This window comes from Schistocerca serialis, chromosome 1, assembly GCF_023864345.2.
Source record: "Schistocerca serialis cubense isolate TAMUIC-IGC-003099 chromosome 1, iqSchSeri2.2, whole genome shotgun sequence".
Classification (NCBI taxonomy): domain Eukaryota; kingdom Metazoa; phylum Arthropoda; class Insecta; order Orthoptera; family Acrididae; genus Schistocerca; species Schistocerca serialis.
In genome coordinates this window covers 175115338-175692053 of record NC_064638.1, presented here as the reverse complement: position 1 = coordinate 175692053, position 576716 = coordinate 175115338, and the positions used below count along the sequence as shown (strand labels likewise).

Sequence of the window (576716 nt, the reverse complement as noted above, 5' to 3'; positions counted from 1 at the left end):
AGCGTACAGGCCTCTTCTGTTGATTGGCAGAGACCGCCGACGGTTGAAAAGGATCGTAACTTGTAATAGGCAGACATCACACAAGAATTCCATCACACAAGAGTACCAAACTGCATCAGGATCCACTGCATGCACTGTGACAGTTAGGCGGGAGGTGAGAAAACTTGAATTTCATGATCGAGCGGCTGCTCATCACGCCGGTAAATGCGAAACGACTCCTCGCTGGGTGTAAGGAGCGTAAAAATTGGACGATTGAACAGTGGAAAAGCGTTGTGTGAAGAGTCATGATACACAATGTCGCGATCCGATGGTATGGTGTGGGTATGGCGAATGCCCGGTGAACTTCATCCGCCAGCGTGTGTAGTGCCAACAGTAAAATTCGGAGGCAGTGGTATTATGGTGTGGTCGTGCTTTTGATGAAGGGGGCTTGCACCCATTGTTGTTTTGCGTGGCACTATCATATCACAGGCCTAGACTGATGTTTCAAGCACCTCCTTGCTTCCCACTGTTGAAGAGAAAATCGGGGATGGCGATTGCATTTTTCAACGCGATCGAGCACCTGTTCATAATGTACGGCCTTTTTCGGAGTGGTTATACGACAATAACATCCCTGTAATGGACTGCACCTGAATCCTATAGAACAACTTTGGGATGTTTTAGAACGCCGACTTCGCGCCAGGCCTCACCGACCAACATCGATATCTCTCCTCAGTGCAGCACTCCGTGAAGAATGGGCTGCCATTCCTCAAGAAACGTTCCAGCACCTGATTTAACGTATGCCTGCGAGAGAGGAAGCTGTCATCAAGGCTAAGGGTTGGCCAACACTATATTGAATTCCAGAATTACCGATGGAGGCCGCTACGAGCTTGTAAGTCATTTTTAGCCAGGTGTTCAAAATGGTTCAAATGGCTCTGAGCACTATGGGAGTTAACTGCTGAGGTCATCAGTCCCCTAGAACTTAGAACTACTTAAACGTAACTAACCTAAGGACATCACACACATCCATGCCCGAGGCAGTATTCGAACCTGCTACCGTAGCGGTCGCACGGTTGCAGACTGTAACGCCTAGAACCGCTCAGCTACTCCGTCCGGCTCAGCCAGGTGTCCGGATACTTTTGATCACATATAAATGTGAAGCTGATGTTATCTAGCTATATATCCTTGGTTACATTGTTCACTAATGGGGATGAATTAATAGTTTAAAATTGTTCTACCCATTCAAATACAGCTGTCTTACATCAGAGCTGAAATGCGCTAATCATGGAGCACTAGCAAACGCGTTCAGTCTTTGAGTCTGCGTCGTGATTATAACTAACAAGGAGTATGAACCTGCGCCATTGCGGCGCTCTGCGTGAAAGATGAACGGGTTGTTAATTGGTTATACTAATTAAATTAAAATTTCGTAATAAAATGATTTGCGCAAAAATCAAAGAGCGTGGTGCAAGTTCTATTTAACCTGTCATCCTTCACAAAGCCTCAAAACTCGCGTGGACAAAAATCTTTAAACATTGAAACTGAGGTTCATGAAATTGCAAGAAAAACACTGAAACTTAATGCATATACTTTTAAAGCCAGTAGTAACAAAATTGCTAACATGTTTTTAGCCACAATAAGAATTCAAAACTCGTCCACAGTCTGACGTAATTCTGTAAATTACAAATTTAACAAGATGTACGCTAACAGTAGTACATTTTGGCGACTGCATTCAGGACCTCCACAAAAGCTCAGATCGTGTTGGTCTCAATTAATTGCAGTCCTCTCCCTCTTAAGGCAAAGCTCTCATTCAAAAAGGTTGAAATTTCGATTTTTTATTGCTCTTTTTGAAAGGTACGAGGCGTGTTTTTTAAGTAAGTACCGTTTTGAAATTAAAAAAAGACGTGCTAAGATATCTCAGTAATTTTATTTTTACATGAAAGCCTGTACTTTAATCTACTTTTCTACAAAATTTCAGTCAATATTGAGGCACTTGTCATAACGTTGTACCACTTTTTGAACACCCTCGTCATAGAAGTCTGCCGCCTGACTTGTTAACCACTGCATCACCACTGTTTTGACTTCGTTATCATCTTGAGGACGCTGACCGCCCAGGTGTTTCTTCAAGTGCAGGAACAGATGATAGTCACTGGGCGCAAGTTCGAGGCTGTACGAAGGATGATCTAGAGTTTCCCATCGAAAAGATGTGATGAGATCTTTGGTCTGATTCGTCACATGCGGACGGGCATTGTCTTGCAGCAAAACGATTCCCTTGCTCAACTTCCATGGACTGTTGCTTTGATTCTGGTATGACGTAGGCCACCCATGTTTCATCGCCCGTAACAATTTGGCTTAAGAAATCATCACCGTCGTTGTGGTACCGCTTAAGGAAAGTCAGTGCACTGTCTAAACGTTTGGTTTTGTGCGTATCCGTCAACATTTTCAGTACCCAACGTACGCACAATTTTCGGTAATTCAAGTGCTCGGTCACAATTCCATACAAAACACTACGAGAAACATTAGGAAAGTCATCCCGTAAGGAGGAAATCGTAAAGCGTCTGTTTTCTCTCACCTTATTGTCCACTTCCTGCACCAAACTTTCATTAACGACCGAAGGACGCCCACTCCGTTGTTCATCATGCACATTTGTGCGGCCATCTTTAAATGCTCTCACCCACTTTCTTACCATCCATCACTCATAATGTTTTCTCCGTGAACTGCACAGATCTCACGATGAATATCGATCGCTTTTAGGCCTTTAGCACTAAGAAATCTTATAACAGCCCGTACTTCACAGACGGCGGGACTCACGATTATCGGAGGCATCTTAAACACTCAGTACACAACGTAAACAAGGAAGAATCAGACTGTAAAGGAGTCAGTGCGTAGATTAAGATACAGGCTTTCATGTAAAAACAAAATTATTGAGATATCTTAGCAAGTCTTTTTTTTTACTGCAAAACGGTACTTACTTAAAAAGACACGCCTCATATATGTGTCTAGAATATACGAAAAGGTTTTTCATCCGTGCGTTACAAAAGCTGCTACAGCCCATTGTTCGAGGCAGTGTCGCGGCCGCCGTGGGACTGACGCTCTCAGCTGGAGGGGCCCGGCTCAGGTAGGAAACTCGTCGTGCGGTGACGCATGTCCACAGTATGATTTACATTGCAGTGTGCGTTATAACGGCCGAAAGAGCTGACGAACAACGTGTGCAGGCTGCCGAACGCGTGATATCCAGCACAGGCAGATCAGCTTTCATCACCAAGAAGAACGAGGGAATTGCTCTCGAAAAACAATTCGAAGTAGAGGAATGGTTGATATACGGTCCTGGGATTTCAGACTAAACGTAAGTAAGGAAAACATTTCTTTGTCATATTTTGGTCAAAACTGGTCAAAACATAATTTTTGATCCTCCGTATTGGATTTTTAATTTTGAATTTTGGAACTGGAACTCCTAATTTGTGCTCAGCGACATCAAAAATATAGAGTAACATGTACTTTTTACGTAAATTGAACTAATAATACACATAAAAGTTTTCCCTAAACTTTAAACAAGTTTTTCTCAAGAAACGTATTTGTCAAAAGTGCGCGTAGCATAAAATAAAAACGGTTCAACCAATTAACTTCTACCTTTGACCCTCGAAAAGTAAACACTTTTCTTGAGAGTTTATACCTGTAGTATATGAAATTAGTTAATATTAACTATTTTTTGTAAAGAGAGAAACAAACCTTCAAAAATCGAACTCATGTTCCAGTTATTAAATTTAAGGATATTTCATTCTGGTTAGGTATAGGCTCACAAATTTAACGTGGTATCGACTGATGTTATCCACTTCTGTTAACTCGTGAGGGGCTACCCTTAAATCTCGCAGGCCCTTGGTTAATTCATAATCATGGGTTCTATTTTTTTTATTGAAAATCTAAAATAAAGTTCGAAGTATGATTTTAAAAAATCCCCAAACAGATCCTTTGCATGTCTTTTCATTGTCTCAAAAAAATTTGTTTTGTTCATTTTCATGAGAACCTGGCCTTAATGTAGAAATTACAAGCAACATCTCTTCTGCGTTTTCCAGAGAGCGCAGTGCTTTATTCCAGTACTATGTGGTACGTTATCGCTGGTTGCCCGGTATCATGCAGCGTATCATTAGATGATGTTAAATTTTCTCATAATTGCAGCAAAATTCATAGGTTCTTAAATACATAATAACACATGAAATAAAATATAGTGGGTCGCCACCTTGTCGCATCGTCCACTATACAGATTTGTGGGGCTTCAGTTGCGACAGTCCAGCTGTAACAGTGGAGTTGTGGTGGAACGTATGGGAACGCGAGGGCAGGTAAGTTCATCTTGTTGTGCACCAGTCACACTGTAGTCCGTTCACACGTCTGCCTGCTAACGAAAACAAATGATCGACTCCCTGAAAAATTCTGCGTCATGTTCTGCCATTGGCCAGAGAGTGTCAGCAGCTGGACAACATAATTACCGCCCCATGCGTAAGCTGCAACACCAGAGCAAAAACGGCTGCTTTCGGAGTGGTCCTACGACTGGGAAGCATGGATTACTGAGGAATGGTCTAGACACCTGTTGAAAGGTACCATACATCCAGTGTAGGCGAGGTTTGTGCTGTCACTTATGGCGGCGTGGGGTGGGGAGCCATCGCGTATGACTTGAGGTCGCTGCTGGTAGTCACTGAGGGATCTCTTGGGGGTACAGCAGTACGTCAGGACGTCCTGCGTTCTCATGTGGTACCTGTTATACGACAGCATCGCGGTGCCATTTTTCAACAGGACAACGCACGTACGCATATGCTACGTGTTTCTATGAAGCTCTGCGTGATGCTGAGGTGTAACTGTGGCCAGCAAGATCCCCAAATGCGTCCCTAGTAGGAAATGTGTGGAACCTTCTCATTCTTCAACTATGTCCCAGCGCCAGTATCCAGAATATAAAAGACCAGTTGCAACAGTTGTGAGTCATCTTTCCTCAGAAGAGGATGTACCCATATTAATACCGCTCTTTCCAACCGAATCAGTGCGTGTGTCCATGCCAGAGGGGGTGCAAAGGCATACTGTAAGTAGTCTCATATTACCAAGTCCTCTGTAAATTTGATTCAATTTTCTTGTATGTGCACTAACATCACATCCAATCTCAACCCTTTAAGTTACATACATTTCCTTCTCCTTATGCGAATGCTTCACCTTTTTTCAGTCAGTGTATATTTTCCATTACATAGGACTGGTTCAAATGGCTCTGAGCACTATGGGACTTAACGTCTGAGGTCATCAGTCCCCTAGAACTTAGAACTACTTAAACCTAACTAACCTAAGGATATCACACACATCCATGCCCGAGGCAGGATTCGAACCTGCGGTCCCGCGGTGCCAGACTGAAGCGAATAGAACCGCTCGGCCACTCCGGCCGGCACAGAGGACTGATTGCCTCCTATTATCTGTTGCTTTCTTTTATTTGCGTTTCCCTCATATTTCTTTCCTCGCAGATTCTGCGGAGAAACTTTTAGTTTATTACCTTTGCAGTTCACTTATTCTTGAGCATCCTTCTGTTAGGCCCCACATCTCAAACGCTTCGATCCAGTCAAATTTCTTTCTCAGCACAAGGCCTATGTTTAATGTGGGGTCCTGCCCACTCGTCTCTTATAGGGAGCCTGAAGAATGCTGCTTTCTTGGATAGCTATACAACAGTTCAAGCAAATCACATTAATGGTTTTTGTTACAATAAAGTAATAGCTAAATAAAATACAAGCTGCCAAATTTCAGATACTCATGTATTTAGAGATGATGTAGGCTCTGACGGCTTCCTAGTTCTTTCAGAGAGTGAAATATGGATAAGATGGAGGAAACAAATAAATTCAAAGAAAAATCGAAGACAAAACTTTAAATTTAAAGTTCGTCTTCTATGGGAAGAAAGCACAAGGAATTTATATCAACAAAGAATCAGACGCGACCTGCAAACCGCTGAAATCAGACACAATATTGAAGAAGAAGAACAGAAAAAATTAAAATCAACAATGTTGAAAACACGTAATGTGGTACTAGGGAAAAGTAAAGTATTAAACAGAAAAAGGGGTTGCAATTATGGTACATGTAAATAGTCAACAATAGTAAAAAAACATGCTTATAATGCCTGGAAAATACATAAACAGAAAAGAAATGAAACAAAAAATTTAATGAAGAGATACCATAGTGAATCTTAGGAAAGATTCGTTGCTAACATTGAACGTGACATTCACAGAAGAGAGAATATTAGCGTTTAAATTTATGAAACGAATCAGTAAAATTGAGAAAGATACAGCAAACATTAATATAATAACTGAAAATCAATGAATGCAATATTACTTAATTTGTGGTATGATGAAGATAGTGAAGAAAGGTACTATACACAGACTGATAACTGTAAATCAAATGGACATAAGAGAATTAAAAGCAGCCCAAAATGTAACAAAAAATTGAAAATTAGTGACATAAACGGGGATTGTGGATAAGTGGTGGCGCTAGGTGGGAATGTGGGTTGGCCGAGGAGCGTGCTGAGATAATCCGCGCATTTGAGATTAACGTTGTGTCCGGGTGGTGCAGTGATTAACACAACTGCCCAGTAAGCAGGAGATCCCAGGTTCAAATCCCGATCCGGCACACATTTTCACTCGTCGCTGCTGGTTTCACACAGAGTCCCGATGTTGTTGATATCTTCAGTTCTTTCCTTCCCCGCTTCAGTTTCCATAATATGTATCACAGTTGTGTGTTCCATGATGGTATGTGTTCTTTCGGAACATCCTCTTACACAACCCAATTCAGGTGTTAATTTTGTCGCTAATCATGTTTCCGTGGCTACTCAACACTTTTTCTTTCCTCTTGTTCACTCTCAGTCCATTTTCCATCCTAAGTAGACTTTCACAGAGGATGGCAAGGTCATCAAATTCTTTCACCCTGAATTTTGATCCAAACTTCTGAACTTCATTTCCTTCGTTCTTCCTTCGACATACTGGTTGAACTGCAGAACAGAAAAACGCCATTTTTAAACTGAGAACCCTCTTGGTCTACCCTTTATTTGTGCTTAAAGCTAAATTTCATAGGAAGTCCAGAACGATGAGGTGTCATAATCAATCTTATCCGTTGAGGAAAGCTTTAAAAAAATGTGAAGATGTCACAACAGCTTCTGGAACGTAATTGCAGTGATAGAGAGGGATGTTTGAAGAAAGAGCTTATGAAGTATAAAATGGAGATGAAATATATCGAAAGGGATTTTGAGACAGTATGCAGTAGCAAAATGATAATACTTAGCGGCGAAAAAAAGACAACATGAAACACAGAGTACTTTTGGCTATGAGTGTGTTTGTTATTCCGACAGAAATCTGTTGTTTCAGGAGATAAATAGGTGGGTTGAGCAAGAAAAATTTTCTACAAGTGATGTTTCAGTCACTTTATCATTTTCTTTGACATTTAGAGTTCTTTCATATTTCCATGTTTTTCCATTAGTCTTGGTATGCAGTCAGTTTCACTGGATGCCGCGTTTGTTGCGTCATAACGCGTGTATCTGTATCTCTTGCCTAGTAATTATTGCTCCTGACAAGCGCCAGTCGTTAATTACGGCGATTTACATAAAGTTGCTCACCTCTTTGGCGAGAGCAACGATACGAATCGCGTCACTGCGTAGTTTTTCTAATTAACTTGTGCGCGTTTGCTCTCAGATTAATTTGTTGTGGCACGTTTTGTGTCAAAGACTGACAAAATGCGCCCCACGTTAGTTAACTGATATTTAAATAGCCTCTGCCGTGCAAACAATGACAGTGTGCCTTTGTGAATTGTAATCTGACACTGCGCAAATGCAAAATAGTAGTATAACTGCAGATTTTTAATTACGAACAAAAATAAATAGAGAATAATTCTACATTTGTGCGTATACATTTGAAAAAGCTTTTTGTCAAAACAGATAAGCGAAACAAAAGTCAAGTGATGATATCGCATCAGTTTCCATCTAAACGTAGTTCGTGTCGCAGAGAGAGGACAGAGCTATGGTTGCCGAAGAGGCTATGCGAACGTTCCGGCTGCTTTGATCCAAAAAAAATGTGTAAAAGAAAGCTTTCCTCAGCCATACAAGACTGAAGAAAAATAAGGACACATTAATAGAGTTTATAGAACTAGGAAAAGCGTTAGACAATGTAAAATGGTGCAAGATGTTCTAAATTCTGAGAAAAGTAGGGAAAAACTGATAATATGAGTATACATCTTCACGAACCATGGGGGCCTCAATAAAAGACCAAGAACGAAGTGCTCAGATTAACAAGGAGTGTAAGACAATGATTTAGTCTTTCGCCCCTTCTGTTGAACCTATAAATCGAACATCCAGTGGCTGAAATAAAAGAAATGTTCAAGAGTGCTATTACATTCCAGGGTCAAAGGATATCAATGATAAGATTCTTTGACATTTGTGTTAATGAAAGTGACGAAAAATTACAGGACCTTTTAAATGGAATGAATAGTCGAATAAGCACAGAATATGGACTGAGAGTAAGCCGAAGAAAGACGAAAGTAATGAGGAGTAGCAAAATTGAGATTAACTAAAGCATTGCAGGGTGACAATTACTGAACATATGAAATAAAATCGTCATAACTTCTGAACGGTATGCGTTAGGACGTTCGAAGTGCACGGTTGGCCGCGGGTCATGAAGGGAATTAGTATACGCATGTAAGGATTGGTTTTGTGACGAAACCCACTTCCATTTCGTAGGGTTCGTCAATAAACAATACTGGCGCATTTGGGGGACTGAGAATCCGAATTTCGCGATCGAGAAGTCTCTTCACGCTGAACGCGTGACTGTGTGATGTGCAATGTCCAGTCACGGAATAATCGCTGCGATATTCCTTGATGGCACAGTGACTACCGAACGGAAGGTGAAGGTTTTGGAAGATGATTTCATCTCCATTAACTAAAGTGACCCTGATTTCGAAAAGGTGTGGTTCGTGCAAAAACGGGCTCGACCCTATCGGAGTGTATTTGATGTCCTGGAGGAGCACTTTGGGGATCGCATTCTGGCTCTAGCGTACCCAGAGGTCCATGGCATGGGCCTCGATTGGCCACCATGTGAATCACCTGATATGAACACAGGCGACTCCTTTTTGTGAAGCTATATTAAAGACAAGGTGTACAGCAATGACCCGAAAAATCATTGCTCAGCTGAAAACAGGCGTTCAGGAGGTCATCGATAGCATCGAAGTTCCGACACTTCAACGGGTCACGCAGAATTTCGCTATTCGTCTGCGCCACGTTATCGGAAATAATGGGAGGCATATTGAACATTTAATACCCTACAACTGAAACACGTATGTAACGTAGCAGCGATGGTGAGGCACGTTAAAATCTTTGACCAGAGAGCCTATTATCGTGGTTAGTCTGCGCTTGACCGCGCGAGTGTTGCGAGCAGTTCGCTAATCGTCGTGGAGTACGCGAGTTGCAGTAGGCCAGTGCAGTCTGTCGGTAGCAGTAGCTCAGTGCAGTTGTGTGAAGTAGTCTGTCGGCAGTAGTGGTTTAGTCCTGTCACGGTCGCGAGCGGGACGCAGTCGGCGAGCGTCGACATGGCATTCTGGTCAAGATGCTGAATGAGGGATATTGTTAATTAAGGTAATCTTCAGATAATGTAAAGTTTACTTATTGTAATTAATTTCCAACAAGTGCCCCAATAATAATTTTGATTTCAAAGCAATTTAAAAAAAAAATTATTTAATTGAACTAACGATTTCGTTCCACTTCCCTTAAAGAAAAGTTTCAGTTAAATTTCAAAAAAAAAAATATTATTTGCAATGCAGTTACTCCAAGCCGTGGGCAACAATAAGAGCAGAAATTTGACAAGCAGTTTCAATGAGGTAAGAAATTAATTCTGATTTTTGCACAGGGCCAAAGACCGATATTTCGGTTTAATTGAATTTACATTGTCACTGAAGTCTCATTAGCACTGAATTGTTTTTCATTATTTTGTGGGAGCTTACACCAGAGTCAGATTGCGAATTTCACATTTTTTGTTGTCATTAAATTTAATTGCTAGGGAGGTTACGTTTGGCTCCCATTCATTTATTATTTCTGTCTTTAAAATTTCAGTGGAGAGGTTACACTTAGCGCAATGTCCATTAGCATTCTTAAATAATATTGTCATTTTTTTTAAATTTTTGTGGGGAGGTTACACAACCCAATATCTGTAGTGACGCTTACGTGTTGAATAAAGTGTATGGAGGCCTTAGTTGTAACTACCTTACCTTTTTTTCATATAGTTCAATAGCTGTCACCCTGTAAGATGAGAACTGTTGACCATGAAGTAAACGATGTGAAAGAATTCTGTGGAAGCAAAGTAAACCCCGATGGTGGAAGCAAGGAGAATGTAAAAAGCAGACGAGCACATGCCAAGAGAGCATTGCTGGCCGAAATAAATCTACGAGGCGTATTTTTTCAATAAGGTCCGTTTTGTTGTGGACACTAGTAGTTCGCGCGCATACCGAATCAGCACGTGCGTCGTATACCGGCATGCCTCGGGAACAACTGTGCTCAGTTTCAGCTCTGTTAGCTAACCTGTACGGTTCTGTTCCGTGCTTTCAAAATGTTTAAGACTATCATCTCGCCCGCCGCGTGTGAGATTCGCTCAGTAATATGGTTTTTGTCAACAAGGAAAGCAAAGTGCGCAAGTGGGGTTCGAGAGTTCAAAGATGGCCGTGACAACGTCCATGATGAGGACCGCTCCGGCCGCCCTTCTTACAGACAATTTGGTAGCTTCAGTTGAAGGGAGGATTCGTGAGAACAGGCGCTTCACAATAACAGATCTCTCAAACGAATTTCCTGACGTGTCGAGATCAGTGCTTTTTGTTTCTGAACACCTAAAGTTTAGGAAACTATGCTCCCATTAGGTCCCGAAACTCCTAACAGAGGACCACAAAAACCAAAGATCTGAGTGTGCGCTGAAGTTCTTGAATCATTATCACGAAGAAGGTGACGGCTTCCTGAGTCAGATCGTAACTGGAGACGAAACATGGGTTTCGGATATCACGCCCAAATCGAAGCAACAGAGCATGGAATGGAGAAACACACACTCGCCTGTAGAGGGGAAGGCCAAACAGACTCTGTCCCAGCGCAAAATCATGTTTTGGGATAGGCATGGTGTTTTGTTGGTCGACTTCATGCAACGAGGAACCACTATCAATGCAGAAGCATACTGCCAAACCCTGAGAAAGCTACGCGGAGCGATTCAAAACAAAAGACGCGGCATGCTGTCAAAGGGAATTGCCCTTCTCATAACAATGCAAGACCTCACACTGCCAATCAGACCCGCGATTTATTGGACAGTTTTGGCTAGTAAGTTTTAGACCACCCACCCTACAGTCCTGAGCTTGGGTCTAGCGATTACCATCTGTTCCTCCACCTCAAACAACATCTCAAAAAAATGTTCAAATGTGTGTGAATTCTTATGGGACTTAACTGCTAAGGTCCCTAAGCTTACACACTACTTAACCTAAATTATCCTAAGGACAAACACGCATACCCATGCCCGAGGGAGGACTCGAACCTCCGCCGGGACCAGTCGCACAGTCCATGACTGCAAACCAACATCTCAGTGGCAACCGTTACAATGATGGCAATAACGTGAAAACGGCAGTGAACTCTTGGTTATCGGAGCAGGCGGCAAGTTTTTATGAAGAGGGTATTTTAAAATTGGTTGAGAGGTAAGATACGTGTTTCAACAAACTTGGCAACTATGTCGAAAAATAGAGTGAAGTATGTACTTTCTGAAAATAAATTTTCTTTCTTGAAATAACCTTTCGTTGTGTACTTATGTTCAAACAGACCTCACTTAAAAACACGCCTCGTATAAGGATCAAACATCGGCCTTAATTTGAGGAAGAAATTTATGATAATGTAAGTTTGGAGCACAGCATTTTATGGCAGTGAAACATGGATTGTGGGAAAACCGGAACAGCACAGACTAGAAGCATTTGAGGTATGGTGCTACAGAAGAATGTTGAAAATTAGGTGGACTGATAAGTTAAGGAACGAGGAGGTTCTCCACTGAATCGTTGTGGGAAGGAGTATAGAGAAAACGTTGGCAAGAAAGAGGGGCAGGATGATAGGATACCTGTTAATACAACGGCTGCGGGGATAGAGCAAGGCCGGCCACGGAATACCAAACTTCACGTGTGCATCGTTTGCGGTCCGCGTGTGAGCCAAGGCCTTGCTTGTCACTCGGCTTTGTTCAGTCCTTTCGTGCATGCGTGTGTGAATTCCTAAGGGACCAAACTGTTGAGGTCATCGGTCCCGAGACTTACACACTACTTAAACTAACTTATGCTAAGAACAACACACCCACCCATGCCCGAGGGAGGACTCGAACCTACGGCGGGAGGGGACGCGCAATCCGTGACATGGCACCTCATACCGCGCGGCGACTCTGCACGGCGGTCCTTCTCGGAAGTACCCGGAACAGCTCGACGTTCCAGTAAGTATTGTGATGTGGCATTTTGTGGTCGCCACAAGTCTCTGAGTTCACCGGAGTTGTGGTTTCAGCGCTGTTTAACCCTCGCTATTTCTTCGTGGTATGTAGGACAGTCACAGATCCAGTGCCTATTCGCACAAAAAGAGGCAGACTAGCGACCTATCGTCAAAATCCTTTAAAATGAAAGGGAATGACAAAACAGAGGGATGAGAATTCTCAGTTTGCATAAGCGACTGGTACTGCTTATTTGCAACGAAACGGCGTTATAGTACAATGCAGAAAGAATGTAAACATTTAAATCACAATGAAAGAGCTATAAATTGTGACACTCTACAGACGCGATTGAGTGTTCTGTACATGAAGAATCACTCAGTGCTAAATTTGAAGGCATGGAGCACTTGAAGGAACTGTTGGTACGAATAGGAAAACTTCTGAAATCGCACTTATTATTCCATTTTCGGTTGCAACAGTTATTAATGGAAATGAACGAAGAATATGGAGATTTCATATATTACTGAAAAGTATGCTATTTAAATTAAGAGGCATGCCCGGAACGATTTTTCCATTTAGTCTCACTACTGTTGAAATTATGAAGGAAAAAGGACTGCAGGAACGAAAATTAGAACATCTAGAATTGATTGCAGATTTCGCATTTAAAGTGGACTTGACCGCACACTGTCCACAGTAAGAAGCTGCAAAGTAACTTTTTTCTGATTTGATGGGGGTGGATTTAAAAAGAAAACTGCGTTGTTAAAGGGGCACATTATGACAAAGAGATTCCAGTTCCCTAAGCACACTGGCGTTAAAGAAAGTGCAAGGTTTGAAGAATTGATTGTGGTCTTGTAAGAATTACCAGAGTCTTATGAAGGTTTTGAGGACACTATCAGTCTTAAATTTTTCAGCTGCTTTCGAGACGTTTGTCGTTTCAGTTGAAAGCGCCCCTGTGCATGTGCGGATGTAACTGATTGACCTGCGTGGTAATTCTAATTTTAATTACAAATCTTTTTACCTTAAAACTTCCAAGGACATGTATATTCGTTTTCTCAGGTAGACGATGATGTTGCAAAAGTGTTATAACGTTCCCATCGACATATTTGTGTCACTTTTTTCGATTATGACACTAAATAAGTCACGATTATGTGGCAACTTGAGTGCGAAACCCATCGAATTTTTCTGCGTCTGTCCGTATGCCGACAGTGTGTACCAGATAAAAATTACATTGTCTCCAGCGTGCAAAAAATGATTAATTAATACTGGAAACTTGTTTTGTTTGTATTCCATGTTGCTGAGAAATGTGAAATATAAAACCAAGTAGTATGTAGAACGACTGTGCTGTCATTTCCTTTCTTCCCCCTCGAGTGGCGTTGGAGGAGATGTGATGCGCGGACATTGGCACTTGGGACCGGGAGTGGCCCCTGAGCCGAAATCTTGGCCATCACTGTACAACAGGGAGCTGCAGCGGATAAAGACTGTAGAGGAAGACTGAAATTGGAATACATATAGCAAATAATTGAAGACGTGGGGTGCAACAGCTACTTTGAGACGAAGAGAGGTGAAGAGGTTGGAGAGGGGAGACCGTGGGGGGGGGGGGGGGGGGGGGGTAGAGTGGGGGGAAGGGGCGACGACGGGGGAGCAATCAAAATAAAACAGTTGGAAAACTCATTTTTTTTTAAAAAAATCCTAAATTTAATGTATGTCTTTAACAGTGTAGTGGCCGGCCGCGGTGGCTGAGCGGTTCTAGGCGCTTCAATTCGGAACCGAGCGACTGCTACGGTCGCAGGTTCGAATCCTGCCTCGGACATGGATGTGTGTGATATCCTTGGGTTAGTTAGGTTTAAGTAGTTCTAAGTTCTGGGGGACTGATGACCTCAGATGTTAAGTCCCATAGTGCTCAGAGCCATCTGAACCATTTTGAGCACTGTAGTGGTTTGCTGGGCACAGTCCAGTTGGAGAAGTTATCCTGTTGCCCTTCTCTGGTCTGAAGAGAGTCTTATTCAGCCATTTATAAGGAGGCCTAATGTACACATATGACTTACTGTGTGAATAAAATGTCCTGTTGCACTAACACACGCTTTCCTCTCATACGGTTGGAATGCAAGTCTCAAGTCTCACATGTCAGAATAATCGAAAACGAACAATATTAATACCGAATTCATAGTTTCCAGTGCTGCCGAACTGATTGGTGATAGTGACAATTAACCCATGTAGATAGGGCAGATAGTAGGAAGGAGTAAGATGTAAAGCATGTCTGGAATGATTGGAACAAATCTGAAGCAATGTGGTAACTAATTTATTTCTTGAGAATTTTAAAGGAGAATATCCCAGTTCTGCAGTTTTAAAAACGGCAGTGCTCTGGAGATATGTCGATAAACGCTTATAGTTTGGCTCCACTTCGAGCATAAATCGGTGGTGTTCCATGAGCATTTTAACTCCATTCACGAAAATACCCGATTTACCATGGCAGAGTAGGTGAATGAGTGTTTACCGTTGCTGGTTTGCGCAAAGTAAGATGGCCTGTCCGTGCTATCTGCAATGAATCTCTTCCCCTCACTAATGCAAAAATAAAAAAAAATAAATATCCTCGGTTACTACCACAGGTCCCATGCAAGCGAAGGAGAATGTCTCCCATAACATAATACTGCTCCCACCAGCCTGCGTCCGTGGATCGCTACACGTTTCGAGCCGCCGTTCATCTCGACGACGGCGTTTGTGGCGTTGTGGAGAAAATCATCGACCTAGTGTAGCAAAAATGTGATTCACGCGAAGAGCAAAACACGTTTTCATTGATCGACGGTCGAATCTCGATGGTCCCATGGCCAGTAAAATCGTAATGGCCACTGAAATCGTAAGCTCCACGTACAACAATGTACAGTGAACAATGCGCTCTGAAGCACTTGAGCCTGCACCAGCACTGTGCTCTTTCGGTAGAGATGGCAAAGATCACCATCTATCGTATTTTGTAGAGCAGACAAGCCTCCGAACCTCACGTCCTGTAAAGAATCGTGGACGTCCAACCATTTAGGGCCGACTGACGGTTTCACTGACCTACCTCTTTTTGTAGATGCTCACGACAGTAGCACGTGAGCATTTTTCAAGATACTCATTCACAGGCTCTGCTTAATGATAAGCTATCTTTTATCAAAGTCGTTTATCTCAGTGCATTCCCCCATTTGGAGCCCGTATCTTCTCTAAGATGATTCCCTGTCCGTATCTGATACGCTTACGCACTTTTGTTACCGCGTCACGGGTCGCAGCGCCATCAGGTAAAATCCATCGTCGCAGTCGCAGGGGGCAGTGGCCATAATGTTTTGGCTTATCAGCGCAGTTTTATTTTTATGTGAAGAGCAAGTAATTCATTGAAGGACTGTCACGCTTCAGAACGTTTGACACATTTCATTTGTTTGTAATTCGAATTCCTCTCGAGTATGTAATGTTCTATAGTGGTGAAGTCAATATATTGAATCTATGTAATGTAAGGAATGCACCATGGCACGATTGTATGGAATAAATGAAAATTCTTTATATTCGAGAGATCTAATGATACCACTTGCTCCAAAACGGAAGACGTCTCATTGCCTTTGACAGCAGTTATTTTTTTCGAAAACTGAAGTGTAGTTGACTAAATCTTTTCACTGTATTCGTATTTTGTTGTTCCCTGATTGGAATGCCGAAGTTCGTGGAAGTCGGTGGTTAGCACGGCGTGGTCTTTTTCAGCCTGCTAGCTAGTGTCGACTGTTGTAGCGCCCAGAAGCAGGCAGCCCGCCAGACGCCAAAACGTTGCTCTTGCCTATATCGCCACTGCAGGCGCCGTGTTTGTACGCAAGACTCTTTCAGCCACAACATATGGGATACCAGTTCGATTTTACACAGAGTACGCGAATGAACTTGCCCCCCTTCTTGCAGTAGTGTACCGTACGCCTCTAGAAGAGCGTAGCGTTCCAAAGAATTGGAAAAGGGCACAGGTCATCCCTGTTTTCAGGAAAGGACGTCGAACAGATGTGCAGAACTATAGACCTATATCTCTAACGTCTATCAGTTGTAGAATTTTGGAACACGTATTATGTTCGAGTATAATGACTTTTCTGGAGACTAGAAATCTACTCTGTAGGAATCAGCATGGGTTTCGAAAAAGACGATCGTGTGAAACCCAGCTCGCGCTATTCGTCCACGAGACTCAGAGGTCCATAGACACGGGTTCCCAGGTAGATGCCGTGTTTCTTCCGCAAGGCGTTCGATACAGTTCCCCACAGTCGTTTAATGAACAAAGTAAGAGCATATGGACTATCAGACCGATTGTGTGATTGGATTGAAGAGTTCCTAGATAACAGAACGCAGCATGTCATTCTTAATGGAAAGAAGTCTTCCGAAGTAAGAGTGATTTCAGGTGTGCCGCAGGGAAGTGTCGTAGGACCGTTGCTATTCACAATATACATAAATGACCTTGTGGATGACATCGGAAGTTCACTGGGGCTTTTTGGGGATGATGCTGTGGTATATCGAGAGGTTGTAACAATGGAAAATTGTACTGAAATGCAGGAGGATCTGCAGCGAATTGAGGCATGGTGTAGGGAATGGCAATTGACAAGAGTAATGCGCTGCGAATACATAGAAAGAAAGATACTTTATCATTTAGCTACTATATAGCAGGTCAGCAACTGGAAGCAGTTAATTCCATAAATTATCTGGGAGTAGGAATTAGGAATGATTTAAAATGGAATCATCATATAAAGTTGATCGTCGGTAAAGCTGATGCCAGACTGAGATTCATTGGAAGAATCCTAAGGAAATGCAATCTGAAAACAAAGGAAGTACGTTACAGTACGCGTGTTCACCCACTGCTTGAATACTGCTCAGCAGGGTGGGATCCTTACCAGATAGGGTTGATAGAAGAGATAGAGAAGATCCAACGGAGAGCAGAGCATTCTGATGCTCACAAAACCACTCCTGGACGATGTGAGCTGTACGAACAATGATCCAGCCGTCTTGAAACACAGCGTTAGCAGTGAGAAGCAGATATTGTAGCATGGGATCAAGCAAATGGGTCACAAAATCCTTGGCAGCAATGCAGTCTTCCAAAGTGACTTGCGTCGCCTTGTAGTACCACGATAAGGTTGTCCAAATCATCACGGAACCACCCTCATTTTTCACTCTCGGGGTTTAAACTCAGTTAGAACTCGAAGACAATGTGAAACAAGCATCATCCGGCCGAACGACTTCGTTCTATTGCTCCACAGCCTAGGTTTTATTGCTTCGGCACCAAGTTGTCCTATTAATGGTATTTTCAACACTGATGAGTTATTTGAAACTGCAGCTCGTACTGGAATTACCTGCTTATGGCGCTCTCTTCATGTCGTTTCGGTGCTGAAAGGATTCGCACAAGTTACGTTCAGTTCCGCAGTGACTTTTTGTTTCTGTCGTCCTCTAATTTTTCGTCACAGTCCTCGGCAGTGACCGTCTATCACGCTCACTCAACACGCACCTTCGTCCGCGTTGTGACTTAGAGAATAATGATTTTCCGCTTCCCCTGTATGCGGTACAAATCATCGATACGGTACCTCTTGAAACACCAAACACTACAGCTGCCTTGGTTACGGAACTACTCATCATACGAGCATCAACAATTTTGCTACGTTCGATACCGCTTAGCTTCGACATAAAGCACTCACAACTACACAGAACACTGTTCTGAACAAGACTGACACGGGCTATGTATTCAGAACATCGCAGAGTTGGCGTTCGTGGTAAAATACAACAGCGTAATCTTAAGACTTGGCCACCATCTGCATTTATGTCCAAACATGCGTTTCTCGCAGTGTTTCCATATTTTTGTTCATCCCTGGTACCTTCAAAAGTTTCCAGAGACTCAGGAAGCGTGTAGTTCATAGCAGCTTCCCGAGACCGAATTGCAGAAAGACAGTACTTCATTACAGGTATTTTCTTAAATTTTATATTTTAATTTTATAGATAAACTCATCATCTGCAAAAGTCTGTGGTTACCAGTTGTATTTTGTGCAAGGACAGAAATAAGTAACATGTAAAGCAAGGGAGTCAAAACATCTCCCTAAGGCACACCTGAAGTTACTCCTACATCTCTCGACGACGCTTTATCCAAAATAACATGCTGCGTCCTGCCTAGTTCCTACCATGGAATCCTCAATCCAGTCATACCTGCCCCAGCGATAGTCAACCACGTCCCTACTGCCCACTTCTGGGCATTCCAGCTTTGATTATGGGTGATAGACGGTAGAGGTTTAAAAATATTTTCATTAGGTTTTCATAAAATTTTGACATAAATTACTTGCCAAGTAATAATAATTATTATTAAGTAGAATAACTTCTTATAATACTGATTTATAAATTTTTTGAAGTAACGTTACTTCACCGCTTTATAAATCACCATTACTGGGAACCTCTGGGAGGATAAAAAATATTACTACTAACAGATATCCAAATGCGGGCGGTAGGTAAAACGAAGGTTGACTACCTCTACCCTGTACGGTCGTAATAGCGTAAGTGTGATACTAAGTCAAAGGCATTTAGGAAGTAATGAAATATTCTATCAGGTTGTTTTGATCCTTGGCTTTTAGGGTATCATGTAAAAAAAGTGAGAGTTAAGTTTCACATAATCGATGTTTTTAGAATCCACGGTGTCCAGCATGGAAAGTGGTATTCTGTTCTCGATACCTCACTACGTCTAAACTCAGAATATGTTATTAGATTCTACAACAAATGGATGCCAAGGGTACTGGACAGTAGTTTTCTGGAACAGTTCTGCTACTCCACTCGTATACGGATGTGACGTGTGCTTTCTTCCAACTACAGCTTGAACAGTGGCTTGTTGACAACTTGGGTCAGGGCTTCGTGGGGTCTGCGCCACACTCGAGCCCTATCATCAACCGTTACCAACTGAAATTAAGGCTCAACTGACTAAGCCTCTACTTCCCACTCGTCTAGGATCCAGCCGATATGGTCACGAGCCCAGGAGAGGCCCTGGAAACGATGACATGCTCTTATCAAAGGCACTCGCGTCGGTAGTCTGCTGCCACAGCCCATAAAACGCCAGATTTCAACGCACTGTCCCAATGGATACGTTCGTCGTACGTCACCACATTTATTTCTAAGGTTATTTCACGCAGTCTTGCTTGTCTTTATCGCTGACAATTCTACGCAGACGCCACAGCTCTCGGTCGTTTAGCCGGCCACAGCGTTCTCCGTGGTGAGAGCTAATGACTGAAGTTTGGTATTCTCGACGGTCTTGACATTGTTTATCGCGGAACATTGAATTCCCTAGCCATTTCCGAACTGGAATATCCATCTACATCTACATCTACTTTTATACTCCGCAAGCCACCCAACGGTGCGTGGCGGAGGGCACTTTACGTGCCACTGTCATTACCTCCCTTTCCTGTTCCAGTCGCGTATGGTTCGCGGGAAGAACGACTGTCTGAAAGCCTCCGTGCGCGCTCTAATCTCTCTAATTTTACATTCGTGATCTCCTCGGGAGGTATAAGTAGGGGGAAGCAATATATTCGATACCTCATCCAGAAACGCACCATCTCGAAACCTGGCGAGCAATCTACACCGCGATGCAGAGCGCCTCTCTTGCAGAGTCTGCCACTTGAGTTTATTAAACATCTCCGTAACGCTATCACGGTTACCAAATAACCCTGTGACGAAACGCGCCGCTCTTCTTTGGATCTTCTCTATCTCCTCCGTCAAACCGATCTGGTACGGATCCCACACTGATGAGCAATACTCAAGTATAGGTCGAACGAGTGTTTTGTAAGCCACCTCCTTTGTTGATGGACTACATTTTCTAAGCACTCTCCCAATGAATCTCAACCTGGTACCCGCCTTACCAACAATTAATTTTATACGATCATTCCACTTCAAATCGTTCCGCACGCATACTCCCAGATATTTTACAGAAGTAACTGATACCAGTGTTTGTTCCGCTATCATATAATCATACAATAAAGGATCCTTCTTTCTATGTATTCGCAATACATTACATTTGTCTATGTCAAGGGACAGTTGCCACTCCCTGCACCAAGTGCCTATCCGCTGTAGATCTTCCTGCATTTCGCTACAGTTTTCTAATGCTGCAACTTCTCTGTATACTACAGCATCATCCGCGAAAAGCCGCATGGAACTTCCGACACTATCTACTAGGTCATTTATATATATTGTGAAAAGCAATGGTCCCATAACACTCCCCTGTGGCACGCCAGAGGTTACTTTAACGTCTGTAGACGTCTCTCCATTGATAACAACATGCTGTGTTCTGTTTGCTAAAAACTCTTCAATCCAGCCACACAGCTGGTCTGATATTCCGTAGGCTCTTACTTTGTTTATCAGGCGACAGTGCGGAACTGTATCGAACGCCTTCCGGAAGTCAAGAAAAATAGCATCTACCTGGGAGCCTGTATCTAATTTTTCTGGGTCTCATGAACAAATAAAGCGAGTTGCGTCTCACACGATCGCTGTTTCCGGAATCCATGTTGATTCCTACATAGTAGATTCTGGGTTTCCAAAAACGACATGATACTCGAGCAAAAAACATGTTCTAAAATTCTACAACAGATCGACGTCAGAGATATAGGTCTATAGTTTTGCGCATCTGCTCGACGACCCTTCTTGAAGACTGGGACTACCTGTGCCCTTTTCCAATCATTTGGAACCCTCCGTTCCTCTAGAGACTTGCGGTACACGGCTGTTAGAAGGGGGGCAAGTTCTTTCGCGTACTCTGTGTAGAATCGAATTGGTATCCCGTCAGGTCCAGTGGACTTTCCTCTATTGAGTGATTCCAGTTGCTTTTCTATTCCTTGGACACTTATTTCGATGTCAGCCATTTTTTCGTTTGTGCGAGGATTTAGAGAAGGAACTGCAGTGCGGTCTTCCTCTGTGAAACAGCTTTGGAAAAAGGTGTTTTGTATTTCAGCTTTACGCTTGTCATCCTCTGTTTCAATGCCATCATCATCCCGGAGTGTCTGGATATGCTGTTTCGAGCCACTTACTGATTTAACGTAAGACCAGAACTTCCTAGGATTTTCTGTCAAGTCGGTACATAGAAATTTACTTTCGAATTCACTTAACGCTTCACGCATAGCCCTCCTTACGCTAACTTGGACATCGTTTAGCTTCTGTTTGTCTGAGAGGTTTTGGCTGCGTTTAAACTTGGAGTGAAACTCTCTTTGCTTTCGCAGTAGTTTCCTAACTTTGTTGTTGTACCACGGTGGGTTTTTCCCGTCCCTCACAGTTTTACTCGGCACGTACCTGTCTAAAACGCATTTTACGATTGCCTTGAACTTTTTCCATAAACACTCAACATTGTCAGTGTCGGAACAGAAATTTTCGTTTTGATCTGTTAGGTAGTCTGAAATCTGCCTTCTATTACTCTTGCTAAACAGATAAACCTTCCTCCCTTTTTTTATATTCCTACTAACTTCCATATTCAGGGATGCTGCAACGGCCTTATGATCACTGATTCCCTGTTCTGTACATAAAGAGTCGAAAAGTTCGGTTCTGTTTGTTATCAGTAGGTCCAAGATGTTATCTCCACGAGTCGGTTCTCTGTTTAATTGCTCGAGGTAATTTTCGGATAGTGCACTCAGTATAATGTCACTCGATGCTCTGTCCCTACCACCCGTCCTAAACATCTGAGTGTCCCAGTCTATATCTGGTAAATTGAAATCTCCACCTAAGACTATAACATGCTGAGAAAATTTATGTGAAATGTATTCCAAATTTTCTCTCAGTTGTTCTGCCACTAATGCTGCTGAGTCGGGAGGTCGGTAAAAGGAGCCAATTATTAACCTAGCTCGGTTGTTGAGTGTAACCTCCACCCATAATAATTCACAGGAACTATCCACTTCTACTTCACTACAGGATAAACTACTACTAACAGCGACGAACACTCCACCACCGGTTGCATGCAATCTATCCTTTCTAAACACCGTCTGTACCTTTGTAAAAATTTCGGCAGAATTTATCTCTGGCTTAAGCCAGCTTTCTGTACCTATAACGATTTCAGCTTCGGTGCTTTCTATCAGCGCTTGAAGTTCTGGTACTTTACCAACGCAGCTTCGACAGTTGACAATTACAATACCGATTGCTGCTTGGTCCCCGCATGTCCTGACTTTGCCCCGCACCCGTTGAGGCTGTTGCTCTTTCTGTACTTGTCCAAGGCCATTTAACCTAAAAAACCGCCCAGCCCACGCCACACAACCCCTGCTACCCGTGTAGCCGCTTGTTGCATGTAGTGGACTCCTGACCTATCCAGCGGAACCCGAAACCCCACCACCCTATGGCGCAAGTCAAGGAATCTGCAGCCCACACGGTCGCAGAACCGTCTCAGCCTCTGATTCAGACCCTCCACTCGGCTCTGTACCAAAGGTCCGCAGTCAGTCCTGTCGACGATGCTGCAGATGGTGAGCTCTGCTTTCATCCCGCTAGCGAGACTGGCAGTCTTCACCAAATCAGATAGCCGCCGGAAGCCAGAGAGGATTTCCTCCGATCCATAGCGACACACATCATTGGTGCCGACGTGAGCGACCACCTGCAGATGGGTGCACCCCGTACCCTTCATGGCATCCGGAAGGACCCTTTCCACATCTGAAATAACTCCCCCCGGTATGCACACGGAGTGCACATTGGTTTTCTTCCCCTCTCTTGCTGCCATTTCCCTAAGGGGCCCCATTACGCGCCTGACGTTGGAGCTCCCATCTACCAGTAAGCCCACCCTCTGCGACCGCCCGGATCTTGCAGACTGAGGGGCAACCTCTGGAACAGGACAAGCAGCCATGTCAGGCCGAAGATCAGTATCAGCCTGAGACAGAGCCTGAAACCGGTTCGTCAGACAAACTGGAGAGGCCTTCCGTTCAGCCCTCCGGAATGTCTTTCGCCCGCTGCCACACCTTAGGCCCTGTAGCTTTAGCTATTTCAGTTGTCTCTTGACACAGCCGAGACTAATATCTATATTATTCATTTTTTTAGTTCTGCGATAGTTAAATCGGGGAAATATTCCTGGATTTCACTTTCTAAAGGCTCATATGAAAACAAATACCACCATCACTGCTTTTGCGTTGCGTCCCTCAATTTCAGTTCTTGTCCCCTCTATGAGTATCTAGTCACCAACTTTAGTTCCACCAACAAGATTTACAAATGACCAGAATTTCTTCCGATTTTGTGAGAGATCATTCGATAATATTTTGCTACGATAGCCGTCGAAGGCTTCAGACATTGTCCTCTTCACAGCTGAAAGCGTTTCATTCAGCATTACTCTATCTGTAGCCTCATGCTTTGTTTTACACCTACTACGTCGTAATCTCTGTTTCTTTAGAAGTTTCTTTACAGTGACCGTATACCATGGCTGGTCCTTCGCTTTATGAACGTTTCTACTATGTAAATACCTATCATGTTCAATTACTCTTTTAAATTTGGGCCACTGTTTTCTACATGCTCTTCTCCGGAGCTAAATATTTCAAATTCCTCATTGAGAGATGACACTACTGCCTCTTTACCTAGTTTGCTGAGCTTATAAATCCTTCTTCTTATTTTAATTGGCCCTTGTACTTTGGTAATCATTGTTGCTACATCTGTCTCATCGACAGTGAAATAAGTTTGAATCCTGAAAGAGGTCAGCTCTATCTGTTGCTTCTGAACCACCTGTTCTAGGTAGTTTTCAGGAAAGGAATTTAGTAATGTTTTGCATGACGTCTTCTCATGCCTACCACACAAACAAACTGTTTTTTGTCCTTGGAAGAAGGAAAATGATCATTCGAAAAATGTAGTTTAAGTGGCATGTAACATCCTGTGAGATGGAATGATCACAGCAGTTCCTGTACAATATTGCGATGGTTCTCTGTCCTATGGTTGCCAAAAACGTTCTCGTAGACACTTGTAAAAGCCTTCCATACTATTCTTCCGCTGCTTTTAGACTATCTTTTCTGTGAGCTAAGCACAAGCGCCACTCATTTACACTGATAACATGACCGAGAATCTGCATAATGCATTCGTTATCATAAAAAGGGTCCATGTTAACTTCCCTGGAGAAATATTCAGGATAAAACCTTGGCTGTATCGATAAAATCACATTCGCATCGCGCAAACGCACATTCCACACTCTTAATCCAAAAGTTAAAAGCTCAGTTTGTTGGTTCGAGGAATTTAAGTCACGTGCAAGTTTGTTAAAAGAATCTATTGGAGATCAAAAGCGTTGCTCATTTGATTTACAGTGGCCTCCATATGGGATGTTGGCAGCCATATATCCTTCGATTGTTCTGTGTGTGTGTTCATTGCTATACTCTTCATTCGCTGTTACAATCTAAGCAGGAACTGAAATCAGCAGTCCTTCACTATGACCTACTGACCTTATAGCTGACGGTAAAACTGGATATTGCACTTTTTATTGTTTTCGAGGTGATTCTATTTTTATCAGACAGATCTGATGTGTGGTCCACTGGTTCCCGCGGAAGTATAGGAATGGACATGTGATATGTGCTGCTGCTTTTAACCAGCTTCTCAATACATGACGGACATGCTCATTTGGGGTTTGGGAGGGAGTGGCGGGGGGGGGGGGGGGGGCAGCGTTCTTGACACGGACGCAAACCTTAAACTGAAAATAAAGTTCGTAGCACTTCTTTGCAAGAGGATGAAGTTGCCATTCTTGCGATTTCAGGGTAAACTTTCAACAGCTGTAACTGACAAATGTGTGTGAATTCATAAGGGACTAAACCGCTGAGGTCAACGGTCCCTAGACTTACACACTACTAAAACTAACTTAAGCGCGAAGAACAACACACACACCCATGCCCGAGGGAGGACTCGAACCTCTGGCGGGAGGGGCCGCACAATCCGTGACATGGCTCACAAACCGCGTGGTAAGTGCAACAGACACAACGTGATTCTGCGTGTCCACGCATCAGTCATAGGTAGTATTACGAAGCACCATTCACAGTCTTCGTAACAAAGTTGTCGGTGTCCAGTGTTATATCTCCAAACGATTCGTGCCCCCCAATGTGTCACAGCAGTCCTCGAAATTTAGCGCGGACTTCAATGCGAGATGGTTATAACAGTTTCCACAACGAAACTTTCATCTCTAAACCTGGCAGACAATTCAAAGAGATTCTGGTCGTATGTGAAGTATGCTAGCGGCAAGATACAATCAATGTCTTGCCTGCGGGATAGCAATGGAAATACTATTGAAGACAGTGCTGCCAAAGCAGAGTTACTAAACACAGCGTTCTGAAATTCCTTCACCACAAAAGACGAAGTAAACATTCCAGAACTCGGATCAAGAACAGCTGCCAACATGATTGACGTAGGAGTAGGTATCCTTCGATTAGTGAAGCAACTTAGATCACATAACAAAAGCAAGTCTTGTATACCAGTTAGGTTGCTTTCAGAGTATGCTGATACAATAGCTTCACACTTAACACTCATATACAACCGTTCGCTCGATTCATATCCAACGACTGGAAAGTTGCACAGGTCACACCAACATTCAAGAAAGATAGTAGCAGTAATGCACTAAATTACAGGCCCATAATATCGATATGCAGCAATATTCTGAAGCATATATTGTGTTAGGACATTATGAATTATCTCGAAGAAAACTGTCTATTGACACTCAGTCAACACGGATTTAGAAAATATCGTTGTTGTGAAACACAACTAGCTTTTTACTCACTCGAAGTGTTAAGTGCTATTGACAAGGGATTTAAAATTGATTCCGTATTTCTCGATTTCCGGAAGGCTTTTGACACTGTACCACACAAGCGGCTTGTAGTGAAATTGCGTGCTTACGGAATATCGTCTCAATTACGTACTGGATTCGTGATTTCCTGTCAGAGAGGTCACAGTTCGTAGTATCTGACGGTAAGTCATCGAGTAAAACAGAAGTGATTCCTGGTGTTCCCCAAGATGGTGTTACAGGTCCTCTGTTGTTCCTTATGTGTATAAACGATTTAGAAGACAATCTGAGCAACCGTTTTAGGTTGTGTGCAGATGACGCTGTAGTTTATCTACTAGTAAAAGGCAATAAATTCAACTAAATACCTACGAATTACAGTTACGAACAACTTAAATTGGAAGGAAAACATAGATAATGTTGTGAGGAAGGTGAATGAAAGACTACGTTTTTTTGACAGGACACTTAGAAAATGTAACAGATCTACTAAAGAGACTGCCTACACTACACTTGTCCGTCCTCTTTTAGAATACTGCTGCGCGTTGTGGGATCCTTAACGGATAGGACTGACGGAGTACATTGAGAAAATTCAAAGAACACGTTTTGTACTATCGCGAAATAGGGGAGAGAGTGTCACTGAAATGATACAGGAATTGGGTTTGACATCATTAAAACAAAAACGTTTCTTTGTGGTGGAGTCTTCTCACGAAATTTGAATCGCCAGCTTTCTCATCCGAATGCAAAAGTATTTTGTTGACGCAGACGATCACCATAGTAAAATAAGGGAAATCACAGCTGGCACGGAAAGATATAGATGTTCCTTTCTTCCACTCGCTGAATTATTTAAAGGTGGTTCGATGAACCCTCTGCCATGCACTTAAATGTGATTTGCAGAGTATCCACGTGTATGTAAAGGCAGATGTAGATAAAACGCGTTTCAAAATGATGCAACAAGAACTGATATGTACTGAGAGAGTACGAGAAGGATCCAGCTCAGGATAATGGGCTTGGTCAGGAAAATTGACTTAGCGACGCTTGAGAGCTTCCAGAATAGATCTGCATGGGAACCATGTGTGTATTTACGGATTTAAATATCTTTAACAATTGCAAAGCACGTACAGACGTAGTGGCACAGGAATGGAGAGATAAATATTAGATTAATCGGAACAGTTTCAAACCGGAATGTGAAAATTACCGTCGCATTGTCATCGCTTCTCGACTGTTTCGTAACGTGGAAACGCTGGAATCATTGGCGAACGCACTGGATCAACCTTCTATGTACATTATTCACCATTAAAATTGGTCCGCCCCGGTAGCTGAGTGGTCAGCGTGACAGACTGTCAATCCTAAGGGCCCGGATTCGATTCCCGGCTGGGTCGGAGATTTTCTCCGCTCAGGGACTGGGTGTTGTGTTGTCCTAATCATCATCATTTCATCCCCATCGACGCGCAGGTCGCCGAAGTGGCGTCAAATCGAAAGACCTGCACCAGGCGAACGGTCTACCCGACGGGAGGCCCTAGCCACACGACATTTCCATTTATACCATTAAAATTACAAAACCAATGGGATTAGCATATAAGCAAATTTTAGTTCTTGTGCATCTACAGTATAGTAGTAATAAACACGATCAGATTTGTAAGTGAATTGGGGATAAGCTGTTTGCGAAATTAAGTACAGAGGTCTGCCGCCGCCGTCGGCAACAACGGCTCTAATTCTCAGGTAATCGAGGCGAATAGAGCCTGAATGATACAAGCGACCACGTCATTATACGCAGCTTCAACTCTACGACAAAGATCACGAATAGTAGTGCCTGGTGAATGGTGACTTGCCAGTTTCTCAGTGACCCATGACAAGGCTTTATCAGCGGGTGAGTGTTGGCCAAGGCGTCAGTAGAGCACAGCGAACGTACGGTCTTGCGTTATCTTGTTGAAAGATAACTGAGAGAGACCACACAACCACGTATTTCAAATGGAACGATGAGGTCTATGAACAGACGGATGGTGTCGCTATGGGGAGCCCATATGTCCAGTTGTCGCGAACATCTTTATGGAAAAATTCGAGGATCAGGCACTGGAAACTGCGACCAAGAAACCGATTATTTGGTTCCGGTACGTGGATGATGCTTTGTTTTTTGCAGGGAGCAATTGGGTCGTTTTCACAAACATCTCAATGGCATCAATACGAAGATTCAGTTTACCATGGAGGGGGCAGGCAGTCGGGAAATTAAATTTTCTTGATATTGCTAGTTTTCCAGGAAGATAGTAGCTTGGGCCACACGGTTTACCGAAGCCCACGCACACAGACCGTTACCTGTACCATGATTCCAACCAGCACTCAGAGCAAAATCGAGGCATCATAAATTCGTTGGCGGACAGAGCAAGGAAAATCTGCGAACCAGAGCTGCTTGACGCAGAATTAAAAGACCTCACCAATTCATAGCTCAATAATGTTATTCGTTCACTGAGGTCAAAAGAGCATTAAGACCACCGCGTAGTAATCATAGCGATGCACAAGCGCCTGTGGAATCGAAACTTTTCCTGTCTTTCATTAAGGACGATACTGACAGCATAGGAAAAATCTTGGAAAAGCAGAACATCGCTATAATCTAGGAATCAACCCGGAAAATACAAGATCATCTAAAATCGGCCAAGGATGCTGGCCAACCGCTGGAAAAAGCAGGACGTTCTAGGATTCCAAATAGTTGTCGGAAGATGTACATGGTTACTACAAAAAGAATGGACAAAAAACAACTAGAAGAGCACAAGGCAATTGCAGAAGAGTGGAGACTGACAATCAGGTGTTGCGGAACATTCTTTGGAGCCAGGAGATCACCGCGTTCATTTTCATAGGAGTCAAGCAAGTACTTGCAGCCACAAGCGGATACCATGAAAGATTATACAGGAAGGCCATAGAAATTGTAAAAGTCCCCAAGCATTTCGGTAGGAAGGCAGAGGACGTGAAATTGAATGACATTTGGATTCCAGTGCTGAAGAAGATGTGTACCAGTCTTCCACCATGGGGTGATAGCAACAGTGGACGATAGCATTCGACAACGGCGAAATGCGCTCGCGTAGTCAAAACGTGTGACATCACGCCACTACGGAATTTTGCTGTAGTCAGTACCGAGCCAGGGTGTGAATCGGACATTCAAAGAAGCTACGATCCCCCATAAAATTGTCTCCTCCGCGAATGGGGACGAAACATTGGGTTTCAAGGTGAAATCCATTCGACCATGGCATTATATCCCGGAACATTTTATTAATTGTGATATTTCCGCTCATCCTAAAATACAGAGACCTCGACGACAGAGAACAGCTGTAGGCGTTAAGAGGACAGGAATTTACCTCCTGCTGTCCAAATTACCGCGCTGCGAGCTAGAGGTAATCTTGTTGTTCCGGGAGGGAGCACATAGCTTGTTAAATTAAATTAGCATCGAACAATGTAGATGGGACAGGCGACAAGATGGTGTGTGAAATAATACAGAAAAAGCGTAAGCTAGTTACTGGAAGCCCGTGGACTGAGAGTTGGAATATTCCTCGACATGATATTGAACGGGCAGAGACAAAACTCCGCCACGTTGATAGTATGGAGCTGGCATTTCAAATGGCCAAGCGTAGTTGGCCCACCTCAAGGTAAGGGAGACGACAGCCATTCTTTCTTTTTTTTAATGGCCGCTGTGGGTGGAAGCTTCTACTTTATTTTTATTTATTTATTTGTCCTGATCTGATTAGAGCTTTGATAGCCCTCTCTTACAACGGACGGGGGTTTCACACATACAATTTTTTTTTTCATCGTAGTTCCCTAAGAAATTACAGTTTTAATATGACAAGCAGTATTAAAATGGTTTAAGTGTCAACAGTGACAATGTGATTAAATAGTACCGGCTATGAGTAATAAAGTTAATAATGGTAGTACTTGTAGTACTGCTGCTGTTTCCACAAATACTGATAATAATAATAATAACTTCAATAATAGTAACAATAGTAACAAAAATGATAGTGGTAGATACAAAAAGAATTATAGGTGTACAAAACAGATGGGGAAAGGAAAAGTAAGGAGACTGCACCAGATAAGAATACTGGCAAATCAGGTAACTGTCGTTGGAAAGAACGATGTACAGCTGTAACGTACGCTTATGCGTACAGGGACAATGCTAAACGTCATCGTTGCTTTAAAATATATGTCATTAACTGTCTTCTGAAGCAGGAGATGTTATTAAGTTCTCTAATATGTTATTCCACAGTCGGTTTCCTGCTGCTGAGAAGGACTTCAAGAAAGTGGCTGGAAAAATGGAATGGGACAGAAAAGATTTTCTTCTGGTAGGAACGGGTGTTTCTGCTACGTCCTTCAGACAAAAGCGTTAAAGAAGGCAAAGGTCCCGAGTTCGAGTCTCGGTCCGGCACACAGTTTTAATCTGCCAGGAAGTTTCATATCAGCGCACACTCCGCTGCAGAGTGAAAATCTCATTCTGGAAACATCCCCAAGGCTGTGGCTAAGCCATGTCTGCGCAATATCCTTTCTTTCAGGAGTGCTAGTTAGGAGACGAGATACTGGCAGAAGTAAAGCTGTGAGTACGGGGCGTGAGTCGTGCTTGGGTAGCTCAGTTGTTAGAGCACTTGTCCGCGTAAGCCAAAGGTCCCGAGTTCGAGTCTCGGTCCGGCACACAATTTTAATCTGCCAGGAAGTTTCAAAAGCGTTAAAGTCTAGGAGAGACGTGATGGACGGAGTATGTTGATAAGACAAGAGAGAAGACAGAAGGTTTGGAAATCTCTGTGCTTTTCTGCACGCAACAAGAACAGTTGTGCATATGGTGGAGAAATATGATCAAAGATTTTAACATGACAGATATAACGAACACAGGCATTATTAACCAGTGCCAGGCGCTGCGAGCTTTCCTGAGAAAGACCTCACTGCAATCGACAATCTGAAGTTCAAATGGTTCAAATGGTTCTGAGCACTATGGGACTTAACTTCTGAGGTCATCAGTCCCCTAGAACTTAAAACTACTTAAACCTAACTAACCTAAGGTCATAACACACATCCATGCCCGAGGCAGGATACGAACCTGCGACAGTAGCGGTCGCGCCGTTCCAGACTGTAGCACCTAGAACCGCTCGGCCATTCCGGCCGGCGAAGTATAAGTGTTTGTCCACCGAGCCAAGAGGGAACAGCTTTCTATATTTCTGTAGGGAATAGAGAGATGCTGGTGCCGTTTTGCAGTTTGCAGTTACGTGTTCAATCGAATTTGGGCTTTCACCTATTATTACTGCTAGACACTTTGCTGATGGAGTGAAGTCGGTATTTGTCCCATTTAGGATTAAAGATGGTACAGATTCCCGATATTTCAGGTTAATGAGCTTAGAATGACCACTAGTACCTCCTGGTTTTTGGATGGGTTCAGCTTTCACCCTAAATTCTATGCTCATTTTGATAGTGCATACTAATCGGTATTGAGATTCTCGACAGCTGTCTTCAGGTTTATTGGTTCTGCTCCTAGATACAGCTGGAGGTCATAAGCATCTGTCTGGTGTTTGCAGTAGGATAAAACTGATAACACGTCATTGACATACAATGAAAAGACTGTAGGACCTAATAACCCGAAACTGAGGGGCACCTGGTCCTCCATTGTGACTTTAGTATGCCGGACATGACGCATTTGCTCGCTAGACGTCGGGTACGACCGAAACCACTGCACAGCACTTGGCAAGAAATTTACGCTGCTAAATTTGACAAGTAAAATATCGAAATCCACAGTGTCAAGCCTTTGCCGGAAAAGCACTTGATAGTTGCCTCTTGTGCATCCATGGCAATCTTCACGTCATCTGTTACCCTTATTAAGGCGACAATGTCCTTTTTAGGCAGTGGCTTAACTAATCCCTGTTCCGGGCCTCAGGAAAAAGATTTGTAGTTAAGGAGTAGTTGATTTGTTTTAGTAAGCTGTATTCAGTCAATAATAAGCTTCATCTTCTGTACTGTGATACCATCGTGATCAGTAGATGCGAATCTGATTCGCACGATGGCTTCTTTAACGGTATTACAAGTTACACGCTTTAGCAACTTATCGTTTGCCTCTTACAGGCAGTCTTCTACCCACCACCGCATAACGTTGTACCTCAGCGGTGAGGATATAGCACGTAAAGGGATACACACTGAGCAGCAGCCAAAATGTGGATATCAGCGGAAAAGAAGGTTAACCACTGAGGGAAGCGTAAGCGGCAAGCATATCGCAGTTTTACGAATACCGCATCTCAAAATTCAGTCTGACAGCCAAGTCGATGATAAACGCAGCCGCACTGCCGGTGTTGCAGGCGACTAGGAGAGGGAGAAATGTCGCAGGTGAAGGTCGTGCCTCCACCCACCCCCTTTCCCCGCCGCACTGTGGTGCCGGAACTCTCTGCGTCCCGCTGCAGCGCACTGCGTTGCGGGGGCGGACCACCCGGTCCGGGACAAAGGGAGCGCCGCCGCCGGCACACCCACGCCTACGCACGCTCGCGTCCCGTCGTCCGGGCAACGCGGCTGGCTGGAGCCGGCGGGCATGCGCGGCCCGGCGCCCTCAATGGCCACGCCGACGCTATCAATGGTTGCGTGCGTGGGCGGCTGCCGGGCTGCGGGCGGCGCTCACCTCCGACCTTCAGAGGACGCCGCCCCCAGACGCCGCCGCCTCTGCCCTACTCTGCTGCCTTTGCGCTGTCGCCACGCTCTGTGGTTCTCGCCGGTGAAATCCATACAAGCGCTTTATAATTAGTCTCTCAGAGATAAGAAACGGTTCCGTTGCTAGCAACACACAACCTGCCCACCAGATCCGCCAACAAGCCAAACTTCTTCTTCTTCACTTCGCAGAGAAGTTTTGCAACCTGCTAGGTCTTCACTTAACCAATATGTTCCTCAGTTGTCCTACATCTCCCCTTCTCATTGCTTTATAAATGGCTAGCTGTGCACACGGCGTTGCCTTGGTATGTATTTATTCCATTCTATTAATCCATCTCCTCCTTCCCCTCTCTCTGCCTCATCCTCCACCACCACTCTATGTCCATCTTCTCTCTCTCTCTCTCTCTCTCTCTCTCTCTCTGTCGATCTACTCCTTCCCTCTCTGTCCATCATCTTCCCTCCCACTGTCCATCTCCCTCTAATTCCATCTCCTCATCCTTCTCTCTTCTTCAATCTCCGACTCTCCATACCTTCCCCCTCTCTTTATCCATTTCATCCTTACCTCTCTCCCTCTTCATCTCCTCCCCTTTTCTTTCTGTGTCCACTTCCTCCTCTCCCTTCTCTCTGACCATCTCCTCCTCTTTCCTTTCTCTGTCCATCTCCTCTTCTCCCCTCTTTCTGCCCATTGCCCCTCCTCTACATCTGTCCATCTCCTCTTATTTGTGCCTCTCCGCTTCTTCAACTTCTCGTCCTCCCTTCTCTCTCCATGTTTTAATACTCAACCCAGTAGGAGACTGTCGTTCTTACCCATATGGTATCCCTTTCCAGCTTGTAACTAATATGTGCGCCAAATTTGCTTGAAATCATTCCAGAGATATTTAACATATTTCACGCGTATTTGTATACATATTTCACTTGCATGTCCAGCGAATTTCGCTGAGCAGTTTTTTTTTTTTTTTCTTTTTACTCAGCTCAGTGTTTATGACGTCGTATCTCCTGTGTTGTACAATGATATAATAATAGTGAATGGGTACGTTGAGCGCACTTGGCATGTTTTTAATGCATAACCTTTTTTACGAATTAATTATAATATATTACGCGAATTGATTAAATTATTATATTATATTATATTATAAATATTTTCGTAGAAAATCATTATAAATATAATATTATAAAATATAATATAATTAATTTAATTAATTCGTACAGTGTAATATAATTAATCTAATTTACCTGTAAAAATGATTGTGCATTAAAAACATGCCTAGTGTAACTTACTACTTATAATTTTGCAGGTACATAAAGTTGTATACGTGCCTACCGTCTGTGAAATGTGAATAGATTTTGCAGTAAAGAAGTAATAAACTAAAACGTTACACATGATGCTGCAGTTTCCCAAGCATCTCAGTATTTATGATTCATATCTGCTGAACTATGTGTCGTACGATGATATACTTTTCTAGGTAGATTCAGCGGCATATGTGGACATTGTCTGCGGTACGTGTCGCGAATAGAGTTGGTATCAAAAAAGGAATAAATTAAAACGTCATCGATGATGCTGCAGTTTTTTCTCACAACTCAGTGTTTGCCATCGTATCTCCTGATTCAAATGGTTCAAATGACTCTGAGCACTATGGGACTTAACATCCGAGGTCATCAGTCCCCTAGAACTTAGAACTACTTAAATGTAACTAACCTAAGGACATCACACACATCCATGCCCGAGGCAGGATTCGAACCTGCGACCGTAGCCGTCGCGCGGTTCCAGACTGAAGCGCCTAGAACCGCTCGGCCTCACCGGCCGGCATATCTCCTGAACTATGTTTTGTACAGTGATATATTTTTTGAAGTACATTCAGCGTCAAATTTGGATATTGTCTGCGGAAGGTGTTGCGGATACGATTAGTAACAATGAAGTAATACATTTAAGCGTCTTGCATGATTCAGTAGTTTTTCATACATTCAGTGTTTATGACGTCATACCTCCTGAACTAAATATCGTTCAATCAAATTTTTCTGATACATTCAGTGGTATTTGAGAATACTGTCTGCAGAATATGTCTCCAATACCGTTAGGAGTACAGAAGTAACACATTAAGAAAGTAATAACTTAAAACGTGATGCTTCATGTGGCAGTTCTATTCCATGAACAGAGAAAGTGTAATAAACGATAAACTTTTCGTAAAGGATTGAAATTATGTTTAAAGTTTGCTGCAAGTCTCTAAGTGCTCCCATTCTCAAATATTCGACTTAACTATGGGTATTTTCGCGTTGTGGGCTACACTGCTTTATCCCTCCCACTCCAATCCCTTTGACAGGTATGCGGTTCTTAACCCCACAATGATTCTTTACAGGTGGTAAATGATATGTGTACCAAGTTTGATTAAAATCGGTTCCGTGGTTTAGGAGGAGATACGGAAGACACATAGATACACATATATAAATACTTACATATGAACGTCCTATTTATAATTTTTTTGGTTTACCTGTGTAACTAACGTGTCTACTCTCGTCCTATTGATACATTGTTTCCATTTTATGCATCCTTGCTCTCTTAGTTTCGATTATACAATGTCATCATCATCATAATTTACTGCACATAAACAGGCCATTTAAGCCCATGTGAGAAGACAAAAATATACAAATACATAAACATAAAATGTAACGAAATGATCAACACATCCAGTCCACAAATCATGACTAAATAGAAAAATTGATTACATACATTTGCCCATTTACTTCCGTCCCAGGCAACCTCAGTGCTGGCTCTTCGCGGATGACCTCTCGGACTTCTCCCTGTTGGCTGATGTTAGGTGCTCGAAAAACATGTCCTGGCCACTGTTGTCTTCTTGCAATCACTCTCCCAATATCAGCTCTTTTAAACCACCGATACAGATATTTGTTATGCCGGCTTTCCCATCTTCTAGATTCTGTATTGAATACCGGACCATAAGTTTTCTTTAAAATCTTCTTCTCAAATGCACGGATGGGCTCTTCCTTTGTCTGTGTACTTGCCCATGTCTCACAACCATACAGTACAACCGCTCACACTAGGTACGTGTACAGCTGTATCCTGTTTTCCTGGGATACAATGTGTGACGGGTGTAGGTTGTTTAAACTGTAGTACACTGGGTTCGCAGTGCGTTGGAAAGAGACAAGGTTCAAATGGTTCAAATGGCTCTGAGCACTATGGGACTTAACATCTGTGGTCAGCAGTCCCCTAGAACTTAGAACTACTTAAACCTAACTAACCTAAGGACATCACACACATCCATGCCCGAGGCAGGATTCGAACCTGCGACCGTAGCAGTCGCGCGGTTCCGGACTGAGCGTCTAGAACCGCGAGACCACCGCGGCCGGCTGACAAGGATTTCTGGTGAGATGATTATAGAGTAATAACAACAGCAGCAGGACATGGTATTACGGGAGTAGGATTCGTTATGAATAGGAAGGTAGGACAGAAAATGAGTTACTGCGAACACTACAGTGGTAGGACTGTTCTCATCAGAATCGACAGCAAACGAATAACGACAACAGTACTTCAGACATACATGGCATCGGAATTTCTAAAATCATTGGGGAATGTGACAACAAAACGACTATTCATGTTGGTTTTTAGAGTGTGTGTGACTGGCGACATACCACCAGACTTTCGGAAAAATATCTTCCACGCAGTTCCGAAGACTGCCAAGAGCCGACAAGTGCGAGAATTCTCGCACAGTCAGCTTAACATTTCATGCTTCCGAGTTGCTGACAAGAATTATACACAAAACAATGGAAAATTAAATTGAGGAACTGTTAGATGACGATCAGTCTGATTTTGGGAAAGGTAAAGGCAAAAGTAGGCAGTTCTGAGATTGCGGCTGATAATGGAAGCAAGACTGATTAAAATTAAGTGTTTCATAGAATTTGTCGACCTGGAGGAAAAATCTGGCAGTTTAAAATGGTGCAAAATATTCGAAATTCTTAGAAAAATAGGGGTAAGCAATAGGGAAACACGGGTAACACAATATTTATTAGAACCAAGAGCGAACAATAAGAATGGAAGATCAAAAACGAAGTGCTAGGATTAACAAGGGTGTAAGACAGAAATGTAGTCCATTGCCCCTACGTCCAACCTGTAGTTGGAAGAAGCAATCCCAGAAACAAAAGAATGGTACAAAAGTGGGATTAAAATTCAAAGTGGAAGGATATGAATGATGATTTGCTGATGACATTATTATCCACAGTGAAAGTGAACAAGAATTACATGATCTGCTGAATGGAATGAACAACCCAATGCGCACAGAATATGGACTAAGAATAAATCGAAGAAGTCGCAGAAATGAGAATAGCGAGAAACTAAACATTAGAATAGATGATCACGAAGCAAATGAAGTTACGGAATTCTTCTACCTAGGCAGCAAAATAACCCACGATGGACGGAGCAAGGAGGACGTAAATACCGGACTAGCACCGGCAAAAAGGCGTTCCTGACGAAGAGAAGTCTGTTAGTATCAGATGTAATTTTCAAATTGACGAACAAATTTCTGAGTATGTATGTTTTGTGCACAGCATTGTATGGTAGTGAGAGATGGACTGTAGGAAAACCGGAACAACAGAGAATCGAATCATTTGAAATGTGGTACTACAGAAGAATGTTGAAAATTAGGTGGACTGATAAGTTAAGGAATGAGGAGGTTCTCTGCAGAATCGACGAGGAAAGGAATATAGGGAAAACACTGACAAGAAAAAGGGAAAGGATGATAGAACAACTGTTAAGACATGAGGGGATAATTTCCTTGATACTAGAGGTAACTGTAGAGGAAGACAGAGATTGGAAACCAGCAAGTAATTGAGGACGTAGTTTGCAGTTGCTGTTCTGAGATGAAAAGGTTGGCACAGGAGGGGAATTCGTGGAGGGCTTCATCCAACCAGAGAGAAGACGGGAAAAAGGGAAGAAAATACCACCCAGTTTACTATTCTTTGTCGAAATTTCTCCTCTATCTCACTTTTATTTGGCAATATCTACCCCAGGTACTTGAACGTTCCGACTCTTTCAAAATTGTGTATGTTGACGGCGTCCATATCATTTTGTCGACGAGATACTACAATATACTATGCTTTCTCATCGTTGACCAGTAAACCTAGCTTGTTTGTTTCTAGCATAAATCCAGATGTATCTACTGTTACCTCATTCAGAGATTCGGCCACAATCACGACATTATCTATAAATGCAAGGATCGTCTCATTTCCATCTCCATCATCATTGAACCGTTAGTGTTCGGAAAAGTGGAATGGTAGAGATGGTATCACCTTTTCCAGCGCAATGTTGAAAAGAACTAGCGACAGAGGCTCTCTCTGTCTCAAACCATTAGTAACTATGAAATGTGCCGATAATTGATTTGCCAAATGTACTTGGCAACTTGATCCATGGTGACAAGCTCCAATCAGGCCAACGTCATTCATTGGTATTCTGAACTCATACATTATCTTCCAGAGGGCTGGTCGGCTAAATTTGTCTTATCTTCCAGAGGGCTGGTCGACTAAATCTGTCTTATGCCTGCCGAAAGTCAGTACATATGAGGTGTAGGTCTTTTTTGAAATCATTAAAATTCTTCATCATTTGTCTCAACACGAAGATAAGGTCGCTGGTTGAGGGTAAATCCACAGCGGTATGTGCCCACAATTCCTCCGAGCAATAGTTTTACGCCTTATAAGAATGGTGCAAACTTTGTATCCTTTCTCCAGCAGCGAGATCCGTCGATAATTATAGACTTTGAGGACATGACCCATTTAAAAATCTATCGTACAATATACAGTGTGAAAAACACTTAAACCGATAAACGCTGGGAAGTTGCACGAGACATCAAAACAAATATCTTTCTCTGTCATATTTTCCTATGAGGAGTTTTTAATTTGGTAGTTACAAGTTTCTCTGGATGAAAATTAATCAAACCAACAAACTCTTGAAGGTTTCATGGAAAAACAAAGACATTTTTTCTAATGTGTTTTCCTGTGAGGCAACATCTTACAAGGACGTCAAATCTTCTCACAGTAGACAAAATGTAACATAAACTTTATTTCTTTCTTTATTGCCACGAGGACATGACCCATTTAAAAATCTATCGTACAATATACAGTGTGAAAAACACTTAAACCGATAAACGCTGGGAAGTTGCACGAGACATCTCTGTCATATTTTCCTATGAGGAGTTTTTAATTTGGTAGTTACAAGTTTCTTTGGCTGAAAATTAATCAAACCAACAAACTCTTGAAGGTTTCATGGAAAAACAAAGACATTTTTTCTAATGTGTTTTCCTGTGAGGCAACATCTTACAAGGACGTCAAATCTTCTCACAGTAGACAAAATGTAACATAAACATTATTTCTTTCTTTATTGCCACGAGGAATAACATCAACGCGTAAAAGGTACTTCAGTTTCAGTAGAGATTCAAAAATGCCTCCATTGACTTGTATATGTAGGCTACACCAGCAGCCATGTTCTGTCTAACACGTTCGGTCATAGACTGTGGGAGTGTCCTTAATTTCTCCTGCTGCTGCTACTATCTGGACAGCCAGATCCTCGTCTAATTCAACAAGGTTTTTATAAACAAGGTCACGCGTCTATCCCCACACAAAGAAGTCGAGAGGGTCAACCAGGGTATCGAGTAGATCGTGGTACAGGACTACCAGTACCATTCCACTTTTCTGGAAACTGTCCGATGAGAATCAACACACAGGGCGACTGAAACATGCCGGGGCCCCGTCATACTGGTACCACATATACTGTCTTGTAGCAGCAACAAAGCAGTAATAAAGCCTACCATTTAATGGTCTAGGTAGGAGATGTGGCCCACTTAAAACAATCACCATCAACACCTGCCCATGCATTCACGTAAAACCGCACTTGTTGAGCATAAGTGACTATGGCACCTGGGCTGAACACTTTCCGAACACACGAACTGTGGGTGTTGAAACCACCATCACACCCGAACGTTGCTTCATCTGTAAACAGCAGAGATGGTTTGACACTGTTCCAGGTACCACTGCGGACACAGTGCTCTGAAGGACGTTTTTACATTCGTCTAATTCGTCTCCACGTTACGCGCAGTTGCTCGAGCGCTGATGGAAGGCTCTTGCTCCACATGCTGTAGGACGGCTTCCTCGTACTGCAGAGTTCGTACTGTGCGACTTCGTTCCCGTCCAGGTTATCAGCTACATGACCCTGCCTCACGCAGATGTTGATACACAGCAGTAAACGTAGACTGATGTGGGGCACAGTGGTTGCGATATTGTTGTTGATAAACCCGCTATCCTGCTCGTCCGTTTTGGTTCGCTATGCAGTAAACACCAACCATATGAATATACTCATTCCAGTTGTATCGCTCGATTACTCAGCAAGCGCTACACTGGGTCAAGACGTACAACTAAATGCGAATGTGAAACAGCTATTACAACTGAAGAGTTGTTATTACGCCTTCTACTGGGTTAAAAAATACTCACATGACAGAAAAATATTTGTTTTGGTGTCCCATGCCACCTCCCAGAGTTTATCACTTTAAATAATTTTCACTCAGTGTATTAGGTTCTTCTCTTATATTATTGTTTTTCACTTAGGGACAGCAGTGCGGATAACGGGTGCATCACAGTGTTCGCGTGAAATGGCGCAGCGTCTGGAAACACGTTCCAGAGTTCAAGTAAGCGGAACAGAGAGATACGTTCTTCTTGGCAAAACGTCTAAACTGCACATTGATTCACCGTCAAATTCCGTTGTTATATGGACCTAATGCAACTCGCGTCCAGCCGTAATGAAATAGTGCCAACAATGTGACCAACGCCACACAAAACGGGTAATGTGGATCGGGAAGTCTAGATCTCCACTTTTTCGGGAAGCTCAAAGAAATTCTGAGGGGGGAAGAGGTTCCCAAACGACGTGAACGGCCCCACAGTGGTCCTCGTATGGCTCTGTGAATAAGGGGTGAATTTCTGTCTCCTAGGAATTGAGCAATTGCTACAGTACTTCAACCGTTTTGACAGAGACTTCGTGACTATGTCGAAAAACAGTGTTATGTATCTGTCTCACTTCGAAGTGTAGTTCGACATTCAATGTCAGTTACATTCTTTCTTTCTATCTTTCTTTCTTTTGCTGGTGCCTTGTCCCGCAGTTTCGCAGGGTCGGCACGCTTAGGAACGGATTTGGCAAGGTTAGTTATAACGGGTGGCCGGATGCCCTTGCTGCCGCCACTCCGTACCCACCAGGACAGAATTAGTGTACCCAGCTGTCTGCGTCTAGTTTAATCCATGGAACAGTGCGAACGGGTTCAGATGTCTGCGAGTCGTGTAACTGAGGCAGAACGTGGGGACCAGCCCAGTATTCACCTAGTGGGATGTGGAAAACCGCCTAAAAACTACATCCAGGATGGCCGACACACCGGCCGACATTGGTAATCCGCCAGGCGGATTTGATCCTGGGCCGGCGCGCCTACCCGAGTCCAGGAAGCAGCCCATTAGCGCTCTCGGCTAACCTGGCGGGTTATTCAATATAAGTTACATGGCTCGCCATAATAATGAGAAACACTCACTTGTGTGCAAAACATAAGGACGAAAGTAACTTCGCATGTGTTACTGCCAAGAAACACAGCTCGATGAAACTTCGATACACAGAGAGAACTACTACAGTATAGTAGAGACGGCAGCTCAAAGGAATGCGCAGTGAGACAAACAGAAATGACGCATTCAAAGATAATAATTACTTGAAAGTCACCGTGATTTATGGTGGTCCCCTGGACATTACAAAAGGAGGGGCACTTCTTCATAGTGTGTGCGATCACCGCAGACGGTAGTGCAGTCTCTGCTACGTGAACACAAGGATGGTAAGGAGTTCTTGTAATAGGGCGTTCCAGTGCTCCACGGGCTAGGGTGACAACTGCTGTATGATCGTCGGAGCATGTGGACTTGCTGCAGTACGTTTCCCGAAAGCTTCCCAGATGTGATCAGTTGATTTAAGGGGAGGTTTACTATCTTTGGCCCGAAAAAAGCTTGTTATTTGAGAATTTTTTCCTCGGGATATGTTACATATATCCATGTCAAATTTGGTCAAAATTTTTATTGATATTTCCTCTACAAACTGGAATTTGTTCGACCGGAAATGTCGAAGAGCAAAGGTGGAAGAGCCGTCGGAACGAAACAAAATTTCGATGTAGACCTCCACGCGCGGTATGCCACAGGTCAGCCGGCTCGTCTGAAATCAAAATTGAGTCGACGTTAGCGAAGTATACAAGATTCTTTAGGAGTTGTACCACGCTTAAGTTATTTGGACCATAGGAAACAAAATGGTGGCCATTTGAAGAAAAGGGTTCTTTCATCGATTTTTTCGACTTTGTCGGCCAAGTGAAAACATTTAATGTTGATGAATCGGAATAAAAGTGGTACAGCTCCTAGACAATTTAGTTAGTTTCGTCGGAAACAAAGAATCATGCCAATCGATTCAGTAGATTTCAAGTTACCACACCGCGCGATAAAAAATAAAAGAAAGTCATTTCGAGAAAAACGCGTTTGAAGTTTAGACTACGTATAAATGCAATACTCGTGCAATCTGCTATTCCGGGTCCATAAACCAGTCCTTCCTCTTCCTCACAGAGGGCGTTCTGCTCGATTGGCCCATACTGCGCTGCTCCAGAGCCGCTCGTAAGGCCGGGTGACAGAAGCGGTTTTCGGTCGCTTGAATGAGGTGCTCGTCCGAATGGTTGGCGAACTGCGTTGAGAAAAGTCCCAGGGTGACGTCCATCGTTGTCATGGTCTTCAGAATTGCTGAATACCCTTCGTTGTAGCTGCTCACTGCCAGGAAAGTCGCAGTCTCCACAGTCTACGCACCAGAATGCAAATGCTTGGAGGCTAACTTCGGAGTACACGCGTTCAATCTTTCATTTGAATTTTGTGTGTTTCCTCCCAAGCACCGGTACAATAAATCGTCCTACGAAAGGACGATGAATCACTTTTTGAACTTCTCTGGAGAGGAGCTGGTCGTGTTGGTATTCGTCCAGAAGTCCGGTAGGCTCTGCAATGCGCCACTTGCACCAGCTAGTTTCCCTAGCCGGACAATTTTGGTGTTGTGGGTGGTCATCCATCGAACACTTGTGGAAATACGTTGCCCAAATTGCCTTCTTCATCTCTTCCAACGAATTGGAATGCCGTCGGTTTGCCACTCCTTAGTACTTCGTAAGCTCCTTCACCACATTTTCAGTTTTAGTCATGGGCAGGCACATAGAATAATTTTTCGCGGCTACAGAGTCGAAATTCCCGAAAAAACTGGTGCGTGAAAAGAGTAATTTCAGGCAGGTGCATTTTTTTTTGTTCAACCGCGAATAACAAACATTTCCGTTCGGTTTTCGGGAAAACAGTTTCAGGGGTAGATTCTAAGCACATTTATGGATCCAAAAATGCAATTTTTAAAAAATCGTTTTTTTGAACCAGGAGATAGTAAACCTCCCCTTAAGTCAAGGAAACGGGCAGGCCAGTTCATTCGTCGAATATCCTCTCCTCCATCTGCGCAGTTCGATGTGGTCGCGCATTGTTATTCATAAAAATGAACGTATAGCCGAATGAACGCTTGGAAAGACGCACATGGCGAAGGAATACAATGTCACAGTAACGTTGACTGGTGAATGTACCGCGATCGAAAGTTTGGAGGTCAGAGACGCCCAAACAACATTACGCCTCCACACAGCATAACACCTGGACCACCGAAACGGTCAAGTTCGACAGTGTTCCTTTCTGCATTACGTGATACGTCCAGCATTCTTTCAGTTACCTTCTGCAATATACTGTAGTATTTCTTTCTAGAGAGATTTGGAGGACTTAAGATCAAATAAGGCAGAAGGGATAGATAAAGTTCCACCAGAATTTCTAAAATCGTAGGGGAAAGCGGCAAAAAAACGACTATTCACATTGGTGTGTCGAATGTATGAGTCTGCCGACACACCATCTGACTTTTGGGAAAATATCTTCCACACAGTTCTAAGACCGCAAGAGCTGACAAGTGCGAGAATTATCGCACAATCAGCTTAACCGTTCATGCACGCAAGTTGCTGACAAGAATAATGTACAGAAGAATGGAAAAGAAAATTGAAGATGTGTTAGATGACGATCAGTTTGACTTTGGGAAAGGTAAAGACACCAGAGAGGCAATTCTGACGTTGCGGTTGATAATGGATGCAAGACTAAAGAAAAATCAAGACACGTTTATAGGATTTGGCGATCTGGCAAAAGCGCTCGACAAAGTCAAATGGTGCAATATGTTCGAAATTCTGGGAAAAATAGTGGTAAGCCACGGTTAACATACAACATGTACGAGAGCCGAGAGGGAATAATAAGAGTGGACGACCAAGAACGAATTCTCCGTTTGGAGAGAGCATAAGAAAGATTCAAATGGCTCTGAGAACTATGGGACTTAATATCTGATGTCATCAGTCCCCTAGAACTTAGAACTACTTAAACCTAACTAACCTAAGGACATCACACACATCCATGCCAGAGCCAGGATTCGAACCTGCGACCGTAGCGGTCGCGCGGTTCCAGACTGAAGCGCCTAGAACCGCTCGGCCACTCCGGCCGGCAGTATAAGACAGGGACGTAGTGTTTGGGCCCTACTGTTCAATCTGTACATCGAAGAAGCATTGATGGAAATTAAAGAAAGGTTCAGGAATGGAATTAAAATTTAGGGTGAAAGGATATCAGTGGTACAATTCACTTATGACATTTCTAACCTGCGTGAAAGTGAAGAAGAATTATATGATCTGCTGAACAGAATGAACAGTCTAATTAGTGCAGTATATGGATTAGAGAAAATCGAAGAAAGACGAAAGTAATGAGAAGTAGAAGAAATGAGATCAGCGAGGGACTGAACATCAAGACTGAGGGTCACGAAATACACTCATGCTTATAAATTAAGGGTAATTGCAGAATGTGGTGCCACACAACGTGGCGCTACACAAAAGTGGCGCTAACAGCACAGGCACATAGGGAACACACACGCCACAGATCTGTAAGTCCACGATACTAGTGATAAGTAGAGAAAACCGTCCCGAAACACATGTGCTACAAAACACCACTTTTTCCTGCGCATGTACCCCGACATCAATATGGGATATGATCACCATGTACACGTACACAGGCCGCCCAACGGGTTGGCATACTCTGGATCAGGTGGTCGAGCAGCTACTGAGGTATAGCCTCCCATTCTTGCACCAGTGCCTGTCTGAGCTGCTGAAGTGCCGTAGGGGTTTGAAGACGTGCAGCGATATGCCGAAAAGAGCATCCCAGACATGCTCGTTGGGGTTTAGGTCTGTAGAACAGGCAGGCCACTCCATTCGCCTGATATCTTCTGTTTCAAGGTACTCCTCCACGATGGCAGCTCGGTGCGGCCGTGCGTTATCATCCAGCAGGAAGAAGGTAGGACCCACTGCACCCCCAAAAAGGCGAACATATTGGTGCAAAATGACGTCCCGATACACTTGACCTGTTACAGTTCCTCTGTCAAAGACATGCAGGGGTGTACGTGCAACAATCATAATCTCACCCCACGCTATCAATCCACGAACTCCATAACAGCTCCCTTTCAAGGACATTAAGGGGTTGGTATCTGGTTCCTGGTTCACGCCAGATGAAAACCCGGCAAGTCTCACCGTTCAGGCTATACCTGGACTCGTCTGTGAACATGTAACGTCCCCTTAGAAAAATTATGTATTAGTATGCTCTAATAACCAGTTGCGAGGAAAACAATGAGAGAATTGATGAAGCCATGGTTGTGGATGAATGCCGTTGCCGGAATTCTTAAATGTTTTGGATTTATGTGTAGTGATAAACAGCTTTTAGTCAAAATCATCATGACGGCGAGTCGCATATCGGTCATTGTTACGTCGTGTCGGCGGTTCTATCTCAAAATTCGGTGCACCTTACCAATTTCTTTCATAATTTCCGAAATGCGCTGTGTTATTATTTTGTGGCTTTTCCGTATTTCTAAGTCCCTCTTCCGGTATTGGAGCGCGAGTGTCCTCTGAAATATGTAATTCTTGTATTACTTGTGCCAACTGATCTTGTACTTCCCGGATTTCTCTTTTGTGTTGCGTATTAATTTGATTCTGATTTTGTTTGAATTTATTAATTGGATCGTACTCTTCTGTGCCAGTAATGACTACCAGTCTTGTGTCATTCAGACTATACCTTCGTAGATAAATTATTTAGCTGATCCGAAAGCGCGACTACTTTCTCTGATAATGAACATTTCCTCCGTGTGTCTTTCTGAACCAAGTTTCGGAGTATCTACTGTGTCCTTTAAGTTTTCCTGAGATTTTGCAAGTTGCGTAACCGAATCGGTAGATGCAACTGAGTCAATTTTAGCCCGCAAGGTGTCGTGATTTTCATGAACAATAGTTTGTTGTTCTTTTATGGCTGCTTCGTGATTCTGTAATGCATTTTCATGCCGCGATAAAATAGATTGAAAATGCTCACAAATTTGTGTTTTTACGTCATTACAGACTTTTGACATTTCGATTCGATTTTATGTAACTCAGTAGTTACATCTTCACGTGTTTGTTGAAGAGTTTCTTTAATTTGTTTCTGATTTTCTTCCATTTGTTGCTGTGACTGTTTTTTATTTTGTTCCATTGCGTCTAACTTTTGAAGCTGTTGCTGTGTTTGTCTCTGATTTTGTTTCATTTGTTGCATTAATTGCAATAATACTGTATTAGTGTCTGGAACATGTTCTTTTGTACCTATCGGAAGTGCATTTGCACCGGCAGCATTCGTATTTTGAAAAGCAGAAAATGTGTCTTGAGTTAACTGAGAAAGGTGAGGACGTAAAATCTGAATCTACGGTATTTCCAAGATAGTGTCCTATCATTTCGGGTTCCTGGGGCGAGCTGTTGCCGACCGATCGATCGACAATACTACCCTGTTCCCTAGCTGTTTCACTGTCTACACGATTATTTAGAGCCTGGTCCATTGTCCTATGCACAATTACCAAATAACTATGTTGAACATCAGTTAATTTATTACACGGTGGCGCTAACACACTATTCTCGTCTTCATTGTGATTTCTCAGTTTACTTTGGAGCTTAGTATTACCTTTTTCACACGCCATAATTGTCACAATATTTCACACGATAACACAGAAAAGCACAATTTGAAGAGCAAAATAAGAAAACACATCAAATCTACATGCATGTCACAACTGTTTTACAGTACAACAACGAAAAACTACAACTACAAAGGAGATTCTCTCTACATTTACGCGCTAGCAATAAACAATCACTAATTACACAAACTACAAGAAAAAATCAGAAGATTCCTGTGAGGTACCCACGGCTAAGGATCGACATATGAAACGTTCCCTTAGAAAAATTATGAATTACTGTGCTGGTAAACTTCTACGTTATTTGATACAAAGACAGCTGAGTAAAACTGAACGTACTCAGACAGTTCTCTCTTTACTTATTCTGATCATCACTAAACTGACACACAATATTTCATCGCAACGCAGTCTGACTTTCAATCATATCTACAAAAGAATGGCCCTGACTAACATTAACCCATACCTTTCATAAATCACTTACCTCACAAAAATCTTCGTTACTCGAACTACTGCAATACAGCTCGCGACAATAGTGCCAGCTAAATAAAAGATTCTAACTACTGAAGGCACTAACTTACTGATAGGCATAGTTAGCAAATGAAAGATTTTGATAGAGAACAAATAATGCATTTACTTTAATAGCGTTCAAATGTTCATGACAACCATTTCCTTTTTCTGACGGACACACGTCCAGATCGTCAGCTCTCAAAACTCCGCCATCTCTCTCCCCACATTCACCACTGCTGGCGGCTCACCTGCTACTGCACAACGCTGCGCGCTGTTCACATCCAACTGCCCAAAACTACAATAGCGAATATTCCAACAATGCCAACCAGCCACAGACTGCACACAGCACAGTTATTGATTTTCATATAGAGCGCTACGTGGTGTTACCAACATAAAAACCTAAATGGCCCACTTACATATTCGACTGACTCTGCTGTGGATTTGCTATGTTGTGGCCCATTACCTGTCTGCATGTCAAGAGTTAGCACTGTCTTCCCGTTGGAAGGACAACACTACTTCTTCAAGACTGCATGGAAATCCACTACTTCCGTGTGCATTTTCTTTTACTGATCAGACTTTGTGCAATGTAATTACTACTGTGATGAATGATGAGGACTGTCTTTATGGACAGTGGACAATTTTTGCTTTTGACCAACAGTGTATCAATAAGTGTGTGCATTTGATATCTTTGTTATTATAATTATGAAAAACTTTTCATATCAGTATTGGGCACTGCCCAAAACAATTTGTAAATTTTTTGTGGGGAGCATGGGGGCTATGTAAATTAGCGTAAGACCCCTTCCCATAAAATTTCTTCATGGTCCCAAAAGAAACTACCTAGCATATTCAGTGGATAAAGCACTTCGTTTTTCTTATTCTTTATTTTACCATTATTGAGTATACTTCCTTCCATACTTATTTTATCATTAAGAGATGAAGTCAAATACAACAAAACTGATTATGAAATAAAAGGATGCTCTATTCTAGACATAAAATTATTTTCCTTCTTTATGGTTATAAAAGCAAATAGCTTTGGCACATAATTATCAATTGATTTTTTATTAGATTTTCCATCATAAATTGAGTAATCTGTATCATCAGCTCTAATAATACTGAATCTCATGTATAATTGAGCATGATTGGGATGAAGCCATCCATCTCCTATATTTATGTTAGTTTGTTAGGGATATTTAGGTTACTTTTTGATTTCTCATTCACATGGAATGAATAGAACTGATAGCTCTCTATTTTGTTAATTACTAATTAAACCACTCCGTCATCAGGCCACAAGTGGTCCATCGGGACCATCCGACCGCCGTGTCATCCTCAGATGAGGATGCGGATAGGTGGGGCGTGTGGTCAGCACACCGCTCTCCCGGTCGTTACGATGGTTTTTTTTGACCGGAGCCGCTACTATTCCGTCGAGTAGCTTCTCAATTGGCATCACGAGGCTGAGTGCACCCAGAAAAATGGCAACAGCACAGGGCGGCCCGGATGGTCACCCATCCAAGTGCCGGCCACGTCCGACAGCGCTTAACTTCAGTGATCAGACGGGAACCGTTGTATCCACTGCGGCAAGGCCGTTGCCCAAATTACTAATTAAAGACAAAAATTTATTAAGGAATTTCCAAAACAACCGTCACACAAGCTCCACTGGAGTTAATCAAATTAATTTCTAATTCCCATATAGTATTAAATATTGGAATATCTAATGGATAATGTGGTTCGTGAATTACCGTTTCACTAAATTCGGTATTGAGCTTGAATTAAGCAATAGTATTAATGATCAGTACATTTCACAAACATTCGATCAGCTAGATTAAAATTTATGTCGATTAATTCAAATGGAATAAATTTAGGAACATTATCAGGAACAGCTTTTTCATTAGCTTCAATAGTTTAACCTCCAGAGCCAAACATACTTCCAATATCATCTTTTATATCCATATGTAATTTAAAATCACTCTCAATAACAATTCCATTTAAAATTTCATCTGCTCTAGTATGTATATTAGGCTTCTTTGAATGAATAAATGGGAATACGTGGGGGAAAGGCGACCTTCTTTTCGGGGGATACTACTGAGAAAATTTAAAGCAGACTTCAAGATGATCGTACTGCAGCCAACATTCATTTGGCGTAAGGGCCAGGAAGATACGAGAAAATAAGGCTCATATGGAGGCCAATAAACAGTCGTTTTCCCTCGTTCTATGTGCGAGTGGAAAGGAAAGGACTAGTAGTGGTACAGGCTACACTCCTCCAAGCACCGTACTTTGGATTACCGAGTATGTGTGCAGATGTAGAATGTTATATCTTTCACACATGTCTTGTGTGGTATGAGATTTATGTTTCTAGATTTTTGCCTTGGTACATGAGAGTTGTATCTTTATGGCTGAAGATGACTGAAGATTGTAGCATACTTCACTGGGTTTCAGCAGGAAGATGTCAGCACAGGATGTCTTGTTTGCCAACCTACAGGATTAAAAGAGAAACTGATAGAATTAGGGAGTAATGTGGAATGTAGTTCTTCTTGGAAATCCAAAATTTTATGATATAAACCTTGTACTTAGAAAAGACTCCGTGCAACGTATTCTTCCTACTATATTGTATGCACTGAGAAAATAAAAGTTTGTTATTTGCTATCCCTCTTGGTGTTGCAGTTTTTCGGCCAACAGTGTAGTTCTCTCTCTTTTTTTCCCTCCTTGATGTGGTGCGCCGTTGTCAGACAGTACCAGTCAAGGAAGGGACTATATCGGGGATCTGAAAAGATATTCCCCCGACGTCATTCCCACCCGTTGCACGTGCCGCTAACTGGAGGGAAACTTGGCTGCCGAGCGCCGCCGACACGGGCGACCCCGGCGTAATTCCCGTCCGTAATCTTTGCATGCGGCCGCGCCTTCCGTAACGTCTGCACCACTGGCGGCGAGCGGATCCTGCCCGGCGCACGCGCCGCGGGAGAATTTGGGATGTTGCGTCGCAGGGCAGACCGCCGAAAGTCGGCATAAAGAATTCACGGCAGCCGCCGCGATTTTTATTGCAGGAGCCATAGCCAGGGTTCGTTCACCCCGCGCCCCCTGCAACAGCTCCGCCATACGAGCGGCTGTTCACTCCTCTCCGTAACTCTCCACACCACCCCGACCCGCTGCCTGCAGAAACTTCGAAAACTTTCTCGCGGTTACGTGCAAGATACCTCATTCCGGCTGATGTACTGCACCTCAGATGCTGCCGACAGGAGGGGTAAGCCGCGGGGGAAGAGAACTGAAGACCCCGTCGAACAAACACCTGCATGTCGCTGCCAAGGAACTAGGAGACGCGTTTCACAGCGCTGATTTAGTTTAGTTCCGCCCGACATTTGCTGTAAGGCGCTGCAGTCATGGACTGGGCGGCTGGTCCCAGCGGAGGTTCGAGTCCTCCCTCGGGCATGGATGTGTATGTTTGTTCTTAGAATAATTTAGGTTAAGTAGTGTGTAAGCTTAGGGACTGATGACCGTCGCAGCTAAGTCCCATAACATTTAACACACATTTTTGACATTTCGCTCATAATTTCAGCCTGTACAACTCCATGCGGTTCGCTGCATGTGCCACATACAGGATGTCCAATAAACGACTCTCTGATTTTAAAGTTAACATGGAAAAAAAGGCCGATATAAAACAGTTATCTTTACTGTGAAGGATGTAATGATTTTATACAGAAATTGCGAAGCAGTTACAAAATCTGCTAATAGATGGCGCTAAAGTAGCGCTACATAGTGCTTATAAAACATACTCCGAAGCCCAGAGCAATCGGTTCCACCGTTGAAACGTGAAAGTATCTTTACGTACCGAAGGAAAAGGCTGAAATGATGTAATCCATTCAACAATGTGTGTTTCCGATACTGGAATATCACAGCCAAGAACACAGTATTGCAGCAACAATGCACAGCGTTCAAACACGGATTGAAGTTCCGAAATGACCCGACGCGGAAAACCATTATCAAACTCTTAGCCGAATTCAAACAGACATACAGCGTAGCTTATGATCTAGTCGGGAATGTTAGCCACAGGAAAACTGCCGTTACCCCTGAGTATGTCGCCAAAGTTTTTGCACTTATTCAGCAGCCTCTGAGGAAATCCGTAGAAAATAGTAGGTGAGACTGGTATGAAACGTTCCAACATACATATGTACCAAGGTCGTTTCTACTACACTGTCGAAGTTTCACCAGAACGCCCTGACACATCCTCCCGCCCGCCTGCAAGATGCCAAGGCTTCTTCGAGTACACTGCACGAGTTTCTTTGGGAAGTTCTCATACATGCCTCATGCAGTCCTGATGCCTCCCCAAACGATTTCCATATTTTTGGAGCCCAGAAGAAAGGCATTAGTGGCCGTAGAATGGCTTCGGACGAGGAGGTGTAGGCTGTTTACAATCATATTCCCACAGGCAAATGCAAACATTTTGTCATGAAGGCACTGGCGGTATTCTCTCACAGTTGAATGAATCTATTAGCAGTTATAACGATTACGTTTGAAATAATAAACAGTGCGCTTACTTTCTACCTGTCTTAATTTCATTGGACCGACCATTAGACAATACTGAGACAGAATAAGTGCTCATGTTTCCATTCAAAACCCAAAGTCAACAAGTCATTTCCGTGTCCGCTGCGCGCTTGCGAACTAGAGTCTGACAACGACTGATAATGAAGGACATAATGTTGGCTGTATCTAGTTTGCACATCGAGCACACATCCACCCGAATGGAAATGTTGATAAAGAAAACTGGCGGTTTTAAGGTTCTTAAATTCCCCATTTATGTGGAGCGAAAACATTGCACTCTCCCAGACTTACAGTCTGAGCTGCGGTATCTAGCAGAGGCATTATTGGCCCTTTCTTCATATAAGAATCGATAACTACTGAAGGTCATTTTGCAATTTTGGAACAAATTGTCTCCACACAAGAAGCGTTGGGGGATCGACAAGGCACCTAGTGGTTCATACAACATGTGGTGAGACCACGCACCACTAACAGGTATTTGAGTTTCTTGATAAATACTTCGGGAATAGAGCCACTGCTTTAAATTATCTCATTTACTGGCGTAGTCGCAGATTGACCTCCACATCCACCCGACTTGACTAATCGTGACTACTTTTCGTGGGGCATATTGAAAGGCACTGTCCATCAAAACCATCCCACCACACTGGTCGACCCCGAATCGTCGATTTGTGAGCCAACTGAATACATTTTCGTTGAGACACTTCAGGTTACAACAGTTTTATTTTTCATTTGTGCTATACTTATACTGCGAGCGGTGAACATGTTGAAAAGATTGTGGTTTGTTTCTAAAGAATGCTCATAAAGGACGATTTTGTTTATTTATGCTGATTCGTGCTGTACAGCGTGCAGCACCAGTTATTGGCTGCTTATTTCGTAACTTCTGAATAAAATTCTTACAGCTTTCGCAGTAAACAAATCGTTTGCTGAATTCTGCTTTCTCTACGTGTGATTTAATTTTAAAATCAAGGTGTCCTTTGTTGGACTTCCTGTATATTACATGTTGTGAAATCCATACATGCGTAAGCAAAGACCTGTTTGTTCTATATTCCATCACGGTCGGTAACATGTAAACCAATGCAATTATGTTGAATCAGTTTTTGAAGTTTAACAGACCTAAAGACAACAAACAGAAGTGCATGTGGCCGAACAAACAATACGGTGAATCAGGCAATTACGACCAGCAGATTCACAAGAGTCATCAGTGAGGCATTGTAGCTAATCCAGCTGGCTTATAATGGAGGAAGAAGTTACTGCAACTGTGTTTTTTTTGTTGTAAAGGAACCCACGGAATCGCAGTTTTTCTCTGAGGAGAAAAGAATTGGATATTATGTCTAAACTCTTTGTTCGTTCTATTTAGTGCTATAGTGGTGGCAGATTTATTATTTACGAGCAACTTAAGAGCGGTTGTTGGAGTTACTAGGGATGCATGCCTTCCCTGAATTTTCTTTGTCAGCTGTGAGACGTATGTGTACCTCAGGTGCTCCAATTTTGTGACAATTTATTGAATGATGTACATGTGTAAGCTGGTTGTCCGTTACTTTTCTGAACTATATACTCTTGCGTAAATGTGAGAGTATACTGCTCTTTGTTTCGACTCCGTGGATTCCCGGACAGTGGCATTTTCGACCTTTGTAAGTCCCGCGGGTTTCTTAACACTTCCGACAAACTTGCTTTGCGCTGTGTGGTATTTCCGACCACAGCCGCCAGCTCCCCCTCCCTCTCCCACCACCCACGTTGCGGCTTTCTTTGATGCAACAACAAGGAGGTGTACCGACACTGCTTGTCGTTTCAGTCGCACCGATTGAAGTTGTGCTCTTAGGTTCCCGCCTAGACAACACTCAGAATTCGCTACGTATTCGGAAATGAACTACCAAATATTTGCGACGTTTTCTAATTGGGTAAAATGTGAAGGGATGTTATTAGTACAAAATGGTCCGAAAAATTACGCCTAACATCAACCACTTTTGCATTTTCGTGTCTGCGACCACCGAAAAATCTACGGCTAACATATTTGTCATCGGAACACTACGTTGATGTCACGGGTCGCTAAGTCCACCGCCGGAAAGTCCACGACACCTTGTTGTATCTGGTCTCAACAATGGGCTCGGTTTAGCGTGCTGCGACTGTTATGCGGTAGTATGCGTGAGGGGAGGTCGTCGTAATGGGAGTGTGTCTAGCATGCCGCAGTAGTCTGCCGCGTTTATTGCGTAGTATGCTTTATATTTAACGTGCATGGTGACCTGTACATTAGCAGCAAGTGGCCTAAAAAAATTTAATAACTGTCACGTCAAATATTTTTCGAAAACCGATAATATAAACGTAGTCTTCATTCCACACTGGTTGACTTGTGAAAAGCCCGCGCCGGATACCGTGTCGATGCGTAGTGACCAATTTTGGTCCAAAGCAATGGGTGAGTGCATTAGTTTCTTCCAAAGGAGAGGCCGACAGTGTTTGAAACCTTTCGGCCGGTCGGTGATGACAGAATCGAGGCAGTCTTTCTCAAGCGATTTTACAGAAACTATTTGATACAAAAAAATTCCATTTGCTTATAGCTTTATATGTCAGGTTCATGAAGACATTCCCATCATTTCGTTAATGGTAATAGTTATTGTAATATTTGCGTGGAAGTAAGAGACAGAGCGAAATTCGAAAAGTTTGCAATGAAAAATAGAGATCGCTATGATTTTGCGTTTGGTGTATACTACATAATATGTTGCAGCACATGAAATTTAGTTAACATATTGAATTTTTCTGTAGACTTAGGTGAGGTCTCTATCTGTTACTAATATCGAGAAAATCGATATGATGTAGCACACTCATTTTTGATCGGACCACGCCTTCGATAAAACCAGAATGACATATTCACAACGTTCCTCATATTTGATAAACGGTTTGAGATATAGAAATTAAATTTTGACAAATGATAGCACGCAAATTGGAGATTTTTTGCCATATGGTTATTATGTAAAACTTCACATCTACCATGTTATTCCTCTAACCACAGACTTTTTCGATGACGGGATGAAATTAAGTCTTCGATAGCTGGTGAAGCGAGAAATGTTTTAGGTTTTGGACCAACGTATGTGAAGATAGTACATGTTTATTTTGTACCGAAAATGTGCTTCTTCTTAAGTTACTGACCTCACTTTTCCTTGGTTCCTCACTTAATAAACTTAATAAACCACTTTTTCAGAATTCTTTTGCAACATGTTAGTGAGGTAAGACTGTGTAAGGTCTCTTGTGTTTGGCAAAAGAAGTAAATTTTAACTTGAAACTTATTGGTAGATTAAAACTGTGTGCCGGACCGAGACTCGAACTCGGGATTTTGCCTTTCGCGGCCAAGTGCTATACCATTTTTTTAACCTCGTTTTTGACCCACATTGTTCGTTGATTTGTTCGTTGCGGACGTCCGATGGCAGCCGTTTAGTTTGTTCCTTGATGCGTTCACTCAGTTTTTATATTACAGAGAAAAGCTAACCCTCTGACCGAACACGCTGAGCTACCGTGCCGCCGACCTACCTTCCAAACCTAAATTTTAATATGGCAATAAGAGAAATGTGTAGGTTTTACTCAAAATTCACCATTCATAATGCTTCTCTAAAAGTTACAAGCGGTTAACATGACAGGCGAATGTAAATCGCTGCATTTTTAACAAAATAGTTTTTAGATACTAACCAAAGCCAAGGCAAAAGTGCTTCTTGAATGGCCACCATGTAAGGGTGGATGTGCAGGACCCCCATTTAATATCTACAGAAAATGTGAGACGAGGCTGCAGTTTAGAACGGCACATCCCCTCGAGCGCCCGTCATTTCTCCCACGGCGCCTGCCCATAAACCCCACCACTACGGCATTTGCAATTTGTGCCCTGCCGTACGAGCCATAGAGTAAATATGGTACGAGCAAATACTGGCCACACCGTTCTGCAGGCAATACACATCATAAACTGCGGCTGCCAAAGATCTTTCTAGACTTTCGCTATACGATATCCTATCAAAAAAGTTTGCGAGCTCGGTTCCTATGCAGCCTGCATGTCGTCAGCATCAAGAATTTCATATCCAGGGAGAGGATAATAGGTGGGGAAGGGGAGGGGGAGTGGAGCTTACACAGTGGGGACTGTTGCACAGTCGCTTGTTTGCAGCCATGCAGTTATTGCTGCACTGACTGTAGCTGGCAAAATAGAAATAAAAATAAACATTCATGCATACCTAAAAATTCCAATAGCCTTATATAAACTGGTCATAAATAACAAATCTGGCGTCACTACTGGACTAGTTATCATGAACAGAAAGTTCATATATAGTACACAATGGTCACACTATGACAAAATAATGCAAATACGGGATTCCGTTACAACTAGACACACAGTTTCCAGCAACTTCTTGCTCAATTCTAATCTCGATAGGTTATTTACCATGTCAGTATCTTGCACTTACTTTTTGCAGAATACACAGCATGTTTTAGTAAAGAAACAGAGCAGGCACCATGCTTTTGAGCTACAGGTCATCGATAAACTTATTACGAGTTCTGCACCACATGATAATCGTATCTAGTCCCGCCGATCAGCAGAAAGACAAGCGTATCTCCCTGTCGATACATTCACGCTTTTACCCATTACTATATAGTTGTCGGTTTCGCATTCTTGGGTATATTTCATACAATGATGTTATTCGGCTGCTGTTAAGGACTTGCTGCACCATCGTGTACGACCTACACCAAGAGAAATTCCGCTACTGATGTCCAAGAAATCACAGAGCATACGTGCAAAATGTTTACCCATCGGGCAGTAACGCAACGCTCGAATATGTAATGGCGCTGACGTGTGTAGCATGCAAACATCTGCTGCGTCGATAACGTTGCTGGAAAGCTGCTTTTCCTGTTGTGGAAAGCACGCGCAAAAGCCTCGGGTTAACAGCGCCATTCAGAAACTGCACAGCTTTGCACGGCAAACCTGCGGACGGTAGATCCCCGTTTGCACTGTGGAGAACAGTGGGACATGGAGCGATGAATGCTATACAGGGTGTTACAAAAAAGTACGGCCAACCTTTCAGGAAACATTCCTCACACACAAATAAAGAAAAGATGTTATGTGGACATGTGTCCGGAAACGTTTAATTTCCATGTTAGAGCTCATTTTAGTTTCGTCAGTATGTACTGTACTTCCTCTATTCACCGCCAGTTGGCCCAATTGAAGGAAGGTAATGTTGACCTCGGTGCTTGTGTTGACATGCGACTCATTGCTCTACAGTACTAGCATCAAGCACATCAGTACGTAGCAGCAACAGGTTAGTGTTCATCAAGAACGTGGTTTTGCAGTCAGTGCAATGTTTACAAATGCGGAGTTGGCAGATGCCCATTTGATGTATGGATTAGCACGGGGCAAGAGCCGTGGCGCGGTACGTTTGTATCGAGACAGATTTCCAGAACGAAGGTGTCCCGACAGGAAGACGTTCGAAGCAATTGATCGGCGTCTTAGGGAGCACGGAACATTCCAGCCTATGACTCGCGACTGGGGAAGACCTACAACGACGAGGACACCTGCAACGGACGAGGCAATTCTTCGTGCAGTTGACGATAACCCTAATGTCAGCGTCAGAGAAGTTGCTGCTGTACAAGGTAACGTTGACCACGTCACTGTATGGAGAGTGCTACGGGAGAACCAGTTGTTTCCGTACCATGTACAGCGTGTGCAGGCACTATCAGCAGCTGATTGGCCTCCACGGGTACACTTCTGCGAATGGTTCATCCAACAATGCGTCAATCCTCATTTCAGTGCCAATGTTCTCTTTACGGATGACGCTTCATTCCAACGTGATCAAATTGTAAATTTTCACAATCAACATGTGTGGGCTGACGAGAATCCTAACGCAATTGTGCAATCACGTCTTCAACACAGATTTTCTGTGAACATTTGGGCAGGCATTGTTGGTGATGTCTTGATTGGGTCCCATGTTCTTCCACCTACGCTCAATGGAGCACGTTATCATGATTTCATACGGGATACTCTACCTGTGCTGCTAGAACATGTGCCTTTACAAGTACGACACAACATGTGGTTCATGCACGATGGAACTCCTGCACATTTCAGTCCAAGTGTTCGTACGCTTCTCAACAACAGATTCGGTGACCGATGGATTGGTAGAGGCGAACCAATTCCATGGCCTCCATGCTCTCCTGACCTCAACCCTCTTGACTTTCATTTATGAGGGCATTTGAATGCTCTTGTCTACGCAACCCCAGTACCAAATGTAGAGACGCTTTGTGCTCGTATTGTGGACGGCTGTGATACAATACGCCATTCTCCAGGGCTGCATCAGCGCATCAGGGATTCCATGCGACGGAGGGTGGATGCATGTATCCTCGCTAACGGAGGACATTTTGAACATTTCCTGTAACAAAGTGTTTGAAGTCACGCTGGTACGTTCTGTTGCTGTGTGTTTCCATTCCATGATTAATGTGATTTGAAGAGAAGTAATAAATGAGCTCTAACATGGAAAGTAAGCGTTTCCGGACACATGTCCACATAACATATTTTCTTTCTTTGTGTGTGAGGAATGTTTCCTGAAAGTTTGGCCGTACCTTTTTGTAACACCCTGTATATCAGTACGGCTCCTATACAAAGCGAATAGATAATAAGTATGTGCCTTATATCATTTACAGTTCTTCCCTGATAACGTATTGCTCCCGACTATTGTCAGCCGACAGTACAACGCCTCTAGAATGGCGTGTGACACCAAAATTCAACTCTACTCTGCAAGCGGCCAACTGCTGACATGAAGCACCTGTAATAGCCTTTATCTACATCTATATCTATTCTATAATTCTGCAGATTGATCTGTTTTATGGAAGATTCATGGTTCCTCGACGTTTCCATTTTCGAATAGCACGTAAGAAGAATGAACACCTAAATTTTTCCTTGCGAGATGTGGTTTCTCTTGTTTTATTACGATGGTTATTTTTCCCTGTATAAATAGGAATCAACAAAATATTTTCGCATTCGGAGAAGGAAATTGATGATTGCGGTTATCAAATCCATGACACACTCTTCTCTACTTCGCGGTAACATAACACAAGCTGACGTGTTTCGAATTTTTCCGATGCCCTCTGTCGATCCTATCTGATAATGACCCCATAGCCGGCCGATGTGGCCGTGCGGTTCTAGGCGCTTCAGTCTGGAACCGCGTAGCCGCTACGGTCGCGGGTTCGAATCCTGCCTCGGGCATGGATGTGTGTGATGTCCTTAGGTTAGTTAGGTTTAAGTAGTTCTAAGTCTAGGGGACTGATGACCATAGATGGTAAGTTCCATAGTGCTCAGAGCCATTTGAAAAAAATGACCCCATACCGTGTAGAAATTTCCATATAAGGAAAGAACAGCGTAGCGTAAGCATTCACTAGATTTATTGCATCTTCTAAGTGTTCTGCCAGTAAAACACACTCTCTGGTTCGCCTTCCACACATCTCTTACGTAGTAAATCCGATGTACTTTGTTCATAATTGTAATCCCTAGGGAGTTAGTTGAGTCGACAATCTATAAATTCGTGTCACCTATCGTGTAACCATAATTTAAAAGATTCTTTAGTCCAGTGCTGGACGTCACACTTTTTATTGTTTAAGGTCAATTGTCACTTTTTGTACCAAATAGATATATTGTCCATAAAATTTTGTGTGTCGTTTTGACCTTCTGAAAACTTTACTCCACGATAAACGACAGCATCATCCGTAAATAATCTGTGAAGACTCCTCAGATTGCTCTTAAATCGTCTGTATTCACGAAGATTAAGAACACCGGAGGGGCCCATAGCACCTTCTTAGAGAACCCCACAAATTAGTTCTGTTTAACTAGATGACTTACTGTCAGTTACTAAGACTGTGACACATCTGATAATAAATCACGAATCCAGTCACACAGCTGAGAGGATATTCTAGAGGCGTACAATTCGATTAGAAGCCGCTTGTATGGCATGGTATCAAATGCTTTCTGGAAATCAAGAAAAAGGGAACGAACTCTAGATCCCATGTCGATAGCACTCATTACTTCGCATGAATACAGAGCCAACATTTTTCACAAGATCGATATTTTCTGAATCCGTGATAGGTTAAGAGTCATCATCTCCTTTGGTGAACGAATTCGGGGAATAAATGTGACAATGGAAGCGAAGAAAGTACAAATAAAATGAATGCCGATATACTAAACTCTGTCTGCCGAAACACCGATGTGAAAAACTAGGCAATACCTTGAAAAAGACAAACCTACATTTCTAACATATGTTAATCTACAAGAAACTTTTGATAAGTTTGACTGTTGTAAATTCTGAAGGAATGAATACCAAGAGCGATAGGTTATCTTCGACTTTCAAGAAAACTAGCCAGTACCTATAGAAAATCGAACTTCAGCTAAAGCAAGCATTAAAGGAATGTGAGGAGAAGTTGCAAAAGCAAATAAAGTTGCGGGAGACGAAATTAAAATTTTAAGATTTTATCAGAGAAGACAAAGGAATTGGAATAAAAGCTAAAATATATTATAAAAATAAATAAAAGTAAAGCAAGACTGATAAAATGTGGCCGAATTAAATCAAGTAACGCTGAAACAATTAAATTAAGAAACGAGTACACGAGTTTAGCTTTTTTGGGAGTAAAATAACTGATGGTGGCAGAAGTGAAGAGGATGTAAAATGCAGACTCGCAGTAGCAAAGCTTTCTTGGAAACGAGTAATATGTTATCGTTTAATATAAATTTAAGAGCTAAGAAGTGTTTTCTGTGAAAATTTACTGAAACGGAAGAGACATAAAAAGAGCAGAAGTACTCCAAATGGGTTGCTTCAGATGAATGCTGGAGATAACAAGTATAGATCGAACAACTAGTGATGTGACGAATGGAGGGATACTAACATTTCCCGTTTTCACCCTTGTTCCTATGAATCTAAGGTTTATCTACACATAATTTTTATTACAAAGCATAGTTGTTTTATTATTACAGATGTAGGTTAAGTTCGGTAGCGCCAAGTGATAACTTGTGATAACCCGTGTACTGAAGTCAGTTGAATAGCTAACCTCGAGATTGAGAACTAGCACGAAGAAAAGTAATGCCTCCGAAATTGTTGTGTCAAAACTCGTAAGGCTTTTTCAATAGAACAAACGTTATTAACACTTTAAATAGAACAAACGTTATTAACATTCTACATCTTGTTTCTTCGTGTCTACATATTAGGTTGGTGCATAAGTTCGTAGTGTTTTCCGTAAGTTTAATACACACAATAGATCCACATAACAGAGACGTCTGTCATCAATAATACAGTATATACTCCTTTACTACGAGGTGCATCCAAGTTCTAAGGCCTCCGATTTTTTTTCTAATTAACTACTCACCCGAAATCAATGAAACTGGCGTTACTTCTCGACGTAATCGCCCTGCAGACGTACACATTTTTCACAACGCTGACGCCATGATTCCATGGCAGCGGCGAAGGCTTCTTTAGGAGTCTGTTTTGACCACTGGAAAATCGCTGACGCAATAGCAGCACGGCTGGTGAATGTGCGGCCACGGAGAGTGTCTTTCATTGTTGGAAAAAGCCAAAAGTCACTAGGAGCCAGGTCAGGTGAGTAGGGAGCATGAGGAATCACTTCAAAGTTGTTATCAAGAAGAAACTGTTGCGTAACGTTAGCTCGATTTGCGGGTGCGTTGTCTTGGTGAAACAGCACACGCGCAGCCCTTCCCGGACGTTTTTCTTGCAGTGCAGGAAGGAATTTGTTCTTCAAAACATTTTCGTAGGATGCACCTATTACCGTAGTGCCCTTTGGAACGCAATGGGTAAGGATTACGCCCTCGCTGTCCCAGAACATGCACACCATCATTTTTTCAGCACTGGCGGTTACCTGAAATTTTTTTGCTGGCGGTGAATCTGTGTGCTTCCATTGAGCTGACTGGTGCTTTGTTTCTGGATTGAAAAATGGCATCCACGTCTCATCCATTGTCACAACCGACGAAAAGAAAGTCCCATTCGTGCTGTCGTTGCGCGTCAACATTGCTTGGCTACATGCCACACGAGCAGCCATGTGATCGTCCGTTAGCATTCGTGGCACCCACCTGGATGACACTTTTCGCATTTTCAGGTCGTCATGCAGGATTGTGTGCACAGAACCCACAGAAATGCCAACTCTGGAGGCGATCTGTTCAACAGTCATTCGGCGATCCCCCAAAACAATTCTCTCGACTTTCTGGATCATGTCGTCAGACCGGCTTGTGCGAGCCCGTGGTTGTTTCGGTTTGTTGTCACACGATGTTCTGCCTTCATTAAACTGTTGCACCCACGAATGCACTTTCGACACATCCATAACTCCATCACCACATGTCTCCTTCAACTGTCGATGAATTTCAATTGGTTTCACACCACGCAAATTCAGAAAACGAATGATTGCACGCTGTTCAAGTAAGGAAAACGTTGCCATTTTAAGTATTTACAACAATTCTCATTCTCGCCGCTGGCGGTAAAATTCCATCTGCCGTACGGTGCTGCCATCTCTGGGACGTATTGACAATGAACACGGCCTCATTTTAAAACAATGCGCATGTTTCTATCTCTTTCCAGCCCAGAGAAAAAAATCGGAGGCCTTAGAACATGAATGCACCTCGTATTTACAAGTCTGCCAACGCTGGGTAGCTTTTAGATTCCGTGGCTGTAGACATCATGCGGTTCTGAGGCCAAGAACTGATCGAGCCATGTTCGGAGTGCATTTCCATGCGGAAGGTTGTTTGCTAGAGAGCGGAAAAGCTGTAAATCTGAGGGCATAAGATCATGTGAGTAACGTGGGTGCAGAATGACTTCCCAATCCAACTCATGTATGGTGTTTTTTGCCAGTCTAGCAGAATGCGAGCCGGCGTTATCGTGAAGTAGCGTCACTTCTCGCAGTCTACCTGGTCGCTGATCCTGGACTGCCACTGCAAGGAGTCTCAATTGTTGACGATAAATGTCAGCAGTGACGGTTACACCTCGGAGAAGCAGTTCGTAGTGCACCACACCGTCGCCGTTCCACCAGATGCGTTAACATTATCTTCTGTGAATGAGTGCAGATCTTTGTTTCTGCTTTGTTAGGGGTCAACCGTACCTTTCTTTTCCTTATATTAGCATAAAGACACCATCTCTCGTCACCAGTAACGATACAGGATAGGAACGCTCGGTGTTTTTCCCGAGCCAACTGATGATGAACAAGCAGAGATACACATGCAGCACCGAGCGAGGTGGCGCAGTGGGTAGCACACTGGACTCGCATTCGGGAGGGCGACGGTTCAATCCCGTGTCCGGCCATCGTGATTTGGGTTTTCCTTGATTTCCCTAAATCGCTCCAGGTAAATGCTGGGATGGTTCCTTTGAAAGGGCACGGCCGATTTCCTTCCCCGTCCTTCCCTAATCCGATGAGATACCTGACCTCGCTGTTTGATCTCTTCCCCCAAACAATCCGATCCAACACATGTGGCCAACCGCTGCTTTTTATGATTTTGGCTTAGAGCAGGGGTCTCCAAACTTTTTAGTCCGCGGGCCACATTGCCTCCTCTACGAAGTCATAAGGGCCAAGATCTACCTAGTGGGATTAAAGCACCCTAGCACCCCACGATCATCGTAATGTAAGGCTAAAGAAAAGTTACAGCTACATAAAAGCTACTAATTATCACTAAGATGTTAAATTTCTTTACGTGAGTACCCTGTGACTTTTCAAGATATAAATTAATTACAGTTATTTTTATATATCAGTTACAACTAAAATATCCAATATCATTATGTGCACCAGGTATTGTATTTTATTTAAATTGCCTTTAAATAAAAATATTTTATACGATTTACTTGCTATCTGTATTTTACGACGTAATCAAAAGAAAGTGAAACCTTGCTTAAGAAGCATCTTCCATAATGATTGATTACTAAGGCTAGTCGCCGAAGTGGCGTCCATTTGAAAGACTTGCACCAGAGTCGTGAGTAGAACAAAATGCAAAGAATTTTTTTACTCAAAATGTTTTCGCCAAACTTGTCTGTTAACCGATTTTTTTTTTCACTATCGCATGGAGAATGGTCTGGCTGTTTATTGTGGATAGCCACAAGTTTAACCATGATCTTCCGCTTTGTAAAGACAGAGCTCCGACAATCTCGCGGTGTATTGGTCGCGATAGGCCTCGAAACCCAATTGTTGGCAGTATAGGCAACACCTCAAATAATGGGCGGGCCGGATACCTGGGGTGTCCGGCCAGCTAGCGCGGGCCGGTTTGCCGGACCTCGCGGGCCGGTTTCGGCCCGCGGGCCATAGTTTGGAGAGCCCTGGCTTAGAGCATGCGGTACCGATACACCCAATTTTTAAACCTTCCCCTCTTCATGCAAGTGTCACACAATGGAGGAATGATCACAGTTAATCACGTTTGCCAATTCTCGAGTACACTGAAGTGTATTATTGTGTATTAATGCGTCTAAGCAGTCTTTATCAAATCCCGAACGTCTTTCTGAACGTGGAGTGTCACGAATGTCAAAACGATCCTCCTTAAAATGAGAAAACCATTTTGTTGCCGTGGTCTGCCGAATGCCACTATCCTCATACGCGGCGCAAATGTTTCTGGCTGCCTCCGCTGCTGCCACACCTCTGTTGACCTCAAACAGAAGAATATGGAGGAAATGTTCCGATTTCTCCACTTGTTGTTGTTGTGGTCTTCAGTCCAGAGACGGGTTTGATGCAGCTCTCCATGCTACTCTATCCTGTGCAAGCTTCTTCATCTCCCAGTACCTACTGCAACCTACATCCCTCAGAATCTGTTTACTGTATTCGTCCCTTGGTCTCACTCTACGATTTTTACCCTCCACGCTGCCCTCCAATGCCAAATTGGTGATCCCTTGATGCCTTAGAACATGTCCTACCAAGCGATCCCTTCTTCTAGTCAAGTTGTGCCACAAATTTCACTTCTCCCCAATTCTATTCAATACCTCATCATTAGTTATGTGATCTATCCATCAAATCTTCAGCACTCTTCTGTAGCACCACATTTCGAAGGCTTCTGTTCTATTCTTGTCTAAACTACTTATCGTCCATGTTTCACTTCCATACATGGCTACACTCCAAACAAATACTTTCAGAAACGACTTCCTGACGCTTAATCTATACTCGATGTTAATAAACTTCTCTTCGTCAGAAACTTTTTCCTTGCTATTGCCAGTCTACATATTATATCCACTCTACTTCGACCATCATCAGTTATTTTGCTCCAGAAAAAAGCAAAACTCATTTACTACTTTAAGTGTCTCGTTTCCTAATCTAATTGCCTCAGCATCACCCGATTTAATTCGAATACATTCCATTATCCTCGTTTTGCTTTCGTTGATGTTCATCTTATATCCTACTTTCAAGACACTGTCCATTCCGTTCAACTGCTCTTCCACATCCTTTGCTGTCTCTGACAGAATTACAATGTCTTCGGTGAACCTCAAAGTTATTATTTCTTCTGCATGGATTTCGATTCTTATTCCGAATTTTATTTTGTTTGCTTTACTGCTTGCTCAATATACAGACTGAATAACATCAGGGATACGCCACAACCCTGTCTCACTCCCTTCCCAACCACTGCTCCCCTTTCATGCCCCTCGACTCATCTGGTTTCTGTACAAATTGTAAATAGCCTTTCGTTCCCTATATTTTACCCCAGCCACCTTCAGAATTTGAAAGATAGTATTCCAGTCAACATTGTCAAAAGCTTTCTCTAAATCTACAAATGCTAGAAACGTAGGTTTGCCTTTCCTTAATCTATTTTCTAAGATAAGTCGTAGGGTCAGTGTTGTCTCATGTGTTCCAACATTTCTACGGAATCCCAACTGATCTTCCCCGAGGTCGTCTTCTACCAGTTTTTCCATTCGTCTGTAAAGAATTCGTGTTAGTATTTTGCAGCCGTGGCTTATTAAACGATAGTTCGGTAATTTTCACATCTGTCAACAACTGCTTTCTTTGGGATTGGAATTATTATATTCTTCTTGAAGTCTGAGGGTATTTCGCCTGTCTCATACATGTTGCTCACCAGATGGTAGAGTTTTGTCAGGGATGGCTCTCCCAACGCTATCAGTAGTTCTAATGGAATGTTGTCCACTCCCGGGGCCTATTCTCCACTCAGCATTCCATTTTCTCGCGTCGACAGTTCCACTCACTATCTTCTAGTGACAAAATAAAAACATGTAAATTCAAATAGCAGCAGTGAAATGTAAATAAAAAAGTTGGTAACCGATAAGAAACCCGTAGCAACTGGGATACCAAGATGTAAAACAAAAACGCTGCGAACCTAGGCACCAACCTAATACTATTTCTCAACATAGTTCCCCTGGCGCCTAACACATTTCTCGCAACGAGAAACCGGTTTTTTGAGACCGACCTGGAGAACGTTTGACTTTGTTGACGTAGCCATACCCTCACCTCTGCTTGTAACTCATGATCAGTGTCAAAGTGACGTCTTCGAAGGCGTTCTTTAAGCTTTGGAATCGGATGGGGCCAGGTCGGCACTTTATGTAGGATGACAGTGAACCCAAGGCGTCGGATTGTTGCATGAGTCGCAGCGCTTGTGTTTGGTCTGGCATTCTCACGATGAAATAGACGGTGGTCCATGTGTGGACGAACACTTCGTATTCGAAAGTCGATTACAGCACGCTCTCTCTCACGCAGCGATGTCGCTACGTTACACACCGCCATGTCATAGGCTACGATTGGAGGCCTCTTGCGACAGAGGGCTGCAAATACGTAGTCACGAAGAATAAAGATGTAGTATCATATTAACGTTTATATTATTTCATTAGGTTTAAGTGCTTTCACGTAAAAAATTTCGAACACATTAACATTGTTGCGCATACGTCAATGGCAAAATGACAGCAAAAGCTGTACAGATCAAGTTTCGGTTTGGCGTAAGGCACGTCAACAACACAGTGGGAACGAAACGCCGGACAATTAGCCAACGAGGCTTATCGCGACCAACAGTTTGGTCAGTTTGCCATACCGGTGTACGCTGTCGCCTGATAGCTGAGATACAGAGTCACGCGTCGATGGGAAGTAGAGTGCCAGAAAGTTTCAGACAGTAAACTGGGTCTCGTAGAGGCAACAACTCGGCCATGGCATACCGGTACTTCCTTCCAGCCACGCAGATGGGTTGAGGACCTTCACACCCTTCTTTACATACGGCACATTGACTCTTGCTGCGGCTAGATGACCCTCCTGTATGTGATGCTTGTGGCTTGCTGAATGCGGTGCGCCACATTTTAGTAGACCCTATTCTGTATTCAGACAAGAGGGTAGCAGCTCACTAGTCGTCAGATGTGCCCTCTACTTCAAATGACAATGCCACGAATGTGTTACGTCTTTTAAGATTTTGTGCGATGTCTGGCTTGTTCACTAAGATTTTTGGGCAGTGTTTTTAATGCGTTATCAGCGTGGCTGACTCATCTGTGTATTTGTTGGCTGGCTCTGAGCACTATGGGACTTAACAGCTGTGGTCATCAGTCCCCTAGAACTTAGAACTACTTAAACCTAACTAACCTAAGGACATCACACACATCCATGCCCGAGGCAGGATTCGAACCTGCGACCGTAGCAGTCGCGCGGTTCCAGACTGCGCGCCTAGAACCGCGAGACCACCGCGGCCGGCTGTGTTTTTGTAAGTAATCAGTCAGACACATATGCCTATAAATTTGTTTCAGTTTTTCTCTAGACTTATTTGTGTTTTACTTGAAAATTTTAGAACATCTGCCCATTTTTAAAGGTCTCACATGATGATTGCTAGTGATTATGAGGGATGAGATTGGGAGTGTTTGAGGGCAGTTTTATGTCAGATTGCTTATCTTTCTTTTTAACATTAGTTGTAACCTCCCCACCGTAATTTCGTAAGACAGAAATATAATAAATGAGAGCCAAGCGTAACCTCCCTAGCAATTAAATTTAATGACAATAAAAATGAGAATCGCAATCTGACTCAAGGTGTAAGCTCTCACGAAAATAATGAAAAACAATTCAATGCTAATGAGACTTCAGTACCAATGTAAACTCAATTAAACCGAAATATCGGCCTTTGGCCCTGTGCAAAAAATCAGAATTAATTTCTTACCTCATTGAAACTGCATGTCAAAGTTCTGCTCTTATTGTTGGCCACGGCTTGGAGGAAATGCATTGCAAGTATTATTATTTTTTTTTATTTTTGAAATTTAACTGAAACTTTTCTTTAAAGGAAACGGAAGGAAATCGTTGGTTCAATTAAATGGTTCTTTTGTTAAAAATTGCTTTGAAATCAAAATTATTATTGGGGCACTTGTTGAAAATTAATTACAATAAATAAACTTTACATTATCTGATGTGCGCAATGCAGCTTGGTTACCTTAATTAACAATATACCTCATTCAGCATCTTGACCAGAGACCCATGTCGACGCCCGCGGACTGCGTCCCGCTCGCGACTCTATCGCGACTGTACTAGACCACTACTGCTAACAGACTGCCATTAGCAACTGAACTCGACTACTGCTACCGACAGAGTACTCACAGACTGCACTGGCCTACTGCTACCGACAGACTACTGCTCGCAACTCTCGCGCGGTCAAGCGCAGACTAGGAACGACAGATAGCTCTCTGGTCAGAGACTCTGCAATGCCTCGCAATTGCCGCCACACAACATACGTGTTTCATAACCCTCCACTGGGGGGGCAAAAATTTGGCAGCGATGGTGAGTCATTTGGACTTGCCATCGCAAGAAATTTTTTTTTAACTAATTAACTTTACAGTTACAGCATATATACAGATATAGTACATGAATTAAATGTGGTGCACATGCACCGAGTACAAAACATATTAGACAATGACAAAATGTGAGTCCAAAACATATTAGCAAATCAGAAAAATGTATATACAAATTATTTGATAGATAACAAAAGTGCACACGCACTGAATAACTCTTTAGCATTTTCAGAACAAATAAACAGAATGGCAAAAAATCATGTTGACAAGTGACATGAGTGCACATGCACTGCAGTTCAGAACATATCAGCAAATGAGGAAATGTATATACAATAAGTAACAAATGACATAAGTGCATACGCACGGAAGTATTGAGCATATCAGGAAATCACAAAATGTGTACAGAATGAGTACAAGTCATATTGAAAAATGAGAAAAGTGCACAGGCACTGAAGTTCAGTAGAAAGCATATTAACACATGACATAAGTGCACATGTACTGTAGTTTAGAACATATCATCAAATAAAAAAAAAAGTATAGGTCATGAATATAAATGATGTTAGCAAAAAATGATCTTCACTATGTGACAAGAATTAGGATAGGAAAGGGAAGGATTGCATCATGGTTGTAGCACTTTAGATTGCACATAGCTGCTCTGAAAGTCCATATCTTTCCACAGAAGTACAACACCAAGTGACACAAATTGAAGTTCTTTTCCCATCAGAATTTATCAGCGTAGCCAAGACACTGAACAGTCGTAGTAATATTCCATGTTTTCATTTTGGCAGTACATTAGGTACACCAAACAGTGGGACCATAATAACGTCTCCATCGCTCACGGTGGTGGACAGCATGTCGTGTCAACACCACGCTCTTACAAGGCACACCAACGTAGAATTAGTGCAAAAACCAAATATAGTGCTCCATGATCAGGAGGATGTACAGGACAAATGGATATTGCAGTAATTCAGGGTAGTGAGGTCAGAAGGTGAAGGACATTACGTCACATACTAGTCTTCATTAGGAATTACATTAGTAGTTTGCGGCATTCATAGCCTAGTTATTGAACATTTCTGTACCATGTATTTAGTATTACAGAATAATGTTCATAAAATTAAATTATTGGCATCATGGGTAATCGTATTACAATAAACAGCGGCAGTCTTTGGCCAGTTACAAAGCATATTTAGTATGACAGAATAATGTTCATCAGAAGTCTCCATTGAAAAAAAAAAAGAGTCAATTATTGGCCTAGCATTAACATAATACATTGAGTTATACAAATTATTGGCACTCACTGGCCAGGTACCAAAACATGAAAAGGCATCATTGAAAACAGGAGCTAATTAATGGCATAATTAATAACATAATTCATTTAGTGACATTAATTATTGGCACTCAGTGACCAGTTATAGAACATGAAAAATCATCATTGAAAACAGGAGCTAATTAATGGCATAATTAATAACATAATTCATTTAGTGACATTAATTATTGGCACTCAGTGGCCAGCAAGTATTGAATAGTATAAAACATTGTTCATCATTCAGTATTAATCAGATCATTAAGAAGTCATTATTAAAAATCAGTTAATTACAGTCATAGCATTAATAATCATGGGCATTATAAGTAGTCTCATTACAATAAACAGTGGCAGTTATTAGCCAGTTACAAATCATTATTTTATAGACTTTTTTTGTATCATTAAGAAGTCATTACTGAAGTGACATACTATTCAGAGCTGATCAGTATTATTCAGAATTCTCTTAAACTAGTAACATTATTTGGGACTGGTAATACATTTTGTTTTTGTGCTAGCAATGCATTGCTTTGGGTAATTATAAGGGAAAGCAAGAAGAAAAAAGAAAAAAAAATTGCTTCTAGGTTGTTCCTGTAAATGAAAAATGTGTAACGTCATTCGTCATGAGTCAGCTGTAGCAAGGTTGTGACACAAGTGGGTAAAAAAAATGCAAGTACTAGAACAGGTATAATAAGTAACAAGTTTAGTAAGTATCATGAAAAGCTTCTCCTGAAAAAAATACAAAATGGATTATTGAGCTGAAAGAAGAAACGCAGACTATGCTGAAAAGTAGTGAACATCGAATTAACAGGTAGTGAAATGTGTATAAAAAATGTGTTCCATAGCTGTCCTTTCCAAAACCTTCAGTCATCATACCATACGATATAAAACATACTGTCAAAACAAACTGCAACAAATACTTAAATAACTACGTAGCATAAATACATAAACTTCAACATCATCCTCATCTGTAAAGAAAAACTTCATTATCCATATTATCATAACTTTATTATTATCATCACCTGTAAAGAAAAACTTCATTATTCATAGTATCATACTCTTCATCATTATTCATCAGCATTCATTATCATCTGCAAAAAAAATCACTTCCTTACTCATTATACAACTATTCGTTATCTCTAGCATATTTCATCACTAAAACTAAGATGTGTAGTTCTGACAGCCTGCATCAATCGCCTTGTATTCTGAAAGAAAAAATTAGTTAAGACTGCTATTCTACGATGTATAGTATATTCTTGTTAATACTTGTTAATTCTGATCCATTTACTCTTCCTCATAAAGTTATTGCATCTTCTTTCGATCATTCCGTAGGTGAAGTTCCCATTTCTGTGTAATTTATTTCCTTTACACGTTATTTTTTTCTGAAAATGATGAACAGAGATTAATATCGTGGATTTACATCATATACTCACTAAATAATGACTGGTTTAAGGTAACATAATTAAGCATACAGCATAACATGACAGAAAACGTAATATGTCAAAGACATTTACAGTGTTCAGATGCAAAAATGTACACAGAATATCACAATGCAGCAGCAAAAAAATATGTAAAACAGTCACGATCTTGAGATGTCATAGAGCAACAAAATGTCAAAGTCAACTGGTGCGTGTTATATCTTAGCTATTTCACAATGCATACAAACAAAACATGAAAAAATCGTATATCCATAAGAAAGAAAAAAAAAAATGTGACGTTCGTTGTGTTCAGTTTGTATGTAGTGTAGTTAATAGAGGCGAGATTTAAGGCCTTTAATGGAGAAAAATGTAACAAAATTAACATGTCATTAGATAGCATTGCATAATTATTCATAAAATACGTAAGTGTCTCTGGAAGAAAAAAAAAATGTGCACAGTCTGATATATGACGACAAGAAAAGCGACCTGCTAACCTTACCTTGCCGGGCACTTGCCAAGAAAAATACGATAATCATCAGTAGTTAACTATGTAATTATAATTGCATAAGTGGTCATAAAGATTAGTAAATGACATCATAGCATGTTACATCATAAAGTGGTTTCATTCAATAAACGGTTTAATGTTTGAGATATGGTGATTGCCTTTCGATTTTCTGGTTCTCAAAGTTTCCACGTGTACAACATTGGGGTGAGGAATGCTGTGAATCCGATATGGACCTGCGTATAGAAGTTCAAATTTACTGCACTTACCTTTTATTCTGCTGGATAAATAGTGTGTACGTACTAATATCTTCTGTCCAACGTGAAAGTCACGGCGTGTACAAACCTGTTTTTGCTGTCTTCTCCGGCGCTCTGCGGCACGTTTGATGTTGTTCGACGCAATGTTAATTATTTCATGGTGACGTAGGCGACGACTTGTAGGGAAGTTTACTAATTCTGTGATTTTGTTAGGTGGTTCAACATTTTTCAGTATAACAGACGGAGATAGCATAGTGGATTCATTTGGAATGGAATTAATTACATCTTGGAATGAGAATACGTGTGTGTCCCAATCAATATGTCTTTTGTGGCAATATATTCTACACAGTTTACCAATTTCTTTCATTAATCGTTCACAAGGGTTCGAAGAAGCATGGGACTTGGATATATAGATTGGAGAAATGTTTCTAACTCGTAACATGCGTGTCCATATAGCAGAACGAAATTGTGATCCATTATCAGGAATTACTCTCATCACATGCCCTACATGAAATAGAAAATGTTTTACAAATGCTTTCGAAACAGTTTTAGCTGTAGCTTTGCGTAACGGAGTGAAAGTAACAAATTTTGAAGTGAGCTCAACAGCGACAAAAACCTCTGTTAGTTCTCGGAATCGGACCACAAATGTCTACAGCTGCCATGTGTCTTAATTTAACAGGTACAATGGGATATAAAGGAGGAATATGTGAAGTGGTGTCTGACTTAGCTTTCTGGCAAATTTTACAAGACGCTAAAACTCGTCGTATACGTTTCTCCATGTTGGTAAAATAACAGTTCTGTCTCAGTATAAGAAAACATTTTCTTGCTCCGTAATGTGCGTAACTTAAATGAGTGTACCAGATTAATTTGTTAACCAGTTCATCAGGAATGCATAATAACCAATTGTTGCTGTCAGGATGAGAGCGGCGAAACGGAATGTCATTGCGTACAGTGTAATGGTTTCTAATCGTAACATTATTCCTATCTTGCCAAAGGTGTTTAATTTCTTTCCACACGTTGTCTTTATTTTGCTCTTGTGCTATTTCCTGTAATGACGACGAAATAAAATTTTCAAATGCAACTTGTTGAATGTACATTACGCTGAAATTTGCTTTACAGAAGTTGGTTGCGACGTCTTGCTGATTGTTGCAGAGATAACGAGATAGTGCGTCTGCTATAACATTTTGAGTGCTGGGAATGTGAACTATTGTAAAATTAAATTCCTGTAAATAAAGTTTCCATCTACTTAACCTGTCGTGCGTAAATTTAGCTGAAAGTAAGAATTGTATCGCTCTGTGGTCTGTGTAAACGGTGGTATGTCTGCCATAAAGAAAATGCCTAAATCTCGTAAAAGCCCATACAACGCACAATGTTTCAAGTTCTGTAACAGAATAATGTCGCTCAGCAGGTGACAGAATGCGGCTTGCAAATGTGATGTTTTTAATTACTGTTGAACCATCTTCTTCAATTTCCTGGAAAATATGTACGCCTAAAGCGATGTTAGAACTGTCGGTGGCAATGGAAAAATTTCTGGTAAGATCTGGGTGCGATAAAAGTGGAGCATTCAACAGAGCATGTTTCAGGTTCATGAATTCAGAGTGTGCTTGCTTATCCCAAGACCAAATACTGTTTTTACCTGTTAATTGGCATAATCTAGGCGTGTCTAAAGCGGAGTGATGAATAAATTTACGAAAAAAGTTAATTAAGCCCAAAAAACTGCGTAGTTGCTTTTTCGTTGTAGGAACAGTAATGTCACGTAAAGCTTGAAGTTTTTCTGGGTCAGGCGCAATGCCTTTTGCTGAAATTTTATAGAAGTTTTGCCAAAGTGCGATTTACTGAGGTTAACTGTGAGTCCTTGTGCATGAAAAGTTTGCAACAGTCGTTCTAGAATCAGATTGTGTTCAGTCCAGTTAGCTTCTGCAATAAGAATGTCATCTACGTACGTCGTAATTCTGTCTTTAAGTTCTGTCGGAAGTATTGTGTTCAAACCGCGAATAAAAGCTGCAGAAGAAATAGTTAAGCCGAATGGTAATTTGCAAAACTGATAACAGTCATCAAAACAGAGAAAAGCTGTGTACTTTCTGCAATTCGGATGAAGTTGAATTTGCCAAAATCCCGATTTCAAATCTAATGTCGAATAAATAGCAGTACCGTGAAATTTCTGTAGAAGTTCCTCTAGTGTCTGTGGTCGATCTGTTTCATTAATAATAATGTCATTAATGTGACGTGAATCAAGTACAAGGCGAAGTGAGCCATCTTTTTTCTTAACAATATGCAGCGGGTTTATGTAAGGACTAACTGCCGGTTCAATAATTCCTTGGTCAAGCATATCCTGCAATTGTTTTTTAACTTGTTCTCTATGAATATATGGAACAGGATAATGCTTAGCTTTAAATGTATCGTGCTGTTTGACTTGAAATTCATACATAAATCCGGACATAGTACCAGGAACATTGTCGAAAACTGGAGCTTGCTGTAAAAGAATTTTGTGTAATTGCGTTCGTTCGTCGTCTGTATTTGCACTGCTTTGCTTAACTTTATCTGAAATCATCTGCATAACGTCGTAGTCAGCTTCGTCTGGAGTATTATAGTTATGCACATACGTATCTGTAAACGATGTGGAATTGCAGTATATGTTACGTGTTGCGGAAATGACCTCTGTGCGATTAATTCTTTGTTCTTCCGCAGATAAGGAATGCTGAAATTCTAAAGCCAATTGCACATTTTCGTCCTTCAACATTAAATAAGAATTTTGAAAATCAACCACTGTGTCGTGTTGTACGAGAAAATTAGTACCTAAAATAACATCTGTTGTCAATAAAGGAACAATCCAAAAAGTTGAGTGTAAAGTGTGACCTCCAATACAAAATGATAAATGCGTCTGTAATTTAACGTCTACTCCTTTACTCGATACTGCTCCTTTCACTTTTGTTTTGCCTAAAGGTAATGTCGGATAGGTATTTTCTTTGTTACACTCGTTAAAAGTTTCTTCATTTATTACTGACATAGGTGATCCGGAATCAATTACTGCTGAAAATTTCGACGAACCTACTTTAATTTCGGTGACAGGATGTGAAATAGTTTTCTGAACAAATGGTCTTTCCTGCAAAAGAGTGTCTCGGATGTCGTCAAAGGTAATAACATTTTCGTGAACAACATTTTGCGTGTCTAAAGTAGTGCTTGTATTATTGGAAGATGCGATCTGTACAGTATCTAGTCAGATTCTATCTGACGTGTTAATATTATCAGGAGGATGTTGTGGCATTTCTACTATTTGAACTGTTCTAGCACTTCTTCCAGACGTGTTACGCTCTGGATGATACCTACTGTCGGGTTCATTCATGAGAGTATGTTCTTGCGGATGATTTTGCTGTTGGTGAGATCGACTGTTATTATATGTACGCTGATAAATGTGCTCATCATTTTTACGTTTGTCGTGATAGTCATTCCTATACGGTGCATTGCGATAGGAATTGAAATACTGCGTTTTCTGTACGTAGTTGTTCCTTTGCTGCCGTGCGTTACTATTTGTTGGATCTGGGACTATACGTGCATGCGGCGAAACATTAAAGTTAGGTTGACCTTGTGCATTACATTGTTGGTTATGTATTCCAACCGGCTGACTTTCATGCTGTTGTGGTGGAAAACGTCTATTGTTACCAAAATGTGATTCCTGTTGCTCAAAATTTTGACGATATTGATAATTAGAATTTTGTCTGTTATTAAAGTTTTGGTGGTTGTCATTCCTAAAGCGTCTGTTACCTTTTCTATTAAAAGTACGTGTCTGATCATAATTGCTGTACGTCTGTTGGCCTTGGTTGTTATATGAAAAATTTTTGTTTACGAAAGAATAATCTGATTGCTGTACTTCTAAAAGCTGTAAAAGATCTCTGAATGCTGAAATGTTTTCCTTTTGCTGACCCGTTAAAAGTGACACTCGTAATGACCGTGGTAATTTGGAAATGCATAATTGTATGAGTGCGGATTCACTATATGGTTCACTTAAGTACTGGTTTTGTTGGACCATATGCTCAAAAAATTGCGTTACACTGTGAAAATTTGAGTTCTCATAATTTGGCAAACTAATTAGTTGGTCTTTAATTCCGCGCTGTGTCGTCTTCGACCAATACGCTGACAGAAAAGCATTCTGGAACTCTTCTACTGAGTAAGATTATCTCGCGATCGGTCTCATACGAGTTGCCGGTTCGCCTTCCAAAAAACTGCAAATAAATTCAAGTTTATGCGTAACGGGCCAAGTCGGTGGAAGAGCAAAGCTAAATTGTTGAATCCAATCCAGTGGGTGAATCTGCGTTCTATCGTTTTTAAATACTTTAAACTTTCTCACTGACAGAAAATGTTTGTAACCGAAATTATCATCTCTGTGTGATGGAACAGGTTCAGGATCGTAAGAGAATCTATTGAACTGTGGTTGTTCGGCATCTAGGTCCCGTACTCTCTGTAGATTACTCAAATTATACGCGTTGCGCGAGTCTGACAAATGTTCGCAAAGTGGCGTCTGCTGTGATGTATTATTAACTGAAATACTTTTCATTTCTGTTACTTCTTGTTGCAAACTTGACAACTTCCTATGCAACGTATTATTAGACGAATCGATCTCATTAATTGTCTGCTGTAAATTTTGAAATTCAGGTGTTTGGTTAAATGAAACCGGTGAAGTATCGTCTGACTTATTGTCATTAGTATTTTCGATAACATCAATACGACTGGCCAATTCATCATATTTTTCAGTCAGTATTTTTACCTGCTCATCAGACTTAGTGTCAGACGCATTAATCTGTTCTTGCAATTTACGTGTAGTTTCATTCAGTTTTTTAATGTCAACTTTGACGACATCTGAATCATGTGTTAGTTCTAATTGTTCGAGTCTGTCGGTCACTGTTTGAAAATCTGTTGTGTATGTGTCTGTTTTCGATTTAAGGTCAGAAATCTCATCACGTAATTCTGTGTTCGACTGTTTGATGGAATTAATTTCGTCGGACACTGTAGCAATATTGTTGTCTACATATGTCTTCGCTTTCGCGAACAATTTACGTTTGTCTTCCTGTCTCTGAGCAGTGATTGTTTCCATGACTTGACGTTTTACTTTATTTTGATCCTGAATAAATTTGCGGAAACGCGTATCACTGTTTTGTATGTGGTGATTAAAGCGCTCATCAATTTGAGTGTTCTGTTGGTCGAATTTCGCGTCAATCTTTTCATCCATTATGCGCGAAAGTTCTGCTGTCATTGCTTTAAACTCGTCGGGTAATTGTGTAGCTTTTTCCGAACATTGTTTAGCGACTGTACTAATTTCCGCTCTAAGTGTTTCTGTTGCGGCTGTTTGCATTTCCCTTAATTCTTGAGCAACAGATCGAATTTCTTCGCTATTTTTCTTTGAACAAGCCTCAATTTCTTCTCGTAACTGTTCCTTAGTGTCATGACATTGCGCTGCAACGGCTCTAATTTGTTCACTAAGCTGTCTGGAATTGTCGTCTAATTTTACATTTAAGTATTGTTTGAGTTTTTCGTTATCTTGTTTGTTATCTACACTCTGTTGTTTGACCTGTTCATTAAGTTGTTTGAGATCTTCACTCTGTTGTTTGGAATCTTCCCTATTTTCATTAAGTTGTTTACTCATTTGTAGCAACAATGCCATAATTGGATCCGACACAAGATTAGCATTTCTATTCTCTGTGCTGTTTAATGGTGGATCTGGAATTGTCTCGCTTTCTGTAACCATTTGGTTATTCTGAGATTTACACAAAGGTTTGCCAGTCGGATTTACACTGTCGGTCACTATTTCGGAATTAAATGGATCCGTCGTACTTTCAATACATTGTCCATTTTCATTAGAAAAATTTGTCTGTACATTATTTGAATTTTCCGAACCGGGTGTGTTAAGCTGGGCAGCGCTCATTACAATAGAGCGTTCCGCGTCATCAATTGTCGTCAAATTAACAGAAGACACAAATGAGTTCGTTAGTTCATTATTAAGGTAAAAGTCATCATTATTGGTTGGAATGCACTGATTGTCAGTGAACGCAGGATTGTCATCATTACACTGCGTGTCACAAGTCCTATCGGTAAAGTTGTTTGAGTCGGTAATTTCATTCATAATACATCGCGATACACTGTTCCCAGTCTTTCGCGGCATTTTTGCAATAGTCACAATTATTCACAAAACAAATAAGCACAATGCAAAAGCAACACACAAATACAACAGAGCATCGAATTGCCGTTGACCTGTAGAAAGAAAGTCACAATATTAGTAGAAGCGTTGCGCCAAATCCTAATTATATCTAAGCAAATAAGAGCAGATATCTGACTGTTTTTCAAAAGATTCTCAACGAAATACGATCCTGGACTCACGGTCGCCAAGTGTAACTTCCCCACAGAAAATTTTGAAAGACAAAATAATAATAAATGGGAGCCAAGCGTAACCTCCCTAGCAATTAAATTTAATGACAATAAAAATGAGAATCGCAATCTGACTCAAGGTGTAAGCTCTCACAAAAATAATGAAAAACAATTCAATGCTAATGAGACTTCAGTGACAATGTAAACTCAATTAAACCGAAATATCGGTCTTTGGCCGTGTGCAAAAAATCATAATTAATTTCTTACCTCATTCGAAACTGCATGTCAAAGTTCTGCTCTTATTGTTGGCCACGGCTTGGAGGAAATGCATTGCAAGTATTATTTTTTTTTTATTTTTGAAATTTAACTGAAACTTTTCTTTAAAGGAAATGGAAGGAAATCGTTGGTTCAATTAAATGGTTCTTTTGTTAAAAATTGCTTTGAAATCAAAATTATTATTGGGGCACTTGTTGAAAATTAATTACAATAAATAAACTTTACATTATCTGATGTGCGCAATGCAGCTTGGTTACCTTAATTAACAATATACCTCATTCAGCATCTTGGCCAGGGACCCATGTCGACGCCCGCGGACTGCGTCCCGCTCGCGACTCTATCGCGACTGTACTAGACCACTACTGCTAACAGACTGCCATTAGCAACTGAACTCGACTACTGCTACCGACAGAGTACTCACAGACTGCACTGGCCTACTGCTACCGACAGACTACTGCTCGCAACTCTCGCGCGGTCAAGCGCAGACTAGGAACGACAAATAGCTCTCTGGTCAGAGACTCTGCAATGCCTCGCCATCGCCGCCACACAACATACGTGTTTCATAGTGTATGCTAATTTTCGTATGGGTGCTGATAACTCCATCGTTGTGCCCCACTAACCCACAAACCACACACCACAATACAAGGCTGATTACTTGCCCAAGTATCTAACGACCCTGATACCGACTGAAAACAATAATAACAAGGGAATATAAATGGTACGTTGATCTACTATGGAACAGGGAAACAAATAGGAAGGACTGGACCCCTTTTGTTATCACTCGTTTTATTTAACTATCATATAAACAAATTTCTTTGAAACAACAGTATCTTAATCTACTACCAATGTCTTTTATGAAACAAGGTCTATATCATATATAAGAAAATTTTAAAGCCATTAACAATTATGCGCCTGACGGCTTAAAATTAATTCACAATTGTGTGTTGCTCTTCAGACAAAGTTTAATAAATATACTAAATGCCCGAGTAAACATAATTAGCACCAGAATTAATTAGCGGGGAGTGACGCCAGGTCGCTCGAAGGCGGAGCAAAAACTTAACTTGGAGAAGCCACGGCAAAAGGCGGAAGCCGGCAGTTCGTACAGGATCCACTTCTCGAGCTTCAACTCGGAGTCACCTCCCGCTACCGAGGTTTCACATCCCCGGTACTCGTAGGTGGTAAGGTAGCGTTTACTCTAAAACACCAGCCAGCCAGCTGTAACATTTAAAAAGCGCACAGAACAGGCGCGCAGGGACAATGTAAATAACCACCAAAAGATATTAAATAACAGGTTAAATTATTCACTAATAAAACGGCACACTGCGTTCTTTAAGATCAAGTACCATATGTTTCGATTTAAATTTATAAACATTTCTCCTCCGGATTGACGACCATGCAGACACAGCTAATCAACTTACAAATATAATAACACTGTACAACAGGTCTTATCACTTAGCTGACAGATCTTATACACCCAAGGTTTCAGCAATACACCCAATAGTGGATCCACAGAATGCAGTCACACCACAGGAAGTTTATTATGGCATAAGCCAAATAAAAATGTTCGATATATTTAAAGCACTACAGCAATGCTGACAAATCTGCACTCACATATCACGGACAAATTCACTTAACTTTTCGCTGGACGTCCGGTATAGCTTGCGTCGGGTACAGCAGGCAATAAGGCAGCTGACGACCTTAGACAGCCATGTCCGGAACCAGCAGCACGCAACCCAAGGCAGTAACAAGCCTCCTAACAGGCGACAGGAAAGGCTCCGCAACAAGCTGCTCCATACACGTGGTCGGTTCCCGCTCCACTACCAGCGCACTCCGGCCCCAGGTAAGATCGAACGCCCACAGTCACGTTCTTCGCGAGAGCCTCCAGTTAACTCCTCAGGCAAAGATAAGGCAGGGAAGACCCAGTACGCGCCACAAGCAAGGGTAAGAGCGCGAAGGTGAGATACTTGCAAATACGCTGGCGCGCTAGTAAAACGTCACGGCTCAATAAAGTCACGTGACACCGTATCTTGGAGATTTGGAAGGGTAGGGTCAGCCAGCTATTTGTACAAGTTTTTCGTTCCTCGCATACGATTGGACTTTTCCTTCGTGCAATGCGACAGTTGAAACTTCCTGGCAGATTAAAACTATGTGCCGGACCGAGACTCGAACTCGGGACCTTTGCCTATGCAGGGAGCTTCTGTGAAGTTTGGAAGGTAGGAGACGGGGTACTGGCGGAATTAAAGCTGTGAGGGCGGGTCGTGAATCGCGCTTGGGTAGCTCAGTTGGTAGAGCACTTTCCCGCCAAAGGCAAAGGTCCCGAGTTCAGGTCTCTGTCCGGCACACAGTTTTAATCTGTCAGGAAGTTTCATATCAGCGCACACTCCGCTGCAGAGTGAAAATCTCAATGTGAGAGTTGGCCAGCGGCCTTGCCGCAGTAATAAGACAGGTTCCCCTCAGATCACTGAAGTTAAGGGCTGTCGGGCTTGGATAAAACTTGGATGGGAGCCAATTGGCATGCTATTTAACTGAGAAGTAGCGACACCGGTCACGAATACTGACAACGGCCGGGAGAGCGGTGTGCTGATCACATGTCCCTCCGTATCCGCAACCGGTGACGCGTAAGTGAGAGGATGACAAGGCGGACGGTCGGCACCCCGTGGCCTTATTCTTTTTAATATTTCTATGTCACAGTTGCGTCTTCTACATCTACATGGTTACTCTGCGATTCACACTTAAGTGCCTGGCAGAGGGTTCATCGAACCATTTTCATACTACTTCTCTACCATTCCACTCTCGAATGGCGCGTGGGAAAAAGGAACTCCTAAATCTTTCCGTTCGAGCTCTGATTTCTTTTATTTTATTATGATGATCATTTCTCCCTAAGTAGGTGGGTGTCAACAAAATTTTTTCGCATTCGGAAGAGAAAATTTCGTAAATAGATCTCGCCGCAAAGAAAACCGCCTTTGTTTCAGTGACTGCCACACCAACTCGCGTATTGCGCGATAACACGAAACGAGCTGCCCTTCTTTGCACTTTTTCGATGTCCTCCATCAATCCTACCCGGTAAGGATACCATACCGCGCAGCAATATTCCAGCAAAGGATGGACAAGTGTAATGTAGGCTGTCTCTTTAGTGGGTTTGTCGCATCTTCAAAGTGTTGTGAGAACAAAGCGCAGTCTTTGTTTCGCCTTCCCCACAATATTATCTATGTGGTCTTTCCAATTTAAGTTGCTAGTAATTGTAATTCTTAGATATTTAGTCGAATTGACAGCCCTTAGATTTGTGCGATTTATCGTATACCCAAAATTTATCGGATTTCTTTTAGCACCCATGTGGATGATCTCGCACTTTTCTTTGTTTAGTCCCAATTTGCCCGTTTCGCACCATACAGAAAATCTCTAGATAATTTTGTAATTGGAATTGATCGTATGATGATTTTACTAGACAGTAAATTACAGCGTCATCTGCAAACAATCTAAGAGGGCTGCTCAGATTATCACCTAGATCATTTATGTAAATCAGGGACAGCAGAGGGCCTATGACAGTACCTAGCGGAACACCAGATATCACTTCTGTTCTACTCGATAATTGACCATCTATCACTACGAACTGTGACCTCTCTGAAAGGAAATCACGAACCCAGTCACACAACTGAGACGATACTCCATATGCACGCAATTTGATAAATAGTCGATAGTGAGGAACGGTATCAAAAGCCTTCTGGAAATCTAGCAATATGGAATCGATCTGAGATTCCTTGTCGACAGCACTCATTACTTCATGGGAATAAAGAGCTAGCTGTGTTGCACAGGAACGATATTTTCTGAATCCATGTTGGTTATGTATCAATAAGTAATTTTATTGAAGGTGATTCATAATGTTCGAGTACAGTATATGCTCCAAAATACTGCTGCAAATTGAGGTCAGAAATATGGGTCTGTAATTCAATGGGTTACTCCTATTTCCTTTCTTGAATATTGGTGTGACCTGTGCTACTTTCCAGTCTTTAGGAACAGACCTTTTGTCAAGTGAGTGGTTGTATATGATTGCGCTATTGTGTCTGCATACTCTGATAGGAATCTGATTGGTATACGATATAATTTACATGTAGATGACCGCGCTGCCTGTGTGTGGAGATTTTGTACCACGTTTGTGTTGTTAATGACAGTGAGAGAGATAGAAAATGGAGAGCGTGAAACCCGGTTCAGAGGCTATTCCTCTCGAACAGCTCCTTGAACGGCCACAGAGCTGTATCTCCCTATCCGACGCATTAAAAACTTCCATATAATCTTTCGTCGGTGACTGGTTCTCAAACTCAAGACAGCAGACAGAAAGCCAAAACATTAACGGTCGTATTTAAAAATGTTGCCAGGTCTGGAAGGAATCCCAGTTTGGTTTTATGCCCCATTATTATCCCGAATCTCTCGCCCAGCGGACAGTCCCAACGACTGGAACAGGCGACACTTGTATATAAAAAGGATAAAAGAATAGACCTGCAAAATTACAAGCCAATATCTTTAACTTCTGTTTGCAGCAAAATTCGTGAGTATGTTCTTGGACCGATTATAATAAATTTCCTCGAGAGGGAAAAGCTTTTGTCCAAAAATCAACCCGGATTTTCGATGTGATGCTCGTGCGAAACTTAGTTTGCCTTTTCTCACAAGATATACTGCGGAGCATGAATAAAGAGCAACAGGCACATTCAGTATTCCTAGAGTACCGGAAAGCGTTTTTAACAGCGGTCCACCTACGCAGCCGAGTGGTCGCCGCTAGGTATAGCCACACTCTGTAATAACAATAATAATGAGTTGCGCTGTTATCGTTGGAATTTGAGAGATATCACGTGACAACCGCACAGAGCTGCAGAAGGACAACTATGAAAAAAACAGATACGAAAAATCTGGTCAGCGCGGCGGACTCTCATGTGGAGGACCCAGGTTCATTTCTAGATGCTGCCAGGGAGTTTTTGTTGGTGGGATGGCTGGAACGGGTTTTACTCAGCCTCGACATTCCAACTGAGGCGTTACTTGGATAAGAAGTAGGGGCCTAACAACTGAAGGTCGACAACGACCGGGAGAGTGGTCTGCTAACTCCATACTGCACCAGCATTATGTCACGAGGCAGAGGATGGCATGGCGGCCGATCGACATCACGTGTTTTTCAGAGCCCTGTCGCGGAGTTTAGTTTTAGTTTGAAACAAGGCTCCACGACAGAAGGCTAATGGTGGTCCGAGCATACGGAATAGGTTCTCAAATATATATTAGTGGATCATAGGCTTTTTACGCAACAGAACCTACAACGTCGTATTTGTAATATTATTGGGCTTTCCGTCGTATGAAAGCTGTAGGTACCCTTGGAAAGGCATTCACCTAGCTGTGTATTAAATGATCAACTTATGAGATGAGACCTATTCTTTGAAAGACATTTGTTTTACATAATTTACCTAACTGTAAAGATACGCATGTAGCGCGAACGCTACTACATCGATTGCGCAGTCAAAGAAACATTTTAACAGAAGCTGAACTGAGCGTTCCGCTTCGATCTAAATAAAAAATGTAACGGTAAAAATCCTTATACATCTTCACGTTTTATCGTACTTCTGCTTGCGATGCGAAAGCCTAAAGAAAGTCGTCTTTAAGCCATAAAAGTGAGCGGTCCGGCCAGCGTGCAGACAACTGTCATTGATTAATAAAATTCAAGTAATTTATGTTCGATACTGTAAATCAGCAAGTTATTGTTATGAAGGTGTTGAACGGTGCAAGAATTGTCTCGAAGGAGGGAGAAAAGTAATGACTGTATTTTGTGACAAAAATGTGAACCAAGAAGTTAGCACAAGACAAGCTGATCGCACCATACAATCAGAAACTTACTATTTTAAGTTATACTGTTTATAAATAAGGCCTAATTGCTTGTGAGAATTATTTGAATATATATACTGTTTACCAGATTTCTTATTCTATTCTTTTCCTTTATTATTTTTTACTTCCATGTCATATTATTTTTATAAATGTCAAACAGCCTTTACTAAAGCAGAGAATACTGAGGCATCCTGGCCGTAGACAGAAGGCCGCTCCTTGTCTTCTATACAACTCATAGCTGCCCCATTTATTCATGATTTCATTTGCAAATGCAATTTTTTTTGTTCATTGTTAAAGGTCCCTTAGGTAATTATAAAATTCATACTGATTATGTAAAGGAATCCGGGTTGTTCTTTTCCAAATAATAGAAGCCTTCGCGTAGTCAGAAAACTAGCCTCCTTCTGACAACGATCTGGAGCCGACCAGAAGACGGACGTCTTTGACCGCTTTCGTGTTTCCTGTGGCAAAGCCGTGCCAAACTGGGAACACGAGATTCTAGTATGAAACACAATAGATATATAATTATCAGATTAAAATTGAAAAAATTGAAATATATTTAACTTTTTTTTCTTTTATCATACTAGTTCTTGGACGGCGAGTGTCCAGCAAAGACAAAGGTAACGTTAGGAGTGCCTCAGGGAAATGTGATAGTACCGCTCTTGTTCTCTATAGAGGCTGGACATTAATACAACCGACCAGATAGGACTGACGGAGTACATCGAAAATGTTCAAAGAAGGGCAGCACGGTCTGTATTATCGCGAAATATTGGAGAGAGTGTCACCGAAATGATATAAGATTTGGGCTGGACTTCATTAAAAGAAAGGAGTTTTTCGTTGCGACGGAATCTTCTCACGACATTCCAATCACCAACTTTCTCCTCCGAATACGAAAATATTTTGTTGACACCGACCTATATACGGAGAAACGATGACCATGATAAAATAAGGGAAATCAGAGCTCGTACGGAAAGACATAGGTGTCCGCTCTTTCCGCGCGCTGTATGAGATTGGAATAATAGAGACTTGTGAAGGTGGTTCGATGAATCCTCTGCCAGGCACTGAAATGTGATTTGCTGAGTATCCATGTAGATGTAGATGTAGATGTAGATGTAGAACTGCACGGAGGGTTTCCTGACTTGAAATGGAAGAAAAAAGTACGTAAAACATGTGTCCGGAAATGCATCGTTGACACAGTAGATGGCGCTGACGAATAAAAGTTCTCTGACCACGTGCCGTGTAGGTCATACATGACGATTATGATGATGTCAGTTCTCGTAAAGGTTTCTTCGTCGGAAAACAGAACTGACGACAGAAATCCCATAATTGTGATGGTCTGGTGCAAAAACCATGAACAAAATCCTCCCCGTAGAGGGAAATCCGCTACTGATAATCCTTGCACTCGTTGCAGATGAGAGGGAATAGTAGCAGTTGGCACACACGATGATCTTACTTTGGCTTACATCACATTGGCGGCCACATGCTTGTACTAGGGTTCGTCCCATTATCCTTTAGAACCCGGTCCTCCAAATCTGGTGTACGCACAGTCCGTCGTCTCTCTGCGCTTTCGTCTGTCTGAAAGGACCCATGATCACATAAACCCCCAAAAAAGGGCTTGAAATGATGTGCGATGCGATTGGTGTCTGTGAGGGTACTTGTTTTGGTGTAGCCGTGCTGCCTCTCGACCGTTTGCATCTGCTCGCAGTACACAAACACCATCTCGGCTTGTTCCCGACATGAATACCTGACCGTTCTGTGTCAGTCACACAGCCTGCAACACACAGGGAACACGCGGCAAGTACCATCCACCATGGTAACGATACATTTCCTGGATACATGTTCATAGGGCCTTTTTTCCTCGATTTCCAGTAAGAAATCCGTCCCTGCGGTTTGACGCTTTTATTAATGTACTCCCTGTATACACGTGATGAGTCACGTAAGACGTAACACCTTTTTTTCACGTGAACGGTGAAAGGTGGCTACACTGAGCCACTGCGCCAGAGATTGCGCCAAAGAGTATTATTAAGCCGCCTCCACAGTGCTTGGGGAGAGCTCGTAGTAGTCAGTGCCTGTCGAGGACTCGGGGTAGTCTGTGCTGAGATGTCGTAGTGAGGAGTGTTTGTTGAGATGTGCTAGTAGGCAGTGCTTGCTGAGATGTGATATTGGAGAGTTCTGGTTGAGATGTAGTAGTAGCGAGTCGGTGTGGAGAGATTGTAATGTCTAGAGTGCTTTTCATCAATATAAATTAAGGATACGGTTCTATAAAATATTTAAGAACTTCGGGTAAATTCTGTGCGTGTCCGACGTTAAGACGACTTGCTATCGAGAAAATTTCAGAAAAAATGTCATTTCGAAGAAGAAAGTAATAAACTAAAAAGGTAATTATTAATTGAGTTTATTTTTCAGGTAACATATTTCCACTTAGGTACGTACTTTAGACGTAATTTGCTGCTCGCAATCACGTGATTCATACTTTGTGCCAAATTTCATGTTCTATGAATTTACTTGTGAAGCGACGTGCTTGCGTACGTTAACTGATTTTGACAATGATTATTAATAAACTGGGTTGTAACTTGTGTATATTATGCATCGCTTGGCTGCACTGCTTTTTCACTGATCTCATTTTTTTTTTGATTATGTGCCTGCTGTGCTTATTTATTTAAATTATAATTGTCACCTGATTAATTGTGCTGATGTGGTTAGGTATGTAAGTTATACTTTGTGATTTATCTGCTTGCGCCTTCATGTTTACTTATTAAGATTACATATGAACATTTATTTGCTTATGCTGATATGATGCTAATGACCTGTTTATTACGTAAGATATATGTTTACTGCTATGCGTATGGATTGCATATTTATACATTTCTGTTTGTCGTTACAACTACTCTTTAATTTGGTATATAGAAATGCTGATGTACTGTGTACAAACAGAGAGTTTTGGTCACACTATTGTATTAATTATAGATTGTTCGCTTGGCAGAGCCTCGTTGTAGGATTTGTGCTGCATCCATTTGTTGACATTCTGTTCTCTACTGGTATATTTACTCGCTATTGCATGTTTTGCTTACGCTCAGTGCCTGATATTTTTAAGATAAGAAAATGAACTGCTATAATTCGACGAACGACATTAGTACAAGAAACTTCATAGAAGTCACATGAGCTGGAGGTTTTATGAAAGCTGTATAAATTTATGCTAATAGGAAGGAAGCTAACGACATGACATACCAAAACTAGGTTCAGACCATTGACAATTATTACACTGCATTTTTCGTGAGCAATTGAAATAGGAAGTGACACTTGACACAAGAAATACTCCACATGTTTGCTTCTGTTTGCCATAATTCTTGAAGTGGTGTACACACTGTGAAATATTATGATCATTCACACTACGTAATCGTACTTAATTACTGAGAGTTATTCGAACTAAGTCTGTTAGAGGTCATGTATGCATTTCTTTGTTTATAATTCATAATGAGTAGAAGATTTGGGTCAGATGGATTACACAGAGGTTGTGTGTTGACAGTGTGTCTTCGGATTGTATGGGATGATGCGGTTTGCATTAGGATTTTATCTGTACTTGTTCGAGGAGACTGACTAGAGGAAAGAGTTGTTATGGAAGTGAAATGATATTGGCAATAAGGTTTATATGTATCGACGTATTGAAGAGGTATTATTGAGGTATTGAGATTATATGAAGTTGATGATTATTGGAGTTTTTGTGCACAAGAGGTAAGGTAAATGCTATTAATGATAAGGTTTATATGTATCGACGTAAGAGGTATTATTGAAGTATTGAGATTATGTGATGCTGATGATTATTGGAGTTTGGTGTATAAGAGGTAAAGTAAGTGAGGAGCATATTTTTTTTTGTTGGTCTATATGGAACAAGGAGGATGAAGATAGCAGACTAGAACACTAAAGTGGAAGGAAGATTGTCTACACACACTTTGTTAAATCACTAAGCAGTATATACTTTTTTTTTTTTTTGGAGAGAGGAAGTAATTGCATATCTTGGCTCACTGACACTTTGTAAGTAGGCTGTTTATGTTTTCTCTATGTAAGTAGGCTGTTTAGGTTTTTTTATTGGTATCGCCACCTCTGTATGAAAATCACTGGCTGTGCTGTGTGCAGTCTGTGGCTGCTTTGCATTGTTGTAATACTCGCCATTGTAGTGTTGGGCAGCGGCAGCTGGATGTGAACAGCGCGTAGCGTTGCGCAGTTGGAGGTGAGCCGCCAGCAGTGGTGGATGTGGGGAGAGAGATGGCGGAGTTTTGAAATTTGTCATTAACTGCTATATTTATATATGATGATATCAAGGTAAATACATTGTTTGTTCTCTATTAATATCTTTCATTTGCTAACTATCCCTATCAGTAGTTAGTGCCTTCCATAGTTTGAATCTTTTATTTAGCTGGCAGTAGTGGCGCTCGCTGTATTGCAGTAGCTTGAGCAGCGAAGATTTTTGTGAGGTAAGTGATTTGTGAAAGGTATAGTTTAATGTTAGTCAGGGCCATTCTTTTGTAGGGAATTTTGAAAGTCAGATTGCGTTGCGCTAACAAAATATTGTGTGTCAGGTTAAGCACAGTCAAGTATAATTGTTCAAAGGGGAAGTTTCATATGTCGTCTTTGCAACGTCCTGCTAAAATAATATGCCGTAAATGTTCAGGTAATTTGATTAAGCAAATGCGGATGAGTTCTGAGGGGCTGTATGGGTTTGACAGGTACTGATTCTTGTGCAACATGTCTTCAAAATATTTCACAAGACTGGAGAATTCAGATTGTTCGAAATGTTTCATCATTATGATACCATGTTTTACTCGGTCTTGTGTGGCTTGAGACCAATATGCTGAGAGGAAGGCATGGTAAAATTCTCCTTCACTGTGGCAATCGTGAATGACCGATCGCATTCTTACAGCTGGTTCATTCTCTAAGTAGCCACACATAAATTCTAATCTGTGTTCCAACGACCAGTTGGGAGGAAAACAATGAGAGAATTGATGGAGCCATGCTTGTGGATGAATGTCGTTGCCAGAATTCTTAAATGTTTTGAATTTACGTGTAGTAATGAACAGCTTATAGTCAAAATCGACATGTCGGCGAGTCGCATATCGGTCATTGTTAGGTCGTGTCGGCCGTTCCATCTCAAAATTCGGTGCACATTGCCAATTTCTTTCATAACTTCCGAAATGCCCTGTGTTATTATTTTGCGGCTTTTCCGTGTTTCTAAGTCCCTCTTCCCGTGTTGGAGCGCGAGTGTCCTCTGAAATACGTAATTCTTGTATTACCTGTGTCAGCTGATCTTGTACTTCCCGGATTTCTCTTTTGTACTGTGTATTGATTTGATTTTGATTCTGTTTGAATTTTCTAATTTGTTCATACTCTTCTGTGTCAGTGAAGGCTACAGGTCTTGTGTCATTCAGATCATCATCTACCTTTGTAGATAAGTTAGTGACCTGATCCGAAAGTTCGGCTACTTTCTCCGATAGTGAACACATTTCCTCAGTGTGTTTTTCTGAACCAAGTTTCAGAGTGTCCATTTGTGTTGAAATCGAATCTACTGTGTCCTTTAAGTTTTCCTGAGTTTTTGCAAGTTGCGTAACCGAATCGGTAGATGCAACTGAGTCAATTTCAGCCCACAAGGTCTCATGATTTTCATGAACAATGGTTTGCAGTTCTTTTATGGCTGCTTCGTGATTCTGTAATGCATTTTCATGCCGCGAAAAAATAGGTTGAAAATGCTCACAAATTTGTGTTTTTACGTCATTACAGACTTTTTGACATTTCAATTCAATGTTATGTAACTCAGTAGTTAAATCTTCACGTGTTTGTTCAAGTGTTTGTTCCAATGAGTCTAACTTTTTAAGATTTTGTTCCACTGTGTCTAACTTTTGAAGCTTTTGCTGTGTTTGTCTCTGATTTTGTTCCATTGTGTCTAACTTTTGAAGCTTTTGCTGTGTTTGTCTCTGATTTTGTTCCATTGTGTCTAACTATTGTTGTGTTTGTCTCTGATGTTGTCCCATTGTGTCTAACTTTTCGAGCTTTTGTCCCATTTGTTGCATTAATTGTAATAACAATGCACTGGTGTCTGAAACATGTTCCTCAGTGCTTTTCGGCAGTGAAGTTGCACCGGCAACATTCACATTTTGACAAGCGGAAAATGTGTCTTGACTCATTTGAGAAAACGGTGAGAACCCAAAACCTGAGTCTGCAGTATTTGCAATATTGTGTTCTGTCATTCCCGATTCCTGAGGCGAGCTGTTGCCGACCAATCGATCGATAACGCTTCCCTGTTCACTACCTGTTTCACTGTCTACACCATTGTTTGCCGCCCGCTCCATTTTCCTATGCGCAATTACCAAATTACTACTTTGAACATTAGTTAATTCATTACTCTGCGGCGCTAACACACTGCTTTCGTCTTCACTGTCATTTATCAGTTTACTTTGGAGCCTAGTATTACGCTTTTCACACGCCATTATTGTCACAATATTTCACGATAACACAGAAAAGCACAATTTGAAGAGCAAAAATAAGAGAACACATTAACATAACACTGAAAATAATATGTAGTTAATTGCAAGCGTAGCTGCGAAATACTTGGTGCAAATCTACATGCATGCCACAACTGTTTTACTGTACAACAATGAAAGGCTACAACTACAAAGGATATTCTCTCTACAATTATGCGCTAGCAATAAACAAAAGCTACACTAAATACACAAACTACAAGAAAAAATCAGAAGATTCCAGTGAGGTATCCTAGGCTAAGGGTCGACATATGAAACGTCCCCTTTGAACAATTATACATGACTGTGCTTAACCTGACACACAATATTTTGTTAGCGCAACGCAATCTGACTTTCAAAATTCCCTACAAAAGAATGGCCCTGACTAACATTAAACTATACCTTTCACAAATCACTTACCTCACAAAAATCTTCGCTGCTCAAGCTACTGCAATACAGCGAGCGCCACTACTGCCAGCTAAATAAAAGATTCAAACTATGGAAGGCACTAACTACTGATAGGGATAGTTAGCAAATGAAAGATATTAATAGAGAACAAACAATGTATTTACCTTGATATCATCATATATAAATATAGCAGTTAATGACAAATTTCAAAACTCCGCCATCTCTCTCCCCACATCCACCACTGCTGGCGGCTCACCTCCAACTGCGCAACGCTACGCGCTGTTCACATCCAGCTGCCGCTGCCCAACACTACAATGGCGAGTATTACAACAATGCAAAGCAGCCACAGACTGCACACAGCACAGCCAGTGATTTTCATACAGAGGTGGCGATACCAATAAAAAAACCTAAACAGCCTACTTACATAGAGAAAACATAAACAGCCTACTTACAACTTGTTCAGCAACCGTACATTTTGATCTGGCTTGGCAAACATTGGTCTTGACATGATGACTATGACGTTGACTTAACTATTATTGACTGTTATACATTGCTGCCACTACTACTTGATACACATGATGAACATCAAATTTTGACAGAATTGCATTTACACAGTTAACACTATTCAATTACACAGTAGTACTTAATGTGGATGAAAGATGAGTGAGTGTGTTTTGTGTGTTTTCCTTTCCTAATCCTACCCAACCTATCTCCTAAATATTATTTTGTTTGTTTGTAGTGGTTTGCACTGACACCCATAAATATTATAGGTTTACTGATATTTGAGTATTTGTAATAGTTAATATGACAATTATCTGATATCATTTGTGTGTTTATTAGAATTTGTATGTTTAGTGTAAGAGCATTGTAAAAGCAGTTGTATGTGTATTCAAACTATTGTTCATGCTTGAACTGTCTGATTAGTGATGGTGAATATTATGAACTGTTACCTGCACTTTTCAACATAATGGGTGCCACTTAGGAATGGTTAATTTCTGCTGATGAACTGTGTGATTAGGATAGTGAATATTATGGACTGTTACTTGTACTTTTTCTACATGATTGGTGCCACTAGGACATGTTTAATTTCTGCTTATAAACTCTGATGAACAGTGTGATCAGTGATAGTGAATAATATGGACTGTTACTTGTACTTTTCTACATGATTGGTGCCACTAGGACATGTTTAATTTCTGCTTATAAACTCTGATGAACAGTGTGATCAGTGATAGTGAATAATATGGACTGTTACTTGTACTTTTTCTACATGATTGGTGCCATTAGGACATGTTTAATTTCTGCTAATAAACTCTGATGAACAGTGTGATCAGTGATAGTGAATATTATGGACTGCTCTCTGGACCTGCTCATCATTGCTAGGTGCAACGGATGGACTGCTTCTGCTGAAATGATGTCACTTGTTGGTGTCTGCACCTGCTCAACATTACTGGGTGCACAGATGGAGCTACTTCTATGGAAATGATGTCACTTGTCGGTGTCTGCACCTACTCAACATTGCTGGGTGCCACTGTTAGAACTGTTTCTACTGAAATGATGTTACTTCTTGCTATCTGCACCTACTCAACATTGCTGGGTGCCACAGATGGAACTGCTTCTACTGAAATAATGCCACTTGTTGGTGTCTGCACCTGTTCAACATTGCTGGGTGCAACTGATGGAGCTACTTCTATGGAAATGATGTCACTTGTTGGTGTCTGCACCTGTTGACCATTGCTGGGTGCCAGTGTTGGAACTGTTTCTACTGAAATGATGTTACTTCTTGCTGTCTGCACCTACTCAACATTGCTGGGTGCCACTGTTGGAACTGTTTCTACTGAAATGATGTTACTTCTTGCTGTCTGCACCTGCTCAACATTACTGGGTGCCACTAATGGAACTGCTTCTACTGAAATGAAGTCACTTGTTGGTGTCTGCACCTGCTCAACATTACTGGGTGCCACTGATGGACTGTTTTTTACTGAAATAATGTGATTTGTTGCTGTCTGCACCTGTTCAACATTGCTGGGTGCCACTAATGGAACTGTTTCTGCTGAGTGATGTCACTTGTTGGTGTCTGCACCTGTTCAACATTACTGGGTGCCACTAATGGAACTGCTTATACTGAAATAATGTCACTTGTTGGTGTGTGTACCTGCTCAACATTACTGGGTGCCACTGATGGACTGTTTTTTTTACTGAAATAATGTGACTTGTTGCTGTGTGTACCTGCTCAACACTACTGGGTGCCACTGATGGACTGTTTTTTACTGAAATAATGTGACTTGTTGCTGTGTGTACCTGCTCAACACTACTGGGTGCCACAGATGGAACTGCTTTTTCTAAAATGTTGTCACTTGTTGGTGTTCGCACCTGTTGACCATTGCTGGGCTGGAATTATCAACTATTTGTTTTTTTTTTTAATAATTAGAAGTATTTTATGTGAACATTTGTATAAACTGATTTTTTGTGTATTGTGTAAACTATTATGTAAAGCCACATGTATGAAAGAATTTGTATTGCCTACTGTATTTCATATATTAGGTTATTGAAAGGTCAGTGCAAAGCCAAAATTTTAACTAATTATGTGATATTTAGGTATTAATATTATATTTTATTTTTGTCTGTATTTTTGTGGACGAATTTGGTGGTATTTTCACCACCAATGCTGACAAAAGTGCCATCAAATTCTGGCCTGTGGAGGAGGGGCATATGAAAGGTGGCTACACTGAGCCACTGCGCCAGAGATTGCGCCAAAGAGTATTATTAAGCCGCCTCCACAGTGCTTGGGGAGAGTTCGTAGTAGTCAGTGCCTGTCGAGGACTCGGGGTAGTCTGTGCTGAGATGTCGTAGTGAGGAGTGTTTGTTGAGATGTGCTAGTAGGCAGTGCTTGCTGAGATGTGATATTGGAGAGTTCTGGTTGTGATGTAGTAGTAGCGAGTCGGTGTGGAGAGATTGTAATGTCTAGAGTGCTTTTCATCAATATAAATTAAGGTAACAAACTACTTTTCTTTTTTTTTCTCATTATTTCAATGTCCTGAATAATGCGTCATTACAGGTTCAGTCAACAAAGCATCTGGCTTGTGTTCTTGTATTAGAGTGTAATTCTGGTTTTCTTGCGCAATTATAGTGTTTCTAATTTTTTTATCACGTCAGTATAAATGATATTTAAAATTTCTTGCCTTATTGAAGAAGAACCGTGCCAGATGTGTACGTTGAGTCATACTTCCACACACAGAACAGTTATACTTGTGCTTTGGTTTTGTAGGTTTTATAGTTGCTGGGGAGTTAATTAATTAATTGTGTTAACGAAAATTTTCATTTCATTCTTTGTTGTTGTTCTATGCAGTCAGATTGCGTAATAATACTAGTCACGGCCAACCATTTACGAGACACAGCGTAATCGGACCTATATCTACCAAAAATATTTGCATTATAAATAATTAAGCCCCCATGCAACGGTTCCAGATATCGAAACGAGGTTTTCGGCAAATGATAGTGCGCTAAGGGGAATGTAGGTTGGTATCGATAAAGTGTCTCAACCCTTGTATCGATCGGTGTAGTGAAACAAGTATGATTTTTTAAGTAGGACGATATAATTTTTAGCGGCATCCGAAACCTCATGAAAAGACGAGTAAAGTGGTATAATGCTTGTTATTGTTGAGATAGAAATTATTTGCAGAATAATCCAAGAAATGCTAAAATTGGAAAGCAATAGGGCCAGAGTTGGCTATTGCGAGGCTCTGCCATACGCAGTAAGACAGGCCTACAGTATGAAGAGAAAATCTCATTTCCTATACGACATAGGTACATGATCAGCTATGAGTTTTGTATGTGGAACTACAACGAACCTGTATGCTAGCTACTGACGGCATCAGATGGTGCTTACGAAAATTATTTGAAATGTTTGTACGGTTCAGCTTTTTGTGTAAACTACAATTTCGTCAGGCACATTTCCTTTTAAAGCTTGCCCTTTGCTGTTTCCTTGTCAAAGCCAAAACAGAAACGTCGGTGATTCATACTTCATAATGATAAACAGCCCTATTCAATCGAAAAAGAAAACTACGATATTAACTTTCTATATTTGGAAAAAAAGGCAACCTTACCTATCTTTGCTGGTGTCGCCTGGACACTTTTCTTAACGAAACGCAGTTTTACACTTTACATAAGTATGTGTCGAATTGTTTACCATTGACTGCAAGGCACATTTGCAATCGACGTTGGAGGGCTAGAGGAACCGATGGAAGTACATTCGATAATTTGTCACTGTGTTCTCTCGGAATTGGACTGCGCATTTCGTTTGGCGTAGTTTGGCATCTTTTAGTGCTCCCCACAGAAAGAAATCAAGAGGAGTCAGATCAAGAGACTTTCCCTGGAAATTTTTATTCAGTATTTGCTTTGCAACACGAAGAGATTGAGTTGGAACCACATGCACTCTCCGTTATCCAGCGGTATATCCTTTGGAAGAACAGACTGAATGTTCGTAAGTAAGCGTGCACACACGTGTTTCCATTTCACGTCATTGGGATGAAATAAGGTCCCTCAATGGAATTTCCTATGGTGCCGCACCATAGGTTTACACTTCACACTCGTTTTTGTTGTACCTGACGAAGCCAACGTTGGTTTTCAGCTGCCAGAAATGCATGTTGTGTAAATTTACATTACCGCTGTTCGTAAATGTTGCTCCGTCGGTAAAGAGCACACGTTGTAAAAAGGGGCAAACCAAAAAAATCCTATACGAGTCAAAATCACACCCTTCGAGTGCCAGGTGTAAAGGTGAAATTTATGTCGATGCAAGATGTGAATGACATTCATCTGGCTGATCCAATATTCCTCAGCAATACGTCTCGTGCCACGATCGCCGTATAAAAGCAGCATGTCTGACTTCTCATTTGTGTACGTGTCTGCATGCAAGGAATGTTGAAGCAGAAATATATATACAGGGTGTCACTAGCACGAAGAAGCCTGGCATATGCGTGTTTAAACGCAATAGCGCTTACTGTAGCTTGTGCGTAGCAGTGAGTAACCAAATACAGGGCGTTTCAAAAAGAAAGAGCAGATTTCAAACATTTATTTCTCAAAAACTACAAATGATAGAAACACAATTCAAACGTTTCTTGTCAGAGAAAGGTTCAAAGTTTTTCAATGGTCCGCGCAGAAGTTCCATGCAAATCCGCAGTGGCGCTGGCGTTTGTTTGTAGGAAAATGGCGACGACACCACAGGAACGATCATTTTGTGTGCTGCAATTTGCAAAGTTAGAGTCCATTGTTGGTGTGCAACGTGCATTCCGCCGTCAATTCAACAAACAGCCGCCTCGTCATAAGCAAATTTATGAGTGGCATCACAGATTCGTAGAAGATGGTTGCATCTGCAAGCGAAAAAGCACGGGTCGTCCACGCACATCGGATGAAAATGTCGAGCGTGTCCGTGCAGCTTACGAAAGGAGCCCTAGAAAATCCACGGCACGGGCAAGTCACGAACTAAACATGTCTAAAACAACGGTATGGCGCGTTCTGAGTAACCGTCTGCACATGAAGCCGTACAAACTGCAGTTATTGCAAGCATTGCGTCCTGACGACCACAACAAAAGGTTCGAATTTTCAACTGCAATTCTACAGGACATGGAAGAGGACAATTTTGCCGAACGATTAATTTTTTCAGATGAATCAACGTTTCACATTTCTGGTAAAGTTAATCGGCATAACGTACGAATTTGGGCGAGTGAAACTCCGAGGGACGTTATTCAACATGAAAGAGACTCACCAAAGGTTAACGTCTTTTGTGCAATTTCGGTAAACAAAGTTTATGGACCTTTCTTTTTCATGGAGAAAACTATCACAGGAACCATTTACCTGGACATGTTAGAAAACTGGCTATTTCCTCAACTTCAGGAAGATTCAAATCACTTCATCTTCATGCAAGATGGCGCCCCACCACACTTCTCTGAACCTGTACGACGGTACCTAAATAACACCATTCCAGGACGGTGGATTGGAAGAGCAGGAGCACAAGATCAATGTCATCGTCTGTGGCCTCCCAGGTCACCAGACCTTACTCCCTGCGATTTTTATTTGTGGGGGTACATAAAGGACTGTGTTTATGTCCCACCTATGCCCGCTACTCTTCAAGAGGTACGACATCGAATTGTTGCGGCCGTGAATTCGGTAACTAAAGACCAGTTGCGTCGTGTGTGGCAAGAAATGAGATACCGGTTTGATATTTGTCGTGTAACAAATGGTGCTCATATTGAGGTACAGTTTTGATATTTGTTGTGTAACATTTGGTACTCATATTGAGTGAAGGACCGTTGGAATTGTGTTTCTATCATTTGTAGTTTTTGAGAAATAAATGTTTGAAATCTGCTCTTTCTTTTTGAAACGCCCTGTATATATACAGGGTGTCACTAATACGAGGAAGCCTGGCATATGCGTGTTTAAACGCAATAGCGCTTATTGTAGCTTGTGCGTAGCAGTAGGTAACCATGGTCAGTGTGTTTATCACCCTTGTACTGTCTTCTTGTTTATTTCAGGCTGGTTTAAAACATCCTGCGAGATTAAAACTGTGTGTCGGACGGAGGCACGAATATGAACCTTTGCCTTACACCAGCAAGTAGTCTACTGACTGAGCTATCCAAATACGACTCTGAACACACTCTCACAGACTTACTTCCGCCAGCACCTCACCTCCTATCTTCCAACCTTCTAAGGTAGTATTATTTTGTGGTGTCGGCTTCTGCTGCGGCATTTTTCGATGTTACGTCCAGGTCTATTATGAATTAATCTGGGTCTTTCTTATCATGCTGTTACACCTTACGTAACTTTTTATGCTGTATCCTACCTTATTGTATGCACAGGGTGACAATTATTGAAGTAAATGAAAAAAACGTAAATTAGTTACAAACTACGGCGTGTACACACTCTGTTCAATATATAAACGTCGCTACAGATATTCGGATTTAGGTTATGACATGTTCGATATGCCTGCCCTCATTGGCGATGATGTGGCGCAGACAAATAGCGAAATTCTGTATGACCTGCTGAAAAATGGTTCAAATGGCTCTGAGCACTATGGGACTCAACTGCTGAGGTCATTAGTCCCCTAGAACTTAGAACTAGTTAAACCTAACTAACCTAAGGACATCACAAACATCCATGCCCGAGGCAGGATTCGAACCTGCGACCGTAGCGGTCTTGCGGTTCCAGACTGCAGCGCCTTTAACCGCACGGCCACTTCGGCCGGCTGACCTGCTGAACTGTCGGAACATTGATGCTGTCGATGACCTCCTGAATAGCTGTTTTCAGCTCAACAATGGTTTTGGGGCTATTGCTGTATGCCTTGTATTTAATATAGCCCCACGAAAATGTGACGGCCAATCGAGGGCCCTGCCAATGGATTCTGGGTACCCCAGAGCCAGAATGCCGTCCCCAAAGTGGTCCTCGAGCACATCAAACACTCTCCTGCTTCGATGGGGTCGAGCTGCGTCTTGCATGAACCACATCTTGTCGAAATCAGGGTCACTCTGGAAAATGGGAATGAAATCATCTTCCAAAACCTTCACATACAGTTCGGTAGGCACCGTACCATCAAGCAATATCGCACCGATTACGCTGTGACTGGACATTGCGCGCCACAGAGTCACCCGTTGAGGGTGAAGAGACTTCCCGATCGCGAAATGCGGATTCTCAGTCCCCAAAATACGCCAGTTTTGCTTATTGACGAACCCATCCAAATGAAAGTGGGCTTGGTCACTAAACAAAACGATGCATGCTCATACTAATTCCGATCATGCCCCGCGGCCAACCGTGCAGTTTGAAAGTCCTAACGCAAACCGGTCAGAAGTTATGGGGATTTTATTTCATGTGGTTCAATAAAAGTCACCCTACATATTGTACTAGGTATAATTTGACCGCTGGATAATTTACTTATGTTCCACTTTATGCATGCGCTAGGATTTGTTGAATTGGTTCATAAATGTAATTGAGACTTGTTAAAGATTTTCGCCTTTACGGCCTTCAAATCACACTCCCACCGTTTTCTGTTCATCATCATGGATGCTCATCCAAGGATCTCACTAATTTTGAGGGAATGCCGTCTGCTCCAGTGGCCTGGTTTCCACTTAAGCTTTTCTGCGATCTGTCAAGTCTTTCTCGCATTTTCATACCTCCCGTCTCATCTTGACCTTCTTCCTCTGCTCTTTTCATAACTTTGTCCTCGAGTTTGTTTCCGTTAAAAAAGACCCTCGATGTATTCCTTCAACGTTTCAGCTTTCCCTTCTTTGCATAGTACTGGCTTGCCATCTGAGTTCTTCACATTCACGCAGCAGCTTATTTTCTCCAAAGGACTTTTTCACTTTCATATGGGCAACATCTACCTTTCCCCTAGCCATGCATGTTCCTACAGCCTTTTATTCGTCCTCTAGCCATACCTGCTTAGCTATTTTGTACTTCTTGTCGTATTTTACGCGCCTGAATTCCCTTTTGCCTGTTTCATTTGCTGTATTTTTATATTTTCTAGTTTTCTCAATTAAATTCAGCATCTCCTGTGTTATCCCAGGATTTCCACTGGGCTAACCTTTTTACCTATTTGGTGCTCCGTTACCTTCACTATATCATCTTTCAGAGCTACCCATTCGTCTTCTGTTGTATTTCTTTCAGTCAATCGTTGTCCAATGCTTTTCCGAATCTCTCAACAGCCCTTCCTTCAGTTTATCCCAATCGAAACTTCTCAGTTTCCTACAGGGTGTTTCAAAAATGACCGGCATATTTGAAACGGCAATAAAAACTAAACGAGCAGCGATAGAAATACACCGTTTGTTGCAATATGCTTGGGACAACAGTACATTTTCAGGCAGACAAACTTACGAAATTACAGTAGTTACAATTTTCAACAACAGATGGCGCTGCGGTCTGGGAAACTCTATAGTACGATATTTTCCACATATCCACCATGCGTAGCAATAATATGGCGTAGTCTCTGAATGAAATTACCCGAAACCTTTGACAACGTGTCTGGCGGAATGGCTTCACATGCAGATGAGATGTACTGCTTCAGCTGTTCAATTGTTTCTGGATTCTGGCGGTACACCTGGTCTTTCAAGTGTCCCCACAGAAAGAAGTCACAGGGGTTCATGTCTGGCGAATAGGGAGGCCAATCCACGCCGCCTCCTGTGTGTTTCGGATAGCCCAAAGCAATCACACGATCATCGAAATATTCATTCAGGAAATTAAAGATGTAGGCCGTGCGATGTGGCCGGCCACCATCTTGCATAAACCACGAGGTGTTCGCAGTGTCGTCTAAGGCACTTTGTACCGCCACAAATTCACGAAGGATGTCCAGATAGCGTGATGCAGTAATCGTTTCGGATCTGAAAAATGGGCCAATGATTCCTTTGGAAGAAATGGCGGCCCAGACCAGTACTTTTTGAGGATGCAGGGACAATGTGACTGCAACATGGGGCTTTTCGGTTCCCCATATGCGCCAGTTCTGTTTATTGACGAAGCCGTCCAGGTAAAAATAAGCTTCGTCAGTAAACCAAATGCTGCCCACATGCATATCGCCGTCATCAATCCTGTGCACTATATCGTTAGCGAATGTCTCTCGTGCAGCAATGGTAGCGGCGCTGAGGGGTTGCCGCATTTGAATTTTGTATGGATAGAGGTGTAAACTCTGGCGCTTGAGACGATACGTGGACGTTGGCGTCATTTTGACCGCAGCTGCAACACGGCGAACGGAAACCCGAGGCCGCTGTTGGATCGCCTGCTGTACTAGCTGCGCGTTGCCCTCTGTGGTTGCCGTACGCGGTCGCCCTACCTTTCCAGCACGTTCATCCGTCACGTTCCCAGTCCGTTGAAATTTTTCAAACAGATCCTTTATTGTATCGCTTTTCGGTCCTTTGGTTACATTAAACCTCCGTTGAAAACTTCGTCTTGTTGCAACAACACTGTGTTCTAGGCGGTGGAATTCCAACACCAGAAAAATCCTCTGTTCTAAGGAATAAAACATGTTGTCTACAGCACACTTGCACGTTGTGAACAGCACACGCTTACAGCAGAAAGACGACGTACAGAATGGCGCACCCACAGACTGCGTTGTCTTCTATATCTTTCACATCACTTGCAGCGCCATCTGTTGTTGAAAATTGTAACTACCGTAATTTCGAAAGTTTGTCCGCCTGAAAATGTACTGTTGTCCCAAGCATATTGCAACAAACGGTGTATTTCTATCGCTGCTCGTTTAGTTTTTATTGCCGTTTCAAATATACCGGTCATTTTTGAAACACCCTGTATCTGTTTGCAGTTTCTTCAGTTTTAATCAGCAGTTCACAACTAATAATTAACAGTCAGAGCCCACATCCGCCCACAAAAATAACTTTTAATTAATAATATCTGTTGTGTCATCACACATTCTTTCAGTCGTATCATCCGTGGAGCTCTTTGACATATAAGGTTGTGCGCCTACTAACTCTGCAGTGATGGATGTTGATTTCATGTCCAACTTCGCTCCGATGAAGCGACTGCTACGCTGTTCATAGTAGCTTACCCAATTTCTATTTTCTTACTCATCATTAGGCCCGCTCCTGCAATATCCCTACTTGTTTTTATAAACCCGTCCTCACCTGATGAGAAGTCATGTTCTTCTTCCCATCGTCCGAGCGGCGTGACGCAGTGGTTAGCAAACTCGACTCGCATTCCGGAGGACGACCATTCAAATCCGCCTCCGACCCTCTACATATAGTTTTCCGTGATTTCCCTAAATCTCTCCAGGTAAGTGCTGGGTTGGTTGTTTTCAAAGGACCCGGCAGATTTCCTACCATATCACTGCAGCACTCAGAGCTTTTGGTCCGTCCCTAATGACATAGATGTCGACGGGACGTTAACCCTAACTGTCTTCCTTCGTTTTGCTGCCACCGAACTTTGTTGATTCCCACCACTTCATTGCTTTGGTTATAAAGCCCTTCATTGGGTCTGTGGCATTGCTTGGCTCAATAATTTATTCTTGTCTTGGTCACAATTTTTTTTTATTATTATTTATATATCGTATTCGATATATGCCGTTCACCTGAGCAATTCTCGCCTGGGAACTCCCGGCCAGTGACGACATAAGATCATTTCCATTTCCGCTTGAGCAATGTGGTGGCCGAATATTTCCATTGCTGTTTACTATAAAATCAGATATTTTATATTCCCCTGCAGTAGCCAGATTTCTCCATACTCTGTGTTTAAGACAGTCAGTAAACCTTGATCGCACATCTACAATAGCTTCTTTTCCAATTGGAGTTTATGCCAATTGTCCTCATCGAATACTTCAGTTTACGTTGCTTGATTTCGATGACCTCAATTTCCCGTTTTCTTTTTCGTGCTCATAACATATTAACTGTACTTGTGGGGGTAATTTCCTTAATGGCGAATGGTTTCAATCTGCTTGACACCTTGGTTCTCTTTCTTGAGACTAGTAGAATAGCATTGTTTCGACGATCCAGGTCTAATTCAGCAATATTTATATATGACGGTATTGTGGAGACCAACGTCCTATATTTAGAAAAGTATGTTTCTCCAACTTTAATATAAGACTTATATCGTCTTCGTTGGAGTCATTGTTAAGAATTTCCAGGTGGTTTAGAGGCAGATATTTAAAACTGTATGCAGACAGCACATAGCTTATTAGCTTTTGTCGGTCTTGAGTGACTGGAAGACTTACTTGTACTACACTCAATTTTTTGGTATTCTTATTATCCCAGGAGGATAATTGCAGAACGTTGTCAAACATCACACAGCGGCTGTTCTATAACTTTTTTGTTAATTGACACCACATGGAAATGATTGGCATCATGTACAGTGGAGCACATCGTAAATACTGTTTATTGGTGTTTAATACACTTAAACAGTCTTGCACATTGTCAAACACACTATCCATTCTATAGCTGTATATTGTAGGCTCCATCCTGGTGATACCATGTTCTTTAGACAAAGAAGATCGCATGTTTAGATACTTTATAAAATCTATAAGATATCTGCCAACAATTTGTTCACTCCTGGACTTATTTTTTGCCAAATAAATTCGTTATACGGGGTTTTCATAAAGTGTCTCTGCAGTGCCGTATGATTGTTAGCCGCGCGTGCCGTATGTATTTTCGCCTGCCTGGATTACTTCCCTTCAAGTGGACTCTCCCAACATTCCACAGTTTCGTTTATCTCAGCCAGCGTCAGTAGTATTGTTGGTGTTTGTAGTTATGTGTTGACGTGAACGTTTAATTTTAGTTCCTTTGTTCCTTTTTTTCGTTTTTGTCACTGTTAAAATGCTAACCATTGATGAACGGGTGTTTTTAGTCGAACAAGTGTTCAAAGCTGGCTGTAAATACACAGTTTCAGTTCGTCAAACATTTAATTCAGTTTTCCCGGAGACAACACGCCCACATCGCGTTACTGTGCGAGATTTCACTAACAAATTTCGAAGTACGGGTTCAGTGACAGATGCACTGAGAAGTGGTCGCCCTAGCGTTTTGTCTCAGGATAAACTACTCGATTTTTCCGGTAAGATGTCCATGAGTCCGAACAAGTCAGTAAGAAAACAGTTTTCCCATACAAAGTGACAGTCGTGCAAGAACTGAAAAATACTGATCATGGCAAGAGACAGCATTATTGTCAATGGTTCAAAAATTTTGTTCAACAAAATGGAAAGGATATTCCTAATGAAACGTTTTTCACTGATGAGGCGTGGTTTCATTCATTCCAGTACATGAACTCGCAAAATTCTCTCATGTGGAGTACCGCAAATCCATTGTGTATTCACGGGGAACCACTTCATTCTGTGAAAATAGGAGTTTGGATTGCAATTTCTAGACGTCGGGTTGTGGGTCCCATATTTTTCAACGAAACAATAAAAGCATAACGATACTGCAGTGACATTCTGTACCCATTCATAGGAGAACTTGTGTTAAGTGAAATACTGAACGGTTATTTTCAACAAGACGGCGCAACCGCGCATACAGCTCGCGTTTCAATGTCACTGCTTGCTGATGTTTTTGGTGATCGCATAATTTCACAGGGACTTTAGCCTCCACGATCACCTGACCTAATACCACCTTACGTTTTCTTCTGGGGTGCAGCGAAAGCAACTGTCTATAAAAACCGTCCAAAATCCATCGATGAATTGAAAACTGCAATATCCACTTTCACTGCTTCTGTTACAGAAGAAATGTTACGTCTTGTGTTTGGAAACATGATTAGACGAATTGAATTGTGTATTCAACAACAGGGGGGACACTTTCAACATTTAATGTGAAAATTTGTGAGTAAAAATGAATATTCAATAAATTAATAACTTGTATTGCACTGAGTTTTATTTCGGTATATTCACTGCGGCGTACGTCACGCGCAGCTATCATACGACACTGCGGAGAAACTTTTTGAACACCCCGTATATCTTTACTCTGCAATTGGAGCTCGTCTACGTTAAACAATGAATCCCATCTGTCTCACTCTTGTCTACAATGACAATGCTGTTTCCCTACCAGTCTCCTTCCATGCAGAAGCCGTGATTTGAAGTTAGGCAGATGCAACATCTCCATTTTGTCAAAAATTGCGGCAAAATCTTGCCTCATGTCCAAATCCAAAAGGTAATAGTCGTCTACAAGAAGCTGCAGCAATATTTCAGGCAGCTTTTCCATTAGAATATCCATTTTAACGACAGCTAATTTCATTTTATTTGGAACACACACAGGATTTTTGTATTTCTTCGAAATGGTTTCCGGTCTTCCCTTACCTTTTCCACAATATTTCTCTGGAAGATTTTCTGCGAAACAACATGTCATTCTGAGTCGAGAGAGTTCTTTAGACGTAAGAGAAACTTCGGGCGTGCCCCAATGGAGTGTTATGGGACCATTACTCTTCACAATACATATAAATGACCTAGTATATAACGTCGGAATTTCCATGAGGCTTTTAGCGGATGATGCTGTTGTATACAGAGAAATCGCGACGCTAGAAAACTGCACCTAAATGCAGAAACGTTTTAAGAGTATCGACTCTAGGTGCAGCGAGTGGCAATAGACTCTCAAAGTGTGGTCTCCAGCACACAACCTCAAGTTCCCTCCCCTGAATGGAGTTTGGCAAGTGCAAGTAGGTTTTCAAAAGCACCTACCATCATAGATCAATGTTTGCAGATATCGTGCTATACCCATATGATGGGCAACCGAGACTTGCGCTCATGCTAAACTACAGGCCATGTTCGTTCAAAGTGCATACAATGTCGAGTGGCGCAGCTGCCGGCCAGCGAAGCTGTGGCAACCCCTACCATGCCAGCGCTGCCTTTAATCTCTGCAACAGCAGCCACCGGACAAAGCCCTATGTCTCTTGTCCCCGAAGTTAAGCAGAATGAGACTGCTCGTAACAGTTAATTAATAATGGACATTAGCAACTCGATAGTGACAGCACAACCCAGGTGCCGATAAGGAACCCGAGGCTCCACTTGCCGAAAGATAGAACCGTGCGCAAGAAACAAATGTAACAACAGAAAAAGCTGAAAGCGGAGCCAGAGACACTCTTTCAAGAAAGCATAAAAAGAGAAGACTGACTCACAAGGACACTGAATAATTAGCACTGACTTTACGAGAAAAAGGAAAGTAAACCAGCAACAAACAACAGGAGGAACCATCCAGATGAACACTCCAGAGAAGGTAAATTTTCTTTGATTATCGCGAAAAGAAGGACTGAAAAACATTTTTTCTCTTACAAGACGAAATCATTACTTTTTTAAATATATTTTTGTGCATTAATAGAAAAAATATAAACATAAAAATACAAAACAATAAATAACGAAGTAGGGGAAAATAAATAAAAGTAACAAATGTCGCACAATGTAATCAAAAAGGCACGAGTTTGAGCACACTTCCTCCTTTATTTTCTTCAACCGCATTTTGCTTGTCTGCTTAGGGTATTAGTCTGATGAAATCTCAGACACAATTCTCTTCACTTTCTAACAGTAAAAGCAGAAACCTCCAGAAATAATTCCGTAAAGCAATTCGTGCATCCCTCAACGTCAGAACAATTTACGGTTGACAGTTTCCTTGCCCTCCAGCGATCACCAGCTACCGGCTACTGGCCACACGTCACCGACCACGTGACGTCACGCGCCGTCCAACGAGGCGAACAAGGCACGGTGCACCTTCAGTAGTTTTCCGCCGTCGCATTGGTAAGCATAACGTTGTTCAGCATTATAGCTTGATTTTCCGAGAGAAAAAACATCGATAAACACAGTGAACACCGTGCAGTAACACAACACTCATAGGTTGCTAGAAGAGCATTTATCAATTGCCATTTCCTTATTTGAAGTTCTAGTTTTTGTCGTGCAGTTTTGTATCGGATTTCGCTTACCTGAAACCTGTGAACCCTGTTTAAGCGTTATAACATAGTCGCAAGAGGAAATAGGCCTAACATTTGCGACACACTGTTCGCTTTGAGTTCAATAGAGAGGGGAAGGTAGAGGATCAATCCTGAAAAATTTGTACCGAGTGTGTGGTGAGTACTTTTGGAAAAACCACATTATAAAAGGATTTTCTTGTTTCAAGAAAGATCGTCCTGATGTGGCTGCTTTTCCACATACGGGAGGGCTCGATAATTGGCATATGTGAGGACCTGCAACCATTTGACCTTCGTTTGACATTTGCATTCATAGGCAAGATTCACAACTTGAGCGTAGGGGTACTGAATGTTCTAATTCAAAGCAACAAAAACCAAAGTGTTGAGTATTACGGCATTATCTCTTGAACGTCATAAGTTCGTTCGTTTGGAATTCCTGCGCACTATTGTTACTGATGATGAATTATCATGCCTTTATGTTAACTTCTTAAGAAGAAATTAATGGCCCAGCCGTAGCAAAAGCGATGCACTAGAGCAAATGGCAATTGAACATAATATTCAGTATCTGATGGTTCAATAAGGATTTGTGAACTAAGAACACCTCCCCAGGGCTGTGTCCATTACAGTTAATTCTTGTTGCCAACAACTGAGACACTTCCCGGTTTCAGTGTAATAAAAATGACCGATGAAACTACATCAAGTGTTGCAACTATAAAATAAGGCAGTCTGCTGAGTTCATAAAGAAAACTAACCAGGAGTTTGTTTGGAAAGTCATCCATCAGGCACTTATTCTTCTGATTATATGCCCTGAAATGTTATCTTTCCTGCTCCTCATCTAACAACCGTTAAGAGAAATCCTTTCTGGACTCAAATACACTTCAGACCTGGCATGATGACATCTTTAACTCAGAACCAGTATGTTTCTACTGGTATGGGATCGGTAAACTACCTGACCGTTGTCGGACTGTTTTAGATAATGTGAAAGTAAATATTGTTGATGATTAATTTCTCTCTTGTGTTATGCATTGTGTTCAATAAACTACTGCAAAAAGCTATTAAAATACGGACTGTACTAACACAAGTGAATTGAAACTTACCACAATAAGCTTCTGACGAAAGTCTATTGTAATTAAACATAAAGTATCTGTAACTTGATCATATCAGCATGAATTAGTAAGGTAGTAATCATTTTTGGGCTTTGAAATGGTCTGTCTTTACTTGCTATCCTGTGTCATACGCAAGTAGCATAGAAATGTGGCATTTCGTAAATAAAATTGTGTATTCACAAAAACCAAAAATTACGTCAGCAGAAGCAGAAAGAGGTATTATCAAGTGTGCAGTATCGTAAGTGTATCGCCCTTACACTAGAGATACAGAGATGACTTTTGATGGAGAAATATTAAGCTTACATTATTGATATTCAATCTGGCTGCTCATACCTCTGTGTAGAACAGGCAAACCTCTGTCCTCTAGCAAGACTGGAACCGTGAACCAAAGCAGCCTTAACTTTACAGATCTTCACCTCAGAGCTAGCGAAGAGCTGTGGCATTCATCTCTTCCTTATTGCCCCTTATACCGATAAATCGCAACGTACAAAACGAGGTTCGTTGCAGTTTTCATGTGGAACGACCTTCCTGAACTCAAAATCGTGAACTGATAACCTTACGCCGCACCTTATGTTCAAATCATTCAGAACATTCAATGGAAATGACGATAAAATAACAAATGATTTTTCAGGATAATTCTGTGCTATCCAAGAAGTAACTCAACGATCATATAGTTACCAAACATACTCTCGTGTTGCCGCTAAGTTCAGGTGTACTACCAGCAGGAGGAAGTGTATCCAAGCCAATGTGTTCATTGAGCGAGCTCAGAAGCGAGCACAGCTTCGATCTTAAAGACGCGGCCGCCGAGGACCGGAATAGTGGAAGTGTATGGTTCAAATGGCTCTGAGCACTATGGGACTTAACACTTGAGGTCATCAGTCCCCTAGACTTAGAACTACTTAAAGCAAACTAACCTAAGGACATCACACACATCCATGCCCGAGGCAGGATTCGAACCTGCGACCATAGGAGCAGCGCGGTTCCGGACTGAAGCGCCTAGAAACGCTCGGCAGTAGCAGCCGGCCAGGAAGTGTATGACACAGAATTTTATTCCCACTTCTGTAATTAGCTTTAGAATATAGTGCGTAGTCACTAATAATACTCAGTTGCACTGAATGCAAATAAAAAGGCATAAATCATAACTGTCACAATTATTTTTGTTTTTAGAGTTCCGCACCTCAGCTGGTAAAAAAAGAATACTTCTAGGGTCACTTATTTGTCCGTCTGTCTGTCCGACTGTTAAAAACCCTTTTTCTCAGGAACGGCTAGACGTGTCATGTTGAAGTTTGTGTAATATACGAGGGCAGTTCAATAAGTAATGCAACACATTTTTTTTCTCGGCCAATTTTGGTTGAAAAAACCGGAAATTTCTTGTGGAATATTTTCAAACATTCTCGCTTCGTCTCGTATAGTTTCATTGACTTCTGACAGGTGGCAGCGCTGTACGAAGCTGTTAAAATGGCGTCCGTAACGGATGTGCGTTGCAAACAACGGGCAGTGATCGAGTTTCTTTTGGCGGAAAACCAGGGCATCTCAGATATTCATAGGCGCTTGCAGAATGTCTACGGTAATCTGGCAGTGGACAAAAGCACGGTGAGTCGTTGGGCAAAGCGTGTGTCATCATCGCCGCAAGGTCAAGCAAGACTGTCTGATCTCCCGTGTGCGGGCCGGCCGTGCACAGCTGTGACTCCTGCAATGGCGGAGCGTGCGAACACACTCGTTCGAGATATCGACGGATCACCATCAAACAACTCAGTGCTCAACTTGACATCTCTGTTGGTAGTGCTGTCACAATTGTTCACCAGTTGGGATATTCAAAGGTTTGTTCCCGCTGGGTCCCTCGTTGTCTAACCGAACACCATAAAGAGCAAAGGAGAACCATCTATGCGGAATTGCTTGCTCGTCATGTGGCTGAGGATGACAATTTCTTGTCAAAGATTGTTACAGGCGATGAAACATGGGTTCATCACTTCGAACCTGAAACAAAACGGCAATCAATGGAGTGGCGCCACACCCACTCCCCTACCAAGAAAAAGTTTAAAGCCATACCCTCAGCCGGTAAAGTCATGGTTACAGTCTTCTGGGACGCTGAAGGGGTTATTCTGTTCGATGTCCTTCCCCATGGTCAAATGATCAACTCTGAAGTGTATTGTGCTACTCTTCAGAAATTGAAGAAACGACTTCAGCGTGTTCGTAGGCACAAAAATCTGAACGAACTTCTCCTTCTTCATGACAACGCAAGACCTCACACAAGTCTTCGCACCCGAGAGGAGCTCACAAAACTTCAGTGGACTGTTCTTCCTCATGCACCCTACAGCCCCGATCTCGCACCGTCGGATTTCCATATGTTTGGCCCAATGAAGGACGCAATCCGTGGGAGGCACTACGCGGATGATGAAGAAGTTATTGATGCAGTATGACGTTGGCTCCGACATCGACCAGTGGAACGGTACCGTGCAGGCATACAGGCCCTCATTTCAAGGTGGCGTAAGGCCGTAGCATTGAATGGAGATTACGTTGAAAAATAGTGTTGTGTAGCTAAAAGATTGGGGAATAACCTGGTGTATTTCAATGCTGAATAAAACAACCCCTGTTTCAGAAAAAAAATGTGTTGCATTACTTATTGAACTGCCCTCGTATTAAGGTCCACGATACGGACTTTCGGAGCTGAAGGCCAGTCGTGTACCCTTGATGACTGCACGACACAAAGCTTTACGCCTCGCCTGGGCTCGTCAACAACGACATTGGACTTTTGATGACTGGAAATGAGTCTCGTTTCAAATTGTATCGAGCTGATGGGCGTGTCCGGATATGGAGACAGCCTCATGAATTCATGGACCCTGCATGTCAGTAGGGGACTGTTCAAGCTGGTGGCGGCTCTGTAATGGGTTGGGGCATGTGCAGTTGGAGTGATATGGGACCCCTGATACGTCTAGATACGATTCTCACAAGTGACACGTGCGTAACCATTCTGTCTGTTCATTTGCATCTATTCACGTCTATTGTGCATTCCGACCGACTTGATCAATTCCAGCAGGACAATCCGACTCCGCAAACGTCCAGAATTGCAACAGAATGGCTTGTGGAACACTCTTCTGAGTTTACACACTTCCGCTGGCCACCAAACTCCCCAGACATGAACATTATTGAGCATATCTGGTATGCCTTGCAACGTGCTGTTCAGATGAGCCCTCCACCCCCTTGTACTCTTACGGATTTATGGACAGCCCTGCAGGACTCATGGAGTCAGTTCTCTCCAGCATTACTTCAGACATTAGTTGAGTCCATTCCACGTCGTGTTGTGGCACTTCTGCGTGCCAACGGGGGCCCTACACGATATTAGGTAGGTGTAACAGTTTCTTTGGCTCATCAGTATATTTGTTATGCAGTTACCTGCAGAAGTAATGCAAATACGAGAAAAATGAACTCTGTTGTCATTTTTCTAACATAAGCAGCCCACAAATTGAGGACTATATTCGTTATGTTATTTAAAGTACTACAAGAGATGTCGTTTTAAAATTGATTTTGAAGTTTATTTTGCAAAACAGCGCTGCTTTATTTAACTGCAATATGAGAAATGTATAATGAGTGGTACCAGTGAAATTTCAACCTGATCGCCAAAAAATTCACAGGGGGCTGAAAATTTATTTCCTAATATATCTTGGCTAAATCCAATCTGCTAAACAAAACTTTTTCATCACTTTTTAATTTAGGTTGTTGGAAAAATCAGTACTTATCAAAATCCATTCCAGGAATTGCTGGTTATCATGGAATGTACTCACAAAAAAATTTTAAATTAACAGAGGAGTAGCATTTTTTCCTTTCGGGCATTGATCTTTCTTGAAATAAATTGAAGTGTAGTTACATTTTTAATACTATATACATACGAAAAGAGTAAATCAGTTATAAAACTTCCGTATTTACAGTATGTGACAAGAATTTAGCGTAAAATAGAATCACTACGACATTATTCAATGGTTGATAGAGTATGAAAGACAAATAGATAAAAGACGAGTTGATACGTTTGAAAATTGTATTCTTTATTTTCAATTTACACATTACGTCACACAGTCCCGTCTCCGCTGCGTCCGCACGGTCGGACCGCCGGCCGTGGATATAGCTGGCCACGTTTATCTGTGCTAGTAGAATAGATGCGGAAAAACACTTCTGAAAACAATTTATTGGACTCACTAAAACAAAACAATAATACAATCTCCAAAAGAACAACAGACTCGACCCCAACTGCAGATCGACACAAATATAAAATATCAAATAATAATAGAAAAGACCTGACTCTTCACGGGAAGCGATCACAAACAATTCTACAATGTCAAGATGTCCGTTGAATATACCATCTGCAAGAGATTGGCCAGCTAGAAGAGGCGTCTGGCCGTGGCTGACGGGGTGGCAGCTCTGTATACTTCCAAGCAATATGTCTAACTGCCTTTTGACAGCAGTGCGCCGCCCTATAAGGCCAGTTTGGAGGATTTATCTGCCAGAACAACTTGCTATCACATGCCTGGCGTATCAAAATAGTTCCTGGGCTAGCTGCGACCTCTGGTGAAGCTGTTCTGCAGGCTCCGCGAACGGGTAGCGCTCCCTGGCATCCATTGATGGAGATCTGGTGTTGTGTTGTGGCCACCGGTAAATATTTGTGTTGACAACACAGACGACTTAGGTTTTCCTGGTGAATATACGCCTAGTGATGCAGGCATCCCGTGTTGGTTCGACGTGAAGTGGGATGCCAATGCAGTAGGCGCTACGACGTATGAAGTGGGCGGTCACAGCACACGTAAAATAAACGTCGGTCTTTTCTGGCCTCAAGGCGTCATGCTGTTATCAATCGCCATGCTTCCGTGTCACGTTCGAGTTGGTAAACTTGCAGAGATGTTGACTGTGAGAGTGTATGTGTGTATTGTGGTATGAATAATGTTATGTAAAGTAACTGAACTGTGTTAGAATGTCTATCACCTGCTCGATCTAAGAACCTCACACCCTGCTGTCAACCATTCTGGACCAGAAAGCTTTCTAAATATTTGCTTTCCAGTTCGCAACTGAGTCCGCCGCGTACATAGTCTGGAAATTGAAAAAAAATGAATAGTACGCCTACAGTAATTTATTCACGTTGTTTTGGATGTACATATACATACACATATACATCTATACATTCAGTTTATGCACATATACAGACATACTCATATAAAATTAATGCTTCTATTAAATTTCTCCACTTTACATATCTGTCTAGTGATGGAAAACTAGCTATACTTCAACTTCTTTGAATAAATCAAAATGGCCACAATAAAAAAATGCTACTTTTCCTTCAGTTTTAAATGTCTTTTCAAATGGTTCAAATGGCTCTGAGCACTATGGGACTCAACTGCTGAGGTCATTAGTCCCCTAGAACTTAGAACTAGTTAAACCTAACTAACCTAAGGACATCACAAACATCCATGCCCGAGGCAGGATTCGAACCTGCGACCGTAACGGTCTTGCGGTTCCAGACTGCAGCGCCTTTAACCGCACGGCCACTTCGGCCGGCCTAAATGTCTTTTGTCTCAAGTTTTTTATGAATATGTTCCATGATAACCAACAAGTTCACGTATGTTTCTGAAAAAAATAATGATTTTGAAAAAAAAATGAAATGAAGTAATGAAAAAAATTTTTCTGTAGCAAATGAAATAAATTTTCAGTCTCCTTTCGTTTTTTTCGACCTGGTTGTAATTTCACAATATTGGTTCAAATGGCTCTGAGCACTTTGGGACTCAACATCTGAGGTCATCAGTTCCCTAGAGCTTAGAACTACTTAAACTTAACTAACCTAAGGCCATCACACACATCCATGCCCGAGGCAGGATTCGAACCTGCGACCGTAGCGGTCGTGCGGTTCCAGACTGAAGCGCCTAGAACCGCTCGGCCACACCGGCTGGCTTCACAATATTATTTAGAAATCAAAGTACATAAAGACTCATTACCCATGTACTAAAACAGGCGAGATAATGTGTGAAGCAAGCTCTGTTTAGCAGTAGTATTTATAAAAATTTCTTATTTCGTGAATAACTGCAGCTGCGATCTGATAGTATGCACTTGACTAAACTGCAATATAAATCAGGTTTGCAGCTGCACCACAGGACTAATTTATTTTTATTTACAAGATTTACTAAATTGTACATATGTAACGAAAGATTTTCTGCAGTTTCTCAGAAATTAACACACAACATACAATTTTATGAAGAGGAAATGCGTAGCTACTGAGGTTTTCCTTTCACACCTTCAACAGTGAAGATCTTTGCACAAGTTTGCGTGCGGCACACACTGTCACCTGCCACAACATTTTGCGAAATTCTCTCGTCTTACAGATACTTATTGTTTCATTAAAACGGACATTCATCCTAAAGCTATCGACGTAAGTTGGAATTGAATTGTATTAGTACAGTGCATATTTTATAGCGTTTTACCTGTAGTTTATTGAACATAACGATAAACATGAGAGGGAAATTAGTCATCAACAATATACAGGGTGATTCCGTGATGACGTTACGAACTTCCAGGGATGATGGAGACGCATAAATGTATGAACTTGATATTTTTAGAATGATTTCTTGATGCCTTCAACTCAAATTCGCTTTATTTCATGTAAGATTGTACAATTTCGGCCTTAGGCCATTTTCAAGTGAGTAAAACGGAAGCATTATACATCGGATGAATCAGTATCACTTATGATACTTGAAAATGGCGTACAGCCGAAAGTGTACATAAGGTGCACAGAATGTCAGCTGAAGGCATCCCTCAAAAATGGCTCAAATGGCTCGAAGCACTATGGGACTTAACATCTGAGGTCATCAGTCCCCTAGACTTAGAAATATTTAAATCTAACTAACCTAAGGACATCACACACAACCATTCCCGAGGCAGGATTCGAACCTGCTACCGTAGCAGCAGCGGAAGGCGTCCCTAAATCATTTAAAAAATTCATCGCAGCTGCAGATCCTATCGTAATGAAATTATAGTATTAATTTGAGGTAAGGGACGCTCGTCTGGAAACGACCTAGTCATCTGACAGTGGACATCTTGTACTGCAAGCTCTTTGCTTTCCATATATTGAAGGGAGGTAGTATGGACCAAAACAAGAAAAAAAATGCCAATGAACACGGTCCCTAAAGTGCGTACCTTTAATAGTTATGAACACTTGTTCATCTTTGCTGCTGTAAAACACATCTCTTCCACTGAACAAGTGCTCATAGCTCTTAAGATATGCACTTTAGAGTCCTTTTTTTCTTGTTTTTTTCCATACTGCCACCTCCCACAATATGGAAAGTGCGTTATCGGCCATTATCTGGTCGGCCAGACTTTCAAATATGCGAGCCGCCAGTTAGGCAGCCGTGTTTCTCACAGCCACCATCGCGGCACAAAGGCGCTGCCACGAACGATTACGCAGCTGCCAATGTGATGCGGGCATCCCCTCTCCGTAGCTCCAGCAGCGGGTATACTGAAGTTCGAACGTTCATGTACTGACCCCCACTCTGTGTGTTTGCCAGTTGAGTAGCACATACGGACTTTCATAGTCACTAGGGCTCTTGATCTGTTGAGTAGTTATTGCAGTGAAGACTGAGTTGAAAATCTTTTACAACTGTATATAGTTCTACATTCAAATCTACTGACGCTGCAACTACGGCAATAAAGTTATGTATTATTTTTGCTATTTGATAGTACATGAAGAATAAATCAATATCTGAATTTTCTGTTCATGAACAGCATCTGTTTCTTGCTGCTGTATCCATTAAAGACCCATACAGCGTGCAAAGGGACACACGTCTGAAAGCAAAGAGCTTGCAGTAGAACAGCTCCACAACGATTTTCGCTTATAACTTTCGATTCGGTCCCTCACTAAATGTTGATACATTTAGGCTTCTCCATCAGTCCTGATAGTTTATAATGTAATCACGGAACGACCCTGTATTATCTGACATTACCTAAAACAGTCTTACGGTACTTTCTCAAGCTGCTACACGGTCGCGAATGGAACAGTGATCCGAAAATGTAGAATACATTTCTTTTATTTCGCGTCTATGGTCACAAAGTTGTAGGTCCTCAGACTACCGGTTTGGATCAGCAATGACCTTCTTCAGGTCTGTTTCATAAAAAACATGTCCTGTTGACAAGATGACCTACAGCGTACCATATGTGTACGATGCAGGCTCTGATTCTGTGTTTAGCATTTAACTATGCCATTGTCGTTCCAGTATATTAGAACATGTTTTTTATAAAACAGATTTGAAGATGGTCATTGCAGACCGAAACCGGCAGTCCGAGGACCTACAAGTCTGTGACATAGATGTGAAATAAAAGAAATTTAGTCTCACAATACTCAGAAAGTTTATCGATTCGACACTTATAGAAATCTATTGGTCCTGAATTTAAGTTGTCATCAAAACAGGTTTGAAGTGCATTTTGGTCCTTAAAGAAATTTTCTTGATGGATGCTTGATGAGGAGAGGGAACGGTAACATTTGAGGGCTTAAGGTCAGAAGAATAAGTGCCCGAGGGATCACTCCTCAGACAATGTCCTGGATAGTTCTGTTTGTGAAATCAGCAGAGTGCAGTATAGCGTACTAGCAACAGTAGATGCAATTTTTCAGTCGTTTTTCTTGCGGTGCGACCGAAAGATGTCTCAGTTGTTGCCAAAAAAGAAGCAGTTCGAGATGCAAAACATCCTTTTTGAGCTATCAGATGCTAAATATTATGTTCACACTGTCCTTCGCTCGAGCACATGTGTTTTTCTAGGGCTCAAACATTAATATCTTCTTAAGAATTTAACATAAAGGCATCATAAATCGTCACCAGCAACATCACTGGATAGGAATGCTCAACAAACAAACTGATGACGTTCAAGTAAAATACCGTCATATTCACCCCCTTTATATTGTTGCTTTGAACTAGAACATGCAATACTTGTACACACGATACAAATTTCTCCTTTCCTTCTCTATTAAACTCGAAGGATACAATATGTCGCAAATATTAGACCTTTCTCCACTTGAAACTCTACGTATTAATGTTTAAACAACGTTCATAGGTTTGAAAAATACAATAAATAACAGCAAGTCATACACTAGAACTTCAAATAAGAAAATCACCTGCTCGATCTAAGAACCTCACACCCTGCTGTCAACCATTCTGGACCAGAAAGCTTTCTAAATATTTGCTTTCCAGTTCGCAACTGAGTCCGCCGCGTACATAGTCTGGAAATTGAAAAAAAAATGAATAGTACGCCTACAGTAATTTATTCACGTTGTTTTGGATGTACATATACATACACATATACATCTATACATTCAGTTTATGCACATATACAGACATACTCATATAAAATTAATGCTTCTATTAAATTTCTCCACTTTACATATCTGTCTAGTGATGGAAAACTAGCTATACTTCAGCTTCTTTGAATAAATCAAAATGGCCACAATAAAAAAATGCTACTTTTCCTTCAGTTTTAAATGTCTTTTCAAATGGTTCAAATGGCTCTGAGCACTATGGGACTCAACTGCTGAGGTCATTAGTCCCCTAGAACTTAGAACTAGTTAAACCTAACTAACTAAGGACATCACAAACATCCATGCCCGAGGCAGGATTCGAACCTGCGACCGTAGCGGTCTTGCGGTTCCAGACTGCAGCGCCTTTAACCGCACGGCCACTTCGGCCGGCCTAAATGTCTTTTGTCTCAAGTTTTTTATGAATATGTTCCATGATAACCAACAAATTCACGTATGTTTCTGAAAAAAATAATGATTTTGAAAAAAAAAATGAAATGAAGTAATGAAAAAAATTTTTCTGTAGCAAATGAAATAAATTTTCAGTCTCCTGTCGTTTTTTTCGACCTGGTTGTAATTTCACAATATTGGTTCAAATGGCTCTGAGCACTATGGGACTCAACATCTGAGGTCATCAGTTCCCTAGAACTTAGAACTACTTAAACCTATCTAACCTAAGGCCATCACACACATCCATGCCCGAGGCAGGATTCGAAACTGCGACCGTAGCGGTCGCGCGGTTCCAGACTGAAGCGCCTAGAACCGCTCGGCCACACCGGCTGGCTTCACAATATTATTTAGAAATCAAAGTACATAAAGACTCATTACCCATGTACTAAAACAGGCGAGATAATGTGTGAAGCAAGCTCTGTTTAGCAGTAGTATTTATAAAAATTTCTTATTTCGTGAATAACTGCAGCTGCGATCTGATAGTATGCACTTGACTAAACTGCAATATAAATCAGGTTTGCAGCTGCACCACAGGACTAATTTATTTTTATTTACAAGATTTACTAAATTGTACATATGTAACGAAAGATTTTCTGCAGTTTCTCAGAAATTAACACACAACATACAATTTTATGAAGAGGAAATGCGTAGCTACTGAGGTTTTCCTTTCACACCTTCAACAGTGAAGATCTTTGCACAAGTTTGCGTGCGGCACACACTGTCACCTGCCACAACATTTTGCGAAATTCTCTCGTCTTACAGATACTTATTGTTTCATTAAAACGGACATTCATCCTAAAGCTATCGACGTAAGTTGGAATTGATTTGTATTAGTACAGTGCATATTTTATAGCGTTTTACCTGTAGTTTATTTAACATAACGATAAACATGAGAGGGAAATTAGTCATCAACAATATACAGGGTGATTCCGTGATGACGTTACGAACTTCCAGGGATGATGGAGACGCATAAATGTATGAACTTGATATTTTTAGAATGATTTCTTGATGCCTTCAACTCAAATTCGCTTTATTTCATGTAAGATTGTACAATTTCGGCCTTAGGCCATTTTCAAGTGAGTAAAACGGAAGCATTATACATCGGATGAATCAGTATCACTTATGATACTTGAAAATGGCGTACAGCCGAAAGTGTACATAAGGTGCACAGAATGTCAGCTGAAGGCATCCCTCAAAAATGGCTCAAATGGCTCCAAGCACTATGGGACTTAACATCTGAGGTCATCAGTCCCCTAGACTTAGAAATATTTAAATCTAACTAACCTAAGGACATCACACACAACCATTCCCGAGGCAGGATTCGAACCTGCTACCGTAGCAGCAGCGGAAGGCGTCCCTAAATCATTTAAAAAATTCATCGCAGCTGCAGATCCTATCGTAATGAAATTATAGTATTAATTTGAGGTAAGGGACGCTCGTCTGGAAACGACCTAGTCATCTGACAGTGGACATCTTGTACTGCAAGCTCTTTGCTTTCCATGTATTGAAGGGAGGTAGTATGGACCAAAACAAGAAAAAAAATGCCAATAAACACGGTCCCTAAAGTGCGTACCTTTAATAGTTATGAACACTTGTTCATCTTTGCTGCTGTAAAACACATCTCTTCCACTGAACAAGTGCTCATAGCTCTTAAGATATGCACTTTAGAGTCCTTTTTTTCTTGTTTTTTTCCATACTGCCACCTCCCACAATATGGAAAGTGCGTTATCGGCCATTATCTGGTCGGCCAGACTTTCAAATATGCGAACCGCCAGTTAGGCCGCCGTGTTTCTCACAGCCACCATCGCGGCACAAAGGCGCTGCCACGAACGATTACGCAGCTGCCAATGTGATGCGGGCATCCCCTCTCCGTAGCTCCAGCAGCGGGTATACTGAAGTTCGAACGTTCATGTACTGACCCCCACTTTGTGTGTTTGCCAGTTGAGTAGCACATACGGACTTTCATAGTCACTAGGGCTCTTGATCTGTTGAGTAGTTATTGCAGTGAAGACTGAGTTGAAAATCTTTTACAACTGTATATAGTTCTACATTCAAATCTACTGACGCTGCAACTACGGCAATAAAGTTATGTATTATTTTTGCTATTTGATAGTACATGAAGAATAAATCAATATCTGAATTTTCTGTTCATGAACAGCATCTGTTTCTTGCTGCTGTATCCATTAAAGACCCATACAGCGTGCAAAGGGACACACGTCTGAAAGCAAAGAGCTTGCAGTAGAACAGCTCCACAACGATTTTCGCTTATAACTTTCGATTCGGTCCCTCACTAAATGTTGATACATTTAGGCTTCTCCATCAGTCCTGATAGTTTATAATGTAATCACGGAACGACCCTGTATTATCTGACATTACCTAAAACAGTCTTACGGTACTTTCTCAAGCTGCTACACGGTCGCGAATGGAACAGTGATCCGAAAATGTAGAATACATTTCTTTTATTTCGCGTCTATGGTCACAAAGTTGTAGGTCCTCAGACTACCGGTTTGGATCAGCAATGACCTTCTTCAGGTCTGTTTCATAAAAAACATGTCCTGTTGACAAGATGACCTACAGCGTACCATATGTGTACGATGCAGGCTCTGATTCTGTGTTTAGCATTTAACTATGCCATTGTCGTTCCAGTATATTAGAACATGTTTTTTATAAAACAGATTTGAAGATGGTCATTGCAGACCGAAACCGGCAGTCCGAGGACCTACAAGTCTGTGACATAGATGTGAAATAAAAGAAATTTAGTCTCACAATACTCAGAAAGTTTATCGATTCGACACTTATAGGAATCTATTGGTCCTGAATTTAAGTTGTCATCAAAACAGGTTTGAAGTGCATTTTGGTCCTTAAAGAAATTCTCTTGATGGATGCTTGATGAGGAGCGGGAACGGTAACATTTGAGGGCTTAAGGTCAGAAGAATAAGTGCCCGAGGGATTACTCCTCAGACAATGTCCTGGATAGTTCTGTTTGTGAAATTAGCAGAGTGCAGTATAGTGTACTAGCAACAGTAGATGCAATTTTTCAGTCGTTTTTCTTGCGGTGCGACCGAAAGATATCTCAGTTGTTGGCAAAAAAGAAGCAGTTCGAGATGCAAAACATCCTTTTTGAGCTATCAGATGCTAAATATTATGTTCACACTGTCCTTCGCTCGAGCACATGTGTTTTTCTAGGGCTCAAACATTAACATCTTCTTAAGAATTTAACATAAAGGCATCATAAATCGTCACCAGCAACATCACTGGATAGGAATGCTCAACAAACAAACTGATGACGTTCAAGTAAAATACCGTCATATTCACCCCCTTTATATTGTTGCTTTGAACTAGAACATGCAATACTTGTACACACGATACAAATTTCTCCTTTCCTTCTCTATTAAACTCGAAGGATACAATATGTCGCAAATATTAGACCTTTCTCCACTTGAAACTCTACGTATTAATGTTTAAACAACGTTCATAGGTTTGAAAAATACAGTAAATAACAGCAAGTCATACACTAGAACTTCAAATAAGAAAATCACAAATGATAAATACACTTACAGCAACGCATGCGTGTTCTATTACAGCGCCGTGTTCACTAGGTTGCGGCGCGGGGTAGCCGTGCGGGCTAGGGCGTCTTGTCACGGTTTGCGCGGCTCCCTCCTGTCAGAGGTTCGAGTCCTCCCTCGGGAATTGGGGTGTGTGTTGTCCTTAGCATAAGTTAGTTTAATTTGGATTAAGTAGTGCGTAAGCCCCGGGATCGGTGACATCAGCAGTTTGGTCCCATAGTGTTGTATCCGCGGACCCAACCGAATAGCGCGCGCGCCCTGCCGTCGCATCGCTTGCCACAGTTTCCCGTCGCGACCGCCGGCGGCGCATGGCGTTGCCGCCAACGAAGACGTCGCGCCATTGCTGAGCTGGGGCCTACAGCGCCCTCTGGCTCCCCGAGTCAGGGAGTCTTGCAGACAGCTCGTTGGAGTCGTCAGTGCCGTCGTTCGTTGTCTGGTTAGCTAGCTCGCTGTGTGATTCAGTATTATACAGGGTGATTCAAAAACAATACCACAACTTTAAAAATGTGTATTTAATGAAAGAAACATAATATAACCTTCTGTTATACATCATTACAAAGAGTATTTAAAAAGGTTTTTTTTCACTCAAAAACAAGTTCATAGATGTTCAATATGGCCCCCTCCAGACACACGAGCAATATCAGCCCGATACTCCAACTCGTTCCACACTCTCTGTAGCATATCAGGCGTAACAGTTTGGATAGCTGCTGTTATTTCTCGTTTCAAATCATCAATGGTGGCTGGGAGAGGTGGCCGAAACACCATATCCTTAACATACCCCCATAAGAAAAAATTGCGGGGGGTAAGATCAGGGCTTCTTGGAGGCCAGTGATGAAGTGCTCTGTCACGGGCTGCCTGGCGACCGATCCGTCGCCTCGGGTAGTTACGGACAGATAAGTGCCAATGTGGTGGCGCTCCATCCTGCTTAAATATGAATTGTTGTGCTTCTTGTTCGAGCTGAGGGAACAGCCAATTCTCTAACATCTCCAGATACTGTAGTCCAGTTACACTTAGTACTGTAGTCCAGTACACTTCAAATTTTGGGCATATGTGTAAATTGTACTCTAAAAATGTAGCAGCGAGAACCCGGTTCTCTGTAGACACCTTATAGTTTAGAATTTCTTTTTTCCTTTGTTTTCTTTTATGTATATTTCTTTTTATATTTTATTTGTTACTTTTTATATTTAAATAATTATATTATTTTTATCAATTAGCTTGCAGATAAACGTCACACATTGTAATAATTAGTGTACGGACACACAGAGCAACAGCCAGGGCAGAAACATTAGAAAAGGTCCGCCTCCACGTGGCAGGGACGGTAACGGAATGGGGACTTGTCAAGCTGACATAACTTGCAAGGAGCCATTTCGGCTAAGAGACCAAATACTGCCTGGCTTGTTACTTGTTTTAAGTAGCACACTGCCCACCTTAGTAACCCAGGTGGTGGGCTACTCTGTAGTGTTTAAATGAAAAAAAAAGTCCAGTTACAGTAACACCTTCGAAGAAAAAGGGACCAAAAACTTTATTGGCTGAAATGGCACAGAAAACGTTCACCTTAGGCGAGTCACGTTCATACTGAGTTGTTTCCCGCGGATTCTCAGTGCCCCATATACAGACATTGTGACGGTTGACTTTCCCGTTAGTGTGGAAAGTTGCTTCATCACTAAACACAATCTTTGAAACGAAAGATTCATCTGTTTCCATTTGAGCAAGGATAAAATCACAGAAATCGATTCTTTTAATCTTATCAGCTGCAGACAGTGCTTGAACCAATTTCAGACGATAAGGTTTCATAAGTAACCTTTTCGTAGGACTCTCCATACAGTTGATTGTGGAATTTGCAGCTCTCTGCTAGCTCTGCGAGTCGATTTTCCTGGGCTGCGAACAAATGCTTGCTGGATGCGTGCTACATTTTCATCACTCGTTCTCGGCCGTCCAGAACTTTTCCCTTTGCACAAACACCCATTATCTGTAAACTGTTTATACCAACGTTCAATACACCACCTATCAGGAGGTTTAACACCATACTTCGTTCGAAATGCACGCTGAACAACTGTCGTCGATTCACTTCTGCCGTACTCAATAACACAAAAAGCTTTCTGTTGAGCGGTCGCCATCTTAGCATCAACTGACGCTGACGCCTAGTCAACAGCGCCTCAAGCGAACAAATGTACAACTAAACGAAACTTTATAGCTCCCTTAATTCGCCGACAGATAGTGCTTAGCTCTGCCTTTTGTCGTTGCAGAGTTTTAAATTCCTAAAGTTGTGGTATTCTTTTTGAATCACCCTGTATAACGACTTAGGCCACGAATCAGGAATATTCTTTGGACACTAATTGGAACTGTATCTACGGCACACTCTTCGCTGTCAATAAAGATAAGTAACTGTTTTATACTAGCTGGCGCTTATTTGTCACTAATCGTTTTCCTGCCACCAGATTTTAGTCACAACCTGATCACGTCCTACTCCATATCCAAATTATGGTTGCCACGCCCGAGCAGCCATAAAACATAGTCCTTACCACAATTTTTTTTTCACTAGGTTTATCGACGGCTATAATAATAAACACGCCGGTGGCGTGTGGCCAGTAGCTAGTAGCTGGTGGTCACTGCTGGGCGAGGAAATTGTTCTGTTCTTGACGCAGCCATGAGCTGTTTTGAAGAATTGTTTCATGCTATTGGTGTGTTATAAAATGAAGTATATAATATTTGAAGTTCCATCAGACTGACACCATTAGCAGACAGCTGAAATGTGATTTAAAATGTAGAGAAAGAAGTGAGCTCAAACTGGCATTTTTGTATCTACAATGCGCGACGTTTATCACGAGGCCACGAGCAAAAACAGCACTGTAACAGCTCGATCAGGAGATAACACTTCGTCCCAAACCTCCGCTTCTTTCAGTGTTGCCACATCATACACATGACAGGACACAAGGATTCTGAGGGCGGCCAGTTTTATTGGCGTCCTTCGTGAAAGACTCGGGCTAATTCTCTGCGGCTGCCGGCTAGCGGCCAGGTTTTATGTATAAGACTGTACCTATCTGCACGTGCACTACAAACCCTTGTGAAATACACAGCACAGGACACCTGAATAGTGCCACGTGTTAAGCCATTTTCCCATTCAAATAGTGATTGGAGTGCGGGAGGAATAGCTGCTAATTTGGCTCCGTGCATGCGGTAACTGCTGTCTTCACTGTCTTTACTGGATTTTCACATATGGGGCTGAAGGATATGTTCAGATCCTTCATTTAATACTGGTTCCTTTAAGCAATCTTTTGCGAAATGATTGGGGTTTACTTTCCAACGTTCCCTAATGCAGGTTTTTCAGCATTTCCGAGACGCACTCACATGAATCAAAAATCGTATGAAAATTGTTTTCTGAACATGTTCAGTATCACCTGTTAGTCCTACAGAGTATGGGTCGCTTACACTTGAGTGGAAATGGAAATGAGCGTTTGGCGTCATTGGCCGGGAGGCCCCTTGCGGGGCAGGTCCGGCCGCCTTGGTGCAGGTCTTATTACATTCGACGCCACACTGGGTGACCTGCGTGCCGGATGGGGATGAAATGATGATGAAGATAACACAACACCCAGTCCCTGAGCGGAGAAAATTTCCGACAGCGGAGAATCAAACCCGGGCCCGTAGGACGGCAATCCATCACGCTGACCACTCACCTATCAAGGCGGACCACACGTGAGTAATGTTGTAAGATGCGACGCATAAGTGATGTCAAAGCAGTCTCCTTTGAAGACATAGCCCACCAACGTATCTACGTCTCCTACCTGCCTTACCTAGGACTGAGCCTATGTGATCATTTCATTTCATATCCCTACAAATTGCTAATCCAGATATTTTTATGAGTTGACTGATTCAGACTGTGAGTGATCGATGTTATGAATCATCATTGTTGTAGAAATGGACTGTGTTTCATGAAGCGCTCAGTTCTACATTTCTGAACATTTAAAAAAAGTTGCTAATCTTTAGACAACTTTGAATTTTTATCAAAATCTGACTGGATATTTATGTATTATGACTCTTCAGTGTAGATACCTACACCATATGCAAAATCTCTGAGGTTACTGTTAATATTATTAACTAGGCCATTAATATGCGACATGAAAGAGTGTCCCAACACGCTACCCTGGGGAACGCCTGTATTTACTTCTAAATTTGTCGATGACTCTCTATCCAAGATAAATGCTGCGTCCTCCCTACAAAGGAAACCTCATTCCAGTCACAAATTATGTTCTGATACACGATATAATCATCCATTTCATAACAAACGTAAGTGTAGTTACCGAGTCAAATGCTTTTAGGAAGTCAGGAAATAATGCGTGCATCTGACTGCTTTGATCCTTCACTTACATGATGCCATCTGAGAACAACGTAAGTTGAGATTCGCATGATCGATGTTTTCAGAATCCATGCTGGTTCACACTCCCACGCAGTTGTAGATACCTCATTATGTTTGAACTCAGAATACGTTCTAGGATTCTAAAACTGGTGGACGTCAATCAGATAGGATGGTAGGTTTGGGTATCACCTCTGCCACTCTTCTTGTAGGCAGATGTAACGTGTGCTTTCTTCCAATCATTGGGGACAATCTTTTACACGAGATTGCAGTATACTATTGTTAGAACGGAAGCTAACGCAATTACGAATTCCATTTACAGTCTGAGCGGTACCCCACCTGACCTGGAGCCTTGTTTAGTTTTAGCGATTTCAAGGGGTGCTGAACGCCAGTGCCACCAATACCTATTAGACCCTTCTCTGTACTTATGCAGGAAGTAAACTGGGGGAATTAGTTCTGTATCTTTCTTAGCATATGAGTATTTCAGTGGGGAGATCAGCATTAATATCTTTGCTTTGCTACCCTCAGTATCAGTTCCTCTATGATCACGAGTGTGTGGACACTATTGTGCCTATGACAGTCTTTACATATGACCAAATTTGCTTTGGGATTTGTGCAAGCGGCCTCCATAAAATCCTCGCTGAAGGCTTCACGCATTTATTCTTGACAGTCAAACGCATTTTATTCAGCATCTCTTTAATTAGTGCCCTATGCTTTGTTTTACATATGTTATGGAGTAGTCTCTGCTTTTTTTGTAGTTTCTTTGAAGAAACTCTGTTCCAAGAATGGTGGTCCCTCCCATCATGAACAGTTCTATTGGGTATAATCTATCCATTGCATCCTCAGCTATTCTTCTAAACTTGAGCCATAGTTCGTCTACATACTCGAGCCCAGATTTAAATGTTCCGAACTCCACTTGATATGTGATACGGTTGCTCTTTATCTAGCTTACTGGAACTTCAAATCTTCCTATTTGTTTTAACTGCCCTTTGCATTTTAGTAATCGTTGTTGCTAGAACTGGCTCGTGATCATTGATACCAATTTCAGCACTGATATTTTCAAAGCCGTAAGGTCTGTAACAAGTTTCAGCTAGTAATAGCGAATACCCTGTTAAAGAATCACAAGAGGAGGAGGTATACTTGGAAAAGGCCGGGAGATACGGGAAGATTTCAATTAGATTACATCATGGTCAGACAGAGATTCCGAAATCAGATACTGGATTGTAAGGCGTACCCAGGAGCAGATATAGACTCAGATCACAATATAGTAGTGATGAAGAGTAGGCTGAAGTTCACGACATTAGTCAGGAAGAATCAATACGCAAAGAAGTGGGATACGGAAGTACTAAGGAATGACGAGATACGTTTGAAGTTCTCTAACGCTATAGATACAGCAATAAGGAATAGCGCAGTAGGCAGTACAGTTGAAGAGGACTGGACATCTCTAAAAAGGGCCATCACAGAAGTTGGGAAGGAAAACATAGGTACAAAGAAGGTAGCTGCGAAGAAACCATGGGTAACAGAAGAAATACTTCAGTTGATTGATGAAAGGAGGAAGTACAAACATGTTCCGGGAAAATCAGGAATAGAAATACAAGTCGCTGAGGAATCAAATAAATAGGAAGTGCAGGGAAGCTAAGACGAAAAGGTTGCAGGAAAAATGTGAAGACATCGAAAAAGATATGATTGTCGGAAGGACAGACTCAGCATACAGGAAAGTCAAAACAACCTTTGGTGACATTAAAAGCAACGGTGGTAACATTAAGAGTGCAACGGGAATTCCACTGCTAAATGCAGAGGAGAGAGCAGATAGGTGGAAAGAATACATTGAAAGCCTCTATGAGGGTGAAGATTTGTCCGATGTGATGGAAGTAACAGGAGTCGATTTAGAAGAGATAGGGGATCCAGTATTAGAATCGGAATTTAAAACAGCTTTGGAGGACTTACGGTCAAATAAGGCAGAAGGGATAGATAACATTCCATCAGAATTTCTAAAATCGTTGGGGGAAGTGGCAACAAAACAACTATTCACGTTGGTGTGTAGAATATATGAGTCTGGCGACATACCATCTGACTTTCGGAAAAGCGTCATCCACACAATTCCGAAGACAGCAAGAGCTGACGAGTACGAGAATTATCGCACAATCAGCTTAACAGCTCATGCATCGAAGCTGCTTACAAGAATAATATACAGAAGAATGGAAAAGAAAATTGAGAATGCGCTAGGTGACGATCAATTTGGCTTTAGGAAAAGTAAAGGGACGCGAGAGGCAATTCTGACGTTACGGCTAATAATCGAAGCAAGGCTAAAGAAAAATCAAGACACTTTCATAGGATTTGTCGACCTGGAAATAGCGTTCGACAATATAAAATGGTGCAAGCTGTTCGAGATTCTGCAAAAAGTAGGGGTAAGCTATAGGGAGAGACGGGTCATATACAATATGTACAACAACCAAGAGGGAATAACAAGAGTGGACGATCAAGAACGAAGTGCTCGTATTAAGAAGGGTGTAAGACAAGGCTGTTGCCTTTCGTCCCTACTCTTCAATCTGTACATCGAGGAAGCAATGATGGAAATAAAAGAAAGGTTCGGAAGTGGAATTAAAATACAAGGTGAAAGGATATCAATGATACGATTCGCTGATGACATTGCTATCCTGAGTGAAAGTGAAGAAGAATTAAATGATCTGCTGAACGGAATGGTCTAATGAGTACACAGTATAGTTTGAGAGTAAATCGGAGAAAGACGAAGGTAATGAGAAGTAGTAGAAATGAGAACAGCGAGAAACTTAACATCAGGATTGATGGTCACGAAGTCCATGAAGTTAAGGAATTCTGCTACCTAGGCAGTAAAATAACCAATGACGGACGGAGCAAGGAGGATATCAAAAGCAGACTCGCTATGGCAAGAAAGGCATTTCTGGCCAAGAGAAGTCTACTAATATCAAATACCGGCCTTAATTTCAGGAAGAAATTTCTGAGGATATACGTCTGGAGTACAGCACTGTATGGTAGTGAAACATGGACTGTGGGAAAACCGTAACAGAAGAGAATCGAAGCATTTGAGATGTGGTGATATAGACGAATGTTGAAAATTAGGTGGACTGATAAGGTAAGGAATGAGGAGGTTCTACGCAGAATCGGAGAGGAAAGGAATATGTGGAAAACACTGATAAGCAGAAGGGACAGGATGATAGGACATCTGCTAAGACATGAGGGAATGACTTCCATGGTACTAGAGGGAGCTGTAGAGGGCAAAAACTGTAGAGGAAGACAGAGATTGGAATACGTCAAGCAAATAATTGAGGACGTAGGTTGCAAGTGCTACTCTGAGATGAAGAGGTTAGCACAGGAAAGGAATTCGTGGCGGGCCGCATCAAACCAGTCAGTAGACTGATGACTAAAAAAAAAAAAGTCTATTTGTTTCTGTTAGGTGTAATATATTTTGATGACGATTGGGCTTAGAAATATTGTAGATGCTTTACAGAGAAGACATTTAGTATTGTTTCTGAGCGTGTCTAGTCACAAACACCACTTACAAAACTGTAGTTACGCTGTTGATTCTTGGATATGTAATGGCCGGTCTTTGTGGCCGAGGGGTTCTAGGCGCTTCAGTCGGGAACCGGGCTGCTGCTACAATCGCAGGTTCGAATCCTGCCTCGGCTATGGATGTGTGTGATGTCCTTACGTTAAGTAGTTCTAAGTCTAGGGGACTGATGACCTCAAATGTTAAGTGCCACAGTGATTAGAGCTATTTGAACCACTTGATACGTAATGTCTCATCCACCTAACAGAGAAGTTGATGTACTCTAGAATAGTATCTCACCTGAGCAACAATAATATTTTCAGCAAATCACAGTTTGCATTCACTCTACTGAGAACGCCATTTACAAGTTCACTAATCAAATCGTACATGCATTAAATAATAAAATAACGCCGGCTAGTATTTTCTGCTACCTATCTAAGACGTCTGACTGTGTGAATCAAGGTAGTCTCCTGGATAAACTGAAGTTTTATAGGATTGATTTTATAGCCAACCAATGAGTAATGTGATATTTAACCATAATAATGCAGAAAGTTGTACTTATTAATTCAACCACAGCAGTCCAATGACATTATTTTGACTGGGGAGAAATTATCAAATGGGTTCCCCAGGGTTCAATAGTAGGTCCACTACTATTCCTCATATATACAGGAAGGATTAGTATTTTTGGCATATGACACTGATATTGTGATCAGTCCAAGCATTGAAACAGAAATAGAGGAAATGGTAAACAATGATATTGAAAAAATTGAATGGTTTTTTGTGAATGGTTTCACATTCAATTTTATAAAGTTCTGCACATCTAGAAGTACTACACCCATCTTAACTGTAACACATGGTGAGGAAATAATAAATGCGGTGGTAACGTTAAAATTCTTAGGTGTTCATTCCAATGAGAATTTAAATTGGAAAAACTACATTTTTGGAACGCCTAAGGCAACTTATTTCAGCCACTTTTGCTCTTAGACTCATTGGAAACCTTGAGGAGAGACAAATTAGTTGATGTAATTTTCATATTTTCATTCATTAATGTAGGATGTGGGGCAACTCAACTTTAAGAACCAAAGTCCTCATTGTTCAAAAATGTACTGTAAGAATAATATGTGGCGCTCACCCACAGTCATCTCGTATATATCTGTGTAAGGAGTTGGGCATTCTAACTACTGCTTCACAGTATACTTATTCCCTTATGAAGATTGATGTAAACAATCCACCGTAGTTCAAAAGGAATAGTTCCAGTGACAGTACCAGAGGGTAAAATGACATTCATTACTTTGCATTAAGTTTGTCTTTAGCACAAAGAGGGATGCACATTGCTGCAACTAAAATTTTTATAAATTACCCTATGACATAAAATATCTGACAGACAGCAAAGTAAAAGTTGAAAACAAACTGAAAATTTTCTCCCTGAATAACTTCTTCTGTTCTGTAGGAGCCTTAACATTATTGTAATGTGTAAAAGGTGGTGGGTAGAAGTTGCTGACTCACATATGTATATTGAAAAATATAAATACGTAGCATGCAGCCATATTAACAAATTAATTTGCGATGTGAATGCAAAATGACTCGTTCCAAAAATTACGATCTACCGTTCAGAGAATCCATGGAACATGAAACTACCTAATTTTTAGGTGCTAACGGACTGCAACAGGACACGGTCGTGAAACTCTTCCAGTCAAGGTCCACTGGTCTTTGCAGTTAGACTGCATCGTTTTTGTTACGGTCTCGCAGTTATCAGTTGCAAGAACGAGATTTAGAAGCTTTCAAATATTTATGTGTCTGGGTGTAGCAGCGTCCCCATTGGCGAACTACATTCCTGGAAATGGAAAAAAGAACACATTGACACCGGTGTGTCAGACCCACCATACTTGCTCCGGACACTGCGAGAGGGCTGTACAAGCAATGATCACAAGCACGGCACAGCGGACACACCAGGAACCGCGGTGTTGGCCGCCGAATGGCGCTAGCTGCGCAGCATTTGTGCACCGCCGCCGTCAGTGTCAGCCAGTTTGCCGTGGCATACGGAGCTCCATCGCAGTCTTTAACACTGGTAGCATGCCGCGACAGCGTGGACGTGAACCGTATGTGCAGTTGACGGACTTTGAGCGAGGGCGTATAGCGGGCATGCGGGAGGCCGGGTGGACGTACCGCCGAATTGCTCAACACGTGGGGCGTGAGGTCTCCACAGTACATCGATGTTGTCGCCAGTGGTCGGCGGAAGGTGCACGTGCCCGTCGACCTGGGACCAGACCGCAGCGACGCATGGATGCACGCCAAGACCGTAGGATCCTACGCAGTGCCGTAGGGGACCGCACCGCCACTTCCCAGCAAATTAGGGACACTGTTGCTCCTGGGGTATCGGCGAGGACCATTCGCAACCGTCTCCATGAAGCTGGGCTACGGTCCCGCACACCGTTAGGCCGTCTTCCGCTCACGCCCCAACATCGTGCAGCCCGCCTCCAGTGGTGTCGCGACAGGCATGAATGGAGGGACGAATGGAGACGTGTCGTCTTCAGCGATGAGAGTCGCTTCTGCCTTGGTGCCAATGATGGTCGTATGCGTGTTTGGCGCCGTGCAGGTGAGCGCCACAATCAGGACTGCATACGACCGAGGCACACAGGGCCAACACCCGGCATCATGGTGTGGGGAGCGATCTCCTACACTGGCCGTACACCACTGGTGATTGTCGAGGGGACACTGAATAGTGCACGGTATATCCAAACCGTCATCGAACCCATCGTTCTACCATTCCTAGACCGGCAAGGGAACTTGCTGTTCCAACAGGACAATGCACATCCGCATGTATCCCGTGCCACCCAACGTGCTCTAGAAGGTGTAGGTCAACTACCCTGGCCAGCAAGATCTCCGGATCTGTCCCCCATTGAGCATGTTTGGGACTGGATGAAGCGTCGTCTCACGCGGTCTGCACGTCCAGCACGAACGCTGGTCCAACTGAGGCGCCGGGTGGAAATGGCATGGCAAGCCGTTCCACAGGACTACATCCAGCATCTCTACGATCGTCTCCATGGGAGAATAGCAGCCTGCATTGCTGCGAAAGGTGGATATACACTGTACTAGTGCCGACATTGTGCATGCTCTGTTGCCTGTGTCTATGTATCAGTGTGATCATGTGATGTATCTGACCCCAGGAATGTGTCAATAAAGTTTCCCCTTCCTGGGACAATGAATTCACGGCGTTCTTATTTCAATTTCCGGGAGTGTATAAAGAATCTGCGCGGAAAATGTGCACTGCAGTTCCAACAGGCATATCCATTTCGCCTAATCATTTCAGTTTATCGAGTCGGCGACTGCCACACATTAGTCAGTCAGGACATCGTGAAGGGAAAATTACCAATAGCAAAGTAACAGCCACAGGAGAAAATGAATTTTCCGGAATAAAAAAAATGCAGTTGCTATTAAAGTGACAAAATTATTTCTTTCCAAAAACCCTCTCATTTTTAACAATCTTTTCCATTTCATAAGACTAAACCATTAGTTATTCGCCTCATTTTTGTCACTTCTGCCTACATCTCCTCTGCTGATTCTTGTTATTTCATAGATCGTTACTATCTCAGCCGGTTCCACCGCACTTCAGATGTTGATTATTCTTCTAGGAACGAAATCTTCCATCTTGTGCTTTTCTATTTATTTTGACTTCCTATTTTCTGCAAACGCATCTTTTTCTTGTGCGACTGGAAATGCTTCATCCTATCACATATATACTGGTGTCTTTTCCCAGTCCCTGGTTTGTTCTTTCATGTGTATTGTCACTCTTCTAACAGAAATTCGTGTCACTCTTTTTAAGGTCAAAGTTGTCTTTTTAGATGTAGTTTGTAAACTTCACGAACTTCCAGCATGATGTAGTAGCTTGTGTCAGCAACTTATGTTCATCGGTAGAACGAACAACCAGTCCAACTTACAAATTTTCCTTTTTATTCATTCTGTATGACTAGTTTCGACCAGAAACTCATTTTTGAATCATGATAGCAAAGTCGAAAATGGCATCTCTGTATGCACTGTATATGTTTATTGCACTTTTTTGACATATTCGGAAATGCCATTTTCGACTTTGTTATGATGATTTGAAAATGGGTCTGGGCCCGCCATTAGTCATCGAATGAATAAAAAACAAAAATTTGCAACTTGGACTGATTTTTCGTTCTACAGTTTCTAAACGTTTGTTATCTTTTGCTTCACTGTGCCTAGTATGTCGTCTTAGGATTGTATCTTCCAATAATATTATTTATTCTTATCACATTTATCTAAATTTGTTGCATTCGCTTGTAGAAACGTACGGAATCGATTTCTCTTTGCTTGAACTGGAGCATACAGAGGAATGACCGGAATACTCGTTTGTCTTATTTTGTACAAGGGCAGCCAAATGAAAAAGAGACTGATGGAAAAAAAATAAGTAAACTGTTTATTATTCCAAAAGCAATCACCGTAACTTTTAATACCTTTATACCATTCTCAGACAAGGCAGTCAGTGCCTTCATGGAAAAATGTTGTAGCCAGTGGAATCCTGATTACACCTAGGCGAACACCTCTTCGTCCAGGCAAATCGAGAGCCGTCAATGTCTTTCTTCAGGACTCCAAAAATATGGAGATCGCATTGGTAGCGAGCGCGACTGCGTGGAGGATGTATAAGGGTTTCCCAGCGAAACTTCTGCAGCGTAATCGGAACAATCTGGCAAGGTGTCGTCGAGCATCCTGCAACGGAATGATGCCGTCCGTCAGCCCGTGTTCCTAGAACACGAGGTCACAATTATGGACACAGCAGTACGTCGACACTTTGCAAACGCCAAGGAATATTATTCCATAACTTGGAGAGGTTGAAAAATATGAGCCAACCAGTTGCAAATAAATATTTATTGGAACCCTTGACCTAGGTTTCGACAATTTCATAGCTGTCTTCTTGGGAAGTTATAACGGGCCGTAAACATCTTTGGTTTCAAACAGGACAAAGTAACAACTGTATCCAAGCCAGATTCTGAGTAAAAAAGCAAGAAAAAATTTTTCAACTTTGGGCAGTAAGGAACAGAAGCGTAATGAAAGGAAACTGTCAAGTCCATTTCTGTACTAATTTTAGGTAATGTGCCTTCCATCATTATTCGTCTATTGAGTAAAAGAAACTGCTGTAAGGTTACTATCTCTACCAACAACAGTTTCAAGAAAAATTTAATACACGCGCTAAAAACTGAAGAAGGTCCTTTTACGAGCTCAGGCATCTACAAAATGTTATGCAATAGTAGTCCTAGTTATTATATAGAACGGACTGGGAGGGCTATTAAAGTTAGGTACAGAGAGCACCTTCTGGGAAAGAAAGAATGCGATACATATAACTCCTTTTTCGCGGAGCATTTGCTAATTTCCGGCCATTTCCCAAGAAAACTGGAAGAAACACTAATGCCACGCAAAGAGGGAAAAGGCTGGAAATTAGATTTGTTAAAAGAACTTTAAGTACTCAAGCATTTAGCTAAAAGAGTTCGTAACATCTCGAATGACCAGCTGCAGCAGGTACGTAAGAACTTCCTCGACGTCTTCAGTCCGCTGCTCACTACAACGTAGTGTGTGTTTACCTGTCTCCGTTGGCTTCGGCGAACGCGTCATTTTCTTCAAAATACTTTCTCCTTACAGTAATGTAATAAAGTTTTCATATGTATGACAATTTTTACATGCTCGTAGCGTTATTTTTAGCCTATTCGAAACATTCTTGCAGTATTTTGAGCCTAATCTGAATTTGGAACTTTGCTGTTCCGCTTCATCTGCCGTTTGTAAACTTCTCTAATCCCAATCAAAAGTTGCTCCATTTTAGTAATTAGCATTTGACATAAATTCTAGTTTGTCGTACCCCCTTCTTTACAGTAAGTATTACTTTTAATAGCATTATTTACTAGGTGCATGGCGAAGTGTCGTTGCAGTGATGCGTTATAAGCTACTGTTTGTGAAGCTTTCCGGGGAATCACTGTAATCATAAGTCATGGCTTATGATTATATGTGATCATACAATGTAAACTTTCACGGCCGGTATTGTCTTCACTTAAAACTTCCGGGCTGGTAGGCCGTGGTCGAAGTATAAAACTCTCTCCTGACGTTTCGTCTCCGACTGCGGGAGACATCCTCGGAGGTAAAGCGGCGAACTGCGAAGAAAACTCGAGGAAGCGCTGATTTATAAGCAGTACAGAGGGCGCCACAGTCGATCACGTGGCGTCGGCTATGAGATTGTCTCTGGTAATGTCAACATTCTCAATTGAAAGTAATCGATCGTCGCGCTTGCGGTGCAATGCTGACATCCAAATTTTATCCAGTTTAACACCTTCGTCTTTCCTGTTAAAATTATTACGATGTTTGTCAATCTCGATAGCCTCTCTATACAAGCGTGCATAATAATGCGAGGTTTTTGATATGACGCTTGTCTCGCTGAATTTTATTTCATGATCACCTTCCTGGTAAACGTGTTCCGCTACGGCCGATTTATCCGTGTGACCCAGGCGGCAATTCCTCTTATGTTCCACAAGACAGGTGTTCACACTTCTCTTTGTGGTACCGATGTAAACCTGTCCACAACTACAAGGAATTTTATATACCCCCGGTGTAGCCAAAGGGTGTCGTGCATCTTTTGCCGACCTTAAAAATTCTTTTATTTTCCTAGTAGGTCTGAAAGTAGTTTCCACCCCATACTTGCCTAAAACTTTCCCAATGCGATCTGTGCAAATGGTTCAAATGGCTCTGAGCACTATGGGACTTAACATCTATTGTCATCAGTCCCCTAGAACTTAGAACTAATTAAACCTAACTAACCTAAGGACAGCACACAACACCCAGTCATCACGAGGAATGCGATCTGTAACCTTACTAATGAACGGAAGAAAAACTTTGCCCTTGGGCGACTGTTGTTCGTCGTTGCTCCTGATTCTCTGCCTAGAGCGAAGTGCTCGATCTATATCCTTGCTAGAATAGCCATTCTTCACGAAAGTTGACCGTAGATGTTCAATCTCATCCTTTAAATAAACAGGTTCACAAAGCTTGTACGCCCCGTCTACCAAAGTTTTCATTACACCTCTTTTTTGTCTAGGGTGGTGGTTTGAATCTTTATGTAGATAGCGATCAGTATGTGTGGGATTTCTATACACCTTATGGCCCAACGTTCCGTCCCGTCGTTTAATCACAGACACATCCAGGAAATTCAATTGTCCATTCCTTTCCGTCTCCATAGTGAATTGGATTTTCGGATTAATGCTGTTTCAATGTGTCAGGAAGGCATCCAACTCCTCTGCTCCGTGTGTCCATATTACGAACGTGTCATCGACATAGCGATACCATCTGACTGGTCTCTTACTGGCAGTCTGCAACGCCCGCTGTTCAAAAGTCTCCATAAATAAGTTAGCCACAGCTGGACTGAGAGGACTGCCCATAGCCACCCCGTCAATCTGTTCATAAAAGTCATTATTGTATTGAAAGTAGGCTGTGGTGAGGCAGTGTCGGAATAATGACACAATGTCGGTAGGAAAAATATCCGCTATGCATAAGATAGCTTCGTTTACCGGAATCATGGTAAATAACGACACAACGTCAAAACTGACGAGGATATCATCCGGGCCCACGCTCGTTTCCTTTAACTTGGCAATGAAATGAGCTGAATTTTTAATATGACTGTCCGTCCTACCAACATAAGGCTGCAGCATTGAGGCAAGGTGTCTAGCTAACTCGTGTGTTGGTCCACCTATAGCGCTGACAATTGGCCTCAACGGAATCCCAGGTTTATGAACTTTGGGTAAGCCATAAAGTCTAGGTGGGTACGCTTCTGTTTTACAAAGCAGCTTCTTATCGTCGGAGCCAAATGAAGACGCTTTCACCAGTCGATTTGTCGTTCTTAAAATCTTCATAGTCGGATCTTTCTGGAGTTTTTTGTAATTGAAGGGAACCAAAATATCATTGATTTTTCCATGATAGTCGTTACTGTTCAGTATGACGGTGGCATTACCCTTATCTGCATTAAGAACAATAATGTTTTCATCTTTGAGCCTGCGACAAATTACTTTTAGGTGGCTTACATGTACGTAAAATCCTAGCCGTTTCCATCCCAATTACTCAACGGACTGCTGTGGAAGCTGACGGATACCGGCCTCAATATTTGCTACAATATCCTCTGTGGGTACGTTTTGGGGCGTCACAGCAAAATTGCTTCCTTTCGCTAGTACAGAAATTTCAACTTTTGACAAATCTTTATCAGACAGGTTAATAACAGTTCGAGAATTGTCCTCAACTGAACCTCCCGAAATGTTGTTCTGTAAGTTATTGAACTTCTTCTTCCGCCTATTTGCTGATATTTCTGCACTTACGTCCATAGTTTTGAATGTTAGACCGTCAATCTTATTCCAATCACCACACTGCATAGTATTACTAAGAAGCAAGTGGAGATGAAAAAGCTTACTGCTGGTTAACGCCAGTGCTCGCCGCGTCTGATGAATCCTCTCACATAGCATTGCAGACTCCATACGGTTGTAAATACGATGCGCCTGAGCCGAGCGAAACATCCTCTTCACCTTCAGAAATTTCGGAACCGTGGAAGTGTCCCTGCAGCGTAACAGGAAGGTGAGGGTACACAGTTGTTGTGCTTTCTTCTTGCGCATTCCTTCAAATCGTCGAACCGATGCTGACATATCCTCCCTGTAAAGGCGTTTGATCATACAATGTAAACTTTCACGGCCGGTATTCTCTTCACTTAAAACTTCCGGGCTGATAGGCCGTGGTCGAAGTTTTCTTCGCAGTTCGCCGCTTTACCTCCGAGGATGTCTCCCGCAGTCGGAGACGAAACGTCAGGAGAGAGTTTTATACTTCGACCACGGCCTATCAGCCCGGAAGTTTTAAGTGAAGTATGATTATATGTGTTCATAAGATGGATGTCTCAAATGGCAAGAGCCGTTTGGCTGATCTGCTTCAACTGACATTTGTTAACTTCTCTAATGCCGGGCAGAAGTTGCTCCATTTTTGCAATTAGCTTTCAACAAATTTGAGTTTATAGTATCCCCTCCCTCCTTCCTTATAGTATTTATTACTTATAATAGCACTTACTATATACACGATAAAATATGATTTCAATGTTGCTCTGTTATAACCTACTTTTTGTAAACTCTTCTAATGCTAAACAAAAGTTTCCCATCTAGCAATTAGTTTATAAGGAATTTTATTTCATGATACCCCTTTCCCGCTTCTCTTTACAGAAATTATTGCTTTCAATAGCTCTATTTACTACATACACTGTGAAATGTCATTGCAATGTTGCTCCGTCATTAACTACGCTTTGTAAACTTCTTTAATGTTAAACGGAAGTTTCTCCATTTTAGCAACTACGTTTCATAAGTTTAACGTGTTCACCCCCACTCCCCCTCATTACAGTATTTACTACTTTTAATAGAAATTTTACTATATGGTTGGCGATATGTCGTTGCTGTCTTACACTGTTTTACATTTCATTTTTACACACACTTTTATATTTAAGCCGCGATCACTCCCAACTATACGTTTTCGTGAACTTGGCTGTATATCTGTGTTTGGTTTCCCACCCTTGTTGCGGTTACGCCGTGGTTCTTCTTCCTTCTACGTGTGGCAGCAGCTATGTGTATCGATATTTGCAGTGTACCATCTTTGGTTTTGTGCATATAGTTTCCGGCTAGGGGGTCTGAGGGCAGTTGGTCGTTTGCTGCGGACCATGGAAGTTATCTCCGCGCGGTGCAGTCGGTTGGGTCCGCTGGCGGTCCCTGCGCAGTGTCGGAGCGTGTCTGGAGCTGTCCGATCGCTACGAGTTTCGTGGTTCACCGACCCAGCAAGTCAAAGTTGGTAGTGGTTTCAAGTACCCAAGCCACGTCCATTCATGTTGTCTGGTTAGTTTCGGTGGTTCGTTGTTGGGGAGGTTTTCCTGTGAGAAACACCGAGTGTTTGTATTGCTGAAATTTAGCCGCCATGCCGTGCAATTAGCTATATTGGTTGACTACAATTCAAGTGCACCAGCGGAATTTTCTTCCTTGTGGCCGTTAGTGTTCCGCTTACCTGACCTGGCCACTAACGTAATTTCAGGTAGTGTCCTTTCCCTACCTGTTGTCGCTGTCCAACACGGTGTGTAGTTTTGACAGCTTAATACATATACCGGTACATATTTGATTGTGGATAATCATGCGCGCAACATTTTGTGTTTGAATTCTCATGTACCGATTGGTGGCAAGCAAGTTGTTTGTTGGCCGGTCCGTGGCTGTCCCTTGGTTGGGTTCCGACGGATCAAGTGAAGTTGGGCTCACCACCTGTCTCGCCTAAGTGAACAAGGGCAGACCGACTCCCTGGAGGCTTCTGAGTGCTGTTGTCTTTACTGTCTTCTCACAGGTGTTTAATTGTCTGTTCATAATCTATCATAGTCAGTGATAAAAAAAGTTCTTCGTTTTATTGTTTTTGTGTAAGTGAGCTTGAATTCCGGCAAGTGGATATTTCCTAAAAGGTTATTGCCGTTGTGTTGCCTTTTCTTTAGTCTTGTTTCAGCTGCTTAAGAGTTAAGGCTTATGGTTATATTTTTTTAAAATTTTGGAAAATTAATTGTGGGCCTTCAGCCTTGGAACCTTATTCTTAAAATTGCCTTTCAAGCTTAAACACTGCGGCTTGGAACCTTATTCTTAAAATTACCCTTCAAGCTTAAACATTGCTGCCTCCTGCTTTTGAAAGGTTATGGTAATTTATTTTAAAATCTTGAAAATTTTACTGTGGGCCGTCAGCCGTTTGTATTGCATCTTGTTTATGTTTGTCTGTCCATCATTGCTTTGAGGCTTTCAGACTAGCTGTGATATATATTTTAATTATTTTGTCTGCAATTGTAACTGCGTGTTTTCAGTCATTTGAAAATTTACCTTGTTGATTTTTAAGATTTCTTGTTTGGAAGCCTTCAGCCGCGAAGGATTTGGAGTTTGAAACTTGTTGTTGTAAAAGTTCGGCTATGTGCCGCTTTGGTGGTAAATGTGTTATTAAATTACAATAAATTACAATTTTAAGGTGAAACTGACCCCAACCTTATTTAGCCTTTCCCACAATCCTAATCACCTGTTCTGCCCAGTGGGTTTAGTGGGCGTCTCAATATTTGTTTGATTTTATATCATTTCGGATTAACATGGCATTATACAAGACACGATTTTTCTTTCTTTATTGTAATTACATAATCTACTTAGTGCAGTCGAGGTGCATTTATTATTCACACACATTTATCGCCCTCTACTGCTTGCTTTCCTTAGCGCCAGAGCCTGTTTTCTGTTATTTGTCATATGGATACTGCTGCAGTCTAGATGCTATCACTGCGTTCTGTTGTATACAAGTGAATTATTATGTCGACAAGAGCGTCAACTATTATGTCGACACTTGGCGTTTGTACGCACACGCGTGATACTATAGTGCGTTGCAGTCCTAAATCATGGCTTGTGATTATTTCTGTTCTTATACGACAAGATCCGTCTGTTTTATTCATTGTACTTAATCAGCATGTGTTGGAACAAGTGAGTACCCTTATCATAGAATCATTTGGCTTCAGCTGTAACCTTGATCTGTTTAAAACATTTTTGTAACCACTAATCTCATTTTTAGGGTCTATTACACCCTCTGAAGAAGACAATTTTAAAATTAGCGAAACCTACCTCAAACGGTGTCTGTTAAGATGTCAGACAAACGTGTGGTTTCCGAAGGGGGGCAGCAGCCTTTTCAGTAGTTCCAGGGACAACATTCTGGATGATTAATTGATCTGGCCTTGTAACATCACTCTAAACGGTCTTACTGTGCTGTTACTGTGAACAGTTGAAAGCAGAGGGAAATTACAGTCGTAATTTCTTCCGATGTTCTGCTGTACGGTTAAATTAGCACCCTCTTGGATAAATTATGCCGCAGGTAGGATAGTCCCCCATCCGTGTCTCCGGCCGGGGACTACTCAGAAGTATGACGTCATTCTGGCGTTCTACGGATAGGAGCGTGGAATTTGGATCCCTTAATCGGGCAGGTAAATCTGAAAATTTAAGGAGGGAAACGGATATGTTACAGTTATATATAGTGGGAATTAATGAAGTTCGGTGGCAGGAAGAACAGGACTACTCGGCAGGTGAACACAGGGTTATAAATACAAATTCAAATAGGGGTTATGCAGGAGCAGGTTTAATAATGAATAAGAAAATAGGAATGCTTGTAAGGTGCTACGAACAGCTTAGTGAACACATTGTTGTAGCCAAGATAGACATGAAGACCACACCCACCACAGCAGTACAAGTTTATATGCCAACTAGCTCCGCAGATCATGAAGAAACTGAAGAAATGTATCACGAGATAAAACAAATTATTCGGATAGTTAAGGGGGACGAAAATCTAACAGCGATGGCGGACTGGAATTCGATAATAGGAAAAGAAAGAGAAGGAAAAATAGTAGGTGAATAGGGACTTGGTGAAAGGAATGAGCCGGCCAGAGTGGCCGAGCGGTTAAAGGCGCTACAGTCTGGAACCGCACGACCGCTACGGTCGCAGGTTCGAATCCTGCCTCGGGCATGGATGTGTGTGATGTCCTTAGGTTAGTTAGGTTTAAGTAGTTCTAAGTTCTAGGGGACTTATGACCACAGCAGTTGAGTCCCATAGTGCTCAGAGCCATTTGAACCATTTTTTTGAAAGGAATGAAATAGAAAGCTTCCTGGTAGAGTTTTGCACAGAGCAGAATTTAATCGTCGCTAAAATTTGGTTTAAGACTCATGGAAGAAGACTGTGCACATGTAATGGTAAGACAGAGGTTTCTGAACCATATTTTAAATTGTAAGACATTTCCAGGTTCAGATGTAGACTGACCACAATTTATTGGTTGTGAACTTAGATTAAAACTGAAGAAATTCCAAAAATGCAGGAAATTAGGGAGACTGGACCTGGATAAGATAAAAGAACCAGAGGTTGCTGAGAGTTTCAGAGGGATCATTTGGCAACGGTTGAATAGAACAGGGAAAGAACACAGTAGAAGACGAAAGGGTAGCTATAAGAGTTGAAATAATGAAGGAAGCAGAGGTTGCTGAGAGTTTCAGAGGGATCATTTGGCAACGGTTGAATAGAACAGGGGAAAGAGCACAGTAGAAGACGAAAGGGTAGCTATAAGAGTTGAAATAATGAAGGAAGCAGAGGCTCAAACAGATGAAAAGACAAGGTCTAGCAGAAATCTTCTGATAACACAGAAGATATTCAGGTTACTTGATGAAAGGATAAAATGTAAAAATGTAGTAAGTAAAGCAGGCGAAAGGCAATACAAACGTCTAAAAAATGAGAGTAACAGGAAGTGCAAAATGGCTAGAGGACAAATCTAATAATTTAGGAACATATATCACAAGGGGAAAATGGAGTCCTCTTACAGGGAAATTAAGGAGACCTTTGGAGAAAGGAGAAGCAGTTGTATGAATATCAAGAGCTTAGATGGAAAACCAGTCCTAAGCAGAAAATGGAAAGCTGAAAGGTGGAAGAAGAATATAGAGGGTCTACACAAGGGGGATGTACTTGAGGGAAATGTTATAGAAATGGAAGAGGACGTAGAGGAAGATGAGACGGGAGATACCACACTGCGAGAATAAATTGACAGAGCACTGAAAGACCTAAGTCGAAACAAGGCCCCGGGAGTAGACGACATTCGTCAGAAGTACTGATAGCCATGGGAGAGACAGCCATGACAGAACTCCTCCATCTGGTGTGTAAGATGCATGAGACAGGCGAAATACTCTCAGACTTCAAGAAGAATATAATAACTCCAATTACAAAGGAAGCAGGTGCTCATAGGCATGAATATTTGTTGTGTTGGCAGAAGAGTCAACACTGTGTTACTAGTGGAGGCCGAAATGCACGCGTTTTAGCTCACGCAGGCTGGCGTGAGGAGGGAAGAACTATACTGACGTGAGGCCTGGAACATGACAAGGAATTAGAATTCAGAAAGCGGGCGTAATTAGTTTGATACTTACCTTTAATCCATTAATGACGAACGTCGCTCTTGACAGTACATGAGTCACAATATTATCTGTTCAGAAGACCTTGCTAGATCGTAGCAAATGACGTAGCTGAAGGCTATGCTAAACTGTCGTCTCTGCAAATGAGAGCGTATGTACACAGTGAACCATCGCTAGCAAAGTTGGCTGTACAACTGGGGCGAGTGCTAGGGAGTCTCTCTCGACTTGACCTGCCATGTGGCGGCGCTCGGTCTGCAATCACTGATAGTGGCGACACGCGGGTCCGACGTATACTAATGGACCGCGGCCGATTTAAAGGCTACCACCTAGCAAGTGTGGTGTCTGACGGTGACACCACAATATTACCGAACTATTTGTTTAATAACTCATGGTTGCAAAATACTAACACGAATTCTTTACAGGAGAATGGAAAACTGGTAAATTCAGCGTCGGAAAAGATCAGTTTGGATTCTGGAGAAATGTAGGAACACCTGAGGCAATACTGACAACATGACTTCTTTCAGAGGGTAGGTTAAGGAAACGCAAACCTACGTTTATAGCATTTGTAGACTTACAGAAAACTTTTGGTCCTGTTGACTGGAGTGCTCTCTTTGAAATTCTCAAGATAGCAGGGGTAAAATAGGAGATCAGAAAGAATACTCTAATTACAGGAGTGTATTCATTTTAAATTCTGCCTATAAATTCTATGCGTTTGTCGATGAAAGGAAACTTCAGCCAGTAACAGAAACAGTTTTACAAGAGGTTTTAAAATAACTGGTAGAAAAGAGAAGAGAGCCCAACGAGCCACTATTTATGCACTGCCTAGACCATGAGAAGACCTAAGATAATAGAGAAAGAATGGAATTATGGGAAATACTCACTGACTGCAATGTACCTCTAAATCTGGTAAATTCCGATAAATCGCAATATCATAACAGTAAAACTAACAAAAACGAGCAGTTTTTGATATAGATTGACTCTTTCATAGAAGACTCTTTCATAGAAGCAGCCAGCCACCTTTTTCAATGCTATTTATTTATTTAAACAGTGCCGCTACCGGTTTCGAACCGACAGATTCATCTTCAAACGGCTAGTTCACGTTTTACATTAGCTTTCGCCTTTTGTTTGCCCAACTGGCGAAATTTACGTGGGATGGTGGTGAACTAAAATCAACACAAGATGTGAGATAATGTCTTAACTGTAATTGTGCCTCACAACGATTTTAAGTGATGTAAACAAATTTAATAGGGAAGATGTTTCGGTTACTTACGATGAAGAATCCGCTCCATTATGTTCCAGAACAGACTGCTTATGATCTTGTAGCAGCTAAAACTGTATAATACAATTTATATATATATATATATAATGTAAAGCACCACTCACACACTAAGAAGTTTATTCACATGGAGGTACGTATACAAAGGTGGCGACATTACAACCATAACAATGCCAAGTACTCCCACTCTCAGAGATATTTCGTTATGTACATGCATGTGACAGTAGAAATTTACAAATTGCTAGTGTTACATTACTTACTATTTACACTGAAAGAGAACTGATTAAAATTAAGCTAAACAAATAAAGCAGTCAGTTTTAAAGCACTGCTGCAGTGTTGTTAACTAAATATTATGGTATATGGCACTGTTTATATAAATAAATAGCACTGCAAAAAGGGGCTGGTTGCTGTAATCTTCAATGTAAGAATCAGCCTATATTCTGTACACAGACACAGGCTCAAAATGTCAGTTTTTGACAAAATAGCATGAAGAGTTTTTTTACTCTGATCCAGATACTAAAACAAGGGTATGGTCTCTCACCAATCCTTTTGATATATAAGGTGTATCAACAAAGTTCTAGAAGAATGAAATTCTAAAAACCCCAAGAATATACAACTGGCACTAGCCGAAATCTGGATTTGCCAAATAAAAACTGCAAAAAAGGATGATTGACTGCTGCGCTCTATAATTTATAAAACGACGCTAGATATGGTTGTATAAGGAGATATCCTGGCAGAACTAGGAGGAGAGAGATAACATTAAGACTACACAACATGGTGGCTAAACCTGCTCTTATTTATGGTAGTGAAAACTGGTTTCTAAGAAAAGGAGAGGAACGAAGAATTGAAGCAACTGATGTGTGGTTTCTTAGGTCACTTATTGGACTAACATTAAGGCATAGAGCAGGAACCAGGCATGAAAATAACAATAACAAAAGAGATAAATAACTACCATACAAATTATATGACCACATGGAGAGGATGCCACCTGAGCGACTGATATGACAAGCATTACATTTCAACCAAACAGAAAGATGGGATATAGGACGACCAGTGAAGAGCTGGAGGCAGAATTCTGTCAAATTCTTTTCGTTTAGGAACGGGCCATGGAGCTGCCATGTGTCTGAATCAATTTATGTCACCACCACTTACTTACAGTAGTGAGATATGGGCTTTTAATGAGAAAACAGTTCAGAAACTGGGGGTTGTTCAGAAATGTAGAAGTATGTGTTGCGAGTTGCTAGCATAGACAGGAAATCAAACAAATGTATCGGCAAACAGACGGTAGATAACGACCAAACTTAGTAACGAAAATGAAATGAATATGGGCAGACATATAGCCAGGCGAAGGGATGATACGTCGCCCAATAAAATTCAGTGCTGCATTCAAAGTGATGAGAACAGACCAAAACTACCACCTAATGAAAGGCGGGTAGATGGCATTCCAGGAGAAACACGCATGCGTAGAACTAAAGATCTTAATGCAGGAACATCTAGAGGGGACGTTTACCCAGCAGTAGACATCAAATAGCTACTGATGACGATTAATGTGTATTTCGTGATCGCAAAAAATTGGAAGCAGCAAACATAGCCCATCATTTTATAGTAACAGCAAGATACACTATCTGATCAAAGTAACAGGACACCTATTAGTGGATATTAACATGAGGTGTGAGCACCCTTCTGATACGCCCGCTAAACCCGCTGGGCGGAACAGGTGATTAGGATTGTGGAAACGGCCAAATATGGTTGGGGTCAGTTTCACCTTAAAATTGTAATTTATTGTAATTTAATAACACATTTACAACCAAAGTGACACATAGCCGAACCTTTACGAGTTTCAAACTCCAAATCTTTCACGGCTGAAGGCCTCCAAACAAGAAATCTTAAAAATCAACAAGGTAAATTTCAGGTGACTGGAAATACGCAGTTACGATTACAAATAAAATAATTAAAAAATATATGTATGACAACTGGGCTGAAAGCCTCAAGGCAAGAGTGGATAGACGAACATAAACAAAATGCAATACAAACGGCTGAACACTCACAGTAAAATTTTCAAAATTTTAAAATAAATTACCATAACCTTTCAAAGGCAGAAGGCCCCAGTGCTTTTGCTTAAAGGGTAATTTCAAGAATAAGGTTTTAAGCGGCTGAAGGCCCACAATTGATTTTTCCAAAATTCAGAATACCATAAACCACAGTAAAACGAAGAATTTTTTAAATCATTGGCTATGATAGATTATAAACAGACAATTAAACACCCAAGAGAAAGACAGTAAAGACAACGGCACTCAGAAGTCTGCCCTCGTTCACTTAGGTGAGACAGGTAGTGAGCCCAACTACACTTGATCTGTCGATAACCCAACCAAGGGACAGCCACAGAGCGACCGACAAAATTACTTGCTTGCCACCAATCGGTACATGAGAACTCACCGAAATGTTACGGACGTAGTTATCCACAATCAAATATGTATATGTATTAAGCTATCAAAACTACGCAACGTGTTGGACAGCGACAACAGGTGAGGAGAGGACACTGCCTGAAATTACGTTAGCGGCCAGGGCAGGTAACCGGCACACTAATGGCCACAAGGCAGAGTCAACCAATGTAGTTAATTCCACTTCATGGCAGCTAAATTTCAGCAATACAAGCACTTGGTGTTGCTCACAGGAAAACCTCCCCAACAGCGAACCACCGAAATGAACTACACAACAAGAAAGGACGTGGCTTGGGTACTTAAGACACCACTCAACCTTGACGTCCTGAGTCGGTAAGCCACGAAGCTCGTAGTGATTGGACAGCTCCACACACGCTCCGACACTGTGCAGGGACCGCCAGCGGACCCAGCCAACTGCACCGCACGGAGATATCCTCCCTGGTCCGCACCAACCGACCGACTCCTCTCAGAATGCCGACAACATCTAAAGTAGTCGTCAGTGGAAATTACGCCAACTACGCACACAACGTGACAAACACTTGCACGAACATCTGAACGATACCAAACAGTAACTAAGCACGCACGAAGACAAATCTGGAGTCGATGCACACACACAGAGCCGACTCATGAACGATCGGCGAGCCAAAACGCGTCGTCCGGTAGGACGATCGGCCGACGATCCACCAAGACCGTGGCCCGGCTGAAGTGATGCGTGGTGGCAATGGTCGGGCGAGCCATGTCGACGCAGACCTCACAGCTCCAACCCGACTGCACTAGTGCCGCATTGCAAGTCCCTGACTGGCAGCTCCGGACTGCGCTCCAGACGCGTTCCGACTGACTGGCAGACCCGAACTCGCGACCCGAACTCGTTTACGACAGACAACGACTTGGAAGCAATAAGCAGTTAAGCAACGATACTATGAGAAGAGATACATCGATACGCGCTGCTAGCGCCGCTCATGGTCAGGCAAAGTAGCAACTCAGTGACAGTAGTAATTTAAATTAACATAGTGAGGTGGAAGTACGTTAAAAACGGGGTGTAAAATACACGATGACAGTAACACCACGATGGTATAGCGGTTCTAGGCGCGCAGTCCGGAACCGCGTGGCTGCTGCGGTCGCAGGTTCGAATCCTGCCTCGGGCATGGATGTGTGTGATGTCCTTAGGTTAGTTAGGTTTAAGTAGTTCTAAGTTCTAGGGGACTGATGACCACAGATGTTAAGTCCCATAGTGCTCAGAGCCATTTGAACCATTTTTGAGTAACACCACGAGCCACGCGCGGCTCACCTTCGTCTTTACGACAACTTGAGCTCTGCTGGGGACACTTTCAGTAGGCTGTCTGACTGTCTGTCGAGAAATGGTAGCCCATTGTTCCTCAAAAGCCGAAACGAGAGGACATAATGATCTTGGACGCTGGGGTCTGGAGCAAAGTCGACATTATAATTCATCCCAAAGGTGATCCATTGGATTCAGGTTGGGACTTTGGACAAGCTAGTCCCTTCAAGAATGTTATTGTCCACAAACCATTGCCTCAGAGATGCTGCTTTGTGGCAGGGCGCATTTTCATGCTGATACAATTATCCTCTCTTAACCGTTCCTCTACTATACGCAGTTGGAGGGAAATTTAAAAAATGGCGGGAAATTCAAATTTATTGGCGGGAATACCAAATTTTGTGTGTTTACCTACAGGTTTGGAGAACAACTGACCTAGTTCACAACATCACCACCAGCGGACAGCTGTTAATAATTCCAGACTCGCAAAAGTCTGTCCTCTCCTTCCCAGAAGGAATAGGTACTTACATATTGCTGGCTAAATATCAGTATGTTGAACAAATGAATGCCCTCAGCCTTGCTGCAAACCAAAACATTCTAAGACGTGTTTTCGAAATATTCCGGAAAGGCTGACACACTGAGAAATAAAAAAATTCCTGTCTACTGACCACCACATCCCAAACGTGTACTAGTCTGTAGACCACATTGGCGACAAGAATGGAGTTAATAACAGCAGCTGCAGCAGCGGCGCGACGCTCCTCACCCGACAGTAGCGAGTCGGCTACCTCGTCTTGGCGCTTGCATTTATCTCATTACAGGATCAGACGGCATGCAGCGCCGACATCAAAATTAACTTCGCCACTGTCATGTGCACGATGATCTTTCAGTGTCTCATCCCCCATAACGATTCCCTATGACAGCGCGGCCACAGCAACAGCCAGAGGGTGTCATTACGACACCGCGGGATCACCCCATGGAGACAGAGCCTTCCCCTCCTCCGACTCGGCTCGTCCTATCCATTGAGCTGGACCCGACCACGCCGCAGCAGTCGACGCCTTCGACATCTGGTTATTGGCCTACGGAGGTGGAAGCGTACCCTTCTTGTCGTTTTCCAGAGCACGTTTCCGCCAGAGCGTAGGCCGGATAGCAGGGTACGACCGGAAGCTTGACGTCCCCTGCAGCCACAGGTTCCGGTCCAGCGCAGCGTTCACCCTCCGGTCTCCCCTGCCGTTGTCGCACTCCCTACACGACGACGGTCCGTCGTTTAGGGGTGGTGAGGTATATCCCAGAGTAACATCAAGCGCCAGCACGTCGGCCTGAAAGATAGAGCAGAGAAGGCTGTGAGATGACGTCAGCCAATAGAACGATGACTAGGACGACACCACGACAGGAGCGGCCTCTACACGAAGAGAATATAAGCGCCGCTCCAGGTAGCCTCGGCCACACTAGAAGTCGCACTAAGAGACGGGCTGTGGTATAAGCTCTAAAGCAGTGACTTATGAGCCTGTGTGATCTGCTTGCACGGAAATTGTATACACCGAAGGATTTTTATTATTTTCATATCGCCAATTGCTTGCGACACCTGTTTGTGAAAAGGCAAGGTTAAGTATTGTCAATTCAGTTTACTGTAATAAACTGCATTAATAAGATTCACTTGTCTAGTTATCCGAGAAAACAGCTTCCTAGGCACCCTGTATTAGAAGATTGGGCAGGATCCCTCAATTTGTTGCATTATACTAAACATTGTCCGCAGCTCGTGGTCTTGTGGTATCGTTCTCTCTTCCCGCGCACGGGGTCCCGGGTTCGATTCCCGACGGGGTCCGGGATTTTTCCTGCCTCAAGATGACTGGGTGTTCTTGTGTCGTCTTCGTCATCATCATTCATCCCCATTACGGACGGAGGAAGGCAATGGCAAACCACGTCCGCAAAGACCTTGCCTAGTACTACGGTGCGGGTCTCCTGCATCGTTCCCTACGCTCCTCGGTGTATGGGACCTCACCACCACCAATTCACGTTATCACAGTCCACCGGCACCAAGCTTTTCCACTCCCCAATGACGACGCTATACCTAACTCTAATTAATTAGAATACAGCACGTAATGGAGCTGTTTTTGGCATTATAGGAGTCTTAATACGAGTCAACGTTAGAATTCTGATTTGCCATGTTTTTAATGTTTTCTTCCTGTGGTCATTGTGATGTGTCCCACCTCCGAACAGTTAGTTTTGGGAAGATTAAAGTTCAGTCATTTTATTACACATTAATCGCAATGCAGTATATATAACGTGTGAATTCCTAAGCTACCAAATTGCTGAGGTCATCGGTCCCTAGGCTTACACACTACTTAAACTATCTTATGCTGAGAACAATACACACACCCATGCCCGAGGGAGGACTCGGACCTCCGGAGGGAGTGACCGCGCAATTCTTGACATGGTGCCTCTAACCGCGCGGCCGCTTCACGCGGCACAGACATTAATTAATTCTTTGAAGGATAGATCATACTACGAAAGGTAGATTCGACCTTTGTCGAACATATTTTAATGCAAAGCCTTCCATGCGAATGGAACCAGCCGATACCATTGTCAACTTTGGCCAATGAAGTCATCAACTTAGAGATCATAAACCATTAATCGAAATCCAGCGTGAATAAAATGCGCGCCATACCAAGATTTATAACTCGTCTCATGACGTCACATTCATCAACTACGCCACCCCATATCCAGTCTATCATCCTTCAACCTTACGTACCGAGCGAGGTGGCACAGTGATTAGCATATTGGACTCGCATGCGGAAGGTTGACGGTTCAAATCCACGTCCAGCCATCCATACAGACGTTTTTCCTGATTTTCCTAAATCTCTCCATCCAAATGCCAGGATTGTTCCTTTGAAATGGCGCTGCTGATTTCCTTCCCCATTCTTTCTTAAACTGGGCCTGTACTCTGTCTCTAATAACTGCCTTGTCGGTAGGACGTTTAATTCTAATCTTCCTTCTTCCTTCCTTCAGCTTAACCTAGACCTCGGTCTGGGCTGCAGATCTGTGTGTCACCTCAACCCGTACTCTAAAACTTTACACGGGAGTGAAAATAAACATTGTCAGTGTTCTGTACTACATCTGATTTTGCACTATGACATCACACTCCACAAGATCGTTACATCCCGGCTCAAAGCCGACCTCCGGTATTGCTGCACACTCTAGCGTAGAAAGATAGGTGAAACATAATTTTAAATAAACAAGTACGATTCTCTTTTTCCACTGGGTTACGTTAAAATCAATGTATGCATCTATAATAGAATTATGTCTGTGCAAGAGATATTTTTTCTTTCATTGTAAAGCAACAACTTCCTCTGGTGTGAAATCTGTATTTAACGTGAGCCTCACTCCACGATGATTCAAAAAGATGGACCCAATTTAATAAATTTGCATTCCACGACGTATAAATGGACATGAACAGTCTACATACACAAGGAAAGAGGAAGATCTGGAGTTTTGTTTTGTTAACGACCAGTTGCGTAACAAAACAAAACTCCAGACCTTCTTCTTTCCTTGTGTATGTAGACTGTTCATGTCCATTTATTAACGACTAGTTGCGTAACTCTCCATGAACCATGGGCCTTGCCGTTGGTGGGGAGGCTTGCGTGCCTCAGCGATACATATAGCCGTACCCAACGGAGGGGTATCTGTTGAGAGGCCAGACAAACGTATGGTTCCTGAAGAGGGGCAGCAGCCTTTTCAGTAGTTGCAGGGGCAACAGTCTGGATGATTGACTAGCCTTATAATACTAACCAAAACGCCTTGCTGTGCTGGTACTGCGAACGGCTGAAAGCAAGGGGAAACTACAGCCGTAAATTTTCCCGATGGCATGCTGCTTCACTGTAGGGTTAAATGATGATTGCGTCCTCTTGGGTAAAATATTCCTGATGTCAAATAGTCACCCATTCGGATATGCGGTCGGGGTCTACTCAGGAGGACGTCGTTATCAGGAGAAAGAAAACTGGCATTCTACGGATCGGAGCGTGGAATGTCAGATCCCTTAATCGGGCAGGTAGGTTTAAAAAGGGAAATGGATAGGTTAAAGTTAGATATAGTGGGAATTAGTGAAGTTCGGTGGCAGGAGGAACAAGACTTCTGGTCAGGTGAATACAGGGTTATAAATACAAAATCAAATAGGGGTAATGCAGGATTAGGTTTAATAATGAATAAAAAATAGGAATGCGGGTAAGCTACTATAAACAGTATAGTGAACGCATTATTGTGGCCAAGACATGCCAACTAGCTCCGCAGATGACGAAAATATTGATGAAATGTATGATGAGATAAAAGAAATTATTCAGATAGTGAAGAAAGACGAAAATTTAATAGTCATGGGGGACTGGAATTCAACAGTAGGAAAAGGAAGAGATGGAAACGTAGTAGGTGAATATGGAATGGGGGTAAGAAATGAAAGAGGAAGCCGCCTGGTAGAATTTTGCACAGAACATAACTTAATCATAGCTAACACTTGGTTCAGGAATCATGAAAGAAGGTTGTATACATCGAAGAGGCCTGGCGATACTGGAAGGCTTCAGATAGATTATATAATGGTAAGACAGAGATTTAGGAACCAGGTTTTAAACTGTAAGACATTTCCAGGGGCAGATGTGGACTCTGACTACAATCTATGGATTATGAACTGTAGATTGAAACTGAAGAAACTGCAAAAAGGTGGGAATTTAAGGAGATGGGGCCTGGATTAACTGACAGAACCAGAGGTTGTGGAGAGTTTGCGGGAGAGCATTAGGGAACGATTGACAGGAATGGTGGATAGAAATACAGTAGAAGAAGAATGGGTAGCTTTGAAGAATGAAATAGTGAAGGCAGCAGAGGATCAAGTAAGTAAAAAGATGAGAGCTACTAGAAATCCTTGGGTAACAGAAGAAATATTGAATTCAATCGATGAAAGGAAAAAATATAGTAATGCAGTAAATGAAGCAGGCAAAAAGGAATACAAACGTCTCAAAAATGAGATCGACAGGAAGTGCAAAATGTCTATACAGGGATGGCTAGAGGGCAAATGTAAGGACGTAGAGGCATATCTCACTAGGGGTAAGATAGATACTGCCTACAGGAAAGTTAAAGAGACCTTTGGAGAAAAGAGAACCACTTGTATGGATATCAAGAGCTCAGATGGAAACCCAGTTCTAAGCAAAGAAGGGAAAGCAGAAAGGTGGAAGGAGTATATAGAGGGTCTATACAAGGGCGATGTACTTGAGGACAATATTATGGAAATGGAAGAGGATGTAGATGAAGATGAAATGGGAGATACGATACTGCGTGAAGAGTTTGACTTGAGTCGAAACAAGCCCCCGGGAGTAGACAACATTCCATTAGAACTACTGACAGCCTTGGGAGAGTCAGCCCAGACAAAACTCTACCATCTGGTGAGCAAGATGCATGAGACAGGCGAAATACCCTCAGACTTCAAGAAGAATATAATAATTCCAATCCCAAAGAAAGCAGGTGTTGACAGATGTGAAATATTACCGAATTATCAGTTTAATAAGTCACGGCTGCAAAATAATAACGGGAATTCTATACAGACGAATGGAAAAACTGGTAGAAGCCGACCTCGAGGAAGATCAGTTTGGATTCCATAAAAATAATTTTGGAACACGTGAGGCAATGCTGACCTTACGACTTATCTTGGAAGATAGATTAAGGAAAGGTAAACCTACGTTTCTAGCATTTGTAGCTTTTTGACAATGTTGGCTGGGATACTCTCTTTCAAATTCTGAAGGTGGCAGGGGTAAAATACAGGGAGCGAATGGCTATTTACAATTTGTACAGAAACCATATGACAGTTATAAAAATAGAAGGGCATGAAAGGGAACAAGTGGTTCGGAAGGGAGTGAAACAGGATTGTAGCCTATCCCCGATGTTATTCACTCTGTATATCGAGCAAGCAGTAAAGGAAACAAATGAAAAATTTGGAGTAGGAATTAAAATCCATGGAGAAGAAATAAAAACTTTGAGGTTCGCCGATGACATTGTAATTCTGCCAAGGACACAAAAGGACTTGGAAGAGCAGTTGAACGGAATGGACAGTGTCTTGAAAGGCAGATATAAGATGAACATCAGTAAAATCAAAACGAAGATAATGGAATGTAGTCGAATTCAGTCGGGGGATGTTGAGGATATTAGATTAGGAAATGAGACACTTAAGGTAGTAGATGAGTTTTGCTGTTTGGGGAGAAAAATAACTAATGATGGTCGAAGTAGAGAGGATATAAAATTTAGACTGGCAATGGCAAAGAAAGCATTTCTGAAGAAGAGAAACATCGAGTATAGATTTAAGTGTCAGGAAGTCGTTTCTGAAAGTATTTGTATGGCGTGTAGCCATGTATGGAACTGAAACATGGACGATAAATAGCTTGGACAAGAAGACAATAGAAGCTTTCGAAATGTGGTGCTACAGGAGAATGCTGAAGATTGGATGGGTAGATCACATAAGTAATAAGGAGGTATTGAATAGGACCGCCGCGTGTGTCGGAGGATGATACTATGCCGAGTGTTTTGAACTATGGTTGCATAAGATATCGGTAGAGGTCGGGCCTGAAAAAACCACTGCCAACCGCAACAAACAGTTGCGCTGTAGCCACTATCAAATGCTTTGTGTACTCCAGTTTGCTTTGCGTGTGGATTGCTTATTTTCCTTTTTCCTAATTTTGAAATGAGGGAAGAGAATAATCCTGGTACCATAGGGATTCGAATGAGGCTTTCCACACAAGAAAAGGAATCAACGATCCCTATGACCATGTCAGTTCTGCTTCCATGGAAACACACAACGCGGAAGTACGATGGCAGCCCTTCGAGAGGGAGGCGGGGCTTATTTCCTCGCACCGCTTCTCTCCCCCATGTTCTTGATTGTTTACCGTTGTGGCCGACTGCCACGATAGACTATCCACATAATATCAGACGAATAAAAGACAGTTATGTTTGCAGTCTACGCACATCACCCAGTAGAGGTAGTATTGAACTAGGAATTCTTCAACCAACCCTATGGCGAGTTTTGACACCGTATTTGCTCTACAATCCCTACTGCTTACAACTTGTGCAGGCTCTTCTTGACATCGACAAAAACAGTGCACTGAATTTTGTGATGATATGCTATAAATGATGGAGGATGACGCGTTTTTACTACGCTTAATTTCTAGCGATGAAGCTACATCTTAGTGGAAAAGTGAATAGACACAAGTTCACACACGAGGTCTGCAAAATCACCATAAAACATTGCCGTATGAGGTACACTCGGCAAAGCTAAACGTGTTCTGTCCCTTATCATGGACAAAAGCTTATGGGCCATTATTTATTGGGCTCCTTTCATTGGTATGTAGACTGTATATTTACAATTTATAATTTATGAAAGACAAATCGGTTAAATTTGGTACATCTATTTGGAAACCCCTTTATTTTAAATGTTTTAGGTTCTATATCACTTATTACTCCTCTATCCGTCCGAACTTATTTCATCTGGGATTACAACAGCCACTAGTCGCCTGAAGACACCGGACGGCGGACGGGGGGGTGGTGGAGTGGTGAGGGGCGGGGGGGAGGGGGGGGGGGAGGGGGGGTGCGTAGCTTCAGCCACCTAATTGGAAAGGTTTGTCTTCCTCCGTACACAATGGTTATTTCCTGCGCAGTGTATGATAGTCTTGTCTGAAGTGTATCTGTTCAGTGTAGGTGATGGATGTGTGTGTAACGTAGTATTGTATTTGTGTTGTGTGATGATGAGAGAAGTGAAAGATGAAACCTGGTGCCAGCACGTAGCCTTTTGTTCTCGAACAGCACCAAGGAAAATGCATCCACCCAAAGGATGGATCTCCATCAACATCAACATGCCCTCACTCTTTGAGACTCTCTGGGAGAGGTTTGGAATGTAAAGCAGGTCACTGGCGAGAAGTGTGGTGTTTGGGAATATTACGCCACCACTTGTTCTCCTCTAGATGGCCAAACACTGGCGGAGAAAGTGTTATTCACCAAAGTAATTTTATTATATTGAAACTTGAAGAAATGTGAGATACAAATAGAATAGTGTTATTTTCAGATTCATGCTGGTGCAGAACAAAAATAATGTAGTATAAAAGTTATGTGCTTGGCTGTCAAGACTCTTAAAGTAAATGTGGAACATATTTTCCATGTAAGAGGGCATTCTTACATTCAGTGTGATAGAAACTAAGATAAACATGGCAAGCTGTTAAAACAAGTAGAGAATACAGAAGCAGTGGATCAAAGAGAGCAGAAAACATCCACAATCTATCAAACAAGTATATCTGCGACTTTCATCAAAGATTGGGCGTCAGCATTCAGTCCATTGTTTTTAACAATGACTGGTGCCAAGAGATACAAATTTTATGTTTAGAATTATGTGAAATTTTTTTATAAGAATGGTGATATATCAGATTCTGAGTCTTCTTTTCCCATGCACAAACCATTTTCATTCTTCGTTAATGTCTAGATTTCTTAAATGTACTGATCTCAAATTAATTGCCGTATGGAAACCAGGAGTCGTGGCATGTGCTGTCCTTACCTAAATATTTGTAACCTGAAAATGTTGAGTGGTATGAGAAAGTATGAGCTCTGTTCAGTGAGGTTGAAATTTCTGATTATGATGCTGAGGGTAAATTATAGCAGGTAATGATAAAGGAGAAATAAAGTTGGTGAAGCTTGATGAAAGCTTAAAGAGCATTATTTGCATTTATAATCCTAACCTTTAACCGAAATTATACCACATCCAAAATGACTGTTTACAGTATACCAGCAGTAGTAAAAAGGAGTTTGCATACATTCTTTACAACAACAGCGTTGTTAGGTAACTTTAATGTGATACGTACCTGCATCACAGAATCTACTGAAAATTTTGTTAAAATTGCATATATCATTGTTAGAAAGAAATGTGAATGACATTTAACCTTGTTTTACTATATAGTGATGAGTTATTAAAGCTGTAAACCTTACCCTGTTGTTTCTTCCAAAACTTTAAATCTATTTTCGTACTTGTTGTATTTAACTCCTCAATTGTTAAATCATATGAATGATACACAATTGTTTACATTTTATTAAGTATGCCAGCGTCATCTCAATAACATTTTAATTGTTTAACGTAATTGTAGTTTAGTTAATATTATATTGACAACAATACTTGCACTGATTTTTATTGTTAAGGAAGTAAAAATACTTTGGCGGCTGCACCCACCAAAGTAGTGCAAGCTGAGATCAGAGGAGTGAAAGACCAATAAGACCAACATAGTACGAGATCATGTTCATAATCATGATCTTGTTTTTGTGAAAAGTCAGTAAAAACATTGAAAATATTAAATGGCTCACGAATTTTATTCTTTATGTATATGCCCTTATTCTGGAGTACCAAAACTGCTCAACTTTATAACACGGGACTGGGATTTGGCAGCAAACAGATAAAGGTTATTGTTATCATCAACAACTAGGCACACAAGATTAATTTATAAAATTACTGTTTCATTCTCCCTCCACAATGTAGTTCAACTGTGATAGGCCTCGTAATCTCGTTGGAGCAAACGCAATTGAAATGAATATTTTTAATCGCATTTTTGGCTGGGGTGTGTTGCAAGGGTGACAGATTTTTTCCCCAGTTCGAACTGAAACCAGTAGTTAGTTTCGGCAGCAAAATAACCGTAGGTTTTTACGAAAATATGTTACATGACAGCATAATTTCCATACTCTGGTAACAGTTTGAATCCGGTCTTTGCTGTATCGGATTTTACAAACCTCCCTAGGACTTAAGCAATGCCGTTTGGACTATGTAAGGTGTATGTACGCCTTTGCTGCTCACATACCACACCTCGACACAAACCATCCTCCGGGTGAATTACACCGGCTGTCACACACATGTCAATTCACCCCAAACCCAGTAAGAACTCTGGTCGTCGTTATTTAGGAAGAGTGGAGCAAAGTTCGCCTCCTCTGAATCAGATTTCAGCAGGATGCCTTCCCACAGAGATCAACACTGTAACAGTAGCAGAAAGAGGTAATAGCTTCTGAATCAGCTAATATGACTAGTGCTTTTGGAACGATCAGAATGCGTGTTCGTAAACATTTAATCACATCGTTTATTATAGATGATTCACCTAAGCTGATAACCTCAAAAATTTTCGGGAAGTGTTAATAGTTCCTTGCGTCGTTTGTCGGTATAAAACTTGATAATTTTTGGTGATAATAAAACAAATTGTTTACTGCTAACAGGTTTTCGGCTTAGGCAATCATCAGGTAACAACTGACTATCATCCGCAATGACACAAATGTACCAAAGACAAAGTCTTTGTAACTAAAGACAGTAATAACAGCACTGAATCATTTCTCACGTTGAAAGAGGCCTGTTATTTTCGTGCCTCCATCATAAGTTTGTCTTTTCCTGACTTACTAATCTGTTATTCAATATTTATGTCACGTGTTTTTTTGTCTGTCACATTTCGATCCTTGAAGGAGGATTTTCTGCTAGACACTTGAGTTGATTTTATTTTCCAGTTATTGGAATCAGCTGCCTTGTTCCTTTCTAATGCCAAGTCCCTTTCTAGTTACCTGCGTGACTTGAAAACATGATGACATAGCTTCAAGTTAGAGGCAGTCTCTTTCTGTTTTTCTCTGGGAGCCGTGGGGAGAGTTCGTTGGTTTTCTTTATGCCTGCCTAGCGGGAACAAGTCTCAACAGCAGAAGCGAGCCTTGTCGTCATTGTAAAAATCTAGACCTGTGGCTGGCCCTGTAGAATCCCACGCAGAACTGTCTAGAACTTCTTGAACCTTTCTCTGTTCAGAAATAACCTAGGGACAACGGCCCCGTGCGTTTTCCCATCCACTCTCGTTGGTTTAGTGGCCTACGCTCTTTAACAGCCGCCTGTCACAGGTCAGTTGCCATCCCTGAATAAGAAACTAACTCTTGGCACAGCGTCCGCAGAAGGTTTGCGAACTTCCGTTAGAGGCACTCGGACACGAATAGCCAGTGAGTACACAAGTTCTGCTCGAACATGGAGTTGGATAATCTACTAAGTCAGTTAGAGATTTTGTAAGTTAGGTCGCATTCAAACCTGGTAACCGTCAAGAGAACCTTACTCGTTTTTGCTTTTGCGTGTGAAGTTCAATCACTTCATCTGTAACTTAAAATCATGAAGTCAAACTGTTGCATTAGCTTGTATGTAATCGCGTTGTCGCGCTATTAAAATGGTCAGTAATTTTGTGGTAGTTGTCCCCTAGGATCTTCAGATGCAGCTAGGTGGCCAAAGTGTTAATTCTGTTTGTTCTACACTACTCAGTGCTGAGAGAAAAGTTTGATTTTTCTTTCCATAGCGTCAGATGCCATGCAGTCATCGGCCATTTGAACTCTGACTGTAATGTCCTTAGCTGGAGGGAACTCAGGCCCTCAAGCCTATCGACCAATAACAGTCATGAATATCCCATGGCTGCCTATAATTTATAGTAGTTTGGGAGGACGGGTCATCCCCTCTTGCTAATTTCTGTCACTCTAGATTACCTGTGTGACTGCATGTATGTACATCCATTCTAAAGTAAGCCATCATCCAGAACGTATGAAGAGATTTTTCACAGGGAGTTCTCAAGCTAAATTAGTGATATCTACCCCTCCTTTGTGTATATGCGAGGAACTAAAGTAGTATAGGCGTGTGATTTTCTTGTATATGTTCAATCTGATTTCAAGCTTTGTAGTAAATAAGAAAATTTCTCAACGGAGGCTAATTGCCATTTATGATTATTCCATCTCCCCTTTCCTTCAGAGAGTATTGGTATGATATCAGAAACCCATAAAAAAATAAAAATAAAATACTTGTTCAGTGGAGGTTTGAGTCCTCCCTCGGGCATGGGTGTGTGTTTGTCCTTAGGATAATTTAGGTTAAGTAGTGTGTAAGCTTAGGGACTGATGACCTTAGTAGTTATAAAGTCCCATAAGATAAAAAAAACCTTGTTCAGTGGATATAAATACCTTTGTCAATGGATGTTCGTGCCGAATCAGAACATATCCGTTAAGTTTGTTTGTTGTTTTTCCTTCTACTAGATCAATTAATAAGTGTAGAACTTAAATGTTTTACCGTAGTAAGTCAGGGTCCCATACGACCCTTGCACAGCAGTGAACGATTTATCCACCCGTAAAGTGAGATAAGAAAGTGGAACTTTGTCCAATGTGCTAACTTAAATAGGTTACCCCCATCGTTATCGTGACAGCCACGTTCACGATTAGTCAACTGAGCAGGTAATACAGTATAACCAGGCTCACTTTGTTATCAGGGGAAACTAAGGGCAAAATCAAGACATAACCGTTTCTCCCAGCGAGTTTACTTGGGGTTGCAACAGGAAATACTGTGCCATGCCACATGTCAATTAACATAACCCCCTTTCAGTGTTATTGAAGAGGAAACGACCACGTCTTATAAGAGGGACGTTCAATAAGTAACGCAGCACATTTTTTTTCTGAAAGCAGGTCTTTTTCTCAGTATTCGAATACACGGTATTATTCTCCACTCTTTTGGCTGCAAAAACCCATTTTCAACATAATCTCCGTTCAGTGTCACGGCCTTACTCCATCTTACTGGGCTGAGGATGCGGCTTTGAACTTTTTCTTCAGAGGAGAGTGTGGCGTGTATGGTTTGATTACGTATCGTACAATTTCAGCAAGATTGCAATAAAACTTTACTTATTATTAATGTAACATGAGGTATTATTTAATCACTGGTTTTCCCGTCTAATTATCGTTATTTTGTTAAAGAAATCTCCGCCTGGGAACGTCTAGCAATGTTGTCTGTCAAGCAATGTAAATGGCACCAAGTTCATGCACAGAAGTAATCACACATAACCAGCAAACAAGCTAAATGTATGATAAGTAATCTGAACTAAACAAGAGTAATGATGTTTAGTAATTTTCAGTGCTCTTTACTAGTTGCAGATCGTTTATCGAATTTAACTCTACTGCTATTCAAGGAGGCAACACTTTTCTTTAAGCAAAATGAACAGTTTTGTCACACAATGCCACACGCACGCAACAACTATGTATTTTTCCTGTCAAAAGATTTCACAAAAGTTGTTACGAAATAACCATGCTTCATACATCAGCAGATAAGAATTTATATCACGTAAAATGCTGTTTGCATTCATAGAAGTTCACAGTCTAATTGAAATTTATTACCTCATAGTGGGTTCTGGGCCACCAATACACAATTATTATCGCAATTATGACCAACAACATTTATGTCTCTATAGGAAATCAATTAAAAACTGCCGCTGCAATATTTCACTAAGATGGTGGCTAACATAAGACAATCACTTATCGATTCTGCTTCAGGCTCTGTTTTACAGTTAACAAATAATATATATTAAATCCTTTCGTACCTTCACTATATGCATTAACATTTGAAAATATTTCTCAATGTTAATTGCTTGTTATTTAGAATTTACCAATAAACCGCGCTGTAGATCAATAGCGCTATTGAATGCGCTCTTTTGTAGCTGATCAGAAAACTTAACATTTATATACGAGGAGAATTACAATGAAGTGAAACTTGAAACAAAGAAGATTCATTTCAATGACATATAAACGCTATTTTTCAAACAATAAATTAGCAATACAATACAGTTCTTTACAGACCTCTGTGTTTCGAGACGTCCTACCAGTACAACAGTTCGAACAAGAAGAAGAAAGATTTTTATAGAAGAATCGTAGATAACAAGGGATTGAGATTTTCATTGTCTTTTTCCATGGGTAATGTCTGGGATATAATTTTTTACAAAATATTAAAGTATGTCATTGACAATAATTATTTATTATTTTACTAACGATGAAGTCCTTTTTATTAATATCACGAGAATACGATTAACGCTCATTCACATTCCACACACAATGCTGTCGTGAATATTATTCTGAATAAAATATAGGCGTTGATATCACATGAGGTGATGTGGCGCCACTCCACGGACTGCAATTTGTTTCCGGTTCGAAGTGATAAACCCAAGTTTCATCGCATGTGACGATGTTCAACAAAAAATTGTCACGGTCAGCCTTGTAATACCCAAGCAATTTCACGCAGATGGTCCTTCGTTACTCTTTATGGTCCACTGTTAGGCGGCGAGCAACCTAGTGGGCACTCACCTTTGATTAACCCATCCGGGGGACTAGTGTGTAACCACTACCAACAGAGATGTCCAGTTGAGCAGAGAGGTATTTCACTCAGATCTCTTGATCACCTCGAGAGTTTCCGCACGTTCCGCCAGCCGCGCGGGGTAGCCACGCGATCTGAGCGATGCGCCTTGTCACGGTCCGTGCGGCTGGCCCCGTCGGAGGTTCGAGTCCTCCCTCGGGCATGGGTGTGTGTGTTGTCCTTAGCGTAGGTTAGTTTAAGTTACGTTAAGTAGTGTGTAAGCTTAGGGACCGATGATCTCAGCAGATTGGTCCCGTAAGACCTTACCACAAATTTCCATTTTACGTTCCACCATCGCAGAAGTCACAGCTGTGTGCGGCCGGCCGGCACATGGAAGCTCAGACATATTTACGCGACCTTGTTGCGATGACGAAAGACGCCTCGCCCAACGACTCACCGTGTTTTTGTCTCCATAGATATTCTGCAAGCCCCTATGAGTATTTGCAATACTCTGATTTTCCACCACAGATAGTGATAGCTCTTGGAAAGCACCTCCGCTACAGACGCTATATCGAAGGCCACGTATAGCGCTGCCATATATCGGAACTTCGTGAAATTATAGTGGCTGAAGCGGGATTATTCCACGATATCCCACAGCAAACTCTGCATTTTTTTCAAGTGAAATTGGCCGAGAAAAAATTTGTTGCATTACTTATTGAACGCCCTCGTATTTCACATACACTGGTGAACCAAAAGATTATGACCATTATGCACCACGAGACTGAATACAACATAGTGGCTTTACCGGCGCGTGACACGGTAAGGAATATACAATGTGTTAGGCATACAGAGTGTTACAAAAAGGTACGGCGAAACTTTCAGGAAACATTCCTCACACACAAATAAAGAAAAGATGTTATGTGGACATGTGTCCGGAAACGCTTAATTTCCATGTTAGAGCTCATTTTAGTTTCGTCAGTATGTACTGTACTTCCTCGATTCACCGCCAGTTGGCCCAATGGAAGGAAGGTAATGTTGACTTCGGTGCTTGTGTTGACATGGGACTCATTGCTGTACAGTCTCTACAGCACATCAGTACGTAGCATCAACAGGTTAGTGTTCATCATGAACGTGGTTTTGCAGTCAGTGCAATGTTTACAAATGCGGAGTTGGCAGATGCCCATTTGATGTATGGATTAGCACGGGGCAATAACCGTGGCGCGGTAAGTTTGTATCGAGACATTTCCAGAACGAAGGTGTCCCGTCATTCCAGCCTATGACTCGCGACTGGGGAAGACCTAGAACGACGAGGACACCTGCAATGGACGAGGCAATTCTTCGTGCAGTTGACGATAACCCTATGTCAGAGTCAGAGAAGTTGCTGCTGTACAAGGTAACGTTGACCACGTCACTGTATGGAGAGTGCTACGGGAGAACCAGTTGTTTCCATACCATGTACAGCGTGTGCAGGCACTATCAGCAGCTGATTGGCCTCCATGGGTACACTTCTGCGAATGGTTCATCCAACAATGCGTCAATCCTCATTTCAGTGCCAATGTTCTCTTTACGTATCAGGCTTCATTCCAACGTGATCAAATTGTAAATTTTCACAATCAACATGTGTGGGCTGACGAGAATCCGCACGCAATTGTGCAATCACGTCTTCAACACAAATTTTCTGTGAACGTTTGGGCAGGCATTGTTGGTGATGTCTTGATTGGGCCCCATGTTCTTCCACCTACGCTCAATGGAGCACGTTATCATGATTTCATACAGGATACTCTACCTGTGCTGCTAGAACATGTGTCTTTAGCTCTTGTCTACGCAACCCCGGTACCAAATGTAGAGACTCTTCGTGCTCGTATTGTGGACGGCTGTGATACAATACGCCATTCTCCAGGGCTGCACCAGCGCATCAGGGATTCCATGCGACGGAGGGTGGATGCATGTATCCTCGCTAACGGAGGACGTTTTGAACATTTCCTGTAACAAAGTGTTTGAAGTCACGCTGGTACGTTCTGTTGCTGTGTGTTTCCATTCCATGATTAATGTGATTTGAAGAGAAGTAATAAAATGAGCTCTAACATGGAAAGTAAGCGTTTCCGGACACATGTCCACATAACATAATTTCTTTCTTTGTGTGTGAGGAATGTTTCCTGAGAGTTTGGCCGTACCTTTTTGTAATACCCTGTATAAGTGCAAATACTATGAACATTGACACATTAAGATGTACGCACTTTAGTGTGTTAGTTGTATTTTCTCTGTGTCTAACAGTCTTCTTCCCAACACGACATTTACTACCTGATGTTTTCTGCATTGGTCGTAACTGCACCGCTAAGTGGACTACGCCTGTCAGTATAGTCTACACGTCCACACTTCAACACGTGGCTTACCGGCCCAGGGGAAAATAAGCATTAATAGCTTGATCTTGCCACATGTACTCTCAGGTACTAACCAACCTAGAGACATACTACTCTTAACAGCTATAACTATTAGTCTGGAAATGAAGTAAATACTGATGTAATGTTATTCACTACACTTTCTTCAGTCACCAATGAATCTCTCTGCACTTATACCCCTAACATCTCTATAAAAGTGAGACAGAGACGAATGAGGAGTCATTCTAGCGACGACACGGACCATAAATGAAGAAATCCACTGCCATAAGCCACTTCGAAAAAAGATGAACTTCTATGACTCGTCGCCTAAGAAAGAACATGTCACAGACATCAAAGCTAGTCAACTGTTTGCGTTCAACCGTCGTGACCACCTATGGAATGTTGTAGAAGGACGGCGAAACCACGAGTAGGTGTCATGGTGCTGGACGTGTACGTCTCATCTTAGAACCTGGAAGTCAGGGGCATGCCCACAGTGTAAAGTAAGATAACGGCGATCGGTGACACATCTGATGAAAGAACGGCCTATTGACAGAGCCACAAGTGTTTCCGAGGTCACCGTTTAGCTCACGCTCCACAGCGTACAACACAACGTGTTTCCATTCTGACCAAATGACGTCGTCATTTTTGACTGGAGTGGGCACCGGATCATCGAGATTAGATCAGTGGAAAGGTGTCACCTGGTCAGATGACTGAAACTTCTTGTTGCACCAGGTCGCTTGTCGTCATCGAGTATGTCGTCATCTAGGCGAACAGCTGCCTGAAACGTACACTGTCCCACGGACGCAATATTTTGCTACTGGCTACATTCACTTGGGCTTCCATGGGACTGTGGTAGTAATCCAAGGCATCACGAAAGCTGTGGGCTATGTGATTTCTACTGTGGTCCACCAGCACCGCTTCATTCTTGTGGTCTTTCTTGATGGCGATGGCATCTTTCAGCAGGATAACTCTTCGTCTCATAAGACGTGTATCCTGTTACAGGGGTTTGATGAACGTGACAGTGAACTTACGATGAATTCTTGGGCTCCACGTTCACCTGACCTGTGCCCTTCGGACCACTTGTAGCTAGCTATTGGTGGGAGGTGCTGGGGCTAGCAGTGTGTTTAACACTAAATTCGGTTGGAATTTGCATGCGGAAAAGATGCCCTAAGCCCCCCCCCCCCCACCATTTTCTAGCACCAACTTTTGCAGTTGCACGTGGATTAAAAAGAAAAGTGAACTGACTCTAATCGACCCTGCAAGTGGGGTAGAGAAGAGTTTGGCACCTGCAATAATTTTAATTCGATAAAAATTAATTTTACAATGGAAAGTTTAGTTAATGTCGTGGCAGATGAAAGGGTTGCTCTACCTAACTATAGAATGAAAGTTCTGTTCAAAATAACAATTGGATTTATTATGACTAAAATCGAAATGGAAGAACATGCATGGGGGCTTAATTAAATAAAATGAAATTAATTTTTAGTAGCTGTATGTCTGATTACGCTGCGTCTCGTAAACGGTTGGCCCTGACTAGTATTATTACGCAATCTGACTGCAAAGAACAACAACAAAGAATGAAATGAAAATTTTCGTTAACACAGTTAATTAATTAAGTCCCCAGCAACTATAAAACCTACTAAACCAAAGCACAAGTGTAATTCTTCTGTGTGTGGGAGTGTGACTCAACGTACACATCTGGCACGGTTCTTCTTCAACAAGACAAGAATTTTTAAATACCAATTTTACTGACGTGATAAAAGAAAATTAGAAATACTATAATTGCGCAAGAAAACCAGAATTACACTCTAATACAAGAACACACGCCAGATGCTTTGTTGACTGAACCTGTAATGACGAATTATTTAGGACACTGAAATAATGAGAAAAAAAGAAACGGAGTTTGTTACCTCATTTATATTGATGAATATCACTCTAATCCTTACAATATATCTCCACACCGACTCTCTACTACCACATCTCAACAAGACTCTTCAGTATCACATCTCAGCAAGCACTGCCTACTAGCACATCTCAACAAACACTCTCTGCTACGAGTTCTTAACAAGCACTGACTACTACGAGTCCTAGACAGGCACTGAGTACTACGAGCTCTCGACAAGCACTGTGGAGGCGGCTTAATAATACTCTTTGGCGCAACCTCTGGCGCAGTGGCTCAATGTAGCCACCTTTCATATGCACCTCCTCCACAGGCCAGAATTTGATGGTATTTTTGCCAGCATTGGTGGTGAAAATACCACCAAATTCGTCCAGAAAAATACAGACAAAAATAAAAGATAATATTAATACCTAAATATCACATAATTAGTTAAAATTTTGGCTTTGCACTGACCTTTCAATAACCTAATATATGAAATACAGTAAGCAATACAACTTCTTTTCATACATGTGACTTTACATAAGAGTTCACACAATACACAAAAAATCAGTTTATACAAATGTTCACATAAAATGCTTTCAATGATTAGTTTATACAAAAAAAGACACCAACAGGTGACATCTTTTCAGTAGAAGCAGTCCATCAGTGGCACCCAGTAAAGTTGAGCAGGTACACCCAGCAACAAGTCACATTTCTCAGCAGAAGCAGTTCTATTAGTGGCACCCAGCAATGTTGAGCAGGTGCAGGCAGCAACAAGTGACATTATTTCAGTAGAAGCAGTTCCATCTGTGGCACCCAGCAATGTTGAAGAGGTACACACAGCAACAAGTCACATTAGTTCAGTAGAAGCAATCCATCAGTGGCACCCAGCAATGTTGAGTAGGTGCAGACACCGGCAAGTGACATCATTTCCATAGAAGTAGCTTCATCTGTGCACCCAGTAATGTTGAGCAGGTGCAGACACCAACAAGTGACTTCATTTCAGTAGAAGCAGTTCCATTAGTGGCACCCAGCAATGTTGAGTAGGTGCAGACAGCAACAAGTGACATTATTTCAGTAGAAGCAGTTCCATTAGTGGCACCCAGCAATGTTGAGTAGGTGCAGACAGCAACAAGTGACTTCATTTCAGTAGAAGCAGTTCCATTAGTGGCACTCAGCAATGTTGAATAGGTCCAGAGAGCAGTCCATTATATTCACTATCACTGATCACACTGTTCATCAGAGCTTATAAGAAGAAATTAAACATGTCCTAGTGGCACCAATCATGTAGAAAAAGTACAAGTAACAGTCCATAATATTCACTATCACTGATCACACAGTTCATCAGCAGAAATTAAACGTTTCTAAGTGGCACCCATTATGTTGAAGAGGTGCAGGTAACAGTTCATAATATTCACCATCACTAATCAGACAGTTCAGGCATGAACAATAGTTTGAATACACATACAAATGCTTTTACACACTAGACATATAAATTCTAATAAACACACAAATGATATCAGATAATTGTCATATTAACTATTACAAATACTCAAATATCAGTAAACCTATAATATTTATGAGTGTCAGTGCAAGCCACTACAAACAAATAAAATAATATTTAGGAGATAGGTGGGTAGGGTTAGGAAAGGAAAACACACAAAACACACTCACTCATCTTTCATCCACATTAAGTACTACTGTGTAATTGAATAGTGTTAACTGTGTAAATGCAATTCTGTCAAAATTGATGTTCATCTTGTGTATCAAGTAGTAGTGGCAGCAATGTATAACAGTCAATAATAGTTAAGTCCACGTCATAGTCCACATGTCAAGACCAATGTTTGCCAACCCAGATCAAAATATATGGTTGCTGAACAACTGTCAGTGAGCCAAGATATGCAATTACTTCCTCTCTCCAAAAAAAAAAAAAAAAAAAAAATATGTACTGCTTGGTGATTTAACAAAGTGTGTGTAGACAATATTCCTTCCACTTTAGTGTTCTAGTTTGCTATCTGCATCCTCCTTGTTCCATATAGACCAACAAAAAAAATATGCTCCTCACTTACTTTACCTCTTATACACCAAAACTCCAATAATCATTAGCATCACATAATCTCAATACTTCAATAATACCTCTTACGTCGATACATATAAATCTTATCATCAATATCATTTACCTTACCTCTTGTCCACAAAAACTCCAATAATCATCAACTTCACACAATCTCAATAATACCTCAATAATACCTCTTCAATACGTCGATACATACAAACCTTATTGCCAATATCATCTCACTTCCATAACAACTCTTTCCTCTAGTCAGTCTCCTCGAACAAGTACAGATAAAATCCTAGTGCAAACTTCAGTTTATCATCCCATACAATCTGAAGACACATTGTCAACACACAACCTCTGTGTAATCCGTCTGACCCAAATCTTCTACTCATTATGAATTATAAACAACAGAAATGCATACATGACCTCTAACAGACTTAGTTCGAATAACTCTCAGTAATTAAGTACGATTACGGAGTGTGAATGGTCATAATATTTCACAGTGTGTACACCACATCAAGAATTATGGCAAACAGAAGCAGACATGTGGAGTATTTCTTGTGTCAAGTGTCACTTCCTATTTCAATTGCTCACGAAGAATACAGTGTAATAATTGTTAATGGTCTAAACCTAGTAATGGTATATCATGTCGTTAGCTTCCTTCCTATTAGCATAAATTTATACAGCTTCCATAAAACCTCAGCTCATGTGACTTCTATGAAGTTTCTTGTACTAATGTCGTTTATGTCGAATTATAGCAGTTCATTTTCCTATCTTAAAAATATAAGGCACTGAGCGTAAGCAAAACAAGCAACAGCGAGTAAATATACCAGTAGAGAACAGAATGTCAACAAGTGGATGCAGCACAATTCTTACAACGAGGCTCTGCCAAGCGAACAATCTGTAACTAATACCATAGTGTAACCTAAACTCTATGTTCGTACACTGTACATCAGCATTGCTATATACCAAATTAAAGAGTAGTTGTGACGACAAACAGAAATGTATAAATATGCAATCCATACGCATAGCAGTAAACATATTTCTTACGTAATAAACAGGTCATTAGCATCATATTAGTATAAGCAAATAAATGTTCATATGTCATCTTAACAAGTTAACATGAAGGCGCAAGCAGATAAATCACAAAGTATAACTTACATACATATCAGCACAACTAATCAGGTGACAATTATAATTTAAATAAATAAGCACAGCAAGCACATAATTAAAAAATATGACATCAGTGAAAAAGCAGTGCAGCCAAGCGATGCATAATATATACAAATAACAATCCTGTTCATTAATAAAACATTGATAAAAATCAGCAAATGTACGCAAGCACGTCGCCTCACACGTAAATTCATAGAACATGAAATTAGCACAAAGTATGAATCACGTAATCGCGAGCAGCAAATTACGTCTAAAGTACGTACCTAAGTGGAAATATGTTACCTGAAAAATGAACTCAATTAATAGTTACCCTTTTTAGTTTATTAGTTTCTTCTTCGAAATTACATTGTTCCTGAAAATTTCTCGATAGCAAGTCCTCTTAACGTCGGAGACACACAGAATTTACCTGAAGCTCTTAAATATTTTATAGAACCGTATCCTGAAAAATACTGAATGTTAATAACATAATTCATCAAGTCACTATAGCTTTATACTGAATTTAATCGGAGAAATAAAACTGTGTATTTGTTTACGGCTGTCAGTGCATTCGCACTGAGCGCTCGATCAGCTGTAGGCGCGTGACGTAGGAAGCTATTGTTTGCGGTCAACGACTGCCTTGTGCGGCGCGCAGACTTGACTGTTGCTTTGAGTATGTGGCGCCGCCAAAACACAGCGCGGTATCCTAGCATTCTCTGCATGTTTACGTAGCTGTTAGTTTCTCACAAGTATGTCATTCCACAAAAAATTTTTCAAAAGTATATCATTCCACAAAAATTTTGGAAACTACGAACCTCACGTTTTGTGGTAGGAACAGCATAATTACGAATAGCGTCTAATTTTTCTGGATCAGGAAGAATACCTTCTGTAGAAATAATGTGACCAAGAAATTTCACCTGAGAATGACCAAATTCAGATTTTTCCAAGTTCACTGTAAAGCCAACGCTTGCAAAGATACGTAACAATGAATCCAAAATTTTGTTGTGCTCACTCCAAGAACGTTTAGCAATAAGAATATCGTCAACATATGAAGTAATGTTGTCACGAAGATAAACAGGTAAAATTTCGTTTAAGCTACGAATGAATGCTGATGAAGATACAGTAAGTCCAAACGGTAATTTCCGAAATCACATTTAGGTAAAATAGTCATATCAGGTTATTGTTTACTTACTCACTAGATAGATTGATAGTCGAAGAGTTGGTTTGACAGATGCAAAGAATAGTAAAAGAGTAGGCAGCGGTGCAGAAAACTAAAAGAGAAATAGCACCACTACAGCTCGGGGCCCTATGCTCGCTACGGCACATATTCACTTAGAGTAGTGAATCCCCTGAGGACTTTAATAGCCGCACATAATTTCCAGTTTGTTACTCAATGGCAACTTTGGCGGAAGTGCGTACGTAAATTGATCTAACCATGCACATGGATGTATGTCATTCTTAGAGTTGCGGAAGATCTTCAATTTCCGAACAGTCAAAAAGTGTTTATAGTCAAAGTTTTCGCCTCGTGGCGACAAAGACCTACCGCGTCTGTCCCAGTCCGAATGTCGATTATTGTAAAGTTCGCGCGCCTGGCGCTCTCTTGTTGCATCCCGTAAATGAAACAAATTATTTTCTTCAAACCCTTCTGGTATCTGTGATTCTAAATTTCCTTTGCCGTCTTTTCCTACGATTTCGCCTTCAATTTGTTTGACTTGCTTTTTTAATACCTCAAATTCCCTTTTCACGCGTTCATTAAATTTTCCCTGATTTTCAACATCCTTATTTATGTTCTGATACTCTTCGGTTTCTGCAAATGGTAATGGAGCTGTATCATCCGAATCTCTGTCCCCATGTAAACTAAGATTTGTCAATTTATCTGAAATCTCTTCAACTCTTTCCGATAAGTCACCTATTTGTTCTTTCTGTTTATTTACGTCTTCCGTAAGTGTCGTGACTCGGGTTTCAGTATTGACACATTTGGTAGTTAACTGTTCATATTGTTGTGTTAGGTTATTTAATCTGTCATTTGGTACGGATTCCTCGATTCTCTCAAATATTTCTTCCTTATCTCTTGCACGTTGTAAATTTAACTCTGAAAATTTCTGTACTATCACGCGATCTCTTTCTTCCTGTTCTCTATCCTGTTCCCTTTGTCTAATCTCTACTGCAATTAATCTATTATTGTGAGAATTCAAAATCGGTTGTACTTCTTCTCTGATTTCTTTCTTTAATTTATCTTTCATATTGTTGAAACATGTCCCTATTCGTGAATCTAACCGTGTTTCCAAAGTTCCCATCTCTGTTTTAATTGTTCCAATCTCTGTTTTTAATTCAGATCCAAACCGTGTTTCCATTGTTCCCATATCAGTTTTTAATTCAGATCCCAAAGTTCCCATCTCGGTTTTAATTGTTCCTATCTCTGTTTTAATTGTTCCTATCTCTGTTTTAAATTCAGATCGCAAAGTTCCTATCTGTGATTTCATTGTTCCCATTTGTGAGTCTAACCGAGATCCCAAATTTAATATTGCACCCATCAACTGCTCCATATTAAATGGTTCAGAATTCTTTTCGCCCCTAACATTTCCCGCAAAACTAACTTCCTTCATCATAGCTGTAGGGCTATCTGTGTTCGATACTATTTCAGAATCTTCTGTCGTTAATCTCGTATTCTGTGAATTTTCTGATTGAGAAAAATTTTGAAATGGTTCCGGACTATTTTCCCGACTTATTAAATTGTTTTCCACTTCATTATTCATCATACTGTTGTCCTGTGTTGGCGAGTTCGCCATGTCAACAATTTCGTCATTCTCACTATTCATCATTTTTGCCTTTTTCATTGATCGCGTAATCATTTACAAAACATAAAAAAATCGTCACTGTACGAAAATTACACACAATGACTCTTTATCTCCAACAATACCATTTACATGAAAAGTTTCCCTCAAACACGATTAATCGAACAATTGAAATAATTGCACTAAATTGTCAAACCCGTAGACAAGACAAAAAAAAAAATTTGAAAAATACCATTAGAAGAATGCCAATTACCAAATCTACACATGCAAAATAGACTACAATTACTAAACTACAAATTACTACAACAATACTACGGTCTACTATTTTTACAATCAGAAGAATTCCAAGGGACGATCCTGGCAGGGTCGCCAAGTGCATGGGGGCTTAATTAAATAAAATGAAATTAATTTTTAGTAGCTGTATGTCCGATTACGCTGTGTCTCGTAAACGGTTGGCCCTGACTAGTATTATTACGCAATCTGACTGCAAAGAACAACAACAAAGAATGAAATGAAAATTTTCGTTAACACAGTTAATTAATTAAGGCCCCAGCAACTATAAAACCTACTAAACCAAAGCACAAGTGTAATTCTTCTGTGTGTGGGAGTGTGACTCAACGTACACATCTGGCACGGTTCTTCTTCAACAAGACAAGAATTTTTAAATACCAATTTTACTGACGTGATAAAAGAAAATTAGAAATACTATAATTGCGCAAGAAAACCAGAATTACACTCTAATACAAGAACACACGCCAGATGCTTTGTTGACTGAACCTGTAATGACGCATTATTTAGGACACTGAAATAATGAGAAAAAAAGAAACGGAGTTTGTTACCTCATTTATATTGATGAAAATCACTCTAATCCTTACAATATATCTCCACACCGACTCTCTACTACCACATCTCAACAAGACTCTTCAGTATCATATCTCAGCAAGCACTGCCTACTAGCACATCTCAACAAACACTCTCTGCTACGAGTTCTTAACAAGCACTGACTACTAAGAGTCCTCGACAGGCACTGACTACTAGGAGCTCTCGACAAGCACTGTGGAGGCGGCTTAATAATACTCTTTGGCGCAATCTCTGGCGCAGTGGCTCAGTGTAGCCACCTTTCAAACACATGAAATATTTACAATACAACAATTTGATGTACAGACAATTGCTGTGAATGTGAAGTTGTCCATAAACTATCTTGTGACATTTATGAACAAGTGGTATGTGGAGCCAATTACTTGCAACTCAAATCTTAAGAAAAATCACCCAGAAAACCCAACATTAATTGCGCTACAACAGTAGTGAGGACTCAGACAATGACAACCCAAGACAAAACCAAGTTAGAAAGAACGGAAACAGGCACACTCTGCTGAGCTCTGATTACCACGTAGCAAAATTCCCTAATCTGCCGGTGCTGCGAACATACATTACCTGGCTGTCTTCTTTACTCCAAGAACACGATCTGGCGTACTGGAGGCGACGACTGGTTGCTTCGACGTCCTGTCGTGGTGATGATAATGTCACGAGTATAGCTCGATACAAATTATCCTGGCCTGGTTGTGATAGACTAAAGACTTCCCAGCAATTCAAATGCGCCTCTGATGGAGATGAAGAGAGCTCACCACACAATCACCGACGGTACAGTGATTGATTTTAACCCGCGAAGTCACACAGTAAGTCTGATACAGTCAACTTTAGGCAAAACTGCTCAAGACGGACAACATAGGCCGTTTGTATGCAGAACGCTCAATTTCCAACTGTACTCGGAAAGTTACACTGAAGGCGAAACTTCAGCAACTTCGTCACGCAGGTTCTATTAAGCGAAAGTATGTTAGACAGCCAACGGAAGGCAGGCTGTCCAGAGCATCGAGTGCTCAATGTTGTAACCTACTCAGACCGAAAGGCGATACTAGACTCTCCCTAGAGCACCCACACAAGCCGAACACAGAAAATTAATACCCCCACCACAGTGAGCGTGGTTAAACGTGCCAATCAGCAACTTGATAACCGGTGGAAAATTCCACTCTATCGCCGAAGCACTACTATTCCACCAATGGAGATACTTGGCGCTAATTTCTGCGCCGATTTTGCTACGTCACGGAGCTATTCCCTGAGCAACTTCAAAATGGCTCTGAGCACTATGGAACTTAACATCTGAGGTCATCAGTCCCCTAAACTTAGGACTAACTTAAACCTAATTAACCTAAGGACATCACACACATCCATGCCCGAGGCAGCATTCGAAACTGCGACCGTAGCAGCAGAGCGGTTCCGGACTGAAGCGCCTAGAACCGCTCGGCCCCTGAGCAAGTCAATCATAGTTACTTTTTTACAGAAAGCGTTGAAATTTGCCCGCTAAGACTGCCTGGGATCTCAAGTCGTTCCCACGCCTCGCTCGCAGCCCGCCAGAAGATGTGTTTACCAACTTACCGCGAACTAACGGAATATATCATCCCAGGCGCTCCTTCAGACCTTCCGTGGGTGTGTCGGTCCGCTCTTTGACAATGTCGGCGTCTGGGCAGCCTCCACTCTAGTCCCTTACACCACCAGGCATACGGCCGGAGTGGCCGAACGGTTCTAGGCGCTACGTCAGGAACCGCGCGACCGCTACGGTTATCCCCAGAAAAACACTCCCGTCTTTCCGGCCCACACAGACGATGAGAGACGCAGCGTGGTAAGAGATAGCAACTCTTCATCGCGTGCAATTAGAGAAGAAACTTTCATGTCTTCAGAGTTCTCAATAGTGGTCTTGTAATGACCATTATCGGCTAACTTACCGAAGTCGAATTACTAAGAGTAAGATGTAACTATGAGAGGGGGCAGGTCACTGTGTCCATCGTAAAGGTATGCCTCCTCTCAATAGATGCCAGCTCCACTCACACAAACTACACTCCTGGAAATTGAAATAAGAACACCGTGAATTCATTGTCCCAGGAAGGGGAAACTTTACTGACACATTCCTGGGGTCAGATACATCACATGATCACACTGACAGAACCACAGGCACATAGACACAGGCAACAGAGCATGCACAATGTCGGCACTAGTACAGTGTATATCCACCTTTCGCAGCAATGCAGGCTGCTATTCTCCCATGGAGACGATCGTAGAGATGCTGGATGTAGTCCTGTGGAACGGCTTGCCATGCCATTTCTACCTGGCGCCTCAGTTGGACCAGCGTTCGTGCTGGACGTGCAGACCGCGTGAGACGACGCTTCATCCAGTCCTAAACATGCTCAATGGGGGACAGATCCGGAGATCTTGCTGGCCAGGGTAGTTGACTTACACCTTCTAGAGCACGTTGGGTGGCACGGGATACATGCGGACGTGCATTGTCCTGTTGGAACAGCAAGTTCCCTTGCCGGTCTAGGAATGGTAGAACGATGGGTTCGATGACGGTTTGGATGTACCGTGCACTATTCAGTGTCCCCTCGACGATCACCAGTGGTGTACGGCCAGTGTAGGAGATCGCTCCCCACACCATGATGCCGGGTGTTGGCCCTGTGTGCCTCGGTCGTATGCAGTCCTGATTGTGGCGCTCACCTGCACGGCGCCAAACACGCATACGACCATCATTGGCACCAAGGCAGAAGCGACTCTCATCGCTGAAGACGACACGTCTCCATTCGTCCCTCCATTCACGCCTGTCGCGACACCACTGGAGGCGGGCTGCACGATGTTGGGGCGTGAGCGGAAGACGGCCTAACGGTGTGCGGGACCGTAGCCCAGCTTCATGGAGACGGTTGCGAATGGTCCTCGCCGATATCCCAGGAGCAACAGTGTCCCTAATTTGCTGGGAAGTGGCAGTGCGGTCCCCTACGGCACTGCGTAGGATCCTACGGTCTTGGCGTGCATCGGTGCGTCGCTGCGGTCCGGTCCCAGGTCGACGGGCACGTGCACCTTCCGCCGACCACTGGCGACAACATCGATGTACTGTGGAGACCTCACGCCCCACGTGTTGAGCAATTCGGGGGTACGTCCACCCGGCCTCCCGCATGCCCACTATACGCCCTCGCTCAAAGTCCGTCAACTGCACATACGGTTCACGTCCACGCTGTCGCGGCATGCTACCAGTGTTAAAGACTGCGATGGAGCTCCGTATGCCACGGCGAACTGGCTGACACTGACGGCGGCGGTGCACAAATGCTGCGCAGCTAGCGCCATTCGACGGCCAACACCGCGGTTCCTGGTGTGTCCGCTGTGCCGTGCGTGTGATCATTGCTTGTACAGCCCTCTCGCAGTGTCCGGAGCAAGTATGGTGGGTCTGACACACCGGTGTCAATGTGTTCTTTTTTCCATTTCCAGGAGTGTATTTACGGTACTACGTGTCCTGTGCATAGACTTGTGGTGCCACTTACGTCCGGGAATCCACGAAGGAGTTGTCCAACCCATTCCACGCAGAATCGCTGGTGTATTGCGTTCCAAAGGTGGACCATCACACTATTAAGCAGGTGGACATAATGTTATAATAGTAGCTTTAGCTCACTACAAATATTTACGAAACTTTTTAAGATAATGTAATTCTGTTTTCATCTGTAAGAACTTTGAAAAATGACGTATAGTCTTTTGCAATTTAGATATTAACTAACTGAAAAAACTGCCATTTCCTCGGTATTCATTTTACAAATTTTCTGTTAGAACCGAAAACAAAAAGTGAGCTACATGTGTAATATAAGTTCGAAAACAATTTCATTTCCTTGCATTCGTGAAAACACCTTCGAAATTGTGAAATATTCGTACAAAGAAATACGCATAATGTACAGATGTGTAAGTACAGTATCCAAGTTAAGAAACACAGTATGCAAAATACAAACTCTCTGCAATGTAAACGTCTCTCTGGCAACGACTCTCCATAGCTCTGAAGACGGCTATTGTTTTCGCCTACAGCCATTTGCACTTCGCAGTTGAAAGCTGTCATAAGCGCTGCCCTGTATCAGGCACTTCCTTAAGTTGACTCCACAGTAGGAGTGCCTTACAAGGAACCCCTGGAGTACCAGGCCGCAAAAGGCCAATGGCGTTTATGGCATTCGACGCCACACACATTGTCTACCACGAAACCACAGTATGGGATGCTAATGGCAACAGGAGGCGGGGCTGGAGGTATCCAATGGTGAGACTACGGAGCGTAGTTAAACAGCTTAGCCGACAAGTAGCTCACAACAGTACTACAGTGACAGTGGCGTTGATACAAAGCAGAATAATAGCAAAGATAAACAAAGCAAACATTGTACTGTATCTAAAATAACAGTTACCGAATGTGACATTCCCTAAGAAAGGAATCGAGGAATTTCGTAGAGTGAGAAAGAAGTGGCAGATAAAATATTAGAGTTTCTGCAAGATGAGTCAGTGGATTGTGTGGTGTCGTATACGTTAGACTGTCCGGACAATGTACATGAGGAGTACAATGATGATGATACGTGCTTAACAAGTGAAAGTCATACTGAAATGGATGTCGAGCCATCATCATCCTTATCGGACAAGAAACCACAAATCCCGTCTCCAGTGAAAAGTAGTGAAGGTCAATCGTTGCCCAAGAAATGGGTTCTAAACATAATTACATACGTGGAAGATCATCCGCAGGAGAGCTTCTGTAAAGTTTGGAAGGTAGGAGACGAGGTACTGGCAGAAGTAAAGCTGTGAGTACCGGGCGTGAGTCGTGCTTCGGTAGCTCAGTTGGTAGAGCACTTGCCCGCGAAAGGCAAAGGTCCCGAGTTCGAGTCTCGGTCGGGCACACAGTTTTAATCTGCCAGGAAGTTTCATCCGCAGCATAGTTTAAAAAACTATGAACAGATTTCGCATAAGTCCGCAGCAGTATGACTGTTCAGTGCATAAAAAAAGCTGCGGATATTCAAGGGACGACAAGGCGAATTTGTTGCAAAACGTGGTGTTAGCGCGTTTGAAGAACGCTCGATACAATTTAGAGGATGTGCGTGATAGTGACCTACTATGTTATGCACATCAAATTCCGCGCAACACAGATAACAGTGATTTCGAGGGAAGCAGTTGGTGGTTGCATATCTTCAAACTGTGCTTCGGAACTGGAAGACGTAAGATAACTAAATTTCCAACAAAGCGTCAACTTCATGATGCACAGAAAACAGCGGTATCGGCCCAAAAGTTTGTAGATGAGATAAACAAACGTATTCCACCGTTCAGTAAGGAATTTGTTTTCAACTTCGACCAATCGATTGAAGAGGAAATGCATACGAAAGGAACCCTGGAAATTAGGGGTACCAAGAGAGTTGTATCAAGATCAACTAACATCAATACCTTAACGCATTCTTGCAGGATTATGCTGACTGTTAAACTGGATGGTAAATTGACTGGAAAGTTATTCATTGTGCTGCGAGAAGTTGACGGTGCTATATCCCCTTCGATTCTGTCTCGTGTGCGCGATCTTGTAAGGAAGATAGGGAATAGTTACGTCACAGCAAGCAAGAGTGGGAAAATGGGGGTAAGAGAACTACAACTACGGTAAAAGCACTGCTTTTGGCCAATTTCTGGTATAAATAACTTGCTTTTTTCTTGATTCCTGTCCTGCGTATAAAAATCGTTCTCCTTTAGAGCAATTTAAAACATATTATCGCACTAATGGATATCCAGTTTCTCGAATAAGCTCCACGACAGACTGTTTCGCATTCGGTTGCATGCCATCACGTTTCATCAACTGTCTTCATTCCATTACACCAATATGATTCTGTAGGGATTCCTTAAGAGTGGGTACCTAGCTGAAGGGCCTGCAAGGTTTCTAACTCCTAAGGAGTTCGCCTTTGATCTTGATACTGAGGCTCGCCATTTTTCGTTCACTGTTCATGGTTCAAGTTAAGGGTTTGTTTTGAACATTTCCTGAATGTCAGCAAAGTCCATTTTGTGAAGTGTAATACATACATCCCATAGACGTTTGATCTCTCCACTTGCCAGAGACTCATTTTCTCTTGCCCTCCTGATGCACATGGCGAGTCATCAACAGCTAATATTTTTCCAGTCACAAATGTTAACTCAACAGTCTCAAACGGTTTTACTAAAGATCGAATTTGCGACCTCGCACCCAAGGGGTTCCTTTGTTAGCAGTAAAGAATACATGTATTAAAACTTCATCCATAAGGTGGCCTTGTTCACGCATCTCAGTATTTATGAAGTCATATGTCTTAAAACATATGTCGTACAACGATATATTTGCGTAGGTACATTCAGCGGCATACGCGGATACCGTCTACAAAATGTTTGCTGATAGAGTTAGCAGCAAAGAGGTAATAAATGTAAACGTAATGCATGATGCGGCAGTTTTTCAAGCATCTCAGTGTTAATGATATCGTATCTCCTGATCAGTGTATCAAACAATGATATAATTTTGTCGGTGCATTCAGCGGCATATGTGGATACCGTCTGCAAAATTTGGCGCGAATAAAGTTGGTAGTACAGAAGTAATAAATTTAAAAGTCATGCATGATGGACACCATATCTTCTGAACTGTGGTAGGTAGGTTGTTCTTACCCCCACAGCAATTATTGCCTATGTGTAGTCACTTTGGTAGAAATCTCAAAATGATTAAAATGGCTCTGAGCACTATGGGACTTAACACCTGAGTTTATCAGTCCCCTAGAACTTAGAACTACTGAAACCTAACTAACCTAAGGACTTCACAATCATCCATGCCCGATGCAGGATCCGAACCTGCGACCGTAGCGGTAGCGCGGTTCCAGACCGAAGCTCTTAGAACCGCTCGGCCATAGCGGCAAAGCGGTAGAAATCTGTCCAGTGGTTTAGAATGAGATATGGAACATACGCACTTACCATTTTTATAATGCGTATGGATCACAGATATTCCTTCAAAGGGAACAATACTATTTTTTGCTGCTACGATCGAGTGGTGCTCGGTCGCTTTAATAAAAGAAACAAGTTAAAGAAAACAATAGAAGGACATTTGTCAGACTTCAAGCCAGAGGCAGTGGATTCATTATTCTTTTGACCTTAGGATTATTGCGTATCGGTAGTAATAATTTGTTAATGCGAGTCCGCATTTAACTGCAGGTCCTCCTGTAACTGACTTGGTAAGTTACTTCGAAGGTCAGAGGAAGAAGAGGGCATACCTCGCCCGAAAGCACTACGCCTAGTAATACAATGCGGTGCTCAGATTGTCACCGACGTTCGTTCCCGGATTCGGCAACAGAAATTGTAGTCGACGGGTCGTGAATACAAGGAAGTACAAGACGGATCACTTGAACCAAAGCTGTATCAAAATCATAATAGCGATATCACATAAACATAAGTGTAAAGAGAAAGTATTCAGGACAACGATTATTGTGTCGCTGATCTTCCGCACAGATCAATCTTCGAAGTCATTTTACTTTATTTCATTTTTACTATCATAGATCTGAAAGATGAAAGAGGCGAATTCTGCTCTTGGAAATTTTAATGTTGCAACACGGTAAGGTCTTGAAGTGCTCGTCCCGTACCAACTTTAATGTACCTCCTGCGTCCTATTCTGCATGTGTTTATCTTGCAGGCACCTTCCTCAGACGTACAAATGTGCTGTTGTCTTACGTTCTTGTAAATTTAATCAATACTTTTTCCAACCTCCATATTCACTGTGCGCTTTTGCAATTTTAATCCGAAATCGCCTTTTGTCCTCATTCTGTGCAGGCCCATCACAGCAGTGAGCGTCAGCGTGTGGGAACGTATCGTATTCCAGACACAGCTTTGAGGCCAAGGATTTATGTGCGGCAGAACTTCCTCCCTCACTTTGATTGTTTCTTCCAAAGGCCCGCCTGCATCGGAACTTGAGGCTCGGCTTCCAACGCACTTCGACTTTCCCAAGCTGTGAAAAACAACACTCTTTCTGTGACATTCGCCTTGGTGTAGAAGGCGCCCCCTGACCATTGTCGCCGCAGTTTATCTTTCCTCATATCTGCCCACTGAAGTTGCAGGATGACAGTAAAGGTGGTACAGTAGATCTCATAATTTGTACAAGTTTTACCTTTCCAGATTGGAGAGCCCCATCTTACCAACGAAGAAGAGAAGCACACTTATTGTTGAAAAAATTATCCACGTTCCATCGACTATTTATTTTTAGAGAACTACCAGTCACCCCATTCTACCGATTCCTTAAAAAATCGAACTCCCATGTGTGAAAAAGCTAGTTTTTCACTCATCTCAAAGTCTGAGACGTCATACCTCTTGGCCTATTTGCCATACTCTTACGCAAGTATGCAAGTACATTCAGTGGTAAATGTGGTTACTGCTTGCAAAGAGAGGTTGCGAATACAGTTAAGTACTAAACAAGTAATACATGAAAACGTCATAACAGATGCTGCAGTTTTACTGCATAAACAGAGTAAAAGTAGTAAGTGATTAACTATTTTCCTTTCATTGTTTTATGGGGATCTCAGCGAGAAGTGTTTCAAAAACGTATGAAATTATATATAAAGTTTGCTAGAATTCGCTGTCGATTCTGCTAAGAACAACCCTGTCACTGAACTGTTCACAGTAACACCCTCTCTGCCCTACCTTCCTATTCATAACGAATCCTACTCAGTTTATACCATTTTCTGCTGTGTTGATATTACGCTATACTCATTTGACTTTAAATTCTTTTCTTCTTTCCATTTCATTTCACTGACCCCTGCTATATCGAGACTGAGCCTTCGCATTTCCCTTTTCAGAATTTCTAGCTTCCTTACCACGTTCAAGCTTCTGACATTCCACGCCCCGACTCGTACAACTTCATCCTTTCGTTGGTTATTCAGTCCTTTTCTCGTGGTCACCTATCCCTTGGCAGTCCTCTCCCGAGGATCCGAAAGGGGGACTATTCCGGAACCTTTTGCCAATGTAGAGATCATCACGAAACTTTTTCAATTGCAGGCCACATGTTCTGTGGATACACGTTATGTGTCTTTAATGCAGTGGTTTCCATTGCCATCTGCATCCTCGTGCCGTTGATCATTTTTTATTCTTCCACCTTCTGGAGCAGTTTCCCACCCCAAGGACAAGAGAGTGCCCTGAACCTCTGTCTGCTTTTCTGAGCTCTTTTTTTTTTTTTTTAATGGCTCTGAGCACTATGGGACTTAACATCTATGGTCATCAGTCCCCTAGAACTTAGAACTACTTAAACCTAACTAACCTAAGGACAGCACACAACACCCAGCCATCACGAGGCAGAGAAAATGCCTGACCCCGCCGGGAATCGAACCCGGGAACCCGGGCGTGGAAAGCGAGAACGCTACCGCACGACCACGAGATGCGGGCCCTGAGCTCTTTGACAAGGCCGTTGGCAGAATGAGGCTGACTTCTTACGCCGGAATCTCCAGCCGTCAATGCTTATTATTAATCAAAATTTTTGTTCTGGCGCGTTTCGAACCCAAGTAATCTGTGGTGTCACCGCCAGACACCACACTTGCTAGGTGGTAGCCTTTAAATCGGCCGCGGTCCGGTAGTATACGTTGGACCCGCGTGTCGCTACTATCAGTGATTGCAGACCGAGCGCCGCCACACGGCAGGTCTAGAGAGACTTCCTAGCACTCGCCCCAGTTGTACAGCCGACTTTGCTAGCGATGGTTCACTGACTACATACGCTCTCATTTGCCGAGACGATAGTTTAGCATAGCCTTCAGCTACGTTATTTGCTACGACCTAGCAAGGCGCCATGTTCAGTTACTATTGATATTGTGAATAATGTACCGTCAAGAGCGACGTTCACCATTAATGGATTAAAGTATTCCACCAGCTACGTCCGTTTTTCTAAATTCTAATTTCCTTGTCCTGTTCCAGACCTCACGCCAGCCTGAGTGAGCTAAAACGCTTGCATTTCGGCCTCCTCTAGTAACACGGTGTTGGCACTTCTGCCAACCACAACATAATCAAAGACACTACCCCGAGACTACTCAGATCAAAATATAGTAGTGATGAAGAGTAGGCTGAAGTTTAAGAGATTAATCAGGAAAAGTTAACACGCAAGGATGTGGGATATGGAAGTACTAAGGAATGACGAGATTCGCTTAAAATTCTCTAACGCTATAAATACAGCAATGAGGAATGGCTCATAGGCAGCACAGTTGGAGAGTAATGGACATCTCTAAAAAGTACAATCACAGAAGTTAGGAAGAAAAAGAGAGGTACAAAAATGTAACTGCAAAGAAACCATGGGTGACAGAAGAAACACTTCAGTCGATCGATGAAAGAAGCGTGTACAAAACTGATCAGGGAAATTCAGGAATACGGAAATACAAATCTCTGAGGAATGAAATAAATAGATAGTGCAGGGAAGCTAAGACGAAATGGCTGCATGAAAATTGTGAAGAAATCGAAAAAGAAATTACTGTCGGAAGGACTACGCAGCATATAGGAAAGTCAAAACAACCTGAAGTGAAATTAAAAGCAAAGCTGATAACATTAAAAGTGCAACGCGAATTCCACTGTTAAATTGAGAGGAGAGAGCGAATAGGTGAAAAGAGTACAGTGAAGGCCTCTATGAGGGGGAAGATTTGTCTGATGTGATAGAAGAAGAAAGAGGAGTCGACTGAGAAGAGATAGGAGATCCAATATTAGAATCAGAAGTTAAGAGACCTTTGGAGGAATTAAGATCAAATAAGGCAGAAGGGATAGATAACATTCTATGACAATTTCTAAAATCATCGTGGGAAGTAGCAACAAAACGACTATTCTTGTTGGTGTGTAGACTGCATGAGTCTGGCGACATTCCATTTGACTTTGGGAAAAATATCATCCACACAATTCCGAAGACTGCAAGAGCTGACAAGTGTGAGAATTATCGCACAATCCGCTTAACAGCTCATGCGCGCAAGTTGCTGAAAATAATAATATACAGAAGGACGGAAGAAAATGAGTACTTGTTAAATGACGATCAGTTCGGCTTTAGGAAAGGTAAAGGCACTAGAGAGGCAATTCTGAAGTTGCAGTTGATAATGGAACCAAGATTAAAGAAAAATCAAGACACTTTCATAGGATTTGTCGACCTGGAAAAAGCATTCGACAATGTAAAATGGTGCAAGATGTTCGAAATTCTGCGAAAAATAGGGGTAAGCTGTGGGAAGAGACCGGTAATATACAATATGTACAAGAGTCAAGAGGGAATAATAAGTGTGGACGACCAAGAACGAAGTGCTCGGAGTAAAAATGGTGTAAGATAGGGACGTAGTATTTCGCCTCTACTGTTCAACCTGTACATCGAAGAAGCAATGATGGAAATAAAAGACAGATTGAGGAGTGAAATTAAAAATCAAAGTGAAAGAATATCAATGATACGATTCGCTGATGACATTGCTATTCTGAGGGAAAGTGAAGAAGAATGGAGTGATCTGCTGAATGGATTGAACAGTCTAATCAGTACAGAATATGAACGGAGAGTAAATCGAAGAAAGACGAAAGTAATGAGAAGCAGCAGCAACAAGAATACCGAGAAACTTAACATCACGAAGTATATGAAGTTAAGGAATTCTGCTACCTATGCAGCAAAATAACCAGTGACGGACGGAACAAGAAGGGCATCAAAAGCAGACTATCACTGGCAAAAAGGGCATTCCTGGCCAAGAGAACTCTACTAGTATCAGACATAGGCCTTAATTTGAGGAAGAAATTTCTGAGAATGTACGTTTCGAGCGCAGAATTGTATGTCAGTGAAACATGGACTACTGGAAAAGGGGAAAAAAGAGAATCGAAGCATTTGAGGTGTGGTGCTACAGAGAATGTTGAAAATTAGGTGGACTGGTAAGGTAAGGAAAGAGGAGGTCCTGCACAGAATCTGAGAGAAAAGGAATATGTGGTAAACACTGACTAGGAGAAGGGACAGGATGATAGGACACCTGTTAAGACGTAAGGAATTGCTTCCATAGTACTAGAGGGGGCTATAGAGGGCAAAAACTGTAGAGGAAGACAGATATTGGAATATAAGCAGCAAATAATTGAGGACGTGGGTTTCAAGTGCTACTCTGAGGTGAAGAGGTTGGCGCAGGAGAGGAATTTGTAGGGGCCGCATCACACCAGTCAGAAGACGGATGACTCAGTTGTGGTCACTGAGAGGTAGATTTTTAACACTATTCAAACTGAAGTCATAGGCTAGTTTGTTACCTATAACCATCCAAATTCCGGCTCTCTCTGTTTATTAATTACAGAGAAATTTACAAAATAGCTAAAGCAAAAGGCCCAGTAAAATGGGGTAAATGCCCGCAGAGCGGGTCTTTGCCTCATTTGAAGTAAAAAAGGATAAAAATGGATTTCATAATAAAAACACTTGAAATAACCCTTTGTAATATTTTTGTATTATGGGCAAGCTACCCAACACAATATTGATCTGTAACATCCCGTAAATTTGAACATAACTGTTAAAAATACAAAAATCTTCTCCATGAAATGAGGATTACTACGATGATCTGAAAGAGTTCAGTTACTGAGACTGAGCTATGTAGCTACCTAGTAAATAGTGTACATTGTCAGGTCCTCTCGTTCTTCCTTGAAGTCCAAGGCTCTTGTTCTTCTTCTTCTTCGAATACTTCTTCGCCAAATAGCAAGTCCATATCTAAACTACTGTCATGAAGTGAGAAGTGTGAATATGACTCTGAAGAATAATCAGCTGGCTGTTTGACACGTTTTCTTCCTCTTTTTGGCACTGGTGTAATGAAATCTCACTTACGTCGTTTTGTTTGTATAACACGCTCTTTTCTTTCTTTGACACGTCTTTGCTTCTAAGTAGCAAGTTTTTTCCCATGCATTCTTCTTCCATTCGCTCTTTATTGGATGTCGGCGTCAGAAGCACAGATTTCAATCCTTTGCCAGAAAGTTTCCTCTAAATTTTTATTTTATACACCAGAATTATATCTTAACGTGAGATAATTCCATACAGTATGTGTTTAATGTCATCTTTTTGCAGAGATTATTATTGAAGAATTGTCGTCACACTGTCGGAGCTGCGGGATGTACCCCAAAACACTTGCTGGGATTTGCCCCATTCCGCCATTTACTGACAAATGCAAGCATTTCTGGTTTTTAGAAGCCAACTGGAATAATTACGTGAAAGCGAAGCTTAAATACAATAGTGTCAACGAGTGACTGGTTGATTCTGCCTTTCAAACCTTCCATTATACAATGTTCAAGTAAAACATCAGAGAAGTTACGCGCATGCAGTAAAAAACAGACTTACCTCACTTTCCCACTTCTGGCCGGCCTGCCCGAACTAACTTTCATGGAACAATAAGTTACAATAAGACAAACCTGCCATCTCGTGGTCAACACCTAAATGAATGCCAGTCAGTTCAATAGCCGTGCGTGATTTTAGCCCAAGCAGCGCTTTATCCATACCTACCCTACACATTTTTTCTCATCTTAATATTTGACTTAAACTTTTAATTTTTATTAAAAATGTAATTCCTCCAGCTGTACTTAAAATTTTATATTTACTTCGCTACTCGTTTCGGCGTTGCGTCAACGCCATCTTCAGGCCCGTACACTTTGATGAAATCAGCTGTGTGTGGCTCAGTCTAGAAGTCCGCGGTGAGACCAACACGTGCTCCACATGGATGGCGGGCAGTAACTAGTGTCCCACCTTCATCCAGTTTAAATATGGATGTACGAAGATTAAACTTTTAATGTAAATCGTACCCCTTAATGAGCAAAATATGACAGTATTTTAAATTTTCAAATTCGGCCGATAATTATACAAAATACTGAAAATGAAATCTTTGTCGCCTATGGAAGCCCGCTAGATAGGCAACCTGCAATGGTACTGGGTGACTGATCATTTTAACCATTTAGTAATGAGGCCGCTTAAGGGCAAAGCATTTCCGGTTCTCTGCATCACGTGTGGGATTTTTCTGACGAATCACAACCTCATTTCTGTTGCTCTTTCCGTGCCTTTAAAACCTTGACGATACTTCCATTTGTGCAGCTGAATGGTCCAGTCACATTAATGTTCCCACTGTCAAAAGCCTGAATAACCTTCTTTTGCAGGAAGAGAGTGAGTGAGGTTCTGGAAGGTACGGACAGCGACGTGAAGTCATGCCGACTCCACCGCCGTGGCCAGTCGCGCGAGGTTTCTGGGTTGAGGATCCACGGCACGAACAGCCCGCTCGAGGTTCAAGTGGCTCTGAGCAGTATGGGACTTAACGTCTGATGTCATCAATCCCCTAGAACTTAGAACTACTTAAACCTATTGTATTGTACAGGGGTATTACAAATGATTGAAGCGATTTCATAAATTCACTGTAGCTCCATTCATTGACATATGGTCACGACACACTACAGATACGTAGAAAAACTCATAAAGTTTTGTTCGGCTGACGCCGCACTTCAGGTTTCTGCCTCCAGAGCGTTCGAGAGCGCAGTGAGACAAAATGGCGACAGGAGTCGAGAAAGCGTATGTCGTGCTTGAAATGCACTCACATCAGTCAGTCATAACAGTGCAACGACACTTCAGGACGAAGTTTAACGAAGATCCACCAACTGCTAACTCCATTCGGTGATGGTATGCCCAGTTTAAAGCTTCTGGATGCCTCTGTAAGGGGAAATCAACGGGTCGGCCTGCAGTGAGCGAAGAAACGGTTGAACGCGTGCGGGCAAGTTTCACGCGTAGCCCGCGGAAGTCGACGAATAAAGCAAGCAGGGAGCTAAACGTACCACAGCCGACGGTTTGGAAAATCTTACGGAAAAGGCTAAAGCAGAAGCCTTACCGTTTACAGTTGCTACAAGCCCTGACACCCGATGACAAAGTCAAACGCTTTGAATTTTCGGCGCGGTTGCAACAGCTCATGGAAGAGGATGCATTCAGTGTGAAACTTGTTTTCAGTGATGAAGCAACATTTTTTCTTAATGGTGAAGTGAACAGACACAATGTGCGAATCTGGGCGGTAGAGAATCCTCACGCATTCGTGCATCAAATTCGCAATTCACCAAAAGTTAACGTGTTTTGTGCAATCTCACGGTTTAAAGTTTACGGCCCCTTTTTCTTCTGCGAAAAAAACGTTACAGGACACGTGTATCTGGACATGCTGGAAAATTGGCTCATGCCACAATTGGAGACCGACGGCGCCGACTTCATCTTTCAACCACCGCACTTCCATCATGATGTTCGGCATTTCTTGAACAGGAGATAGGAAAACCGATGGATCGGTCGTGGTGGAGATCATGATCATCAATTCATGTCACGGCCTCCACGCTCTCCCGACTTAACCCCATGCGATTTCTTTCTGTGGGGTTATGTGAAAGATTCAGTGTTTAAACCTCCTCTACCAAGAAACGTGCCAGAACTGCGAGCTCGCATCAACGATGCTTTCGAACTCATTGATGGGGACATGCTGCGCCGAGTGTGGGAGGAACTTGATTATCGGCTTGATGTCTGCCGAATCACTAAAGGGGCACATATCGAACATTTGTGAACGCCTAAAAAAACTTTTTGAGTTTTTGTATGTGTGTGCAAAGCACTGTGAAAATATCTCAAATAATAAAGTTATTGTAGAGCTGTGAAATCGCTTCAATCATTTGTAATAACCCTGTATTGTATGTTAACCGCCGCGCGGGATTAGCCGAGCGGTCTTAGGCGCTGCATTCATGGACTGTGCGGCTGATCCCGGCGGAGGTTCGAGTCCTCCCTCGGGCATAGGTGTGTGTGTTTGTCCTTAGGATAATTTAGGTTAAGTAGTGTGTAAGCTTAGGGACTGATGACCTTACCAGTTAAGTCCCGTAAGATTTCAGACACATTTGAACATTTTTTTGTATGTTAACCAGCTCTGTCCCCGCCGCAGCCGCAGTGGTCCACAACCTCACGACGACTACCACAGTCCACTTCACCTCTCCACCGCCCCACACCGAACCACGGTTATTGTGTGGTTCAAATGGCTCTGAGCACTATGGGACTCAACTGCTGAGGTCATTAGTCCCCTAGAACTTAGAACTAGTTAAACCTAACTAACCTAAGGACATCACAAACATCCATGCCCGAGGCAGGATTCGAACCTGCGACCGTAGCGGTCTTGCGGTTCCAGACTGCAGCGCCTTTAACCGCACGGCCACTTCAGCCGGCGGTTATTGTGTGGTTCGGCCCCCGGTGGACCCCCTAGGGAACGTCTCACACCAGACGAGTGTAACCCCTATGTTTGCGTGGTAGAGTAATGGTGGTGTACGTGTACGTGGAGAACTTGTTTGCGCAGCAATCGCCGACATAGTGTAACTGAGGCGGAATAATGGGAACCAGCCCGCATTCGCCGAGGCAGATGGAAAACCGCCTAAAAACCATCCACAGACTGGCCGGTTCACCGGACCTCGATACAAATCCGCCGGGTGGATTCATGCCGGAGACCAGGCGCTCCTTCCCGCCCGGAAAGCCGTGCGTTAGACCGCACGGCCAACCGGGTGGACTCACTTAAACCTAACTAACCAATCACACACATCCGTGCCCGAGGCAGGATTCGAACATGCGACCGTAGCAGTCGCGCGGTTCCGGACCGAAGCGCCTCGAGAATTTTGGTAGTCAGTGGAGTACAGTAAATTGATGGTGGTGCTCTTCGAACCACGCACGTACACTGCGAGCTGCATGATACGCTTCCTCCTGCTGGTAGATGCCATTGTACCGAGGAAAAAACAATCTGCATGTCGGGGTAGACATGGTCGCAAAGGTAGGTGAATACTTATGTTGATCCATTGTGCCTTCCACAATGACGATATCACCCAGGGAATACCGCGAAAACATTTCCGAGACCATAACACTCCCTCCTGCGGCCTGGACCCTTCCAACGATTGTTGCAGCGCCATACACGCCAACGGCCATCTATCCGGTGGAGCGTAAAACGTGGCTCAACTGAAAAGGCAACCTGTCGCCACTCAGTGAATGTCCAGCTGCGGCATTCAGCATGAGTGCGTGAACCAGGCGCCTGTTGCGGAGGCCCGTACACAACAACGTTTGTGAAACAGTCGTTAAGGGGCTCCGGAACGCCCTATACTTGCAATGTTAAAATAACGCTTATAAATTACATCTTTTCTCACAAAGTATTTGAGGTAGGAAGTTGAACTTTTTATTGATTATTTATTGGAATATGGGCTACAACTTAACACAGGGATTTTACAAAATTTTAGTTCAGTTATTAAAGATGATTTTTTTTCAATTGTAATGAAAATTCACAACATTTTTTTGCAATTTTTTATTTATATATTCAAAAATATACAGTTTTTTGGAAAAAGGCTGTGTTAAATTATGCAGAAGGTACTGTGTAATATTTACTGAAAATTTGAAACAAATATGTTTCGAAGATCCTTAGAAAACATGTAATTAGTATGAGAAAATAAAAGTTTTGGGAATCGAGCGACAAAGATTGGATTAACTTTTTAGTGCATTCCAGGTCCATAGGATCGATTATCTTCATCCTCTGCAAACTCCTCCTCCAGCTTCCTCTTGTTCCTCCTCCTGTTTACTCTTGCTTGTATTTCTAGACTCTTTACAGCCCTGTCTGCAGCCCGAAGGCGTTCCTTGTCTAAAGCAAGCATCGCTCGTTGTTGTGTTCGTAGATTTTGCTACCATTTTCTTCAGTTGCAGTTACTGCAACACTGTTCCAAAAGGTGGTCATGTATGAACACTTATCACATTTCAGTTGTATTTCACTAGCAAGTCCTACGTGCTTTATTATGGAGAGTTCCAGACCAACTTCACTACAATGAATACATCTTACACAGTTTGAAAAAATTCCTTTGAGAACCGACATATCAAATATTTCATTCACATCCGATTCGCCCATAAAACATTCATAGTTTTCACTCATTGAACCAAGCTTCTTCTGTGAAGTATTTTCTTTCCCACTTTGACTGCTATGGGCAGGTGTACTTGAGAGGTTAGGTTCACTCACTTGGTTATCGTCTTTATTGTTTACAGTAATAACACATACCTTTGGCTTTCCAACATTTCTCCTTTTCTTAAAAGCCTTCAGAGGATTTCTAATAACTTTACTTTTACTCATTATTATACTTCAACAAAACAGAGACTCAAGAAACAGAATTAATTACGAATATTTTCGAGATAACGACAGAGTAAATAAACATGAAACAATCGACAATTACACCAGCGATATATATTGAACCATCACAGGTTAGCCACAACACATACTTTATCTCACATCACTAAAATGTACCTGATGAACACGGACGTTAATAATAACACCATTTGACAGCAGTTTAACAGCGCCACAGTGGGTCACGCCCATGTAGAACACATTTTTAAAAAAATTTAAAATAGTTGTAGTCTTCGGAATTGAATAAATTATATATCTATTAAAAGGTAATAGTCTGCAGATTCAGAAAACGCAAAAAAGTAAAAATTGAACTTTTCATGATTTTGAGCCTTTCCGGAGACACTGTTGGTAGCCCCTCAGTTCATCCGGGCGGTCAGTTGCTTAACAGTTGCAAGTCTATTCGGCCGTTCACATTTCAGCAGCAGTCGCTGACTCCGGCGCCAAGTTTGGATGGCGATATTTTGCCACGCACAGTACACTTTAAACACGAGTCACGCAGTTTACAGACAGCCGTTTCGGAAATGCTTCTACCCTTGGCTCGAAAGCCAATGATCATGTCCTTTTGGGCATCAGATAAATCGCTCCGTTTCTGTATTACGACAAGTACTGCACTGTTTTCCGCGTCCGCCTGACACGTTTCACGTACCCTCCACTACTAGTGCAGCCACCGAGTCTGTAAGTGGTCATTGACGTTGACTGTAGTATACAAAGAAGTTGCAGCATTAGAAAATTGCAGCGAACTGCAGGAAGATCTGCAGCGGATAGACACTTGGTGCAAAGAGTGGCAACTGACCCTTAACATAGACAAATGTATTGCGAATACATGGAAAGAAGGATCCTTTATTGTATGATTATATGATAGCGGAACAAACACTGGTAGCAGTTACTTCCGTAAAATATCTGGGAGTATGCGTACGGAACGATTTGAAGTGAAGTGATCATATAAAATTAATTGTTGGTAAGGCGGGTGCCAGGTTGAGATACATTGGGAGAGTCCTTAGAATATGTAGCCCATCAACAAAGGAGGTGACTTACAAAACACTCGTTCGACCTATACTTGAGTATTGCTCATCAGTGTGGGATCCGTACCAGATAGTTTTGACGGAGGAGATAGAGAAGATCCAAAGAAGAGCGGCGCGTTTCGTCACAGGGTTATTTGGTAACCGTGACAGCGTTACGGAGATGTTTAATAAACTCAAGTGGCAGACTCTGCAAGAGAGGCGCTCTGCATCGCGGTGTAGCTTGCTGTCCAGGTTTCGAGAGGGTGCGTTTCTGGATGTATCGAATATATTGCTTCCCCCTACTTATACCTCCAGAGGAGATCAGGAATGTAAAATTAGAGAGATTCGAGCGCGCACGGAGGCTTTCCGGCAGTCGTTCTTCCCGCAAACCATATGCGACTGGAACAGGAAAGGGAGGTAATGAGAGTGGCACGTAAAGTGCCCTCCGCCACACACCGTTGGGTGGCTTGCGTAGTATAAATGTAGATGTAGACATCGAACATAGGGGGTGGACACAGTAATGTGATTGGACCGTGTATTAGCCTTTCGATCGGACTTATACCGTCTTCCCGTCTTCCAGCCCTGCTTACCTCGAGGTGATCTTTACATCCTCACGTAACGACTACAGCTAACGTCCTCTATAATGTTTTGCACACTCTTGTCATTGCTTGGCCACGTTATCTTCCGTCTCTACTGCTCATTACAGTGTCGAGTTAACTGTTCTAGGATCCTGTGCGGCGTTTCACTAACTGGTCACTTCTATTGGTAAGGGTTTATGGCCATTACAATTTTTTTTTTCATTTCCACAAATTTTCTGTCTCTTCCTCCCACGTATCCCCTTGTCCATCTTTCTTTCTATCTCTGTCTTTCTCTTTTCAACCTCAGTCAGTAGTGTAACAATTTACCTGATTCTCTACTCTCAGCAGTCTAGCAATCACAATTTTTGTAGTATCCTGCCCACTCGTCTAATGTAGGGTGCCCAGGAAGCTGTCTTCTCGGATCTCTAGACAACAACTCAAGGAAATCGTATTAACGGAGTTTATTACGGCAAGTTAAATCGACAATACTTTGCGTGCAACGAAAAAGTTTAAGGAAGGGGAGCACGTTTTGTATCATCGCGAAATATGGGAGAGAGTGTCACTGAGATGATACGGGATTTGGGCTGGACGTCATTAAAAGAAAGATGTTTTTAGTTGCGACGGAATCTTCTCACGAAATTGCAATCACCATATTTCTCCTCCGAATGCGAAAATATTTTGTTGAGACCGACCTACATAGGGAGAAACGCTCACCACGATAACATAAGGGAAATCAGAGCTCGTAAGGAAAGATATAGGTGTTCGTTCTTTCCGCGCGCTGTACGAGATTGGAATAACAGAGAACTGTGAAGGTGGTTGGATGAACCCTCTGCCAGGCACTTAAATGTGCTTTGCAGAGCATCGATGTTGATGTAGATATACAAAGGTGTGCCGCAACCAAATGGCGACAATCAAATAAACAATGTCCTTCGGTGTATACAATTTCGGTGCCAGCAAAACAAAACAGTTTAAGTCACAGCTCTAGCGTTTGTATAACGGCTTGTATTCCACTCCGGCATCGGTTAGACTGCGCGGCGCTTATATTCTCTTCGTGTAGATGCCGCTCCAGTCGTCGTGTCGTCCTAGTCAGTGTAATCCTCTCTGCTCTTCCGTTCTTCATGGTCGTGCTGGCGCTTGTCGTTACGCCGAATAATGATAATTAAATCAAGACCCTAAGCTGTCGACAGGCGTTGATATACATCAACGGGGGCAGTTGAAAATGTGTGCCCCGACCGGGACTAGAATCCGGGAGCTTCTGCTTACATGGCAGGCGCTCTATCCGTCTGAGTCACCGAGGGCGCAGAGGACAGTGCGACGGCAGGGATTTATCCCTTGCACGCTCCCTGTGAGACCCACATTCCCAACTTAATGTCCACACATTACACTCGTAGCGCTCCTGCCCATTATACTCATTACTCGCGGCAGACAATCTTACCGAGTCCCGTAAGAGTTCGGGCAATGTGTGTGCATCCAGCACAGAAGAAGGTCAATGGCTGGTTAGCTTTAACTATAGTTACATTTTCGGTGATGTTCTAACATATCAAAAGCACATATTTTTATAATTTCACTTTAATAGGCTGCAAACTTGAAAGGCTATCACTTTTTCTATCAAATATGAAGCTATCATTCCCTGAAATGGTTGAATTTATGTAGCTACGTGAACTAGTACTGAGCTACACGTATTTCACATTTAGCAATGAAATTTGAGTGCAACATGAAGGTCTCACAATGAGTTCAAGCATAGCAGGTCTATATAAAGCACCTGAAGCGAAAACTCCTTGCAGTGAAATCATTGTCTGTGGATAAAGTTATCTACTGTAAACGTTAAGTTGCTGATTCGAGTACATTGCTCTTGTTAGGTCATATTGGGTTTGTTGTTATGTGGGAAATGAGTTCAAAACAAGACGGAAGAGCGTTATTATTAGATTGCCTCGGAGTGAATAAATCATTGCTGGCATTGTGGGATGTTGTAGTGGATGAGCACAAAAACAGAAGTTTTAAGAATGAGGAACTGTCTGATTCGTTTCTCAGAAAATAGGAATAGCCAGGAAGCAATATGTTTTTTTAAAAATTAGTTACTGCAAAGTTATAAATAAAAGTATATATAGATATTTACCTCTGTGTATACATTACTTGTTCTAATTTAATCCTGTAGTGTATGTGTTATTGCATTAGACATTTCCATAAGTGTGTTTCAAATACTTTAAGGTGAAATTGCACTTGTAAATATAAGCCTTCGGAGTAATTGCCAGTAGTAAGATGTGGTAGAATAATAGACAAGTGCGGACTTGTGGAACGCGTCTCTCATTTTATTAGTTTGTTTTTTGTTGAAGAGGACATGGGCATCCGCAGAAATTCACCCGGGGTGGACGGGACGAACGGGATTGGGGGGCATGCAAGTGCACGGGGAGGCAAATGTGTGGGGAGAACCATTTCCAGTAACGTATCAAATCTTGGTCTATAAACATACAAGAATATATGATAATCTTTTATTTTCGTTCACCCTCAGTTCTTTCGACAAGTTTCTGTGAATTATCTTTGATGTACCTTGTGCCAAGTTTTCAACCCTCTTTTTCTGCTTGCACGAAGGTAGAGCAATTACCGCAGCAGCAGCGTCTTTATCGTCCAACGTTCCAAACCACACTATTATTGACGGTATAATTGACAATATTATTCAGCAGCGTAGAGGGAACGTCAGTAATAGTGCACAATATTTTTGTGCAATGTTATTGACCGCCTGGGGGTCACTTTACGCGTAGCTGTCGCCAGGCGCTCACGTGGCAGCATTACCAATCGATACAGCATCGGTCATCTTCGGCAGATTCCGCCAACGTCCGCGAAGTCTATTCGCCCCTCTCTCTCGCGCACCGCTGCCCCGTGCGGGCCAGGCGGATGAGCCACGAGCTGGGTTCTACTCGGCATCGACTGACCAGTTCGCCTCGACGTCGGTGTTTCGACTAGCTGTTACAGTCTGTGCGTCAATGGGAAAATAAAAAGAAAGAACAATGACTGACAGAGAAATGCGGAGAAATTGAAAAATAAATAGCTGTTTGGAGAACCAATACTGGATTCATTTATTTTCAATGTAAACTAAGCGATTAATAAAAAATCAGTTAGCATTAGAAATGCTGGCAGGAAAACTCCGTTAGGTTCAGACGAAAATGCGGCTCGAAGTAATAAATTGAATGCGCATTACAAGAGAAAGAACTGTCCAGTAACTTTGTGGATGAAGATAGCTGCCACGTAAGAAATGGAAGATTAAGTCCTTATGTTGGATTTGAAATAGATAACCATGAATAAGAGTTCAAAGAAGAAAATATGTATCGATATACACCTGAAACACCGATGTCATTGGGGGGACTAGAAAGTCTATGGTTATTCAAAAGGGTGTTCAGCATTTATAAATGGAAAGTATATTATCATAGTTTAAAAAAATATTTTTCTCAGATTCCGGAGAAATTATTACAAACTTCCTATAAGAATTATTGTATATTCAACTTATCTTGAGCTTTGTTTAGCAATATGACCTTCAAAACAATAGAAATAACAATTGAAAAAGTGCTCGACTATCGGCAGATCGGTTTCATAAATTTAGACAACATTGTCCATAGTAGAACAGCGACCTGGTGCTATAATTTGGTTAAAATAACACTTGCTGAAAGTCTTTAAATCTCCTAACAGCTCATACGGTAAATTGTTCCATCGGAGAATAGCTATAAGGTGCAATAACTTTGTTAAAATTTTAATTTCATTTTATTTTAACCAAAGTTCGTTTTCAGTAATTTCTGTTAAACTGTTAATCAGACAAGACTACTAGTTAACAGTTTATTTGGACAGACATCGTAAAATGGTTAATTAAGCGAGGGGTTGGAGGAGGATGGTGACAGAAAAGAAAAACTTTCGTTTAGGAATTTACTCCATGAAATTAAGGTTCCAAGGAAATCACTCGCGAGCTACAGAAAAGGAGCTTCGGAATTGTTAACCTGAGTACAGATTAGCATAACTGCAATGCGCAACACAATTCAAGGGTCACTTTTCCGAATCCCACTAATAGTTCTGTTGTGTCTAGACAAGACAGCCTAGACACAATGAGAGGAAGCCGAAAGGCACGCGCTAAGCCAAAGCAGGGTGCGTGAGGTCTGAAACAGGATACGTAATGAATGCTATAAAGAAAAGTACGTAACTTCTGGAATACTTAACTTTAATCCATCCTTTTGGTACATCTGGAGATTGTGGCGATACAAGTGAGACTCTTTAGCTACATGCAATGTTACTAATGGCGCCTTGCTAGGTCGTAGCCATTGACTTAGCTGAAGGCTATTCTAACTATCTGCTCGGCAAAGGAGCAATGCTTCGTCCATGTAGTCGCTAGCAAAGTCGTCCGTACAACTGGGCGAGTGCTAGTCCGTATCTCGAGACCGCCTTGTGGTGGCGCTCGGTCTGCGATCACACAGTGGCGACACGCGGGTCCGACATGTACTAATGGACCGCGGCCGATTTAAAGCTACCACCTAGCAAGTGTGGCGTCTGGCAGTGACACCACAAGTTCTCCAGTTGTTATGCAGAAGTTAGAAATTTGTCTCAAAGCTGCCTACAAGCTTCTTCTATAACGGTGCAAAAGCGTGGCGTCCTGTGACGTGACGTCATCGTAAGGCCCAGCGATGCTTGGGACTGAAAGGTTCGGCATGGCACTCGGTGACATGCGAAGTCTGATGAGTATCGACAGATATGCCTGTCACATGCGAAAAAAAGACCAGAGCTCAGAGTTCAGGCGAGTTAATGCAGTCACAGTGGCACCAAATTTCACCACAATTCTGCCCAACGACACCATGGATGTATCATGAAGGGAATATCATCACACCCGCTCTGACCCACATCTCACCCTCTTCTCCTGACGCCTCTGGGATGGAAGTCAAAATCGCGAAGTCCATCGTTTGAAATGCGCGGTTTTCTTATGGGTGAAAACATTTCAGATACACCACCGCTCAGAATCAACACGAAAACCTCTCAGGGGTTGTCATAAAGAGGTCAATTAGACCATCCATTCCCTTGGGGCGTTGATGCCATTACATTTCGCAGTCGAAAACGACCGTTCACAGTGCCATGAGCTTGACATTGTTGACAACCTTTATCACTGCTGTTACCTCCGGACAGTTCAATCTTCTCTAAGGACATGACGGGCCTGCAACCCCACTGAAAGTGACTGCACCCCTTCTAAGTGCAGTGCAACCGCATTCTTTTGCTCTGGTGTATAGGATGGAACCACAAGGGACCGTTCAAAATCACTGAAAGAAATTTGAACGTGATCCGAAGCAGTTCAGGATCTTTACGCATTTTCACACTCCTGCTTCATGTGCTCACGCTGAGGGGGAAGGGAGGGGGGTGTTCTGTCACTGTTAGACAGACATGACCCGCGGTGACATGCGAAATCTGATGAATATCGATAGATAAGCCAGTCACATCGGTACCTAGGATTAATTGAATGGCTGTCTCTGTGCGGGGACATTTTTTAAGTGCACAACAAAGGCGTGTAGGTGTCATCGAGGATGTTGCTGAACTTGGGGGGCTTATAGAGACCTTTTGCAGCTTTATTTAAACATGTGTCAAGGTCGCAGATCCATGATCACTCCAGAGAGGGGCACGAAGCAGGTGGGCTAAAAAAACATGAAGATCCTTTACTGCTTCGGATCACGTTCAAATTTCATGGAATAGTTTTGAACTGTCCCTAGTAGTTCCGCCCTGTGCACTAGAGCCAAAATTTCGGTCGCACTAGACTCCAGATGAGTGCGATTACACTCAATGGAGACGCATGCCCACAATGTCCTTAAGAGAAGGGTTGGAACATCAGAGGATATCAGCAGAGCAAAATGTTATCAAGAACTTTGTATCATTGCTTATCGCTCTGCGAACTGTCATTTTCGCCCTTTAGAGCCTTATCTCACTAGGGGTAAGATAGATACTGCCTACAGGAAAATTAAAGACACCTTTGGAAAAAGGAGAACCACTTGCATGAATATCAAGAGCTTTGATGGAAACCCAGTTCTAAGCAAAGAAGGGAAAGCAGAAAAGTGGAAGGAGTATATAGAGGGTCTATACAAGGGCGATGTACTTGAGGACAATATTATGGAAATGTAAGAGGATGTAGATCAAGATGAAATGGGAGATATGATACTGCGTGAAGAGTTTGATAGAGCACTGAAAGACCTAAGTCGAAACAAGGTCCCAGGAGTAGACAACATTCCATTAGAACTACTGACAGCCTTGGGAGAGCCAGTCCTGACAAAACTCTACCATCTGGTGAGCAAGATGTATGAGACAGGCCAAATACCCTCAGACTTCAAGAAGAATATAATAATACCAATCCTAAAGAAACCAGGTGTTGACAGATGTGAAAATCACCGAACTATTAGTTTAATAAGTCACAAATGTAAAATACTAACGCGAATTCTTTACAGACGAATGGAAAAACTGGTAGAAGCCGACCTCGGGGAAGATCAGTTTGGAGTCTGCTGAAATGTTGGAACATGTGAGGCAATACTGACGCTATGACTTATCTTAGAAGAAAGATTAAGGAAAGGCAAACCTACGTTTCTAGCATTTGTAGACTTAGAGAAAGCTTTTGACAATGTTGATTGGAATACTCTCTTTCAAATTCTGAAGGGGGCAGGGGTAAAATACAGGGAGCAAAAGGCTATTTACAATTTGTACAGAAACCAGATGGCAGTTATAAGAGTCGAGGGGCATGAAAGGGAAGCAGTGGTTGGGAAGGGAGTAAGACAGGGTTGTAGCATATCCCTGATGTTATTCAATCTGTATATTGAGCGAGCAGTAAAGTAATGAAATGAAAAGTTCGGAGTAGGTATTAAAAGCCATGGAGAAGAAATAAAAACTTTGAGGTTCGCCGACGAGATTGTAATTCTGTCAGAGACAGCAAAGGACTTGGAGGAGCAGTTGAACGGAATGGACAGTGTCTTGAAAGTTGGATATAAGATGAACAGCAACAAAAGCAAAACGAGGATGATGGAATGTAGACGAATTAAGTCGGGTGATGCTGAGGGAATTAGATTAGGAAATGAGACACTTAAAGTAGTAAAGGAGTTTTGCTATTTGGGGAGCAAAATAACTGATATGGTCGAAGTAGAGAGAATATAAAATGTAGACTGGCAATGGCAAGGAAAGCATTTCTGAAGAAGAAAAATTTGTTAACATCATGTATAGAGTTAAATGTCAGGAAGTCGTTTCTGAAAGTATTCATATGGAGTGTAGCCATGTATGGAAGTGAAACATGGACGATAAATAGTTTAGACAAGAAGAGAATAGAAGCTTTTGAAATGTGGTGCTACAGAAGAATGCTGAAGATTAGATGGGTAGATCACATAACTAATGAGGAGGTATTGAATAGAATTGGGGAGAAGAGGAGCTTGTGGCACAACTTGACTAGAAGAAGGGATCGGTTGGTAGGACATGTTCTGAGACATCGAGGGATTACCAATTTAGTATTGGAGGGCAGTGTGGAGGATAAAAATCGTAGAGGGAGACCAAGAGATGAATACACTAAGCAGATTCAGAAGGATGTAGGCTGCAGTGGTTACTGCAAGTGGCACTGGAAAAAATTTTAGTGAAATTTTTTGTGCCAATGTGACATCATTAACCTACATTGCACCCCACATGAACTTCTGAGATCTGGCCTTTCTTTCGTATCTGTCGACACGTTACTGTCTGAAGAGTCGTCGAGCCCAATGCTGACTTCGCAGGGAGCCACGCTTTTGCACCATTACAGAGGAAGACTGTAGGCACCTTTGAGTATAATTTCAAACTTCTGCATAGCAATGGGAGACAATTACGGGGTTTAGAAAAAGTGATCCTTTATTCGTGTTGTGCTTTATGCTTTCTGTTTTTCCTCATCTGTCTACAAGTGCACAGAATACTTATTTCAGAATATGCATTTCAGTTATTAAGGAAGTACATATAGCAAAAAATCATCTTTTTTCATAAGCATATTTATAAGGGGCTGTCAAATGAAAACCGAACACACGTCACGGCGGGACCATGGAGTGGTTCTATTTGAAAGTAATCACCACACGTTTTAATACCTTTATTCCACATGGGGACGAAACGATGAATCCCTGTTTCGCAAAACGCGGTCGGCCTCTGCCGGATTCACAACTGCACCCTCTATTTCTCTTCCTCGTGCGATTGAAACAGATGTCAACATGTGACTTTCTTCATCAAGTCGCCAAAGATCTGAAAATTACACGGGGATAGACGGGTGCTGTATGGAGGATGTTGCAGTGTTCCCCAACCGATCAGTTCTAGCTCAATACCTCAATTTTTGACTAGCTCCACCGATTTTAGCTATTTACCTAATTTTTTCGTTCACCAACCGATTTCTGAGTTCTTTATTACACATAAAAGGTGAATGTAAGAAAGAAAGGTGCACATCAAATTCACCCATTTCTACTTCATTCTATAAAAGGTGAACGTAAGAAAATAAATAAAATGAAATTGTAAACGAAGGTAAATTATTTGAATTCATATTGTGAACTCTATATCACGAAATTCACTATTTTTATTTTTAAGTTTCTTCATTCCTTTGTATTTTAGTTTCATTTGTCCTTTTCCAATTATTTCAAAATCCCAACCACCAACTAATTTGGAATATCTGTTTGGTAAAATAGCTTTAAAATTATCATTAAGTTCCATACAAATATTTTCTCCATATGTAGTATTTAAATATTCACATCCAGTAACATCATATAAAACATTTGTCTCTACCTCGTATATTTTTTAATCTCTTTCGAGACACTTACATTGTTGAGCTTCTTGATTAGAGTCTCCATTTATAAAATTTTATTAGATTTAAAAACAAAAAATTTTATTAGATTTTTATGATTTGTAATGTACATATGGTAATGTATCTACTCGATTTTCCAGGACATGTCTTTTGCTGTCGTGTGGGCTCAGCGCCTTCTTCTTTATTTCAACTGTGAAGATTTAATGTTTTTCACTTTGAATCAAATTAATCCATCTGTACTGTTCTCTATCGTTGAACAGGCAGTATTTATAATCTTCCAAGCTGATTCTATTTTTTATGATACAATCCTTAACTCCTCTTGATTTCTTCTCTAACTTATTGCCAACCTTGTAGGCGTACATCTTCGCCCTTGGGCACAGAACTCTTCCATTATTTTTCCATTACGTTAATCTGTCATTTTTCCAACAACTTTCTTGTTTACTTGTGGAATACCATAAATATTATATGCAGGATAATCACTTGTATCAAATTTATCAATCACTGATTCCATGTCTTTGTAGAAATCTTCAGATTTAATATTGTAAATGTATCTTGATAACACAACTCAATATTTCCTCCATATTTTGGTTTCATAACTCTGTAGTGAAAATCATACATCAGTTCTTTAGACACCTCAAGTATACTCATTCCGACATAGATGGGCTTATTAAATATAATTGTTGTCTTGTTCATATGAATGGCCAAAAGATTTTCATTAAATATGGTTCTTCCTTTAAAGTTTGGCTTAGCTATAACTATATTACACTTTTCTCCATCTGAAGCTAATTTTGTATCCACTCTGTTTCTTATATTTTCCATCGTTTTACCAAACACAGAATTTTTCATCAATTTGTAGAAATCTTTCTCAAAGTTATTTGAAGCCTTGGTCCTCATCTGTGCATTCAGACCTATATATTTCATTAGCCAATCAGATTGTTTAAATTTTAAAACTATATGTATTTTTGTGAGTTTCATTCCAAGAGACAGATACTGTTTGAGGTTTCTACAATGAACTGCATAATTATTCCTGTCAAGTAAAGTAGTCATCAATTTGCTTTCCTTCATCACTGGCACAATTTTCCCAGGAGTTAATGGGAAATCTTTATGTAAATTGTATAATTCTTTTGGATATTCTAAATCTACTTCGAATATGTATTCCTCTCAACAAGTGTTTGATATCTCACTTCTCAAAATTAGCTGGCTCAGCCCATACAAATCCGGAATGAGGTAAATATTGACTCAGAGCATAACCATACAGATTCTTTGTATCTAAATATGCCAAATAACTTGATATCTTTTTACTGTCAATATCTATCAGATATCTATTATTTGCTTTTACATATCTATTGCAACATTGTGATATTTCTCCACTTATTCCTTTTTCAACCATCAGAATCATATCATAATCATGTAGAAAATTAAGTGGTTGTTTAGTCATTTTCAACATTGCATCCTAAGATAGACCTGGTGCTGTAAAATACCAAGATGGATCCAAATCATAAGCTTTAATACAAATTTTTCTTAAGTTTTCAAACACATCAGCCAATAACAAAACATCAGTTTTCAGATAGAGATCATGATATTCACCAAGATTTTATATAAAATTTAATTTTTCCCAAACTATTTTTGCATGTTTGTAATCTTCATCACTTATTTCACTGTCATTAGGTTTATTGTAAAATTCTTCTTTTGCTCGTAACTGTGTCTCTTCAAATTACTTCCAAGAATCTATGTAATCATATGGATATACACCTTTCCTGATCACTAGCTTGAACAATTCTACTGAGAAAAATTTCCTAATGTTTGTCATTTGATTCTTTTTCAAATTTGATGAAGGTTTATCGAGTGATGAAGCCATAAATTTGAATGTGTCAATAAATCTCATTTTCAAGCTTTCTGTACTCTTCCCAAAACTGATGTATCTTTCTTAATTGTGTGGGATTTGGTCTATCTCTTTCTCATCATAGCCAATTTCTTTTGTAAAGAGGTGAGAATCATATCCAGATAATTTTACAAAGAGGTGAGAATCATATCCAGATAAATTATGTAAATAAATAGGTAAAAAGCTAGGATGCTTTAGTTGCAAATTAAATTATTGTGCAATGGGGCAATGTCTTTTCCAGTTAGATGATCATGATGATGAACATTTTTATTTTTCTGTGAGTAATGGCATCCACACAGCATACAAATGTTTGATCTTGCATGTTTTGATTGTTCTTCAGGAGTTAATGGTTTCATTTCTTTAATTGCAGAATAAATTCTTCCAATCTCGTCAATCTCCGTTTTCATGCATTCTATGAATTTTTTATGGTAGTTCGACCCTCTGTACACGACAGGATCTTTATAGTGTCCATTCACGTATTTGATGTAGTAGCAGAATCCACTTGGCTCATGTTTTTGATATTTCATCATATACGAGATTTCAGGATTTGGCTGACAGTTGTCCATCTTCAACTATAAACTTTCAAAATCAGGATAAATAACGAAAGTAACTTGCTGTGTGTGCTGATAATTTTTAAAATGTATGTAAGAACGAACCCTTCTGTGACATTTCTACTTTTAATGGCTTCTTGTTCAAAAAATCCGATGTGTGATTATCTAATTTTTCTATACTAACGAAATGGAGTAAACATAAATCACAAATAAATTTTGTGTTTTCGTCTTTAGTAATCTGACTGGAAACAAGCTGATATAAAATTTTTATGTAACACATGTGTGAATTAACTTCTTCCTTGCAATAAAGGAGATTTACATGTTTCTCTGTCTTACTTTTCGTAATTTTTAATAGATACAATTGATATTCTTCATCAAATGAATAGACGTTGATAGGTACAGTAATTCTACTCTCTATTTTTAGAATATGATCGACCACTACAGGAAACTCAAAATTTTAAAGTTTCTGGTCAAGATCAAGACCTACATTTTATACTTCGATGCTCTGTCTACAGGATACAATGCGGATTTTATAGCCCACAGAAAACTTTTTGATCATCATTTTTTATGTTGAGGCAAACTTTTTTGTTTTTTATAACTGCAGGTAACTCAATGTAAGATGATCCCCTCAGTGGAATATATTTGTTAATTGCTAACCATAAACCAATAATTCAATTTAATGTCCATCCTGATCCTTGTGCTTGAAAATTATATATTTTCGTTAAAATATTTCACTTACCATGCTCCAATTTCTTACTAAAATCCTTCTCTGTAATAATGGTATAGTTTTGTGTTTGTTGTCCAAATTCCTGTGCTATATCATCCGTATGTAATTTGTACTCACAAAATAAATTGAAATTTATATTCAAACCATAATGTACTCTCCGGTTGTCTTTCACAACTTTCAGAATTTTCGTCTTCACTGCAGACAAGAAATGGTCAGATTCAAGTGAATCTATACTGTTTTCAAAATCTATAGTTTGGAATCTATTTGCAAATGCTTTATCAACTACATAATCTCTAACTGTTTTCCTGTATCTTCGTTTCTCGAATAAATCAGTGTAAAAGGGAAATAATATTTCTTTATTGGTTCTAGTCTTCTGTATTGCAAACACATCGGTAGGAAATGGAGGTATTGTTTTCGACGGTTTATCTTCAGTTTTCTACTTTGCAAACACAGCGGTAGAAAATGGAAATCTTCTTTTCAATAGTTTATCTTATTTAGTTCTGGCAAACACATCGGCAGAAAATTGAAATCTTTTTTTCAATGGTTTATCTTCTTTTGTATTGGCAAACAGAGTGGTACAAAATGGCAAAATCCTTTTCAATGGTTTATTTTCTTTAGTTTGGAAAACATCATCATTTTCAGTTTTATGATAGGGTAATTGTTTCCAAAGATTGTCCCTCACGTTAGGTGTACGATGTCTAAAAATAAATGCAATTAGGTCAGATTTACTTAGTTTATTATATCCTCGTAAATTATTTCTTTTGCAATAATCACGTAGTTGAGCAATGGTGAATCTCTCCATTTGTCCATGAAGTTGAGCAACTGCGTATCTTTCCATTTTGCTTCTTCCATTAAACTGAAAAAAATTCATTAAATTTGCAAAAATAGTTTTTCACAAATCGATGTTAAGGATTGACAAATCGATGGAAATGATTCTTATTTAATAGATATTAATCATTAAGTTCAAGATGCTTCAGTTGTCAACTGACTCTTCTTTAGCTTCTGCTGCTTTAGCTTTCTTATTCTTCATGTAATCTAAAGTACACTTCCTACATTTATTCCTATCGTTATGTTTATGTGAAGGGTTTAACTTAAATCTTTAATTTCTTGACAAGCTTTACATTTCTTCGTAGATGCGGATACTTGATCAGTGACAGCTTCTTCATTATCCATCGATAATAATATTTTCAAATGTTCCTCACTCGGAATCCAGCGTAAATGTTCTTTGTAATAATATTCAGCAAAACTTTTTCCACATATGCAGGGAATACCACTTTTGTTGTAATTTTTTACATGATATTTGTTTATACATAGTCTACACATCGTTCTGTAACTATCTTTTGTGTAATTCTGTAAAGTAAAATTATCAATTGACTTCTCAGTATTACATCATTTGCAAAATTTGGATTTTACAGAAGACTGCTGTTGAACCTGCTCCATTTATATAGAAAAACATTTATTAGATTCGTGAAAAAGTAAATCTTTCTAATTATTGCAATTTAATCTGATCATCATCTGACTCATAATCCATCTGAGTTTCAAAATAACTTCTACACAATGGGCAATTATTTCTTTTCTTTAACCATTCATCAATGAAATCTTAGTGAAAAATATGATTACCTTTGTTTTTACAAATTGACGATTTTCATCACTTAAACATATGGAACACTCAATATCGTCAGATTGACAATTAGTTTATGAGAATGAAATAATTTACCCTGAAATTCTCTCATAAAATCTTCAGTCAGTTCTCGACAAAATGATATAATAGCCCAATCTAATGTATCCTGAAATTCTCTCATAAAATCTTCAGTCAATACTTGTCCATAAGATATACATCCCCAATCTACTTTATCCTGAAACTCTCTATGGATTCCTTCAGACAATACTTGGTTAAATAATAGACCATTCCAATCTAACCTATCTTGAAATTCTCTGATAAAATCTTCAGTCAGTTTTAGATGGCATGACATAATATCCCATTCTAACTTATCTTGAAATTTTCTCATAAAATCTTCAGATAATTCATGATGCATTGACACATATTTCCAATCAATTTCAGTATTTTCTTTTGCTCCAACTTCCAGCTCGCAGACTTCCAAATTGTTGAGGCTCCCATTTGTAGGAAATAATTTTTAATAGATTTGTGAAAAACTAAATTTTTCTAATTTTTGAAATTTAATCTAAATCATCATCTTCATCATCATCAGGTCCATAATCTACTTGAAAACATTCTGCTTCAAGTATAGTCTCTGCTCTATAATCAAGGACATCCATCATATTAAAACGGTCAGCTCTGTCTGCTCTTGCTGGTGCTCTGTTTTTAATAACCATTCTACAAAATGGACAGGTTTCTTGTTCCTTTAACCACTCATCCATACAATCCCTATGAAAAATAGGATTGCAGCTTGTTTTGACAGATTGATGATTTTCATTATTTAAACATATAGAACAATCAATGTCTCCAGATTGCTCAATTAGTTTATACGTTTCTTTAAATCTAGCTTCCACTTCGTTTAGGTTCGCCATTTACAAGAAATAATTTTTTTTAGATTCATGAAAAATAAAAAAGAACACTTTTCATCAATGAATCATTTAGGTATGAGTTCAAAATTACCAGCTGCAAAACAATTAAAAAGATATGTTGAATACAAACTACAAATTTCATCTACTGTTAATTTTTTTTGCAAAACTAATAAAAATTATTTTTAATAAATGGAGTCGATTGTAGATCTATTCAACAACAAGCTTACATACAACAATAATCAAATGTTTTTGATTATTGATGAAAAAATTATCCTTGGTTTTATGCAAATCTGTTGCTGATCTGTTAGGATATATTCTACCTAGGGATGCAATTAAAGACCATGTTAAAAAAATACTATAAAAAGTACGAGAATTTTGGTAGTGCCATTTCGCCGCTACCTAAATATATACAAAAATCAACAAAATTTATCAATGAACCTGGTCTCTATTCTCTAGTTATGAAATCCAGAATACCTTTTGCAGAGCATTTTCAAGATTGGGTTTATGAAAAAGTTTTACATTCAATTAGAAAACATGGAAAATATAACATTAGAAAAGAAGTAACAAAGTTTTATGAACATCAAATTTAACATAAAAATTGTGGTGTCACCGCCAGACACCACACTTGCTAGGTGGTAGCCTTTAAATCGGCCGCGGTCCGTTAGTATACGTCGGACCCGCATGTCGCCACTATCAGTGATTGCAGACCGAGCGCCGCCACACGGCAGGTCTAGAGAGACTTCCTAGCACTCGCCCCAGTTGTACAGCCGACTTTGCTAGCAATGGTTCACTGACAAATTACACTCTCATTTGCCAAGACGATAGTTAGCATAGCCTTCAGCTACGTCATTTGCTATGACCTAGCAAGGCGCCATTACCAGTTACTATTGATGCTGTAAAACATGTACCATCAAGAGCGATGTTCACCAATTATGGATTAAAGTTAAGTATTCGAGCAGCTACGTACGTTTTTTTGCTAGTCTCATTTCCTTGACCTGTTCCAGACCTCACGCCAGCCTGCGTGAGCTAAAACGCGTGCCTTTCAGCTTCCTCTCATAGTGGGTTGGCTGTCTTGCCAATCCACAACAAAAATTATTGCATAGAACAACTAGAAAAAATGAAGAAATAATCAAATTAGAGGAGGAACTACTAGAAAATTTAAGAGAAACAGTTAATATTGCTTCAGAAATAATAAATAAAAAGGAATGAACAAATAAAGAGTTTATTACCTCATGTTGTTTCTCAAACAGTTAATGAAAATTTAAGACCAACATTAGTTCTTTTAAAATTATTCGATGATGAAAGTCAATATGATCATTATGTGATTAGAACTCAGAAAAAATTATGGAAACAGCTATATAGAATTGAAGATCGACATCCTAATTATGAAGAACTGTTAAGACTGAATTACAGTCCAAATTCAATAAATTTATGCCAAAGAAAGAAAGAAAACTTAGCCATTGTTTGCTATCAGAATAATTTCTACCTTTTGCATGACTACCAACAAGAAGAGTTGATTACTCATATTAATTATATACATGAAAAATTCGACAAGACGTAAGTCAACCACTTACATCTAATAAAATTACTTTATGTTTATTTACCCAGCTGTTGTGTGACTTATCAGAACCCAACCACATAACATAAACTTGATAACCTTCCTTTCTCAAAAGTTTTTCAATGAGATATACATCTGGATATTTTATCATCTGCAGTTCTTGTTCATAAAAATTTCCTTTTACTTCTTCACCATTTAAGTCTCTCAACTTATATATGACTGGATTAGAATGAATCACATCCTGATTTCAAAAATTTCTGTTGACCAATTGGCAGTATATCCTTTTTCGATAAGCCCTTTAAGTTTACTAATCTTCACTTTACCTCCTTTTTTAAATTAAGCCCTATCATTAGGCACAATGGTGCCTAACTTATAGTGTTTTCATTAACTTCTATTGGCTGCTACTAGCTGGCTGGAGACTATAACCAGACGGCGTTGCAGGCAAGAACTCACCCTATGAAGGCCCTGGCCATGTTGATGACCCCCCCCATGTAGGGACTGCAGCCACAACAGTCTCAGTGACAATGCCCTAGACAGCCCCGCACATGGGTCTGTAGCCATTAATAGCCCTGGACGAGGTGATGGCGCCATAGATGGCTTTGCATGTGGGGACTGTAGCCACACTGTTTTGGTTCACGGTGATAGTGACGTCCCCATGCTTAAGGGAGTGTAGCCACAAAGGCCCCTCATGCACTGGTGGTGGTGTTAGGAGAAGGTGTTATTGTTGCTGGCTTAAGTTCGCCTCTGAATGGTACCGTGAAGAATTCTGCAACAAAAAAAAACAACAACAAGTGTCTAGAATGTATAAAATGTCAGAAACAAAAACAATAATGATTCGTGACACTAACCCATACAATGACCAGCATCATACACTCCTGGAAATGGAAAAAAGAACACATTGACACCGGTGTGTCAGACCCACCATACTTGCTCCGGACACTGCGAGAGGGCTGTACAAGCACTGATCACACGCACGGCACAGCGGACACACCAGGAACCGCGGTGTTGGCCGTCGAATGGCGCTAGCTGCGCAGCATTTGTGCACCGCCGCCGTCAGTGTCAGCCAGTTTGCCGTGGCATACGGAGCTCCATCGCAGTCTTTAACACTGGTAGCATGCCGCGACAGCGTGGACGTGAACCGTATGTGCAGTTGACGGACTTTGAGCGAGGGCGTATAGTGGGCATGCGGGAGGCCGGGTGGACGTACCGCCGAATTGCTCAACACGTGGGGCGTGAGGTCTCCACAGTACATCGATGTTGTCGCCAGTGGTCGGCGGAAGGTGCACGTGCCCGTCGACCTGGGACCGGACCGCAGCGACGCACGGATGCACGCCAAGACCGTAGGATCCTACGCAGTACCGTAGGGGACCGCACCGCCACTTCCCAGCAAATTAGGGACACTGTTGCTCTTGGGGTATCGGCGAGGACCATTCGCAACCGTCTCCATGAAGCTGGGCTACGGTCCCGCACACCGTTAGGCCGTCTTCCGCTCACGCCCCAACATCGTGCAGCCCGCCTCCAGTGGTGTCGCGACAGGCGTGAATGGAAGAACGAATGGAGACGTGTCGTCTTCAGCGATGAGAGTCGCTTCTGCCTTGGTGCCAATGATGGTCGTATGCGTGTTTGGCGCCGTGCAGGTGAGCGCCACAATCAGGACTGCATACGACCGAGGCACACAGGGCCAACACCCGGCATCATGGTGTGGGGAGCGATCTCCTACACTGGCCGTACACCACTGGTGATCGTCGAGAGGACACTGAATAGTTCACGGTACATCCAAACCGTCATCGAACCCATCGTTCTACCATTCCTAGACCGGCAAGGGAACTTGCTGTTCCAACAGGACAATGCACGTCCGCATGTATCCCGTGCCACCCAACGTGCTCTAGAAGGTGTAAGTCAACTACCCTGGCCAGCAAGATCTCCGGATCTGTCCCCCATTGAGCATGTTTGGGACTGGATGAAACGTCGTCTCACGCGGTCTGCACGTCCAGCACGAACGCTGGTCCAACTGAGGCGCCAGGTGGAAATGGCATGGCAAGCCATTCCACAGGACTACATCCAGCATCTCTACGATCGTCTCCATGGGAGAATAGCAGCCTGCATTGCTGCGAAAGGTGGATATACACTGTACTAGTGCCGACATTGTGCATGCTCTGTTGCCTGTGTCTATGTGCCTGTGGTTCTGTCAGTGTGATCATGTGATGTATCTGACCCCAGGAATGTGTCAAAAAAGTTTCCCCTTCCTGGGACAATGAATTCGCGGTGTTCTTATTTCAATTTCCAGGAGTGTATAAAGCTGTTAAATCATTTTCGTCTTCTTGTAGTCCATGTCTTGTCATCATCTGCCGATCATCATTATTACTATCGAGCATGACCAGAAACAAAGAAGCGTGTCATAAGCACTGCATGTAAGTATAACTTGAGCCTGCCCTCAGCTGCAAGAGACAGTGGTCATGTGAGTGAGCTGCATTTGCATGAATGTGTGCATGTATGCTGTCTAATGCAGAAGAAAGTCTTTTGGCCAAAAGCTTTATTTGTTAGCAGTCTTTTTGTTACGTCTATCTGCAATGCAGCATCTCCATAATATGCTGAGTAGCATTTTCATAATAGAGCCGAAAACTTTGCTTGTTAGCAGTCATCTTGTTGTGCCGGTCTGCAACGCAGCATCTCCACTATATGGGAGTAGCATGCCATCATTTTCATAATACTGTGACTATCCCATCCTGAGTTTTCCACTGTTTGATAATTAGGAATGAACAAGTATGTTGAAACACAAAATGTTCACCATACATACCGCTGTCAATGTGGACTCACTTTCTTTTCTATCTGTCAGAGGAGGAAGAACACATTGACTGCTGTCATTTTATTACTGCAAGTGGTTCTGCAACTGTCTGATTAACACTGATCTCCAGTCCCACAGCGCAGGCCATTAACAGTGAGCTGGTAATGGTAGGGAAAGGGGGGGGGGGGCAGGGGAGAGGGTGAAGGCAGTTAGTGCTAGATCAGGCTGATACAGTTCACCCAACAAAGCACTAGAGGCGAGAAAACAGCCAACGTGTTCCTCCCCCCCCCCCCTCCTCATCACTAGTAAGAACAAAGAACTCCCATGTCCATGACAGGCTAATGCAGACGCATCAGGCAAGCCAGAAGAATAATGTTGTTGTTGTGGTCTTCAGTCCTGAGACTGGTTTGATGCAGCTCTCCTTGCTACCCTATCCTGTGCAAGTTTCTTCGTCTCCCAGTACCTACTGCAACCTACATCCTTCTGAATCTGTTTAGTGTATTCATCTCTTGGTCTCCCTCTACGATTTTTACTCTCCACGCTTCCCTCCAATACTAAATTGGTGATCCCTTGATGCCTCAGAACATGTCCTACCAACCGATCCCTTCTTCTAGTCAAGTTGTGCCACAAACTTCTCTTCTCCCCTATCCTATTCAATACCTCCTCATTAGTTACATGATCTACCCATCTAATCTTCAGCTTTCTTCTGTAGCACCACATTTCGAAATCTTCTATTCTCTCCTTGTACAAACTACTTATCGCCCATGTTTCAATTCCATACATGGCTACACTCCATACAAATACTTTCAGAAACGTCTTCCTGACACTTAAATCAATACTGGATGTTAACAAATTTCTCTTCTCCAGAAACGCTTTCGTTGCCATTGCCAGTCTACATTTTATATCCTCTCTACTTCGACCATCATCAGTTATTTTGCTCCCCAAATAGCAAAACTCCTTTACTACTTTAAGTGTCTCATTTCCTAATCTAATTCCCTCAGCATCAACCGACTTAATTCGACTACTTTCCATTATCCTCGTTTTGCTTTTGTTGATGTTCATCTTACATCCTCCTTTCAAGACACTGTCCATTTTGTTCAACTGCTCTTCCAAGTCCTTTGCTGTCTCTGACAGAATTACAATGTCATCGGCGAACCTCAAAGTTTTTATTTCTTCTCCATGGATTTTAATACCTACTCCACATTTTTCTTTTGTTTCTTTCACTGCTAGCTCAATATACAGACTGAATAACATTGGGGATAGGCTACAACCCTGTCTGACGCCCCAACCACTGCTTCCCTTTCATGCCCCTTGACTCATAACTGCCATCTGGTTTCTCTACAAATTGTAAACAGCCATTTGCTCCCTGTATTTTACTCCTGCCACCTTTAGAATTTGAAAGAGAGTATTCCAATCAACATTGTCAAAAGCTTTCTCTAAGTCTACAAATGCTAGAAACGTAGGTTTGCCTTTCCTTAATCTAGCTTCTAAGATAAGTCTAGGGTCAGTATTGCCTCACGTGTTCTAATACTTCTATGGAATCCAAACTAATCTTCCCCGAGGTTGGCTTCTACCAGTTTTTCCATTCGTCTGTAAAGAATTCGCGTTAGTATTTTGCATCCGTGACTTCTTAATCTGATTGTTCGGTAATTTTCACATCTGTCAACACCTGCTTTGTTTGGGATTGGAATTATTATATTCTTCTTGAAGTCTGAGGGTATTTCGCCTGTCTCATACACCTTGCTCACCAGATGGTAGAGTTTTGTCAGGACTGGCTCTCCCAAGGCCGTCAGTAGTATAGCTGATGTAATATGAAATACAGACATACAAACCGCCAACCTGACTGGACCTGCTGTTACAGTGAGTTTGAGATGTCATAATATACTGCTTCATTGAGCAGGTATTCATACATCCCCAGCATGGTTCTGGATGATGTTATAAATTTCTGTACAAACGCTATCTGGAAGAGCTGATGTATATGGCTCTGCCATAGAGAGCAGATGCTGCTCCACAGTAAAGCCCTATGCGATGTGTAATCAACTTTTATGGCAGCTATTAGGGCAGACTTTTGTGCCCTATGCGATAAAGATTAACATCTGCCAGAATGGATGCTGCTGTAAATAATAAACGTCCATCAGAGCAGAATATGCCATTATGTTTCTACAGGGTGGTCCATTGATCGTGACCAGGCCAAATATCTCACGAAATAAGCGTCAAACGAAAAAACTACAAAGAACGAAACTTGTCTAGCTTGAAGGGGGAAACCAGATGGCGCTATGGTTGGCCCACTAGATGGAGCTGCCATAGGTCAAACGGATATCAACTGCGTTTTTTAAAATAGGAACCCCCATTTTTATTACATATTCGTGTAGTACGTAAAGAAATATGAATGTTTTAGTTGGACCACTTTTTTTGCTTTCTGATAGATGGCGCTGTAATAGTCACAAGTAATAAAAATTCGGAGTTCCTATTTTAAAAAACGCAGTTGATATGCGTTTGATCTATGGTAGCGCCATCTAGTGGGCCAACCATAGCGCCATCTGGTTTCCCCCTTCAAGCTAGACGAATTTCATTCTTTGTAGTTTTTCCGTTTGATGCTTATTTCGTGAGATATTTGGCCCGGTCAATATCAATGGACCACCGTGTAAACTGCCCACTGAATCATACGCTGATGTAGCGTTCCAGCAGAGCAGACAGCGCGGTATTATTCTAACCAGCGCCAATAGCAAGCTGAGAAGGGTTCTCCAATACATATTTGGACAAGTGTGTATCTTGATGATAAGGCAGCCACATCACACTGAACACCAACACAGGCTGCACGTCGCATTGCTGTCCAACTGTTCGGCAGTGACGGCTGATCACAGGAGGGGTTCAAATGTTGCTACTGCTGCTTCACGGAAATGGCCGGTTTTGTATGTCACGCCAAACGATCTGGAACACACGCAATGTCTGGGGTGGCTGGCATAACTGGCACTGCACGTGAACAACGTGACGTCAGTCTGAACTGAGTGACTTCTTGAAGTCTGACCCCACGGCACTGAGACCCATAACTGTGTCACAGAAGCCTCAGTGCAAATCAAGCAGGGGCAGTGGTAGGCAGCGGGTGGCAGCCAACGTTGTTTTCCTGGTGTTTTGTTCTTGGCTCCAAGCTCATCTTCAGTCTGACCTGTTATATTTTCGTCGAAAATTTTGCTGTTACATAGGCATTAATTTATTTATGACTTGAAACAATCTGCATTAATACTGAGGAGATTTCAGCATTAAAGGAAGCGCTGGTATCTGACATTTGCGTGAAACATACGTTCTGGCATAACCACAAGCGCCGGAACGAAGACGAATAACGCAAGACCAGAGAAGGCGGTGAAACGACTTCGGCCAATGGTGTGCGGAATAGGACAGCGCCACGACAGGAGCGCCCTCAGGCCAAAGTGAATATAAGCGCCGCTCCTGCCAGGTTCGGCCGCTCAGACCGGCTCAGTATACGGACATTAGCGCTCAGTAGTGGACGATTGTAGACCGGCACTTGCGTGATTGTAGCACTGTAAAAGTCAGTGTTCACGTATGCAAGCGATACATGGCAGGCAAAGTACATTTTCCGAGAATGGGAATGTCTTGTCCATTATAATCGGTCAGTTGCGTGCTAGACAGGCGTGAGGATCCTAACAGCTCATATGTGTGACGATTTAGCAATGTGACAGAGGCTCCTGTGTCCAACTGAAATTTCCCACGTTTCCCACAAATAAGTAAATGAACAAAAAGTTTCTTTGATGGACATATCACTGACGAAACTGCACACTTGCTAGTTGCAGACTTGGAATATACTGCATAAAGATTTTTATGAGTGGACTGAATTCTTATTTTTGGTCCGTTGCAAACACACGGATTGCACATGTCCTTTCCTACCGCAAGCTTAACACTGAACCTGTCGGGAGGGGCAGTCTTGCCGTTTGTGCCATGAACAACACCTAGACCAAGACTTAATTCTGTTCACCTGTGTAGCCGCCTGTGTAGCGAACTGCTTATGCGGCGTGGTAGGTTGTTACTCGGCGTGGTTAGCGCATGCTGCCGGTGCGGAATGGGGTGAATGCAACTAAGGGACTCAACCTGGCAAATAGCTGGCTGCACAAATGTATGAGCCGACAAGGCACCGGAATCATATTGATCTAGCATTTGCACTACCTGCTGAAATGATGGATTGCACTGTTTCAAAAGCTGTTCACTGATTTGGCGTCAGGTAAATTGTACACGATTGCATCATGCAACATAACATCTGAATAAAAAGCACCGGCAGCACATTTGAATTTGCATGTCCTTGTTATGCCCTGCAAATCTGTTACCCACTCACGATAAGTTTGTTCTGGTCTTTTTCGGGGGGACGTTTCCGCCAGAGCGCAGGGTGGAAGGCAGGGTACGACTGGAAGCTTGATGTCCCCTGCAGCCACAGCTTCTGGCTCAACGTTGCTACCACATTCCTGCCTCTCCCGCCGTGGTCGCACTGCATACACGACAACGGTCCGTCGCTTTGGGGGTGGGGGTGGAGGGAGGGGGGGGGGGGGATAGTAATGTTCTGGCGTAACCACAAGCGCCAGAACGAAGAAGAACAATGCAAGACCAGAGAAGGCCGAGAAATGATGTCGGCCAATGGAGCACAGAATAGGATTGCACCATGGCAGGAGCGTCCTCAAGCCGAAGTGAATATAAGCGCCGCTCCTGCCAGCTTCGGCTGTTCAGATCAGCTCAGTACATGGCATTAGTGCTGAATAGTGAATGTTAGTGGACGGTTGTAGACCAGCACTCGCAGAACGAATTGTAGTGATCCATATCAAGTGCTTACTTCGACTTTGTCTATAGTGAAGTTCATATTACTGTTTGCATGTCACCCCCTGCTTGCGACATTTGCTGTAAATAAAAAGTAAAGTATTGTCAATCTGCTTTCTAGATATAAAACTACTAATGATATTTGCTTGAACTGTTGTCTAACATTCCTAGAATGCAGCATCGCTTAGGCACCCTATACGAGATGAGTGGGCAATACTCATAATTGTATACTATTGATCCAAGAAACTCACAGAAGACCAAACGACCGTTGACCGAGGGTGAACGGAATGAAACTTGCCTTAGAGAGACCTAATGAGCGATATGGAAGTGTAATTTTCACAAAATTGGAAACTGATATACTGTCTGCAGATACTAACAGCGTAGTCGACATTGAAATCCTAACGGTAGAAGCTCGATTTTGCACTACTACATCTGTCTGCAACTTACCAATTAGGGAAAACAAATTGATGGAAACTTGCAATTTTGACTCTCAGCCAGTAAAGCTGGTCATGGGTAACTTCAGTTGTTATAATACTTCTTTGGGACATAAGGAGACAGACACAATAGCGAAAACCTAGAAGACTGGGTCGAATGCATGGATTGAAAACTAATACATAACCCAATGTTGGCCTATTCGTTTAACAAGGGACGATGGGGGAGGCTTTACAACTTGGATCATATTTTTGGCTCTGAACATACAGCATACAGCAGGACCAAACACAACACCAAGCTTTTACATGTACTATAAAATCAGTCGTTAAACTAGAAAAAGTTCAACATCAAGAAAGCTTCATTGCATCAATTTCCTCAGAACTTGGATGAAGAAGTCATAAAAATCAGACCCAATCTAGAAAATTATGAAGGTTTTATGGAGCTAGTTAAGAGCATCTCATAAAGACTCAAAAGCGCTCCTTCAGAGGTATGAACGGTTCTTCGAAAATGAGCCATTCCGAGAAGAGACAATACAAACAGAATACTTATCTACGCCATGCCAACATCGCGAATAGAAAAATGGCGTAATATTCTCGAAAGTTTGGACGTGAAATGTACTGGTCGACAAATCCAGAAATAGTTGAGAATCCTTAACTGCGCTCATACTGTTTCACCTTCAGGAGTGAGTAAGATCACCACTGACCGAGTAGCACACCAATAGCTGCTGAATGGCAAAATCACAGAAGGAACAAAAGTAACGAAACTCGAACGATGTGAAGAGAAGAATGATCATTTGAGCATTCTGTACATAGATGAAAACTGAGAACTGCTGTACACCGGATGAAAAATAATAAAACTGTAGGTTTGTATGACATGGGATCAGAGCATACTGTTACAATCAACTGGACCCTCAACTTGATGAGCAGTTGTTCTAGAATGATAATCTGAAAGATCTGGCACAAGGCAAAAGTCGTGCCACAGCTTAAACCAGGCAAAGAACGAATTTCAGACCTGTATCACTTCAGTACCATCTGTTTAAAGCTCTGTAGATAATGATTTGGAATCGAATATGTGAGTCTGTCCACAAGAAAATCATTAAAGAACACTCAGATTTTAGACCAGGAAAGTCATGTACTAGTTAGATTCTTAATTTAAATCAGCATGTCAGGGAAGGCTATGAAAGAAAGCAGATTACGGGAATTTCATTTGTTGATCGCACAACCGCTTACGATACCGTGAATCACAAGGAACTAACAGAGAAGCTGTACACAGAAACTAAGGACTAGCGACTGAAGCGGTTTACACAGTATCTGCTGCAGAGCAGACGATTTTTTGTCACTCTGAATGACAAAAAGACTCGACGGAGAATGAAGAATAAGGGCATTCCCCAGAGAAGTATGCTGGCCCCCATACTATATAACATATTCTCCAATGATCTTGCATTCAACACTTGAACCTGGTTCTTCATCTGCACAGTTGACACAAAACCTAATAGAGGCTTATCACTGCCCCTTACAATAGCAATAGTTAACCAACTATTACCAGTTACAACATCTGTAATTGTACAAGAAAAATTAATCTTACATCCTACAAAAGTAATAGGTCCAGTTAGTAGCTCTTCTTGTGCTACATTATTAGGAGTAAGAGTAAATGTATCAACAGTCTTGTACGCCGGCAATCTTGATCTTCTTGCATATCTTCTCCTCCTGTACGGCATGGCTGTGTGCTTCGTGCGGCTGCCTCGACTCAAATGAGCGTGCTGCTGCCTGTACTGCGAAAGTGCCCACTGATAAGCGCCACCTAACTGGGCGCGGCAGGAAGTAGCGCCACGATAAACCGCAATGGCGGCCGGAAGCTGTATTTTTCCCAGCGGATCGCGCTTAGTTAAAACTATAGCGCGATCCTCCGAGCTCTAGCGGAGGCTGAGTGAAACTCGTTCAAGGTCATCCGCCAATATGGCGGCGCACACAGCCATATAGAAAATGGTTCAAATGGCTCTGAGCTCTATGGGACTCAACTGCTGAGGTCATTAGTCCCCTAGAACTTAGAACTAGTTAAACCTAACTAACCTAAGGACATCACAAACATCCATGCCCGAGGCAGGATTCGAACCTGCGACCGTAACGGTCTCGCGGTTCCAGACTGCAGCGCCTTTAACCGCACAGCCACTTCGGCCGGCACAGTTGACACAGCTGTCGCTGCTCAGGGAGTGACACTTGAAGAAGTAGAATTCAAACTAACATCTTCTGTCGAAGAACTTGTTATCTACCATGACGACAGCCGCCTGAAACCCAACCCAGATAAAATTCAAGCGTGTACGCTCGCCCTGCATAATAATAAGAAACGAAAAAGGTGAAAGTCACCTGGAAAAGACGCAGTCTAAATCACAGTATCCATTTGGAAATTTTGTGGTAACATCCTATGGGACCAAACTGCTGAGGTCATCGGTCCCTAAGCTTACACAATACTTAATCTAACTTGAACTAACTTACGATATTGGCAACAGGCACACCCATGCCCAAGGAAGGGCTTGAGCCTCCGAAAAGGCGAGCCTCTACAACCGTGACAGGACGGCTATGCCAGACAGAAGATATTCGCAAGGCATAATCTTATCCGGGAACTGAGAAACATGACAAGGGAGCACAGATATACGCATGCATTGTATGTGTCCGCTGCAGAGTGTGCCATCCCGGTGTGGAGGAGCTATGCACATGCTAACCAAGTTGTGGCTCTTCACGAGACAGGCCGCATATTCACCGGGTGCCTAAAACCAACCCCAGTTAATATAATCTCTTCACTCATGGGAGCAGCATCTCCAAATGTAAGAAGACAAGTAGCAGCAGAGAGTAAAAAGAATACTCGAGAAACAGATCTAAGGCGTCCATTGTTCAGAACTCACGCTTACCCATCCTGACTGAACTCCAGGAAAAGCCCTTTACTGACAACTGCACCAGTTCCAACTTCAGCGGAAGTCTTTCGAAGACAGCAAAAGAGAAGCTACCATCACACTGTCATCTCCAATACGTGACCTGGAAGACCCTCAGCAGGTTGAGAATACGGGGGAAAAGGTGCGAGACTAATTTGAAGAAGTGGGATATGATGAGTTTTGTGAATGTGAGAGAAGGTAAGAATCTGAACACTTTTTCGTTTGCAGTGAGCTGAGAAACCATGTGACATGGAAGATCTGCTTGCAGCAAATGACCATGCCATTCTGGCTGCTGAACAATGCACTCATACAGTGTTAAATTCACTCTAATTAAAATTTTATTATAGTTTTAAATTATATTTGTGTTTTAGAGTTGTATGGGCTCGGGCAAGTAAACAAAAATTTACAGGTGTTTACACTTATTTTTGTAAGGCATAATCAATGAGGATATTCTCTCTGGAAGAATTCTGTTGTGTCTAAGCTTATCTGTTTAGGACATTCAGTAGTGGGTTTCTGGGAGTGGATTAGAGTAAAGGCGTATGATCTGGGGACAGTGCATATCCGTTGTGTAGGATAGAGGGTGATCAACATGATTCAGCAGTGCAGAAGTTCCTGCACAGACAGCAGTACGTTGGACTGTTAGTTTGGGGTCACTAGTAGTATTTTGTGTGCTTCCAGCTGCATAAATTTTTGCAAAGTGTCCCAAGCTACTGGGTAAGTATGGAGGGCATAATACCCAAACCTCCAGTCTCTGCTTCTCAATGATATTTGTATAAGAATTTTCAGCCAGATATCCTCATGTGTACTTGTGACTGTGGCCATATGATAGTATACTGATAAAAATTCTTCCCCTATAGTTCTTAGCAACCCCAATGATACACATAACCCCACCTGAATCTCATACAAAAGCCTCCCACGAACAAACTGAGAGGTAGTAGAATTGGTGTTAAACGGCCTCAGACAGAATGTAACAGGGCTTTAGTGGTTTCTAAATGTGCATCAGTAATGCTATCACTGAGGATGTGAAGTAGCTTTACAATCGTTAACTGCATATCTACGTTATCTTAACGGTCGCTAAGCATGCCCATGTAAAGTATCGTCAAGTCGTGATAAGTAGTATCTACTGATGCTTCAATGTGGGACGTTAGCATTAAAGCAGAGGTGTGTAGCTGTCTGTTATTGTTTGGTACATCCTTTTCCAGGTTGGCGAGTTGCACAGTGTCTAGGTCTACGGTTCCCTGGTTGCCTTCTACAACCGACTGTGGTTGTTGTAAAACCTTGTTTAACTTTTCTGGGTCCTCTGTGTGAGAAGCAGCAAAAATTGTTTTCATGATTCGACGATCAGCGTCTTGTCAGCCGTCTTACATTGGACTCGAGCGACTAACTCTGTAGTTTGGCGTACCTGCCTCTGCAATTAAGGATAACTGTAGCAACTGGTATACTCCCTTTGTATCGCTGAACCTTGTCTGATTTTTCATCACGAGTTGTAACTAGCTGAAAAAATTGTAAAGTCAAAGGTGTGGAAACCAGTGGAAACACTGTTGACAGTAGAGAATGTCTGTATGTAACTAGAATACACGACTTGTTGTGGCTCAGAGAGTCAAACACTCCACATTCTCTTGTCCCAGGCCTATGATGATGTATGGGCAGCAGCTTCCACCCAGGGTGCTAAGCAGGCACCATGCATTGCTGACAGCAGGCTCATTGGTTGGCCAGCAGCCTTTGAAGGACACAGTCAGTGACATCAGTGGCGTGCTGCTTACCTCAGCAGCATGGAGCCATGGCAGCCCCTTGTTCCACACGTACGAGTGTGGGAGCGCAAGGAGACAGCTGTGCGCACAGGTCAACTCGCTGCCCTCTAGCAGGAGTTAGATGGCGGATGTGCTGTGGCACCAAGTTCCACTAGGCACTCAGCACTGACAGCAGCAGGCATAGACAGCAGGTCAGTGGGGATGGGCACCAACACAAGGACTTAGTGCTGGTAGCAGACGCAGCCCAGTCTTGATCCCACGGCTAATGCTGGTGATGCCCAGTTGTCTCACTGTCTGGCATAGAGCTGATGTCATAGCAGTGTTGCTGGCCTACAGCAAGGAGAAGTGCCCTGCCTCAATATTGAGTTATTTGTATGCCTCTGATGCACATTTGTTTCACTAATACCCAGTACCTAGTCATGTCGGCCACAACAAGAGACTTGCCTTGGTGTGGCAATGTTGACCCACTTGCTACGCAGTTACTGCTGTGTGATGCAATTTACTATTGCACTTGGCTGTCTTCATTTCACAATACCTTGCGTGTCTGTTATTGTGACCTACATGTCACTATACTGGTGTCTACTGGCCCTCAGCTGCTAATGTAATGCTCTATGGCGGCTTTCTCTCTACTTCTTATTACTTTTGCTGAAGACTTTTGCAAAGACTGGGTAGCAACACTACAATTCCCCTGTTCATGGAGAAGACATAGTCCCTCAGGTCTTACTTTGACACCGAAGAGCCAAAGAAACTGGTCGTGCAGGGCCCCCGTAAGCATGCAGAAATGCCGCAGCATGACGTGGCATGGACTTGACTAATGTCTGAGCTGGAGGGAATTGACACCATGAATCCTGCAAGCCTGTCCATAAATCCGTAAGAGTACGAGGGGGTGGAGATCTCTTCTGAACAGCACATCGCAAGGCATTCCAAATATGCTCAATAATGTTCGTGTCTGGGAAGTTTGGTGGACAGCAGAAGTGTTTAAACTCCGAAGAGTGTTCCTGGAGCCACTCTGTGCTAATTCTGAATTGGAATTGCCCAAGTCCGTAGGAATGTGCAATAGACATGAATGGACGCAGGCGATCAGACAGGATGCTTACATAGGTGTCACCTGTCAGAGTCATATCAGGGGTCTTATGTCACTCCAACTGCACACCCCCCACACCATTACAGAGCCTCCACCAGCTTGAACAGTACCCTGTTGACATACAAGGCCCATGGATCCATGAGGTTTGTCTCCATACTCATACACGTCCATCCACTTGATAAAATTTGAAACGAGACTCGTTCGACCAGGTAACATGTTTCCAGTGATCGACAGTCCAATGTCGGTATTGATGGGTCCAGGTGAGGTATAAAGCTTTATGGCATGCAGACATCAAGCATACATGAGTGGGCCTTCGGCTCTGAAAGCCCATATCGATGATGTTTCGTTGAATGGTTCACACACTGACATTTGTTGAGGGCCCAGCATTGAAATCTGCAGCAAATCTTGCAGGATCTTTCGATGTTTTACTGGATTCCTGGTATTTGTAGTATGCTTGTGAAATGGTTGTACATGAAAATCCCCACTTCATCGCTACCTCGGAGATGCTGTGTCTATTCGCTCGTGCACCGACTATAACACCACGTTCAAACATCAAATCTTGATAACCTGCCATTATAGCAGAAGCAACCGATCTACGAACAGTGTCAGACACTTGTTGTCTTCCATAGGCGTTGCCGACCGCAGCGCCGTATGCTGCCTGTATTTGAATATGCGTGCCTATACCAGTTTCTTTGGCACTTCAATGTATAATTACCTTTATCCCTCCTCTGTGTAAGAAGTAAGTACTACTCTATTGGCGAATCTTAAACACTGCACAGTTTCTACACTAATACTTAAATTCCATAAACTTATTTCTCATTTCTTGCTCATACTGCTTGATCTCACAACATCTGTCAATGGTCTCTTGCCCTGCTCATTAACTCAAGTACTATGAAACATATTTCACTGCTAGGCCTCTTGCCATACTTACGCAAAAACAACTTCTAACTCTCCATTCCACACTTACCAACTATAATGACTCTTTTTCTTTATTAATAAATTATCCTTAATGTATCTGCTTCATCAAACATAGTCCAGCTTCATTAAACTCTTATGCTTGGCAATTCATCTGTCTATTATTATTATTATTATTTATTATTTACTGTATATCCATTTTATCATATACAATGATATGGGATTTGTCATGTGTTGATACATACAAAAATGAATAAAAGCATCTAATGTAATAACAGTGTCTGTGAACGAATCTTAAATCACTTATGTAAACCAAATAGATTAAAGTTTATATGATTTAAATTCGCAACAATACAGTAGAGTAATTAAAAATATTAGTAAATCACACATATGCTGTATATACAGTAGTGAATAGAAACAAGAAACATTTAATTTAATACCCTGTACTGACAAATTAATTAATTTTATGTGTACATAAAATGTGTACATTACATTTTTGATACCATATTCATTTCATATCATACCATATTGTTGATACTGCCTTAAGCAGCACTTGATAACAACACCGTTAGTTATGAACAGCCAACTTCTGTAGTAACCTGATGCATCAACCAGTCAGTATACTCAGTGACACATGCCTATATGTAACTTGAATTACGAGATAGTGACATTCTGAAAATTCATGCATTCACAAACACTGTAAAAACCTTCACTTATTAGCACTTTTTCAGCTCATTTTTAAAACTGCACAACTTTGGTCTGTCTGGTGGTTTCTTAGGCCTTTGTTTTGTAACATCTTCTGCAACTTTGTCCTCATGAAAGCAGTTCTTCTAATGCTTCCCAGGACAAGATACTGCAAAAAAATCCTTACAAGAAAACAACACACAGACCAACCATTCATAACACTTAGACAGGTAGTACCACTTATTTCTTCCACTGTAGTGCTCTTTACAGAGTAAATTCTACTCGAAATACTTGGTTTTATGGTATTGCTGCGCACTCAAAACAACTTCCTGTAACCCTGTGAGTTAATACTTCATGCTTTTGTACAGAGTTTAATTCGTTTACCTCATGAACTAAATGCACATTGTGACAGCTTTACACTGAAAGCTCTCTGTCACATGAGGTTAAGTTTTGCCTTGGTGTTCAGTCAAAACGTTTACTTTCAGGCTCACATTGCACCCTTATGTTGGTACAAGGGGTTGGTTAACATAACCCATTGTCCTAAATTATACTTCAGTTACACTGCTTTCTTATTATGAGTTTTTTCTTGCTGTTTCAGAGCTTTGGTGTCAATTTTCTTCACCTGGCGTCAAAAATAGTCTTCAGTCTTTCAGAGAAATTTTTCACTGATGAAATATCTTCTTCAAACGTATGGTGGGAGGGAGGGGGGGGTCTCTCGAAGTCCAAAAGGTGAAGTCATCTTCTGGCCAAATAAAACTTCATATACATATAGTCCTGTACCCTCATGGACTTTTGCACTGTATGCATCCACAAAATATGGGAGTAAGGCATACCAGTCGTTTTCATGAGATTGAACATAATAACTTAAATTGTTTGCAGTAATTGGAAGGAATCTCTCGGTATGTTTGCCAGTGGGTTTAATGCAGTGGTCCTAATTTCCTTAATATGCAACAACAAGCATAACTGCTTTATTAAACTGGTCATAAAATTCATTCCATGATTTGTTATTACTGTTCCTGGTGTTCCCAACTTAAGTATCCAATGGTTGACGATCACATGCTTCACTGTTTCTACCTGCTGGGTAGGTATGGCTAACATAGACACGATAGTTGAAAAATTATTGATTAGTGTCAGAGTACAACGATTTCCTGCTGGTGTTTGAGCAAGTGGTCCGAGTACACCCATGCCAATCATTTTAAACTATTTATTTGCCCCTGGTAACCTCTGAAACGTAGTGTTTTGATGACTGAATTCTGCCCTTTGAGCATAGCAGGCACATCTTTTTACATAATGATCGACATCCTGCTTGCTTGTCATCCACCAGCAATTTTGCACTACGATGCATTCCATTGCTCTGTGACCAGCGTCTCTGTGTATAATTAAAGCATGAGCCTGCCTCAACAGTTCATTTCATGATTTTTCTTGTACTACTTTCCATAACCCACAACTCCTCTTTCTATATAGCACTTCGTTCTCAATGCTGAATTGTGGTTGCTTGGCAAACTGTTGACAATTTGGGTTACTGCTTTGTGCCTCCTTCCATTACTCCATGTCCATGCTATCAAATTCCTTGGCAAGTGTTTTGTTTATTTTTTTATTTATTTAGACGTCAAGTTCCGTAGTACCAAATTAAGGAGCAAATCTCCAGGGTCATGGAACACGTCAGTACATGAAATTACAACATAAAAGTAATAACAGATAAAAATAAATGTTTATGAACCCAAAAAAGTCAGTCCATAAATTTAAGTAAACACAATCAACAATACAATAAGAATCAGCTTAATTTTTCAAGGGACTCCTCGACAGAATAGAAGGAGTGGCCCATGAGGTAACTCCTCAGTTTCGTTTTGAAAGTGCTTGGATTACTGCTTAGATTTTTGAATTCGAGTGGTAGCTTATTGAAAATGGATGCAGCAGTATATTGCACACTTTTTTGCACAAGAGCTAAAGAAGTCCGATCCAAATGCAGGTTTGATTTCTACTGAGTATTAACCGAGTGAAAGCTGCTTATTCTTGGGAATAAGATAATATTGTTAACAAGAAATGATAGTAAGGAATAAATATATTGAGAGGCCAATGTCAAAATACCCAGATTCGTGAACAGGGGTCGACATGAGGTTTGTGAACTTACACTACTTATTGCCTGAACCACCCGCTTCTGAGCCAAAAATATCCTTTTAAAATGGGAAGAGTTACCCCAAATATAATACCATATGACATAAGCGAATGAAAATAAGAAAAGTACACTAATTTTCGTGACGAACGATCACTCACTTCTGATACAATTCGAATAGTAAAAAAGGCAGTATTAAGTCTTTGAACAAGATCCTGAATGTGGGCTTTCCACGACAGCTTACTATCTGTCTGAATACCTAGAAATTTGAACTGTTCAGTTTCACTGATCATATGCCTGTTCTGTGAAATTAAAACATCAGGTTTTGTTGTATTGTGTGTTAGAAACTGTAAAATCTGAGTCTCACTGCGATTTAGCGTTAGTTTATTTTCTACAAGCCATAAACTTGGGTCATGTACTGCACTATTTGCAACCGAGCCACTGTTGCACACAACATCCTTTACTACCAAGCTAGTGTCATCAGCAAACAGAAATATTTTAGAGTTACCCATAATACTAGAGGACATATCATTTATATACATAAGGAACAGGAGTGACCCCAACACTTATCCCTGGGGCACCCCCCACTTGACAATACCCCACTCAGATCCCACATCACAGCCATTATCAACATAGTGAATAATGACCTTTTGCTGTCTGTTGCTAAAGTAAGAGGTGAACCAATTGTGAGCTACTCCCCATATTCTGTAATGGTCCAACTTCTGGACCAATATTTTGTGGTCAACTTAGTTAAATCAAAAATATGTCAAGCATTCGAAACATTTTGTTTAACCCGTCCAGTACCTCACAGAGAAAAGAGAACATAGCATTTTCAGTTGTTAAACGACTTCTAAAGCTGAACTGAAAATTTGATAGCAAATTGTGTGATATAAAATCATCAATTATCCATATATACACAGCCTTTTCAATAACTTTTGCAAACACTGATGGCATATAAATAGGTCTAAAATTATTATTGTGACTTAGACCTTCTGTGCTCACATGCAGTCTACCTAGTAAATGTATTAATTTGATGTCGAAATCATTCAGACATAACGCCTGTCTAGTCAACTTACTAGTTGTATCTTTGATTCCTGATAACCAGTTGAGTGCTGTGTGATTGGTTAATACTTTCAAGTATCATCCACACAAATAAGATGAGAAATACGTTATTCCAAAAATTAGAACTAGCATTTCTTTCTCAGTGGTTGAACAACTTTTTTATGCTTTACTACGCTGTCTGGCTGCATACACTATGAAATGTTCTTGTAAATCTATCTCCTGACTTAAAATACAACTTAAGGCAAAATTGCTAGGATGCCATAACAGTATAAATTGTTTATAGTAATATGGAAAAACAAGTACTAGAGTAGAGGTCAGTAAATCATTTGGCTTTAGAAATTTTACTCTTGTTTCCAGGAACAGGGTGAGGAGTCTTGCAATTTCAGCGAATTCTGGAACGAATTTTCGATAAAAATTAATGAGGCCTAAATATGACTGCAGTTTCTGATAGCATCAACAAGTCATGAATCTTTTTGGCTGATAATGTGGCCGAAGTAATAGACTTCTTGTAAAGCAAAGTGGTACTTTTTCAGGTTTATCCATGCTGCATGTAGACGACCAAAAACTTTGCATAAACGCGCTATATGTTCCTAGATATCCTTGGAGAACACAATTACATTATCTAAATAGACCATGCATTGTACTGATATCAGTCCTCACTATACACCATCTAATAGTCGTTGGAAAGTAGATGGCACGTTTTTCAGACCAAAAGGCGTGTGATGATACTGATAATTACCAGAAGGTGTTAAAAATGCTATCTTTGGATGATCGTCAGGCACTGCCTCTAATTGATGACACCCACTTCACAGGTCTGTAGTTGTGAAATAACGTCACTGGCCCAGATTTTCTAGGATTTCTGTTGTATTTGGCTTAGGATAGCCATCTGAAATTGTTCTCTGGTTTACGTAGTGGTAGTTGCAACAGAAGTATATGATTTGTTACCATCTGGGACGATGACAATGACCGCAGACCAGAGACTGTTATTTGTATATATGGCCACATCTGGAAGGTGTTTGTTTATAAATTCTTCCATGACAGACTTTAAGAACTATGGGGCCCTTTATAGTTCCTTATAGACAGGTGTTTTATTCCACTGTAAATATGATATTTAGTCATTGGCATGGCAAGCGATGGTTCAGGAGGATCAGATAACTCTACAATTCTTCTAACAATTTTCCTGTGTCCTCCTTGCCTATCCCGCTAGCTGTGCGACTTTTTCCCTCAGTGCGGTCAAACTGACAGACTGTCCCAGTATTATTAATCTGATGTGAAATCCCTGCTCAATTCGTCCTCACCTAGCACCTATAAAGTAGCCATCAAAGTAATCAGAGTACCACATGATAACTGCACTTCTTCAGTGCTAAAGTTTTCGACAGGAACAACTTTGCTTCCAACGATCTCCCATACATAGGATAAAATATGGCATGAAAAACACTGTACTTTATCTAACTCTTCGTTCTCAGACAAAGGCCCCACAACACACAAAGAATTCACCAGCGGATCAGCTCCTATATCAGTCCAGATCAGCTTTCCAGTACCTTTTGGTATGATATCTCACAAGTTGTTCTTAATAGACATAGTTTAGTTGCCTACCCTTGGTTTAGGGATGATCCTTATGACAGCTACGGCTTTTCAGCCATAAAACCAAAACGAAATTGTGCTTTATCCAATTCTATATATGCCAATCTAAGTCAACTTTGACATGACCCGCAACCAGAAAATCTAAACTGTGTGTTACTTTTAGCCACTACTAACTATGGGGAGAACTTTTTCATTAATCCAAAAGTTACCTTCCCCAACTTAGAACTTATTACCAATGAACTGAGTGAATCTGCATGATCCCCATCTATGCTGCTTAATGCTAAGTGCTGTGAATTTAATTCTATTTTACCAAGTATCCTCTTCCAGAATGAGATTTTCACTCTGCAGCGGAGTGTGCTCTGATATGAAACTTCCTGGCAGATTAAAACTGTGTGCTGGACCGAGACTCGAACTCGGGACCTTTGCCTTTCGTGGGCAGGTGCTCTACCAACTGAGCTACCCAAGCACGACTCACGCCCCGTCCTCACAGCTTTACTTCTGCCAGTACCTCGTCTCCTACCTTCCAAACTTTACAGAAGCTCTCCTGCGAACCTTGCAGAACTAGCACTCCTGAAAGAAAGGATATTGTGGAGACATGGCTTAGCCACAGCCTAAGGGATGTTTCCAGAATGAAATTTCCCCTCTGCAGCGGAGCATGCGCTGATATGAAACTTCCTGGCAGATTAAAACTGTGTGCCGGACCGAGACTCAGTTGGTAGAGCACTTGCCCGCAAAAGGCAAAGGTCCCGAGTTCGATTCTCGGTACGGCACACATTTTTAATCCGCCAGGAAGTTTCATATCAGCGTACACTCCGCTGCAGAGTGAAAATCTCATTCTGGAAACATCCCCCAGGCTATGGCTAAGCCATGTCCCCGCAATATCTTTTCTTTCAGGAGTGCTAGTTCTGCAAGGTTCGCAGAAGAGCTTCTGTTAAGTTTGGAAGGTAGGAGACGAGGTACTGGCAGAAGTAAAGCTGTGAGGACGGGGCGTGAGTCGTGCTTGGGTAGCTCAGTTGGTAGAGCACTTGCCCGCGAAAGGCAAATGTCCCGAGTTCGAGTCTCGGTCCAGCACACAGTTTTAATATGCCAGGAAGTTTCAAGTATCCTCTTACTTGCCACAGATGCCTGAGTTCTAGTACCTAATTATAATTTACATAACTTTCATATAACCATTCAGAAGGAAGTATGCCACTGATTTCTCACAGAGGTGAATTGTGCTACTTCTTAGCAGGAGCGATGTACAGTGAACAGACTGCCTTCTACTCCATTTAACAATGGGCTATGAAGTCCATAGTGTGACCACCTTCCATACCTTTGCGAATTTCTGTTCTTCTAGTTTCGTATAGCATGTCCAAACCGCACACAAGACTGACACTGCCGTTCTCTGCAATTAAGCTTCATGTGACCTGTACTGCCACATCTGAAACATTTTTCTTCTCCCATAGTATGATGACCACATCAATTTCAGCTAGTGCTATCATGAATTCTGCTGTTTCACTTACAGCCTTTGCGAATTCCATGCGAACTCTACATGACATTTCTGACTGTAAACCCATAAAAACACATCAAACGCTCTCTGCTCAACTTTCTGCAATATCATCTTACATTATCATCCACAGTGAGCTTACATGCACGGATATTAATTTTGCAAATGCAGTCCACAAAATCCTCTCTTGATTCCTCATGTTTCTGGAATATCCTATTAAGTTGCTCATGGTAATATTTCAGGGTATTTTTCTTCCTATATCAGTGTACTAACCCTTCCCTGAAGCCATCAAATGATTATGTTTCTCTTAATTTCTCATGGCACATTACACATACCCTAGCATTTTCCATTAACCTTAGTTTAGCTACATTCAGACACTCCTAAGTACTCGAAATTCCCAACCTAGTGTGTGTGTCCAAATCATCAAAAAACACTAAGACATCTTCGACTGACTTCCTAGAAAATGGAGTGACCAATGAAGTGATGTTAATATCATGGAAAGGTGTACTACAATGTTACCATTCCCTCCTTTCCTCCCTTAGTTGTCCTAATTCTGTTTGCAGCTGACTTACTTGATTTATCAGCTACTGAACGGCTTCCTGAGCCAAAACATCTTACTGCATATTGCCTACAGATTACTGACTCATGTATATAATGTACTTAAAATATAAGGAAAAGTAGAAAGGATAGGAAAGCAACCACACAGACTCAAAAGAAACTCTAAAGAAGGAACTTGCTCATGCTGATGCATAGAAAATTCCTCCTACAGAACCATGGAACTGCTGCTGCCTTCTTATTGTCCGTCTTGAACAGTTCTTCTGATACCAATTATAACGATATGGCAGGAAGGTTGGATGTGGGCGGCGGCTCTCTGCCAAACATGGACGCAGGTGCTGCAGGAGAAGATAGTCCTCAGATACAAGAACTTACTTACTACTGCTTGCGTACAAACATTGGACTCTGATACTACTAGCATTGATGCTGAGTGAAGTGATTATGCCATTCAGCATCACACAATACGCCGACCTCCAGCACAGAGTGTAGGTAATAACACTGATTAGGAGCTACCACTGCAGCTAAAAGTTCATGTTTACCAGCCTGTGACGTCCCAGCCTGGTGAAGCTGCTCCCTAGTGAACACGTCAGACCACACCACAGCGAGTCGTACAGCATACGGATGTCCTTCGTTGATATTCCACTAGGGATGAGTATAGCTAGACCCTACCACATAGTCTCAGAAGGCGATAGAGTGCCCACGCGCCCAGACGCTCAGGTAGCAGACAGAGGTCCAGAGCCAGGTAATGGTAAAGACGTTCACTTTGTCGATGTGGACCTCAACAACACAGGTTGCACTTTAGATTGCTGCCCAACTGTTTGATGATGATGGCTGGTCCATAAGAGCTTTAAATGCTGCTGCTGCTTGCTAACTTTGCTGTATTGACTGGGTTTTTACGTCTCGTTGGACGATTTGGAGCATTTGCAATATCCGGGATGGCTGTAGCAATCTGCAGGCATTGACACCCAGAATGGTATCATGGAAGTCTTGCTGCACCCGAAGGGTGCAGATCAAGCAGCTGGTGTCGTTTTCTGGCATGCTGCTCTTGGCCGCAAGCTCTTTTTCAGACCATCCCATTACAAAGGCTTGAACGATATGTCATAGAGACAGCTTTGTTTTTAACTGGTGACAAAAAATACTATTGTGATTTCTGATTTTAAGACAGAAAAACCAGTTATCATAAGTAGTGCAGGACGAAGTTCCCTCAAAATACAACAAAAATGTGTCGTATGCTTTTCTTGGCTTTTGAATGTATCTAAGATGCAGTTCTAGCCAAGTTGCAGCAAGTTTTCAATAGGAAACCTGTGGTTTCAGAGAAAGTAGGTAAGAGGAGGAATGACCTGCTGTAAGATAGTATTCATGGAAGAGGTTTGCTGCTATTGTTTCAGGGAAAATTAGGAAACAAGCACCAAGTCATAAACTTCTTGAAGTCAAGTGCATGTCTTAGCCAAGTAGTACAGGAAAAAGGCTCCTTATGCAAAGCTTTTGGAAAGGAAACTCGTGATGTAATAATATGTGGAGCAGGAAACTTTACTGACAGCTAGCAAGGCCGCAGTGTTGAGAGAGATCTAGTTATAATGCGTTTGTCAACAAACCATGCAAATGTTGACAGTGTGCTGTTTTGAGATGTTATGATTGGCCCCAGTTAAAAAGCTCTGTGAGCTGAGTGAAAATTGAGTTCGATTGCAGCTTCTGCCACGTATGGCGTCGAATATAGGTTTGGTTTCAATCGATGTTATTAACAGGTGTGGTTTTAAAAGGTGTGCCTACACCTCAACAAGAATGAAAATGGAAAATTGGCTGTGTTGATAGCAGTATCGTTAATGTGGAGAGAGGGAGGGGGGCATTGACACTCATAAGAGTATCGCTGTAATCACTGGTGTGAGGACAGAACCTTTTTAGGAGAAAATCATATTTCAGGCTACTAGTACTAAAATAAGTAAATATAATGTACAATTTTAGCCTAAAATTTGTGATTTAAGATACTGTAAAAGCAAAATTATTGAATCAAAACAGAAGAGGATTAACAAAATAAGAACGAACTTCTGATTTGTTTATATGAACCATATGTATCTGTAACATGTGTTTCTGAACAACATTAGACTTCTAATACAGGAACGCTGAATATGGATAGATATAACCTAGCACCCAGTTAGTGTAGGTCTCATGTGGAGAAAGGAGGAGTTGCTGCTTACGCTAAGAAGAGTTGCATACACGAAAGCTTCGATTTCTCTACATTTTAGAGTGGTTAGCAGGTAGAAGCTTGTGCTGCAGGGCTAGATTGTCATGGAAAGTTGATAATAATAGTCACAATATACAGGGCTCCATCTGGTTATTTTGAATTATTTCTGTAACAGCTAAAAGAAATTTGTTGACTTCTAAGATGAATGAAGTAATATTATGATTCTTTCTCATTTAGGGCCATCAGCTTCCACATTGCAAAAGTAGAAGGCATTTATGGAAGCCTTTTTTGCAGGCCAAAAGGGTTACATTCTTACTCTGGCCACCTGTCTTCGCTTTTCTGTGCAGCTGCTATTCTGCTTTCCTTAATTGTGGAAGTCCTTAAAGTTGTTGATCATTGATCTGTACTTTGATCGGTTAGAGATGTCCACCTGATTCACTCCAGCGCTCTTGGGACCCTTCCTTGCTTCCTTGAATCATACATCAGAGATTCGCAATTAGTTTGGTTGCATCCATCCTGAACATGCATCCATTGAACTTCAGGCTATTTTTCCTTATTGGCTCGATCTGTAAAACTCTTCTCTTCCTCGAAGTCTGTACTGTCAGTTATTACTCTAGACTCATTATTTTGCAAAGGATCTTATGCTAAAACGTTTTGGCTTCTTTCAGCCCAGTCTTCCCTGTCATTCTGAGGCATTCATTTGCGTAAAATTAAATGTATATTTTAATTTAAATGTTTAGAGAATATCAGTTCTAGAGCTAAATTTGAGTCCCTTGGCATTTATATGATTTACCTCTCCTTGTACAATTTGCAACAAGAGTTTATGGTAGCTCTAATGATGACAGTATATTTGTAGATGCATCAAAATTGCAAAGTCATAGCATAATCCCCATAGTTAATGACCTCTCAAACCACGATGGCTGATGCTGAACATTGAAGTGTATGACAAAAATAAAAATAACTGGAAAACTACAGGGGTAATAAAGGAGAAAGTAGTTGAGGAATTCAAAAAGAATTTAAGAAAAACAGACTGGAAGAATGAACACAACACCAGTGATGCTAATGAAGAATACAATGTACATTGTAGCATAATCGTAGGATACTTTGCAAGATGTTTTCCTAAAACATCAACTGATGAACGAAGTGTGTCTAAAAATTGGGTTACAAATGGAATCAAATTATCATGCAGAACTAGGAGAAAACTCTACTACTCATTAAGGAAGATGTATGATGTCAGGATTAAACAACTTTAAACCATAATACAAAATTCTAAGAAAAATCATCAGCGCATCAAAATTTAAGCACTTCCACGAAAAAATAAACTCTTCTAGCAACAAGATGAGAACTATTTCGAACATAATAAGAATAAGACAGAAAGAAAAAAAAATCTATAAAGGTAAATAATAAACAGATCAAAGATGGCTCTAAAATTAAAGAAACTTTTCATAAAGATTTTCCATCAGTAGCAGAAAACTTACCTATCATACAGCCTAGGAAGGGAGATGCGGGGGGGGGGGGGGGGGGAGAGAGTTGTATCTTCAATGTCGGTTTGGGGAATTTGGTGACTTGACAGTGATTTGCATTAAACTGTTCTGTTTTGTGCAACAGATAGGAGGCATGACTTCACATCAGTACTGAATGTGGGTGTGGTTTCTGTGCTTGTCGTCACATTGCCGAATGCTTGGGCATAGTTTTAGAAATGGGAGCTAGATACTGTTGAGCTTAATGCCTCCTTCCTTCCAATCAGAGTTATCAGCGCCCTTAACCAAGTCCACCACCTCTCTATACAATCTGCCATAGTGATCACTTGTGGCTGACAAGTTTTGCTTTTTCTCAAACAAAAGCTTGTTGCAAAGTGTGTTTTGTTACAACTGGTCTATCCATTTCCACTTTTCTTTGTGCTCTTATGGATCCAACTGGATACTAACACAATCTGTTGTTTGTACGCTCAATTGGCCAGTCCCAGTATGAGGTGCTCAGAGTAAAGTGCAGAACATGTTCATAAATGGTACAAGGTGGGAGACAGACATGCACCACTTCAAGATGGATATTTCTAGCCAATAAATTCCAAAACAGGTGCCAAGACTTTCATAAGCAAGATACAAATAGTTCCATTTGTATCACAATCCAAGTCCGCAGTAAGATAGTCAATACAATACTACTGTGGTGAGTAGTGTAATGCTCCACATACAGTAGTGAACTGGCTTCACAGCAGCGGTGCTCACATATTTAATATGGCCAAGAAACCAAAGGGATTGCGCATTTAATTTGCACCTTCTGCATCTCTGTTCTGGCGCAGCTCAGTGTCTGTTTTTAGCTCCCTATCTATATGACTAATCTGTTCTACTGCTATATCCATTCCTGTTGCTGTGATATCCTCATCAACACTTAGTGAAGATACTATATACTCTTCTATTCTTTTCTCTTCTGTTCTGTCCATGGTACCATCCTACACCTGTCCACAACTACATGGTATTCTATCCACTTCTGCTTTCTCCAGAGCTTGACAAGCAACTCTGGCTAACTTTAGATAGCCACAAATCTTCTTTTTAGATTTATATATTAAGGTACTGTTACATTTCTCTACGATCTTCACTATGCAGTCAGCGACATCTTCAATTAATTGTAAGAAGACCGATTTAGGAGATAACTGAATGTTAAGGTGGCCTATTTGCAACAGAAGTTCAACAGTGTCTGGCTTCCAGTTCTGAAGAAACGCACAAGTCTTTCACATTGGAACGACAAGGATGGTGACAGTGCTCTGGACTGACCTCGAATCCTCAATAGTCTCTGAATGTGTCTACTGTGTATTGGGACTAAAAATTGCGTTATCTAACAGATCCTAGAAAATCAATCAAAATACACTCCTGGAAATTGAAATAAGAACACCGTGAATTCATTGTCCAAGAAAGGGGAAACCTTATTGACACATTCCTGGGGTCAGATACATCACATGATCACACTGACAGAACCACAGGCACATAGACACAGGCAACAGAGCATGCACAATGTCGGCACTAGTACAGTGTATATCCACCTTTCGCAGCAATGCAGGCTGCTATTCTCCCATGGAGACGATCGTAGAGATGCTGGATGTAGTCCTGTGGAACGGCTTGCCATGCCATTTCCACCAGGCGCCTCAGTTGGACCAGCGTTCGTGCTGGACGTGCAGACCGCGTGAGACGACGCTTCATCCAGTCCCAAACATGCTCAATGGGGGACAGATCCGGAGATCTTGCTGGCCAGGGTAGTTGACTTACACCTTCTAGAGCACGTTGGGTGGCATGGGACACATGCGGACGTGCATTGTCCTGTTGGAACAGCAAGTTCCCTTGCCGGTCTAGGAATGGTAGAACGATGGGTTCGATGACGGTTTGGATGTACCGTGCACTATTCAGCGTCCCCTCGACGATCACCAGTGGTGTACGGCCAGTGTAGGAGATCGCTCCCCACACCATGATGCCGGGTGTTGGCCCTGTGTGCCTCGGTCGTATGCAGTCCTGACTGTGGCGCTCACCTGCACGGCGCCAAACACGCATACGGTCATCATTGGCACCAAGGCAGAAGCGACTCTCATCGCTGAAGACGACACGTCTCCATTCGTCCCTCCATTCACGCCTGTCGCGACACCAGTGGAGGCGGGCTGCACGATGTTGGGGCGTGAGCAGAAGACGGCCTAACGGTGTGCGGGACCGTAGCCCAGCTTCATGGAGACAGTTGCAAATGGTCCTCGCCGATACCCTAGGAGCAACAGTGTCCCTAATTTGCTGGGAAGTGGCGGTGCGGTCCCCTACGGCACTGCGTAGGATCCTACGGTCTTGGCGTGCATCCGTGCGTCGCTGCAGTCCGGTCCCAGGTCGACGGGCACGTGAACCTTCCGCCGACCATTGGCGACAACATCGATGTACTGTGGAGAGCTCACGCCCCACGTGTTGAGCAATTCGGCGGTACGTCCACCCGGCCTCCCGCATGCCCACTATACGCCCTCTCTCAAAGTCCGTCAACTGCACATACGGTTCACGTCCACGCTGTCGCGGCATGCTACCAGTGTTAAAGACTGCGATGGAGCTCCGTATGCCACGGCAAACTGGCTGACACTGACGGCGGCGGTGCACAAATGCTGCGCAGCTAGCGCCATTCGACGGCCAACACCGCGGTTCCTGGTGTGTCCGCTGTGCCGTGTGTGTGATCATTGCTTGTACAGCCCTCTCGCAGTGTCCGGAGCAAGTATGCTGGGTCTGACACACCGGTGTCAATGTGTTCTTTTTTCCATTTCCAGGAGTGTAGATTTAAACTTTCTGGGCATTCTAAGTTACTTATGTAATAAATCGTTTCACAATGCTAGTACCCCAGAAACACTTGAACATGCTGTTGTCAAGTCAGTCTACAAAAAAGAAGACAAAAAATAGTAACGAAGTACTACTCATCACATAATTTCAAGTGCTTTCAAAAATTTTCAAGATGATCATGTACTTTAGACATTCTAAACATTTAGTGCAGGAAGATATATTCCATAGCAAACAAAATATGGATTTCAAAAAGAGCTGTCAGCTAAACAGCATGTATTTACCCTGACAGATAATACACTGTAACCAGTAAACAAGGAATTACTACCATTCGGAGTATTTTGTGACTTGGCTAAGACTCTAGATTCTGTGAACGATGATACCTTAACGCAAAAGTTAAAATATTACAAAATAGTAGACACAACAGATTGATGGTTCTTATATTATTTGAATGCCAGAAAGCAATGTGTGACAGTTCCATGTTGATGACATAAGAATAGGCTCACAGAAGTGGAAGTATTTAGACATGATGAAGTCTAAGGTTGCGTTTTAGGTCCTCTGTTGTTTTATATATACAACAGGGGACCTAAAATCCAACTTTGGAGTTCACCATATCTGATTGCTTCAACTTCCTAGAGCCTACTACAGTGTGATTGACTTGGAACTAGTGCACATTGCTTTCTGTCGTTCAAATAAGTTAAAATCATCAATCTGTTATATCTAATAATCTGCCAAACAGTGCCAAAGTGAGTTTCTGTGGCGGCAGAGAAGTCATATGTTCTACAACTGTGACTGTATGTGCTGCAGTGTTGTCCTCATACTTTCATTGAGTATGTGGTTGGCAGCCTGTATGCTGACATATAAGAACCAGGTGACTGTACTTGCCTTAGACCCAGCAGTTTGCTGCATGATGTAGGCATCAGCTTGTGGTATGCTTGCAGCTACCAAGCCATACATTGCAATGCAAAGGAGGAAGGGCGTTCCTGACCCACCTGAACATTATGAAAAAGATCATACGATTCTGAGGAGGGAGCAGAATCCTCAACATACTTAACCTCTCACAAGGTGCTGGCAGTCAGACATCAGGTGAGACTTATGGGTAGAAATAGAAGATAATTAATTGAATTCATCAGTTGCTTGTGATGGTGACTGACCACTTAGGAAACCTGAATCCTGTTTGTAAAAACATGCTGAGCTTACAAACCAGCATCGAAAAATTTAGCAATTTGAAGTACTTCATCAAGACTAGGATCGATTTAACTAAATCATTTGCAGTGACGACCCTTTCAGGGATAAGGCACACAGTTAGCAGCACAAGCTATGTATCACTGCTTGTATTGTTTGAGACACTCATTAAACTGAAACCTAGCCACAACAAGGTCTCCTGACTGTAGCATTCGACTAACACCGCACAGAAATCACTAACAGGCAGTTCACTATGGTCTGAGAGTGGTTTCAATTTCTCCACCACTTCATACAAACAACTACTAGAAGATAAAAGCAAAGCACTTTGCTGCTACCAGATTAGATTAGATTTGATTAGTACTTGTTTCATAGATCATGAATACGACACTTCATAATGATGTGGAATGTGTCAGTGTTATAAGTGAAACAATGAAATTCAAAACGATGAATGTCGACTTCCCAGTTCTCCAAAGATTTGCCTAATGCAGCGAATGGTAGTAGAGGCGTAGCAATGGTCAGCGACTGATGTATTTGTTGCTGCTGAGATGTGAGTTGAAGAAAAGCAGCCCACTCCCCTTTGTACCATCGCCACTAAATTGTCTGCGTCTGATATGAACATGTAATCCGTGAACAAAGCAAAAGTTGTCTTTTGAGGAGCACTGTATAAACACTGAGAGTCTAAACCAGAAAGTGACATCGAAAATGGGTTGTGAGATTTAACTGAGCTCATGCAAAGTACTAAACAAGACAGCTGCAGCTGCCTGCCTACTGGCAGGCTACTATTGTGGTTGTCTATGTTACTCAGTGCTGACCCCATTGATAATGCCTGACCAAGGGCAACTGCAGTGCCTCTGTTCTGCTATTGATAATGTCTGCTGATGGGGACATTAAAAGGGTTTTCTTGCTTTCTATGAAAAGTAATTAAAAGCATGAACATCACATTAGCATCACAAACAAGTTCTACAAAGACTTCAAGAGATTAACATTACTATATAAAGGAGTTAGATACATGAGTACATATGTATTCAACAACCTACCACAGCAAATTAAATGTTACTTATATAATTTGGAGCTAAAGACGGAATTATAAAAGATTCTATTAGTCAGTTACTTCAGTAAAATTCTTCAATTTAATGCGCTAGGTTATTTTATAATATTGTAATTAGCACCACAATATAGTAAGGTAAAGCAATTTCACTGCATTGCATTTAAATCAAATTAAATGTATACCTTTGACTTCTTATCACATTCCAGAGCCCACTCTTCAGTCTCATAACAAACGTAATGTGCCAATAAGACCAATCTCATTTTATAAATAAGCTTCTCACACATACAGGCATTTTCATGAATTTACAATGCTTAGTTTTTTCCGCATTCAATGTTTTGTAGTTGTATATCAAAGACTCTGCACCCTGTGTATGGTTGTAACTTTCTAACTTACGATATTACTCAAATGGTTACTACAAACCTACTCGCTACTCTCCCATTTCAACAAGTACTCATTATTTCCAGGAGAGTGAATAGCAATGCAGGCAATTTCTGAGAACGTTAAGCTAATTTCTTAATGAAATTAAGTGTGCCTTACTTGTATTTTTGACAATCGCAATCGTCAAACAGTTATTTCTTACTATGTATACGATTTAAGGAGTTTATGGGACTCGAAAGTCTCTATCTTCCAAAAATATGAACATGGGATTCACTGACTGCAATAACATTTTGAATATGAGTAACATATTTTTTGTTGGAAGGTAAACCTCACTGCAAGCATGCTGTTCATGATATACCAGTACAGTCCCTCTAAAATAAAGCCATATAAATTTTTGGAAATTTGTGGTAAGGTCTTTTGGGACCAAACTGCTGAGGTCATCAGTCCCTAAGCCTACACATAACTTACTCTAACATAAACTAACTTACGCTGTGGACAGCACACACTACCATGCCCGAGGGAGGACTCGAACCTCCATATAAATCTAGAAGTTCTGTGTAGCTCACAAAATACATAGGTACAGGTACAATACGAAAGAGAGAGTCAGATCTCACCATGACAGCTGTCACTCCTCTAATAATGTGACAGGATTAGGCTGACCTGTATTTGGGATGTGTTTATCTACCAGGTCAGAGAGCCGTTTTGAAAACTGGAAACGGAGAAGGAACATAATGTTATAGGCCTATATTGTATTAATGAAGTGATATTCAACCCAACTCATAGTCAATTACACGAATCGTATGAATAAAAAGGTTTTCCGTAGGGGATGCAGAGGGAAAACAGCTGTCTATATAAAGCCCATAAATAAAAATGTATCTCGAACAAGAAAATTCGGCCTGTCGAACAATGTTGAAACATGAGTATTCACACTCAACATTTTTCAGGATACTCTCTCTATAATAAACAGATTAAGTATCAGATTGGAATGATCTGTAATGAGCTTTCGACGCGTACTCATTTTTCAAGGCAAAAGCCACAGAAACAGAAAGGGCCCTTCTTTTCTATTCGATTGTAATTAGATAATTAACATTTTTAGAATTAGGAAATAATCCATCGTTTTATGTTTCAGGCGCTTTCCATAGTAGCATTAACGAAAAAATTATATTGTACTTCAATCCAAATTTTGTGTTAGTAATATATTTTGAATTATCACGTGTACATTTCTATTGTCAACTCTTTGACGCGGCAATTTTGTCTGTGTCTTAAAATCCGAGTGGCGCGATAGGTAGCGACACCATCGTCGTACGCGCAACATAGAATTTGGACATGGGCGATAGGAAGCCGATGCAGTTGTGTTAAGTTTAAAGTTGCACGGACGTTTGTGATTACAGTTGCCGATTTGTTTCTGTGATTGTTTTGTTTTTTTTTGTAAAATGGGTGCGTATTTGTCAGAACCAATCACTGAAAAGGTGTCAACTGATGAAACTGGCAAACGGGTGAAATGTGGCGCGAGTTCAATGCAAGGGTGGCGAGTTTCTCAGGAGGTATGGAAATTCAGTATAATCTATATTTGTTATTTCTAGTTTCTTTCGGTGTATAATTTTACCACCTGATCCACTTTCAGTGGAGATGTTTGTTTTATTACACGGTGTGCAATTTTTTATATGAGACAAGTGAATATTCATGCTAGACATATACGTCTCCTACAGTTTCAAGAGACACGATACCCTCGACGATCACATTATTGAAAGTATTTTTTCATCATTGGCGTCATTTTCTCTTATAGGGTAGTGATTTTTATAATTAGTGTTACAGCTTTAATTGTAAAGATTATCCTACTACGATGTATACAGTATTATGAATGTATACATAACCAGTTTATTGCGTTGACTTTTCAATGTTTTAATACTTGGTACCGATAGTATGCAGCACATTTCAATTAATAGCTGCCCGTTAAGATTTCAACTATTGATTCAGCAACAAGCACCCTTGTTGTTAGACAATATTTCTTTATATCTTTCCTTCACGATTCCATTGAAGACCGGCTTGTGTGCCAAAAGAGAGAGAGAGAGAGAGCGCTTGAGAGTTTCTGTAAAATTTGCGTATGTTAAAGTGAAGATTTTGTATCAGATGGAGTTCTACTAAATTACATTACAATTTTAACTCATAATCAGTGTTTCATTATTTATTTGGCATGCTAGACTAGTGACAGTTGATACAGACATTTTACTTTCGTCATTGCAGATGTTTTGTTACACGTAGGTACATAGTCTTTTTTTTCCAGTGCAACACTTTAATCTGTCATGAACAGTAATTAGCAGTCTTTCCGAACTGAAATGGCGGGATTATCTAAAGATCTGCTGTGAGTACTGTAACAGACACGTACTCCTAAAGAAATCAAATAGAATTGTCCACAAAAAAGTCCCTAAATAAACTAACAAAGGAAGATAAACTGCATACACAGAACACTTCTCAAGGTGGAGCACATTATGTCTCCATATCCAATATATACTATTCCAGCCCTATCAGAATGGCTACATTTCCCCAGTATGTCAATATTGTGGCATCAGTTCTCTCCAGTCGCAAAAGTAGACTGCCAATGGTGTATTGATGCCCTTTCCATAAAAGAATCGTTAATCACTAATCTCCTCCTCCAAAATCTCTAATGACAAATGGAAAAGTTAGGCACTACATTTAGGCCTATGCTCCGAACTGTAATAAGCAATAACAAGTGTTTGTGTGTTCAAATAGTAATATTGTTTCTATATTTTAAATATTATTTTACAAAAGGGCATGTGAAGTCAGTTTTTTTTATTCTTTAATATAAATATTGATTCTTGCTCTTATTTATATATTTTGCTTGGTAAACTTATTAAATGGGTAAGTGTGGATGCTTAGCATACAAGTAAGGGCATAATAAATCGTTTGACCTCTTAGATTAAGTGCCGCATCCAGGAAAATGACTTAGTACAGTGTTAAGGAAGAAAATTTTTCCTTGCCTATACAAACATTTTCTTTTAATTCAAAATGTATTATTTATTTAATGTCACCATGAAGGCAAAATTTTAATTTAATTACATATATTAAAATTATGACATAGCAAAGTGAAATTATTGGTTAGTAAAATAGACTTTGTACACATGTAATTTAAAACACTGTTCTAAGAAAGTATACTTGAGTTTAATAAAATAACATTAGAAAATAGTTTATAAAACGCAAAATAATTCAAAATTATTGCTTAATTACTTGCTAAAGAGAGCATCAGTAATATTACTGGGAGTCTTAAAAAAGAAAGCACCAGAAAAAACTTTTATTTGTTGTGGTCTTCAGACCAGAGACTGGTTTGATGCAGCTCTCCATGCTACGTTATCCTGTGCAAGGTTCATCATCTCCCAGTACCTACTGCAAGCTACATCCTTCTGAATCTGTATAGTGTTATTCATCTCTTGGTATCCCTTCACTCAGCCCTCTGATACTAAATTGGTGATCCCTTGATGCCTCAGAATATGCCCTACCAACTGATCCCTTCTTCTAGTCAAGTTGTGCCACAATTCATTTGGTTATTTTTCATAAATGTCAACAGGGCCTGAAAATGTATAAGTCTGTCTGAGATCTACCATTAATATGTGGTTCATGTAACACAAAATTTAACCGGGAGAAACATTACACACATCATTCTAGACAATTTAATAGGCCCTATATGTTTTTAGCGTTGTCTGTTGACTACATCCCCTTCAGTTTGTAAATGTCTATCAGCATGAAACTTCTGGATAATGCATGCATACCTGTATACAAAAGTTGTCTCATTACACTTGACGAAGTAGAAGTGACCCATTAGACAAAACTGAATCATTTGTAAACTTGCTCTGAATTAATTAGTCCTGCTGTTGAAAACATGTGCACTCTGAATAATTTTATAGATGCTCCACTACTACACTTCCCCAGAGGGGGGGGGGGGGCGGCAGAGTTTTCCACAAGTGTTGCATGCAGTGATATTTTCGAAGGCCACTTACAGGCAAGCGGTTATTCTGTTGCCTTTTCAACATTGTCTTTATTGTTAAATTTCTTGACTCTGAGGTGTGAATTGCAATAATATTTTTGGCAAGATCTTTCGCAGCTGTTGCAGTTTCCTGTGCATTATTTACTTTTTTTCGGGAGTATCAATCGAAAACTTTTCAGTTCTCTTCTGATGGCATCATGTGGACCCTTTCCATGAGCAGTTTTGTAGTAACTTTGGTCAGCTGTTACTGCAAAATCTTGTTTATGAGAAAGATCATGAACAGCGAACAGCCTTTTGATTTGACCTGCAGCTCCATCATTGAAATAATGAACATGTGAAAATAGAAACTCCATTTTCTTTGTTCTCAAATGTGCTGAAATTGCCACACTGAAAGCACGGTCACTCTCCATACTGTGTTAAAAAAAATACTACCGAGTAGCTATTGTGCTTAAGCTTATGGCATTTGTAATACACAATTGCTGTAGAAAATAGAAACACTGGGTTAACTCAAGTATGCCTGCATGATCTCAGATTGATGTTTTATCGAAAAGTTTTTGGAGAAATCGTCTAATTTAACAGCTTTGTAGTTTCTGGAAAGATATGTTCTAACATGCAATTCACAGTGCTGCCTACATGCATTGTAAACATGCTTGGGTGGAGTCTATAATAGTAAATAAAGCTGGACCTTTGCTTCTACCAATTTTTTTCTATACACTATTTATAAAAAGTTACTTTCATGGTAGATCTAATCCTTCAAAATAGCTTTTGAGATTTGAAATACCACATTCTTCATCTAAACTTTTTGGAATGCTTAACATATGCTTGTTCAAAGAGCTTAAAAATCTAACAGCATTTTAATGAAATGTGCACACACAAATGTCTTGATGTGAGTGTTACAGGCACAACATGCTTTGGGTGTACTTCATTAAATTTTCGAAGTTAACACTCCATGCTGTTTGCAGAAAAGATCATAAATTTCTTTAATATTGTGTAACAAAAATATCTTCTCCCTGCACTCTTCTATCATATTTAATGGAAAAGAATTCATTTCTACCTGGACACTCCCAGCTTATATTCTCTCTTTCATGAAACTGTATTATCTTCATAATGAAGCCAGCGACTTCAAATCTTTAAGGTTTTCAGGTGATAAGTCTCTATGCCACTGATGATGTAATAATGCTCTTATTTGAGGTAGTTATAGATAGAAAATTATATTTAATTGTTCATAATTTTTTATATTGAAATTATATCAACAGTTCATTACAGAAGGAAATGTACCATTTTGGGGGTAATTTTATGTCTCGAATAAACATATAATATTTCTTCTTTTAATATGTGTATATTACTAATAGGTTAACTTGGTGCTCAAATAATTATTCACATAAGCACCAATGTGTCTGATAAAAAATAAGAATAAGATGTCCTCCCACGGGAAAAAATATTTTTTAATTTGTGAAAAATCACACTATTTTTTGAAAAGGAAAAAAAAAACCTCACCATATGGGGCTCCAAAATTTTCTGAACAAATAAGAACAAAGCTTTAATACTATTAAAGATTATTGAATTTTGGTACCTGCAGATACAATATCACAGCCTGACCCTGCTGTGACAGATGTGTTTAAGCGAGTCCGGCTTTCAATTTCCGGGAACTGCATTGTATTAAAGTTTTGCCGTGTGTAACTAACTACCTGAATGCAATAATCAGCTCCATTATTTCTGTTAAAACATTGTATCCAGTGTGAAAGAGAAAAGTCAGTCCGCTGTAGCAGTACTGTTTATTTCCATTTTCTGCATACATCCAGTTTCATATTGTAACAAATTTCATTTGTAGGTAGGTTTGGGTTGAGTAAGGTTTTAAACCTCCATTGCTAAGTGATTTTGTTTCAGGAACATAAATTTGATAGAGTAGAATGAGGATTACTACCTATCGTCTGAGAAAGGTAAATAAAAATTCATGGAAGAATGCTCCAAGATAATTAATAACCATAGCCACTAATGTTTATGCTGTTTATTAGGTGTTCCATTGGTATAAGTAGTTTTTGGTAACTGGTAGCTGCTGCAGGCAAATTATTCATATACACGGTCAGCTGGAGAGACATTTCATATGAGAAGAAAACTATTCATAGAAAAAATGTCATTTCTCCTTCAGTAATTTATTAATGTAGCCTGGCCAATGCGTTGGAAGAAACAAGACCACTTGGTTTCTATCTGCAGTTACAAAAATTGTACACCATCTAGCAGTGTTTTGTTGTTTATCGAATAGATAATGTCCAGGTTTAAGGAATAAGCTTGTTTTGCAGAATATATATTGTGTTGATAACTACACTCAGTTTCTTTAGCGTAGAGGAATTCCAGCAAAATGTGGTCCAGTTATAGTTTTTAAAAAGCAGATGGTTTTTATTGTTGTGGTAGTAAGACAGGATTTTCAATTTTATTTTTTTTCAGTTATGTTAAGTTTTCAATCCTCAGATTACTCTAGCAGTATAAGAATTCTTTTCACACTGCTAAAGTTGCTGCATGTAGTATGTTTAAAGATGACTGAAACTGTTTTCACCATAACTCTGGCGTTTTGAAAAACAGTAGGGCGGCAACACCCTCATTTGGTATAATGTGAATGGGGAGGGGGGAGATTCCTCGGGTGTTTCCCCGTTTTCCAAGTTTGTTCAGATCCAAGAGATCTAGTTGATAGTTGACAACAATAAAGTTATTTTTCCTGTATTGACCACCCATTAATCTTGTAATCATTTATGCTCAAGAAGGTCACATGAAGAGGTACCCGCATTGAAATGCTTACTGATCTTGTCTGTAATATAATATCTTATTATGAAGAAGAATGAAATCTGTTGCTCTTCCAATTTTTCTGCTTGGCCACTACTCGTAAGTGCAACTTTAATTTACACTTCAGTATACTGACAGAGAACTTTCAAAGATTAAGTTATTTATATTATTTAAGAATATAGCCCATTTACAGAAAACATGCAGTGACCAATCCCCAGGTTAGTTTAATAGGTAGTTGCTGTGAGCTGCTTAGTTTATTTGTGAATGTCTGAGGATTTCCACTCCCCGGTATTGTGATGCGTGGCAGCTTGCTTGTATTTTTCTGCCAAAAGTGGAGAGCAAAATATTTGATTCAGACCCTCTTGTAATCAATAGTCTCAATAAGCATTAATGACCAGTAGTGTTCCATAGTGAAATTAACAACAGTTCAGTTCATGAGAGAGGGAGATTATTTCAGGGGTTCACTTTGGGTATGTAATGGTATCTCCTATGATCTTTTCTTTGAGAGGTCAGAGGAAATGAAGATAAACTTGTGTTTAAAGTTTAGATGTCCATTGACGATACATCATTTATGTAACATTAAAACTTTGAGAACAAAATTTATGGTTTGATTTTTTTCAGTTTAAAGATCTGAATAATTATTTGAACGAAAATAACTTTGTAGGTGATTGTAGCTCTGTTTGTGATATTGCACTTGTCAAGGAAAACTTCATTGTGGCAATGCCGTTAGATTTTGAAAATTTGCAGAGTGGGCCATGTAGCCCATAAAAGTTGTGTTGAAGTTGCTGTTTCCAGTATTACTGAGCTCACTCAAGTGTTAAAACAAAGCAGTTGTGTAATTGGGTCCATTTCCAAAATTAAAAAGGAATGCAATTTGATAATGATGTTGAAGTCAACCATGTGGAAAACCTCTCTCTTCTTGCAAACTAAATACTTACAAATTAGAGACCGACTTGCTGGTCAATGCCTACTATCAGTAGGTAAAAATTTTTAATACTGTCAATACACACACACACAAACAGTAGTATAAATTCTTACTCTGTCCATTCTACCATCTCTGAACTGAATTTAGCATGGAGTTTGTTGCTGATCCCATACTGTTACACCTTTTGAGTCATCTTTACCACACAGCTGGTGGGTCCCTATCAATGTAGGGTATAAGTGATCTGTCCCTTCTTACCATCCTTCCACAACCAATAACCAGTGTCCCTTTCCTTCCTGATGAAAGAGCGCAAGACCTCTGAATGATTGGAAAGCTTTTTCCCAAGTTGAGACCTATATGACAGTACTTGGAAGTTACACCTCGTCAGCCTGTCTTTCTGTTTGTAATGTAATAGTTGTTCAGATTGAATTTACGAAAGTAAATAACTCATCACTCTGATGTGTGTTGGCAAATGACGGATGTTGATACTGAGCATTAGGCCTAAGATTTTGGTATTTGTCTGAAAAAAAAAAGACAGTATATGAAGAATTGGGAGTCTTTTAGCCAATTTTAATCATTCAAAATGAAAATTAGTGATGTTGATACACGCTCTAAGTAGATTATTCTTTAACTTTCTTGCAGCAAATATTATAAAGATAAAAATAGATTTTAAAGTTAATGTGTTATTATTTTGTACGGTTGGCATAATGTAGCTGCACTGACATTAAAATATGTTAGAAAGTAGTTGTAGCAAAACTGGTAAAAGTTAAAACACTGAATTTGCATTTTGTAAAGTAGACAGACAATGTTTAAAATTAAACTGGGGAACTCAGAATACAGGTATTTGACTTTCAGAATTTTTTTATGCTATCCTGCATTTTTCAAATATGGTGTTATTGCAGTACTGCAGCCCAAGGTTGTAATTGTGATGGGTCACGTGAACTTAACCTTTCATCGTTTAAGTGAGTCTGAGCACTGCCGTTATTGCTGCATAAAATGTGTATCAGTTTTGCTCAGATCATTCTAACTTACCATTGAGGATGTAGTGGTAACCACCTTGACAGTTTAAATTGTCCTTTTATGAGTGATTACTTTCATAATATGGTAACATGAAATAAAAGATCACAGATGAGAAATTATGAAGAACTGCAAATGGTGCTTTGTCTTACGGTATCTTGCTGCGGGAATCATTGAAATAAGTTTACTTTAAAGTTGAAAGAATTATTGTGATAGAAGTATAGTCTAGTTACATTTTTAATGTATCTTTTGGTTGAGGTCACAAATTTATCAGCCAGAATGTCACAGAAAGTTGGCACTTGATTTTGAGGCATTAGGTCACTCACTCTCATTGAGCCAAGTTCCTCCATTCAGTTGGTTTCAACTGTGATTATCATGAAGAACATTGGTACCAGTCTGATTCCTGTGTTACATCCTACAGAATGTTGGAATTTGAAATATGTAGAACTTCCTTAAACAGTATCTCAATATAATTTTAATGATCAAAAATTCTTCGTGTGAACATGTGTGATAGTGACAGTTATGTCCCAAGTGACTGTTTCATGAATCATTATTGTTTACTTGCAAAGGCCATGTTTGGTATATGGAACAAACATACATGTCTGTTCTGTTCAGTCAGCAGTTTCTCTCCTCTCCCCCCCACCCCCCTCATTTTTTTTTTTTTTTTTTTTTTTTTTTTTTTTTTTTTTTTTTTTTTTTCCATCACTTGTGTGAGGAGTGAGGAGATTTCAACTTCCACATTTCTGCATTGTTTCCAATAGTTTTGACTGATGGGTATTATGTTTACCAAATTTGGAAATTAGTTATATGTTTATTATCTGTGTTGTAATTTTTGTTTCAGGATGCTCATAACTGTCTAATTAACTTTGACAAGAATGACACATCATTTTTTGCGGTTTATGATGGGCATGGGGGCCATGAAGTTGCACAGTATTGTGCCCAAAATTTGCCAGAGTTTTTGAAAACTTGTGAGGCATATAAAAAGGGTGATTACGTACAAGCTTTGAAAGATGCATTTCTGGGATTTGATGCCACATTGCGTGAACCCGAGGTTATTGCTATACTAAAGCAAATTGTCAAAGGGAAAGAAGAAAGCGGAGACAATTCCGCATCAGGTAGAGTATTACAAGAATACATTCATAAAAATTGTAAATTCTATGCTGAATATTTACAGCTTTATTTTCATTGAGATTGCTTAATTTTTCTTATCTTGAAACTGTTTTCTTGTCTTGAAACTACCTGAACCACAGTAGTTAAAAGGAAAGTTACATATTAATATTGCACACTCACAAATAATATGGCCTCATGTTTAGTGCTACTAGCTTTAGTTTGCAGGTTTGCTAAAGGTTCTAATGACATCACACAGTGTTACAAACTGCAAAAGCAGAAGGGTAAATGTTAATATGCCAAAATAGTGTTTTTTTTCATATGACATCACAGCTAATGAATTTGAAAAATATCTGGTAACAAATCTGATTATTTTAAATATTGGAGAAATATTTTTTCTACATATTTGTAAGCAAAATTGTCTTTCTTTTGTATTGTTTCAGTAAAAAAATAGAGTAACATCTGCCAAATGAGGCGACACATTAGGGATAAGGTACATTATCATTTATATTCAAGAGGGTGATGTAACTTTTGACATCTTTTACTGTACCATTAAGGAAATTGAGAACTTTCACCTCTTCGGATTTTGCACCATTGAAAACCATCAGTAGTCAATTTTACTGTGTTCACTTTTTATTTATTGTGGCCTTACTGGAAACTGTGACTGTGTGCAATATTTATTTGTATTTTCTGCTGACAGTCACTTTTATATAATAAAACTACTCACAACTGATAGCATCCAAACAGCTAAATATGTTAGTGCCATATCTTGATATGGTAACAGAATGACCTTCTCATTGCCAACCACCATGGTTTCCGAAAACATCGATCATGTGAAACCCAACTAGCATTTTTTTTACATGACATACTGAATTATCTTAACTGTGACTTGTTAAATCCCCTTTTTCTTGCCACAGCTGGAAAGAGCATACCTTAAGCTTTCAAAGCTATATATCTGGATCTTGCAGTTTGAAGAGTAAGAGTATGTGTCAAAAGCAGGGAAAATGGATTATCAATAAATACAAAAAATTAATACAATTTCAAGTTGTAAATCAAAATATGTGAAATTTTGAGTGTCTCCTAATAGTTCGATTTGCCTGTGGTTTAGGAAATGGAACTATGGTAATAAGGATGTTTATTATTTTACAGTGTAGAATATAAATATAATAAGACCTGATAAAATGCTCTTAGCTTTATAAAATCTGGAAGATGATAATGGAATGCTATGTTCCTATAAAACATTTTGCTCCTGTAATACATAGTGGTGCATATATGCATTGTCACTCAGTTTCCATTGACATTATAAAGCACTAATAGTTTAAGGCTCTATCCTCACAATGATTCATTGCTGAACCGCACCACTTTCAAATGTTGCTTTAATTATTGGCAATTTTCACAGTGGCAGTCTTCTGTGTGGTGTTATGTTTGATGTTGACATAGTGCTGAGTGTTTGAATCATCAGTAATCAATAATCATTGTTGTAGCTGAAGGTAAGCAGTAAAAAGGTTTTGATAGCATAATTTTTATATTTTATATACAAACAAGACCAAATCTGTTAAAAGGAAATTACAAAAACTGAGATTTTAAGTGAATGATTTATATTTAATCATGTGTAACAGCATCTTACGTTATGCTTCAAACCAGGATATTCAGATCTTTCAAAAATTGCTTGTTATAGGTTAGTAAAAAATGAACCAAGAGACCCTTGCACCCTGCTGCTTTGGTGGATCAGATGGAGCTGATTGTCATTAGTCGTCACCATTCTATTATGGCAAAAGTCAATTACAACCAGATAAGGGAATGTCACCAATGGACAAGGAGCTTCTACGATATTGGTCTGGGTGTGATTTTACTGAAGATGCTCAAATTTGTTCATACCATAATGCCTTGTTGATAACAAAATTTCAGTTCCTGCAAAAGACTTGCTGAAACCCATTTGGTAAATGAAAACACATAACCGACAAGGCTTTAACACCAGTAGCCATTGCAATGTCTGGTATGTTGAAGTTACTGACTAATTGAGTCTTTAAACCTGGTCAGAAAATTTGTACCAAATGTAGGTATGAAGAGGCCCAAAAAGAATCGCACACCACCAGGATAAGAAAGAATCGCCATCCACTGAAGACATGTTGATGTTGATGCTTGCTTTACTGCTAACACTTCATATTGTCGCCTGGTGAGCCGATATTAAAGCTTCGACAGGTTGGTGAAAGAGATTCAATACATAAAGTGCAAAGTTCTGAAAGCCCAAGAAAGCATACTAATGTAACTGCTGCAGCTGCTGATGTGAGTGAAGTAGATACTGCTCCAATACAAACGAAAGAGTGCCAAAAGTGTAAAGATATGGACATAAAGATGGAAGGTGGGATTCTGGCAACATCTGCAGACTGAAAAGGGGAAAAGCTCAGTGATGAAGTAAAACAAAAGTCCTCACTTTTTGAAGACTGAGTTTTCTTGTTTATGCACAGGTAGAAAGACGAGTGTTGCAGTAAGTATAAATGGGATAAATATTTAGCAGAAACAACTGTTCCTTTGGTACCTGAAAGAAATATTCATTGTGTATTGTAAGCAGTGTAGAAACAGAGAGACCTTCTCATAATTTTGTGAGCTATCCAAAGTGGTGTACTACAGCTTCTGGATCACATTCAGTATGTGTAGTTCATTGTAATATCAAAGTAATGTTGGCTTCAGCAATAGATCCAAGATGACAAGGATTTGATGGAAAAAACTGTATGCAGTTTGGAATAAAAAGATTGTATGCTGCAGTGTTGTGAGGAATGTCCAGGAAAAATGCACCTAGAGGCTTTTCTTGAAGACGCTTTTGAAAACTGACCCTGAAGAAACAATGGAATACAAGCAATGGATCCATACCGACACACACTGGAGACATGCCAGAGAACTCTTGAAGATTTGGTGGTGCCACTAATTTTGAAAATTACCTGTTCAAGGAGCCATCACTTTGTGTCAAACCCTTAAGAAGCTAAAAGGAAATCTTGCAGAGAATGAACAAATTATATTTACGGATTTTGCTGAGAATTAATAATTTGTTATAGGTGTTGTGCAAGGATTTCATTGGGAGAATAGTCAGGCCACATTACATTCATTTGTTGCCTTTTTGGGGGCAAAGAACTTCATAAGTATTAGCATTTGTATGATTGTGACTGTCTCCGTCACGATACCACTGCTGTCCATGACTTTCAAATAAAGTTAATTGCATGTTTAACGGCAGATATTGAAAACATTAAGAACTTTTATTACTTAGTCATGGTTTAGCTCCTCAGTATAAGAACTACAAAAATTTCGCCCATTTATATGTGCACAAAAGTGATTTTGGTATCGCTGCCAAATGGTTTTTTTTTTTTTTAAAAAAAAACAGCCCATGGCAAATCACCCTGTGATGGCATTGGGGGAACAGCAAAAAGACTAGCACCCCGTGCTAGTTTACAGAGGCCTTTGATAAACCAGATATCAACTCCATATGACTTGTTCAAATTATATGATGATAGTAGTCCAGGCATAAAGGTTTTATTTACCGAAAGAAGAAATTGAAAAAATTCAGCCCGATCAAGAAACAGTTTTGCTGGAGCAAGAGAAAAATATCAATTTATGTCAATTAATTGGAATCAGCTCAAAGTAAGCCGAGTTTCCAATAATGCTATAGCATTCACAGTTAATGACATCAAAACAGATGAACAAATTCCAACACTTTCAATTGCGAGTTTACAACGAAGAGAGGATGCTGCATGCATGTAAGAAAAGTTTGGATGTTTTTGGAACAAGATGTCAGCATCAGCTTTATGCATCCACACAGTTCTGCTCGTTGTTTTGACTGGCCAACTGCAAAAGACACTTGCTAGATTCCTGAGCAACCTATTTTACAGCTTTAGATGCACCATAATAATCATCATCAGAAAGACAATACAGTTATCAGCACTCTGCCCTTGACGAAACTGTGTAGCTGTTTAACCAAATATGGAACTGACTTTTTAGTATTTCTGTTTTGCAGATTTGCTGTGTTGTGAAACTTCCTGGCAGATTAAAACCGTGTGCCGGACCAAGACTCGAACTCGGGACCTTTGCTGTGTTGTGCATTATACTTGTTTTTATGACCTGTGTTGAATTAATATTTGAGTGTGATTTGTGTACTTGAATTGAAAAGAAATTATTACCAGTCGTATTAAGAGACTTAATGAACCAAATATTTCCCTTTTAATCTTCATGAAGTGCTAAAATAACTTACGTAAGATCTAGAAATCAAATAATACAGCTTTGAAAGCTTAAGGCATGCTGTTTCCAGCTGTGGCAAGAAGAAAAGGGTTGAACAAGACGCAGTTAATCATATTATCGTCATCACATGATATGAGCTATGACTGGCTTGCAAAAGCATCGCAATCTCGATTTCAGTAAAGTGCTGTGATTGGTGGAACTTGAATATATACTTTCGTAATACGGAAATAGGCAGCGTACATTTTGCTGCACATAGAAGATTGTCCCAATGCATATGTGTCTGGAAGTTTTACGCTGGTCTGTAAAACCTAAAACATTCAAAGATTGATAAGTTTTACAGTTCAGAGGGAAAGTTTACTATCACTTAAATTGGGAAAATGTGTATTTTCACCCAGGGGAAAGTATACTTTCAACCAGGAAATCAGGGAAAAAGGGTTTTTGCCCCCCCCCCCCCCCCCCCCATATATACACCCTGAAAACAGAACTGGTGCCGCCTCAAGGTCAAGCAGACCTGCCAGCTGCAGGGGAGCCAAACTTGGAGCTGCAGGGCAGCGAAACTTGGAGAGTTGATGAACCAAACACCACAAACGAGAATAGTGTGTGTCCCTTTGTACAGATTCTAAGACGCATTAAAAGTAGGGAGTTCTTTTTCAAACACTCTGTAATTTTTATGACAATGATTCCACTCTAATAACTGCAGTTAAATGTATTTGTCAATAATAAAGGAGTTTTGAAAGTACACAAAGTAAGTAAAAAGAAAGAAAGAAGGAAACCTTTTTCATTAAGATAGCTGCAGCAAATTTTATCATTTTCAAATAGTACCTTTGTACTTAAAACTGGAATTTTCACCCTTAGAAAATCTGATAAACTTTCTATTCAGTTTGCAGCTGTTTGGTCATAGTCTCCGTCAATACTTCTTTCTATATAGTGGTGTTCTCTCTTTGTGCTGCTGCCCTGAGAAGTTTCGTTTGGAATATCCTTCCATTAGTGAGTATTAATGTAATCAGGAGGCTGTGCTCTGGAGGAAAATAGAACAGAATGGGATGGGGGACTAGGAATATCAAAGGTTGAGGGGGGCACTGTATGAGAATGAATGGTATGTTGTAGGGGGAGTTTCCACCTGTGCAGTTGCGAAGAAAACAGTCTTCGAAGCAGTTGTCAAAGTCAAGCAACAGCGTTGGACATCATGCTCAGCAACTGGTTGGAAGCTCTCACTTGGTCACATTTTGTCAGTGGCCATTCATGTTGGCAGGCAGCTCATTAGTGTCCATGCCCACACAGAATACCACACAGTGTTTCCATCCCAGTTTTCCCACTGTTTGAGAAAAACAGAGTATCAATTTGATTTTGTTGTTGTGCTTGTTTTGGCCTACTTTTGTCCATGTTGTAGCTACAATCCAACAATCTCTTATGAGAGCTCTTTTCCTTAATTTGTTGTCATTGTCAGCTTATTGAAAGAGTTCCTAGCTAATATTACATCTGTCATGTTTACTCCTAAGTCATTAAACAAGGAGGAAACTCTTCTGCAATGTCATGAGTGGTCAGTTTTTCAGCTAAAATGTCATGGCACAAATCAATTAAGTCACTTAACGTAAGTTCCATGACAGGTGAAGGTTGGTGCGCACCTGAGCCTTTCTTTTCTAAATGCCACCTCCCCGTGAACTGGGAGAACCATTTGTAATTTACAGCTTGAAGCATCATCTTTGTAAGCTTGCTTCAAGAGTTCAAAAATTTTCCTCCACCATCAAACAAGATTTCTCACACTACAGTTGCTTCTGTAAATCAGACATTGGGCAAATCACCAAGAACACTGGATTGCCTTTCGCTCAATAATATATGGAAAATTTAGGTAGATAGCCATTTGAAACAAGAGCATATATGCCAAAAGATTGTGACTGATAGTGTTGCCAGTGGTTTGTTGATAGGGCATCCCAACAGCAGAGAGAGGACATGTGCACAATCAACTGTTTTAAATGTGAGAATAATGAGAAGCCATTTCTGTGTTCTATTTGGGTAATATAATTTACTGCTTTCTTATTGCAGAGGATGAAGAAAATGTGAAGAATCTGTTTGCTGAAGCTGAGATGCCTCTGGAGCAAGTAATGGCAAAATATCGCCGTGATATGATTTCTTCAAGTACAAAAAAATCGAAAGACGGTGATGATGAAATAGGTGATTATCCAGACTTGGACAAGGAAAACATACCTGAAGCCTCTGGATCAGGTACAGCTGGCATTAAGCTGACAGATTGTGAGTCAGATACAGATGCAAACAGTTCAGATTCTCAGGAGAAACCATCAGCTGATGGTGATAGTGCAGCTGTTTCTGATTGTGATGCAAATCACAAGCCCACATCATCAAATGGTAATGGAGATAGTGAAACAGAACCACATTCTAAAACTGATTCACCTGATGTCATGGCTTCAGTTAGCGACAAAAATAAGGAACCTCTTACAGGCAGTGACACTGAGACAGCAGAGGAATTGAAAATGAAGGAAGAAATGAATGGAGAACATAATGTAAATGATGGTGATCAGGGTGCTGCAAGTGGTGAACCACAAGGCAAAAGTTCTAATGTTACTGGCTCAGAAGCACCAATAAAAAATGGTGAAGTCAGTGTAAGTGAAGATAAAGATGACACATCTACAAATGAAGATAAAGGCAAAAGGAAAGCAATGCCAAACTTAAACCAGTGCATACTTAGGAAATCTCTGAGACAACATGCTGCAGTTGCATTGTACCATTCTCTTCTGGGTGGTCAGGATCAAAGTGACAGTGACTCTGATGAAGCAGATGAATCATTCAAAGCATTTGACAGGTAAGTGGCAGTTCTTTCCATGTCTTACACTTTAACATGAAAATGAAGGAAATGACCTACTTTTTGTTTTGTTGAACTATTTTTAAGAAGTGTTGTTTCGTAAACCCATTAGATTGTGGTCAGACATAGTGCGTTCGAAGAATGGAAAGAGAGCTTTTGAATGTCGTTTGGGCATTGAAACTAACCAAAATCTTTGTTGCACCACCGTGGTGACCAGGATATCAATTTGTTTGGAAAATAAGGGATTCTTAGGGAAGTAAACATGACTGGAAATCTCGTTTAATTCAGAGATTATCTGAAGAAGTTGAATTCTTTGTTGATGGAAATAAATGCATTGGGTAATTTTTGTACAAACCCGGATTCTGCTTTGGAATCATGGTTGTGGAATGTGTAAGGAAAGGTGAAAATATGCGTTGAAGTATTGTAATGTTTGTTGCTATCTCGTGCACACTCACTAATGATGGAAATCTCACTGTCCACGAGTTCTCATTTTATAGTCCATTTTCCATTGCGTGCTGAAGTGTCAGTGCTCATGAGAATTTTTCATACATATCTGAATTCATCAGTCACACAGCAGAAGTTTTTTGAAATGTGCATATGGAGCTAAATTTTATGTGTTTTATGGGTGTAGCAGTGTAATGCTTAAAGTTAACAATACTGTATTTTACGGACTATAAGATGCACCTTAATTTTAAGCAATATTCTAAAAGTTACATTTTTACCATTTTTGTTATTAGATTGCAAAGCCAGACTAAAAAAATTTCTTAGTTTATAAAACCAATGTGACAGACTGACCTTTAAAATCCCTGAAAATAGTCATCTGAACATCCTCATCGTCATCTTGATACAGATGATGCTCTTCACTGCCATAGAGAGTGTTACTTATGCTTCACTTCTTGAGATTTAACAGTGCCTTCTGTTATCCTAGGCCATAACTGTTTTATCCACTGACAGACTTGGTTGGTTGTGGAGCATTTTAAAACTTCCTTTGGCATGAATTCATGTTGGGTTTCATACATTTGTTCCGTCAAGAAGTTGCAGTTGTGAAGTAAGTTCTCCCAGAATAACAGCAATCTCTGCATTTCCCTGTTGGAGTTTCTCTTTGACAGACTTTTCAAATTACTACCAAACTGATCTTGCATAAGAAGAGAATTGTTCTTCAGTAAATCACCTTTCCTTCTCTCCCACACTCAGCTAATCCATAATTTCCTACCAGCTTCATCCAACCAAACCTTGTCATGTATGTGAAGAATGACACGTGGTGGTATTTCAGGAGGTTTTGGCATTGTTTTGCGCATAAAAATGATTGTTGGATTAAGTTTAGCACCGTCAGCACAACATGCAAGGACAACAGTGTAGTACATTTTTTATTTCCACTTGTTTTTATGGTTTTAGCACTTTGTATGGCAACTGTTCTGTTACTTGCCACATCAAATATCAGGAGTTTCGCCCAGATTCGCTATCTGGCTTAGTACCACACTGGTTTTATTTTGAAGTTGAATAATAAAGCAATGGAAAGATAAAAATTTCCTTTTCATACTTGTAGCATTTTCTGAGATATTTTGGTTCACATGCTAAGTCAGTGACACTTCACAAACATTTAGCATCAACAAAGTCCGCCCTTAAAGTCTGCATGTATTTGAATCATTTTTGTATAAATTCACATGCATTTTGACGATGTTCTTGAATCCATTTCATTAGTCGTCCTTTAGTTTTAACCATTCTGCATTCAGTCTTGTTTTTGCACATTTAGTCTTCCTCACTTTTTTAGGTATTCTTTACTAGCCCGCCAAACGAATTTCTTTTTTTCTGTTGGTGGAGGGCTGAAATTCCGTTCAGCTGCTCTGTTTCCATGGTCTTCTGCTTATGCTGTTTCAGTTTATAGCCTTCATCATATGAATGCCTTTTATTTCTTTCCATTATGAAACTAGCTACTAACAAAAATATTACACTGTTACTGATAACAAAAATCAATTTCAGTTAAAGTTCTCTGGCACCATAGACTGTAATGACACGCCATAGGTCAGACAGTGTTCTGGGTTCGTGATGACAGGGCAAGAAGGAGGCACTGTTAGCAAGTTTTTGAATCTCACACCTCACGTTTGTTGCATTGGTGTACTGCCGCTGTCAGTTGAATCCAGTGTTGCCATATAGAGAGAGGTTTCCTGCAACATCAAATGTATGACAACTGTTTCACGACTGGTGGAATTTTAAATCAAGCACTGAGAATTTTTATACGAATTTAGAGTGTAAAGGCAGACCTAAATTTTGTACACAGTTTTTTGAAGAAAAAAGTGCCTCTTATAGTCAGTAAAATACGGTAACTAAACTACAGAGAGCATTTGGTTTGAAACTTGGTAAATCATTACTATCAGCCTATTGATATCAGATTTCTGTGAGAACTGTTAAAAACATATTCCTGTGATGATTTTTTGTGCATTTGGGGTTACCATATGACACACTGTTGACAGACAACAGTAATGATGGAATTTCAGGGGTGACAAAAACTTGTAATTTGCAGAACTGTTGTTAAAAATGAGTGTGTGTTACTTTATTTTCAGGGTTTTGGTGTCTACTGATTTAGCCAAAGATCTCTCCACTGGGGGTGTCTTTGTGAATAAAGAGGGCATTTTATGAAATGTGAAAGAATTAGTCGCTGTACATAGTAAGGCCTACAAAACTGTTGGGCAACAGGGTGGGATGAAGAATGTTGCCGAAACAAAGTTGTTCTGCTGCATTAGGAATACATGTTTTCCTTAAGCATAACAAATAGCCTTTTGTGACACAGGATAATTGAAAAAGGTGATGCTATTAAAAGTAAAAGAATTGGAAGCAAAAGCATGTAGCAGTATTAGCAAATGTCTAAAAAGCAGAAGTAATCAAAATTGGTCACAGGGAACTGTGTAATATATTAAGGATAAGTTTACAGTTTTGATCTTTAGCAAAGATCAGTTACGATCTCCTCAGTTTAGATATGGCAGAAATTTCATTTATTATGAAGAAGTTCGGCTGTCTTATAGTACGTGGGTTCCCTCTTTTAATCTGGTGGCTGTGTTAAATGATTAAGATTATTGTTGGTTCACTGACCAGTACATAAAAGTAGGCCGTGCCTCGAAGTAAAAGTTCCTTTTCGCTGTTACAGAGTAATGAATAGTTTAAACTCTTGTCCTAACCTAACAAAAATCGTGTGATGTGCAATGTATCTGGAAAATATGGCAATCAGCAGTCTGGGGCAGAACTAAAATCATGGTTGTTGTTCAAGGCAATTGAAGCTAACCTCTATGAACAAACAGAAAAATTTCAGTTACAATGCTAAAAGAAAACTGTAATTTCTCACTCTCATGTGTGATGAAATACGAAATGAAAAGGCCAGACCCAGTATTTGGGATTGAAACACACAAAGAAAGAAATCCATACAAGAAATTGGAAGTGAAATGACTAATTGTTGTGGCAGTTTGGCAACAGCAAATAGCTCAGGTATGATGCTGAGCCCTCTGATTGGAGGAAACCAGCTCCAACATGTAAAGTGTCAACTATAAAATATTATTAATTGGACTATAGTAAGAGTTTCCTCAGTGTAACTCAAAGTTATGATAAAATATTTACTTGCAGTGTTTCTTCTACAGTATCTTACGATTGAATGTTATTTTTTGAGCAGCAACAAAAATCATGAGTTTTGCATGTATGTTTTTACAACCCGAACTCTACTTGGAATGATCACTAATAAGTGACATGGCAGTGTAACTTACTTCTTTTGTGGACATGAAAACTAGTAAAATAAAACTTGCTCTCATACTCAACAAAAAGTGCTTGAGAGAAATTTGGAATTTAAGTATGAAAATATCAGGGAAATAAGAAACTCCCTGGCTAACTAAAACTGTGTGATGGACCAGGACTCAAATATCGGACCTTTGCCATTTGCATGTAAGTGCTCTGACTGAGCTCTCAAAGCATGGCTCTCCGCCTGCCCTCACAGCTTCACTTCTGCCAATAACTCATTTCCTACATTCCAAACTTTACAGAAGTTCTCTCCTATATCGGTACGGCACATAGTTTTAATCTGCCAGAAAGTTCCAAATTGGTGCATATTCTTTGCAGAGTGAAAATTCATTTTGGAATCAGGAAATCTTGTTATCTGATAGTCAGTGTCCTGAGGGCAGGTGTGTATTAAGTTTATATATGCTGTATTAAGAAGTGTGGAAAATAGTCCTTAATGTGTTTGATTTGGAACTTTCCATTGTTAAGGTACTGGTATAGCCTCCCTTTCATAGAAATTTTTGATTTCATCTTTTATGCTTAATTGTGGTACTGAACAATATGCCAAATGTGTTGCGCAGCATATTACTTCAGAATTTGTAAATTTCCTGCAGATACCTGGTTTATGATCTTCCTCGTGGTGTGTTTAGTCTGCCAAATTATCTACCTACCTTTTTACAGAAGTTGGTTGGTTTGTAGAGAATCACATCATTTAGAAAACATTGTTTTCTATGTACATTTATCATCATTTAGAGTTCTACTGCTATAAAACACATGTGACTCCATTATAATATAATATACAGTACTGCAAAAACTTTCTCAGTGATTCCTTTCATGTGAAAGAATTCCTTGCATGTGAAACAAAATGGCTAGTAGAATCATGATGATGTGTACTCTACATGAAACTTTGTGTGGCCTCATAATGGGTTCAGTAAGACATTTCACACGTTGGAGAAAAGCATGGGCATACAAGCTCCAATCGTACCTCGTGAAGTGCTATGGCAGTCTGAACAACTTTTGCCTCATCAGTGAGTTTTTGATTTCAAATAGGATTATTAAGAATATGCAGTATTTTCCTTTGAATTATGGAAGAGGCATTTTTTCTCTTGAGATATGCAGTAAAAACGGAAGTTATGAAAAATATATAAAATAATGTGACTTTAAAATATAAATAAAATACAATGCAACCCATCACAAAATAAGTGAAGGGCTAAGTTGTGATTCTATTTCTATTTTAAACTCACTCACAGAAACATTCTACCAAACGTGCATGTGTAAACATGAAACTGTAGTTCAGTTTCCTCTGTCAGGCAACAAAGGTTCGGGATGAGGTGGTGTAGAAAAGCAAGTAAAAGCACTAGAAAAAGAGCAGATAATGGAGAAATCAGTACAGTAACCTACAATAAATGCCTTAGGTCTCTCCCCAAACAGGAATTTCAAAAGTCATGAAACAGTGATCTTTCTTAGTTTGACTTAAGATACCAGTGAACCTGGCTCCCATGTAGTGTTGTCTGCACTAAAATAAAATGATTTCACGTGTGTGTGTGTGTGTGTGTGTGTGTGTGTGTGTGTGTGTGTGTGTGTGTGTGTGTGTGTGTGTTGTTTAATTGTTTTTTGTCTTAATATTGACACCCCAAGTCAACCAGATGTTATTTTCAGGCTGCTGGGAGATATGACAAACCCGTTGTGCCTTCTGTGAGTCTTCAAGTGTATTTTTCTCTGGTGTTTAGACAGATGTTTGCAGTTTAATTTTAGCAATGTGTAGATGTTTGTAGCCCAAACAAAATTTTGGGAGACAGAATTGCTGCCTGGTACTTGTTATAATGCTTGCGCGCACTCATGCTCTCCCTCCCTCCCTTCCTTCCCCCTTTTTACCATTGCTGCAACAGCATTTGTTAATGAGTGTAGTCTTCTTAGCATTGTCATAGCCAGTTACTACTGATTACTATCTCCTATGTCTATTTTCACCAATCTTTTTTAGCACTTCATTTCTAACTTCTTCTGTAAAATTTTCCTGTTCTAACCTTTTTATTCCTTATCCATGGATCTGCTTCCTACACTAACCATTCTCTGCAAAAAAATCTGGAGTCACATTTCGCGATTTCAGTTTGTTTCCCACAATAACTATTTTTCATTTTGGATGCTTGCTTGCGAACTGTAATTATGGTTTTTAATTGTTGACTACATATCATGTTATCACTGATTGGTGGACCATGGTATTTGAGCTGTTTTACTGGTTTGATTTTTCTCTTGTCTTGTTGTTTTCCTTTCTTTTGAATCGTGGACCATACACTTAGCTTCATTCTTGTTAGCTTTTATTCTACACTCTTGAATGTGGATCTCCAGTTATTGTGTTCATTAGACATAACATAGCCGAAACCTTTGGGCCTTGGAACATGAAATTTGGAGGGGATGCTTACGTATAACAAAGACAACCATTAAAGAAAAGATTCTTTTTAAATTCACCCTCTAACTTTTTATGGAACAGTCACATGGAGCGCTGCTAATTGTTCTCTGTAAAGAGACCCTTTTCTGATAAGTGAAAGTTGGCTGTCTAACAGCCACTTCGGAGTGTTTATCCACATTGCCAACCTTAGCTATGTAACGATATTGTGCACCATAGCGATAAGTAGTCATTGTGAAAATAGTGTTTTGAGTAGTAGTAGTGGTGGTGGTAGCAGTAGTAGTAGTAGTAGTAGTAGTAGTAGTAGTAGTAGTAGCAGCAGTAGTAGTAGTAGTAGTAGTTGTTGTTGTTGTTGTTGTTGTTGTTGTTGTCGTTGTCGGCAAAGAGGCTGTACCTCATTCTTCTAAAAGCTTGCATCAAAAGTTGTCTCATTTCATTTTTAAGCTATAGGGTGTCTGTGGGAGGAGGAGGAGGAGGAGGAGGAGGAGGCAGGGCAGCAGGTGGTGGGTAGTGTGTGATCAGTTCTACATCAACATGCATACATTACAAATACTAACAAAGAGATAGAGGGGCTGGCCAGTACTTACCTCAGCTCAGTACAGCCAATAGATACACACAAAACAGAACTGAAAATTTACATTCCTAGCTTTCGGAACTTTGTTCCTTCATCAGGGAGGAGAGAGGGGAAAAAAGGGAAGAAGGGAAAGTGGATTCAGTTACAACCCAGGTTATGAAGCAACAGGGAAAGGTAAACAGGGAGGGTAGCAAGGATGCCTCCATCCTTGCTACCCTCCCTGTTTACCTTTCCCTGTTGCTTCATAACCTGGGTTGTGAGTAACTGAATCCACTTTCCCTTCTTCCCTTTTTTCCCCTCTCTCCTCCCTGATGAAGGAACAAAGTTCCGAAAGCTAGGAATGTAAATTTTCAGTTCTGTTTTGTGTGTATCTATCGGCTGTACTGAGCTGAGGTAAGTACTGGCCAGCCCCTCTATCTCTTTGTTAGTATTTGTTTCACATCTTATATGAGATTTTCCATTAATCATTTGGATACATTACAAATCAGATTTAAATGCCTGGCAGAGGGTTGATCGAACCCCTTTCACAATTCTCCATTATTCCAATCTCGTATAGCGTGGAGAAAAAAGAACACCTATATCTTTCTGTGTGAGCTCTGATTGCCCTTATTTTATTATGGAGATCATTTCTCACCATGTAGGTTGGCGTCAACATAATATTTTCACAATCGCAGTAAAAAGTTCGTGAGAAGTTTCCGCCGCAACGAGAAATGCCTCCATTTTAATGCTGTCCATCCCAAGTCCTGTATCGTGTCAGTGACACTCTCTCCTCTATTTCACGATAATACAAAACATGCAGCTCTTCTTTGAACTTTCTCGATGTATTCTTTCAGTCCTTTCTAGTAAGGATCCCACAGTGCACAGCACTAGTCTTAGGACGAACGAGTGTAGTGTAGGCAATTTTTATAGTAGATCTGTTGTATTTTCTAAGTGTCCTGGCAGTAAAATAGTCTTTGGTTAGCCTTCCCCACATTTTCTATATGTTCCTTCCAATTTAAGATGTTAGTAATTGTAATTCCTAGGTATTTAGTTGAATTTACAGCCTTTAGATTTGACTGATATATCACGTAACTGAAGTTAAACTGATTCCTCTTAGCACTCATGTGGATGAACTCGCACTGTTCATTATTTAGGGTTAGTTGCCAATTTTCAAACCATACAGATATCTTTCCTTAATCGTTTTGAATTTTTTTATTTTTTTTTTTTATTTTTTATTTTTTTTTTTTTTTTATCTTCTGATGATTTTGATAGTCTATTAACAACAGTGTCAGCTACAAACAACCTACGATGGTTGCTCTCAGATTGTCTCCCAAATCGTTTACATAGATAAGAAACAGCAAAGAGCTTATAACACTACCTTGGGCAATTCCAGAAATCACTCCTGTTCTGCTCGATGACTTTCCATCAGTTACTACGAACTGTGACCTCTCTGACAGAAAATCATGAATCCACTCACATAACTGAGACGCAACTAAGCACGCAATTTCACTACAAGCTGCTTGTGTGGTACAGTGTCAAAAGCCTGGAAATCCAGAAATACGGAATCAAGTTGAAATCCCTTGTCAGTAGCACCCAACACTGTGTAAGTTCAGAGCTAGTTGTGTTTCACAAGAAAGATGTTTTCTAAACCCATGTTGACTATGTGTCAGTAGACCATTTTCTTCAAGGTAATTAATAATGTTCAAACACAATATATGTTCCAAAATACTGCTGCATATCAAAGTTAATGATACGGACTTGTAATGTAGTGTATTACTGCTACTAGCTTTCTTGAATATTGGTTCGATCTGTGCAACTTGCTAGTCTTTGGGTACAGATCTTTGATTGAGTGAACAGTTGTACATGATTGTTAAGTGTGGAGCTATTGCATTTTCATCTTCTTTGGTGAAGGAATTTTGGAACGCTGTGTTTAGTAGCTCTGCTTCGGCAGCACTGTCTTCAAAAGTTTCTGTTTTATTTTATCGTTTTGTGTTGATTCTGGCCTTTGGCCTATGATTTTACACTGATTTTTTAATGTGTTTCTAAGTGGTTGGCTTTTCCTTATTTCTTTCTATGGTCGGCCAACCACCGTCACGCTCTGTCTGGTTTTAGTTCGTTTTGTCTTGTCCTTGTCTGTTTCTCTTGTTCTGTATCGTCTGTGATCTCTTCTGTTCCTCGTTTTTATTCTCTGTGGGTGTTCTTTGTCTTTGGAACAAGGGACCGATGACCGTAGCAGTCTGGTCCCTTTAATCCACCCCCAAACCAACCAACCAATCAAAAGTATCTCCATTGCTATCGCGCAGAGAAGGCGTCGATTGTGTCATGCCTCTAGCATACTTCACTTATGTCCAGAATCTCTTTGGATTTTCTGCCAGGTTTAAAGGCGGTTTTGTTGTGGAAACTATTATAAGTATTTCGCATTGAAGTCCACACTAAATTTTGAGCTTCTGTAAAAGATCGCCAATCTTGGAGATTTTGTGTCGGTTTAAATGTGGCATGTTGCTTTCGCAACAGTGTTGTGATTCGTTTTGTGCATAGAGGATGATCAGCTACATTGTTTGTTAATTTATTTGGCATATATCTTTCAATTGCTGCCAACACTATTTCTTTGAATTCAAGCCACATCTGCTCTACAATTAAATTGTTAATTCAGAAGGAGTGGAGATTGTCTCTTAGGAAGGCATTGAGTAAATTTTTATATGCTTTTTTTGATAGGTGTATTCTTCGTTCATTTTTGGAGGATTTGGGGGTTACAATATTCAATCTCACTACAACAACACTGTGTTCACTAATCCCTGTATCGATTTTGATGCTTGGTATTAGCTCAGGATTATTTGTTGCTGAGAGGTCAAGTGTGCTCTCACAGTTGTTTACTGTTCGCATGGACTCACGAACTAATTGCTCGAAATAATTTTCAGAGAATGCGTTTAGCATAGTTTCTGATGATGTTTTATGTATACCTCTAGAATTAACCATGTATTTTCACCAACATATCGAGGGTAGATTGAAGTCGCCACCAACTATAATTGTACGAGTTGGGAACGTGTTTGGAATCAGTCAAATTTTCTTTGAACCTTTCAGCAATTGTACCATCTGAATTGGGAGGCCAGTAAAAGGATCCAATTATTATTTTATTCCAGTTGCCAAAAATGACCTCTGCCCATACTAACTCACAGTAACTATCTGCTTCAGTTTTGCGACAAGGTAAACTACTACTGACAGCAGCAGACAAGCCACCACCAACTGTGTTTAGCATATCCTTTTGGAACACTGCTAGCTTTCAGTGCCTATAACAATTTAAGCAACAGTAATTTCTTTCAGCACTTGGAGCTCTGCTACTTTCCCAACACACCTACGACCATTTACAACTGTTATACTGATGGTTCCTGTATCTACATCCTTCCCTGTATTCGACCTGCACTCTTTGTGACTGAAGCCTGTTTTGTGTTGTCCTTGAGACCCTCTAACCTAAAGAACTGCCCAGTCTATTCCACACAGCCCCTCCTACCTGTGTAGCCACCTCCTGCATGTAGTGGACTCCTGACCTATTCAACAGAACCCCGAAACCCAACCACCCTATGGCACAAGTCAAGAAATCTGCAACCTACATGGTCGCAGAACCATATGAGCCTCTGATAATTAGATTAATACATAGAGATTAAAAAACCGAACTTCTGAAGCATTCAGGAGAGACTAAATAATTCACTCTTAATTAGGAACTTGTCATACTTTGCAAAATCTGTTTACTTTCTGGCACAAATGAAAATGCAAGAACTGTGATTATTAGATATTAAACTAACACACAGAAAATCAAGAAACTAAACTATCAAAGCACACAGATGAAACTATACAAGTCGTTCCAGGCTAGGAACTCGTAAAAGTTACAAAATCTGTTGCTGCGTCTGTCTCAGCCAGTCGCTGCTGGCTGACTAGCTGGCTGCCTAACACCCACATGTCTATAGCTCCAATAAAATAACTTCGATAGAAGAGGTGGGGCCGGAAAGTTTGCAACCACCCACTCTTGAGAAGGATCTGCATGTGCCTACTGATATGGCTACACTCACCAAAGTGGCACTCAAGAATGAGCTGTGATTGGTTGACCCATACCAATTGAATTTCTGAAATGTCAATCACAAAGCTATCTTGATCAAAGAATAATTGGAGGTCCTCTGTGTGAATAGGCTATACAGGCTTCATCGTAACCCTGTACACACACACACACACACACACACACACACACACACACAGCTCTCAGTGGTACTGCATAGCACATTTAAAAGCACAGTGATTTGGCCCCAGCAAATCCTAAATTATATATTGGTGCTACACACTTGTCATTAACTCAATAGGCATTCACTTTAGCCGCTGGTCAGATGGGTGTCTTGATTTAGTCAGTATCCGGAATAGAAGAAATGATTGTTAATTAAAAGCTGTTTTATTCAATTAATGGCACAGATAAATGACTTAATGAAAATGAAAAATCTTAAAGTATTATAATTTATCGCTTGAAAGTAAAGTGCAGTTTGCTTTTCTTATCGGCAAAACATACTGGCTCTAGCTAGTTGATGTAGTTGTCATCTTTTTGTACAACAATTGAAATAACCTTCAACAAGGAGGTATCAACAGTCAGTTGTGTTACATTCGAAGCTGCAGCAGACGTGTATAGTCAGTAAAATATTCATTCTCATTACTAGCGGCTATGTTTTGTAGAAATTTGCATCTCATTTTTTATTGTTATGGTTTTAATTACTGACTGTAAAGATTTAAAAGGTTGTTAATGCTACATGCCTGAAGACAGACTTAATATGTTGACATTGACTGTTAAAGTTGTGATTGGGGAGCTTTTTGACTTTCACTTTTGCAAAAACTTCAATAGTTTTTATTTTCCCCCTGGAATGGTCTTTCATGTTTTCTTCTTTTGCTTCTGTTTAATTTTCCAACAAATGATTGCTTTTGTCGAGAATCATTAGCATATTCTCATCGGTTTATAGAGTGCTTATATGATTTAAGGTTTTTCACAAGATTGTTCTCCCCCCCCCCCCCCTCAGATTCAATAATTACAAAATTAATAGAAATTGACCTCCCGTGTCCACTCAGTAGTCAGACCCGTACTTGAGTGCTACAGACCAAACCGACAAAGTACTTATAATAGAAGTAGAGCCAAAAATAACGAGATTCACACATTAGGAGAAGACTCAGCTTGTTTGAAAAACATTGACAGGTTTTGTTTTCCAGTCTGTACAATGTAGACCACAGACTATATAAAGCTGCAGTCAGGCATGATCATTAGCAAACCAAATTTATGATTGCCAGAGGGGATATTCATAGGGATCATCGATCCCTTCTGGTGTTGTGATGGCATAATCAAACTCATTGATGTACCAGCCTTTCCACTCATTTCAAAATCAGAAAGGAACAAAAAAAAGTAATGCACAATGCAAAGCATTTGGTAACAGCTGCTGTGCAGTTTCTTGCTTAGGTTGGCAGTGTAGTAAACAAGGTAGTTCAGGTCTGACTTCTACCTGTATATGCCTCAACCACAATTCAAAGCACCTGCTGCCTAAAACTGCCACATTAAAGTATCCTCATTCACTATGTTCACAATGGGTTTCTAAAACAGGACTTACTAAACTGATTTCCCAGTTCCACTTTTGGTTGGTCACATGAACGTACTTGGGTTGTCAGGTTGTCTTGTTAACTTTTTCATTAATGTGGGCGAATGACTTTATTGTAGTGAGGGAGAAGTAGAAATATTAGAGTGTGAAGTTTTCTACCTCTGGTACTGAAGTGGAGAGAATCGGCCATTGTGCTGGCTAAATCAGAAACTGGAATAATTTATTTTCAGATGCAATATTTGTGACTAGTCTAGCAAAACAGTTTGAGCCCTTAACATGTTAATATAACAGCGAAAACAGCTTCCAAAAGCTGTGTCACATGTAAGCATAGTGATTATACCAAGTTTTGCTGCCAAACAATTGTACGTGTTCCTTTGTTCTAAGATGTTAGGTCCCATGGCATTATGCAGTTTTATAGACCATGTCAAACATTGAGCACACCAATACAATATTGCATTTGTGCACTTTTGTGTTTTTGGAAACACACTCTTATGTTTCTTATCTTTCCAAATTGCACTTCGCCAGATGATACACAATACTAGTAATCAAAAATTCATTAACTTTTGGATTTTTATTTGCAAAAAACAAAGCTATTTCAAGCTCTGTCGCATAAAATAGTTCACCTGATACATTTCGCGATAAAATAGCATTTATTTAGCAATATCATGTTTTCATATTTTGAGGCATAATTCTCAGGTTTTCCAGATTCATACTCATTATGTCCTTCCAAGGAATGAAATTGATCTCTGCACAATGTCATTCTGTATTTAGTTTACACAGGCTAAATTATGTCCATGTCTACAAGTTGCAGGTGACTGACTTATACAGTTGGCAAGAAATGACAAGTCATCAACTTTCCAGGGAATGTTGTTACCTTAGGGTGTGCAGAGCATCTGTCAGTAATATAAAGCTTTCTTCCCACTGTAGCCATCTCACTATCTAAGCTCCTAAGAATCTTTGTACATATTGTATATCAGTTGTCATCCAGGCTTTGCTAATTATCGTTACAAAGTTGTCCTTGTTTGTTAATCACATAGGGGAACAAAATTTTCTGATTATTAATTGCACTAAATTTTCTCTGCTGTCACCCTTTCTCCCCCTGAACAGAATAGGTTTATGTTATTGAAAGAAAGAAATCCCATTTCATCAACACTTGAAAATGCTTCTGAGATCCTGTCTGTTCGAAGCTGTAGCAAAATATTTGTCTTCAAATGTTGAATACTTTCCATGTCTACTGCCTCACTTCATCCACTTAAAATAATTTTGGTAATAGAGGTTGTGGCACTTTCTATTTATTTTTATATTATTTGTAAGAGGATAGTTTCTAAGTCCTTAAGGGGTCTACACACCTTTAGATTAGCTGTGCAGCTTGTTGCTTGGGATGTAATGTCCGAGTGATCAGCTGTATCATTACCTGACCTAACGCATCTTTCTGGCAGGCCATCCGCCTGCATGAGACACTAGGCTTTTGCAACAATAAACTGCTCAGTTCCCTCTTAATTGTCATCTGCCACATGAACTTCAACCTGTTACTATCAGTAGCTCCATGGTAATAAGACATTTTTATGTTTTATTGATAAGTTCCCAAAATTTACTGAAATGCGTATACAGAATTAGTTTAGTGTTCTAAATGGGTGAAGGGGAAAAAAGTAGCTGTGTGTGATATTTTTAATATAAAAACTGTGGCTTTTTGGACCTTGACACAACTCATGTTGTAGTGAAGCAAATAAACAACCTTTGTCGTGCGTTTTGGAATTAATTAAAAAAGCCATACAAAAAACTTAATTGCTCCTTTTTCCGGCCCCTGTTGTCACTTTATCATTACAAACACTGCACAGAATGCTAGAGGACTGAGGGGAAAACAATGTGTAGTGAGCTTTAGTTTAGATAATCATAAAGATTTCTACTTGCACAGTTATACAGAAGTCATGTAAACCCATTTAAAGGATGAATGTTTACCCATTTTTAATAAAGAAGAACCACGAGTGTGATCATTCATGAATGCCTGCTTATTTTTCAGTATATTCTGTGCAGAGAAGACTCCACCAAACAATGTCAAAAACATTGTGGTTTTCTTACACATTAAAAATCATTGTGAGCTGTTGCTGAATCTTAGCTTTTTTCTTTTGGTGGCTATAACTAAAGAAAATTTTCAGTGAAAAATTCAACAGTTCGATAAACAACACAGTGTCGTCAGTTCATGCACTAGGACCTAATGGTAATGTTTTCTGTGACATCAGATTTCGTAACCTACATGAGAAAATTGGCGATTCTTCAAAATTATTGACCAAATACTATGACCTATCTATTGACAGAGTAAATTCAACTACAGATGTTTCTCCTAATAGCAATTTCACACAGCTCATTTCAAAGTTTAGAAATTTCTTCATTACTGGGTTTCTGTTTACAAACTGTTTGATATTTATTTGTTAAAAGTGGACATTTTCTTAATGTGGAGCCCTTTAAAATCAAACTTCAGTAACATTCTTCTTATGCAGTTTCACTGGAGCCAACAGAAAGATTTGTTAAAAGTGTGAATTCATTAAAAGTTGGCTCATTATTACACGGTTCTACTGTTACAACAACATAATAGGTGGTGTTACAGCATTATTACTAGGAATTTCAACAGGCACAGCCTTACGTAGCAAAAGTGTGCATCTAGAGATGATCTGTGTCACACTCAGTGTCCGTAAACTTGTTCATGTTTTCAGTCCAAGGATAAATTTGCAGATTTCTATACAAATGTATTCTGTGCAAGTCGCCTCTTACCTCCATAACATCTGCAGCCTACATTGATTTGAACGTGCTTACTAGCTCATTCTACAGTTTTTACTTCTTAAATATCCCACAATTGCCAAATTGTTTCTTGGCGCCTCAGGATGTATCCTATCAACAGATCCCTTGTTATGCCATAAATTTTTCTTCCAGATTCAGTTCAGTATCTCTTGATTAGTTTTCAGATCTACCCATCCAATCTTCAGAATTCTTCTGTGGCACCACATTTGAAAATCTTCTATTCTCTTCATTTCTGTTCTGTTCACCATCCACATTTTCCTCGTGCCTAAAGCCACTCTCAAGACAAATACTTTCAGAAAAGATTTCCTAACACTGAATTTATATTTAAGGTTAATGTATTTAGCTCTAAAAGAAAGCTTTTCTTTCTGTTGCCACTGTGCATTGTTGTTTGTTTTTATTTTGATCATTGTCAATTATTTTGCTGCCCAAATAGCTACTCATCTACTAATTTGTTTCATTGTCCCATTCTAATTTCTCCATTGTGATTTAATTTCACATCAGTGCATTGCTTGTGTTTTATGTTCATTGATTTTTTTTCTTTGTATCATCTGTTTGCAGAACACTATCCATTTCATTTGACTGATCATCAAAGTGCTTTGCCATTTCTAACAGAAATACAGTATCATAGGCAAATCTTAGTTTTTACTTCTCATGCAACAATACTTCCCATAAGAAATCTCTTCTTGGTTTCCTTAACTGCTTGCTCAATGTACATATTGAATAAAATGGTGGATATGTTAAAGTTCCTTCTCCCTTCACATTTACTGCTTCCCTTTAATGTTACTCTTATACTAATAATTGCAGTCTGGTTTCTGTCAAGTTGTAGATAACACATTACTTTCCATTTATTATTCGTGATAACTTCAAACTTTCAAAGAGTGCATTTCAGTCAACACAATTGAACTTGTTTTCTAAATATGGGTTTCTCTTCTTGCATGAGATAAATAAAGTCGATTGCATTGTGTCCAGTATGCCCACTTTTCTCCAGAACCCTAATTGATCTTCTCCCAAGTTGGCTTTTACCAACTGTGCTGTTACGCTGTAGATTATTAGTGTTAGTATTTCGTATCCATGACTTACTAAACTGATAGTTCAGTAATATCATCACCTTCAGTGCCTATGCCCTTTAGTATTGGGATTATTATATTCTTAGCTCTAAGCTTATTTTACATTTCCCATGTACATACAAGATGGAATAGTTCTGTTTAGGTTGTTTTTCCCAAAAATTTGTTTCGAAATAGATGTTTCCATGATCTGTCAAATTCTTCTTGCGTTATTGCATCGCCATCTCATTTTCACCCACTTTCTTGTTCTTGCCCTTGTCCTTTTCTCTAATATTGTCTTGAGATTTTTCCCTTTTATATATACTTCTTCCACCTTCTCATCTTTCCTTAGTACTGGCTTGGTGTCTGAGCTCTTCGTGCTTGTACAGCTGCATCTCTTTCCACAAACTGCTGCTTCAATTTTCTTCCTTACTTGTGTTGCATGCTTTTAGAGCTTTGCAGTTGTCCTTTAGCCATTACTACCAGTTCGCACCTTCTGTCAATCATATTTTTATATTTTCCCCTGATACCAATTAAATTTCTATCTCCTCAGGTATTAATCCAAGGCTTTCTAGTGTACCTTGGTGTTCTTTACTGTTTCCTGTCTCTAAACTGCTGATCCAACTTTTATTGTATTTCTGCCACCTATTTCAGTAATTATTGGCTAACGCTCCCTTTAATACACTCAAAAGTCTCAGATTCTTTCAATTTAACCAAACCCCATCTCCAATTTTTCTGCAGTATCTTCAGCTCTAACCTGTGTTTCAGTACAAACAAATTAGAAAAGAAGGCATCTTGCTTTCAGCTGTTAGTGTTTTTATTTAAGACTGCCATTCAACATCATGCTATTTCAAACATCTACACAACATAACATAATGAAATAACGAGACTGTAAAGTGGAAGTAACTGTACATAAACCAGTTTTGTAGCTTGTTGACATTCGTATACTTTAAAGATTTTGACATACGGGTTTAAGTTATGCAGATATACCAACTAATATGCACATCAAAGAAAAACCTACCAGGAATTAATTTCATGTTCTGCAGTGTGATGTATATATCAAGACAGTTTGACAGTAACTGTGCACTTAGAAGGTCCATTAATGTGCCTTTCTCTACCCTATGTAGTACCTTTTAAAAATTTCTCAATGCTGCTGGTGTTATTGTAGTTTCGTAGGTGTGCAGTGAATGAAGATATACAGTTCTTGCTTAAATTTTTGTCCCCTCCGAATCTGTTGGAGCAACATGTACTTGTTTACCTCACATACAAACTTTCAAATTCAAGACATAAGATTTTATAAATCCCTGATCGTGTAAGTGGTTTTGTTTTGTGGGTGAAGTGTCTGTTGTCCCTACTTTGTTGTTTGTGCAGCATCAGATTTGTACATTAGCTTCACAAAAAATGTTGGTTATTTTGTCTGACACGGCACCATAATAAGGTAACAGTAATATAATTACAATGTAAGGAAAAGATAAGACCGCTACTTAACATAAAGATTACATGTTAATTTGCAGACAGGAACAACTAAAAGATAGATACCCATTAACTTTCAGCCATACCCTTTGTCAGAAAAGGAAACACACACACACACACACACACACACACACACACTCACACTCACACTCACACACACACTCACACACACACACACAAGCAGACCTCACGCACAGATGACTGCCATCTCTTGACAGCTCAGATCAGAAGAGCTTCTGTGCGTGAAGTGTGCTTGCGTGTGTGTTACCTTTTTTGATGAAGGCTGTGAGCGAAAGCTGATGTGTAAGTGTCTTTCACTTGTGCCAGTCCACCAAGTAATGTCACCTTTATGGTAAGTAGCGAGCTATCTTTTCCTTACATAGTTGATATTGCAACCAGGAGTAGTTTCCATTGTTTAAAGTAATGTATTTCATTTTTTCTCATTGTGTCAGATGGTCAATTTTCACACTTTCTGCTTAACTCGGGACACAGTGATTTCCAGAAACAAAGCAATTAGCTGCTCCAAATAAGTTTTGCACCAGTTACTACAGTTCAGAAGTTGGCAGCCATGCATTACAGAGATAGATCACATGAAGGAGAGGCCTGTGAAATTTTGGTTTGATGGGAAAGCTTTAAGCTTTACTAAAGACTGTATGGAATAACATGCTGCAACTAATTGTCAAAACAAATCTTGCATATTGCCAAAACTTTTAATACTGAACATTGTGATCCAATAAGAAGTTGTAGATATACATTGGTTTGTTTGTAATTTAATTCTAGCTGGAACAGTTTGTGCTTCTACCATGAGGGGGCAGTATATCGAGTCTATGGTCACTGTGTCATCTGTAAACATTGCATTACTTGCACTGCATGTCATTGAGAATTGTGTTGCTTCAGGGTGGTTCAGCCAACAATAATGTATGATCAAAGGCTCTGTGTAGTTGGTCTAATATAGCAGGGAATGAGACAGGTGGACATCGCAGTGAATGTGTCTATGAGTCGAAGTGAAGTCTCTAGAATCTGGAACGAGTTTCTAGCAACAGGATCAGTTGAGGATAATCAAAGTGGTGGCCGTGAAAGGAAAACGTGTGTGCAGAACAGATATCTGCATATAACAGTAAGTGGAAACCCTTAACACAGTGCTACACATCTGTGACAGTGGCAGTCCCAAACATCTAAAAGTGTTGGTGTCATTACAAGCTGTACAAAATAGGTTCCATGAGCAGGTATAACATGCCAGATGACCTTTCAAGGCGGCTCCTCCAAGTCTGGTTTGGAGGGGGGCTCTTCGTGGGCTAAGCAGCAGTGGGACAAAACACTCTCATTTGATGAGACACCTATCAGTCTCCATCCTGGCAATACTTACATTCATGTGTAGAGGCAAGGAGAACAACATTTACACCCTGACAGCATTGTACACCACCAACCCTTACCAACAGAGTTTTTCTTTGAGTGGGATCATGTATAGACACCCTTTGTGTCAATACGTAGGAGGATGTTTGGTGTGAAGTATCGGGACAACGTCATTTCACGCATTGTAGCTCTATTTGGTGAACATATTGAAGCAGGATTCACGCTGATGGAGAACAATGCACACCTCCACTGTCGTAATCTTGTGAACACCTTCCTAGTGGAGTGTAGAATCAGTCAGAAGGAATGGCCTCCTTATTCTCCAGACCTCATCTACACTGAGAATGCATGGGCCATGCTAAAACGAGCTGTTTGCAATCATCCTGCCCCACCAGAAACCTTACCATAGAGGCTGCTGTGGAGAAGGGGGACAATACCCCGATAAGATTACCTTGACAATTTGGCAAGGAGCATACCTAAATGCATTCAAAAGTGTCTCCAGTTAAAAGGAGGGGCAGTTGGTTTGTAAACTGTAGTGTTTCCAGTGGAACCGTTTGTAAGGTTTTGTTTTTGTCTTTCTGTTTGTGTTTATCAAGTGGAAATGTGTTTATCTTCTGTTATGACTGTACCTGACAGAACAAAATCGTTTTTGAATTTAATTCACTGACGCAAATTCCTTGACTTTAGTTGTATTAGGTATAAATCTACTATCCAGGAGTGACACATGAAAGTGGGACTTGAACCTGGATTTCCTGCTTGCCTTGAGTGGTTGCCTTAACCCCTTTGCCTATATGTGCATGCTCCCCAGGCCGGCTAAAACCTCCACATATCACACATTCTTGTATCATAGCCCACTGAATTAATCACCTAATCTAGGTCTACTGGGAACGTGTTTGGATAGAATCCTGGTCTGGCACTAATTTTCATGTTGCTGTTGGGTAGTAGATCGATACGTAATATAGCTGATGTCGTGGAATTCCCTATCAGCAAATTAATCTTGAAGTATTTTCTACAACTGTGGATCATCTAACAGCATCTGTTCTTTCAGACATGGGTGTAAGTAGAACAAAATCAGTTTTCTACCTGTTATGCCCATTATTGTTAAAGCATTTGTTTTGACAACTGTGTTTTGAGATTCATGTTTCTCTCTTGAGAGTCAAAAATTTAAGCAGTCCAATTTTTATAATATACTGCTGTTTCTCAGAGAGACAGAGCTGATAAATGCAGAAACTAAATTTTGTACCTTCCATCTCATATTAAGTTTCTCATTTTAATTTTCATTGGGCAAGTGGTAGTAATCAGTCTTACCTCATTCTAAAATTTATCACAATCAAGCAGCAATTCTGGCTCAATGTTATCAGATGGTACAATGTAGCCGTTCAAGGACAGAGGGTCATGGATACATTGAACTTAGTTAAAGAAATAGATCAGTTATTCTTGAACTTACCATCTCTGTCATAACACAGAGAGGTTTTGCCTGAATTAGCACACACAAATTCATCTCTGTATGTTTTCAGGGAAAACAGATCCTCATCCTACTAGTTTCACAGTATTTTTATCCTCTTTGCTAGAAAAGATAAGCTACTTCCTCTGCATCAAATTAAACTTAGCTTTTAAGCACAATATTCCACACTCTTAAAGCTGGTAATGTAAGTTGGAGTGAAATAATGTATGCAATACTGTCACATTTACAAAGAATAACTGCATATTTTGAGAGCACCCATTTCATCCTCACAGAAGAGGCGATTTTGAAAGATACGTGCTTATTGTATTCAGTTATGAAAAGCAGATTTCTAAAATCTGTTTTTACCTTCACGCGCTTGGATTGTGTGTAAAGTCCAGAACAATCATTAGACACACATTGTCATAAAATATCAGCATTTTATCATTGAAAACATAGTAAATGAGAATATGTACTCTGTTTATAGCCTAGGATATTTTTTAAAATTGTTGATAAATAAATAAATCAATCAAGCCTGATTGTTTTATTAAATTTAGAGTAAAATGGCATGTACTCTTATACAGAGGATCATTTCTTACAGGAGATGTCATTTCTTCATTGGTAATTAGTTAAATGTCACTCTCAGATTCCTATGTGTTGGTCCTGAAGGTACTGGAGACTTTTCAGAATGACTCCAATCTTCTTGTGGAAGGTGAGTTTGGATAAAAAAAACAGCTCTCAGATTTCTTGTTTGTGAACATCAGAGAAGGGTAACAGTTTATATGATCTTTTGAGTGTTTCTGTCTTACGGATGCAGAAAACCATATGGTATGGCCATTGCCTCTCAACCACTTATCGGATTTACCATAACAGTTCTATTACATATGGTTTTCAGTTTTTACTGTAGTAGCACCCAATTAATCAGAGTAGTTTTTGTGCACCTTCATGGTGGTTGAAGTTTGTACTTCTATGATGATCAGTATCTGAGGGGGAAAGGAGGGGTGTTCAGCAAGCTCTAGAGCCCTGTGGAGTTCAGAAGGCAAAGGTAGTGAGGAGATTCAAAGTCGTAAGCAAGAGTATATCATGTGGCATCATTCTGTTTTTCATACATTTTGTAAATGTTTAGTTGAGATTTTCACATCAATGAACCTATGTTGCAGCTGTATTGCTCACCAAGTACTGATTGTGGATCCTGTGAAAATATTACGTGAAGAAACTAGAGCTATATTATTTTGTATGTGTAATTTAGTCAGATTCAGACTGTTCGTATTCATATACTGTTTGCCCCATCGTTTCGAATTGCGAGGAGGGTAGCAGCTCAAGTCGTGGTGTAAGGCAGTGAAGGGAGCATGATTATTAAGGTTGGTGTATGTGCATTGATTTTGCCCTATCGACGAAAGAAGCAGAGCCATAAGAAAGGAATGGGTGTTGTAGATGAATACGTAAAACTTTTCTCATCGCATAATACTTAATATGTACAGTGTTCTGAAGATGAATACCAGATTGCAGAAAAATTGAAAATTTACCTCCATTTGTGAAGAATCCAGGAATTTTAGTGGCAGTTGTTGGTCAAAGTTAAAAATTTTATTTAATGGGTGTGGTATTGAGCATCTTAAAATGTCAGTGGAAGGAAATTACTTACGAAGATAAGTGATATTGTGCTGCTTAGAAGCAGCAGAGATTTGAGGCAGTGGGACATCTTGCATTGTTACTGTGACACAACAAATATTAAACCAGAACCACATAAGATCTATGTGACGGAAAATGTGTGACAGGCTTGGTTGTTGGAAAATTCAGAACCTAATTTGACTTACAGTCACTGATGTGGTATACAAATCAGCTGTTGCCACACATTAAAAACTCCCTAGTATTTTGATGGTAAACACCAGCAGCCATCTGCTCAGTGTAAATAAAAAAGCCCCTACTGTGTACATTATCACTTAGTGCCCCCCCCCCCCCCCCCCCCCCCATGAACCATGGACCTTGCCGTTGGTGGGGAGGCTTGCGTGCCTCAGCGATACAGATAGCCGTACCGTAGGTGCAACCACAATGGAGGGGTATCTGTTGAGAGGCCAGACAAACGTGTGGTTCCTGAAGAGGGGCAGCAGCCTTTTCAGTAGTTGCAAGGGCAACAGTCTGGATGATTGAGTGATCTGGCCTTGTAACAATAACCAAAACGGCCTTGCTGTGCTGGTACTGCGAGCAGCTGAAAGCAAGGGGAAACTACAGTCGTAATTTTTCCCGAGGGCATGCAGCTTTACTGTATGATTACATGATGATGGCGTCCTCTTGGGTAAAATATTCCGGAGGTAAAATAGTCCCCCATTCGGATCTCCGGGCGGGGACTACTCAAGAGGATGTCGTTATCAGGAGAAAGAAAACTGGCGTTCTACGGATCGGAGCGTGGAATGTCAGATCCCTTAATCGGGCAGGTAGGTTAGAAAATTTAAAAAGGGAAATGGATAGGTTAAAGTTAGATATAGTGGGAATTAGTGAAGTTCGGTGGCAGGAGGAACAAGACTTCTGGTCAGGTGACTACAGGGTTATAAACACAAAATCAAATAGGGGTAATGCAGGAGTAGGTTTAATAATGAATAGGAAAATAGGAATGCGGGTAAGCTACTACAAACAGCATAGTGAACGCATTATTGTGGCCAAGATAGATACGAAGCCCACGCCTACTACAGTAGTACAAGTTTATATGCCAACTAGCTCTGCAGATGACGAAGAAATTGAAGAAATGTATGATGAAATAAAAGAAATTATTCAGATTGTGAAGGGAGACGAAAATTTAATAGTCATGGGTGACTGGAATTCGAGTGTAGGAAAAGGGAGAGAAGGAAACATAGTAGGTGAATATGGATTGGGGGACAGAAATGAAAGAGGAAGCCGCCTGGTCGAATTTTGCACAGAGCACAACATAATCATAACTAACACTTGGTTTAAGAATCATGAAAGAAGGTTGTATACATGGAAGAACCCTGGAGATACTAAAAGGTATCAGATAGATTATATAATGGTAAGACAGAGATTTAGGAATCAGGTTTTAAATTGTAAGACATTTCCAGGGGCAGATGTGGACTCTGACCACAATCTATTGGTTATGACCTGTAGATTAAAACTGAAGAAACTGCAAAAAGGTGGGAATTTAAGGAGATGGGACCTGGATAAATTAAAAGAACCAGAGGTTGTACAGAGATTCAGGGAGAGCATAAGGGAGCAATTGACAGGAATGGGGGAAATAAATACAGTAGAAGAAGAATGGGTAGCTTTGAGGGATGAAGTAGTGAAGGCAGCAGAGGATCAAGTAGGTAAAAAGACGAGGGCTAGTAGAAATCCTTGGGTAACAGAAGAAATATTAAATTTAATTGATGAAAGGAGAAAATATAAAAATGCAGTAAGTGAAACAGGCAAAAAGGAATACAAACGTCTCAAAAATGAGATCGACAGGAAGTGCAAAATGGCTAAGCAGGGATGGCTAGAGGACATGTGTAAGGATGTAGAGGCCTATCTCACTAGGGGTAAGATAGATACTGCCTACAGGAAAATTAAAGAGACCTTTGGAGATAAGAGAATGACTTGTATGAATATCAAGAGCTCAGATGGAAACCCAGTTCTAAGCAAAGAAGGGAAAGCAGAAAGGTGGAAGGAGTATATAGAGGGTCTATACAAGGGCGATGTACTTGAGGACAATATTATGGAAATGGAAGAGGATGTAGATGAAGATGAAATGGGAGATACGATACTGCGCGAAGAGTTTGACAGAGCACTGAAAGACCTGAGTCGAAAGAAGGCCCCCGGAGTAGACAATATTCCATTGGAACTACTGACGGCCGTGGGAGAGCCAGTCCTGACAAAACTGTACCATCTGGTGAGCAAGATGTATGAAACAGGCGAAATACCCTCAGACTTCAAGAAGAATATAATAATTCCAATCCCAAAGAAAGCAGGTGTTGACAGATGTGAGAATTACCGAACTATCAGCTTAATAAGTCACAGCTGCAAAATACTAACACGAATTCTTTACAGACGAATGGAAAAACTAGTAGAAGCCAACCTCGGGGAAGATCAGTTTGGATTCCGTAGAAACACTGGAACACGTGAGGCAATACTGACCTTACGACTTATCTTAGAAGAAAGATTAAGGAAAGGCAAACCTACGTTTCTAGCATTTGTAGACTTAGAGAAAGCTTTTGACAATGTTGACTGGAATACTCTCTTTCAAATTCTAAAGGTGGCAGGGGTAAATTACAGGGAGCGAAAGGCTATTTACAATTTGTACAGAAACCAGATGGCAGTTATAAGAGTCGAGGGACATGAAAGGGAAGCAGTGGTTGGGAAGGGAGTAAGACAGGGTTGTAGCCTCTCCCCGATGTTGTTCAATCTGTATATTGAGCAAGCAGTAAAGGAAACAAAAGAAAAATTCGGAGTAGGTATTAAAATTCATGGAGAAGAAATAAAAACTTTGAGGTTCGCCGATGACATTGTAATTCTGTCAGAGACAGCAAAGGACTTGCAAGAGCAGTTGAATGGAATGGACAGTGTCTTGAAAGGAGGATATAAGATGAACATCAACAAAAGCAAAACAAGGATAATGGAATGTAGTCTAATTAAGTCGGGTGATGCTGAGGGAATTAGATTAGGAAATGAGGCACTTAAAGTAGTAAAGGAGTTTTGCTATTTGGGGAGCAAAATAACTGATGATGGTCGAAGTAGAGAGGATATAAAATGTAGGCTGGCAATGGCAAGGAAAGCGTTTCTGAAGAAGAGAAATTTGTTAACATCCAGTATTGATTTAAGTGTCAGGAAGTCATTTCTGAAAGTATTCGTATGGAGTGTAGCCATGTATGGAAGTGAAACATGGACGATAAATAGTTTGGACAAGAAGAGAATAGAAGCTTTCGAAATGTGGTGCTACAGAAGAATGCTGAAGATTAGATGGGTAGATCACATAACTAATGAGGAAGTATTGAATAGGATTGGGGAGAAGAGAAGTTTGTGGCACAACTTGACCAGAAGAAGGGATCGGTTGGTAGGACATGTTCTGAGGCATCAAGGGATCACCAATTTAGTATTGGAGGGCAGCGTGGAGGGTAAAAATCGTAGAGGGAGACCAAGAGATGAATACACTAAGCAGATTCAGAAGGATGTAGGTTGCAGTAGGTACTGGGAGATGAAAAAGCTTGCACAGGATAGAGTAGCATGGAGAGCTGCATCAAACCAGTCTCAGGACTGAAGACCACAACAACAACAACATGAAAACGGTAATTAAGAAATACAGGTTGTCCATAAGAAAAGTCCGTTTAAAGACACTATAGAAAGAGAACCAACAAATTCTGAGAATGACTTCAAATTTGAACAGTATATTATTGACACGGGAAATATCGTGGACCAAAAACATTTAACTGATATTTTACCAGTAGATGGCACTGTAAGCATCTTAAATGTAAACGGGGTCGGCTATGCCTTGCTGGGGAAAGCAATTGTCAGGTAAAAGTGACGCAAAGTAAAAGTTTTTACAAATGTTAGTCTTCATAATCGTAGATGAAATAAGTTTTTGAAGTTGGATCGGTGTTAATGCATGTTGTTAAGAGTTGGAAAGAACTTGCAACGTATTTTCGTTGCTCTGCTGCAGTTGATTCTTCTTGTAAATTTCTTATATGATGACAGGCCAGAGAATGCCACTATTCACTGATAATGCGAAAAGTCAAAGCAAATTTCAAATGTACACAAATTTATTTACAACACACAGTTCAGCTCAGTCTCACACTGTAATGGCTCTCCCACATGCTTTCTTGCAGGTCTTATATACTTTCGCTAACAATTTGAATATTGTTACATATAGTAATTTTGTTAATGACAATCACAAAAGTTTTTCAAAATTACAGAAAATGTTATCATTTGGAGATGACAGTAGGAATACATGAAATAGATTACAATGTCAAATACATATGTTGTTTACATGGGGAAAAACTGAAATAATTAAAATAAACAAAGGTGATTACATTTTTGTTAATAGCACTGAAACTACACTATCTCAAGTATTTCCATCTGTTTCCTGCTTAAAGTAAGAGTGTGTTTTTTAGTGTAGACAGAATTTCAGTATGTAATCCAGTAGCCTATATAAACAGTTTATTTGCATTGTCAATTAGTTTTGTGTTCTGAATTACAGTAATTATGCTGTACTAGCTAGGGTAGTGAGCTTCACTGACATGATATGAGATTGTGTGCTAGGTTTAATAGAAGAATTAATTTCAAAGTATAACAGGTAAAAAAAAATTATTGAAAACAATTCTGTTTACAGTACTTGTTTATAAATAGGATTTTTCATTTAGTTGTCTGGGTATACATGTACAAATTTCTGCGAATTTCCTACTCGAGAGCAAGCCACACATAGTTGACCATGAGAGAAGCAAGACTATTTGAGGTTGATGCCACAATATTTTCAAGTTTGTCTTTGCGCTTTGTTAATTGTGAAACTGTAGCCTAAGTTAGTTGGAAATTGTTTTTCGGTTTCTCTGCATCTCACAGTACTCATATTTGTTTGTTGGGAACTTAGACATGCTTCGCACTCTGAGTCTGTTTCATTTTCTCACTGTTATTTTCGTTTTTGCCATTTTGCTTCCGAACTGTCAAAATATAAATCAAATCAACTTTCTGTTAAAAAATACACTAAGTACACTTTACACATTTTGCACTTTATTTTCGATTTATATTCAGTCACTGTATCACTTTGATTACTCACACTTCACCATTTTTTGTTCAGTCACTGCACTACTTTTTCTGTTCCTCCCTTTGTACTGATAAGAAACTGACATTCGAATCCACTACAGATCTTGCTTTATATACCCCTACCAATCCGTAGCCCCACCAGTGGCAAAGTCCAGATCATACCAAAAAGGCTTCGAACGATTCTCAATGTTCCAGACCATTCCCCAACATTTGAAAGTGTTCTGGAATGTTCCATAATGATCTGAGATGTTTCCGAACATTCTGAAATCTTCCTGAATGTTTTAGACTATTCTAGAACATTCTGGATCATTGTGGAACATTCCGTAACATTGTGGAATGTTCTTGAATACTTCTGAATGTGTGCAGCTGGTGACCCCCAGTTGTGCTCATTGTGTATGTTTCCGCAACTCCACTTAGGTGAAGCATCGATTCATCACTGAAGACAACACAATCCAAAAGATCTTTATCATCATGCAGCAACATTTTGTTTGCAAAGTTAGCACGTAAGCTATTGTCTGTAGTCTTCAGACTTGTAAGAACTGAAAATGATTAAGAACGTAGTTTAAGCACCCCATTACATTTCCACACGCTCACTGGAATTGCTAATTTACAACTAGCCTTCCGAAGGGGTTTCTTAGGTCCCCATGTGAAAGACTCTCACTCGTTCAACGTATTCTTCAGTTACTTTTGGTTATTCCATACTCTTCCCTCTGTACAAAGATATACAAACAAAAGTAAGTTGAATGCAAGGCGGTAAAACCTGTATATTTATTTTGAAACATTGAAACACCCTGTGTGTGTGATGTTTCTGGCACTACAAAATACAATATATTTTGTACTTCATTTGCTATCCAATTCTTTGTAAATGAAAAGTCCTAACTGCAATTTAACAAATAAGCAACCCATGTCCCTACCAATAGATGTACGTAATATTAGCCAAACCTTGACATGAAGTTGTTGGAAATAACATTACAGAGCTCAAGAGACGAAATTACATATATGGGTCCTACCTAATGAGTTAACAATGAAGGAATCCAAATTAGCATCGAAAAATGAACTGTTATGATTCAGCTATAAATGATAAATGAATCGTGATATGGCGGCTATGGTTTGAGTTGCGCATTACACCATTTGTATTGTTCCGTTTGCACGACTGGACAAGTTCAACAGTCGACAGTTGTGGCATTGTTAGTTAGGTAAGCCTATCCACCGTGGCAATGTCATACCACATCAGATGAGAAAAATTGGTTTTTAATTATCGTGAGGCCAAAAACAGTATAAAAAGCAAACTGACATCAGTTTCTAATTGTCATGAAACTGGCACAAGACATGTTCAATATGCTGTCCACTGTCATCTGCCACAAATTGAAATAGAGTGTCGGCGTATTTCATAACAAAAAGTGTCTCAGGGCTAGCATGCAGAATGTGTTGCGCAATATATGCCTTCAATTCATGTATGTTTGTAATTGGAGATCTGAACACATCTTTCAGGTAACCCCACAGCCAGAAGTCACACGGATTTAAGTTCAGGTGATCTAGATAGCCAGGCTGTAGGGAAATGACAGATGATAATTCTAGCATTTCCTAAATGCCACTGCAGCAGCCACTTCACTGGCTGTGCAGTGTGCGGAGGAGTGCCATCTTGCATAAAAATAACATAACCATACATGCAAACTGTTGTGTGGTTGGAATGACATTGATGTGCAGAAGACCATTATAGCTTTTACCAGTGACTGTAGAGGAAACGGGACCCATAGGAATCATCTCCTCGATAAAATGTGGCCCTGCGATAGACGATGGTGTCAATTTGCACCACACAGTCACCTCTGCAGAATGAAGTGGTACTGATTGATGTTCTTGTAAATTTTCTGTTCCTCTTATTCTGCAATTCTACATATTGACATGTCCTTGAGAAGGAAATGGGCTTTGTCTGATCACAGAATGTCCCATAAGCATTCATTGTCCACTTCCGTGCAAGCAAGAAATTCAAGGGCCAATGTTTGGCAGCTGCCAGGTAAGCAGGAAGGAACTCCTGAACATGGCTGATTTTGCACACCACAGCTCGAACTCTCCTGCAGTGCTGTGGCCACATGTTCGACAGACATTGGATCAACTGCTTTCCTTCCACTGCCACTTCGCACTTCAAAAGAAACTGCGTTTTTGAATTTCGTAATCTTTTCTCCAGACCCATAGCCAGACATCGAATCAGTGACTCTTTTTACACCCTTGAGTGTCTGGAACTTCGGCAGGGCTGCTGGGGCACACTCACCGTTCTGATAAGAGCTTTACTAGCAGCGCACAAACCCTTCTGGAGACAGTCGTGTTATGGTTCACAGGCACAAACTGAGGCTCAGTTGTGTGCCACACATCTGTTGGTGTGCACCCTCTATTAGTAACGTACAGGGTGATCAAAAAGTCAGTATAAATTTGAAAACTTAATAAACCACGGAATAACGTAGATGAAATGAAATGAAATGTCGTGTGGCGAGGGCCTCCCGTCGGGTAGACCGTTCGCCTGTTGCAGGTCTTTCGATTTGACGCCACTTCGGCGACCTGCGCGCCGATGGGGATGAAATGATGATGATTAGGACAACACAACACCCAGTCCCTGAGCGGAGAAAATCTCCGACCCAGCTGGGAATCGAACCCGGGCCCTTTGGATGACAGTCTGGCACGCTGACCACTCAGCTACCGGGGGCGGACAATAATGGAGATAGAGAGGTAAAAATTGACACACATGCTTGGAATGACATGGGGTTTTATTAGAACAAAAAAAAACAAAGTTCACAAAATGTCCGACAGATGGCACTGGACAGCAAAACAGCTACCTGATGGGTGAGAGGTATGCCGATACGTTACAGAATCACATCGTCCCCAGCCTGGCTCATAAACAGCTGCTGAAACATAAGATGTTTATGCAGGATGGCGCTCCACCCCATAGTGCTAGACGCGTGAAAGATCTCTTGCGCGCGTCATTTGGTGATGATCGTGTGCTCAGCCACCACTTTAGTCATGCTTGGTCTCCCAGGTCCCCAGACCTCAGTCCGTACGATTATTGGCTTTGGGGTTACCTGAAGTCGCAAGTGTATCGTGATCGACCGACATTTCTAGGGATGCTGAAAGACAACATCCGATGCCAATGCCTCACCATAACTCCGGACATGGTTTACAGTGCTGTTCACATTATTCCTCGACTACAGCTATTGCTTAGGAATGATGGACTTATTGAGCATTTCCTGTAGAGAACATCATCTTTGCTTAGTCTTACTTTGTTATGCTAATTATTGCATTCTCATCAGATGAAGCGCCATCTGTCAGACATTTTTTGAACGTTTGTATTTTTTGGTTCTAACAAAACCCCATGTCATTCCAAGCATGTGTGTCAATTTGTACCTCTCTGTCTACATTATCCCGTGATTTATTCAGTTTTCAAATTTCTACTGACCTTTTGATCACCCGGTATTATTATTATTTCCTTCACTTTCTCAGACGTTAAGTCCGATTAAAAATGGAGTGACGCGGACCTTGATCAAGCGTGACTTCCTTTTAACTGTACGGTATGTGTTATATTGCATTTAGGAACTTTCGGGTAATTGAACATGTATCAATAATTACGGATTTCTGTAGTTGTATATATATGTTTGGGTGTAGCTGTATTGCATTGATGTACTGGTGGATATTGTATGGTATGACTCCTGTAGTTGATAGTATAATTGGTATGATGTCAACTTTATCCTGATGCCACATGTCTTTGACTTCCTCAGCCAGTTGGATGTATTTTTCAATTTTTTCTCCTGTTTTCTTTTGTATATTTGTTGTATTGGGTATGGATATTACGATTAGTTGTGTTAATTTCTTCTTTTTATTGGTGAGTATGATGTCAGGTTTGTTATGTGGCGTTGTTTTATCTGTTATAATGGTTCTGTTCCAGTATAATTTGTATTCATCATTCTCCAGTACATTTTGTGGTGTATACTTGTATGTAGGAACGTGTTGTTTTAAAAGTTTATGTTGTAAGGCAAGCTGTTGATGTATTATTTTTGCGACATTGTCATGTCTTCTGGGGTATTCTGTATTTGCTAGTATTGTACATCCTCTTGTGATGTGATCTACTGTTTCTATTTGTTGTTTACAAAGTCTGCATTTATCTGTTGTGGTATTGGGATCTTTAATAATATGCTTGCTGTAATACCTGGTGTTTATTGTTTGATCCTGTATTGCAATCATGAATCCTTCTATCTCACTGTATATATTGCCTTTTCTTAGCCATGTGTTGGATGCGTCTTGATCGATGTGTGGCTGTGTTAGATGATAAGGGTGCTTGCCATGAAGTGTTTTCTTTTTCCAATTTACTTTCTTCGTATCTGTTGATGTTATGTGATCTAAAGGGTTGTGGAAGTGGTTATGAAATTGCAGTGGTGTAGCCGATGTATTTATATGAGTGATTGCCTTGTGTATTTTGCTAGTTTCTGCTCGTTCTAGAAAGAATTTTCTTAAATTGTCTACCTGTCCATACTGTAGGTTTTTTTATGTCGATAAATCCCCTTCCTCCTTCCTTTCTGCTTAATGTGAATCTTTCTGTTGCTGAATGTATGTGATGTATTCTATGTTTGTGGCATTGTGATCGTGTAAGTGTATTGCGTGCTTCTAGGTCTGTGTTACTCCATTTCACTACTCCAAATGAGTAGGTCAAGATTGGTATAGCATAAGTATTTATAGCTTTTGTCTTGTTTCTTGCTGTCAATTCTGTTTTCAGTATTTTTGTTAGTCTTTGTCTATATTTTTCTTTTAGTTCTTCTTTAATATTTGTATTATCTATTCCTATTATTTGTCTGTATCCTAGATATTTATAGGCATCTGTTTTTTCCATCGCTTCTATGCAGTCGCTGTGGTTATCCAATATGTAATTTTCTTGTTTAGTGTGTTTTCCCTTGACTATGCTATTTTTCTTACAGTTGTCTGTTCCAAAAGCTATACTTATATCATTGCTGAATCCTTCTGTTATCTTTAGTAATTGGTTGAGTTGTTGATTTGTTGCTGCCAGTAGTTTTAGATCATCCATGTATAGCAAATGTGTGATTTTGTGTGGGTATGTTTCAGTAATATTGTATCCATAATTTGTATTATTTAGCATGTTGGATAGTGGGTTCAGGGCAAGGCAGAACCAGATAGGACTTAATGAGTCTCCTTGGTATATTCCACGCTTAATCTGTATTGGCTGTGATGTGATATTATTTGAATTTGTTTGGATATTAAGTGTGGTTTTCCAATTTTTCATTACTATGTTTAGGAACTGTATCAATTTAGGATCTACTTTGTATATTTCCAATATTTGTAGTAACCATGAGTGGGTTACACTATCAAAAGCTTTTTGGTAATCAATGTATGCGTAGTGTAGCGACCTTTGTTTAGTTTTAGCTTGATATGTCACCTCTGCATCTATTATCAGTTGCTCTTTACATCCTCGTGCTCCTTTGCAACAGCCTTTTTGTTCTTCATTTATAATTTTGTTCTGTGTTGTATGTGTCATTAATTTCTGTTTAGTGACTGAAGTTAATGTTTTGTATATTGTTGGTAGGCATGTTATGGGGCGATATTTAGCTGGGTTCGCTGTGTCTGCTTGATCTTTAGGTGTCAGATATGTTATTCCGTGTGTAAGTATCAGGGAATGTGTATGGGTCTGCAATGTAACTGTTAAATAATTTATATCTAAAAACAAAGATGATGTGACTTACCAAATGAAAGTGCTGGCAGGTCGACAGACACACAAACAAACACAAACATTTGTTTGTGTGTCTGTCGACCTGCCAGCACTTTCATTTGGTAAGTCACATCATCTTTGTTTTTAGATATATATTTCCTACGTGGAATGTTTCCCTCTATTATAACCATATTGTTAAATAATTTAGTTAGATGTGAATGTGTTGAGGTGAACTTCTTTAACCAGAAATTTGCTATTTTATCATTTCCAGGGGCTTTCCAATTGTGAGTAGAATTAATTGCTCGGGTGACTTCATGTTGCAAAATTATCACTTCAGGCATTTGTGGTATCATCTTGTATGTGTGTGTTTCTGCTTGTATCCACTGTGCATGCCTGTTATGTTGTACCGGGTTTGACCATATGTTGCTCCAGAAGTGTTCCATGTCTGTTATGTTTGATGGATTGTTTATTTTAACGTGTGTGTTATCTATTGTCTGGTAAAATTTCTTTTGGTTTGTGTTGAATGTTTGGTTTTGTTTCCTTCTATTTTCACTTTTTTTGTATCTTCTGAGTCGTTTGGCTAATGCTTGTAATTTCTGCTTCTTTTCATCTAATTACTCTGTCGCTTCTTGTTGTGAGATTTTACCTAACCTTTTTCATTTTTTTTCCGAGATTTCATTTCTTATAAATTGTGTTAGCTGTCCGATGTCTTTTCTCAGTTTTTCTATTTTGATCTGTAGCCTGTGTTGCCATGCTGGTTTTGTGGGTTTCTTCTGTGTGTTGGTTGGTTCTGATCTCTGCCTAGTGTGTATATTTAGTGTAGTGAGTGCTCCTATATAAACCAGTAGTTGTAACTCTTCCATAGTTGTGTTTTCATTTATTTTGTTGTGTATGATTGTGTTGATAGTTTTTATTGTTGTTTCGACTTGTGGGTTATTTGGTGGTCAATGCAAGAATGGTCTAATGTCTGTATTTGTGTCTTTGTATTCTATATATGTTAGCTGAAATTTTTCTTCTATACCTAACATGTGTGTCACTTCGTGTTCTATTTGTGCTTGTTCTGGTGGCTGTCTTAAGATTTCGTTTTCCTCTGATTGTTTAATTGATGCGTGTTGTTCTTTGTTTGTTTGCTCTGGGATGTTTGAGTCCATTACTGTATTTTCTTCTTCTTCTGATTGCACATTATTTTGCTCCAGTATTTGTTGTACTTGTTGTTTGATGTTTTCTAATTCTGACTGGGGTATCCTGTTATTTTTTATTATTACACGGATCTGATCAGCTAGTCGTTGTTCTGTTAAAAATTTTAATTCTGGGTATCTGGTAATAAATGTTGTGTATACTTGTGATCTGTATCCAGTTGTGTTGGTTCCTAGGTTTGTTGCTTGGTAATAACAGAACATGAGGTGTCGATTAACTTCATCTGACCATCTAATCCTTTGTCTTTGTTTTCCTTCTAGGGTGGTTGCAGGAAGCATATCCTGCAAAACACCTCTATTTGGATTTAAATCATTTTCCAGTTGGCTAGCAGTGTCGTTACCATTGTGGGCGGGCATAGGGTTCAAGCGTCGTCCCCGACCATGACGGCGCTTGTCTGAGGCTTCTTTAGTTCTGTCCTGAACCAACTAATCACGCTAAATGGGGGGTTAGCCCTATTAGTGGTTTGTTCTTTTCGTTGCCTTTTACGACTGGCAGAACATACATATTATTATTATTATACATATATATTATTACATACATTATACATATTATTATATTATACTTATTATTATACACACACACACACACACACACACACACACACACACATATATATATATATATATATATATATATATATATATATATATATATATATATATATATATATATATATATGAATATAATAGAGGGAAACATTCCACGTGGGAAAAATATATCTAAAAAGAAAGATGATGAAACTTACCAAACAAAAGCGCTGGCAGGTCGATAGACACACAAACATACACACAAAATTCTAGCTTTCGCAACCAATGGTTGCCTCGTCAGGAAAGAGGGAAGGAGAAGGAAAGACAAAAGGATATGGGTTTTAAGGGAGAGGGTCAGCAAAGCGGGGAAAAAAAAAAAAAAAATTTTTTTGGTTATGGTTTCGAAGTGATTTACGTATTATTACGTATTATTGAGTGTATATCGACGGGATAAAATTGTATACTGGATTACGGTAAAAAAGGGAGAAGGTGACCCTCTCCCTTAAAACCCATATCCTTTTGTCTTTCCTTCTCCTTCCCTCTTTCCTGACGAGGCAACCATTGGTTGCGAAAGCTAGAATTTTGTGTGTATGTTTGTGTTTGTTTGTGTGTCTATCGACCTGCCAGCGCTTTTGTTTGGTAAGTTTCATCATCTTTCTTTTTAGATATATTTTTCCCACATGGAATGTTTCCCTCTATTATATTCATATCATTAATTTGAAGCCAACAATCACGTTTGTTATTGTTATCGTTACTGTTATTGTCACTGTTACATTTCGAAGTCTTTTCTGTCGTCTTATTTCCTCCTTCTGTTTTTGCCAGCAGTTTCACTTTCTATTCACCTTCTCCCTTTTTTACCGTAATCCAGTATACAATTTTATCCCGTCGATATACACTCAATAATACGTAATAATACGTAAATCACTTCGAAACCATAACCAAAAAAAATTTTTTTTTTTCCCCGCTTTGCTGACCCTCTCCCTTAAAACCCATATCCTTTTGTCTTTCCTTCTCCTTCCCTCTTTCCTGACGAGGCAACCATTGGTTGCGAAAGCTAGAATTTTGTGTGTTTGTTTGTGTGTCTATCGACCTGCCAGCGCTTTTGTTTGGTAAGTTTCATCATCTTTCTTTTTATTTATATATATATATATATATATATATATATATATATATATATATATATATATATATATATATATATATATATATATATATTGTTATTATTATTACATTTCTCCCTGCATCAGTAACTGGAACTTTAATTATGGACACACTGTAGATAGGAACAAGTTATGAATTGCCACCATACATTTACTGTTACCTTTATCTGCTGTGAAGCCTTCAAGCTGATATGGGTGCAGGTGAAATTGTTTGTTCCACAGAAAAATAGTACAGCCAGTATTTTTGGCATCAAACTGTTTTTTGTCTTGTTTGTCTGTCAGGACCATGGTTGCATTGCAAAACATTACTGTCAGTCTTCAGAATAGTAACTGTGCAATTGTAGGATTTATCTGTGTAGAGAGAAATTGTGATCTCCATTATCTGTCATTTGAAAGTACATTATAATAGTGACCGGTAATTTCCAGAAAACCAATCACTTCTGATCTTGTTCTCATTTAGTAAATTAAGTAAAAGACTATATACACCTGACTGGCTACTAAGGTTTGATTAAATATGTGAATCGCCAAATAGCATTTTTTCTAAATAAGTAACTTTGTCATATCCTTGAGCAGCACAGAGTTCTTTTTTTACTTCTGCCCAGGCATTTTCATTGTTTTTTGCACAATCATTTATGGGTCTTTCGTCACTTAGTATCATATTTGTCGTTTATGTGACCATGTTGATCATTACAGGTATACCTGCTAGACTTTGTAATTTTTGTTCCACCAAGTGGCTATTGACTTTTTGTCTGATTGATGTTGTCTTTGGTTCTGTGAATAAATATTATTTTATATGATATTCTTTTAAGTTCTGTCTGTGAGGAATCTGCCATGGTGCCACAAAACCAGTGTCTGAAAGTGCAGTAGTACATTGTTGGCAGCAAGTTGCACATCACTGCCTTTGAATTTGTCTAGATGTTCGATGTATGACACATGGCAGTGTGTAGAAATCAGGTTTTGTATGTACTGAATTGTGGAACCGTGACACAGTAGTACATGAATGAGTACCTAGATTTGTGGAATAACACTACTTCCAGTCCACTGCAGTGGGCAACATCTTGTTGGTGTCACTGTCAGCTATTGTGGGTTGTTACAGTGGTTCAGCAGATCATAGTTCCTCAAAACACCTGCCCAGTTCAATGTGTGACATCTAAAAGCAGTCATTCCACACAGAAGCATGATACACAGAAACCACAGTCTCCTCACATGTACCTCTACTCTCTCTGCATCACAAGGCATAGAGATTAGGATTTTGTGAACACCACAGTTAAACGTGTTCTGAAAATTTAAAAAAAAATTAGCAGGCATGATTAAATGTAGAATGCATTGATGGCAAGGTATGAGAACATAAAAAATCACATGATTATGCATCACAATTGCCAGTACACCTTTACTGCTGCTAGTGATTGAAGTATTACCACAAGGAGGGTGTGGTTTTTTTTAGGGGGGGCCGGAGAGGGGGGGGGGGGGGTGGGGGTGAAATTGTACCTCAGTGTCATATAGTCTCTCTGTAGTGAATGATGTAGGAACATACTTGCATATCCATCTGTTAACTTAGTGTACTTCTGGTTACAAATGTGGATCTAATAGAGTCCTAGAAAGACCAATAAAGTTTTTATGTACTTTGCTTCACATGTAGACCTATACTCACAACCAAAATAATTTTAAAATTTAATTTTTGTGGCTGACTTCAGCTGTGGGTCATTTTCAAGCACATATCTTAAGCTTCCAGCTTCATTCCCCAATCTAATAAATCATTGGTACAAGAGGAACGATATAACTCATTTCTGTGAATGTGGCACAGCAGAGTAAAAATGGGAATTTCCTCACCATGACATTAAGTTTCACACAGTGTGCAATGTGGCTGAGAAACAGAACAAAACAAATTACAAACTTATAATTAAAAAGGAAAAAAACTCCTGAAATTTTACTTTTGGGTGTCATTTCCTTTCAGCAGTTTAAACTTTCCTGCCATGAGTCTGTAGCTTTATAAAGCGTAATGCACATAATTTTAAAAAGAGAAGGTAAGTACAGTCTTAAAACTGTCTAAATCTGCATATGTATTCTGCAAACTACAGCGAAATGCGTGGCAGACATGGCATCGTACTAGTTCTTAAGTTTTTTCCCATTCCATTCGTGTATGTTCACAGGAAGAATGATGGTTTAAATGCTTCTGTCCATGCTGTAATTAATCTAATCTTGTCCTCACAATCCCTGTTAGCAATATGTAGGGGTTGTGTGTAGAGAATTCATAAGTCACTGATTTATAGCTGGTTGTTGAAACTTCGTAACTAGGCTAGAAGGGAAAGTTATGTGTGTGTCTTCCTGTGTTTGCCCAGTTCCATTTCTTCAGCATCTCTGTGACACTCTTTTGTGTATCAGTCACCCATGTGTTGGTTTGTGCAGCCCTTGTTTGTATACATTCAATATCCCATGCTATTTTTATTTGGTATAGATCCCACACTCTTGACCAATATTCTAGAATGAGTTACATGAGTGATTTATAAAGTGTCTCCTTTGTAGACTGATTGTGTGCCTCTAGTATACTGCCAATACACAGATGTTTGCTACTTGTGCTTTACCTATGACTGAGACTACGTAATCATTCCACTTCATTTCCCTACAAAATGTTGCACCCTGGTATAGGACGCTACATTTTTCATTTTGTGAAGCACACAATTTTACATTTCTGGACATTTAAAGCCAGTTGCCAGTCTTTGCACTCCGTTGAAAACTTATGAAGATATGTCTGAATATTTTTGCAGCTTCTTTCAAACAGTATTTCATTACAGATAACTGAATCATCTCTGGAAAGTCTGAGCGTAGTATTAATATTGTCTGCAAAGCTGTTAACATGAAACATGGGCAGCAAAGGTCCCCAACACACTTGCTTGGGGTACACCCAAAGTTACCTCAAGAAGTGTTAGTTTCATTTTGGAATAAAAATAAAACAAGTGGGCTTTTCTTAGCATTTTTTTTTTACATGAAAGCCTGTACTTTAATATGCTTTTCTACATAATTTACCCCAGTATTAAGACACTTCTCTTATCGTATAACCAGACTTTATTCCATCTTCATAGAAATCTGCCACCTGATTATGTAAAAATTGTGTATAAAACACTTTTGGCACTTGAAGAAACTCATAAGATACAGTAACATCAAAATCATAAAGCGCTGTTCCCACTCACTTTTTCATAAACTTTCTGCACCGATTTGTCAGTAATTACTGAAAATCACCCACATCGTTTCTCATCATGCACATTTTTGCAGCCGTCTTTAAATGCTTTCACCCATTTCTGTACCATCCCATCACTCGTAATTTCTTCTCCATACACTTCACTTATCTAACAATGAATTTCAGCCACTTTCACACTTTCAGCATTAAGAAAACTGACAACCCTAAGCCCAAGACTGACAACCCTAAGAGGCCAGGTGACTACAGGCTGATCAGCATACTACCTGCAATATCTCAAGCCCTAGAATACATCGTCCATGAACAGCTGACGGATTACCTCAAAACTCATAACATCCACGACAAATATCAGTCAGGCTTTCGAAAGCACCATAGTACAGCAACTGCGTTAATCAAAGTAACTGATGACATTAAACATGCTATGGACAGACGTGAAGCTACCATCCTAACACTGCTTGACTTTAGCAAGGCTTTTGATACAGTTGACTTTGATATATTACTAATTAAAATGAAGCAGCTTAATTTCTCAAACAGCGCAATACACTGGTTCGACAGCTACCTCAAAAACAGAAGTCAACAAGTCATTTGTGGATTGGAAAAGTCATCATGGAAAAACGTGCGCTCGGGAGTTCCCCAAGGCTCCGTCCTTGGTTCATTACTCTTCTCACTGTACATTAATGATATTTCTTCAGTGATTCACTCCTGCAACTACCATCTATATGCCGACGACACCCAACTGTACATAAGTGCAAGCCCCAAGAACATTGCTGACGCAGTAGCGAGTATGAACGCAGATCTTAGCTCTGTTTCTCGATGGGCACAGAACCTAGGTCTGAAACTAAACCCCAAGAAATCCCAGGTCATACTTATATCTCATCCAAAGTTAATCAGTCGGTACTTTCACGAAACAGTCCCTCAAATACTCCTCAATGGTACCCAACTACCATACCAAAAAACAGTAAAAGACCTTGGAATAATCTTGGATGAACACCTAAACTGGGAAGAACAAACAGTCGCAGCTTGCCGGAAATCGCTCTCCTCCTTACATGCAATTCAAAAATTTAGAAAAATATTTCCAACCCATGTTAAACAAAAATTAGTCCAAACACTAGTCTTGCCTAATCTTTACTACTGTGATGAAGTTCAACACGGCACAAATAATGAAAATTCGAGATGCCTCGAGCTAGTGATGAATGCTTGCGTTAGATACGGTTGTATGATCATATCAGTCCTTCATACTCCCAGCTAGGTTGGATACGCCCACATAAGGCACGCAATCTCCACACGATGTGCTTACTTCATCGATTTCTTAGCCACTGGTGCCCCCAATACTTATCTTCTCACATTAAACACTTATCATCATTCCACAACCGCAATACCAGATCGGATACGTCTAGCATCTTGGCTGTACCTTTACATAACACAAAATCTTTCTCCGTGTCATTCTCCATCTCAGCCATACGACTATGGAACGCGCTCCCCTGTGATCTGTGTCTTATCCAGAACCACTCAACATTCAAGAGGGAACTCAAGACTTACATATTAGGGATGGTATAGCCACCATTGTTTCATCTTTTTCTTTCTCCTCTCCATCATAGCTTCGAATTTTACCATTCTATTTCTCTTCCTCTAACCTATCTACCTCTTCTATATCTCTTCCACCCCATTCTATCGTCTTATGTCTCTGCTTGATGAGAATAACTCACAAGCTGCAAGAATATAACGAGAAAATTCCCAACTAGCAATAGGACTGACATTCATAAAAGAAAAATATGTTTACTTTCATATACATAGTCATTATTATTATTATTATTCTTGATTGTTATAATTATTTTTTGATTGTTATAATTATCATTGTACTACTTTTATAATCTCTATTTTTTTCTTTAACATTAATACTGTATAACATGTTATATGTCCTTAATGTTCTGTAGAAACTGAAATTTGTTGAATCTGAGTATGCCTGGTTAGGTGTAAGAGAGAGCCTGAAGGCCCTAATCTTGCCAGGTAAAATAAATGCATAAATAAATAAATAAAAACAAGTTACAGTTTGTGTTTCGCAGTCATAGGGTTCTCATTTGGAGTAGGCATCTCAAATTCTCACAAACTACACTGAATATTGTTGGGAATAATGTAGAAAAGTAGATTTCCTGCACAAATGATTGTTGAGGCTGCTTATAGTCAGCATCATCAGTGATAGCATTGTCTTCTTAACTTTCTGCTACTCCCCTAGACTGATACAGTTCATTCAAAAACTGATTTCATGTGACAATAAAATTGGTCAGTAGTCTTCTTGTTTTATTTTCATTTCAAAACTGTTCTTATTTAGAAAAACACCACTCTTATGTCTATTGACTCCCCATCCAAGACAACTTGCTGCGTCCTCTCTACCAAAAAGTCCTCAATCCGGTCACAGATTTCACTTGATGCCCTCACACTTTTGATAAGGAGCATTTTCAGAAATTAAGAAATACTGCACCTACCGACTACTTTGACCAATGGATTTCAGGTCATTCTGTGAGAAAAGTGCGAGTTGGATTTCACATAATCTATGTTCTTGAAATTCGTGCTGTTGGCATGGTGGAGGTCGTTCTGATTGAGATATTTTATTATGTTTTAGCTCAGAACATGTTGGATATTGGACAACAGTTGTGTGGGTCACTTCTACTATTATTCTTGCAGATGGGTGTGCCCTGTGCTTTCCAGAAACTAGTTAGCGTATTTTATTGCTAGAGGAATTTGCGGTAGGTTTTAGTTAAAAGGACTAACTAGGCTCAGTATGGAATCTGTTAGGGATTCCATCGGGCCCTTTGTTCAGTTCTATTTCAGCTGTTTGTCAATGTCACTAATACTAACATCTATTCCACTCATCTTTCTATGGTACAGGAATTAGTTGGGGCAGTACTCCTAGCACGGTTTTCCTTTGTAAAGTAATATTTGAAAGTGTTCATCATTTCTGGTTTTTGCTTTGCTACCCTCAGTGTCTATTCCTGTATCCTAGATTGCCTGGGCACTAACTTTTGTGTTACTAACAGCCTTTACATATGGTCAGAATATCATTTAGTTTTGTGAAAGATCATTTGATGACATTCTGCTACGGTAGTCTTTGAAGGCTTCAGCAGTGCTCTCTTGACAGTCAAATGTGTTTCATTTAGCATCTCTCCATCTACACTGAAGGGACAAAAGTCATGGGACAGTGATATGCACATGTAAGATGGTGGTGGTATCATGTACATAATACATGTCAAGTAGCTTCATGGTTGTAGCTCTCTGATCATGCAGGGATTACACTGTTGGTGCCTGAAACCTCTCCAAGTATGACAAGAGTATGTGCCCCTCGTGACTGGGGCACAGGGACTGGGTTACTGGCTAGGTAGCAATTGCTGTGGCTGGGTGGTGCCCATGGGAAGAGGCCCAGTTTGGAATGGGTGGCATCATTTCAGATGAATCGCATATCAAGTGGATATAGCTTTCTCCTATTGTGGTCATAAGGCCCCAGCAGTCTCTTCAGAAGGAAATAACTCATTCAACACAGAGAAATATGACCCCAAAATGTTTCCTTCCATGCCTATGCTTTCGGAGGAATGTAGGCCTAAGCAGCAAGCAGAGAAATACTCCCCCAATACGTGGTTTCTACAAGGACATAAGGGGATTCCTTTTTTTATTCCCACAAAGATTTTATATCTTGTCAAGACTATAGAGGGTAAGCTTTGAGAAGTTGCAGCCACCTCCAAAAATGAGTGGGTCCATTTTGAATAAAACAGCATCCTCTGCCCAGTCACAGGCATTGCTTGCTTCTGACAAGCTGGGTAACATTCCAGTGACTACCACTCCCCATAATAGGCCAAACATTGTTCAAGGCATCATTTTCCAATGTGATCTCTTGCAATCTAAAGATGAGCTACACACCATCTTGGAGCGATGGGGAGTACACTTTGTTCATTGTGTCCAGAGGGGTCCAAAGGACGATAGGGTTGCTACTGGGGGCCTTCATCTTGGCCTTTGAGGGCAATTTGTTGCCTGGACATGTGATGTGACATGAAACTGTAAGTCAGCCCCCACCTCCTTCCCTAAGTTGTGCTTCAAATGTATGAAGTTCGGGCGCATGTTTTTGTGTTGCAATGCTCTCTTTCAGAGAGGAAAAAAATTACAGGTATATAAAACTCTGGGCAGTCTTGACGTAGAGGCCAAGAAAAAATATGAGTATATCCATCCAATGCACATGACAATGTCATATGCTACAAGAATGATGATATTGCCCTGTCTGCAGACAGCACTCTCCTTCATTATGCATCTTACACTGAGCCTTCAGGGCTGCTCAACCATGCTTGCCCCCCCCCCCCCCTCCCCTCCCCAACTGTTGTGGGTTCTCATCCTTCTGCTTCTCCCACATCCACTTTGGGATCAATGGCTCCCCACTCGCAGGGACATCAATCACTGCCATCCAGCCAAAGATCTAGCACCCTCATCTTCCTTCTCATACCAAGAAGGGGTCCCTCAGGACACTCCCCTCCATGGTTTCTGCCAGTCTGCAATCAGATACTAGCCAGAGACTGAAGGAGCCACAGGCTGCTGGTCATAGGGCTTCATAATTTTCTTCAGTCCCTAATTCAGGAAAGGCCTTTAGTCATCCAAACCCACTAAGAGAAGAAAGACAAGAAGAAGTCTTCAAAGATAAAGGAAATTCCAATGACCCTCATGCCACGAGATCCCACATGTTCTGCTATTGTGGCCGCAGTAGCAATCACGGTGGCCCCAGAGGGTCCAGGTCATGCAACACAAAGTTTCTCAGATCCTGTGTGTGTTGATAACATCACTCTCAGGCGGTGGCAGCATGCGACCCCCATGACATAACCTGCCTCCTTGGTCCCTTAATGCCCTCACAGTATAGAGACAGTATGATTCTCCAGTGGAATTGTAGCAGTTTTTTCTATCACATGGCTGAGCTGCGACATATCATAACCTCTCCCCTGCTCCTTGGCTATAGACTTGATGTATGACATGTGACAAATGGTACTCACATTGAACATTTATAAGAGAACATTTATAACATTCTCGGTAAAACTGTTTGAGTTGCTGTTTCATTTGATATATCATTTATAACTGTAAGTTTATTATAATAAATTTTATAAAGCATTAAAACCCTGATATTCATTTATAAACACCCTGTATGTTGTCGAAGTCACAGTTTGGTTTCCTTAAGGGTTCTGATATAGAGAAGGCTATTTACACATAGTGAGAATGTATGTAATTGATTAGATCACAAAGTAGACACTACTGGCATTTTCTGTGACCTGTCAAAAGCCTTTGACAGTGTGAAACACAGCATTCCGTCAAGTAAATTTGAGTATTGTGGCATCACGGGCAGTACTGCAAAATAGTTTCTTACCTAACTAACAAAAACAAAAGGATGTCATCATGAATACCTGTGGAGTAAGTAATCTGTCTTCATCTGATTGGGAATTAATTACATGTAGTATTCCTTAAGGTTCCAACTTGGGTCTGTTGCTTTTTCTTATGTACATTAATGACCTCATCTGTTACATTGCCAGATGCTAAGTTTCTTCTGTTAGCTGGTGATATAAACATTGCAATAAATAGCAAGTTGTGTACATGACAGCTAATTAAATTGTCACTGACATATTAATAAATTGCTTAAAGCTAATTCACTGTCATTAAATTTTCGAAAAGATCCACTGTATGTCATTCAGGATTTGGAAGAGAATTCCTGTCCCACATGTGTGGAACATATGAAGACATGCAGGTAGAAGAGGTCTACCGTGTTAAATTTCTGGGCTTACAACTCGATAATTCAGTTTGGAAGGGCGTATCACAGAATTGCTGAAGCACTTGAACAAATTTGTATTTGCAGTGTGGCTGATGTCATATATATATATATATATATATATATATATATATATATATATATATATATATATATACAAAATTCTAGCTTTCGCAACCAACGGTTGCCTCATCAGGAAAGAGGGAAGGAGAGGGAAAGATGAAAGGATGTGGGTTTTAAGGGAGAGGGTAAGGAGTCATTCCAATCCCGGGAGCGGAAAGACTTACCTTAGGGGGAAAAAAGGACAGGTATACACTCGCGCACGCACGCACACACACACACACACACACACACACACATATCCATCCACACATACAGACACAGGCAGACATATTTAAAGACAGAGTTTGGGCCCAAACTCTTTGTCTTTAAATATGTCTGCCTGTGTCTGTATGTGTGGATGGATATGTGTGTGTGTGTGTGTGTGTGTGCGCGCGAGTGTATACCTGTCCTTTTTTCCCCCTAAGGTAAGTCTTTCCGCTCCCGGGATTGGAATGACTCCTTACCCTCTCCCTTAAAACCCACATCCTTTTATCTTTCCCTCTCCTTCCCTCTTTCCTGATGAGGCAACCGTTGGTTGCGAAAGCTAGAATTTTGTGTGTATGTTTGTGTTTGTTTGTGTGTCTATCGACCTGCCAGCGCTTTCATTCGGTGAGTCACCTCATCTTTATTTTTATATGTAATTTTTCCCACGTGGAATGTTAGATATATATATATATATATATATATATATATATAAGTCCTATGTGGAATGTTTCCCTCTATTATAACCATATATATATATATATATATATATATATATATATATATATATATATATATAACCCTTGAGGGTTTGATTACTTTCATTTTGTTATGTCGTATGGGATCATATTCTAAGGTAACTCGTCAAATTGAGCAAAAGTTTACAGACTTTTCAAAGCCTGTAATGACTCCTTGTGATGTGAATTCAGTAATCATAAGCCTGTAATGACTCCTTGTGATGTGAATTCAGTAATCATAAGCCTGTAATGACTCCTTGTGATGTGAATTCAGTAAACATAAGCCTGTAATGACTCCTTGTGATGTGAATTCAGTAAACATAAGCCTGTAATGACTCCTTGTGATGTGAATTCAGTAAACATAAGCCTGTAATGACTCATTTTGTGTTGTAAATTCAGTAAATGTGTGTCTGTTTCCAACCAATAGCTCAATATGTAGTATCAGTATTAGGAATAAGAACAATGTGCATAGAGGCCTAAAATCACTTACCTTGGTCCAAAAAGGGGTCCAGTATTCAGGTACACACATTTTCAATAAATTGTGAGCAACCATTAAAACCCGTTTTCAGATAAAGTACAGTTTAAACAGTTTGAAAGACTTTTTGGTAGGTGACTTCTCCTACTCTATAGATGACTATCTTAACAGAGAACAGCTTAAGTAAAAATGTCTGTTAGATTTCAGTTTTGGCAGCACCTGGTCACAACAGGCAAGATTACATATTTTGTGTGTGATAATTACATTGAAAGTGCGTAACTATGTTTCATTCTGTAAATATTAGCAGTTCCGATTCAGTGTATTCACATGCCTTGACACTCTCCTGACTAATGATCAGGGAAGTGAGTATTATATTCAGATGTTCTATGTTTTTATGTAATACTTTGACATGTCCCACACCCATGAGAATCATCTCAGTTTTGTGTATGTGGACCAAAAACTGAATCTAATCTAATCTGATCCAAGAGAATGGGATCCCTCAGGGCTTAGTATTAAATGTCTCTCTCTCTTTCTAATGGCCATCAATGGTCTGGCAGCAGCAGCTGTGTGGTCTTCAGTATAGCACTCCCTGTATGCCGACGATTTTTGCTTTTAGTACTGCTTGTATAGCTTGGGTGTTGCTGAACGCAGACTGTAGGACACCATTTAAAAGGTGCAGTCATGGGCCCACACCCACAGCTTTCAGTTTTTAGCTGCAAGATGTGCTTCATGCTTCTGTCAATTTCGTAATGTTCATCTGCTACCAGAACAGTACTCAATTGGGGGGAGGGGAGAGACTTATTGCTTTTTGAGACTGGTCTTGTGTGCCTGGCTGACATGGCTTCTCCATGTTTGCCAAACATGCAAAGGTACTGGCTACACCTGAATACACTTCACTGCTGAAGTAACACTAGCTGTGGTGCAAATTGCGCTACCCTTCTGCCACTTTGCAAAGCCCTGATCTTGTCCTGTCTTGATTGTGGGAGTCTGTCATATGGTTTGACATTGCCTTCAGATTGCGGTCACCGGACCTGATTCATCACTGTGAGGTCCGACTTGCAACAGAAGCCTTTTGAACTAGCTCCGAGAACAGCCTACTTGAGGAGGCTGGGGTCTCCACTATGATCAGGCACAAACAACAGCATACTCAGTTACGCTATACATATTTGTAGCTCCCCTGAGCATCCAAACTACCATATTCTTTTCCCTAGTAGGGAGGTCCGTCTCCCACAACAGAGGCTCAGAAGTGAGGTCACAATTGCAGTTACACTACAGTGCGTCTGCTCTGAACTCGAAACTCCCTCCAGTACTGCCTCTTGTCGGGGAGCAATCTTGTATGCCCTCATAGCATGTACCCAGACCTCAGATAAGTCTTGATTTATCCTTTGGTCCGAACAATTCTGTTCACACCATGGTGTTTAACCACCTGTTCCTGGCTGCCTCAATGCATTTTTGGATTTGGAAGGGGTTTTGCGTACACACATGCAAGGTGCTGTGAACTATGCTCCCTGTCGAATGGATGCAGAGTCTTCACTGCTGAATTGATGGCTCATCAAATGAGCCCGTAGCTGTGCTTGTACTTGCACCAGCGAGGTACTTCTAATCTGCAGGGACTCCCTGAGCAGCCTTTAGGCTCTAGACCAGTGCTACCTACCTCACCCCATTAGTCATGACTATACAGGTTCTTCTTTCTGACCTCCATCATAATGGACAGCCAGCTGTCTTTGTTTGGACCCTTGAACATGTCGGGGATTCAGGGAGTGAACATCCTGACCACTTGGCAAAGTTGGCTACCAAGGTGCCATTTCTGGAAAAGAGGGTCCCTGAGGGCAATGAGACCGAGAACAAGTGGCAGTCATACCTTCACACTTCTCACAGGGAATCCACTGTCCTTTGTCGGCTATGCCTGGGCAAGATGTGGCTGACCCTTGGCCCCATTTTCTGATTTGAGGACCCAACTTACTGCCTGTGTGGTGCGTGGCTGGTGGTAGCCAACATCCTAAAATATTGCCCAAATTTGTCTGCTTTGCAGTGATCTCTCAACCTTCCTGGCATGCTACATCTGGTGCTAGCAGACAACACCAAAGTGAGTTGCCTGGTTTTATGTTTCACCCGTGAAGGTGGTTTTTACTTGTCTGTGAGATGGGCCGCCTTGGTTTCACTGACCGCCTTAGGAGTTGGAGGAGCACACCTCGCCTACTCTGGCCCAAGGGCACACAGCGACCTTTGTCGGTGGTCTGGTCTGGCCCTACCCTTCCCACCTTTGTTTCTCCTTATTCTTTTATGTTTGCTGTTTTTAGTGTTTAGTCTCATAAAATTTTATGAACTCGGTGCTGCTAATGTTCTTGGCTTAATGGATGGTTAAGCAGGGCTGGTGCGATGCAGAGGGTGTGGCTCCCACTACGTACCATGCTCTGGGGACCTCTCAACTACATCCTGGGCATAGTAGCTTGACAACCTTACTTCCTCTCCCTCCCCTCCTACTCCCCCTTGATTTTCTATTATCTTATTGTATCTTGCTTACAATTTTGGTTCCCAGGATATGTCTTTTGTATCCTTCTGAGGATTATTCCTGGTTCGATACATAGAGGGTGAAGGGACAGATAATCTTGCAGTGTGGTCCCTTTAACTCCAACAACCAATCCCTCCATCATGGATGTGCTCCTGGGCACATATCAATCCAGTGCATGGTCAGCTATTCTTTTAAACTTTAGCTGTAGTTCCTCTACATGCCCCTGTCCTGTGCTGAAAGATTGAAGTTCCTCATTAAAATAAGACAGTGTTACTTTTTTACCTATCTTAGTGAACATAGTTACCCTTTGTACTTTGGTAATCATTGTTGTTTCAGCTGTCTCATGCTCACTGGCACCAGTGTCAGTGTGGACATCCACAAAGATATCAGGTCTGTTTGTTGCCATTAGATCTAATGTATTTCAATCATGAACGGGGTTCTGAATTACCTGTTCTAAGTAGTTTTCAGAGAAGGCATTTAGTAATGTTTCACAGGATGTCTTGTCACACCAACCACTAAACAAAACTGATTTCCTTCAGTTGATTGTTAGATGATTAGTCTCCATTGATGATTACTGTATGAGAGGAGACCTTATGTACAAGCAAACTGCTGTTTTCCCTAAGTTTCCTGGTTACACCAGGAGGTGAGTATGGTGTTCAGTACAAGGATCCAATTAAAATTTTATCCCCATCCCTGATAATGAAACTTGTCCAAACACTCCCACATGCAACTTCAGCTCCATTTTTCATTAATCTATTTTTTTTCGATATATGCTTTTTTTTTTAAAAAAAAAAAAAAACACTCTCGCAACTTCATTGCAAAAGCTTCAGCAGTTGGTAAGTGGCGGAAGGGATATTTCTTTCAGTCTTGCACTGATACTTTACAGCTGTCATTACTTGAACTGAATGGAGAGTTGCCTAATCTTAAAAAATGCACCTGAATAGCAGCCTCTGGTGTGTGGCACACACTTGATCCATTCAGGGGGCCCATCCGTTACCAATCCTATGGCACTAGTCTAGTAGGAAGTCACAGCTTAGCTTATCAAAAAATCTTTGCAGACTCTGGTTCAACCCTACCACTCCACTCAGAACCAGGGGGCCACTATCTATTCTATATTGTAAGCTTTGTTGAAACACCATGCAGTGATCAAAGTATGACCTGAGACCCCTGACAGACAGAAATGATTTGTCCCAACATGTGCTACAATCTTCAGTTTTGTTACACCTTTCTCTCTCTGTGGCTGCCAGAATAGTCTCTTGAACATGTAGATTGAAATAGTAAAGTAATTTAGTGTTTCTTATAATATTGTATAGAGAAACTAGAAGCAGACAGGCTTATTTTTGTTGCTTTATAGGTAATTTATAAAATGTATGGATGTTCAGTATGGTAGATTGCAAACTAGTGTTTCTTTCTGTTTGAAACTGGAAAGATGGCATTTCACCTGGAAACTACATTAGAAACAGTAAAAATGTAAATGTCATGTGACTAGGGCCTCCCGTCAGGTAGACTGTTCGCCTGGTGCAAGTCTTTTGATTTGAAGCCACTTTGGCGACTTGCGCGCCAAAGGGGGTGAAATTATGATGATTAGGACAACGCATCACCCAGTCCCTGAGTGGAGAAAATCTCCGACCCAGCCGGGAATTGAACCTGGGCCCTTAGGATTGACATTCTGTCATGCTGACCACTCAGCTACTGGGGACAGACATTAGAAACAGAACAAAGTAACAAGTACATTGGAAGTGAGAGAACAGCTAATATCAAGGAAGAAGTCAGAGCTGTGTCCCCTTTCACCATACTTCTAGGATTAACATCCTTAAGTGAGAGAAAACAATCAAAATATGAGATATACAAGAAAAGTAAGGAAAGTGAAAAGACTGTTGTTCTCCTTGTGTAGACCAGTGTGTTCATCCCTTCTAGATGTTCAGTCTGAGTTTGATCCTTACAGCCATCATGTGATTTTTGAGAGTGCCATCAGTGAGTTATCAAGAGCACGAGTTTTTCACTGGCACAAATCATTTCTGAGAAGGCTGTGAGACGTGTTGAATATTAGCTTCCCTCAAGGAGATCTTCAACTTAAAATGTTGAACGTGTGTACGCTCTTGTGAGATCACATCAGCATTTAGATCCCATGTAGGATTGGGTGGGTGGTGGGCAGTGTCCAGTTTTTAGCCAAAGTGTTGGAAAAGTTCAATTTTTTGTTCTGGAGGGGAGGCAGAAAGTGTTTGGCCCTCCACTTTCAGTCAGCAATGACAAGAGCCGAGGCATGTGCCATGCAGTCTTTCTCAAATGATTTTACAGAAACTATTCAGTAAAAGACTTTCATTTTTGCATTACTTATAGCTTTATATGTCATCTTTGTGCTGATGTGCCCATCATTTCGTTAACACTCATGTTATTGTGAAACTTGCATGCAAGTAAGATACTCTGTCAAATTTGAAAAAGTTTACAATGAAAAACAGGGGCCGCTGTTTGGTGCATATTACATAATATGTTGGTGTGTACAAAATTTTGCTGACATATTGAAGTTCTCTTTAGACTTTGGTGGAGGTCTTTGTCACCAACATCGAGAAAACTGATCTGATGTAGCAGACCATTTGTTATCATGCCGTGCAGTTCCATCTGCATAACATGTTAATGTAATGGCACTGAGTAAAGTCTGCTGTGTTTTAGCAAAAGAAGCAAATTTTAATATAACAACAAGAGAAATCCATGTCTTACTCAAAATTCACCACTCGTGACACTTCTCTGAAAGTTATAAATGGTTAAAAGACCAGATGAAAATAAATTGCTACTTTTGTTGCATTTTTACTGTAATTTCTTGTAGATAATAACCAAAGCAGAGGTGACAGTAAATCCTTTTGAATGGCCACCATGCAAGTATGGGTGTAGCGGGGCTCCATTTAATATTTACAGAAAAAAGTAAGCGTAGGCTTCAGTTTAGAACATCACTTCGCCTCCAGCACTCAGCATTTCCTCTATTGTACCTGCCCACAACCCCAACCATTTCCGCTCTCCCCACACATGCCCTACCAACTACGCATCTACCGGACATGGTATTCAGTGCACACTCTAATGATAAAGATGATAGGTAACCTGTTAAACACTTTCACCATATATCAAATTTTCACTGGAGATTTCCACAAGCCAAAGGCTTGTACCAAAATGGTACCAGCAAACCTCACAACTGAGCAGAAGGCAATCGAAGCCACATGTGTTGATCTTTTGAGAGGGTAGCCAATAATGCTGAATGGTTCAGTTGTGTGATCACAGATGAAGAATCTTGAATTTCTTAATACGATCTTGCAACCGATGGTAAAGTGAGCAGTGGCACATTGAGACATCTCCTTGATCGAAAAAAGCTCGAATGCGCAAATGAAAAATCAAAACAGTGTTGGTTTGCTTTTTTGACAATAGGGATATTGTTCATAAAGAATTTGTTCCTCCAGGACAAACTGTTAACCAAGTCTTTATAAATATGTCTTGGAAATGCTCAGGAATAGGGTGAATTGAGTGGGGCCCGAAATTGCAGACAAGTGGATGCTGCATCATGACAATGCCCCATGTCACACGGCCATTTCCATCACAGAATTTTTGACCTCAAAAGGCATTTATTTGTGTTGTTCCACAGCTCCCCTGTGTGCCTGATCTAAGTCCTTGTGACTTTTCTCTTTTCCTGAAATTGAAAAATGTCTTAAAAGGATGTCATTTTGGGACTCTGGAGAACATTCAAAAAAATGTGACTGATATGCTAAAGGCTCTACCAGTTGAAGCCTTTCAGCGCTGCTACGAAGACTGGGAACGATGATTCCATTGGTGTATAGCTGTTGAAGGGAACTATATTGAAGGGAAAATGTTATAAGAAAAATTTCAAAAAAATTGTCATTACTTTTCTCGCATACCTTGTAAATAGAGAAACAGTTCATTGCAGTCAGTTTTAGTGGCAGATTAGAGAAAAAAAGGCAGAATACAGATGACACTGACAATCCCACTCATTGTAAATTACAGCATTATTACGAATAGAAGAGACGGTTACTCTCTGTAAAGATGACACTTAGAGTTGCAGGCAGCCACAGTGAAAAGATTTACACATTGAGCTTTTGGTCAAAGCCTTCTTCAGAAAAGAAAATGCACAAACCTTCACATAAGCAAGGACATCTCATTTACACATGACTGCTATCTCCAGCTGATCAGGGCAGATTGCAATTGTGTTGAATTGAAAGCAGCAATCTGGAGTGGGGGCTGAGATAGCAGGAAAGGGGTGGGAGGGTAGGGGGGGGGAGGGGTTGTGCTGCTTGACGGGGGCAGTGTGAACTAGGTGGTAGCAGGACAAAGCTACCAGGCACAGTGTAGGGAGGCTATGGGGGAGGAAGATGGGGGAAGATTGAAAAGATTTCAGTGGCTGCATCATAACTGGAGCCGTTTTGGTCCTCCCCTTCATCACTAGCATCTCTGAACTACACAAATGCGAGTCATCCTTAACATATTCTCCACTCCCTGAATCATTCCGGCCTCAACCTGAGGTAACTTACTGTTTCCACACCCTGTGCCATATCACCTCCTGATTCACATCCCCTGTTCTTCCCCCCTCCTCCTCCTCCTCCTCCTCCTCCTCCTATAAAATATAAATTGATGTAACCCAGGGAAAATACACTGTGAAGTGCCTCTATTATCATCAGAAGGTTTTGTGAACCCCATGTTGTGATACAGAAGCATTTGGAAAGTTTTTGTGCATATAAAATCTGATCCGAGGTGTTAAATTCTATAGTGTTGGCGTTATTTAAATTTCACTTAACTATCAAAATTTTATGGGTTCTTAAAGTTATTTTCTATGTGAGTGACTTGCTCTGCTGTATCAGGGAGAATACAGGAACCAGTGAGAAAATGCTCATCTTTATTAAGACTCTGAAAAGTTGGGTACCATCTGTCTCATTCTACCTTCTTCAGCACTTTCAAAAATTTTCCTCAACATTTTGGTATGTGAACATGGTTATAGAGGAGAGAACAGCAATGGGATGGACAGTTGTGGTATAGAAAGAGTGAAGGAGACAATGGCAGTGTGCGTGTGCGCACTTTCTACTAGAAAAAGAGCCAGAGCTGGAAAGCTAGAGAACACTATTTTGTTACTTGTGTCTGTGCCTCATATCAGTCAGCTTTAGGCAAGTAGTTGCCTTTCCCTTGTTTTATGTATTGTTTCATTCATTTTAACTGGAAACAAATACAATGTGTGTTTATTACCATTAAAAGGAAATGAGAGGAGGACAGAGTTACACTATTGTCGACCAAAATCGAGCAACTTGAATTGCACTTGGCTTTGCAAGCTTGAGATGCAAGATGACAATCCATTAGATGCTTCGTGGTGTATGGTTCTCTGCAGTCATGGTGGTGATTTCTGCAGGGAGCTGCCATTTCTGGAGGTTACTTCTGGATCTTCCATCTCCAGAGTAAATGTGATTGAGTGACCTCCACCTGATAAAATTCTGTACATGCCCGGAGGGAGGGTTTCTGAAGAGAGATCGGGTAGTGTTATTCTCAAGTTGAGAAATCAGCAGTTTTTTTCTTGCTGTAGCTGCTGCTGTTTACAATACTGAAATGTTTTTAGGGAATGTTCAAGAACCTCAACCTTGGGCTGCTGGAACATGCCCATGTAATGGATGGGTTTCGCGATGAACCTGGTTTGTTCTGAAAAGGAAAGGTTCAGACTGGCAACAGTAAGTTACATCAACTGTTTTGACATTTTTGACATTATTGCCATTCTCAAATTACCTGTGAATACAACATTGGTGACATTATCAGCACATAACATTGTTGTCCATGTGAATAATTGATACTTGCAACTAGTTTGATTTGACGTCCCTATTGCACCTACAGTAAACTGTCATCGTCTAAGTCGTAATTATTACACGACATGTAGTGATTATAAAAGTAGGGAGTACATTTTGACACTTACTTGATAGATTCATAACTATAAAGTATGATTTGTTATTTGACAGATTGTTTACTATTATGCTGCTTGTTTGGAAAGTATAATTAGCTAAACAATGATAATGTTATATTCTACTCATTGGATTTTGCTATGAATCATATGTTTAGTTGGGGTATGTTTTGTTGTTTATATGTACTAGCCCTTTTTGTGTTCCAGTATGTCAATAAAGCTTTCCACATGATCCTTGTTAAGTCTGTTTGTTCTTTTAGTAATTCGTGTCGGTAGTGTCTCGTTTGCACACACGTTTCAATTAAAGTATGATCAAAGTGAATCCTTTTGGTATTATATGTAGTATTTGTAATGCAGTTTAAATTTTGTCAGTTGTGTGGTGTTTGTTTTTTAGATATAAAAAGAATCTAGATTGATAAGTCACTATTTCTGGTATGTTCTTTGAGTCTGATACTAAAATTTTAGTCGATATAGAAATTATTGCAATTTGTCAAAGTGGTTCTGTATATCTGATTATGCTATAAATTGCAGAGAACCATCAAAGTTGGTGTCTCATTTTTCTTTATTACTTCGTGACTAGTTTTGAGGCTAAGCTCATTATCAAGTTATCCTCAAAAACAGAAACCAGTACCAAGTACTTTGTTTCGTAAACTCTCATTACTACTGCTGTGGAGGCAGAGTTGCCACTGTTCACAGTACATAGCAAATGCAATTTACAACTACTGTCTGTTTACTTCTAAGGATTCACTAAACGATGTTCTCTGTCTTAAGTCAACCCTGGGCGATGATCTAAAACCAAGTGGGCTAGAGCTGCTCTTCTGTCTTCAGAGTGAGCTTCTGTCCGTTGTCGTTCAGTCATTGGCGGATTGTACTCAAATGGCAATTGGCCAAGGCAAAGTCAATATCTTCATCCTCAGTGCCACACATGCCACTCGCGTACGTGGCACGAGTCTCTATGGCACTGGGAACAGCTTGCATTTTTGAGTCTGTGGTGCTTTTGGCCTGGTTGTGTCGTGTTCGGATGACACAGCATTTTGTACATTACGAAACAGTGCCACTGTAAAGATAACTGATGACAAATAGTCATACCACTAAACTATGCAATAACATCAATTACAACACCATATGCCTATTCATTCCAGTTAAATACATCTTGTAAATTAGTGCAGGGCTGAACTACATTCACCTAACTGAGACATCACAATGTGGAAGGTATTAGGAAGACAAGGACAAGGGGTGTTGATAGGAGCTGTGCCGTCTAGCAGCAACTTTATTTTACATATTTTCATTTTTCCTCTTTTTTTCAGTTTCTTACTAAGTGATTAACTGCACTTGTGGTAACAAGAATTAGAAAATACATATTTAAAATACAACAGAAGTCTCTATGAAAAGATACTCAAGTTAAAATTTGTAAGGGAAAGAAAAATATCCCTATACATTGCTGTGCAACTCCATACACAGTTTGCTGACGCAACAAATTTTGAATGCCTCGATGACACTAGTAATATGGAAAAAAGTTTTGAAAATGCCAACAAAAAGATCCATAGACAAATTTTTACAGACAACTTTGTACAATATGGTGATATAAGAAACTGCAGCAGTACTGAAACCACATATTCATTTAGAAAATGATCGTATAAAATCAGACATAAAACAGTGGTAAAACCACATTAAGTATAAACCATTATATACAGCCAGAAATAAGACAACTAAGTACAGTATAGCAAGATAAAATAGTTCAACATGAATAAAATCACACAGGTCAACATGAATAAAATCAGTCAAGTATAAAATAATTCCATAATATTAGACATAAGTTATAGGTAATAAATAAGTATTAGAGGTACATCTGCATTTGAGCTTGTGGCAGCAAGGCCCCATACTCACCACAAAGAGCATATATTCACACGCAATGTAAATTATCAAATGTAAACATAGATTTTTTTTCGAAATTGTGGAATTCCATTCTTTTAACTCTCAAATGAGTGTAAAGCTGATACCAGTTATAAAACATTAAGATATTAATGCAACAGCATATTTCTGAAATAATTTTAAAATTGTGCTTCACCCTTAAGATAGCTTCATGGGTATAAAATTGACATGTCAAATGTTATAAAACTAAGTTGCTGTAGGATAATGATGATACTGACCACTCTCATATTAATTACTTGAATTCAGAGAAAACTGAATTTTCTCCTGTGTCAAGCCTATTATAGGCAGGTAAATTAAGACTGCCATCCAAATTAAAAGAATACAGGAATGGATATGTACTGATGAAAATTAGTACTGTAAAGTGCAACGCTAATCTAATTTGTCATAATATACCAGGAACCGGATTGTGCGGACACTGAGGTGTGGAAGGTGGAGGGGGAAGAGATCCACCTTGAAAGCTGATGTCATTGTACTGATAGTTCTGTGAATAAGCGAAAGTAATTGGCACATTGGCTCACAGAAGTGCAGAGTGCAACATGAATAAATATAAGCACACAGTCTGCTAACAAGCAACATTACCAAGCATCGGCCTATTAAGTGAATATAAATTTATGTTGTGCTTCGGGCTTCTCTATGCCAGTATTTCTGTTACTGTCCCCTGTTTGGGTAGCTACAAATACGTTCCTAACTTTCATTTTATGTTCAGGTCCTTGCTTCTATTTCAGATCCATTTACTGGATAATTTTTAGAAGGTCTCTAATTTCATGAGTTCTTCGATAGATGTTTTCCTGCGTTATGAAAAAATTGTGTTTTGTAATCTCTCTCTCATTCCTTGTACTGGTGTACTGGCATATTAAGTTTGTGGTGTTAAGAGACAGATTTGCCATTAAGTGTAATTTGTATGTTTTATGGTTTTTCAAAGCTACTTATTTGTGTATTTGTTGATAATTTGTTTAGTTTTTTGCTTACCAAGTATGTTGAACAATTTATACAGTTCACTATGGGGCAGATGGGAATTAAAGGCTTATGTATTTTTTGTTTAGCACTTAATGCTGGTTTCATTGTAGTCTGTGTTCTCTTTTCATAGTCATTTAGTATTGCATTAAAATGTTTAATACTTTTCCTTATTTGTGCTACATATTTATTTGTTGGGTTATTTGGCAGTTCAGTGATGTTGGTTTCAAAAACAGTAATGACTTCAATTATTATGTTTATTATGTTTAAATATAACAGTGCTGTTCCCTTCATCATATTTTACTGCTGTTGCATTGCATGTTAGTAATTTCTGATTTAAGCTTTAGAGAGTAGTGTTTTATGACTTTGGTCATTTATTATGTTTTTACTCATTACGTAATCCCCTCTCTGTGATGCTTACTACAATAACTGTTAATTTGAGTTATTTCTAATTGGTAGGTTTTCCATATCAGTTAAAACTTGTGCTGTAGCTATTAGAAATAAGTAGATTTGATTCATTGTCTGTGAAATCAGTATTTGTGATACTTTCATCCATGTATAAAATTGGAAAGAGGACTGATAATCCTGCATAGATTTCTGTTTAGTGTTGAGTATGCATTATCCTATTAAATTTATCATTATGTGTATAATTAATTTGTAATATACTATAAATTTGGTAATATAATCAAACACCAATGGGTTACACTGTTACTTAAAGAGTAGGTGTGCTGTAGGCAAGCCAACGAAGACCAGAAAAGGGTCAATAGGAGAAAAAATTCATTGCGGGTATTGTGCAGTGGTAGGGGTGAGTGTCATGAACAACATATTAAAAATCCCCACCTGTGAGGTGTGAACATTGGGGTAGGCTAGGGTGTCCATTCGTCCTGTTTTTCCCGGGACAGTCCTGTTTTTTACCAAAATGTCCCGAAAGTTTTTTTTGTGAGGCTCAAATGCCCCATTTTATTATGATTCCGCTTGGCTAGAGTATTTTACGCTACTGGTCGTTTGACTTGCTATTAACTGCGCAATTATTTACACTGGGAAGTGTGAGATGACTTTCAGCATACCCCAAACATGTACCGAACTGTCAAAACTCGCAAGTAATTTTAAACGCACTATGGGTTACAAATAACAATGACGATTCTTCTCTTCTAAATTGATCCACTGACTCCGTCCTTTCGGTCCAGAGATACTCTACACCACTGATACTTGCTCTCTGGCTTTCGTCACCACACTGTTAATGTTTTGCACTGTGCAATCACTGTTTCATTATGCCAACATGACAGTGTAATTTTAACAGCAATATAAAAAGTTTCCTTTTATCACTGGTAGTGGAGAAACTGTAGAATGTACGTTGTGCAGATCAAAATTTGCTATTGGTCTTGGTGGAAATTCTGACATTGTGAATCAGATTAAGACAAAGGAACCTCACATGAGTGATCAAACGAAAAGAGCAAATACATGCGTGAGTGACTACTATGTAAACTTAAAATCAGTAACAGAAATGGATAGGCAGTTGGCAGCACAAGAATCTATGTTTGCATACCACAGTGCAATGCATAACCATAGCTTTAAGTCAATGGACTGTACTACAGGAGTTGTTAAAAAAAACTTTTCAATCCTAAATTCACATGTAGACGCAGAAAAAGTAATGCAATCATTTCAAATGTTATTGCACCTTATGCAGCTCAGCAGGTTTTGAATGAACTGAAAAGTGCTGGATTCATTTCTGTAATGTTGATACATCGAATTAAATGGATTTGAACTTGGTTACTCCCCTTATCAGGTATTTTCACCCTGAAAATGGCATCACGGTGAAATTGCTCGAATTGGTTAATTTAGCTGTAGAAACTTCAGATTTACTTCAGAATTATGTGCTGGAGGTTTTAAAGAAATATGATCTTGAGGGAAAGGTGATTGCAGTTTCTGCAGACAACACTAACACCAATTTTGGTGGTAATCAGAGGAAAGGGAAAAAAAATTATTCTATAAACTGCAACAGAACACAGTGAATAATATAGTAGGTGTTAGCTGTCCAGCACATGTGGTGCACAATTCCTTACAAACTGGCTCAGATTGCCTACCCATCGACTTCCAATTAATTGTAAACAAAATCTACCAGCATTTCCACATATATACAGTAAGGGTTGAATCTCTGAAGTCATTCTGTAAGTTTACTGAAACTGAATACAAAACTGTACTTGGGCACAGCAAGACAAGGTGGCTATCTCTGCTACCAGCATTGGAAAGAATTGTAGAGATATTTCCTGCTTTGAAATCATATTTCATTTCCCTTGATAAGTGTCCTGTTATCCTTAAACAATTCTTTGATAACCCTGTATCTATTGTTCTTCTACATTTTCTTGTTAGCCAGCTAAATCCTTTCTCCACAACAATTAAATATATTGAGAAACAAGAAATCACAGTAGTGGAAGTTTATCAAGAAATAAACAAATTATTGGGCAAATTACAATGTAGAAAATCTGAAAGATTTCTCACATCCTTTGTACATGAAACTCTAAGAAAGCTGGAAGAAGAGGGTGAAATTACTGTAGAACAATTTCATATTTATGCTGACATCTTCTATGACTCTTGCATTGAGTATATTAAAGAATGGTGTTTACCATTTCTCACACCTTTTAAATCATTTGACTGGGTTAATACTGAAAAGGAGCAGCTACAGTGGAAAGATATTCAGGACTGTTGTGTTTTTGTTAAAAGTATTTTACCAAATTTTCCTGTTGATGAAGACAAACTATACGATGAATTGTCATGTGCACAGAACTTCATAAAAAGTGAAGGAGACAAAGTGTTTGTGCAACGTGGTGTAAAAAATTTGCTTATTTCAAAAATAAAAACATTAACATGAAAAAGTTGATTCATTTGGTGGAGTTTTGTCTGGCAATTCCTGGGTCAAATGCTGCCGTGGAACATGCGTTTTCGTTAGTGAACTCTTTATGGTCTAAAACCGAATGAAAGTTGAAACAGTGAGCGCCTTGCTCATTGTCAAAACACGCTTTAATGGTGTATCGTGTACTGACTTTTATGATACAATTTCAAACGATAATGCACTTCATAATAAAATACATAAAAGTGAAAAGTACGGTGATAGTGTGGTAGAATAATTGTAAAAAGTGATTTGGGATCATCTGAGTGCACATTGTAAAGGTAAACTTGCATGTGTATTAAATTTAGTCAATACAATATTTATGTCCCGTTTTTTTCTTCATTGTCCCGGGCTTTTCTCTAATTTATTTCAAATGTTCCCTTTTTCAATGAAAATGAAATGGGCACCCTAGGGTAGGGGAGCATTTAAAGGCCACTTTTTCCGTTTTTCTTGGATAACATGAAAACCGCAGCTTCACACGAAAATGTTTCACAGCACAATAATAAACTACTTTGTGGTTCCTACAAAAAGTCGTTATTCATTTTTCCTAGCGAACTTAGTTTCTGCATTTCAGGGAATGGAGAAATAGCAAATAATTAAAAGTTGTGTTTTAATGGTACAAAATTAATGTTTATTGTTAAATTATAAAGTAGCTGTACCATATCAACTCACAGTAGTGCCATGTTGAGGGGTAAATTGTGTTCTGGTGATGTGACTTGAGGTAATGGAAGAGAGTAGGGGTGGAGGATAGAAATGTGAAGGAAGGCAGTTCACCAGAATGAGATCACTTACTTGCCTCATTTGTAGGTTTGCAAAACCAAAGAGCGAGCAGCTGAGTCCCCCCCCCCCCCCCCCCCCTCTCTCTCTCTCTCTCTCTCTCTCTCTCTCTCTCTCTCTCTCTCTCTCTCTCCCCCACCCCCCCACCCCCACCCACCACCACCACCATGTTGCAGGAAACAACTACACTCTTTCACAATCATACCAATCCTTCTGCAGCACACCTTTTAAATCACTGGCGATACAATGCACAGAAACATGTGGAGAGTGTTTACTTTTTAAAAAATGCATTGCGTGCAGACACTTGTAGGAAGAGTTTATTTTCCACAAAATGCGTTAACACTAAATGGAATATAGATATTAGTTACTAATAATACAACGTGTATGAAGAGAAACTGCACAAATCTCATCATCCTGCACTCTTAGTAAGGAAATTGTTAGTTATCCTGTAGAACTGTTGTGGCTTTCTTCCGTGAAAGGTCTGCTTCCTCACCACCAGAACTGCTCACTCTTCAGTTCCATGCAGTAACACGTGTATGACTGGTGGACAGTTACTCAATCTGATGATACAATTGTTGATATCTGAAATGCACTTATTCAAGATAAGACATTATTTTATAACAACTAATTTAGATTTTCTGTTATTTCTAAGTTCAGTTTGTTTGCATTAAACATCAGTTTTTTTACACTTAAAATACTATTGTCAATAATTTTTGTGTGTATTTTTCTTTTTTTCCATACCCTGCAGCACGGAAACTCGTTTTTATAGAGGAAAAATGAATAGGGTGTTTTTTGTGTGCTATTGGCTTCCATTCCATCAGCTGCATTTTCAAATAATGTGCCACCAGTTATGCTGCTGTGTTTCCTACAGCTGTCATTGTGGCACGAGGGCACTGCCACTTACAATTATGCCACTGCCAGTGAGACACAAGCATCCCCTCTCCGGAGCTCCAGTAGTGGGTGTAATTAAGTTTGAACATTCATGCACTGATGCCATTTTTGTGTGTTTGCCAGTTGAATAACTTTTACAAACTTTCATAATGGCCGGGGCTCAGCATCGTCTGAATAGACATTAAATTAAAGAGTGACAGATTTATAAATCTTTTGTATCTATATGTATGTTTACATTCAAATCTGTTAGCATGTGACACTTCAAATGCAGCAACGAAGTTATGTATTATTTTTACTATTTGATATTAGATGTAGAATAAATTAATTTCGGAATTCTCTGTTCATGCATGACATGTGTTCCTCACTCCAGTAGCCACGAAAGAACCGCACAGCATGTAAGGAAGCCACAACATTTTGTAGGAAATTTAGTGTAGTTTAATTTTGTACTGGAGAACATTTTCACTATAAGTCGCGATTTTCTAGTTATTCAAGAAAACGTGTGCACCCCACCCTTTCATCCCAGCACTCACACGCCACAGGTGGAGATTTTCAGTATGTTGTTCGTGACATATTCCCCTACCACTGTACAAAAATTTGTGATGACACGAGTTTTTCCCCCTAATTTTGCTTTGTTGACTTGACTACTGTGTACAGGTCTTGGTACAAGAGTACTTTACGTTGTAGTTTGTCCTTTATTTCTTGATTTATCGATAGTGTTGCTCAAGCATTCTTAATTGTCCCTTCAGTTTGGATTTTGCTGTTACTTGAACATAGATGTATGACTGAATAAATTTGTGTTGCAGATTTCATTTGTAGGATTTTATGCCTTCAATTAGTTTTACTAATTTAATTTTTGAGCATAAATATTGCAAACATTCCCTCTTATTTCATGTCACACCATCACCAATATTTTTCATTAGATTGGGCCTGCAGCATAGTACATGAAACGACATTTTGTAAAGGAAAGGTCCAGACTAACTGCAGTAGGTTTAATATTCTTTCTGATGGCTGTTTTGGCTTTAGTACCATTCTCAAGTAACCTGCAGATAAAACATTGGCGATATTATCTGCACCTGTGATAGATGCCCATTTGAATAATTATACATTGGTACTTCATGTAGTTCAATTCGATGTTCATATTGCATATGTAGTACACTGCCACTGTCTAATACGTAAGAACCCACAATATTATAGACTTTGTAAAACTTACATTAGCTCAGAGTTATTTAGAGTTCAAAGACAAAATATACACCCAAGCAGGTGGAGTAGCTATGGGAAACATTGTAGCTGACACAACATCTGCTACTTTGACATACTGGAAGAAAAATGTTTTAACTCTAAATTACCAGTAATTAACAAAATAATTTACTGTTATAGAAATGCTAATTGATAGAAATCGTACAGACATCTGAGAAATCCACCAAACACTTAAAAACTTCCATTCCAGAATAAAATTTACCATGGAAATAGAAAAAGACAATTCACTAAACTACCTTGACCTCAAAATTGACAAAAGCAACCACCATCACATATCTGACAGTTATAGAAAACATGCCAACTTCTCTCGTCCAAAATCCTGAAAGCATGCACACTTCCACTCCGTGATCAATAGACTAATTATTTTACCATTAGAAAAACCAACAATACAAAAAGAACTTAAAATACTCAGTTAAATATCCCATAAAAATGATTTTGACTCGGACATAGTAAAAAAATATTTAAAAAAATAAAAAATACAGTACATGATGACATATGTTTAACTAAAGAAACCTCAGTTAAATAAAGAAAAATTTATATACCTACGGTTTATGTAAAACAAATATCAAAGAAGATAAATCTACTATTCAAAACCACACACACATAACTAGCCTTCTGTACTAATAAGTCTTGTAACAAAACTGCATTCAGAATCTCAGAATATGCCAATCTGGAGATACACAAAATCAGTTGACAGATTCAAAGAACACACCAGAAACAGTGACAGTTATCAGTGTAGATTCTCTTTACATTTAAAAAGTAATCACCACATGGCTAACAAAATTGAAGCTGCATTACATACACTACACAGAATACTGAAATAAATCGCTATGAACATACTTCAAGATTTGGATAAATGTAAACGTATGAATTATTAAAACACCACACAGACTTTCAACAAAGATTATGTGGAAAACTTTGACATACTGGAACATGAAAAGGGCTAAAAAATATGGGCAACAAAACGTATTTTTACTAAATATATAATTCACAGCAAAATCCAATTAGTGAAATATTACATTATCTTTGTTTAGCTAATTATACTTTCTAAACATATAGCACCATAATAAATGATCTGTCATTTAAAATCGTACTATAGGAAACGAAACATCAAATAAGTGTCAAAATATATACCGTATGTTTATATTTACTACATGTTATGCATGAATTGGATGACAGTTTACTATAGCTGCAGTATGTCTGTCAAATCAAACTAGAAGTACATACCAACTTACAATTATCCACATGGACAACCACCACAGATGCAGGTAATCTCACCCATGTTGTATCTACAGGCAACATTAGAATGGCAATGACACTAGAGCAGTTCTTGTAAAGAAAATTAACTTACTGCAGCTAGTCTGGACCTTTAGTTTTTAAAATACCATAATAATTTGTACCATGTTACGGGTCTTATTGAATGGGGAGAAAAAAAAAGTTTATTCTATCTGCGTTGGCAGCCGCTTGTGGACAAATATCTGGAACTAGGTCTGAGAGCTTGGCAAGAGTTTTATGACTGACGTAGGTTTCGAATGACATGTAATAAGCTTGCACCTTCTGTTCAGACTCAAAATATGTTAATAGCATATGGATTTGTTATTAATGTGTTTAAGTGATTGAACATAGATTCAGAGTACGTCCTCAGAGATAGGTGTGTGCGTGTGCGAACGCATGCATTGTTGAGAATGAACAGCAAGGATGTTGTCAGCTGTGCTTTTAATCTTTGCCATCTTCTCCTCCTTTCTCCATTTACCAGCTCTGCAAGATTGCAAATAATAGACAGTTTGTGCTGTCATTTTTTTGCTGTTAGTGAAATGCAAAGTTTGCTTTTGTGCACATTTTTTAACAAACTCTGAGAAAATATGGACGTAACACATTTAGAAACACTTCAGATATTGACGTGGACAGTTTTTCATTTTATTTTATTATTTTTTAAGTTCTTTCATCTATTTGTTCCCTGCATAATCTTTCGTAAAATTGTTACATTATTGTAGGTAAATACTAGTGTAACAATCAGATGTACAGTAAGTTCCTGTTTTATTTTGGTTTCAGAATTCAGCCTTTTGCAAGGCTGATTAACTTTGTTTTCCCAGTAAAACAATAACTTACCTCGTTGATTTCATTTTAAACGAATATTAGTTATTATATTAGAGCTCTCATTTTATGTTCATTGTTTTATTAATTTCTAGGTCTATATTTGGTTTGTTTGGAAGATTCTTCTATATTTGCAAACTGAAGATTTTTAGCATTATAAAGTTTCTGATTCCAATAGGGATCTTTAATTTCCATTTAAGGTAATATGAACAATATTATCATTCTTATTATTAACAATAGCTTACTACTCACACTCTAATAACATAGAAATTGTATTTTTCAGTGTTTTGTGGAATTGTAAGTGTCGAAAAGCAACTTATGCCACTATATGTTTCTAGCAGTGAGGATGAGGAAGGAGAAAGTGGAAAGGGAGAAGAGGCAGAAGACGACTTAGAAGATGAAGAAGATGAGGAGGAAGAGGAAGAGGAAGAAGGAGACGATGAGGACGATGATGATGACAGTCTGGATGCAGACGACGAGGAAGAAGACTTTGGCGCAAAAGTGACAGAAGAAGTAAGGAATTTTTAATTAAGCTCTGATCACATTAACAGCATAGTGTGAATGAGGAATATTAGGCATGCAATAAGAATAAAAGATTGAGTATGTGCATCTAGATGGGCGTGAAAAATACGTCGGTATTTGAATGACCTACATACACTGAAGCTAATTTTAAGTCACAATTAAAGCCACATCATATTCCATATGAAAGATGGCAGAATGGAATTTAAATGTATCGTAGTTAATTGAAAGTGTGAAATTGAAATTCGTGCATGAGAAAACATTTCTGCAGCCTTTATTTGATGTCTTCAGATATTATTAGTAGTATTTGAAGGATTAGCACAACCGAGAGAACCACTGAAAATAGCTGGAACTTTAAAGCTGTGCATTGACTCTACGATGGAAATCTAAAAAGTGATTAATTTTGTCCCAAATAAACATCATTTACAAAGATGCTTTAATATAGTATAATGTGTCTTTGACGATCAGCTGCATTTTTATGCGTTACTTGACGGCTGTTAATAGTCACCTTCCAAAAATGATATTTTATCAGTTTAGACTTGTTTTTGGAGAGGGTACGCCGTGAGCAAAACAAAATAAAAATTTATTTGTTCGAGGTGGGCCCTCTCCAGAAACAGATCATTTTGTAAGTAAACAGAGACAGAAGAGCTTCAACCTCAAGATCGTTACTATATCAGTCTGTTGCTGGATTTCTCTTATGGTGATCTTGTTAAAACTGCTTTGAACCAAGCAAAGTGGAGACAGTTGAACAGAAACAGTAGAATTGTACTTGTCTCATTGGCACTTTGATAATGGTTTGACTTTGATTACAGTTTGCCTTTCATTACACCTCTGCCACTCAAAAATGAGCAATTTGCATCAGATAGATCCACCATGCCCACTATTTTTCATCTTAAACTCTGTTTCCTGCATGTTCTTTATGTATTCCATGCTTCCCTGGATTCTTATGCATTTCTTCACACATAGAATCGTGTTGTGTTGTTCTCTCTCCCCCCCCCCCCTCCCTCCCCCTCCTCCTCTCCCCCTCTCTTGACAAGTCATTACCTTATTTGTAATCCTTTCTGGGTTTGAAATGTAAACTGTTCTTTCAGCCTCAGAATAGCCTTAGACCCCCCCCCCCCCCCCTACTTCTGATAGTTCTTTTCTGGTTATTGTGACTGTTACATATAAAAATTCAACTGTAACAACTGTGCTGTAGTGTCTTCCATATTTGGCTCGATGAGATAGGCATTTAGATTTGCAAGTATCCTAGCACAGTCAAATTCTGGCTCTTTCTTAAATTGCTGCCTTCTCGTTGATGTTTTTTGGGGAGGTGGGGGGGGGGTGAGAATCTCACCTTCCTACTAAAACTTAGGTGTTTTCATATACTCCTATCTTTTTCAAAAGAAATTTGAAACCTTGTGTTTCTTGTTACTTCCTCTAGAACTTCATTTAGTGTGGTCAGAGCATTTTATTTTTGGGTGGAAAACGCACCATTTGTGAAAGAGTAGTTTTCAGTTTTGAGTCCAGCTTTTTGATAACATATCATAGTTTGTAATCATGTCAACTCATTTATTTATGTCACCTTTGAATTACATTTTCCAGTTGCACTTACACAGAATTGATAAGATAGTCTTTTTGTCTTACTCCTGTTTTGATTTAAAATGGTTCAGTAGCTTTCCTTACAATTGAATTTGATATTGCATGTTTTTTATGAAAATACTCTGTGTTTCTATTCTACATTATGTAACTACTTATAAATGTGTCTGTCATGATCACCTTCTTATTTCCTGCTAGCGTTTTATTTGTGATCTTAATGGTGAAGATGTTTTCTCCTAGTTGGTGATCAAGGTGACTATTCTGTTCTGTAGGGCTTTGGAGTGACAAAGTGGGGATATTATTATTATTTCTTTCCTTTCTCAGACGTTATGTCTGGTTAAAAACGGAAAGTGATGCGGACCTTGATCAAGCGCGACTTCCTTTTAACTGTACAGTATATGTTACATTGCATTTAGGAACTTTCGGGTAATTGAACATGTATCAATAATTACAGATTTCTGTATTTGTATATACAAGTTTGGATGTAGCTGTATTGCGTTGATGTGCTGGTGGACATTGTGTGGTATGACTCCTGTAGTTGATAGTATAATTGGTATAATGTCAACTTCATCCTGATGCCACATGTTCTTGACTTCCTCAGCCAGTTGGATGTATTTTTCAATTTTTTCTCCTGTTTTCATTTGTATATTTGTTGTATTGGATATGGATATTTCGATTAGTTGTGTTAATTTCTTCTTTTTATTGGTGAGTATGATGTCAGGTTTGTTATGTGGTGGTGTTTTATCTGTTATAATGGTTCTGTTCCAGTATAATTTGTATTCATCATTCTCCAGTACATTTTGTGGTGCATACTTGTATGTGGGAACGTGTTGTTTTATTAGTTTATGTTGTATGGCAAGTTGTTGATGTATTATTTTTGCTACATTGTCATGTCTTCTGGGGTATTCTGTATTTGCTAGTATTGTACATCCGCTTGTGATGTGATCTACTGTTTCTATTTGTTGTTTGCAAAGTCTGCATTTATCTGTTGTCGTATTGGGATCTTTAATAATATGCTTGCTGTAATATCGGGTGTTTATTGTTTGATCCTGTTTTGCAATCATGAATCCTTCTGTCTCACTGTATATATTGCCTTTTCTTAGCCAAGTGTTGGATGCGTCTTGATCGATGTTTGGCTGTGTTAGATGATACGGGTACTTGCCATGTAGTGTTTTCTTTTTCCAATTTACTTCAATTTACTTTCTTCGTGTCTGTTGATGTTATGTGATCTAAAGGGTTGTAGAAGTGGTTATGAAATTGCAGTGATGTAGCAGATGTATTTATATGAGTGATTGCTTTGTGTATTTTGCTAGTTTCTGCTCGTTCTATAAAGAACTTTCTTAAATTGTCTACCTGTCCATGCTCCAGTCCGGAATCCCTGAACCATTACATCAACAACCTGAAAACAGCTTTCGCATCCCGCAACTACCCTCCTGACCTGGTACAGAAGCAAATAACCAGAGCCACTTCCTCATCTCCTCAAACCCAGAACCTTCCACAGAACCACCCCAAAAGTGTCCCACTTGTGACAGGATACTTTCCGGGACTGGATCAGACTCTGAATGTGGCTCTCCATCAGGGATACGACTTCCTCAAATCCTGCCCTGAAATGAGATCGATCCTTCATGAAATCCTCCCCACTCCACCAAGAGTGTCTTTCCGCCGTCCACCTAACCTTCGTAACCTCTTAGTTAATACTGATCTCCCTGGAAACGCTCAAAGCAAACCACGAACAATGAGAAGATTTACTCTTCTTGTACTTAAGTACCTCTGGCTCCTACCCTTGTAACTGCCCCCAGTGTAAAACCTGTCCCCTGCACCACCACCACCTACTCCAGTCCTGTAACCCGGAAGGTGTACACGATCAAAGGCAGAGCCACGTGTGAAAGCACCCACGTGATTTACCAACTGACCTGCCTACACTGTGAAGCTTTCTATGTGGGAATGATCAACAACAAACTGTCCATTCGCATGAATGGACACAGGCAGACAGTGTTTGTTGGTAATGAGAATCACCCTGTGGCTAAACATGCCTTGGTGCACTGCCAGCACATCTTGGCACAGTGTTATACCGTCCAGGTTATCTGGATACTTCCCACTAACACCAACCTGTCAGAACTCCGGAGATGGGAACTTGCCCTTCAGTATATCCTCTCTTCTCGTTATCCGCCAGGCCTCAATCTCCACTAATTTCAAGTTGCTGCCGCTCATACCTCACCTGTCTTTCAACATCATCTTTGCCTCTATACTTCCACCTCGACTGAGATCTCTGCCCAAACTCTTTGCCTTTACAAATGTCTGCTTGTGTCTGTGTGTATGCAGATGGATATGTGTGTGTGTGTGTGTGTGCGTCCTTTCTCCCCCTAAGGTAAGTCTTTCTGCTCCCGGGATTGGAATGACTCCTTACCCTCTCCCTTAAAACCCACATCCTTTCGTCTTTCCCTCTCCTTCCCTCTTTCCTGATGAAGCAACCGTTGGTTGCGAAAGCTAGAATTTTGTGTGTATGTTTGTGTTTGTTTGTGTGTCTATCAACCTGCCAGCGCTTTCGTTTGGTAAGTCACATCATCTTTGTTTTTAGATATATCCATAATGTAGGTTTTTTATGTCGATAAATCCCCTTCCTCCTTCCTTTCTGCTTAATGTGAATCTTTCTGTTGCTGAATGTATGTGATGTATTCTATATTTGTGGCATTGTGATCGTGTAAGTGTGTTGAGTGCTTCTAGGTCTGTGTTACTCCATTTCACTACTCCAAATGAGTAGGTCATTATTGGTATAGCATAAGTATTTATAGCTTTTGTCTTGTTTCTTGCTGTCAATTCTGTTTTCAGTATTTTTGTTAGTCTTTGTCTCTATTTTTCTTTTAGTTCTTCTTTAATATTTGTATTATCTATTCCTATTTTTTGTCTGTAACCTAGATACCTTTTTGGTAATCAATGTATGCGCAGTGCAGTGACCTTTGTTTAGTTTTAGCTTGATATGTCACCTCTGCATCTATTATCAGTTGCTCTTTACATCCTCGTGCTCCTTTGCAACAGACTTTTTGTTCTTCATTTATAATTTTGTTCTGTGTTGTATGTGTCATTAATTTCTGTGTAATGACTGAAGTTAATATTTTGTATATTGTTGGTAGGCATGTTATGGGGCGATATTTTGCTGGGTTTGCTGTGTCTGCTTGATCTTTAGGTTTCAGATAAGTTATTCCTGGTGTAAGTGTATCAGGGACTGTGTATGGGTCTGCAATGTAATTGTTAAATAATTTAAAAACAAAGATGATGTGACTTATCAAACAAAAGCGCTGGCAGGTCGATAGACACACAAACATACACACGAAATTCAAGCTTTCACAACCAACGGTTGCTTCATCAGGAAAGAGGGAAGGAGAGGGAAAGACGAAAGGATGTGGGTTTTAAGGGAGAGGGTAAGGAGTCATTCCAATCCCAGGAATTGGAATGACTCCTTACCCTCTCCCTTAAAACCCACATCCTTTCCTCTTTCCCTCTCCTTCCCTCTTTCCCTCTCCTTCCCTCTTTCCTGATGAAGCAACCGTTGGTTGCGAAAGCTTGAATTTTGTGTGTATGTTTGTGTCTCTTTCGACCTGCCAGCGCTTTCGTTTGGTAAGTCACATCATCTTTGTTTTTAGATATATTTTTCCCACGTGGAATGTTTCCCTCTATTATATCCAAATCATTAATTTGAACCCAACAATTACATTTGTTAAATAATTTAGTTACATGTGAATGTGTTTAGGTGAACTTCTTTAGCCAGAAATTTGCTATTTTATCATTTCCAGGGGCTTTCCAATTGTGTTTAGAATTAATAATAATAATTGTTGTTGTCGTTGTTGTTGTTGTTTAAATGACACAATGCATCTGTAAAGTCATGATGGAGTGTGAGTTACTATGTCGATATGTATTACATGTGACATATGCTATGACAACCAGCTGCAGAAGTAGCATGTTTAGTTTGGCTGTCATTCATGTATCTGCAAACATTTAATTACACTAATCTTATGTTTTGAGTGGATGGAGTGGATTGAAAATGTTTCCTGGTGCTCTCTCTCGCTCTCACAGGAAATTACTTACCTAAATGCTAGTTCCTGATCTATTAAACAAAATCGTCATAGCTTTCTCTCAGTGTTTCATGATTGACTTGGTACACACATGGTAAAACACATCATGAAAGGCAGATCTTCTATATAATTTGTGTCATAGCTTAAATTCTACTCAATCAGTAGAGCTAACTGGATTTGCGTGTTAGGTTGTTCTGTTCTGTAAAAGATTGTTGACAGTTGTCGAATTGTATCTTGACTCAGTGACAGACGCCAGTCTAGGTACACACAATGTAACAGTAATGCTTGAATAGTATTGTTAGAGCCAGTAAATCATCCATTATAGTTTATTTATTGAGTGGTAGACAGGCACAGAAGCAAGATTTCATACGTGTGTGTACATGCACACCTGTTTACTGCTTCGTAAATGTTTACCTTTACTCCTTCCATTGTTTCCACTCCACTCAGGAGTTCTCGGGATCACCTAATGTTTGTAATACAGTTAGATTACTTTGGAAATGTTGGGGAGCAATGAGCTGGTAATCAAATAGATAAGGTGTCTTTCCAAAAATTTATCAAAGTGAAAGACCTTATTTGTTTATGAGAAACAACTTTCTTCTGTCTGCTCTGGCACTCTGTCCAGTGTCAGTTGAATATTATTAAATTAGTATCAAGCTGAAATGGTCTATTACTAGGAAGTTTGTTAGTGATATGTTGCAGGCTATATCAAGATGTTGGATTCAAACTTTATTTCAGCTTATTGATATAACACAACAGCAGTAAATCTATCCTCTGGGCATAACAAACTTGTAGTTACTGAGGAAAGGCCAATAGTTCCAAAAATGACCAAAACTGTTTGGCATTTGAAAAACAGATGTGCAGGTGTTAAATAGACTATGTTGAACATATCATAGAAATAGTGTATTTGCAGAGGACAATATGTACAGTTTGAATAGTGTCATCTGCAACTGTGCAAAAATATTGGGCTATAGCAATAACAGTTTTTCAAAACCACAACATGAATATCACATTACATATTCCAGAAAAACCCCACACTTTCGAAGTATGCACATCTTCTATGCAGTCTTTGATATTGATAAAACTCTTTAAATTTTACTTTCTTCTCAGACACTTAGTGGGGAATTGTATTATGTCCTCTTAACACATATGTTGATATTACATTAGAAAATCCTACTTGGACTGCAGAAAATTTTATGAACAGTCATCAACATGTAGAAGATTGTTGGCAACTATAAATTAATATTGTTTCTCATTAGAGAGCTAAATTTTACTTGGAAAGGAGTGAAGTGCTTAGTATCAACTTATTTAATACTTCAGTGTTACAAAATTGCATACAACAGAAATGAGTTCAAGTGTAGATTATATTACGAAATTAAGAATCTCCTCAGCTACACTATTTGTACCATAAATAAAATCTGCTGCACAGCTGAGAGTAACACACATACAGCCATATTGATTTTTCAGTATGTGAATGTAATGGCTGTGAAAATGTTACCACACATTAATTAGTTGCAAGTTTCACAATGTAGAGAGATTTTAAAACTTGTATGCCTTTAGTGTACAAAGTTATCTAGGATTAATGACTTGTGTGTGTGTCTTCTTTTTAATTACAGCCGGGATCGGATAGTGGATGTACTGCAGTTGTGGCTCTGCTGAAAGGGCAAGAACTCTATGTAGCTAATGCAGGAGACTCTCGATGTGTAGTTTGTCGTAATGGGCAAGCTGTTGAAATGAGTTTAGACCACAAGCCAGAAGATGAATGTGAATTGGAAAGGATAGAGAAAGCAGGCGGAAAAGTTACTACTGATGGAAGAGTTAATGGTGGCTTGAATCTATCACGGGCTATAGGTAATATTTTGAATTTTTTTCGTGTGTGCCAGAAATATCTACATATTATTTTCTTTTCAAGAATTTGAATATGTTTGTGTTTAAAAAGAACATGTTATATATGCTGCTGATATCTAAGGATTGAATATAATTCTCAGGAAGCTGCAGAATTGGAATTTTATGAAAGCACAGTAAACTTGTACAAATGAATTAAACATTGTGAGAATGTAAATAGACCAAGCACAGTGCTGAATAGAAACTTGGGCAAAGTCTAAACACAATTGATACTTGGGTCTTCACTTGTGTTCTACACTACATATCTTGTGGAAGTGACACAGTTCTTCTCAGTATTTGCAAAGTATTATTTGGAGTAACTGAGTAATTTTTAAAAAGTAAAATCATTTGGATAATTTGTACATTACTTACTGTACAGCCCTGTACAGTCAGATAATGTTCCTGTATTAAGTCTTATTACAATCATGTACCCTAGTAAAAGGTAGCTATTAGAAGTCAGGTAATTCATATGACAAAAGAGAAATACATTAGAAGAAACTGTACTCTCCAAGGATTATACAGTGTCCTGGATCAAGCTAGGCTCAATAAGACAGGACTACAGAGATGTTAAGTTCTGGTTCTGGATAATTTTCCTTCTTTATCCATAAATAGCCCAGGTTAGTCTCTCTCTCTCTCTCTCTCTCTCTCTCTCTCTCTCTCTCTCTCTCTCTCTCTCTCTCTCTGGTGTGCGTGTGTGTGTGTGTGTGTGTGTGTGTGTGTGTGTGTGTGTGTGCGTGCGTGCGTGCGTGCGTGCGTGCGTGCGTGCGTGATTTTATTTATAAACAGGACAACATTAGCGAAGTTAAGTGTTTCATTTATTCTACAAATATCTTGTTACTGCCTCATATGAAACTCTTAACTTCGCTAATGTTGTCCTATTTATAGATAATACACTAGCAACCTGCCCTGGCTTCACATAGCCAGATGACTTACCTGGTGTAGTGGGAATAAATCTCTTCATCTCTATGCATATTAAAAGTGCAAATTCATGATGAGTACCCTATTCACTCATTTTCTTTTGTATTAATTAAAGCTGAAGAACTCCTAAGTTTTGCTTTGAAACTTATTATGCCTAGAGTCCTGAGAATCCAGTACTAGATCTGTCTTTAAAGAAAATGTGTATTGAGTTGCAGTTACTTGCTCAAAGACAAATTATGATATCAATCGATTTGGAATTGTCAGATAAAAGTAGTAAGTGATCATTTTGTTAAAAACATTGAGGTGCAACTATACATCACTTCTGCCAAAATAAAGTTGTCCATTGCAAAAAAAGGTATTGTTTCCAGGTTTTTGTCTGACGTGTGTGTGACATTGTTTATTAGGAAATTGGTGTCATAAAGCAGTGGTTCCTGCTGACCAGAAATATTATGGTATAGCCCTACATGATTAAAAGTGAAAACACCAAGTCTAGCTTTCAGGACTATTAGTTTCTCTATCAAGAAGGAAAGAGGTGTAACATGAAAGATTAGAAGGGAGACACAGGCCTTAAGTACCCAGGCTGACAGCATTGCACCTATTGCAAGTAAGGGTGTAGACAAATGAGTGTAAGTGTGGAGAAAAGGTTGAAGGTGGTAAGGAAGTATAATGCCATTGTTTTTGGTGAAACTCAGAAAATAAATAACTTTGGTACAAATCTGGCAGGGTGTATCATTTGTGCTTTCCCAATATAGGTCTTTAAAAATATTGTAACACAAGTCCAATGGTCTTTAAGTATAAAAAGGGCAACTGTATATAGGTGATGAGGATATTGTCCACTAATATAATAAGACATTGAAGAGGAACATGATCTGGTTCAACATTTTGGATTACTTGACCTAGGTAAATAGTTTTTCCTTTCCTTGCCAAAGTTATGAAGTATGGACATAAAACATCATGAAAGCTAAGGTGGTCATGATGCATTCCATTAACTACTATGATTTCCAGGTTTTAGAAACTAAACATGTCGTTTAAAATTTCTGAGAATAGCTTTTGTGGTCTGGAATATCCCAGCCTAGCTTGTCAATTTCTGAGATTCTCACCGTGCTCACGAGGTCTAATGTGAGCTGTAGCATTAATATAGATACTTCTCAACACACTAACAGATTGGGTCAATTACTTTTCTCAAGGGCTGTCAGTACACACGTTGTTGAAATGGAGTCAAAGGCTTTTTCAAAATCTAAGAATCAGAGAGTTATAATTCAAATTGTTTTAAAATTTCAATTGCAACTTGCAACTGGTCATTCCTTTGTCTGATTAAAAAAATCCAGTGTTGTTTTTTTTACTCTTATTGTAGTGACTGGCTTGTCCATTATGGATAGCAGGGTGATAGGCCTGTAGTTTAAGTCCTATCTGTTTTTCTTGTGAAGTGAAATTTTTACACTTTTGGGTATTGTCTTTCTGTTGGGACATTTTGTGAACAATTTTTGCAAGTTCCTGTCTCACTTTACCTCAAACTGCTTTCCTTTCTTCATTTCTTGAGTGGCTTTGTGTACCTAATCTGGTATTACTTCTGGAAACTAATTATTTTCATTATTATCTGTGTTCTTGGTTCGTGTATTGAATTACAGAAATATTTAAACGCTTTTACTATTTTGTTCAGTATTTATTCTTTGTTTATATAAGTCTCCAACTTGCCAGTCTGAAACATATTATGTAGAGTATTTAAGTGTATCTGGTCTGTGTAGGTATCACCTCACACAGTACTTTGCCAGTGTGTTTCAATTAACAGTAGCCATTCTTCTTGAATCCCGTGTAATTTTCATTATTTAAAAACAAAATCTAAATGGTTCATGCAAGCATCACTACTACACACAACATGTCAAAAGTATCTGGACACCTCTGTGTAACGTGGAAGTCGAGAGGTGGACGCACCAGTATAAAAGCAGGCAAGGGAGTTAAGTGTTATTTGAGAAGTAACAGCAGAATTGAGTCAGTCAGAGCTCCATAACTTCGGACATGGACTAATCATTGGATAACACCTGAGTAACAAATCCATCAGGGACATTTCAACCCTTCTAAAGGTGGCAGAGTGAACTGTTGATGATGTGACTGTGAAGTGGAAACACGAAGGAGCAACCGTAAATACGACTGATGTTGTGATGGTTGAACATTGCGAAGGTTGGTTTGGAAAAAAAAAAATAGTACAGAATCAGTGGAAGGAATAACTAGAGTTCCAAATTTCTACCAGTGATTCAGGTAGCAATAACTGTGTACAGGGAGTTAAAAAGAATGGGGTACAGTGGCCAAGCAGCTCTTCATAAGCCAAACATTTTTACAGCCAGTGCCGAGTGACGCATGAAGTGGTGTAAAATGTGATGGCAATGGACAGTGGATGACTGGAAACGAAGGATCTGCAGTGATGAATTGCACTAGACCCACTGGCGGTCCAATGGAAGGGTTTGGGTATGGTGTAGGACTGGAGAATGCTAGCTGGCATCATACGTAGTGCCAGCAGTAAAGTAAGGAGGTGGTGATGTTACAGTAGCAGGGAGTTTTGCGTAGTTATGATTGGTCCCTTTATTGCGCTTAATAACATGTTAAATGCAAAATTATATGAAAACATCTTAAAGCATTTCGTGCTGTGTACAGCAAAGGAACAATTCAGAGGTGGTGATTGATTCTATCAGCACAGCTGCAGCTTTCACAAAGCAGCACCTGTGAGGCAGTGGTTTGTGGATAACAACATTCATGAAATGAAAGGGCAGGCATGCCTAGAGTCCCAACCTGAACCCAATGCAACCCCATTGGGATTAGTTATAATGTCAACTTACAAGCTTCGGGAAGAATGGGTTTCCATTCGTCAAGACAGGGTCACTTTATTGAAAGTGTCCCCAGCAGACCTGAAGCCATTGTAAAGGCACAGGGTGGACACACCCCATATTAATATCAAGTGATAGGTATCGGGATAGTTTTGAAATGAGGTTTAAAGCTACTTGTGTACACAAGAAAACATAAAATTGGAATATTAATGAAGCCTTCTACAGTACAGCATCATTCAGACATCATGCAAAGCTGCCAAGAAACTGGAATGGGGAAATATATAAATAAAAGATGTGATAATGATTTTTAGTAAATGATTCAATTACACACAGTCTATATATATATAGGTTGGTCAGAAGCAACATAGTTTTTTATTAACAATTATTTTTCAGCACAACCTACCCTGCAACACTCTCACAAGATTTTTCAGGCTGTTTCTAACAACCCTGTATATGTAAATTGAAGTCACTTGTTGGTATCGTCTGTATATGAAGGCTAGTCTCAGGAACTGTTGTAGGGAATTTAATGATTTTGACTAATAAATATACTGAATCATGAGGAATGTTTTTGTATATAATTTATAAGTACTTAAAAGTTTTCTTAATTATGATGAATTCAAATTAAGTTGTGAAAATGCCATTGCCCCCTAGTGAACTGCCTCAAGTACACAGCGGGACCAGATTTGCATGTGGTGTGGTGGTCTAGCAGTAGAGCATGTGCCTGGAAATGAAAAGGTTATGGGAGCAAACCACAGCTGGGTTACTTATTTTCACTCTACCTCTTAATCTAGCAATCACCTCTCAGTATGGAGATAACACATTTTGAGATATGACTGCAATTTCAGACAACCAATTGCTGCTTCTCTCCGATTAGCAATCGCAATTTGCACACTTAATTCACTGCAAATTATTTGAACAATGGGCAGTTAGTTACTCAGCTTTGAAGAATTGTAATAAATATGACCAATACCATAAAGGTATCATCAGGCTCTGATGTGAGCCTTACAATTTGAAATAATCAACCTTTTTAACCAATAGTTTCCTGGAATTATTTGAGAACAACCACATAGTTAAAAAACTTGCGAATCTAAAATGTGCTCTTTATATGCTACAAGGAAAATGTTTTTCAAAAAACTGCTTCAGACACTTTGCCTTGTCTACATACGGCTTGTTCTTTCAGCAGCACAGCAGATGGCTCAACCTACAGTTGAATCAATTAGTGACATCCATTTTCCTGGAACTGAGCCTAAATGTGGACCTTATTCCTTATGTGGCATGGCAAAGAAGTCTGCCAGGGAGTCCACAACAAAGAATTGCAGCAACAATGAGTCTCAACAATGCATCACAGTATGGAGAGCTGTAATATGAACTAAGCATGTGCATCATGCAGTTTTTTTCTTTTATTTGTGTGACTTCAGCCATTCTTGCGTATGTTACTTTATGTGATGGCCTCTTAAAATTTATTCATAACTTTACACAGTGGCCCACAAACAAAATACTGAATGCTGCCTGTGTGAAGCCAGACTGGGTTGCCACTGTTTTCCAGTTTTTTTTTTCCGTAAGAGAACCTTCAAGGTGTATGTGGGTGGAAGAAGGGGGGGGGGGGGGGGGAGTTGGGAGACAAGGGACAAGTGTGAAATTAATAAGAAATAATTTGTTGCTCTTACAAGAGAAACTCCCCATTGCAATCCCTTCAGCTTTAGTGGTAAGATGGTCCAGTGGATAACCTGTCAAAAACTGAATACAGATCAAGCATGAAAACAGTAAGAAGGTGTACCGAACTGCGAAAAAAGAAAGTAAAATAGAAACTGTGAATGATCCAAGGTCAACAATTAAAATATTAAGCATCATGGTTCAGTGGTCATGTTGTTGGACTGTAAATCAGACAGCCATGTTCAAACCTCCCTTGTGCCATTTATTTATTTGTTTTTCACAACATTGAAATGGTTGTTTCCTTTCTGTAGTTTTGCCAGTTCTACATTGGTTATAGAATATGAGTGTTGTAGTAAGAATGTTACCATCGCAAGTAAATGTGGTGAATAGTGAGAGCAGGCGAGATACCACATAGACATATCACTGAAATGAAAACAACAAACTGGTGTGAACTGTTACAACAAAGGTATTAGTCAAAACTTCCAAACATGTGTTTTGACAGAGCACAGAGAAACTGTGTGACTGTGAAACTGTTGTGTTCATTTGTTGCAGCTTATGTGACAAACTATAATATTTTCATCATTTCCTTGTAAGTGCTCACATTCACATTCATACAGACACCTAAATTGAGCAAGGAGGCATATCTCACTCACTCACCAGGCATACAAATTAGGTGCGTTGGTAAGAGGTGCCTATCAGATACGATACACATACTGTCACTAATGCCACACACCAGACATGTCTTTCGGTGGAGGACTCAGTTGACTTGTCACCTTGAGATCAAACATTTGCAATTACCATTTGAAAGCCACTTCCTTTAGGCTGCTAATAGAGTAGTTTGCAGAATCAACTGTCATTATACGTTCCTTCCTTACACCTCGCTGTTGCAGAAGGACATGACACGATGGCACAGACACAAATTTGAATACATCAAACAGAGGGGGAGGAGGGGGGAAATTGGCACAAGAGAGGTTTGAACACGGCACGCCTGTGTGGCAATCCAACACCATGACCACATAACCACGACACCATTCCTCTTAGAGGTTGCTGTATATTGCATTTCTTGTCCGTGGACCATTCATTGTTTCTATTTTCTTTTTTTCCACAGTTCAGTACACCTTCTTCCTGTTTTCATGCTTTATCTGTGTTCAGTTGATGGGCTGTCCACTGGGCTTCTGACAACTAAATGTGACGGGGGTGTGATGCGGAGTTTTCCTTGTTAGTAGCTATCTGTAAACACAATGTGACAGAAGTGTTTCATGATCTTTTTCTGTGACTGTGTGCACTGAATTTGCATTTTTAACACCTACCCCTTTCTGGCATTAGACAACATACATGTCTGAATTTACTGAACTTTCTGAGCAAGGATTGCAGTAGATTTGCTTTTTAGGTTTTAAACTCTTACACCCTTCATTGGTTTCAGTTCATGCTTCTTCTCATTACATCTTATTAGTCCTCCTCTGTTGTGCCATAATTTTCCACATATCAGATGCGCAGACTGTGTGATGCATTCCTAGTGAGATGTGCTCAGATGGCATATTTAGAAGTGCACTGCCTGCTAAATACAGGGATCCAAGGTTGAGTTCCAGTCCAGTTAAAAGTTATTAATATTCAGCATCTTTGTAGGGAATAACTGAGACAGGTGCAAATAAAATAACTGAGACAGGTGCAAATAAGATGTAGCCAGTAACATGGAGTACCATGCAGCAAAGTCTGCTCTGCTGTGTTTAACAGACCTGGATGTTTCACAATTTGGGCATTTCTTCAATATTGAAGGCACAAAACAATGTAGTAGGAATTTCTTAACAGTCCACCCCATACCACAGATCGCAATAACAAGTTTGACACATGGACCTTCTTTTTTGCCAGTTAAGACTAAGAATTACAGACTCTTTTTCTTTCATTTGTATTCACACTATTTGCAAATCCACAGCTGTGAAAGAATCACAACATTTTTTTGCAGTTTCAGGATGCTGTAAGTATTGCATATTATTTTTGGAAATACAAATACTTTGCCATTAATAAATTTTGAACTTCAACAGGTGATCATGCATACAAACAAGCAGAGAAGCTTCCACCTGAGGAACAGATGATAACTGCACTACCAGATGTGAGAACACTCATGATAGACCCCAAAGAAGATGAATTTATGGTTTTGGCATGTGACGGCATATGGAACTTTATGTCAAGCCAAGATGTTGTGGATTTTGTACGCCCTCGTATACTAGAAAATCCAGAAAAACTATCACATATATGTGAAGAGGTAACATGATGACTAAAGTTGCTTTCATTTTAACTTCTTTTTAGTCTTAAATGATGCGGAGAGTTTGCAGTTTGTACAAACTTTTTATTTCCTCATGAACCTCACTGTGGAAATAGAAACAAAAGTTAAGCAAAATTAAGTGGTTTCTAAGTAGCAAATAATCATAATTTATGTATGCATTAATACTCTTTTGGAGTGGTAGTGAAAATGCTGATTGAGTGTGGAAGTTTTGATATGGCTCATCAGATAACTTAATCTTGACTGAAACACTCAATCATCTGCAGGTATTGTATTGGGGCTTGGGAATGGAGTAAAAGGGGTGCACAGGTGCGCAAACTTCTAAGAGGACAGGATGGCAAATTTTAGTAAAGTTCCCAATTTCTCATGAAGGAAGTCATTGTCCATCCTGTCATCAAATACTAGCATAACTTTGAGGGAAGTACAACCAAAGGTTGACGTCTTCCATCCTGGTGCCTTTTATTGAGGCAACACCAGGTCAGGACTTGTATGTTATGTCTCCAATTTTGCAGGAACCAGCCATACCCATATACACTGGTAAGCTCAAACAACACACAGGTATTATGGAGGTGCTTTGAGATCTCAAATGTGAACCCCTTGAGGGAAGGAGATGTAGTTTTCAAGCAGCACTAGTGCGCAAAGATTCTACTACTGCCGATGGACATGGCAGGTAAAGACCATGAAGAACGAGAAAATCAACTTATATGGAGGCTTATAGACATTCATTTTTTCCCCTAACTCAATTTTCGAGTGGAACAGGGAACTAAATGACTAGTAGTGGTACAAAGTATCCTCCGTCACGCACTGTAGCTTGCGGAGTGTATATGTAGGTGTAGACGTAGGCAATTAATAAGGTGGGGTCAAGACATTTTTTTTATAGCTGAATCTCTGTGTCCTCTGTGTGTAGGATAGTTATATGGTCAAATGTGACTTCATTTTTCAAAGTGTTAATGCATAGTCCTCAGACAGAGCAAGTAGACCATCCAGTGTTTATCGAGGTGGATATGGAAAGCTATCTAAAAACCACATCCAGGCTGGTCAGTACCCCGGCCCCTGTTGTTAATCAATGAGGAATAGTTGCTCTGAAGAAAAGGCTGAAGTTCAAGACATTGCAATTAATTGGTATTTGTCACCTTTCCATTCTCCTTATCTTCCTCTTTGTTACAGAACTCATCCACTAATCAGAAGTTCAATATAAACACATCTGAACTTTCTTTCTATCGATCCAGCATTAGCCACTCAATATTCTTCATCTAGAAAGTAACAATATGGTTGTATTTAACTATGTTTTGACTGTTGTACAACTGATATAATCCATGCGCAGATTTACAATTCGTAAGTTGAGTGTTTTCCCTCGAAACTGTAAAACTTATCAACCAGTTCTCTCTCTCTCTCTCTCTCTCTCTCTCTCTCTCTCTCTCTTTTAAAGGGGAAAAAAAAAACGCATTTTTGAAACACCTTTGACGTGCAGCAACATGTATGCTGCATATTTTCATATTACAGAAGTATATATTCAAATTGCTCCAAAAGCAGCACGTTAGCTTCCAAAACTTTGAAATCAAGCTTACCATGCAATTTTGTAAGCCAATCATAGCTCACGTCACATGATCCCGCCAGCCAATGAGAGCAGATATTCAGAGCATAGGGCATGTGATGTAGTCAGGCACATCATCGTTAAGTAACGTGAACACACAAAAAGAAAAAGTTCATGGTTTAAATTAATATACATGGTGTAGCTACAAGAAAAGCTAAGCTTTCTCATATAATATTGGTCTCTTAAGAATAATAAGCTACAAGGAAAGCTAAGCTTTCACTAGTAGAAATGGTCTTTTTTAGCGTGTGACATGCAAAGACACATGACACAAATGTCAGCAAAATTTTAATGATGACATTAATGTCCAGTTTTCTGGACTCAAAGTGGCTGGTTCTCAAAGTGTTAAGTTTTAAATGAGTCACGCGCTCTGCGATTTAAGAAATTCATCGACAATTCTTCTTGCGTAAAAAGATATTTACTTTGAAAGTAACACTTTTCAAACCATATTTTTGTGCTACCTCCTAGAAATAGGTTCATTTCAGCAGTTGCCAGAAAATAAGCATCATGTAGTGTGTGCAGCTGCAATGACTTAGGAAGCCTGTATGTTCCTATGTATAAAGCATTAAGAAATCTTATGTTTTATCATAAAAGAAACAGGACATCAGAATTTCATAAACCATACTAAAACGCATAATTCGGCTTAAAGTGCACATTCGTATGTCAAGATTCACAATGAAGTAGGCCCCAACATGTTAAAACCACTGTATTATCACATGTTTGGTTCTTTACTACGGGATAAAGCCATATGTGCTAGAAGATGAAAATGTGTGCTTGAAATTCCGCAAACAGTTGAAACTAGCAAACAGTGTGGGATGAAACACTTTGTTTCAAATAAACTGATTGACTTTTATAAATCTTTTCCACAGAAGCAAATTTCTTTAGCAAACCGACAAAACTAACTTCACTGTTCTGTAAGGCGATTAATGCTTTGACTGCCAAAAACATGGAAATAAGAAAACAAACTAATAACATATTTTAGCCTTCCGTAACTATGTAAATGTATTTTAATTCACTTGATAGCTCTTGGCCATTTGGATTCATTTGACACAAGTTGTAAACAAAGTGGAAACAGCAAAATGACTTGACATAAACACAGGTCACATGAAAACTACCCCCTTCCCTCTGTAACTAGAACCGTTTTGTGCAAGCATGAATTTGGCAGTTTGGGCGCGTCAGAAAAATTTCTGGTAGCACATGTCTGTTGCTACTGCCGATATAACTAACAGCCACACCTTAAAATAAAGTAGCCAGAAGCAGGAGAAGCTATAGCGTATGTGCGACTCAACTGTGCACGAGTCCACTGGCAACTGCTCAGAAGAACCTAATGTAAACAGTTGTGATGTCATGCTCCTCGGAAGCAGTTTGTTGTTACGAAGTATTCCATACTCTTCGTCCTTAGGCCTTTGAAACATTTTGCTGTTGGCAGACACTTGTATGTGCACAGTGTTTTGTTGTTGTAAATGGCGCATTTCCTTTCCAACTTAAGTTTTGTTTAGGTTTGGTTTATTTTTCTCTCGTTTGTGTTTCATTGCTGCAGTAGCAGGATACAGTAATATTCTTTGTTAGTGTCAATTCTTACTAGTCAAAATTACAAAAATTTAACTGAAAACTAAAACAATGAAAAATTCCTGGAATTCTTAAAAATTACTGTGGTTTTCCTGATTTTCTCCCGGATGAAAAAATTGCTGATTTTTTTTTAGTGTAATTTTACGGGAGGGGGGGGGGGGGGTGATACAAATAAAGTAATGGGAAGTCCAGGTAGAACAGAGATACACATATACACATATTTATTGCAGTAGAGTCTTTTGTAATGTGTTAGTAGCAACCTTTTAGTATAACAATTACCTGAATTAATAGTATATGAAACTGTTGTGAATTTATATTTTACAGATGTGAATTTAACGCTTAGTTCAGATTGGTAAATCCCTTGAACTTTTCAGATGTCTACTTCCAATATTAGCAGTAAACTTTGCCACACCATGTCATCAAATAATTACTGGTTTGTAATGTGCTTTCTTTACCTTTCAGCTGTTTGATCACTGTTTGGCACCAAGTACAGTTGGTGATGGAACTGGATGTGACAACATGACTGCTGTTATTGTCCAGTTTTTATCAGCAGATGCTTCCAGCAATGAAAAATCAGGAAAACGCTGTTTATCACCAAGACCTGAGGAAGAATCCGTGAAGCGTCCAAAAACTGAAGAAGTGTCAACCGTGTGAATTGTATGTTAAGTCTTAAAGTTGTTTATCTTGCGAAATCTCAGGTACACAGCTGAGTCTTCAGATTCACAGTGCTAAAGACAAGTGATGGTCACTGCTTTTCTGAAGGAATTGAGAGACATGTTCATTTTTATTTGAAGAGGAGTAATCATATTAAGGATTCTTTGTTTGATTAGTGATGTACTTGAGATATACATACTTGACAGCACGTTTCTGTCCAAGCTATGTGAAGATTTCAGTTCTCTGCCTCAAGTTGCACATATATTGTGAAATTGACATCAGTATGTACAATATTTATGTTCAAATATCAGACTTGGGATAGTTGTAGAAGGTACACCCCAAGACAGTATATGTCCAGTTTTATTGGATAACATAGTTAGAAATGGTTCATTTTATCTTATTTGTCATTTTAATATATTTTTCAATAAGACTTTTTACTTTGAGAAAATTTCATCATTTTTACTGTAATTGTACTTCCAGTATTTTTGGAAAAACAGTACTTCTTTGCACACTAGTACAGTATTTGAACAATGAGAGGGACCTGTTACACATTCATAATGTAGTGACTTTTCTGTGAAATAATGTTAAGTGATAATTGATCTGAAAATGCACCACAGTGATGTCACATTGTATTCACAACTTTCATTTGTTTCTTAGCTAACAAGAACAACACAAGTATTTCAAAATCAGTGATTCAGTACCAGATTTTCAATTATGTCTTCTTGCTCTTGTTCAGTTTTCTGTAATGACTGATGCTGTATTCGAAGCCGTTCCAGTTCTGTGGATTTCTCGATTATTAGCGCCTGTAACATTTAAGTACCTTTTGCTGCATTAACTGTGTACATGCACATAACTGTTAAACATTATATTTTTATATATCAAAAATAAAAAGGAATGGTGCCACTAATTTTGCTAGCCATTAATATTAACACCAGTGATGGTAGTTGCTTATGCACTAAAAAATATTTGTAGTATTAACAAGTAGTAGAACTGCCCCTTTATTCCTTTCAACTACTGCCTAATCAAAAAGAAAAATTAAAATCTTCTGGCTAGCCTTTGCCATGTCTTTCAGACGCAAAATTTAAGAGAACATGCATGTACTGGACACAGTTTATTAACCCCAGTATAGTTTATTATAAAAAGGATAGTTGCTACTCACCAGATAGTGGAGATGAGGAGTCATAGACAGGCGCCAACAAAAAGACTGTTGGAAAGTTAGCTTTCAGCCAACAAGACCTTTGTCAGAAACACACAAACGCAACTCACATACATGACGACAGTCTCTGGTTTCACCTTTCCTACAGTCTTTTATGTTTTGCCTGTCTGTGACTCAGCATCTCCGCTATCTGGTGAGTAGCAACTATCCTTTCCAGAATATTGTTAGATTCCATCCTGAATTTCCATTGTTTCATTTCCAGTTTCTTTTTTACTGTGTGTGATAAATTGTGTCTGTTGAGAGAAGCTGTGCCAGTGCTAAGACAAGCATCCCAACAGTTGATATCACAAATTCGAAATGACACAATAGTGTATAAACACAAATTTTCACGTAAAAGTAGCCTGTTAGAGTAAGAACAGCAATTTCTTAATATGTGCACCATAGCCATATAGTACACATGGTTTCTTTTCACAATATGTGAAGTGCCTTTGGACAATTTCCAAAAGTTGGCATAATGTTTGTGACAGATGCCAGTAATCAGTGAAATATCGGAGTGCACCCTCCCCTGAACAGTCGTACAACTACTTTTACATGAACACACCGCCATTTGACAATATTGTTCTCAATTACGACCTAGGTTTCGGCTTTTCAGGCCATTTTCAAGACATCAATTCAATCACTCGAAAATTGCGTAAAAGACCAAAACCTAGGTTATAATTAAATAAACAATACAGTCAAAAGAAAGTGGTAAAACCTGTGAATATAATACTATAACCATTTTTTTTCTTTCTTGAATTTTTGTACTGGCTTAATATCGGAATCTGCTACTAGTTTCATTCAATCAGATGACCACTACACCATTACCCTGTCTATCAATGCTCTAACTAGTTGCTGTTGATGCAAAACAAACAATTAGTACTTTAAAATAATACTGAGCACAAAAATATTCGGAGTTTGTATAAAAATAAAAAGCAGCATCATAATCAGCTGAAAATAAAATATAACTGAACAAATTGAGAGGCAAGGAATTAGTCTTAGCTTTGCTTTTGGACTATTGATTTCTATTTTTAATTTTCTTCTTGGTCTGTCTCAATAAACCCTAAGGTGAGATTTTCATGTCATTGAGGTGAATGACAGTGTCTGCTAATTTTCGGTAAGACACTGCCAGACTGTCCAGCAGTGACGCTTTTTGTTGACAGCCGTTGATGAAAGTTTGAGCTCGTGCCACTAAGACGACCACAACAAGCTTCGTCTAAATTCCAAGTGCACAGAGTACTCTTGCAGGTGTTAGCTGGTTTGTCAGTTTTCTGGCCAGTCACCATAGAGCACTAATAAATAGTACTATCAGGTGGGATAGGTCCCTTGAGAATGTCCGTATGTGAAATTTCTATACACAACCAAATGCATCTGAAAGTTACGTAGTAACTGACCAACTCAAGAGGCCCACGTGGAGCTATGTCTAAAAATGTGCACTTTATTTGTTAGTACTGGGAGCTACAGTTGACTGTCATAATATAAAGTTAGAAAGTATTCTCAAAAAAAGGGGGGGCGGGGGCATTTAATTACTGATGCAGACAAGCTTGACATCCATTAGAAGCAGTATAGATGGTGCCTGCATACAGACTTGATCTGTAAGTAACGAAACAGTAACAGGTACGCACAGGGAAGCCAGTATGGAATTACTATAAACTGAACCACTTTTCGAGAGAGGGCAGGAAAAAGGAAGCCCAACAAAGGATGAAGATAAAAGAAAAAGGTGAGACTTCATAGCAAGGAACTGTGATTTTTATACTTCTGAATACTCAAATTTCTATTACACATTTTTTGAAAGTTTTTTTCCCTTTTGATGTAATAGTGGGTGAGGGATGAATTGTGATTTCTCAAACTTCGAATCTCTGTCTTGGACTAGTTAATGTTCCGTAAATTGCTTTACAAACATAAAACAGGAAATTACAAAGTACCTGCAATTTAAAGAAAAATTTGTTCCTAGTTTTGACACTATAAATCTGCATTCTTGATCAATAGAGGCATTAGAACACTAAGAAAGTAAATCCCAATGGATCAGATGTATAGGTAACTAATTTCCACACAAATGAAGGGTAGACAGGAGAAGGTAAATAATAAATTTATTAGTTTTTGTAATTCAAAATCTGACACTGTTTTTTTCTGATATTGCCACATGCTTGTACCTACCAGCATTTATCTTCAAACTGGGTTATCACAAAATTTTCCTCAGTTTCAAATACTGCATAATTGCACATGGAAACTGCTACATTGTTCACCACCCTTTCAACCTTTTCATAGTGCAGTTTGATTGGAGACACTGCATTCTACTAATTTGCCTTGAGAATGTAGGTGTTCTTTTACCTCCATTACACTGGAGACTGTACATAGTGATTTGCTGTGATAGAGTATTCAGAAAGACATGAAAGTCATGGCATGGTTGGAAATCTTATTCATACAAATTAAAATAACACCAAAATGAGATGAGCATTAAGTAAAATAAACTGTCCAAAAAGTTTTTTCATCATCCCTGATTCGCATATCTCTTTCTGAGTACTCTTTTAACCACAGTAATTCGCTACATACAGCCACGTGTAATAGAGGGAAAAGTAAACCTGGCTTGGCTGTTTAGTGATATGTCAGATGTGATGAGAGGCACACACGCAGTGATGCCATTTAAACTTGTAACTGCTGTTGTGGGACACAGGATACTGAAGACATGCCTCCTAACGGCTGCCCTCGATCAGGCAAGCCAGCTACCAATAAATTCTAGCTCAGAGGTGTGCCAAGGAGAATGCAACAGAATTGCACACTGCCTTTTGGGAGGCAACTGAAACGGCCATATTGACTCGGGCAGCACGCAACCATCTCCACATAATCAGTTTGGCATCAAGCAAAAATTGGCAATTGACACTGTGAACAAAACATGTACCATGTAAGTGATTGGGTGGTGACCCCACAGTTCTTAAAAAGAACTTGTAATCCTCATAGTGTAACGGATTTTGAAATTAAAAATAAAATAAACGAAATTAACTTGAAGTTCGGACCTAATTGTTGAATGCTCTCGGAAACATGGCACCACTCGGAACACGGCCCCACTACGGATGCTGTCCTTGGGCACAAGATGACTGCAAGCAACTGACCTGATTGCTGTTGAAAGCTGCTGTAAGTGTGTGTGAGGGGAAACTATCGTGTCACTTACCTGCGGATACCAAAGGTACTTCGTGTACAATTCCTTTCCTGTGGATGCTGTCTTCTCTCAAGGAAATAAAGGGGTGGCATGTAGTCACTGGTAGGCGTAGGGGGCAGGGACCAGGGAGAAATCGAGCTACCCCTCTACCAACATATTTTAGGTGCTGTCTCACACTGAAATTAAGCCAGTGATACACACTTCACATTTGCTGGGAAACAAGCACAAAAGTGTAAAACTCTGTTCATAATCAGCAGTCCAAATGTATGGTAAGTAATGCTACCCCTTCATAAAATGGCAGCAAAGCATAAGATGGATCACATTGTGCATGTGTGCAGCAGCTCTGATATGTTGAAGAGGCAGCCATTGATGGAGCATGGTCCTATCAGCTACAGATTGTAGCATAAGTTGGAACATATGACATGTCTCATCTAAGCTCAGATGTTATTTCAGTTATTCCATCAACTTGAGTAGAAGTTTGAGAAAACCAGCCTTGCTGTTAGAAGTCCACAATCTACAGCATAGTCCGTGAAACTGATTGTGGTCAGCTGGCTCTGTCGAGGAGAAATACTAATCACAAATGAGACTGTTAAAATCAACTGCGGAACCAACTGATACTAAAGTTTGAAATGCTCCTAAAATGCAGGTTGGAGCTCACCTCATACTAGGGTACATAAGGCAGATAACCTGAAACTGAGAGATATTGTAATGACCGTCTAATGGTGCTGGAGATATTCATCATATCAGACAAAAAACGTAAATCCACAGAGAGAAAAACGAATCTGCATGCAAGATCATTTGGGCATGACTCAGCATTATTGTCATATTAGGAGGACATTCAATAATTAGAAACTAATTGATGTAGAAATGAAAGTTTGTAGTAGTTGTTTTGTACTTTCATGGTTTTGGTTGGCATCAATGGGAAGAGCTGACAAACAGAAATTGTTTTGTTTGTCAGCTAAACATTGCATTTAACAATAGTTGAGCAACATTCAGTGATTCGTTTTTTGCTTTCTGAATGTGAAAAACCTGCTAAAATCTTTCCTTTACAGTATGGTCAAAATTGTATGAACTGCGAAAATCGTTCAAAAACTGGTAGACTTGTTATTTAGTTGAACATACAGCAAAAACAGTTGCAGTAAATGTTGGCACAGTTCTTAATGTTATCAGTAACAAGCTCAAGTACAGCAAAACAAATGCAAGGTAGGTCTGAAACAGTTAACATAAAGGAAACATGACTGAAATTGTGTACAGACTTTAAAACACTATGATAGGTAAGGTAATCATTTTCATATCACCACTTTGAACCAGAACCCAAAAGACAAAGCATATAATGAAAGATCACCTGTTCGAAATAAATTCAGAACAAGTATCAGCTGAAAATCATGTTGACCATCCTTTGTGGTTATTCAGACAATCAGCATACAATACACAGTGCCTAGTAATTAGACAAGCTAATGACATAAGTAAAGCCAGCAGTGAGAGAAACGTTGCACATCTCAAAGAAAAGGTGTGATATTGCTACCTAATAACACATATTCCCCAATCGTCCACCTTATCCAAGAAAGCATCGAGGAAAAAAAAATAATGGGGTTGGAGATATTACATGATCCTCCAGGATTTGGCTCCCTCAGATTTTCATTTGTTTGGTCCACTTGAGGAGGCATTATGTGCAAAACAGTACAGCTACAGTCAAAAAATTTGTGGGAAAGTTGATCAAACAATAAGAAAGACTTATTTGCATCAGGTATAAGAAAAAAACTAGTGCATCATTAGAACACATGTTAAGGGTGTTCAGATTACGTGGAATAGTAGTAAAGGTCTCATTTTTAAAAATACACCTTTTTCTGTGTCAGTTTGTCTCCTTACTTTTTGATTACCCCTCATACATTTGGGTCCTTTGTTCAACCACCAGGCTCATTCCCTAGATGTAACTGAAAGTTAAGGAAAAAACTCAAGCCTGCTAACCTCCTAATACACACATTCACAAATCACAGTCATCACTGAAAGGGTAATCATCCCACAATTATTCGGGAGGACGACGGTTCAATCCCGCGTCCGACCATCCTGATTTAGGTTTTCCGTGATTTCCCTAAATCACTCCAGGCAAATGCCGGGATGGTTCCTTTGAAAGGGCACGGCCGACTTCCTTCTCCGTCCTTCCCGAGACCGATGGCCTCCCTGTTTGGTCTCTTCCCCCAAACCAACCAACCAACATCCCACAATTGACTGGCATAACAATCATTCTGTGATTTGTGGGTTAAATGGGACACCCTGTGAAACAATATAAAGTGCTTCAAATGAAAACTGCTTCCAGGTATAATAAATAGTTCAGAAGCCCACTTGTGATGGGAATGTTAGATCTAATGGCAACAAATAGACCATTTGTCTTTGAGGATGTACACCTTGCACCTATGTTTCTGTGACAATGAGGCAGTTGATACTATAATCATTAGCAAAGTACAAAGGGCAATTAAAAAAAGTAGAAATATTACTGTAACATTACCCACTTCACTGAGCATGTAGTGTCATATCTTGAGAAAGAACTGGAACCTTTAGCTCTGATAATAGGCTGAAGTTTAGCAACATAGGAGATGTAGTTCATGATGGGATGGACCCTCCATGGCAAATAGTCTTGTAAAGATAGCTTATAAATAAACAGTGACTACTCCACAATGTGTGTAAAACAAAGCATAGGGCTGTAGATATAGAGGGGCTAAATGAAATTTGTTTGGTGGTCAAAAGGACAGTAGGTGAAGCATTCCACAACTACCCTGCAATCCCTACTCTGCAATCCATCATACAGCGGATGGTAGGACTAGTCATTCCCTTTCCTGATCCAATGCAAATGGAGTGAGGGGGGAAAAACCAACACTCTATATGCCTCCATACAAATCGATTTCTCTTATCTTGTCTCTGTGGTCTTAAGTGAAATGTGCATTGCTGCCAATGCAATTGTTCTGTGATCAGCTACAAATATCAAGTTTTCTAAATTTTCTCAATAGCTTTTTTTTTTTTAATTCTCTCAATAAACTGAAGTAGACCATTCACCTTCCATACTATTGACCATAGATGCTCACACCATTTCTTACTGCTTTGTAACAGTATGCCTAGATATGTAATCAATGTGACTACGTCAAGCAGCACACTACTAATCCCGTGTTCAAACATTACAGGATTGTTTGTTGTATTCATCTACATTAAGCTAGACTTTTCTGAAGTTTGTTCAGTTTATGCTGCTTCCTCTTACAGTGACTAAATGATGACACTTTCCTGTACAATAGTGTCATCAGCAAACAGTCACAGATTGCTACTCACACTATCCATTAGATTGTTTGTGTGTATATAGAAAAAGAGCAGTCTTATCACACATCTACATCTATATACATACTCCGCAATCCACCAATACGGTGCGTGGCGGAGGGTACCTTGTACCGCAACTAGCATCTTCTCTCCCTGTTCCACTCCCAAACAGAACGAGGGAAAAATGACTACCTATATGCCTCAGTACGAGCCCTAATCTCTCTTATCTTATCTTTGTGGTCTTTCCGTGAAATATAAGTTGGCGGCAGTAAAATTGTACTGCAGTCAGCCTCAAATGCTGGTTCTCTAAATTTCCTCAGTAGCGATTCACGAAAAGAACACCTCCTTTCCTCTAGAGACTCCCACCCGAGTTCCTGAAGCATTTCCGTAACACTTATGTGATGATAAAACCTACCAGTAACAAATATAGCAACCCGCCTCTGAATTGCCTCTATGTCCTCCCTCAATCCGACCTGATAGGGATCCCAAACGCTCGAGCAGTACTCAAGAACAGGTCGTATTAGTGTTTTTTAAGCGGTCTCCTTTACAGATTAACCACATCTTCCCAAAATTCTACCAATGAACCGAAGACGACTATCCGCCTTCCCCACAACTGCCATTACATGCTTGTCCCACTTCATATCGCTCTGCAATGTTACGCCCAAATATTTAATCGACATGGCTGTGTCAAGCACTACACTACTAATGGAGTATTCAAACATTACGGGATTCTTTTTCCTATTCATCTGCATTAATTTACATTTATCTATATTTAGAGTTAGCTGCCATTCTTTACACCAATCACAAATCCTGTCCAAGTCATCTTGTATCCTCCTACAGTCACTCAACGATGATACCTTCCCGTACACCACGGCATCATCACCAAACAGCCGCACATTGCTATCCACCCTATCCAAAAGATCATTTATGTAGATAGAAAACAACAGCAGACCTACCACACTTCCCTGGGGCAGTCCAGATGATACCCTCACCTCCGATGAACACTCACCATCAAGGGCAACGTACTGGGTTCTATTACTTGAGGTTCAAATGGCTCTGTGCACTATGGGACTTAACATCTGAGGTCATCAGTCCCCTAGAACTTAGAACTATTTAAACTTAACCAACCTAAGGACATCACACACATCCATGCCCGAGGCAGGATTCGAACCTGTGACCATAGCGGTCGCGCGGTTCCAGACTGAAGCGCCTAGAACTTCTCGGCCACACCGGCTGGCACTTAAGAAGTCTTTGAGCCACTCACATATTTGGGAACCAATCCCATATGCTTGTACCTTAGTTAGGAGACTGCAGTGGGGCACTGAGTCAAATGCTTTCTGGAAGTCTAGGAATATGGCATCCGTCTGATACCCTTCATCCACGGTTCGCAAGATATCATGTGAAAAAAGGGCGAGATGCGTTTCGAAGAAGCGATGCTTTCTAAAGCCGTGCAGATGCATCGACATCAACTTCTCTGTCTCAAGGAAATTCATTATATTCGAACTGAGAATATGTTCGAGAATCCTGCAACAAACCGATGTTAAGGATATTGGAACCAGAGGTTGTACAGAGTTTCAGGGAGAGCATAAGGGAACAATTGACAGGAATGGGGGAAAGAAATACAGTAGAAGAAGAATGGGTAGCTTTGAGAGATGAAGTGGGGAAGGCAGCAGAGGAGCAAGTAGATAAAAAGACGAGGGCTAGTAGACATCCTTGGGTAACAGAAGAAATATTGAATTTAATTGATGAAAGGAGAAAATATAAAAATGCAATAAATGAAGCAGGCGAAAGGCAGTGCAAATGTCTGAAAAATGAGATCAGCAGGAACAGCAAAATGGCTAAGGAGGAATGGCTAGAGGACAAGTGTAAGGATGTAGAGGCTTATCTCACTAGGGGTAAGATAGATACTGCCTACAGGAAAATTAAAGAGCCCTTTGGAGAAAAGAGAGCCACTTGTATGAATATCAAGAGCTCAGATGGAAACCCAGTTCTAAGCAAAGAAGGGAAAGCAGAAAGGTGGAAGGAGTATATAGAGGGTCTATACAAGGGCAATGTTCTTGAGGACAATATTATGGAAATGGAAGAGGATGAAGATGAAATGGGAGATATGATACTGCGTGAAGAGTTTGACAGAGCACTGAAAGACCTGAGTCGCAAAAAAGCTCCGGGAGTAGACAACATTCCATTAGAACTACTGACAGCCTTGGGAGAGCCAGTCCTGACAAAACTCTACCATCTGGTGAGCAAGATGTATGAGACAGGCGAAATACCCTCAGACTTCAAGAAGAATATAATAATTCCAATCCCAAAGAAAGCAGGTGTTGCCAGATGTGAAAATTACCGAACTATCAGTTTAATAAGTCACAGCTGCAAAATACTAACACGAATTCTTTACAGACGAATGGAAAAACTAGTAGAAGCCGACCTTGGGGAAGATCAGTTTGGATTCCATAGAAATATTGGAACACGTGAGGCAATACTAACCCTACGACTTATCTTAGAAGCTAGATTAAGGAAAGACAAACCTACATTCCTAGCATTTGTAGACTTAGAGAAAGCTTTTGACAATGTTGACTGGAATACTCTCTTTCAAATTCCGAAGGTGGCAGGGGTAAAATACAGGGAGCGAAAAGCTATTTACAATTTGTACAGAAACCAGATGGCAGTTATAAGAGTCGAGGGACATGAAAGGGAAGCAGTGGTTGGGAAGGGAGTGAGACAGGGTTGTAGCCTCTCCACGATGTTGTTCAACCTGTATATTGAGCAAGCAGTAAAGGAAACAAAAGAAAAATTCGGAATAGGTATTAAAATCCATGGAGAAGAAATAAAAACTTTGAGGTTTGCCGATGACATTGTAATTCTCGGAGACAGCAAAGGACTTGGAAGAGCAGTTGAACGGAATGGATAGTGTCTTGAAAGGAGGATATAAGATGAACATCAACAAAAGCAAAACGAGGATAATGGAATGTAGTCAAATTAAGTCGGGTGATGCTGAGGGTATTAGATTAGGAAATGAGACGCTTAAAGTAGTCAAGGAGTTTTGCTACTTGGGGAGCAAAATAACTGATGATGGTCGAAGTAGAGAGGATATACAATGTAGACTGGCAATGGCAAGGAAAGCGTTTCTGAAGAAGAGAAATTTGTTAACATCGAGTATTGATTTAAGTGTCAGGAAGTTGTTTCTGAGAGTATTTGTATGGAGTGTAGCCATGTATGGAAGTGAAACATGGACGATAAATAGTTTGGACAAGAAGAGAATAGAAGCTTTCGAAATGTGGTGCTATAGAAGAATGCTGAAGGTTAGATGGGTAGATCACATAACTAATGAGGAAGTATTGAATAGGATTGGGGAGAAGAGAAGGTTGTGTCACAACTTGACCAGAAGAAGGGATCGATTGGTAGGACATGTTCTGAGGCATCAAGGGATCACCAATTTAGTATTGGAGGGCAGCGTGGATGGTAAAAATCGTAGAGGGAGACCAAGAGATGAATACACTAAACAGATACAGAAGGATGTAGGTTGCAGTAGGTACTGGGAGATGAAGAAGCTTGCACAGGATAGAGTAGCATGGAGAGCTGCATCAAACCAGTCTCAGGACTGAAGACCACAACAACAACATATACAGGCGTCACCTGCGCTTTTTTCCAGTCGCTTGGGACTTTACGTTGGGCAAGAGATTCGCGATAAATGCAAGCTAAGTAAGGAGCCCAATGCAGCAGAGCACTCTCTTTGAAACCAAATTGGAATCCCATCAGGACCTGGCAGTTTAATTATTTTCAACCCATTCAGCTGCTTCACAACCCCAGGGATGTCTATCACAATGTCTTCCATACGGGAATCTGTACGAGACTCAAACGGCAGTATGTTTGTACGATCTTCCTGCATGAAAGATTTCTCAAATGCTAAATTTAAAATTTCAGCTTTCGTTTTGCTGTCTTCCGTTGCCAGGCCAGAATGATCAGTGAGTGCCTGGATGGAAGCCTTCGACCTCCTTACCGATTTTACGTAAGACCAGAATTTCCTTGGGTTTCCAGCAAGATCTTTTGCTAAGGTATGATGGTGGTAGTGGTTGTATGCTTTGCGCATCGCTCTTTTTACAGCAGCATGAATCTCTACTAACTTTTGCCTGTCCTCATTCTTCCGATCTTTCTTGTACCACGAGTGCAACTGTCTTTGCTTCCTGAGCATTCTCCGAATTGCACTGTTAAACCATGGTGGGCCTTTTCCGTCCGTAACCCCTTTTTTGGCACATACTTGTCCAATGCTTTATTTACAATGTGTTTAAAATTTGCCCATAATTCTTCCACGCCTCTGAAGTCGATTCATTTACTAAGTGGGATGCTAACAACTGCTTATCTGCTCTTTCTAGTAAGAATACTCTCCTAGCCGTCTTGACCGACTTTTTAACTTTCGTAACTATAGTCATAATGACAACATCATGATCACTAAACCCTGTCTCAACACTGACACCGTCGATGAGGTCTGGTCTGTTCATGGCTTACCAGATCCAAAATATTTCCATTACGCGTTGGCTGTCGATTTAGCTGCTCAAGACAGTTTTCGGATAATGTGTCAAAAGTAATTCACACGACAGCTTGTCTGTACCACCTGTAATGAATCCATAGACATCCCAGTCTATACTAGGTAGGTTGAAGTAGCCTCCGACTAATATAGCATTATCCGGGTACTTCAGCGATACAGAGTGTAGACTCCCTTTGAATGATTCTAGAACTGTCACGGTGGAATCTGGTGGCCGGTAATAACACCCAACAATTAACTTTATTTCTCCTAGCCCTGTTAAACATGTCCAGATAACTTCCCAATCACACTCTTACTTCAGTAGACACAATATTTTTGTAAACTGCAATGAAGACACCACCTCCTACGGTGTCTAGTCTGTCTTTCCGATATACGTTCCAACCCTCACTAAATATTTCAGAACTTCCTATCTCAGGGTTCAGCCAGGTCTCAGTCCCAAGAATAATTTGCGCGCCACGCACTTCCTGGAGGGCAGTAAATTCAGGAACTATATTCCAAACACTCTGAAAATTTACTGCTAATATCTTGATAGCTGAAGTGTCTTTACACTGAGCGCGTCCTGATTTCCCTGCCTGCACGTCGACTGGTGAGTGTTCATCAGGACACCTCGCACTACTGACTAGCCTAAAAAAACCCCATGTGCACGCCACAAGTACTCTGCTACCCGAGTAGCCACTTCCTTTGTGTAGAGCACCGCTGACCTATCTAGGGGCGTCCTACAATTCCCCACCCAATAGCGCAAGTCTAGAAATCTGCAGCCAAGACCGTCACAGGGTCAACGAAGCCTCTGGTTGAGACACTCCACTCGGCTCCAAACCAAAGGACCCCGATCCACTCTGGGAACGATGCTGCAAATAGAGAGCTCTGCTTGCACCCCACATGCGAGGCCAGCGGTCTTCACCAAATCCGTCAGCCACCTGTACGAACTGAGGAACGCCCCAGAACCCAAGCAACAGGCATCATTGGTGCCAACGTGAGCAACTACTTGCAGACGACTCCACCCCGTACGCTCGATAGCCGCAGGCAAGGCCGCCTCCACATCTTGGATGAGGCCCCCCGGCAGACAAACCACAAACCGAGCGCACGTTGGACTTCTTTCCAGCCCTGTACGCTATTTCCCTAAGGGGCTCCATCACCCGCCTAGCATTGGAACTCCCAATAACTGGCAAGGCTTTGCCCCTGTGTGCCTGCTCGGGCCCTGTTGAAGGAGCGGCCACCTGCCCACTGACAGGATGAACAGGCGAGGCCAGATGGCGAGCCTCCACATTGGCCCTCCGCCTCGAGCGGCGCGAACACGTTGCAGCCCACCACTCATCCTGAGGTGAGGGCAGCTCCAGCGCGCCTGGTACACTAGAAGGTGCCTCGGCAGCAGAGTCAGCGGATGTAGCAAGCGACACCTGGGGTGTCTCAAGTGATATGCCAGACCCTCTGCCATCACTGCACCTCGAGGCAGCAGCCTGAAGGCGGCTGACTGTGGCCAACAGCACGCTCAGCTGCTCGCAATCTGCGGCCAGTTCCTCCTGCACCCGCACACAGCACGCACACACCCTATCCACCCTACTGCTAATATCTGGACGTATAGAGTTGCGACAAATAAAACAGCAGTATGCGACTGCACCGCTGCATCACCAGTGCCAGATTGAGCTGCGATATATGAACAATTACTTATGAACTAAGCAATCAAATGACCACAACTACGCCACTATACAGATATTACAATGCGATTCTACACCCGTCTTAGTACAAATGACAACTGCCTACGTGATGTTACACTCTACCATTATTAAAATTTGATACTACCCCTCACTAATTCGAAAATACGCAAAGATCCGAAAAATTTCACCACGCAAGCACACAAAGTAATTTGAATTAAACCTGCAGAACTAATACGAAAAACTGAATATACGACTAGTTTCTGCTATTGCTGCTCGCACACGTCTCTCTGCAAGCACAGATGAAACTACACTGGCCTCTGTCTACTGCTAACTGATTCTACGAAATAAACAGAAAGCACTGGCTGTCCAAAACAAACAACTGACTAACGACTCCACCAACTTATACTCTAAAGCTGTCAATAAGCAATATTACTCCTCTAAAATACGAGAACACACAAGGATTTTATGTAATTAAATATGCAAGCACACAAACACTCGGAAAGAAATTAAGAATCAAACTACAAAACAAATATGAAAGCTAAATATGGGACTTGCTACTGCACTGATACTTCACCAGCAACTGCTCAAGGCGCACTTCCCAGGGCACTCCTGACTATCCCCTTCTCTCTAATGAACACTCACTGTCCTGGACAGTGTATGGGTTCTGTTATGTAAGAAGTCTTCTGACCACTTGCTTATCTAGGTGCATGTTCATACATTAACAGTCTGCAGTGCAAAACTGTGTCAAATGCTTTCAGCAAAATCTGGGAATAAGGAATCTATCTGTTGCCTTTCATCCATTGTTCACAGGATGAAAAAAGGGCAAGTTGAGGTATGTGTGAGCAATATTTTCGAAATCTATGCTGATTTGTGGACAGAAGCTTTTCTGTCTCAATGAAACATATTATATTCAAACCTAGAACATATCCCCCCCCCCCCCCCTCGGTGCCCCATGAACCATGGACTTTGCCGTTGGTGGGGTGGCTTGCATGATGCAGCAATACAGATAACTGTACTATAGGTGCAAACACAATGGAGCGGTATCTGCTGAGAGGCCAGACAAACGTTTGGTTCCTGAAGAGGCAGCCTTTTCAGTAGTTGCAGGGAGCAACAGTCTGGATGATTGACTGATTTGGCCTTGTGACATCAACCAAAACGGCCTTGCTGTGCTGGTACTGCGAACAGCTGAAAGCTAGGTGAAACTACAACTGTAATTTTATGTGAGGGCATGCAGCTCTACTGTATGGTTCAATGAGGATGACATCCTCTTGGGTAAAATATTATGAAGGTAAAATAGTTCCCCGTTCGGATCTCCAGGCAAGAACTACTCAGGAGGACGTCATTATCAGGAGAAACAAAACTGCTGTTCTACAGATCGGAGCGTGGAATGTCAGCCCCCTCAATCAGGTAAGTAAGTTAGAAAATTTGAAAGGTAAATGGATAGGTTAAAGTTGGATATAGTGGGAATTAGTGAAGTTCAGTGGCAGGAGGAACAGGACTTCTGGTTAGGTTAATATCAGCTTATAAATACAAAATCAAATTGGGGTAATGCAGGAGTAGGTTTAATAATGAATAAAAAAATAGGAGCGCAGATAAGCTACTATGAACAGCATAGTGAACACATTATTGTAGCCAAGATAGACACAAGGCCCATATCCACCTCAGTAGTGTAAGTTTATATGCTAACTAGCACTGCAGATGAAGAGGAAATGTATGACAAAATAAAAGAAATTATTCAGATAATTAAGGGAGACGAAAATTTAATAGTCACAGGGGACTGGAATTTGACAGTAGGACAAGGAAAAGTAGTTGCTGAATATGGACTGGGAGACAGGAATGAAAGAGGAAGCCGCCTGGTAGAATTTTGTGCAGAGCATAATTTAATCGTAGCTAACACTTGGTTTAAGACATGAAAAAAAGCTGTATACGAGAAAGAGACCTGGAGACACCAGAAGGTTTCAGATTGATTATACAATGGTAAGACATTTCCAGGTGCAGATTTCGACTCTGACCACAATTTATTGGTTATGAACTGCAGATTAAAACTGAAGAAACTGCAAAAAGTCAAGAGTTTAAGGAGATGGTATTTGGGTAAATTGAAATAACCAGAGGTTCTAGTGTGTTTCAGAGGGAGCATTAGAGAACAGCTGACAAGAGCATGGGAAAGGAATACTGTAGAGGAAGAATGGGTAACTTTGAGAGAAGAAATAGTGAAGGCAGCATAGGATCAAATAGGTAAAAAGACAAGGGCTGGTAGAAATCCACAGGTAAGACAAGAGATATGAAATTTAATCAATGAAAGGAGAAAATATAGAAATACAATAAATGAAGCAGGTGAAAGGGAATACAAACATCTGAAAAATGAGCAAGATCTGGGACACAGCATTATTGCCAGATGACGTAATGGTTACTACACCTGTCTGGTAGTCAGGAGATCCCGGGTTCGAATCACGGTCTGGTACACATTTTTGCTCAGCGCCACTGGTTCGGCTTAATGTCCCACTGCAGCTGATAGTAGTGATCCCCCTTCAGTTTATATATTTTAAGTTCTGCCTGTAATTCCTCTGCACCCATCATTTTGAAACTAATTGATGTCCATTTCTTCTGTAAGTAGGATGCTAACATTTGCTTATCTGCTCTTCCCAGAATAAAAGTTCTCCTACCATATTGGTGGGTTTATTAACTTCAGTAACAATATCATGATCACTAATTCCTGTCCCTATACTGACACTGTCAACAAGGTTTGTTGCTACAAGGTGTAAAATATTCCCATAGCACATGAGTCGCCAAACTAGCCGATCAGTTTTTGGAAGATGTGCTCAAAACTACTTCACATGACTGATTGTTCATACCATCTGCAATGAATTTATACACATCCCAGTAGCCTCCAATTAACAGGTTTATTATTGAAACAGCAGCCAGCCACCAGTGTGGTATTTACAACCTTTATTTGAATCAAATCATGACCATTTTCAAATTTTTTTACATTTTCTATTTTTGTGCTTGCAGGGCCCTCATTTTGTATCTGTTATTTGTTTGCTGAACTAGACAGACAAGTTTTTCGTTAACTGTATGGTAAAGTTTCGATAGATTTTTCTCCTTACAACATCTATTGAAGCATTTATGAAAAAGTTTTAAAGTAATTAAAATGTGAAGTATAGGGAAAACGTACTAACTGCATGCTTATGTGTGATGAAATCACCCCGTGGTTTTGTTGTGAATTTTGAAATTAACACATGCACCATGCGAATGCTGTCCACTTCCTTGAAAAACACATTACACCACTTTGCTGTCTGTTTAATGATAGAACACATGATAAACATTTACACAACCTGTCTAGCTTCACATGAGTAACATAAACAGTCTCATAGATCTTACAGTCAAATGAAAATTAAGTATAATTATTTACACCACTTTCTAATATGACAAATGGTTAGGATTACACATAAGAACATTGATGACAATGATGATGATGATGGTGATGATGTCGTCCCATACTCCGAGGAGTGTAGGGGACGATGTGGGAGATGCGCATCGCCATGCTAGGCAAGGTCCTAGTGGAGGTCGTTTGCCATTGCCTTCCTCTGACCGTAATGGGGATGAATGATGATGATGATGATGATGATGACACAACATCACCCAGTCATCTCGAGGCAGGGAAAATCCCTGACCCTGCCGGAAATCTAAACTGGGACCCCGTGCACAAGAAGTGAGAATGCTACTGGAAGACCACAAAAATATCAATGCGTACAGTACATAAGCACAATAAGATACGTTTTATATTATAGTGATAAAAACTAAGTGTGAACACTGCATATGAGGCTATCAGCGCTATAGTGGCCTAAACCGCAGCACACTAGTTTGTTGGAATGGCCACTGGAAGATATTGACATTTGCGGAATTGATGTGTAATGCAGTGATTTCTGTGTGTACCAATGATTGTGGTATACATAACGTGGTATGGTGTCCGATAATCTGCTATATGTAGAGTTAACTGTAACAGTGTTTTTAGTGTAGGTTAGACCACTATTGTTTCGGCACACTAGGCTGTAATACACGAAACCTGTGGGATGGGCTGTTATTGCTTTACACACTGTAGTCAAACACTGGACAAGATACACATGAGGCATTAATGGTCACCATCCATATCTTCATTTACAGGGATGGTGTCGCCACACGGCTGTGCAGATGTCTTCAAGTTATGGTAATAATTATGGTATATCGGGGGTACGAACTGCAGACAGGTCATTAAATCGATCTTTTTCAAAAGGTACACTGGGGGTACAAACTGCAGAAAGGTCATTAAATCGATCTTTTTCAACACGCTAATAGCGTGTCCATTGGGATACACTATGTTCAGAGTCTCAGTTACTTTCAACCCTAGTTTAGAAAAACTGATGTCGGCAAATGGGACATCTGGCTCATTGGAGTACTTATAAAACATGATATGAGGAGAGCATGCTTTATACTGAAGCCACTGAATATGGAACCATTGCATCCTGGTATTTCGTGTCAACACTACACGGTTATGTATGTTCCTCTCTAAAGGTACTGCGGACATGAAATCATTCCTTGTCCTCGGTATAGCAGTGAAGAGTTGTTGCTTTCGTGCAGAGATAATGACAGTCAGAGGATGTGTTCTTCACAATGATACTGAAATCCTGGTCACATGGTAGGTACGAATGCCCACTGACTAGGATTTTACGGTAGATTCCTTCCGGTGTGAAATCTACATGCAGAACCATGAATTGACACAGTAAGACCATTTTTATATTCCAATTTTGATCCGAGTACATAATCAGTCACTTTGGACATTATGTTTAATGTAATGCATGAGAGACGATCCAATTTCATGCAGTCCTTGGGATGCTTCGCCCTCACTCTACACATACATGGTAGTTTTCTTGGTATATAGTTCGTGTATTCCAAGGCAGTATGTCCACAACTGCCGCTTGTAGTAACAGATACCTGTTGTTAGTACCGGTGTTGGTAAAGTCCTCATCAAATCAAAGGCAATCACGATCATATTGTTGTCCTGATTGCCTCCCTTCTGCTGCTTCGCGATGCATTCCCATCCGCGCAGTCTCAGCCTTTCGTTGATTTAACTCCCTTTCGTGTTCCCATTTATCCTTCTCTTCTACAGTGGCGGGTGCAGCATGTTTGATGTAGAGATCACGTTTATGACAGGAATCACTTACAGGGGGAAGAAAGGACAGATTAAATCTTGTATTAAATATCTGACCGAACATGTAGTACGAGACCGGATCATCGTGCTGTATATAAATGGTATAACTTCCCCAGGCTTAGGTCTGGTGACAAATACTTCCGACCCACTGTTTGATTCATTTGTACATAATGGCTCTGATATGCTGGAAACCATTCTTTGAAGTTCTCTACCACAACTGTCTTTGCTATTGGTATTTTGCTTTTAGCAGGGCATGCACCTCGTTTATCGATGTGTGGGTCAGGTGCTGCACTTTATGCGAAAGAGCCCTTGTAAGCCTACCAACTGATATCTGTAAAATGTTCTTAAAAAAAAGTTTTACACACCTTCATGTCCACTCCCTCTTCATTCTGGAAATGGTATAGGCGTATTGTTACTCATCGTGACTGTAATACCAGAGGAATATGAGCATGCTACCTTCACCATAGGAAAAATGTATGCCAACTGCAAGTCAAAACTACCTAATGCATAGAACAAGTCAAATAGATGTTGCTGGTGTTCAGGTGAAAAATGTCAACCACATTGCTTTTGACACACACATGCTCCGAGGATGGGACATTTCTTTGGCACTACATTTCCCTTCACATTAATGTATTCTTCCCCTTTCGATCGCTTTTCTTTTCGAATGTTGTGTACCCACAAGTGTGCATTCATCACCCATTTTCTTCCTCGTTGCGGTGCCATTACAGCACCAATACTACGATCCCTCTCTGATACATCAATGATTGATGTAGTGGGTATGGTATCCTTTGATGTACCAGGTAGCCAGAGCTCTGCTAACATGACACGTAACTGATCCGCTGTACCACTTGCACGCTGGCTGAATCGACCAGGTTCACATTCCACATCTGAGGCATTGGTAGTAGTGTCCGATGCAAATAGGTCTGAAATGGAAATGTTCCTTATCTGCACCAGTGTCCATATCAAATCATATGAATCCAACAAGGGAATATAACACCATCCTTACCTCTCAGTGCGGCTTCGACATCGTCACCAGGGCTACTGCACATGTCGTTCTGTAGTAGACACACACTAATGACCGTTCAGCAGTGTGTCAACCACGATACTGTGAGTCTATACTGCAGCTGTGTCCTCTGCTGGCCGCCACGTGCTGCATGATGTATGGTTTGCTGTGCCACCGACCTACTCGCTATGCACACATGGTGCAATAGTGGCATAGGCCACTATTGCGCCTCGTTTCGAATAGCACTGCATGGCGCATAAACAAAATCTGATGCTGCTCCATTGTCCATGGTGTCAGACTACACGTCTGACGATTGTACGACGTAATGGTAGGGCGTAAAGTGATGCTCTGTGTGAATAATTTATTTTTTCCAAAAATGTGAGTTAAGCCACTATTGCACTGATAGCCTCATATATGGTTGCATTATACATTATAAATAGTAGTGTTTACTACATCAGACTATGGATGTCATTTGGATATGTATTTAATATTAGAGGTAAAACTTAAAATAGTGTGGCTATCTTGAACTATGGAAATATTAGATTTGTGTAAACAGTGCGAAGACCTCTCAGAAATGATTTAGGAAGGCGGTGTTGGATGACTGTTCATTCAGAATGAGATCAGGGAAAGTGTTCTTATGTATATGAACCTCAATCTCATCTAGAAGATTCATTTTCCACACTTATCTGTGAGGTGTAAGATCTGGAGATTGTATTCTATATTGTCTACTGTGTGATTTTTTTCTGCAAGATGAATGACAACAAAGGCCGATTTGCTTAAGTTGGTCAGTCGTTGCACATCTAGATGTTCCTTAAACCCCATTTCAAATGTTCTACCTCTTTGGCCGATGCAGAATTTGTGTCAGTTATTGTAGTTCATTTTATAGATTCCTGATCTTTTCTGGGGGATACTAATGTGTGGAGGTGTGTACAACTCTCTATTGAAGTTTATTGATGGGAAAGCTAATTTTAACATTCTTCTTTTTGAATAAGTTGGGTATCTTATATAAAAGTGGGCCTAAATATGGTATGACTGCATACTTTGTTGATTTTCTGTCCACAGTTGCTGTAGTTATCTGTTGCTTTCGGCAAATAGTGTAATCAATAATGAACACACAACTTTTCAACATATCAAAAATCAGCTAACTGCTAAAAAAGCCCTCAATGGTCAAGTCTGATAAAGGAAACTCTGCATTCATTAGGTATAAAACAGAATACATTGAGAAAATCCTAGAATTTTTCCACACTAGCAATTTTACAGAATCAGACCCCACAGCAAAATTCCAAGCCAAACTCAGTAAACTGCTTAACAGCTGCAGATTCCTCATAAACAAATATGAAATTAGAGACCGCATAACCATGAAACAATCAGAACTGAAACTTCAATCACAACCTAAGATTGACAAAGAATCCTCTCCCATACATACAATGGTAAACACAATAAACAGCCCAGCATACAGTATAAGCAAAAAAAACTGAAGGGCCTTATAACAACTTACTACAACTCAGAAACCACTTACAAAATAAAAAACACAACTGACCTCATAGAACATATCAAAGATATCCACATACCACTGACACCTAGATTTGTCTCATTAGATATTGTTAACCTTTATGCTAATATCCCAGTAGAAGAAACTATTAATGTAATAAAAATTACCTCCTAAAACACACAAAGCTCAACCTGCCTGAAAGTTATAGGGATCCTCAAACTTGTACCACCTCGTGATCATTTCACTTTTAATAATAAAAGTTTATAAACAAAATGGACTTGCAATGGGGAGCAAGCTAGCTGATATCTACATTAACTATCTAAAGCAAAAGTTGTTCTCTTCCAAAAACCAAATAAGCAGTAAAATTATTTACTACAAGAGATATGTTGACAACACACTCCCACTGTTTGATGGTAACGCAGTGAAGTTGATGCCCTAGTCGAAGATCTGAGCGAATTTCATAACAGCGTCAAATTCACATTCAGACATGAAATAAACACTAGCAGTACTGTCGGATCCTGTCATCTTAATGTCCATGAATTTCATATGAATGTAACGAGTAAGTTGTTTTTTCCCATTCTGGAGGTGACAAGTTAATATTTATATCAGTTATCTGTGAAAAAAATTATATGCATGATGTTTTTTATACTATCATCACAAAAGGTCCATGAAACTGTGAACAGACCCATTTCAGCTATTTCTTATTTGTACATTAAAACAAGTATTGCTGAATTGGTATTCAAATCCTTCCACCAAGTCAAGTTTCTATACTTTCTTCTCTATATGGCAGCACCTCTAGATCCTCTTCAGTTTCTTTTGGTAGGTTCCCTGCATCATATATGTGCTTGGTTAATGCAGATTCCTCAAAATTTGTGATCCATATAATGTGAAATTATCATTTTGAGGAAACAAACTTAGTGAAATGTAGTTTGAAACATAAAATTGTTAATAAGAAGGGTAAGATGGAACAAGCGAGTGTTCATAAAATACTCAAAATAAGAAACATTGGACAACAGGAAAAACATTCTTGATGAGAAGTAAAGAACACAGAAAGAGTGTTATTATTATATTATGAAAAAGCAGCAGTACCCAAACACTGTCTCAAATGTCTGCTCACCAAAACCAACTGAAGAGGCTCCAGAGATATGGCACACAGGGAACAAAGGATAGAAGCAGGACTGACTCACTCACTCATTCATTCATTCATTCATTCTGTTCCACAGATCCCCCATCAAGAACAACATCCAGAGATGTGGAACGAATGGCGGGACAAATTAATAAAAAGAGAAGAAATCATAGAAACTAATATATATATTCTGTATTGAAAATAAACCATCACTACTCTGCTTAACACACTGACTGTCGCACACCTAGTGATGGATGTTTCCATGCCAGGCCACGGTGTCAGGTTCTGATATGGCCACTGGCGGGCTTGTGGCAGTCAACATGCTGCTGTGACTGTGCAAATCACTGTTCAGGTGAAACTAATTTTTTATCGTCAGCATGAAACTATTAAGCCCTTGAAAATAACTCCATTGACAGTAACTCTATAATACAGCTGTGGTGTCACCGCCAGACACCACACTTGCTAGGTGGTAGATTAAATCGGCCGCGGTCCATTTAGTACATGTCAGACCCGCGTGTCGCCACTGTGTAATCGCAGACCTAGCGCCACCACAAGGCAGGTCTCGTGATACGAACAAGCACTCGCCCCAGTTGGACGGACGACCTAGCTAGCGACTAGATGTACGAAGCCTTTCACTCTCATTAGCCGAGAGACAGAATAGCCTTCAGCTAAGTTAATGGCTATGAACTAGCAAGGCGCCATTAGCCTTACAGTGATTGTAATTAAAGTCTCCTGTGTATAGTCAAGAGCAATGTACCACAATGATTGATTAAAGATAAGTATTAATCCAGCTACGTACTTTTCTTCATAGCATTAATTACGTAGCCTGTTCCAGTACTTGACGCCCGTCGGCGTGTGTGTGTACGCGTGCCTTTCTTTCGGCTACCCGTCACTGTGGACTGGCTGCCTTGTCAGTCCACTTCAACAGCAGTGAGTGAAAAATGTGCAAAATAAGAAAACACTCTTGTCTCTAAGCCAACACATTGAGAGATGCTTCTAAGGGCATAACACACTGAACTGAGCTTCTTGATTAGTTTATATGTGGGTTGATCCCATTTTAACTTGTAATCCAACTGGACCCATAAGGAATTACACAGTGTTTTCCACTTAGTGTGTGTGATAGTGTGTACTTCTGGTTGTATTGCTCATCCAAAATTGCATAATGTGGATAATTAAGAAAGTAAGGCTTAAAATTGTTACCTGTAAACAACTAGGCCTGCTCACTTATCACTGAGCTGGCCTGCTAAAATTGAGCTTTCATCCTCCACTTTCCACTGTGTTGGTTACTCTCCTTGCATATGATCAAAGAGTTGGCAAGGTCACAGAATATGCTAACACACTTTTTCTTTTTTTTTTTTTAAAAAAAAAAGCTCTGCTAGTGCTTCATTTGTAAGGTCTTGTATTACTTTCTCTGTGCAGAATCCTTTGTGAAAGCCAAACTGAAAGACAGTTACAAAGTTCTGCTGAGTTAAATGGGTCAATCCTGTGTCATAGAACTCTTTTGAAAAGACTGGAAGGAGTGAGACCTGTAATTATAGGTGGTTTGCTTATATCCAGTTTCGTACATGGGTGTAACCACAGCATATTTCAGTGTCAGGAAATATGCCTAGAATTGTTGACTGATTGCAAAGATAGCTTGAAGGTAATTCTATAATCCAGAATGAGATTTTCACTCTGCAGCGGAGTGTGCGCTGATGTGAAACTTCCTGGCAGATTAAAACTGTGTGCCCGACCGAGACTCGAACTCGCAGGTTCGCAGGAGAGCTTCTGTAAAGTTTGGAAGGTAGGAGACGAGGTACTGGCAGGAGTAAAACTGTGAGTACCGGGCGTGAGTCATGCTTCGGTAGCTCAGATGGTAGAGCACTTGCCCGCAAAAGGCAAAGGTCCCGAGTTCGAGTCTCGGTCGGGCACACAGTTTTAATCTGCCAGGAAGTTTTTTAATTCTATAATGTTGGTACAAGATTTCAATCTTCTACTAGAAACACAGTCGTATCTTGTATCATTTCTACTTTTCAGTTACATGACGGGTTTTATGATATTCTTAGAGGTTGCAGTTTTGAGAATAATGTTTGTTGGTGGTGCAGTATCCAGTGTCTGCACAAGTAACTCTAATGCAGCTATCTTTCTTCATTTATTACTAGGTGCAGTGTTTGGCTCAAATGGCTCTAAGCACTATGGGCAGTGTTTGCTGCCAATGGCAGGAAGTGGTTCACGGAATTGAAAGTGTCAGCGCATCTGCAGCACTATTTTCTAAGGGTTCAGCACTCACTCTCTCTCTCTCTCTCTTTCTCTCTCTCTCTCCCTCCCTCTCCCCTTAATCTTTTCAAATAATGTTTTGAAACAGTTTTTGCCTTGTTGTTGAAGTTCGTTTCTTTTCATACTGTCAATCTCGGGACCACACTATTTCAACAGCACTCTTCCTTTTCATTGCAGCTGGGCATTAATTTTAGCCCAGTCTTCCTGTGTTTGTTCCCTGTACTGTTCTATCCTAACTTCTGCCCATGTCTGCTAGATTTAGGGTGCCATACCTCAATCGCTAAAAAACGGAACCCTTATAGAATCACTTTGTTGTCCACCTGTCTGTCTGTTCAACTGTTAAAAGCACTTTTTCTCAGGAACAGGTAGATGTATCACTGTGGAATTTATGTTACATATTGAGATCTGCAGTCCTTTGGCAGTGTAAAAAATTGAAGCTTCCAAGTCAATGAAATCAAAAGATATGGCCCTTTATGTCACAAATTTTGATGCTTGCAAACTCATTCATTAAAACATATAGGGTACTTCCTATTGACCCAGAATCATGAAATTTGGGAGAAGCAAGGTTTCACAGTACAACTAAAGGAAAAACAATCAGAAAACTGACAATTTGTATTTATAACAAAACAAAAAAATATTTCTTTTATTCATTTGTCATTCGACTTAAAATTAAAACACTGAAACACAGGAAGCAATTTTGCATACCTTTTTCATTCAATTGAAGATTGACAAGGTAATTAGATGAATACACTAAACAGATTCAGAAGTATGTAGGTTGCAGTAGGTACTGGGAGATGAAGAAGCTTTCACAGGATAGAGTAGCATGGAGAGCTGTATCAAACCAGTCTCTGGACTGCAGACCAAACAACAAGGTAATTAGAGGGAAATAGCACTGCAGATTCCTTGGGCAGTGTTTTTTATTTAAAGTATATCAAATGACAGTGAAAGGACATAATGCACTCTTTCTACGTTAATTTCCTTTCATTTAACATGCTGCTGGTATGACTTGTTTCCTGGCCAACTTTTTTTTCCATGGAAGAACACAGCACACTGGATATGAGACAGGTTGGTAGAAAATACTATGAAAAAAGTCCTTTGATGTAAGGACAGCCTCAGTTGTCTTTTGTGGAAGGGGCGAGCCAGGTTGCTGGCAATTGTATATTTCCAATCTGGGCCCTGCACAACAGCTGAACTGTGGCTGTGACACCATGCTATCAGCAGGAGAGTGCCACTTTCTCGTATTATACTGAGGGCTTTCTGTTGATAAACATCACTCACTTTCCATAAGAAACACAGCTTGTAGAAAATAATGGCATAGCCTTGTGAGCTGCTTTCCAGATTCAGAGGACCTCTGATATGAGACTAGTGCACGGTGCCAAAATGTGCTATTGGTAAATTAGTCAGGACATTGTGGAGGCAGAGCTGTGGCAACCACTTTTCAGAAGTGGGAAGGCATTTTGTCATGTGAGTGGCATAGTATTGCGATGTATTGTCTTGGCAGGATTTTGTGTGTTGGGAGGATCCACACTACTGGGCTGCATTTATGCAGTTTCGCTATTGACGGGTGTGCACTTTTTGACAGGAAATTATAGCAGGCTGTAAGAAGCAGTGAAATTTCATGGAGTCAGTGATTACATAGGAGAGCAGATTGGAAGAGACACAGGACTAATTATCTTGGTTACAGACAAATAGCTGTAGAGAATGGATATGACACAAACACTATAGATAAACTGAACTACAAAATCAAAACAAAATTAAAAAAGACACATGAACAAGAAACACCCTCAACAACAAACAAGTGGTTCACTCTGACCTACAACAACAAAGCAGCCCACAGAATAGGCAACATATTCAAAAAACAAGGGCTAAAAATAGCCTACAGGACAGGCAACTCAACACAGAGGAAACTAAGGACAACAAACACATGCACAGACAAACACAACACATCTGGCATTTACCAACTAACATGTCAGGACTGCAAATTAATTTATAAAGGACAGAAAAGCAGAAACTTTAATACCAGATACACAGAACACAGAAGAGCATTGAAAAGTAACAGCTATCATTCCACATTTGCTGAACACCTTATGGACAATAAACATAGCCCAACAGACATCAACACCGATTAGAAAATTCTCAAATGCAGCAACAGCCCCCTAAAAAACTAATAACTGAAGAAAATTATCAAATACAAAAGGCCATAGTTGAAGGAAAGCAAGTAATAAATGAATACACAGCTCTCTGCAATAGAACTCTGTTCTCTGGCCTCAAAGAATTTTATTAGATAATACCAACCTATAGAACTACCCCCCCCCCCCACTTCCCCCCCCCCCAAATGCACACACAGAGACACATACATACGTACACAATATATATATATATATATATATATATATATATATATATATATATATATATATATATATATATATATATATATAGACACACACATACAATTATAATAATAATGATAAATCCTCAAACCTTCTCTCTCTCTCTCTCTCTCTCTTCCTCACACACACCTCTGAGAAATTCAAACACACTGTCAACTGTTCCACTGTCCGCCACCTTGTTATTACGGCTGGTAAACAGTGACAGGGACAAGTCAATACACACAACTTGACAACAAAGAAGATGACGAAAAAAGAAAACAGTAAGTGAAACTTAATGTAAATACTCACACGCACGCACGCATGCATACGCGCGCGCGCACACACACACACGCACGCACACATGCATGCTCGCGCGCACGCACACACACACACACACACACACACACACACACACACACACACACACACACACACACACACACAAAACCTTTCACATGAATGATTAATCTCAGGCATAGCCATAACAGTTTTAGAAAAGGTAATTTTTGGGTAAATGTTTTGTCTACATTAAGTTGTATATAGTTGCAGGTGACAAACTGTAAAGAAAAATTGTAAAGAGAGACAGACACTGTAAAAATGTAATACAGCAGCAAAACCACACCATGTGGTAAGAAGGTATGAGTACACAATTTTATGTGCCCTTCAAAAACCCTGTAATTGCAATTTAGAAACTAATATTTAGATGTATTTAAACAGTAAAGAACATTCCTTATGTTTAACAGCCATAATAACAAAAAAAAAAACCCGCTGATGATGCTGCAACTGCAGTGAAACATGTCTGGGACAAAAAACAAAATTGTGTTTTGCTAAAGGCGGACCCCACCTAAAAACACGTTATAGACATAGAACCTGTAATAAGAACACTTGGTTCAAGAATCATGAAAGAAGGTTGTATACATGGAAGAACCCTGGAGATACTAGAAGGTTTCAGATAGATTATGTAATAGTACGACAGAGATTTAGGAACCAGATTTTAAATTGTAAGACATTTCCAGGGGCAGATGTGGACTCTGACCACAATCTATTGGTTATGAACTGTAGATTAAAACTGAAGAAACTGCAAAAAGGTGGGAATTTATGGACATGGGACCTGGATAAACTGAAAGAAACAGAGGTTGTACAGAGCTTCAGGGAGAGCATAAGGGAACAATTGACAGGAATGGGGGAAAGAAATACAGTAGAAAAAGAATGGGTAGCTTTGAGGAATGAGATAGTGAAGGCAGCAGAGGATCAAGTAGGTAAAAAGATGAGGGCTAGTAGAAATCGTTGGGTAACAGAAGAGATACTGAATTTAATTGATGAAAGGAGAAAATACAAAAATGTAGTAAGTGAAGCAGGCAAAAAGGAATACAAACGTCTCAAAAATGAGATCGACAGGAAGTGCAAAATGGCCAAGCAGAGATGGCTAGAGGACAAATGTAAGGATGTAGAGGCTTATCTCATGAGGGGTAAGGTAGATAGATACTGCCTACAGGAAAATTATAGAGACCTTTGGAGAAAAGAGAACCACTTGCATGAATATCAATAGCTCAGATGGAAACCCAGTTCTAAGCAAAGAAGGGAAAGCAGAAAGGTGGAAGGAGTATATAGAGGGTCTATACAGGAGCGATGTTCTTGAGGATAATATTATGAAATTGGAAGAGGAGGTAGATGAAGATGAACTGGGAGATATGATACTGCGTGAAGAGTTTGACAGAGCACTGAAAGACCTAACTCGAAACAAGGCCCCTGGAGTAGACAACATTCCATTAGAACTACTGACAGCCTTGGGAGAGCCAGTCCTGACAAAACTCTACCATCTGGCGAGCAAGATGTATGAGACAGGTGAAATACCCTCAGACCTCAAGAAGAATATAATAATTCCAATCCCAAAGAAAGCAGGTGTTGACATATGTGAAAATTACCAAACTATCAGCTTAATAAGTCACGGCTGCAAAATACTAATGCAAATTCTTTACAGATGAATGGAAAAACTAGTAGAAGCCGACTTGGGGAAGATCAGTTCGGATTCTGTAGAAATATTGGAACACATGAGGCAATACTGACCCTACGGCATATCTTAGAAAATAGATTAAGGAAAGGCAAACCTACGTTTCTAACATTTGTAGACTTAGAGAAAGCTTTAGAAAATGTTGACTGGAATACTCTCTTTCAAATTCTGAAGGTGGCAGGGGTAAAATACAGGGAGCGAAAGGCTATTTACAATTTGTACAGAAACTAGATGGCAGTTATAAAAGTCGAGGGGCATGAAAGGGAAGCAGTGGTAGGGAAGGGAGTGAGGCAGGGTTGTAGCCTCTCCCCGATGCTATCAATCTGTGTAGTGAGCAAGCAGTAAAGGAAACAAAAGAAAGTTCGGAGTAGGTATTAAAATCTATGGAGAAGAAATAAAAACTTTGAGGTTCGCCAGTGACATTGTAATTCTGTCAGAGACAGCAAAGGTCTTGGAAGAGCAGTTGAACGGAATGGACAGTGTCTTGAAAGAAGGGTATAAGATGAACATCAACAAAAGCAAAACAAGGATAATGGAATGTAGTCGAATTAAGTCGGGGGATACTGAGGGAATCAGGTCAGGAAATGAGACACTTAAAGTAGTAAAGGAGTTTTGCTATTTGGGGAGCAAAATAACTGATGATGGTCGAAGTAGTGAGGATATAAAATGTAGACTGGCAATGGCAAGGAAAGCGTTTCTGAAGAAGAGAAATTTGTTAACATCAAGTATAGATTTAAGTGTCAGGAAGTCATTTCTGAAAGTATTTGTATGGAGTGTAGCCATGTGTGGAAGTGAAACATGGACAATAAATAGTTTAGACAAGAAGAGAATAGAAGCTTTCGAAATGTGGTGCTACAGAAGAATGCTGAAGATTAGATGGGTAGATCACATAACTAATGAGGAGGTATAGAATAGAATTGGGGAGAAGAGGAGTTTGTGGCACAACGTGACCAGAAAAAGGGATTGGTTGGTAGGACATGTTCTGAGGCATCTAGGGATCACCAATTTAGTACTGGAGGGCAGCGTGGAGGGTAAAAATCATAGAGGGAGATCAAGAGATGAATACACTAAGCAGATTCAGAAGGATGTAGGCTGCAGTAGGTACTGGAAGATGAAGAAGCTTGCAAAGGATAGAGTAGCATGGAGAGCTGCATCAAACCAGTCTCAGGACTGAAGACGACAACAACAACAACAACAACAACAACAAAAGACATAGAACTGTTCACATCTGGTGCATATCAGCTGCGTATCTTGGAGACGACAGAGCTAATCACATGACAGTGGCATTCACCATGGATGTCCATGAATAATTGAGGCTATCAGCACTATAGTGGCCTAACCCACAACGCACTGGTTTGTGGGAATGGCCACTGGAAGATATTGACACTTGCAGAATTGATGTGTAGGGTAGTGTTTGCTGCGTGTAGCAATGTTTGTGGTATACATAACGTGGTATAGTGTCCGGTAATTGCCTATATGTGGAGTTAACCATAATAGAGTTTAAGACCGTTTTTTTGTGTGGGTTAGGTCACTATTGTTTCAGCGCACTTGGCCATAATACACGAAGCATGTGGGACAGACCGTTATTGCTTTAACAAACTGTAGTCAAATGCTGGACAATACACACATGAGGCATTAATGTTCATCATCTGTATTTACAGGGATGGTGTTGCCACACGGCTGTGCAGATATCTTCAAGTTACGGTAATAACTATGGTACACCAGGGGTACAAATTGCAGCAAGATCATTAAATTGGTCTTTTTTCAGTGTGCTAATAGTGTGTCCATTGGGATATAGTATGTCCAGAGTCTCAATTACTTTCGACCCTCGTTTAGCAAAACTGACGTCAGCAAACGGGACGTCTGGATCATTGAAGTACTTATAAAACATGATATGGGGAGAGGATGCTTTATACTGAAGCCACTGAATGTGGAACCATTGCACCCTGGTATTTTGTGTCAACACTTTACGGTTACATATGTTTCTCTATAAACGTACTGCGGACATGAAATCATTCCTTGTCATTGGTATATCGGTGAAGGGTGGTTGTTATCGTGCAGTAATAATGAATTCATCCAGTCAGAGGGTGTGTATATGTTTGGGTGAAATTTCCTGTTCTTCATGACGATACCAAAGTCCTTGTCATGTGATACATATGAATTCCCACTGTCTAGGAATTTATGGTGGATTACTTCTGGTGTGAAGTCTGCATGCAGGACCACAAATTGACACAGTATGGCCATTTTTATATTCCAATTTTGCCTGCTACATTGATCCAAGTACACAATCAGTTGCTTTGTTTGGACATTATGTTTAATGTAACGCATGAGACATGACACAATTTCTTGCAGTCCTCGGGATGCTTCGCCCTCACTCCATACATATGTGGTAGGTTTCTTGGCACATAGGGTGTGTATTCCAAGGCAGTACTTCCACAATTGCCACTTGTAGTAACAGATACCTGTTGTAAGTACTGGTGTCGGTCAAATCCTCATCAAATCAAAGGCAATCATGGTCATATCGTTGTCCTGATTGCCTCCCTTCTGCTGCAAAGCAAAGCATTCCCATCCACGCACTCTCAGTCTATTGTTGATGTAACTCTCTACCACATTCCCATTTACCCTTCTCTTCCGCAGTGTTGGCTGCAGCATGTTTGATGTTATAGATGTCACATTTAGGGCAGGAATCACGTACAGGGGCATGAAAGGACAGATTCAAATCTTGTATTAAATATCTGACCAAACATGTAGTACAAGACCAGATCATCATGCTCAGCTTTATATAAATGGTATAACTTCTCCATGCTCAGGTCTGGTGACAAATACTTCCGATCCACTGTTTGATTCATTCGTTAATAATGGGATATGCTGGAAACGGTTTTATGAAGTTCTCTACTGCAACCGTCTTTGCTATTGGTGTTTTGTTTTTAGCAGGGCGTGCACCTTGCTTATCGATGGGTGGGGTCTGGTGCTGCACTTTGTGTGAAAGAACCCTTGTAATGCTACTGTCTGATATCTGCAAAATGTTCTTAAAGAAAGTTTTACACACCTCCACGTCCGCTCCCTCTTCATTCCGGAAACGGTATAGGCATGCTGTTACTTGTCGCGACTCTCTAGTACCAGAGGAATATGCGCATGCCATAGGGATTACTTTCACCATAGAAAAAATGTATGCCAACTGCAAGTCAAAACTACCTAATGCATAGAACAAGTCAAATAGATGTTGCTGGTGTTCAGGTGAAAAATGTCAACCACATTCCTTGTGACACGTGCATGTTCCGACCGTGGGACATTTCTCTGGCACTACATTTCCCTTCACATTAATGTATTCTTCCCCTTTTGATCACTTTTCTTCTCGAATGTTCCATGCCCATAGGTGTGCATTCTGGACCCATTTTCTTACTAGTTGGGGTGCAATTACAGCAACAATACTACAATCCCTCTCTGATACGTCCATGGTTGGCGTAGTGGGTGTGGTATCCTGTGATGTACCGGGTAGATTGGGCTCTGCTAACATGACACTTAACTCACACACTGTACCACTTGCATGCTGGCTGAATCGGCCAGATGCACATTCCACATCTGAGGTATTGGTAGTAGAGTCCAATCCAAACAGATCTGAAATGGAAATGTTCCTTATCTGCACTGGTGTCCATATCAAATCATATGAGTCCAACAAGGGAACATAACACCATCCTTACCTCTCAATGCAGCTTCAACATTGTCACCAGGGCTACTGCACATGTCATTCTGTAGTACACAGACACTAATGACTGTTCAGCGGTGTGTCAACCACAATACTGTAGTAGCAACTTTTGACACCAAATGTAACAGCAACACCAAATATAGCGGGAAGAGGTAGAAGCCACCGTATTAAGACTTGTCCCAGCATCCAAGTGATTTATTGTTTCAAACTACAGTGCCGCATTCCCCTTGGTCTGCGTCACCACGTCCCACAATGCTGAGGATGCTACCTCAGCGACCATCAAACGCTCTGCTAATGTGTTGGCCTTGACAGCCACGGTGATATGACGACATCAGGGCTGACCCAGCAGCCTGCACTGCCTCAAAGCCGCCCTGCTGGCATGGCTTGGGTTGCGGCGAAAACAAGTGCCCACGATCCAGCAGCAGTATCTGCAGCCCTTGCCATGGATGTCTCCAGTGTGTGTTGGGAGCCAAGACGACAGCCTGTGGTAGCGAGCCAAGAAGTGGCCCGCCGCTGGCTGACTACGGACCCCGTGTCAGTCTCAGAGGGTCAAACCAGCGACCCGCCGTGGACTGGAATGCTAGCACCCCATCTGCTGCCATGTGTAGCCAGTGGTGTGACACGCCCTGCCGTCCAGGAGAGCTGCCACACTTCAAAGCTTTGTTAGTCAACCGGCACCTACTTATATGCACTTGCGCCCCTCTGTTCTGCTAAATGTGCCGCTCCGCATCACATACTCATAACACTTAGGTTGGCTGGTGGGCCCCTTCTGCCTGTGACTTGCGCCATGCAAACCGCTGAGTGTACTTTTCCCAGTGGCTCTATGCCCCTGCGGCCCCTATTTTACTTCACAACTGCCGGTGAGTGTAACTCACTGTAAACAGGTCCGCACCTGGCTGTAACTTGTGCGCTCAGAAATATTGCACCAAAACTGACTTTTCCTATCCCAAATGGTAGTGCCACTACATTATTCCCCCATTTGGAAAGACCTTGTTCCGGGTCGACCTTTAACTAACTCTTAACATGTTTAGGTTGGCACCTATGACATATTTCCTTAGTTTTAGAAAACTTAAATGTGGTCTAGTGCCCCTTAAAACACATGACATGAAACAAAACGTAAAAATTCCTTACTGGATGACCACTGCTCGATCAACCTCTTACCCACACGTCTCATGCCCTCGGCATCCAATCCACCAGGACTTGGACTACCCTTGGTTCCTTCTTGGAATTGGCTCTCCACCTGATCAGAATGAAAACAACACACAACAAAGTTAAGACTGCGAAGACACTTGGCACAAAAGTGCTCAAAATGATCGTTATTTGCTGTTGCCTTTCCCTGTACTGAGCGACATGTTGCACAAGCTGTTCGGCTGATATGTGCCCCTCTTGCTCTAAAATGAACTGGTTTACGGATTTCAACAGACCTGGCTCCAGAGTTTGATTTAACAAGGTCAGATTCTGCCTTGACAAAAATTCTGAAGTGGCTTCTGGCAAGTATAGCGTGACTCCTGAAATTGATACTGGCAGGTGGAAGGTTGGTCGTATTATGTTACACACATTTCCATTGATTAAATCTCGGCCCCCTCGGGCTCTACACGTTTCACTTCTGCAAATACTTCCTGCTCAAAACAACTTGCTACTACTACTAAATTCTTGTAGGTGGAGAAGATCCAATGCATCCTGACCCATTGCAAGTTTAATTTTGGCTCCACGATGTCCCTTGGACTGTCTATACTTTCCCCTCTAGCAAAAAGTAACTGCATTGTGCACGTGTCTGGATTGGTGCCTATCATCCTGGCTGAACATACCATTGCCTTCCCTCTTGGAAAAGACTGCTGTCCACAGCAGGCTATACTCGAAAATACACATACGAAAATACAATGCCTCATTAATCTACACAAACCCAATGATACATAACAAGAAAACAAAACAAAAAAAAGAAAAAAAAAACCTACAATGCCGACCGCGGTGGTCTAGCGGTTCCAGGCGCGCAGTCCGGAACCGCGCGACTGCTACGGTCGCAGGTTCGAATCCTGCCTCGGGCATGGATGTATGTGATGTCCTTAGGTTAGTTAGGTTTAAGTAGTTCTAAGTTCTAGGGGATTGATGACCACAGATGTTAAGTCCCATAAAAAAAAAAAAAAAAAAAAAAAAAAGAAAAAAACCTACAATAACTCTACTACTTTCTGGATTGCAAAGCATAGGTACTTCATGCTGTACTCTATCTTCCTGGTTTTCTCTGTGCTTAGCACCTCTTTTCACTCTCTCTTTCTTCCTCTTTCCATCCTGTTATATGCCTGGAATCACTTCCGGGCAACCCTTAAATGGCTGTAGCCGCCCAATGTGTACTATCGTTGTTCTAGTTGGCAGCTGAAGCCTAACATTAATGGGGGATGTGGTTTCAACAACATGGTATGGCCCTTGATACCTCGTGAGGAAATTCTTCATTTTCCCTTTTTGCATAAAGGGGCTGGACAGCATTACCCACAGCCTCGCTCTATACTGTGGTAAACTTCCTTTCCACTTCACTGCGTTTTTCTGCCTTTCCAAACCATTTGTATTCGCCTTTTGTACCCATTTCCAAACATACCGAATTGGTCTCGTGATTTGACATACAAATTCACCGGTCCTTCCTTTCTGTAGCTTCACTAAATCAAATGGTGATGGCATTTTTTGCCCGTACACTACCTCATATGGAGACAAATCAGTATCGGTATGGACTTCTGCATTGTATGCGCATACAATATGCTTCAAATACTCGTCCAACTGATGGTGATGAGAATCCACATAAAAACTCAGCATTTTCTCGAGTGTTCTGTGTACCCATTCTGTTTTTCCATTGGCCTGTGGATGCAATGCGCTCATCCTCAACTTCTTTATGTTCAACAATTTACACAGTTCCTTCAATAAATCCAATGTGAAGTTGGTCCCTTGGTCAGTAATTATTGTCTCCAGAACACCAAACTTCAAAATCCAGTTGTTTATTAATGCTTGCGCAACCATTGATGCCTGTTGATTTAGCATAGCCACCATCTCCACATAACTCCAATATTGGTCTATTATTGTCAGAACAAATCTGTTCCCTGATGGTGTTCGCCTGAAAGGTCCTAAGACATCAATTCCCTACATAGAGAATGGACATGTCTTTTCCGCTAGTTGTTGTAGCTGCATTTGTTTCCAACTCAAATCTGCTCTCTACACACTTGGTATACAATTCTCGACATACTGATAAACATCTAATTTCCTACTTCTCCACCAATACCTCTCCGCCACTCTCTATTCATCACTCTACATCCTCCATGACCAGATAACACGTGATCATGTGCATCCCTTAAAACCTCATCTCTCAGCTTTGCTGGCACTACTACCCTTGGTCCTAACTTTGTTTCCCTGCACAGAAGACCGTTGTACATACTAATTTGTGGCTGTGTGTGATACAGTTAACAATTGTTGTCCATGTCCTGTAATTCTTGCCATACTGCTAGGTCATAACTTATGACTTCTACTTTTGCCACCTTCCTATTTAGTGCATCTGCATTACCGTGCTTCTTCCCAGGCTTGTGCACCACCTCATAGTTGAATTCACTAAGCCTCACAGCCCACCTAGTGACTCTAGTGGACCGATCCTTCAACCCCAACAACCACTTCAATGCAGCATGATCTGTCAGTCCCTGAAATCTTCTCCCATATGAATAACATTTAAAATATATCATTCAATAGATTACGTTAAGCATCTCCCTCTCAGTTGTTGAATAATTCCTCTCTGCTGCATTCAACTGCCTAGACGCATAGGCTACAGGATGACCTTTCCCATTAATTTCCTGACTAAGAACACACCCTAATGCTTGATTCTATGTGTCGAATGCTAGTATAAACTTCTTTTCAACATCTGGAAACACAAAAACCAGACTTGATGTTCACTCTTCTTTCAGTTTGTCAAACGGTTTCCGACACTGTTCTGTCCACTCAAATTACACACCCTTCTGTAACAATCACGTCAACGGTTGTGCTAAATCTGCAAAACTCTTCACGAACGTTCTATAGAAATTGTAAATTCCGATGAATGACTGCACTTCCCTAGAGTTTTCGGCTCCTGAAAATCCGTTACAGCCTGTACGAACCTCGGATCTGTTCGCACTCCATCCTTATTGATAATATGATCCAAATATTTTACTTCTTCTAATGCAAAATGACACTTCTCCAGGCTCAACATCAAACAAGCTGCTATTAACCTCATAAAGACTTCCCTTAACTACTGTCTATGTTGCTCCATACTACTTGAAAACATTATAATGTCACCCAAATAGACAAGACACTGCTGTAGTTTCAAACCCCTCAAGACACTGTCTAGCAACCTCTGCAACATTTCCGGAGCATTATTCAAACCGAATGGCATTCTGATGTACTGGTAATTACCTCCAGCAGCAGAGAATGCAGTTTTTGGCCGATCCTCTGGAGCCACCTCTAACTGCTGATAACAACTTGTCAAATCCATCGTAGAAAAGTACTGGCACTGTTATAAGTGATCCAAAGTCTCCGATATGTTTGGAGTGGGATATGTGTCCATTACTGTCTTATTATTGAGATATAGATAGTAACAACACAACCTGTATTTCTTAGTTCCATCCATAGATTTTTTAGGTACAACGACAAATCCCCAGCAACTATTACTATGCTCTATAATACCATCCGCAAGTTGTTGATCAATGAAATCCTCCACAATTGGCTGCAAATATCTTGGTATTCTGTATGGTTTATGGTAAACAGGTGCTTCATTCCCTTTTGGTATTCTATGTCGCACTAATGGAGTTGCTGGCAATGGCCCGTGTGGAAAAAACAAATCCTTACATTCCCACAACAATTCTTCCATATGCTCTCTTTCTCCTCCTTTCAAATGCTTAATTTTGCCACGCAATGCGATTCTATCAGCAGTTAGTGGTTGATTGCTTCACCTACCTCTCAAACACCAGTCTTTGTCATCTGACACATCCAAATTTTCCACTAAAACTTATTTTCTCACATTTGCATCTACAGTACTAAAATTATCCACGTTCACGGAATCTACTCGCCTGTCATTCCCCTCCTATACGCGTCAATACTACATTTCACAAAACAACCCAATGGACCCAAAACTTCATCATCCTCCAATGGTTCAATAACACATGCTTTACCCAAAGGTAGATTCGACTCAACACTTACCTAAGCGTATTTCCAGTGGCATCAGACACACACTCATGTGCATTAAGCCTTAATGCTAATGTACTCACTTCAACTGGTTTGTTCATTATGTTGAACGCCTCTCATAACAGCTCTGCATCGACAACAGTTTCCCCAAGCTGAAATAACATTCCACCAAGTTCCACAGTTCATTGTACAAGGTCAATTAGGGCATGAAGTTGATGCAAGAAATCTACTTCTAGGACCATGTCGTAGCCCTCGCTTACCCATGGTACTACCTCCATGCATGCATCAAATTGGACTTTCCCTATGCAAAAGTCAACTGTCACTGACCCCAAAGGTGTGACCTTATCCCCCACGCCACGCAACCTATAACACCCCATTAAACTCTTAGTAGCTACTGGCACTTGCGCCCCTGTGACCAACAAAATCTTAAACTTTTTAGTTCCTATGGGTCCTACCACTAAACATTCTGCCTCTGAAAACCTATTTGTAGCATTGAAATTAAAAGAGAGCTCCCTTAGGTTGGTCTTGGGCCCCCTCTGCCGTTTAACGATTGTCCACCTCTATTAACTCCACTTCTCATCCTCCATGCTGCTGATTTCCACCCCTTCCTCTATTCTTCAGTGACTGGGTACATTGCCTCTGCATGTCCCGTACAACTACATTTATAACATTTTATACCTGCTGTAAACATTGTTTGTCTATCATGTACCCTCGTTGCCACGTCTATTTCCTCACATTGGATTGCCAGCTGAATGGCCGAATACAAATATTTCACAGTCCCTTCATGCACTTTCCGTGATATATGCACTGGTAACCCCTTCAAAAATACATCAAGTGCACTTTGCTCGGCCTCCTGCAACAGAACACCATTCACTTCATCACTCTGACTCAACTCGTAAGTATACTCATTACTTTCATTTATTCTGTATGCAAATTTCTCTACTGTCTCCCCCTGTCTCTTCGTTACTGTACTCAACCTCTCCATAAAATACCAAGTGCTATTCTGTTTCTTGCACCTTTGTAAAAGCCCCTCCTTCAACAGCTTAAACTGTCCTGCCTTCAGGCATCAGAACACCTTAAATATGTCTTACATACGTCTAATCTTGGCTACATGTAACAACCGTTCATCAGACCAACCATTCATCACAGCTGAAGTTTCTAAGTCCTCCACAAATGAACGCACATCCTCAGATGCCTTGCCAGAAAATGGAATAATCAAACTCACGGCAGTTGGATCAATCTCCTGCTGTGGCACCCTAGGCTAAAACGACTGATCTGATGTAGTTTCCTGCTCACTTCTAGATGTTAATTCGCTTCTCAAATGCGTATTGTCCTCTGTCAATTGTGCTACCTTTTGCAACAAAATCCGTACCGCTTATGGTTCCGACACACCTCACCTTCCTGACTCTGCCATTGTGTTGCTTTCGTTCCCCGTTAATCCCGAAACAAAACAATTAAGTACAAAAATAACCCATCTCCCTACACCCCAGCATCATTATACTCCATAACATCATACTCAAACCAATACAAAAGTAATTAAATGCCACCAAAAACAAAAAAAAAATCTTACTGCCCCAAATACAATAACACTTATTCTGACAACAAAAAATACTATGCTCATCCTAAACATCTAAAATGGTCTGCCATGAGCCATATTCAAAAACACCAAAAAGAAAGAAAACGTCCAACACTCAAAAGAAAACTGGTCAAAAGTCACCACATCTTCTGACTGTAATGCAGGCTGTGGGCTCAAACATCATACTGTACAGACGACATCTGCTATTCTGACGGCAAATGTAGTAGCAGCTTCTGACACCAAATGTAACAGCAACACCAAATGTAATGGGAAGAGGTAGGAGGCTCCGTGTTATGACTCATCCATGTGAATTATTGTTTCCAACTACAGTGCCGCATTCCCTTCGGTCTGCGTCACTAGGTCTCGCAATGCTGAGGACGCCACCTCAGCGACCCATCAAGCACTCTGCTAATGTGTCACCCTTGTACAGCTGCAGTGATGTGACGACGTCAGGGCTGCACCAGCAGCCGACTCAGCAGCCTTCATCCTGCACTGCCTCAGCACCACCCGCTGACAACTGCAAGGTGGCTTGCACCATGCATCCCTGCCGGCATGGCTTGCGTCGCGGTGACAAGCACCTGCAATCCGGCAGTTGCATCTGTGGTCCTCACCCTGGATGTCTCTGGTGCGTGATTGGAGCCAAGACGACTGCCTGTGGTAGTGAGCTGTGGAGTGGCCTGCTGCTGGCTGGCTACAGATCCGACGTCGGCCTCAGAGGGTTGAACCAGCAACCCACCATGGACTGGAATGCTGGTGCCCCATCTGCTGTCGTGTGTAGCCAGTGGTGTGACATGATCCACCATCCAGGAGAGCTGCCGCACTTCAATGCTTTGTTACTGAACCAGCACCTATTTGTATGCATCTGTGCGCCTCTGTTTTGCTAAACATGCCGCTCCGTGTCACGTACTCATAACTGTTAGGTTGGCTGGTGGGCCTCTTCTGTCTGTGACTTGCGCCATGCAAACCGCTGTGTGTACTTTTCCCGGTGGTTCGATGCCCCTGTGGCCTCTATTTTACTTTGCAACTGCTGGTGAGCATAACTCACTTAAAAGTGAGTGTAACTCACTTTAAAGTTTTGGTTATTAAAATTTATAGTTTAGATCTTAAAGGTATGGCCAGCTCACAATTAGTTTTCTTGCTCTGAGTAACTTCATGCATGGAGGGGGTTTAACATAAATTGGTGAATCCATCCTCAAGATATGATTTCCTTTTGTATCTCTTGATGCACAGTCAGAATGTTTAATGTCAGTCTCTCTTTTTTTTTTTTCTTTTCATATTATTGGTGTGACAGAAAAAAGAGATAAAAACATCTTACCACAATTGTACCTAGTACTTGTTGGCACAAATTAATAACTCATGTAACTTATACTTATTATCTCTACGTTCACGTTAGTGGTTTGTGGATTGTGGTCCATGTATGAATGTATAATCTGTGTTGCAAGACAACATTATGGAATTTCTGGAATAGTCTTATAGGTACATATGCTGTGTAAATACAATTTATTGTGTGCGAAAGTTAGAATACTGTCATCAGATTTTGTTTTTGTTTTTCGAGGCTTCATAGGAGTGTTCCTAGAATATTATGTCACAATAACCAATGTTTTGCATCAGACTGGTTCAAGAGGCTGGGCTACCAGAATCAGTTCAAAGAGAACTCACGCAAACCAGAAAAATTTATGTTCTACAAAATGCATGCAATGCAATCTGACCCAGCATAACACGCTGTGTAATCTAGTAAGTAGGGAAGTTTGTGCAATGTGCTAACAGTATGGGCACATTCACAAGAATGTAAGAGCTGCACATGGCTATGTTTGAGGAGGAAGAAATAAGGGGAGCAGGGAGAGTGGCATAGACTTAGTGATAGACAATGACTGTGGATCAGTTGACAAGAAGAATTTAGAGAGAAGAAGAGACAGAAGACACATGCTGCAAAGAGGAGAAGAGTGTTTTTGACATACACCATGAGACAATTCAAATTATCAATGGCTGCAAAGGCCAGAAAATGTATGACGGGATAGATTACCAGGACAAGGTGGTTATGAAGGGATGTAGAAGCAGGAACCCTACTGGAGAGAGGGAGGGTATTCTGCACAAGGAAGAAAATAGGGATGATTGGGGAATTAGTTCTGGTGCAAGAAAATATAAGGGAAAACATAACAATTTGCGTGCCATGGACCTTTTTGATCAAAGGGCACATGAGGAGCCAGTCTGTCGAAGAGGAGATGAAGAGAAGGCACAGCAGGATACAAAACGGGAAAAAATTCACAACTGGTAGGAAGAGGACACAGGAAGTTGAACCAGGAAGCGATAGATGTTACTCAGGTATGATCGCGTGCAGTTTCACCACACAAAACCAGTTAAATGTCAGATGATGAGTACAGTTGTGGCATAGTCCATATCAATTCGGGCAGGCTAGGAAAAAATCTTACCTTCAGAGTCTCAGATATTATTGAATTTAGCATATGTTAAAATGAAGGACTAAGTAAGGAACGTGTATTTTTTTGTTTTCTTCAAAAAAATTTCTCCTCTGAGATATAGCCCTCCAAAGATGACACTGCACATACCATTTTGAAGATGTGAATTTTGGAAAAAAATTTAAAATGGTATATCTCTGGAACAGTTCTAGATATTTTGTTGGGTTTTTTTATTTGAAAGATGATTCCTTTATGATTACAAAGAAATCCTCCATTTGGACTTATCTGTCAAAGTTCTTTTACAGTAGTGTTCTGAACTTTTTTATAATTTATGGAAAAGAATTTTTTTTTTCAAAAATGCCAATCCATAATTTCTTTGGTGCACCATATAGTTCTACATTCCCTGAAAAGGAGAGCTTCCACTTTTAGGTTGGACAGGTATTATAAACAACTGAAATTTTTGCCATACATAAAACCTGTTTTATTGCCACATTATCATATAACAGGCCCATAAAAATCAAAACCCAGCCTTATTTAACATCATTTTAGTTTTGAAAGATGAGTAAGAGACTCATTTTTCAAGCATGTGCTGAGTTATGTCCTGGGTCACGTGTCATCACTTATAACTGCAACACTTGTTGTCTTATCTTGAAAATATGTCACTCCTGTAAAAATTAAAACCTGGTCATTATTTCAATGATACTGTTGTACTTCTTGTGGGAGAATTACAGAACAGTTCTCCACAAAATCACAGTGAAGCACTAAACATAGTTCTTCAACCTGTACACACCCTTTCACTTCTTCAATGTGTCATTGTTGTTGCAATTTCTTCATATGTTGGTGTGTTACTGCTTTCACTGACCATTTACCAAGTTCATCAATGAAACTGTAAAAGGCAACAGTTTTCTTAATTAGTTTATTTTCCTCCCATGTCACATATGTAATTTCTGCAGAGTTACCTGCGTCTTCGAGGCCAAGTGCCTGTAAAGAAAGTCCTCCCTTTCCAGGGCAATCACCACATTCTTGAAACAAACAAGTGTCTCGCTTTATGTCACAGACTCCTAATGAGTTCACATGCCCAACCAAGGTGTCATATGTAATGTGCTCCAGTAAGTTCTCCAAATTTACCACAAAAAATAAAAATTCACACAGTACACACACACAAAGACATCTCTAGGTGAGTGTGGAACTACCCACTAAGGTCGTAGATCATAAAATTTTGATCTTTCAATATGTGAAATTGTATAGTTGCTCTTATAAATTGCAAAAGTTTCTTTAATACTGTGAGTCATGTACGTCTTCACTTTCACAACTTTTTGACCTTCAACTGTTAACGTTCTAGCGTCTTTTTTGTTGGCACTCTGGTGAGAACAGCCCCATTTATCTTCCAGACAGAATGACTGCACTATTTGAGCTTGAGCTGCTTCTACAGGGTGATCATAAAAGGGATCTCATCTTCCAAAGACTCATTTCACAGACTTCACATTTCTTGATTTGTCTACCATGTACTTTGGTACTGATGGAATGTGGTTCAAAATTGTTTTCTTTGAAAATGTATCTGGAATAATAGTTAAAACTTGCACCTTTTCACTGTAGAATTCACTATATTCAACAGCTGAATTGATACTGTGAAAAATTCCTGGCAAAAGGTGCAAGAGTGCTTTGGTTCATTTTCTTCTGAATATGGAATTTCTACTTTGAAGAGAGTGGTCAGTTTTCCTGTAGTGTATTCATCCACAGCTTTAGTAATTTCTCTGCACTTTCTTGATGCATAGAGCTTATGACTTGATTTCACTGACCACGGTTTCTTAACAGGACTAACACCTACCTCTATAGTTGACTGATTCAGGGTATTTAATTCTTCTTATATTGATGCAAAATCTGCATCATCTGCACCGTGGGAGGCTTCACCTTGTTCAGATACTATCATTGTTGTCACTCTGTCAATACATTTAAAACACAAAAAGTTGTGACTGGAAACATCTTCACTTTGAAACAGAGTCTTCAAATGACAGCACTTATTCCCAACCTGAACAAAGTCTGTTTTTTTTTTTTTTTTTTTTTTTTTTGTCTTATATATGACTCTTTTCCGGCCCCAGTCAGAAGACATTTCAAACAGTCCTTTTCACAAAACACATTGCAACTGTATCAATGCAAATTTCTCGTGAAAACACAGAACTCACTGGATGGTTTCAGATTTCTTAGAAGCCTCTTCAGTAAACGAATTAGCACTGAACAATACAGAAACCTGCAATGAACAACCATGACGAAGAAACTGGCAAGAAACAACAACAAAGTGTAAGAAATGTTTGCAACAATGAAAGTGAAAAGAAATAACTGCAACAAAGAAAGTGATAAGAAACAACTGCAACAAAGACAATAGAAATAAACATTGTAACAAAAAAATTAGTAAGAAATAACTTCAGTGAAAACATACATTACTCTTGAAAGGGAAAAAAAAGATGTTTTAAAATAAAACCTGTCCAACTTAAAAGTAGAAGCTCTCCTTTACAGAGAATACAGAACTACATGATACTAATCAACAGAAGGAAAATCTAACTTTTCTGGATTGGCATTTTTGTAAAAAAATAAAAAAAAATCTGTAAATTATAAAAAAAAGAAGAGGAGGCAACAGTAAAAGACCTTTGACAGATATGTCCAAATGGAGGATACCATTGTAATCATATAGTAATTATCTTTCAAAGAGAAAAAAACTCTAACAAAATACCTAGAACTGTTACAGAGATACAGCATTTTAAAAAAAATTTCCGAAATTCACATCTTCAGAATGGTGTTTGCAGTGTCATCTTTGTAGGTCTGTAACTCAGGGCAGGAATTTTTTTGGAGAAAAAAAAATACATGTTTCTTTCTTACTCCTGAATTTTAACATATGCCAAATTCAATAACATCCAAGACGATGAAGGTAGCCCCTCTGCCTGAAGTGATACGGATTATGGCTATTGTAATGCTTTTGAAGGGAATGAGGAAAGAAAGTAAGGGCCTGGGAGAAAAGATACAAGCAATGAGTAAAGAAAATAAAGATATGGGAGAGAAAATAAGGAAGAAAAACGACAAGGGAGTGAAAATAAGGAGATGGGGGAGAGACTACAACATGAAATTTGTAAAATAAGTGGAGATATGAAGAAAACTGCCACACTCACAGAGGAAACAAAGAAATTGCTCAGGTGAAAGACTGAGCCCAAGAAGCGGAAAGAATAGCATTTGAGGTAAATGAGGAGTGTAAGAGGATAGAAGACATGAGTTGGGAGCAATATTACAGCTAGAGAATATGATCGGCATTTCAAAGACGCGAAAAAAAGGGTGGGGGAGACTAGTGTGCGAGTTGGAGAAGCCTGTGGACCAATTTGAGAAAACTAGAAGAGGCCTTGCACCAAATACATGACAAGAACTGGGAAGCAATAGCAGAGGTGATCTGGAAGCCACAGACCTGACTGAACAGCACAGATGCTGAGACCAAGATAACGTGTACAGTTGAGCTATGGTCATAGAGAAATGGAGGATAGAGCAATTCAAGTAGACAGCAAATAAGCAGCAGGTATCATTCAATCAGAAATGGAGAAAACTTGGCACACCAAGTTGAGAAAGCAAAATCAGTCACCAATGCAGCAGGAGGTATTAGCCTAATAAATTTTGACAAGCCAGTTTCATACGGAAGCTGTTAGGTCAATACAGAAATTACGAGGAGAGAAAAGGGAACATCGGATCACAAGAACTATGCACTGCTGTATATGCCTAAGGAATTCAAAGACAATAGGACTTTGAACCATTCTGTAGCTTGGGTACACCAATTTGATAACCGTTTTCCACCGAAATGTAGTCAGGATCTCATCATCTCGATTATGTAACAATGCACCTAGACCCAGTGGCATTGAACAGACTGCTACCAGTAATCTGGTAGTGCTCATTGTTTGTGGCTTTTCAGGAGAAGTTTCTCAAGATTTAGTAGAGATTCATGCATCTGTGAAAGATCTATGCATGAAGCTTGCAACTACCACCTTCATACCTTACCAGATCTAGCAGAGAACCCTAGAAAATTCTGGTCCTATGTAAAATCACTAAGTGGGTCTAAGGCATTCAGTCCCTTGTTGATCAGTCTGGTGTGGCAGTTGAGGATAGAAAATGAAAGCCAAAGTTTTAAATTTTGTCTTCAAGAAATTGTTCACACAGGAGAGTCATACAAACATACTGTCATTTGACCATTGGAAAGATTTCTGTATGGATGATATAGTAATAAGCATCTCTGGTGTAGAGAAACAACTGAAAGATTTGAAAGCAAAATTACAGACCAATATCCCTAACTTCAATTTGCTGCAGAGTCCTTGAACATATTCTCAGTTTGAATATAATAACTTTTCTTGAGACTACAAAGCTTATGTCCGCAAATCAGCATGGTTTTAGAAAGCATCAGTCCTGCAAAACTCAGCTTGCACTTTTGTCAGATGGTATACTGCAAACTATGGAAGAAGAGCAACAGGCAGATTCCACATTTCTAGAAAGCATTTGACATGGTGCCCCACTGCAAGCTGTTAACGAAGGTACGAGCATATGGAACAAGTTTGCACATATGAGAGTGGCTCGAAGACTTCTTAAGTAATAGAACCGGTATGTTGTCCTCAATAGCGAGTGTTCATCAGAGACAAGGGTATCATCAGGAGTGTTCCAAGGGAATGTGACAGGATCTCTGTTGTTCTCTATATATATATAAATGATTTGGTAGATGGAATGGGTAGCAATCTTCAGTTGTTTGCTGATGATGCTGTAGTGTTCAGTAAGGTGTTAAAGCTGAGTGACTGTAGGAAGATACAAGATGACTTTAACAAAATTCTAGTTGGTGTGATGAATGGCAATTAGTTGTAAATGTAAGGAAATGTAAGTTAATGTGGATGAGTAGGAAAAACAAACCTGTAATGCTCAGATATAGCATTAGCAGTTTACTGCTTGACACAGTCACATTGTTTAAATATCTGGGTGTAATGTTGCAAAGCGATATGAAATGGAATGAGTATGTGAGGACTGTGATAGGGAGGGCAAATTGTCGACTCCACTTTATTGGGAGAATTTTAGGAAAGTTTGGTTCATCTGTAAAGGAGATCGCATATAGGACACAGGTGCAATACATTCTTGAAAATTGCTTGAATGTTTGGGATACATACCAGGTTGGAAGGACGACATTAAAGCAATTCAGAAGCAGGCTGCTACATTCATTACAGGTAGGTTCAAACAACATGAAAGTGTTACAGAGATGCTTGTAGGAACTCAAATAGGAATCGCTGGAGCACAGGTGGCATTCTTCTCGAGAAACACTATTGAGACAATTTAGAGAACTGGTATTTGGAGCTGACTGCCGAGTGATTCTACTGTCGTCAACATACATTCCGTGTAAGGAGCATGAAGATAAGATACAACAAATTAGAAGAATATAAACAGTCATTTTACGCTCATTCTATTTTCAAATGGAACAGGAAAGACTAGTACAGTACAGGATAGAGCTGTTGATAAAATATCAATATATCGGCATTTTTTAAAAAAAATATCGCTAGATATTGGTGACATTTTTTTCACTGATATATCAATATCAAAATGGCAATATTGAGAGCTGATTTTTTTATTTTATATTTTTTCACGATTTTTGATAAATATTTGAGGTTGTTCTGTTGAAACTATAGAAGAACATAGTTTTTACTTTCACTGTGCCAAAGAGTCTTACTACTTTTTGAGCTTTCATCACACCGAGTCTTTCTCTTTGACTATGTGATGCAAGTATAGATGTCACAAAGAAGTAGTCCGATTTCACTGGGGGAGGGGGGCAGTGTGAATGGAACAGCACGATATCCGATGTGAAGAAACAGCACACTAGTTGCATTAAAAAACAATTTGAATGCAACTAGTGTGCTATTTCTTCACATCAGAATTCTTCAAAAAGAGTTACTGAAATTAATGAACAAAAATCTAAATGACAAGATTGGTCTTTGTGGTGGGTGAAGAGTGTGAGGGTAAGTGCTGACATAATTGGCACTCGGTTCTACCAACAGAAACTGCAACATTTAAATTCACCATGAAATTCTGACACTACAGCTGCTAGGTCGCCGGCATATGCAGAAATGAAAAAACAGGGAAGTCAATATGAAGTGTTCCATACAAATTTGATAGGTGATGAAACAGAATGATGGACCCATCGGACACCTAATAATATGCCACTTACCTACAGTTACCATTTTTAGCAAAATGATTATTGCCAAACACAACTGTGCATGTTTTCCTTTCAATTCTTGTGTGACGGGTGATAAGCAGGCTGTTAGCTTGTTGATGTACAGAATATCAAATATAGCTGTAAAACTGGCAGTATATTTACAATGTGGAGCCAACATTTCTTTTACTGATATGTCAATATTTTGTCTGTTGATATGTCAATAACTATATAGTGACGCCCGATAATGGTATTTATTTACATATTGATACATTGGATTTCCGATATTTTTGAAAATATCAACAGTCCTAGTACAGGGTACCCTCTGCCACACATGGTGGGCTGTGGAGTATCTACTTAAATGTATATGAAGAAGATTTACTGGCCTGGCACAAAACAAAATATTTTTAAAGAGAAATGCTAAGTGTGCAGCCACTGAGAGAGACAGGATTCGCGAACCCAGTCTGCTTACTCAACAAACAGGAAAAAAGAATTTATATGTTGATAAACCCTTCTCTGCCACAGAAATACTGTGGTTGTGCAAAGACAAGCTACCTCATAAATTTCTTTTGGGCTTTAATTGAACTTAAGAAAGTAAATATCGATGAATTTAGGAGAGGGTTGGAAGTAGACAGAGTGCATGGTGAGAGAAGAAAGAAAGCAATGGTATTTCTGTATCCAATTATATGGACCATGTACATGGCAAAATAACCCATGAAATTATGCTAAATATAACCATAGTGGCTGACAGTTTAGGAACCAAATTATCAAAGGTAACAGATACAGAAATTGTGAATATCGCAGACCTCAAATGTGGATGACAAGTGAAGCCTGGGGCACACAATAATCACGTAATCAGTGGTAGGAAGGAAGGAGTAGATTTCTGTGTTTCTAGATTAGTCTTCATAAGTAATTATGTAGGGTAAGTGGTACAGTTTACTAGTGTTCTTATCGCATACTGTTCTGTTTAGAATTAAGTGAGAAAAGCAGATAAAAAAAAGCAGATACAGATACAACGATTGCCAGAAGTGACATGTCCATTCTCTATGCTGGGGATCAAGGTCTTAGGACCTTTCAGGCAAACACCATCAGGGAACAGATTTATTCTGACAATAATAGACCATTTTTGGAGGTACGTGGAGATGGTGGCTATGCCAAATCAACAGGCAGCAATGGTTGCGAAAGCATTAGTAAACAACTGGATTTTAAAGTTTGGTGTACTGGAGACAATAATTACTGACCAAGGGACCAACTTCATGTCAGATTTAATGAAGGAACTGTGAAAATTGTTGAATGTAAAGAAGTTGAGGACGAGCACGTTGCATCCACAGGTCAATGGAAGGACAGAACGGGTACACAGAACAATCGGGAAAATGCTGAGTTTTTATGAGGATTCTCATCACCATTAGTGAGACGAGTATTTGAAGCATATTGTATGTGCATACAATGCAAAAGTCCAAACAAATATCGGTTCGTCTCAATATGAGGTAGTGTACGGGCGAAAAATGCCATCACTGTTTGATTTGGTGAGGCTACAGAAAGGAAGGACCAGTGTATCTGTATGTCAGTTCGCAAGGACAATTCGAGATGTTTGAAAATGGGTACAAAAGGAGACTAGAAAGGCTTTGGAAAGACAGGAAGATGCAGTAAAGCGGAAAGGAAGTTTACCACAATATAGTCTGGGGCAATGGGTAATGCTGTCCAGCCCCTATACGCAAAAAGGAAAAACGAAGAAGTTCCTTACGAGGTATCAAGGGCCATACCATGTTGTTGAAACCACGTCCCCTGTTAATGTTAAGCTTCAGCTGCCAACTAGAAGAACGATAGTATATATTGGGCGGTTATGGCCATTTAAGGGTTGCCTGATGTGATTCCATGCATGTCACAGGAAGGAAAGAGGAAGAAAGAGAGGGTGAAGAGAGGTGCTTAACACAGAGAAAATCAGGAAGATAGAGTACAGCATAAAGTACCGTATGCTTTGTGATCCAGAAAGTAGTAGAGTATTTGTAGTTTTTTTTGTTTTCGTGTCATGTATCATTCGGTTTGCATAGAGTAATTAGGCATTGTATTTTCATCTGTTGTTTGTATTTTCGAATATAGCCTGCTGCGGACAGCAGCCCTTTTGAAAAGGGAGGAAGAGTGTTTGTGATCCCTGTCCTCAGGTCACTGAAAAGGAGAGCATTGGTGGTGATTCATCTCTTCAACATCGGGGTGGATGCCTTACGGGTGCAGCACCTGGAGGGGGGTGTGCTGTACTCAAGGCAGGAAGATGTGGTGGTGTTGAGTCACTGGTGGGCATTAATGTTGGTGTGGAACGTATGGGAAATGCAGAATGAAGTAAGGAGGCTTGAGGGAGTGTTCAAAGAGCTTAGGCAATGTGCAGAGGGCAAGGGAATGCTGAAGGAAGTTGCAAGGGAGTATAAGAAATTGCATGAGGCTTATAAGGCACTATGGAAGCAGGTAGAATGGATGGAGGAAGCAGAGCCACGGGTAAGGTGGAAACGAAGACGGTTGAACGCAGGGGTAAAAATTTTGAAAGACAGTTTTTGGAACCACAGACGAAAGCGATATAAAAGAACTTAACAACATGGTGGAAGTGGTGAGGCAACTCACAGAGGAGAGTAGGGCAATGGAAGCTTGGCATGTAACTGAGATAGGGAGATTAGAAGGGGAAGTCCTGAATAACACACGGTTCCTCCGCGCATTAGCAGGGCAGGTAGTGGAATACTCTAAGGCATCGGAAGACATAATAAATTGTAACCTGGGAACCCTACAGGGGCATCTGGAGGTGCTAGATAGCAGGGTGGTGTTAACCAGACTCTTGCAAGGCATAGCTGACAGTGTGTGGGATGTGCAGGGAATAATAACGAATCTGCAAGAAGCGTAACATCAGGCATTGCAAGGCCAGATACGTACCGAAGTGTTACCGCCGGACCAATATTTACACCGGTTGTGCTAGGATCACAAGGAACTACCATCACGGTTATATTTAATAATGGAGCCTAGTGAGCAAAATTTGCCTTTTCCTACCATGTCGCAACAGTGAGGGTAACAACCGACTGCGCATGAGTGTATATTTTGGTCCAGTTCCTGGCTATGGAGAAGAACGTGAGGTTTCAGTGTTACACGGTCCACCCATATCCAGTGAAGTGGGAAGCATTTAGCAAATTTGTGGAAGTGAAAACTGAAACGGTATTGCTGATCTCGGCAACTAGAAACCGGTACGCCGAGATGGCAAGGGAGGAATTACGAAGCTGCCATGTAGGGAAGGTCCAGCCAGGGTGCTAAGTACCAATCTGGACACATGCATGGTGCAGTTATTTTTAGCCAGGGGGAATTGTACAGACTGTTCAATGGACATCATGAAGTCAAAATTGAGCTTGCAATGGGTCGGGATGCACTGGATCTTTTCCACCTACAAGAATTTGGTAGCAGTAGCAAATTGTTTTGAGCGGGAGTATTTGCAGAACCGAAACATATAGAGCTCAAGGGGACCGGAATTTTAATCAATGGAACTAAGTGTAACATAATAAGACCAACATTCCACCTGCCAGTGTCAATTTCAGGAGTCACGCAACTGACTGTTACGCAGCCACAGCTGTACTGGCCAGAAGCCACTTTAGAGTTTTTGCCAAGGCAGAACCTACATTGTTAAATCAAACTCTGGAGCCAGGTCTGTGGAGATCTGTAAACCAGTTCATTTTAGAGCAAGAGGGGCGTATATCAGCTGAACAGCTTGCGCAACATGTTGCTCAGTATAGAGAAAGGCAACAGGAAATAACGATCATTTTGAGCACCTCTGTACCAAGTGTCATCGCAACCTTAACTTTGTTGTGTGTTGTTTTCTTTCTGATCAGGCGGAGAGCTAAGTCCAAGAGGGAACCAAGGGTAGTCCAAGTCCCAGTGGATTGGATACCGAGGGCATGAGATGAGTTGGTCAGGGGTTCATCGAGCAGGGGTCTTCCAGTAAAGAATTTTTATGTTTTGTTTCATGTCATGGTTTTAAGGGCCACAAGACCACATTTAAGTTTTCTAATAGTAGCCATAGGTGCCGACCCAAACAAGTTAAGAGCTAGTTAGGGGATGAACCGGGGACCGGGTCTTTCCGAAGAGCGGAATAATCTAGCGGCACCACCGTTTAGGATAGGGAAAGTTAGTTTTGTGCAATATTCTGAGCACAAGTTACAGCCAGGTGCGGGCCAGATCGCAGTGAGTTACGCATACCAACAGTTGCGAAGTAGAGTAGAGGCCACAGGGCCATCAAATTGCTGAAAGAGTATATGTAGTGGTTTTGCATGTTGAAAATCACAGGCAGAAGGGGCCCACTGGCCAACCTAGGGTGTTATGAGTACATGAGACAAAGTGGGCCATATGGAAAAACAGAGGCGCACAGCTGCGTATAAATAGGTGCGAGTTTCTAATGAGATTCATTCAAGTGTGGCAGCTCTCCTGGATGGTGGGGCATGTCACACAACCAGCTACATGCAGCAGCAGATGGGGCGCCAGCGTTCCAGTCCATGGCGGGTCATTGGTTCAACCCTCTGAGGCCAATGCGGGTTCCGTAGCTAGCCAGTGGTGGCCATTCCATGGCTCCTTACCGCAGGCAGTCGTCCTGGCTTCCAACACACGCCAGAGGCATCCTGAGGTGAGGGCCACAGATTCGGACTCTGGATCATGGGCACTTGTTGTCGCTGCGACCTTAGCCATGCTGGCGAGAAGCACACAGCTGGCTGCCTCGGGCTCACACCGAGCGGCACTGTGTCGGCAGGGACGCAGACCACTGTGTCAACTGCCAGCATCCTGATGACGCAACTCTGCTGGCGTACAAGGCTGACACACAGCACATGCACGGGTTGCTGAGGCAGCCATTCCGTGCCAATCTGTTTTACAGACAGCGAAGTGGTGTCCTCAGCATTGTGGGACACGGTGACACAGACTGAGGGGAACACAGCACTGTAGTTAGAAGCAATTAATCACTTAGAAAGCTCAGACAGGTGTTAATATGGTGCCTTCTACATCTTCCCACTACAATACGCTCCACCTTCTCAAGCATGAGATCAAAAAGTATTAGTACAAAATTTTTATATAAATTTGGAATCATCATATTCTTCTACAATTTGTGTGATGTCTTCTGGATATTGTGGACTGACTATCCAAGCTATTCCACAACATATTTCTGTTCAGCTCTAGTGAGCAGTTTAGCAACACACTGTCAGGGTACAGTCGAGCTGAGCACTATGACCAGCATGTCATATTGGCATGAATTTTGAGACATCTGACTGCTTATTCCTGGAAACATATCTGCGGCCAAGGGACTGTCACGATGGGAGAATGCTAACACATTATCGTCAAGCACGTCTATGTCATACCCAGATTCACTGTCACCCCATTTATAGACTGTAACAAGGAAAACAAGGTGGCCTACCTGCTGTACACTGTATTGGCTGCATCCATTAGATGCAGAAACTCATGCTGGAAGCAACAACCAGATAGCCGCATCAAACTCATCTGCTTGCCTACCCTCTGTGCACTGTGCCTCAATGAACTCCCGTGAATCCCGGTGACTGTGTGACTTTCCAAAAGAGAATAAATGTGAAAGATAAGGCTCATTTCCATTTTGTGCATTATGTACATATTTATACTGATGTCAATGTTGTTGAGTGTTTACTGTCATATTTGTGTTTTGTTCTGCTGTTTCATATCACACATATTGTCAGTGCAGATTTGACAAGTTACACATGCTTACTACTAAGAATTCTGCAATCACACAGAAGGTTTGTTTCTATGTTCCTTTATCATTGTCACACTAATGAAAAACTCACACCATGTTTCCACAGATACGGTAATTAGTAAGCTCAAACACCTTATCATCTTATATTTAGCATTTCATTCAATATTCAATTAACTTCTTAAGTGATTTGAAAACATGGCTATATGCAAATTCAGTTGCAATATTTTAAGCATTCATGTTTTTTATCATGTCCACTAGTTTTGTGTCAATCACACCTTACAGTGACGATATTTACAAAAGATAATCAATATTCTGATGTTCTACTTGATAGTCTGAAAACACTTTTAAATACTATAAACATTGAGTGGGACTTCAGTCACAATTATATTGAACATGTAAAAGATGAGTGGGAAAGGAGCCATATTAAATATCAGGCCAAGTAAGAGATTAAAAGTGTACAAGGGTCGTTTGATAAGTCTGGTAAAAAAGCAAGAAAAAATGTTTGTTTCCTAAACAACTCATCTTAAATCTTGACATATTCTCCTTTGAGGGATATGCACCTGGTCCACTGATCTCCAGCTTTTTCATCCCATCGGAAAAACAGGTTCTGCCAAACTCTGCAAAATACTCATTGACTGCAGCTATCACTTCCTCATTTGATGAAAATTCCATCCCAGAAATAGAATATTTCTTGCCAGAAAACCAAAGTCTGAAGTTAGGGAACAGGAAGCAGTCACTAGGGGATATGTCTGGCGAATAGGGTAAATAAGGAACCAATTCAAAACCCTATTAATGCACTTTCACAATTGTTATTCTGATATGTGGGATGGTGCATTATTCTGGTGAAAGAGCACTTTTTTGTTTACCAGCCTTGGTCTCTTCAGCCAACACAAGTTTCAAATGATCCAGAAATGAAGCATCATAGGGTCTAGTTACAGTTCTGCCTTTTTCCAAGTAATCTATGAGGATTATTATTTGGGGATTCCCAGAAAACAGTGGCCATCACCTTAGTAGCTGAGAAAATGGTCTTTGCTTCCTTTGGTGCACTTTTACCTCCCTTTCTCCATTGTTTCAAATGTCATTTGGGTCTGGTGGGTAATGATGGATCCTTGTTTCTTCAACCATCACAAAGCAGTGCAAAAAGTATTGCAGAATGTTACTAAACAGTGCTAGACATTGTGTTGAAATATTGTAACGGATGTGCTTTTGGTCAACCATGAGCAATTGCGGCACCCATCTCACATGCAGCTTCTAACAGCCAATTCTCCACGCAAGATATTATGCACTCACTCTTTTCAGATGCCAACAGTCTCAGCAATCTCAAAAATTTTTATTTGGCTGTCTTGCATTACCATATGATGGATCTTGTCAATTGTTTCTTCGTGGTTATCTCAATTAGACAGTTGGGAGCATTCTTCATCTTCGATGCTTCTCTGACCATGTTTAAATTCATTAATCCAAAAGTAAATGGTCTTCAGTGATACTGTATAGTCCGTGTGAACTTCAGTCAACTGTCTTTTTTTGTCTGGCAGTCCAAGCTTCAAATGAAATTGTTTAATAACAACACGAAACTCGATTTTCTTCATTTTAAATCACAGTTGACACACTGACCAATTCAGACAGCTGCCAACAACGAACAGTACATTGTTGAAATTATTTAAATGATCCTTGGAATAATCAAGCTTACCAACCATGAAGGTTCAACAAAAATCTTGCCATTCTTTCACAAAAATTTACCAGGATTATCAAACCACCCTCATCTAACACAACATTGACTGTGACCTGAGTGAAAAATCTGTTCTTCATATTGTTCAGCTGGTATTCTAGTCCTTATTTGCTATATTATATTCCATAATTACTAAGGACGTGACTTCAGCACAGAGTCCAGCAGTAAAGTAAGCTTAGTATGGTTCCTTGGGGACGTCTGAGATTGCATACATTTGTCACTGAATTATCATTAACACATGGTGACTAACAGAGTTGCTTGGCGCTATATTGATGGTCAATGATAAGGTTTGTCATTTATGCGAAGCAGATATTTATGCAATTTCAGATGGTTAGTGAGTAGCAAAATTTTGCTCGGTGGTGCCCCCTCTATGTAACTTAAGAGGGTCACCTACTGTACAAAATTTTCATAAATAGGGGGATGTTATAAAACACAGCAAGCAATTTTGCATGGTTTTTTTTTTTTTTTTTTTTTCATTCAATTTGAGGCTGATTAGATAATTAGATGGAGATGGCATGGATTACTTGGGAGATGTTTTTATTTAAAGTAAATGAAATGACAGTGATTGGACATACTGGATCCTTTCTATGTTAATTTCCTTTTATTTAACATGGTGCTGGAATAGCTTGTTTTCTTGAAATCTTTCATGTGCACGGGGAAGCATAGTACATTAGATCTGAGACAGGTTGGGCAGAGAATGCTATAAAAAAAATGGTCCTCCACCATCAGCACAACCTGGAGCTTCGGCTGTTTGTCTTCGCAGAAGCCAAGATGGATGGATGGCCAGAGGTTGCTTTTTAACCCAGTCCAGCTGCTGAACTGTGGTTGGGACACCGCGCTAGCAGTAAGATGATGCTGTTCCCTCATGTTTCACTGAGAGCTTTTTGTAGATAACCATCGCTTGCTTTCCAAAAGAAACATAGCTGGCAAAAAATATAGGTCTAGCCAGATATAGGTCCAGATACAGTGGACCTCTGATGTGAGGTTAGTGCTGGGTGGGAAAAGTGAATTCGTAAATTAGTCGATGACATCACAGAGATGGAACTGTGGTGGCCCTTCTTTAGAAGTGGGAGGGCATTTGTCATGAGATTGGCATTGTATCATGACATGTTGTCTAGGTGAGATTTTGAGTGCTGCAAGGATCCACGCTATTGGGCCATTGTGTCAGCAGTTTTCACTATTGGCAGGCATGCAGTGTTTGACAGGAAAATATAGCAGGGCTTCAGAATCAGTAAAAATTAGCAAGAGTTGGTGGTTACGCATGTAGTACAGCAGATTGAAAGATAAGTAGAGCTGTTCACATCTGGTGCATATTAGTTGCATATGTTGGAGATGGATATCAGAGCTCATTCTAGGAGGCAAACGAGGTCCAAATCTGCAGCAGCAGCAGCAACACATTCTCAGCTTATCTATGGCAGAGCCGTTCATATGACAATGGCATTCACCGCGGGTGCCCATGAATTATTATGGTGAGCATTATGTAGCAGCACTGGCACAATATTGCATTTCTTGGTCTGGTGCCTGTCTCATGTCCAAGACTGGTGTATTGATTGTTTGAGCTTCTTGACTAACCAGCCAGTTTACAGCCACTGTTTCCACTGGAGTTAAAGAACTGTGAAATTCATGTTCAGATTCATCCTTTAGGAGGGCATACTTCTATCATTCAGACAACTAATTCTGGGTCTCAATAAGAATCCACTAACTAGAATTTATATGTGTAGAGTTTGTAAACCATTCCACAGTCTTTCACAATCTGTTTGGTGTAAATATGTTTATTTAATAAAGTAATACGTTACTGAAAGATTGTTTCTGTTAGACATTTTCCATTCATATTAAAATACTCTTTGTGTAAATCACTACTTTAGGATCTATACCTAGGGCCTTAAAAATCATGTTATCCATTAATGTTGTGCATATTAAAATGTATAGATTATATCTTAAAGACATGGTCAGCTCACAATTAGTTTTTTTGGGTCTGGGTACTTTACCACTTTGCTACTGTATTCTGCACTCAATATCCAGTTTGTGAACATGTAAGGAATACTTTGTTTTCAATAACTATTAGATAATTGCTATAAACTTGCTATGCCAAAGAGTCTCTTAATTAATATTTATCAAAAACTTTAATGACTACATAAGCAAAATGTATTCTGCAGCTTACAAATTTGTTTTCAGCAAATCAGCTAGTTATTTTTGTTAAACAACTTATTTGGAATTCTACATATGGTAGGAATACTTTTTGTTCTTTCTTGTGACTGTAATAAACTAAAATATAATATGTATTGTTATTTTCTAGAAACTTGTAAGTTACTTTGGAATTCTTAATGCATTTATGTCTGCATCTACACAAAATTGTAAAGCATGATTTTCTTTTTCTATATATGTGAATCAATTTTGTTACACACTTCTAATTGTCATTTCTTAAAATTTGTAAATTCTGATTGTTAATGATTGCTGTAAATCATATAAAAATCAGTGACATCTGTGTCATTGGTTATCACCATGTGTGAACTAGTAAAGGGATTTATTAGGAGTGAATGAAGGCTGAAAGCCTGTATCAACAGTTAAAATCAGCCAACACCAGTATGCGACGTAGGAGGCTCAAGTTCTATGGGCACCTACAACGAATGAACAACACTAGGTTTACCAATAAGATCTTCTCATTGGTTAAAAGCTACAAGACTGGAAGCCTGTGGCTTAATGAAGTACTAAAGGACTTGGGTTCGGCTGGGATTTCTGATCTTGAAGTAGAAGATTGCTCCAAATTTTGGAGAGTCTTGGACCCCACCACCTAGAGTCCCTACATGTCAGAAGACCCTTTCACAGGAGAGGAAGGAGAAATTATGAGCAGGGCTCGAGATATTGGGAATGGGAGAGAGCATCGAAGAACCAGTCATAAGCATGTCATTAAATCAATGATAATAATAATCATAATAATAAATGTCAGTGGTTTGAGTACAGCAGTCAGGTAGTTCGTTACCAACTATCAGTAGAACAGCATGTAGGACTTTGTTTACATATTTTTCACCACTGCTCATCCTGTGTGTAAATAATGCAATTTTGTAGAAAATCTATACCTGGAATTTATACTATACATTACATGATTAGTTTTGCATGCACAGCAAAAGAGTTCACGAGGATTTACAGTGAAGCTACATCTCAAGAATGAAAATCTCTAAATTAAGTTCATGAATAATATTTTTGGTAACATTCTGTCTATAAAGTAATGAACAGTTCTGCTTTTTTCAGTTCAATTAATTTGTTGGGATGGTTGCATCTCAGGTGATGGAGGCCTTTTTTTTCCAGTTCACATTGTTACTGTGGCCATGAAACTTCGTATAACTTTTGGCATAAACTTTCAACTTTTATAAGTTTGTGTTTGTTTTACCAGCAATTCATATCATACACGCCCCACATCAGGCTGAGTTCTTCACTATCAGTGCCATGGCATTTAAGAGTGCCGCCACGTCAGTACGCGCAAACGGCAATAGAAGCGCTCCGCAGCCCGGCTGAGCGCAGGAGCGCCACCTAGCTACGAACAGCGCCGGCCGCATGTCACGGCACAGCAGTCGAATGACCGATACGAAATTGGTAGCATGTAACCAGCTATTGTTTCTACATTTGTATATCCATGCAATTTATTAGTGATTAAAGGTTATAACACTTTTTGGCGACGAGATCGGATATTTTTGTTCCTGCGATGTGGATTTGTGTGTTCGTGTCGGGGCAGACATGGAACAGCTTATGCAAGCGCTCATTGAACAGCAAACACAGCTGACAGCTGCTATTCAGGCGTTGTCGACGTCGCTTACTCATCGTCTGTCTTCCTCTTCTCCACCTCCGTTCCCTCCTTACGACGAGGCCACTGAAGACTGGGAGGATTATGAGAAGCATTTGTGGCAACACTTCTTGGCTTTCGGCATTGTCGACGCTCCTATGTGTAAGTCGTTATTTCTATCTTGGATTTCCCCACGTATCTATCAGCTGCTATCTCAGTTAGCTCCGCTGTCCTTCCAAGAAATGTGTGACTTATTGTCTAACTATTACCGAAAAAACACCCACGTCGTTGCCGCCCGCATGGCGTTCTACCGGTGTCGTAAACAGCCCCATCAATCTTCCCGGACTTGGGCGGCGGAACTACACGGTCTGAGTAGGAAATGTCAGTTTGTTATGGACACTCATCATGAGTCTTATGCTGTTTCAATGGTTAGGGATGCTATTCCATGGCTTGCTCCTGATAAAGAAGTTCGGCAACGTGCCTTACAACTCCCAAACCCGTCGTTGTCAGAAGTTCTAAGCATTGCTCAATCTTTTGAAGTGTCTCATGCTGCTGGTGAGCAAATAGACACGTGGTGTGATGTAGGCGCTATACAGACCACTTTTGACACGGACAATTTGCCTGTTTCCCAGGGGACCGACGATGTGGCGGCAGTTCACTCGCGTCAACAACGTCGCATTGGGCCACCACGCTCGCAGCGAAAACAGCAACCACAGAAGCAGGTTCGTTCCACACTTCCTTCTTGTCCACATTGTTTCGTACAGCATGACAGGACCGCGTGTCCAAAACGTTGGGCCACGTGTAATTCATGTAGGAAAAAAGGCCACATTGCTTCTGTGTGTCAGTCCCCTAAAGTTCCTGTCGACGATGACGAGGCATCGGACATGGATGTTCCAACTGTGTGCTTTCTCAAACAAATAAGTTGTTTGTTACTGTTCGTGTTCTGGATAAAGACATTCGCATGCAAGTGGACACTGGCTCTGCAGTAACTCTCATTAATTCTCGCACGTATTTGGAGTTGGGTTCCCCTCCCTTGTCTCCAGTTACACGAAATCTGAGAACTTATAACAAACAGAAAATTCCTATCGTTGGCCAGTTTGATGCTTCCACTGCCTACAAGTCTGTTGTTAGGCCCCTCACTTTTTATGTGGTGGATCATGCGGGCACTGAAAACCTGTTCGGTTTCCAGTTGTTCGGGTTCTCCATTGATGATGATGTGCACCTCATATCTGAGGATATTCTGTATCAACAGCTGGATGGATTGTGTTCTGAATTCTCGTCCGTGTTCTCTGCTGGTCTGGGTCGTGCCAAGGATTTTGAAGCCCACATTACTCTTAAACCTACAGCTCGCCCTAAGTTTTGCCGGGCACACCCTATTCCGGTGGCGTTGCGTGCACCTGTCAAGGCTGAGATAGACAGGTTAACAGCTTCAGGGATTCTCCTTCCTGTTACCTCCAGCGAATGGGCATCGCCAATCGTGGTGGTTTCTAAACCAAACCGGAGTCTGCGATTGTGTGGTGATTTTAAAGCCACTGTCAATGCTCAGAGCCTCATTGACACTTATCCTCTTCCCCGTCCTGAGGAGTTATTTACCAAGCTCGCTGGGGGCCAGTTCTTTTCCAAACTTGACTTATCGGAGGCGTACCATCAGTTGCCGTTGGATGCATCTTCCAAGGAATTTCTCATCATCAACACTCCTTGTGGGTTGTATCTGTACCAGCGGTTACCGTTTGGCATCGCTAGTGTGCCGGCCATTTTTCAGCGGTTTTTGGAACAGCTCACGGATTCCGTTCCCGGCTGCATAAACTGTCTGGATGATATTGTTGTCACGGGGGCCTCCACTGAGGAGCACCTTCGCAATTTGCGTTCACTGTTTTGGGTTCTGCATTCGGCTGGGTTGAAGTGCAATCTGGACAAGTCACAGTTCTTCCAACCCTCCATCGTGTACCTTGGTTTCCACTTGTCCCATGAGGGTATACGTCCTCTACGTCAGCATGTTGCGGCCATTAGCACTCTACCCCAGCCGTCTACGGTAAAAGAACTTCAGGCGTTTCTATGCAAGATTGCTTATTATCACAAATTCATTCCATCCGCGGTGGCGGTAGCTCATCCTCTGCATCAGCTGTTACACAAAAACGTTCCTTTCTGTTGGTCCGACGAGTGTGAGCAGGCTTTTGTCTGCCTGAAGGCTCATTTGCAGTCGGCGCCTTGTCTTGCCACATTCCGTCTGGGTCAGCACTTGGTTCTGGTGACTGACGCGTCCCAGTATGGCCTAGGGGCTGTTCTCGCCCATCGGTATGAGGATGGGTCGGAACGACCCATCGCCTATGCTTCCAAGACCCTCAACGATGCGCAACGGCGTTATTCTCAAATCGAAAAGGAGGTGCTCGCTATCATTTATGCTCTAAAAAAGTTCAGCGTTTTTCTGTATGGTTCTAAGTTTCACCTCATCACCAACCACAAGCCGCTGGTCTCTCTGTTTAGCCCATCGGCGTCGCTTCTGGATGAGGAAGCTCACCGCCTGCAATGTTGGGCCTTATACTTGTCTCGTTTTCTCTCTGAGATTCACTATCGCCCCACGGCCCAGCACGCCAACGCTGACGCGTTGTCGCGTTTGCCAATGGGCCCCGACCCGGTTTTCGATCGAGATGAACTACTCTGTTTCCACATTGATGAGGCAGAACGTCATGCGGTCGAGGGTTTTCCGCTTACAGGGTCGCAGGTCGCGTCGGCTACTGCGCGGGACCCGGTCCTGCGTCAGGTGATCGATTTTATTCAACGGGGTTGGCCGGACAGGACCAAGGGCCGGGCATCGGATCCCCTTCGCAACTACCATGCCTTGCGCCTTCGTCTGTCTGTTCGTGATGGTGGTGTTCTTCTGGCCACAGATGGCACATCTCCACGGGTCGTGGTGCCAGCCTCTCTTCGCAAAGATGTTCTCAAACTGTTGCATGAAGGCCATTGGGGGATTTCTCGGACTAAGTCCCTGGCCCGCAGGCACGTTTATTGGCCCGGTATTGATTCGGACATCGCCCACATGGTCGCTGCGTGTGGTCAGTGTGCTCAACAACTGGCTACACCCTGTACAATGCCCTCTCCGTGGTCTGACCCGGCACAGCCGTGGGAACGGGTGCACGCTGACTTTGCCGGCCCCTTCCTCGGCACTTATTGGCTGCTGTTGATTGATGCCTTCTCGAAGTTTCCGTTTGTTGTTCGATGTCCGTTGCCCACCACTGTGGCGACGACACTGGCTTTGTCCAAAATCTTTGCGCTAGAAGGTCTTCCATCCATGATCGTCATGGACAATGGCCCTCAGTTCTCTTCACAGGCCTTCCGTGATTTTTGTACTGGACACGGGATTCATCATGTTACAGCACCGCCCTTCCATCCGCAATCGAATGGGGAGGTCGAGCGCCTTGTCCGCACTTTCAAAAGCCAGATGAAAAAATTCCTTAGTGATTTTTCCACAGATGACGCTCTGTTGCATTTTCTGAGTTCTTATCACTTCACGCCTCTGGGTGATCGCAGCCCTGCTGAACTCTTGCATGGCCGCCAACTGCGCACTCTACTGCACCTACTTCACCCTGCCAGGCCTTGTACTGTGTCCCCTCGTGCGGGAAAATACTCGGTGGGCACCGACGTGTGGGCACGAGGGTATGTATCTCACCCTAAATGGATTCCAGGGGTGGTCAAGGCTCTTCGCGGCCGCCGGCTTTGTGAAATACATACGGACGACGGCATGGTTGTTCACCATTATGACCAGATGCGCCCACGAGTGGTGGCCACGCCGGTGCCACTGCCCCTTCCTTCACCTCCACCAGCCCGAGAAGCCAGTCCTATCGCTGCTGCCGATCTCCCGTGCGTGTTGCTGCAGGTGACGTCGCTACTGCTTCCGAGTAAGCCGGAACCGGCCCCAGTCGCGACGCCGCCTTCTCCGGGACCCATCTCGCTGGAGCACACCCCCAGGTCCACGACACATATGGCTGCTGCTCTGGAGTTTTCACCCATCATCTCATCCAGGAGGCACATTCCACGCACGGGCTTCCGTCCTGGACATTTTTGACCGTACTCTCGTGTTTCTCCGCGGGATCTTCTCGGGGCCTCCCAAGAGGCCATGGATGTCTCCGCGCTGTCCGTGTCTCCCAGGAAGTGAGTTTTTTTTTTTCAAGGGGGAAAAGTGTTGTGACAGTGCCACGACATTTAAGAGTGCCGCCACGTCAGTAAGCGCAAATGGCGATAGAGGCGCTCCGCAACTCGGCTGAGCGCGGCAGCGCCACCTAGCTACGAACGGCGCCAGCCACATGTCACGGCACGGCAGTCGAATGACCAATACGAAATTGGTAGCATGTAACCAGCTGTTGTTTCTACGTTTGTATATCCATGCAATTTATTAGTGATTAAAGGTTATAACAATCAGCAGTTCCATTTTATATGGAACCCTCAGGGTGCGAATCTTAGTTGTACCTGGCCTATTCTCAATTTTTATTAAGTTTTGGCTTTTGTTTGAAACCCAAGTGTTTTTGGAGTTTATTCTTGAGCTCCTTATGTTAATGATATCTGCAGTGTTATATGTCCTCCTTGCCAGCTTTTTCCTACCTCAGTGAACCATGCTTCCTTGTTTTCTTACTGAGAAAATGATGGATAAATCAAATGCTCAATCCTGCAGGATTTAAATGGGCAGTGTAGCCACTGAAAACAATCCTCCTCCTACGAATGGTGTCTGTAATCTTTTATACACACGTGCAGAATAGTGTATCGTCTCCTGAATTCGCCATTTTCTTCAATCTGGTCTAGATTTTTCATTAACACCTGTCTTGCTCTTATTTCTAATTTCTAGGTCAGACCTATTCTACTCATAACAAGAAATCCTGCAGTAAATAGAGCTTCCAATCGTTTTACTGTGCAGTAATGTTCTTGGGGTATTTTCTTTTCTTAATATAGTACGCAAGTTTTGCATTTCTAATGACAAACTGGAAGATCTGATAACACAATATGTTGTACTTTATAAGTAGGTACACTTTTTGTGACTGCTAGCAACTTACTGAAATGTGTGTATCCAAGTAATGGGCACCTTTCAGACCAAAAATAATTGACTTTAAATTTTTGTGTTGATTATGCTTGCATTGACTGACTGTTCTCTCAGTTCTTGCTAGAATATTTTATACATTATGAATGAAACACACCCTTGTGTACTATTCTACAATATTGTAAAATATTACCCCAGAGGCATGTTTTGTCATTCATAATATTATTTTTATTTAAAGTCTCTTTTTTTCCCCCCTATTGGCAATGTTTATCAAGTTCTACTTCACCTGCCGCCGTTGGATAAGCAGCTGCCAGCAGCAAGTCGTATACTCCTAGCTCACTTATTTGTTACATAGTTTAATTCTTAATTTCTTTGCGTGTTTTTGGTACTTGCATTGTTTAATTCATAAATTTCGGGCTTTAGTATTTGAGAGTTGTAGCATCGCGTTTTAGTACCTGAATAGTGTAAATTCGCATAGTTGTCTGTCTTCTGTTTTTGTTTTGAACAGCCAGTGTCAGTTGGTCACAGCTAGTGTGCTCCCTGCTGCCATTGGATAAGCAGCTGCCAGCAGGAAGTCGTATACTCTTAGCTCACTTATTTGTTACATAGTTTAATTCTTAATTTCTTTGCGTGTTTTTGGTACTTGCATTGTTTAATTCATAAATTTCGGGCGTGTTATAGTATTTGAGAGTTGTAGCATTGCGTTTTAGTACCTGAATAGTGTAAAATCACGTAGTCTCCTTCCGCCGCCGAGCAGTGTGTCAGTAATGCGCAAGTAGCAGCATTACTGCATTTACTAGGCAATCTTGTATTTTAATAACCATTTAAATTTTGTGTCAAATAGTTTGTGCTCTCTATAGATTAGTTCAGATGTTCTTTTGCACAACAGTTTTTAGCATGGATAGGGACTGCAACTGCTGTGTTCGGATGCAGGCTGAGTTGGCATCCCTTCGCTCCCAGCTTCAGGCAGTGTTGACTTCAGTCACATAGCTTGAGGCTGTTGCCAATGGGCATCACTGTGGGGGTCCGGATGGGGGTTTGTCGGGGACGGCCAGCTCGTCCCACGCATCCCCCGATCGGACTACGACTGTGGCTGCCCGGGATACTGCCCACATTGAGGCTTATCCCTCACCTGTGGTAGAGTGGGAGGTCATCTCGAGGTGTGGCAGGGGGCGAAAGACATTCCGGAGGGCTGAATGGAAGGCCTCTCCAGTTTGTCTGACGAACTGGTTTCAGGCACTGTCTCCAGCTGATACTGATCTTCGGCCGGACACGGCTGCTTGTCCTGTTCCAGAGGTTATCCCTCAGTCTGCAAGATCTGGGTGGTCGCAGAGGGTGGGCTTACTGGTAGTTGGGAGCTCCAATGTCAGGTGCGTAATGGGGCCCCTTAGGGATATGGCAGCAAGAGAGGGGAAGAAAACCAATGTGCACTCTGTGTGCATACCGGGGGGAGTCATTCCAGATGTGGAAAGGGTCCTTCCGGATGCGATGAAGGGTACAGGGTGCACCCATCTGCAGGTGGTCACTCATGTCAGCACCAATGATGTGTGTCGCTATGGATCGGAGGAAATCCTCTCTGGCTTCCGGCGGCTATCTGATTTGGTGAAGACTGCCAGTCTCGCTAGTGGGATGAAAGCAGTGCTCACCATCTGCAGCATCGTCGACAGGACTGACTGTGGACCTTTGGTACAGAGCCAAGTGGAGGGGCTGAATCAGAGGCTGAGACGGTTCTGCGACCGTGTGGGCTGCAGATTCCTCAACTTGTGCCATTGGGTGGTGGGGTTTCGGGTTCTGCTGGATAGGTCAGGAGTCCACTACATGCAGCGAGTGGCTACACGGGTAGCAGGGGTTGTGTGGCATGGACTGGGCGGTTTTTTAGAATAGATGGCCTCGGGCAAGTACAGAAAGGGCAACAGCCTCAAAGGGTGCGGGGCAAAGTCAGGACATGCGGGGACCAAGCAGCAATTGGTATTGTAATTGTAAACTGTCGAAGCTGCATTGGTAAAGTACCGGAACTTCAAGCGCTGATAGAAAGCACCGAAGCTGAAATCATTATAGGTACAGAAAGCTGGCTGAAGCCAGAGATAAACTCTGCCGAAATTTTTACAAAGGCACAGATGGTGTTTAGAAAGGATAGATTGAATGCAACCGACGGTGGCATGTTTGTCGCTGTTAGTAGTAGTTTATCCTGTAGTGAAGTAGAAGTGGATAGTTCCTGTGAATTATTATGGCTGGAGGTTACACTCAACAACCGAGCTAGGTTAATAATTGGCTCCTTTTACTGACCTCCCTCAGAACAACTGAGAGAAAATTTGGAATACATTTTACATAAATTTTCTCAGCATGTTGTAGTCTTAGGTGGAGATTTCAATTTACCAGATATAGACTGGGACACTCAGATGTTTAGGATGGGTGGTAGGGACAGAGCATCGAGTGACATTATACTGAGTGCACTATCCGAAAATTACCTCGAGCAATTAAACAGAGAACTGACTCGTGGAGATAACATCTTGGACGTACTGATAACAAACAGACCTGAACTTTTCGACACTGTAAGCGCAGAACAGGGAATCAGTGATCATAAGGCCATTGCTGCATCCCTAAATAAGGAAGTAAACAGGAATATAAAAAAAGGGAGGAAAGTTTATCTGTTTAGCAAGAGTAATAGGAGGCAGATTTCAAACTACCTAACAGATCAAAACGAAAATTTCTGTTCCGACACTGACAATGTTGAGTGTTTATGGAAAAAGTTCAAGGCAATCGTAAAATGCGTTTTAGACAGGTACGTGCCGAGTAAAACTGTGAGGGACGGTAAAACCCAACCGTGGTTCAACAACAAAGTTAGGAAACTACTGCGAAAGCAAAGAGAGCTTCACTCCAAGTTTAAACGCAGCCAAAACCTCTCAGACAAACAGAAGCTAAATGATGTCAAAGTTAGTGTAAGGAGGGCCATGCGTGAAGCGTTCGGTGAATTCGAAAGTAAAATTCTATGTACCGACTTCACAGAAAATCCTAGGAAGTTCTGGTCTTACGTTAAATCAGTAAGTGGCTCGAAACAGCATATCCAGACACTCTGGGATGATGATGGCATTGAAACAGAGGATGACACGCGTAAAGCTGAAATACTAAACACCTTTTTCCATAGCTGTTTCACAGAGGAAGACCGCACTGCAGTTCCTTCTCTAAATCCTCGCACAAACAAAAAAATGACTGACATCGAAATAAGTGTCCAAGAAATAGAAAAGCAACTGGAATCACTCAACAGAGGAAAGTCCACTGGACCTGACAGGATACCAATTCGATTCTACACAGAGTACGTGAAAGAACTTGCCCCTGTTCTAACAGCCATGTACCGCAAGTCTCTAGAGGAATGGAAGGTTCCAAATGATTGGAAAAGAGCACAGGTAGTCCCAGTCTTCAAGAAGGGTCGTCGAGCAGATGCGCAAAACTATAGACCTATATCTCTGAAGTCGATCTGTTGTAGAATTTTAGAACATGTTTTTTGCTCGATTATCATGTCGTTTTTGAAAACCCAGAATCTACTCTGTAGGAATCAACATGGATTCCGGAAACAGCGATCGTGTGAGACCCAACTCGCTTTATTTGTTCATGAGACCCAGAAAATATTAGATACAGGCTCCCAGGTAGATGCTATTTTCCTTGACTTCCGGAAGGCGTTCGATACAGTTCCGCACTGTCGCCTGATAAACAAAGTAAAAGCCTGCGGAATATCAGACCAGCTGTGTGGCTGGATTGAAGAGTTTTTAGCAAACAGAACACAGCATGTTGTTATCAATGGAGAGACGTCTACAGACGTTAAAGTAACACAGGGGAGTGTTATGGGACCATTGCTTTTCACAATATATATAAATGACCTAGTAGATAGTGTCGGAAGTTCCATGCGGCTTTTTGCAGATGATGCTGTAGTATACAGAGAAGTTGCAGCATTAGAAAATTGTAGCAAAATGCAGGAAGATCTGCAGTGGATAGGCACTTGGTGCAGGGAGTGGCAACTGACCCTTAACATAGACAAATGTAATGTATTGCGAATACATAGAAAGAAGAATCCTTTATTGTATGATTATATGATAGCGGAACAAACACTGGTAGCAGCTACTTCTGTAAAATATCTGGGAGTATGCGTGCGGAACGATTTGAAGTGGAATGATCATATAAAATTAATTGTTGGTAAGGCGGGTACCAGGTTGAGATTCATTGGGAGAGTCCTTAGAAAATGTAGTCCATCAACAAAGGAGGTGGCTTACAAAACACTTGTTTGACCTATACTTGAGTATTGCTCATCAGTGTGGGATCCATACCAGATCGGGTTGACGGAGGAGATAGAGAAGATCCAAAGAAGAGCGGCGCGTTTCGTCACAGGGTTATTTGGTAACCATGATAGCGTTACGGAGATGTTTAGCAAACTCAAGTGGCAGACTCTGCAAGAGAGGTGCTCTGCATCGCGGTGTAGCTTGCTGTCCAGGTTTCGAGAGGGTGCGTTTCTGGATGAGGTATCGAATATATTGCTTCCCCCTACTTATACCTCCCGAGGAGATCACGAATGTAAAATTAGAGAGATTAGAGCGCGCACGGAGGCTTTCAGACAGTCGTTCTTCCCGCGAACCATACGCGACTGGAACAGAAAAGGGAGGTAATGACAGTGGCACGTAAAGTGCCCTCCGCCACACACCGTTGGGTGGCTTGCAGAGTATAAATGTAGATGTAGATCTGAATCCAGTCAGTAGTTTCAGCATTAGTTAATGTTTGGTAACTTTTGTTGTTCTCTTTGTACTGCTCCATGTAAAATTTAAGGACTCTATTGTTTGGAAATTCTTGCTACTGTTATGGACCAATTGAGCCAGGAAATATAAGGGGCAGTCAAATGAAAATGAAATGGATAGAATAAAATAAGTAAACTGTTTATAATTTAAAAAACATTTGCCTCACTATGGGGCAAGATGGTCAATGCTCTCATGGAAAAATGTTTGTAGCTACCTATGGAACCATGGTTGTACGAAGGCATGTACCTCTTTGTCTGAAACAAATAGATGGCCACAAATTTCTATCTTCAGGGCTCCAAAAATCTGGAAATTCCATGGAGAGAGATCAGGACTGTATGAAGTATGTGTAAGGGCTTTCCAGCAAAATTTGTGCAATATACTTTAAATGACCTTGGCAACTTGTGGCAATTGGTAATTTATTTCTAAATCAAACTGTATTTAATGAAAATAATAGAGGGAAACATTCCACGTGGGAAAAATATATCTAAAAACACAGATGATGTGACTTACCGAACGAAAGTGCTGGCAGGTCGATAGACACACAAACAAACACAAACATACACACAAAATTCAAGCTTTCGCGACAAACTGTTGCCTCATCAGGAAAGAGGGAAGGAGAGTGAAAGACGAAAGGATGTGGGTTTTAAGGGAGAGGGTAAGGAGTCATTCCAATCCCAGGAGCGGAAAGACTTACCTTACGGGGAAAAAAGGAAAAAAGGACAAGTATACACTCGCGCGCGCGCACACACACACACATATCCATCCGCACATACACAGACACAAGCAGATATGTCTGTATGTGCGGATGGATATGTGTGTGTGTGCGCGCGATTGTATACCTGTCCTTTTTTCCTTTTTTCCCCCTAAGGTAAGTCTTTCCGCTCCTGGGATTGGAATGACTCCTTACCCTCTCCCTTAAAACCCACATCCTTTCGTCTTTCCCTCTCCTTCCCTCTTTCCCGATGAGGCAACAGTTTGTTGCAAAAGCTTGAATTTTGTGTGTATGTTTGTGTTTGTTTGCATGTCTTTAATGAAACATATGTAAGGCCTTAATAAATGGTTTATCTGACCATGATAGTCAGATGAAAGCAACAAAGCAATCCCATCAATAAGGTTGAACAAAGAAAGGAGAAATACAGTATCTAAACTTTCACAGAATTGTTAATTATAATACAGTTCCACTATTCAGAGAGAATTTACAGAATGAAAAATAGGCAAAGTTAACCGGAACACACAGCAGATAGAAAATTTAATTATTTTCTTAAGATATTCTTACAAGACTATGAATCCTGTTATATTTTGCAACATGTCAGTGATATTTACAATGAAAGCTGTGGAAAAGAGTGGCTAGCATCTGGGATCAAAATGATATTTTACACTAGGAAGAGAGAGCTTTATTTAATGCAAAGGGCTAACTCTAATCATCAGTTAAAAATGCAAGGAGTATTGGATAATTCTTTAGTGTGTTGTCAGAACTGCAAAAACCATGCACTTTGCACAAAAAATTTGAAATTTTGGAACAAAGTAAGGACAATTTGGATCATTATTAGGCATGAAATGAATAAATTTGGTAAAGAAAATGCCACTCAACTGCCAGATGACAGCAGCAGTGAGACACATGATATGAAATTCAAATAACTGTATACTAAATTCAATAAATTCTTTTTAAGAGGAGCTGAAATCATGAGGCACAAAAAATGGTTCATCAACAGCACTGGTAATGTGTACTCCACTGCCAGACACCAGTTTTGCTATCTCATCTGTTATAGATATCACAAGAGTCATTAGGTCACTAAAAAAAGTAACTCCTCTGGTTATGGTGGTATCTCAGATGAAGTACTGAAATCTTGTGCTGACTTGGTACTGACACCTTTGAGTTAACTCTGTAATCACTTGATGAGTCTACATCTACATGCATACTCCACAAGCAACCATACGGTGCATGGTGGAGGGTACCCTGTACCACTACTTGTCATTCCCCTTCCTGTTCCAATCGCAGATGGAGCATGGGAAAAATGACTGTCTATATTCCTGCAGCTGATTGTAATTCCGCTTACCTTGTCTTCGGGGTCCTTATGTGAAAGGTATGATGGCGGCAGCAGAATCGTTCTGCAGTGAGCCGCAAACGTCAGTTCTACAATTATGGTGTTTTATGAAACAAACATTTTATTACCTCCAGCGATACTCATTTGAGTTCATGAAGCATCTCCGTAATAAACAAGTGTTGATAAAGCCTACCACTAACAAATCTAGAATCACATTTCTTAATTGCTTCAATGTCTTCCTTTAATCAAGGATGTGTTGCACTTGTGCTCTATATACAGTCTCTTTTATAGATGAGCAACACTTTTCTAAAATTCCCCCAATAAACTGGAATTGACCATTTGGTATCCTCACGATCGCCTGCAAGTGATCTTTCCATTTCATATCGCTTTGCAGCATTACACCTAGATATTCAATCGACGTGTGTATGTCGAGCAGCACACCACTAAATACGGCATTCAAGCATTATAGTATTCTTTTTCCTATTCAGCTGTATTAACTTACATTTTTCTACATATAAAGCAAGCTGCCATTCATCATGCAAAACAGAAATTCTGCCAAGTCATCCTGCATTCTCCTAGTCACTTCACAACATCACATTCCAATACACTGCATTATTATCAGCAAATAGTCACAGATTGCTGCTCACCATATCTGTCACATCATTTACGTATGTACAGAACAAGAGCATTCTTACCATACTCCTGAAATTACCCTTGTCTCTGATAAACACCCACTGTCCAGGACAACATACTGAGTTCCATTACTTAAGCTGAAGATCTATTTCGTGTGCTCAGACATTCGTTAACAGTCTGCAGTGAGGGAGTCCGCAAAACACTTTTCAGAATCTAGGAATATAGAAGCTGCTTGTTATCCTTCATTCATGGCTGACAGGGTATCGTTGTGTGTGAGAAAAATGCAAACTGAGTTTTGCAAAAGCGATGCTTTCTAAATCTGCACTGATTTGCAGACAGAAGCTTTTCTGTCTTAATGACATTTTCTATGATTTTGTTCATAGCTGTAGTTAAATGCCTGCAATGAATTCTTTCAACAGATACAAAATCAGTTGCCAGCTGCAAAAAAATGTACATTGGGTCCACTTTAACAATGTCAACAGTTTAAACTGTCATCTTCACAAGTGAAACAGGCTCAAAACATTGGTAAGTCAATGTCAAAATAACAACGGGATGATAGTGTCCTACTAAGAATTGGCAAAAAATACATACATAATGATGTTAAAAACAAATGTACAAAGACAGAATGGTAGAAGTATAACAGGTTATGGCAAACGTAAAATAGTTAAGCTTGAGAACTACAATGTACCTTTGTTACAAAATCAGTAAATGGAGTTAAATTACAAAACAATACATGATATATGTGATCAGTAACAAGCAATAAATTGTCAAATCACAAATCATATGTAATATATGCAACAAGTCAGTCAACATACTGGAGACTTGAAGAAAATTTATCTTGCCTGAATACAAGGTGGGAGAGCTAGTGTTCACAGAATATTCATAAAAGTATGCATCAGACCGGACCTTAAAATCCATATAAAATGTTTAACATAAGTATTTTAATTGACAATTACACCGTGGATTGAGTTCTAAGAAAACATACAACTAAAAACATAATATCATTACATGTACAGGGAACTAAACAAAGGCATGTCAAATGTTCAGATTTAATAATCAGTTGAGGATGGTGCCAAGGAGCAATGGAGAGGCAGCGATACTTTGAACTGTTCAGTATCTGGGAGACAAGGCTGGTTGCTGGACATGAGTTAGCAGGTAACACAAGTGAGCTAGCTCCACTGTAGTTTTTATGGCAGCGAGTAGAGATGGCTGAACCAAAAGTGTGTTGGAGGCCCCACAGCATGTTTTCAAGTTGACTCTGTGTGTATAACTGTGCCCATAGCTCATCCAGATGCTGTGTAAAGCCTAGTATATGAAAGTGTACCTTGTGCCTATGACAAGAAAAAACAGTTGAAAAGTAAAAGATCTGCCACTGGTACATACTGGATGGAGATGATAAAATGAATTACTTAAAATCTTTGGGCAAGCCACCTCCTACTGCATAATCAAATACAACAAGAGATGGATATGAAGTAGGTCACTTTAAATAATTTGACAGAGAAGTTAAAAAAAAAAAAAAAAAAAAAAAAAACTGATCTTTCACAAATCCTTAGAGTTTATGTGGGAATATTTATAAATTTCAACCTATTCTAAAAGATTCATTTGGCACCCTCTTCAACTATACGCAAAATTTCTGTATCAAGCAAGGAGGACGTGAGAAGTGTGCATTTTTCAATTTTAAGACATTCCACAAAAGTTATGTATGAAAAGCAACTTAGTGACATTATTAGTGATAAATGCCACATTGAGGCAGTATTTTCTAAACAACTTAGCAGTCCAATATGAAATGTCCCCTAGGAAAGGAATTTTAAAATATTTATTCTCTGTGTGACTATTTTTATTAAATAGAGAAGAATTAGTTTTTGTACAAGGCTAGAATGATACCTGGTGTTGACAGCAATATACTTAAGATTCTTAAGTTCTGTGGCAATAGCAGAGTGTGTACATGGTACCTCTAATATGCATTCAGTTGTAGCATGAAAAGATGCCACGTTGTGCCTAAATGGGTGACAGGATGAAGCATGAAGAACGTTATCTGTCATAGTAGGTTTTCTATACAGGTCAAAGCTAATTTTTTCATCCAAGAGACGCAATTTAAAGTTGAGGAAACAAAATTTATGACACTGATTTTCTATTTCATATGTAAATTTGATTTTTGGGTGACAGCAGTTCAGATAGTCAATAAGAGAGATGAAATCATTCACCTCACCTTTGAAAATAATGTTGATATCAACAACATACTGTCTCTAGAATGAAATGTTAGCCAGAACAGGGTAAGATTTAAATAATACTAAGTTCAAAAGGATTAATGTAAACATCACATAAAAACCCAGTGATGCAGTTCCCCATAGCAAGGCCTTAATCATGATGAAACATGTGACCACTGAAACTGAAATAATGATACTTAAATATAATTCTCAAAAGGGTTATCATTTCCTTACTTTCATCAGAATTCAGTTTTTTGTTCTTTGTGAGATTCCCTCTAATAATGAGGATTGTTTCATCTATCAGAATATTAGTGTGGTGATTTGCGATATCGAGTTATGCAAGCAGATGGCCAGAGAGGAAGGTAGCAACTTTTAAAAAGTTAACTGGTCCTTTCCTATTTTTCACCGTAAAAGATGTATCATACATGTAATATTTCTTGAGAAGAAATTGGACAAGAAATACCCAGGGTTATCAATTTAATTAACAATCAGATGAATGTACCAGTTATTCTTATGCATATTAACTTGAGAAGGCAAAGCTGACGTCTCAGCATTCGTGCTTAACAAGCAAAAAGGGAATCATGTGACTCAAAGGCTTCTTTAAGCTATTTATTGACATTAGTAGAGTGCTTACTACTGATAGTATGAATGTTATTTCCAGAAAATATTTCAAATATTTTGTTAACACAGTTGCCCATACATAGGATGACAGAGGAGTAGCCTTTATCTACCTTGATGATGAGTGCATTTTCTTCCCTAGGCTTACTAATGCGCCTAACTGTAGCAAGACAGAAAAAAAAAAATCTACATTGCATGCTTTTGGAGCCTGTTAGAAAATCTGAAGGGGAAGGAAGAGGGATGAAGGAAGAGGGCTTGTGAGGTGTAGTAAATCAGGAGAGGTCGAAAAGCCACCCCAAAACCCACGTAAGGGGAGACTTACCACATGGGATGAGAAGGAAAGACTTATTCTGATTTGATATAAATGGACTTATTGCTGGCAACTGCACCAGACATGATTTGAAAACCTGAGAGCTTAAAGGTGAAAGGTGGGTTATACACAATACAAAGATTACTGACTAAACATTGAAAAGGGTATGCACAAAAATCTGTGGAAAGAACAGGTACGCATGGGTGTTCTCATATCTGCATGTTGCCTCATTGCGCAAGCACTCTGCTATGAATTACCTTCTTTGCTTGGGAGCTTGTGTTGCATTTAATGTGATGAAAAGGTGACAGAAAAAGAAAACACAAAAGCAACTGTAGATAAATAAGTATATAAATAACAGAGGTACGAGAAATACAAATTGATGATAACGTTTTGTCTGCAAATTTCAGAAGGAAGTTATGACTAATTTTAGATTTTCTGCCTGGGATACTGCAGAGATAAGGCTGGCAATAAAATTTTGTTAGCTAGTAACTGGTGACTTATATACTCGCTTGAATTATTTATGCTTCATTTCAAAACAAAGCATTTGAATACTATACAATTTGTAACTTGTAATATGGAATAATTGTAATTTATTATTTGGTTGTTTTATACCTCTTTTCACTGTAAGAAACACATCTGCTTGTAATTATTAGCATCTATAAGTATTGTCCTCATGTATAATTGTGACTCATTCTATATCCATGTACTTCCCTTACATACTGGATCACCAGCACATGAATAAATAAACAAATAAAAATAAAAGTGATAATTCCTAAAACTGAGAAATACTTACGGGAATTTCTTAGTCATCATGTGAAGGTTAATGTACTTCCATGCATCATTTGTATTTAATCATGAAGTACAATACGTAGATTATTTGGGAATTTCATAGATGCCAGAATCCACTAGAATGGAGGCTGTGTTTTCGAGCTTCGTATTTTTTGCAGCGTCAGTGCGCTTCATTTCTATATTTAGTAGTTTGTTGAGGCACTACATGTACCCCATCACTTCGTTTTTTCAGATGACAGGTTCCTCAAGTTGTGTTTTCAAGTCGCCACAGTGTGGATATTTGTTCACAGTTTTCACATGCACTTTTCATAAATTTTTGGGTTGTTGTTCTCAGTTTTCCTATGGTAACTTATTGTTTACAGGAATGTGACTAGAGACTATATACTACAAGTTCAGGGCAACACATTTCGAATTTTTATTAAAATAATCTTCAGAAGCAGCATTACACATGACTTTTTTCTTTGTTTGTAACCATCTATAAACTTAAGCATTCTTCCTTTGGAATCAACAAACATTATTGCACATAAATATGATTACAGCATAACCTCTACACACTATACAATCAAACACATATGGACCCCAGCTTCCTGTCATTTGCTAAAAAGTGCAAAGATTCCCATCGAAGATGGCTATCAATGTCCTATATGTATGGCCTCCATTTCCAGGAAATTACACACACACAAATGCGCATGAGTACTTCTGCTATTGGAAATTTATGTGCATGCACAAAGTTGAACACAAAGAAGGCATCATGTGGATTCACCTTAAGAATGGAAAGCTAAGTGCAGAGTATGTGGTTGAGTTGGAGGAGAGGAAAATAGAAAGGTCAGAAAATAAAAGATACAGGAAACTACGAGGAATTGAAAAAAAGGAACAGTTACTGAGAAGAAATGCTGAGACCGGAGAAAATAATGTAAACTAAGGCCACGTGGGTGGAGCAAACCAATGACAGGTTGTAATGCCAGTTTCCAACTGCAGAGATCAGATAAACTGGCCTCTGGGGGAAGAATCCAGATGGCAAGTTTGGTGAAACAAGCACCAAGGTCATGACTCTCATGTTATAGAGCATGCTCTGCAACAAGATATTGTGTGTTGCCAGTATGCAGCTTCCGCCTGTGCTCATTCATCCTGACTGATAACTTGGTGGCAGTCATGTCAATGTAGAAGGCCAACAGTGACTACATAACAGCCAGTACACAACATGTGTCATTTCACAGGTAGGTCTCCCTTTGATGATAAATACTTTGCCACTTATTGGGCTGGTATAGATGGTATAAAAGGGTGTTTTGGGCAAATCTTACACTGAGGACACTAACAGGGGTAGGAGCCATAGGGTAGGGTAATGAGTTCATGAATTCAGAAGGAGCATATGGTCTGACAAGGGTACTGCAGTGATTGAGAGGGCAACAAAAAGCTATTCTAGGTGTGGTGCGCAAAATGTCAGACTGAATGGATGTCATTTCAGATAGTGAGTGACAAGACATGTAATCCAAAGCTGTTTTTTTTTTTTTTTTTTTTTTAAGGATTACCAGTGCCAGAATTGGATGTAATGGCCCAGGAAATCTGCTTTGGGACTAGGCTGGTGGGGTAATTATGTCCAGTGAAGGCTGAGGTGAGAATGGTGGTATACTGCTATAATGAGCCAACATTGGAACAAATACGTTTGCCTCTAATGTCAAAGCTGTGCAGGAGGGAACACTTGACATGGAAAGGACAGCAACTGTCAAAATGTATTGATGTGCATTGGTAGGTTTAATGTGAACAGAAATGTGTAACTGAACCTTGGTGAGGATGATGTCAACAACAAAGAAGTGGCATGGTATTCAGGAGATGTATTTACAGATCCAAGAATTCTAGCAGATCAGTATCACCATGATTCCATATGGCAAAGACATCATCAACATATCCATCTAGTAAAATCATCAGACAGTCAATTCCAATTACAAAATGATCTAGAGAGAATTTCTGTATGGTGCAAAAAGTGGCAATAGGCACTAAACAAAGAAAAGTGCGAGGTCATCCACACAGGTACTAAAAGAAATCGGATAAACTATGGATATATGATAAATCACACAAATCTAAGAGCTGTCAATTTGACTACATACCTAGAAATTACAATTATGAACAACTTAAATTGGAAAGACTACATAGATAATATCGTGGGGAAGGCGAAACAATGACTGTGCTTTGTTGGCAGAACACTTAGAAGATGCGACAAACCCACTAAAGAGGCAGCCTACATTACATTTGTCCATTCTCTGCTGGAATATTGCTGCATGGTGTGGCATCCTTACCAGGTAGGATTGACAGAGGACATCAAAAAAGTGCAAAGAAGGGCAGCGCGTTTCATGTTATCGCACAATAGGGGTGAGAATGTCACTGGTATGATACGCGAGTTGGGGTGGCAGTCACTGAAACAAAGGCGGTTTTCTTTGCGGTGAGATCTGTTTATAAGATTTCAATCACCAACTTTCTCTTCCGAATGTGAAAATATTTTGTTGACACCCAGCTACGTAGGGAGAAATGATCATCATAATAAAATAAGAGATATCAGAGCTCAAACAGAAATATTTAGGTGTCCCTTTTTCCCACGCACCATTCGAGAGTGGAATGGTAGAGAAGTAGTATGAAAATGGTTTGATGAACCCTCTGCCAGGCACTTAAAGTGTGAATTGCAGAGTAACCACGTAAATGTAGATGTAGATTCTTTCCCCACACACCAATTTCTCAGAACTCTGCATTCTCCTGCCACCACTTGGTGAATAGATTTTTTATCTATCCAATTAAATTACATATTTTCAAAAACTGATTATTTTCACTGATATGTTAATTGTAGCAAGATAATTATTAGTCCTTTTATAAAAAATGTTGTTAATTTTGGTAGTGATAAGTTCATTAACTTCATACCCTATCTTAGTTTGTTCACATCTGCCAAGTTTCACAGAATCCATGGCAAGTTTCACATCAGCAAGTTTAACAGCTGTAGACTGATCTAGGGGGCTACAATGTTATACTTAAGACTCTTGTTTAAAATTTTAAGTTTATTTTCGTCAAATAGTTATTAATTTTAATAATGAGCCTCCCATGAAAAGAAAACTGCAGGGTGCTACTTGGTTTCTGTTTATGACATTGGGTTTTTTAAGCATATGTAAGAGTTGAAAGTTTTTTTTATGGTGCTGCTTAATGATCAAATCCCTGCCCACAAATAGTCACTCATGAAACAGATTAACAGCAATGTCAAAGTGTGTGGCATGCAATAATTTACTGAGTTAGAAATGGAAAAGATAAGCTTTAGAGATGAGAAAGTCTTTCCTGAAATAAGCATACTTTATCTTTCATAGTTGAAAGTTGGTGACCCATCACACAGTCTTCTTAACAGTTAGTCTGCAGTCTTCTGAGCTACAGAGAAGCTGGCCCCATGTTTGGTGTGTTTCTCCCGTATCTGGTCTATCCATCATTTTGCTGGTATTCCCTGCAATCTTTTCTTTTTGACTTTGCCTTGGATGATCATCTTTTCCAAGCTGTCCTCATTTTGTCAAACTATGTGACTGAAGAACTGCAGAATTCGCTGGCAACAAATACTGGGCAGTATCATCTCCACCCTGAGTTCCTGAAGGATTCATTTGTTGGTCTGATTGTCCACCCGTGATATACTCAGCAATCTCTTGTATGACTACATCCCAAAAGCATCAATTCTTTTGCAGTCTCCTTCAGTTACTGTCCACGTTTCAGCGCCCGAAAGGAGAGTCATTACCGCAGTCACTTGTTTGCAAAGCATGATATTTGTTTTTATCAGAAAATGTAATAGTTTTAGCAGAGTTTGCTGTTCTTTTTGGAGTTTGGAAACTATCTTTAAACATTTTTTGCAAAAACAGTATTCACTTTCAGCTCAATGATTTTTACAGGTTCACAATAATTAGCACTCACAGCACACTCACAAAAGTATGCGACAGTGGGATTGCTACCATCCACTGGACCTATAAAACAATATGAAATGTTTAACATAAGCATTTAAACTGATAAAAAAAACCATAGATCAAACCTTATGCAAATGCAAATATAAAAAATAATATCATTTTATGTAAAGGGAGATAAACAAAGGTAGGTAGTATGGAAATTTGGCATAGTCGACAAAGGGTGCAAAACGAATCTTTTAGAAGAGGTTGACATTTTTAACAATCCCACCTTAACTCTAAGGGTTTGCTGAATGATCAGCTCACACAGAAGAATAGATTGTTTTTTGATTGTATAGCTTTTCTGTTAAATGACTTAGAGTAAGCAACTTCATAGCCAACTCTTGTTGTATTTGATTATACATTAGGAGCTGGCTTGTCCACATATTTTTCTGTAATTCACTTTATCATCTCGGTCCAATATGTTACCAGTGCCTTTTAATTTTTAGTTGTGTTCCCGTGTCACAGACAAGTGATACTAATTAGTTAGATAACTGCCTCACTCTAGCATAATAAAATGCCTACCAAACTTTACCCACTTTCACGTACTAAGCTTTACTTGGCATCTGGACGAACTGCAGGCATCGTTCCACACACATAGTCAACACACACTGGGACCTCTCACATGCCTTCAGTTCGACAGTCTCCACTCCCTGCCATAGAAGTCTACGTGCAGCTCACTTACTTGTGTTTCCTGCTAACATCCAGCAGCTGGCCTTGTCTCCAAAATACTGAACAGTTCAACATTATCACAGCTTCTCCACCATCTTCTTCATGCCACCATCAACTGATGATAAAATTTAATTATTTTACCTGCCTTTGTTCAGCCCCCATTGCATGTAATGGTATTTTTTATATTTGTCTATTTGATTAACACTTGATCCATGGTTAACTGTCACTTTAAATGCTTATTTTAACATTTTATGTGGTTTTATAAGGTTCAACAGATACTAACTCTCTCATTTTGTATGCGGGCCTGATCAGTGCTCTTCAAGTCAACAGTATGTTGATTGACTTTCAATACATATACTATGTATGATTTGCCAGATGACAGTTTACTGCTGCTACTCATCACATATATCATGTGTTCTTTCATGAAGTAAATCTATTTACTGATTCTGTAACAAAGATATGCTGTGTTTCTGAAGCTTAACTATTTTACACTTGTAACAAACCTATTACATTTCTGCTGTTCTATCTTTGTATGTTTTACATACTTTTTTATACATATGTTTCTTTGCCAATTCTTTGAGGACACTATTGTCTCTTATTCTGATGTTGGCTTACCAATGTTTTGAACCTATTTCATTTTTGAAGATGACAGTTCAAACTGAAGTATGCAGTAGTAACACCAACATACAGAACTGGAGATAAGGAAGCTCTAGTTAATTTTTTTCCTTGGTAAAGTAATTTACAACAGAATACTGAGCAATTGAGCTGAGTATAACTTTCCCCAATAATTACCCTGCTTGCATTTTTGTTAATTTTACCAAGGCCCCTGATTGAGAACATCATAAAATTCTGCTAGGGAAACTAAAATAGTAAGGCATTAAATGTACATCCATGATATGGATGAGGCCATTTTTTAACAACAGAAAACTGAGGGTAACATTAGCAAATTATATAACAGAAACATTATGTGCTTGAGGTCCAATGCTTGGTCACTTCCTGTTCTTTATCTACATAAATAATCTACCAGAGACAATGCAGGACCTTTCAAGAACAGTAACTTTTGCTGCTGATAAGCACAAGGTGATCATAATTAAAGTTCCAGTTTCAAAACGCTGTAAAAAATAAGTCATTGCTCAGAATGAAGTCAAATTTGAATGGAAAGTTATTGAAGAAGGGGGAAACATTATGGAACCGAAGAAAACAAATTAAAAAATTTTTACCACTAGATGGTGCTGTAAGCAGCAGAATATGCAAAATGAAAGATAGAGGGTATAAGGCTGTTCCTCAGTTTGCATCTGATGCTCAGTGTGACTTTTTCAATGCAGAACTGCATGCTGCTTGTAAAGCTTTTTTACAAGAATGACAACTGGTGCCAGTAGCTCTGCAGAAGTTCAGACATACAAGGACATGAAAAAAGGCATTGGTCTGATGTCTGTGAAGGGTCTGCAGAAAATGATTATGAAATTCAAAGTGCAAACATACAGAACATGAGGAACTGCCTGAACTTTGCACACGACTGTGTTACGGTGCATAAAATTCTACGAAACATTGTGCATTGCTATCCACAAAAAATTATCCACGTTCAGGAGTTGCTTCATGCTAACCTGCCAGTAAGACAAATATTTGCTCTGGAATTTCTTGCTCACATGGACATGGGTAATTAATGACCACAGAATATTCTGTGGACAGACAAAGCCCATTTTCATCTCCAAGGATATGTCAATACACAAAACTGCAGAATACATTCTGTAAAAGTAACTATATGGTGCAGCTTCATGGGTTCATTTATCATAGGGCCATTTTTTGTCAAGAAGATAGGTCCTGCTGGTCCTGTTATCTGTACTGTCGCTAGTAAACACTATAAAAGTCTTTTGCACGCCAACATCATTCCATCCCTTTATCAGTATGGATGTGTGGTAGGATTATTTTTATGCAAGATGGCACTCCTCCACACATTGGACAGCCTGTGAATCAGGTGCTGCAGTAATTTCTCAACCGTCATTTCCCTACAGCCTGTCTGTCCAGATCATCTTATCTTAACCTGTGTGGCTTCTGGTTGTGGGGTTATCTGAAAAGATACTGTGTTCATTGCTCCGATTACAAATATAGCTGAACTGAAGACACACATTGTGCAATACAGTCTGAACATGACCCCTGAGACACTCCAGTCTGTTATGGCAAATGATGATTCTCGGTTTCCACCTTTGGCAGAAAACAGTGGACAGCATACTGAACACCTATTGCGCTAGTCTCACAACAGTGAAAACCTGATTTCGTTGTTGCTTTTTATGTAGTTTTTGGCCTCAGGATACTAAAAAACCAATTTTTCCCATCTGATGTGCTACGACTTTGCCACGATGGATGGGCTTACATAAATGACAGTGCCAAAACTGTTGAATGCCAAACTTGTATGGTCACGTGCATTGTACGGTACAGTTGAATCAAACAATGTAAATTCCAATATTATGAAAAGAATAGTTGCTACTTACCATATAGTGGAGATACTGAGCCATGGATAGGCATAAAAAAAAGACTGTCCCAAAATTAGTTTTCGGCCAAAAGACCTTTGTCAAAAATAGACAAAAGACACAGACACAGACACACAGACACACACACACACACACACACACACACACACACACACACACACACACACATATATGATCACAGTCTCTGGCAGCTGAATCCATACTACAAGCGGCAGCAGCAGCAGCAACACATAATGGGAGAGGTAACTGGGTGTGGGTAGGAGGAGGCCGGAGCAGGGAAGGGAGGGATGGCAGCAGGATAGGGGTGGGGGACAGTGAAGTGCTGCTGGGAAGCATGCAGGAACAAGGTGGAGAGAGGGTAGAACAGAGCTGAGATGGAGCGGAGAGGGGGGGGGGGGGGGGGTGACGAGTAGTGGAAAATGAGAGAAGTAAAATGACTGGGTGCATTGGTAGAATAGAGGACTGTGTAGTGGCAGAATGGGAACAGGGAAGCAGTTAGATAGGTGAGGACAATGACTATCAAAGATTGAGCCCAGGAGACTTACAGGAACATAGGATAGATTGCAGGGAGTTCCCACCTGTGCAATTCAGAAAAACTGGTGGTGGGGGGAAGGATTCAGATGGTACAGGCTGTGAACCAGTCATTGAAATTAAGAATACCGTGTTGGATGGCGTACTCAGCAGCAGGGTAGCCCAGCCGTTTCTTGGCCACATTTTGTCAGTGGCGATTCATGCGGACAGACTGCTTTTTTGTTGCCATGCCCACATAGAATGCAGCACAATGGTTGCAGCTTAGCTTGTAGATCACATGACTGACTTCTTCACAGGAAATCCTGCCTTTGGTGGGATAATGGGTTAGGTGATGGTTGTGACTGGTGTAGGTGGTGGTGGGAGGATGTATGGGACAGGTCTTGCATCTAGGTCTACAACAGGGATATGAGCCATGAGCAAGGGGTTGGGAGCAGGGGTTGTGTAGGGTTATGGTTTGGTATGGTATGGTATGGTTGGTTTAATGTGAAACTCAGACAATAGCTGTCACACTGTGATTCATCTATCATCTGTAGCCAAACCCATTTATGTTACATAGCTTAAAGTGCCATCCAGTGGGAAACTTTTCATTGAATTTTTCTTGTTCCACAAAATTTCCCCCTTCTCTGATAATATTCTGTTCAAATTTGACATCATTCTGATCAGTGGTTCTTTTTCACAGTATGCTGAAACTGGAACTTTAATTATAATCACCCTGTATACTGATAAAATGCCACAATACATCCATACTAGACACAACAAGGAGAATAATGGAACAGGCTTACAACCAATGGCTTAACCCTCAACCTAACATAACGCAATCCCAAACAAATAAGACTAACACACAAGTATCAGAAGTAGTGATCAGTTCATACATTGGATAAGGATCCATGTGTGAAGTTCCTGGGCTTCCAGATGGGTTAAATAGTAAACTGAGATGGGATCATCTTGTGGTAAGTCAATCAAAATGCTCACATCTGGACTGCAGTCAGAAATCCCACTCTCTGTTTCTGCGGTACCGACAGCATCTTTATCGACTGCACCTGTCGCGCTGCTCACAGACAAGCAAGACATGGCACTTTTAAACCTTCCATCTGCACCCCACTGAGTGATCATCACTCTTCCATCACCCACTGTGCCCTGTCCGGTGGTGCCACACATGCAAACCACCAGAAGACAATTACATGACCTCACTGCCCGCAACACTGATTGGCCGGTGCACTCAGAGCTTCCCCTGAGATTCAGTGCATTGGCAGACTTACCAACATTAGTACAAAATACTGCAGTAAGGGAAGTCATTGTCATAGCACAACAGTACTGAACATTACTAATATTCAGTGACTCATATAAGTGTATCAGCAATCAAAACTATTTGTTACAATCAAGAACTTTACTCTCTTTGTAAATAACTCAGTGTCACAAGAAAACCTACACCATTCAATATTATGTATAACACAGTTATTAATTGTGCACAGTGTAAATAAACTTATTGATGTGTTACCTTCTGTCTGATTGTGTTTATTGGTCATCTCTAGTACAGAGTCAACAATTTGACCTATGGACAGAACTGCTAGCACACTTAGTGTCCTTTCACTCAAATCTGTACTCTCACTTTATCTTCTGGGGCATTGCAGCTAAGGTGAAAGAAGTATTTATTCTACTAAGTATGCAATAAGAACATCGTGTGAAGTCAGTTAACTGAACATCTTGCACAGGCCTCTCCAGGGACCTAGGGATGCTTACATGCCAAGCCATATACTCCTTAACGGCATCTTTGGTTGGGTAACAAGAGTAAATTTAAGGTGAATGCAGCAATTAACAACCACAACCACAATAAATAATAGAAGTCACAGATCATGCAATATTAGTTGGGGGCAACTTTAACCTACCGATTATAGAATGGGATGTCTATGGATTCACTGCAGGGGGTACAGACAGGCAATCTTGTGAAGAACTTTTGAACACGTTTTCTGAAAACTGTCTTGAGATACTAGTTCAACAGCTCACATGGAATGGAAATATTTTAGACCTTGTAGCTACAAATAGGCCTGACTTAATCAACGGCTTCAGTATAGAGACAGGGATTAGTAACCATGATGTCATCATAGTGACTATAGTTACTAAAGTTAATAAATAAATAAAGGAGGCTAGGCGAGTATTTCTGCTAGAAAGAGCAGATACACAGTTGTCAGCTTCCTACTTATGCAATCAATTAACATCATTTTAGTTCCAGTATGATGGATGTAAGGAGTTATGGGCAAAGTTTAAATGGATTGTAAATTATAATCTGAAGAAGTATATGCCAAGTAAGTGGATTAAGAATGAAAAAGAACCACTGTAGTTTAACATGAAATTCGAAAAATGCTGAGGAAGCAATGGGTGTTGCACTCTCGGTTCAAAAGAGGACACATACAAACGATGTCTGACGAAAGTTAATAGAAATTTCTGCAGCAGTAAAAAGATCAATACATGAAGCTTACAACAACTACCACTGTCATACCTTAGCAACAGATCTTGCCACAAATTTGAGAAAATTCTGATCATAGCTAAATTCATTAAGTAGGTCTAAGGCTTCTATCAAGTCACTCACTGACCAGTCTGGTGTGACAGTAGAAAACAGCAAAAGTAAAGACAAAGTTTTAAAATTTACAAAATGGTTCAAATGGCTCTGAGCACTATGGAATTTAACTGCTGAGGTCATCAGCCCCTAGAACTTAGAACTACTTAAACCTAACTAACCTAATGACATCACACACATCCATGCCCGAGGCAGGATTTGAACCTGCGACTGTAGCGGTCGCGTGGTTCCAGACTTTAGCACCTAGAACCGCTAGGCTACTCCGGCCGGCTTAAATTTTACACTTAAGAAATTGTTCACACAGGAGAATCTTACGAACATACTGTTGTTTGAGGACAGCCCATATCGACAACATAATAAGCATCCCTGGTGTAGAGAAACAACTGACAGAGTTGAAAGCAGATAAGTACTAGGTTCTGATGGAATCCCAGTTCATTTTTACAAAGAGTACTCTACGGCACTGATCCCTTACTTAACTTGCTTTATCATGGATCTCTCACCCACCACAAAGTCCCAAATTACTAGAAAAAAAGTGCAGGTGACTCCTGTACATAAGAAGTGTAAATTACAAACCAATATCTTTAAAATCAGTTTGCTGCAGAATCCTTGAACATATTCTCAGTTCCAATACAATAAATTACCTTAAGGAAAAACTCCTGTTGACAAATCAGCATAGTTTTAGAAAGAATCGCTCATGCGAAATTCCCATTGTTGTTTTCTCTCGAGATCCTGTGAACCAAGGATAAAGGGCATCAGGTGGATTCCATATTCCTAGATTTCTGTAAAGCATTTGACACGGTGCCACACTACTGACTGTTCATGAAGGTACAAGCATACGGAATAGGCTCCCAGGTATGTGAATGGCTTGAAGACTTCTTAACTAACGGGATCCCAGTATGTTGTCCTAGACAACGAATTTTTCATCAGAGACAAGGGTATCAACAGGAGCACTCCAGTGAGGGAAGTATGATAGGACCACTATTATTTTCTATATACGAAAATGATTTGGTAGACATGGTAAGCAGAAGTCTGTAGCTGTTTGTTGTGGTGTATGGGAAGGTCGAGTTGCTGTACAAGGTTACAAGATGACTCGGACAAAATTTTTCTAGTTGGTGAGATGAATGGCAGCTCTAAATGTAGAAAAATGTAAGTTAATGTAAATCAGTAGAAAAACAAACTTATGATGTTTGAATACAGCATTAGTAGTGTGCTGCTTGACACAATCATATCTTTGAAATATCCGGGCATAACAATGCACAGCAGTATGAAATGGAATGACCATGTAAGGATTACAGTAGGGAAGACGAATTGTTGACTTCGGTTTATTGGGAGAATTTTAGGAAAGTGTGGTTCATCTGTAAAGGAGACAATATATAGGACATGAGCACAACTTATTGTTGGCTATTGTTCAACTGCTTGGGCTCCGTACCAGATCCGGTTAAAGGAAGGATACTGAAGAAATTCGGAGATGGTCAGCTAGATTCGTTTCCGGTAGTCTCAAGCAACATGCAAGTATTACAGAGATGCTTCGGAATCTCAAATGGGAATCACTGGAGTGAAGGCAATGTTCTTTTTGAGGAGCACTATTGAGAAAATTAAGAGAACTAGCATTTGAGGCTGACTGCAGAATGATTCTACCACTACCACCGTACATTTTATGTAAGGATCATAAAGATGACATTAGAGAGATTAGAGCTCATATGGAGGTATATAAGGCTCGTTTTTCCTTGCTTTATTTGCGAGTGGAACAGGAAAGAAAATGACTAATAGACATACAGGGTATCTTCTGCCATGCACCATACGGTGGCTTGTGAAGTGTATAATGTATGTAGATGTAGAGGCAGAAGTAGAAACAATGTACATATGGTCCAGGCCTCACCAAGGCTGCGCTCCTGCCTATCACTTCGAGTGCAGTGATGAATGGTCTGAAAGGAGAGGAGAGAATGGAACAGGAGGCTGCAGCAAGACACTGCTACAGCAAGACAGGTGCAAAGCAGTTAAGCAGCAATACCATTTTTAGACAGACATTCTGCGTTAGGAATACTATGCTGTCTATGCATTTGTAAAAAAACTGAAGAAACCCCATCATTCATCGCAGAAAGGGAATTACTTCACTTTTTTGTATCACTTGAAGGCCATGCAAAGTGCTTAATGTGCCATTTCACTATTATTAGTGGAAAAAAAACACTCATTAGAATCTCATTACACCACCAGCCACAAATCCCATATAATACATTTGTTTCTGATGAACAAGAGGGAATGCTGGCTGAACTGAAGGCAGTCCTTAGGGAAAAAACTGAGTTCAAGATAAATAAAGAAGAGAGAAAATCTTGTAAATTGCATGTTATGAAGGTTTAAAGAAACAAGTGCATAAATACATAACCAAATAAATGCAGTAACAGAAGATCACTACCAACACAAATGAAAGAAAATCATTGTTTTGTGTACAACTCGCAGACATAATTGATGGAAACTATACATTTTGTTTCTGCAGGAGGAATTTAGAATGCTGTTAAAAATGGTACCCCACGAGCAATATCCTCAACTGCACAGACAAACTGCTACTGTTATTTCAATGTTTGACACAACATGTGTGTGTGATTCTTTTTTTTTTTTTTTCTTTTTTCCCCCCTATTACAAAATTAAGTGGCCTCAACATTTGGCTGCAACAGATTTCAATATGTGTAATTCCAACTGTTTGGCTGTATTATGAATCATAGTTTCAGGTGGTCTACATACTGCAAAGTGGAAATATCTCTTTACAAACATTGCAATTTAATATTAAATGCCTCTATGTAAAGCATTTTACTTCATGAAAAAAATGTTTATTTAATTTTTTTAAATTATGGTTTAAGGACGCAAAACAGCTATTGTCCAATGCACTCATTCTGTGGCTTAGTGAAGGATAAAAACAAGAATTTAAATCAGCGGCATTGGGCGCAAAACCCAACAAGGAGGGAAACTAAAAATGGAAGGAAATCTGAGAAAAGTGCTACTGAAAGGCATTGTTTTCCCCAAAAAGAGCTTCAAATGACCGATGGCATCTCACTAGCACTTATAAACTCATGGACACTATCGGCCGAGTGCAGGTCATCTACTAAAAGGGAAGATATATCAGGCGACAGTGGTAAACAGATGTATAGCGGATTAAAATAGGGCCACTGAAGTAAAAGGTGTCTCACCGTCTGTGATTGAGAGCAGTAGGAACAAAGGAGCACCACTTAAAAGATGTTGATGGCTAAAAAGACAGTGCCCAATCTGGAGTCTAGTTAAAATTACCTCCTCCCAACAACAAGGCCAGGAGGAAGTGGTCCAAGCACAGAGAAGAAGTTTTATGTCCCGTAATTTACTATCCTTTAGTGCAGACCAATGAGTGTGCCATAAAAGAGCAACACAATGACATAAAATGCTCTGTAGATCGGCAAAGGGAACCATGCAAACTGGGTTGAGGAAGAGAAACAGCAGCCTTTGCCACTATATTGGCTGCCTCGTTTCAGTGTATACCAACACACCCTGTTATCCAGAGGAACGTCGCAGAGATGCCCCCCACCCCCCATGGAACATGTGGAGGCAGTCCTGAATCCAGTGGACAACAGGGTGGACAGGATAAAGAGCAGGAAGATTGAGCGAATCTGAGCATATAATATCCGCTGATGGTGACAGATGTACTGGACAGCATGGAGAACACCATAAAGCTTTGCAGTAGAAACTGAACACTGGTCAGGAAGCCAAAATCTAAAAGTGGTGTCGTCAACAATATAAGAACTCCCGACATCAAAAGTGGTCTTGGAGCCGTCAGTGTAAATAAATGTGGCATCCTTCATCTGTGCTCATAGAGCAGCAAATGCCCAATGATAACCTATAGGGGGTACTATCCTCAGGTCGCGGACAAAGGTCATGGAAAAGGCAGGTCTGGAGGTGAAGCCAAGGTGGCATCATACCCCCATTTATCAAGAAAGTTTTAGGAAACTGCAAGAAAATTGAATGTTTAATGGAAAATCTCATATAAAGATGTGAAACAAATACTAACAAAGAGATAGAGGGGCTGGCCAGTACTTACCTCAGCTCAGTACAGCCGATAGATACACATAAAACAGAACCGAAAATTTACGTAAATTTTCGGTTCTGTTTTATGTGTATCTATCGGCTGTACTGAGCTTAGGTAAGTACTGGCCAGCCCCTCTATCTCTTTGTTAGAAAATTCAATGTAGCAGTTGACGGAAGAGGACTCCCAGTGGCAGTAGAAAAGAAGGGCTGCATGCATACCCTAAATCCAAGGAGGCGTCGAAAAAAAGGACATGGATCGGATAAGCAGGCATGGAAGACTGATTACTAGTGTAACGACTCAGAAGGAGAGCTCACTGGGTGGACAACGGAGGTTCAGCAGTCTCAATGTAAAGGCTCTCCACAGGGCTAGTGTAAAAAGCTCCAGATGCTAAATGCAATCCACAGTGGTGGACAGAATCTAGACATTGAAGAATAGACGGCCATGCAGAGGAGTAAACCATGCTTCCAATTTCAAGTCCACTAAGGTGCGATAGAGGCAGAGGAGGACCACTCAATTTGCTCCTCAGGGGATACCACTCAGAACATGGAGGCTGTTGAGGGACTGCAGACAGCAAGCCAAAAGATATGAAAAATGGGAAGACCAGCACAGTTTTCTGTCAAACATAAGTCCCAAGAATTTGGTGATGTCCAGGAATGGAAGGTCCAAAGGGCCTAGATGTAGGGAATGTGGATAAAACTCTGTACGACACCAAAAATTTACACAGACAGTCTTACTCGGAGAAAATCGAAAGCCATATTTGATACTCCATGAGTGGAGGCGATCAAGACATCCTTGAAGACGTCGTTCAAGAAGGCTGGTCTGTTGAAAGCTGTAGTAGATCAGAAAGTCGTTGACAAAGACGGAGCCTGAGACACTGGGAAGGAGACAGTCCATAATTGGATTTATAGCGATGGCAAACAGTACAACAGTTAGCATGGAGCCCTGGGGCACTCCGTTTTCTTGGGAGAAAAAGTGGGATAGAGTAGTGTTCAGCCACACCTTAAATGTGCGCTCTGTCATAAATTCACAGGTGAAACAGGGTAGCTGACCTCGAATGCCCCAAGAGAACAGTGTTCTGAGGATGCCCTCTCCAGATCAAAAAGTATAGCTACCGTCTCTTGTTTCCTGAGAAAATTGTTCATGATATAAGTGGAGAGAGCAACAAAATGGTCAACTGCGAAACAATGCTTTCAGAAACCACATTGGGCAGTTGTTAGAAGGTTTCAGGACTCCAGCCATCAGCCTAAACGGCAACGGCAATTTACCATCTGCTCCAAAATCTTACAAACACTACTCATGAGAGAGATTGGGCGATAGCTGGAAGGCAGATATCTGTCCTTTCCAGGTTTTGGAACAGGAATGATGATAGCTTCCTGCCATGTTCTGGGAAAGGTATTGTCGACCCAAAGTCAATTATAAAGGCAAAGGAGGTAGTACAGGCTAGGGTATGATAGATGCAGCAGCATTTGGGTGTGGATACCATCCGGTCCCAAAGCAGAAGAGCAAGAGGAGGAGAGTGCATGTCTGAGTTCCCACATAGAAAAAAGGGCATTATAACTTTCACAATTTTGAGAGGGAAAAGCAAGAAGTCGCTCCTGTGCTACCTGTTTCTTCGGGAGAAAGGCTGGTGGGTAATTAGAAGAGCTCAAAATCTCAGCAAAGTGTCGACCCATTCAGTTAGAGATGGCGACTGGGTCCACTAAGGCATCTTGTGCGTCAGATCAGAGGTTGGGGAAAAACTGGATGTGCCGGATATCTGTCGGAGTCGACTCCAAACAACTGATGAAGGAGTGAAGGTATTAAAGGAGCTGGTAAAGAAATCCCAGCATGCCTCCTTGCTACTGTATATGATGCGATGGCAGCATCCCACACGTAACTGCTTATAGAAGATACAGTTGGTCAACATAGGATGATGGCAGAAAATGCAAAGAGCACGTCTCTGCTCATGTATTGCATCGGGGCATGCCTCGTTCCACCAAGGAACTGGGGGGTGCCGGGGCAAAGGGGAGGTACGAGGTATTGAATGTTCCACAGCTGTAAGAATAACTTCTGTAACATGAGTGACCTGATCGTCGATGCTAGGAGATTGATGGTCATCAAATGTTGCTAGAGAGGAGAAAAGTGTCCAATTGGCTTGGGAAAACTTTCAGTGTCTTGGGCGCATAGATGGCAGTTGTGGCTGTAATCAAAGGACACACTGAAAATGGTCACTCCAGAGTGTGTATCAGCAAGAGCAAACCATTCAAAGCGCTGAGCTAGCTGAATAGTACCGCCTGAAAGATACAAATGAGAGTAGGTTGACATGGAGGCAGGCAAAAATGTAGGTTCCCCAGTGTCGAGACAAACAAGATCTATTTGCTGGAAGAGGTCAATAGGGACTCACTCGGACAAGGATGCAGAGATCACCAAAGCGGGTGGTGGGCGTTGCAGTAAATAGGGGGGTGGGAGCTGACCAAGGAGATGAAGGAGACCGGCTCTTACTATTAGTGTGGATGGTGGAATGTATATGGTACAAAGAGAGAAGGTAAATGCAGAAAGGGAAAGACATACAGTAACACCTTAGAAGGAACTGTGTAAGTGGAGTGGATGATAATGGATAGTATCACCGAGAAGAATCATAAGTCCCCCGTGTGCCAAAATGCCAGCAACAGAGGGGAGATCAAACCAGACTGATTGGAAATGAGGGAAGACACAGCAATCTTGGTGACATACCTTTTTTTCCTGAAGACAGAAGACGATCGGGGAGTAGGATTGTAAGAGGATCGACAGTTCATCCTGACTGGAGAAAATTCTGCTGATATTCCCATGGATAATTGACATAGGGTGGACGAAAAATGAAAAATCTCACCACGGTTCCCATCAACTCAGCAATCACTGAGAACTGGTGGCCGACGGCACGGAATGGCATTCAGCCAGAGGCTGATCCATAGGCTGTTCAGAGGCAGCTCCTGCTGCCAGTGATCGGCTGGTGGACGGCCGCCAGCGGTGTGTCTCGGTGACATGGAAGGTGGCCGAGAGTGGCTACCACTGGGTGGCACTGTAGAAAAGACACGTGGTGGTGGAGAAGGAGAGGAACTGTTTTTGTTATGAGCCTTCTTGGAAGCAGGACATTGAGATGAAGGAGGAATTGAGAGTTGTGAGGTCTGGGTACATAAAAAATCTTCATGAGTAGACTCTTTTTTGGAAGTCCGAGTATCCAATTTTGGAGCCCGTGATTTAGCAGGAGCCAATGAAATTTTGAGCCTTACAGTGAGCAGGTGATAGTGGGGAGGTCGAACGGGCGATCTCTGGACTGGCCGATCTGATGACCGTGGCGCTAAAGGTAAGATCGCAAGTTCGCTTGGTTAACTCCTTAGTAGGTTGAAGAGACGGGAGGAGAGTGCTATATTTACCATCTGGGAGCACAGTGGGCTTTCTACTGGAGACTAATTTACGAGCAGCACAGGTAGACTCCTTTTCCTTCACTCAGATTTAAAAATAGGGCAATCTCTAAAAAAAGCAGCATGGTCGCCCATACAGTTGATGCAACAAGGGGATGGGGCTGGACAATCACCCTCATGGGCACACCTGCCACAGGTAATGCATTTGTCCGTATTTGAACATGACTGGCTGGTATGACTAAACCTCTGACACCAATAGCAATGCGAAGGGTTGGGGATATAAGGGCGAACTGAAATTATCTCATATTCTGCTTTAATGGTGGATGTAAGCTGAATGTCATCAAACATCAAGAAGAGAGTGCGGGTCTGTTACCCCCTGATCAGACAGGTCATTTCGAATGTCCTCATTTGATAATCTGTTGAGTGATCTTGTATAAACCACCCCACACGATGAGTTTAAAGTATGGTGCGCTTCCACTTGAACAGGGAAGATGTTTAGTAGTGAAGTTCGAAGCAATTTTTGTGCCTGAAAGGGGGGGGGGGTGTAAAGAATGTGTGGTTCTTCTCATTGTATAAATACTATCTAGAGCACTTACATAATTAGACAATAAAGTTACTGCTTTGGCAGAAGAATAATAATTTAAAAAAAAAACTACTGGTGATAAAATACTGCTTATAAAAGTATGCTGCAACATTCGCCTCTTAGACATGGTACCACTGTACTGTGAGCATATTTTTCTATATTTCCTGCTTGGGCAGCACATAGCAGTCTGACTCACACACCTGCTCAGAACAGCACAGTGGTGCTGGAGGACTGGACAGACTAAGATGCATGAGCACTTGCTAGGAACACAAATCTTGGCAGCTAGATATAAAGTATGCATCCTCCTCTAAGGTTCAAAATGGAGTTTTATATTCAGGCACAAAGGTCCAAATCTGGTGCAAATTTCCATAGTGCACACATTGTTGAAACACTTTACTCCCTCCACAAGATACTGTTACTGTGCAACCCCAACTGCTTACACCATATCTCCCAAACTAAAATTCTTGGCCCCCAACACCTGGAAGAGAACACCAGACACCACTTCAAGAAGTTCTCAAATTTAATGACATTGAACACCTATAGTATCCTACTATTGAAGCCCTCATAGCACTTAGACCCTGCCTTGCTGACCTTTTCAATCTGCCACATTCCCAGGAACTCCCTTCCAACATCCCACAAAACCAAGAACTTAAACAGAACCAGAAAACTGTTGCCAACCTGTCCATCGAAAACCTCGATCTTCTCACCTTCAGCCTCACATATGAATCCAACCATGCTGGACTTGTAGGTAAAGACCTATAGCAGAAACACTTTTCTGCTACCACCCCAGCAAACAAAAGCCAACTTAATCCCAACAGTGAACATTGCTTTGCCAGTACAGTCCACTATCCATGTCGCTCCACCTCTCCCACCTAACCACTCCTTGGCTGCCTTCCAGGAACTCTTTATGTTCAACTTAGCATCATCCTCCTTCTCCAGGTCCCCTGCTAAGAACACACACCAATCAGTGGATCAAACCTTCTTAAGACAGAACCTGATTTAATCGTCCTCCATATGAATGCTCCATCACCATCATGATGAACCAGTGACAGAAGGCATCCGCCAACTGTCTGACTCTTTCACCTACAGGCCTCATCATAGCTCAGAAGTCCAGCGTAAGCTCCAATCCTTACTTGAGTCCTTAGGCCCATCCCAGAATCTCTCACCTAAATTCATCTCCCTCCTCAACCCCTCTCCACCCACCCACCCACCACCACCACCACCACCACCACACACACACACACACACTCCATCTACATACTTCCCAAACTTCAAAAAGCCAACAATGCTGGATGTCTCATTGTAGTTTGTAGCTTAACCTCCCATATTAATGACACAAATAACTTCCTTCACTGACCCTCAACCGTTGCTGCTGCTATACTATCTACATCTCTACTTTCACTTCATCTACCCTTACTAAGGGGGGTTGACAACCAGTATTGATATAACCAGCAATAAATAAACTAATATGTGTATTTTCATCTCTGATTTATTCCATTGGCAACAGGCTTTGGCATTTCATTATGCCATCATCAGGCACTCTATGGTAACATAGGGGCTGAGCTTATATTGCCAGACAAAATATCATGCAAAAGTGAACCAGTATCTGCACCAGCACATGTAACACAGCTGTACACTCAAACACCTGAGTCATGCTCAGATTGTTTACAAGTGTGTAGCCATGTTACATACATTGGTGTGGATACTGATTTGCTTTTGCATGATATATTGTCTGGCAATACAAACTCAGGCATAATGTTATCATAGAGGGCCTGATGGTGGATGCAGAAACCAGTTACCTCTGGAATAAATCAGACATGAAAATACAACTGTTGGTTTATTTATGGTTGGTTATAGATTTCTAATCATTACTGTTGATGCCATCTCCCTACACATCAACATCCCCCATGTCCATGGCCTTGCCACTATTGAACACTACCTCTCCCAACACCCTTCAGATGGCAAACCCATGACCTCATTCCTTATCATTAAGCCAACTTGAATTTGCATGGGCAACAGCCTGATTGACTAACTTCAATGCTAGTTAACGCAGAAATGGCACAACATACTGATTTTTTCTTAAAAATTGGATGGTTTTGAGCATCAACTGACCAAGCACCATTTTGTACATTTTTAGAGCTTTGCACCCAGTCGTGTGCGGAGCAGTAAACTATTCATAAGAAAGTTGACATCAATATGGTTGAATTTTCATCAGGAAGTTAATTTGAACCAAGTGCCAAATATTCCACCTCAATTATTATATTTTGTATCAGTTGACTAATCACATAATCTTAGTTTTATTTTGAACCAGTTAGCTATGCAGCAAATGAGTGTCATTTTGTCACATGGTGCATTAATGCTTTGTCTGCACACTTTCTTTGCCTCTCTCTCCTGCGGGTTGTGTGTTTCTGATTGTGAGACAAACCTCTAATAACATATTTTATAGTTTTCACTGTTCTTAAGCATTGTCTGGAAAATGGAAATGTATAAACCATGAACAGAATGTATAACAGAAATGTGATGAAGAAGAAGAAGAAGGAGAAGAATAAACTTGAAACTCAGGTTACTTTCTTTAATATAACATTGGCAAATTGTAGTGTAATACTGCATATTACTTGTAGGTTGTTCTAGTTATGTTTCATGAAAGTGACCTTCTGCATTACTATGTTTAATAAAGCATCTGGTTTTCCATACACAGGAACCTGAAGCTGCATCAGGCCCCCAGTCAGCTACCTTCGCAACACTAGGTACAGTACTTGATCACTCATATAAATTAGCTCTTGATCTCCCTGAGTCCAGTAAGGTCTAATTTAAGGCCCATAACTACTGTATAGTCATATCATGAAAGAAGTAATGTTTCCAATTTGGGTGCTGTGAGCCCAGCTGAAATTTCTGTGGACTGTGAAGAAATACTAGATCATGAAATGTCAAATTCTGAAGACATGGGAGTCTCTCCAAATGAGAGACCAAGGAAGGGGCAGACAAGAAAATACCCATCACAAAACAGACAAATAAGGATGACAAAATACATTAGAAATTAGACATACATAACCTAAAGTGGCAAAGTAAAGAAAAGAAAGTTTTCAGAGGATATCTCTGCCCCTGTAAATGTTTTTCTAAGTAAGGAAAGGTTACTTTAAAAGACAAGTTTGGAAAATTCTGCAATACTGAGTTACATGATGCTCAAACAGCACTTATTTGTACTATGGTATCAGAAAATGAAGCAAAAACGGAAGAACGTTAAGAATTCACAGATAACGACAAAACCAAGGATGTACAAAATATGTGGGATACCTATATGTAACACTTTCTTTCTCCAGACTTTTAGAATATCCAGTGGAAAGATACATCTGGCTCTAAAGAAAATTAAATCACCACAAAGCATTAGGGGCCTACGATGTGTGGGTGGCAGAAAAAACACGCTTCCTGAAGAAGTAATAAATCACATTAGAAAATTATCTAAATACAAATCTCACTACAGAAGAAGCAAAACAAGTAGAGAATTCCTCACCCCAGAAATTACACTTAATGCCATGTACAGTTTGTACGAAGAAGAATAGTCAGACCCTGTATAACTGGCATCTTAAAAGAAAATATTCTTGTTGAAATTTAATTTATGAAGAAAGAGGCTAAAAAAATAAACATGTAATGTTTGTGACACATCTGACAGTCTCATAAAAAATTGTGATGATTCAGTGGCATCAAACGATAAGAGCAACAAAAAATACTCACCTTAATATAGCGAAGGCTGCTCATGATCTGAAATCTTCGGATATTTTCAGAGTAAAAGAAGATGAGAATAAACAATTCTTTGTTTTGACCTCGAAAAAACACTTCCGCTTCCACAAATTCCTACGAACATTCTGCTATACAAGTGACAGCTGTGGCTATATAACCTAGTTATTCATAATGCTAATAATGACAAAGGATACTACTATGTCTGGTTAGAGAGTGAGGCACAATGTGGAGCACAGGAAGCAGCATCCTGTTTATTAAAACAGTCAATGGAACAGGTATTGACAGACAAAGAAGTAATTTTGTGGTCTGATTCATGAGGTGGACAGAATACGAACATCACGATGGTTCTAATGCTAAAATCAGTTTTAGATCAGCATCCTGCATTGCAGAAAATAAGGTAGAGGTTTCTTATACCTTCACATTGCTTTCTCCCAAATGACTGATTTTGAAGGCATAGAATACACTCTCACACTGCAAAAGAGTCTTTATACACCAGGCAATTACATGAATGTCACGAAAATGTGTTGCAAAAGAAATCCTGTTACTGTCCATAGAATGAAAGTTCAATACTTCAAGATTATGTCAAATATAGAAAACAGCATAGTAAATCACGAAACCAACTCCCAGAATGAGAAAAGAAACTTGTTGTACGTGAGAGACATGGAATTGTTTTACAGACAAACCATTCAATATACTGTTCAAAACTGAATTTAATGGTGAACCATTTTAAGTTGACATTGGGAAGAAATCAGCTGATCGATCTCCTCAAATGCAGAACAAAATTAATTTTCGTGCCCTCTTAACACCTCTATAGCCAAATAGGAAGACAATTTCTGAAGTCAAGCTAAAAGATATTCAATCTCTAATGGATGTTATTCCAAATTATGCACAAGATTTTTACCGCAAACTCTTCACCCACCCTGAATTCGAGGGTGACATTGATGGCTTCAACTGCTCATGCAGTTTCTAGAACCTTTGTAAGATGTAAGGGCTTTTATTATAATTTATAATAAAAATGAAGTAGCTTAACTTGATTTAAATTAAATGTATGCAATAGTTTTGGAATGTTGCAAAAGCTATCAAGTATTGATGTATTCAAATCAGTTGTGTAAATGTTAAGAATCAATGTTAGTAACAGTAAAATATATTTACATCTTCAAACTCATTAAAATATATTATTTATTGTCATAACTTTTTATTTCTAGATATGTTTTTTAATTACATCAGAAAGAATACATTACTTTCTGGATATATAAGGAGGGTTCTTCTTCAAGTTATATATGCAGGTATTACTTCAATAAATAGGCAAATATCATGCATAAACCAAGAATAGTAATGCTATTTTCCTCATGTATCAGTTAAATATAATTAAATATAGCCTGAACTAATAGAATCATATTGTATTTTGTGAAATCAATGACAGTACATTCTTCTCTAGTCTGCATCACTTGACTAAGCAGTATGCTTGAACTTGCGAGTCAGATAATGCAAAATGCAGAAAAGAACATCATATATAAAAGTATCACATGACCAAGCACCATTTCTATATAAAATCAGAGTTTGTTATATTTTACATGATTTTAAGATATGACGAATTCATATTACACTTTCACATATTGATTAATATCTCAAAATCAAGTTTGGCACTTGGACAACTGATGTGGAAACTGTCCAATTATTTCTCAGCACAACCAACCCACCAATACCCTTACAAGCTTTTGAGACTGTTTCTGACCACCCCATACATACAAAGAAATCTGGAGCCCGACCACTGGCATCCATCTGACACATTCCAATACCAACTTGTCACCTGAGTCACCTAACAGAAACCTTCCCAGCCACCCCAACTCCTTGTCTGGGGCAGGTTCACTGATGACATCTTCACGATCTAGATTCAGGGCAAGACATCCTATCCTCATTCCTCCTCAGCTCAAAACCTTCTCTCCTACTTGCTTAATTTGGTCCTCCTTGGCCCAATGTGTTACCTTCCTGGACATTGACTTCAATGTCTCTGATGGCTCTGTTCATACTTCTGTGCATACCAATCTCACTAACCATTAACAGTACCTACATTCTGATAGCTGTATCTCTTTCACACCAAAGAATAACTCCTACAAAGTCTGGCCTCCCATGCCCACTTACAATAATGAAAATTACCTTGCCCAGTATACCGAATGTCTCCTTAAGGTCGTCACTGACAGTCGTCTCCAAACTTAGTCCACAGACAGATTTCCCACATCATACCCTCACACAGCCCTAATCCTCCCACTGTCAAGAACCAGCTGCAAAGTGTACCCATCATCACCCTATATTATCCTGGATTGAAACAACTGAATTATATTCTTTGAGAATGATTATTTATCATTGCGCCTGGAAATGAGGAACATTCTACCCACCCTTTTCGAAAAAGTATTCCACCAATCACCCAGTCTATTCAATCCCTATGCCACAGCACTCCCAACCCCAGCCACATGGGTCATATCTGTGAGAGAGAGATCCAGATGCAAGATCTGTATGATACACACACCCAGTATACTCTACTTCAGTCTGTCACGGGCTCATTCTATGCTATTAGAGGTAGGGTCACTTTTGGAAGCAGCCATGTCATATACCAGCTCTGTTGGAATTTCTTCACAGCATTTTATGCGGCCATAACTACCAGCAATCTGGCTGCGATTGGTAAACTGTGGCTAAAAGGAAAGTAGATCACCCAGTGGTAAAACACACTATTGAGCACAACACGCTTGATCACAATAGTTCCTTCACAAACAATGCCATCTGTATCAAAACCCATCCTCAAACACCCCCTTCTCTAAACAACATAAATGGGAGCTGTCCTTCCAACACATCCTTCACTCCTATAATCTGTCTGGCCTCAGTTTCTGCCCCCAGTGCTCCTGCAATATTGCAATAACACCTAGAACAACTCATGACAGATATTCCACTATCTGTAAATTACCCACATGGTATTACTGTCACAATTCAACAAATGCTAAACATCTCAGACACATTCACACCATGACCTTGAATCTAACCTTTCTAAATGTTATAACAACAATGTGGAAGAGATAGATACCTGCTCGCCATACAGAGGAGGCAGTAAGTCACAGACAAGCACAATGGAAAGGAGTGCTGAAATATTAATGTTTTCGGACAACGTCCTCCTCCTGCAGTAAAAAACACACACACATTGTCATTGTCTTGGGGTGCTAGAGACCGTGACAGTGGCCATGTGTGTGTGTGTGTGTGTGTGTGTGTGTGTGTGTGTGTGTGTGTGTGTGTGTGTGTGAGTTGCACTAGTGTAAACATGTATCTGAGTTTCCTACTGCAGAAGGAAGACCTGTTTCAAAACCTTTATATTTTAGCACTTTTCCATTGTGCCAGTCTGCGATTCAATGCATTCTCTATATGGTGAGTAGCAATGTGTCATTTCCATATTATTTTGTAGAGAGGTTCTGGTAGAACATAAATGTTACGGAGTAAAGGAGGTGCTCACTGAAACCAGAAGTGTTGAGTAGAGAACAGGTACACACAAAAAAAAGGAAAGAAAGAAAACTTGCTAGCTTTCAGAGTAATCATTTTTTGAACCGCTCTCTCCCCTAGGCCCGTACATGATGCCAGTTGGATAGACAGTGCCTGTGCTGCATCTTGGTAGGTGAGCAATGCTGAGATGTGGGTTGTGTCGTATGAGGCTGTTGGAGGGAGAGAGAGGAAGGGAGGTTGGGGATGGAAGGCTAACAGCTCAGAGGGAGTCAGTTCGTTCTCTGGCTAGGAATGTGGGAGGGAGGGGCAGTAAGTGCATGCATGGGCTAGGCACGTAATGCATGGTTGTTGGAGCCGGTGGGAAGTGGCGACGTGGTGAGGATATTGGGCCACTCAAATGGGAACCCCTGAAGGGAAAGTAACATTCTGTTTGAGAAACACTATTGAGAGAATTTAGAGAACTGGCATCTGAAGCTGACTGCAGAACACTCCTAATGCCATCAACACACATTTCACATAAGGACCACGAAGATAAGATGTGAGTAATTAGGGCTCATAGGGAGCCACATAGACAGTCTTTTTTCCCGACTCTTTTTCCAAGTGGAATAGGAAAGGAAATGATTAGTAGTGGTAAAGGGTACTCGCAGCTGTGAATCCTACAGTGACTTGTGGAATCAGTAAATAGATGCAGATGTAGGTTAGCAGAGACTGAGGCCAAGATGATTATAAGAGCAAGGGATGTGTTGCAACTGTGTAGTTCAGGGAAACATGGTAGAGAGAATAAAACAGAAGGCCTGGATTGTGAAGCAATCACTTAAATTAAGCATGTTATGCTCAGCTGGATGCTGTGCATTTGGTGGTCAACTTTTTTCTAGGCAACAGTTTGGCATTGGCCATTCTTCCTGTGGACAGCTCTTTGGTAATCATACCAACATAAAAGGCTCAGCAGCATTTGCAGCAGAGGTCGTAAATGACATGGCTGCTTTCACAGGTGGCCCAGCCTCTGATGGGGTAGGATAAGCCTATGACATGACTTGTGTAGGAAGTGCTGGGTGGGTGGATTGGACAGGTGTCACACCCTGGTATTCCACAGGGATATGATCCCCGTGGAAAGGGTTGGGAGAGGCATAGGGATGGACTAGGATGTTGTGTAGGTTGAGTGGATGGCAGAACACCATTTTAGGAGGGGTGGGAAGGATCTAGAGTAGGACATCCCTTGTTTCATATCATAATGAGAGGTAATCAAAGCGCTTAGGAAGGATATGGTTCAGCTGTTCCAGTTCAGAGTGGTAACCTTAAGAATTTGCAAGTGTTCCAAGGCAAAATAAATTATTGCCTCAAGTAGCCTTAAAAAGAAGGGGGGGGGGGGGGGGGGTAAACTGCACCTGAACAGGCCATGAAGGTCCAACGGTACTGACTGGCCCCTGTGGTAATCCTCAGCCCACAGACGTTACTGGATGCAGATATGGAGAGACCTATGGTCAGCACACCAATCTCCCAGTTGTGTGTCAGTTTACGAGACCAGAGCAGCTACTTCTCAATCAAGAGCTCCTCAGTTTGCTTCAGAAGAGCTGAGTGCATCCCACTCGCCAACAGTGCTCGGCAGACAAGACGGTCACTCACTCAAGTGTTAGCCGAGCCCAACAGTGCTTAACTTCAGTGACCTGACTGGAACCAGTGCTACCAGTGCAGCAAGACTGTTGGCCCCTCAAGTAGCCTACGTCACTCATTTTTTGAAGCTTTACGGGTATGGCACAAATGTTGAGTTATCCCAGGCAAATTTTCAATTAAAAGCAAGCTCAAATCAGCACACACCGTTGAGCAGCATACCAATCAAGACAGCACCTGGTCCTAACTTCTTTTAGATGCTTCTGCCCACAGCAATTGGCACAGATTCATCACAAATTTTCAAATGGTTCCAGGAGGCCATCAGTTTTTGCATAAAAAACGTTGTCGTCAACACAAGAACAATATTCTTAAATATGAAAAGAGATTCTATTGATTATTTTTGGTGTACAGAAAATTGCAATCTTTTTATATGGCAACAAATTTCACCTAATTACTGACCACGCATCTACTTTTCTTCTTTGGTGCAAAAGCCATACTGCCCAATTCTACTGAGGACCAGTTCCAGCACTGGACTTCACAATTTTCAAATTTTCAATTTTGAATTTATTACTGTCAACCTCAACAAAATTCAAATGGTGGTGATTTTATAAACCACTCCAATTTTTTTCTTCTTTTTTTTCACTACTAGCATATCTGCCTGTCCTGCGCTTAAACAACTGTCCTCCTGAGATCATCAAGTGCACAAGGATAGTTCTTATGATGATGCACTGCATGTTTTAACTGGTTCTAAGCTAGTTTAATCTGGTTTGTGCAAGCAGGTACAATAGGCCCACCCACCTACTGGCTTGATTCCTGCTTCCTGGAGGGAGGTGTTCACAAGGTGGCTACAGTGTGCTCGTGCATCTTCCTCTTAACAGATGTACCCTTGGCTGTAGTGTAGGGCTGGGCAACTGCTTGAAGGATACTGTCTCAGTACTGCACAGCTCACAAATTACCCTTGCAGTGATAAGTGGTGTTAAAAACGTGGCTGTATGCAGATTTTGTGTGGTGAAAAGAATATTAAGCAACAGGCTTCCAAACAAAAACCGAGCGAGGTGGCGCAGTGGTTAGCACACTGGACTCGCATTCGGGAGGTCGACGGTTCAATCCCGCGTCGGCCCTGTTGATTTAGGTTTTCCGTGATTTCCGTAAATCGCTCCAGGCAAATGCCGGTATGGTTCCTTTGAAAGAGCATGGCCAACTTCCTTCCCCGTCCTTCCCTAATCCAATGAGACCGATGACCTCGCTGTTTGGTCTCTTCCCCCAAACAACCCAACCCAACTCCAACCAAAAGAGGACAAACTATGGAGTCATAGGGGTGATGAAAAACTACTTTTGAGCACTTTAGAATGTCTATGAACTGGATATAGAGCTCAATACTCAAGAAACATTTGCTCTCAAATAGACCATCACATTATCCAAACCTTGAACAAATTCCCCATCATGTCATAGGACATAGCAAAAGCTACAAGGCAAAATCCTATTCTCAGCAAAGTATTATGCTATATATAAGAATGGTGGCTAACTGCTCTACTGACAACAGAACATCCATCATCATCAATATTATACAATTACAAGCTTTCAAAAGTGTATATGTATGCAGGTCCAACCTTCCTGCAATAACGTAACTTGAACTTTCTTCACCAACTGTACCAGGGAATTATAATGATGAAAAATCTTGCTAGGAAATATGCTTCTTGCCCAAAAACAGATGAGGACATTACACAACTTTAGCAGGATTATCAGGCATGTAAAATACATCAATCAATCCCTTGCCAAAATTTTCCCCATGGCCAGAGTATAATCAAATGTCAGTATGCCTGCATACTGATTTTCATTGTAACAGTTCCCAGCCAGATGTCCAGTTATTAGTAAATTATTAATGCTTTTTGAGGGAACTATCCTTGAACAAACAAAATTATTTTAGAAATACCAAAATCGCAATAGCCAAATTGGTTTAAAATCTTCCTCTTTTGATTATAATTTTTGTGTCTTATCCTCATCATTGTCATCTCAAAAGTCTACATAACAGACTTTTACTTAACAATGAAGAAATGTTCACTGCCTTTCTTGTCTAAAAAAAAAAAAAATATTGACAAATAAAGCACCGAGTTTCAAACTTTCTCATTTGTAACTCACAATTCCTTCCATAAAACTCAGAATTTTACATTTCTTCAATTAAACTTTATTTCTGTAGACTCCACTGTTGGCACTTATTATAAAAACTTCACCAGCAATGGTAGACAATGGAAAACTTAGGTGCTGTATGCAAATGCAAGAAATAATTATTGAAACAGTGGCATAAAATTATTCGTTTTTTCTTGTAATCATAATGTTTCACCAAGTAGCAACTGTGAAGTCTACAGAAACAAACTCTCAGTGATACAACTGAAAAGAATAAATAAAATGTTTCATATTTAAAAATGTCATGTGGAATAACCACTCATCACAGGCACCCATCTGGATATATTAAGTTTTGCTTCGACCATCAACTACTGAATATTATTAAACATAATTATTATAAGATGTGAAATATTCTTGAAAGAATCATTATTAATGTTACCTGTAATTGTTGCTGCTCAGACTCCCTCTGTTTTGCTACAGACTTAAGCATATTTCTTATTCCAATTGCTTTCATTTTCTCCCTTTCCACTTCTTTTGCCAAATTTTCCATCACTGATATAAAACCATCAACTAGTTTTTGAAATTCCGTTATTTCTGAAATTGGAAATAGTTTCAAAAATATTCTTTAGGAGTTTAAGTTCGACCACTAAGGTATTGGTTCTGGTGTGTGTGCATTATTAACACCAATGTGCTGTTTGTGAATACAATACAAAGTGCTTTTTATAGTCACATACATGCATTATGGCATTCTAGCTGAATAGATAGAAGAAGTAACCCAACTTTTCAGTGCACCCCCTACTAGATTTGTGTTTTGTATATGACCCTTATCTGCAGCACTGGATAATACGCATTTAGATAATGCTGTAAATCACAGTCGACTTTCATCCAAGTATAGATTTTTCTGAAATAAAAGCATTGTTCTACGTACCTTGGTGGATAAGTTATGCATTCTGTATGGTACAACATATTATTCTATGGCAAATAGTTAACAGGAATAATAAAAGTAATAGGAATTTAAAACATTTAATTGTAGTAGTTTCGACTGTATAAGCAACATTCCCCGTACAGTAAGCATATAAGCACTAACCAATGTTTTAGCACATTTGGATTCTATGGTGCTATAAAATAAGTCATTTCTCTAATGCTCACACGACAGATTCTCCGGTACAAGATTTTTAGTGGTGATAAAGGCAATATACGATGTTTGAAACTTAGTGTAAACTCACAGTATCCCAGTAATGAATATACTAAGCAGCCTTCACATATATATGCACACACAGGTAATTGTAAAGGAAAACAACTAAGAAACGATATCATAATAAGAATGTCAGGCAGTGAGTCAAAATCTGTATGGGAGAGCGTAAAAAGTGAAACAGGGAAGATACATGAAGAACAGGAAATTACTCTTATAAATGCTGACAATATCAATACCGTCTAAAAATACCTGCCAAAATGATTACTTTATACATGCTTAACAAAACATTTATAAAACTAAATTTAGCTTATCAGGGTAAACTTAGGTATCGCACATCTGCATAGAGCATGAGGTTAGTTCCGATGAGTGACTATGAAGTAGTAATGGACCAGTATCACTTATAATCCATACTGCTTCACAAATTGCAAAACCCTTGACTCACATTGTTAATTTACCATTTACCCCACAGATTAAAAATCTCGAAAGTGATACCTCTATTCGATAGTGGTATTAGGCATAAAACTGAAAATTATTTACCTATTCACTCTTCTTGGCATTCTCTACAGTAACTAGAGACCAATGAAACAATGAATTGCCAAGTACTATACTTAAACAATCATGATCTACTGAATAATAATAAATATGGCTTTCAAAAAGGTAGAAACAGCAATAATGGATTGCACAAATGAAATAGTCAGAAACTTCGATAACAATGGTAGTGTTACAGGAATGAATTTAGATCTTTCTTAAGCTTTCAATACTATTAGTCATGAAATTCTTTTGGATAAGTTGGACGCAATGGCGATTTCAATCATATTTGGAAAACAGATCACAGGTTGTGGAACTCATATCAGCTCACTGTAGCCATAAAATCAGACTAGTATCTGATGCAAAGTAAGTCAAAATAAGTGTACTAAAGGGTAGTGTGTGAGGTCACCTTCTGTTCCTTATTTATTTAAACGACATACACACCTTAGAAACTGCAGCCAAGGTCATGTTGTTTGCAGATGATACTAGTTTACTAGTGAGCAATGTTAAGAAATCTGTCCACAACAACTGACAAAGCCCTCAAGTCCTTGGATTCGTGGTTCAATGCCAACAGGCTGACCCTTAATGTGAAAAAAAAAAAAAAAAAAAAAAAAAAAAGAAAATCAAATTGTATTCAATTTGGAAAGATGAATCAAAAGTAAGATTTCCAGCTGGTACTGCGCAGAAATGAGTTAGGAGTATGGGACATAAAACTTTTGATCAAGACAAATTAGTAAGACCACATAACTAAACTCTCCCAGAGACTCAGTTCTGCATGTTTCATTCTGAGTATTACTTCTAAGGTTTGCTGTTTAGATGGTGCTAGATGTGCTTATTTTGATTACTTTCAGTCCCTCGTAGCTCACGGAATAGTGTTTTGAGGTAAAATTTATAGCTGATCAAATGAAATTTTTATGTTACAGAACAGGGCTACCCAAATCTTGTCATATAGCTCTGCTAGGGCTCACTGTAAGCTCCTATTTAAAATGTTCTGTTTGCTTACTGTACCCTCTCTGTACATATACAACTACGTGTTGATGACAAGAGCTGACTTTGTGACTTGTAAGCCAATCCCACCTACCACAGTTACATCACTCACAACTGTCGATCCACCTTATAAAACAAGTAAGAACAACTCACAATCAAAGATATGTGACCCCACTTTGGCGTCATTCTTTATAACAAGCTGCCAACTTACATAAAGAGATTGGTGAACGAAACACCTTTTAAAGCAGAGTTAAAATCATTTCTGTTGATAAGTGTGAATATATTAGCTTACTGGAATATTAGGCCCTACTTACTGCTCAGTTTTTTTTTATTGTCAACAGATGTACCATCTATGCTTAATTCGTCTTTGCAAAAGAATGTTTCTGCTAATGATCATCTTGGGGCTGAATGTAATGTTTCTGCTGTTGATTTTTTTGCTTCACATGTAGTGTCACACACACGCTCAGAGAAGGGATATGGTGCTAGACTAGTTGTGATGCCTATAGAATCAGTAGGTTTTTGTGTTTCTGTGTGTTACACTTTCCTGCAGTGTTATATAAAAATTTTTGTGTTTTTCTTTTTTCAGAAGTGTGTTCAATTATAGTTATAGCACCAATTTATTTCTTGTGCACATCGTATTTTCCAACAGTACATAACATGTTCATTCATTTTCTGTAGTTTTTTTTTATATTGAAACTTCATGTTGCAATTACATCATTGATTTATTTGTTGGGCATGTCACAATTCCAATGTACAGTGTGTGCTTCAGATTCCCCTTCCAGTAATGTACTGAGTAAGGTTGCTATGCCAGTCTTAATGCACTGGACTCGCATTCACAATGAGTGGGATTTATTCCCCGTCCGGCCATTCTCACTTAGGTTTTCCCAAGTTGCTAAGGTGAATGCTGGGATGGATCCTTTGAATAGGTCATGGAGAACATCCTGCCTTATCCTCACTGAGGGGCGATTCTAGAAGTCGGTCAAAGGGGGTGGGGATGGGGGGAGGAGAGGGTTGGGGGAATGGAATACGGCTTAACAAAAGGAGAGTTGGGGTGCTCTACCGACAAATTGGTACAATTTGGTGCTGCTTAAAGTAGTGCTTGGTAACTGTTTTGGAGTTCAGGATATAAAATTAGTATTAATAAATAATAAAAGGCCTATTTTAAGTTAAATGATATTTATTGGTTTAGGTAGTAAGCTATCTGCCGCTATTATTCTTCTGTTAAAATGTGTTTGGAATACAATGCAATCTATATTGCTACATAATTATAAAAAAAATGATTGAATCTGTTGCATTAATTTATTCGCTGATTTCTGAAGTCATTTTATCCGGAGTAATATGATACTCCATGGACGGGCTATAGCCCCCATGCCCCACCGCCCCCTGTTGCCACCCCCCTGTCCTCACTTAATCCTAATAATTTAAATAACGGGTTTCAGACACTGCTGTACTGAATAGTCTTAAGGATGAATAAATAAACAATAGTGGGAGTTAACCAAAATGGCACAAACTTTGAACCTTATAAATGAAAACAAGGCCCACTGTATGCCATATATAAATGTTCTTTATTTTGTATTTAAAATTTTTACTTACTGAAATAAAGAACATTGATGTACAGCCTACAACGTAGCATGTTTTCATTTGTAAAACTTTTCGGGGCTGTGGACACACACTGAACCAAAATTTACTACTTTTATACCACCTTCAATCGACCAAATGCATACCGCATGTTAAATGTTCTCACGCTATACAAAATGAATGAAAATATAGTTACTTTCCACAAAAGTTTTGCATTCTTCATTCAGCTCATTTGTCTGTTCGGCTACTTCCGGTTCGAGAATTCGTATTTTGGTCAAGTCATCGAAATAAATTCCTAACTTTGCGAGCATTTCTGTCATATTCAATATCGCTAATACAACCACCCTTTACGTATAGATTGTATACACTCTATAGTTGACAACTGACATAAACTAAGGTGCGCAGCTTTTCACATATAAAACGAGCTATTCCAAAGATGCATACTTTGCAGTTTGCAGTATCTGACGTCGCAGATTCTGGACCAACAGTCGCATTACACGCTCGAGAGCAATTCACCGTATCGATGGTTGTAACTCAATATTGCAAAACTTGTCATTTCGATTTCATTGTCGTTGTGGGTACAGTTTGCCGCTACGTGAAAGATTTGGGTTATGAGTGTATAGAATGGTTAGTGTAGTGCGAAACTGATAAGAAGAGGAACTAGTGAGACGCATCTTTATTTCCAAAGTTCCATTACCTACAGATGCTAATTAATGCCGTCATTTGCATTCGCTAACTTGATTGGAATGACATTCACGCCTTCAGATTGGTTTCATATCTGACTAGTAAGGGATACTTTAAAACTCCATTAAGTATTAGGCTTATCAAAAATGTCTGGTGATCATAAAACCGTAATCAAAGGCAACCCATCCCAGTATGTTAAGCTTAACATTGGAGGGTCCCTTCATTATACAACCATTGGAACTTTAACCAAACACGATACTATGCTGAGAGCTATGTTTAGTGGCCGTATGGAAGTGTTGACAGATTCTGAGGGTAAGAAATTTTAAAGCATTTGCACCATACGTGTCAGTTTAACCTAAAAACCTGATTGGTGAACTACTTGTCATTATCAGAGAATTGTGAGTGCTGCTTATTGCCCACAGAAGTACATTAACACTAACACAAACTTGTTATACTCCAAAATAATAGCCTAATTGAGCATCATGCCCATTGTCTGATGCTAGTTTTAGTTCTTAACATGTCACTATTTTGTAATGCAGGGGTATGCTTATATGTCAAACTAGCTACCTTTAGGGCAATAATTTACTAAAGGTTGTATCTCCTCAGAGTGTCTCTTATACAAAGTGCCTGAAGCTGATTTCTGTCACACTTCCTAGTCTTCCTCCTTTGTGTTGTTTCTGATTCTGAAATTCTCATTTCACCTTACTTCATCGGCTACATCTGTGCTCTCAACACAGTTTGTGTTGCTTTAGAATTAGTAACAGTTCATCATACAAGACTTGTTGCCAATATGTAGCAGTTTACTTTCCAGTTTTTCTTATAGTGGTCACTTCCCAGTCTGTGCCCTGGTGGCTCTGCAGGGTCAGACTACAAATTATTGACTAGTTTTGCCGGCGTAACACTAAGAGTATGAGATTTTTAATGCTTAGCAATTTATGCATACTTTACTACCTTTACAGCAATCACTGGTTTCATAACATAGGCTTAAGTGCACTTAGTACCATACACACAACCTTATAGGTACCCAAACATATCTTGTCGAACAGTGTTAGGGCAGCACGTTTGTGTGTGTGTGTGTGTGTGTGTGTGTGTGTGTGTGTGTGTGTGTGTGACAGAGAGAGAGAGGAAGGGGGGGGGGAGGGAGGAAGGGATCACTTACTTAAATTGTAAAAAATCTGAGAGCTAGTCATTTCTCTCTCCTGCTTCATGTGTGTATGTGCCACACAGCAGTCGGCTACAGTTGAGTGGTTTGCTTGCATCCAAAAACTTTTGTTAAGCAATTTATTATTTGTATGTACTGTGTTTGAATGAATTTAATGTAAGAGTTATTTAATGAAATATTTGACACTGAATCATTAAGTCATAAAACTAATGCATCATTTTCACTTAATGTTAATATTTTCCTGTAAAATGCCATTCAGCGAAATTTGCATTCAGTATTACACTGTTTCATTATTTGTGAATATTAATGCACAGTGCACTACTCAGATTTTGTTTCACACCTTGGCCCATAAGGGCCACAGCCTAGCGTTCTGGGGTGGAGAGATGAGTCCAGTCTACTACATCAGGATTGCAGGCTAGTAGATCAGGCCATGGACCTGTTGGCTCCCTAGCCCGTTGCATTGTGTATGCTATGGCCCATCTACTGTTCTGCGGCACGTGCAGCATATATTTCAAACATTCTAAAATTTATGCCAGTAAAAGTTACATAGTAGGCTTCCCATTCCATTTCTGATAGAAGAATATGTAAATAGTATGCATGAAAATATTGGCCGAAGCCTTTTTTCTGAAGTTACTTTGCAGCTTTAGATTTAATGACAAAAGGTGTTTTAAATATGACACAGATGTAAACATTGGGCTATGCTACAGGATAATCTGTTATCAAAAACTTTATTTGGTATTCACATTCATTAACTTTGCGAACTTGCAACCAAATTAACATTCCAACTTAATCTAGACATCGGGTTGTACTGTAGATCAATCTGTCATCACAACATAGTATTTTGCTTTCACATCCAATGGCTCCACCAACTAGCGACAGTAATATGAATATACGCACCAAAATATGATGGGTTAACGGAAACATCCGATTCCACCCATCTGCTTTGATCAATGACGTCACCAATATTTCTGAAACAACCATTCACGTCAACTCCCATATCGCGACTATGACATCATTACGTAAACATGACAAAAAACATAAAAATAGTTTGAAAAACCATCAAACACATATTCCTCCAAAAATATAATGAAAATAACGGGACAAGCAGGGGAAAGTGTGGGATTTTTGGTGGGGACAAACAAAAAATAAACACACGCCACGAAACCAAATGACAAAAATGATAAAACGACCGAAACCTTCCCAAAATCAACTAAAAATAATATCAATTGGAATTGAACACTTCCCTTGACCTATATAGGTCAACAGAAACTACCGATAACAAATCCTAAAACCCAAAACTACAACCACGTCCACAATCATCACTACCTCAAAAAACACAAGAAAACAACAAAATTGGAATCAAACACTTTCCTTGACCTACATAGGTCAACAGCAACTACCAATACCACACTATAAATCTCAAAACTTTCACCGCCACACTTAATCCCAAAAAAAAAAAAAAAAAAATACCCCTAGAAAATCAAAATTGGAATTGAACACTTCCGTTGACCTGTTATCCTTACGACATCTCCACATATAGCCGTCCCAGGCCCGAGACGCTAGAACTATAGTAAGCCTCATTTCTTCACGACACACTGGACACTTCAAGAATTCAGCTGACAGACCGAATAGATGAAGAAATTTTATTAGAGACAACGCACTGTCCCCCCATCATCACCGACATCCGAAAACTGTTGACCTTGTCAGTCATATCCATACCTACCAAAGACATAAACAATTCAATTTACCAAAATTCACACATGCCGAACAGAAAAAAACTACAATAACGTCGATGTAACAAAACCAAAATTGTTAAATCACTGAAAAATATTCCACTGAAAGCACAGTCACCACCGATAACACACACATACAATGCTACCCTGCAAATGAACCCCATACGCCACATAACATGCTGCCCATAAACACACCACCAGAGAGAACCACCAACCGCAATACATCATCTACAAACACGCCACTCTCACAAACTAAACTCCGCGCTGTCGTGACGTCACACACCACAACAGCCTAATGTCACGGGTCAAAGCCGATGGGTGGAATCGGATGCTTCTGTTGACCTAGGCATTAACATCGTCAGTGGTCAAAGCCAAAGACCTGTATCTAATATTTGTCTTGACCCAAAAGTTCTTTGTGGACATTATAATTGGCTGGAGATAAAAACCTGGAGCTACAGGGAAGTGTGTAATCTCAATATTTATTGAAAATGAAAAAGCTCTGGTGCAGAGTCAATTTGAATAATAGTAGAGGACAATAAATGTAGGGCTTTGCAGATGGAAGCTGACCATCACACAGCAGAGACGACCTGCTGACACCACGTCACTGTAGTGTGCAACTTGCTGGGCTGGGGAAGCAACTAGATATTTTGTATAAACTTTAAAACTGTAAATGTGTTTTGTAGTGACTGCTCCATTGGCTGTGAATAACAGGAACCTCATGTAGGTTTTTGACAGATACAGGTTGCATATCATTAGACACAGTGAAAAGGAATAGATGTAAAGATGGCAGATCATGACTGAATAAACGTGAAATTTTTCATAGAATGAATCTTTCACTCTGTGTTAAAGACTGTGCCGTTGTAGAAATATTGTATTTGTTACTGCTGTGATGATGATGTTACCAGTTGGGATGGCACTGTCTGCTTAGTACTACCCTGAAACAACCACTATCACTGCATGATGCCACAGTCACTTCATTTTTGATATGGCACATTGAACCATGACCATTATGGTTTTGCTGTCGCAGAATTTTTAACATTGTTGATCTCATTTCAAGACCCAATTTAAGGAATTCGTTTGATGTAAGAACTGATTTTTAGTTTCAAATCCAGTATGGTATTTTGTAGAATATTGTTTTGGAGGAGCATCATTAAGCTGATTGATTTGAAACACAATAGCTCAAGCTTAAAAGTTCATCAGAGTGATTGTAAGGTGCAAATATATTTTCAAATTTCGTGCAATACATTCAGAGACTACCTTTGATAGTAAAGATGAATTTTTACTTCCAAAATCATTAGGGAAAGGTTACTTAATATGAAAGGTAGGTCTGTTATTGAAGCGAAGACATAAGTTTTTGTGGTGGGCTTAGTGTATACATGAGTGTTTAAGTAAGCATCAGATATGTGAACGGCAATACCAAATAAGGAAAAAGAATTTGTTAAGAGAAAGGTGTTGCAAACTTTACAGAAGAGAGTTGAGTTTCTCACAAAAAATTAGGAAGTTCTGGCTCACCAGGAATTTGCAGATAAAACATGTCACCCCTGTATAAAACTGAACCAGATCAGAGGCTTTCAATCCATGGTCTCAAACAATCTCTAGGTAATTCACAGATAAGCTTATATAAAACAGAGCAGTTCTGTTCCTCAAGACTCTACCACTAATATGTTTGTAAGCTTTTCCTTGAAAGGTGAATTAATTGTCTTTTAGTAAAAATTAATGACAGTGACTGATAATAGGAACACATGTTTTGAAGTACACAAGCTATGTAGGTATGTATGAAATATTGTTATAGAAAACAATTTCATAAAAAAAAAATCAAGAAGAATATTAGCTGGGATGAGAAGTGTAGATTTCAGGTGACTAATATGGTACACTGGTTAAGACCTTGGACTCATACATGGGAGATTCAAGGTTCAAATCTTCATTCATCCAGTCTAATTTACATTTTCCTGAATTGCTAGACCACTGAAGGCAACTATTGTCTAATCTGAACTTTCCCATCTTTCTAACAACACACTCTTCTATCCATTTTATGCCTTTGCTCGGGGGAGGGGGAAGGGTGCGCGAGGGAATTCTATTTTTTATCTTAACACATTTTTTCCTCTGTTTTCTATCAGTTACCTACTATTTTCTGCTACTTATTTGTATTCACGTAAAATTTCTTTTGCTGCTGTGCCTATTCAGATACAACTATAAGCTATTAACAGATATGAAGTGCATTATAGCTTTTGCAGAGCTGAACATACACTTATGTAGTGTTATGGAGCTACTTATTTGACATTTGTTGTGCGTTGCTACAGGGGTCAACGGAAGCATCCGATTCCACCTGTCTGCTTTGACCCCATGACGTAAGAGTGTTGTGGTGTGTGATGTCATTACGGTGCAGAGTTTGAGTTGGTTGTGTTTGATGGCACCGCGTGCGTGCGTGTGTGTGTGTGTGTGTGTGTGTGTGTGTGTGTGTGTGTGTGTGTGTGTGAGAGAGAGAGAGAGAGAGAGAGAGAGAGAGAGAGAGAGAGAGAGAGAGAGAGATGGCCGACCTATTTTGCACTGCCAAAATTTGTTGGTTGTAAGTAATTGTGAGTTTTTTTCTTTTTTTAAATATTTTTTTCTATTTTTCTCAAGTTGTAGTGTTTTGTGTATTGAATGTGTTTTAATTTATGTAGGGATTTTTGACTTGTTGAGGTGTTGTGGTTTTGGTTTTGTTTTTCTAAGTTGTAGGTGTTGAATTTTTTGTATCAGTAGTTATGGTTGAGCTATATGGGTCAAGGGAAATAACCAATTCCAATTTTCGTAGTTTTATTTGTAGGTATTGGTGTTTTGGTATCATCATCTGTGGTCAAGGGAAATGTCTGTTTCCAGTTTTCATAGTTTTTGCTATAGGCGTTGCTGTTTTGGTATCGTCAGCTACGGTTGACGTATATAGGTCAAGGGAAGTGTCAGATTCCTGTTGATTTTGTAATTATTGTTTTTTTTTTGTTCATTGTTTTGTGTGTTTTGGGATCATGGTGGTGATTTTTTTTTTTTCTCTGTGATATTTAGGTTGTCCCCTCCCTAAAACCCCCAATTTCCCGCTGTTGTCCCATTAGTTTGATTGTATTTTTGGAGGGTGGTGATCTTCTTCTTCTTCTGCTTTTATGGCCTCATTGGACCACTTCAGTCAATCATTTCTGGTCCTCTTCTTTGGTATTTTCCCCTTCCGAGTGGCCCAGTATCTCTTCATTCGTTCCGATGCTTTTCGTCGTTCCTTATCTGTAAATACCCTTTTCATTGTATGTCGTTTGTCAATTTTTGGTTTAAATCTTATTTCTGTGTCCCTCAACTTCTTTAAATTTGGCGTTTTGTTCTGCAAATCATCCAGAGTTATTTCCAGTTCTTCCATATCCTCTCTTATTTCCTTAAGCCATCCTCCTTGTTGTTTCAAATTCCAGAGTTTCTCAATAATTTTCCTTGATAATCTGGTTTCTGGTGTCCTCAGAATGTGACCACAAAAAGAGATCCTTTTCTTTCGTATAGTATCAGTGATGGGCTCCAGTTCTCTGTATACCACTTCATTTGGAACTATCCGCCATTGCCCAGCTTTTTGATATTTCTTATTTATGCATGTTCTAGCAATTCTTCTCTCTACTTTTAAAATTTTGTCAATTCTGTTTTTCTGGGTGACTTTAAAGAGAGTTTCACTTCCGTATGTAACCTCTGGTTGAACCACCGTCTTGTAATGTTTTAATTTTGTTTTAATTGATAGACATTTTTTATTGTACATAGACCATGTTAGTTTTTGAGCTTTTATCATTTTATTAGTTCTTGCTCGCCATGCAGGTTTCTCGTCCAATTTATGTGTTATAATTTCACCCAGGTATTTAAATTGTTTCACTATTTTAATTTCCCTATTGTTCACTGTGATGTGATCTATTACAAGTGGATCTGTTACCATTATTTCAGTCTTTTCAAATGATACCTAGAGTCCTAATTTTTGTGCTATATTTTGTAAGCTTGTTATTTGTTTCGTGGCTTCCTGAATATTATTGGCTAGTAATGCTAGGTCATCAGCAAATCCCAAGCAATTTAGGTTTATTTTATCTTTCTTAGTTCCAATTTTAATATTCATAGGATTTTCCTTGTACCATTCTCTCATTACATATTCAAGAGCACAATTGAATAGCAATGGTGATAAACAATCTCCCTGTCTCAACCCTGTTTTAATCGTAAATGGTTCAGATATTTCTCTTCTAAATTTTACTTTGGATTTGGTGTTTGTTAAGGTTAACTGTATCATTTTTATTAATTTAGGATGCAGTCCAAAATTCCTTAATATTTTCATCATTGAAGATCTATGGATGCAATCATACGCCTTTTTGAAATCTACAAAGGTTATGACTAGTTGTTTTTGCCTTCTTTTGTAGACATCCATAACTAACTTCAAGGTGATTATCTGTTCTGGGCAGCTTCTCCAGGATCTAAATCCTCCTTGATATTCTCCCAGTTACAGTTCTAATTGATCTTTACAGCGGTTGTATAGTATTCTTGACATGATCTTATACGTGCAGTCCAAAAGGGAAATTCCTCTATAGTTGTCTGGATTTGATTTTTCTCCTTTCTTATGTAATGGATGTATTATAGCAGTAGTCCAATTTTCTGGTAATTTCTCTTCATTCCAGATTTTTACTATGCATTGGTGTAATGCTATCTTTACTGGTTCTGCTGCATATTTCCAAAGTTCAGCAAACGTTTGATCTTCTCCACTTGCTTTGTAGTTTTTGAGTTCTTTCAAAGCTCTGTAGACCTCATTAATTGTAGGTGGATTTGTATTTTCTGCTGGTGTTTTAATTGGGGTTTCTGTGTTTATCTGAAGAAGTTCTGGGGGATCTTCACAATTTAGTAACTTGTTAAATGTTTCTGCTAGAATTTCTGTATTTTTACTATTGCTATGGGCTAGGTTATTATCTTTATCTTTTAACATTAATGTTGGAGGATCATATCTTTGTAATTGTCTGCCAAATATTTTGTAATAGTCTCTTGAGTTTGTTTTTTCACTATTTGTTTCTATCATTAGAAGTATATCTTTTTGGTACTGATGTTTAACTCTCCTTATTATTTTTTGTGTTGTCTTCCTTTGTTTTGTGAGTTCCAAATATGATTTTTCTGTTTTTTCATTTTGATGCCTTAACCAGGCTTGGTGTCGATCCAACACTGCTTCATCACATTCATCGTTCCACTACTGGTGTTTTTTCCTTGGATTTATAGGGGCAACTTGTTCAGCTATTTGTTTCAATTTGGGAATTATTTCTTCCAGATCATCTGTTATTTTTATATCCCTGGTTTGTGCTTCATAATCCTCATTTTGTATCAGTTTATGAGGGTCATAGGTTCTCTTCTTCTTCTGGTGGGATTTTTTCTTTGCTAATGGGGTTAATTTAATTTTAATTTTTATCATGTAATGATCTGATCCGGTATCTGTCCCTCTCAGTACTTTCACATTGTAAATTTCCTTGTGGTAATTCTTATCCATGCAGACATGGTCCAGTTGCCACTCTCCTTTTTTCCAGTCTGGATGTTTCCAAGTTTTTAGTTTACTTGGTCTTCTCTTAAAATATGTCGACTTTGAGATCATGTCATGGTTTCTGCAAAATTCCACTAGTCTTATGCCATTTTTGTTTGTTCTTCTTTGTGCTGTCCATTTCCCTATTATGTCTCTATATCTCTTTTCCCTTCCTAACTGGGCATTGAAGTCTCCAATTAAAATTTTGATGTGATTTTTATTAATGTTATTCGTCGTTTGATCTAAGAGCTCCCAAAGTTTTTCTACCTCTTCTCTTTGTTCTTTTTTATTATTTTTATCATTTGTCGGGGCATGGGCATTTATTATTGTGTACATTTTATTTGCAGCTTTTAGAGTTAATGTTGAGAGCCTGGGAGATTGTGCTTTAAATTCTATTATGGACTCTATTATTTTCAGACTCACCACGAATCCTGTTCCAAATTGTGGACACTGTTCCATGACTCTTTTCCCTGGTATTCCCTTATAAATCCTATATCCTTGTGATTCTATCGGCTCCTGATCAGTATTTCTCATTTCTTGAAGTCCGGTTATGAGAATCCCCTTGCGATCCATTTCATCCGTCAGAATTTTGAGTTTGCCTGGTTGTATGAGGGAATTTATATTGTGTGTCGCAATGTAGTTTATTTGTCCTGTCTTGAGTTTTGGTCGTCTGTCCGTTTTGGGTATTTTCAGATGCTCCGACTCATCCAAGTTATCTTTCACCGTATCCGAGTGCAGTCTTCCTTGGTTATTGCCAAGCGGTGGATTATTCCTTGAAAGATCTCCTTCCATGTTTGACTTTCAAAGGTAGTCAACCTTGTATGGAGCAAGCTCCGAGTTACAACTATGGTTGTTAGCCGTAGAGGTTGTTTAGTGTTTGGTCCGCGAGAGCTATTTTATTTCGCTCAAGTCCGCCGGTAAACCGGTGAGGACCCCCCTATCCGCCACCTGGGACGCGCCACGTCGGAGTATCACCTCTCCGCCTGCTACGACACTGTAGTAGGTTCGTGGGGAGGGTAATGTTATTGTCTTATTTATACATATTTTCAAGTTTGTTGCTGTGTGTATGTAGTGAATATCATAGGTGCCATATTGGAGACACTTAGAATAGCCATTTCCGCCATATCGATGACTTCATGGGTCAAAGCAGACGGGTGGGATCGGACACTTCCGTAATCCTGTGCTACAGCATTGCTACATTGAATGTCATGTGGTTGTTGGTTATAGCTTGGATAGCAGGAAGTACAGTGCTAATACAGGTAGAATGTGTTCTTGTCTGTTGCAGCCACCAACAGTTAAATGGGCTGCAAGGAGTGCTTGATAGTGTGTCTTTTGCATACTTCACTCTACTCGAATATATAGTGCAAGTGAACTGATGGTTTGCTGTGGTGCATTAACAATGGTGGCCAGGTGCATTTGACTTTGAGAGCTGAAGTGCAACTTATACATAGTCATTTTAATTAACTGAAACACTCATTCTTCAGCAATATCCCATAGAGCAGTTGTGGTGAATGAATAATATGTACTAGTGCAGTAGTATGTTCAGCATTAGAATACCACTTGTGATGCATATTGTACAATGCTAAAATAGTTTTTTTGTGGTTATTGGAAAGAGAGATCTGTCATTTCTACACAAGAAAAATTGTTTGAGATGCAAGGATCCACTGGAAAAGTCAGGCTAATGGTATCTTTGGGATGTTCCCTTTCAGGAGAAGGGCAAGACAAACTAATGTTTCATACTGTAACTTGTTTAGTTAAGATACCACACAATCAAAATAACAAAAACTTCTCTAACATAGATTAGATATACTTCATCCAGATATAGTTAATGAGAGCACACTCTGTTATCAGAAATTTGAGTTGCATGTGCCATACAGCTTGAGTTTATCAATATCATTTTTTCACTTATTTGGAAGAACATTTGTGTGGTTAGGAGTTTGCATGTTGTCATTGAGGGACTGTGAATACAATTTCAAAGGTGCACATCTGTAACTATTGGAACATAAGACACCCGTTTCTGTAAGTATCTTTGCATTGAAAAAATAGTGCTCTAGTCATACATGTGAGTGTGATGTTCACACTGTGACACATTTTTCACTATGTTGTTATCACTGAAAGAATTGATGCAAACAACAAAGCTGTTAGCTAACTTCTAACTGAAGATTAGAGGTTAGGTCATTTCGAGTAATGTGAACTCATCAAATAATTTCATAATCATTAAAGGCATCAAAACAAGGTTTGATTGTCAATGTTTGCAATGAAAAAATTGTATAAAAGTATTGTGCAGTTACTGAAAGCAAAGGCTCAGTCCCAGAACTGTTTTCAAGAACTGTAGGATACTATTAAATGTAACTGTTGTTGTTGTTGTTGTTGTTGTTGTTGTTGTTGTTGTTGCTGTGGTGGTGGTGGTGGTGGTGGTGGTGGTCTTCAGTCCCGAGACTGGTTTGATGCAGCTCTCCATGCTAATCTATCCTGTGCAAGGTCCTTCATCTCCCAGCACCTACTGCAACCTACATCCTTCTGAATCTCCTTAGTGTATTCATCTCTTGGTCTCCCTCTACGATTTTTACCCTCCACGCTGCCCTCCAATGCTAAATTTGTGATCCCTTGATGTCTCAGGACATGTCCTACCAACCGATCCCTTCTTCTAGTCAAGTTGTGCCACAAACTTCTCTTCTCCCCAATCCTATTCAATACCTCCTCATTAGTTATATGATCTACCCATGTAATCTTCAGCATTCTTCTGTAGCACCACATTTCAAAAGCTTCTATTCTCTTCTTATCCAAACTATTTATCATCCACGTTTCACTTCCATACATGGCTACACTCAATACAAATACTTTCAGAAACGACTTCCTGACACTTAAATCTATACTTGATGTTGATTCTAGTGCTATACAGCCATCTATTCCACCAACACACTATCCTTTTCTGCTACCTCCCTCTCCCCGTCCTTTGTCTAACCTCCCGACTATCTATCTGCCACACCCTCTCTCCACCTTGACCCTGCTTGCCTCCATAAGCAGAACTTTACTGCCACCCACTCCTACCCTGCTATCCCTCCCCCATCCTGCCTCCCCTTCTTCCTTACCCCACCTGGTTGCCTCTCCCATCATGCACTGTTGCTTGCAGTCTGGCATCAGCTGCCAGAGATACTCTCTCTCTCTCTCTGTGTCTGTGTGTGTGTGTGTGTGTGTGTGTGTGTGTGTGTGTGTGTGTGTGTGTGTCAAAGGCCTTGTTGGCCAAAAGTTATCTGTGCTATGTGGTGAATAGCAACCATCCTTTCATTAATACTGTTACATTCCATCCTTGATTTTTCATTGTTTGATTTTGTGTTGCATTTCTTATTGAATGCCTTATACTTTCCTTTTGCAGTGGGACTATGTAACTGATAATTAATGCTTTTGTACAATATTGGTTTTAGGTGACATTGAATACCACAGGTGTGATAAACTGAGAGTTTATTTCCAGATGGAATTTGTAGTAGTGTAAATAAAGTGGCAGGCAAAAGGGCTTTTGGACTGAACAGCTTGGAACATGTAACTAAGAGTTGAGAAACTATACTGAGTATTCTTCCGTTGAGTGAAATACATTCTCTTTATATGCAGGTCTACACACATTTTCCTGGCTGGCCTTGCTTTTGGAATGTCTCCCTATAAGACATAGTTTTCTATGACTTCTAAACTGATCATCAGTGTCTCACATGGTAGCTTCTTTTCTGCTTCACTAAAATTATTAGTACTACAGCTGTATATTTTTATTGGGTATAAAATTGTTGTATCACAAAAAACACTACTCTGGCACTGCCTCATTTTCTTGCATGGAGTAACATGTCCATAGTTGGATTCAAAGATGTTGTTGTTGTTGTTGTTGTCTTCAGTCCGGAGACTGGTTTGATGCAGCTCTCCATGCTACTCTATCCTGTGCAAGCTTCTTCATCTCCCAGTACCTATTGCAATCTACATCCTTCTGAATCTGTTTAGTGTATTCATCTCTTGGTCTCCCTCTACGATTTTTACCCTCCAATACTAAATTGGTGATCCCTTGATGCCTCAGAAACATGTCTACCAACCAGACCCTTCTAGTCAAGTTGTGCTACAAACTTCTCTTCTCCCCAATCCTATTCAGTACCTCCTCATTAGTTATATGATCCACCCATCTAATCTTCAGCATTCTTCTGTAGCACCACATTTCAAAAGCTTCTATTCTCTTCTTATCCAAAGTATTTATCATCCACATTTCATTTCCATACATGGCTACACTCCATACAAATACTTTCAGAAACGACTTCCTGACACTTAAATCTATACTTGATGTTTGTTGTGTCGGTATCTGGGCCGACACCGTGAAGTTGAGATGGCTGAAAAGGCAAGCTAGACTAACGCAGACGGGCGTGAAGTACTGGAACAGGATACGTAATTAATGTTAGGAAGAAAAGTACGGAGCAGGTTTAATACTTAACTTTACTCAATCATGGTGGTACATCGATCTTGACGATACACAGGAGACTTTAAGTACAATCACTGTATGGCTAATGGCGCCTTGCTAGTTCGTAGCCATTAACTTAGCTGATGGCTATTCTGTCTCTCGGCTAATGAGAGAGAAAGGCTTCGTACATCTGGTCGGTAGCTAGGTTCTCGTACAACTGGGGCGAGTGCTCTCTCGTATCACGAGACCTGCCTTGGTGGTGGCGCTAGGTCTGCGATTACACAGTGGCGACACGCGGGTCCGACATGTACTAAATGGACCGCGGCCGATTTAAGCTACCACCTAGCAAGTGTGGTGTCTGGCGGTGACACCACAATGTTAACAAATTTCTCTTCTTCAGAAATGCTTTCCTTGCCATTGCCAGTCTACATTTTATATCCTCTCTACTTCGACCATCATCAGTTATTTTGCTCCCCAAATAGCAAAACTCATTTACTACTTTAAGTGTCTCGTTTCCTAATCTAATTCCGTCAGCATCACCCAACTTAATTCGACTACATTCCATTATCCCCATTTTGATTTTGTTGATGTTCATCTTATATCCTCCTTTCAAGACACTATCCATTCCGTTCAACTGCTCTTCAAAGTCCTTTGCTGTCTCTGACAGAATTACAATGTCATCGGCAAACCTCAAAGTTTTTATTTCTTCTCCATGAATTTTAATACCTACTCCGAATTTTTCTTTTGTTTCCTTTACTGCTTGCTCAATATACAGATTGAATAACATCGGGGATAGGCTACAAGCCTGTCTCACTCCCTTCCTAACCACTGCTTCCCTTTCATGCCCCCCGACTCTTATAACTGCCATCTGGTTTCTGTACAAATTGTAAATAGCCTTTCGCTCCCTGTATTTTACCCCTGCCACCTTTAGAATTTGAAAGAGAGTATTCCAGTCAACATTGTCAAAAACTTTCTCTAAGTCCACAAATGCTAGAAACGTGGGTTTGCCTTTCCTTAATCTTCCTTCTAAGATAAGTCGTAAGGTCAGTATTGCCTCATGTGTTCCAACATTGTACGGAATCAAAACTGATCTTCCCCGAGGTCGGCTTCTACCAGTTTTTCCATTCGTCGGTAAATAATTCGCGTTTGTATTTTGCAGCTGTGATTTATTAAACTGATAGTTCGGTAATTTTCACATCTGTCAACACCTGCTTTCTTTGGGATTGGAATTATTATATTCTTCTTGAAGTCTGAGGGTATTTCGCCTGTCTCGTACATCTTGCTCACCAGATGGTAGAGTTTTGTCAGGACTGGCTCTCCCAAGGCTGTCAGTAGTTCTAATGGAATGTTGTCTACTCCTGGGGCCTTGTTTCGACTCAGGTCTTTCATTGCTCTGTCAAGCTCTTCACGCAGTATCTTATCTCCTATTTCATGTTCATCTACATCCTCTTCCATTTCCGTAATATTGTCCTCAAGTACGTCGCCCTTGTATAGACCCTCTATATACTCCTTCCACCTTTCTGCTTTCCCCTCTTTGCTTAGAACTGGGTTTTCATCTGAACTCTTGATATTCATACAAGTGGCTCTCTTTTCTCCAAAGGTATCTTTTATTTTCCTGTAGGCTGTATCTATCTTACCCCTAGTGAGGTAAGCCTCTACATCCTTACATTTGTCCTGTAGCCATGCCTGCTTAGCCATTTTGCACTTCCTGTCGATATCATTTTTGAGACGTTTGTATTCCTTTTTGCCTGCTTCATTTACTGCATTTTTATATTTTCTCCTTTCATCAATTAAATTCAATATTTCTACTGTTACCCAAGGATTTCTACTAGCCCTCGTCTTTTTACCTACTTGATCCTCTGCTGCCTTCACTGCTTCATCCCTCAGAGCTACCCATTCGTCTTCTACTGTATTTCTTTCCCCTATTCCTGTCAATTGTTCCCTTATGCTCTCCCTGAAACTCTGTACAACTCTGGTTTAGTCAGTTTATCCAGGTCCCATCTCCTTAAATTCCCACCTTTTTGCAATTTCTTCAGTTTTAATCTACAGTTCATAACCAATAGATTGTGGTCAGAGTCCACATCTGCCCTTGGAAATGTCCTACAATTTAAAACCTGGTTCCTAAATCTCTGTCTTACCGTTATATAATCTATCTGATACCTTTTAGTATCTCCAGGATTCTTCCATGTATACAACCTTCTTTTATGATTCTTGAACCAAGTGTTATCTATGATTAAGTTATGCTCTGTGTGAAATTCTACCAGACGGCTTCCTCTTTCATTTCTTAGCCCCAATCCATATTCACCCACTATGTTTCCTTCTCTCCCTTTTCCTATTGTCGAATTTCAGTCACCCACGACTGTTAAATTTTCGTCTCCTTTCACTACCTGAATAATTTCTTTTATCTCATCATACATTTCTTCAATTTCTTCATCATCTGCAGAGCTAGTTGGCATATAAACTTGTACTACTGTAGTAGGCATGGGCTTCATGTCTATCTTGGCCATTATAATACGTTCACTATGCTGTTTGTAGTGGCTTACCCGCGCTCCTATTTTTTTATTCATTATTAAACCTACTTCTGCATCCCTGCCCGGTGATCCGAATGGGGGACTATTTTACCTCCGGAATATTTTACCCAAGAGGACGCCATCATCATTTAACCATACAGTAAAGCTGCATGCCCTCGGGAAGAATTGCAGCTGTAGTTTCCCCTTGCTTTCAGCCGTTCGCAGTGCCACAACAGCAAGGCCGTTTTGGTTAGTGTTACAAGGCCAGATCAGACAATCATCCAGACTACTGAAAAGGCTGCTGCCCCTCTTCAGGAACCACACGTTTGTCTGGCCTCTCGACAGATACCCCTCCGTTGTGGTTGCACCTACAGTACGGCTATCTGTATCGTTGAGGCACGCAAGCCTCACCACCAACGGCAAGGTCCATGGTTCATGTAACTGATAAATTCCCTTTTAAAAATGTAGTTACTTAAATATTTCTGCAGATAAAGTTTTGAGTGCTTTCTTTACAGCAGAATAATTTTCCATTGTGTACTGCCATTTTGGAAAGTTAATTAAAATATCGCAGACTGTTTGTGAAATACTGTGACTATCTTTAGTGGGATATACTGTGATTAAGTAGAACCTTCGCATTCCTTGTACAGGACATCAGATTACAGATAATTATTACCATTATCTGCAGACTTAACGAAAAATGTTGACATTTATAAAATTAAACATTTGTGTGACAACCAGAGAGATACTGAAGACTTAAGGTATGCAGAAAGGTGGCCCAATATCCCTGCATAATGTTCCATGCGTTCCATGTTATAAGGACTAGCTACATGTCAGTTGGTGACATTGATGTGCCACAACGCATACTGTTATTGCACAATCAATTCCCATAAGAATTAAATGAATGTGCAATACCTGGCTTGCCATTAAACAATGCAGTGCAGTTGCCAGCATGTGTTCTTTGGATGTAATGTAGACTCCACATTTGTACAGGGAGACTGTTTATGCAGTGCACTCATTTGGAAGCTGACAAGGTAATGATGTGCATCAAATCCACAGTCTGTCCACAAAGAGAGACCCATATGCTGTAGGACTAACAGGATATTGGACGTATGCAGAGAAGAGCAGCATGAATGATCACAGGTTTGTTTAATTTGTGAGAGAGTGTCACAGAGATACTGAAGAAACTGAACTGGGAGACTTTTGAAGATAGACTTAAAGTATCCCAAGAAAGCTTACTAATGAAGATTCTCAAGAACCGACTTTAAATGATTTCTCTAGGGATATACTACAACCTCCTACATATCACTCACACAGGGATCTTGAGGATAAGGTTGGAATAATTACTGCATTCCAGAGATATTCAAACAATCTTTCTTCCTGCACTCCATATGTTAATGGAACAGGAAGAAACCCTAATAACAGGTACAATCGGACATGCCCTCTGCCACGTACCTCACGGTGGTTTTTAGAGTATGGATGTAGAGGTAGAGACTAGGGTTAATATCCAGAAACAGAACTAGACTACAGAACAGCTAAAGTCACAGCTGAAAGGGTAACATCAGTTCTACACCTCCTGTACCCTACAGTTACTATCAATACAATACTTTCCCTCATCCAACAATAGTAACCATACTGTCTTACTAGGGTTAACTCTAATGCAGGTACCATCTAGAAACTATAAAGAAACAAATTACCTAACACGTGTCTCACAGATGTCACTTATTTAGTAACACGATGCTTGATCTGCATGGTTTATACTAGCACAGCTTGCTTATTTTCAACATTGGGACTAAGGCTACTCTTTTTTACAATATTGTTCGATTGAAAATGGTGACAGATGCATACTGAAGTAAATATGCTATTTTCCCGCAGACTTGAGATTAATGCCAACTAACAAGGGGAGGCCGCCAATTGCGAAATTCTGATTCGATTCATACTGCTCATAATAAAAGCTCATGACCAGAGGTGTAATGTGGCAAAGCTCCAAGATGCACTTCTCAGCCGTTGTCAAGAAAATCGACAGTTAAAAGAAACCGTTGCGGTGAAATACTCTCTACGATTAATGATTTTCTACAGCGTCATAGCGCAGCGGTAAGCGCTGGGGTTTGTAAACCGAAGGTCGCCGGATCGAATCTCGCGACATGCAATATTTTTTTATTATTAGTTTTTTGCAATATATATATATATATAGTTTTTTGCAAAATATATATATATATATATATATATATATATATATATATATATATATATATATATATATATATATATATATATATATATATAAAAAACAAAGATGAGTGACTTACCGAACAAAAGCGCTGGCAGGTCGATAGACACACAAACAAACACAAACATACACACGAAATTCAAGCTTTCGCAACAAACTGTTGCCTCATCAGGAAAGAGGGAAGGAGAGGGGAAGACGAAAGGAAGTGGGTTTTAAGGGAGAGGGTAAGGAGTCATTCCAATCCCGGGAGCGGAAAGACTTACCTTAGGGGGAAAAAAGGACAGGTATACACTTGCACACACGCACATATCCATCCACACATACAGACACAAGCAGACATATTTTTACATATAATTTTTCCCACGTGGAATGTTTCCTTCCATTATATATATATAAACTATTAATGAATTGCTTATGCATGTTGGTGAAGGCGGATCGCTCTCCAATTGTACCGCCTCTATTTTTCCGTTTGTTTAACAGGGTGTACCAAAGCTGTCCCGTCCGCACTGATTTTCGACGATGTTATAAGTTGCGCTAGGGACCGCATCTACCTTCTTTCGAAGTTAGCAGGCAACTACGCTGTTACGTGGCGGCTCGTTTCGGCCCATTCAACATCTGTCCTTCAAGTGTAACGAGCGAGTAACGGAGTTTATATTTCATAGCTGCCACAACAAGTTTGTGTTCGTGGGGTCTCTATTCTAATTCGAACGTTTGACTTATGCTATACGTATTCGTTTTTATGTCTTCCGTTAACTATACGTGGTTAACATTATGAAGACAATTAATAACATTTGTAAAATATAACTTTGTTTGCGGAAAACATAATGGTGTTCGAAGTCGCCAGTTTTTCCACGACAAACGGCTTTCAACAACTTATTATATGCATAATTGTTGCAACTGATTGCCGGGAGATATATATATATATAAAGATGAGGTGACTTACCGAACGAAAGCGCTGGCAGGTCGATAGACACATAAACATACACACAAAATTCAAGCTTTCGCAACAAACTGTTGCCTCATCAGGAAAGAGGGAAGGAGAGGGGAAGACGAAAGGAAGTGGGTTTTAAGGGAGAGGGTAAGGAGTCATTCCAATCCCGGGAGCGGAAAGACTTACCTTAGGGGGAAAAAAGGACAGGTATACACTTGCACACACGCACATATCCATCCACACATACAGACACAAGCAGACATATTTAAAGACAAAGAGTTTGGGCAGAGATGTCAGTCGAGGCAGAAGTGTAGAGGCAAAGAAGTCGTTGAAAGACAGGTGAGGTATGAGTGGCGGCAACTTGAAATTAGCGGAGATTGAGGCCTGGCGGATGACGAGAAGAGAGGATATACTGAAGGGCAAGTTCCCATCTCCGGAGTCCGGATAGGTTGGTGTTGGTGGGAAGTATCCAGATAACCCGGACGGTGTAGCACTGTGCCAAGATGTGCTGGCTGTGCACCAAGGCATGTTTAGCCACAGGGTGACCCTCATTACCAACAAACACTGTCTGCCTGTGTCCATTCATGCGAATGGACAGTTTGTTGCTAGTCATTCCCACATAGAATGCATCACAGTGTAGGCAGGTTAGTTGGTAAATCACGTGGGTGCTTTCACACGTGTCTCTGCCTTTGATCGTGTACACCTTCCGGGTTACAGGACTGGAGTAGGTGGTGGTGGGAGGGTGCATGGGACAGGTTTTGCATCAGGGGCGGTTACAAGGATAGGAGCCAGAGGGTAGGGAAGGTGGTTTGGGGATTTCATAGGGATGAACTAACAGGTTACGAAGGTTAGGTGGACGGCGGAAAGACACTCTTGGCGGAGTGGGGAGGATTTCATGAAGGTTACCAAGCCCCCACAGAACGTATCTCTGCCTACGTAGATCAACACCTTCAACCCATTACATGCAGTCTCCCATCCTTCATCAAAGACACCAACCACTTCCTTGAACGCCTGGAATCCTTACCCAATCTGTTACCCCCGGAAACCATCCTTGTAACCATTGATGCCACGTCCTTATACACAAATATTCCGCACGTCCAGGGCCTCGTTGCGATGGAGCATTTCCTTTCACGCCGATCACCTGCCACCCTACCTAAAACCTCTTTCCTCATTACCTTAGCCAGCTTCATCCTGACCCACAACTTCTTCACTTTTGAAGGCCAGACATACCAACAATTAAAGGGAACAGCCATGGGTACCAGGATGGCCCCCTCGTACACCAACCTATTCATGGGTCGCTTAGAGGAAGCCTTCTTGGTTACCCAAGTCTGCCAACCTAAAGTTTGGTACAGATTTATTGATGACATCTTCATGATCTGGACTCACAGTGAATAAGAACTCCAGAATTTCCTCTCCAACCTCAACTCCTTTGGTTCCATCAGATTCACCTGGTCCTACTCCAAATCCCATGCCACTTTCCTTGACGTTGACCTCCACCTGTCCAATGGCCAACTTCACACGTCCGTCCACATCAAACCCACCAACAAGCAACAGTACCTCCATTATGACAGCTGCCACCCATTCCACATCAAACGGTCCCTTCCCTACAGCCTAGGTCTTCGTGGCAAACGAATCTGCTCCAGTCCGGAATCCCTGAATCATTACACCAACAACCTGAAAACAGCTTTCGCATCCCACAACTACCCTCCCGACCTGGTACAGAAGCAAATAACCAGAGCCACTTCCTCGTCCCCTCAAACCCAGAATCCCCACAGAAGAACCACAAAAGTGCCCCACTTGTGACAGGATACTTTCCGGGACTGGACCAGACTCTGAATGTGGCTCTCCAGCAGGGATACGACTTCCTCAAATCCTGCCCTGAAATGAACCTTCATGAAATCCTCCCCACTCCGCCAAGAGTGTCTTTCCGCCGTCCACCTAACCTTCGTAACCTGTTAGTTCATCCCTATGAAATCCCCAAACCACCTTCCCTACCCTCTGGCTCCTATCCTTGTAACCGCCCCCGATGCAAAACCTGTCCCATGCACCCTCCCACCACCACCTACTCCAGTCCTGTAACCCGGAAGGTGTACACGATCAAAGGCAGAGCCAAGTGTGAAAGCACCCACGTGATTTACCAACTAACCTGCCTACACTGTGATGCATTCTATGTGGGAATGACTAGCAACAAACTGTCCATTCGCATGAATGGACACAGGCAGACAGTGTTTGTTGGTAATGAGGATCACCCTGTGGCTAAACATGCCTTGGTGCACGGCCAGCACATCTTGGCACAGTGTTACACCGTCCGGGTTATCTGGATACTTCCCACCAACACCAACCTATCCGAACTCCGGAGATGGGAACTTGCCCTTCAGTATATCCTCTCTTCTCGTCATCCGCCAGGCCTCAATCTCCGCTAATTTCAAGTTGCCGCCACTCATACCTCACCTGTCTTTCAACAACTTCTTTGCCTCTACACTTCTGCCTCGACTGACATCTCTGCCCAAACTCTTTGTCTTTAAATATGTCTGCTTGTGTCTGTATATGTGTGGATGGATATGTGTGTTTGTGCGAGTGTATACCCGTCCTTTTTTCCCCCTAAGGTAAGTCTTTCCGCTCCCGGGATTGGAATGACTCCTTACCCTCTCCCTTAAAACCCACATCCTTTCGTCTTTCCCTCTCCTTCCCTCTTTCCTGATGAGGCAACAGTTTGTTGCGAAAGCTTGAATTTTGTGTGTATGTTTGTGTTTGTTTGTGTGTCTGTCGACCTGCCAGCACTTTCATTTGGTAAGTCACATCATCTTTGTTTTTAGATATATATTTCCTACGTGGAATGTTTCCCTCTATTATAACCATATATATATATATATATATATATATATATATATATATATATATATATAAAAATTGCAAAAAACAAATACTAAAAAAAAGTTGCATGGAACGAGATTCGATCCGACGACCTTCGGATTACGAACCCGAGCGCTTACCGCTGCACCACCACGCTGTAGAAAATTACTTATCGTAGAGAGTATTTCACCGCAACGGTTTCTTTTAACTGTCGATTTTCTCGACAACGGCTGAGAAGTGCATCTTGGTGCTTTGCTACATTACACCTCTGGCCATGAGCTTTTATTATGTGCAGTATGAATCGAATCTGAATTTCACAATTGGCGGCCTCCCCTTGTAAGTGTCAGGACAAGAACTTGACAGTAGAGGCAGTATGTAGTAAAGGTGGGGGAATAACCTCTTTACGTGCCCCCTGCAACCACCACTTTTATGAACTACTAAAAAGTGTGACTATTGTTTCACCTTCCTATAGTATTGTCATAGTCAACTGAATTTGATGATGCAGTCTTAAATTGCAAGTTGTGTGAAATTTGAAAAACCCTCTGCATTAAAAATGTGAGTGACTTGCCTGATGATAGTTCCAGAAAGAGGTGACTTAGAGAAATATTGTTTTACATCTGTTGCTGTGCCCTGCTCTTCTTATTGGTATCTTCTAAACTGTCTTACATATTTGTGCTGTTGATACTCATGGCCCTTTGGACGTGCAAAATATCTAGCCAAAAAATATTTTGTCTTGTCTTCAGTGGATACTACTTTGTTTCTGCTAATTGTGATTGCATAACAGACATTGCAGATCTAGTATGCTGTTATAAATTACAATGAGGTGTGCTAATAAGTCAACTGCTGCTGGAACCTAGATCATAATTTAAGTGTATTATAATATTGCTGAAGAAAAATAAGCTTTTCTCTATGAATCCACACAGGTTCAGAGAAAATCACTCATTCAAAATGCAGCTTCACTCATTTTCTCTTGCAAATAGTATGTGCATATGAACAGATCCTGTCATCCTAGCTTTTCAGTATGAATGAACATTGTACAGCATTATTAATTACTTCACAACCTGTGATTATATGAAATATTTTCCCAGATATGCAGTCAGAAGTGAAGAATATTTTACTAATAGAACTCATTGTCATACTGGATAGCAGTTGTTCTACAGAATTGAAAGTAACATTGTGTGTGCCCCAGGCTAGCATAATAGGACCATGTATGTTGTCAGTATACATAAATAATTTATCAAATTGGACCAGCAACTGACAATGCTGTTGTCCAAAGGAAAATATAACTTTTGGATGATCATCTTAGGCAATGCATAATTATTTTCCCTTGGTCTAATATGTGACACTTCTCATTAAAAGTAAATAATCACAGGATAATTCCCATAACAAAGAAAGAGATCATGATAGCATCCAATAAAAAGATGACTATATCTATTAAATGTCACATCCTTTAAATATCTGAGGATAATAGTAAGAAGCGATTTGGCAGGTACTATTGTATAACAAATTATTTGTGAAATCACATAAAAAGAAGTGCTGCACTTGGGAACTATACCAGTTATAAAAGTGTACATTCTGTTAAGCTAGTGTCAATTTTGATATGTCTGAAGCAACCCCCCCCCCCCCCTCTCTCTCTCTCTCTCTCTCTCTCTCTCTCTCTCTCTCTCTCTCTCTCTCTCTCTCTCTTTCTGGGCCTACATTGAAGGTGTGATGTGATACTGGAATTTGGAGAAATACAGTGGAATATTCACTGTGTAAGTTTCCCTTAGCCAAGAGAAATGAAGGTATTGTAACTATTTATTGACATGCATCCATGAGGAATGTATTGATGATCATATACAAAACCAAGGATAATAATTTATCAATGAAGAAAGAGTTCATATTCCCTGCAATTACACCTAGTTTGTATACATCTCAAGGAAAGTATAAAAAGAAAGGACAGTGTTATTACCTTAGTAAAAACATTGAAATATTTAGCTGTTTATGCAGTACTATGAGGGTACATCAAGTATGAACAAAACATTTGTTTTTAAATTTTTTATTTTGTTGTTACAGCATGACCAAGTGTACATAATTTCTAAACATAATCAACTAATTAAGAGCCGCGCGAGATTAGCCGAGCGGTCTAGGGCGCTGCAGTCATGGACTGTGCGGCTGGTCCCGGCGGAGGTTTGAGTCCCCCCTCGGACATGGGTGTGTGTGTTTGGCCTTAGGATAATTTAGGTTAAGTAGTGTGTAAGCTTAGGGACTGATGACCTTAGCAGTTAAGTCCCATAAGATTTCACACAAATTTGAATTTGAACTAATTTAAAAATTCATTTACCCCAAAATGTCGACATCTTTTTGATGCCATCTTTGTAAAAAGACTGTAGCTGTATCACTAACCAATTGCCCATGAAGTCTTCCAGACCTGTGTCATCATCAAGTGCGTCCTTGAGTGATCCTAGAAAATCAAAAGATGAAAAGTATCGGCTGTAAGAAGGGTTATTGTTTCTTCCAAGTCTTGTTTCTTCTAAGTTCTGATGAGTGAGAGCTGCAGTACAGGTGCAGGTGCCATGAATGATAACGACTTGTTGTATTATTTGGTCACATTGTTTGCTGTGATAAGCAAACCTAACCTTACTCAGAAAGTTAAACCAATATGGTGTGGTAATTGTATAAAAAATGAATATACAAAGAGCTATGCTAGTCAGAAAAAAACCAGTTGCAAGCACCTTGTCTGCCAACACTGGGGCTTCCTCATACTTTCTTTGCCATATACAACTGGTTTGTTTTGGTCCAGATGCATAGTAGTGTACCAAAGTTTCATCACAGGTTACTGCGTGGCTCAAGTATGCATCATCTTCAACCACAATCATTGCTAAGAGTCTTTCAGTAAACTGCACAAGTTTTGGTTTCTGTTCTTTAGTCGGAAGTTGTAAACCCAAATAGGGACACACTTAAATGGCTTAGTTATTTTGTGATGATGGCTTACAGCAATCGTAACTTAATATGACATGAAAAACAGTTTTGGGTACTGTCAAACCTCAGTTGGCTTCATTGGGATTACAGATGTTCAAAGTATGTGTCATCATCAGTGTTCTGGCAAAGGGCAGGTTTTCACATGGTAGTTTCTCCAGGCTGTCTAGTCTTCTGCCATCCTCTTCAGGTCTGCATAATTTCATCTTCCGTTTATGTCATCTGTCATCGTGTATCTCCTTCTTCCTCTGTCTTCTCCCACAAACCAATCCTTCCAAAGCATCTGCTAGCAAGCACTCCCTTCTCAATAAATGTCCGAACCAGTTCTTTTTCCTTTCTCTTACAACCTTCAGCAGACATCTTCTCTCACCAACACTTTCCAATACTCTTTCATTACTCACTCTATCCATCCTGCTTATTCTCTCCATTCTCCTCCACATCCACATCTCAAATGCTTCTAACCTTTTTTCGTCCTCTTGTCTCAGTGTCCTTGTTTCTGCGCATATTGTGCGACACACCAGCAAAACATTTGCCAAGCCTTTTCCATAGACCTTTATCTAATTTGCCACCTAAGAGTCTCCTCTTTCTGTTGAATGCCTCCTTCGCTATGGCAATTCGAGTTTTCACCTCCTGGTGACATCTCAAGTCTTCAGTTATTGTGCTTCCAAGATATTTAAATGCACTTACTTGGCTAATGGTAGATTGTGCTATTTTAATATTGGACAGTCTGCATCTTGTACTGATTACCATACTCTTTGTTTTTGCTGTGTTTATTTGCATCCCATATTCCACACAAGTGTCATTCAGATCTTTCAGCAAGTTAATCACTTTCTGCCACTAAAACCATGTCATACATTCTGTTCTCTTTCGACCAATACATATTTCTCTTTTTCCATATAAGCCTTTTGCAATAATCTCTTAAAAGTATGTGTTAAACAACATTGGGGAAAGGCAACAACCTTGTCTAACACCTCATCCAATGCTGCTTCCTTCTGACATTTCATTTCCAATCCTTATCCTTACTTTCTGGTGTAAATATAGATTCTCCCAGATTCTTTAACAGTTCTGCTTGCAAATCATCAATTCCACATGCCTTTCTATTCATCATCTCCTTCAGTGCCTTTTCTACTTCTACTTCTAATTCTGGTTCCAAGATGGTGAATCCCTTTCCATCTTCCAGCACATATTGCTCCTCTTCAACCTTAATTTCACTTTGTATTCCATCCCCCTTATACAGACATTCAGTGTATTCTTGCCATCTGTTTAAAACCTCCTGTGGTTCTTCTGCTAGAGTACCATCCGCTCTTTCTATTCACATGTTATTCCTCTTTCTTTTATGTTCAAAAACTATCTCACTAGCCAATCTATACATCATTTCATACTTTCCCTTTCTCCATTTTCTCTATTTCATCGCATTTCTGTTTCATCCATTTTTCACTTGCTTCTTGTTTGTCTTCTTAATTCATTATTCAGTTTCCTGTATCTCTTTTTGCCTTCTTCAGTTTCTACATTTTTCCACTTTCTCTGCTCTTCCATCTTTTTCAACATGTTTTCTCTTATCCATTCTTTCCTGGTACTTTGGGATACTCTAATTCCTAGTACTTCTTTGGCAGAGTCCATGAGCCCTTCCCTTATTTTTATCCATTTGTCATTAACACTTTCATCAACACTACCTCTTTCTGATTTTTCCATAAATCTGTTTTCCAAATCTGTTGCCTTTCCTACCTCTTTGAGTCTGTATATGTTTAGTCTTTCTTTTGCTTTACCTCTCAAGACTTTTTTCAACTTCACTTGTATTTCTCCCATTACTAGGTTGTGGCCTGAATTTATATCTGCTCCTGGATAAGCTTTGGCATTCTTCAAACAGTTCCTAAACCTTTTTTGTATCAGGGTGTAGTCCAACTGATATCTTTCCCTATTCAAATTTGATATCCATGTGCAACGTCTCCTTTTGTGGTGTTCAAATAATGTATTACTCACTGCTAATGAATTTTCTTTACAGAAACTAATTAGTCATTCACCTCTCTCATTTCTTATTCCTAATCCAAATTTTCCTACTGTATCTTCATCTCTTCCTTCACCCCCCCCCCCCCCCCCCCACTGCATTCCAATCCCCCATGATGATAATGCAGGCATTTCTATTTTCTTTCTCGATGAGTTCTTGTATTTTGTCATAATATTCTTCCACTTCCTCATCTCTACGCTGTCTGGTTGGCATATATACCTGTATTAACACCAAATCTTTTGAACTGCCCCTCAGTCATATCATCATCACTCTTCCATCAATATATTGTACCTACATTACCTTATTTTTCAGCTTTTGCGCTATCAATATTCCTACTCCATTTTCACCACTCTTGATTTCCCCTGAGTAAAAGAGCTTATAATCTCCGCTTTGTATCTCCCCATCTCATTTCACACAAACTGAGGACATCTAATCTGTTCCTTTTCATCCCCTTTTTTGCATTCTCTAGCTTTCCTGCTTGCAGTAGCACATTCCATGTTCCAATCCTTATTTTTCCTTCCTTCACTGTCCCTTTCTTCCTTTCAAATATGTCTACTCTCATCAAATATGTCTACTCTCAATGTGTTCCCCTCCCAGAAATCCGAATGAGGGGAAGCTTTAATTCCGGATCTTTCACATGGAGAGACATACCATGTACTGCTTGGGAATGTAATGTGGTAGTTTCCTGTTACTTTCCACATAGGCGGTAGGATGCCCAGCCTAAAATCAGCTGCTCACTATGAGTCAGACGCTGTCTGTAGCCGCCCCTCTGGGGTACAGTCGCTTGTTGTACTTTTTTTATGTACCCAAAGAGAAAAGGTGCCTCTTCCGCCAACTTCACCGTTCCGAAAGACGCTTTCTCTCCACAGTGTGTGTAGTGTCATTTAATTCATCTGATATAGAAATCCCACGTCACTTCTTTAATTATTGCTGCTCCAACCCTGCTGTACTGAGTTATATGGCACGCCAGTTGCACTCAGGAGGACAACAGTTCAAATCCACGTCCAACCATCCAGATTTAAGTTTCTTGTGATTTCTCTAAATATTTTAACACACATGCAAGGACAGTTCTTTTGAAAGGGGGTGGCCAATTTCCTTCCTCCTCTTTGTACTCTGTCTGTAATGATCTTCTTTCCAGCCTGTCTAGCACAGTTTCTGTATACAATGAGATTTTCACTCTGCAGTGGAGTGTGTGCTGATATGAAACTTCCTGGCAGATTAAAACTGTGTGCCAGACCAAGACTTGAACTCCGGACCTTTGCCTTTTGCGGGAGAGTGCTCTACCAACTGAGCTACCCAAGCAGGACTCACACCCCGTCCTCACAGCTTTACTTGTGCCAGTACCTCATCTCCTACCTTCCAAACTTTACAGAAGCTCTCTTGTGAACCTTGCAGAACTAGCACTCCTGAAAGAAAGGATATTGTGGAGACATGGCTTAGCCATAGCCTAAGGGATGTTTCCAGAATGAAATTTCCAGTCTGCAGCGGAGCGTGCACTGTTATGAAACTTCCTGGCAGATTAAAACTGTGTGCTGGACCGAGACTCAGTTGGTAGAGCACTTGCCCGCAAAAGGCAAAGGTCCTGAGTTCAAGTCTCCGTCCGGCACACAGTTTTAATCTGCCAGGAAGTTTCACAGTTTCTGTATACTTGCTCTGTCCACAGCTCGTCATCTCTTTCCCTTCCTTTCTATTGAATAGTCTTTGTACATTTGTGTGACAAATATGGCTACATTACTTATTTTCCTGTCTGTTTAAAACATTGCCATTTATTGATAAAATTTGTATTTCATATTGCAATATTCAGTTTCTTTCCATCATTGTGCATGCTATGATTTTAATATTGAAATATTTACTCCAGGTTGGATATTGATAGACCGCTGCGGAAAGCATTTTGGAACAATATTGAACTTCCTGCGCGACGGAACTGTTCCACTTCCGGAGAGCAGTAAGCAGATGGCAGAGCTGCTGGCTGAGGCCAAGTATTATTGCATTGCCGAGCTGGCGGAATCCTGTGAGCAAGCTCTAATGAAGAAGGAGCGAGACACTGAACCCATTTGCAGGGTTCCTCTTATAACATCACAAAAAGAGGAACAGCTGCTCATTAATTCAACATCAAAGGTCTGTATTTTCTGCAAATGGTGTGTGCACTTAACTAAGGTTGTGGAAGTAATTCATTTCTGGAACAATTTGGAAACAGTAGTTACCACTTACAAGTGATCCGTTGTTAATTTTCCCACCAGCATTACACAGGAAAGCAGTACAGTTCTTTAGTGAATGGCCTCTCTGATGCACAACTACCCATAGTAAAAAAACTCCTGATTACATTAAGTGATATTGTGGAAAACAGAGTAATTAATGTGTAGACAATAAAGGTTCTAAGCAGCATTACAGGAGACTGAGTATGGGGTTGTGCATGACGGAAATCAATTCTAAATTGTATGTATTTATAGATGGGGCTTTATCTATTTTTAACAGTTGCTTCCTGAAGAAAACAAGTAGTAAGTAACAAGTCATCAAAACAGCCATTTATTACAAAAGGTATCAAAATGTGTGAGGAAAAGGAAAGTGTTTCAAATAGTTAGAGCAAAGAGAGAAGTAAGGCTAATTACATATTACAAGAAATACTTAACTGTCTTAAGGAAAGTGATAAAAAATCTCTCTAAATGTTGGAAATGAATAATTCATATAATGAAATTAAATGTGTATCTGCAATAGTTGAAAGAAAAATCAGGAAATCAGTTGAGAAATGTGAGGCCTTCATTATTAAAGAAAATTGAAAAATAATAAATGATAGCAGTCAGGTGTCCATCATATTTAGTAATCACTTCCTGGAAGTAGCTCAGAAGATTGGCAGGGCTAGTTCATGGGACAGAGCAATACAATTCAAGTTATGCAAAACTTGAATAAAAAAATTGACAACTGGTATTTTCTGCATATACAGGGTGCCCCAGCTCCCAAATGTGCAAAATTTTTATTTAAAATTTACAGATAAGCTACTTTTTCATCCATCACCTTTCTGCAGATACAACAATAGTTGACTGTTTCACTTCTGAATAGGCCAAATTGTCACCAGCAAAACTGTCTTGCCAATCAAACCATGCTGCAGAATCACCTGACTTGTGAAACTGAAGGCTCTCAGAGGCACACTCAAAAAAATTTCTCTCCTTTGTTCCAAGCTGCCACCTAGAGCAGTCACTAACTGGCTGAGCTTCTTTACTTTTGCATTTCCCTTCTCCTCCAGGATGGGTCTGGGGCTACTGGAGCTACATTCTCGTCCCCCTGGGAATCCTTGCTATGTAATCCCAATGAGCAAATAAATTGATAAGTTTCTTTTTCTGAACGTGAGTATCATATTAATTATAGCCGATGCTGTTTTGCATTCATGACTACATCTCCAAGAGGGTGCATGGTGACTTGTCAAAAGCATTTCCTACCAGATAAGTTCAAATATTGTATCATCAGAGGTCTTGCGGCTAACTGTCTAACTAAAAGGATGCAGAGTGTAGCATTAAGAAACTCGTGGAGTGTACACAATCAAATAGCATCCTCAGAATGGGGAGTGGTCACTACAGTATACCACAGGTATCAGTGTTGGGTGTGCTCTTGTTCCTGTTATATGAAAATGATCATCTGTCACATCCAAGAAACAAAAAATAGTTCTCTTTCCTGACAATGGGAGTATTATAATCAATCCTAATGGAGTAAATTCAACACATGAATATGTAAATATTATTTTCCGGAAAATTAATAACTGGTCTTGGCAAGTGGATTGTCACTGAATTTATTAAAACACAATGCACAAAGTTAACAAGGCTTCTGTAAACTGTATCATGTTATATTTTAAATCACTATCTCCAACATTGCAGCTTCTGGGTCTACTGGCTATGGGACCAGTAGACCGAGGAGGAGGCCACTGGAACTGTGGCCAAAACATTTGTGATAGTTACTTACAATATGACACTGTACAATACCCGGAAATCTTTTATGTTAATACACTTGGGACACAGAAGTTTATGCAATTATAATAATATTTGCAGTTCAGTACTACTCAGGGCCTGATCACACCATTAGAAATAATGCATGAGGATAAAACGGGAAATGAAACAGAATATTCTAAATTCTTAAGTGCTTATATTGATAAGAACATGAACTGGAAGTCAAATGCTACATATCTTCTTAAATGATTAAACTCTGCAGCTTTTGTGTTACAGATAATATAACATTTTGGAGATGAAAGTTGATGCCCTGCGCCTCCCCCCCCCCCTCCCTCCCCCCTTTCCCTTGATTTCTGGTGTCATATTCTGGCATGATCTGTCACTTAGGGAAAAAATTATTTATTACACAGAAGCATGCTATAATTGTGTGGTGTACACTCTGGAACCTCTTGTAGGCAGTTCTTTAGTTGGGCGTACTGAAAGCAGCCTCAAATACATTTATTTCTCTCGGAAGTTTGTTGTCAAGAATCAGTCACAATTTAAACACAACTGTAATAAATACTAGGAGGTGAAGAAATTTACAATATTGATCACTCAGCCTTAAAGTGACACAGAAGGGAATGAGGAATTCAATCAACAATCTTTGATGACGTAGCCTGTGATACAAATCAGTCGCACCTGCAGTTGCCCTTAGTGACAATTCATTAAGTTTACAAGTATGAAAAAGGACCCATAATGGGAGAACCCAGATTTTAATGACCTGAAAATATCAGTAAAATGACATCAAAAAGAAAATTCCTACCAGATTAAATGTGTGTGGCAGACCAAGACTCAAATCTGGGACCTTTGCCTCTCACAAGCAAGTTCTCTACCAATTGATCTACCTGAGCATGATTCACAATTGGTTCTCACAGCTTTACTTCTACCAGTGCCTCGTCTCCTGCATTCCAAACTTTATAAAAGTGCTCCTGCCTTACTTGTGGGACTAGCACACCTGGAAGAACAGATATTGCAGAGCCACAGCCTGGAAGACTGTTCCCAGAATGAAATTTCCGGGCCTCTAGGGCACCTTCAGTAGATTTTACGTTTTTTTAGCTCCCTCATGAGGATGTCCAACATGAGGCCCCCCCCCCCCCCCCCCCCCGGGGTGCTCGCAACTCTTTTGCAGGTTCGTGCTTGGCTACCATCCTCATGCTATTCTTTTTCCCCTCCCTTGGGGATCATGTCTGAGGCATTTTTGGGAATGTTCTGCAATTTCTATAGCTGACATAAGAACAGTCTCACCACTTTGTTTTCATTCTTTTTTTCCTTTCTGTATTCGCCTTCTCATATCCTTCCTTCACTTTGGCGTTTGTGGCTCCCTTGTTTTTTCTCCCTGTGCACTCCTGAAGTGCGGCCCATGCATCTGATGTGTAACAGGTGGCTTGGTAACATGTAATTCCCAGCCCCTGGTTGACTGGTAGGGTTCACATGTACCGCCTGATACAGGCCAGGCCCAGGTAGGGGTGACTGCCTGAGCTGCTACCTTCCCAAATTGCCAGTTGCTTCCTATGTTAGGTGTATGGAAGGTGTGACCTGAGGTGTGAACAATCACCTAAGGTGGGTGAGCCCCCCTCTGAGGGGGATCCCCAGTTTGAAGAAGCATGCCATTGGAGACCCTGGCAATAGTCAGGGATTTTCTCACAATGAGCCAATCATCATCTTTGTAACCCAAGTCCCAAGTATAGCAAATGTAAACGGAATGAATTTCCCGATACAGAGACCCTTCCAGCGGCACCACAGTTCCTTGCGGTTTCACATACCAAAGATGGTCAATCCTTTGCAATGGTAAATACGTTTCTAATTCAGAAAGGTGTTGATCCAATTGCCAGTCCTGTGAAATCTTGCTCTCATTTGCACTTTGCTTTTGGAGACTACTTTTGATTCTCAAGCATAACAACTGCTTGCCGCTTCGCTTTTCCATAGCTATCCTGTTTGTGTCGAGGCCCATAGAAGTCTTTAATTCTTCCTGTGTTGTTATTTACAGTAGGCTGCTCGATGTTCTGACCGAGGCAGAAATCCAAACGTACCTCTCTGATCAGGGTGTCATTGCCGTCCATTGGGTGATGAAAAAGGTAGATGCATCCTTAGTGCCCACAGGCACTCTTTTTCTCACCTTTGATAGAGTGGTGTATTGATCTGAGATCAAAGCAGCCTATTAAGCTATTACATTCTGATTGTACATTCCAAACACAATGCGCTGCTGCCAGTGTTACAGTTTCAACCACACTTGAATGTCTTGTCGACACCCGGCCAAATGTGTAACACATGGTAGAGATACCCATGAGGGCGATTGTCCACCTCCTTCTCCCACTGTATCAACAGCATTGGCGACCATGCCACCTCCTCTCATGATTTTTCCATGTATCTCGATGAGTGGGCTGTCCAAGAGATTCGGCTAAAGGGAAAAGTGCCTTATCCATTCGCTTGCAAGTTACTGGCTAGTCGCAAACCCTACGTTCTACTGTCTGGCACTTACAGAACTGTTCTTGCTACATCTCACTCGATGAAGGACATGGCCATGCGGACATTTGACCTAAGATTCAGCACTGAGGTTGTGAGATTGCCCAGTGTCATGATAGCACCGCTGTCCATTTGTCCAGCTGTGCAAAAAGCCACCGTACATTAGCCTCCCGGGGTGAAATCACCTGCTACACAACCAGCAGGGCAGGAAGGACAGAAGTACTCCTGCAAAGACTTCCTACCTCTCTCCAGCCAATGAACATCTGAGTCTTCGTCTGCCAACCGGAAGGGCTCCAGGAAGTCAAACAATGTTAAATGGTCTTCTCCTTCGCCAACTCGGAGATCCTCTTTGACAGTGTCGCCATGCGATATCCTTGGGCGGTCGATCTCAGTGTCACTGGTGCACACTGCAGCCATTTTTCTGCCCTGGGTTCTGCAGATCAACAGAGGGAGAGAGCCGACGCTTCTGTAGATCTCATAGAGCAGGATCCTGTAGCAGTGAATCTTTGAAGGCTGGCGCTCGGCAGCCGCCGAGGTGACACCCCTTCATTTTTTCCCTCTTCCCCTTTCCTCGTTATGGCTCTCCTTCAATGGTACGTTCGTGGCCTTCGATCAAACAAGGAGGATTTACCGCTGCTCTTACAATCCCAGTGTCTGCTAGTTCTCTGTGTCCAGGAAGCAAAATGTCATCCTCACGACTGCTTTGAGCTCTCACATTTCTTTCCAACCCATTTTGACCTACCCCCAGAGGACGGCATTTCATCTTGTGGAGGAATCGTGTTGCTCATACAGGATGATGTTTATAGTCAACCCGTCTCCTTGACTACCCGCCTTCAAGCTGTTGCAATTTGCCTTTTCCTTCCTCACTTGAACTTCTCCCTTTGTACCGTTTGCACCCTTTCCATCATTTGATGCCACCAGCGCAGAGTTCTTCCAGCTTATGGGGTAGCTACCTCACCCTTTTTGCTGCTCAGTGACAATAATGTGCACCATCCCCTTTAGGGTTCTCCACGAACATGTCTGAGAGGTGCCCTCTTGGCCGACCTTCACAATCGGCTTAATCTCTTCTGCCTCAACACAGTCTCCACACACACCTATTTCCATTTGGACCTATCTTTCTGCACTGCCCAACTTGCCCATCGTCTCGAGTGAACTGTTCTCTCTAACACATACTTGAGCAACCATTTCTTGTGTGCTATCCGTTTGCTGACTCCTACCCCACCTACGTGCACACCCAAATGGCTGTGTACTGAAGTTGACTGGAGGCATTACTCCTTCCTGGTGACCTTTGGTGAACTACATTTCCCCAGTTGCGATAACCATGTATGATACCTTACAAATGTTACCCTTCCCACACAAAACATTCCATTCTTCGCACTTCCTCTTTATCAAGCCGTGTCCCGGACCATTGGGGGACTGAGCTGTGCTGCGTCGCAATTCAGAGACTTGCTCTGTGTTTTTAACTGTCATCCTACAATGGAAAACTGCATTCATTATAAATAGTTGCATGCACAGTGTTGTTGTGTTCTTCGGGATAGCAAAAAATCTAGCTGAATTTTGCTCTTCTAAGAGTTCCACCCCCTCTTCCGTTGTGTGGGCCAACCTCCGATGGCCCTCTAGAACCAAGACCCATTTCCCAGTTTCCAGCCTGACAGTAGCAGACAATGTCATCACGGACCGTATTGCTATCTCCAACATCTTGGGCTGTTATGTTGTGGAGCTCTCAAGATCCTTCCACTGTCACCTTGCCTTCCTCCATCAGAAATGACAGGAGTAGTTTCGGGCGATATCCTTCTCTTCTCAGAATTGTGAGTGCTACACTGCCGCCTTTACTATGAGGGACCTAGATCATGTTCTCACTTCATCGTGATCCGTAGCCGTACAGATGTTGCAGCACTTTTCTTTTGTAGGAATGGCACTTTCTGCTTCATACATATTACCACATCTGGACAGAGGGCATGTTTCTCAGACAGTGGTGTGATGCCACTTTCATACCCATACCTAAGCTCAGTAAGAACAAACACCTTCCTTCTAGCTAGTGCCACATTTCTCTCACTAGCGGTGTCTGCGAGGTGATGGAATGCATGATTCACACCTGTCTGGTATGGAGGCTTGAGTCTCGCAATTTACTAACAGTGGCAGTGTGTGGATTTCGAGCACACCATTGTGCAGTTGACCATCTTGTCACTTTATCCACCCACGTCGCAAATGGTTTTCTGTGGAAATCCCAGACTGTGGCTGTGATTACTGATTTGGAGAAAAATCAAGACACCTGCTGGAGGACTGGTATCCTCTGTACACTATACACATGGGGCTTCTGTGGCCGCCTGCATTATTTCCTTCAGGAATTTTTAAAAGACCAAGCTTTCAAGGTACATATGGGTTCTGCCTTGTTGGACACCTTTATCCAGAAAAATTGTGTGCATCAGTGTTACGTCCTGAGCATAGTCCTCTTTGCTATCGCCATTAACCCTCGCTGTTCACCTCCAGCTCCCTTATCGTTGATGATTTTGCCATCTATTGCAGTTCTTCATGGACTACTTGTCTCATTGAGTGATGTTTTCACCAGTGTCTCAATCACCTTCACCCATGGAACATGAACAATGGCTTCAGTTTCTCCACTGACAAAACTGTTTCTATGAATTTCTGGCAGTGAAATTAGTTTTTTCCACTGTCTGTACATCTCTGGCCTGTTGCTCTTCCGTTTGTTGAAACTACTAAATTCCTGGGGCTCTTGAACTTCCTTGGTGCTCCCACATGTCTTACCTGGCAGCTCTCTGTATGCGGCCCCTCAATGTCCTACGTGTCCTCACTGGTGCTTCCTGGGGAACAGATCTTGCCATCCTCCTCCATTTGTACCAGTCCCTTGCCAGTTCAAAACTAGACTGTGGGTGTTTTGTTTATGCATCCCCAAGTCCGGCCCTCTTACACTGTCTTAATACTATCCACCATTGTGGCATTCGTTTGGCCACTGGCACCTTTTACTCTAGCGTGGTTTAGAGTCTGTATGCAGATTGATCACAAATATGGGGCACGTCCCTCTTTTCTATTACCTCTTGTAGTTCACTTTCGGCGCTTCCTCCGGCAGCTTTACTTCACCCTAACAGCCACTTTCCCGGTGGGTGTGAAACCTTCACCACCTTAGCTTTGTGCAGAAGTCCGTGTTCACCTTGTCCTTCATAGGCACTACTCCAGCCTCGCTCTATCACCTACAGTTTCAAGACCCTCATGCGGAACTTCACAATAGTACATCTGTGTACACTTATGGCTCTCTGACTGACCATGGTGTTGGGTGTGCTTGGGGTCATTGGCACTGAAGTTTTTCAACATCAGCTTCTGGAACACTGCCCAGTATATAAAGCAGAGCTTTTCGCCCCTGTATCAGCCCACGCATTACATCTGGTGACACAGGCTTTTCAGTTGCATCATCTGCTCCGACTCTCTTGGTGCCCTTCAATGTCTCTGTGTGCTGTACGGGTCCAAGAAGGCTGTCACTTGCTCTGCCTTGATGAAGCCACTGTGATGCTTATGTGGGTTCCTAGTCGCATCCGTCTGACAGGAAACAAGGCTGCTGATGCCGCTGCCAAGATTGCAGTCCTCGAACCTGAGCCTACTCATTCATACATTCCTTCTGATGATCTCTGTGTTGCATTCTGTCAGCAGTTGGTGTCCATTTGGCACCACGACTGGTCCTCCCCTCACATGAAGAAGCTCCAGGTTATTAAGCCTCTCCCAGTTGCTTGGATACCTCCTCTCACCGTTAGATCATTTCAGGTAGGTTGCACCTCGGGCACTGTCGTTTCAGCCATGGCTGCTCAACCACCCCTTTTTACTCACTGCTCTCAATCTTTGATGGTCTGCCATTTCCTGACAGAATGCCCTTTTTTAACTCCTTACATTCTCATTTGTGTTAGCCCTCTGAGATATCGGCCGTTTTAGCGAATGGTGCGTGGGCTGTCGACCGCATTTTACTTTTTATCTGTCGTAGCAATATAGTGAAGGCCATTTAATCTTTAGTTCAGGACCTCCGTTTCTCCATGATGTATTTTATAGACCTATCTCCCCATCCTTGGTTTTAGCTGTCTTCTCTTCCATCGTTTGGGATTAACACGTAGTTGTTGTTAACTTTTCTCTTTGTCTTTGTGTCCTATATGTCTGACATGGGTGTTTGTGACCCTCATTGGTTTTGTGCCCTAAAACAAAACAAAACATCAAGGATGAAGTCTGTGTTCCTTGTGATTTTAGCTTTGACTGGATTTTCTAGTTGAAAGAGGTCTGATTCTATTGTCAGGCACATTATTCCATGGTCATCAAAAATATTTAATGGATAAGGGACTAATTCAAAGGCAAAACTGTTGTGATGCCTTGATGTCAAAAGGGATTAAACAGAAAATTGTACCAGATCTGACAGAGATTGGTTCACCATTCATCTTGACTGTACACTTAACAGCTCGCCTCCTTAAAGTTTTTCCCTTGAATATATTCCATACTTTTCCCCTGTTGTTAGGTGCTCTTTACAGGCTTACAATAAACACAGGTAATTAATGCAGAACACTAGAAATTACCTATTTGAATCATTAAATTAATAAATAGAACTAACTACTGAAGTAGGTAGGTACCTAAATAAATCACCCCTAAATCTGCATATTTGGACAAATATAGATGATTTTGGACTCAAAGTATTTTGACTTCATAAGAGTGTCTTAGCAGGAATTTAGTGTCACGAATACTTTCATGTTTTTATTTGTATCTTTGCAGAGTAGTGAGTAAATTTTAAAATTTAGGAGCTCTTTTTAAGCACAGGTTGATGATTCTTCTGGGTAAACCTGGAATTCTCAGGGAATTACAGTTTACCTGGAAAAATCGGGGAATTTCAGGAAATTTCTGGGAATTCTGCATTTTTAACCTACCATTGTAATTGAGTGCCACTGAGTTTTATAAAACAGAAATTTTAAAGTATTTAATATCTCAAATTGTACTAATTATATGAAGATTCGAGAATAAAATTTTCACTCTGCGGCAGTATGTGTGCTGATATGAAACTTCCTGGCAGATCAAAATTTTGTGCCGGAAGGAGACTTGAACTCAGTAAGTAGAGTTCAGGTCTTGGTCTGGCACACAGTTTTAATCTGCCTGGAAGTTTTATATGAGTATTATTTCATATAAGTTATCAATGTTTTAAAAACTGTGGTTGAAATACTGCTTATGACTGCTACATAGCCCAGCTGAGAGGAAATAAGCCATTATTGTGGTATGCTGCCCCCACCCTCCTCTCACCATTAATTTATCAGAAACTTCTTGACACTATCTTCCTCCTAACACCCAGAATTCATAGGGATTTTTTTTCTGAAGTTAGAGTAGCCACTCTGAAGCATAATTTGATGGTCTACAACTTTCATGAGTGACAATTTTTTATTTAGAGTAGCCATTTTGGACTTATACATTGGAATATGAGCATAACTCATTTTACACCAAATTGGTAAAAATTGCCAGTATTTGATGATTGATTGTGCTAAACAACTGGACTAATTTTAACTCTTGATTGAGTCATTCAGCATGAAGTTTTATGATCTTTCATTTTATTGTTTTGAAAATGTCCTGTGGGATGTATTGTTTCCAAATTACTACTGGAAAACAAAGAAATCCAAAAATTTCATGGTTTTTTTGCTGTTCAGAATTTTAGCACTATCCCGAAACCACCACAAAATCATTTGACTCTTATTAGGGATGCCTAATGGACGATAAATAGTTTGTACAAGAAGAGAATAGCTTTCGAAATGTGGTGCTACAGAAGAATGCTGAAGATTAGATGGGTAGATCATGTAACTAATGAGGAGGTATTGAATACAATAGGGGAGAAGAGGAGTTTGTGGCACAACTTGACAAGAAGAAGGGACCGGTTGGTAGGGCATGTTCTGAGGCATCAAGGGATCACAAATTTAGCATTGGAGGGCAGCGTGGAGGGTAAAAATCGTAGAGGGAGACCAAGAGATGAATACACTAAGCAGATTCAGAAGGATGTAGGTTGCAGTATGTACTGGGAGATGAAGAAGCTGCATCAAACCAGTCTCAAGACTAAAGACCACAACAACAACAACAACAACAACAATGCCGATTAAAATTATTTCCAGCTTGTGTATGTTTATTGTCCAGTACAGATTTTTTTCAGGCTAATATTCCTGGGCTACATATGCTCGATGGAACTTTAAGTTGGGGGAATGGGCAGGTCAGCCCATTTACCACATATCCTCTCATTCCAAGAACTCCTCCACCTAAGCTGTTTAATGCGATCACACATTGTCAAGCTTAAAAATGAGGTCAGGGCAAATGTACCACTGAAAAGATGCTCATAGGGGAAGAGTAGTGTAACAATGTTGACGTTTTAATGTACTGTGTTCAAAGATTTGGATGTTAGTACACCCATACAACATCATACCTACCCACACGCATGACCCCGACCACCAAAACAATCATTTTGAACCATGCTGGGCAATCGTTTCAGTGACTGTGTGTTATGGTGTGACGCATAATATTCCATATTGACCTTCAAATCTTTGAACCTGATACACGCACACCAGTCAACGTATTGTGATACTGTACTCCTTCCGCCATGTGCAAATTTCCAGGGGTGCATTCAGCCATGACTTAATTTTTATGGATGACAATAAATAACGTTGCAACATGTCCACGTGCACCAATGACCATCGAGCTGTTGTCAGCCATGCTGGTGGAGGAGTGGACCACTCTACCACAAGAATTCCTTATCAACCTCATGGCCGGCATGGGAGCACCTCGCAGAGCATGGCCACTGCCATCCATGGTAATCACACGCTCTATTACAAACCATGTCCCATTTTTTGTGATGTCGAGGTTGACATCAGTGCAATTATTGTTTATGAATAAAGGTGCCATTTCTACTCATCTCATTACATATTTCTTTCTGTTATGTTCTGTACTATATCATAGTAGTTCTCTCTGTGTGTATAGTTAAAGTTTCTTTGGGCTGTGTTACCTGGCAGTGACACATCATGCAAAAGTTACTTTTGTCATAAGTTTTGCACTTGAGTGTATTGTCAACTGTTCGAATGTACCCTTGAGCAACATTATTGCATGTATCCTAAAGACATGTCGTGTGCATTCTTGCTGACATTAAAAGAATGATTTGTTGCATCTTAAAGGAAATTAGACAAAGATGTCTAAGGTTTGTATTTTATTACTTACAAACAATGCATAGGTCATAATGGAAGAAAGATTACGTGTCAACAAACTCCAAGCATTACTAATAAATGGTAATAAATGAAATGAAGCTGTCATTTGACTGAACGATGAAACTACTGCATGTGTATGTGGTCCCATTAATGGTTTGCGTGATGAGAATACTGTCTCGAAAATGTTTCCTTCCTTGGGAATGGAAGTTACCCTCCCAGTTTTCATGTTACTAGGTTCGCATATCTAAATAAACCTCGAATGGCTATTGCCGCTTGGCATTTATTTCAATATTGCTGGCCAAGACAGGGTATTAACTATCTGACAGTGATCAAATACTCTCCAGGGGTCTCTAACTCTTTGGTCAGTTCGTGCTTGGCCATCACGAGGCCCCAGCCTTTGCAGCACCTTTCCCTTTCTGTATTGCATGTCTGCTCTCCTTCTATTCTTTTTTCCCCTTCCTTGGGGAACCGGTCTTGGGTATTTTTGGGAATAAATGTTGCAGTTTCGATATCCCAGTGTCAGAACAGTCCCTCATCTGCTTTTCTTTCTTTCTTTCTTTCTTTGTTCTCTGTCTCCTCCCCTTCCTCTGCTTCAGTATTTGAAGTTTCCCTTTGTTTATTCTTCCTCCCTGTGCTCTCCTGAAGGCCAAGCCATGCTTTTGACATGTAACAGGTGACTGGGTAATGCGTAATTATCAGCCCTCGGGTGACAGGTAGGGTTCATACATCCCCTACTACCAGAGGCTAGGCCCAGGGAGGGGTGGTTGCCTGAGCTCTGAGGGAGTGTCCCCCCCCCCCTCCCTCCTTCTCCAGTTGTAATGAGCATGCAGTCACAAACACTGGCAATCATGAGGGATTTTTTCACATTGAGCCAGTCACCATCTCAGTCTACTTCCACTAAATGTAAGCGGAATGAGGCTAAAGATTCAAAGACTCTCCCCGCTGCACCTCAGTTCCTCGTGGTATGTGTATCAAAAGAGGTCAGTCCTTTAAGTTTTCACTCTCTTTATTATTCAGAAAGGTGTTGATGCAGTTGCAGGCCCTGTGAAGTCCTGCTCTCACTTATATAATGGGACTGTGCTGCTGGAGACCAATAGTGATTTTCAAGCCCAACAACTGCTTACAGCTTCACTCCTCCATTACTTTCGCGTTCACATTGAGGCACATTGAACGCTGAATTCTTTGCGTGGAGTTATTTACACATGACTGTGTGATGGTCTGACTGAGGGAGAAATCCAAACTTACCTCCCTGATCAGGGCATCACTGGTCCATCAGGTAATGAAAAAGGTTGATGGAACCTTAGTGCACAAACAAGCTCTTTTTCTCATGTTTGGTTGAGTAGCGCTTACATTGAAGATCAAAGCAGGCTATGAAGTAGTCATGGTCTGGCAATGAGACACGCTGCTAGCAGTGTCAGCATTACAAATACACTTGCATGTCCTGTCAAAACATGGCTAAAGGTGTTACTTCTGGTAGCGATGCTCACGACAGTGAATGAATGCCTGCCTGCTCCTACTACTCCTCCCCCCCCCCCCACCCCCACCCCCACCCCCACCCCCCACTGTATCAATTGTAATGGCAGCCATGCTGCCTGTTCCCGTGAATGTCCCATGGATCTCAGTGAGAGGGCCATCCAGGAGATCCAAGTGAAGAAAAAAGTACCTTATCCTGTCATTCACAACTTGTTGGCTAGTCGAAAGCCCTGCATTTAACCATCCAGAACTTAAAGTAGGATGAAAGGAATAATCCTGCGAAGACTTATTACGTCCATCCAGCCTATAACCATTTCTCACCAGGGCAGCCTTCCTCTAGCTTATAGGTAAACTCCTTCACCCCTTTTTGCTGTTCGGAGACTTCAGTGTGCACCATCTCCTGTGGGGCCTGTAAGAGCTTATCCGAGAGGTCCTCTCTTGGCTGACGGCAACTGGGGTAATTGGAACAGCAGGTTATTAGAACAGTCGACCAGGCAAGTTAAAGGTACCAAGATGATGATGTGGATTTGTAACAATCAGCTCTTATGCCTAAATTAATACCATTATTTAAGATTCACTAGTTTTTTGTTATTTCAGGGTATGTAGTGCTGAGGTTGGGTACATTCCTAACAGCCCTACAATACATTCATTCATTATAAATGTGAAGGAGTGGGACACACTGATCCAGTACCTCAGATGTGGTGATTAGAATTTACAGTTGCGACTTAACATTATTATTTTTTTAACTATTAATGATTTGCCCGTAACATAAGATACAAAGATGAGAAAATTGGGAAAGTCTAAGCATTAATAAAAATTTTAACTCAAATATCTAGGTTGCTTTGTTCTGTAGTCTTGCAAGTATTTAAAAAGTAAATATTAATTTCTGTTCTAGTTGCCCAGGTCCTCCCTCTATTTTTATCAAAGATGAGAGGTACAGACTTCAGTTGCGAACTGATCGAGAGTACACGTAAAGTGAAGATTTACCAAAATAATTTTGAGGCAGGCTGTAGCCACAATATATGTATAAAAGTAACACCACTGCTCACCTTCAATGAGCTCATTCATCCACTGCCGAAAGACTTCGTTCTCCAGTTTGTGGAGTGGAATGTTGGCCTTCAGAAATGTTTCCACAGTCCTTTGGGCCAGATATTCACAACCGCTCCTCTTCTTTTTTGCAGTTTCAAAGCTGCTGCTAATTGTAGACTGCCATTTTATTGGCAAATTGGGCTGCTTCAACTTGTTGCCTTTCGGTCTGCACATGTTTCACTATAGAATCTTTACGCTCTCATGAAACTCTGATATTGCAGAATTTACACAACACTGTTAACTTATCGGGAGCATATAAACCATCAATTTCAAATTCTCGCACCCTTTCGTCAGCGGTTACTGTAGGCTTCGGCATTTTCACAGAATACATGTGTTCATCGCTGAGACTATAATAAGAATACAATGGAAAAAAAAGAAGCAGATGGTAACAATGGGTATCTAAATGTGGGTAAATTGTTGATTTCTTAGGATGGATAAGATGTGTGACTGCTGTGTACGGATGCAGGAGGAGCTGGCCAATGTTTGTGTACAGCTGAACATGCTGATGGCTGCGGTCAGCCGTCTTCAGGCTGCTGCCTTGGAGTGTAGCGGCAGTGGGGAGTCTGGTGAGGCGCATGGTACAGCCCAGGTGTTACATGCTTCACCCACAGTCCCTTCTGGTGAGACATCTTCGCGGGTACCGGGTGCGGTGGGGCCACCTACTCCCCAAGGGGAGTGGCGGGTTCAACAGTGTTCGCGTCGCACAAGGCGGAGGGTCAATGTGGAGGCTGGCTGTGTGGCATCGCCCGCTCTGCCTGTGAGTGGACATGTGGCCGCTCCTTCAGCAAGGTCCGAGCAGGCACACGGGGGGAGGGGTTTATTAGTGATTGAGAGCTCCAGCGTTAGGTGGGTGATGGAGCCCCTTAGGGTAATATTGGAAAGGTCAAGGAAGGAGGCCAGTGTTCACTCTGTCTGCTTGCTGGGGGGTCTCATCCGAGATGTGGAGGAGGCCCTGTCGGCGGCGATAGAGAGCACTGGGTGCACCCAACTGCAAAACGTTGCTCATGTCGGCATCAATAATGACTCCTGACATCTGGGTTCAGAGGTCGTCCTCAGTTCATACAGGTGGTGGCAGAGTTGGTGAAGGTGGAAAGCCTCATTCGCAAGGTGGAATCTGAGCTAACTATTTGTAGTATCGGTCCCAGAACCGATCGCAGTCCTCTGGTTTGGAGCTGAGTGGAAGGCTTAAACCAGGGGCTCAGATGATTCTCCGGAGATCTGGGGTGCAAATTTCTCGATCTCCACTATCGGGTGGAGAAATGTAGGGTCCCCCTAAATAGGTCAGGCGTGCACTACACACAGTAAGCGGCTACAAGGGTAGCGGCTACAAGGGTAGCGGAGTACGTGTGGAGTGCACATGTGGGTTTTTTAGATTAGAGAATTCGCTCCCTAGGCCCGACAAGAGACTTCCCAAAGACGCGACAAGGTAGTAGTAGGCAAAACGCAACAGGGAATAACAATATTAATGTGGTAATAGTAAACTGCAGGAGCGTCTATAGAAAGACCCCAGAACTGTTCTCATTAATAAACGGTCACAATGCCCACATAGTACTAGGGACAGAAAGTTGGCTGAAACCAGATGTAAACAGTAATGAAATCCTAAACTCAGATTGGAATATATATCGCAGAGACAGGCTGGACAGTGAAGGGGGAGGCATGTTTCTAGCGATAAAAAGTGCAATAGTATCAAAGGAAATTGATGGAGATCCGAAATGTGAAATAATTTGGGTGAAGGTCATGGTTAAAGCAGGCTCAAACATGGTAATTGGATGTCTCTATAGGCCCCCTGGCTCAGCAGCTGTTGTGTTAGAGCACCTGAAGGAAAATTTGGAAAATATTTCGAGTAGATTTCACGACCATGTTATAGTTCTGGGAGGAGATTTTAATTTGCCAGATATAGACTGGGAGACCCAAATGTTTATAACAGGTGGCAGGGACAAAGAATACATTGAAATTTTTGTGAGTGCCTTATCTGAAAACTACCTTGAGCAGTTGAACAGAGAACCGACTCGTGGCGACATATTAGACCTTCTGGTGACTAAACAGACCTGAACTCTTTGAAACAGTTAATGCAGAACAGGGAATCAGCGATCATAAAGCGGTCACTGCATCGACGATTTTAGCCATAAATAGAAATATTAAAAAAGGTAGGAAGATTTTTCTGTTTATCAAAAGTGACAAAAAGCAGATTACAGAGTACCTGACGGCTCAACACAAAAGTTTTGTCTCAAGTACAGATACTGTTGAGGATCAGTGGACAAAGTTCAAAACCATCGTGCAGTATGCATTAGATGAGTATGTGCCAAGCAAGATCGTAACAGATGGAAAAGAGCCACCGTGGTACAACAACCGAGTTAGAAAACTGCTGTGGAAGCAAAGGGAACTTCACAGCAAACATAAACATAGCCAAAGCCTTGCAGACAAACAAAAATTATGCGAAGCGAAATCTTGTGTGAGGAGGGCTATGTGAGAGGCGTTCAGTGAATTCGAAAGTAAAGTTCTACGTACTGACTTTGCAGAAAATCCTAAGAAATTTTGGTCTTATGTCAAAGCGGTAGGTGGATCAAAACAAAATGTCCAGACACTCTGGGACCAAAATGGTACTGAAACAGAGGATGGCAGACTAAAGGCCAAAATACTAAATGTCTTTTTCCAAAGCTGTTTCACAGAGGAAGACTGCACTGTAGTTCCTTCTCTATATTGTCACGCAGATGACAAAATGGTAATATCGAAATAGATGACAGAAGGGTAGAAAAACAATTAAAATCACTCAAAAGAGGAAAGGCCGCTGGACCTGATGGGATACCAGTTCGATTTTACCCAGAGTACATGAAGGATCTTGCCCCCCTCCTTGCAGTGATGTACCATAGGTCTCTAGAAGAGCATAGCATTCAAAAGATTGGAAAAAGGCACAGATCATCCCCGTTTTCAAGAAGGGACATTGAACAGATGTGCAGAATTATAGACCTATATCTCTAACGTCGATCAGTTGTAGAATTTTGGAACATGTATTATGTTAGAGTATAATGACTTTCCTGGAGGCTGGAAATCTACTCTGTAGGAATCAGGATGGGTGTCAAAACAGATCATCGTGTGAAACCCAGCTTGCGCCATTTGTCCATGAGACTCAGAGGGCCATAGACATGGGTTCCCAGGTAGATGCCGTGTTTCTTGACTTCTGCAAGGCGTTTGATACAGTTCCCTACAGTCACTTAATGAACAAAGTAAGAGCATATGGACTATCAGACCAATTGTTTGATTGGATTGAAGAGTTCCTAGATAACAGAATGCAGCATGTCATTCTCAATGGAGAGAAGTCTTCCGAAGTAAGAGTGATTTCAGGTGTGCTGCAGGGGAGCGTTGTATGACCGTTGCTATTAACAATATACATAAATGACCTTGTGGTTAACATCGGAAGTTCACTGAGGCTTTTTGCGGATGATGCTGTAGTATATCGGGCTTTTTGCGGATGATGCTGTAGCGTATCGAGAGGTTGTAACAATGGAAAATTGTACTGAAATGCAACGAATTGATGCATGGTGCAGGGAATGGCAATTGAATCTCAATGTAGCAAGTGTAATGTGCAGCGAATACATAGAAAGAAAGATCCTTTATCATTTAGCTACAATATAGCAGGTCAGCTACTGGAAGCAGTTAATTCCATAAATTGTCTGGGAGTAGGCATTAGGAGTGGTTTAAAATGAAAGGACCATATAAAGTAGATCATTGGTAAAGCAGATGCCAGACTGAGATTCTTTGGAAGAACCCTAAGGAAATGTAATCCGAAAACAAAGGACGTAGGTTACAGTACACTTGTTCGCCCACTGCGTGAATATGGCTCACCAGTGTGGGATCCGTTCCAGATGGGATTGATAGAAGAGATAGAGAAGATCCAACGGAGAGCAGCGTGCTTCATTACAGGATCATTTAGTAATCGCGAAAGCGTTACGTAGATGATAGATAAACTCCAGTGGAAGACTCTGCAGGAGAGACGCTCAGTAGCTCGGTACAGGCTATTGTTGAAGTTTCGAGAACATACCTTCACCAAGAAGTCGAGCAGTATATTACTCCCTCCTGTGTATATCTCGCAAAGAGACCATGAGGATAAAATCAGAGAGATTTGAGCCCACACAGACACATACCGACAATCTTTCTTTCCACGAACAATACGAGACTGGAATAGAAGGTACTCAAAGTACCCTCCGGCACACACCGTCAGGTGGCTTACGGAGTATGGATGTAGATGTAGAGTAGAACTGCAATAGCTACGAAACGATTGAAAACCTCCTTAAACGAACCTTATTTCAATGAAATTAAAAAACAATCCTATCAATGTTAATTGAGAGAGTGGTAAGTTAATACATGTAGAAAAATATGCACTCAGCTTTGAAAACCGCAATACTATTGGTATTGTGCACAATATTGTTTATTCGCAAGGGTTGGCAGCGAGCATACGCAAAACAGTTGTCCTGCCAATGAATGGTCTCTGTAAACGTGACTGATGACTTAAACACAAGCATGTAGAATATTAACGTGGTTTGTGTTCTGTCACAGAGTACACCTTTTTCTTTGTTTGGATGGTTTGAGAATGGGTTCTGATACGTGAAACCGGTCATTAATTTAACAAAAGTATCCGAATTTTGCAACTTTGCCTGTTTTTTTTTTTTTTTTTTTTTTTTTACATAAAACTGGTTAACTCAAGTTGCTGTCTTGTTATTATTCCAGCATGCTGGAAATTGAAGAAGTTGAAATTTATAGCTGCTCTTTTCCATAGCAGATGTTAATGCTGTCTTGTAGAATACCTGCCACACCAACCATTCGGAACTCATCACATATTCGGAAACAAACATCAAATATTTATTTCATTCTTAGATCTCTAATCAGATGGAAATGTTAACACCATTCATTGCAGAACATACTTGTATTACACTTTCGGATTTTTTTCTTTACTTTAACTGTAAAAAGTGGTAGAGTCGTAAGCTAAATGATTCATGACGGTGTTGGCAGTGTTAGCGCCCACCTCCTTCCAAATACTTGCATTACATTCATAACAAAAGACCAGACCGTGTTGACAATGCTACAATAGAAAAAAAAATTATACTTAGTAGCATGCAGTGGGACACACACCTACATCCATTCATATTGTAAACCATAAAAAATATCCGTTACATTATGGCTTACTCAATCGGCTACTGTCTAAATGATCACATTTCTTCAAGCTTTATATCGTTACTGCATTATTAACTTGCGACACACACACACACACACACACACACACACACACACACACACACACACTCAACAAAAGAAATAAATAATCGAAAATCACACAATGGTCATTCGTACGCACTCGCAAAAGTTGATAGTTGAAAGGCCACTAGTGATGTCACAACTGCTAAAAGTAGTGCGATAGTTGAACATGGAACATTTCAACATTAAATATGTCACTGACATCATTAGATTTACGACACTTCTTACGAAGACACAAAGAAATTTTGTTGAAAAACGCTGATTTTACTTCCTTAAAAACCACTGAATTCCCGTTACTTCCTTAAAAACTGTTGAATTCACGCTATTTCCTTAAAAACCACCAAATTCGCGTTATTTGTCGCGTTATCGTGTAAATGAATTTTTCCAGTCCCTAGTTGTAAACAGTTGTGTGCGCTGTGTTGTCGCATTCTTCAGGATAACAAAAAAGCTAGTTGGATTTCATTTTCTAGTTCTTCTAACAGTTCCACTTCCTCTTCTGCCATGTGGGCCAACCTCCAATGGCTCTCTGAGACCAAGGTCCATTATCCAATTTCCAGCCTGACCATAGCAGATGATGTCTTTGTGTATCCCATTACTAACTCCAACACCTTGGGCCGATATTTTGCAGAGATCTCTAGCTTCAACTACTAACACCCTGGTTTCCTCCATCAGAAATAAGTGGAGGAGACTCGGGCAAGACCCTTCTCTTTCCAGAATCATCAGTGCCACAACACCACTTTTACTGTGAGGGAACTAGTTCATGCTTTCACTTCATCTTGATCCTCCACCCCAGGGCTGGACAGTGTTCACATTCAGATGTTGCAGCAGCTTTCTTTTGCGGGAAAGCATTTTGTCCTTCATACATAAAATTGCACTTGATAGGATGGGACATTTCCCAGTTGCTGGCGTGAAGTCACTGTCATGCCCATACCTAAGCCCAGTAAGGATGAACACCTTCCCTCTAGCTACTCCCCCATTTCTTTCACCAGCGATGTTATGTGGATTTCAAGCACACTGTTGTGCAGGTGACCATGTTGTCACTTTGTCCACACATGTTGTTAACGACTTTCTGTAGAAATCCCAGACTGTGACCATGTTTTTTGATTTGGAGAAAGCCTATGATACCTGCTAGAGGACTGGTATCTTCCGTGCATTGTACACGTGGGACTTCTGAAGTTGCCTGCCCTGTCTCCTTCAGCAATTTTTAAAAGACCAAGTTTTCAGCGAACACATAGGTTCTAACTTGTTGGATACCTTCATCGAGAAAAACGGGTTGCCTCAGGGCTCTGCCCTGAGCATTGTCCTCTTTACTATCGCCATTAATCCTATTATGGCCTGTCACCCGCTGAGCATTTCCGACTCCCTATTCATTGGTGATTTTGCCATCTCTTGCAGTTCTCCATGGACTTGTCTCCTTGTGCGGAATCTTCAGTAATATCTCGATCCTCTTTACTCGTGGAGCATCAACAATGGCCTTCGCTTTTCCACTGACAAAACCATCTGTATGAATTTCTGGCTGTGTAGTGGGTTTCTTCCACAGTTTTTACACCTTGTGTCTGTCGCTCTTCCATTTGCTGAAATTACAAAATTCCTAGGGCTCATGCTAGATAGGAAACTTTCTTGGTCCTCCCACTTGTCTTACCCCAGTGGGCTCGCCACTCTTTGGTGGGTTCATGCTTGCCTGCCATGGGGCCCCAGCCTTTGCAACATTTTTTCTCTTCTGTGCTGTGTGTCTATCCTCTTGCTATTCCTTTTCCCCTCCCTTGGGGAACATGTCTGGGGTGTTATTGGGAATGTTCTGCATTGTCTGTCGCTGACGTAAGAACAGTCTCACCTTTGCCTTTCGCTCTCTTTTCCTTTCTTTGTTTCCCTTCTCCTCTCATTCCTCCGCTTCATAGTTTGAAGTCTCCTTCTCCTCCTCCTCCTCCTCCTCCTCCTCCTTCTTCTTCTTCTTCCTCGCGCACTCCTGAAGGCCGGTCCATGTGTGTGATGCATAACACATGACTGGGTAACACACAATCCCCACCCAGGGTCAAGAGGTAGGGTTCACACATACCCCCTGGTACAGGCCAGGTCCAGGGAGGGGTAACTGCCTGAGCTGCAGACTTCCCAAATTGCCGATTGGTCCCTCTGTCAAGTCTTTGGAAAGTTTGCGCAGTCACCTGAGGTGGCTGCACCCCCTTGTGAAGGGAGTCCCCAGTTGGAAGGAGCGCACCATCGAAGATGCTGGCAATCATGAGAGATTTTCTCGCAATGAGTCAATTGTCTTCCCAATCAATGTCTACGAAATGTAAACGTAATGAGGCTAATAATCCAAAGACCTTTCCCGCTGCACCACATACTGAAGACGGTCAGTCCATCGCCACAGTAAATCCATTTATTATTCAGAAAGGTGTTAATGCAATTGCTGGCTCTGTGAAATCTTGCTGTCGTTTATGGAATGGCACTTTGCTTTTGGAGACTACTTCTGATTCTCAAGCACAACTACTGCTTGCTGCCTCACTTCTCGATGGCTACCCTGTTCGTGTCAAGGCCCATAGAACTTTGAATTCTTCCCGTGATGTAATTTACACCAGGCTGCTCGACGGTCTAACAGAGGCCAAAATCCAATGTTACCTCTCTGATCAGGGTGTCATTGCCATCTTTTTGTCACCTTTGATAGAGTGGTGCTGCCGTCCAACATCAAAGCAGGCTATGAAATTATCAGAGTCTGCCCATACATTCCAAACCTGATGCACTACCAGCAGTGTCATCATTTCAACCACACTAGAACGTCTTGTCGACACCTGCTAAATGCTTAACCTGTGGTAAGGATGCACATGAGGGCAATTGTCCACCTCCTTCTCCCCGCTGTATCAACTGCAATGGTGGCCATGCTGCCTCCTCTCAGGATTGTCCCATGTATCTTGATGAACAGACTGTCCAAGAGATTCGAGTAAAGAAAAGTGTGCCTTACCCAGTTGCTCACAAGTTACTGGCTAGTCGCAAACCCTGTGTTCTCTCATCTGGCACCCATAGTTCTGTTCTTGTTACCCCTCGCTCCATGAAGGCCATGGCTGCGCAGACATACAAACTCAAATTCAGCTCTGAGGTTGTTAAATCGCTTAGTGTTAAGGTAGCATCAAAATCCAGTCATCTAGCTGTGCAACAAACCATCAAACTCTAGTCTCAAGGGGCGAAGCCACCAGCTACACAACCATTAGGCCAGGAGGAGTACTCCCATGTAGATTTCCTCCATCCCTCCAGCCATACAACACCCTAGTCTTCATCGAACCAGAAAGGCTCGAATAAGTTCACCAAAGGCAAACTGTCTTCTCGTTTGCCAATTCGAAGATCCTCTTCGATGGTGTCGCCACGTGGTACCTTAGCCTGGTTGGTCTCGGCATCGCCGGTGTGCACCACCATCCGTTTTTGTGTTGGATTCCTTGGACCGACTGCACAAGCAAGCCAATTCTTCTGTGGACCCATGGAGCAAGCTCTTCCTGCTTCTGAGCCCTGTAGTAGTGACCCTACACTAGCTGTCACTCGGCAGCCACTGAGTTGACACCCCTACCTCTCTTCATCATGACTGTCCTCCAATGGAACATTCGCGGCCTTCAGTCTCATAAAAAGGATTTATGGCTGCTTTTAGCATTACAGCATTCCCATGTACTCTGCCTTCAGGAAACGAAATTGCACCCTCACAACCGCTTGGAGCTTTCACATTACTTGCCGATTCGTTTTGACCTTCCCCCTGAGGTTGGTATTAATAGTAAACTCATCTCCCTGACTACCCATCTTAAAGCTGTTGCAGTTCGCCTTTCCCTTCCCCACCTGACTTTTTATCCTCTGTTCCATTTATGTCCCTCTGTCATTCGATATCACCAGGGCAGACTTCTTCAGCTTATTGGGCAGCTATGTCCCCCATTTCTGCTACTCGGTGACTTTAATGCACATCATCCCCTTTGGGGTTCTCCCAGGACCCGTCAGAGAGGTGCCCTCTTGGCTGACCTTCTTAACATCTTCCACCTTAACACTGGAGCACCCACTTTCTTTTCCAAGTCCTCACTCACCTATTCCCACGTGGACCTATCCTTTTGCACTACCGAGATTGCCCATTGTCTTGAGTGGTCCATTCTTTTTGACACCTACTCGAGCAACTATTTCCTGTGTGCTATCTGTTTGTTGACTCCTACCCCATCCGTGTGCATGCCCAAATGGCAGCCTACTAAGGCTGACTGGCAGCTTTAATCCTTCCTGGTGACCTTCGAAGAACAAGATTTCCCCAGTTGTGATGATCAGGTGGAATATCTCACAAACATTATCCTTACTGCTGCAGAGCATTCCATTCCTCGCATTTCCTCTTTACCACGTCGTGTCCCAGTCCCTTTGTGGACTGAGGTGTGCCACGACGCAATTCGCGCACGGAGACATGCTCTCCGTGTTTTTAACCATCATCCTATGATGGCCAACTGCATTCCATCCTACAATGGCAAACTGCATTCATTATAAACAGAAACAGATGCATGCAACATGTCATCGCGTTCTTTGGGATAGCAAAAGAGCTAGCTGGCTTTCATTCACTAGTTATTTTAACATTTCCACCCCTTCTGCTGTCGTGTGGGCCAACCTCCGATAGCTGTCTGGGACCTAGATCCATTCCCCAATTTCTGGCCTGACAGTAGCAGATGATGTTATCATGCACCCTATTGCTATCTCCAACACCTTGGAACACCATTTTGCGGGAGTTTAAAGCCTTCCTCCAATGGAAATGAGCAGAGGAGGCTCAGGCAATATCCTTCTCTTCTCTGAATCCTGAGTGCTACAATGCCGCCTTTACTGTGAGGGAGCCAGATCATGCTCTCAGTTCATCACCATCCTCTGCCCAAGGGCCAGGTGCCATCCACATTCAGATGTTGTAGCACCTTTCTCTTGCAGGCAAGCAATTTATGCTTAACACTTACAACTGCATCTGAGCAGAGGGCATATTTCCAGGACGCTGGCATGAAGCCACTGCCATACCCATACCTAAGCCTGGTAAGGACAAAAATCCTCCTCCTAGCACCGTCACATCTCTCTTACCAGCTGCATTTGCAAGATGATGGAACGTATGATTGGTATGGTGGCTCAAGTATCACAGTTTACTGATGAATGCACAGTGTGGATTTTGAGCACATCGTTCTGCAGTTGACCATCTCGTTACTTTGTCCACCCATGTCATGAATGATTTTTCTGTTGAAATCCCACACAGTGACTGTGTTTTTTGATTTGGAGAAAGCCTATGACACCTGCTGGAGAACTGGTATCCTCCATACTCTTTACACGTGGGGCTTCCGTGGCCACCTGCCCTGTTTCCTTCAGGCATTTTTAAAACATCGAGTTTTCAAGGTACATTTGGGTTCTGCCTTGTCGGACATCTTTATCCAGGACAATGGTGTGTGTCAAGGTGCCAGTTAACAAAATTGTGTACACTTGAACAGTAGTATATTATCAAGAAATAATTTAACACTTTACAATTAGCAAAACACAGTATTTAACAGTGGGAGCACTGATGACTAGTAAATAAGGCAGGTAAACCCAAGGCTTACCACATCAGTAAATAGTCCTTAAAATGTATGGGTGCAAGATGATAATTTAGAAAGCAAAGATCACTGCTTGTTGGGGTATGCAAAAATAAAATCGCCTTCCTTTTTTATCATAGTAATTTAAAGTACTAAGCAGTTGCAGCAAGAATTATTAATGGCTATGTGCTGTGGCTCATTAATAGACAATTACAGGTCAAGAACTTAAACTGACCAAACAAGTAACTACACGTAGCAACTGCACAAATGGCTGAAGGGCCAATAATTAATGATTAACACTACAAAGCCCTTTAGGGTAATGAAATATTACATACAAATTTCATTAAGGAATAAGATGACTCACCCCTAAAGATCACTTACAGCAACAATGACCAATCATATTAAGTGAATAGAACTTTGTGGGAAAAAAATCTAAAAGACAGATACAGGATAACAGAACCAGTGATTGTTGACCATGCAAATGAGTTTTCCAATGAGCAAAGGTGCTTTATCATCCAAGCATGCCTCAGCTGGCATACAGGATATCAGGCTTGTAAACACAGTGAGCCTTGAGGTGCAATAGCCACCAAATGTACTGCTCACTCAGCTTAGATAAAATCAGCCCTCCAAATCTCCATACTGCTGCCAACAAGTTCTCTCATTTCTGCTTGCTACACATGTCCTTTATTCCCACCCACTGCTGCTCGTGCTCTCTAGTGGACTGGCGTCCACCAGTTTTGCATGTGCACGCACACACACACACACACACACACACACACACACACACACACTCAGATTGGCTGATCTTTCTGCATCTAGTGTATCTTGTGAGTGTGTCGCTACTCTTCTTCCACACACACATTACACCTTTTGAGGCTACAAATGGAGAAGACTTACGTGACAAACTTCTGTATGGTATCATAACAATTGGCATGTACTTGAACAAATATGCACTTTAATTAAGAATTGTATTGGGAAGTAATGTTGCTCATTTCCTAAATAAATTTATCTTATTGTATATATTCTGGCTCGCAGATAGTCGCAACGAAAAGATTGTCAGAAAGTAAGCTTTTGGCCAACATGGCCTTCATCGGAAATAGAAAATGTACATATGCACACACAAATGCAAACACAACTCGCACGTGTGTGTGTGTATGTGTGTGTGTGTGTGTGTGTGTGTGTGAGAGAGAGAGAGAGAGAGAGAGAGAGAGAGAGAGAGAGAGAGAGAGCGTGAGAGCGTGAGCGTGAGTGTGTGCACACGTTCTATTTCCAACGAAGACCTTGTTGGCCGAAAGCTTATTTTCTGACAGTCTTCTTGTTGTGCCTTTTGAAATATTGTCACATTCCATCCTGGATTTTCCATTGTTTGTGTATATTCTGCGTGTACCATAATTACAGCTTAAAAAAGTTCTTTGTTTTTATTTCACTTAAACATTTAAGTTTTTTCAATTTGTTCTTTCTTTATTTCAGCCTGTTGTGAAGTTGTTGATTAATAGACACAACAACAAGTACTCTTATACAAGGTAAGGCTGCACGAGTTATTTGATTTCATTAGAAATAAGATTAAAAAATAAGTCTTTATTAATTTCTGCCATGTAATTTAGCTAGTACAGCAATCTTTTTACTAATTCTTTTACATGCACAGTATTTTTTCTGTTGCCATATATTCAGACACATGGCTAAATTTGGTACAGGAAAGTCACATGAACAGCACAATTCAGCACACTGTTATCCACTGGTTTACACCCCATTTTTGTGATTATGGAACAGATGTTACTTAATTCCTTAAAATCACTCCAGTGCTTTGAGTTAAATGGCACAGTGATGAAGACAGTGTATAAACATCCCATTTCAAGTCTCCTGTGATTTTCCTAAATGATTTCTGACATGAGCAGAATGACTCCTCCACTGAAGTAAGTGCTCTGTTTCTAATAGCCACCATTGACAGGTAGTTGGCAGTTTGGAGATGAGTGACGTGTCTGTTACAGCATGCAGATTATATTTGGAAAAGATGACAGACATATCTCAGCTTTGAAAATTTATTGTAACATTTTTCTTATGTCTGTTGCTTGTATAAAGGTGCTCTGAGATGTTTGTATTGCCATCAAAAAACAAAGATGGCACCACATGTCACCCCCAGGGGGCTCATTGCTCTTTGGCGAGTTCTTGCTTGGCAACCACATGGCCCCAGCCTTTGCAGCATCTTTTCCCTTCCGTGCTGAATGTCTACCCTCTTGCTGTTATTTTTCCCTTCCCTTGTGGAACATGACTGGGGTGTTTTTGGGAATGTTCCACATTTTCTGTAGCTGACATAAGATCAGTCTCACCACTGTTTTTCATTTCTTTTTTCCTCTCTTCATTTATCTTCTCTTACACTTCCTCCACTTTGGCGCTTGCGGCTCCTCTTTTTCATCTTCTTCCCAGTGCTCTTCTTCCCAATGCGCTCCTGAAGGCTGACCCACGCATCTGACGTCTAACTGGTGACTGGGTAACATGTAATTCCCAGCCCAGGTTGACAGGTAGGGTTTGCATGTACCCCCTGGTACAGGTCAGGCATAGGGAGGAGTGATTGCCTGAGCTGCTAGCTTCCCAAATTGCCAATTGGTCCCTCCGTTAGGTGTTTGGGAGATGTTACCTGAGGTGTGAACACCAAAGGGGAGGGGGGGGGGGGGGCCGTTGGAAGGAGCATGCCATCGGAGAAGCTGGCAGTCATGGTGGATTTTCCCGCAGTGAGCCAATCATCATTATTGCAGTCGATGTCTACCAAATGTAAACGGCTTGAAGCTCCCATTTCGAAGACCTTCCCAGCTGCGTCATGGTTCCTCGTGGTTACACATACCAAAGATGGTCAGTCCTTTGCAACGGTAAATCCATTTCTAATTCAGAAAGGTGTTAATGTACCTGATCGCCCTGTGAAATCCTGTTCTCATTTACACAATAGCTGTTTGCTTTTGGATTCTCAAGCATGACTACTGCTTGCTGCTTTGTTCTTCCATGGCTGTTCTGTTCATGTTGAGGCCCATAGAACTCTTTAATTCTTTCTGTGGCATTATTTACACTAGGCTGGTGCTTTACCTAGTCGCCTGCAAGTTATTGGCTAGTCACAAACTCTGCGTTCTACCATCTGGCACTTACAGTGCTGTTCTTGCTACATCTCGCTCGATGAAGGACATGGCCGCGCAGACATGTGACCTCAGATTCAGCAGTGAGGTTGTGAAATTGCCCAGCGCATGGTAGCATCGCCGTCTCCTCGTCCAGCTGTGCAACAAGCCACTAAACATTTGCCTCCCAGTGCGAAATCACCTGCTTCACAACCAGCAGGCCAGAAAGGACAGAAGGAATACTCCTGCGAAGACTTCCTGCACACCTCCAGCCAGTGAACATCTGAGTCTTCCTCTGCAAACCGGAAAGGCTCCAAAAAGTCAAACAAAGGCAAACGGTCTCCTCCTTTACTGCCTCAAGAGATCCTCTTCAATGGTGCGATTACCCCTCCCAGCTGACTTCTGTGTCTCCGGTGGGCACCACAACCGTTTTTCTGCCATGGACGCCAGAGATTGACAGAGGAAGAGTTCCGATGGCCCTGTAGATCTCATGAAGCAGGATCCTCCAGCTTTTGCACCCCATAGCAGTGAGTCTTTGGAGGCTGGCACTCAGCAGCCTCCAATGTGACACCCCTTCATTTTTCCTCTCCTCCCCTTTCCTCATACTGGCTCTCCTTCATGGAATGTTCATGGCCTTCGATCAAACAAAGAGGACTTATGACTGCTCTTAGAATCCAACTGTCTGCTTGTTCTCTGGGTCCAAGAAACAAAATTGGACGCCCACGACTGCTTCGAGCTCTCGCTTTTCATCACAGTGCATTTTGACCCTTCCCCCCCCCCCCCTCCCCGCCCCTTGCCTCCCCCAGGACAGCATTCCACCTCGTAGGGGAAGGGGAGTCATGCTTCTCATACAGGATGACGTTCAACCCATCTTCCTAGGTTCAAGCTGTTGCAGTTCGCCATTCACCTTTTCCTTTCTCACTTGAACTTTTCCCTTCATGCGTTTTCTGTCCCTCCATCATTTGATGTCACAAGGGCAGACTTCATCCAGCTTATTGGGCAGATACTTCACCAATTTCTGCTGCTCGGTGACTTTAATGCGCACCATCCCCTTTGGGGTTCTCCCAGAACCTGTCAGAGAGGTGCCCTCTTGCCTGACCTTCTCAATCAACTTAACCACTTCTGCCTTAACACAGGAGCACCCACATTCCTTTCTGACTCCTTGCACATGTATTCCCATTTGAAGCTGTCCTTCTGCATTGCCCAGCTTGCGCATTGTTGTCTGTCCTCTCTGACACACACTCAAACGACAATTTCCCGTGTACTATCTGCTTGCTGACTCCTACCCCACCTACGTGCACACCCAAACAGCAGCTTGCTAAGACCAACTGGAGGCTTTACTCATCTGTGGCGAATTTCGATGAACAACATTTTGCCAATTGTGATGACCAGGTGGAATATCTTATAAATGTTGTCCTTATTGCTGCAGAATATTCCATCCCTGGCACTTGCTCTTTATCATGCCGTGTCCCAGTCCCTCGGTGGACTGAGGGATGCCACAATGCAGTTCGCATGAGGAGACATGCTCTGTGTTTTTAACCATCATACTATGATAGCAACCTGCATTCATTATAAGCAGTTGTGTGCACAATGTTGTCGAGTTTTTCCAGATAGCAAAAAAAGCTAGCTGGATTTCATTCACTTGTTCTTTTAACAATTCCACTCCCTCTTCTGTCATGTGGGCCAACCTCCGGAGGCTCTCAGGGACCGAGATCCATGCCCCAATTTCCGGCCTGACAGTAGCAAACAATGTCATAGTGAACCCTGTGCTATCTCCAACACCTTGGGCTGCCATGTTGCGGAGTTTTCGAGCTCCTCCCACTCTCACCTTGCCTTCCTCCATCAGAAATGAGTGGAGGAAGCTTGGGCGATAACCTTCTCTTCTCAGAATCATGAATGCTACAAATTTACTGTGAGGGACGTAGATCATGTTCTTACTTCATCCTGACCCTCTGCCCCAGGGCCAGATGATGATCACATTCAGATGTTGCAGCACCTTTCTCTTGTGGTCAAGCACTTTGAACATGCAACTGCATCTGGACAGAGAGCACATTTCCCAGACAGTGGCGTGATGCCACTTTCATACCCATACCTAAGCTCAGTAAGAACAAACACCTTCGTTCTAGCTACTGCTCCATTTCTCTCACCAGCAGTGTTTGCAATGTGATGGAACGTATGATTCACGCCAAGCTGTTATGGTGGCTCAAGTCTTGCAATTTACTAACCACTGCACAGTGTGGATTTCAAGCGCACCGTTGTGCGTTTGACCATCTCGTCACTTTATCCAACCGCGTCACAAATGGTTTTCTGCGAAAATCCCAGACTGTGGCTGTGTTTTTCAATTTGGAGAAAACTATAATACCTGCTGGAGGGCTGGTATCATCTGTGCTCTGTATATGTGGAGCTTCTGTGGCTGCCTGCACGGTTTCCTTCAGGAATTTTTAAAAGCTGGAGTTTTCAAGGTACGTGTGCATTCTGCCTTGTCAGACACCTTTATCCAGGAAAACTGTGTGCATCAGGGTTCTGTCCTAGTGTAATCCTCTTTGCTATCGCCATTAACCCTATTGTGGCCCGCCTCCTGTGGGGCATCTCCGGCTCCCTTTTCATTGACAGTTTTGCCATCTAGTGCAGTTCTCCATGGACTTGTCTCATAGAGCAGCATCTTCAGCGATCTCTCAATCACCGTCACTCATGGAGAATCGACAATAGCTTCCGTTTTTCCACTGACAAAAACATTTGTATGAATTTCTGGCAGCCGAATTGGTTTCTTCCACCACCTTTATATCTTGGGCCTGTTGCTCTTCTGTTCGTTAAAACTACGAAATTCCTGGAGGCTCATATTTGATAGGAAACTTCCTTGGTCTTTCCATGTGTCTTATGCTGCCTTAATACTATCCAGCATCGTGGCATCCATTTGACCACCGGTGCCTATTACACTAGCTCAGTAGAGTCTGTATACAGAAGCTGCCAAACTACCGCTGTCCTACCGCTGTGAGTTTCTCCTCAGTAGATATGCATGCTGTTTGTCTGCCATGTGTGGCCACCCATCCTATGACTCCTTTGATCGCCAGTATGCGGTGTGTCCTTCTTCTCTGTTACCTCCTGGAGTTCGCTTTTGGCTCTTGCTCCAGCAGCTTAACGTCATGCTACCTGCCACATTCCCAGTGTGTGTGAACCCTTCACCACCTTGACTTCGTACGGTGGCCTGTGTTCATCATGGCCTTCATTCACTTTCTGAGGACACTAATCCAGCCTCGCTCTATTGCCTTCATTTTTAACTGGTTTCTTTGTCTTCATGTTCTACAGTTTTGACAAGGGCGTGTATGACTATAGCTGTTTTTGGCGCTAAAGCAAAACAAACCCACTTGTCACACACATTGGCTGGAAAGAAATACAGACAACATTATTAACGAGACAACGTTGTGTTGCTTTGCAGCATTTACGTTCCCCTTGGTACCACACCCTACACCTCACAGGGTCACATATGGTGCAAATGGCATTGATTGATGTCTGCTACAAGCTTTGTGTTCATTTTCAAGATGACCCTACAGTACAGTACTTAAAAATAGATGTAATTGCCCAAAAGCCTGGAGGTGGGGGGGGAGTGTAAAACAAACTTTCATTTCACAGTAGACAAGAGCATTGGCTGTTTGTGAAATGGGAAGACATTAGAAATGTCTTGCTTTTGACAACAAAACACAATATGACTGCATCCAATATCAGTGTCTGAACAAAATTAGGAATGGTAACAATGAAGAAGCTTGCCTGTATGTTGGATAAAAAAAAGGACTGATGTAGACCACAGTGACCAGCTGATGGACTAATAACCTTTTGAGAGGAAGCAGATACAGTCCCAAAAGCAAGCTTTTTTCATGTTTTCATTACAATTATAGCAAATTTGTATCCTTTATGTAAAAAGTCAAGGCCTACTGCAAACATCTTGTTAAATTTATTACTGAATTGGCATTGACTATGATAAGCAGAGGTCTAGTTGAATCAATTTGTACTCAAAATACGAGGGGCATTTGAAAAGTCCGTGCAAAAAATAAAAGCTACTTACGTGTTTGGGGTAATCTTTTTTATTTTTCGACATAGTCTCCTTTTAAACGTATACACTTCGTCCAATGCTGTTCTAATTTGTTGATCCCTTCCGAATAATAGGAATTGTCCAAGTCTGCAAAATAGCTATTAGTTGCTGCAATCACCTCCTCGTTTGAATAACATCTTTGTCCCGCCAGCCATTTCTTTAAATTGGGGAACAAATAATAGTCCGAGGGAGCCAAGTCTGGAGAATAGGGGGGATGTGAGAAGAGTTGGATTCCTATTTCCATTAATTGTGTGACCACAACTGCTGATGTGTGTGATGGTGCATTGTCATGATGGAAAGAACATTTTGCAGTGCAATCACCGGTGCTTTTCTTGCAGCGCGGTTTTCAAACGGTCCAATAACGATGAATAATATGCGTTTGTAATAGTTTTATCCTTTTCCAGATAGTCAATGAGGATTATCCCTTGCAAATCCCAAAAGACAAGTCACCATAACCTGTAGCCAAAGGACTGGTCTTCACCTTTTTTGTTTCAGTTTCTGCCATTGTTTAGATTGCTGTTTGGTCTCAAGAATATAGTAATGTATCCCTGTTTCATCCACAGTGACAAAACGATGCTTAAAGTCCTGTGGATTTTTCCTGCACAGCTGCAAACCATCCTTGGAACACGTCACACAATTCCATTTTTGGTCAAGCGTGAGCAATCACGGAACCCATCTTGCGGATAGCTTTCTCATGTCCAAATGTTTATGCATACCTGTTCATTCGAGATGCCCACAGCACTATCAATCACACGCACCATAACTCTTCTGTCATCCATCACCATATCAGGGATTTTATCAATGATTTCTGGAGTTGTAACCTCCACAGGGCATCCAGAACATTCAGCATCACTTGTGCCCATATGGCCACTCAGAAAATTTTGAAACCACTTATAAACTGTTCTAATCGAAGGTGCAGAATCACCGTAATGTTTATCAAGCTTCTCTTTAGTCTCCTGAGGTGTTTTGCCTTTCATAAAGTAATGTTTAATCACCACACGAAATTATTCTTCATCCATTTTTTGACAATCACTCAACTTCCTTGATTCACACGAATGCCAAACACAAAGAAATAGACCAAAATAGCTGAAACTTGGTGTGCGTTCTTTCCAAAGATGCTACCAACTAAACATGATCTCGATATGCACCGGTGGTGCCATCTCTCGGACTTTGCACGGACTTTTCAAACACCCCTCGTAGATCACCTGTAGACAGACTTAGAGGAAAACATTTTTCTAAACTGCTTCCTGCTACAGAAATGTCAAAATAGCCTGGGAGAAAATGTAAGGCTTGTGCTGAACACAGGAAGGGAAGATCTGGGAAAGTGGCAGGAAAAGATATCACGTATTATTATTATTGTGAAAAATGTGAAATAGGCATTTAGGTTTCCAAAATCCTTTGAAGTTTTCCATACTAAGGCAAATGTAATTAATTTTCAACAAAAAAACTACATTTTCATCAGTTTTATTTTTAGTACCAACAGCTTCCACTTCTGTCCCCATTTAGGAAGTGAAGGATGAAGAAAGATTTTTTTTTGTGACAACAGCACATTTTCACTTCAGTATAAAAAATGCGGTCACTGATGTATGTCTGTTTCTTCACAGTATTTCATACAAAGAAGAACCCTCTTTCAAATGCTAAATTCTCTGCAGTAGAGTTTATCACACAAAATTCAGAAAAACTATGAAAAAGCACAGTATCAGCCAGTTGAACTATGCCCTAGCTGTCCAGTCCTCAGAGCATTACTCTTTAACTTTTCTTTCACCAGATTGTTTCTTAAACATAACTATGTATTATTCCATCTTAGGTTATGTGTAGTGAATGATATAATTATCAGTAATTCATCAAATAAATATTCTCTTTGAAATACTCATAAAATCGAGCAAAAAATGAATTTGTCAGAATTTTTGTCCCCCCTTCAGATATTAATAAGTAGAACACAAATAATAAGAAAAAAGAACTTATGTCAAAACCATTTCAGTTCCAAAAGCTATGGTTTCCATGCAGATGAATTCAGAATCATTTACAATCCCAGTGTCCACAGTTGTCACACATACTTATGCTTTGGATTGCTGCACATTTGGGTGAATACATAGGCTGAATGTCTGCCTGTCTTCTAGCAAATTTATGCAAGAGTAGATCACACTGCTTATAATGCTATCTAAATTATAAACAATGTAGTGATTACATGCACCGTCACTGAAACAGTTTTGCTCTTCTACTTCTAAATACAGAGTATTGTATCCTGTTTGATTTATTGTAATTATATTACTCTGTGTTTCATCTAGTTTCAATTAGTCTGAGTTTCAGCCTAAGAAATTTCTTTTCTTGTCCTCCTTTTTCCTCTCAATTGAGTGTCAAACCATGCTGTTGTTGTTGTGATCTTTAGTTCAAAAATGGTTTAATGCAGCTCTCCATGATAGTTACCCTGTAAGTACCTCTTCACCACTGCGTAACTGCCCCATCTATCCAAAAACTTTAGAGACAGGATTAATAAAAAATAAAGAAAAGTTTAGATGGTCGTTTTACTTCTGCAGGTGATTCTACTTACAAGGAGATCAACTAACAACTGTTTTTAAATGCTACACGACATTCAGAACTTAGATATCTATCTTGAAAAATTGTTTGATGGAACTGGAAAAAATCTTGAGTAAATTGAACTTGAAGATTTCCTATGAACATTAATTCACTAAAGTAAAGGCGATTTTTACAAGGTGATGCATGGCTCACTTGATAACATCAGAGAATGGTAATCGGGTAACCTTATGGTGTTTCCCCCCCCCCCCCCCCCCCAATTCAGTTTGAATACCTGCATTATTTAAATATGAAATTCATCAATATGAAAATTGTGCATCTTCTACTTTCTATTTCATATAACACGCGTAGTTAATGTAAACTATTAATTATTGGTATTTTCTAAAATATTGTAAATTAAGATTGTTTAAATTAATTAATGATCTTTTATAAAATACTGATAATTAAGAATTTATATTTGCAATGAAAACTGGAATTTTAATGCAATATGTCATTAGGAACAAGAGGACATGCATTTTTCATAAAAAGTTATGATCAGATACACAGTAATTAGTATATATTTGAGGAATTTTATATATATATAAATGATGGAAGTATTAGTTTTGAATGGAAAAAATACCACAATGAGATTCAAACCAGCTTTCATTATTTGGTTGCCATCCTCCACTGGTGCCGACTAAGCCACCCACTCGTGAAAAATTGCATAAATTTTAGTGAATTAAGGTTTCCTGGAAAACTTAAGTTGGTTTTGAGAGTTACATCAAAGTACCTTCAGTGATTGATGTTCGAGATCTGAACTTCATAAACCATAAATATTTTAAAAAAATTACAAAAATCTGATTGCCAGGTGATCTGCTTAGTCTCTCCTGTTTGTGTACAATGCTCAGAACTTTCATATATCCATGTGAAACTGTCAGAAAAGAGGCAGTTACCATGTGTGTTGTGCTTGCATGAATGTGTGTGTGTGTTTTCTGCCCTAGTACAAGGCCTACTTTTCATAACATTGTCATAGAAAGTCCTTATCTGAGATGTTCAACTTGTGCATCACATTGACTTGAATGTTGATTGTATCATCAGGGTGTTTACCCTTCATGTGAGTTTCTGCGTTAGTCACTTTGTGGTAGATTTGTATTGATAACAGAAGTTTTGTAATTCATGATGATTTTTTCCAGAAAATAATTGCCAATATTTTGCATTTCAGTCAAGTTGTGGCAGACATTCACATTCTTAACACAGCCTGCTCACAACGGACTGGTAAAGTGCACATCTGTTGTTTACAGTTGTCAGTTCCAGCTGCCACTGTAGTTACCATGCTGATGTCGTTATGCCAGTAATAAAATCAGTCTCAGAACTTCCTGGACAGAAACAGTCTATATCCATTTGAATCTGGTTACTGTATTCGAGCCTTGGCCTCCCCTCTACAATCTGTAACACCTGCTCCTCCTGCACATGCACTCACTCACTCACTCACTCACTCGCTCTCTTTCTTCGTCCGTTACCAAAGTGCCATTTCCTTGGTGCCTTCTTTTAATCAGGTTGTGTCATGTGATTCAGTCCTCCTCATTAGTTATCCAGTTTACCCATCTACTTGTCAGCATTCTTCTGTAGCACCAGATTTGCAAAGCTATTATTCCCTTCTTGTCTGAACTGTTTATTGTCCATTTTTCACATCTGTAAAAGGCTGCTTGCCAGACATATACCTTCTGAAAAGACTTGACTTTACGTTTTATTAACAGTTTTCTAGTTTCAGGTGTACTTTCCTAGGGGTAACTATTACCAGTGTGTATTTTATATCCTCTCTATTTCGACCATCATCAGTTACTTTGCCACCAAATAACAAAACTCATCTAATGGTTTTAACTATATTCCATTACGCTTGTTTTATTTTTGTTGCTGTTCGTCTTATAACCTGTCTTCAAGGTGCTTTCCATTCCATTTAGCTACTCTCCGAAGTCCTTTGACATCTGATAAAATTAGTGTCATGAATAAACTTCAAAGTTTTTATTTATTCTGCCTGAACATCAGTTACCTTCACATATTTCTTCTTGGTTTTCTTCAGAGCTTGCTCAATATACAGAGTTTATAACATTGCCTCACTTCTGTGCCCTTCCACTGTTATAAATGGAGTCTGTAGTCTGTATAAACTGTATATAAGCTTTCGCTCCCTGTATTTTATTTCTGCTACCTTCGGAGTTTCAAATGGTGTAATCACTTCAGCACTGTCAGAAGCTTTCTACTACTACAAACTCCATGAATGTGCCTTTCTGTAACCTATCTTCTAAGATAAATCTTACGGTTAGCATTGCCTCATAAGTTCCTATCTTTCCCCAGCCAATGCCCAAACTTATCTTCTCTGAGGACCACCTGTACCAATTTTTCCATTCTTATGTAAACAGTTTGTGTCAGTATTTTGCAAGCATAACTTGGTAAACTAATAGTTTGGTAATATCCATAACTGTCAGCACTTGCCTTTTTGGAATTGGAATAGTTACAATCAAGTCTGAGGGTATTTTCCATGTCTTATATCTTGCTCAACAGTTAGAAAACTTGTCAGGGCAGCTTCCTTGAAAACAAAGAAAACTAAGAGCCCTTTTTTTTAAACTTTGGAAAGTCAGGGAATTTTTGCATTTTGTCTAAAACCCCTGGAAAAAGCTTGGTGTCTCATTTGTTTTTGGGCAGAGGCATTTACTTGCCTTCTGCTTGGCTTGATGCAGAACTGCACTTCTATTCACCCTGAGCTTGGTGCTGTGCAACTGACCTACACTGAGTTATTGGCATCCCCCAACCCCTCCCCTCACTCAGTCCAGTGGAGCAGTTAGTAAGCCAGTGCCGGACTGCCTAAACCCAGATGAGCTTAGTGGAGTTTTATTGTTGTTGGCATGGAATGGCTTGCACCACCACCACCACCACCACTACCACCACCACCTAAAGAGAAGGCCGCGGCATCATCTAGAGGAGGTCAAGCTTGACAAGGGAATGCGCGGACAGAATCGAGGTGCCTGGCCTGCAACCTTTCTCAAACAATTTGACAAAAGCTATTTAGTAAAAAAATTTGATTTATATGTTGATTGAAGCGTTGTCAGCTTCATGTTGAAATGCCAATCATTTTGTTAATGGTCATAGTTTCTGTGATATTTCCTATATAAATATTTCATATATAAATAACAAGTTTGAAAACGTTGCAACAAAAAATAGGGGCTGCTATGACTATGTGTTTGGTGCATGTTACACCATATGTTGCTGTGAATGAAATTTACTCATTTAATTTTTCTTTAGACTTGGGAGGAGGTCTCTGTCTCCGATCTCGAGAAAATGAATTTTAAGCAGCATGTTCATTTCTGATCGCATGAACACAGGAATGAAATATTCATAACATCCCTCATATCTTGTACTTGTTTGAGAAATTTTATGACATTTTCGCCAATGATAGCATACAAAGAGAAGACTGTTTTGCCATATGGTGAACATACAGAATTTTACTTTCTGGGATATAGCAGAAGCTAGAGTTTTTATTGTATTTTTTTTTCAAATCAGTACTGTAATTTTTTAAGAGTTGTGTACAGCTAGTGTAAAGAGAATTTCCTAGTATGAAAAAATATGGAATTTCTTTCTTTTTGTTACTGTTAGCCAACACAGTGAAACTTATACAGGGTGTTCAAGAAGTCTCTCCACAGTTCCGTACAATTGTTAGCCATGCACACTGTATGCTGCAGTGAATATACCGAAATGAAACTCAGTGAAATACAAGTTATTAATTTATTGAATATTCATTTTTACTTACAAATTTTCACATTAAACATTGAGTGTCCCCTCTTTTGTTGAATACACAATTCAATTCGTCTAATCATGTTTCCAAACACAACCTGTAACATTTCTTCTGTAATAGATGCAGTGAAAGTGGATATTGCAGTTTTCAATTCATCAATGGTTTTTGGATGGTTTTTATAGACAGTTGCTTTTGCTGCACCCCAGAAGAAAAAAGTCAGGTTGTGTTAGGTCAGGCGATCATGGAGGCCAAAGTCCCTGTGAAATTATGTGATCACCAAAAACATTAGCAAGCAGTGACATTGAAACGTGAGCTGTATGTGCGGTTGCACCATCTTGTTGAAAATAACCATTCAGTATTTCACTTAACACAAGATCTCCTATGAATGGGTACAGAATATCACTGCAGTATCATTGTGCATTTATTGTTTCGTTGAAAAATATGGGACCCACAACTCGATGTCTAGAAATTGCAATCCAAACTCCTATTTTCACAGAATGAATTTGTTCCTCATGAATACACAATGGATTTGCAGTACTTCACATATGAGAATTTTGTGAGTTCATGTACCCAGATAAATGAAACCACGTCTCATCAGTGAAAAACGTTTCATTAAGAATATCCCTTCCATTTTGTTGAATGAAATTTTTGAACCATTGACAATAATGCAGTCTCTTGCCATGATCAGTATTTTTCAGTTCTTGCATGACTGTCACTTTGTATGGGAAAAGTTCTGATTTATTCCATACAGCTGTGTGGGCCATTTCGACACTAACATCGGTCTCCTGGGCGAGTTTTCTTACTGATTTGTTACGACTCATAGACATTTTATCAGAAATATCGAGTAGTTTATCCTCAGACAAAACGCTAGGACGACCCCTTCTCGGTGCATCTGTCACTGAACCCGTACTTCGAAATTTGTTAATCAAATCTCGCACAGTATTGCGATGTGGGAGTGTTGTCTCCAGGAAAACTGAATTAAATGTTTGACGAACTGAAACTGTGTATTTACCACCAGCTTTGAACACTTGTTAGACTAAAAACACATGTTCTTCAATGGTTAGTATTTTAACAGTGACGAAAACGAAACAAAGGAACTAATTTTAAACGTTCAGATCAACACGTAAAGACACACACCAATGATACTACTGATGCTGGCTGAGATAAACGAAACAGTGGAATGTTGGGAGAGTCCACTTGAAGGGAAGTAACCCAGGCAGGTGAACAGTCATCGGCAAGCGCGGCTAACAATCATACGGCACTGCGAAGAGACTTTTTGAACACCCCATATAAGTGTTTTATTTCTACACTTCAGTTATCTTTGACATGTGAACAATTACAGCAAATAGTGCAGCAGCTTTCCACACCTATTCCTGTACAGAGTGATGGAGTGAATCTTGTTTCTACAAATGTCTCTTAATTCACCAGTGAAAGATACACACAAAATTCAAGCTTTCGCAACAAATTGTTGCCTCATCAGGAAAGAGGGAAGGAGAGGGGAAGACGAAAGGAAGTGGGTTTTAAAGGAGAGGGTAAGGAGTCATTCCAATCCCGGGAGCGGAAAGACTTACCTTAGGGGGAAAAAAGGACAGGTATACACTCGCACACACGCACATATCCATCCACACATACAGACACAAGCAGACATATTTAAAGACAAAGAGTTTGGGCAGAGATGTCAGTCGAGGCAGAAGTGTAGAGGCAAGGAAGTTGTTGAAAGACAGGTGAGGTATGAGTGGCGGCAACTTGAAATTAGCGGAGATTGAGGCCTGGCGGATGACGAGAAGAGAGGATATACTGAAGGGCAAGTTCCCATCTCCGGAGTTCGGATAGGTTGGTGTTGGTGGGAAGTATCCAGATAACCCGGACGGTGTAACACTGTGCCAAGATGTGCTGGCCGTGCACCAAGGCATGTTTAGCCACAGGGTGATCCTCATTACCAACAAACACTGTCTGCCTGTGTCCATTCATGCGAATGGACAGTTTGTTGCTGGTCATTCCCACATAGAATGCGTCACAGTGTAGGCAGGTCAGTTGGTAAATCACGTGGGTGCTTTCACACGTGGCTCTGCCTTTGATCGTGTACACCTTCCGGGTTACAGGACTGGAGTAGGTGGTGGTAGGAGGGTGCATGGGACAGGTTTTGCATCGGGGGCGGTTACAAGGATAGGAGCCAGAGGGTAGGGAAGGTGGTTTGGGGATTTCATAGGGATGAACTAACAGGTTAAGAAGGTTAGGTGGACGGCGGAAAGACACTCTTGGCGGAGTGGGGAGGATTTCATGAAGGATGGATCTCATTTCAGGGCAGGATTTGAGGAAGTCGTATCCCTGCTGGAGAGCCACATTCAGAGTCTGGTCCAGTCCCGGAAAGTATCCTGTCACAAGTGGGGCACTTTTGTGGTTCTTCTGTGGGGGATTCTGGGTTTGAGGGGACGAGGAAGTGGCTCTGGTTATTTGCTTCTGTACCAGGTCGGGAGGGTAGTTGCGGGATGCGAAAGCTGTTTTCAGGTTGTTGGTGTAATGATTCAGGGATTCCGGACTGGAGCAGATTCGTTTGCCACGAAGACCTAGGCTGTAGGGAAGGGACCGTTTGATGTGGAATGGGTGGCAGCTGTCATAATGGAGGTACTGTTGCTTGTTGGTGGGTTTGATGTGGACGGACGTGTGAAGTTGGCCATTGGACAGGTGGAGGTCAACGTCAAGGAAAGTGGCATGGGATTTGGAGTAGGACCAGGTGAAACTGATGGAACCAAAGGAGTTGAGGTTGGAGAGGAAATTCTGGAGTTCTTCTTCACTGTGAGTCCAGATCATGAAGATGTCATCAATAAATCTGTACCAAACTTTGGGTTGGCAGACTTGGGTAACCAAGAAGGCTTCCTCTAAGCGACCCATGAATAGGTTGGCGTACGAGGGGGCCATCCTGGTACCCATGGCTGTTCCCTTTAATTGTTGGTATGTCTGGCCTTCAAAAGTGAAGAAGTTGTGGGTCAGGATGAAGCTGGCTAAGGTGATGAGGAAAGAGGTTTTAGGTAGGGTGGCAGGTGATCGGCGTGAAAGGAAATGCTCCATCGCAGCGAGGCCCTGGACGTGCGGAATATTTGTGTATAAGGACGTGGCATCAATGGTTACAAGGATGGTTTCCGGGGGTAACAGATTGGGTAAGGATTCCAGGCGTTCAAGGAAGTGGTTGGTGTCCTTGATGAAGGATGGGAGACTGCATGTAATGGGTTGAAGGTGTTGATCTACGTAGGCAGAGATACGTTCTGTGGTAACCAGCTACAATGGGGCGGCCGGGATGATTGGGTTTGTGGATTTTAGGAAGAAGGTAGAAGGTAGGGGTGCGGGGTGTCGGTGGGGTCAGGAGGTTGATGGAGTCAGGTGAAAGGTTTTGCAGGGGGCCTAAGGTTCTGAGGATTCCTTGAAGCTCCGCCTGGACATCGGGAATGGGGTTACCTTGGCAAACTTTGTATGTGGTGTTGTCTGAAAGCTGACGCAGTCCCTCAGCCACATACTCACGACGATCAAGTACCACGGTCGTGGAACCCTTGTCCGCCGGAAGAATGACGATGGATCGGTCAGCCTTCAGATCACGGATAGCCTGGGCTTCAGCAGTGGTGATGTTGGGTGTAGGATTAAGGTTTTTTAAGAAGGATTGAGATGCAAGGCTGGAAGTCAGAAATTCCTGGAAGGTTTGGAGAGGGTGATTTTGAGGAAGAGGAGGTGGGTCCCGCTGTGACGGAGGACGGAACTGTTCCAGGCAGGGTTCAATTTGGATGGTGTCTTGAGGAGTCGGATCATTAGGAGTAGGATTAGGATCATTTTTCTTCGTGGCAAAGTGATACTTCCAGCAGAGAGTACGAGTGTAGGACAGTAAATCTTTGACGAGGGCTGTTTGGTTGAATCTGGGGGTGGGGCTGAAGGTGAGGCCTTTGGATAGGACAGAGGTTTCGGATTGGGAGAGAGGTTTGGAGGAAAGGTTAACTACTGAATTAGGGTGTTGTGGTTCCAGATTGTGTTGATTTGAATTTTGAGGTTTTGGGGGGAGTGGAGCTGGAAATGGGAGATTGAGTAGATGGGAGAGACTGGGTCTGTGTGCAATTAGAGGAGGTTGAGGTTTGCTGGAAAGGTTGTGAAGGGTGAGTGAGTTGCCTTTCCGGAGGTGGGAAACCAGGAGATTGGATAGTTTCTTGAGGTGGAGGGTGGCATGCTGTTCTAATTTACGGTTGGCCTGTAGGAGGATGCTCTGGACAGCCGGTGTGGATGTGGGAGAGGAAAGATTAAGGACTTTTATTAAGGATAGGAGTTGACGGGTGTGTTCATTGGCTGAGTTGATGTGTAGGTGAAGGATTAGGTGGGTGAGGGCAATGGATTGTTCAGTTTGGAACTGGTATAGGGGCTGATGGAAGGAAGGGTTGCAGCCAGAGATGGGAACTTTAAGTGTGAGGCCTTTGGGGGTGATGCCAAATGTCAGACAAGCCTGAGAAAATAGAATATGGGAGTGTAATCTGGCTAGGGCGAAGCCATGTTTGCGGAGGGAATGTAAATAAAACTTAATGGGGTCATTGTGGGGGTGTTGTGAGGGTGACATGGTATTAGAAGTTGGAAAGTGTTAACATGAGGTGAAATGAAAATGAAAATAAAAATATATGGGGAGAGATGAAGGTGAACCGGAAAGAAACAGGAGATCTGGAATGAAAAAAGGCGAAAAGGTGTTGGTTACAGCTGGGCTATGTTGGACTTGGGTTGGTAGACAACGATGTGCATAAAGGTTAGGTGGTTGTGTTGCCGCCAAAACACGTTAAAGGACGCAGAAATTCGGGAAAATTTCGAAAAAACTGCGTGTAGTATATTAAAAGGAGTGGTATTGTGGTGGCAGATTATGAAAAGGAGACTAACAATTGTCTGACGAAGAAATAATCGCGTTAAAACCTGTGGGAAGCGGCTAAAAATGATCAGTGGTGTGGGAAAAACGGAAATGGAAATAAATCGAAAGTTATTAGAACTGGCCGAAATGGTTGTTTAAAAGGTGAAAGGAGCTGTTTGTGAACTAGAAACGGTGGATATTATAGCGGCGGTAGTGCTGAAAGCGGCAAAAAATTTTTTTGGTTATGGTTTGGAAGTGGGTTACGTATTATTGAGTATATATATGAGTATATATACAGAACGTATCTCTGCCTACGTAGATCAACACCTTCAACCCATTACATGCAGTCTCCCATCCTTCATCAAGGACACCAACCACTTCCTTGAACGCCTGGAATCCTTACCCAATCTGTTACCCCCGGAAACCATCCTTGTAACCATTGATGCCACGTCCTTATACACAAATATTCCGCACGTCCAGGGCCTCGCTGCGATGGAGCACTTCCTTTTACGCCGATCACCTGCCACCCTACCTAAAACCACTTTCCTCATTACCTGACCCACAACTTCTTCACTTTCGAAGGCCAGACATACCAACAACTAAAGGGAACAGCCATGGGTACCAGGATGGCCCCCTCGTACGCCAACCTATTCATGGGTCGCTTAGAGGAAGCCTTCTTGGTTACCCAAGTCTGCCAACCCAAAGTTTGGTACAGATTTATTGATGACATCTTCATGATCTGGACTCACAGTGAAGAAGAACTCCAGAATTTCCTCTCCAACCTCAACTCCTTTGGTTCCATCAGTTTCACCTGGTCCTACTCCAAATCCCATGCCACTTTCCTTGACGTTGACCTCCACCTGTCCAATGGCCAACTTCACACGTCCGTCCACATCAAACCCACCAACAAGCAACAGTACCTCCATTATGACAGCTGCCACCCATTCCACATCAAACGGTCCCTTCCCTACAGCCTAGGTCTTCGTGGCAAACGAATCTGCTCCAGTCCGGAATCCCTGAATCATTACACCAACAACCTGAAAACAGCTTTCGCATCCCGCAACTACCCTCCCGACCTGGTACAGAAGCAAATAACCAGAGCCACCTCCTCGTCCCCTCAAACCCAGAATCCCCCACAGAAGAACCACAAAAGTGCCCCACTTGTGACAGGATACTTTCCGGGACTGGACCAGACTCTGAATGTGGCTCTCCAGCAGGGATACGACTTCCTCAAATCCTGCCCTGAAATGAGATCCATCCTTCATGAAATCCTCCCCACTCCGCCAAGAGTGTCTTTCCGCCGTCCACCTAACCTTCTTAACCTGTTAGTTCATCCCTATGAAATCCCCAAACCACCTTCCCTACCCTCTGGCTCCTATCCTTGTAACCGCCCCCGATGCAAAACCTGTCCCATGCACCCTCCTACCACCACCTACTCCAGTCCTGTAACCCGGAAGGTGTACACGATCAAAGGCAGAGCCACGTGTGAAAGCACCCACGTGATTTACCAACTGACCTGCCTACACTGTGACGCATTCTATGTGGGAATGACCAGCAACAAACTGTCCATTCGCATGAATGGACACAGGCAGACAGTGTTTGTTGGTAATGAGGATCACCCTGTGGCTAAACATGCCTTGGTGCACGGCCAGCACATCTTGGCACAGTGTTACACCGTCCGGGTTATCTGGATACTTCCCACCAACACCAACCTATCCGAACTCCGGAGATGGGAACTTGCCCTTCAGTATATCCTCTCTTCTCGTCATCCGCCAGGCCTCAATCTCCGCTAATTTCAAGTTGCCGCCACTCATACCTCACCTGTCTTTCAACAACTTCTTTGCCTCTACACTTCTGCCTCGACTGACATCTCTGCCCAAACTCTTTGTCTTTAAATATGTCTGCTTGTGTCTGTATGTGTGGATGGATATGTGCGTGTGTGCGAGTGTATACCTGTCCTTTTTTCCCCCTAAGGTAAGTCTTTCCGCTCCCGGGATTGGAATGACTCCTTACCCTCTCCTTTAAAACCCACTTCCTTTCGTCTTCCCCTCTCCTTCCCTCTTTCCTGATGAGGCAACAATTTGTTGCGAAAGCTTGAATTTTGTGTGTATGTTTGTGTTTGTTTGTGTGTCTATCGACCTGCCAGCGTTTTTGTTCGGTAAGTCACCTCATCTTTGTTTTTATAGATAATTTATCTGTAACACATGAAAGGTAATTAAGGTGAAGACGTTCACCTCATCACTCTGGATAGGTATAAGAACAAAATGTTTGTATACTATTTGCTATAAATAATTTTCATATTTCTCAGGTGAAGAACAGGAAGAAAATCCTTTGGTAAGTTTGTTGGGATGTTCACTATTAAAAATATGATGGGTTACATGATTCCACCAAAACTGTAACAGAGCTGGTGATTTATTTTGGTCTGAATTGCTAACCTTTTCTTATTTGAAGAAGAATTATCAAATATGAGTTTTGTTGACAGGTTTAATTTTGCTTATTTTGCCAAAACACATTATCATTTAATCAAAGTCACCTTGCAGTAGGTGTTGCAACAGAATCCTGAAACAGAATGTCTCATTAAACAAGCAGTGAGTTACCAAAGAGGTCAATAGCACACGGAAGATCTCATTGTGTCTGTTTACAGTGACACGAGAGAAAAAATGTTGTGTTTTTCATATTAGCAAATTCTCTTTTCACTAGCTGCCCATGACTCAAAAAAAATTACAGCACTGGCCTGAAAAAAATAAAATAGAAACTTTAGTGTCTGCTGTATTGCTGAAAATAAACTTCTGTTTGTTCACCATATGGCGAAACACTCACCTCTTTGCGTGCTGCCATTGACCAGAATCGTTTTGAGATCTCAAATGGTTTACAAGATATGAGGGATGTTATGAACATTGCACTTGTGCAATTGGAAATGAATGTGCTAATTCAAATCCATTTGCTTGAGATTGGAGACAGATAGACCTCCTCCCAAACCTAAAGAAAAAGTCAATATCTAAATTTCATTCACAGCAACATATGCGAAATATGCACCAAACGCAAAATCATAGCAACCACTATTTGTCATTGAAACATTTTTGAACTTGTTATTTGTGTAGGGAAATATCACAATAACTATGAACATTAGTAAAATGATGGGCATTTTACCATGAAGCTGACATATGAAGTTACAAGAAATGTAAAAATAGTTTTTTTTTATCAAATAGATTCTGTAAAATTGTTTGAGAAAGATTTCAGGGCATGTGACTCGATTCTGTCAGCATAGTGCCTCACCAATCTGGCCCACTCTGGGTGACGTCAGTGTCACACAGAGTGCAGCGCAACCTTCTCTTTGGGTGGTGGTGCTTGCACACACATCACTGCAGCCTGGCTGTGCTATTCTCATTTGTTGTCATGATTTTGTGTGTTTGTGACACAATGTGACCAGCAAGGATCTGTGATAAGTAATTGGTGTGGTTTACATTGACATCTGTTCAAATGTACTGCCTGTCTTGCTTTGCTAACATGGAGTTATCATAGAGAGAATCCATTTATTTTGAACCAGGGATACTAGAGCATGATAGGTTTGAATACAGTACATTTTTTGGACATATATCTAAAAATTACAGTATTACATGCCTATAGCTATCAGTCTCATTGCAGTGTGTATGAATAAGATCTTCACGATCTTTAATGGTAGGTATTAAATAGTGTAATTAGAACACTAGCAAGCAACTGTTGGGCTTTGGTTTGTGGCTGTTGGCTTAGTTAACATAGAGCCTGCAGAGTAATACAAGCGGCCAGTGTGTGAGTGGTGGCTTTGGGAGTAGATGCCTGGTGCACAGGGGCAAGGTGACTCTTTGTGTCATCTCTGTCTTTACAGGCTAACATTTCCGATGCTGCTGTGGGTCTTAGTCAATATAAATTACTTTCAAACAAGAGAAAATCCAGGATGGAATGTAACAATATAATGAAAAGGATAATTGCTACACACCATATAGCGGAGATGCTGAGTTGCAGATAGGCACAACAAAAATACTGTCACAAAATAAGCTTTTGGGCAACAACGCCTTTGTCAGAAATAGACAACAGATGTACACATACACTCACGCAAATGCGACACACACACACATATCCACAGTCTCTAGCGGCTGTGGTCAGACTACGAACTGCAACAGCAATAGCAGTGCATGATGGGAGAGGCAACTGGGTGGGGTAAGGACGAGGCTGGGGCAGGGAGGGGGAGGGATGCAGAGTAGAGATGGGGGGGCAATGAATTGCCATTGGGAAGTGTGCAGGGAGGAGGTGGAGAGAGGGTAGGGCAGCTAGGTGCAGTTGGGAGATTAGACAGTGGGTGGGGCAGAGAGTGGGTGGCTAGTGGAAAAAAGAGGGAAATAAAAAGACTGGGTGTGTTGGTCAAATAGAGGGCTGTGTAGTGCTGGAATGAGAATAGGCTAGATGGTTGAGGACAGTGACTAATGAAGTTGAGGCCAGGAGGGTTACGGGAACATAGGACATATTGCAGGTGGAATTCCCACCTGCACAAGTCAGAAAAGCTGGTTTTGGAGGGAAGGATCCATGTGGCACAGGCTGTGAAGCAGTCATTGAAATGTAGAATGTCATTTTGGGAAGTGTGTTCAGCAACAGGGTGGTCCAGTTGTTTTTTGGCCAGTTTGTCGGTGGCCATTTGTTTGGAGATACAGCTTGTTGGTTGTCGTGCCCACATAGAATGCAGCACAGCACTCGCAGCTTAGCTTGTAGATCACACGACTGGTTTCACGGATAGCCTTGCCTTTGATGGCATAGGTAATGTTTGTGACCATACTGGAGTAGGTGGGTGGTGAGAGGATGTGTGGGACAGGTCTTGAATCTTGGTCTGCTACGTACCTCCAATTACATGCGCACAAGGAAGATTTTATTCTCTCACTTTGGACCCACATCCTCACTAGACTGAGACATGTTTGAAAAATTCAGTGCCTGGTTCATACTCTATGAAATGACTCCTCGCTCAGCAGTATAGGCAGACCTGCCTTGTGCAATCATACAAGGGAAAGAACTAGGCTACTAGTTAGGTTACAGTGTCTGTATCCATGCCAATCACTGCAAATCCATGCCAATCACTGCAAATGGCCATGGCTCCAATGCTACTGGATCAGCCATAGCCCTTGCAGGGCCACCAGCCATCTCAGGACGCACTCAACTGATCATCAACTCTGACAGTGGAAAGGGTGATCCTGTTGGTGTCCTCAATTCAGCAAGTGCACTGGAAAATAATGTTACTAGTTTCAATGAAGAAAAGTAGTATTTCTAATTAGCTTCCATGTATTTTTAGTCTGCTGCAGTGCAGGCAGGGAACGTGTCATGCAATTGTGGTGTGTCCCAGCAACCAGATGTAATGCTGAGGCAGTCACATCAAACATAAATAAGTTGGATCTCAGAAAGTGGTCATCAGGTAAGAATCAAAAAAGCTCTTGGTGAATGTGACATATTGGGGAAAGGTATCTAGACATTTTTATCCAAAACTCTGGATAAATTGCTCCTGGCGTATTTCTTTATGAAGCACAACCCACATTTAGTCCCAGAAGTGGAAATTAATGCCAACCCTGGAAAGAGACAGTTAGGCATAGCATTGACACATCTAACTATCTTAATTTTTTTGGTTGTCATAAGGCTTCACAGTATAGGAAATTCTCGGAGAATGTGATGGGATCGCGTTTGCATCAATCAGTTCCGGATGATGATCATTGGGGTCAAGAGTGGGCATGAAAATGTGAAGTGATTTATTGAGGTTTCTCAAAGCAGATAATGTACAGCTTCCAAAATGCACTTGATAGTTATAGTGACACAGTAGCAGAGAAAAGGTCAGCTGAGAAGTTCTCAAAAGAAATTGAAAGAAAGATGAAAGTGTGTGAAAACAGCCAAGAGGACTACAGAGTATCAAAACAAAACTTGTGGAAAGTGCAGAGAGACACATTTCTCAGATTGAAGTAGTAGTACTATCACTAAAAACCACCTGTTTGTCACTACACTTAATGTCCATGTATGCGTTCTTATCAGATTAGTCTGTTACCGTGTCTTCTGTAACCCTTTCATTCAAATGGTGTCTGGACATTATTTTAAATCTCTTTGTAGAAGGTGTAATTGTTTGCTAAGGTAGATAATGCTCTTCACTTTTATGTCAGTGTGCCCCCAACAGCTGATTTTTCCTTGTGTTAATGTTTTTTAATAATGTTTAAAAATAATGTTTTACTTTCTTTGCAACCTGCTCACGTTCTACACTGTACAATCACATTAATGTGACCACCTGTCAGAAGCTTGAATACATTTCCCAAGAATAGACGCATACTTGTTGATCCATTCTGCCTTCCAGAATGATGAAATCACCCAAGGAATGCCATGAAAATATTCCTCAGGCCATAAAATTCACTTCTCCGGCCTATCCAATGGAGCATAAACTTGATTCATCTGGAAAGGCTACCTGTTGCCATTTAGTGGACATCCAGTTGCTGTATTAGCCTGCAAAATTTCAGCCTTCGTTGCCAGTGAACAACAGTCAGCATAGGTACACGCTCAAGGCACCTGCTGTGGAGGCCCATACGTGGCAATGTTCACTGAATTGTTGGTGACGATACACTGTTGGTGGCCCCTTGGTTCATCTGGGTGGTCAGTTGCATGTCTATTTGCCTTTACAGATCTCTGCAGCCATTGTTCACGCCCCCCCCCCCCCCCCCCCTCCCACTTAATCAATGGTCAGTGGTGCACCACAGTTCCCTCAGTGCCAGTTTTTTATATAACCATTTTGCCAGAGGCTAGGTATACTTTAACCACAATGGCACATGAACAGTTAACAAACTTAGCTGTATCAGAAATGCTTCCAACCTCAGCCTGAAAGCCAATTATCGTGCCCTTTGGATGCCAAATAAATCGTTCCATCCCTGCATTACAATGACTGCACTGTTTTTTGTGTCCATATTATGCTTTGTATACTTGCTCCCTACTAGTGCTGCCACCTGCAGTCTGTGAGTGATTATTTCACATTAACATCAAATGTAGGTGATCCATGCAATTTTCTGGTGCTTTTTTTTACATTGTTGTATCCTGGTAATTATATGAAAAGAAACCATGTTCCTTTTAAAGGTTTTTGTTCTTCTTTTAAGTCAGAGTGTAGCCCCCATTATGTTCCTATACATTGACAAAATTTGTAGATTTTGTCATAAAATCGATCAAAATTGGTTAGGGTCTAAGCACAGTGCGACTCCGTAAAACTGAAAAATTGTGTGTGTGTGTGTGTGTGTGTGTGTGTGTGTGTGTGTGTGTGTGTGAGAGAGAGAGAGAGAGAGAATGAAAGTAATTATTGATAATATGATGTAAATGGATAGATTAAAAAAATCGACTCACCAAGTGGCGGCAGGGAAAAACACACACACACACACACACACACACACACACACACACACACACACACACACACACACACATTTTCTCCTTTAATCAGTTAATGCAATCTTTCATGTGCTATCCAAGCATTTATACTGAATCTTGTTTTTTGTAGCTACTGGATTCTCTGCTGCCCTTTGAATGGGCAACTAAGAGGTTATACAGGGTAGGACCTTTACTGTACAAAATAGAAAAGTGAGCAATGTGGCTAGTAGGTAGGTTTTCCCTGTCCAGTACTTAATAGCAAACCCCATTTTTCCTTGTGCTACCTGATGAGTCACCCAGTCCTGTTGACAAGATTTTGTGAACGCTTTTGTAACTTCGCAGAAACACTCTGCTGATGGAAAGGCACAACGTCTTGCGCAGGAGTGGGGTGGTTTAAACGGAATATGCTTTATATAGGTTCTTATAGAATTTTAAGGGGGACTGCAGTCAAGAAGAACTTTTCATAGTGAGTGTGTGTGTGTGTGTGTGGGGGGGGGGGGGGGGTTCTTCATGTCATAGAAATAAATTCCAGTATTACTAAAAGTTGTTGAAACTGAATATTGCATTGGGCTATGGTGGAAATTTTGTTAATTTTTCCGCCAATATCTTTGTGGAATTATCCTCTTTATTAGTGTGCCTTTTTCATAGATCAGTAATGCAGTGAACAGGGATTTTAAGAAACATCACTCATGTGAAATACACTAGTCACCTACTGGAGATGTATTTTGACAAATTATCAGTTTCATATATGCCAGAAAGAGTTGATTACATGTATCATGGAGCAATGTTGTAAGTCCTGACCGTAAGGTAGGATCAGAAGGAAAAAGTCTGTGTCAACTGCTGGATATACACAGCCAGTGAAAGCACAGTGGACAGATGATGTGTGTCGAAGGAATATTGTCACATTGTCAGGTCAGTATATCACGCCCTCCAAAATTGTAACACATTTTGAAGAATACGGCAAATATTCCGACAGTCATGATTGTTAATTCAATTAAAGCTGTGCTGTTAGGTCTGAACCTAACCACATCATCGTAATTCGTGACATATACAGAAGAAACAAATGTATGTAACAATAAAGATTGTTAATTTAATTTTTGTAAGTAAAACTGTGGTAATCCATCCTGACCTAGCCTTTGCAGGTCAGTCTGTTACCACAGCCAGGTATTTTAGCTTTCAAATTTGTTAGCTTCGCCACCTCACAACCACACTGTTACATTCCAACCTTATGTAAATCTCGGGGTAGGCTTATATAGATCAGTTTATCACCACAATCAGCCTTCTTAACCATCACATTTCTTGGCATCGCCAATTTACAGCCAAACTTCACAGTCCAGTCAGATATTTATGACAACAAAGATTAGAAATTTAATTGCTGCTTATTATACTTGCAGAAATTTAAGCTGTGCTGTTAGGTCCCAGCCTGATCACCACCTCGTAATTCATGATATATTCAGAAAAGAAAGTCAAGTACTTGTGACAATAGCAAAGAGGAGGATGATTTCCATTTTGGCACTAGAAATTCATTGCCTCTTTTCTTGCCTGTCATTGGCTATGCGAAACTGGCCCATTGCCAACCTTTGAACAGCAGAGAAACAGCACTGTGATTGTTGCTGGTTTTGATCTAGACTTTATCCCCACAAAGAAGTTTGCACTTTACAAATTCACCAAGAGGTTCAATATCAATTACTTGAAGTATTTCTTGAAGTGTGCAATTAGCTCAAAGAAGTCTTTTTGGCAGAACTTAATATACAGTCCCTAATGGGGTAAGTGCAGCCTAATATAAAATTCGTCGAACTCTTGATAGTGTATCTGTACAGTTACCTAATGTGTAAACACAAGTTAAGAGCTTAAATGTCATAATTGGACTCCATAAAGAGTATTGTTTTTCCATTGTGGGAGGTGGTGATTAAGTAAATGTACGAAATAGATTTAATTACACCCAAATTAAAAGTCTGATGTATTTGTTGACCAAAGTTAGTTAATTAATAAGTGCCTATTGGATATTGTACATGTGTGTTCCCATCTTAAACTATGAACCAATCAAGTGTTTGTACTGACATTAATAATGTAGTACAAAAAGATCTAGTGTAAAGTTTTGCTTCTGTTTTACTGTGAAATATTTATCTGGCTTCTCATACAAGTTAACAACTCTATTATTTTCAACATTTTAGTAGTCTTGTAGCAAATTGCTTTTTTGTGCTGCTTATGAATGAATGTAATAAGTTTGAAGATGAAAGAGCAGAATGTAAACAGCCAGTAAACAGTGTCATGCAAAGGTGAAGGCAGTTCAGTATAATAATGTAATAGTAAGAAGAATAATTTACTAAATGTAAAATTATGATCACCAGAATAGTTTATCTATTTTACTCTAGCTCACCTACAGTTTTTGGATGGACGTAAATGTGCACTTCTCTCTGGTACAGGTACTGTTAATTTTGAACGCTGTTTTGATGAGGGTGTGAATAGGTTCAAGTCAAAAATAATTCTGTTCTGAGTTCCATTCTCTTGATAGTACTTGATTTTTGTGCCATTTAACCCTGCCTTCTTTTGCTTTTTCTCCATTTGTATACACATAACTTGCCATCAATGTATATTGGCTTCTTTTGTTTCATGCATTTTGTGTGTTTTTTTGTATATTCCTATTCAAATGCACATTATCTTCTTTTCAGGTTACTTTCTTATTGTCCCTACTTTGAGCAAGCGTGATAAATATCGAAAACAAATATCATCATGATAAACAATTTTCAGAGTTCAAAGATTAATGCCTGGGAATGAAATATTGTATTGTTTCAGCACATCTGATGACAATCTGCTTAAAAATATAGAACTATTCGACAAACTGTCCCTGAGGTTCAGTGGAAGGGTATTGTTCATCAAGGATGTTATTGGTTCAAGTGAGATATGCTGTTGGAGTTTCTATGGCCACGGAAAGAAGGTTGCAGAAGTTTGCTGCACATCAATTGTGTATGCAACAGACAAGAAACACACAAAGGTAATATTTTGTCTTTTATCTGTCAAGCCATAAATTAATCACCTGGGAGCAGGTCTCATTTTGTAAGTTTTCCATTTCTTTAAAAGAGCTTATTGTTCCTCATTTCACCTACAGAATACATTGATGAGCCCGAACATTGTGATCAAAATCCACAGTGAATTTGAATGCCACCTAGTAGGGCTCAGGGCATGTGGTGTGGTAAAGAAATTACATAAGCAGAGCAGAAAAGAATGGGAATCATTTTAGCAACTATAAAGGCCACAGATTGGGAAATCCACTGACATAGTGACATTGATAAAGGGTACCACTCACTGGAAAGCAGAAGTATTGAGTTGTTAATTGCACAAAAAAGATTGCCCACTTTTGGAGTAACCCCTGTTTGACTAGAGCGCGCACACACACACACACACACACACACACACACACACACACACACACACGCGCGCGCGCCTCTGCATGGTGTCAGATGGACTAACAGTAACGGCTCGAAACTATTCTCGTGCTACTGTCATGAGCATCTGTGGAAAGTGTTTGAAGAATGGTGAAACCACGAGTTGGTGAAAAGGTATTTAGCATCTACACTTCATCACAGGTCATGGAGGTCAGAGGCAATCTTTGTCAGATCTGATGGCAAATTACAATGCTGGCGCATCCACAAGTGTTTTGGGGTACACTGTTCAACAAAGATGGTGAAACATTGGGCTCTGCAGCAGACAAGTCCTGTGTGTTCCCATGTTGACCCAACAACATATTTCAGTGGCATGGAGTCATTGAGTTTGGACCTTGGATTAGTGGCTACATGTCACCTGGTCAGATGAATCATGTTCCTTGTTGCACCAGGTCCACGGTGATGTCTGAATACACCATCATTCAGGTGAACAGCTGTTTGAAACTTGCGCTGGACCACAGACATAGGCCGTGGGGCAGTAATATGATATGGAGGTAATTCACCTCTGCTTTCATGGACCTGTGGTAGTAATTAGAGGCACCATGATAGCTGTGGACTACATGAGCATTATTGTGGACCATCTAGCTATCTTCATGTCTGATGTCTTCTCCAGTGGCGAAGGCATTGACGGGCAGAATAACTGCCAATGTCACAGGTCAAGAATTGAGCTGGAGTGATTCGAGAAGCTTGATAATCATTTTGTGTTGTTGGCCACCAAATCTGAAGCCAATGAAACACATCAGGGATGCTACTCGACACCAACTCCACCGAGCGAGGTGGCGCAGTGGTTAGCAAACTGGACTCACATTCGGGAGGACGACGGTTCAATCCCGCGTCCGGCCATCCTGATTTAGGTTTTCCGTGATTTCGCTAGATCACTTCGGGCAAATGCCGGGATGGTTCCTTCGAAAGGGCATGGCCGATTTCCTTCCCCATCCTTCCCTAATCCGAGCTTGTGCTCCGTCTCTAATGACCTCGTTGTCGACGGGACGTTAAACACTAATCTCCTCCTCCTCCTCGACACCAACTCCACACCCATAAACCAAAATTTATTCGTATTGCATGACCTGTCTGTAGACATCTGGTGCCACATCCCTCTGTAAACGAGTGAAGCGCTTGCCAAATCGATGGCATGCAGAATTGCTGCTGTATTTTGGCTCAAAGGATGATCAACACGCTATTAAGCAAGTGGTCATGGTGTTTTGGCTCATCGATATGAATACAATATCACAAGTACATTCATCTATAGAGCTAATATAATTTCCTTAACAGCTTGATTCTTCATTAATTCATGAATACTAATAAACAATTTTCAATAATGATAGAAGCTAAAGAGATGACTTAAAATTTGTGCCACAGCCAGGACTTGAAACCGGATCTCGTGCTTACTAGGCAGATGTGCTACTGTATTTACTCAAATCTAAGTCGCAGTTCTTTTCCGGTTTTTGTAATCCACAAAACCACCTGCGGCTTAAAATCGAGTGCAAAGTAAGCGGAAGTTCTGAAAAATGTTGGTAGGTGCCGCCACAACTAACTTCTACCGTCGAATATATGTAGCGCTACATAGGCGTGTTTTGCAGGCACAAAGATAAATACTGGCGCCAAAATCTCTGCGTCAGTAAATAAATTAAAAAAAAGGGTAGAAGACGAGCCTTTTTTCTCTGCCCGGAGTTTTGACCACTGCATTTTCATACATTATCCAACGAAGTAAATAGAGATTCCATATTGTTTTTTCTTTGAATGTAGCAGCCTTTCAAATATTCGTAGCAACAATAATAAATTTCTTTACACAAAAATACCAACAATGCACAAGGCTTTAGGGTTGTTGCACGAGTTGATAAACTGGGCCTCATTAAGATTTCACGTAGCGGCACCTGTTGCATTGTGGAAGTTTGTGAAGTGCTTGTTGGTGTTAGTGAACCATTTTTGAAGCACTTTCATTATAGTGCCAAATTCAAAAGGGGGGGGGGGGGGGGGTTATTTCTTTTTCGGAACAAAGTTCTAATTGTGCTGCAGGTCTGCAATACAGGATTGATGAGAGCAACGTCAGGCGATGGCGACTGCAGAGAGAGATCAGGCGATGGCAACTGCAGAGAGAGAAATTATTTGAATGTTCAAGTAGCAGGAAAGCATTTAGTGGGCCAAAGTGTGGCCAATATCATGCACTAGACGTGATTTTAAATGAATCTGTTAAGCAACAGCGTCAGAAATTCCTGCCTGTGAATGCTGAAATTTTAAAACTTAATGCACATGAAATTGCTAGAGAGAAAAAAATCGAAAAATTTAAGGCTGGTCGCAGCTGGATTGATCTGTTTATGAAGCGCTGGGGTTTTTGACTTCGGAGGCGAACTTCAGGTGTACAGAAGCTGCTGAAGAATTATGAAGAAAAACTTGTGGAATTTCAGCGCTTCATAATCAGACGGCGCACAGAAAAGCAATACTTTCTTGGTCAGATATCAAATGCTGACCAAACTCCCTTATATTTTGACATGCCATCAAATTGTGCAATTGATGCCAAAGGAAAGAAAGGCATAAGTGTTCTTACATCAGGGGGTGAAAAACAGCAGATGTCTGTCATGCTGGCTTGCACAGCAGATGGACGTAAATTACACCCATTCATAGTTTTCAAGTGGAAGACTTTACCAAAATCGGAAGTGTTTCCAAAAACTGTAATTGTACGAGCAAACGAAACTGGGTTGTTTTCGGAGGACATGATGCTGGAATAGATTAGGCGTGTGTGGAATTGTTGTCCTGGTGCAATGCTTGGTTTACGCAGTCTGCTGGTATTAGATGCGTACACAGGCCATACAACACCTGCAGTAAAACGAAAATTAGGAGAAAGCAAAACGGACTTGGCAGTAGTTCCAGGTGAGATGACGTCAATTCTGCAACCACTTGATGTCTGTCTGAATAAACCATTTAAGGACAAGCTCAAACGCATATACACAGACTGGCTTTCGAAAAGCGACAGACAACTGACACCAACAGGACATGTAAAACGCGCAAGTTTGTCGCAAATGTGCCAATGCATTTATGATGCATGGAAGTGTGTTCCAAATCAGACTGTGCAACAAGCATTTTAAAAAATGTTCGATATCCAATGCACTAGATGGTACAGAGAACAATGCTCTGTATGAAGCAGTGAGCAACAAAGAATCGAGTGATAGTGATTCAAAATCATGAGTGATATTTTAAACATTTCACATAAGATGTATCACAAACCTAATAAAATTTTGTTTTAAATTTCAGCGTTTAATTTCTAAGTTATTTTCATTCTTTTTTTATAAGGGTTGCTACTCTGCATTGCACAGGATAGAAAAGCGTGGAGAGCTGCATAAAACCAGTCTACGGACTGAAGAAGATGATGGTGACAACAACAACACACTCTGAATTTGAAGTCATCACAAAAAATCTACTATGAAAATCTGACTGGCAAGACTGTTTGGGATATATGTCAATATGGCCAACTCTACATTCTGAATTTTTTCGTACCTGTGACAAAAGATGGTTGCTAATAGGAATGTTTGTGAATCGTGACTCATGCAGTATTCTCTTCACCATAAGACTAATACGAATGTAAACATTATGCCATGTATCCTTTCGTGTTTGCTGTTACCACATTTAAATCCTGTCTGCCTAATAAACTACGAAACTAGAGTGAGACAACAGCAAACGCAGAAGAATATACATATCGTGTCATGTTTATACTTGTATTATTCTTATGCTGAATAGTGATACAGTCAGAAATGAAGCATGGCAACTGACTAGATTTTTTAAATCTAAGATGACTCTAATTTCTGTGCAGAATGTAATGTACTAAAGAGGTGTCTGCAAACATTTTCAAACAGAGAAAAATTTTCGCTAAAGTCTCGTTCAGAACATCTTCTATCATACACAGTCTATTATTTGTTCTTGTTATCAAAGAAAGCAGCAGTGTAAGTAACAACAAATAGCAGTCTCTTGCCATTATTTCACTAATGAGACAATTCCTCTCTTTTTTTATTGTAAGCGGCGGTAGCGCGCACAAAAGCAAGCCATGCCGCGAACGGCGACAGGTCGTAAACACTCATTATCAGAATGCGACAAACAATGCATGACACAGCACAATAATGCATTTTCAGCTTACAAGGGGAGGCCGCCAATTGCGAAATTCAGATTCGATTCATACTGCGCATAATAAAAGCTCATGGCCAGAGGTGTAATGTGGCAAAGCGCCAAGATGCACTTCTCAGCCGTTGTCGAGAAAATTGACAGTTAAAAGAAACCGTTGCAGTGAAATACTCTCTACGATTAATAATTCTCTACAGCTTCGTGGCGCAGCGGTAAGCGCTCTGGTTCGTAATCCAAAGGTCGCCGGATCGAATCTCGCACTATGCAACCTTTTTTTTTTAGTATTTGTTTTTTATATTTCAAATATATATATATATATATATATATATATATATATATATATATAAAAACAAAGATGAGGTGACTTACCGAACAAAAGCGCTGGCAGGTCGATAGACACACAAACATACACACAAAATTCAAGCTTTCGCAACAAACTGTTGCCTCATCAGGAAAGAGGGAAGGAGAGGGGAAGACGAAAGGAAGTGGGTTTTAAAGGAGAGGGTAAGGAGTCATTCCAATCCCGGGAGCGGAAAGACTTGTCTGCTTGTGTCTGTATGTGTGGATGGATATGTGCGTGTGTGCGAGTGTATACCTGTCCTTTTTTCCCCCTAAGGTAAGTCTTTCCGCTCCCGGGATTGGAATGACTCCTTTGTTTTTAGATATATAAAATTCCCGGCAATCAGTTGCAACAATTATGCATATAATAAGTTGTTGAAAGTCGTTTGTCGTGGAAAAACTGGCGACTTCGAACATCATTATGTTTTCCGCAAACAAAGTTGTGTTTCACAAATGTTATTAATTGTCTTCATAATGTTAACCACACATAGTTAACGGAAGACGTAGAAACGATATTCCGAAACGAATACATATAGCGTAAGTCAAACGTTCGAATTAGAATAGAGACCCCCACGAACACAAATTTGCTGTGGCAGGTATGAAATATAAACTCCGTTACTCGCTCGTTACACTTGAATGACAGATGTTGAATGGGCCGAACAACGGGTGAGAAGTGCATCTCGGTGCTTTGCCACATTACACCTCTGGCCATGAGCTTTTATTATGCGCAGTATGAATCGAATCTGAATTTCACAATTGGCGGCCTCCCCTTGTTAGAGTGACGCAAACACCTATAACAAAGAGAACAGCACTTACCGGATCAAAGCAAAATAAGCAATCGATTCAACCCAGACATAGCACATGAAAAAGGAATGGTGCCCGTATAAATACGGATGGAGTGCCTGACACATAGCAGTGGCTACCTGGTAAAGCTCAACTGCTAAGCTTATGACTCAAACCAAACTACTGTAGCTGTATCTTCATCCATTCGACCTAAATTGTCTCTCATGCTACAATGGACTAACTTCCTTTCGATTTGGAGGTGCGGTCTTAAACTTTTCTCTCCCCTTGAATTTCGAGTCACAAATTTCAGGTGCGACGTAAATTCAGGAAAATTTTTTTCCTTGATTTCGAGTCTCTCTTTCAGGTGCGGCTTAGATTCGAATAAATACGGTAACCATCACAACACTATAGCAGTATGGTTGGACAGACTACCCTAGTCTAATGACCTCCCTAACAGACTTCAATTCTCGCCTTCAGTGAAGTTTGTGTTGGGGAGGGCATTGGACTATGGTAGTTCGTGCAGCTTGTTGGCCATACAACTACAGTAATGTGATGGTTAGCACATCTGCCTAGTAAGCAGGAGGTCCAGGCTCATGTCCTGGCTGTGACACAAATTTTAATTCATCTTTTCAGCTTCTATTATTATTATTATTATTATTATTATTATTATTTAAGATAAAGTTGAGACTCATATGTCTCGAGGAAATTGTAATTCCATCAGATAAATTAATAAATAACATCAAGCCATACTTAATTATACACAGCTGTTGTGCCATAGGTGCTGGTCCTCATGACATATTTATGACACCTGATTTTGTACCATCACAAAATATAGATGATCCTCATTAAATTTTTGTTGAAATTTAGAAACTAATTAATTTCATGCAATGCTATTACTACAAAGTAAATTGTGAGAATGTGTTCCATATGTCACTGTTAACAATGGGGAAGAGCCCAGAAACTGAGACAAAACTCTTTACTCTGCATTTAGTTAAAGTGTTCATGAAACCTAGGAGCTTTCATAGTAAAAATATGCTCGGTTCCAAGCTTTCTAAGATTTTTACACTTACTTGATAAATTGTTGTGGCTCTATAAGAGACTAAAAACAAATTAAATAAGGACATTGTGCTTCTTATTCATATTGAGTAAATGCTGGAACAGAAGTTGTGTGTCAATATATCTGATACACCACATTCCACAAACATTTTCCATTACTTCATTGATTCCTTGTAGTTTTTGGCCATTGACCAAGTGAGTGAAGACAGCCAGATGAGGACCACATCGGCGAAGGCTGGCTATGAGGGGGTTGAGTGCTGTAGTGAACTCATGGTGTGGCACTCTGACATTGTCATTGTGACTAGAGTGGTGCCAGAGGATACACGCAGGGTGTCAATGTGAAGAAGTGGCCAGCAGGCAGGATGCTTATGGTTGGAGGCAGAGTCTGATTGTGGCCCAGGGACAGTGTGGAGAGAGGTGCTGGTATGAGGGAATAACAGTGACAGCTGTGAGTTTCAGAACTGTGGGACAAACAGCATCGGATGGTGTCTGTATAAATGCTGTTGCTGCACCTCACACTGGTAAGCAATACACAAAATAATCTGATCTTAGGAAATATCTTCCAGTGCCATGGAAATTATGGAAATGTATGGCTCAGGGGATGCCACAGAATATTCTACATGCACAGAACTGAGTTCAACATAATGGTGCAGTAAGAAACCAAACTAAATTACTTCATGAGGGTGTGATGAAGAGTTTGGTTTTCCAATGCAAAAAAATATCCCTTTGAATTGTGGTGTGGGCTGAAAGTTGGTAAATACATCCAAAGTGAAATGGCTGTAGTGGTTTCACCAAGGTTGCACATCAGACCCTGACAGAAATTGTATCTGCACCATATGGTACGTAATGGTTTTATTAAATAGCTTCTTGCTGTGGAATAATCAAGGATAACGTAACATTGTGGACGCCAGTTTCTTCCACATTCCTAGTAAATTATTGAATGAGTAAATATCTCATTTTCTTATTCACTGTATGTATTATGACTGCCTCTATAGTCTAGGATGTGGTGTTGTCAGCTGAGATCCAAAGGACCTTCTTCCCAGTCGGGTCAGACCATACCAAGTAGTCAAAGAAAAAACTAATTGGTTGCTTGACCATTGCAGAAAAATTTTATATTTCCTGGGTGAATTCCCCAATGTTTAGTAATCACAAAAACACTTTTTTAAAAAATTGTTGTTTATTATTTTGAAATGGCAGCCATATTCGTTCCAGGCTGCATGCATTTTTCCATATTTGCAAGTGTCTACATTTTTTACAATTATTCAGTAGTGGATTGTTCTAAGCCTTTCAGATAAAATGCATTTAGTTCAACACACTCTGGGCTACAAATTAACATCATTATCACTTAGCTGAATCTATTCTTTAATATATTTTTAATAGTTCAAAGTCATCAGCCACAAATAAAAAAACCTCAATTTTTGAACAGTAGTTTTCCAAAGAAAGATTAATTTCTCAGATTTAATATTTTTTCTGCTATTACACTGTATAATACAGTATCAGTAGTGAGCAGCTTACACTTAAAAAAACACGCTATTTAAAAAAATGGATTTTTTAAGTTTTTCCATTTTGTAACCTGCAATATCTTTCTTGGAGTACCAGATAAAAATCTGAATTTCACGGTTAATACAACTTTGATATTCATTTGGAAGTTATGGGAAAAAAATTACAGACATGACTCAAAAATACATTTCTTAACATGGAATAAAATATATGAGTTGTTGTTGTTGTGGTCTTCAGTCCTGAGACTGGTTTGATGCAGCTCTCCATGCTACTCTATCCTGTGCAAGGTTCATCTCCCAGTACCTACTGCAATCTACATCCTTCTGAATCTGTTTAGTGTATTCATCTCTTGGTCTCCCTCTATGATTGTTACCGTCCACACTGCCCTCCAATACTAAATTGGTGATCTCTTGATGCCTCAGAATATGCCCCACCAACCGATCCCTTCTCCTAGTCAAGTTGTGCCACAAATTTCTCTTCTCTCCAGTTCTATTCAATACTTCCTCATTAGTTATGTGATCTACCCATCTAATCTTCAGCATTCTTCTGTAGCACCACATTTCGAAAGCTTCTATTCTCTTCTTGTCTAAACTGTTTATCGTCCACGTTTCACTTCCATACATGGCTACACTCCATACACATACTTTCAGAAACGACTTCCTGACACTTAAATGTTAACAAATTTCTCTTCTTCAGAAACGCTTTCCTTGCCATTTACAGTCTACATTTTATATCCTCTCTACTTCAACCATCATCAGATAGCAAAACTCATTTACTATTTTAAGCCTCTCATTTCCTAATCTGATTCCCGCAGCATCACCCGATTTAATTCAACTACATTACATTATCCTCATTTTGCTTCTGTAGATGTCTTATATCATCTTTTCAAGACACTGCCCATTCCGTTCAGCTGCTCTTCCAGGCCCTTTGCTGTCTCTGACAGAATTACAATGTCATCGGCGAACCTCAAAGTTTTTATTTCTTCTCCATGGGTTTTAATGCCTACTCCAAATTTTTCTTTTGTTTCCTTTACTGCTTGCTCAATATACAGATTGAATAACATCGTGGATAGGCTACAACCCTGTCTAACTCTCTTCCCGACCACTGCTTCCCTTTCATGTCCATCGACTCTTTATAACTGCCATCTGGTTTCTGTACAAATTGTAAATAGCCTTTCGCTCCCTGTATTTCACCCCTGCCACCCTCTGAATTTGAAAGAGAGTATTCCAGTCAACATTGTTAAAAGCTTTCTCTAAGTCTACAAATGCTAAAAATGTAGGTTTGCCTTTCCTTAATCTATTTTCTATGATAATCCGTAGGGTCAGTATTGCCTCACGTGTTCCAACATTTCTACGGAATCCAAACTGATCTTCCCTGAGGTCATCTTCTACCAGTTTTTCCATTCGTCTGTAAAGAATTCGTGTTAGTATTTTGCAGCTGTGGCTTATTGAACTGATAGTTCAGTAATTTTCACATCTCTCAACACCTTCTTTCTTTGGGATTGGAATTGTTATATTCTTCTTGAAGTCTGAGGGTATTTCGACTGCCTCATACATCTTGCTCACTAGATGGTAGAGTTTTGTTAGGCCTGGCTCTCCCACAGGTGTCAGTAGTTCTAATGGAATGTTGTCTACACCCGGGGCCTTGTTTCAACTTATGTCTTTCAGTGCTCTGTCAAACTCTTCACGCAATATCATATCTCCTATTTCATCTTCGTCTACATTCTCTTCCATTTCTATAATATTGTCCTCAAGAACATTGCCCTTGTATAGACCCTCTATATACTCCTTCCATCTTTCTGCTTTCCCTTCTTTACTCAGAACTGGGTTTCCATCTGAGCTCTTGATATTCATGCAAGCGGTTCTCTTTTCTTCAAAGGTCTCTTTAATTTTCCTGTAGGCAGTATCAACCTTACCGCTAGTGATATGCGCCTCTACATCCTTACATTTGTTCTCCAGCCGTCCCTGCTTAGCCATTTTGCACTTCCCGTCGATCTCATTTTTGAGATGTTTGTATTCCTTTTTGCCTGCTTCATTTACTGCATTTTTATATTTTCTCCTTTCATCAATTAAATTCAATATCTCTTCTGTTACCCAAGGATTTCTACTAGCCCTCATCTTTTTACCTACATGATCCTCTGCTACCTTCACTATTTCATCTCTCAAAGCTGCTCATTCTTCTTCTTCTACTGTATTTCTTTCCCTCATTCCTGTCAATTGTTCCCTTATGCTCTCCCTGAATCTCTGTATAACCTCTGGTTCTCTCAGTTTATCCAGGTCCCATCTCCTCAAATTCCCACCTTTTTGCAGTTTCTTCAGTTTTAATCTACAGTTCATAACCAATAGATTGTGGTCAGAGTCCATATCTGCCCCTGGAAGTGTCCTACAGTTTAAAACCTGGTTCCTGAATCTCTGTCTTACCATTATATAATCTATCTAAGACCTTCCAGTATCTCCAGGCTTACAGTTTTGCAGTGTAAATTCTGATTCTTCACGCTGCATCTGATTTGCAAACAAATGATAAAGATGCTTCTTGCAGTCTTACAATTATGCATTTTAATTAATCACTTACATCATATTAAACAAATATATTGTGTCAAGAATGAATTTTCACACTGCAGCGGAGTGTGGGCTAATATAAAACTTTCTGGCAGGTTACAACTGTGCACCGGACTGAGACTTGAATTTGGGACCTTTGCCTTTTGCAATCAGATACTCTTCTGACTGAGCTACCCAAGCATGAGCTGTCGTCACAGCTTTACTTCCACCAGTACCTCATGGAGGTACTGGAGGAGATGAGGTACTGGCAGATGTAGAGCTGTGAGGCCAAGCCATGAGTCGTGCTTGGGTAGCTCAGTCACAAGAGTACTTGCCCACAAAAGGCAAAGGTCCTGAGTTTGACTCTTGGTCCGGCCCACAGTTTTAATCTGTCAGGATGTTTCAAATAAATTGTATTTACACTGGACATTTTGTACCTTGAGTTTCTTATCATGCACTGGAACAATTTCACTGGACACTGGAAAAACTGAATCATACTCCAAAATTATAAAATGCATCTTATGTAAGTTTTTTCATCAACCATGCCACCCACGGATAGCTGTGTCACATGACTGATGCCTGTTGTGACAAACATACAGAATCTCTCAAGCACTGATTGTCAGTGGCAGATGTGATTCTTCAACCAATAGCAGGGAAACCTCTCTTTCCAGGTCATCCAGTTTGAGAGCCAATTTATTTTGGGCCACGTCACCTCAGACAAAACTGAATATAATTATGGGGTAGCTGCACTTAATGAGCAAGTGGCTGTGGAAGTAAGACAACATAGCTTTGCTACCTAACACTGAAAAATACACCACTATCAAATATGAGCTTCTTTGAGTCGGAAGTTAAGCAGCTTTTATTGATCTACACTAAAATCTCTGCAGTTGTGCACTGTCTCAACTACTTAGTCATCTTCACATGCTGTTGGATGGCGAAATTAACAGTGAAATTGTGCAGAAAATTGGCTGTCATGCTTGTCTGCAGATGCAGTAATCACATATGTTGGTGACCTTGACACTCTTGCTCACACTGCTGACTGAGTAGTCAAGCTATATCCACCAGCGGGTGTTGCCAACATCTCTGCCAGCACAGAGACTTCCCCGGAAGCACTACAAGCACAAGTAACTGAAATATCTAACCAAGTCACGGCAGTACAAATACTGAGTTCCACACGTGCATCTCAGTGGCAATGCTCTTCCAGCAGAAATAGTTCAACCACCGGGAAGAATATCTGCTGGTATCCTGTGCCACATACTGAATACTTTGTTATGCACATTCATGGTAAGACTGTTTTCTTCACAGTCAACCTCTTCTGTCTTTGTAGCATATACCAGTGTGCACTGGAAGACACACCTAAGACCACTTCTGCACCTCATTCGGACTTTATGAATGTGTTCAAATCTCATTTGGATTGTGCAGTACCACCCAGACTTTCCTGCACTTTATAAATGAAGTAACTAGAGAATTATGAGTTCTGTTATGTCTACATTGTTGACTGGGTTGTAATGTCATACAGTGGGGTAGAGTGTCTAGCATACCTACAGCGACTGTTCACTAGACTACAAGGACATACCTTAGTGTTTTGGGGTAGTGGAAGAAAAATTCTTAGGGTATGCTTCACGAGGAATCCTGCCACCTCAATACGGAGTGGAAGATATTTCACAGTTTACCAGTCCATTACAATGTGGGAATTATGCTGTTTCTTGGGCTTGACACACTTTTATTGATGTTTTGTTTTTGCAGTCGTGCATTGTTGGCAGCACTCTCAATGAGGTGTTAAAAGATTTACCTAAATCTGGAGACACAATACAGTGGACTGATGAAAAGAAAGCATTCTTGGCTACTTGTGCAGAGCCTGCATTGTTAGCTCATCCTCTTCCTGGTGCACATCTTGCAATGTGGTGGACACATCATCAACTGCAACTATAACTGTGTTACAACAATGTGTGCAACATAACTGACAACCTTTAACTTTCTTCAGCAAAAAATTATCACCTTCACAAACAAATCGGCCAACTGATAGCCACGAGCTTTTTGCAGCATATGCCTCAATCAAAAAGCAACATGCTTGAAAGTAGACATTTTACACTTCTCACAAACCATTAGCCACTTGGTTTCTGCCAGAAGCCAGAAAAGGCATCATTGCACCAACTGTGGCATTTTGGCTTCATTTCACAATTTACTGTGAATATTGATAATATTGGTGGCGAGTGGAATGGACCATTAAAGGCACTAACACTGACGCCATCTCAAAGGAACTGGACTTTGTAGCATTTGCCAACACCCAGAAAGGAAACAGCAAACTTAACATATGTCTTCAAACTAAGTCAGGCTTACAGCTCCAACATATTCAGATACTGAGCTCAAACATAGCACTAGACTGTGACATATCAGCGCAATAAATGTGACTGTTCATTATGGCAGTTTTTCACAAACAAGCCACCTTCTTCACCCAATACCACATCCTTCAGCAATATTTTGACTGTCTATCATCACACTGTCAAATTGTGGATATACTACCAAAGATCCTCGCCACCCATCCTAAAGAACTATTCTGTCCTCCAACCAACCTTCACAACCTCCTAGTTCATCCCTATGCCAGTCCCAATGCCTGTGCAAGACTAGGCGCAAGACTTGACCAGTCCACCCTCCCAGCACTTCCTATTCCAGTCCTATTACAGGCTTTTCCTACAGCATCAGAGGCTGGGCCATCTGTGAAAGCAGCCATGTCATATATCAGATCCGCTGTCTTCATTGCTCAGCTTTTTTTTATGTCGGTATGACTACAAACCAAGTGTCGGCTCAGGGCTCTTTCGTGAGTAGGTGCTTGGCTACCACAAGGCCCCAGCCTTTGCAGCACTACTTCCTTTTCTGTGTTGCAAGCCTATACTTCCAGTATCCCTTTCTCCTCTGCTTTTCCATCAGATGGTCTTTCTGGTGTAGATCCTACTTGGATCTGGTACATGATTTAGAACTCTGGATTTCCTTTTCACTTCTGGCACTCTCTACACCCTCTCATTAATAAATACATGGTCCAGATGTGGACCTGCCACCATATTTCCAAATTATTCAGAAGTATAGATCATGCAACAAATGTTGCCCAATGTAATTTCTGTTCCACCTTTGTGCCTTTCCACTTAGCACCCTTCCTTTCCAACAAGATAGTATGCCCAAAACCAAGTTCTGTAGCCACTCCGTTGTGGTGGGACCGTCAGGTACCTGTATGGTGGTAGTCTCCTGATCACACAGGAATCACACTGTTGGTTCCTGAGCTGATACCTCCTAGTGTGTGCCAAGGAGTATGTGCCCATCCTGAATGGGGTACAGGGACTCCGAGCATGGATTACAGGCCAGGTAGCTGTTGCTGAACTTGAGGCATCCATGGGAGAGCCCCCATTTGGAGTGGGTAGCACTATGGCAGATGACTTGCATATGAAATGGATGGAGCTTTCTCCCTGGCAATCACATGGCCCCAGCAGTCTCTTTCAAAGGAAATAACTCATTCAACACAGAGAGATACGAACCCAAAATGTTTCCTGTCCTGGCTACATCATTCTCCACATAGCCTTTATTCTTTGTAGAGACTGTAGAGGACAAGTTTGGGGAACTTGCAGCCATCTCCAAAATAAAGAGTGGGCCAGTTTTGATTAAAACAGCATCCCCTGCCAAGTCATGGGCATTGCTTGCTTGTCAGAAGCTGGATAACATTCCAGTGATTGTCACTCGGATAATCGTGTAATGCAGCCTGATGATGAGCTACGCACCAGTTTGGAGCGACGGGGTGTACACTTTGTTGTGTCCATAGGGGGCAAAGGATAATAAGGTTGGTACTGGGACCTACACCTTGGCCTTTAAGGGCAATTCATTGTCTGAAAAGGTCAAAGTGACTGTATAATGCTGTTACGTGAAACTGTGTCCCTCCCTCCTTGCTCTTGTACTTGGTGATTCAAGTGCTTGAAATTTGGGCGCACACTCACTCTTGTTGCGATGCCAAAACAGTCCGTAGGGATTGCGGATGACAGTTATATGCCAACATACCTTCTGATCTTCCCCCCATCTGCGTCAACTGTGAAGAGCACCGTTCTCCCTACTCATGAGATTGCACTGCCTTTCAGAGAGACAAAAAGAAAAAAATACAAGAATATGTGACTCTGGACTGAGTGACTTACCAAGAGGCCAAGAAAAAGTATGACCGTCTACATCCTGTGCGCTTGACAATGTCATACTCTACAACTATTACATCATCACCCTCGCTGTCAATGGTACTTTTCTCCATCATGCATCCTACAGTGAGCCCTCAGGGCTGCTCAACCGTGCCTGTCCCCCTGATGGTTGGGAGCTCTCCTACTGCTGCTTCTCCCACACTCACTTTGAGATCACTGGCTTCCCACCCACTGTGGATGCTGATCTCCATCCCTCAGGCGGAGGTGCATCATCCTCGTCTGGCTTCTCGAGGCAGGAAGGGATCTATAGGGACACTCCTACAAGGTATCTGCTGGTCTGCAGCTGGATACCAGCCAGTGGTTGAAGGAGCCACAGGCTGATGGTTGTAGGACTTAACAATGTTCTTCAGCCCCTGAAGTTTTTCGGAGAGGTCCTCCCAATTATGCAAACCCCCTAAACAAAGGACAAAAAGCAATCCTCCAAGATTAAGGAATTTACAGTAGCCCCCTCACCACTGTATCCCACATGTTCTGCTTCTGTTGTGGCGGCGGCAGCGGCGGCGGCAGCGGCAGCAGCAGCAGCAGCAGTGATCTCAGTGACTCTCGAGGCTCCAGATCACAGCACACAACCTGTCTCAGAGTGGCAGCAGGTGACCCTGGGCATAAGTTGCCTGAATGGTCCCTTCATGCCCTTACAGTATATCAACAGCATGATTCTCCAGTGGAATTGTAGCAGTTTTTTTTCACCATGTGGCTGAGCTATGGCATCTCGTATGTTCCTCACCTGCTTTCTTCATTGCCTTCAAGAAACTTGGTTTCCAGCAACGCTGACCCCTGCCTTTCATGGCAACCAGGGATATTTTAAGAATCATGCCAAATTACAATAGGGTGTCAGCTGAAGTACTCACATTTGTTCTGAACTCTATACATAGTGAATGTGTGCCTCTTCATGCAACTTTCAAGGCTGTGGCTGTTCGGGTAAGGATATTTCAGGATTTTTCTGTCTGTAATGTTTATCTCCCTACCGATGTTGTAGTGCCTCAGAACATATTGTCTGCATTGGTTTCTCTGCTTCCCCCACGTTCCTAAATTTGGCCAACTTCAATGCCCATAACCGTTTGTGGGATGGAACCACGTTCACAGGCCATGGTAAAGATGTTGAAAACTACTGACAGATCTCAACCCTTGTCTCTTGAATACTGGTGCCTCCACACACTTCATTGTGGCATGTGGTACTTCATCGGCCATTGATCTTTCTATTTGCAGCCCTGTTTTCTTCCCCCCTTTTATCTACTGTGTGGTAGCGACTACTTCCCAATCTTCCTGTCCCACCTAGATTGGCTCTCCACAATGCCAACTGAAATGCTTTAACCTCCACTATCGTTCAGAGCTCCCCGCTAAATGAGGCATTGATGAGGCTGCCCAGAATGTGACTGGAGCCATTCTATCAGCAGCCAATTTAGTGGTCCCCTATTCTTCAGGACAGCCTAACCCACCGCCCACCCCCTCCCCGTCAGGAGGGGTAGTTCCCTGGTGGACCTCAGAAATCACCAAAGCAATTAGAGATCGTAGGCGGGCTCTCCATCACAATAAGCAGCATCCATCAGTTGAACATCTCATTGGCTTTAAATGGCTTGATGCACAACTCAATAAAACAACAGAAGCAAGAATGCTGGGAATGGTATGTATCAACCATTGGACCACTCTGTGGATTAGAAGTTCTCTGCAGGTGTACTTGGTATTTCCTTGAACAGTGCTGTTTTTACTGATGCAGATGCCATAGCTGAACATTTTGCTCTGCATTATACTCGAGCCTTTGTGTCTAGAAACTATATTCCTGCTTTCTGTGTCCTTAAACAGTGGATTGAGTGATTGCACTTACCTTACGCTACACACCACCTGGAGCCCTAAAATGCTCCATTGAGCGAGCGAGATTTCTTCAGTGCCCAACCCTAGTGCCCTTATATGGCTCCATGACCAGAGCACATCCACAACCAAAAGCTCAAACACCTACCAGTGGATTGTCATCATCATCTCCTTACCATCATTAATAGTGTGGTGTCACCGCCAGACACCACACTTGCTAGGTGGTAGCTTTAAATCGGCCGCGGTCCATTAGTACATGTCGGACCCGCGTGTCGCCACTTTCAGTGATAGCAGACCGAGCGCCACCACTCGGCAGGTCTAGAGAGACGTACTAGCACTCGCCCCAGTTGTACGGACGACTTTGCTAGCGACTACATGGACGAAGCATTGCTCATTAGCCGAGCCAATAGTTAGAATAGCCTTCAGCTAAGTCAATGGCTACGACCTAGCAAGGCACCATTAGTAACATTGCATGTATCTAAAGAGTCTCACTTGTATCGCCACAATCTCCAGATGTACCAAAAGGATGGATTAAAGTTAAGTATTCCAGAAGCTACGTGCTTTTCTTTATAGCATTCATTACGTATCCTGTTTCAGACCTCACGCCATCCTGCTTTAACTTAGCGCGTGCCTTTCGGCTTCCTCTCATTGTATCCAGGCTGTCTTGTCTAGACACAACAAATAGCATCTGGAGCGATGCTGAGCTCACATCTGAATGGTGGAGAGCACCACTGTCCCAGTGCTGAAATTGGGTAAGCATCGCTCAGAGGTGGACAGCTATCACCCAGTTAGTCTCACCATTGTCCTGTGTAAGTTGCTCACACACATGGTGAGCTGGTGGCTGTGTTGGCTCCTTGAGTGTCGGGCCTTCTGGATCTGTCCCAGGACAGTTTACACCAAGGCTGTTCCTCTACTGATAATTTGGTTTTCCCAGAGTCTGCTGCCCATCCAGCTTTTGACCAACATACACACCTTATTGCTGTCTTCTTCAACCTACAGAAGGCTTGTGACATCACATGGCGACATCACATCCTGAATACCTCACATGAGTGGGGTCTCTGGGGCTCACTTCTAGTTTTTGTCCAGATCATCTTGTTCCACCATATTTTCCATGTTGAAGTTGATGCTTCCCACAGTACACCTCATATCCAAGATCTTCTTGTTGCACCATATTTTCCATGTTCAAGTTGATGCTTCCCACAGTACACCCCCCCCCCCCCCCCCCAAGAGAATGAGGCCCACAGGGCTCCATATTGTGTGTCCTTCTCTTTATTGTGGCCTTCAATGGTCTAGCAGCAGCTGTAGGGTCTTCAGTATCACCCTATTTGTATGCTGTCGATTTTTGCTTTTACTATTGCTCTTGTAGTGTGGGTGTTGTGAATGCCAATTGCTGGGAGTTATTCGAAAAGTGCAGTCATGGGCCCCCACTCACAGCTTTCAGTTTTCTGCTGCAAGGACTCATGTCATGCACTTCGGTCACCATCATATTGTTCATCCACAACCAGAACTTTACCTCAACGACCAGTTACTCAATGTGGTGTAGACTTACCACATTTTGGGACTGGTCTTCGATGCCCATCTGACATGGATTCCCCATCTTCGCCAACTTAATCAAAGGTGCTGGCTACACTTTAATACATTTCACTGCCTCAATTATCCCAGCTGGTGTGCAGAACACATTAACCTTTTTGCAGCTTTGCTAAGACCTGACTATGTCCCGTCTAGATTATGGGAGTCTGGCATATGTTTTTCGCACCACCCCTTGGCATTGCGGTCACTGGACCTGATATACCACGTTGGAGTCCAACTTGCAACAGGAGCCTTTCGAACCAGCCCTACAAACAGCCTACTCATGGAGGCTTGTGTCCCTCCACTACGGATCAGCAACTACTACTCAGTTATGCTATACATGTCTGTAGCTCCCCTAAGCATCCAAACTACCATGTCCTTTCCTGATAGGAAAACAGAGACCCAGAACTGGGGTCAGATTGCAGTTCAATTAAAAATGTCTCTGCTCTGAACTCCAACTGTACGCTGACCAGTGCTGTTCCACCACCTGTTCCTGGCTGTCCTAGAAGCATTTCCAGGTTTGGAAGTGGTATAAACTGATGTCTAAATGGTCGATGGACGAATGCGTTTTACATACACACATGTAAGGTGCAGTGAACAATGCTCCTTGCCAAATGCATGCAGTGTCTTCACAGCTGAATTGATGGCCATCATACGAGCCTTAGCATGCTCGTTCTTGCACCAGCAAGATGCTTCTAATCTGCAGCGACTCCTGAGCAGCTTTCAGGCTTTAGACCAATGCTACCCTTGTCACCCATTAGTCATGACTATCAAGAATCTTCCTTCAGACATTCTTCAAGCTGGGTAGTCAGTCTTTGTATGGACACCTGGACATAATCGGATCTCTGGGAATGAACATGCTGATTGCTTGGCAAATTTGGCTACCAGTATGCTGATTTTGGAGATGAGGGTCCCAGACCTGGACCTTTGATCAACTGTTGATTGTTTGAAACTCTGAATGGTTCACCCTGGACTCTCCAAGCAAACTGAGGGCAATTAAGGAGACCATGACCACATGTCATTCTTCCATTCATGCTTCTTGCAGGGAATCCACTGCACTTTGTCGGCTACACATTGGCACTACTTGGCTGACCCACAGCCACATTCTCCAATGTGAAGACCCTCCTTACTGCCATCTACATCTATACTCCACTATCCACCAAGCTGTGTGTGGCGGAGGGCATTATTCACGCCAAGGTCATTTCTGTTCCATTCTGACCAGAGCGGCCTAAAGTAGTGGTCATGTACATATGAATGCTTGTGTGAGGTTTTCTTTTCTGATGAAGGCTTTGTCCAAAAGCTTATTTGTAACAGTCTTTCCTTTGTGCCTGTCTGCAACTCATCGTGTCATGTTTACAGTGAGTGACAATTATCCTGTCATAGTATTGTAGATGTAAAAGTAATGTAACGTGTGCATGCGTGCGTGCACGTGCTTGCACGTCTACGTGGATAATTGTGAACTACAATCCGAAAGGTTCAGGATTAAATCCTCGGCTGGACCTAGCACTTATCGCTTCTCACATCTGTTGCAATGATTTGCGTATGTAAAAATTCAAAGTAGGCACTTTGGTTTACTGTCCATGAAAACTGCAGATCCCACTGTAACAAGTGGCCCCCCAGGGGGTCCACAACTCTTTTGTGGACACGTGCGTAGCGAGCACGGGACCCCGAGCTAATGTGGCCCTCCTTCCTTTCCGGGCTGCATACCTTCCCTTCCCTTTCCGCATCCCTCCCCGTCCCCCCTCTTCGCTCCCCCCCCCCCCCCCCCCCCTCACCTCTGGCTCTTTCCTTCCCTTTCTCCCCCTCTGGGAGTATGGTTTGTGCCTACGTCCGGAGACGGACGCTCGAAACTGTTTCAAATTCCTTGCTTTTACACTTGCAAGGCCTCGTCCTTCCTCTGTCCTTCTCTTTTCCTTCCCTCTTCTCCTTGCCCTTTTCTCCGCTGCGGCGTTTGAGACCCCCTTTTCTTTCCTTTCCCTTTCTCCTTTTTCCTCCCTGTGCGTGTCTGAAGGCCGACCCACGCACTTCCATGCGTAGCCGGTGACGGGGTAACGCGTAATTCCCCGCCCCGGGTAGACAGGTAGGACACGTACGTACCCCCTGGTAACGGCCAGGCCCAGGGAGGGGTGATTACCCGAGCTGATACCTTCCGAAAGTGCCGATTGGTCCCTCCGTCCGTTTGTCCGGAGGTGTGACCTGAGGTGTGAACAATCACCTAAGGCGGGTGTGCCCTCGGTGAGGGCCCCCACAAGGGAGGAGCGCGCCATCGGAGACGCCGGTAATCATGGGGGATTCTTCCGCAATGGTTTCCTCACCTTCCACTATGTCTGCTCACAAACGTAAGTTCACTGAGTCTCAGCCACAGACGGTTCTTCCATCGTTGCCACAGTTCCTAGTTGTTTCTCGGTCTGACGAAGGTCACGACTTTTCCATGGTCAACCCTTTCATTATTCAGAAAGGTGTCGACGCAATTGCGGGTCCTGTAAAGTCTTGTTCCAGATTACGGAATGGCACCCTGTTGTTAGAAACACACAGTGCCCTCCAGGCTCAAAAATTGCTGCGTACTTCTCTGCTCCACACCTTCCCTGTCCGGGTGGAACCGCACCGTACCTTAAATTCCTCGCGTGGAGTCGTTTATACACGCTCCCTCGATGGATTGTCTGACGAAGAAATTCAGCACTATCTGTCTGACCAAGGCGTCACGGCTGTTCATCGGGTTATGAAAAGGGTTGACTCGAACATCATTCCAACCCGCACTGTCTTCTTGACATTTGACAAAGTTCAACTCCCATCAAAAATCAAAGCAGGCTATGAGATAATTTCCGTTCGCCCTTATGTCCCAAACCCTACGCGTTGCTATCGATGTCAGCGGTTCAATCACACCAGCCAGTCCTGTTCCAATCCGGCCAAATGTGTTACGTGTGGCAGGGATGCCCACGAGGGTGCTTGTCCACCTCCATCCCCTCGCTGCATCAACTGTATGGGTGACCACGCTGCTTCCTCTCGAGATTGCCCTTTTTTTAAGGACGAAAAGCTGATCCAGGAAATAAGAGTGAAGGAAAAGGTGTCGACCTTTGCTGCTCGAAAGTTACTCGCCAGTCAACAGCCCACCGTGCCTCAGAAAGGAAAATACAGCACTGTCCTTGCTTCTCCTCGGCCAACAAAGGAGGCGGCCACGCAGACTTGCGACCTCACATTTAGTACCACGGTCGTCAGATCGGCCAGCGCAAAGATCGCCCGTTCAACCTCACCTCTTTCGCCTGCCCACTCTATGGCTCACCCTTCGTCGGGTTCTGCTAAATCTCGAGCCCAAAAGTCAGACGCCAAGTCTTCAAAAAAAGAGCATTCTCGTGAAGAGTTTTTACGTACTACAACTTCACAACCATCGGTTCCTCCTTCATCTAAACATACCTCCAAGAAGGCTACGAAGAAACACAGTTCCTCTCCTTCTCCGCCAAGGCGTGTCCCATCTACAGCACCACCTGGCGGAAATCGCCCTCGGCCATCTTCTGTGTCGCCGAGGCGCACTGTTGGTGGCCGGTCAACTGGCCGATCGTTGGTGGCAGGAGCTGCTCCTGACCAACCTATGGATCAGGATCTTCTGCCTTCGACTGAATGCCATTCCATGCTGTCGGTCGCAAGCTCTGAGCAGTCGTTGAGTTGACAGCACCCTTGGTCACGTTCCTCCATTTTCTGTTCACCCAATGTCCATTATCCACTGGAATATCTGCGGCATTCGCGCCAATCAGGAGGAATTGTCGATCCTCTTACGATCCTACTCACCGGTCATCTTCTGTCTTCAGGAAACAAAGCTGCGTCCCCATGACCGCTTTGTTCTCCCTCATTTTCAGTCCGTCCGATATGACCTCCCCTCTGTTGAAGGCACTCCAGCCCATGGAGGACTCATGATTCTGCTCCATGATACTCTCCATTATCACCCAATCCCCTTAAACACTTCCTTCCAAGCTGTCGCCGTCCGTCTTTCCCTTTCTGGATACACGTTCTCTCTTTGTACGGTATACATTCCATCGTCTACACCAATGGCACGAGCTGATCTCCTTCATCTTCTTGATCAGCTTCCACCCCCCTATTTGTTGGTTGGGGACTTCAATGCCCACCACCCGCTTTGGGGATCTCCACATCCTTGTCCACGTGGCTCACTATTGCTAGACGTCTTCCACCAAGCGGATCTAGTCTGCCTCAACACTGGGGTCCCCACATTTTTATCTGCCTCCACGGCAAATTTATCCCATTTGGACCTTGCGGTTGGTACTGTTCCGCTAGCTCGGCGCTTCGAATGGTTCGCCCTTGATGATGATACACACTCGAGTGACCACTTTCCATGTGTTCTTCGACTGCAGCCTCACCTGCCATATATGCGCTCGCGACGCTGGAAGTTTGCCCAAGCCGATTGGACACTTTTTTCGTCTCTAGCGACATTCGATGACCGTCGCTTTCCCAGCGTCGACGATGAGGTCACACATTTTACCGACGTTATTCTCACAGCTGCGGAACGTTCAATACCACGCACCTCCGAATTGCCCCGGCGCCCTCCAGTTCCTTGGTGGAACGAGGCATGCCGTGACGCAATACGTGAGCGGCGACGTGCTCTTCGCATTTTCCGTCACCATCCAACTTTGTCCAACTGTATCCGATATAAGCAGCTCCGTGCGCGATGCCGTCGCGTCATCCGCGATAGCAGGAAGGCAAGCTGGAAATTCTTTACTAGCTCATTTAACAACTTCACTCCCTCCTCGGAAGTTTGGAGTCGGCTTCGACGGTTCTCAGGCGCGCCTAGTTTCTCCCCGGTCTCTGGGCTCACTGTCGCGCATGATACCTTAGTGGACCCCGTCGCAATTTCTAACTCATTGGGTCAGCACTTTGCTGAGATTTCGAGCTCTTCAAATTACCCGCCAGCGTTTCTCCCGAAGAAACGTGCAGCGGAAGTGCGACATCTTGCTTTCTCCTCTCAAAATCGCGAAAGCTACAATACTGTTTTCTCCATGCGCGAACTCCAACATGCACTCTCTTCTTCTCGCTCTTCCGCCCCAGGACCGGATGGTATCCATGTCCAAATGTTGCTGCATTTATCAACCCATAGCCTGCGTTACCTCCTTCGCCTTTATAATCGAATTTGGACCGACAGTACCTTTCCCAGGCGATGGCGGGAAGCTATTGTCGTTCCCGTTCCGAAACCTGGAAAGGACAAACATCTCCCCTCTAGCTATCGCCCCATTTCTCTCACGAGTAGTGTCTGTAAGGTTTTGGAGCGTATGGTGAATTACCGTTTAGCTTGGTGGCTGGAGTCCCGCAGTCTTTTAACACCAGCCCAATGCGGATTCCGAAAGCATCGTTCTGCTGTTGACCATCTTGTTGCTCTCTCCACTTATATCATGAACAATTTTCTCCGGAAACGCCAAACGGTAGCAATATTTTTTGATCTGGAGAGAGCGTACGATACCTGTTGGAGGACAGGCATCCTCCGCACACTGTTCTCTTGGGGCTTTAGAGGCCGGCTGCCCCTTTTTCTTCGCGAATTTATGGCAGAGCGCACATTTAGGGTGCGGGTGAACACTACTCTCTCCCGTACTTTCTCCCAAGAAAACGGGGTACCCCAGGGCTCCGTGCTGAGTGTTGTACTGTTTGCCATCGCCATTAATCCAATTATGGATTGTCTCCTTCCTGATGTCTCGGGCTCCCTCTTTGTGGACGATTTTGCGATCTACTACAGCTCTCAACGGACCAGCCTTCTTGAAAGACGTCTTCAAGGATGTCTCGATCGCCTCCACTCGTGGGGCATCGAAACCGGCTTCCGTTTCTCACCCAGTAAGACCGTTTGTGTTAATTTTTGGCGACGTAAGGAGTTTCTTCCGCCCTCCTTACATCTAGGTCCTGTCAACCTTCCGTTTTCCGACGTCGCTAAATTCTTGGGTCTTATGTTTGACAGAAAACTGTGCTGGTCCTCCCACGTTTCCTATCTTTCGGCTCGCTGTCTGCGTTCCCTTAACACCCTCCGTGTCCTGAATGGTACCTCTTGGGGAGCGGATCGAGTGGTCCTTCTCCGCCTCTATCGCGCCTTAGTGCGCTCGAAATTGGATTATGGAAGCATAGTCTACTCCTCTGCTCGGCCGTCTATTCTTCGGCGTCTCGACTCTATCCACCACCGTGGATTACGTTTAGTGTCTGGAGCTTTTTACACCAGCCCTGTGGAAAGCCTTTATGCTGAGACTGCTGAACCTCCGCTGTCCAATCGGCGGGCAGTCCTTCTGAGTCGTTATGCTAGCCATCTGTCTTCCATGCCTGCTAATCCAGCCCATAACCTTTTTTTCGACGCCTCCTTTGATGTCGGGTATGCAGGCCGCTCCTCCTCCCTACTACCCCCGGGAGTCCGCTTCCGTCAACTGCTCCATTCTCTTTCCTTCCGCTTTCCTAAAACCTTCTTGACAACTTGGGGTACAGCACCGCCTTGGCTCCGTCCCCGGATCGACTTGCTCAGAGACCTATGTCAATTTCCCAAGGATGGTACCCCTACACTTCTTTACCGTCGGGCATTTGCTGCTCTATGTGCACAAATGACGGAAGCCACATTTATTTACACCGATGGCTCGAAAGCATCGTTAGGTGTAGGGAGTGCCTATATTGTTGGCGACACCCCAAATCACTTTCGGCTTCCCGACCAGTGTTCGGTTTATACAGCGGAGCTTTACGCTGTTCTCCAGGCTGTCCACTACATCCGCCGCCATCAGCGGATACAGTACGTAATCTGCTCAGATTCTCTCAGCTCTCTCCTAAGGCTCCAAGCTCTTTACCCTGTGCACCATCTGGTCCACCGGATTCAGGACTGTCTGCGCTTGCTCCACCTGGGGGGCGTCTCAGTGGCGTTCCTCTGGCTCCCGGTACACGCTGGTATCTGTGGAAATGAGGCGGCCGATATAGCGGCCAAGGCTGCAGTCTCTCTTCCTCGGCCAGCTCTTCAGTCTCTTCCGTTTACCGATCTACGGAGCGGTTTATGTCGCCAAGTTACTCATTTATGGCATGCGCATTGGTCAACACTTCCCCACAATAAATTGCGGGAAGTGAAAGCCCTTCCTTGCGCTTGGACCTCTTCCTCCCGAACGCGTCGTCGGGAGGAGGTAATTTTAGCTCGACTCCGGATAGGGCACTGTCTTTTTAGTCATCGACATCTTTTAAGCGGTGATCCTCCCCCACTCTGTCCCCACTGCTCTCAGCTGTGGACGGTCAGACACCTTTTAATTGAATGCCCCTATTTTAATCCGTTACGCTCCCGTCTACAGCTATCGCCTGATCTATCGTCGATTTTAGCAGATGACACGCGCTCAGCTGACCGCGTTCTACAGTTTACTAGTGACAGTGAAATGACGTCATGCATTTGAAGCTTTTTTTTGGGGGGCAACCAACCCCTTTCTATAGTGGACTTTTAAGCATTCCTTCTGCCTTTAGTTTCTCAAATTTTCTGACTTTGTTTCCATTGCTGCTGATTTTAAATTTAGTTTTTTTCCTGTTTTCTACGTCACGGGCTGGGCGCTAATGACCATAGAAGTTTTGCGCCCCAAAACCACAAACAAAAAAAAATGTAACAAGTGGAGCTGACAGAAGCCAAGGTACTATAGAACCACATTTAGTAAAGCATTTACATTCTGATGCCTTTGTAACACAGGAGAACATTGAAATCAGTACTTTTGATTTGTCTACCTGAATTGCGGTTTTTTACTTGCCTGACTAAATGATTGGCAATGGCCTTGCTGCAGTGGATACACCGGTTCCCGTGAGATCACTGAAGTTCAGCACTTTCGCGTGTGGTCTGCACTTGGATGGGTGACCATCCAGGCCGCCATGCGCTGTTTCGGGATCCAAATTGATAAATGAACAGCCGGCTGTCAGCAGAAATACCAATTGAGGATCCAAAGGATAATCGGGTTGCCACTAGTGCCTTCACCTTAACCTTTTAGGGTGATACGTTGTCCGAGAAGGTCAAAGTGATGGTCTACCTGTGTGATGTAAAGCCCTATGTCCCTCCCCCAATGTGGTGCTTAAGTGCTGGAAGTTTGGCCATATGTCTTCCCGCTGTACTTCTAGTGTCACATCCTGAGACTCTGGACGCACATCACATCCCAATACTTCATGTGCCCTGCCTTCCATCTGTGTCAACTGCGGAGGGCACCATTCGCCATGCTCACCTGACTGCAGGATCCTACAGAAAGAAAGGAAAATAATGGAGTACAAGACCCTGGACAGACTGACCTACACTGAGGCTAAAAGAAAATTTGAACACCTGCATCGTCTTACGCTGCCGCTACAACAGTTTTGGCACCATTAGCTCCGCCAACCCAGGTCGCCTCTCAGAGCCGGAAGACTACACCTGCCCCCTTGATGGTGGGGGGCTAATCCCTCCCTGTTGCTACTTTGGGAGCAACACACCCCCAACCATTGGGGACATCCGTTCCCACTTCTAAGCCGGAGAAGCGTAAGTTTTCTTTGGCTTCTCTCACTAGGAAGCGGTCCCTTGGGTCACTCCCTTCCCAGGTTTCTTATAGTAGGAAAGATGACACCCGCCAGGGGCTGAAGAGCCCAAAAGCAGCTGCTCATAGGGTTTCACACTCTTCCTCAGTCCCGGAGACTGAGCCAGAGAAGTCCTCCCAGCCAAGGAAACTCAAGGAGCAGCGCGATAAATCCAAAAAGAAAACCCCTAAAATCAAGGAAATTGCGGTGGCACCCACACCACCGCTACCTACAAGCTCTGTGGCTGAGGATCAGGTGGAGATTTTGGCGTCCACTGAGGACTTAGACCTCGCCAGACCCTCAGACACATTGAATATAGACTGCTCAGGCAATAAATCGGTGGCAGCAGGTGACTCTGAGGCGTAAACTGCCTCACTGAATGTTCCATGCCTTCCCAGTCTTACAATGTCGTCTTCCAGTGGAATTGCAGCGGTTTTTTCCACGACCTGGCTGAGCTACGGCAACTGTCAAGCTTTACACCTGCTATCTGCATTGCCCTCCAGGAAACCTGGTTCCCAGCAGTGCGATCTCCTGCCCTCCGTGGCTATAAGGGATATTACAGGAACCGTAGTGACTATAATTGAGTGTCAGGTGGAGTTTGTGTTTATGTCCTAAACTCGGTCTGTAGTGAAACTGTGCCCCTTCAAACCCTTCTTGAAACTGTGGCTGTCAGAATCAGGACGACGCAGGAAATAACTGTCTGCAATATATATCTTCCTCCAGATGGTGCAGTACCCCTGAATGTTTTAGCTTCACTGATTGACCAACTCCTTAACCTTTCTTCTTCTGGGAGATTTTAATGCCCATAACCCCTTGTGGGGTGGTACCATGTGTACTGGCTGAGGTAGAGATGTCAAAACTTTACTGTCACAATTCGACCTCAGCCTCTTAAATACTGGGGCCATCACACGTTTCAGTGTGGCTCATGGTAGTTACTCGGCCATTGATTTATCAATTTTTAGCCCAGAACTTCTCCCATCTATCCACTGGAGAGCACATGACGACCTGTGTGGTAGTGACCTGTTCCCCATCTTCCTGTCACTGCCCCGGCATCAGGCCCTCGGACGCCAGCTCAGATGGGCTTTAAACAAGGCGGACTGGGAAACTTTCATCTCTGCTGTCACTATTGAATCTCCCCCACACGGTAACATTTATGTGATGGTTGAGCGGGTGATTACAACAATTGTTTCTGTGGCAGAAAACATGATCCCTCGCTCTGTGGGGTGCCCGGGGCGTAAGGCAGTCCCTTGGTGGTCGCCAGAAGTTGCTGAAGCAAATAAGGAGCGTCGGCGATATCTACAGCGGCACTCTTCCCTGGAACACCTCATAGCCTTCAAACGGCTCCGTGCCCACGTTCGCCAACTTATCAAATGATGGAAGCAAGAGTGTTGGGAGAGATAAGTCTCTACCATTGGGTGCTATATGTCACCTTCCCAAGTCTCTTCGTGTACCAGACCCCAACAGGTGTTCCCGGTGTTGCCATAAATAGCATGTTATCTACCGACACAAACACGATTGCCGAGCACTTTGCTCGAGCCTCTGTGTTGGAGAATTACCCCCAGCCTTTCGCACACTCACAGTGGCTGGAAGGGAATGTCCCCTCATTCATTACATGTTGTAGTGAATCTTATAATGCCCCATTTACAGAGTGGGAGTTCCTCAGTGTCCTTGCACATTGCCCCGACACAGCCAGATGATTAAACATCTCTCATCTGACTACAAGCAACATCTTCTCGTCATCTTCAACCAGATCTGGTGCGAAGGCGTCTTTGCATCGCAATGGTGGGAGAGTGCCATCATTCCGGTGCTCAAACCTGGTAAAAACCCACTTCATGTGGATAGCTATCGGCCCATCAGCCTCACCAACGTTCTTTGTAAGCTGCTGGAATGTATGGTACGTCGGCGGTTGGGTTCGGTCCTGGAGTCACGTGGTTTGCTGGCTCTATGTCAGGGCGGCTTCCACCAGGGGCGCTCTACCACTGATAATCTTGTGTCCATCGAGTGTGCCACCCGAATAGCCTTTTCCAGACTGCAACATCTGATTACCGCCTTTTTTGACATACTTAAAGCATAAGACACGACTTGGCGACATCATATCCTTGCCACATTGTATGAGTGGGGTCTCCGGGGACCACTCCCGATTTATATCCAAAACTTCCTGTCACTCCATACTTTCCGTGTCCAAGTTGGTGACACCCATAGTTCCATCCATATCCAGGAGAATGGAGTCCCGCAGGGCTCTGTATTGAGGGTCTCTCTATTTTTAGTGGCCATTAACGGTCTAGCAGCAGCTGTTGGGTCCTCCGTCTCACCTTCTCTGTATGCAGATGACTTCTGCATTTCGTACTGCTGCTCCAGTACTTTTGTCGCTGAGCGGTGTCCCCAGGGAGCGATCCACAAGGCATAGTCATGGGCTCTAGCCCACGGCTTCGTCATTAGCCGCAGAGTCGTGTGTGACGCACTTCTGTCAGCATCGTACCATTCATCCGGAACCCACACTTCACCTTGATGATGATCCACTCACTGTAGTGGAGACACATCAATTCCTAGGACTGGTTTTCGATGCTCGATTGACTTGGCTCCCTCATCTTCGTCAGCTTAAGCAGAAGTGCTGGCAGCACCTCAATGCCCTCCTTTGCCTGAGCAACATCAAGCCCCCAGGGGCTCAGCATTCATTTGCTGAGTACGGGCTTGGCGACCCCAGGGTCCTGAGCTGGGGACTGATCGGCGCCGCCAGTCTCCTGTCACCGTAACCCCTGGACATGCTTCAGCGACCACCGTATGGCGCGGCGGTGGAATGTTGTGTGCTGCGGGGAATGGTAATCTTGGCTTGACCGCCTGGATTGCGAGGAAGGCCGACCTCTATAAAAACCCCTCAATCTTCCGGTGTGCTCCGCGCCTATGAGATGCATGGCTGTTGAGGTGGAACAGTCGCAAGCGGGCAACCTCTGGGTCACCTGCCGCACCCCAGTTGTATCAGGCTTACTCAGGCACGCGGGGCTCTGTCTGAGCGGACCTTTAGTTCCCTAGCTGCTTGTGGGACCGCAATGGACCCTTCGACCTCTACATTTCCCCCTACCAGTGGCTTGGGTGGGCCACTGGTAGGAAAACACACCCCATCAAAGAAGCGACTTCGTGCTGCGAGTCCTCCAGCGCCTAGTGTTGATCGAGATTTGTCAGACTGTCGTAATAGAGCACATGCTGATAATCAGAATGTGTTTTTGATTATTAAACGGAAGGAGGGTAGCTTTGAGAGGGTTTCTCCCTTTTACATCCACAAGGGTCTTGAGGGAATTGCAGGAACACTTAAATCTGTGAAGCGACTGCGCAATGGGGCTCTGTTAGTTGAGACATCTAGTTCCCATCAAGTTGCTTCTCTTCGGAAAGCAACCTGTCTCGGTAAGTACGCTATCGAGACCGAGCTTCACTCCACTTGAACTACAGTAAGGGTGTTGTGACATGTAGGGACTTGGCGGATATCCCCACAGACAAGTTAAAATCTGAATGGGCTGATGAAGGTATTGTTGACGTGCAGCATATTATGAAACAAGTCGATGGGGACCTAGTCAAATCCGACTCGTTTATTCTCACGTTCAGTTGCCCACGACTCCCAGAGCTTGTTAAAGCGGGGTTCTTACGTTTGCCAGTAAGGCCATATTTCCCCAACCCAATGCGCTGCTTTAAATGTCAGCGCTTTGGGCATACTACGTTGGGGTGCAATGGGATAGCCACTTGTGGTAAATGTGGTCAGCCTGCGCATGAAGGAGCTGATTGTTCATTGCCTGTGAAGTGCGTGAATTGCTCTGGGAGTCACCCTGTCTGGAGCCGGGTCTGCCCCATCTATCTCGACGAACGGAAGATACAGGAGATTAAAACATCTAAGCGCATCCCCTATGGTGAGGCCAAGAAGCTCTTTAAGGCCATGCAACCTCCTGTGTTTACTACATCTTTCGCTTCCGCTCTGAAAAAACCGGTACAAATGGCCACTGTTGCTATGCAAACGGAGGTTGCTAGTGTTAGCACTAATACCTGCGTTTGCCAGTGCACGTGTGCTGCTGCGGTTGTTTTGCAACCTGCGGCTCTCCCCGCAACGTCGGACAAGGCTGTGGTTGCTGACATTGGGGTACTTCCTCCCTCTCCCCATATGGGGCCTTCTGCCCAGGCGAGTAATGCTCCACCTGTTGACAAGGCTCTGCATTCTAAGCCCCCCAAGACAAAGACGCCGAAACTGAAGGTTTTGCCACCTGAGGAGACTAGTAAGGGTCGGTCCGATGACGAGGCCGTCGTACTGTCTGACGTCTCCAGTGGGTCGTCATGGGAGCTGATGGACATTGACGTCGACCGGGGGCGATCTTCTAGCCCCAGGAATAAATCTCCGGCCAGTACGGGCTCTCCTCCAAAGCACAGAGGCAGGGTGAGAGTTCAGCCCCCCTGATCACTGGCTCCCATATTACAGTGGAACCTGAATGGGTTCAGGACGCATGTGGCCGAATTACAGCTCCTTGTACGAGAGTGCCCTTTGTGCTTATGTCTCCAAGAGACACATTTTCGGGCCACTGATGCTCCTTCTTTACGGGGCTATACCGTCTATCGGAAAGATGATCTGACGGGGGAAAGGGCAAAGGGTGGTGCGGTTTTTGTTCGTGACATGCACTCCTCATCTGAGCTCCCTCTCGTTACAGACTTGCAAGCAGTTGCAGTTGACCTTCTTGTGGGTCAGAGGCTCACAGTCTGTTCACTTTACTTACCACCTCAGGATGCGATAAACTCTGCGGCTCTCGCAGACCTTATTAGCCAACTCCCCCGCCCATTTCTTCTTCTGGGGGACTTCAATTCTCATAATGTCTTATGGGGCTCTTCGACTACTTGCTCCAGGGGTCGCATTCTGGAAAGCCTCATGATGTCTGAAGAACTGTGCCTCCTCAACTCTGGTGCTCCCACTCATTTCTGTACTGCTTCTGGATCGTCAACAGCTATTGACCTTTCCTTTTGCTCTCCAGCACTAGCGGATTCTGCTGTGTGGGAGGTTGCTGCTGACCTCCATTCTAGTGACCACTTCCCTCTTTGGATTCGCCTCCTGGATGAGGCTATGGCATTACCAGTGCCGCCCCGGTGGCACCTCTGCCGAGCTGACTGGACACTTTTCAGCCAACTGGCTGTTTTGGAACACCGTGCCAGCGTCCACGAATGGGTAGACCATGTTACAGCCGTGATCTCCCATGCTGCTGAATTGTCAATTCCACGGTCATCCGGTCATCCCAAGAGGCGTCCTGTCCCTTGGTGGACCACTGAGTGCCGTTCAGCCATCCGAGCCCGCCATGCAGCTCTGCGCCGCTTCAAGTGCCGTCCCTCAGCTGACAATCTTACGGCCTTTCGGGTGGCAAGGGCCAAAGCGCGGCGCGTGATTAAAGAGAGCAAACGACGGTCATGGCATTCGTTCTTGAACTCCATCTCCCGCTCCACTAATTCTACGAAAGTATGGGAAGCCATCAGGAGGATTTCCGGGAAACGCAGCCAACTACCTGTCACGGCATTGCTGCATCAGGGAAGTCTTCTCACGGCGCCGAGAGACATTGCCCAGACACTGGCCATGCATTTTGCGGCATCTACCGCCACTATTACCTGTGATCCAGATTTCTGCCGCTACCCCACTGCCATCGACAGGGGTCCCTTGGACTTCCGGTCTCCAAATTCTGAGCCCTACAACTGCCCCTTCACAATGTGGGAACTGGATTCGGCGCTGTCTGTGGCTCATGATACTGCACCTGGTCATGATCAAATCCGGTACAGCATGCTGCAGCACTTGTTGCTGCCTGCCAAGGTAGTTCTCCTCAATTGTTTTAATATGATATGGTTATCCGGCACGTACCCTGACTCGTGGCGGGAGGCGATTTTGATTCCCCTGCTCAAACCGGGGAAGGACCGAACGCATCCCAGTAGTTATCGGAGTATTGCTTTGACGAGCTGTGTCGGGAAGACGTTGGAACGCATGGTCAACCGTCGCCTGGTTTGGCTGCTCGAGACCAGGCAGCTCCTTAGCCCTTCTCAGTGTGGCTTTCGGAGATGTCGTTCAACTATAGACAACTTGACCCTGCTTGAAGCGGCCATCCAGCATGCCTTCCTGCGTAACCAGCATTGTCTAGGTGTATTCTTTGACATTCATAAGGCGTATGACACTACTTGGCGCCGCCATATCCTCAATCAACTCCATGAGTGGGGCTTTCGTGGCCGTCTCCCCATCTTCATTCTGTCCTTTCTTTCCCAGCGCCTCTTTCGATATAGGGTTAGTAATGTGCTATCGGATTTGTATGTGCAGGAGAATGGTGTTCCTCAGGGAAGCGTTTTAAGTGTCACCCTCTTTGCCGTCGCCATTAACAGTATCACGTCCACTATCCGGAGTCCTGCCCAATGCTCCTTGTTTGTGGACGATTTTGCTGTTTTCTGTTCTTCCTCTAGTCTTGTCACTGCTAGTCGGCAGTTGCAGCTTACGATACAGCGATTAGAGGCATGGACTGCGAATACGGGTTTTACCTTTTCTGCAGACAAATGTGTGTGTGTTCATTTTAATCGTTCTCAACGTCTTTTTACCTCCCCTGAATTGCGTCTGAGGGACACCATTCTTCCTTTTAGCGACACTGTGCGGTTCCTGGGCCTCACTTTTGATTCCAAACTGTCTTGGTTGCCTCACCTTAAAGACCTCAAGGTGCGGGCCCTGAAGGCACTGAATATTTTGAAGTGTCTGAGCCATCGGTCCTGGGGAGTAGATCGGGCGTGTCTGCTGCAGTTTTATAGGGCTTTCGTCCGATCGTGTCTTGACTATGGTTGCACCGTGTATGGGTCAGCAAGGCCTTCGTATCTGAAGATACTTGACGCAGCACACCATGAGGGTATCAGGCTGGCCACTGGTGCCTTCCGTACCAGTCCCATCCCCAGCCTGTGTGCTGAGGCAGGGGAACCGCCGCTCCTCATGGTGCGACGGGTGCCTGTCCTACCTCCCCTACCGTTGTCCGACCGCCTATGGAACGTCTCTTTTTCCAGTCGTCCCAGGGCAACAAGACCATTTGGGATTCGTGCCAAGCATTTGCTTGAGTCCCTTGGTGTGGAGCGTGTGGCCCCCCAACGACAAGGTTTTACTCGCCTGCCTCCCTGGTTGCTCCAGAGGCCAAGCGTCCTTTTAGACTTGTCGGAGTACCTGAGGAGCTGCACTCCTGCGTTTGTTTTTACCTCCTTATTTTATGATATTTTAAACCAGCATCCCGACCATGTACCAGTATTTACGGATGGCTCTAAACAGGGGGACTCTGTTGGTTGTGCTGTTGTTTTCCCTGATCGATTCGTCAAGTTACGGCTTCCTGCGGCGTTTACCATCTTTGATGCCGAATTGTTTGCGATCTTGCGGGCATTGGAGCAGATGAGATGTGTTCCCAGTCATAAGTTCCTCATCTGTTCTGACTCCCTGAGTGCCCTTCAGACCATGCAACACTTGCACCCAGCGGATACGGTCGTCCAGAACATCCATGATGCCCTACTCCACCTGCAGCGGCAGGGGAAGGTTGTTTCCTTCTGCTGGGTGCCGGGGCATATGGGCATTAGGGGAAACGAACTGGCGGATGTGGCTGCCAAAGATGCATGTTCCCTCCCTCACGTTGTTGACTGTGCCGTCCCTCTCCATGCTGTTACCTCCCTCCTGCGTTTTCGCGTTCTGCGTCAGTGGGAAGAGGAGTGGCTGGCAGTCGGTGAAAATAAGCTGCGTCTGGTCAAGGCCACCATGCGGCCATGGCGTACGTCCTACCAGTCATGCAGGCGGTATGAGGTTCTCCTCACTTGCCTCCGCATCGGGCACAGTCCCTTCACACATGGTTTTTTACTCCGGCGGGAGGATCCCCCCAATCTGCAGTGCTTGTGGCGTCCAGATTACTGTCCGCCACATTTTACTTGACTGTCTTTTATTCTCTGACCAGAGGGCGGTGGTTTCTTTGCCACCGGATTTGCCCTCTATTTTGAAAGACGACGCAACGTCTGTGGTTAAAGTTTTATGGTTTTGTGTCCTGTCCAATTTGTTGCCACAGATTTTAGGGAGAGGGTTTTAATGTGCTGCTGGATGACTGGCTCACCCAGATTTTAGGTAAGAGGTCCGCCAGTCACGAATACCTCCTTGTTTCCCTTCGGTTTCTGTCCTCCCTTCCTTGTGTTTCCTTTCCTTTCTTAGTGCATTCCTTCTCCTGTTGTTTTGCCTCTGTATGTGAGGATTTGGAACTGCATCAGGTCTGTGTCTTTTAGCTGTTCCCCTTGTTCGCTGTTCGTCTTAGTCCCTTCACTGCATGTGTTCCTGTTTTTATGCGTTTGGGCGCTGATGACCCCGCTGTTTAGCGCCCGTAAACCTCAAACACACACACACACACACACACACACACACACACACACACACACACACACACACACAGCAACATCAATTGGGGTGCAGATCGCTCCACGCTGCTGCAGCTCTACAGATTCCTTGTCCAATCCTGAATTGACTATGGGAGTGTGGTTTATGGTTTGGCACCGCGTTCAGCATTGCATTTACTCAACCCTATGCGCCACTGTGGGGTTCGATTAGCGACAGGAACTTTTGGGACGAGTCCGGTGACCAGCGTACCTGCATTGTGTCTCTCCACTGCAGATCATACATGCACAACTGCTCACCAGTTATGCAGCACACATTCATAGTTCCCTGGAGCATGCGAATTACCATCTTCTTTTCCCACCCACGGCTGTCCATCACCCACATCAGCGGCTCAGATCGGGGCTAACGATTGCGGTTCGCGTGTGGTCCCTTCTCTCCGAACTGGAGTCCTTCCCTTTACCACCTCTTCTTGTGGTCCATTCACGTATGCCTCCATGGTGTACGCCTTGGCCACAGCTTTGTCTGGACCTTTTGCATTCCTCTCGATTCTTGACATCTTCCTGGGCTCTGAAGTGGTTTACACCGACGGCTCAATGGCTGATGGTCACGTAGGCTTTGCATATGTTCATGGAGGACATATTGAGCAGCACTCCTTGCCAGTTGAGTGCAGTGTTTTGACTGCAGAGCTGGCGGCCATATCTCGTGCTCTTGAGTACGTCTGCTCATGCCCTGGCGAGTCAGTTCTCCTGTGTACTGACTCATTGAGCAGCCTACAAGCTGTCAACCAGTGCTACCCTTGCCACTCTCTGGTAGCGTCCATTCAGGAGTCCATCTATGCCCTGGAACAGTCCCCCATTCCGTTGTGTTTGTGTGTACCCCAGGACACGTCGGAATCTGCGGCAAAAAACTTGGCAACAGGCTGGCCAAACAGGTGACGTGGAAACTGCTTCTGGAGATAGGCATCTCCGAAGCTGACCTGCATTCTGTCTTACACCGCAGGGTTTTCTGGCTTTAGGAGACGGAATGGCATAACAGCATGCACAACAAACTGTATGTCATTAAGGAGACTATGAATGTGTCGCAGTCTTTCATGCAGGCCTCTCGCAGGGAATCAGTTGTCCTCTGCTGGCTCCACATTGGCCACACGTGGCTAACGCATGGTTACCTACTCCGTTGCAAGGACCCAACTCAGTGTCACTGTGGCTCCCACATGACAAGTCATCCACCTCTTGCTGGACTGCCCACTTTTAGCTGCTCTGCAGCACACGTTTAACTTTCCCAGCACCCTGCCTTCGGTGTTGGGTGACAATGCCTCCACAGCAGCTTTAGTTTTAAGTTTTATCTGTGAGTGTGGGTTTTATACTTCTTTGTAGGTTTTAGCGCATGTCCTTTGTCCGTCTGTGTCCTCCACCCTAGTGCTTTTAGGGTGGAGGTTCTAATGTGTTGCAGAGTGGCTGGCTTTCTCTTTTTATTCTCGTGGTTGGCCAGCCACTGTAATCTGCTTTCATGTTTTACTCTCTTCTGTTTCTAGCGCCTCTGTGTTGTTTTCTTTTCCTGTTTTGTTCCTTTTTAGTGTTCGTTGCCTTCCCTTCGTTCTTGTGGCTTTTCGTTTCTTTCCGTTTTGTGTTATATGTTTTGTTGGTTTTATTCTCACACTTGTGGCATTGTTTTATTAGGAACAAGGGACCGATGACATCGTAGTTTGGTCCCTTATCCCGCCTTCCAACCAGTCAGTCAGTCTGTGCATGTAACACGGCATAAAATGTATCCTTATGATTGTACTTGACTGTACTGGTGGACACAGCTTGGCTTCTGCTCCACATGAAATGAAATCCAATGACTCTCAAGCAAACTTGGAAGAATACGTGGTGTAATGTTCACATAAGATGAAAACAGTATAGACTATATTTCTCAACATACATACTTTACTTAAAATATCCATATAGTATTACTGTATCTTCTCTATATTATACTGAGTAACAACATTGCATGATAGTACACTCACTGTGAAATCTAAGAGAGTGAGTTCTTGTCTCTCTTTATGTCTATCTTAGGTTAATATGTGCTTTATCGTATGCAACATTTAAATTAATGGATGTTTCTGTCTTGTGCATTACAGGTTGAATTCCCAGAAGCACGAATATATGAGGAAACTTTGAACATTTTATTGTATGAGAACCGTACAGGACCTGATCAAGAGCTAATGCAGGCTACATCCACAAGAGGAGCAGTTGCAGGAATGTCCTCCTACACAAGTGATGAAGAAGAAGAAAGGTCGGGTCTAGCAAGACTTCGCTCAAATAAGCAGAATATCATCTAGCGGTAGCTACCAGCTTGTCACCACAAGAAGGGTCGCAGGCTGCATTAACCCATGAAACTGTCATACACGAGCTTGAGAAAATGCTTGATTATGCAGATAATGCAATGTGTCTAATATTTCAGTAACTTATTACTAATTTCATTGTTGCTGAAATGTCATTACAGGTATTATGTATGTGTCTGGTGTCTAAAAATTATCATATGGACGATGAGCTGACTATTGAAGTTTACAAATCAAGATACTATTTAAACTGTAATCCTTTATTCACATCCTTAGGTATATTTAAGAGACTGTAATTAGTTGCTCATATCTATACTACCCTGTGACTGTGTGGAACATTACCTGTGAATGGTCTTCCAATTATAGTATGACTTTGTACCCCTGACTGAAAAGTATTCTCCTGTACCCCGTTTTAAGGGTCCTTGACCATATTGATTTGCTCATGGAACCAGAATTGAATGCATTTATTCTGTTGTTGATGATGTGCACATAGGAAGATGTTTGTAATTTTAATATACATTACTTATAACCAAATTGTTGTGAAGCAGTCAGCTGTTTGAAATTGCTTTGTGTTTGTATGCTGTAAGTGTCAGTTTTGTGCCTAAACTTTGTTACTCATGGCTGCATTAAAACAATTATTATTAAGTGTTCTCAGTTGTATGTTTTCATTGCTGTGCTGTGTGTATATATACATATAGTGTGTGTGTGTGTGTGTGTGTGTGTGTGTGTGTGTGTGTGTGTGTGAGAGAGAGAGAGAGAGAGAGAGAGAGAGAATATATATATGACGACTTCCTTCATGTACAATATGGAAATATCATGACGTTTAATCATATTGGTACAAAATGTTATACCAGGTGAGTGGAAGAGAAGAGTGTATTTGAGCAGAGCCACAGTATTTTTCTTTTACCTGTAACTATTTTCTTCTCTAAAAGTTTGCTAAGTTTATACATCCAAACTATTTCAAAACTGCCACCTTTCAGTAAGAATAACCACCTATAGTATGAATATATCATCATTCCCATAAGCATGCAGTATTTTGCAAAGGACTATGTACAATAGTGCTGAGATTGAACTGAATTTTAGTGACAAATCAAAAGCAAGTTGCAGATACTTCTTTCTGGGCACTGCTTTTCAATTAATTTTGCAAAGGAATGTCATTCTCCCACTGCATCTTTTGTATTTCCATTATGCTTTGACATACTCTTTCTTGACAAAGCGGGAGTGTAAAAATGTGACCATTGCCAGGGGCTATTAACATTTGTTGTTAGTCAATATTTTCTGATGGTACATTACCTGGTACTGATTGTGAAAAGCTGGAGTGTAATCGTGAACCCACCATTAATTTCTGTAGGACTCCATCTTTTCACAAAAATACGTGTAAAGTGATAATGGTTTTCTCACAAATTGAAGATCATATGCAATGCTGAAATAGGGAATGCACAGGGTTATTAATTTTCAGTTTTACATCAGCCCACACCATATGCAGATTTTGTTAGCGGGTGTAGAGATGTGGTAGAATCAATGATCAGTGAAAATTTAATAAAATAGGATGACAATGCTCCTGGCTACTGTCTTAAAATCACATTGTTTAGCCTGACAAAAGCAAAGTATGCACTGTTGTGCTGTTAGGTTTTGGGCTGAAACTTCTGCAAATGGAAAGCTGGTATTAGCCTTCTGCAGTCCAAAATACACAATTTGGTCAGACTATGGAAGTAGTGGATTAGGTTCACTCGTAAAGTTTCATCCACAACTACCACTTGTTACTAGAGGGGTAAGTATTGGTACATTCATGTACTGAATTTGGGTGGTGGTGAGAGCATTCTCTGTAATTGTACATTGAAGTTCTTTGAAGTATACTTTAAATAATGAGTTATTTGAGTAGTATGCAATGACTTGTAGATACATAACACTTGCAGTCTTGTCTTTAATTCTGCTGAACTATTCTTGAAGTTTCTTGTAGGAACCTGCCAAAGATATGAATTGAATTAGGGAGTGCCACACAAAATGTGTGCATCAAACAACAGTATCAGAAAGTATTGTTGGTGGAAAAAGATTACTGTAAACTGCTGGACTTGGGTAAACCAGCAGCAGCTACAGTAATATAATACATACTGTGCAGTGAAATTGAGCAATAAACTTTTAAAAAAGTCACAAGTGTCTAGTAAGTATTCTGATTTGTGTGTGTGTGGCAGGGGGGGGGGGGGGGGGGATGGGATGGGATGGGATGATATAGAACCCTTAGTCATTTTCCCTCTGTTAGCTTAATAGAACCATAAACGTGATATTTTCAGGTTGTCTAGTCCATGCATAACTTAACACACTGACTGCCACATGCTTAGTGACATATTCCACCCTCAGGCCAGCAGCAGCCACACGGCACTCAGTATCTTAAGTGTAGTTTACACAAAAATAGCAACAACAATTTGATTCCTTTCAAACTTTATCAATCTCACAATGTTATTTTCTGCATCATTACAATTCTTTATTTTATCATATTTAATGAACTTATTTAGTAACTTTTCTGCAAAAACATTTGCTGTGATTAAATTATTGACGATCTTGTTTTATTAGAGCCAGACGAGCAAATGAAAATAGAATTTCTGGTTTATGAAACTCTTAGGTAGTTATATGTGGAGGCATGTCTCAAGTTTACAGGTTTACATATGCCGGAGAAGCTGTCAGATACTTGAATGTGTCATAGCAAAGGACTCTCCCTCTTAAAGGTGAGCAGAATACTACAAGTAATTACAAAATCTAAATCTTTTGAAGAAAGGTCAAAGTATGTGCAAAATCATTAATGAAACGCTTCAAAATGTTATGCTTTTCTTATAACTGAGAAAGAAATGGAATCTGAGAAACTCACTGTTTCCAGTATAAAACTCTCAGCACAAATAATGAATGACTTGAATTCAGAGACTCATTCATAGATTTTGCGAAAACAATGGGTTGAGAGAAAAATATGCAAGGCCCCAAAAGCATTGAAAGTCATCCAGAGTATCAGTACTAACAAGCCAATATTCAGTAATGGAGAAATCGAGGATGGAGGATAATGCATGTGAGAGGGTACATAACTCAGCAAACAGGAGACACACCATGCAGTGGTAAAATATAACAAATGTGACATTCACTTTGGTAATGCATTCCTGCTCATCATTTCATGTAGTTACTTATCCTCATATACAAGCACTATGAAAATTCATGTCAGTTGAGAGCTGTCACTTGAAATACATACAAAACAGCGAGGCAGAGGATCAGTGCATCTCACACAGACATCGCACAACAATGTGACATGTTGACTGGCCAGACCAGGTGTGAGGCTCTGCAGTGGCCTTGGAGCAGTTAAAATGTTAATCATGTTTGGTAGATATGAGGATTGTACAGAAAGTAAGGAACGATTGGTCGTGAAATGGAAACCAGTCAAAATTCAATGAAGTTTTGCACATGTGTGTTGGCAGTCTAGTACACCCGTTGATTGCATTATGTCATTCTTTTTAGTTATGAGCACACACAGAGCACATAAAGATAGCTAGAATAATAGTGTCTCCTGCCAAGTACGAGGGCCTGGTGAGAAATTTCGCCTGAAGCTATGCAGACAACGCAACTGTCGTGCACTTTCAAGACAATTCTCAGCCACATTCTGCAGGGGAAATGATGCTCCTGCATAGTCTTCAATTGGAAATGTTTGATTACCCAAAATACAGCCTGTAATTGTCTCCTGAGTTTCATCTCTACTCACATGAACCTCTGGCTATGAAGTCAACATTTTCGCACAGACAAGGAGCTGTAGGCCAGTGTAGAGAATTGGCGGGAAGCACTGACGGCTGCCTTCTATGATGAGGGTAGTGGAAAGTTGGTACAATGCTACAACAAACATCTAAGTTCGATCGGTGACTATGGAGATAAGTAGCTGGAAGTTTTAGCTAACTGTTGCAAATAAAACAGTTTTGATTTTCACTGTGGTTTCCATTTCGCAACGTATCGTTCCTTACTTTCCGAATAGCCCTTTTACTTTCAAGATCATCATCATTCGAGGTTGTGGAACAAGTGAATACACACATTAACCAAAGACAAGGAACTCTTAGAAATTTAATCCTTATACTCTATTAACAGGAAATTATCATACTACTTAGTGCTTGTAATGTTTAGTATAGATAAATTTACTGTAAATTGAAAACTGCCACATTGAAAAAAGCTACTGCCTAATGAGTTTCATTGTAAAGCTACCATTTTCGGAGTAGGTATTAAAATCCATGGAGAAGAAATGAAAACTTTGAGGTTTGCCGATGACATTGTAATTCTGTCAGAGACAGCAGAGGACTTGCAAGAGCAGTTGAACGGAATGGACAGTATCTTGAAAGGAGGGTATAAGATGAACATCATCAACAAAAGCAAAACGAGGATAATGGAATGTAGTTGAATTAAGTCGGGTGATGCTGAGGGAATTAGATTAGGAAATGAGACAATGTAGTAAAGGAGTTTTGCTATTTGGGGAGCAAAATAACTGATGATGATCGAAGTAGAGAGGATATAAAATGTAGACTGGCAATGGCAAGGAAAGTGTTTCTGAAGAAGAGAAATTTGTTAACAGAGTATAGATTTAAGTGTCAGGAAGTCGTTTCTGAAAGTATTTGTATGGAGTGTAGCCATGTATGGAAGTGAAGCATGGACGATAAATAGTTTAG

At 41.1% G+C, this 576716-nt stretch overlaps 3 protein-coding genes and 1 pseudogene across 8 annotated transcripts; 2 read left to right on the top strand and 2 right to left on the bottom strand.

Annotated features, from left to right (window-relative positions):
* Positions 1 to 48883: 48883 nt before the first annotated feature.
* LOC126428962 (5S ribosomal RNA) lies at positions 48884 to 49001 on the bottom strand (annotated as a pseudogene).
* Positions 49002 to 241788: 192787 nt separating this feature from the next.
* On the top strand, positions 241789 to 342167 carry LOC126465105 (probable protein phosphatase CG10417). 6 transcript variants are annotated; one of them, XM_050096281.1, is made up of 8 exons: positions 241789 to 242045; positions 250060 to 250333; positions 256596 to 257370; positions 322724 to 322828; positions 322970 to 323141; positions 330409 to 330643; positions 338109 to 338329; positions 341970 to 342167. In XM_050096281.1, the coding sequence occupies exons 1-8, from the start codon at positions 241935 to 241937 to the stop codon at positions 342159 to 342161; spliced, it is 2085 nt and encodes a 694-aa protein (XP_049952238.1). In that variant the 5' UTR covers positions 241789 to 241934; the 3' UTR covers positions 342162 to 342167. The 6 variants fall into 6 exon arrangements, with proteins under 6 accessions (XP_049952238.1, XP_049952237.1, XP_049952240.1 ...); XM_050096280.1 differs by having other exon boundaries at positions 322967 to 323141; XM_050096283.1 differs by lacking the exon at positions 322724 to 322828 and adding an exon at positions 262786 to 262821.
* Positions 342168 to 342834: 667 nt separating this feature from the next.
* Positions 342835 to 452090, bottom strand: LOC126465172 (intraflagellar transport protein 20 homolog). The gene is made up of 3 exons (XM_050096286.1): positions 451854 to 452090; positions 447809 to 447963; positions 342835 to 342964 (listed from the first exon to the last, which is right to left on the bottom strand). The coding sequence occupies exons 1-3, from the start codon at positions 451975 to 451977 to the stop codon at positions 342848 to 342850; spliced, it is 396 nt and encodes a 131-aa protein (XP_049952243.1). The 5' UTR covers positions 451978 to 452090; the 3' UTR covers positions 342835 to 342847.
* A 60-nt stretch (positions 452091 to 452150) lies between these two features.
* Positions 452151 to 572684, top strand: LOC126465089 (BTB/POZ domain-containing adapter for CUL3-mediated RhoA degradation protein 3). Its single transcript, XM_050096279.1, has 5 exons — positions 452151 to 452653; positions 480544 to 480803; positions 507153 to 507205; positions 534236 to 534434; positions 571834 to 572684. The coding sequence occupies exons 1-5, from the start codon at positions 452488 to 452490 to the stop codon at positions 572032 to 572034; spliced, it is 879 nt and encodes a 292-aa protein (XP_049952236.1). The 5' UTR covers positions 452151 to 452487; the 3' UTR covers positions 572035 to 572684.
* The last annotated feature ends 4032 nt before the right edge of the window (positions 572685 to 576716 follow it).

Bases quoted from the DNA above. Each gene is read 5' to 3' on its own strand.
- LOC126465089 (XM_050096279.1), top strand. From the start codon at position 452,488: ATGTCTGGTGATCATAAAACCGTAATCAAAGGCAACCCATCCCAGTAT. The intron at 507,206-534,235 runs GTAAGGCTGCAC...GTATTGTTTCAG, and splicing joins AACAAGTACTCTTATACAAG to CACATCTGATGACAATCTGC. The intron at 534,435-571,833 runs GTAATATTTTGT...TGTGCATTACAG, and splicing joins CAGACAAGAAACACACAAAG to GTTGAATTCCCAGAAGCACG.
- LOC126465172 (XM_050096286.1), bottom strand. From the start codon at position 451,977: ATGACAGAAATGCTCGCAAAGTTAGGAATTTATTTCGATGACTTGACC. The intron at 447,964-451,853 runs GTAACTATATTT...TTCCAATTTCAG, and splicing joins ATGCAAAACTTTTGTGGAAA to AAATAACGGAATTTCAAAAA. The intron at 342,965-447,808 runs GTAACATTAATA...TAAATGTTACAG, and splicing joins CTGAGCAGCAACAATTACAG to GCGCTAATAATCGAGAAATC.
- LOC126465105 (XM_050096280.1), top strand. From the start codon at position 241,935: ATGGGTGCGTATTTGTCAGAACCAATCACTGAAAAGGTGTCAACTGAT. The intron at 323,142-330,408 runs GTAAGGAATTTT...TTTTAATTACAG, and splicing joins GCGCAAAAGTGACAGAAGAA to CCGGGATCGGATAGTGGATG. The intron at 338,330-341,969 runs GTAACATGATGA...TTTACCTTTCAG, and splicing joins TATCACATATATGTGAAGAG to CTGTTTGATCACTGTTTGGC.